Source organism: Halichoerus grypus, chromosome 3, assembly GCF_964656455.1.
Source record: "Halichoerus grypus chromosome 3, mHalGry1.hap1.1, whole genome shotgun sequence".
In the NCBI taxonomy this organism is placed as follows: domain Eukaryota; kingdom Metazoa; phylum Chordata; class Mammalia; order Carnivora; family Phocidae; genus Halichoerus; species Halichoerus grypus.
The window spans coordinates 51927842-52504557 of NC_135714.1; the positions used below are offsets into that span (position 1 = coordinate 51927842).

Sequence of the window (576716 nt, forward strand, 5' to 3'; positions counted from 1 at the left end):
CTTCTGTATATTAGACCACAAAAGAAACCTCAGTGAATTTCTCCCTCTCTGCCCAATTCCATGCACAAAATAGACAGCAGGGGAGGGCGCCTGGGTGGCTCAGTTGGTTAAGCGACTGCCTTCGGCTCAGGTCATGATCCTGGAGTCCCTGGATCGAGTCCCGCATCGGGCTCCCTGCTCAGCAAGGAGCCTGCTTCTCCCTTTGACCCTACCCCCTCTCATGTGCTCTCTCTCTCTCATTCTCTCTGTCTCAAATAAATAAATAAAATCTTAAAAAAAAAAAAAAAAATAGACAGCAGGGGAGTGGGTACTAGGTACAGAAAGGAGCCGGGCAGGCAGCACCTTGGGACCACAACCATAGCACCTCCCTTGTTACTGCAAATTGAGAAGCGCACAAGAGCTGAACAGGCTATGGTGTGTTCTTCCTGCAGCTCTAGCAGGGCAATGACCTCAACAGTGAAAAGCAAGCCTTCATTAAAGTGTTGGAAATTCCCTTAAAAAAAAAAAAAAAGGAAAAGAAGAAAAAGAAAAAGAAGACTATATTAATTAGTGCCGAATGCCAGAGAGTAATTGCTTTTCATCTTCTGTTTTTGCTGCTCTAGACTTGACATTCTGAATGAGAAATGCTAGCAAAACAGAAATTCTTAGAAATTTAGTTAAAAACCACTGCCTTGTCACTTTAAGTGATTTCTGTTTAGTCAACTTTGACTGAACGAGATTACTGACAGAGTTCTGACCTTCTCTTCCTGCTCCCATAGTATCCTTCAAAAGCCTGATCTATTGCCTCAATGACTTTCAAAAAGATCATGAGTAGATTGGTAAAAAACACTTTTGGTAAGCCTAGGCATTTACAAATTTGTACCCCATATACCACCAAAGGAAGAAATTTGTCATCGTTAACACCCCCACTCAGCAAACGTAGGGCAAGTTGTGGAAAAACTGATACCTAAAAGGAAAAAAATAAACCCAACTCCATTACTCAATTTCCACATGAAACTTTTGCTGGAAACACAAAGCTTCCCCGAAAGCTACTATTTATAGATATATTAGTGGCTCAGGAAATGGTCAAATTGCTTTATTAGTATATAATTTGTATATAAAGATAATAATGCTTTTTAATGCCCTTGTATTTTTTTTTTTGTACTGAAGATTTGATTCTTTCTATTACTAAAGACACCATCTGATAAGCAAACTGTACACATCTTAAGGCCACATTACTAGATCGGGGCCAGCTTGTTTTTTGTTCTCCCCCTTGAGGCTTTCTGTATTATCTTGGTTCTTTATCCCAATCATCAATTCTAGCCAGCAATTTTTTGTCCTTCTCACTAGGCATTAGGCTAACCACAGAATGAACGTTTTAACCAAGGATCAAATTTAAATGGAACTACAATCACATCTGCCACTATTACCTAATCCTTAGTGGCTTAGGTTAACCACAGAGAGGGTTGCAATTCAGCTTTTGGAACTTGTCAGTTTTATTTTGTTTTTTAAAATATTCTAGAAAATTAAATAGTGGTGTATTTGTGGGACAATAACCGATTTTTGCATGTCCCTTAATGATTTTAAGTGTATTTTTGCTAAGAACACTATTTTTTTTTCTTTCCTCACAAAATGTACTGCTCCTGCAATTTTGTCTGAAGAAATATGGGGAGGATAAAGGGCACTGGATAATAATCTCCCATTGAGTGACAATTCTCAGAAGGAATTGAGCTTATATCTGAGTTTTTAAATCAGGGAAACCAATGGGCTCTTCTCATTTAAGAAAACACAACTGTTGTACTCAGTTCATACTTTATAAAAAATTCAAATTCTCACAATATTAAAAATGAGGAAACTTAAACTCCAGTTATGTAAGTGCCAGGCACTATTCTAGGTGCTAAGGATTAGTGAACAATAGAATTCCTGACCTCATGGAGCTTATATTCAAGGGTCAGAAACAGAAAGTAAATAATTCAAATAACTAAATATGTAAGAAATGTATTAAAAATGACGATGAAGAAAATGAAATAGGAGACATAGTAGTTGTTTCTGGGAGCTGCTCATTCAGAGAACTCAACTGAGGGAGGAAGAGGGGAGAGGCTCAGTCAGAGGGAATTATATTTGAATCCATACCTCAATGATAGGAAGTAAGCAAGATGAAAAGAGCTGTGAGAAGTGTATTTCAAACACAGAGAAGACTAAAGGTAAAACTACTTAATTAGTGAAGATTTATAGAGACTCAAGTCAGGACTCTTAAGTACTGACTGTGAGTCTAACTGAAGTAAAACATGTGTTTACCTGTTTGACTCATAAAAAAAATATCACTCGATATCTAGAAAATATGTTTTTATTCCACAGGCTTCAGACCTATCAGAGTCTATGGTTTCTAAGGGGAAAAGATAAAGTATCCCCTCTGGAGCTATAGAAGGAAAGAAACCAAAAGGCCCCAAAGCAGTAAAATACAGGACTGGGTTTAACAAAATTTATAATACCTAGGAAAGTAAAAAAAAAAAAAAGAAAAGAAAATAGAAGCTGGGAATTAGAGCCAGGGGAAGGATAGACACGAAATATACCTTTTCAAGAGTCAAGCAATTATAACGAAATTTGAGAGATTCCTGGGAGATCAGAAAGCTAAATCTAAAGAGTAATAACCTTTATCTTTGCAGATCTGATTCAGGTTAGAGGTTATTTCTCATCAAACAGTAAATAAAATATACTCCTTTGGGATTTTTAAACTCTGTACTTTATGAGAAATCTGTAATGCAATTCTGGGTTTTGTTTTGTTTTTGTTTTGAAAGAGACCAGGATAATTGCTGCACAGAAAAGAAATAAAAAATAATCAGGATGGGACGCCTGGGTGGCTCAGTCGGTTAAGTGTCTGCCTTCAGCTCAGGTCATGATCCTAGGGTCCTGGGATGGAGCCCCGCATCAGGTTCCCTGCTGAGCAGGAAGCCTGCTTCTCCCTCTGCCTGCCACTCCCCCTGCTTGTGCACACACACACTCTCTCTGTCCAATTAAATAAATAAAATCTTTAAAAAAAATAATCAGGATGAAAGACTATATAAGTAGTAATGAAAACTCAACCAAGTTAGTCTGTCCTATACTAAAAATCTGAGTAGTTAAAATTCCTGCGTCCAATTCCGAAGCCAAAGAAGGGGGGGAAAAAGTCTAAAATAGAGTCAGTTCGATAGTGGCATTTTCGGAAAGAAGGAAGAACCACAGTTCTTTGAGAAAGGTAAAACTTCCAAGCACCAAAGTCTAAAATAAAACTTTTAATTCTTTAATTTCTTGAGTAATATTACTACAATGCAAAACATAATCAACAATGTTCCTCTAAGAAAAAATGTCAAGCACTTCATATGACTCCTCTTACAATATTCTGGTTTTTATGGTTCTTCTTATAGTACTCTTTAATAAAAGTCAAGGACATGATATAAACTTGCAATACACTGAAAGGATTTTTGTAAAGCTAAAATATTTACCTGAAAATATCTGGTTTTCTAATTATCAGGCTTTATTCAAGGATAGTGCAAAGAGTGTAAAGAGTACATATCTTTCAGAAATTTTCCCTAAATTCCCTTTTTAGCTGGGCTTTTGATAGGGACTTGAGAGAAAATACTTTATTCTCTTTAGAAGAACCTCAATTGCCAGCATTTCAAAGTACAGGTTGAAGTTGTAAACATATGCTATATAAATATTATATAAACCTAAATAAAATAGACATTCTTTTGTGAAAAGTTAGGAGCCTAAGCAAAATTTTCAATTACTGATTATTGGTTATTCAGATTTTTAAAGTATTTATTGTTAATGGCTTTCCTTTCTGTATTTAAATCAGTAAACCCCAGCAATTTATTTGGGTACATGATATAAAGTAGGTTTTGAATGTAAAGCATTCAAAAATTCCACTTACGACAAAATGGTAGTAAGCTTCATATATCTTTATGACTAAAATGCTGTAAAATCAGTTGCTTCTAATCCTCATTTACCTAACAGTCATCCATAGATTGTACCAATTTCTGAGGTATCTTTATTTTTCCTTTTTTTTGAACGTTTTCTTTCTTGTTGTTTTTCTGTTTTAATGGTATATCAGTATTAATTCAGTCACACTTTGTTGACATTATGACATCTTTCTGTCCCTACTCTCTGAATATTGGTAGCAAAAGCCCGTACAGGCCAGACTGAGAGGACGTTCCAAGGATGATACGAGATACTGGGGAGACCCATCTGGGCCCAGGAGAGGAAACAATGGGCAGATGTCAAATGTGACAACCTTAAAAGGGTTACAAAAATAATGGCAGCCAAAATATAATTAAAATGTGTCAAAAGCGAAGCCAGCTAAAATACTATGTAGACAAATGTAGGGGTGTCTTCTATGGATCCTTTTTGGAAGCCAGAAAATGGAACAGATTCTTCTCCAAGTCTTGGGCAGCATTTACAAAAGGATGTGTCATGGATATTTTACAAAAGGAATCGTGGAAAATAAGTTGGGGAAAAGCTAAATTAGATAAAGTTTAATAGATTCCTTTGTAGCAAGATACTCCAGTCTTTAAAATGCTAATATACTGTTGAAAACTCCAACAGGAAAAATATAAAACATGACTTTTCCCAAATGGAATACTTCTTTATCATGTGACATTTATTAATCTTACAGAACTTTATTGTTTCATGGAATACAGTTTGAAGAACTTTGCTTTAAAATATCAATTGTCTTTCTGCTGGCTTTCTCTCTTATGTCAACAAGTTGCTATTAGTAATTCCCAGGGTCCAGAGAGGTTTTCCATTTAGCTGTTTGTCATTCAGTTGACTGAATAAAGAAATTGAGTTCTTCTTTGTGTATACAAAGGCTTGCATGAATATCAGGGAGCAGTCTAAAATATATCAAGAGATGAAGTGAAAATGTTCTCTTTCTTGATTTTTGATTCAGCATCCACTATTCACAGAAGACTATGCTTTTCTTATCTTTGAAAGACAAAAGAGTGATCTATTTCTCCTGTGGGCTTTCCAGTTTGCTAGAGCTTATATCACATGATTCACTTGTTTCATGCATTAATAACAGATATCTAATTTTTGTCTTATTTTTAAACCATAATAAAAATCATTTTCGTGTAAGTTATTTTGATGATTTTTAAGAGCCGCAGTTTTATCATCTTATCCCAAAACTTTATTTTAATAGTACCTCCTTTTTTTCCTCTTTCCAATCCAAAAGCATGTTTGTTGCATAATAGGTGAGGCCCAAGACATAGCAATAACTGCACATCACTTTACATATTTGTATTCTTCTAGATTGCTGTATTTCCCTTCTTAATATGGTATGTAGAAATATGATTAATTTGTTTTACATTTATTGAGTTAGTAGGGCTGTTTAAAATCTATCATTTAATTTAACTTATTTAAGTCATCCTGTATCCCTAAGTAACTGCTTTCTCCCATAATATATGATATTTTATAAAATTTGTGAATATTTGTATCTTCTCTATTTTGTGTTATTTTAAACTAATATATTCTGATGAGCCAAACAATGATGAAAAATATCGATAAATAGATGTTCTTTGGATTTTCCTTTTAACTACTTAAAGATTTAGCTAAATTAGTATTTTCTCTAGAATTCTAAACTGCACTTTTTCTTTTTTTACTCAGAATAAAAGGTACATAGTCATTTCCCCCTTTAATTGACTCTTCTCCTTGAGAAATAGTTGATTCATTAATACATATGCTTTTCAGGAAGTATGATTTTATTTCAACCAAGTTCTTTTGAGTACACAAGTCTTTCTGAAGCAGAACACATGTCCCACTTTTTTAGGGATCGCATTGCTTTCTGTACATTTATTTCCTTCTAAGCTGGTTAACATGTTTTCCAAATAATTCCATAGGTATATGGAACGTTTAAATAGTTACACAATAAAAAGTATTACGGGGTGCCTGGGGTGGCTCAGTCAGTTAAACTTCGGACTCTTGACTTTGGCTCAAGTCATGATTTCATGGGTTGTGAGATGGAGCCACGTGAAATCCAGCCAGGTATTCGGCTCAGGGCTCAGTGGGAAGTCTGCTGCAAGATTCCCTCCCTCTGCTCTTCCCCTCACTCGCACTCACTCTCTCTATCTCAAATAAATAAATAAATCTTTTAAAAAAGGTATTACAAAATGTGTGTGTAGGAATGATGTTTAAAAATCTTTAAAAAGTATAGTGTTCTCTGGAAGTAGGGCAGAATCCCATTTTCAGAAATTAGTTGGTATCCAAACACATTTAAAACAAGTATTGTTCTCACTTGAAACCATAGCTTGAAAGAGTAAAATATTGAGAGTAAAAAGAACTGATTCTCAGGGGTAGTAGATGAGTATAAATACCCAATGAACAGGTCAAATGAATGAGCTTATGAATGATGAATATCTTAAGTCAGAGATCAAATGTATTGATTTTTTTTAAAGATTTTATTTATTTATTTGACAGAGAGAGACACAGCAAGAGGGGGAACACAAGCAGGGGGAGTGGGAGAGGGAGAAGCAGGCTTCCCCTTGAGCAGGGAGCCCGATGCGGGGTTTGATCCCAGGACACTGGGATCATGACCTGAGCCGAAGGCAAACGCTTAACGACTGAGCCACCCAGGCACCCCTAAATGTATTGATTTTTGTATTACTCTCATAACCTAGGTCAGTACTAAATGTTTATTGAGTAAATGACTAAATAAATAGACAAATACATTAAAATATGACTTCTCTCTCTGTCTTTCTCCCTTTCTCCCCCTCTCTATATATGGCTATTACTATTACTGTATGACATTACCATATGGTTATTACATTATATGTAGAGAGAGACATATACATATATTTATATTTATACACACATATGCACACATATATATGTACCTATGTATAAATATATGTATGTATAACACATGGGTGATAACATATTTACATGTGTATGCACACATAGTAAGAGAAAGAAAAGAATCTCATTCATGAAGATGAGATCAACATGAAAAATCAACATGGAAAACAATTCAGATTTCTCCATTCATTTATTCAAAAATATTAATTTGAAAAAACACTGAAAATATTGAAAAAACAGCACATGTATGGGATGTATATAGGCTTAGTGCATACCAAGTTCTATAAGGTTAATATCTTGCCGTTGCTGTATTCCCAATCACACACACACACACACACACACACTTCTACTTTCTTGTATGAAAATAGCTCTTCAAGAAAATATTGATAAGCTTAAGAATCCATTCCGCCCTTAGGCTAAATGACGATAAGCCAAAAATTTGACAATTTCAAAAAAAAAATGCAAAGTGGTTAAAAGATTTCCGTCTCAACCAGTGTTGAAATGAAAGTTAGCAGGGTCCTTGTGTTTAAGTGTATGTACAGTGAAGCACTATCCTGCCTTTCAGGATGTGAGCCAAATTTGTGACTCCTCACTCTGTGCAGAACATAAATCCAGGCCAGACTCCCATTGGCAGGTAGATCTAAAGCAATACAGGAGATTCATTAAATTCCCAAAGTCTGTCACCTCTCACTTCCAACATCCTCAAAAATCCTGTGGGGAACTTCTGAGGTTCGCTTCTATTCAAGTTCACCCTAGTGATTTTGTTACTTTTATCTGCATTACAGTTAGAGGTTGCATTGAAATTCCTTAAGATTGATTTTTTTACAGATAATAATGCTACTTTCATGAATTTACAGAATCTAAGTAATATTATTGCCTCTCAATAGTATTCGCAATGGAAGTGCTGCAGACACCATGACACCTTGATTAAAAGGATAATGGAATAAGGTCACACGATGACCAGTGTCTCTGACAGTTCTTGAAATTTTAACACAACTACCTGTCTGATAGCAAGGCTGATATCTGACAGCTGCTATGATGAGGAAGGCCAGACTCTTGAAAAGATGTATAATTTCTCTTCATTGGCCTTCAGGCATAATAGCTTTACAGAGTCTTATATGACAATTTCTAATGGACAGTGTATATGTAATTCATATGCTCAGGGTGTTGGATTTTAAATGCTGATAGTTTCTATTTTACTATTTCAATGCAGCTTCCAATATATGATTATTTCAACTTTTAATAACAAAAGACATTATCTAAATATCATGTGCATGTGTGTTTGTACCCTTGGGTTAGTATCTCTTAAGTATAAATAATAGAAGTGAAATGTCTGGGTTAAAGTAAAAGTACATTTAACATTTTGATAAATAGTAACATATTTCCCTCTTAGCTGACAAGAATTTACAAGTTCACGAGAGTGACCACAAAAAAAGTATTTTTCATATATCTTTGCCAAAAGAGCATTAGATTAAACTTTTGAAATATTTTCCAAACTACTGGTGAAAAACTGCTAAATATTTTAAATGTTTATCCAAAGATGGAGTTTGATAATATTTTTTCATATTTTATTGGATATTTATAATTATTTTTCTGTTAACCTTTTGATGCCATTGAGATTTTTTTTCTTTTGGGTCACTGATTTGTGTGTGTGTGTGTGTGTGTGTGACCACCAGAACTCTAGAAACTGCTCAGCCTACCTTTTCTATATGAATGCCACCTGCTGACGAGACAAAAAATATGATCACCATCAATAACACACACATACAGACACACACACATAGACAACTATACAAACTTTTCTTGAGGATTAAACTAAGGAGGATAATGATTTGAGATTCAAACCTCAGAAGTAAAGTACTTTAGAGGAAATTAATAAGCAGAACGCTTGTAGAAGTTTTATGATATGCTGTAGTTTTATTTATTTTTTTTGTTCATGAACTCTTATCATAAAGAATTTCAGAGGATTAGGCAGGAAAAGGTGTAGATAATTCTTTTACTTCAGCAGAACTGCACAGAATATATGATTGCTAGATTTGAGGGATCTGAGTGGATACTGTATCCTATTCTCCATCTAGTAAGTCTAAAAAATTAGAATATTTGACAAATATTATGTAAAAAACAAGGGAAATTAATATAACATCTTTGTTGGCAAATAATAAGTCATGATAAACATCTTCAAATGGACATGTAATAAAACACTCATTTGCATGCACACAAAAACTATAGAACAGAATTTCAAGCATTGGAGTAAAACAATAGTATTTATGTTCTCAATATATTTTCTTAGTGGTGTGAAGAATAGTGAAACCAGCATATATATGGGAAAAACTCTTCGAAGAGATATTACAGTAGTCCAGGCATAAAGGATGGTAAAGATTCTGAGGTATTAGAGTAGACATGGAAAAATAAGATCATATTAAATGTGTTTCAAGATAGGGTTAACAATATTTGGAATGCAAAGGATATTGAGTGGTGGTACTTAAGGCAAAGGGAAGCATCATTGAAGACATTGATGACATTCTGGCATGAATTAGTAGATGGTTTTGATACTGGACTGAAATAGGGATCCCTCTTCCCTCCTTACTGGAAAAGGAGGAGGATGTTTGTATTGATGTTGTTCTGAAGTTGGCGGGAGATTATGGTATTTGTTTTGGACAAGACTTTGAATTTCCTGTGAGACAGGAATTCTCACAGGGTGGGTATGTCAAGTCAGAGACTTGGAAGTTAGAAGAGTGTTCTGAACTGGTGATATACATTGCAATATAATAGTCATATTTTGTTGATGGTATATGATTAGATATGATCACTGAAGGAGACAGTGTAGTGTGAGAAGAAGGGCCAAGGATTGAGCTCTTTAGAGGAACAATAGAATTTTAGATGTAGACAAGAAAGGAGGAGCCAAGAAAGAGACCTAGAAGAGGTTGGGAAGTTATCTGTGAAACAAGAGAAAAATCAGGAGATTATGGTGTCACACAATCCAAGAAAATCAAATTTTCTAAGAAGGACGATATTGTCAACTTAAAAAACTAAAATGCTTCTGGAAGTTTAATTAGGATAGCTGAAAGGATTCTTTTTAAAAGAGCATTATTTAATCTCTGTTAAGTGTAGTAATAACAGGTCTCAAAATTTGCGTTACTATGCCTCAAGCTAGTGGAAGAATTTTTAAATAATTTTGACAATAACAGTTGAGTGGAAAACATGTTTATCACAGCTAACTTTTGTTTTATAATTTGAAAACAATTGAAAATATTTTAGATATGCAAGAAAACAAAGTATATATACAATATATATTTTTGAAATAATTGCAACACCAGTGCAAGAATCAATGGAAAGTTTAATGGAACAATATAAACAGACCTGAATTAGTTTCTAGCATATTTAAGATCTCAATAAATGATTAAAGAGAAGTCACTAATGAATGGAAAGTCACACAGTCTCTCAAATGTATTGGTATAAAATTTGGCTATCTGAACAAAAGTTTATCTCAACATATTACAGAATAAATTCCAGGACAATTAAATATTTACATGCGAAATTACCATAATTAAATTCAATAAAGGTTTTGGGCGCCTGGGTGGCTCAGTTGGTTAAGTGACTGCCTTCGGCTCAGGTCATGATCCTGGAGTCCCTGGACCGAGTCCCGCATCGGGCTCCCTGCTCGGCAGGGAGCCTGCTTCTCCCTATGACCCTCACCCCTCTCATGTGCTCTCTCTCTCTCATTCTCTCTGTCTCAAATAAATAAATAAAATCTTTAAAAAAAAAAAAAAAAACCTTAAATTCAATAAAGGTTTTAAGAAATTTTTAACCAAAAAAAAAAAAAAAAAAAATCATTACTAGATTTAGAAAAAAAAAATTCCAGCTCATTTCATTAAGTTACTATTGTATTTGAAATCTGGATAAGGAAAATTCAAGAAAATTATAAATTTATATCACTTAGAGATAAATCAAATTAGCTTTAAAATCAAAACAGTGATATTTCATAATCAAATACCTTATCTCAGAATTACAAAGATCACTGAATATGTTGTACATGCATCAAAATAACTTACTAAATTTACTACTAAATCAACAGGCCAAAAAGAAAAAATCATATTATTACATCAATAAGTATAGAAAAAAAAAAACTGTTGTTAAAGTTCTTTATCTTTTTAAGAAATATTCTCTTAGTGCACTAGGTAATAAAAAGTTTGTACTAAACCCCAAATCAAAGTCAAAAGCAGAAAACTTGTGAATAGGACAATAGCAAAATTAAGAATCCTGATCTTTAGTAAATATTACAAAATACAAATAAAAAGAAGACAAATTAGAGAAGATGTTTGCAATATTTATAACTAACAAAGAAGTTAAAGGAACTCCTGAAAATTTACACAACAACAAAATGGATCTGGAGAACTGCCAGTGGACAAATTGGCAAAGGTATGAACAGAAATTCACAGGGTGACAACAAAAGGCAAATAACTGCAGAAAGAGGTGGTCAAACTCATTAAAATTACAGAAATGCAAATGTAAGCAACAATGGAACATAACTTTGGTCCCAGAAATTTGGCAAAAATAAGACACCTAATAATGCAAGTATAGGCAGGTAGGAATGCATTCAGGAATTTTATACACTAAAAGAAGTGCTGATTGGTATCTCCATTCTGAAGAGAAATCTAGTAATATTCAGTCAAATTGGATAAAAATGTACCTATTGTTTCTGATTTCCTGCTGCTGGTTATATATGCCAAGGAAATTCCCACACAAATTCATAGGGACATATATAATGATTGTTCACACACAGTGTTTGAGGTAATGGAGTTTGGGAGGTAATCCAGGCGACCTTCTCTGAGAAAACGGATGAATAAAAGATGTTACATGCATATTAAGTAACTGTCGAGAAGTCAGAATCAACCTAATCATGATACAAATAACATGTAGGGTGCAGTGTAACTAGAAATAAAAAATAAACTGAGGCTTACAGAATAATTCCATTTATGTAAAATAAAAATACATATAAACAAAACTATACCTATATACATATATATACCATAAGAACACACAGAAAAAAAAAAAAAGAATATATACCAAAAACATTAGAATGGTCTCCTTATTGAAACTGAAAAATGGAAGTGAAAGACTAGGAATATATTAGAGGAATAGATTAGACTAGGATATATTGCATGCTATCTTGTCCAGAACTCAGCAGTATTATGAACTCAATTCTCTCTATCTTAAATTTTCTCTTTTTATCTAGGTGATTTTAGTTTAGAGTATTTTCTAAGTATAAATTAGTGAGAGAAGTTTTAAAGAATATCACTGAAATATGTGCATAAAAATTTATAAACTGTCAAAAAAAAGACAAATGACAAACTGAAAACAATTTTTGCAATAAATATGACAGGCATAGATTTAGCTGCATTGCTATGTAAGTTCTTACATATCAACAAATGCAAATTTTCCTTAAAATGTGTATAAGACATTAATAGTCTATTCAAATACAATAACTATAAATGCCAATAAACAGATTAACAATATCCAATCTCATTCAAAATCAAGCAAATATTAAAAATGTGTTATTTTTTAACTCAGCAGTAAGAAAATACAAAATAGCTTTGTAATATTCAGTGCTTGCTGGAGGATGGTGAAACAAAAATTAACCAATAATTCTTTTTTTTTTTTTTTTTTTTTTTTTTAAAGATTTTATTTATTTATTTGACAGAGAGAGCGAGAGAGCACAAGCAGGGAGAACAGTAGAGGGAGAGGGAGAAGCAGGCTCCCCGCCAAGCAGGGAGCCCGATGTGAGGCTCGATCCCAGGATCCTGAGATCATGACCTGAGCCGAAGGCAGACGCTTAACCATCTGAGCCACCCAGGCGCCCCTAACCAATAATTCTATATGCAAGTTGTGGAATAGCTTCTATCCGTTAAATGTCTGCAAGATCCTATGATGGACAAAAATGAGGGAAATTAAGGGTTGTGACAGCTGAAATTTTATAAAATTTAACCAGAAAAAAAAGAAAGTAAAAAGTCATTTTCATTTCTCTGTAAGTAAACAAAGGGGTTTGTTGAATAAACATTTTATAAATAAAACATGAAGATATCTAAAATGACCAATCTCAGGTTACTCCGCATGTCTGTCCACATGTTAATTGAGGAAGTTTCCAGGAGCTAAGTCCTACAGAGAAATGCTGAGTATGGACAGCACAAAGTCTCTGCGAAAAGCTTACAGGTAAAGGAATGTCCAGCCCATAAAGGGCTTATATACAACAAATACTAAAATTTTGAAAAATGAATTGGAGAAATGCTGACTATCCATGGAGTTAAGATATCAACATTAAAACAAAACATTTTCATTATTTTCCCAGTTATTTGCTTATGTATTTATATTAAATATTAACAGTCACTATTTCTTTGTTAATTTCTTTCTTTATTTTTTAAAGATTTTATTTATTTATTTATTTATTTATTTATTTATTTATTTATTTGAGAGAGAGCTCGCACAAGCAGGAGGGAGGGGCAGAGAGAGAAGGAGAGGGAGAAGCAGGCTCCCTACTGAACCAGTAGCCTGAGGGACAAGGGCTGGATCTCAGGACCCTGAAATCATGACCTGTGTGCAGGCACACGCTTAATGGACTGCGCCTGAGCCACTCAGGCACCCCCTAATTTCTTTTTTCATGTGCATATATTATACTCATAATCACAAATATATTTAGGAAAATGTTTGAAGAAAAGTCCACTCACAAAAGCCCATTAAATGAAGAATGCAGTTAAAGTTGAACTCCGTTAGTTGACTCATCTTCCAAATTTGGAGCATTCAATTCCCAATGGGTGGTGGGAATTAGGTGGATTGGGGAGGGTCTCTGGAATCCAGAAACCTCTGAAATAAAGAGTGGGCTTGGGGAACAAAGACAGTGTTTACATTCATTGAGAACTAACACCATTTTAAAGGAAAAACTTTCTGGAAAAATGTTTTTTTTATAAAAATTGTCAGTGTATTTCCTTTTAATTTATGGTTTTAAAACGTTAGAAAAGAAGACTATAATATCTTAGGACATTGAAAGTAAGAGAAGAATCAAAGTTTTGTTAATAAGGCATTGGGGTAGTGAGTGACAGGCAATTTCAAACCCAAAATGATTACATCTTTTCACATCGTTGTCATAGCTTCAGCACCAGCAAAACTGTCACATTTTCAGAGAAGCCCCTAATTTAAAAAAAGTTTCTGCCAACTTCTTTCATTATTTTATTTCACCTGACAAAAGTATTTACCTCATGTGATACGAATAGTCTCATAGTAGTAATTAAGAAAATGTAATGAACAGAGGTTGGTGGCAAAACACTTTGTTATTGATTTTTGGTCATGTCTTTTCATTGTATATACAGCTTATAAACTCAGGATATATAAACTCAGGCATTTATAAATTGAATAGGATCTCTCATAAAAATCAGAATACTTAGTATATAGTATCTCATAAGCAAAAGTATTGTATTTTTCAGTGAAACACATTCCTTGTGCAAATCCCAAACCTGAGGGGTGCCTGGGTGGCTCAGTCGTTAAGCGTCTGCCTTCGGCTCAGGTCATGATCCCAGGGTCCTGGGATCGAGCCCCGCATCGGGCTCCCTGCTCTGCGGGAAGCCTTCTTCTCCCTCTCCCACTCCCCCTGCTTGTGTTCCCTCTCTCATTGTGTCTCTCTCTGTCAAATAAATAAATAAAATCTTAAAAAAGAAAAAAAAAAAGAAAATCCCAAACCTGAATTTAGTGCATGAAGTACCATCAAGTAGCACTTTCATTTGAGTCATTGCTCTGCTTCCTTCAAGGTAACTACATGTTTTTCTTACCTATTATTTCACCTTCTAAATATATATCGCAGCCTATATTTCCATGACAACACTGCCAGTAAGCAGAAATGGGGGAAATGGGAATATTTTTTTTTTTTTTTATGGTAAATAGTTAGCTAAGCTGAAACCATCACCATGGATGAGACGTATACTGGAAGATTCTTATACCATATAACAGAAAACCTGAATTTAGTGAAAACAACAGAAATCATAATACATTTAAATGAGAACTTCATCAAACCAATGGCAATTTGAAAGATCACTCAGTCAAGAAATATACAATTTAACTGTGTTAGATGGACAATCTCAATGTTCATTGTACCGTGAGTTTGTGGAATACTAATTAACATTACAGGTACAGGTTAAAAATATTTCATGGGTGGGGCACGCCTGGGCGGCTCAGTTGGTTAAGCGACCAACTCCTGGCTTTGGCTCAGGTCATGCTCTTGGGTCCTGGGATAGAGCCTTCTTGTTAAGCTCCCCCATTCAGCAGGGAGTCTGCTGGTCTCGCTCTCTCTCTGCCCCTCCCCCCGCTCGTGTGCTCTCTCTGTCTAAAATAAATAAATAAATCTTTTAAAAAGTACTTCATGGTTAAAGATATTTGGTTGTCAGAGCATTTTCAAGGTTGTAAAGGTCTGGGCTTTTATCTTACTTGTAAGGTTACAAGTTAGCCTGCTAGTTTCATAGACACTAGCTGAAGTCATCAGACTCCTGGGTCAGAGACAAATGACTCTGTTACTCATGGCTCAGCAGGCAGCATGAACATCAGCATATTTGCTTCAGTTCCCCTGGCGCTTGTGTCCCATGGAGGCAATGGGAACTGGCCCAGAGGAAGCCAGCACATGCAGTAGGTTGCATTACAACAAAGGAAGCCTAAATTTAGAAGACACGGATTTGTTATATTAGGCAGTAAGCATTCTTCTCCTCTGCACCTATCTTCCAAGGCTGCTCATTATACAAATATACTTGAAAAGATAGATTAAAAGAAATACTGTGCCTCCCTCCAGAAAACATTCAGAAATTCAATATCCCATGGAGAATCATCTCCTAAGAATCCTTTAAAATGCTTATTTGCATTGTGAATGTTAAAGATGTACTAGGATTTTCCAAATCTAATTTGAATATGAAAATTGTATATCTGTGTGTGTGTGTAAAACCTCTCTTAGAAGAGGTGGAAATCAAGAAAAAATTGAGATAAATTTTTTGTTTGTTTCATTTTGAAATAAATCTTTTTCCATCTCATATATTGGTTAAGATTCCCAGCCAACTTGATATTCACCTAGTATTTCATTCTTAAGTATTTTAAGGTATAATAGGAAATGGAATCTTTTCATGAAGTTTAAATAATCTACTTAGGTATAATGCCCTGTGCTTGAATTCCAGCTTCAACACTTACTGTTTAGATGTAGGGGAAAGAAAATGAAAAAAAACTCTCAGAACTTCCACTTTTGATTGCAAAATTTTACCTTGTGAATGAATTTCTTGGGTTAAATGAAATCATGCATGTAAATAACAATGTTTTGGGGGCACCTGGGTGGCTCAATTGGTTAAGCATCTGCCTTTGGCTCAGGTCATGATCTCTGGGTCCTGGGCTCAAGCGCTGTGTAGGACTCCACACTCAGAGGGGAGCCTGCTTCTCTCCCTCTCCCTCTGCCCCTCCCCAGCCCCTGGGTCTGCTCATGCTTGCTGTCTCTCTCTCAAATAAATAAAATCCTTAAAAAAAATAAATAACAATGTTTCGGCTAGTAAACAGCTTTCTTAAATAAAAATATATTGTACTATATAATGCTATATGTTGCATTATTTTATAAGATATTGAAATTGTGTAACTATAAAATAAATCTAAAATTATATTAATACAGAAGTACTGAAATAAGGGTCAACTGAAAACTAAATTAAACAGTGTATATACACAGAGGCAAATGCAAATATATACATAAAAAATTCATGAGCAAATTTCAATTCCAAACAAAGATCAAATACAAGATAGAAACATCAACAATACAAAAAATCATTTAATATTTAAAATCACACGTGTTTCCTTTGCCTCAGGAGACATATCTAGAAAGAAGTTGCTACAGCTGAGGTCAAATAAGTTACTGCTTGTGTTCTCCTCTAGGATTTTTATGGTTTCAGGTCTCACATTTAGGTCTTTCAATCCACTTTGAATTTATTTTTGTGTATGGTGTAAGAAAGAGGTCCAGTTTCATTCTTTTGTATGTTGCTGTCAAGTTCTCCCAAAGCCATTTGTTGAAGAGACTGTGTTTTTCCCATTGGATATTCTTTCCTGCTTTGTTAAAGATTAAATGACCATATAGTTATGGGTTCATGTATGGGTTTTCTATTCTGTTCTGTCTATTTTTGTACCAGTACCATACTGTTTGAAACACTACAGCTTGGTAATATAACTTGAAGTCCAGAACTGTTATTCCTCCAGCTTTGCTTTTCTGTTTCAAGGTTGCTTCAGCTATTCAGGATCTTTTGTTCTTCCATACAAATTTTAGGATTGTTTGTTCTAGTTCTGTGAAAAATGCTGTTGGTACTTTGATAGGGATTGCACTAAATCTGTACATTGATTTTGGTAATATAGACATTTTAACAGTATTTGTTCTTCTAATCCATGAGCATGGAATGTCTTTCCTTTTCTTTGTGTCCTCTGCAATTTCTTTCATCAGTGTTTTATAGTTTTCAGATTATAGATGTGATGTATCATGTTGGTTGATTTGGGAATATTGAACCACTCTTGCGACCCAGGAATAAATCCCACTTGATTCTAATGAATGGTTCTTTTAATGTATTGTTGGATTTGGTTTGCTGGTATTTTATTGAGAATTTTTGCATCCATGTTCACTGGGGATATTGGCCTATAGTTTTCTTTTCTAGTAGAGCCTGTATCTGGTTTTGGTATTAAGGTAATGCTGCTTCATAGAATGAATTTGGAAGTTTTCCTTCCTCTTCTATTTTTTGGGATAGTTTGAGCAAAAAGTAAAAATAAACTATTGGGATTTCATCAAAATAAAAAGCTTCTGCACAGCGAAGGAAGCAATCAACAAAACTAAAAGGCAACCTGCAGAATGAGAGAAGATATGCAAATGATATATCTGATAAAGGGTTATTATCCAAAATATATAAAGACCTTACACACTCAACACTCCAAAAACCAAATAATCCAATCAACAGTGGGCAGAAGACATGAAAAGACATCTTTCCAAAGAAGACATAGAGATGGCCAACAGACACATGAAAAGATGCTGAACATCACTCAGCATCAGGGAAATACAAATCAAAAGTACAATGAGATAGCACCTCACACCCATCAGAATCACTAAAATCAACAACACAGGAAACAACAAGTTTTGGCAAGGATGTGAAGAAAGGGGAATCCTCTTGCACTATTGGTAGGAATGCAAACTGGTGCAGCTACTCTGGAAAACAGTACGGAGGTTCTTCAAAAAGTTAAAAATAGAACTATTCTATAATCCAGCAATTGAGCTACTAGATATTTACACAAAGAATAAAAAAGTACTGGGCGCCTGGGTGGCTCAGTTGGTTAAGCGACTGCCTTCGGCTCAGGTCATGATCCTGGAGTCCCTGGATCGAGTCCCGCATCGGGCTCCCTGCTCGGCAGGGAGTCTGCTTCTCCCTCTGACCCTCCCCCCTCTCATGTGCTTGCTCTCTCTCATTCTGTCTCTCTCAAATAAATAAATAAAAAATCTTAAAAAAAAAAAAAAAGAATAAAAAAGTACTAATTCATAGGGATACATGCACCCCAATGTTTATAGCAGCATTATCTATAATAGCTAAGCTATGAAAATAGCCCAAGTGTCCATCAACTGATGAATGGATAAAGAAGGTGTGGGAGATATATATATATAGATATATATATATATATATTATATACATATATATAATATATATATACACACACATATGTATATATGTGTGTGTATATTTATATAATGGAATATTATTCAGCCATAAAAAATGATATCTTGCCATTTACAAAGACATAGATGGAGCTAGAGTATTACTCCAAGTGAAATAGTCAGTCAGAGAAAGAAAAATCCCATGTGATTTCACTCATATGTGGAATTTAAGAAACAAAACAAATGAGCAAATGGGAAAAAAGAGAGGCAAACCAAGAAACAGATTCTTAACTATGGATAACAAACTGATGGTTACTAGAGGGAACATTGGTGGGGGAAGGGTTAAACAGGTGATGGGGATTAAGGAGTGCATTTGTTGTGATGAGCACAGGGGGATATATGGAAATGTTAAATTATTATACTGTATACCTGATACTAATATAACACTGTATGTTAACTAACTGGAATTGAAATTAAAACCCTAAAAAAATTTTTTTTGACAATACAAAAAATAAATATTTCACATGTTTTTAAGTTTTCTGTATAAGTATGATTAGAAAGCAAGTTGTTAAATGGTCTATCATATTTATAGGCTGGAAGCAAAAATAGGGATATTACATTCCTTATAAAAGATGTATGGACAACCTCTAGGGAATAAGATTGATGAAATGTTTCCTTATTGGTTTAAATAGGTGCATCATTCACACATAGCATTGGTCCTTTTCTCTGTTAGCTCATATTCTCAAGAGTGCATGAAAATGATGTCAACCGTCAAGTTTATATTCTTTTTATTATGAATGAATATTGTAATTCATGGAAGCCACAATCATGTTAAACATTAATTGTTTAGAAATGTGCTGAAATAATTTATAATTAGAAAAAATATTTTCCTTTATTAAAATCTAAACAAACAGAACATAATGTCTCAACCAAATTCCTTTTAAGATGCATGGGGCTTAGATTAAAATTGACTTTAATGAAATTAGAATAACAGCATCCAAGACTAAAATTTAGACTTAATGTGCTCATTACTTGTGTTGTACTCAATCATTTTACTGCAAGTTTTTATTTGTGTATAGTAGTTAATTAATATAAAAAAGATAAGCTTTTTTTCAGCTTTTACTGTTGAATTGTTTCTTCTTAATTATCTTAAGAAATTAGAGAAAGTCAAATATATTTTTTTCAATGATACATTTTTTTTAATTTATATAAAGAAATTGGGGTGGAAATTGTAAATTGTTTAAACCACCAAAGTTCCAAAATACCTTGGCAGTGTTGCCTTTGTTAATGAGCTTGGCATAAGGATTCTCCAGAAAAGGTATTAAGCTAAGGTGTTTTCTGTAAAGTCAAATATTCTTACTTGTACTCTTTCCAGATGGTCTTATTCAGGCCATCATTTTTCAGCTGTTCATGAAACAAACGCAAGGCCATCCATTTGTTTGGGAATCACTTTGCCAGAATCACTAAATCCATTTTGAAGGTAGCATGTGGGAATTCCATAAAAAGTTTGAGCCATGTTTGGAGATTTAATGAAATATTTGAACAGGTAAAATGGCTTAAAATGGGGTGTATTTGTGAATTCAGGAAAAGCAGTTTCTCTAACAAAGCCTCTTTGCCTGGCTACAGGGCATTTGTTTAGTTACATCTATTATCTGAAATATTGAACTCTGGGCCAGCACGATTAGGAAGGAATGGGGGAAGTTGATGAATTTAATCTAGAAGTATTGAGTTGAAGCATCCTTCAAACATCCAAGAGGAACTATCAGAGAATTAAACAAATATATAGGTATGGTGTCCAGAGGTGAGCCTTGATGGAGATTTAAATTGGAAAGTTATCTGTATATAGATGACACTTAAAGCTGTGAGTAATGATGAGATGCCCTGAAGAGAAAGTATAGGGGAAAACTGTGTAGAACCCACTTGAGGAACTCTGGCATTTGAGAAGAAGAGATATACTGAGACCCATGTGATCTAAGAGGTAGGAAAAATCCAGGGAAAAGAGTATTGCAGAAAAGAAGGGAAATGGTGAATGTAGTCAGTGTTGTTTGAAGTAAGAATACAAGCCATGCAAAATATCTTTAGAATTTAATGATACAGAGATCACAGTTAGCTTAGTGATTCTAAAATCGTAGAGAAGTAGGGATGAATACTACATGTACAAAGTGTTAGTTTGGCTATTATTAATATAAACATTAGGCTCATAAAATTAATGCATTTATTCTATAATATGAAATGTAATGTAAAATGAGAAAATTTTTCATCTCATTGGCTAGCAAAGGGTTCTTTGAATACACTTACTATTTAAAATTGGTAATTCTCCAGTACTCCAGGCACATGATTTTACGTGGGCAACAACATAGGATGGTGATAAGAACTTTGGTCCTGAAGTTATAATGCATTGAGTCAAAGCTACATTTCACATGACTAGAGGTATGCATCTTTTGTGAACCTCAGTATCTTCCTGAAGACAGGTTTAACAATGGTAATTAACATATCTCAGAATTGTTTTAGAGATTCAGAAATTGAAAGAGATAGGAAATGCATAGGATAATGTCTTTAATCTATAAAGTTATAAGCAAATAAATTATATAAGACATAGATTGATCCGATTGTGTGTAATAATAATACCCTAAATAGTGTCTCTACCTCTGTTTTGCCACCCAGTATGCCATCCCATAAACTCTGCCTTTTACCCCCACTATTATCTTCTGTGAACTTTAAGTATTGAATGAATTGCCTATGTCTTATATATCTTTTTGTTTCACCACAGTGCCCAAGATAATACCTCTGACGTAGTACATCATCAAAAATGTGTTATTTAAATCTCAAAAAAAGGTGTTAGATAAATTTATTGTTTATTACATGTTCAGACATACCTAGAGAGCTTCTGCTTCACTACTGCCATGTCTTAACGGTGTTCACACAGTAATTATTTCTTCCACTGGCTTTTAGAAATTGTAATTAATTGAAGTAAGTAGTTACAAAGCAAATCAGTCAGTATTGACAGCTGAATCCTTTAAACCATGTTGACACATTTATCTGAAGTCAAAATGCTGGCAAACTATTATTAAATACACTTATTTGTTCTTTGAAACACAATTGTATTTTCTCTTCTTTCCCAGCTGCTCTGTTTTCTCCTACTGCTTCTATCTTGAGTCAGTTAAGGATGGCCACGTTTCGCTCCATGCTAAAGTATATACACAGACTTTGCTTAATAAATACCAAGTTGAAACCTGACAAGAATCAGCTGCGCCCCGCTCCAGATTGATGGGCCCTTTCCAGGAAGCTTTAATGTGCACATAAAATGTCAACTCTCTGAAATAATTTGCAGAAGATTAGTTCCATGGTGATTCAATTTGATAAGAATGGGTATTAAGAACTACCTCAGTGGACTTATTTGTACCAGGCTGGCTTATTGGTCATTTCCATAAAGATCACTGAAATGTAGATGATAAACTAGCAGGAGGAACAGCTCTCAAACCACCAGCCCCCAACCATCCTGACCTGGCAGCCCTCTGATTGCTCAATGTTTTCAGTTTGCTTAATGTATTCCCCTGTTACATTTATGACCCAGGATTCAGATTTGCAGCTCTCACTGCTAGCCTTTTGGCTTCGAATCCTGGTACCTGAATTCCAATTGTTGTCATCATATTTTATTTGTTTTTAAATGAGAGACCTGTACTATTATTTCTCATCCTAAAACTAATAAGAAGGAGGAAAATGTCAAAATAGAAAATATTTTTGCCAGGGTATGGTGGAATCATGGATGATGATTCTGTTTTGTTTCATTTTTTTCATCAAATGTTCTTTGCTTTTCAAATTCTTTGGTCATCAGGAAAAAATATCAGGTTAAATGTATTTTAAAATGATGAATGAATACTAATACATCAGCCACACAGTCCTTAAAATATCCAGAAATAGTAAAACAAGGAATTCTCTTAAACCTAGGAAAGATCCACTATCATTTTAGTTGAGACTATGAGTGTCATCAAACTATCAAACTTAATATATGAGAAAAAGTGTTAAGCGAGCACACACATAAAGAACACTTACCCATAAATAAGGACACATAAAGAATATTTATCACAGTGTAGTAGCTTTTACTCCAAAGATCCAGGGATCAAAGTATATACTTTTCAAATAACACTCAGTGATTATTTTCTGGAGCTGAGTTTTCATGAACCATTTGTTTTCACCTTCTAAAATCTTTGGAATAAGGCTCATAGTCATCCATTTTCATCCCTCTGAGCTTAAAATTCCCCTCCCCCCCAACTCTCTTCAAATGTTTTCCTGCTTAAAATTTAGGGACTACATTAAAATAGATTCTACAAAATCAGAAAAAATGACTATGAAAGTAGGCCTTTAATATATCAGCATCCACTACTTAGGTGACAACACTCAAATTAACTTCGAAATTAGTTTTTAATACTAAACTTAAAAAAGGATATGATTGCCATTTTCGCACACCTCACAGGAAGGAGTGTGGTGACGATGATCTTAGTTGAAAATACTACATAACCCGATAACCACATACCCATGCAGCTGAAAGCTACCTAAAGGAGGAACCCTGCTTTTAATCTTTATTTACTTACTATCTTCCTAAGTGTGTATAATAGAGTGGAGTTTCTCCACTAGATCTCTTACAAGAGGCATGAGGAGTGGAGTTTCTCCACTAGATCTCTTAAAAGAGACATGAGGATCTCAACCGCTTCCGAATGGTCCTTACACTACAGTCCTACTTCTTCGGGTCAGGGACCCAGGGTCAGGGAAGAGCCTTGTTTCACACATGCGCTGGTGCGGCTGCGCACTCCTGCCCAAGCAGCTCTGTTACTCACACAATCCTCGCTCTCGGGGCACCAACACTTCCCCCAGCTCCACCTATGCCCTTTCCCAGTGGTCTATGCCTCAGCATACAAGAGGCATACTTGGTATGTTGAGGCCAGAAGCCAAGGATTATTTATCTTTTCTTTTATACTTTTATAAAGCTACCTTTACTCCTCACCCCAATTCTATCAATGTTGGGTGAAACCACTGTGGCGGGTTTCAATGACACATTATGTTTTCTCCGGTAACTACATATGATTTCATGAAGTGGGGTGGTGAAGGATTTGAGTGTCAAACCACAGGGCACTACAATCATGTCTTCTTCCAAACCCAGCATGCCTGGGTTTGAAGGCATTATATAGATACATATAATGGAATATTATGCAGCCATCAAAAGGAATGAAATCTTACCATTTGCAACGACGTGGATGGAACTGAAGGGCGTTATGCTGAGCGAAATAAGTCAATCAGAGAAAGACATGTATTATATGATCTCACTGATATGAGGAATTCTTAATCTCAGGAAACAAACTGAGGGTTGCTGGAGTGGTGGGGGGTGGGAGGGATGGGGTGGCTGGGTGATAGACATTGGGGAGGGTATGTGCTATGGTGAGTGCTGTGAATTGTGTAAGACTGTTGAATCACAGACCTGTACCTCTGAAACAAATAATACATTATATGTTAAAAAAAAAAAAGAAGAAGAAAAAGATAGCAGGAAGGGAAAAATGAAGGGGGGGAAATCAGATGGGGAGACGATCCATGAGAGACTATGGACTCTGAGAAACAAACTGAGGGTTCTAGAGGGGAGGAGGGGGGGGATGGGTTAGCCTGGTGATGGGTATTAAAGAGGGCATGTACTGCATGGAGCACTGGGTGTTATACACGAACAATGAATCATGGAACACTACATCAAAAACTAATGGTGTAATGTATGGTGATTAACATAACATAATTAAAAAAAAAGGCAAGTGCTCTCTCTCCTCGTGACAACTCAGTATGTCAGTATGGCACATAACTAAAACACCTGGTAAACCTGGCCTAGCAGTTCACCATACATTCCGGGTTAGTCTGCAACTGCAGCCCATTACATAGGCATCACACCCTTGAAATGGCTTCAGGCGCAAGAAATTGACTACATATATGTTCAGGAGTCCTTATCATTTGGTTTCTAAGCTGATGCAGTTGCTCACATGTGTATGTGTCATCTTTCCTTGTACTTCTAAATATTCCTCTTCTAACTATATTATCATGTTTTTGTACAAAGTCAGGCAGGTAGAATAGAATTTAAGACCACAAATTTTGCAGCCAGACTGCCTGGGTGTGAATCCAGACTACTGCTTATTGTGTGACCTTAGGCAAGTTACTTGCTGCCTTTGTGGCTCAATCTTCTCATATGCAAAATAGGGATAATAATTGAGTTTACTTTATAGGGCTGATATGGGAATTAAATTAAAGTATAAAGCATCTAAATAGTGCCTAGCATGTAGTAAGCATAATGCCAGTGTAAAAGTATATAAAATTTGTGTACTATGCTATCAGTTTTTATGCTATTAGTTTAATCTTTGCTAATTATTGGACAATTGTTATTCATACTTTTTTGCAGCTGTAGAGTGGCACAAAGAGTTTTCTCCCTGGGTATCATAACTATTGTAAAAAAAAAAAAAAAATACCATTTACCCATGCAAGGCTGGAAAGAAGCCAGTTAAAAGGCAAAGACTTAAAAATTAGAATACAGCACACATTTCTCTGTGTTGGTTATGGCCCCTGCTCTGTGTAATTCCACCAAGACTTTAAATCCCTTTCTAGGGGCACCTGAGTGGCTCAGTTGGTTAAGTGTCTGCCTTTGGCTCGGGTCATGATCCCAGGGTCCTGGGATCGAGCCCCACATTGGGCTCCCTGCTCTGCAGGAAGCCTGCTTCTCCCTCTCCCACACCCCCTGCTTGTGTTCCCTCTCTCGCTGTGTCTCTCTGTCAAATAAATAAATAAAAATTTTTAAAAAAATCTTTAAATCCCTTTCTAATTATGTGGGAAACACACCCACTAAATATTTCCAAGGGTAGTACTGGAAATTTTGGTGGATTTTTTTTAACGTTTTGGTTAATACACATACAGAATGAGAATCAAACATATTTAAGTACTCCAAACAAAACACATCATAACCCACATTTCCATGCACGTTAGCCACTTAATGTATAATAGCTTGACTTTTGAAATAACAGACCCCCAAATTTATATATTTACATAGCATAAGTAAGCATGGGTATAGAACATTTAATTTCTCATGGAAATGTTATTATTGAGTGGTATTTTAAAACTCTGATAAAGTAATAGGATTTGATCATATGTGATTAGTAATATGCTCACAAACTGAGGTCAAATGTAAGATGATTAGTCAAGTTATATCTAATATTGTTATAATCCTGTGCTATTTAGAAATGTCAACTGAGCAGTAACTTAAAAAAAATGACACTCCATTTTCTTATCTTTCTTTTAAATGTCACACCAAAGAGCAAAATAGATGGAGGGTATTTTGAATTGTTTACAGACTAAAGTTTTTATATATTTAAGTCAATATGTACTTGAGCCTCATTTATATGATAACATATCACCTGGTTTCAGTGAAACATAAAATACAAACAAGTTGAAACAGCATAAGAGTGAAGGATTTAAAGAGGGGACAGTGAGAGGGAAGAGGGAACTTATCACCTCCAATTCTGCTTCATAGGCTAGTCAAGCTCCTGTCAATTCTCCAACGTATATTCAACTGGGATAGACTGGTAGAAGGAATTGTCCTTTTGTATGGCTCTATTTTTTAATGTTATTTGACACTTTCAGACTCAGATTCATATCCTGGCTCTGGAAGCTCTTGACGTACATTTACCAGATTTCCATGGGGCTGATGAAACACTATTCATGCAACATATATTTATCAAAAATTTAAAATGTGGCAGTCTCTGTGCTGGTTTTTAAGACAATAGAAATGTTCTCAGAAACTGAGGAGAATATACACGTTCATAGTCATAGTCACTATGATAACTTCATGTCAGAAATATCTATAAGAATGATGGAAGCTCATGGGAGAGATATGCAATTCAGAAGGGGTCACTTAGGGAATGAATCCGGAGGAAGCAAGACAACACATTTGAGGTTTAAAGTATTGGCAAGAGTTAGTTGAGAGTCTGAAGAATGGAGTAGTGACAAACACAAGCTTTGGAGTAATAGAATTTCAGTTCTCCCAGTGACGAGTTGTTCTTGGCTGGGATACCTACCATACAGAGCTGTTCAGGGTGTTCATTGTACCGATGTCTCCAGTCAAGGAATCAAGTCACATTAAGCCAAAGCTCTACTTACTAACCCACAGCCTATAGAAAGTGACTGCTCAGAGGGAACACATTTTTCTAACTCACGGGCGCGGTTGGGGCTAAAGACACATCTGATGTTGGATTAGTTAGTTAACATCATTAACCCTCAGATATCTAAAATGAAGTTTATGCAGCACCTGGGTGGTTCAGTTAGTTGAGCGGCCAACTCTTGGTATCGGCTCAGGTCATGGTCTCAAGGTACTGGGATGGAGCCCAGCATCAGACTACTCACTTAGTGGGGAGTCTGCTCGAGGATTCTCTCTCTCCCTCTGCCCCTCCCCCTGCTCTCTCTCTCTCTCAAATAAATAAATAAATTTTTTAAAAAATAAAATGAAGTTTATAATAGTAATTATCTCATAGCCTTGTGATGCTTATGTGAAGTAATTCCTATAATTTGCTTTGCATGCACTCAGTAACAACACAACCAATGTTACTGTCATCACAAGAAAAGATGAAAGGGGGAAGATAACATGAATAAGAGTGGTTATCAACACCAATATTCTTCCATGTTAAAGTCTCACAATATGAAAAAAAAAAAAGATAAAATATTCTGAGATGTGGAATTATTTCAAACATGAACTCTTTCTGACATCCTGAGTTTAGAATAAGTAACTTTTCACTAGATTGAAGTTTTTCTTTATTTCTTACATTTTTTTTTTCTTTTTACCTTCTATCCACTTTTTATTTCTACTTAGGCTTTTTATTTCTTCTCCTTTCCTTTCACGTTCAGTATATAACAGTAAACTGCCAGTCTTGCTCGTGAATATAGCTAGCGGCAACTAAAAAGCTTCAAAGCCCACAAACATCCATATAATAGCCTCTGAACTTTTATATGTATATATAGATGGCTTTGAATCTGCTAATGGATAAATAAATTAACTTTCATTTTAATTTTTCAACAAAATAAAGAATGAAATTCCAAATATCATACACTTTGCCCCTGCTGATTCTGTTTTTTCCTCCGGAACTACTCAGACCAGTACCAGTGCCAAGGAAATGACTCTTTCTGATTAGAAAATAAATGGAAATTGAAGATCTGTCACAATGTATCCAGTAGAATTGCACAAAGCAAAATAATTCTTCAACTCTGTGATGAAAGGATGAGCTCCCTCTGTGATCATCACTTCCTGGGATTGAAGAGTTCATGGTTGTGTGGTTTGAAATTAAACTGAGTTCAAAAGTGTGAATTTTTTTCTTTTTTCTATTTATTTGTTGAGGGAAGAAAACTGAAAGGACCATACCAGTAAGATAAATTTGTATTACTACGCAGCATAAGTCACTATTAGTAGCTTAAGTAAACAAATGACTCTGGTTTAGTAACTTCTCATATCATTATATTACTCAGAAGTCCATAAAATTAAAACAGGGAAATTATGATTTTAGTCTACATATTTTGATCTTTAGTATTCTATCATTATTATATTCATGTTGCTGAGTGCATATGAAAACTTCCTAAATGTATTATTGGAGACTATGACATACAGCAATTATCGCTAGTTTATATAGAATGTTAAATAAAAATAACAGGAACAGGGAAACATCTTTATAGTAAATTAAGTGGCAGGTGAAAAAAAGAACATCTTTGTGGATACTTCTATAAGAACATGGTGTTATTCATCAAAAACATAGCATGTTATGGGCGGGAGGGAGATTACATGTATCTCCCCCAGCTTTCTGCAATGGAAAATATAGTGAGAAATAATAGAATAATAACAGCAAGGAATTCAAATAGTAAATTATGTTTTTATTTTACAACAGTGAACATTTTTCATCAAATTAAAAACTACATTAGAAACTATTCTCAAAAATAAGACACAAGTTCTTAATTTGGGACTACAACTTTCTTACCTTCAATCATTCATTCAATGTTTCAGTCACGGTCTTTTATGGCTATATTTCAAATCAGCATTTATCTAAAAATAATGTGCCAAATATTTATCTTTTGTTTCTCAATGCTAATACTTTTTGTCTCCTCCACCATTTCCCTTACTAGTTTGTGAAAAGATTGTTGGTTAATTTTACAAGGCGGCCTTTAAGGTTGCACAATATTTAGGTGTGATTGTAACTAAATAAGAAGAGGGAGAACATGCATACTGTGACAGAGGCGAAGATAAGGATACCATGACTACCGGGAATTTGCACCTACCTTCTTGTAGAGAGGGTGAGAGAGACTTAATTTATATGAAGGAGAATTGTTATTTTGTTAGGCAGGAGCATATTGTTTATATTTGTCATGTCAATTCAACATAGTTGTAGAATGATGTATTCCAATGTTGAGTTGCCAAAATAGTGTATTGATTATTTATTTATGTTATCTGAGGTCCAAATAGAAGGCCATAGAAGGAGATTGGAATGCAGGAGGAGAGAAAGATGTCCTTCTAACTGTGTTTGATGTCCCAGATATTATTGCTTGGCAGTAACTGTTTCCTCCAACCCCTGTAGGCGGTTCTCCTCAAGCTTCTTTTGACACTTAGAATGAGTCTCATCATTCTTCCTTAGTGGGACCAGCCACAGACAAATTACATTTCCTTCTCCAGGATCTAAGTTCCAGGTGAGTGGTTCCTTTTCTCAGGGATTCTAAGATTTGACAGTGTAAACTCTTTTTGTTGTTGTTGTTGTTGTTGTTGTTGTTCTCCCAGACCTGTTTTTCAGTAGTTATTATCTCTGGGTTATTTCTGTGGTCTCTTTTTGCTCATACAGACTTCCAACAGATTTATAACAAATTCTCTATATTAAATATCTTCTGTTGAAATACCTGTGTGGTTTTCATTGTCCTCATGGATGTGAATCAATAGAAATATTTAAACCAAAGTATCTTATTGTTTGTCAAAAATAGTTGAATTTTTATTATAAACTTTTACTATACTATAAATCTGCATATACTTTAAAAATCACATACAGAAAATGCCACATCACACCAACCTTAAGTTCACCTTAAAATATTAAAGTTCAATTTACTTCATAATTTTTGTATTTGGATATGTGATGGATTTAACTTTTTGTGACTCATGAAGAACTGCATACTTCCCAAAGAGATATTTTTGATAAAGCGGAATTAGCTGAAATACAAGGTTTCTATTTTAAAATCAATCAAAAATAAACAGAAAATGTTGAATCAGTGACATTATTTTGAAAACATTGTGATTTGGAAGTAAATATTAATTTATTGTGAAATTCTCTGAAAATCATCTTTTGTTCACTTGAAATATTTTGAAGAAAATAAAATGATGGGGGAGTCACTTGAGATATTTCACTTCTTGAAAATGTCCTTTGAAACAAAAATGCAACTTAACTCTATGAATAAGTAATTTGGAAAGATATTAGACAACAGAGCAAAAGTAAAAGAGGAAAATATTCCAAGTTATACGTTCATTAAGTGATTCTTTAAAAAGCGGACAAATCAGGGCACGTGGGTGACTCAGTCAGTTAAGCGTCTGCCTTCGGCTCAGGTCATGATCTCAGGGTCCTGGGATCGAGTCCCGCATCGGGCTCTCTGCTCTGTGGAGATCCTGTTTCTCCCTCTCCCCCTGCTCTTTTCTCTCTCTCTCTCTCTGTCAAATAAATAAATAAAATCTTAAAAAAGAAAATAATAAATAAATAAATAAAAAGCGGACAAATCCAAATAGAAATAGTGGAATAATAAAAACTGAAAAGTTGTCAATTTTCATGAAACGATTTCCTGAAATATTTCACTAATATATCATGAGAAAACTAACAGACAGTAAGATGACACTATATGTCATAAATAACAAAAATGCATGAAATGCTGTCATAATTAAAGAGAGGTTCTTGGATAACATTAACATCAAAGCGACAGTTGGTACAAACTTATGCATGGTTGCAAAAATATATTTTCAAAAAACAAAAGCAACAACAAACAAAAACTGTCATTGATTTAATAGAAAGCACAGCTCTGCTTGTGATAGTGACAATGGGAAAGATAACACTGAAGGACTTCTATGGCAGAGGAGTGACATGGTCACATTAAACTGCTTTTAGATATTAATTATACACATTGGAGGGGTGCCTGGGTGACTCGGTTGATTAAGTGTCTGCCTTTGGCTAAGGTCATGATCTCAGGGTCCTGGGATTGAGCCCTTCATCAGGCTCTCTGCTCCACAGGGAGCCTGCTTCTCCCTCTCCCTCTGCCTGCAGTTCCCCCTGCTTGTGCTCACTCTCTCTCTCTCTCTCTGTGTCAAATAAATAAATAAAATATTTTTAAAAAGATATTAATGGTACACATTGGATAAAAATTGTCAAAGTACTATTTAATGTGTACAAAAGCAGACCAAAGCTTTAGAAGGAGTTAATCTCAAAAACTCTAACTGAAAGAATTTGTAAAAGAATTATAAGATTATTTCTTCCTTTTGGGAATGTGCTAGAAAGTATAATCACATTGGCTAACCAGCAGCATGTAATTAGGAGACAAGGATGTACAAATTTACAAATTAGCCCCATTCCTGATATTATTTGATTTGCTAACATTTTTTTTTATTTGTATCTATTTTGTTTTATACATTTGCACATTTGATGATGTAATCCATATTAAATCTTTTGGGGGGAATAATTTAGTAAGTAAACAAATATATAAAAATTATCTTGAGTATCTCAAAAGAGTTAATGAAATGAGTCCAGTCAAGTCAAAAGGAAGTAGAGGTCATGCACAGGGTTGTTTATTTTTGTCACTAGTGAATACTCACACCTTTTCTTGCCGTTCAGTAATCAGGTAAATAATCCCTCATCATCACCTCAAACTGAAGTAGCTTTCTAACTGCATTCATCACCTTCTTCTTCCCGGAGTCACCCCATCTTACTCCATCTATAATGGGTTTTGTCTACTAAATAATTTAACTCCACTATTTTCAAGCCATTCTGCTAATCAGCTCGATAATATGTATAATAATATCCACACTTTCTTTCAAATACTATATCTAGTACATCACCCTTGGGTATTTTTATTTTTATGTCTATTTGTTCTTATTTATTTTAACAAATAACTTCATATACTTAGCACCTTATGCCTCAAATATTTCTTTCTAAAATACCAGTTTTCTTGTTTTTAGACTTTTAATGTCTTAACCATGTCGTAACCATGTCCCATTATTGCCCAGTGCATATATACACCACTACAAGATGAATTCTTAAAGCAAACAAACAAAAAGGTTTCCTCTCTATTTTTAAACTTTTGATGTTTCAATTTTATCTATTTTATAATGCCTGACACTCTATCCCTTTATAAAGTTTTTCAAAATCTCCCCTGACTCTAAGTAGACAAAGCATAACTCCTGTTTTTCTCAAGCCAAACCTGTTTCTCCATCTCATCCTCTCTTACTCCTCACCACTCCTAACAAAAAAGAATATGTTCTCCAGGTTTCGGATACATTGAATTTGCTAACATTTCTTCCTATATCTATATCAAAACAATATATTTTCTCAAAGACAAACTCAATCCCCACCTTGTTGGGCATTCTTTATCAAAATTTATTGGCATGATAATGATACTATTGAATTTATTTTCTTTATTATAAATTTGATTGCTTAATTACATGTGGATTTATAGTCTCTCCACTTAACTTAATAATCAGCGTCTCATCTCTCTACCTTGGTGGAAGCTCCTAAGCAAAATTATTGGAGGTAACCATTTCTTAAATTTACATATGATTAGTAAAATGCCCTACATATAGATGGTACCTAACAAATATTATTTGCATAAACACAGTTATTACGCATGTTAACTAACAACATCTGACAACAACTTAATTCATTTCGATCAAGCACTCTTTGATATACTGATTTGGAATGGACAATCAAATGAATATTTGGAAAGAAAAAAAAAATTTAAATCAAAATTATCAAAAGAAAAGCCACAGCAAGAGGTCTTCCAAATGTGCTTTTGGAAAAAAAAATACCATATGGTTTTAACAACAACAAAATCCAATTCCAGACAATTTTGTGTGCCTAACAGATTGGAGTTTTATCACAAATATGTTGGTTAGCTAATGCATTCGTTTGAGTGTGATTAACTTCTGGATTGTGGCAAACCTGTTTATGTATGAAACTATGGTTTGGAATGATCACACATTGGCTTATGATTCAAATAATTTGGTTTGTATATAGAAAATCCAATGTGCATATGGTATGAATACTACTTGTAAAAATATAATTCATAGGAAATGGATAGTGTGAGTTTGTGGTGACTTGGTAAATTCGCTAACAACTTATTTTGTGACACATTCCCCCAAAAGAGAGTTTTAAATCCTAAATTTTATTTTCTTCATAGATTATAATCAAAAGAATATGAAATTCTCTCTTTTGAATTCTTCTTTTCTCAATCCTTTACTTTAAGAATTTCAAAAAATTGTTTAAAAGACTTTTGAAATATTTTTGACTAGTTTATATTCTTATATGTAGAATATTTGTAACATCTGCATTACATGACTTTTAGGAAGTCATAGTAAAATTAAGACAAATCTTCAATGCATTGAAGTCTATGCAACACTGGGTAAGCCAAGGAAGGCTTTGAAGAATGTTTACAAAGCATTTTTTTAGCAACCAGTTTCTTTAGTTTCTTAGATAAAGTGCCATTTTAGCTGGTTAATTGGAATATTTGTAAAGACTTCAATTTCTGGTAATTTGGAGGAAAGCAATCCTAAAAAATCCTTCTGACAGAAAACACCTAGAAATGTTTGATTTGATGTTTAACTTTTAAGCTAACTATAAAATCAATAATAAATATAGCAAATGAATTATTGAATTGTTTAACACAGAACTATATTTCACTATAAAGATACATGTATTGCCCACCAACCACTGTATACCTTGAACATAATCTTTTTCCACCCACACTCTTATTTCCATGCTGTGAAGTTTTTCTCTCACAGTATCCAGGCTGTAATACATTGTTACAAGAGAGGTATAACTAAGACAAAGTACTTCAACCTATTTTTTTTTTACCTTTTTTTATTATGTTATGTTAATCACCATACATTACATCATTAGTTTTTGATGTAGTGTTCCATGATTCACTGTTTGCGTATAACACCCAGTGCTCCATTCAGTACGTGCCCTCTTTAATACCCATCACCAGGCTAACCCATCCCCCCACCCCCTCCCCTCTAGAACCCTCAGTTTGTTTCTCAGAGTCCATAGGCTCTCATGGTTCGTCTCCCCCTATTTTAATATAACAGGGTGAAAAAATTTCAAAGCTGTGTTTTTATCCTCCTCACTATAAACCCTGCCAACCAGAAAAGACTCAGAAGTGCTGCAGGAAATTAATTCTACAGTTATTGAGTACTTATCATGTGCCAAATAAGTTCCTAAATTTTATAATGGAAAAGTACAGTGATGGTTTATTTGCATAGTTTTCAAAGGTAATAAATAATGTTGCCCCTTCTGATTTGACCTCTTTCCTGTTATGTTCCCAATAGTGGCAACGATTAAAAAGAGCTCTACTCTATAACTATTGTAAAGTCAGAGAACTACACACTGACTTTGGAAAATATACAATGCTTATTATCATGGAGTGACCTATAGTACTTTTTAAATAATCTGATTTTAAATATTAAATCTCATCAGTACATAACTGCCATTTTTTTTTATTCCATTTACTGAATGTCATTTGAACTGGTGGGTTCAGAATTTTCTTCTGACTTGAAATATTTGGATAAAGGATATTTGAGTGTGCTCAGAAATAATACCAGATATATGGCATGAAAAACAGAAAGTTACTTAGGAATCTGAAAGATTTTGAGAATGATTGTGGCCTTAAAAGAAGTACAGTATTTCTTTTAAGACTTTAATATTTTAGAAAAATTTTAGATTCATAGCAAAACTAAGAGGAAGGTACAGAGATTTCCCATATATTTAGTGCCCCACTCCCATGCATATCCTCCATTATCAATTATCTTCCAATGTCATGCTACATTTGCTACAATTCATGAACCTATATTGATACATCATAACCACCCAAAGTGCATAGTTTATACTAGGGTTCACTCTTGGTGTTGTACATTCTATGGGTCTGGATAAATGTGTAATGATCCATATGCATCATTTTAGTATCATACAGAATATTGTCATGGCCCTAAAAGCCCTCCGTTTTGCCTATTCATCCATCTCAGCCCCCTGCCCCAATCCAGGCCACCACTGATCTTTTAACTATCTCCACAGTTTTACCTTTTTCAGCCAGCCATATAGTTGGAATCATACAGCATGTAGCCTTTTGGATTGGCTTCTTTCACTTGGTAATATGCATTTAAGCTTCCTTCATCTTTTATATTGTTAAATGTTTTTATTTGCAATATTCAAGAAAGGGCAACTTTTTCATTGAAAATTTTAAAAGAATAAAATAGAATAATCTACATATGTATTCATAAATCCTGATGATAGAGACAAAGGTGATAAAGGTGATGGGAAATTTATGCTAAACTCAACATTGTACTTTGAGTCCTAGGCTTTCTTTTGTTCTGGGTATCTAAAAGGCACATTCCCTGAGCAAAAGAGAATTCTCCAGCAGTCTGCTTTTGGACTTGATCTACATGATCAGCTGTGCTGGGTCTCCAGCCTACCAATCCAGTGTCCCATAGTCACATGAGTGCCTCCTTTATAATAAATATCTTTTGCTATACACACAGTTCTTATTAGTTCTATTTTTCTGGAGAACACTAATACACCTACTCTCTCATTAATTTACATTCCAAACCTGGAATCTCAATCTATCTATCTATCTATCATCAATCATCTATCTATCTATCTATCATCTATATATCTGTGTGTGTGTATGTGTGTGCATATATGAATTTCTATATATATATGTGTTTATGTAGATGTGCATATGATAGAGATAGTGATAGATAAATATAAATATAGATAGATATAGATGATATAGGTAGATATAGATACAGATATAGACATAGCCAGGGATCTTTGAACAAACCTGCCTCTAGTGGTCTGGGGGATTTCAGGTTGTTTTCCATGTGACAACACTTTGTCATCTATGAATACTTGGAATTGGTAAATTGTCACAAAGAAAGTCTGATAGAGCCAGGCTTAAGCCATTCCATTCCCATGAGGCAATTTTAGTCAGTTATAACAGGGAAATGGAATGAAAGCACACAATGTTCCTTTGTCTTTGTTTCCCACATTATGTCATGAGAAATTCTTTCATGCTTGCCACGTTGTGATATCTCTGATGGTGAATAGAGAAGCCAGCCCCTTAGTGATGCAAATGAGAACGAAAAAGTTGTAATTAGATGTCATCACAGTCAATCATCTAGGCATAAAGGAGAGAGGGAGGTTATCTCAAAGGAGAGAAGTAGTGTGTCCAGATTGTGTCCATAGAAACACAATCTCTTTGTCTACCCTCCTCAAACACAGGGTCTGGAATCGAGGATCAGTAACCAAAACTGTTAAGGGAACAGACTTCATCATCAGAAGAAAAGGAAACAAGTCTCCATGGTTGTATTTATCATCCCATGTTAGCTTTGGTTGGGGGGAAAAAAGCTACCTTGGTTTAAAAAAAATTATTTCTGATCTGCCTCTTAGCTTTCTGGTGTCTCAGAGTCCCAGTTGGTAAAAGAAACTGATTTATTAACAGAAAACTTGGCAAATTAAAAGGTATCTTTCCTAGTACCCTTCCACAATTCCCTTAAAACAGCACACTTATCCTAACTCTAAAGATAAACCTTGTGATCTTAAGGGATTAAATAAGATCACCTAGCTTCTCAGTGGCCATGCATTGATTTCTAAAGAAGTCTGATTTTATATCCCAGGCATTTTGGCTACATACAGTACACTCATCACTAAGCCCCCGTCTTTCTGTTTTTCCCTGCTGGAGTATAAATGCCACAAGGCACAGTGTTATGTGTGTGTATATGTATGTGTTACATATACATGCACCTATAAGGGAAACACTATTCAAGTTAATAAATAAAACATTATCTGTGTCTTTTTGTTTTTTAATCTGTCTCATTTTTGTTTTCTATTGGTAAATCAACTAAGCAAGGAAGCAAAAGCAATTGTTATTTTGAGTAAAATAATGTACTTTTGTAAAAGTTCATGGTTGATTCAGGACTTGAATCTTTCCTCTGCTATGAGTCTTGGCCACAGGCCACTGAGCAGACCAAACCTGAAAAGAACATCATTTATTTTTGTCAACATTTAGTTCTTAAGTATTTAAATATTTCATATGAGATTTTACTGGTATTAGAATATTTGAGATGACTTCTTAGTGTTCTTAGTGTTCTGAATGAAGTCAATGACCTGTGACATTTACTGCTAGAAAGATAAAAATAATATAAATTAATCAAAATAATGATAACATGAATCTCTACAGTACCTTTCCTTCTAATCCTCTATTAGAAACTTTTTTACAATAAGTTCATCAACTCATTGAAAGCTTCTTTATCCCAGGACTAGAGCATTTGTCTCTGTGAAAAAAAACTACATTTTGGTTTAAGAACATTATTAAACCTTGGGTCTATATTTAAATGTCAACCTTGAAATGTATTGCATTTCAAAAAGTCAATAGGGTTTCAATTTACTTTTGGTAAATATATCTTTTATTGGAAGAAAAATAAGAAACTGTCAGAGGATCGATTCTCATGTGGTCACTAATATACTATTTCTTCTAATTTATGTAGAGCCTCATAAAAAGAACACTTTTTGTTTGTCAGTGTCATTGTCTTAGATTTGTGTATGTGTGTTTCCAAATTCTTGAAAACCAAGCAATTCCAATCTGTTCTTTCTTAATGGTTAGATTTTTAGCCCATTGTCTGTCTCTTTGTTTATTTTACCCATTTAGGCCATACAAAATCTTATATTCTGAACCAAAATGATGTATCCCATATATTTATAAAAGGTTTCTTTTTTTTTTTCTGATTCTTTTATCATTTGGAAACATATGACTTAAAATTTTCCTTTGTGTGTATACTTTGGGTGTGTGATTGTGTGGGGGAGAGTTTAGGAGTAACCTCTTATGCACCTAGAAAGATGTTTTTCTTGTCAGTTAAAGAAAACGTTGTCTGACTCCAATCTTTTCCAACAGCAAAGAAATGCTAGTCCATGGCTCAAGAGGGATAGAGTTCGGGGAATTGTTTCTTCTGATACACCTGCAGTTGACTCTCTTGGTCTATTTTGAAGAAACGGATCAGATTGGTGAAATGTCATTTTTGTTGTTTGTCTCTTGCAGTTTGTAAACTTGGAATGCTGCAGAAGTTTAAGAGCCAAGAGCAATGCTGGCATGGCTATAAGGTCACCAGTACCTTAACACATGCCAAAAGTGGGGTGGCGGGTCTCAAAACACTGTAAGTTCAGAGGAAAAGATATCACAAAGTTTGCGTGCTGAGTCTTTAACTGCAATAATTATGGGAAATTATTCTACTAACCTGAACCGTGCTCATTTGATGCTGTAGCTGCTCATATCCTCTCAAAATATGGAGCACCTGTTTCAATAGCAGATGTGTGCTAGGCGTGAACTATATTTTAAGGATATCAGCACTTGGTTTTCACTGGAAAGACTTAGACGCTACTGAGGATTTGGAGATAAAGCAGACTCTGCCAGCAACCCTGCCACAAGCACAAATATGCACCAGCTTAACAATTTTATATTCTGAAATTTGGCCTTCACCTTATGTTAGGAACGCTATTCAACTGCCTAAAATTACTTTTTAGAGCTTGTGATTCTCCAGTCAGTCTGTACAACCACCACGACCACCACCTTCATCATGACTCATGATTTTACTCCCAGGACTGCTCCAAGGTCTTTAGCTACAACATGTCATTTAATCTTCACCACAACTTTAAAGGGTAGGAACTATAATTATGCCCATTTCACAGATGAGAAAATGGAGACACAGAAATGCTAAGTCACTTGTTCAAGATCAAACAGCTAATAAAGATAAAAGCAAGACTTGAACTCAGGAATTCTGGCTCCAGTGAAAAGTCTGCTTCTAAATACCAACATAATTACACATTAATTGAAAAAAGTATTCGTTTTCTTGGGCTGCCATTACAAAATACCACAAACTGGGTGGTTTAAACCACAGAAATTTATTTTCTCACAGTCCTAGATGCTGGGAGTCTGAGAATGGGGTGCCAGCATAGTTGGTTTCTGGTGATATCTCTCTCCTCAGTTTGTAGACAGCAACTTCTCTTTGGGTTCTCATGTGGCCTTTCTTTTGTGTGCACAGAAAGACAGAGAGAGGTTTCCTGTACACATCTTCCTCTTCTTATAAGGACATCAGTCCCATCGGATTAAGGTCCCACCCTTATAACTTTTTTAACCTTAATTACCTTCTTCAAGGCCCTATCTCTGAATACAGTAACATTTGGGGTTAGTGATTCAACACATGAATTTGGAGGGGGACACAATTTAGTCCATGACAAAAGGCATACAAACTTAATATTCAATAGTATCAAAAAATAATTTTCCTAGAAATCTAAACATTAATTTACATTTGTTCAACTTATTTTATTTCTAACCAGATTAAAAAGATCTTATGGCTCCATTAATACAGAATCTAAAAAAAAAGAACCTACTGTGGTGACCTCTCTAAGCTGAAAAGAGGTCTATAGCCTCATGGACAGTCAATGCCTAGAGTGTATTTTAAAGTATAAATAATACATAATCAAGATTTTAAAGTATAAACATGATATTGGTATGCAAGAAGGCAGAGTAAGTATTGAGAAGATAAAACATTTTATAGTTTCATCCTTTTCAATATATGTCATATTATCAGTAATCATACCTGATTATAAAAATTTTGGAGGTAAGATTCACTGTCAACTGAAAATATGGTTCTGATTACAGAAGATCTGTATTAGGAACTGTTGCCCCATTTCTGACCTTGTAAGATGTGGAAAATGTACATCATTGAGGAAAAGGTAAAACAAACTGAGATACCTGGTTTCCCTAGATGATTCCATAAAGGTGATTAATATGAACAAAGTGTGACTTCAGCTGAAAACCACGTATAGGAAATAGATTTTGATATGGAAACTCATCCCTCAAAGTTTGGTCCAGGGATGAGCAGCATCAGTATCACCAAGGAGCTAGGGAGATCACATTAGAACTGTATAATGCCTTTTCTATTTATTTTTGTTAGGATGATCAAAAGGGATCATAAAATGGCTTTGAAAAGTTGGAGCAATCTATTCATATAAAAGATAAATTATTATCTTAAGGTAAAATCTATTGCTTTAATTTAAACTTAGAGTTCTTGGGGGCGCCTGGGTGGCTCAGTTGGTTAAGCATCTGCCTTCCGCTCAGGTCACGATCCCAGGGTCCTGGGATCGAGCCCCACATCAGGCTCTCTGCTCAGCAGGAAGTCCGCTTCTCCCTCTCCCTCTCCCTCTGTGCTCTCCCTCTCTCTGTCAAATAAACAAAGTCATTAAAAAAATTAAAAAATAAGCTTAGAATTCTTCTATAACTAATACATAATAACATTTTGATTCAGAGACAAGTTAATCTGCAATAGGAAGTAAACATAATTCTAAAACTGCTATATAGATAAAAGTGGACTAGTATAGAAGTCTGAAAGACCAGATTGATATAAAAATAGGATATGTTACCAAAATTGATATAAAAGTATATTTTGGCAAACTCTAACTTACTTGAGGGCAGAATTTTTTTTTTTAATATTCCCATTTCTCACCACAGTTCCTGACTCATAGATGTTGAAAAATAATATTTGACAGAAGAATTAATGGGTTATTGAGAGAACATTTCCTAAAATGAAGACGGGGCTCAAATTTTTATGCGTTTTTGGAGAGAGAACTTCAAGTCAACACACTTTCCGGTCCCATGTGGGAGAGAGGCTTCTTGACTTAAACTGCTAGGATTTAGGCAGTAGATTAGTTTTCTATTGCTGTTATAACAAATTACCACAAATCCAGTGCCTTAAGAACACAAAGTTATCCTATAGTATTGGAAGTCAGAACTCTGATATGCTCTGACTGAAAATCAAGGTGTTGGCAAAGCAAGGCAAAATCCCTTTCCAGAGGCTCTATGCAAGAATTCACTTTCTTGCCTTTCTCAGATTTTAGATGCTGCCTGCATTCCTTAGCTTTTAGTCCTCTTCAATTTTCAAAGCCAACAGCAGCTAGTTGAGTCTCATACCACATCACTCCAACACTAATTCTTCTCCTCCTTCTTCCCCATTTAGTAATGGGGATTACATTGGGCCCAGCCAGATAATTCATGATATGCTCCCTATTTTAAGGTCTGCTGATTTATTAGCAACCCTAATTCCATCTGCTACCTTAATTTCCCTCTGCTATGTAACGTAACATATTCACAGATTTCAGGGTTTAGGACACAGGCCTCTTTGGGAAGCCATCATTCCGCCTACCAGGAAGAGAAGTCACAATGCGGAAAGGAAAGCTAATTCACCTTGTGGATGCAGCTGTTAGGCCAATTTAATGTACTATTATTGCTACCTTTATCCATGAATGTATAGTAGGAATTGCTGAGTTATATGTGTGGATTTCCCTATCTGGTACATTCCAGAGCGTGTGCTCCCAATTGGGAAGAACTACAATGTAAGACAGGCTGATCCCTTTGGTGGCTCCACAACCCAAAAGGATACCTTGAACTGGAAAGCTTGTGACTAACGATGGCATGATACGAAATCTGTATTTTTTTCTTTGCTCCTGGGTCCTGACCCAGGACCTAAAGCTCCTAAAGCCCTTGTAATTTCCTGAGTGGGGGGGATGTTAGGAGTGCCTTTTATTTCTGAAACAGAGCTCCTGAATCCCTTGGAGTGTCCTGCATAGTACGAGGATATCTTATTGTAATGAGGTGACTCCTGATAGGACCCTAGAGAGCTTCAGGATGAGGGCTAGCTGCCAAAAAGATTATTGATTAGAACTTTTAGCCTTACTATCCCCAACCTCTGAGGAGGAGAGAGGGGCTAGAGATTAAGTTAATAATCAATCACGCCTATGTAATAGAACATCCATAATATTGCCTAAATGATGAGGTTGGGAGAACTTCTGTGTTGGCAAATGCATCCACAAGCCAGGAGAACGGCACACCCTAACTCCATGGACACAGCTCCTGTACTCAGGACACTTCCAGACTTCACCCTATATACCTCTTCATCTGACTGTTCATCTGTGTCCTTTATAATAAGCCAGTAAATGTAAAGAAAGTGCTTTCCTAAGTTCTATGAGCCATTTTAACCAAGTATTAAACCTGAGGAGGGGCCTATGTGAACTCCCTGTAGTTAGCTGGTTGGTCAGCAGTCCTGGTAGTCTGGGAACTGCATCTGGCATATGAAGTGGGGGTAGTCTTATGGGACTAAACCCTTAACTTGTGGAATCTGATGCTAAACCCAGGTAGTTAGCATCAAAAATGCCTAACTGTAGGATATCCAGCTGATGTTCAGAAACTAGGATAATGGATTGTTGGTATAAGGAAAAAAACCCATGAATTTGGGAACATAAGTATTTGTGAGTAAAAATAGTTAGCATTGGTTTTTACCAAATGGAATCTCAGGAAATGGAGACATCCTCTACCTGCAAATACTTCTTTGGGTTTTGGACTAGTTGCTTCCTTGACACAGCCACCAGGAATATCTATTTTAAAAAGCAGCTATTATTTTCCTACTGGATCCTGATAGAAACTGAACAATTGATCCATGTAAGTCTTGTGACATTGTAATCTAATGGAGCCCATTGGAGGTGGGTCAATTTGGACTCAGTTACTAACAAGGGAGGAAAAGGCTCATTTGTCAAATGAAAACCACATAATCAATAATGGAAGAACTTAGACAGAGTTTTATCTTAGCCTTACATGAAACAGTTAATCCTCGGCTGCCTGGGTGAATCTACTTCTTAATAGGGTCTTGATTCACAGAGGTTCCCCTAAATGCCTGGGCCTTTTTCACTGACTATTTACCTAAATGAAACCCAATGATATCCTCTGGGCTGCTGTAGAAATTCAGCTTCACTGATAGCTACGGATCATCAGAATAAACATGATCACTCTGTTTCATGGATGGAACTCAAGGATGTTCTCACAGCTTTGGTCAATACACTAAATGATTAACTTTGTTATATTTTTTACTGACACTTAGGCTGTTCCTAATGATGTAGCTGTTTTGTCTGCCACTTGATGTCACTTGATGACTATAGATTGACAGATTGAAAACATTCTCCTCAAAACCGTAAATTGGGGAAACCAATCATAGCTGCCAGTTGAACCGCCTGGGTGACTCATGTAGATGCCATGGAAGGGCCTATTCTTTGACCAGCCTGACTGAAATCAAGCCACAGATTAAGTCTCCACTACCCAGATTGCCGTCCTTGCTTCCTGAATCCATCATTGGACCAGACATTGCAACACATCCACCAACACAAACTGGGCAGAAAGAATTTTTTTTTTTTTTTTTGATGCTACTGCATGCCAGACATGTGACTCCTGTCCAAAATGGACTCGTTGTTTCATTGTAAAAGAGAATGCATTTCATGGGGTATGGCCTCTAAACTTCTCCTGTGAAATTGATTATATTGATTCATCGATCACTACCATCACCTTTCGTAGCTATTAATTGTATTTCTCTGCTGCTGGCATATTTTCAGGTTAAGGTGTTAATCCCAGGCTGATCAGCTCACTCAAGCCCCACTGCTTTAGTTTTCTATTGCTGCTATAACAAATTACCACAAACTTAGTGGCTTGAAATCACACAAGTTTATTCTCTTTGAGTTCTGGAGGAAAAAAACAAAGTCTGACAAAAAGTCTTAAAAGGTGTCAGTATAGTTGGTTACTTGTGCAAGCATCAAGAAAGAATCTGTCCTTGTGTCTTACAACTTCTAGAAACGGTTAGCAATCTTTGACTGGCTCCTGGCTGCATCACTACAGTCTCTGCTTCCATTGTCACATTGTCTTTTCCTCATCTGCTATCGGATCTCCCTCTGCCTCACCCTTATATGAATACTCATGATATTAGGCCTGCTCAGATAATCCAAGTAATGGCCCATCTCAAGAGATTCAACTTAATATTATCTGCAGAGTCCCTTTTGCCATATAAGGTAACATACTCATAGGTTATTGGGATTAGGGCTTGGGCATTGGGGGTCAGGTGTGTGGGCACTATTCTGAACCTTAAAAGTAACCTTTGTTATGTTTTTGACCTTCAGGATCTTTTGCAGTATGACAATAGCATGCCTATTATCACAAAAGACACTCACCAATGGGCTTAAAATTGAGAATTTAATGAAACCAAAGCTTCCTACTAAGCACAGTGATCTGGTATTGATGATTATTAGAAGAAACTCTTCAAACATCAACTCCTGGGTGGCTCAGTTGGTTAAGTGTCTGCCTTCAGCTCAGGTCATGATCCTGGGCTCCTGGGATTCCGCCCTGCATCGGGCTCCCTGCTCAGCAGGGAGTCTGCTTTTCCCTCTCCCTCTGCGCTCCCTTCCACTCATGCTCTCTCTCGCTCTCCCTCTCTCAAATAAATAAATATATAAAGTATTTAAAAATACATTTTTGACCTTACTTCCCTCACCTCTTCCTGGACCACACACCTTAGTAAAGCAGTTTGGTCATTGACTATGTGTATGCCAAGAAAAGGATCTTCTCTTCTGTCTTGTATTCTGAGTGATAATCCATATGAAAGGTGTAGGAGTTATATTGACTTATTTGAAAATTCAGGACTCTTTTTTTTTTTTTTTTAATTTCTTTCCCCTAATGGCAAAAAAAAAAAAAAAAGGCTGGCCTGGTTCGTATGCCATGCAGTTTAAGGGGCTTAAGTTAATTTTCATTCAGCTATTTGTACTTTTGTTGGACTAATGTAGTTCTAGATCATAAAGATAATGAATATTTGGCTAAGTACACTGTTCACTGAATTTCTTTAGAGTGATCCACATGGGCCAAAGTGGGGAATATAAGTAATTAATTCCTATAAGTTTTATAAAAATGTCCTTATACCCTCTTGCCCAGATCCTTCTGGACAAAAGATGTGGGTGTAAGTAGGAGATGGTTAGAAGTTATAGCTACTGGAATAGCACATATCAATTTTGTGGAGAGCAAAATATCATGGCACCTGGAGAAAAAAGTACGTTAGACTCAGAGAGATATAGGGGAAGGAGAAACATTAATAATCATTTTCTCTCAGGAACATCCCTGGAGGCTTTCTCAGCAATGAAGACACCCTGGTTTGGCTCTCCCAAACTGTTGCAGATGCTTGGAATTTGACTGCAGATTTTGCCATTGCCTACCAGATGCTTCTGACCATGATTTGATAGATAGTCCACCTAATTTTGCTTAAAAAGCTATTGGAAACAGCAAGAGATAGTCCAATTTCCTTCAACTCTCAGGCAAAATATCTGCCAGAACCTCTGGATATCAGCTTCACCCTGCTCCTCTAGCTGTTCTCATCTGTCATTCCATAGATGGACAAATGTCATCCAGTCAGTGAACAGACAAAGAAGACAGGTTGTATTGGCTGCCTGTAGGCAGTTTTTCTAAAAGCATGCACTAAACGTAATTTTTCTAACCGACTTGGGAACTCTAAGGCTTCCCATTATGGAAGTGCCATCAACTTGCACTTCCAGAGTGATGTAGGTCTGATCTGCAGATTGCTGAAAACTATCAACACTTTCCCACCAAGGGCATCACATATATCCCCAGAACTGGACTTTTTTTAGGAAACCAGGAATTAACTTGCCTTCATCCCAGAAAGATAGTGATTGCCCCTTGGTGGTGGTTAGAAGAGACCTTCAATTGTTTAAGGAAACACCACAGTAGATCACATAGTGCTCAAATGATTGTAGAAATAGCTCAAACATGAAGCTACACTTAGTTACTTGTTGTACTTAGCTGAATGGTGGCCTCTGAAATACATATTCACATCCTAATCCTCAGAATCTACGAATATTATCTTATTTGGACAGAGGATCTTTGCAGATGCAATTTAGTTCAGAATCTTGAGATGAGGAGATTATCTTGGATTATCGAGGTAGGCCCTAAATTCAATGACAAATGTTTGCATAAGAGAAAAGCAGAAGGAGATTTGACAGAGGAGGATAAGGCAGTATGATAACAGATGCAGAGATAGGAGTGATTCAGCACAAGAGAAGGAAAGCCTGGAGCCATCAAAGGTGGAAGAGGCAAGAACAGATCCTTCCCTAGAGGCTGCAGAGGGAGTGCCACCCTGCTAACATACTGATTTTGGACCCCAGAATGGTAAAATAATAAATTTCTGTTGTTTTAAGTGACCACATTTGCGGTAATTTGTTCCAAGAGCCAGAGGAAACAAGTATGTTCGAGAAAACTTCCCAGAGGGCTAAATGGCTCATTAATTTTGTGTTTTTTACACACAGTTATCTCAAAGAAGGGAGTTGTTTAATTAGAAAAGATCATATGAAATTTGTACTTTACTTTAGTCATAGTGATCAGTGACATGACCTTGCCCTTGGAGGTATTAAGGTCATCCTCAGCTCACTGGTCAGGGTTGTTATGAATGATAGATTTGCTCTAACTTCCTCCCTATGAATGAAGAAGGTGGCTGTGCAATTACTAATACATTCTGCTGCACTTAGAGCAATACCTTCTGCCAAGAGTAAAGTTCAGTTCATAAACCTAAGGAAAAAGCCACTTGGTTTTCTAAGGTAGACACGGATAATTTGGTTTATGGGTTTGTTTACCACATTGGATTCAGGACTCTACAGTACATATTTAAGGTCAATATGGCAAGCTAGCCTCATCCCACTGCTTAGAATCTTGTTGATTATAGTCTTAATTAAATACTGACTGGATAAATTGAACAGATTTGGTCCCAGTCTCTGTTGTTCAGATTCATCAGAGTAGCCAACAAAATGGTAATACCCACGGGAAAATTCACTGGAAGCCAAGACAATGTAGTGACAAGGAGTAGATAGTGTTGAGAGACAATTCTGTTGGGTCTCTCATGTCTCTGAACATCTTTTCAAACAGAAATATTTTCTGTCTATTTCTGACAATTTTTCAAGAATATTTATAGAACAAATTGTCTTAGAAGATAGAGATAGTATCTTCCTCCAGAATAGAGGGCAGGTTTATTTATAGTTCAGTATAATAAAAAGAAAGTTGCTCTCTGGGAAAAGGCTTACTGACATTATATAATATGCAGGTTCCCTAAGCTGATTTCTTCCCTGTAATGCACCTCCTTACATGTGCATGTCATCTGACCCTCTTTCCATTGGCTGTGGGGATTGTGGCTCAAACAAAATTTGTGGAGCAAATATTACTGTTGTAAGTAATGGTTCTTTGTTTCTGATCCAAGGTCTCTTAGGCCAGCACCCATGAAATTGTGGCTGGTTAACCTGTCAGCTTGTAGGTAGGATAAAATTTCAGACCTCAAATCCTTCACTGTTCTTGCTACTATACAACAAAAAAGGATGAATTTCATTTTATACCTATTATACCTCATTTTAAAATAATTAATAGGACAGAGTGATTGAAAAGCAAGTGAATAGTCATTTTGTTTTTTTAAACAAACATCTTTTTTAAAATACAAATCATTTATTTTAGTTCATATTAATCTTACTAAGTTTAGTCCTAAATTAAATATGTATATCATCCTATCTTCATTAAGTTCACTGTATTGCATAGGGTACAGCACATGTTGTTAAGTTCCATATAGGATGATAAATGTCATGGCAGAAGTAGAGAATGGGGTGCTTGCTCTAGAATTACATATAAGGGACACTAGCACTAAGCAGTGCTAATCTGTGTATATTAGGGAAGGCTTCTTGACTGTCATTACGATGATGGTTGAAACTGACACCAGAACTTCTGGAGATGTGTAGAATCAAATCAGCTGTCATTTAGAAGTATATAAAAAACTGGAGGGTGTTATACTGAGAAAAATAAGTCAATCAGAGAAAGGCATGTATCATAAGACCTCACTGATATGAGGAATTCTTAATCTCAGGAAACAAACTTAGGGTTGCTGGAGTGGTGGGGGTGGGAGAGATGGGGTGGCTGGGTGATAGACATTGGGGAGGGTATGTGCTATGGTGAGTGCTGTGAATTGTGTAAGACTGTTGAATCACAGACCTGTACCTCTGAAACAAATAGTACATTATATGTTAAAAAAAAAAAAAAGATAGCAGGAAGGGAAAAATGAAGGGGGGGAAAGCAGAGGGGGAGACCAACCATGAGAGACTATGGACTTTGAGACACAAACTGAAGGTTCTAAAGGGGAGGGGGGTGGGGGGATGGGTTAGCCTGGAGATGGGTATTAAAGAGGGCACATACTAAATGGAGTACTGGGTGTTATACACAAACAATGAATCATGGAACACTACATCAAAAACTAATGATGTAATGTATGGTGATTAACATAACATAATAAAAAAAGAAAAAAAGAATAATTTTCAAGTACAAATACCAAAAAAAATAAAGTATGTAAAAAACTGTGAGACAAATATTTAAATAAATCACCATAAATAGAATAATAAATACATTAGTTGAATCCAATCAAGAAGTATAGCTACAGGAGGTTTGATTATTAGGTAGACTGCAACTTGAACTATGGGAGTATTTACTACAAAACTACTTTTTTTTTAGTCAAAATCTTCTATTTCGTTTTCATGGTAGATGAGGGCTCCGTATAGCAGTCTGGGTGTAGGAAAACTGCATCAGGTAACTGTTGCTTCAGTTTTCATAACCTGGCTTAAATTTCTGGAAAATATGCAAATATCCTGAGATGCCGTGTTCAGAATTTGCTTGGGATTTGCATTAGTTTTATATTGCTTTTGTAACATATTATCACAAACTTAACAGCTTAAACAGTACAAATTTATCTTATAATTCTGTAGGTTAGAACTCAGGTCAGAACAGGTCTTGCCAGAGTCAATCAGAGTATTAACAGGGCTGTATTTCTTTCTGGAGACTTTCAAAAATGATCAGTTTCCTTCTCATTTGGGTTGTTGACAGAATTCTGTTTTTTGTGATTTTCAGACCAGTTGTCAGCCGAGATACATTCCCAACTTCTAAAGCCACCCATAGTCTTGGGTTCATGTCTTCCTTCTTCTAAATTAGCAAGAGTGGATTAAGTCTTCTTATGTCACATCTCTCTATTCTTCTTCCATTGTCATCTCTCCCTGAGCAGGCTAGGAGAAATTTCTCCTTTTAAAGATTTAGGTGATGGGAGTGGGCTACAGTGGGAAATCCAGGAAGATCTCTCCATCTAGGTCCATACCTTTAATCAATTTGCAAAATCACTTTTGCACATAAGATAAATATTCATAGTTTCCAGAGATTAGGGTATGGACATCTGCAGAAAGGGGGTGTTATTCTGCCTACCACAGGACCATGTAATTGTTCCTTGGTGGGTTAGTGTATTTTACCCATACGAAGATTTAAAGTTTTGATGTAGAAATAATGAAATAAATTAAACACATAAAAACTGTTTTTATGTTAAGGAATATTCTGTGTAATATCTCCTGGTATTATTATATATAATGCTTGAGAGAATTTGGCGTAATTGAGTAATTTCTCTTCCCAAAATATTTTATGATGATATAATATGTATAGTTATTATTTTAAGTTGAAAACTTACTTGGGTTATAAACTTAATTGGAATACTTAAATAAACTTAATAGTAAAGGTGTTTAAAAGTTTAATTTATCAAATTCACAAGTATTATTTAAGTACTTGAGAATATTTATTGGAGTACTTAATAAGAAAACCAAATGTATTAAATATGTAAATGTAGTTTAAAATTTTAGCAAATTTATCTGTTTATATATTAGAATAGATATTAATCAAAAGAACACTTAAAGTAATTGTTAAAATTTACTAGTTTTAGAAATAGAAAAGTAATATTTATAAGGTGTAAATAAACATTCAAGAAAAACATAGGGTTTTGAGTTTAATAATTTGAATTAATAAAATGAAATTTGATTTTAAATCAAAAGAAGTGCCTGAGTAGTATTTTCTGTGCATAGGATATACAAACTCATACACGCAGTATTAATAAGTTTACACATATATCATGTCTTAGATGGGTACTAAAAAACATGTATGAATTAGCCAAGTATAGTGTAAGAAAGGGGAAGAAGAAGAATAGGCAAGTAGTAAATTAAGTGACAGGGAAAGGGAAAGGTTGATTGATTGACTGATTGATTACAACAGTAGCCAACAAAACAGCTTGTGCAAAGACATCAAGATAGGAGAGCATGGAGCATTCTATACCTTAAGCTTTTGAGATTCCTTGTTGGTTAGTTAAATCAAACAATCCATTATAGTGAGAAATTATAAATGGACAGACATTAAATATTTCATTTTAACCTCAAACATATGCAAGCCTGTTTATTCTGAACTCTCTTACAGTATGGGGGCCACGAATAAGAATTCCATGCAATTTATTTATCCAAAATTCATGATCTATCCTCCCCAATTTTGTTTTACTTTGGAATGGAACTAGAAAGTAAAGACATTTGTATAGCAATGTAAGTTCAGCAATATAATTTCCCCCTGTATTTTATAGTTATCCATTTCACTTAATTTATTAACCCAGCTTCATTACATCTTTCTAAAATATTTAATTTAGTTTTCATGGAAATAATGGTCTTTTCCCACTGATGTTTCATTGGTTCACTCAATAGTTAATCAAATTATAATAACAATAACATGCATAACTACATAAAAAGATTTGGAAATAAATATAATTCTGACAAGGATGAAACTCACTAGATAGGGGCAGAAATGCTGGTTTGTATGAGAAATAGTTCAGAAAATCGTGGAGATCTAGCAGTATGATTAACAGAGGGAATGATGAACCTTAGTTAATCTGGCAAAGAGGTAAAGTGGAGGTTGGTTATTTAAAATAATTTACCTCTACTTTGTTACAAATGCAGCATAGCGTGTGGTAGAGAAAAAGGAGGTCTAAGAATCAGATAATTAAAGACCCTATTTGCCATAGTATGTAGCTTAGCTTGGAAGAAAACTTCGCAACAAGATATCTTGTCTTATCTTTTATCATCTCTAGCTTCGTGCTTTAGACATGTACTTAATAAACTGCTGCTGTATGATCAATTGAGGGATGATCATGAAAAGAGAACTTGAACAGAGGACCCATGCCTCTAAGAGATTCAAATTCTACTAAGGAAATTGAAGGTCTAGTCAAGTTAAAAACAGCATGTGTTATTTGTTACAACTCACTAATTTGTGAACTATTTTTATTTTCTCAGACTCGCAAAGGTATTAATGTAATCTCTCCTCGAGTGAAGGAAGAAATGGTGTGAAATCCACAAATTCTACAATTAATAATGCAGTTGAAAGAACTGATCTTCTTTTAGAAGGGAATTCTAAAACCATCAGAATTATCTTCTCTCCTGTGGTCTAACTGGATTACATTCACTGCCCGAACGCTGCACTGTGTTTGGCTCACACTGGAAGACTCAGATCCAGTTTTCATGAACTAAAATGAGGAGTAAGAAACCACACATTGTGACTTTTGGAGTCAGTGAGGCTACACGTATATAATGAAAGATGTTCCCTAAAAGAATTGGCCCCTGGAGAAATAGCTTTCTAAGCAGGTATCTGTTTTCAAAAGTTTTCTTTTATATTCAGGCACAACTTCAATCTTTGTAGCCTAATAACTTGCAGGGCTTTGCATCACATACATCTCACACAAAGTCTCACCATTATACTAAAGTAAAATAATCATCACAATGGAGTGTAAATAAGTGAAAAGTCAGCAAAGAATTGAAAAGTAGAGGGAGGAGGGAACAAAGAGAAATGAACAAAGAACAAACCCAAATGACTTCAGACTCGGTGAGGTTTTTAATTTAGCCAGGGTGTTATCTCATTAGCAAGGTGTCTTTGTGCCCTAAAGGTGTCTTCATTTTTTTTTTTCCTTAGAAACAAATTATTCAACTGGTCCTGTTATACAGCTCCATCACTGCAATAGTCAATTCATAGGTGTCTCATGGTTTATAACATGAGGACCAGAGGGCAGAAGGATTGCTCAAATTCACCATGGATGGTATTCCATACAGACTATGCGATTATATTTCTAGACATGTTGACCTCTCAGTGTATGGTAGATTTTCTCTTTTCAGCTGCATTTGTTCATCAAAATAGTTGAAAAATATCAGATGGATAGTTCATTTCAAATACAACCTTGGAAATAAGCTACTGCTGATTACTTAAAGCCAAATTTATAGTCAGAAATATTCTGTCCCCCATGTGTAGCACCATTTGGAGAGTCAGTATAGTAATGGATAGAGTATTTGTTTTAAGTGAATGAAATATTTGTTATGTTAGTGCTCTACTAAATAGTTGTGTTATTTTTTAAGTATATGTAAAACTCCAGGTACTTTACATAAATAGCATTATGTTTTAAATTTTTCTGTTACTCAAACTAGGCAAAGAACTTCACTTTCTGATAATCACACAGATCCCTTTGTATACACCCCGCAGAATGCTGATTTCTAATTAAATGTCATGCAAGCTCTGGGCTGGGAGTCCTGCAGATTGCCAGAATGTTCCCCCTGAACTTGCAGGTGTTTGTGCCACAGGAAATACACACCATCCGATTCCACAGAACTTTTAAAAACGGTTTTATATCAGAGATTGCCCTCCGTTTTCTTTCCAAATAATAGCATTTCTCAGACTTCACTCCTCCGTACACTCTAGGCATAATTTATATGCAAATAGCCTTCTTATTATAAACCTCGATCCTCCTCAGATGGAGCTTACAGAAGATTCTAAACGTACTTTTGGCTTGCAGACAACAAACATATTTAGGCAAGAAAGACTGCAACTTACAAAAGCTTCCTTTCAAAAACTAGGCTGATGTCCAGGCCTCCGAACTAATCAGAATTAGCAGGGAGGAATGGAAGGTGGTGAGTGAGGAATGTGTGAAGTGTTAAGAATGTCGTGGTGGTTTGCTTCCTCCTGTCCTGACAGCCTTGATCAGCTAATTAGGAAACCTTTACCCAAACTAGTGCTAATTTGTTATTTAGCCCCCCATGAGAAATTTTCACAGCAAGAAGTCACTGGTGTTAGAATATGTACAGATACTTAGTTTGAAAACAGGAGAACCTAGAAAGATAGGAGAAAATAAAGGGAGGGCCTTAGAAATAATCTTTTTGTTATTTTAGGCCATAGAAACAATGATCTTCAGAATGAGAATTAACGTTCATGTGCAGTGTGTCAACTTTTGATCATTTGACATATAATGTGAATCATATGGCTTATTAAATGCATCTCTTATGCTAAGCATGGAGCTTAATTATATCAGAAATAGCCAAAGCCGCAATGGCTGCTTCGGCCTGACTGACAGGAACAGTATTTACTGTCAAGTTCCATCAAAGCCTGGCCCCTTCATGTCTTAGAGCTTTCATTCATCAGACAGCATGAATGTTAGACCCTATCTCTTGGGATGGGAGTTCTCAAATAATAATAGTAAAGCACCCTGTCTAATGATTTACCTGTATATTTTAAAGCTAACTACAGTGGGCACCAGCACAAGAATAAAAGCAAGAGCCTGCTTAGAGGAGAGGCCTGATTTTGGATTATTTCACTGAGAACTACAATTTTTAAGGCAGTGTTACTTGTCTCTATTAAATACACACACACACACACATGTGAGTGTGTGTGTGTGTGTGTGTGTGTATTTAATTTCTGGGAAAAAATGGTCTTCCACAAAATCTAGATATTTAGAGAGCTCCAACGTATTAAACAGTTCCAGAAATAAAATACTAATTCAATATATTTAAACCTTGCGGATTTTATTTCCCTTAAATTTAAAAGGGAGGTCTTTAAACAAAACATCTAAAAATGCACTTTTAATCTTTCAAAGTATTAAAAATGAATTTAAGATGACTAAAAGATTTCCAGTTTAGGATAATGAAGAGAAATAATAATAATAATAAAGCTAATATATACTGCTCACTTATTATTTGCTAGATAAAAGAAATCAGACTATGTCACCCCAAAATAGGTCTCTTTGATAAAAAATTATTTTGAGCTGAAAGCAATTAAAAAGCAATAAATGAAGAAAAAGCTCCTCCTTTTCTGTCAACTAAATTTTCCTTTTACTGGAGACAGACTCTTATCAGCCCGGAGATATCTGCAAACAAACCTTGTTAAACTAACCGTTATCTTCCCAGCCCAATCTCTGTCTTGTCAATTCTTCACAAATGTGTTGTTTCTTTGTCTCAAAGGGATAAAAAAGTCTGCTCTGGTCAGTTCTTCAGGTCTTCATTCTCTTGTGAAGGCTCCCATGTACATGTAGAAATTCAATAATATTCGTGTGCTTTTCTCCTGTTAATCTGTCTTTGTCAGTTTAATTTTCAGACCTAGCCAGGGATCCTAAGAGAGTCAGAAAAAACTTTTTCCTCTTCTACATAGGCGTTGTTCTAAGCACTTTCTATGTATTAAATCACTTAATCCTCACAATAACCACCTGCCATAGGTTTGTTAAGTATCTCCATGATGCAAATTAGGAAATAAAGGCTCAGGAATTTTAAGTAACTTGCCCAAAGTCACCAATAAGTAGGTGTTCGAAATCCATTCTAAGTTTTCAGGCTTTAAAATGCCTTTAAAGTAGTGTAAGAGACATTGTATATGATTACCATGATCATTCTTCCATGTGTTCATTGTATTTCCAAAACTCCTTGAATCGTTTATTAGCAATTTATGTAGTTCTTTCGGTTACTGCTCTAAGCACGGAATGAACGTGCCAGAAAATAATCAGCTTTAGCCGACACTCCACTGCTGAACACCATACTCTTCCATTAACCTACAGCCTGAAGCCATCTGGGGCTAACTCTATAGTCCTTTTCTATTTTCGTTCTAGTAGTCCTTTCTATTTCCCTCATTCTCTGTTTGACATGAACTTCAGAATCTAGGTGAGTACTCATTTTCTGTGTAGGCAAGCCTGCTATTATGATATATCAAAAAAAAAAATCTTAAAAAAATTTTTGCTAAAATGATCTCACAGGTCTTTTTCAAATCCATTGGTTGTCTGTGTAAAAATTAGAAAGCAAAAGATGTGCTGGCTACTTAACAGGTTAAAATTAATAAAGTTAAAATTTGATACAGAAATTGTCAAATGATGACAATGACTGTGGGAAAAAGATAAAGCCAAAGTAGGGGACTAGAGAGGGTTGCTAGAAAAGGGAAGGTGGCTAGTTTTTCTAGGGTGTTTAGGGAGTAATTCACTGTAAAAGTGACATACCTGAACCACCGAGGACAGTCCCTGTGGATAGAAGGAAGGTGACCTACCCAGGAGAGAAAAGCAAGTGCAAATGCCGTGAAGCAAAATTATGCTTGAGGTGTTCCACGAGGGTCAAGGAGGTCAATGGAGTTGGAGTAGGATCAGTGAGAAGACAACAGACGCAGATGGGTTAAGGAAGTACACAGAGGGCCAGTTCATGAGGGCTCTTGTGACAACTTTTAAATTTACTCTTAATGAGATTGGAAGGATAGGGAGTGACATGATCTGAGCTACATTTCCAAAAGATCAGTCTGCATACTGGGTGAAAAATAGACAAAAGGGGAACAAGTCTGCAAAAAGAAGGATCACTCAGGAGTCTTTTAATTCAGTGAGGCCTACTCAAAGGAAGAATAGCATAGACAGTAAAAAGTGGTTGGATTCTGGGTACATTTTGAACATAGGTTTCAAAGATTTCTATTAATTTTACCAGTAGAAAATACCAATGGAGTGGATACGGGGAGAAAGAGAAAGAAAGGAGTCAAGGATGATCCCAGGTTCTTGGCCTGAACAATGGGAAGAGTGACTCACAATTAATTGAGCTGAGGAAGAGTGTATGAGGAATAGATCTGGGGGATGAACTTAAAAGTTCAGACTTGGACATAATCATATTTGAGGTACCTATTAGACTTCAAGTTTGGATGTCTAATAATAAGTTGGACAGTAGGTCTTCAGTTAAAGGCAAAAGTCCAGGCTGGAGGAATACGTTCAGAATCATCCGCACGTAGATGATAATTAAGATCAGGAGATTGGATGAAATTACTAGGGGAAGAAAAGAAGTCTAAGGAATGATCCCTAGAACACTGCAACATGTAGAGTTAAAAAAAAGAAAAGAAAAGAAAAGAAAAAGAAAAGGAAAAGGAAAAGAGGAAAGAAAAAGAAAAGAAAAGAAATAATTAAGTTAAATTCTGTGATGGGCCAGTAAAAAGAAAAGAAAAAAAAAAAAAAAAAACAGAACCCTGGGTTCAGCAATGAGGACGTGCTATTGTTCTTAACAAGAGATATTTTGACATAGTAGTGGAGGTAATGCCCAAATAAACTGGGTTCAATAGGTAAAAGGATTAGAGGATTAAGAGACAGTGAATAATACAAAACTATCCTGAAATTTTTCTGTAAAGTAAAATTAACAACCACACATGTTCAAGGAAAACTTCTTCTTTGTTTTTTTTTTTTTTTTTTTTTTGAGACATACTATATAGCATGTTTTAGCCTGCTTATACACTTTGGAGAATGATTTTGGGATAAATGAATGGTACAAGAGAGAACTGAGGCCAGTTGTTGAAGTACTGTCTTTGAGAAGAAAGGGAGGATGAAATTCAGTTTACAAGTTTTGGCTTTGAAAGGAACATGACCTATTCAACTATATGATGGTTCTCAATGCCATCAGGGCCATTACCTCTGTTTATAGCAAATATTTGGTAACTTGCCCTTTACTACACAAAAATTATGTTTCTATAAAATATAACATCTTCAGATTTAATTTCAAAAATATCAACATTATGTCATCACTACAGTCAAAATGAATAAAATTAATAACAAAACAATAATCATTTTGTTTAATTTCTAGAAAATCATTGCACTGGAGCACCTAATGAAGCAAATGACCACTTTGATAGGAGGATCTATGTTAATATAACAAACACAAGTACAGACTGACAGATGTGTATTATAGTTAGCCTCAGATACCTCAAACACAATGAGCTATGTTGTTGGGTATGACATTTTTCAAATTTTTTTTCCAAAAAGGTAAATTTTCCTTTATGTTTACTTTCTAGGTAGAATTATGTTCTAGATACAGATAATTATAAACATACATTTACATACATGAATTCATGGCAAGACATTCAATAGTTGTAAGGCATGTAGGAAAACACATTTTGAGGGCATTACTATCCCATTTTTGCAGTTTTTATATGAGTCCTGATCCCTGCCATCTAAAAACTAAATCACTGCCACCTTCCTCCGAATTATTTCATAAATGAAAATAAACCCAGGAATCTCTAGGAGTTACTATGACTGATGTTGAGAATCACTGTTCTATAGCAACAAGAATAAAGGCAGCAGAAATAATGAGTAAAGTGCAGGTTGGCTGGGTAAGGTGGAGGTAGGAGCAGAGTTAGTTCTATCTCCTACATGTGAGAATGGAGGATGGTGTTTTGGGGGTTAAAATGGAGAGAAAATCTATAAGTAAAAGAGATAATGAATTAAGGAAATATAGTTGACTGCTAGAAAGAGTTCTGGGCTCAGATAATGCTGGGTCCAAAAAAGGAAGTCAAGCATCATGGCTCTATAACATTTTCCTTGTCACACCAGCTGCACCAGTTGGATTTAACCAGGCTTGGGGCTATTTTTTCCTAGGTGACAGCAAATGAAGGGGGCATTATAGATAATACAGCAACATGATGAAGTATAAAGTGGTTTAGTTGTGTGGCGTAACTTTAAAGATGGAATTTTTGGGATGGAGAAAGGGACAATAACCCCGAAGTGTCAATAAATACCAAGCCCTATAGCATAAATGTCTGATAAGTTGCCACTACATATGAGAGGGCCACAGGGGTAGCAGTATCCTCAAAAGAGAACCTGCTTTTAGTTGACTCAAGAAGATTCAGAAGATAAGGACACAGGGATTTTTCTGTGATCAGACTGTAGGTTCTAGAGCAAACAATGGAAGAATTTGGAGATTTGGGGCATGTTCAGCCATGGCCTCAATGAGAAACAGATGGTATGCTTGGATGGGGCCACCTGAGTTTGAGAAGAGATGAGTTAAGCAAAGGAACTATTTGTAAAATTCTGGGGAAATGATAAGAGAGTGACAGCACCCTGAAAAGGCAAGAGGAGGGACCCAGAGAATAAGCAGAATTGCATGAAGAGGGGCGCCTGGGTGGCTCAGTCGGTTAAGCGTCTGCCTTCGGCTCAGGTCATGATCCCAGGGTCCTGGGATCGAGCCCCATGTCAGGCTCCCTGCTCGGTGGGGAGCCTGCTTCTTCCTCTCCCTCTCCCTGCTGTTCTGCCTACTTGTGCTCTCTCTCTCTCTGTCAAATAAATAAAATCTTAAAAAAAAAAAAAAAAAAAAAAAAAAAAGAATTGCATGAAGAGGCACCTGACAGAAGCTGAGACCTTTTTGGTCCGAAAAATGCTAACCCATAGGGACGCCACAGGGAGGGAGCCTGAGGGATAAATATACCAACCTCATTCTTCCCTCTGTCTCTCCTATCTTCTGCAGGTGATTCCCATTGGCTGAATCCAATCAGAAGCCAAAGTACAAGGAAAATGTTGATGCCCCATATGTTGGTCAGTATTCTGGGCATAGAACTGGGTGAAGAAGTCTCAAAAGTGAATCTGAAGAAGTGGGAGATGGAGTCAGATTATGGGATGCATAGACCTCTAAGGACTTGAAAGTCTTGATTATGAGGGATGACCCAGGAGTCCTGGGATTTCATGTGACTCTAGTGAACAGAAATAAAGAGTATGATGAAACAAATCCTAATGGTCTTCTTGGCAAGCTGTGATGGGTTAGCTGTGAATGTTTGAGTTGAGGGGAGAATAGAGAGATAAAATCATTAAGAGCATATGGAGTTCTCTGGCTCCGTCTTCAATTTGTTATGCTTTGCATAATATTTTACATATATTTAGTTCCATAAAAATTTTTGACAAATTTCAAAAGAAAAATTCCATTCAATACTTACCAAAGAACATCTTAATAATAAAAGATCTATATTTAGCATATTTATGATCTGGGCTATGTTTCATATATGAATATGATATGAATTAATTTTTTGATATTTCACACAAAATTCCATGACGTATGCAATGCTATCATTCCCATTTTCTAATTAAAGAAACTGATGTCAAAAGAAAGTAAGTAACTTGCCATATTTACACAGGCACTTAATGATAGAGCCAGAATGCAAACCTGCCTTGTACACACTATAACAAATCTAACAAACATGCAAGAAAAATAATACAACCATACTGACTCTCAAACATGAGAGGGAGTAGTAGAGAAAAAAAAAAAACTAAATTAAACATATTTTGAAAATGAATTTTCAAAAACTGCATTTTAAAATTAAAACACTAGTAATCTGAAACATTAACAGCTTTATTTAATTTGATGAGTAAATTCATTACAAATTTTAACTCTACATATAAAATTAATAGAGTAGAAGCTTCTGGGTGGCTCAATCAGTTGAGTTACGGCTAAGGTCATGATTTCTGGGTCTTGGGATCAAGCCCCATGTCATGCTCCACTCAGCAGGGAGTCTGCTTGAGATTCTCTCTCTCTCTCTCTCTCCCTCCGCCCCTCCCCCTCAAATGAATAAATAACTATTTCTTAAAAAGCAATAGAGTAAAGGTGATGTATGCAACATACAGAACTGGATTCTGCCACTCATAGTGCCAATCACATGGCATTGCTACAAGGCCTAAGTGAGAAATGCAGTCTCCTTTAGAGACCGTCTGGCCCATGGTCAATGCTCAATACATGCAGAGAAAATGACAATGAGTCAGCAGTTCATATCCTCAAGGACAAAGGGGAGAGTTTTATAATAATAATAATAATAATAATAATATCACAATTATATGCTCACCTTAATAATTATTTGCTAAACATGCCAGTTTGAACAGTTTGTTCAAGCAAAACAAAGTTTTAATGACTATCCAGCGTATCATTATCTGAATTAGTTCTATGTTAATGAAATTCTTCTGTTGTCAGTTTAAGTTATCAAATATAACTGATTCACATCATGATCTTTTCGGGTGGGGTTGGCGTTACAAAACAATTGTCAGAAAAGATCATCACAGTGACGTGTAGTAGAGAATTAAAAGATATAAAGAGTTCATCTGAAAAGTGGTTTGGAGTCACTTACTAAAATTAAGGTTCTAAAGACAGAGGCTTAGCCAGAAAAAAATAAAACAGTATCTATAACAGTAAAATTGCCAAGAAATTATTAAAACTGAAGTTCTAAAAAAAAACAAAACTGAAGTTATAAGAGAATGTTAATTATATTAAAATTACTACTTAATAAGAAATCATGCATGGAAATTTCAATTTATATATTTACTGAACCCTTTATTGTATGCTTCCAACTTATTCCTGATATCTGAAGACCCTTGAACTCAATAATGTTATTTGACATTACATATCCATGACCCGTCCATTCTCAGTGACTTCTGGATCCCCGGACTTCATGCTCCATAAGTAGTTGCTCTCTATCTTCATTTCTCTAGTGGTAGAGACTGTCAAGGCTTGAGCATTCTTGCTCCCTGATGTTTTAAAGCCCCTGATAGCTTTTAATTTTAATTGTGATTTGAATCTACTTACAAGCATACAGAATGAATAATCAAAAGAACTCAATGGACTAGGATCATGTCTTTTGTTCCAGGAGCCTCTCTTATTAACATTTTGCCTTTTGTATTAACATCTGATTTTTGCATTGCCATCTCAGTTCCCATTTTTATGTAAATAACGGCTGACCTCTGGCACTGGATGTGCTATTAAAAATGCACACTTGGAAGCACATGTATTTACTAATTAGAATGACTCAGAGGCTTTGTGGGAACAGTGAACAGCTTTCATGATGGTTAAGTTTTCCCACTTCTTGCTAGCACTTAAATTTTAAATATTCTTCTTTGTTCACCTGAACTTTATGCATTTAAAATATATATATATATATATATATTACTTTAAAAAAGGCACCAAAGATGGTTGGCAAATAATGTAATGAAATGTTTCAGTGGAGCTAAAAGATTCTGAGAGCTGGGTAAATCTGATGTAAATGTGAAATCTGACATTGTGCTACTAAGTTTATATGTAAGAGAACTTAGACATTTTTTGTTATTGTATGGAAGGCTTAAATTTCATATTTTTCAATTACATTAATAGAAATTAATTTATAAATAAATCTCATAAAGTAATTCTTTAGGACTTTCCAATTCCAATTGATTTTAAATTAATTTCTACTTGAAAAATATAGTTAAATTCTCATTTTTATTAATTTTGAGCCCGTCACACAAAAGATACATAGTTAGTCTACTTACTTTTGCATTTGAATAGATTAAATATTACCACATTGGAATTTCATTAGCATTTATAGTCCCTGCCTTGTGTTATTGGGAAACAAATGTCTTCAGACATCTGATTGATGATTTGGTAGAGTCAACTACCTTTAAAATTAGTAATGTAATATTAATAATCATCATATGAGTTTTTTAAATAAGATGCTTTGACATTCAGGTTTTTTTTTTTTTTTCTCTCATCTGATCTAATAAACAGGATATGAACAGATAATTCTGTTCATTATAATCACTCTTGACATTTGGACATTTTTGTGTGTGTGTGTGTGTGTGTGTGTGTCTGGTAGTTTTAAAAAATGAATCATTTTTTTCTGATACAAATGTAACATATTCTTGGGTTAAAAAACAGAAAACAAGGAAATATAAATTTTTAAGAAAAAGTTGCCCACAAACCACTCAAAAATACTTTTAATAATTTGCTACATAATCTCCCAGACTTGCTTCTGTATGTGGTTACGGGTGTGGGATACCCTCTCCCCCTACAAAAAAAATGTGGTCAAACTTCCATAATATTTTATAATAATTGGGCTGTTTTAACATTATATGGTAAATATTCCATAGGTTAATAAAGAATTGCTATTACCTTTATAACAGTTACATAGCTTTAAATTATGTTGAGATATCATAATTTTTATTTAATGAAATTCTTCCTAATTGACATTTTAGTCGTTGCTATTTTGATACCATAAATAATACTGTGAAAAATATTTTTTGTACATCTTTGCCCTTTTCCAATTATTTTTCTTTGCATAAATCACTAGAGGTGAAATTGCTAGGTCAAGCTGTATGCACATTTTTAATTTTTATGCATATTGCCTTCCAGAAAGGTCGAACAAATTTCCAGACTGGTCAGTAGGATATGATAGTGATTATTTCCACATAACCTCTCCAATTAAAGTGGGTTAAAGTGCCAAATAAATAAATATCTCTTTATTTAACTTACCTTTTTTTTTTACTCACTGATGATTGTGAGCATCTTTACATATGCCTAGTGTACTTTTATAAGACTTTAAAAAATATGTATCTGCCATATATGTGGCAGAGTTTTCCTAGTTATTTTCCTCAGTACTTTTATAGTGATGGCTATTATTACTGAGTAGAAGTTTTAAATTTTTATGAAAGAAATACTAATTAAATTGATTAAGCTAATCTTAAGTACAAATGAATGTGTTGACAATTACTTCCATGGAGTGAATATTTTTTCTTTTATTTATTACTTTAGCTCAGATTCAAAATTCAAGAGGTCCTTCTTCTGAAAATAATGTAGCTTTGTATTCTTAGACACTTGTCTAAAGCCAAGGAGAATATGCTCACCTGCCTGTAATACAATTGCAGTAAAAATTATATGCTTTAGGGGCGCCTGGGTGGCTCAGTCGTTAAGCGTCTGCCTTCGGCTCAGGTCATGGTCCCAGGGTCCTGGGATCAAGCCCCACATCGGGCTCCCTGCTCAGCGGGAAGCCTGCTTCTCTCTCTCCCACTCCCCCTGATTGTGTTCCCTCTCTCGCTATGTCTCTATCAAATAAATAAATAAAATCTTAAAAAAAAAAAAAATTATATACTTTAGCTTCTCCAGTATTTGCTCCCCAGGGCAGAAAACATCTTTTACCACTCCAATTGTGCTTTTTCTATTCTTCCCATTCCCAAAATTTCTATATCTGTACCAATTGAGCACAGGTAGCTCCAACCCATGTATTTTCATAGATATATTTTGTATTTGTTGTGACAGAACATTTTCTTGAGAAATTTTGTGCCAGTATCTACTGGGAAGTTATTGACCCTTTGTTTCTAAAAATATTTTATGATAGTCTGGTTGATGTTTCTTCCTTAAATAAAAAATAATTAAAGCAACCATAATATTATTGTATTTATACTCAAGATCTCAATGATTTAAACTGAAAAATGATTAAAGCATTTTTCTTATATAAGAGAAGTGAATGCTGTGGCCAAAAACAAGAGTTGTTTTTATAATAAACATTGTTTTAAATTTATTAGTAAAAATTTTTGAAAGAAGTAATTCTTAACTAAATGGAAATTTTAAAAAGGAACCGTGTCAAGAAACAGAGAAATTTTCCCAGAAAGAGAAATTATTGATTTTATATGTATAATGCTTAAGTAAACCTTGTCAAGGAAGAAAGTGTGAAATAAAACTATATAGCTCTGACCAATCAGTCATGTAATTTAATTGGGATCACATAATTCTTATATTTCTTATTTCTTCATTATACAAATGAGAAAACTCAGACTCTTTTGAATGAATCAGGCACAATAAGGTATATTCATACACACTGTCAATCAAGTCTGAGCATAGAATAAAAACTTTTTTAGATGTTTGAGGACTCAAGATAAATATTTCACATGTATCCTTTCTTAGAAAATGAGTGACAAATGCACTTCTGGAAATAAAGGAGTAAACCAATTAAAACAAAAATATGAAGAATCAAACAAAGGAAGACCCATCAGGGAAGTCCTAAGATGATGGAAGTACAGCAGGCCCAGAGAGAAACCAGATCAAAATGGAGCAGGAAGAAGAGGGATTGTAAGGGGAAAAAAAATGAAAGGGGCGCCTGGGTGGCTGAGTCAGTTAAGTGTCTGCCTTCAGCTCAGGTCATGATCTCAGGGTCACGGAATCGAGCCCCATGTCAGGATCCCTGCTCAGCGGGGAGTCTGCTTGTCCCTCTCCCTCTGCCCCTCCCCCTGCTTGTGCTCTCTCTCTCTCTCCCTCTCTCTCTTCCTCTCTTAAATGAATAAATGAAATCTTTAAAAAAAGAAAAAATGAAAATTGATATATTAGCTGATAGAGTTTACCATTTGAAAAACACTGCATATCTGAGGAGATATGTAGAAAAATATAATGGCAATATACAGACAACGGAATATCTGAAAAAAAAATAAAACCTATAACTTCTAGAAAAATATGGATATATAAGGGAGGAAGTATAATTACACATGGTGCACTGTGTGGTTCTTCAGTGAATATTTTTTACAGATAATAATAAGAAAAACCCTAATTGCCAGTTCAAATTAAATGGCAATATAATTAATTGGAAAGATGAGAAAAGAAGAAAGTCAGGATCTAAGAATTGGCTGTAAGAGGTATGTCTTAACACATCATAACTGTTAGATAGAAGAGTCTGCAATTGGTGGGACAAAAGTAGCAGTAGAGCATAATATTTAGGAACATAAGATAAATTACAAAACAAACATCTGGAAAGATTGAAAAGAGTTGCCCATGAGAAGCAGAAGGTACAAAGGAATGGGTCAGAGCATGACTCACTCTTAGGAAACTTTTTGTAATATCTGGTTTTCAAAAACTTTACACACATCCCTTACCTTGATACGACTAATTGATTCAAAATAATTTTTCAAAAGGAAAGAATTCAAACATTACCTTGATACAAAAAATATCACAAGTGTACTGCTGCTCAAAACTTGAAGACTATCCCTGTCATTAAGTGGAGGTGCATCTGCTCAGTAAAGGATTAGTCTAGAACTCTTTTGATGCCAAATGCACATACTTGTAAGACACTGTTCCACTGGAATGAAGAATTGGTTAGCACAAGTATTATTTTTATGTAGAAAATTAGTATTTTCTGACCCTTTATTTTTGCTGTAGGTCTTTAAACCCCAATTCCCATAACTGGCAGTTTATTAGTTCATTTTTCCCCCTTGATCTTAAGGCAGTTTTGAAGGTAATATGATTTTAAGCCTGTATAAAAACTAATGATAGCAAAGATGACATGGTGGGTCACCTGAATGGTGCAGTCAGTTGGGCGTTGGACTCTTGATTTCGGATCAGGTCGTGATCTTCCAGTTGTGAGATTGAGCCCCACGTTGGGCGCATCAAGTCAGCACGGAATCTGCTTAAGACTCTCTCTTCCTTTGTCCCTCCCCACCCCACCCCACCTGCGCATATTCCCTCTCCTTCTCTCTCAAGTAATTCTTTTTTTGTTTGTTTTTTAATATTTTATTTATTTATTCGAGACAGAGAAGGAGAGACAGAGATAGTGAGATTGAGATTGAGCATGGCGGAGAGGGAGAAGCAGGCTCCCCGCTGAGCAGGGGGCCCGATGTGGGACTCGATCCCAGGACCTGGGACCATGACCGAAGCGGACTGCAGATGCCTAACCGACTGAGCCACCCAGGTGCCCTCTCAAATAATTCTTTAAAAAAAAAGAGAAAGAGAGAAAAGAAAAGATGACATGGCTTCAAGAAGATGTTGCACAGCACCCGCATGACCAAACCAGCTTTGTTTTCTTTGGCACCAGTAGCTATTATTATAATCTTTTTTTCCTATTTTGACTGTCTTTTTTTCTTTCTTTTTAAACTGCATTAATCAAAGTCAAGGTACTCTCACTTGCTCTATTAAGTCCTCTGATAAGACATTTAAGAACAGCAATTCTTGACAATACTGAGAAGCACATCAATCAAGTTGTGTTCAGAAAGAGAAAACAATGTAATTGGATGTTAGGTCCATTACCTCTCTTGTTGAAAAATTAAAAGTAAGTCATCTTAATTTCTTTCTATTTGTAGTTTCGTTCAACATGTTAACATAAAAAGCAGCAGTACTTTCTTACAAGGTTACATTAAATTACATTTTGTGAAAATTGACAAAATAGAACAAATTGATGGCATTCTTTACAAAAAGAAACAGACTTCAGTGTTTTGGTGTGTGAAATATAATAAAGCTTTGATGATGGTGGTAGGAAATCAGGATATTAAAACTTAGATTAATAAAATAGCTGATTTTGTGAAGATTTTTAATTTTTTAAATCATTAAAGATAAAATTGAAAACAGTTAATATAACACAAATTAAAATTCAACTGTGAATAAAAGTACATTTAAAAAATTTAGGCTGTCAGACATGGACATCTTAGATTTCTAATACTGTTACAATATGTAGCACAGCTAAGGTAGGGTGATAGGCAATATATTTTCTGATTCTAAGGCAGTTGAGCACAGACAGTTAAGCTAATGCAACAGCTGCATAAAATGAGTCACTGGCTATTGTCATTATTGAACTTAATATTTTCCCCATATAAATAAGATTTATTGATGTATCAAAGCACTGCAGTACAACTTCTTTAGACAAAACTAAATTATACAATATTCGCTGTACAAAATGAAGTCCTCTAAATCTACTTATAAGTCAGCAATATTAAACTAAATCTCATCATTAATCACAATACCAACTTTCTGATTGTTTCTAGGAATATTTAGGGTTACATTTTTTACAGAAGCCAAAGTATAAAATTTTTCCCAATATGAGTCTTAATTTTAAGAATTTTTAAATAATTGTGACTTTAAGCATCACACTGTTATTTTAAGCCAATAAAAAATATTTCATTGAAACAATATGTGTGCAGGTCAAGGTTTTTAAAAAATAAGTATAGATTCAATTCTGACTTCTGTGTGAATGACCAATAAACTGGCATTTTCATTCTTAGTCCACGTCTGTTTGAGTCTCTTAATTCTAAATATTTATTGAATATTTTGATACATAATTATCTTACAGAATTTATTGTAATTATTTTTGGATGTAGTGTTTCTTTTGTTTTTTTAAGATTATTTATTTATTTAGAGAGAGAGTGCAAGCCTGGAGAGGGACAGAGGGAGACAGAATCCCAAGTAGGCTCCTCTCTGAGCATGGAGCCCAAAGCAGGGCTCAATCCCATGACCCAGAGATCATTACTGATGCAGAAATCAAGAGTCTGATGCTCAACAGACTGAACCACCCAGGTGCCCCTTGGATATAGACTTTCTATTTGATATCTTGATTTCTAACACTACCAAAGATTCTATTAACCTGTTCTTTAAGTATTTCAAGAATACTCTTTTCTTCAAAGTCTATACTCGTCACCACTATAATTATCTTATTAAAAACAGTTCTGATTATGTCACCTATGATAGTATATTTTATGTGTTAACATGCTGGGCCATGGTGCCCAGGTGTTTGGTCATACATTATTTTATGTGTTTCCATGAAGGTGTTCTTTTTGGATGATATTAACATTAAATCCCTGGGTTTTGAGTAAAGCAGATTACCCTTAGTAATTACATCTTCTGATTAGCTGAAGGTTTTAATAGAACAAGGACAGACCTGCCTGAGCTAGAAAGAATTCTTGCCAGTAGGTGGTCTTTGAACTTGAACTGCAGCTCTTTCCAGTCTGCTTAAAAGCTGTTCTGCCACTGGGCCATATGATGTACAGATCTAATGGTCCTTGAAATATCAGTGACAGTTACGGGTGCTATTCAGAGCTCCTATAGGTGAATCACAATGCAGGCCCTTAGGATTTTGGAGCAAAGTCCTGCCATTCTCCATGGATAATTACTGTCCTTTGGAGAAGTAGCTTTGGTTTTCTATTGCACCTTAGTAGAGACTAAATGCTTAACTATGGGCCACCAAGTTACCACGTGATCTGAGCTGCCCATCATGAACTAGGTGTGATCTAACCCACCAGACCCTAAGGTTGAGTCTGTACAGCAGTACTCTGTCATCAAATAGAAGTATTATATACAATATCCTCCTTGAGAAGGCTCTGGGGGTATAGGTAAGATACATGAAGAAGTAGTTCCAATGCCTATGGTTTCCACTCTTCTTCCACTGCCTTCTCCCTCCCAGCCCACACCTATAGCCTCCTGGGGAGTTCCCTATGATCAGTTGATAGAGCAGAAGAAGACTCAGAAGAGAAGAAGTCTTCTGAGAAGACTCAGAAGAAGATGGGATAATTGTGATGCAAAACATGACCCACAACTTGGAAAAGATGGATCCCAGGAAATAAACATAAAAATCAACAAAGAGGAAAATATAAGTAAAAGAAGTAATTAATGGAGGAATCAGATAATAGCTTCAGAATAAAAATGTGTGAAAGTCTGAGAGATAATGAAGGGAATTGAGTCTATAGGGGGGAAAAAAAGCAAATAGAGACTGCAAGAGACTTTTAATGATAGAGAACAAACTGAGGGTTGATGGAGGGAGGGGGTGGGGGAGGGGCTAATGGGTGATGGTTATGAAAGAGGGCACTTGTTGTAATGAGCACTACCTGTTGTATGTAAGTGATGAATCACTGAATTCTACTCCTGAAACCAATATTGCACTGTATGTTAATTAACTAAAATTTAAATAAAAATTATAGCACCTTGAAAAAGAAAGAGACTGCAAGAAAAAAGTTATTATATTTAGAGCTTGGAAAGGAAAAATACTTCTAATGGAGAATATGGAAGACATAAAACAAATGAGGAAGCTGGAAGATCAATCTGAAGAATTATTCTATTTAAGAAAAGAAATGTTAATACAATCAAATTATCCCACCTAAAAACATTAAGAAATATGGAAAACAAACAGAGAAGTCCTGGAATTCATTTAATATAAAATTTAGTAGAAAGAAATAGAGGTAATGGAAAAAAATGTTTGATAAAATAACAGCTGTTACTTTCTCAGAACTGTAGAAGGAATGAACTCCTCAGACTCACTACTTAAAACCATTCTTAATATGAGGTCTACAGAGATAGATAAGCCAGATCCCATTAAACATCATTCCTTTAGTTGAGGAAGGGTACATGTGAAAGGTAGACATGCATGAAATATGAATGCAAAAAATTGTCATCACTATCAACATCCTTTTCAGGGCTCAGCTCTCACTTTTCTTGTATGTAAAAATCTATATGCCAGATCCTTTGATCGTCCCATTTTTATCCTCATGCTAACAAATTTGGTTTTCATGGAGTTCCCAACAACTGCTTGTAAGTAATTAATAAATAATGAATGTGTGAATAAATATCAGACAAAGAGTAAATATAACACTTGGTGAGCTTAATAAAGGAAATAGAGATAAAATGAATATGTGGACTAAAGAGAAGACTTAAAATTTCATGAAATAGCAGAAACACCATTGGCTCATCTCACATTCTAAGTTATGCAAAAAGGTTTAGATTGAACTCATAATGATGTATATAAATATAGTCTAATTGTAATTATGTAATTTGTCATGAAATAGTTAAAACTATATGTATATATTCAGATATTCCAAAATATACAAGTGTTTTTGAGATATTATAGAAATAAATGGGTTCACTTTTTTGTGCCCTAAGCATTTCTCTTTTTTATTTATTCTCCTCTCTATTCTTATTTATGCAAAGCAAATAGCTTATCTAGATTTCACTGTAGAATGATATAATACCAAGGTTGAAAGAGTCTTCAAAAGGATTTTAAATACTCATTCTTCCACATTCATCAGGAAGTAGATTTAGGTTACTCTTTTAATAATTGCATATTGCTTATGAAGGTAATGCATACTTTGTGAATAACAGAGAGAGAAGCAATGGGCTAGGACTAGATATTCTGTCGTGATAGACCTCAAATTCTTGTACAGATAAGAGACAGATGACATAAACCAGATGCATCTTTTCTCTCTCTTTCTATTAATGCTTTTTAAGGCTCTAAGAATGGGAATGCAGAGATAGTCTACTCTTTCAAGGCAGTATTCAGATTCTCTTATCAAAGGGGTAGATATCATACATGACATTCTGATTGTCATGACATGTTGGCCTAAGACAAAACATGATTATAAAAACTGGGAGCCATTTTATTTTATTTTATTTATTTTTTTTTAAAGATTTTATTCATTTATTCATGAGAGACAGAGAGAGAGAGAGAGGCAGAGGGAGAAGCAGGCTCCCAAGGAGCAGGGAGCCCGATGCGGGACTCGATCCCAGGTCTCTGGGATCATGACCTGAGCCGAAGGCAGACGCCCAACCATCTGAGCCACGCAGGCGCCCAACTGGGAGCCATTTTAATACTCTTTTATTATTTCATCCTTTCACATATATTTAGAGGTTACTATATCTAGGGACACAAATATGAATGGAACAACTCCTATCTTTATTTTCTCTTGGTCTACTTGTGACTCAGACTTGAATATGTAGATGCATATGAATATGTGTATTGAAGTTTCAAAGGGGGGTCTCATAGACATATAAGTAAAATGCTAACATAAGGAGAGTTTGAAATTAGGCGGGACTTCACAGTGCATACACTTGATAGAAAATTCATCAGTTTGAAAAAGAGGTGCCCAGATGACTACTGCATTCCAGCCAGAAGAATGAGTACCTAAAGAGTGTAGAGGCAAGAGAGATAATAGGAATTCCAAGAATTTCAAGTTTTAATGTATTTAAAGAATCTACTTTGTGTGTGATTGTGACATGATTGGGCTATGCCCAGATCATCACAGTCCTCGCCTGCCAGGGGTTTGGATTTTATTTTAGAGACTATTACACATTATACTAATATATATATTTAAGCAGCAAGATAATCTAGTTTGTCTCTTAGTAATATCAAAATGGTTGTACTATTGAGTTATGGTTTTCAATTATTTTTTGGTATGAGAATCTTTCTCATATTAGAATACATTGTGATAATATTGCAGTGTCTCAGAGTTCAGAACTCATTTCATGAAGGATGAGTTGAAGAGATGCAAGGCAGAAGGCATGAAGCCATTTAAAGCAGTGATTCTCAAATTTTAATGTGCCTATGGATCACCTGCGCATCTTGTTAAATTCAAACCATGATTCTTTAGGTCTGGGGAAGAGCCAGAGATTCTGCATTTCTCAAAAGTTCCAGCTGAATGTCTTGAATAAGAGTATATTGTTCTTCATATATCCAAGTTACAAAGTCCAGTCACTGGTTATAATCACTGTTCTCCAATTCTGGTATTTCTCAGCCTGAGAACATAGTAGATATCCTGTACAATAAAAAGAAAAAAAGAGCCAAAGCCTGAATCCTATAGAATAGCATCTAACAGTGCTACCAATTTTATGTAAATCTCAGAATTTTTAAGTAATTTCTGCCTGAATTTATTTCAAAGTGATGACCTAGAATTCAGACACATTAAATGTACACTCCTGAGAGAAATTTTGAGTGGTTTTAGAGCTAAAAATGCTTAGAATATTTTTAAAATCTGTATGCATTTTACTTTCTCCCCTGTATTGTATAGTTTTAATGAGAATTTCAGGATAATCTTTCTAAATCCCTAGTATCTTTCTTACTTTTATCTCTCAAGATGAGTCAAAAGGAACATCTAACTATTGCCATTTACATTGATGTGTAAATTTGGTCATACATATTTTATAGAGACATGTAAATGACTCCGCTAAAGCCGAATCACCTGTTTATCCCTTGGATACATGTGTGTACCCTGCTTAACAGCACAACAATTGCAGACACCTACTTAGCATAAGCAGCTTATTAAAATGCAGTAAGGAGGAGAATATCTTTGTGAGCAATTTTCTTACAGTATTAATAACCCTGATAGAAAAACAATAGAACACAGATATGGACCTTTACACCAGTGAACAGTCTAGATTCTTTCAGTGTGAGTTGATACAAAGGATTTAATGGTTTCAAAGAGGTTAATGCCCAATGAAAGGGTTCACATTACTAGAAAAGGCAAAAAGGTAAGGAGAATGAAAGAGAAAATGCATGGAAAACAGTAGAGAATTTTCACTTGGGACCTACTTGAATGTTGGCAAATAGTAACAAAATTTAGAAAAACTTATCTAAGCTAAAATAAGTCTTTCTCTTTTTTTCATTATATGATATTTTCAGATTTATCTCACTGGATACTGATCAAAAAATTGGAGAAATTTAAAAAAACACTGATTTTTAAGTAAAGTCAGATCTCATTCTCTATACTGACAGTTTAATTATGACTTAAATTAGTGTTTTCAAATTTGGGGGATATCAAAATAAGTGTGCTGACAAGAGTGATCATAGGTTTTTCTCTATAACCTTAAATAGTATTAAAGAAAGGCAATATTGATGTTTATTTCACATTGGAAATTACTGCTAACCATTAAAATCAAGTTTTGTTCATTTATGTTTTAATTATGATAGCAATTAGCAGTATTTTTTTTCCTTTTAGCATGCATATAAACAGGTGGAAGGATAGATTTTCAAAGAAAGTTGCAGTCTAGAAATCTGCTTCTGTTTATAGCAAATTTAGAATAGGTTAGATGGAGATTTGCTTTGATAATTGCCTATCTGGACATTAAAAACCAGGGAACATCAGACTTTATATCCTTGTCATCTTCCATGAGTGAATCTGTGTAAGCTGCCCGCTCTACAGAACATGCTTTTATCAGAAACGAACAAACAAACAAACTGACAGCTTTTGAAATGAGTAAATGATTGCTGGGTATCTGTTGCATGGAATGCTAGGTATTGCTAGCAGACACCTGGGGGCAATCTGGTTCCATAGGGGTGTATGCCTTTCATTGCTCTTATTGGTCTGTTATGCAGCTCTGTACAGAGAAATTAACTGTGGAAAACTGATGTGATGTGAGTTATTCCTGTTTACAGAGTTGATAGTTAATTATGTCTGTTGGAGATGCAATTGATTTCCTTCATCCCAACCCACCAGGGTGGAAGAGATCATTCCAAACAATACATTTTATTTTCTTTTTGATATTGACCAATTTTGCATATATTAGCAAATTTATTTTAGTCTTCCTGATTGTCTATACACATGTCTATTCTTAGGAATATTGAACCAGTTTTGGCATCTTACTGGTTCGTTTATCAGTTACAGAGTAAAACAAGATGTTTCACACATAGTTATTTTAAATTTATATGTGCATCATAATTTTACCTTTAAAAATATATATAGCTTTTAGCACTTGTCGATATAGAGATAGAACCTCATATCTTTAGACATGGTTTATCATCCAGATGTTTAGAACATAGAGGTCTGGATGAGAATATACTACACATTATATCCTTGCGTATTTTCAAGTTCACATGAGAATTCCATGCAAGTTAAGACAATTCTTTTACATAAAAACTATTAAATTATTAAGTAAAATAGTTCTTAAACAAGGTATATGGGAAATTCAATTTGGTAAATTGCAATAATCTCACCTTTTTTATGCTACTCATCAAATGCTGCATCTATTCTTTTTTATGTTCAGGATATTCTATGTGAATATTTGCCCTTTAAATATATGCTGGCATTTTTGCTGTTGTTGTTTACCATGCAGTATATTTATTCACTATTCTGTGTGATGCCTAGCCCCCTGCAATTTTAAAATATGCTGTATGCCTTTTTAGATTTCTTTTCAATTAACAGGAATCCATAAATCATTTATATAAACTATTTAGAAAATTTAATCTGTGATTCAAGAAGCTTAGAATCATGAACCAGGCAAGATCCAGAGCTTTGCAACCTGTATGTCATAAATGGGTTGCATTTTTAATGCTGACATAATGATGCAGTGAAGAAGGAGAAATTTATGATTCAAACTAGGAAGAGGATAACTCTGTTGCAAAGACTTTGAGAAATTAAAAAAGAATGAGCTCTCGAGGACAAGGAGGGGTTGGATTTGGATAGAAGCCTGAATACAATATTTGATGATGCAAATGAGAAAAAAGAGAGAGAGATTGGTAACTATGGTTGTGGTTAGTCCTTAAACAATTACGTCTATTTTGTCTCTGCAACATGAGGTAAGGTCATCAGATGAGACTGAGGCACTATTATTCCAGTTTTAGAAATGACAAGATGATCCTCAGAAGCAAAGGTAACAATTTGGGCAGGTGGAAATGCATACAAAATTCTTCAGGAAACTGTGAGCTATCTAGTGTGTCTAAATAGCTATATATATATATATATGTGTTAGCAGGAGGGAATGGTGATAGCCTGAAGTCAAATGGCAAGAGTCTTAGATGTTATTTCTTGATTAGGGATTTATTTGCAGGTAATGAAGATTGTTAAACTTTTTGATCCACTGAGTAACATCATGAGAGCAATGTTAAAAGATTTATTCAGCGGATGAATAAAAGGCAATTGGAAATAGAAAAGATTAAGAGCAAATAAATTGGTTAAAAAGCTTTTATAACAGTACATGTTCCAGGCCATAAGGGCTGAATTTAAGTACTGTTGGTAGAAAAAGAAAGATGAACAAAATAGGGAAAAATTCACAGAAAATTGAAAGATCCTCCGAAGGATAAAATCTCTGGATAGTAGTTTATTCAAAGAAGTGTATACTATTGGTATGTTATAACCCACAATATAGTAAATGAAAGTAGTTTTTCCTCTTTTTTTCCTAGCCATCTATCTCTAGGATATAATTTCACTAATGCTACCTAATATCCATCATGTTATCATATTGTTCCCAATATGTTCCATAAGCATATGCTTAAATAATGAAGAGATTTCTAGAGAAAAACAAGATAATTGCACTTTGTGCAAGCATTGGTTTACTGTGAATATGTGATAAATTAAACAGAAGTAACACAAAGGTAAAATCTGCTGCTCTGTACTTGATATTCACAAATCACAGAATTCTGTATTTTCTAAGCTAGTAAGACTCTTGGCAATCTTTTTTTTTTTTTTTTTTTTTTTCCTTAAGTAGACTCCATGCCCGGTGTGGAGCCCAGTGCAGGGCTTGAACTCACAACCCTGAGATCAAGACCTGGGCTGAGATCAAGAGTCAGACACTTAACTGACTGAGCCCCCCAGGTGCCCTTACCTCTTCATTTTATATATAAGGAAAATGAAGCAAAAGATATTAAAACTAAACTAAACAAAAATAACTTGTGCAAGACTACTTGTAATTAGTAAGTGGTAAAGTTGTTTTTGTTTCTTACAAAGTCTTCTTTATTTTTCACTTGGAAGCTTCTGAGTTTCAGTTAAAAAAATAATCACCTGAGTCAGAATTCATGGTTTGCTCTCAAGGACTGATTTGCTGGTGGTGTACAACAACAATATTTCTCTGTGTATACGTATAGCCCCTTCACCAGAGTTATTTTTTCAGAGCACTTGTAGTATGCTTCCTTATATGTGCCCATTCAAGTGTTCTGAGACCAATTCTTTGGAGAGATTTTGAAGTATCCTCACTCTCAGATCCTTGGGGTCACACTTTACTGGGCTTGTGATAGCCTTGCAAAACTCCACAGTCGTTTGAGGGTGTGGGAGACATATATGCGACTGCCAACCTTACTCACCATACAGAAATTTGAAGACATTTCAGAATAGACTTTATAAGTGTATAATTAACTAATCAGGTTTATTTGAAAATCATGTTTACAGCTAGCTTAAGCATTTAGGATTTAGGACTCTATAAATTGTGTAATATTCATATTATTAGTTTCTTACAAAAATTATTTCCAGGACTTCTTTTGATCCTTCAGGATATGTCAAAAAAAAAAAAAAAAAAAGCCACGTTAAAGACAAATAAAAATAAGAATTGAGTTGTATATTTTTGTAAGGGTTTGAAATAAAAATATTGTAAAGAATATACATATTTAATCAGCAAAAACAAAAAGCCAGAATAGTTATTTTATCTATCAGCAAGAATAATACCAAGAGCAGTGTTTAAGAGATGGTTCTAGCAATTTCTTAGGTTATTGCTGGAAGTTACCAAAAGAATGCCAGGGTTGTGGCGGGTGGGTAGATGCTGCACGGGTGGCTGGACCACCTATTCACTAGCTCCCGTCTTCCATTCCTTGAGGAGTGTCTGTGGGGGTTCTAGGACTTCTTTTTATTATTACATGTTTTTCCCTGCTTTGTTAAATAAGAGCAAGGTCTTTGAACCATTTATTTTCTTCTCTTTTCATATAAACTTAAAGAATAGATTATTTAAAAGATTTTATTTATTTATTTGACAGAGAGAGAGCACAAACAGGGGGAGCTGTAGGCAGAGGGAGAGGGAGAAGCAGGCTTCCCGTGGAGCAAGGAGCCCCATGAGAGGCTCCATCCCAGGACCCTGGGATCATGACCTGAGCCAAAGGCAGATGCTTGACCAACTGAGCCACCCAGGCACCCCTTAAAGAATAATTTTAATGAAACATCTGGTTTCTTTTTCTTCAAGAATATGCATTGCTAGATGTCTACTTCCCTGATTACTTAATACTCTTAGTCCTTTATATCTTTTACATTTATTTGAAAACTCTTCACTTGCTTCAAAATCGGCATCACATTTTAGAGTAATTTTTGAAATTATTTTTTTTTTCATAGCTCAATTTTATAAAAATATTTGACTATGCGATAGGGACAAAAACAAACAAGAACAAAAAGAAAAAGAAAAGAGACACCTGTAAAGACAAAGGGAGTAGTGGAAATCATGAAGCCACCCACTTGTCCCATAGTTGATATGGTAGCTGGACAAATCGCAAAACAGGCTGACTCACTTTGCTGACAAGAGAATATATCTACCCCATTATCAAGGAGAGAACTTTAACTTCCTTAATTTCAATAATTCACCATGGTGAAAACTAAATATATTCTGTGGTATTACATTAAAAAATGATGAAGAAAAATGAGTAGAGTTTTAAAAGCTTTTTTAATCTGGTTTCCATGCTTATTCTATTATTGCGTTCCAGTAAGTAGGCTTGAATATCTCATCTTCTAGGACTATTTTTTTTTTAGAGACAGAAAAATAGATTTTATTATGGATCACTATCTACAGAATGTTCCTTTTGATTGTGTTTTCTCTTTTTAGTGTTTGTTAGAAAAAGGATGATAGCAATTAGAGGAATGTGGGCTAATCTAACAAAAAAAATTCTTTTAAATTACATCAGGTCTTTATGTTTTACTCTTGTCTATGATAGAATATCTTAACATAATAGCCTAAGTACCAAAGCAATTTGATTATATCATTCTTGAGTTGTAAGTATGTGTTTGATTGAAAAGTCCAGTTTTTAAAATATACTTGATGACATTAGGCCATATTATCCGGAAATTGCCCAGAAGTTTCTAGTTAACTTACTAAATTTTTGTGTGACATTGTATGATGTTAAGGAAGAAGAACATATTTTTGTCTTGCTATACCAATTCTGAAAATAAATTATGGGGTGCAGAGAAGACTATAGATAAAAGATGAGCCATTGGCCCAAATGCATGCTCTGTCCTCCTGGGCCCCTGAAAACCCAAAGTAACTACTCCATTAAATAAGAACAAATTATAAGATCATCATGGTTAATATATTTTTAAAAATCTAGTAAATATGTGCTCGCTTCAGCAGCACATATACTAAAAATCTAGTAAATGTGCTCTTCAATATTAAAACAAACAAACAAGGGGCGCCTGTGTGGCTCAGTCGTTAATCGTCTGCCTTCGGCTGAGGTCATGATCCTGGGGTCCTGGGATTGAGCCCCGCATCGGGCTCCCTGCTCCACGGGAAGCCTGCTTCTCCCTCTCCCTCTGCCCCTGCTTGTGTTCTCTCTCTCACTGTGTCTCTCTGTCAAATAAATAAATAAAATCTTTAAAAAAAATAAAACAAACAAACAAATAAAAACAAATCCCAAGAGTTACAGCAAGAAACTGAGGTGAAGCAAAACTTAGGACTGATATCTACTTCTATACAGTCTTTTGGGGGATGGAGAGACAAGTGAAAAAACTTTTCTGTAGATAATATCTTTGTACTTTAGAATTAATAATTAAACACAAATGGTTATTGTTACCTATGTATTATTTTTAAATAAGAATTTCAAAATATATATGTTTCCTCTTAATGGTGGTTTTGTTTACATCCTATTTTTGGTCATTTTAATAATCTGCTAGTTCTCAGGTAAGTAAAAAATTAGCTTCTTATAGAAAGTATAATTAAGGAATGGAAAATATTATAAAAGTAATAGGAATTTAAATTGTCCTACACCCTGTACTACCTAATATTAATTGTGATTATCTTCATGTTGGCATTTAGTTTTCAGGGCTAGAAAGCTCAATAAATTTGAGCCAGAAACTGGGGTAGTCATCTAAGGTACAATAGTGTGCAAGCCTAAGATATAATAGTATGCTATTACTAAAATACGGCTAGGATAGTCATTTAAGATATGATTCTATGCTCATGGATTTAGAACCTCGTTGGAGAGATAGCTATTAACCTAATGAAATCACACTGATAAATGTATACTTTTAAACTCAGGACAGTACTCTAATGCCGTCCTTATGAAATTGTAATATGCACACAAATCACTGTGAAACTTGTTAAAATGTAAATTCTAGGGCAGCAGGTCCAGAGTAGGGTTCAAGATTCTGTAGTTTTATCAAGCTCTTTGGGGACGTTGATGGTGCTAGTCCACAAACCACATTTGTTTGGGTTTGTTTGGGTAATGTTTTAGATTTGTCCAGAGAAACAGAACCAATAGGATAGAGATGATAGATACATGATAGATACATAGATAAAGATAGATATGGATAATATAAATCTATGTATAGTTATAGTTATGTATATCTATCTTTACGAATCTATGTATCTATGCATCATTATAAAATATGAAAGACATTACAGTTTTTATTGAAAAATAAAATTTAGTTATAGTTTTACTGGAATGTTTTACCAATTTTCCCCCTTTCAACATTATCTCAAAGCGACAAAATTCCCTAAATTACAATAAATTACAATAAAAATAAAATTACAATTCCCTAAATTACATCTAGTGTATTTGGGAGATAAATTACTTTATCTATTTATTTATTGTTCCTAGATGGAACACACTTTCACCTGGAAGATCATCTTTTAATGTGGTTTTATTTCTTCTCTGCTTGGGAGTTTCCTGTGAGCTTAGAGACTGATGGGGCAGGCAAATATACAAGTCCACTGGAAAGGCACACACTGATCAAAAAGACCAGCTCTCCCACAAAATATGCTTATTCTTAGTTTAGTTTAGTTTAGTTTTTTTCCTCTGTGTGGTTGCAAGGGCACATAGCTGTGTGTATTAAACTCTTACAGGATATGCCTAGAGTCTATTGGAATTATTTGCTATTTGTTCAACTTTTTAAAAATCTTGGGCTCTAAATCATTAACGAAAGCTAGAGGACCAGACTACATTTTACATTTTTAATGAGTTTTCCTTCTTCAAATTTATCAACCTTAAAGGTCTTAAAAATAAGAATAATATTAACTTCTTAGGTATTAATAAAATTATCCTCTGTGAGTAATAATCTAAACTTTGCTACTTGGGAAAGTGGCCTTTTTGTTTTTGTTTTTGTTTTGTTTTGTTTTACCATTAACACAATAGATTGTGTGATTATTTCATAACCACTTTATAATATCTGTGAAGTTTTGAATAAATATTTGATTCCATGTGATATAATTAAAAAGCCCAAAATGATTTAGAAAAAATAAATAAATGAAAGAAAAAAAAATCTCAAGAAACTCAAAAACCAAAAGGAAAATAAATGGTAAGACAAGAAACAACAGCTCTGAGTGTCACTTTCATTCCTGCTCCAGCTCATTTGTATAGTCATTGGGTCCTTTGTGGAAATTGGAGCAATTAGATGTGATGGGAAGGAATAAAAGAGTCTTCATTTGAGAAAATAGAATAAGTTGGGGGGAAAAATTATAATAGGGGCCAGCAGGATTGAACCTTACAAGAAGAGTGGGTTAAAGGATGGATTTGGAAACTGGACTGACTGAATTCAAACACTAACTCCACCACTATGGGATCTTGGGGCAAATTACTTCTATGTACTTTTCATGATACATACAAAAGTAACTGATTCAAACAGCTGTTATGAAATCTAATATAAGCACTTAAAAGAACGCCTTTCATCTGGTAATCACCCCAATATATTTTATTTTTATTTTTATTAGCCTCCAGTGCTTTAAAAAGCATCATTAATAATAAAAAATGACTGTCTCTCCTTTGTCTAGTTTAAATATCTTATAATTCATTTTTATCAATAACTCTAAGTATTACAATAATAATAGTATTTCCTTAGAAAGTGTTACATTTATAATTAGAATAATATCAATTTTTAAATCTGTCTTCCAAATAGTCCTACTTTAAACTAATTCCTGTTTCCGGTTGAAAAAAAATGTACAAATACATGTAATTACAAGTTATAGTAACCATATGAACTATATTACAGTTTAAATGTTCGAAGTACCACAAAATTTGTTCAATTTTATGCACAAAAGATGAGCTTTATATGCTACATGAAAGAGATATCTATATTTGTCACTGAGTTATGGAGACAGATTTCCAACCGCTATGCTCTTTGCCTTTTCTCTGCTCTTTAAATCTCATCAAGTTTAATTTCTCTGACTTACTGTTTATGTTATTTATCACACAGTTTCTTTCCTGTATTATAGGAAAAACTAGAACTGTCTCCATATTTTGAAAACATAATTATAAGGAAGCTTTTCATTATAGCAACATTTCCAATCCAGATTCATGTTAAAGCATTCATTTTATTATCATATATGTGTTTGGGGGGAGGTGGATGTAAGGAATTAACAAAAGCTTTCATTTTTCTTTTCAGTTCAGGTAGGTAGGCTATGGCAATATCAAACTGACTAGAAATATATATATGCTTGAGAGACAGCGAGAGAGTTGGGGGGGGCAGAGACAGAGGGAGAGAGAGAATCTTAAGCAGGCTCCACTCTCAGTGTGGAGCCCAATGTGGGGCTCGATCGCATGACCAAGATCATGACCTGAGCTGAAATCATGAGTAAGACGCTTAACCACCTGAGTCACCCAGGTACCCCATAGAATTATATATTTTTAAAAAATGTACAAATTAGACTATTTTTTTAATTTAAAAATATAAAGAAGTCATTGAAAAAGTTATTTACCATTTACTACAAACACCATTTATTTCCAAAAATCTCTCTTTCTTTATAAAACTACAGAATGATGAAAAACACTATGTACTTCGGTTTGTATTACTAAAGTCGAGTAGTCTATTGATAATGGAATAGCTCCAGTCAAACAAAATCAGGTTTAACAAACTTCATATAAGCAATTATTTTTCCACTGACTTTAAAAGCCAAAGAATATTTTGTTATTAAAAACCGGTTTCCTAGATGGAACACACTTACAGCATAGCAAATTTTCTAAAAGAATATAAAAAAGAATGAATTTCAAAGAATAAAACAATTTCAAGGCAAAGGCAATAACTTCCTGATAAAATATTAACCATGTTGTAATACACAACACATTTAAGCTCTTAACAGTTCTGAACTACTATATAAAGTGACCAAATAAAAATACAAGTAAAATATAGTATAGTACACAAATGTTATCTATTGCCTGTAACCTAAGTCTGCAAGTTTCAATATTTAAGCATTTACTATTTTAACAATGTTTTTATTTTTTCCCCAATTTCTAAAAATACTGTTCCTTAAGCCATTGTATTTTTAGGGCTATTCTACTCATTTTTAACAACATGAATAAAATAAAAGCAGACACCATTTAGTTACATAAATATTTTTCCAGTTAATATTACCTGTTAATAATTACATGGTATGAAATAGCATCTTGTACAAGAGAAAAGGAGAGGAGATGACAGAAGGAAAGAGTAAGAGTGAGACAGAGAATGCATAGAGCAGGCAGGGAAAGAAAAGCAGAAGAAGCTACAAACAGCTAATACTGGAGAGAGAAACAAATGAAGAAGTTCTATGAATATTGAACACCCTGTTGCAAGCCCAGGGATCTAAATAATAAATTCCTAAAAATGTGTTGCTTCATTTAACTATTTACTGCCTGCCAAGATGATAGATTTTGCTGGATTTTAGTCAGTACTGGAGGAGCGTTAGAGAGTTGGAGACAAGATCAGTCAGGCAGATGGAGGCCAAGAAAACCGATCTTTGATCTTTCAGATCTCTATATTCTGTAAATATCTTGTCTTTTCCTTTTTCCTTTTTCTTCTTGTCCTTTTTCTTTTTCCTTCCTATGGTGGAGTTGTAACTATATTCTTAATTTCAAACTTCTGACTGAATTTCTGGAAAATGTTGTTTCTAATAGAAAAGTTTGATTCATCTGCTCACAGATGTAAACACCCAAAACAACACAGATCAATTTTTACTGCCGTGCTAATCATGTACTTGAATTATTGAGTAATGTATGAAGCATTTATCTCACTAAGTCAGTGTCAGTGGATGTTTATGAAACGGAGCTTAGCCTTTTGTTCATTATCAATTCTGTTGCAATAAAAAGCATTTAAGAGTATATTGATGACATTTATCAGATTAATTCAACATTCTCTATGCCCACCATCTTGTTCAGTTTTTCTTTAGTTCTATAATGGACTTGCAAATAATTTCATCATCATTATAGCAATAGTTTATGGGAAATGATATAATTTTCCACAAACAAGTTTGTCTAATTTTCCAGAAGCATTTACTGTCCTTAGATAAAATAAATGATCTAAAGGAACTACCATATGGTTAAACTATACTAATTTCCCTGATATATCCTAATGACTGCACCGGCCTCCTAAATTGGTTAAGTCCCAGGGCTTTCTTAAAATCCATTCATTCAACATGTTTTTAGAGGGTAGCTGATTTTTCCTATAGGCACAGTGTTATGCAGTGGTAAGCACAAATATCATTTGCTGCTCTCTGGACATTACAATCCAGCAGGATAGATGAGATAATTAAGTATGTGATTACAGGAAAGTCTGGCAAACGTGTGTCATTTCTCTTACTGCATTGCTTTCTTGTTCTTTAATAAAGATTCAAACTGATTCATTTTTGTGTGTAATGCAACACCATCTAAATCATTCTTCTTCTTCCCAAATGATGACTTATTAATCAATTTGTTCTTTCATTGAATATTGTGTGTCAGTTATTTATCTAGACATTGAAATAATAGCAATAAGCAAAGCAGATATAATCTTTGTTCTTGGAGAGCTTACATTACGGTAGTTAAAACAGACAATAGGCACAAAAATAAATACATGCATGAATTCAAGTAGTAATTAATTCTGTAATGATAAATCAAGCAGGTTATAAGATAAAGAGTCATATGGAACAGGGAGAGAAGGTTTGAGCAGAAACCTGATGGAGAAAGAAGAACCCTGGAAATTTCTACCGGGAAGAGTATTCCAAGAAGACAGAACAGAACGTGGTGAGACAAACTTGGTATTTTCGAGGTACTGTGGGAAGACTAAGCCAATGTGACTAGAATTAAGAGAAGAAGAAGAAAAAAATGACAAAAACAGATTAGAAGATGAAGTCAAAGAATTACTGAGTATACACTCTAATTGAAGTTCTGTCAGACGTGTTTAAAAGTTAGATTTTGGAACAGGAAATTATTGTAGAATTTGAGCAGCAGGCTAACATAATAGGATTTATTTTTTAAAAATACAATGCTGGCTACTTCATGAAGAATTTGCTTAAGGAAATAAGAACAGAAGCAAGATCAGTTAGTTGGTATCATATGTAATAGAAATAGAGGTGATGAGCAATGGTCAAATTTGGAATATATTTTTACTGTAGGGCCCATAGAACTTGCTAAAACATTATATATAGGATTTAGGTACAGAGGACCGTAATGATTTCTAGAGTTTTGGCATGAGCAAATGAGTAAATTGTTGTTCCTTTACAGACATGGGGAAGAGTAAGAGAGAAGCAGACTTTGGAGCACAAGTAACAAGAGCTCTGTTTTGGATCTGTCAAATTCATGATACTTTTTAGATATCCAAATGGAGATAACAGAAAGACAGGTAAATGCATGTCTGTAACTGAAAGAGCGTCAATTCTGAAGGCAAATGTTTTGGAGATATTGGCATAGGTGATACAAAATTACTTACAGGTACAAACCTGGGTGTGAATGAGGGTAGATGGGGCATGAATAAAGAAGAATACAAATGAAACCAGTGATACTTCAAGAGTTGTGAGTCTGCTCTAGAGGCTAAGGGCATAAAGTGTTTCAGAAAGGAGAATTTGGTATCTCAGAGGTTAAGTAAGGGGAAGACTAAAATTGACTATTGCCTCTGTCAATACGGAGATCAATGCTATTTTTTTTTCCAGTTTGAGAAATAATTATCATCATTGTATAAGTTTAAGACATTCAGCATCATAGTTTGATTCACATATATTAAGAAATGATTATCACAATTCTTCGGATTTACTTTCTTAACTTTCCTGTGTATCACACAGCAGAGTTAACTATAGTCGTCATGTTATACATTACAACTCTAGTATTTATTTATCTTTGCCCCAACCCTCTACTTTGCTAATGACAGGTCTGATGTCTTTTTCTATGATTATTTATTTATTTATTTTTAGATTCTACATATAGATGAATTTGTCTTTCTCTGTCTGACATTTCTTTTTTTTTTTTTTAAAGATTTTATTTATTTATTTGAGAGAGAGAGCACATGAGATGGGGGAGGGTGAGAGGGAGAAGCAGACTCCCCGCTGAGCAGGGAGCCCGATGCGGGACTCGATCCAGGGACTCCGGGATCATGACCTGAGCCGAAGGCAGTCGCTTAACCAACTGAGCCACCCAGGCGCCCTGACATTTCTTTTAGCATAATGCCTTCAAGGTCCATCCATGTTATCACAAATGGTAGGATTTTTTCACCTTAATATTGTCTGTAAAAAATGTCTATTCGGGTCTTTTGCCCCCCCTCCCCTTTTTATTTATTTATTTATTTTAAGATTTTATTCATTTATTTGACAGAGAGAGAGACAGCGAGAGAGGGAACACAAGCAGGGGGAGTGGGAGAGGGAGAAGCATGCTTCCTGCCGAGCAGGGAGCCTGATGCGGGGCTCAATCCCAGGACCCTGAGATCATGACCTGAGCCGAAGACAGTCGCTCAACCAACTGAACCACCCAGGCGCCCCCCCCCCCCCGGCCTTTTTAAAGATTTATTTATTTAGTTTACAGAGAGAGAGCATGCACTTGAATGGGAGGAGACTCTCCAAGCAGACTTCTGAGCTGGGCGTGGAGCCCCACATGAGGTTTGATCCTGCAACCCATGAGATCACGACCCGAGCTGAAACCAAGAGTCAGAGGCTTAAACAACTGAGACACCCAAGCACCCCATTTTGCCCCTTCTTGAAATTGGGTTATTTGTTTTTTTGCTATTGAGTTGTAGGAATTCTTTATATTTAATATTAATTCCTTATCAGATATATGTTTAGCAAAATTTTGTCCCCATTTTGTAGTTTGTATTTTCACTTTGTCGATGGTTTCTCTTGCTGTAGAGAACTTTTTAGTTTAATATAGTCCCACTTGTGGGTTTTTTTTTGGGGGGGGGGGATGTTAGTTTTTTTCTTGTGCTTTAGGTGTCATATCTAAAAAATTTATTTCCAAAGCCTGTGTCAAAGCGCTTTATTTTTATGTTTGTTTGTTTGTTTTCCCTCCTTAGGAGTTTCATGGCTTCCAGTCTTACACTGCAGTCTTTAATCTATTTTGAATTAATGTTTATGAGCAGTGTATAATAGAGGTCATTCTCTTATTTGTGAGTAGCAAATTATCCTAACACATTTATTGAAGAGACTGTCTTTTCTCCACTGTGGTCAATTAATTGACCACATACGTTTGGGTTTATTTCTGAATTCTCCATTCTGTTTCATTGTTCTATTTGTCTGTTTTTATGACAGTACCATACTCTTTTGATGACTATATCTTTATTGTATAGCTTGAAATCAGGAAGGTTGATGACTACTGCTTTGTTCTTCTTTCTCAAGATTTCTTTGGCTATTCAGGTTCCACATAAATTTTGGGAATTTTTTTTCTACTTCTGTAAAAATATGCCATTGGTACGGATTGCATTGAAACTATAGACGCCTTTCAGTAGTACTGACATTTAACAATATTTATTTTTGCAGTACATGCACATGGAAAAACTTTGCATTTATTTGTGTCTTCTTCATTTTTGTTAATGTCTTGTAGCTTTCAGAGTAGAGAATTTTCACCTCCTTGGTTAAATTTATTCCTAAGTATTTTATGTTTTTGATGTTATTGCCAATGCGATTAATTTCTTTATTTTGTTTTCAGGAAATGTATTGTTAAGGTATAGAAACACTACTAATTTTTTTTGTTGTTGTTATATTTGTATCCTGCAGCCAATGAATTTCCATTGGTTTTCTCTACTCTTTTTCATTCTTTTTTTCTTTTCATTCCTCTGAGTAATTTCCAATGTCCTGTTTGCACTGATTCTTTTTTCTGCATGGTCAACTCTGCTTCCAAAGCTCTATTGAATTCTTCCGTTGTATTTTTCGCCTCTAGGATTTCGGTGTTTTGTTTTTAATGATCTCTACTGCTTTGTCAATCATCTTGTTTTTTGCCTAATTTCATTTAGTTGCCCGTTCTTTTTTTTTGTTTTTTGTAGTTCATTAAACTTCTTTAAGAGGATTATTCTGAATTCTTTGTCTGATAGTTCATAGATTTCTATTTCTTTAAGACTGTTGTTACAGCTTTATTAGTTTCCTTTGGTCATGTCATATTTACCTGTTTTTTCATGATCCTTGATTTCTTACATTGGTATCTGTGCATTTGAGTAATTAACTTCCTCTCCAGACTTTACAGGTTTACTTTAGCAGAGACAGACCTTCACCAGTCAACTCAGTTTGGATTTCTGGGTGGGTTTTCTGGTAATGTCTTTGGGAATGTGGGGTCTACAATTATGCTCTATTTTTGGGCAAGGTAACTGTTCAGGTTCTGAGGTTAGGGATCAGGAAGTGTGCCTCTGGTTGAGAATATTTGGATAAAGCTGCTGATTTTGTTCTCTACCCAAGTGAGGCTGTAGGATGGGCTCCATGTTTGCCTGGATTCTCTGGTCAGGTTTACTAGAGTGCTATAGGGTCAGGACTAGGTACTATATTCAGTTGTAGATGGGACAGTGATTTAGCTTTCCTGCCTTGGCAATGCAGCAAAATAGGACCTCAGCCTATATAGCTTATTACTTGGGGACCTGAATCAGGCAAGAGTGTGCCCTGCATTCCTTGATCATGTGAGGCCACCAGTTTTGCTCTGCAGAAGGGGAAAGCCATGGGCTGTGCTCTCTGTTTAAGTACCACGGTGAGTAGGGCTGTTGGATGACCCACACAGTTTCCCATGTGCTCTGGTTAGGTTCCCTAGTCAGACAGGCTAAAGGCTATATTCAGTAATGAGCAGCTATGAATTAGTTTTCTTGCTTGGGTGCAGTGGTAGAGCATCACTAAAGTCAGTAAACGTTTTGTGGTCTTAACTAATGCCAACCCATTCCCCAAATTCACTGGTCAAGCAAGTCCACTGGCTTTGTTCTGCAAATTAGTGGCTCTGTTTGTCCTTCTCTCAGTCCAAGCACCACTGGGGCACAGTTTTCAGATGTTCTCACCAGCTCTTCTGGTTAGATGCTGATGGGTGATGTTGTTGATGTGAAATGTTGGGGTCCAAGAGCAAATAATCAAGAAAGAATTCTTGAGATGTTTTTGATGCATGGTTTTATTAAAGTACGGGGACAGGACCTGTGGGCAGAAAGAGGTGCACTGGGGGTTGTAAGGAGTGGTTGATGATCTACTTTCAAGTTGGGAGGGTATTAGGGATTAGTGTAAGTCTCTAAGGAATTTTGGAAGCAAGGTTTCCAGGACCTTGAGGGGCCAGCTGTTGCTAGGATAAGGTCATTTATTACTGCCTAGTAAAACCTTAGTCATGAGACCCTTCAGATGTGTATCAGTGGGTCATATGTTTGGAGATATATCTTAGCGGGATAGAGATAAAGGAAGTTTCCAAAGGGATTTTTATGTGTTAAAGAGGACTTACAGGTTCCTGGAGGTCAGGTTAATGTCAAACTAAGGTTGTCTTTTGCCTCTAGCAAACTATTAACATTGAGGGAGTTGAGTTGCCGGAAGAAGGTCACTCTGCCTGTCTCAAGAACTTGACAATGGGCTGTAAGTTGTAAGGAAATTTAATTTTTTTCTGTATTTCTTTTGCCTTTGCTCTCCACATCACTATGTCTTAGTTTCTTCATCTGGGTGGGAAGGGCTGAGAGGTATGCTCAGCTTTGGCTATGAACTAGCCTCCGTACCTGTGCATAGCACAGGAAACCCTATGCCCAGAATTGACTTTGCTCTGGGATTGTCAGCTCTGCCTATTGCCTCTCAGCTGGGCTACACAGGTTCCAGGTGTTCCCTCCAGCCTGTCTGGTCAGATATAGCTGGGAGATACTCTCCAGATCAAGTAGGGCTATGACTCAGCTCCTTGCCTGGGTGTGGGCAAACCAAGCTCTCGGGCTGGCACAACTCCTTGTTTGAAGATCTGAATCAGGCAGACCTGCACTTTGACAAGTTCCTTGATCAGAGCACCCCAACTTGGTTTTGCAGATGAACAAAACCACTGGTTGGTATTACTACTTGGGCACTGCAGTTATGAACTCCTGCCAAGATCCAAGTGCTGATTATTGCAAACCCCTCTCCCTTTCTCCATCATGGTCAGATTCCCAGTGGTTGAGCCCTAGATGTTATCCTGTAATTCTGTTGTGTGAGATCAGAATAGGGGCTCCCACAAAGTGACTTCAATGCTGGAAAGTGCCAGTTGTCCCCCTTGCTTCTTTTTTTCCCACTGGAGGACCCAGAGGCTCAGGGTAGACCTCTTCCACATGATGCTATGCTAGCATGGGGAAGGGGCAATGTGGTCAACATGTAGCTGCTTTTCTTACTCTTCTAATTCAATCTATCTTGGTCTCTGAGGTATGGTGGGGAGGTGCTTCAGCCTGGATTCTCTCAGCAATGTCTTGTTCTTGAATGGTTGTTAGTTGTTAGTTGTCCATGTGAGGAGGGGAGCAAAGTCAGGAACAACATATGACACCATTTTGTGAACTCACTGCTTGTCAATACTATTAGTGAACTTGACAGAAAAATCATAATGGAAGGAGAGCATGTGAGTTGGAAGAAGTTATGGTAAAAAACCTGTTTTTGTTTTTGTTTTGTTTTGTTTTTAATTTTGCTACCTAATGATGTGGAGAAGTAGAACAGTAACTGAAGAGAGTTAAGGAATTAAGGGTTGGTTGGTTAGGATGGAGGATGTTACCATATGTTTACATCCTGATGAAAATGACATAATAGAGAAGACAGCATTGATGATGTAATGCAGGGACAAGAGCTTATTTCTGGGGAAAAAAAAAAAAGATCCTTAAATAGGTAAGTGAGATAAAGGTGAATCAACTAGACAAATGCAATAAAAATTGCTAGGCAATGCTACGAGCCCAGGTGAAATTTGTGACACCAAATACACAATGATCCCATTGACAGTGGCCTATTTTTTCCCTACTCAGGTTCTACAGGTAATAAGAAGACAATAAATTAAATGGAATTGCAGTTTTGCCAACTGAAGAAGATAGAGGAAGGCAGGGCAAATAATTTAAGGGTGACTGTAAATGTGATTTCTTGATTATAATGGAGAATCATGGCATCTAAGTTGGATAAGGAGATTTTGAGATAGGGGCGCCTGGGTGGCTCAGTTGGTTAAGCGACTGCCTTCGGCTCAGGTCATGATCCTGGAGTCCCTGGATCGAGTCCCGCATCGGGCTCCCTGCTCAGCGGGGAGTCTGCTTCTCCCTCTGACCCTCCCCCCTCGCATGTGCTCTCTCTCAAATAAATAAATAAAATCTTTAAAAAAAAAAAAAAGGAGATTTTTGAGATAGTGATTGGAAGTGAAATGGTACCATTAAAGAATTGGAAAGTGAAGAGTTATGACAATGGTTAGGGCGAGTGAGCTGGAAATATTAGAGACAGTGGTCAGAGAAGGGCTTACTTTAGTTAACATTTTGGAGTTATACTGTTATTCATCGTAGGAGTCCTGGTATGTGTCTGGGAGTTGGTGGTGGAGGTAGGGTGAAGGTAAAGTTATTGATAATGATTAAATTAAAAGAAATTAAAGAGGAATGAATTAGAAGAATCATTTCTTGGGACAATCTGGTACCCAAGAGGGCAGCAGGCTGAATTCCAGTCCAAGCTCTAGTTCCAACCCTGGGCTCTGGACAGAGACTAATCTCAGTTTGGAAGAAGGAACTCCTTTTTTAATTCATCTGCCCAAAGCAAGTGCCTCTTCGGAAATTCATACACACAGAGGAGGCCTTTTAAAATAATTTGAACAGGGGCGCCTGGGTGGCTCAGTCGTTAAGCGTCTGCCTTCAGCTCAGGTCATGATCCCAGGGTCCTGGGATCGAGCCCCGCATCGGGCTCCCTGCTCCGCGGGAAGCCTGCTTCTCCCTCTCCCACTCCCCCTGCTTGTGTTCCCTCTCTCTCTGTGTCTCTCTTTGTCAAATAAGTAAATAAAATCTTTAAAAAAAAATAATTTGAACAAATCTACTCTTTGTGCTAGTGGCCCCTGGTTTGAAATCACCAAACATGTAGTAAGAAGGGGGTGTTGAATTTGTCAATGAATGAGAATGTGTTAAGTTTGTTAATGGATGAGAAGGACTGACAGGAGGGTTTGCATATGACCACACCAAAAAGGGAGAAATAGTATGTTCTGCTGGTATATCCTTCAAGTGGATTGAGATTTTAACTTCAAGGGGAAGGACAAGCAATGGTTTGGAAGCAGCTATAAGAAGGAAAATACCACCCTGCTTATAGGCCTTGTGGGTGTAAAATCATCCATCACTTGACAGAACTGCAAGGTAAGCTATGCCTTGAGATAATAGCAGATTTCACTTAGATTAAGAAGATGAATGGGCGCCTGGGTGGCTCAGTCGTTAAGCGTCTGCCTTCGGCTCAGGTCATGATCCCAGGGTCCTGGGATCGAGTCCCCACATCGGGCTCCCTGCTCGGCGGGAAGCCTGCTTCTCCCTCTCCCACTCCCCCTGCTTGTGTTCCTGCTCTCGCTATCTCTCTCTCTGTCAAATAAATAAATAAAATCTTTAAAAAAAAAAAAAAAAAGATGAAGAAAGTTTTTTTTGTTTTTTTTTTTTTTTTTCAAAGCACAGTTTGTATCCTGGCTTTACCACTTACTGTTTGTTACTGAAATTCTTTGTGCCTCAGTTTCTTCATCTATAATGTGGGAATAATAATGTAATATGGGAATGGTATTAAATTGTCAAATTGCTGTGAGGTTTAAAAAGATACACAAAGATAGGGTGCCTGGGTGGCTCAGTCAGTTAAGCGTCTGACTCTTGATTTCAGCTCATGTCATGGTCTCAAGGTTGTGAGATTGAGCCCCACGTGGAGCCCACATAGGGCCCCATGCTCCGAGGGGAGTCTTCTTGAGATTCTCTCTCTCCCTCTGCCCCTCCGTCTGCTCCCTCTCTCTCTCAAATAAGTTAAAAATCTTTAAAAAAATAAAAATTAAAAAATTAAAAATTAAAATATACACAAAGAACATAAAACGTGTCTTAATACATAGAAAACCCTTAAATATGATTTTTTTATTCTTGATTAAATAATTCTGAGTGTGTCATTGTTGTTGATATGTGTACCTGCGAGATAGAAAATGAGGATGATTGTGATGTATGAGAAAGTGTGGTAGATGACAGTCTTACCATGAGAACTCTTACTGGGGATGTTCCTTCCTAGGTGCATTGCCAATCATTATTTCACCATTCTCATGTAAAATCCCTCCCATTTTATGAATACTTAAGTCAGATATACTATTCACTGCCCCACAAACTTTTCAGCCACTATTCCTTAACTTTTGAAGAAATTTTCAAGATTTTTACCCCATCTCTTTTTCTTCTTATTCATTTGTTTATCTTGACTAACTTTAATGGTGTGGGATGGTATCCCAGCTGACACCGAGCCTCTTAATTTCTTGGCCTTTCATCCCTGAAATTATCCACCTTAAAAGCATTAAGTCAATCATGTCCAATTAAACAATAATATCTATGGAGGGTGGTTGAAGTACAGATGGAGATTAGAGGGGAAGCAAAATACTCTACGTCACTACCACTTTGGAATAAAGTCTGGGAGGCTGGGAGTACAACAGATTATTTTAACTACCAATGTCACATATCCTTGGCTTTTCTGATTTCAACGAATTGCAATTTATACTGATAGTCTCCCATCTCAAGGACATGTTTCTCACTACTAGTCTGCAATGGGAGTCTAGTAACTATGTAACCAGCAGCTGGGGCTGGATGAGAGGGCAGGAATCAAGCCCTGATATAACATTTTTTTTTTAATTTCCACAGGGTAAATATTTTCACTATGGTGAATTTCAAGCTACTGCATGACATATTGAATGTGTTTCTGGGAAGAGATACAGTAGCACTCTATCATGTTAGCATTTCACCATACAGATAATAGAAAAATGATCACAAGGGGGTAGATAATAGAAAATAATTAGGACAGGATGGGTTTTGAGTGTTAATTATTTTTGTTCTTCATGTAATTTATTTAATTAGAAATTTATGGAATTTTAATTTTTAATGATAGCTGTGTTTTACAACAGGATCTCAAAGTTCCTGAAAGATTTCTGCCACGGGACCACATTTAAAGCTGTGGTCTTCTTCAGAGCCATAACAGACTGGTCCTTTGCACACTAGTGCAGCCTGAGAGAATGAAGGAGTTAACACCCCAAGGTACAACTCTCAACAAATATGAATGAGAGCTACCAAATAGGTGCCCCAGCATCCCATGCTTCAAACAGGCATTCATGGGAGGCAAAGTTTTACTCTTCTTGGTGATTCCAGCTGAAACTGATACAGGCTGGCTGGGTCCAAGGACCCAGAGAGGATCTGGCAGACACAGACAAGAGGGGTTTTGGCTTTGTGCAGTATAGAAACGAAACGCAAGCCAAGAGGAAGTAAGCAGCATTTCCTGGAGCCATAGAGTGCAGATACAGAGTATCTGGGAGACTCAGGGGAAAAAAAAAAAAAAGAGTGAGTCTCATTTTGCTTGGGGTCTGGAATTTTTATTGAATGAAGATTGAGGTCCAGTGCATATACCTTCTCCGGCATCCAGGAACAAAGATGAGTATTTAGGTGTCTTCCATAAGTCACTTATGCCCTGAGATAGGGATTTTGATGAGTCAGTGGTCTTAGAAAATGTTCATGATGGGGGGTGCCTAAGTGGATCAGTTGGTTAAGTGTGACTCTTGGTCTCTCGCTCCCCCTCTTCCCTACCCTGCACACGTGCTCACATTCTCTCTCTCTCTCTCTCTAATAAATATATAAATTAGATTAAAAAGAAAAGGAAAGAAAATGTTCATGATGACACTGCCTGGTTAGTCCTTAGACGTTATCTATTGAGCTGGAAGACTCCAAGGAAATCATTAACTCCTTGACCTTTACAAAGACACACATTATCTGTTCTATAAGGCCTCTGTAAGGCGGCAGTGTTTAGGTCCTACTAAGGATAGAAGCAGGAAAAAAAGTAAAAAGAGCAGTTTTTCTTGGGATCCCTTTAGTTTCCCTGTTTCAAAACCTCAATAAAGCAACCCCTCTGATGTTTTTTCCCCTTTCCCTTCTCACTTTCCCTGTTCACCAACTTCTGATTTCTAGGAATTTCATAAATAAATGACCTGCAGCCATGACTTTGACCCAGGTTATGCTTTGGAGAAAACACAAAAAAACTAAGAAGTTAAAACCAGAAGCATTCCTAGGAAGCAAGAATTCAGAATAAAATGGAACTAGGTCACTCTGTAAGATAAAGTTATCTCAAAGCAGAACTGTTTATCTGTCTTATCTGTGGGGCTGCCTGCACTCTGATCCTGACTCTAGACCAAGATAAGGAGGGGATAGGCTAGCTAGTAGTTTATAATGAGCTATTTAATGCTTGAAAGTCCTCAGCACCTAGAGCCACTTTGTTTTTGTTTAGGGATGTGTAGATTGATGGCTTACACCTGGTGAAATCAATTAGCAGCCGCTTAGGTGTGTGTCCACTGGGGCATAAAAGACCCTCCTGGAAACTTTTGCCCCAGCTCTCCTGAAACCAAGATTCCTCATCTACGTCTTAGTAGTTCACACTCTGGGGTTAAAGAGCAAGGACTCTAGACAGCTGTGCCTAAAAATATCTCAGCCTCCCATGCTTACCTGCATTTTATTTCTACTGCTCTGTACAAAATCATTTAGCTTCATTAAAGCCTTACATGAATATGTTCTGTGGGGTTTATGAGTCCTTTCAATTATCTGCCCTGTGTAACCATCAAAGTCTCTCATCATCAGAATGTACTGCGGATCCAACTGCTGGTGGTAAGCATCATGCGGAGATACCACAATAAGATTCTCAGCTAATTTGGGATAAGGTACAGGGAAAGTGAAATACTGGATTATGGAGTCGTTCTAGCATTCAACTGGTGTGATTAGAGGCAAGGACATCTGGAGAAGTGAATGCTGATCGGATCTGTGGGAATGAGCACACACAGTGAAAGAATTGTGTTCCACGCTGATGTCCACCACAGAGCATGCAGTGTAGAAGAGGCCCTCATAAATCAGGAACCTGGCAGATGTTGCCTAACCCTACCCGTGGCCTCTCCAGTGCTTGTACAGTGGGTTCATGTACAGTAGTCCTGGTGACAGGGATTTCGGTTATGCAGAGCCCAACAGCATTGTCCTCTTTACATTGTCTCCTTTAAAGTTGATTGCATTACTGCTTTCCTGGTAGTGAACACTCGATCTCCAAACAACCACTTGGTCCCAAATCAATCACATAGCATAGCTTCCACCCTTCCATGCCTATACCAGATGTAAGTGTACCTGATTACCCACCCTGATTACAGTGTCTCTGCCAGAACCATCAGGGGAGTGCTGATAGTATGCCTGACTTCCTGACATTGGACGCCGCATAACAGAACCTCAACCCAAGGATCCACTTTACAGTGGAGAATTTGTGACTATGAGTGCATGATCAAGAATTCACTAATTTTTACCATGGACACATCCCTCTGAAGTAGTCAGCCAGATAGAACCCTGGAATGCCCTCATCTAAGGCATGAGGGGGAAACGGAGCACCGGAAAGTATGGTGCCATCCTCTAGGGCGCAATATTTATGATAATTCAGGAACTATTCATGCTGCTTTATTACCAATAGCTAGAATAACTGGATTCAGAGACCAAAGGTTGAAAGTAAGATTTACCATCAGACTCAGTGACTGTTTGATACTGAAACATGTCTGCTCCTCCCCACCCCCATTCATATGTTAAAGTCGTAACCCACAATATCTCAGAGTGTGATTGTATTTAGAGATAGGGTCTTTAAAGAGGTAATTAGGTTAAAATGGGGTCATTTGTGTGCAGCCTAATCTAGTACTAATTGGTGTGTAAAAAGAGGCAATCAGGATACAGACACAGAAAAAAGACCATCTGAAGACATAGGGAAGAGAAGGCAGCCATCTACAAGCCAAGAACAGAGTCCTCAGAAGAAACCACCCCTGCAGACACCTTGATCTCAGACTTCTAGCTCCAAAATTATGAAAAAATAAATTTCTATTGTTTAAGTCATCCAATCTGTGATACTTCGTTATGGTAACCCTACCAAACTAATACAGTGACCAATTTACTGAATTTATATTATCTGTGTTGGTATTTGGGCTCTGCTATATTGAATGTGCTGGTTTGGGACTGAAAGGAAAGCATCCTTTTCTGAACCTGAGTTTTGATTACTGAACCAACAGGCAAATGGAGCATAACTGACCTTCATTATTATAAGGAGTTAAGATTATTCTTACATATTAAGGACAAAGAGAAAGATGTCAAACTTGAAGAAGTCATCGGGGAATGTCTCTGGGCTTCTATGCTTTTGAATAGGAAATTGCAGAAACCAGAAAAGACCAAGGCAATAAAGGGCTTAGACCACTCAGGGTTGACAGTAGGTCCCCTACTCAGGCAAGCAAACTATTGCCTGTAACACCTGCTGAGAGTGAGGGAAAACTAGAATGACTGGCAGGAGAAGGTAGAGATGACTATCATTTAGGGCTTTGGGTATAGTTTCAATAGCTTGTTTCTTCTGTACTGTTTCCTTTCTTAGACATATGGTTGGTTACTTCCTTGTAACAGGTCGAGCTATGTGATTTGTGGATCCCAATTCAAAATGAAAACCCAGATCCCCTAGTTCAAAAAGCAGAAAGAAACTGTTAAAGATACTAAAATACTGTTTAAAACTTTTTCCTTTCTTCCTTCTAATCTTTCTCTCTCTTGACCAGTGTTTTTAATTTGCTATTTAATGTTGTGTTCTCTCCAGTACGGGGTATCCCAGGGAAAGCGTAGAGCTTCACAGGTGCCAAGGATGCCCTCTCAACTGAGCATGTGCATGAATGACGTCTGGGAAGTCAGGCTGGCCCTCCTGCCAGCAACACCAACATACCATGCAGGGCAGCTAGAAGATGTGGGTGGGTATTTGATTTTCCTTTTCTAGCAGGTCACAGTCCCAACCCATGATGGGCAGATGACCCCCAAGGGATTGCAAATTCTATGTTGGGAAGCACTTGGTATCTGGGCTGTGGGTGGAATAGAGGCTGGCCCCTGCCTCATTGCCTGCAATGATGACACCAACCAGGACCAGGACTGCAACTGTTATGCACCAGGAAGACACTGTGGGGCATGGATCTCAACACCAACTCTCCCTGCACCTGCGCCCATGCTGCTACAGGGGTCAAATGGGAATGGTAGAACATAGGCCTACTTCCATTGATATAACCTGGTCGCTACGGGTGCAGGGAGGACTGGCAGCAGTGGGTTACGGGAGCCAGGTTCCTGCAGTGCTAGAGGGAGGGGAACATGTAGCCTAAAACCTGTCCCATGGGGGTGATAAGAGGTGGGATAGTTCAGAAGCCTAGTCTCCAAGTACTCTCTTCACTGTTTACTCTCTCTCTCTCTCTCTTTCTCTCTCTCTCTCTCTCTGTCACACACACACACACACACACACACACACACACACAGAGGCTTCATTGTTCCATCAGATTTTACTTACAAAATGCAAGTTCAAAGATGACAAAAATAAACTTTAAGCACCAAGCCTTACTGAACACAGAACTTGCAGGAGAGTCCTGGTCACAGGCCACTAAGTCCAGCCCTGTCTTAAAGAGTAGACAGGCCTGAATGGATCTGAGTAGTGCAAGGGTTGGACTACAGCCAACACTTGTGGTGTCCTGGGTCACATTCCTTCATCTAACTGATTCTATCCACAGCTATGGTGATTAGTTCTGTCTTGTGGTAAAACTACCCACTTTGTGCTGTACACAACTCTACTTCTCTGTTTCAGGGCCATCACTGAAGCCAAAGGAACTCACAAGCCTGTGTGCAAATGCAGCATGAAAGTTTGTGGATGAAAAAGCACCTAAGGGCAACTTTCAATTAATGTGGGATGGGAGCTGGTGGACAAAAGCATAGACCTTTCATTTTCTAGAGGCTTATTTCTGGGGCATTGTCAAAGCTTCCCAGAGATCCTGGTGGAAAGGGAGTTCTTGGTTTCTACAGCTTTATCGTTTGGCTTTTGCTCCTACCCCCTTCCTCACTCTTGATTTCTGGAATCATCTCCCAAATAAATCTCAGGCACCCAAGTCATTGCCTCAGGCATTCCTTTCTGGGAATGAAAATTAAGATGTGGGTGGGGAGAAGGAGCAGTTGGTACCACTACTTCCTTTCCCACTATACCCCTCAATCACTCTCCAGTGTTTTAGCAATAATTCCTAGTAATTTGAATACGTGAATTGTAGTATTGAATGAAATTCCCAAGACATTGATGGGACTTCTAGAACCAGGGGAAATAAAAGCTTCATTTCAAAGTTGCAGTTTCCTGTTTTCCAAAAAGTGGTGACCGTAACCCTTCCTTTCCCTCACCCTTTTTTAAACATTTTTCCTCCTTTATTCTGGGATTCTGGGGTAGTCTCAATAATTACTCCTTTAATTCCAAATGTACCCAACAACTTAGTAAACCACTGTTTGGGATGAAATCTTTGAGGTAATAATGGAGTTTTAAACTTCTAAGCCCAGTGTTCTCTTAGTAATATAGATCGATGTCTATGCCTTTTTGAGTCAGGGCTTTGTCAATAAAAATTGTGTTGCTCCTTTTGGGAGAAATGTTTCTTCTCTGGATATAGACTGTAACTGCACCGTGTGGCATGCCAATGTTTGTTTGTGTGGACATCAATGTTTTCATATTTGAACCATCACTGAGCTAAGATCCAGGGGCCTGTAGATGTGATGTGAAAGCTTGGTTTCCATCTTTGGTCAGAGTACTAACCCTGAAAAGAACTAGGCAAGATTTGTTGAAGCTCACGCTGACACATAGGATAAAGTGTTCTATATTCTGATCATGGTAAGCAGCCACTTAGCCTCTCAAGCCAGATATTTTGGACTCATGCTTCCCTTCCTAGCCAATGGCGTTAATCCATCCATGTGTCCTACTGATTCTACCTCTTTAATTTTTTTATTAGTTCCTTTCTATCTATCAGCACTCCCACCACTATATCCCTGGTTTAAGCTTTCCTCATCTATCTCACTATATCTCTATGCTAATTGGTTTTTGACTCTATTCTTGCCCTCTCTAAGATATCCCATACAAGAATAATGCAAGACTATGAGTTCTCTAGGTTAGTGCTGTCCAATACAACTTTCTACAATGGTGGCCATGTTTTATTTTATACTTACCTAATAGGTAAGTATAAATACTTGTCTAATAGGATAGCTACCAGTTACATGTGAGCACTTGAAATATAGCTGATGAGATTGAAGAGTTAAATTTTTAATTTTATTTAATTCAAATTTATAATGAAATAACCGCATTTGGCTAAGGGATACCATATTTAACAGTACACTTCTAGAATGTAAACTTCATGATGAGGCCTTTCATTAGCCATCAGAGATCAACTGTTCCTTCTTACTTATTCCTAACACCCTAACACCCCACAAGATAGCTTCCTTATTTATTTTTTACTAGTATGTCTCACACTGATAGATTATAGCTTCTTTTTCTTTTTTTTAAAGATTTTATTTATTTATTTGAGAGAGAGAGAATGAGAGAGAGCAAGCACATGAGAGGGGGGAGGGTCAGAGGGAGAAGCAGACTCCCTGCTGAGCAGGGAGCCCGATGCGGGACTCGATCCAGGGACTCCAGGATCATGACCTGAGCCGAAGGCAGTTGCTTAACCAACTGAGCCACCCAGGCGCCCTAGATTATAGCTTCTTAAGGACAGAGATATTATCCTGAAAATAACAATAAAAATAACAACAATCAAAGCAATAATTGGAGGTAGTTAACACTTACCTCCTCTCCCTATGTTCCTTCTTTAGTCTCAGAAAAGAGTCACCAAACGATTCTATTTTCTTGGAAAAGTCATTGGAAGAACACCCTTTTTTCTTACTCTACCTTTTACTTGCTGCCCTTTATTGGGGAGAGATTCACTTGGTAACATCAGGTGTGCTAGTAAACGCAGTAACTTTACCTCAGAAGTTAGTAGCAAAGAGACACATCTTGACCAGGCTGTGGGACAGCCTTCTAGGAGAAAACTTGGTTACTCAAAAACTGTCCATAATCTTTTCCCCTTCTTCTACTGCAGAAACGGAATTTGTGAAGTAGACCAAAATCTATATGAAGAGTGTGTAAATGTCTTTGAAGTCACCTCTGCAATTAATTTTACTAATAGGTGACTTCCAAAGTTTTGATTGGGAGGGGAAAAAATAAAGCTTCAATTTGCTCTCAAATTTAAGTCAGATTCTTCAATCCAGTTGTACCATGGAGCCCCATATATTAGGACTTATAAAGGCTTCATTTATTAAGGATTCCTCCGTTTGTTTTTTTTGTCTCAAGTGGGTACCTAGAAGGAAGAATTTATTAGTGCTTGATATTTCTAATTCTCCATGACTAATAATCACTAACAATCATTTAGGACTCACTCTGTACCACAATGTGATGACTACTTTATTCTGTCTTTCATTCAGACAGTATGTACTGAGTACCTATGCTGGTCCAAGAACTGTGCTGGGTGATAAGGATACAGCAGTCAGCAAAATAGACCCGGTTTTTGCTTTTATTGAGTTTATATTCTTTAAGGAAAGACAGATAATACACAAATAATAAGATATACAAACAAAATAAATACATATTTGTAAGGTGCTTTGGAGGAAATAAACAATGTGCCATAATGAAAAAAGATGGGGCATGGTGTGATACTTTCAGACAAGCTGAGTAACCCCCACAAACATTTAATCAGAGACCTTAAGAATGAGAATAACGAGCCATACAAAGTTCTGGGGGAAGAGTGTTCTTGGTATGGGAAACTGTACATACAAAGATTCTGAGGTAGATAGTAGCTTAAAAATCCACGTGACAGGAACATTAAGAATATGGGGTGAGCAAAATACTCACAGTAAATTTGTTATTGTCTGTATTGCAAATGAAGAGGCGGAAGCATAGAGATGTAAACTAACTTTCCCAGAGTCACACAGCTAGTGAGTGGAAGAGCAAGAATTTGAACCACATCTCCAGGACACCAGTGTTCATGGTCTGGATCTTGAGTATCTAACATAATAAGTATTTAAACAAATGAGAAGATAAATAAGTGTTGGAGAAGGGATCTATATAGACCATTAAAACTTGTCTGATCAGCCAAAATATCAACACTAGTCTAGGTTTAACACAATAAAACTTGTGCTAAAAATCCTGTTTTGGAAACAAACCTATTATATTCTACATCCATATTAATTTAGTAGTTAGGTGACTTCTTACTATTTTTTAAAATTGTTCTCTGTATGATAATATCATTGCTTTAGCTACACAGAATTTGTTTAGTGTTAGTATAGTTTTCTACTCAGTTCATTGAAGAATAGAAGTCACATTATGTTATCTTTAGGTCCCACTGCTTATGAAGCTATTACTATCAATATCTTCTATCTACTGGCTTTGAGATACAAATAAGTTAATCTCCTGGGAGTGTATCTCAGAATGACTCCCTAGGACTTAGATTAAACTTTGGAGAAATAAGTGGAAATAGTAGGAGAGACCTAATACAAATTGGTTACTTGGAGATATAAGAAATCACTGACTAGAGAATATTCCATTATTACTTTGTCAGGATTTTTAATATTTTGTGGTCTGGAATCCTTTGAGAATTCAAGAATGAGTATGAGAATTCAAGAACGAGTATGAGAATTCTCCTTCCAAAATATACATAGGCAAATTCTGAAGTTTTACAGAGTTCCCCAGTTCCCAAAGGCTATCATCTAAGGGTACTAAATAACACTTTAAAAGGTTAATAATGCTTGCTTTAACTTTTGGTTATGGATAATTTCTCCAGAAATATCTATGTAAAATTTCCATATGTATTTTCTTTGTTTTTTATATTTCCTGATTTTATGAGTCCTATCCATACAGATTTCCCCCACTATCCAGAAGTAGAGTATTCCTATGAAATTTTTTGTAAGCTGAAATGACCTAAAGCCACTGTACCCTGCTTTCCAAAATTTTGCAATATGCCACGTCACTTTTACCAAAGACCGACATTAGCACTACCTATTTTTGCGAACTGAGAGAAATCTGAAGAGGATTTTCGCTTTTATGAAGAAAAGCATCGCCTGTATTAATGTAGATCTTTCATAAATGGGAAATGGTGTAAGGTGGACTTTCAGAAAGCGGGGGATACCTGTTTGTACCTCTATTATTTTATACCTCTCTTTTTCCCACATAACATCCTTTTTAAAGTTTAACAAAATGTGTGTGTGTGTGTGTGTGTGTGTGTGTGTGTGTGAGATGCTTTCTCAATTTCAGTCTTGTTTCCAGCTCAGTCTTTTTCTTCAGTCCCTTAGGGTTGATGTGTAGTGGGATGCACTCATTTCTACTAAGACACTCATTCTATCAACAGTCTTTTGTTACCCATTTCTTTTTTCTCAAACTCTCTTCCCTAAGCCTATTGTCTTCCTTGGCATAGAATATTTGAAAATTTCTATAAATTTTAATATCAAATGACACTTTTGCCAGGGTAATAAGAGTAATAAGACCAAGGTCATGGTTCAATTTTTGTTTTAATATTTTATTCAGTAACCTCTTATTTCAAGACCACATCCTAAGTATCAGAAATTAATGAAATACAGTACATATTTTGAAGTAAGTAAAGTTGACTAATTAGTTTTATATGTTTTAGAGCCTATGCCACTCCCCAACTACATCATAATTTCACTATGGCATTGATCTCCAGGAAAAGCAGGCATAAGTTTGGATGAAACGTTATGCAGATACATTGCACTAATACATATACAACTCAGAATGGATACCTTCTCATTAATGCTTCCCCAGAGTAGCACTGGTTGAGGAAATATAACATTCTTGTGGTTAACTTGAGAAGTGTTCACCTGGATGACAATCTACTCTTAGAATTACCATGTGGTAGTAACAACTACTATAAGCCAAATACTCGGGGAATCATTAAATTAAACTTAGGTGAGTCTTTGTATTTCTAGGATGTTTTGTGAAGCTCCAATGGAGGATAATATAAGCAACGTTTTCAAAGCCTATATGAATGACTTTGACTTTTGAACCACTTTTTTATAAAGCACAAAGGAGCATTTATTTTTTGGAAGCTTTCTTCTGTATTATGACCATGTGCTTTGACAGGACATAAAGGAACAACCCATGATTAAACATGGGGAACTTTCAGAAAATCCTGAGAAAGACTTGGGCTTTACACAAAAATTAGATCATAACTTCTGGTGCCTTCTTCAGCATGAGCAAAGCAAAGAACTGAGAAGTCTACAATATACTTCACCTGAAAACACACTTAGATTGCACATTCCGAAATATTTTATTTGATATTAATATCCATTATAGTTGATTTCACATATTTGTAGAGGAAAAAAAGGAATGATTGAAAAACATTTGTTGTTTGGCCTGACTTCCATAACTCGTATGGTTAGGGCTGTTAACCACTCCAGGGAACATGCAGTAAATCATTTTACTTTATCCTTCTATCAGAGTGGAAACCCTTCAAGGATTATCCTTTCAAATGACTGTGACTAAATGTTTATTATCTTTAAAAAAATGTTTTCAGCGTAATCCAAGTCAATTTATTTGCTGACATGGTTCAGAGCACCTTCTCTATAGGGCATATCTATTTGGACAAAGGAAAAGTCAGTCTGATGCTTTCCAGATTTTTTTTTTTTTCTAATTTCATGATCCAAAATTATAATAGTGGAAAAGTTTTGGATAAAATTGCTGTTTACTGTCTATAATTGATTGCTCAAAGGTGTAACATTCCCACTTAATTCCCATCATAAAAGTGCATAAAATAAAATACCAAGTAAGAGTGTTCTTTTGATTTTGGGTGATATATTAAATTTTCTAAGCTATGTTTCCTACTTAGTGTTACCTTTGACTTTTGCTTATTTTTCTACATCTGCTAGTAATATGTATGAGAAACACATTTAACGTGAAACTAATAAAATCTTATGACAAGTTTCACATGATGCTGAGGGAAAAGGGAATTTAAAATATAAATTTTGGAAATCTATCTTTGTTAACTCTATATAAAGCAGTATCTTCTAGTGGGACTATGGAAGAAGGTATAAGTCGTGTTGAAGGTAAGGTCAACTGAGATATGCTCATTTTAAAAGTCAATTAGAGATGTTCAGTATAAATTTATATACATGGAGCTCTATCTTTGGAGAAATATCAGCACTGTAGATTCAGTATAAAAATCCATGCCCATATATGTTAAAATTGAAGACTTGTGGGTTGATGCAATTTTTAAGGGCAAGCATATAGTATGGAATGGGAAGAGTACTAAAAACACAATCCTGGAATTTCAGCATTTAAAAGAATGGCAGAATAATAAAAGTTAGTGGAATTAACTGAGAATAAATGGCCGGAAATGCAGGCAAAGCAGAAAAGATTGAGTTCTTGGATACCAAGAAAGGGGGAATATTTAAGGGTGACCTTCTTAATGCTGTTAGGACATTAGTAGTGATGACATTAGTTACAGAGGGGATATTTGAGCCTGGGACCACTTTTAAATAAAGACAGAAAAAAAATAACACCAATCAACTTCTCTGCTTTGCCTGTATAAACTCCATCTCCGAGTAACTAAGTAGTTGATAAATGGAAATTAGTCTTTATAAAAGTAGTGCGGCAATTAGATGAAAAAAGAATGATGAAAATCATTTCAAAATTATTAATGAATAATAATTTGGCAATGATCCCCAATTACCGTTGACATCATAGAAAGATAGCTTACTTTGAGTGTGCACTGATGTAAATACACAGTACTTGTGTCTTCTTAAAAAAAATGAAACCTGAATCTGATGCACCTGAATCTGTGAGTCTAATTGCCAATTTATAGGAAATAAAGGGAACATTTGGATATTGATTCAAGGGAACTATAAAAAAAATGTATGATAAAACAGGGGAATGCCAATTGGATATTTGAAAATATTTTGAAAGACTGTGAATTTTTAGATAGTTTAATAGTATTATGATTATATTAAAAATAATCTCTCTATTTTGAAAATATACACTGAAGTATTTATTTATGAAATGATAAAATGTCTGGGCTTTTTTTTTTTTTTTAATCTGGCAGAGGAGAGTCACTGAAGTTATGTACAAAACAAAATTGGCATTAAGTTGATAATTGTTGAAGCTGGCTTATATTTACAAGGGAATTTATTAAAATTTTATCAAATTTTATGTGTGTTTGGAAGTTTTGATGACATTTATAGAGTGAGAACAAAGATTTCAGTGAGGAAAAAGATTTCAGTGAAGAAGATATATGAAGATAAATAACATTTATTAAACAGTTATTATGTGGTCAGCACTATTTTTACTAGCTGTATATGTATTCTTAGGTTCTCAAAATAGTCAAAAGATTTCCTCATTTAATAAATGAGATACTTGAAAACAGGGAGGTTAAATGGCTAGCCTGAATTCAAACAGCTAGCGAGTGGCAGAGCAGGCTTTGACATGCCCCACACAAGCACGCTGCATAGACCCCTCACGTACACGTAGAGGCTGGTGAGGGGACCACGGAGACTGACAGGCGAAGACATTCAAGACCAGGTGCAATTGATGGAGCAGATTTCAAAGCAGGTAGGAGAGCATCATCTGGAACTCAGAGGCAGAGGATTAACTTTAAAAGAGATCTGAAGAAAGTCACTTAGTCACTTAGCCTTGCATAGCCTTCATTTCTACCTTTTTTCAAAAGAAAAACAGAATAAATATCTCACTTAAAGGACTGTTGTGAGGATTGGATACAAATTTTTAATTTCTGAAAACTTAGGATCACTAAGAAACTTTGAAATTAATAACCTCAACATATTAATATTTTTCATTATCAACTTTAAAAAATTAGGGGGACGATTTAAGAACTAATAGCTCTTGCTATGAAAAAGAATTATCTATAGTTCAATATTTCTGCCAGCTTTATTCCAATTTATTATTTTTTAGCCTACTAATTCAAGTAAAATGACATTTAATATTTTATATAAAACTCTACTTGATTTAAATGGCTACTATGAATTTTAATAAATATCAATATGTTTTACTTTTGATAACAATTTGGTCATGAATCACTTGTAGGCCTCAAAGTTCCACAAACAAATTTCAGATATTATAGCTGGAAATAAATAATAAATATGTATTGCCATTTTCTGTGCTTGTAGTTGAGAAAACTATGCCTGTACTAGAAAGATACCCTGAATTAAATTGTGCTCCTACTCAGTGGAAGAATGACAAATAAGAAAAACTATTTTTGACTTCCAAGGTTTGGCTTACTCTAAAAATCAAATATGTTAGAAATGTAATCACTCAGATCCTGGTTCCCAACCAAGGGTTACACTTCACTTTGTGGAAATGTTCAGATAATTTCTTTCTTGCTAAACATCAGTTCTTCCACCAATTAAATCAGGAGATTGGCCTAAATGATTCCATCATCTAGATAGCATGGCAACATTTTGGTTTGGTTTCAAATGAATGTGGTTTTCACCCTGCCTTTGAAGAGCAGTCAGGACTTGGGCAATTTCTAAACAGCTTTGGGTCATGGTTTCCTCATCATTAAAGTGGAGACAATAAAATTATCTTAAAGGTTGTGTGGAAAATTCTAGTACAGAATAGTGCCTTCTTATTAAACATTTACCTCCCACCACCTCTCCATCCCTCCTACCTGATCAAGAATGTCTTTAAGATTGGGAGAAAAAATCCCTTTTATCATTAGATCTTTACATTTGCAGCAAAGCAGAGGCAAGAATAGTCTATTTGGTAACAAAGCGCTCGGAGTCTTTACATGAGCTTATTTACTAAAATAGTAAATGTTATACCTTCTAACACTGATTCTATGTATAGACAAAGGAGTTAAAGATTATTTCCATAGGCATGGTGGTGTCACTTTTCACAAATGTAAATGCAAAAATTTACAAATATGATTAATTTCCTTGAATAAAGCAGATTGTTTGGTATGCTTTTTACAAAAGGAGACCAATATGATATAATATATACAGAAAAAGTGGGAGCATTTGTACTTACTGACACCTTTCTTTTAAGAATGTAACTCCTCCACCCTATGCCATAAGCAGATGCAGGGCAATGAGAAGATGATCAACTAATGCTAGACAGCAGAGTCTCTTTTTGCAGATGGTACACACAGTTTTGTGTTTTTTTTTTTTTTTTTAAGTAATGTTGTATTACACTGTCACAAATCAACTTCTAATTAGGTTTCACACAATTATGCTCATGTCCTACAGTCTTATGTCAAACTCTGGTTGCAAAAATACTTGAATAAAAAGATTCATGAATATGTCTTTGAAGAAAATGAATGCTGATTGCATTTTAAATATTTAGCATAGGAAATTCAAACATTTTTATTAAAACTAACTGAAATCATTATACAAAGGCTGTAAGTTTAGAATCTTTTGGGGGAGGGTCAAGCATGACAATTGGATTTAACTGTATTCAAAGGGTTTTTTATTTTCTGAAAAAATATAAAATTTCATATCTTACACTACAAAAACATATACACAAACCAAATGCACAGAGAGCTTCAAATGGGGGAAAAAATACAGAAACACTAATCCTTTCTTGAATTAATGCTTAGGCACAGATTTGAGATATCCTGATGCCTAGCCTAGAATAAGATACTCTATACAGCTGCTTCTAAGAGAATTTAATAAACATATTAACAAATGACTGAGTCTAAGTTTTATTCTCAGACTATTTTAAATGAAATTTACACACTGTAAAATTATTAAATGTAAAACTATAGCAATCTAAAGATTCACAAATATGTTGACCACTAAAATCTCTACTGTTAATATAGCCCAGACTGAATAAACATGATTTATTTTGCCACCTTCAATTTTTTTCATTTACATTGAGAAGAAACAAATGACATTTGATTCTGATTATAATAAATAGATTCTCTCTCTTTCTCTTTTTTTAAGAATTGTGTCTTCTCCTAAGCAATAATTTTGTGGTCATTCTGAATAAGAACATTCAATCATTTATGTATAAAAAGATGTTTTTATAAACCAACATGAAAAGAAAGTTCTTATCTATTTCTCCTTTGATACATTACTATATAATTAACAGCATAATAGAGAAAAATATTCAATGTAACCAGCTGTGCTACAGAGTTGAAAAAATGATGACTTATTCTAGTTATTAATTTCAAATAAAACTAGCATTCTGATTGTTTATTCATCATCATCATCATCATATTGTACCTACTTTTTATTTATTTTGAGTTTAAACATCTGGCAGGACATAAGCAAACACAATTTACTATCATATTTAGCTTTTTGTCTTCTTATTTTTAGAAAGAAAAAAAGTGGGAAAAAGACCTTATCCTACTATGCAACATCATACATCTAGTAAATTTCTAATATCTGACACAAATTTGCCATCCAATGCACCATTACAAACAAAAATGTCTTCCACAGGTGAATTTTTCTACTTGTGCTTCTGCAAGCCCACTTTAAATGGGAAAAATAATGGTGTTAAAAAAAATCTTTGACTTTCACATAGAGATTAAATAGCAGACATGCAAACACATAAGTGTTCAACAGATATTAATTTTTCATTTTAAACTTAAGATGTGAAACTATCTCTTCACCATTGCACACTGGTTAAAACTCTTTACAAACTCAGTGAAGGATGTTCTGTATTGTTTTCACAACTCTGAAACTAATAATGCTGGCCACATTTAAGTTTAGATAGAGTATTGGAATATAATTTTTACAGTAATCCTACAACTTTAGAACACTGATTTGGTGATTAAAAGAGAAGAAATAAAAAACCATGCACATTTTTTTTTTTTACATGGGAAAAACAAAATCTTTACATTTTTACATACAATTCAGATATTTCAATGGCCAAGAAGAACATGTGAGCAAATGGGAAGATTAGGAAACAAATTATGATTGATAAAAGTAGTAATTGAGTGACTTCCACAGGTATCAGTAAGTTGAAAAAAACTCCCTGCTTGTTCCTATTTTCCAAGTTCAACATTGAGAACAACTCATGCTTTAAAGGTATTGCTACTTGATAGTTACAATAACACTATGTATTATTTGACAAATCTATCTTATGTGCTAAAACTATTGAATCTATGTTTTATTTTTAGTTGTCTGGTGGGTGACAAAATGAACCAAAAGGATAAGAAATCACACAATCAAGATTTGTCAAACCTCGCCCTGGGTTACTGCCTCCCTCCATTTCACAAGAGCTGCCTCCTCTCCTGGTTCCACTTCTCACATTTATAGATGAGATTGGCACTTCCCAATTGGTGACATATCCAGTGGTGAATAAATATTTTAGAAAGGAATCCTTTCCCCCCCTTTTTTTTTATGTGGGGGGAGAGCAGATCTTATTTGAAAATCTCTTTATTTCTTTTAAAATCATATTGCCATGCCTTAGAAATTCTCAACCAAAGTGAGATGTAGATGAAATCAATGTGTCTAACTTTCAACTCAATTTACTTTCCCAAAGGAATACCAGAATTGCAAAGGAATCGATCCATATTAATTTATACTGTTCTTTTGTGAAAAGAGGAAATCTACATTGTAACTTTAAATTCTAATCACTTAGATGTACTCTGTGCTGACCTCTCAATCATTTTTGAACATATAACTTATAGAAGACATTCAGAAAATATCTTTGTTATGTATAAGTAATTGTGGCTAGTCCTAACATTTATGATAGTTTGTGTTTTAAATCAATATGTCTATTCCTGCTTTGAAGGTTCTCAATTGTTACTTTATGACTTAAATTCAGTTCTTTTTACGGAATTCAATAAAGTGCAACATGTCTCCGATTATTTTGTACAGAAAGAATTAGTTCAGTTCATTTTGTTTCTTGAAATGAACAAAGGGATCTTTCATAATGGTGATGCCCACTTGTGATTTTATCAAGACAATGCTAAATCCACCTTTTTCTACTTTCTCTGCAAATTTCATTTATCTATTAAAGTATACTTGAAGTGTGTTTTGTTAGGACCCATGGTATAGTATATATCTAATAAGTAATTATAGCCATAATTGGGCCGAACTAAATATACCATCTGAGAATTGTTTAGAACCTTTGCTTTTTCCTTTTTTTTTTTTTTTTGCCATGTTCTTTAACAAAGAGTTAACTTACTGCTTAAGTAAAAGGTGGGCAAGGTAGAAAGAAGTTATTCCTTAAAGGTTTATTCTTGTATGTGCTCATATTCAACTAAAACAAGTGCTTGGAAAAGACAGAATACCATTAATATCATGCAGGTATATTTTCTATGGATTTCATTAATCCAGACTACTCCAATATACTATTGCCCTTGATAACATAAATAGGCTATATTTTGTTCAAATGCAATACTCCTTGAATAATCACATGTCATCCCATGGTTTCTATAAGATGTAATACTATAAAAATTTTGTTATTTCACCAAGGAGCTCAGTTTTGTTCAAATTCTAATAAACCATATAATTTATAACACAAATGTCTGTCTTCACCAAGTGTGGTACATAGAATGTACATAGAACATATCTTATATTCCTTAATAAGGCCAACTAAATAATACTTTGGACTGGTTTATCAAAATAAGTTCAATTTGATGAAACTGAATACAAGAAGAAATTACCAAATGAATAAACAGCCATCAACAGGTAAAACTTGTTAAGTTTTGAAACAAAGACAATTCTGAGGGAAATATATATATAAATATACATATTATATTTATCATCATTCCATTGCTGCCTTAGTATCAAAATTTCTAGAGCTGAACCACAAGGGAAATTGTTACAAAGGATTAACACTTAGGGGTAATGCTTAGTGCTATGTGCCTGGATTTAACAACATTAACAGAAGCCTGCACAGTTAAATCCTTCTATATCCTGCTGAAAATGTGCCCTTCGGTGTCAACTTTGCTTGACAAGATATTTTCTGGGACTCAGAAAGGTGAAACTTCTTACAGGGGTGCAAGATTAATGGCTAGAAGAACTGCATTGTCACAGATATCACAAAGTGTTTTCAAAAAGCCAAAGGGGATTTAATCTTATAGACATTTCCTGTTAGTGAATAAAGAGATTTAGTAGCTTTTGGACACATGAGAGGAAGAAAGACACAAGCTTGTGTTAAATTTTCATTTTACTGCTTCCCTACTTCTCCTATTTATATTACACTGTGGAACACTTGTTCCTGTATGTTGCTAAAATTAAAACACTATTAAAAATGCAAGCAGAATGATAACGCACACATGTGCAAGCATCACACACAAAACTCCAACTTAAACTGATTCCTGGGTATATAGCAAATTATACAGTATATACACATTTATTATCTAATAGTTTCTAGAAGAGCAACTAAAAGTACATTTTATAACACAGAAAAATAAATATGCACCCTGTATTGTACTTGTCCTTGATCAAGCAACATATTTATACACTGGAGTCTATAACTTAGACTGTGTAACAGCATTTTAAATTACAAAAGAAGGTATCTGTTAAGAAATTACCTAATCATATTGCTCTTCAATACACTTATGTAGACAATTAAGACTTGAAGTAAACTTCAATAAATTGCAGCTTCTGTTAGCCCACAAATGGCTATAAACTTTTCCTTTCAAGTAGATTCTTGGAAGTTTTGAAAGGGGCTGCCTTAATTCAGTCTGTAAAGGTGCTATATATAGTTATAATTTTCATTTATAAAATTTTGTAGAAGTAGTGGAAAGGATTTTCTTGTTGCAACATAAGATAATGTTTAACCTCAGGCTTTTATTCCATGCAGGTTATATTTGCTTCATGAAAAATGAAGACACTGAGGAAGATAAGGAGATTTTAGCAAAACACTGATTACAAATTCTGTGGCTGAAACAAATGCTCTCCTAAGGTTTAGAAATCACTGAGTGTTCCCTTCCCCCCCCCACCTTATTTTTTTTTTGTTAAAATAAATCTCAGGGCTTGTTTACAAAGTGCAGAATCATTCACTTGATGAAGTGACATTGAAATGAAGTTACAATGGCACCATCCCATTTACCAGCTGCACCTTCATTTCTTGAAGGCTGTTCATGATCTTCTTCTGGTGACCGACAAGAGTCACTCCAAGCCGTCTCAAATCCCTGCATGAAGAAAGCACACATTGGATGTATGTATTGATTCAATTGGTAGCACACCTCAATATTTCACGCTGGCAAAGACACAAACATTTTGCAGAAACTAATTAGATTACAGTCCCAATTTAGATATATGCGGTCCAATTTTCAAAGGCAGGCTCCCAAATTGTACCTTGAAAATCTGTTTGCAGTCAAACATTTAACTTATAATAATAAGGGGTGCTATAATGTATATTTGCCCCCTTTTTTAGGCTTCATTATTTTGGTGGCACAGAGTGGTGGGAAAAAAAATTTGCACATGCTTACCAATAACATATTTAAATTAAAGGTACAATTTCATTGAACAATTTTGAAAATATGGACCTACAATAGGAACAACATTTTTTTTTCTTTTTTTGCAAAAAGAAGCATAAAATATACTTTAAAAATTTTACAGTTAAGCAGCTGAAGACCAAAAACTTCAAAGGACTCAGTCAGTACAATCATTTTATACAACAGATATCTTTATGGGACAATTTTCACTACATTGCTCTTACAACACTTTCAAATATTTTATTTTTTACTTGGAACCCAAAGTACCAGAGCTTTCTTCCTTTACCAAATAATATCTAGGCTCTTGAGGCATTTAGAGCATTCTGAAGATTACACACTCTCAGAAAGTCTTTTCAACCAAGATATATTTCTACTGTTTCTTTTTTTTTTTTTTTTTAAAGATTTATTTATTTATTTGAGAGAGCGAGAATGAGAGAGAGTACATGAGAGGGGGGCGGGTCAGAGGGAGAAGCAGGCTCCTCGCTGAGCAGGGAGCCCGATGCGGGACTCCATCCTGGGACTCCAGGATCATGACCTGAGCCGAAGGCAGTTGCTTAACCAACTGAGCCACCCAGGCGCCCTCTACTGTTTCTTTTAAACAAGCTTATTATTCAAAAGAAAATTATAAATGTTTAGATTTCTAAACTAACAGCATATTATGGAGCTCAAAGTCAAAATCCATTGTTCTCAATTGTTATTTCATAGGATATTCAGAAATTCTATACTCCTAGAGTATATATTTGGCAAATAAAATTATTCAGGTATGTTTGGCAAGTGATAACATTAATTATAGGAAAAAATAACAAATCAAGATTTTTAAGTGACAAAACTGTTTGCTGTGTTAGATTCTTTAGATAATTGCTTTATTGAATACATTATACTCAAAGGATACTTTTGCATTCAGAGTATCTTAGAATTCTTTAGAATTGGATACAATGACATTAGAATCATTATATGTCAAATTCGATAGCTTTGGAAACATGTAAATCTCAAGAGTATCAGAGAATAGAAATTTTAAAAATGTGTACTTAGGTTCTATATATATTAGCATTGGAAATAATTGCTTATTTAAATAATATCTTAGGTTTCTTTTTCCTTTTATGTTTTCTTGATTTTTTAGGGGAGTTTTAGCAAATGGCAAGTAGCTAAAAAAAGAAGCAATTTATACTTAGGGTGGAAACATAGCTCTTTCTTTCTTAGAATGTGAATATTAAACATTAGAGGATATTAAAACTACAAGACATCAGAGTACAAAATAATCTATATCTATATCTATCTATCTATCGATCTATAAGGTAGTCATGGAAGATAATCATCGGCAAAAATTAAAAGAAAACAGTAAAAATTCATTTTGAAACAAAATGACTACTGTTAGTTATGCAATAAACTATAAAATAGCTAGTTACTGACTAGCATCGGGATAAAAGAAGCCTGAGTTTAATTTTTTTTTCCCTTTTCTACTACATTACAGTTTCTTAGCTTTGCCCCTGTTAACGTTATGGGCTGGATAAATCTTTGTTGTAGGGGCTACTCTGTGCATTATAGAATATCTAACACCATCCCTGGCCTCTACCCACCAAATACCAGAAGCCTGGCACCACAGTTGACCCTTTGTTGTGACAAGACAAAATGTTTGCCATATGTCCCCTGAATAGCAAAATCTCCCTCAGTTGACAAACATCGCACTAATATAAAAATAATAGGTGAAAATTAAGATTTCCTCTTCCTATATGCTAGGAAAATACATAAGTCTATGACATAGATTTTTGTTAATCATTCATGGATGAGAAAATGAAGGCTTAGAGAATTTAAATCACTTGGCTAGATAACACAGCTAGTGGGTAGCAGGGTTAATACTAAACCAGGAACCTGACGTCAAAGTCCATACTCTTTTAATTTCTCATTACTCTGAGATATGATTTTGAGCAAAGTACTTCAAATTACATACAATTATTTATTCATCTGTAAAATGAGAATTCTGTAGTGATAACATCAAATATCAAAAATTCTAAAAGAAGGAAGATATTTAATGGTGGAAATGACACATACTTCTTTGAGGCTATGGTAACCCAATCTATACTTCATAGCAATTTCAGTTATGAGCTAATTAATATTCTCATGTTTCTACAATTTATGAATCATGAAGAACTGCGTAGATGTGGGTATTCATGTGTGCTCACTAGCATACTTTGGACCTAAGTCAGGTGATAGGGACTAAAATTTCTTAACCTGAAAATAATCATTCTCACCTAGAGAATTTAAATAATTAGTAATTGAAACGAAGTTTTAAAACAGATGTTTTATCATATGCTTTATAAACCCAGAATCCAGGTTCGAAAGTCCTAATGTTATATATAGGTACTTAAATCGTACAATCATATGACTAATCCAATTATTAGGAATGAGCTTTTGAAAATAATCATTACAACTTATTCTGAAAGACCTGGGAAAGAAATTACAGGTTTCTCACTGAAACAGCATGGATTTTGAATACACAATACCAAAACCTTAATTTGAAGTGTGTGCATGTGTGTGTGTGTGTTTGGTGGGGGGCGTGGGGTGTGTGTGCGCCTGCATGTGCTACACATTCGAACACTTGGTTGTCTCACTGATATTAAAGCACCGGTTATCTTATTTTTATTTCCACTGTTTTAACTTGTTATAGTATATGTAAATATGACTTCATTCCTTCAAAATATCTTGACCACAAGAAAGACTGGTTCAGTGCTTTGGAAATTTAAATTTTTTAATGACATCTATGTCATGTTAAAGAACAGATGTTTTGAGGAGTTGTATTTGATTAGTAAATGCAGTTATAGAGCTTGTGTTTACAGGCAAATAAAATCTTTCTTTCTTCCGAACATTCCATATATCTAGATTTTAAGTTAAATTTGTTGAAATTTTCCCAGTCAAATATAAGATTTTATTTCAAGGTCAACTTATGATCTGATTGTCCCCTAAGATGCACATGGAAGGTCAGACTATGGAAATTCTCTCTCCGTCCATCCCACCTCCTCCCCATCCCTCTTTCCATGGAAGAAATGGAGTTATAAAAACACAGCATCGCATTTTATATTTTGCCATAAATTATGTGTGTTTTTAATGGAATGCTGATGTTTTTAAAATCTGACTTGTCATTTCAAAAGCTGTCATATTAATGTGCAGAGACTTAGAAAATAGCATGATTATAATGCATGCAGTGTACATATACCTTTATGCAATGTGATTTTCAGTGAAAAGGTTGCGGAGAAATAAGATCATTTCTGCAAGTTAAAATTGTTCTCAGCAGCAAAGAAGTTTCCTAAAAAATCCTGTTTAATATTTTTCTAATTATATTACAAATGACAATTAAAATAGTATCAGAAAAACATTTCTAGAAAAGGTTAAATAATTTTATTCCAATATTGATAAATGCATTAAAGTATTTTAAGTAGTTTGTCTTCTACTTTCATGATTTCTAAGAATTGCCATTTTACTCTTTAAAGTGTATATTAAATTGTCAACTTAGCAGTAATAAAGTGCGAGAAATTTGATAAAAATTAAAGTATTTTATATTTAATGATGAAGTTACTGCTCTACTTACAAAAAATTTTTCAAAATGATGCAAGATATGCTGTTTACTCTTTTTATTTTTCTATAGAGGATATTTTATAGCTAGGTAAAATTTTAAATGTATCTCCTTTATAAATATTATACTTAATGTATCATGACCATGTGTAATCTTAAGTAATACCCAAAGCCAATTCTAATGATGATGAACTATATTTCAACAGAGGCTTATGAATTTAAACATGATAAGAAGAGTATTGTTACATAAAAATAACTTGGCTTTTGTCAACAAAGCACGATTAGTTTTAGAAAAGCTGTGAATATAATGAATTGCCATTGATGTAATTACATTTCAGCATATTTTCAAATGTTACTCCATAACATTAAACAATGGAAAACAGTGATATTATGATACTAAAATGGCAGAATGAAAAATAGGGAATAACAAGAGGTGTCTAGTTGATGTCGGAGCAATTCTTGATTATTCAGGATTTAGTTCATCCATTTGTGGATAAGTCATTCCCTCACTTCTTCTCCCTTCTGCTTTACACACTTTTTAGCCATATCACTGGTATTTACTCTACCAACACTGGCTGGATAGGAGAAGGGAGAAGAGAGATTAATAAATATTCATTAAGTTTCAGTGTATATATTTTTGTCATAATTTGATCATGCATTTGTAGGTTTGAAATTTTTTGGTTCCTTTAGAAGAATCCTGACAATCATTTATAGATCTACTGCACAAGATAAATATATCTACATTTGGCAAAGATTAACCATGATTGGTCATGGTTTTCAGTGAGTGAGACATAGTGAGACTATGAACTAGACTAGAAACGTTAGCTTAATTATGTAGAATGCAGACGAGAGTAAGTACTCCTGTGCGTATTTTAGGTATATAGTAAATTATGCATAATGTCTTTATTGATACATTAAGAAATCTACTTGAATTAGTGTGCATACATTTTAGCCCTAGATTTGTAAAACTTCCGTTTTAGTAGTTTAAGACCCCATTTTAAATAATCATACTAACATAAATCTCTTCAGCTTACACACAATTGGCAAAATATTTAAATTTATTGGATTTCACTCATCTTCTGAATAATCAAAAGTTGACAGTACTGGTCTAACAATAAGTTTAAAAAGCAGTTGTAATACTGTCCTTAATACAGATCTTTGGATTCAATTTGCAACTCACGGCAAGCTTACAATTTCCCGTCAACCACAACTCACTGCATTTACACACCATAGTACAGATTACTGCCACAACTGTTCTGTGTATTGTACACAGAATAGCAAGGTTTAGGTACAGAGAATGGCAGACAGAAACACTTAAGTTTGAAAATCATATTGCTGAACACATTTTAACTCTTAGATTAAGTTTTTCATTTCCTTTCCACATTAAGCCATATATACATGTGCTGGCAAAAAAAAAAAAAAAAAAAGAAAGAAAGAGGGAGAGAAAAAGAAAGAAAGAAGAAAGAAAGAAAGAAAAAAAGAAGGAAGGAAGGAAGGAAGGAAAGGAAGAAAGAAAAGAAGAAAGAGAGGAAATCACAAACAAAATTAAACCTATATGAAGGAAAATTTTTGTCAAAGTATGCGATTCTGAAAAATTGTAGTATTTTTTTATTCCTTTTTCTAAGCCCACTATAAGAACAAATTTGAAGGCATAAATTCTAACATAATATTCTAGTTTAAGTATATGGCAATTTGATCTCTTGCCTTTTAGCAATTGATCCTATCTTTTTCCCCCACCTAAGCATTTATCACAGGTATATTTCCAGTTCTCAGTTTCTATTATGCCTTGGCAATAACACTGATAATAATATTTTATTATTTTATTATAGCATTATGCAGGCTCCATAAAATTAGTATTTAGATATTGGGTAAAGACCATGTGTAAAAAATCATTATTTAAATGTTTAAGAGCTTGTCTTTGTCTTTGCTCATATCCCAGCTCCTTTGCCATGTGTCTTTAATAATTTTTTTGGTTAAGGGCAAGGCAAATGCACAGATAACCTTTTTCTTATATTCCTGACCAAACAAGTAACTGATTACTCACTGTTCTGTGAGTTATTTAAATGATATTTTGATAAATATATTCTTATAAAATCGGAAAAATGTGGTAAAAAGAACAATAAACAAGAGGACATGTATTTAAAGGTGCTGGAAATCAACTTCACTGGATTTGAGGTTTGCTGGCTCAGTTCCTAGTAAGGAATGGGTAATTATCTGCCCAGAAATCTGAAGCAACTGACGCATGGAGACCAACATCTCTGAACATGAAGATGTTAACGAGTCTCCTAATTTCACTTTACTCTTCTGGTTAAGGTAAATAAATCAAAAGACAAAGTATCTGAAAGGAGGCAATATGGCAAGAGGCAACAGGATACCAAAGTAATAGAGATAAAGAGAAAAAGCTGAACCAAGTAGAGAAAAACTGATCAGACAAAAACTACCAGAGAATAGAAATGGGGTGGAGAACCATAATTAGAAGATGGTAGAAGGCTATTAAGTCTTGAAAGAAAACATACAAAACGAAGAGTTTGGAAAGAGAGGAGTCGACAAGTAAGTCAAGAAAAAATAATTAAAAGCAATAAAAAATGAAACGCTAAAATATAACGTTAAAATATTCAACGTTTGGGGCCCCAAAGAGATAAAGTAAAAGAGAGGTAGTAATGCAAAAACCATTATTTGTGATTAAAATTATTCTGTGAAGGGAGAAGCAAAAAGATAGTGGATGTAAATATATATATATATACATATATATGTATATGTGCTATTTTAATAAAAAAAGAGACATCACTTAATGCAAATAATTTTATTATATATTTACAAGTAATCTGACATTGGGTAGAAGAAATACCTACAGTATCATTTTAATATAAAATGACAAATGACTTTAATAAATTAAAATGACCATTTTTACTGAAAAATTAAATAGCAATCATGTAAAAATAGTTTTAAATTATCAGCAAAATTTTCTGTTTACTATTTTAAATATAGCACAAATGAGTTCTTTGAGCATCCAAAGAAATAATGGGCAAAGCATATGTGTCATCAAATAGATATAATTTGGAGGTGATGGTAAGGATGAGATTCAGCAAATTGAGAGAGCATGCTGAGTAGTGAGTTTAGGTCCAATAGTCACAGATATGAGGAAGAGAAAGGCTGAGAATGTGACATTATCTGGTGACAAATGATGGTACCCTGTTACCATTTGTGTGGATGGGCAGTGAATTCAATGAAGCAAAGAATGTCAGACTAGAAATGGTGAGAGACAACTGCTCAATGTTCATATTATGAGAAGTAATGGAATAAGGATTGTGGTTTAGTGCTTTAGGATGTTCTACCATGTTCTAATCCTCACAACAATATTTTAACCTTTGAATTTATAGGTAATTTAAAGTAAGTTATTATTATATTCACAGGTTAAAACATTATTCATGTTCATGTAAGCTAGATGGAACCACCATAACAATAGTTAATTTTCACAAATAACAAATATTAGGCTAAAATAATTACACATACAGAGTATATAATAAAATACAAACAACTTACAACCTTAAAGAATTTAATATTTAACTCTAGTGGTTTTTATTTAATAAGATTTGATAAATGTTATCTTAAACGTGCAAACAGAAAAGGGCACAATTGGTTTCACTGAGATTGTACCAAATAACAAATCAGAGGCAGAATCTAATTTATCCTTGTATTGCAAGAATATAAGGTGCACCAGTTAGAGGTTAAATGAGATTCCTGCCTGGGAAGCTTTGTTTAAGCTGTTGCTGCCCGGGTATTCATTATAGCCAAAATTTAAGAATGTGTTTTGTCGTTATGTAGGACTAGCCACACCAATTGTGCTTACAGTTTGTTTTGTAATTACATTCATATAACATAGGTACCAGTATAAAAACTTTGTCAAGAAAACATCTTTTCCACAACACAAAATGCCAGTATTTTAGCAAGGAACTGTTACTCCAATTATTCCAATATTCAAATGCTATTTGTTTGAAGCAAAGAAGGAACGATACTGGCCACAAGTAGCATTAACCATGCAGTTGTTAACAGTACAGGCTAAAAAAGAAGAGGCTTCTTTGAAAGCTGTCACACATGGACAAAGGTTAACTGATTTCCCTTGACCTCATCCAGATTGGATTCCGAACAATTTTTCTCGCCCCAGCAATTATGTAAAAATTATCAGAAAAATTACTCACTCCAAGGTCACCTGAGCCACAGCGTCCATTGAACTGTATCCATTTTCCATGAAAATCTCTGTATACCGGCCCATTTTGATTGCTTCTAGCCATTCACCTACTGATCTGTAGGCCCCAGATCCCAGTGGGCCATGTTCTGCCAACAAATTAGATACCCTAAAACACAGAGAATAGCAATATTAAGAGTAACACTTTAACTCTTTTATAACAAATTGTAATGTTAGCACACAATCAATGGATTTTCTGGTTTATATTTATAGGGGAAATATATACTAATACTAACATGGAAGAAAGTTATTCAAAATATAGAACACAAAATTCAGATTTTTTTCTACACATAGTCAATGAAAACTTATAATGGCTTAATAAATAATCTTATTATTTAATAAGTAATAATCTGTGATATGAAACATTAGCTAAAAATTCCATGTGGTGATTTAGATGAATTTACTTCCTATTATTGTTTTTTGTTTGTAAAAATAATATAGGAAATGCTACCAAAATTAGATATGAAGACCAATTTGTGCAAAGCCAGTTGCTCCTAGACTTTGCTAGAGAAACTCAAGCACATTTAAGCTAATTTCCCAGGAAGTTAAGAAGTTATTTGTCCTTTATTTTATGCTCTTACATAAGCGTACTTGTTAATTTACCCCAGGAGTAATAGAACTTGGAAAACAAAATGTCACCCCAAATACATGAGAAAACAGAATAGGATCAATCAACCCATGAGATGCTCTTAACTGTACTAAACTCATAGTTTTGGCCAATAATAATAATGATATGATGATGAGAACTATTTCTGGAAATGTATCCTAAGGAAATAATGAGGAAAATGACAAAGAGTACTTGTACAATTTTTTGTAAGTGGGAATAAACATTAAATCAATTTAAATGTCCATCAGTGGGGGGTTTGCCTAAGTAAATTTCAACCATAAGATATAGGACAAATACCTTTCTACTCATGGTCTCTGCACTTTCTCACATTCCATTTACACTTCAACCTACTCCAGTGTATTTTCTTCCAAATCAATTGCATAAAAATTGCTCTCATTGAGTTGAGCAATGATTTCTATTTTGCCAAAATCGGTGAACATTTCCAATCTTTAAAATGATTGACTTCTCAGAAATTTTCAACATCCACCACTACCACCTCCCTTTTGGAATCCTACTTTGTCTCAACCTTTTTTGAATAATTCTCTCTCTTCCTTGGCTACTATGATATTGAATATTCCTTGACTTCTCTTCAATCTCCTTTTGCCTGCTACTCCTTCTCCTGACTTTAAAATTTGGAGGGACCTAGGACTTGGCCCTATATCTTCTCTGCTCAGGCCAGAATTCCATTAGAGGCAATTTTACCCACTTTTATGCTTCAAGTAGCATCTATTTTCCTCCAATTTTTACCTCCAGCCTAGGTTTCTCATATATTCATACAGCTACTTCACACCTCCGTATTTCTCATAGGAATATCACCTCAACATGTCTGAAACCACACTTCTCATCTTTTTCACATCCAATTCCTCCTGAAGTCCTCCCTACTCCAAGATATGATCCAACAGTTCACTCCTTCCTTGTCCTCAATCCCCTCACAATCTATCATTGTGTGTACTCTCCATTTTACCTCCAATATATTGCACATCTGACCACTCTTCTCTATCTCATTTGTTGCCACTTTAGTGCAAGACATCATCATGTCTTACCTGCACAACTAGTCTAGCCTCTGAGTTATCCTCCTAAGTTCTATTCTTACTCTCTACTGCAAAACCAAAGTTGTTTTTTAATGTTTTTATTTTGTTCAATATCTCTCTCCTCCAGTAGTGTGTTGCTCAAAGCTGTATAATTAGCACCTAGCCCATAGCATGACACAACGTGGACACATGACTATCTGGATGAATAAATGGATTTCTTGTAACTGGTAGCCTTTAAGCAGTGGGAGTCAAAGATTTGATGAAGATAGAAATATAGGAAGAAATATTTGGAGAATAGGATCTTGAAGTTGAAATTACGGAAGAGTTGCCAATTTTAGGTAATAACAAATTCTAGAACATGACTATGAGAAGGAGAGTTCAAGGTAGGACAGAGACCAAAATCATTGAAGAAGAATATTTCAATGTATTGAGAGATATTCAAACATCATCTACATGGTTTCTGAAATCACCAAGTTTTGTGACATGGGTGGGAATAAAGGAAAAGACAATGATCAGGGACTAACACCTTTTGGAACGAAGATTTGTAGATGCCTGAGAAAAGATGGCTAGTGAGTGGTACAGTCTTAAGCCAAATCTGTTTAAATGAAGGGGCGCCTGGGTGGCTCAGTCAGTTAAGCAGCTGCCTTCGGCTCAGGTCATTATCCTGGGGTCCTGGGATCGAGCCCCACATCCGGCTCCCTGCTCAGCGGAGAGCCTGCTTCTCCCTCTCCCTCTGCCTGCCACTCTGCGTACTTGTGCTCTCTCTCTATCTCTCTGTCAGATAAATAAATAAAATCTTAAATAAATAAATAAATAAATAAATAAATGAAACTTACCTAGCTCCTTCTATATATTGCACACAAAAAAATATGAAATTTTTTTGGAGATTCTTAAACTGCTCTGAATCTATAATGATAGCAATATAAACTAATGCAATTTAGAACATCAAATGTCTTTTTATGATTTCCTTTCTTTAGGTCCATTTGTGACAACTTAACATAATTCAAACAAGTAGATGAAAGAAATTCTTAATATTTTACATGACGATAAATAATTTAAAAGTAGATATTTCAGGAACAACATAAGGAATAATCGCTAAGAAGATAAATTCTCCAGTTGCTACTACAGAAATTTAATGATGCTTGAACAGAAGTCGAAGATTCATTCCTCATTTGTATTTAAAAATGACTTTTTGCCTAGTAAACAAATGTTATGTTGGAATCATAGGACTTACGTAACTTTATCAACAAATTATTTCTCATTTAGTTCATACTAATAGGCAGCCAATTTGGTTACACTTCTTGTAAAAATGAAAAATTTCCTCAAATATAGTGAAAATAACAATCTGGCAAATTTTTAAAGTACAGAATCAAACTGTTTTTTTTTTTTTTTTTTGAGAGGATAATTCTGTAATTAATCAGGTTAAAGAGAAAAGCATGTTTTACAAATATGCAGAATTATTTAAATGTATTCATGTACATTCAGAAAACTTTTTAAAATGCTCATTTGTTCATACCAATTTTTTCCACAAATTACTCATTTATCAGCTTTAAGTCTTGTTCCAACGTCACAGTAGGAGGATGATTAGCCAAATATCTGTGTACAACCAAATAAGAGCAAAGAATCTCTAAAGGAGCTGTCACTGTTCATAAAATATGACAGACACTAAAATCTGTTTTAAAGAAATCAAAGAGTCATTATTGTTAGATATATCTCGTTTACAATATAACAGCGCTTACTTGGCTTTTCCATATGATCTTACGATCTTATTTTGTCCCATACACACCTGTGTGAGATCCAAAACACATCAAAATACATACATTTGAGCTTTTTAAAAAATGTTTTTTTAAAGATTTATTTATTTATTTGAGAGAGAGGGAGAGCACAAGTGGGAGAGGTAGAAGGAGAGGGAGAGGGAGAGAAAATCCCAAGCAGACTCCCTGATCAACAGGGAGCCCGACATGGGACTTTATCTCACAACCCTGAGATCACTCACTACCTGAGCCCATAGGGAGTCTGATGCTTAACCAACTGTGCCACCCCAGCGCCCCTCATTTACTTTTTTTATGTTACCTAAACTTGGCTACAGTAAACATTTTATTGAAACTGGCATTTACAGTTAGATTAGGCATTGATGCTTTTAATTATTTAAATTATTTAATAATAATATTTTATTGTAAGAGAGTAACATTATACAAAAACTGTATTTAGATAAATTAGTGTCATATAGATCCATAGATTAGAGTGTATAAAAATGATTTTATTGGTTTAATGTTGATGGCATCAATGTGATTTAACTACATTAGGAAAATCTCTCAAGTCTGGCTTCATACCTGCTGGATGCATTAACCAGCGTCTTCAAGCTACTTGGGTTACGTATCAGCTTATCCAACATGTTGACGATCTCCTCAAACTTGGGCCTGCTATTTCGGTCCTTCTGCCAGCAATCCAGCATTAACTGATAGAGAGCAGCAGGACAGTCCATGGGGCTTGGCAGACGGTAGCCTTCCTCTACTGCTTTAATCACCTGTGGAAAGCAGAACAGAACCATACTCAACACCACATATTTAGTACGGAGTAGCCTGAGAAATTTCCTACTATCTAACGTTCATCCTTTCTTAGTCTTACTCTTGCTGTAATAACCAGCATCATTATCTTTAAAATCTCTGATTACTTCCATTTGCTGCAAAACAACATAAAAAAGTAAATACATTATCACAATGTAAAATGATAGGTTTTCTTCACATACCATGAAGAAAATAAATGGTAATCATTTTTACATAAAATCTTGATGAAGGGTGATTTGTAAAATTAATTGACATAAGAATAATGTTCATGTTTTTTGCATTCTGGAATCAAATAGGGATTACATTTTTTTAGTGATTTCTCTGAAAAGTTAATGTCTTTTTAATGAAAAATTATGGGCAGACACACATTTTTTAAAGTAATAGAACTGCAATTTTACTTCAAAAGAGACTTTTGGATGGTAAATGATGGATAAGTCAAAGGCTAAATTAGCATAACTGTCTCATGTATCATTTAATAATGTCAAAGTCTGGCTGTTTATTATCATCCACTGATTTCTGTCGGGAATTTGGAATGACTGCTTAAATAGCATTACAAACATCATTGATTTTAAATAAAACCACACATATGAGTATTGGTCTAATTGTGAAATTGTTTTATCAAAAACATTTATAATGTTGCTGCTGTCATCAAAATGTCTAACTACAGAAGAAATCCATTTATGCTTCTGAACATAATACAGGTTTCAATTCTAGAAAGTTTAAATATTTAAGTGATACTAAAGCCAATAATAATAAACATATTTCTCAAAATCCTATTGTGCATATTTCCTTAACTAGTAAAGCTAATTACATTTTTTGACAAAGACTTTAGATTTGATTTGACGAATGGAAAAATATAAATACAGTTATTAGAATAGGAAATTTACAAAAACAATTTTGAAAGATTGGAAAGAAACCAGTCTCTCAATGATAAAGGAAATGGCATCTGAAGAAAAGCAGTGGCACATGGAAAGAAGATGAAATGGCAGATTTAGGGGACATTTATGATATAGCGGTAGAGGGGAGAGGAGGGAACGTACCCGAAATAAAGCAAGTTCAGACTTCTCACACCAGATAGCTGTTGCTCTTTACTTTAGGCTAACACATTTATGGGGGTAAAAAATGTTGACAAGTATAATTTGGGGCTTGTTTTGTTTGGGGTGAGTGGGGAACACCCAGATGGCAATTTACAGGAATCTGGCTAGGGTGCTGGGGATATTTGAGATGATAATGTAAAGGTGAGAGTCATCAGCACTTGGTCACAATTTGAAGTCAGATGCGGTATATATCTCCCTGGGAAGGGCATAAAATAAAACTTCCTGAGAAGTACAAATAGTTAAGTTCAGGCAGAGAAATAAAAAGTACTCCAGGACTCCAAAAATAAATGGTCAGATAAATAACTGGATAACTATGAGCGAAATTCCTGAGAGTCACCTACCACCCTAGTTAACTCAAAAAATATAAAAGAAGTAAAAGGTAAACCATGGTAGAAACTATTATGAAAACTATAATATATGACTGGCCTACCTAATATGTTAAAAAGTTCATAAATACTGAAAAATACAATGATAAAACAACAGATTCATGAGAAATAGATACTAACCAAAACTTCCCAAAAGAAAAAAAAAAAAGGCTAAATAAATTTTGAGAAAACATTTATTCTCATTGGTAATCAAATAAAAGAACAAAAATAAAAAAATAAAAAGTATCATTTGAACTTACATATTGATGGACGTATTATAATGATTAAAATGATTTATAATAAATATTTATAATAAATCATTATAATCATTATAAGTGATATCTATTAATTTACTTATTATAAGACTTCTTATTGCTGATGTCAGTGGCTATTATCTTTAATAACATATATGTAGCAAAATAAAATGTCCTACTATAGTTTAAGTCATGAAATATTTCACTATGTGGTGAGAACAGAGATTTTTACTTACTTTAAACTTGATTTATTTCATAATGAATTTTTTCCCAAAGCTGCTACCAATAAGCTCTATTTTTTATTTAGCACCTATGTTTTTTTAAATATTGTCTTTGCTCCACTGAGCAGCTAGTCTTCATATGCGACTATGAAATGAATAAATTAAACCAAGTCATTAATTTTACAGGAATTTCATAAGTTATTTGATTTGAGACATTATTTCCAGAATATATTACTTAATCAGTTTTATTTTCAGGTAAATTTATATACAGAAATATAATACCATGTCTCTAAGTTAACTTAAGTACTTGGTCCAGGAAATTAGGTCATTGAATTTAATTCTAAATTCATCTTTAGAATTTATCTTCCAAGTATATTTAAACTATAACTTCAGATTTTATATTTAGACACATTGAATTTTTTTTTTTTTTCATTTTTAACTACTGTTTCCTTCATAGTTTGGGAGAGAAATGAATGGCATTCATACTCTGGTAGTTTGTGAAATGCTTGAAATCTATCAAAGTGCAATTTAGGCTATTCATTTTATCATACAGTTTATAATGTATAACCAAATGAATCATAATCTCAATTGACTTTCTTATTACTACTACATTTGTTAATGTGGATGGTTGAGATAGACAAAGGGAAGAAAGAGAAAAAAGAAAAAGACAACCAGAAGTCTTACAGACAATCTGGCACGAGTTCATATGTGCTACATCTGAAGTATTATTATTATTATTTTTTAAAGATTTTATTTATTTATTTGAGAGAGAGAGAATGAGAGACAGAGAGCATGAGAGGGAGGAGGGTCAGAGGGAGAAGCAGACTCCCTGCCGAGCAGGGAGCCCGATGTGGGACTCGATCCTGGGACTCCAGGATCATGACCTGAGCCGAAGGCAGTTGCTTAACCAACTGAGCCACCCAGGCGCCCTGAAGTATTATTTTTTTTAAAGATTTTATTTATTTGTCACACAGAGAGAGGGAGAGAGCACAAGCAGGGGGAGTGGCAGGCAGAGGGAGAAGCAGGCTCCCCACTGAGCAAGGAGCCCGATGTGGGGCTCGAGCCCGGGACCCTGGGATCATGACCTGAGCCAAGGGAGACACTTAACAGACTAAGCTACCCAGGCGTCCCTAGATCTGAATATTATTTTAAACTATGCATTTTCTTGGCACTGACATGTAAATTAGCAGTCTGAACACAATTTTAAGAATGCTGCTTCTCTTAATACATAAAACTTCAATACTGAGTACCCAATATGGCACTATTCTCTTGTGGCAAGTTGACTCTACTGGGCTGTTTTTTCATGTCAGGGCCAGTGGTTTCGTCCTTTCAGATATATATACTCATTCTGCGTACAGTTTGCTTTTGCTGCTCACAGAGCCTCAGCCAGCATTACAAGCTTTACAATGCTTGATCCACAAACACTGAATCCCACACAGCGTATCACTCAGTGAAGGCATGATCTTCCAAGTGAAGAATGTGTGGGAGCATCACATACTCAGTGATGTACTGGTAAATATTTAACAACTGGCTCTCCTTGGGGGGTGAGGGGGACAACATATTTGTATCATTTTCTTGTTTATGTGGTATAAACATCATACTTTAATTAATTATAACATGCCGTGTGCTATCATAAAATATTCTTTTACCATGAAATAGTCCAGCAATAAAAGATATATATAGATATCTTTTTTGTCCCATCGGAAATTACAACAAAGAATAGAAAGAGATGAGAAGCACACCCAGTACAAAGTAGGTTGACATCCTTTTGGGTCAAAAGTTCTTGCTGCCTTAGAGTAAGATCTAGGCCAACAGAAATAGTAATAGAAAACTGTCAAAAAATAAAAAAAAAAGAACAAAAATAATTCTAACATGAGAAGATTGAGAAAGATAAATGAGTTTTTAAAACATTTTGTAATCTACATGCTTAGTATATTCTACATATTCATACATTTCCCAATAAATACAAGAGAAAGACACTGTCACTAAATATAAAAATGCAATGCAATTAAATCTCTTCTTATTTTGGTTTTGATTTTAAGTTCAGAAAAATGTTGATGTTTAAAATATTTGCTATCAAATAAAGAAGCTTCTACTGACTTCAGGATATTATCTTAGCTTCCTAGGCTTGAATCGGAGTTTATGGTCTGGTATTAAAATTATCTTAGTCATTCTAGTTTATTTTTATTATGTGTTGTTATTTTTTTTCTCTGTGATGACAGAAGCAATCCTAAATCAAAAGAAACCTACTGCAGCATTCTGTCCCCTTGACATAGTGGAAGGTCTCCTCTGAGAGATTTAGAATATTCTGCATGTTTGGTAATGTCATATTTTCATGTTGCAAAGCCTTTTTAGAATTAGATAGTATCTGCAATGTAGAGATTATGGGATATATCATTCAAAACACCAAATCAGTACTTCTATTTTGCTCTCTGAGAATTTGTTTCCAAAGAAATATTCAGTGATCATGATTTTCAAATACAGTAGATCTGTCATGTTTCTTGAATACAAATTGGGATAGCAATTGAGGATATCAAACTTAGTGCTATATGTAGAAACTAAATCCCACTAAAGATTGTGAACTTGCTGAGAAAATATATAGCTTTTATTGTACATTTTATTAAAATCAGACATTTTAGGAAGATCTGCAATTGTATAATCATTTCCTGTAAACCTTATTTAGATTCTTGGAAAACCCAGCCAAAGCCAAAATACTAGGTTTTATTGTTACAATTTCCTGAGAATTTATATCAGCACTCCCTTTTATTTTTCTAAATAGTTTGAAATGAAGTTATCTGATGGAATATCAAGACTCTCAAATGGTTGAAATCAGAAAAATATATGTGTCCCAAATCCTTTGTACCTTCTTGTTTCTATGTCCTTCTTCATGTAACTTTATATTGCCCATTCACAATGGGCCATGTGATTGGATCAATCTCCTGATTATGGGATTGGCCAATGTGATTTTAGCAGATACGTTACCGAATGAGGTACAATTGGGATCATTCTGGCCCTTCAGTCACTTGACAGATGAGTTCACATCTAGGCTAGTCTGCAGGTCTCCAGAGGAACATGAAGGCCACGTGGATTAGTCAATGTGTGTCTGTAGAGACCAGCCACCCCCAGGAACACGAGCACGCCCAGTCAAGATCCACAGAAACACTCATAAGCATTCACCTAACATCATGTTCTGCTGTGGTCTATAATTTTATTTGTGACAGATGCAGCTACATCAGGTGCAATTGCCAATAATGTAGATGACAATGCTACACATATCAGACACGTAGTTGGGAAGGACTAATAATTCTGAGTGACAGAATGAGAAGTCAAAATATCATAAGTTTGAGAAGAAGTTAACTAGGCAAATAAGGGACAAAGATTTTCCTTGAGTGAAGAAACTAGCCTTGCTGGCGTGGCAGAATAAAATACTTCCACAAAAATTAAAGGACAGAATGGTATTAACATAAGCCTTGAGAAAAGTTAGAAGCCAAACTGTGAAGTACGCTGTAGTTCAAGGTAGTATTTGGCATCTATCTGGAGAATAGTAAGTAGCAAATAGGTGTGGTATTCCTTTAGACTATAAAAATCCAGAGTAATCATTATATATTGAGTTGGATATTTTCTATTCATTCAAAAGGCTGACCTAGGATCACTGGTTGAAAATGAGAGGGAAGAAGTAGACATCGATTCAATCGGAGACAGTGTGGTAGTTTGGTACACAAATTTTAGAGAATCATGTTGAAATTTCTGGTGTAACTTTTATTATTTTTTGTGACCTTAAGTCATTTAAATTCTCTAAGCTCCGTTTCTTAACTGCAAAACAGGAATAATAATAGCATCTTTCTGATGAGCTGTTAAATATATAACAAGAGTTCAGTGATACTTCTTTTTTTTTTTTTTACCATAGCCCTAGCCCTAAAATCATAAAGTTAAAGAGAATAGATACTATGTTCTCCCAAATTTAGAGAAATATAAGTCAGCAACCCCTCCCAAAGCCAAGTGAGTGGGACACAAAGAAAACCAATTGTAGCAATTTGAGGTAACTACAAAAAGGGGCGGTTGGCTGCCTTGCTGTAGGCTTGTTGAGAAGTGGGAATGCATTAAGCCAAATTTACTGTTGCTATCAGAGAAGAACACTGTGAAATAACTCTTGGAAAAGCTGAAGTGTGATCCTGGTTTCTCACCCAGAGAAATTTGACGAAGGCAGGCTGACTGGAGCAGTCTGCAATAATAGTCCAAAAGAAGGAACAACAGCAGAGCAACCCACCAGAAGGAGTTTCCCTCAGGTGAAATATACACGTGTACTATACAGCGAGAGACCGTGAGGTTGGGAGAAGGCGGCAAGTGAGAGGAACTCTGGGAGCTCTGAGTGCATCCTCATCCTCTAGTGACCGCAAAGCAAGGCCTTCCCCGGGGTCTGCGCAAGAGCTCCGACACATACCTCACTAGAGAACCAGTGTTCGGGTATCTAACACAGGAGACATCAGCAAACTCACATAAAAACAATCTTGCCCTTTCTTTTCTACATATCCATCAAGGACAACTCTGAAAAATCTAGATACAAACTTTGACAGAGGAGGAAGAGGAGCAAAAACGTGACCATTCTTCCTTCCCAGTCTAGGTAGTGAGGGTCAAGCTGGCTCTGTAGTTGTGGGAACCCCTTTGAAATGGATATGGCATTGACTTTGATTTAGACTGGACTTGAATCTTTATATCTGAAATTGAATCTTAATTACTGGCATGGGACTGTTGTTTCAACAAAATGCAGCTGAAGAGCTGTAGTATCTGTCTAATAACCCCTGAAGGCATAGGAGTGGGAGATTTTACAGAGCATGGATGAAAGAAATAATTGGAGGAAAAAAATAAATGTTTTAAATCAGTATGCTGTTAAGACTGCTCCATATACCGGTTTTAGAAAGAAGTGATGAGGTAATTGATAAAACACTTAAGACAGTATGTGGCACATAGTTAGGGTTCAAGAAATGTTAGCTGCTTTCATAGTTGTTGTTGTTACCTGAAGGGAAAATATCAAATTTCAATGTGATCCAAAATGGGAAGGACTGTATTGAATATTAACAATGGAAAATTACAAAAGCAAAGACCAAAGAGCCATGTGTCAGGCATCACATAATAAACATTCTGAACTTGAATAGAAGATTCTTTCACAGTTCCTTTAATTTTAGGATCCTATTATTCTAAGTGTGAATTATTTTTCTATATAAGAAAACAAATCTGTGTTTTTCCCTAAATTAAAGAGACAATCCAATTCTTCTTACATTTTTTTTTAATTTAAAGAAATGTAGATTATTATTTTTTATCCCCTAAGAGCATCCACTATTAAATCAATATCATTCATCCTTTCGGTTTAGAGTATTAGCTGCCTTTATCAAATGCAAATCATAAAAACTTGGCTGTCAGTATTCATTGTCTGGTGGCTCGTTCTTCATCTTTGAAAATGGTACTGACATAAAATGAGTGAACTGTCACTAGAGTACAGCTAACACCGTCTGGCAAGGGACTGAGATTTTACGTAATAGTAACTTCCTTTCCTTTGTACTAACTTATTTTGAATTTCTGCATAAAGGCTATTTCAACAACCAAACAGATCAGAGGGTAAGCAAAGTATTTCACTTTTTTAGGCAACTGTCATTGTGAGAAATGAAAAATTTTCTGTGTCCTGACTCAGAGAACAAAGCATTTCATTCCAAACTTGAGGGAGAGTAGTTCCATACTTACGTCTTGATTGGTCATCTCCCAGTAGGGTCTCTCCCCATAAGACACAACCTCCCACATCACGATTCCGTAGCTCCAGACATCACTGGCAGAGGTAAACTTTCGGAAAGCTATAGCTTCTGGGGCAGTCCATCTGATTGGAATTTTGCCTCCCTAAAATTGAAAAAGAATAAAAGAATTCCCACATACTTCACTCACTGGAAAGATATAGAAAGAGATGCAGCATTTTTAAGTGAATCTCTTTGACAGCATGCAGTCTCCTTTTCACATATCTCAGCCCGTAAGCACTTGTAGACTGACTACTAATTGCCTGTCCGGAAGAAAATCTGGTTTAAATTCTGTTTGACTACTGGGACACATACAGGACCCACATCTCAATTATAGTATCACGATGTCAGCTCGAAGAGGGGAAAGCAGGCAGTCCAGCAAATCAATAAGGTATACTCATGACTCTCTAACAGAGAGTAAAGGACTCAAATTCCCAGGGCGTTTTTTTTTTTTTTTCCTTCTTTAACATAGGAGTTCTAAATGGGAAGTCTTGATAGCTGAATGAAACCCTGGGAGGTTCAACAGTTAAGTGTGAAAATCAGATATAGTTATATTTTCCCCCGTCACTGTGCAATTTCTTTTAGACTTGACTTCTCTTATTTTCTGCCAACATATTTTTGTGTTTGTTCTGTTACAGACTGTTTTTGTTTTCACTTAAGAGATAGGTCTCTCATTTAATTTAACCATATTAAAAATTATGGCAATTAGATTGCAGGGGAAAACCTTACGATATTATCAAGTTTGGAGTTTTTTACGTGGTAAAAAAAAAAAATTGGTTTGGTAGGTTTCCTTTTAGTTCACAAAATAAACACTTTTATATCCTGCAGGCAACCCCAGGAAACCAAACATTTCATCCACAGGCAAAAATATATTTAAGGGGGAAAGGCAGAGGCTTTGAATATTTTCTTGTAAAAAAGATTAAGATTAGCCTATGCCTTCCCATTTTGCAGAGAGGGTATAATTTAATTCATACATTAGAAGAAGTGGAACTTCAGTTGCTCCTTATGAACCAAAGTTTCAAGACATGAGGAAATAAAAGTTTGATGTAATGCTTGAAGTTGCTCTGTGAGCTGGGGTTAATTTGAACTATTCAAACTATGTTTAAATTATTTGTCCCTTATACATATGGCAACACCACTTTAAGAAGACTTTCCTGATACATACTTTTGTTAATTAAATATTCATAGGTAAGTTCACATCATTAGGTATGGCTATGTGTCATTGTGATATCTATAACATATTATCACTATTTTTCTTAAAATTGTAGTTTGTTGATTACTTCAAACTTCAGCCTAGAATTTTTCTTCTGGTCCTCTGACCACCATATCTGACGTCACAATTATCTGAAGTTCCCTTATCTTCTCATCTCTCAGTATAAGGATTTCCCACAAACTGCTATCATGGCTCGTTTCAGAGGAGTAAGTCTTGAAGGTCTCAGGAACTCTGCCTCCCCTCTCCTTTCTTTCCCCCCTCCCCAGCATGATACATTGACACAGACCTTGACAAATCTATTTTATGCATTTAACTAAGACATCAACCAATCATACTGGGAATGGATTTTTCTATAACCTCCTTCTTGCTTAGGCTAAGTTTATTAAGTGTAACTCTAATCCCAAGAGAATTCTTAATTAAGGTTTCATTTAAGGCAAATAATGACAATGATAATTAGGTCTAGAAGAAGAGGGATATCCCATCAATTAATTTATTGATTTATTAAGCCAACCATTAGAAGGCTTTGTTTGCTTATATAAGTTACTCTTGATTTTTAGTATAGTACAGTCCCTAAACATCCATGAGTCACAAAGCAACACTGAAAAAAACAAAAACAAAAAAGCCTTACAATCTATGAAAAGTTTGTTAGACCATGAGTAGAAGTCATTTTTTTAAATTGAATTAAATAAGCAAATGTGAATATATCTATCGTAAGAATGTGAGATGCCAGAAGTGTTCTTCTGTATTGAAACAAAAGTAAACCAAATCTTATAGTGAAAAAGATATAGTGATAAATATTTCTAGCTTCACAAGGAGTTGGAACACTAAGGATATCTAACTTCATATTATCTTGACATTGAAAAGATTTAGAATTAAACAAATACAGTGTCTCATAAGGGATTCACACTCAAAATGTGCACTACATAGACTGCTCAGAAAATTCTGCTGTACCAATACCCACAGTTTTCCACAGAAAGAATTGTCGGATACATACCATATCGATTCAGGAAGCAATTATTTTGCTGGAAAAGGATGTTGATTTATGCTAATTATGATAACATGAGTTAGTGACCAATTTTCCATAGATGTGGGCTTAACAGTTAATATAGCATGTCAGGCAAGTAATTAGGCATTAAAATACCTCCAGTAAATCAAAACTTTTTGAAGGAATAGTTCTTTTATTTCCTATCATATGAGTTCTTAAAAGGTAGGTTTACATATTTCTGTATTTGTTTTACAAATGAAGACACTATAGTGCAGAGAGTTTAGTTACCCAATAATGTTATACATGTTTATATATTCATATATATATAATATTAATTGCTTTTAATATAGGAGAATCTTTAACTTTCTCTTTTACATTTAAAACTCTGAATAATTTTTATATTGTTGTATTCACTTTGAACTCAAAGTTTTTGTTTTCAGTATCTCTAGGAAAAAAAATGAATTATTGTGCCCCATATGGTGAATCTTTATTTGTTTAATATATAAATTTGCTGATATCCAACAAGTAGACTTATCTGGGTTTTTTATCTTCCCTTCCCATCATCCCTTTCTCTCTGTCTTCCTATGTAAGAGGAATGTCCTTTTAGCTATTTCCTTTAAAAATCTTTAAAAATTAAATGTCTCTCATCTAGTGTTTCAGAAATGCATTCTGTTAGATCTTACCCTTGTGGTGTAGGCTGCCTCAGGATCATCTTCCAGCACCCTGGAAAGTCCAAAGTCAGACACTTTGCACACAAGGTTACTGTTGATTAAGATGTTTCTGGCAGCAAGGTCTCTATGCACGTAACCCATGTCGGAAAGGTACTTCATTCCTGCAGCGATGCCTCTCAGCATGCCAACAAGCTGAATCACGGTGAATTGCCCGTCGTTTTTCTATTAAAATGATGCAGAAATATTAATCCAGCAACAACAATCACCGGGGGAAATTTGAAAGGATCTGTCGTCAAGCCCCAAATTAATACTCTCACCAACTTCATATGCAATTTGTATCTGAGGGAGAATGGAAAAAAGTTATGAAATATATCGTTAACTTTGTAATATGGATCAGTCCTCTGCTTGGTCAAAGCCGATCAAGGCTTTGAAAGCCCTTGTCAAAAATCTCAGTTAGTTGCCCTAACTAGCATTGTAACTCCTTTATTCTCACTCAACAGAGGAGTATGTTCATCACTCCAACCTAGTGCTTGCCTTAGATGAACACTGTACCTTTTTTGAAGAGCTCTGAGATAAGCTAGCTGGATGGGCATATTGGGGTAAAAAAGAAGTGACTGGAGGAGATAAAAGAGATTATTCAGGAGCACATGGGAGGAAGAGGACAGAGCAATGACCAGGACAACGTTAGTGTTTCTTGGCAGCTTGCTGTCTTTGTCAAGGGCACTGGACTTAGCACAGACGCACACAGCATAAGACCCAACTAATGATTATTTTGAAATATAGGAATGATATGGCCCTAGGAGACTAGAGAACTTGAAGATATGTATAAGAAATTTGGTAACAAAATCTGGTAGAGGTTGGAGATTAGAAGAAAACTTGGCCTTGTCAGTAGACTGCTGTCATCAATGCACAGGCCCCTGGAATAATCCTCAGAAAGGCCATTGTCTTATCACCTCGCCTAATCAATAGTAGCAGTTGCCACATGAAATGTGAAGAAGTAACAGGCTATGGGTTTAATCAGGCCTGCAAATATATTACATTGTCTGGCACAAGCTATTTAGTAATACAGGGAGTTACCAACAATTAAAATTTGGACACTTGCACATAAAAAGAATCTTTTCCTGCAACCCAGAAGATCTGACAGCATTAGTGATATTGTCTATTACTACATGACCATTTCTCTTGTACAAGAGTGGCTGACTCTCAGATGGGTTATGAGCCTATCTGACCCCTTCATCAACACAGATGATTTGCATGGACCTTTTAGACATTTTTTCCTTGCTCTGCCTGATATTATATACTCTGAGAAAGTTAGGTTCTTGTAAAAAAGCTTCTTTTTTTCCCCCCTTTCCTTTTCTTTCCTTCTGTCCTTCTTTTCTTTGTTTTTTTTTCCCCCTTCCTTTATCCCCTCTTTCTTTCATTTTTTTGGAGGCAAATTAACAAACACTTAAATAAAACTGTAGGGACATACGATTTAGATTTGTTTAAGTTTCAATTTATAAACCAAATTTTATTTTTTGAAGTATAACTATTCTGACTCCAGATATTTCTATCGATTTAAAAGTTCTGCTTTAAAGTGGCTCAATTTCAACTTCAACATCATAGTCAACATACAAACAACACTTTGAATAATTAAATGTATTTCAAACCTACCTTTAAAAATGTATCTAAAGATCCATTTTCCATGTACTCTGTCACTATCATCACTGGTTTGCCTGAAAAGAAACAGTGGTATGAACTGCAACTTTTTGATTTTCCATACTTATCTAGAAAAAGTTTACTAGAAGGTTTTATTTTTGTCCAAACTGCATATATTCTTTTAAAAAGTGTTCTTTTCTAGTAGCAAGTAAATTCACGACATGATGGTATCTTACTGTAATGGGTGGGGCCAGTGAGAAGAAAGTATCAGAAGAATAATAACATTGACATTTAAGATATAATAATACATAATTTTCAATATTAAAATTAATTTATGTCAAAATGAGTTTAAGGATGCATCTTATTTTAATAGCAGTAATGGTATAATGTACCAAATAATATCCAGCAAAGCACTGTGAACGTGTTATCTTTCCCACAATTCTGAACAAAAACTCCTATCTCACTGAACTGCACTACTTATGAATATATGTTGTATTTTCCTAACTTTCTTTCTATATTCCTGTAACTCCTTTCCTTATGATTACCTCCCTTTTCCTTCTCTGTCACACACACCCAAATTTTTTCATTGTTCAAAACTCTGTTCTAATTCCTCTTGCTCTCTGGAAACTTCTCTTGCAATCATTGTTTCCTCCCCCTTTCATGTCTGATGCAGAAATATAAGCTAGAGCTTAGCTGGACAGACTCCAGAGTCACACTGCCTGGCTTTGAATCCCATGTTACACAAAATTTGTATTAATTTAAAGTATTTTGAGGTAAGTAAAAAGAGACCTTATGTCAGAAAAATCTATCTCATAGGTTTGTTTATAAACTTTATGTATTAGGAGGGGAAACAATGTTCATGCAATCAGGAAATGCATTATAATTAATGTAATGGCATCCTCCAGAAGGACATCTGTATTTTTCTTAAGAAGTGATTAATTCAAGTCATAGAATTTGAACCTGCATATGTATTCATACAACACTATCTAGAAGTGCAAATAAAGCTATAAAAAGTTAGACAATTACATGCAAAAAAGTAATAACTGGGAAGAAAAAAAGATTTTTATCTCAAGATCAAGATCACTTGAAACTTACTATTTCAAATAAAAAGGTAGGACTATCTAATTTCTTACTCAGATAATTATCTTTTTAAAAAATACTTCAGAAGGAATATTCTTTTAATAGATGTGATGAGTGTATTACAAACCCAGACACATTTCTCTCCTCCTTTTTAATGTTTATAAAAGTAATTTTAAAAGTTTGTCTGATGAACCATGAGAGACGAAGGACTCTGAAAAACAAACTGAGGGTTCTACAGGGGAGGGGGGTGGGAGGATGGGTTAGCCTGGTGATGGGTATTAAAGAGGGCACGTTCTGCATGGAGCACTGGGTGTTATGCACAAACAATGAATCATGGAACACTACATCTAAAACTAATGATGTAGTGTATGGTGATTAACATAACAATAAAAAAGTAAGTTTGTCTGAAGTGTTTATAAAAGTAATTTTAGAAGTTTGTCTGAAATAATTCATTAGGCATATGTTTGTAGATGCCTACATTAGGTGAAACACCACAGGTGCAGAGAATGAGCACTGGAGGTAGGGATGTCATTTGATCTGAACCTTGAAGGTTGCAGGGGTATTACTCATGTAATAAAAGGTGACAGATATCCCAGGAAAAAGGGGCAGCATGTGCCAAGGCATCTGGTCATGAAAGAACCCGTCAAGTTCAACTATGGCTAGAGCCCTGGATTTTCACTTTGTCAATCCAGAAGTGATAGGAGATGAGTTGGGAAATACTTTGTTAAAAAACCGACTGGCCCACAATAGTAAAAAAAAAAAAAAAAGAAAATACAATTCATAATGTATTTGTAAATGCCAGTCACAGCACAACAGAAGAAAAGATCATAAATGTTTCTTTTTCTTTAGTATAATTGTAACCTAAGCTCATGAAAGGAGAAATGCTTGTAGTTTAACTTTATTTTAATTATATTGCCACACCCATTTTAATTCAGACAAATTTTAAAATAGACAAAATTCTGCTTTGGACCCTTTGGTCCCATTCTCACATCAAAGAGCCCATTTCAGACTTTCATTAACATTGAAGCCCCTTTTCTTTTCGAAGTCCACAGCTAATGTCCCACCCCAAGGATGAAAGCCCAAATATCTGACACCTGCTTTGGCACGGGTATCTGTGTATCGGAAGTTACACCACACATAATGCTGGAGTATCCTGGAGTGTCCTGTTGTACTAGATATCACCACTTCATTTGCCTGATTTCAGGAACTCAGAAGTAACCAGGGATGAAGCTGAGTAGGCTTATAAAGGGGACACATGGGTAATCCTGGCACCAGCCTTTTATCAAACACCAACGAAGTGTGAAAATAAATTTACAGCTAATAGAGCCAAAGGGTATCTACCTGCTAAACCTCAGCCCTGATCCAACTAAAAGAAGACCTACATTTTCTGGAATCAGCCTGGGTAGCTCTTTTATTCTGACTTTGAGTCCCACTTACAGAAATCCATTGGGAGAACTGTCATAGTATAACTGGAATTGGAAGAATTGATTTCCAGGAGATATCCAGAGAATATAGTCTTAGCTTTCCCTCATTGGCATCCCTCAGCTCATACTATACGGGTAGATGTCTTGTCCATCAAACTGAAACCTGATTCTTGTCCATCATTATCGACTATACCCCAAGTCCTTTATGATTGCAGCACCTTCCCTATAGCTCTACTTACAAAACTTTCAGTTTTCTCCTACTCTCTTTTTCTAGAATTTCTTCATTTTATCTACCCTTTAATTTGTTGGGCTCTCTCTCTTTTTTTTTTTTTTTTTTTTTACCATTATGGGTCCGGGGTAAATATTTAGTACTGCTCACCCAAGGTCTATTGACTGGAAACTGGATAGAAACCCCATGTAAAAGCATTTTTTTCTTTGGTGAGTTTGTTCCTTAAATTCAACCCAAAATTACTAAGCTTAGAAGAAAAAATTGATACTCTAAAGAGAATGAACTGATCAGAAGACTTATTGACATTGAATAATATACATTTGGATAGAAAAAATAAATGATTACTTTTTAGGGAAATGGGCACCTGGTATTTGTCCCATAAGATTTCTTAGATTTCATCACCTAGTTTTAAAAGTCAGATTAATTATTTATGACAGTGTAGGTTATAATGTCAATAACAAAAAATATTTGAGAAGTATGATAGGGGAACTAAAATACTTCTCACATTTTAGAAAATGGGAGAAAGGCAATTAAAATGAATGTTTGCAAACAAGCATGATTTTCTTTTGTTGACAAGAATAAGACATTTCAGGACCCATTCGATTATTTTTCATGCTTGAGTCATTTTAATGCTAATTATATTTAGTTTGGCTTATGTTTTGTCTCAGGTCCTGCTAGCCTGCAAGAATGACATAGCAATAATTAATGTGGCTTACTCTAACCCTTGTAAATTCAATAAACCTGTATAAATCATTTTCCATTATCCAGCTCGAAGTACAGACAAAGAATAGATTTGCCAATAATTTTGAAAGCATATTACCAAAAATCTATATAAAAAGAGCTCATAAAGCATGTCAAAACATGATTCTAATCACAGAGTAGAGTTTTTGTATTACTTTATATTATTTACCAAAGACCTAGCCCAGGCAGAGTCTAAGTAGTAATAGAAACACATTATTTGTGGAACTCACCAACCTTATATTTTAATCATTCAGTTTTGGTAATCATAAAAGAGCTACAATTTGTTGATTTATTGGATTTTCACTCTTTACAAGGCACAATGTTATTTTTAATTTTATTAAATTCCTTAATAGTGGAATTACAAAAGACATTTTTCAAAGAAAGAAAAATGAGGCTTAAAAAGATCCAATATATGACTTGGGTTGGTGAGTGCAAATATATAAGAACCAAAGTTGGGAATCAAATTTGTGTCTGTCTGACTATAAAGCTGTTTTCCTTTCCTCCACACTATGATACCTATAATTTCAAAATACTTATTTTAAAGTTTAAATTTTATATTAAAATCTCACAATTATTTACTCTTTTGTGTTAATACAAGCTTGGTATTCATGACTACGGCATGACAAACTATCCAACCATTAATGGCAGATCCGGTAGGAATTTAGCTTCTCTCAGTAAATAATATAACCTTACATATGACTATTACTTATATATGTTCTGAGTGTTCTGAAGTATTCTATAGTGAAATAGCCTTGGACTCTATTAATATGAGGTATATAAAGTAATAAAATCCATAAAAACAGAAAGTAGAAATGTAATTGTTAGCAGCTGGGGAAGGAAGAGAGGAAGAGTTGCTCTTCAGTGGGCATAAAGATTCAGTTATGCAAGACAAAAAAGTTGTGGAGATCAGTTCTACAACATTGTGGTTATAATTAATATTAGACTGCACTCTTGGAAATGTAAAAGGACAGATATATTACATGTGAGGTTATTTTACTACAATAAAAATACTGAGTTTGTTTCCTTACTCTGTGATTTTTTGGTGCTAATGTCCATCACAAATCCAAGAGAGAGAATATGCCACCCCTGGTAAAGCAATCTTTTTCCATAAGATATCTCAAAGTTAGGTGAAACTAACTTTGGGGAATGTTAATCCAACCCTTGCTTTTCAGAACATTGCCCCAACAGTTGGCAGAGCTATCATCTGCTGGGAGCATATTAGAAATGCATAATCTTTGTGCTCAATCTGATCTATTGAAACAAATTCTGCATTTTAGCAATATCCTCAGAGAAACAGTAAACTAGGCCACATCACAAAAGTTGCAGCTAAATCTGGGCCTCTTATTTTATTTGCATTGATACTACATGCTCTTCTGAAACCATTAGCTCATCAATAAACACTTGATACCACTTAAGGCTCCACTCAGGGAGCATTTGATTTAGAAGCATCATAATTCACTGGAGAATAATTGTCACTGGGTTTCTCTTAGAAATATTTTACAAGACTTGTAAATAATTAAAAGTAAGCCTGTACTTATACTTACATACCTACATTTTATTTCACGCTGTCATTCTATTTGGGTTATATTCCATTTAGCATACTAACACTTGCAGCTGTTTGAAATTACTTTTATTTTGACCCCAAGGGAAAGTTGAGATAACTCATATATCATGGTTCAATTATTAATGGTTAATGGTCAACCAGAAAATGGAATCTTGTGCTTAGAACAGGGATAGATAATGCTTATTAAGGGAATAAGGAGGGAAGGACAAAGTATGGGACAATTAGAAGGGAACTCATATTTTAATTCCATTATAGTCCTTAGTTGTCGGTTAACACTTTAGGGAAAAATCATTTATAACATTTTATAATTTTAATTTGGGGAAAGATGATAAAGTAAAAAGTCTATATACCTTACCTGAAACAGGAGCGTGAAAACACCAAATGTCTCTATACGTAGAAGCTCAAAACATTCTATAATATCTCCTTTTATTTCAGATTGTTTACACTGATAAACTTTTTCATCAGATGCTCATTTCTCAAATTAGAAATGAATTTGAATTGTTCTGACATTAGTGAAGGTAGATGATTACTTATGGAGTCAGAAATTATGGACTTTTCAGAGGAGGTGGGGAATCCAAGAATTAAGAAATCTGACAGCTTTCTTTTACTAATAATGAAATTAACCTAAAAAATACAACGTTTAATTTACTAATAATCAATCTATGAACCAGGAAATTTTGTTTTTATAGTTCTTTTTTTTTTTTTTTTGATGAGCAAGATTTAGCTTTTATCAGGAAGAACACTTGTAAATAGCTAATAATTATTTTATACATATTTCTTAAACCTCGTTCTATGCCCTAACAAAGAAAATCAGGTACTGAATTAATGAGCTGGCTTTTATTTCTACTTCAGCTTATATTTATTTCCATTGTGGTTTATCACTGGTTCATAGAGTTTGTTTCCTTATGTGAAATGCACAATGTAAAATTCAAGCATACTCATACTTCAAAACATTTTCGTTACGTCTCAGGACTAAAGGTAAATCAGTCACTACATACTTATAGGCCTCTCAAATGTAAGTTGTCCAAACTGAACTACTGATTACCAACCACAGTCCTGATCCTCCTAGACTTTTCCCCATAAATGGCATTCCTTTCTTTGAAGAATTGATGACAAATAATAATTACTGTTGACTCCTCTCTTTTTCTCACACTCCATATCTAAATCACAGGAAGCCTTTCTGTGATTGTCTTCAAAATATTTAAAGAATTCAACTACTACTCTCCATCTTGTTAGATCAGAACCCTGATCTAATCCATAATGAGGTATGAATAATGTCAGTAACCTCCCCAGGGTTTCCCTGCTTAAACATTGGCTCTTACTATCTATACTTAACAAGGCAGCCAGATTGATCTTGTTAACACAGATACCAGATTCCATCACATCTTGGTTCTAAAGGCTGCAAAGCTCAGATTAAGAGATGGTCTTTGCAGGGACCAAAGAATGCACACCCTCTATCCTCCTACTACATCTCCAAGCTAAGTTCTTTCCAGACTCCTCTCCATTTCACTGAAGCAACAATGGCCTTGATATTTCTTGAACATCACATGTAAGTTCCATTTGAGACTTGCTGGTCCTTATTCCTATAACATTCTGCCCCCAGATATCTGTAAGGCCCACACCTTCACTTTATTCAAGCCTTATTAGAGAGGTTTTTCACTAAATAAAATAGAAATCACCAACCCTCAACAAAAGTAATCCCTAATTTCCTCACTTAGCTTTATTTTCTCATTTAATATATTATAAATATATTTATTCACTTAGTTTCTGTCTCCCCACCCAAAGTAAACTTCATAAAGGCAGGAACTCAGTCTGTTGAATCTCTGCTGTATCCTGACTAGTAGTGACAGGCGTGTATCAGGTAACTCAGTCTGTTGAATCTCTGCTGTATCCTGACTAGTAGTGATAGGCGTGTATCAGGTAATCAGTTAATATCTTTGAATGAAGAAATGTTTGCCAAGTGTATACTGAATGATGAAATATGAGATTGGTAATGTACGCTCTTTAAGAGCTTGGGTTTGGAAGTTATGTAAAAGTTTTAAAATGTGGCATTATCCTATGCTAGTTTTATGATACTGGATAAGGTATTTAACCTCTTTAAAGTTAATTTTTCCCATCTGTAAAATAAGAACAAATACTAGCGTCTAAACAATAGCATTATTGTGCAGAATAAAGGAGATAATAAAGAGAATTAAGCTCAGTAAATTCTTAAAGTAATGTTAATGATTAGTAGCAGTAATAACTGTTACATGCAAGATCTTGTGAAAAGATTCTCAAGCAATTTCTTTCATATGAATTTTATTTTTTTTCTAAACACCCATGGTTTCATAGAATAAGGTTTTAAAAATAAAATATAAACTATATATCACTCTAACTAGTTTTAAATGTTTACATAAGTATATTTAGTCATTCACCCATTTAATATCTTTTATGTCTTTTTTTTAAATTACCTAATGTCTGGCCCTGTGATGGAGTCTATGGGGGGCTATAAACATATATCAGTTTCAAGAAGCTCATTTTGTAGTAAGGAAGATAAAATGTGTAGAAGGATAACTATGATATCATGCATAGCAAGACAAAGTGCAGAGAAATGCAACTAGAGTGTATAGGATTGTCTCTGGCTGAGAATTTACTCATTCAACAGACATATGAATTGCTACACATGCTGAGCCCTGATCTAGGAACACACAGGTGAGCAAGACAACAAAAACCTCTGCTCTTTGAGGCTTAAATTCAAATGTAGAATGAGGAAGCTTTCTTTTACTGAGCTATTCAACATTATTTAGTGGTTCCTGTATGCAAGGCGGGCACTGAGAATAGAAAGAAAAATGAAGATAAATGACACTGATCTCACAGAGAAAGCCACATCTGAATTAATCTTGAAGGTCTAGTAGAGCCGAGGAAAGTGGAGAGGACATTCTAGGGCTGAATGAAGTATTTCAAAGGGGTAGAACAAGAACTCGATAGAGTTTTTCTGGAAGGGAAATAGTGAAATATGAGGTTATAGCCAAAATTATATGGGGTTAAGCATCAAAGTACATATATTTTGCTTCATTTGTTTGCTTGTTTGGTGATAAAGCATCAGAGGAAAGCAGTGATTTAGTAAAATCTACCTTGGGACAATATGTATGGAATGGGCTAATGTGAGAAAAGAGAAAAGTGGGAAGGCAAGTTTGAAGATTGTCAAAAATATCCCTGGATAATATATAATAAGAGGCTGTAAAATGGAAGTGACTTTATAAGATAGAATGAAATACTCTATTTGAAAGGTAATTGCAAATTTATTTAATAAGTTAGAATTGTCTGACAATTTAAACAATCAGTTGTCATTGAATGTGCTATCTCCTCAGACATAGAAATAAAAAGAAATAGGGAGAGATTCCTCTAATGTTCTTCTAATATTTTGCTTAAATTTATTAATTTTACAAAAGAACTAAATTTATTTGTACATGATCCTAGATTAAGAAATATAACTATGAATCGTTTTAAGACTCAATAGAAGTATTCCTTTAGTCAGTTTTGATAATAATTTCCACAAGTGGGGAAAGATAAATCTTAAAGAACTGAAGATACTGCAATGGGAAAATTATTTTTCCTATTTTTACTTTAATTTTGAATCTCTTCAAATAGTAAAAGTTGGCACTGTATATATTACATTAAAGTATCTTGCATTGCGAATGAGTCAATTAAGCCAGGACCTGTGGGTTTTTTACATCATTTGCCATGAAGTCTCTCTAGAATATATAACTATTTCTGATATGCCCTGTTTAACAACACATCACAGAAGGAATTTGAATTCGGGCCCATGTTTCTGGCACATAGGGCAGTGATACAAGAAAGATGAAGGTTCACAATGGCACCACCCATAGGATTGCGACTTCAGACTCCCTACCTCAGCTTCAATCAGAAAAATCACGAGATTTAGTTGCACTTATGTCTCATTATCTGTGTGCTGCAGGTTGAGAATAATTGTTGAATAAATTAGCATCAGATCAGAGAGCATGAAATTAAGGACACAAATAAAGTGAGTTGCAACATGGTAAATTAAAAACAAGCTGAAGACTTCCTGGGCTGAACATCAAGAGGTACATTTATTAAGGGGAAATGCAGTTTGAGTTCACATAGAACAAAAATAGGACAGAAATATTTTAAATATTTTCATTTTGCTTTATGTATATGTGTAGTTTCATGGCAGCAACATCAAATAGAATATTTGATTAGGAGATTGGAAATTTCAAATCTGTATTCCCAACTGCAGTACTGTTTTTTTAGACTAAACTTTACAAAATTTAGATATGATCACTTGTTGATAAAGGTTTCAAGTGCATATAAAATATATGACAAATTTAGTTGACTTAATATGAGAAATTCAGTTGTCTTAGTTTGTCTCAGTCAGGACCCATTCACATTAAACAAGTTCTATAATAAATCAGGAGTTTATAAAAGTCAGTGAATATTCATTGTAATAATTCTGGGGTATTGTCCACTAGTATCTGATGCATACACTTAGATTAAAATAAATATTTATTCACTACTTTAATTACCTGCAGTTTTATTCACACATACACACATATACACAAATATATCTTAATTTAATCTGCACAACCATCTTACAAGTTAGGTATGATTTCCTCCTTTTTTGGTGATATTGAGGCTCAAAATGTTTAACTGACCATGGTTTGGTTTAACTTTAGGTATAATAGGCTTACATAAATATTTAGGACACTGCCTTTGTCTTCAAGGAGGAGACTTTTTTTTTTTAGCTAAGGAGTTAAAAATATATGCAAAAGGGACAAAATTAAATGAAAGATTTGAATAAGAGTTTTGGCCAAATGAAAGATCATTACAGACAACTGCAAAAATCTGTACTTTGACACAGGGTTCAAAAGAAGAAGGGATTATTTTAGGGTGAAGTGATGAGGGATTGTTTCATGAATGTGATGTGATTTGAACAGAGTTTTGAAGGAACTGAAAAGGTAGTGAATAGGAGGGTGTAAGTTTCAGAGGAAGAGGAAATGTAGGTAGGTCAAAATATCAAGCATGTTAAAATGGACTAAAAAACAATGCATGTGAAGGAGCTCAGAGCACAGGAAGAGATAAAACAGGAAAGTAATAACTATATATTGTTTTAGTACCTATTCTTCGCCATGTCCATTCTAAACTTTACCTGTATTAATTCATGTCCCCTTCCCAACATCACTATCTATTCTTAATCCATGTGACTGGCGAAGAAACTACATTTCTGAATGTTTAACTAACTTGTTCAAAGTCACATAGCTTATGGCAGAACCAAAATTACAATACTGTCTTCCATAATAATAATAGTGATCTGGCACTTTTCTAAACATTACATCTGAATTCATTACAGAAGGTAAACTGGCTGCCTACAGAGCTTCACATTTACCCTGGGTAATAAGAAGTATGGTCAGAGTTTATTTGTGGAAGTTAAATTTTTTTGGAGGACGCCATATTAAGGATGAGATGAAGAAATTAAATGTATCAAATGTTTGCCTACTATTATTACCATGACTATAATTAAGAACTATGTTTTATATTATATAGTATTCATTACTGCATAGGAAATAACAGTAATCAATTATTGTTATAATTCTTGTTCCTATAGTATCTAGCACCACAAGTTATCACTGATGTCCTTTTAAGACCTTCCTTTCAGACGAAATGTAGTCACGTTCAAATTCTGATTTCATTTTATTATACCAGTGACCATCTTTTTCACATCATATTCTTATCTCAAACATTCCTGCTCTTTCATTATTGGGTATAATTTTTGTAAAATATTTTAATTTCTTACATTACTAAAAAAACATATTTTTCCTTGTTCTCTACCTTTCTTTCTATTGTCCCTGCCTCTCACCTTTCTTTAGGAACTTATTTGTTCTGATAACACTTAAGGATGTCCTCCTTGCTCCAGCAATACCCTCTTTGGGTTACTGTCAAGGGGGTAATAAAGTATGCAACTGGAGGAATAAACACATCTAAGTTTTGAAAAAAAACCCATGTCTGCAGGTTATTTTATTCCTATGCTACATTCCTCTATGAGAATTCTTACTGGAAATGTGTATCTCTTTGGAAGGTGGGAAAAAACAATCTAGCAATATAAGCTGATTCAAAAGTTCAGCAAATCAACAACATGATACTTTTGCTGTGATCTGTTTTAGGGCTTTTAAGGGGCAGCTACCTTCTCATCTGTGACTTGTGAATAAATCATGATTTGGGAATTAACTTGTTATATACCAGGCAGATATTTTGACTTGCTTCTTTTGTCTATATTGTGAAAAAGTTGTGTTTTTATTGTTACTATTTTGTTTTCCATATTTAAAAGCTAAATAAGTGGGTATTCAATCTGCTTATGTCAATAAGTGGCATAAGTGGATATCTAATCATTTGAAATGACTTAGTAGATTGATGGCATTTATTGAATACATATTGCTGGTATGCATATTTGGCATATATAATTTAAAATTTGATTAATAGCAACTAGAAGGTGAACAGATGATTGAAAGCAAGTCTAAAGAATGTCCCTTGCTAAATTTTTAGATGATTTAGAAAATGGTGAGTAGATTATGAAGAAAAAGGAAGGAATGAGAATACATAGAAATGTCAAAGAAAAAATGAATTTAAATAAAGACCTCAGTCATGTGACCCAAACATACTTTATTGGATGACTGAAAAATTATGTGAACTCTTTATGTTGGGAAGCTCGTCACATAGTCGCATTTATAAGACATAAATACAAATTTAAAAAAGATGTGAAAATCCAGATATTTTTGAGTAAAAATTAAATTTTCTTTAAGAAAATAATTAATCTCAAAGAATTTTTCCAGTCTTCTGTGACTGCTTTCCCTAAAATTATTAAAATATCTCAACTAAAAAAATGATTAAAAGAAATACATCTGTCAATAAAGACCAGTTTAAAAGGTGGCAGGACACATATGATTATAGTGATCCTATTAAATGTTAAACTTCAATGCCTCAGTCAAAACGTTGAAGTTAATATTTTATTAGGATAAAAAGTGAAAGAGCCAGAAGAAAAAAAAAAAAATGTTGATACCTTTACTGCTTCTTTTATCTGGATACATTTTCTCTGGCAGTGAATTCATTGTAAATGAGTAAATACATATGTTTTGAAAAACTAAACAGAAATTCAGGTTCTATTAAAGATTAGCTTGGACAAGAATCTACTAAAATACAAGGCAATTATTATTAATATTAAAGAAAATTTTAATAACATTACTGTGGCTACTTTTCTTTTTATCCTGAAATTAATAATAACCTATTAGAAGACAGATTTTCATGATACACACACATATAATTTCTACTGTACTTACTTTTGGTCACAACACCTTCTAAGTGAATGATGTTAGGATGATCAAACTGCCCCATGATACTTGCTTCACCCAAGAAATCTCGGCGTTGCTTTTCTGTGTAGCCTACTTTCAGGGTTTTGATTGCCACAGGTAATTCTCTTTTTCCTGGAAGTTTCAAACGTCCACTACAAACTTCACCAAATTCACCTTGTCATAAAGATGGAAAAACACACAAACTCATTTCAATCCTTACTCTAATAATATGCTAAAGTCCTCCTATAATACTAAGGTTTAGACAAAACATTATTAAAAGGCGTGTCCAAACTTCATTATCAGTAGTAAGAGAATAAGTGGTGTTTGGGGGAAAAAGCGTCTATACGTGATCATAAAACACTCTGGGGGCTTTTAGCTTCATCCATCTCACCTACAAAAACCTTAATGAAAACATTAGAAAGAAATTAAATGCAACTGATTGAAACTCTACAGGGGTGGTTCAATATCCACAAATCAATCAACATGATACACCACATTAATAAAAGAAAGGATAAAAACTATATGATCCAGTCGATAGATGCAGAAAAAGCATTGGACAAAATATAGCATCCTTTCCTGATACAAACCCTCAACAAAATAGGGATAGATGGAACATACCTCAACATCATAAGGCCATATACGAAAGACCCACAGCTAATATATCCTCAATGGGGAAATGGATGTCCACTCTCACCATTACTATTTAACACTGTACTGGAAGTCTTAGCCTCCACAATCAGACAACAAAAAAGAAAGGCAAGGAAGATGTCAAACTTCCATTATTTGCAGATGACATGATAACTCTATAAACAACCCAAAAGACTCCACCAAAAAATTCCTAGAACTCATACATGAATTCAACAAAATTGCAGGATATAAAATCAATGTGCAGAAATCCATTGCATATCTATACACCAATAACAAAGCAGCAGAAAAAGAAATCAAAGAATCAATCCCATTTGCAATTGCATCAAAAACAATAAGATACCTAGGAATAAATCTAACTAAAGAAGTAAAAGATCTGTATTCTAATAACTACAGAACACTTATGAAAGAAATTTAAGAGGACACAAAGAAATCAAAAAGCTTTCCATGCTCATGGATTGGAAGAACAAATATTGTTAAAATGTCTACACTACCCAAAGCAATCTGCAGATTTATTGCAATCCTTATCACAATACCAAAAAAATTTTTCACAGAACTAGAGCAAATAATCCTAAAATTTGTATGGAGCCACAGAAGACCTAGAATAGCCAAAGCAATTCTGAAAAAGAAAAACAAAACTGGAGGCATCACATTTCCGGACTTCAAGCTATTTTACAAAGCTGTAGTGATCAAGATAGTATGGTACTGGCACAAAAACAGACACATAGATCAATGGAACAGAATAGAAAACCCAGAAATGGACTCACAACTCTATGGTCAACAATCTTTGACAAAGCAGGGAAGAATATCCAATGGAAAAAAAAAAAAATAGTCTCTTCAACAAATGGTGTTGGGAAAACTTCTCAGTCACATGAAGAAGAATGAAACTGGACCACTTTCTGATACTATACACAAAAATAAATTCAAAATGGATGAAAAATCTTCATATGAGACAGGAAACCATCAAAGCCTTAGAGGAAAACACAGGCAGAAACCTCTTTGACTTTGGCAGGAAGAAGTTCTTACTAGACACGTCACCACAGGCAAAGGAAACAAATGCAAAAATGAACTATTGGGACTTCATCAAGTTAAAAAGCTTCTGCACAGCAAAAGAAACAACAAAACTAAAAGGCAGCCTATGGAATGGGAGAAGATATTTTCAAATGACATATCTGATAAAGGGTTAGTACCCAAAATTTACAAAGAACTTGTCAAACTCAACACCCAACAAACAAATAACCCAGTTAAGAAATGGGCAGAAGACATGAATAGACACTTTTCCAAAAAAGACATCCAGAATGGCTAATAGACACGTGAAAAGATGCTCAACATTACTCATAATCAGGGAAATACAAATCAAAACCACAATGAGATACCACCTCACACCTCTCAGGATGGCTAAAATTAACAACAGAAGAAATAACAGGTGTTGATGAGGATGCAGAGAAAGGAGAACTGTATTGCACAGTTGGTGGGAATGCAAACTGGTGCAGCCATTCTGAAGAACAGTGGAGGTTCCTCAAAATGTTAAAAATAGAACTACCCTACAATCCAGCAATTGTACTACTAGGTATTTACCCAAAGGATAAAAAAAAATAATACAGATTCAAACAGATTCAAAAGGATACATGCACCTTGATGTTTATAGCGGCATTATCAACAGTAGCCAAACTGCGGAGAGAGCCCAAATGTCCACTGACTGATGAATGGATAAAGAAGATATAAAGGAGATATATATATATATATATATATATATATATATATATATACAAAAATATATAATGGAATATTACTCAACTATCAAAAAAATGGAATCTTGCCATTTGCAATGACATGGATGGAGCTAGAATGTATTACACTATGTGAAATAAGTCAGTCAGAGAAAGAGAAATACCATATGATCTCACTTATATGTGGAATTTAAGAAAGAAAACAGATGAACATATGGGAAAGGGGACAAGGGAAAAAAAAGGAGAGAGGGAAACAAGCCATAAGAGACTGTCTTTTTAAAAACATTTTATTTATTTGAGAGAGAGACAGAGAGAGTAAGAGAGAGAGAGAGAACATGAGCAGGGTGAGGGGCAGAGGGAGAAGCAGACTCCCTGCTAAGCAGGGAGTCTGAAGCAGAGCTCTGTCCTGGGACTCCAAGATCATGACCTGAGCCAAAGGCAGACGCTTAACTGACTGAGCCATCCATGTGTCCCGCCATAAGAGACTCTTAACGATAGAAAGCAAACTGAAGGTTGATGGAGGGAGGTGGGTGGGGGATGAGCTAGATGGGAGATGAGTACTAAGGAGGGCACTTGTTAGGATGAGCACTGGGCATTGTATGTAAGTGATGGATCACTGAATTCTAATCCAGAAACAAATATTGCACTGTATATTAACTACCTAAATTTTAAATAAAAAAATAAAAATAAATAAAAGTCTGAGTTAAACACACTGTTGTACCTGCTCCAATAACTCTTTCAATGGTGATGCATGAAGCTTCTATCTCCTTGGCAAATTCATGGACAGCTTGATTGGGATCCTCATAGGTGTGTGGATCAATATAAGTTCTTACTCCTGGCAGTTTAACTGGAAAAATAAATATTTGTTAAAATATAACTGCTTGTGATGGATGAATGAAATCATAAACATTATTAACATGCAGCTATGGCTTAAATCCCTAATTACTAGAAATGGCCAAGTTGCAAGGACAGCCCCTCTTCTGAGTTACAGGAGTCATTTATATAGCTATGTCATTTTTATAATTTTAGAAATCTGGATTGTTGTCATGTAAAAGAAATGCATATATGACAACATATTTGAATAGCTATATCTTTCAACAATAATGTTCACAGAGTCAGTCTCTGAGGCAAACTAAGATAAGCTTGTTTACTAAACTGGCCGATGAAATGCTAGTGAGTTATTTGTTGTTTTGTTATTCTGTTTCACTTAAAATGCCATCACAGATGAATTTCGGTTTTACAAAAAATAATTTAAAATAATTTTTCTGGTGCTTTGGTCCAGTATGACTGACACAGAAGTCAAAAGAAAAAGATAAGTTCTACCTCTCACTCTACTCCTGTTAACTACATGGCTTTATCCAAGACTCTAAGTTTCTATGAGCCTCAGTTTCATCACATTTAATGACTACCAATTTCACAAGATTTTTTTTTTTAAGGATAAATACCATTAAATAAGATAGGACCTATGAAAATAGATCCAATGCTTTGCAACATGAATTATGGCTTTAATTATTTGACTTTTATGGTAACAGCAGAGTGACAAAAAAGAAATTATTTTTATTTACTTAGCAAATCAACTAACACTATACTATTTATGAAAAAATGCACATATTAAAACACCATTAATTAGAACTCATTTAGGCTAATTTTTAAAGCATGTTATCAAAACTTGATTTTCTGTATTTTTAAAAAGGATAGTCTTTTTCAAATCATTGAACAAAGGTTGTTGCTACAGGATCTGCTCATGGAAATTCCTGCTATAATGCTAGAAAAAGGAGAAAAAATACTGAGAAATTTTATTTGTTTCATCTGATGTTGTTATTTAACAATAAATTTCTACTGACTGTGCTGGAAGAAATTAGAATTGGTCTGGAAATTTGGTTTGAAATGTAACAGCTTTTTATAATGATTGAAAAGGTTTTTTTTTTTTAATAACTATAATAAAGGTGTTCTTTAAAAAATTGAATAAACCATCTAGCTGTTGTCTAGAGTCAGGCAGCAATGCCCTTTAGCCCATATGCTTTACAGGAACGTAACAGAACACTTACATTCTTTTTAAACTTTTAAACACAATATTTTGGTCAGTTATTACAAATCTCCTTGTCTGAAAATAAACAAAAATAATAATAAAATCTCCTCTATTTTGTTTTCTCTTGATTTTTTACAATTTGCTTACTGTGCCCATTATGAAAATGCATCTTTTCCTCTTCTGGATCTTGTTTTGCTTTGCTGTAACCACACCTCCTGGAACAGAGTAAGCTACAATTAGCCACATCTCCAAGCGTTGAATCACATGAAGCCCAGAAGCATGAAATGCAACTGAAATGATTGCAGCCCTAACTGATTTTCACACTAGTAGCATGAGAAAACACCAATCCTTCTTTTGGATGAATCATATTTCCGCCACCAGTATCTCTCAGTCTTGCCCAGATTTCACTGAGAAGTCAGAAGCCATCCAAATCCATTTAAAAAAAAAAAAAAAACAAAACGTCTCTCCACCATACACCACACTCTAGAAATTTTGTTTCCTTTCTTTTTTTTTTTTTTTTTTGCCACCTCAGAAGCCCTTTTACAGAATGTATTGCCCAAAATATCTCTCTGATTCAATAGTGTCCTCCTTTCAGTATCTTACTCTTATCATCTCCCCCCCCCCGTCCCGCTCTGGTTTCAGGATCTTTCTCCACTCAATCCACTTAGATCACTACCAAATTTACCACAAACTGCAACCCTTCTCAGTTCAGCTCCACTCCTGAAAACTTATTCTCTCCTGTTTTACTTAAAAACTTACTAATTTCAAAGTCCTTGCAACCTGCTCCTGTTACTAAAAAAATCTGTCCTTGGAGGTTCACTAATGACATAGTCACCCCATGACTTTATCTTAGTTTTTAATTATTCATGATGGACTGAAATCCCTAACTACTCCTTTTGTGATGCTTCTTGCTCCTCTCTTCATTTATGTGAACTTCTCTGGTTCTCTACTGTCAATCCATTCATTTCCATCAATTTAATTAATACTTCTATTCTGGTTTAATTCTTTTGAGAGTTATACTCTTGTTCCTCAGAGATTTATTTTATAGGGATATTCCACTGGCATACAAACAAAATAGATGTGAAAAACCAATCAGTATATCTCTCTTTACTTTCAGTCTTGATCTGTTGACTTCTTTTCCTGTTAATAACCCTGGCAAGGCCTTGGCCCCTTTGCGTACAAAGCCTTTGTCTTGTGTACTTCACAACAAATTAGTTGCCAAATCCCAAGCATTGTATAACATAAAAGTCTTAAAATTCATCTCTACTTTTTCATTAGCTCTACCCCTTCTTCAATTAAGGCTTTGTTATTTTTCATTTGGATTGCTATAAGGTGCCTCTGAACTGATGTTCCTGCATTCTGTAACTATTTTCCTAAACTCTACTAGACATGGCTGTAGCCAAATTACTATAAATAAGGTACTTTTCTACTGTGTTGTCTCCTGCAAAGTCTTCAATAAAATAATAAGATAAAGATTTCTAAACATAGCCCTAATGCATATTTCCTACACTATCTCTGTTAATCTTCATGGATACTGGATGATCTTCAGGTCCTAAAGATATTTCTCCATGCTTCCACACATTTATACATACTGGTTCCCACACCTAGGATATTCTTCTTAACAATTTTCAATTATCAAAGTCTAGTTCAATTTTTGCCTTCTTCATGTTTTTTTTTCCTGATACCCCAACTTCATGCAATCTTTCCCCATCTGAACCTAGTAGTTTTCTTGTACTCCTCTCACGTTGTGATTCCCATTTTAATGCAACATAATCATTTTGTATGTCTTCTGGATCTCTTACTGTTTGTCAGTTTCATAAATAGCAGCAACTAGCATTTACCCCTAAATTTCTGCAGTGACCTAGTGCCTGTCTCAGAGTTGGCAACAAAAATATTTGTCACATTGATGAATGAATAAATGAACAAGTGAATGATATTTGATTGCATCTACACAATGACAAGTATTTGGAGAGTTGATGAATACTAAGTTGATGAGGTACATGATAAAACATTAAAACAACTGACTCAGATGAAAACATTTAAATTATTTTTAGTGAAATTCTAAGGAAGTGAATTTACTATTCATAAGGTCTCATAACAAAATTAAGTTTATTAAAAACAAAATTTCCATTGATTTCTGCATAAAGAAAATACAGCCAAAATGACAGATTGACAAAATATTTTCATTACAAAGTTGGTTTAAAACTACTATGTGATGTAAATAAAGTGTCCAATCAACACATACAAATGATGACTATTCCTTGTTTACATATTCTATGATCGTTCTTAAATATATGTATATTTTGATATATAAATGAAACCTATTTTATTCTATATCATTTCCTAGTGTATAATTACATATATGTTATACAAAGTAGATAACACAACCTATCTTTGTGTCATTTTTGAAAGAAAAATACAATTATCTTTGTTTTATCACGTTAACGAACTGGCAGTTTATTAATAAAAGACAGCTAAGTGAAATTTGAGTAAATTTGAAATAATATACTTAATAGGTATGTTATTCTTGGGTGAGGAAAAATACACAATGGGGATTTGGTGGCTTTTCAAATTTTATTCATAACACTTAGCGGCATTTGCCATCCAAGAGTCCTTAAGACATCTTGAATCAAATCACTGTGGTGAAATGGAGAGAAAAAAAACAAATACATAAAATCGTACTGAAATTATGTTTGGCCTGACATTTAAGTTATTTTAATGCACTGTTCATAATTTTTCTAGATATTACATTATCCTTTCAATCTTTAATGCATGTGTCTCTAGAGAGAAGCTATTGATACTTTTTAAAATCAATGTTCTAACTACAATTGTGTGAAATCATCCTGAGATTTATGTTATTTAAATAATACCAACAAAAAACCTTTGTTAGAAGAATTCTAAAGAGACCTGAAAAGTATACAAGTTTTTGCAGTTTACTTTAGAAAACAAACATCCATTCTACAGCTCTCCTACCTTCAAAAGAAAAAAAAAAAAAAAGCTTTCAAACTTGTATCTTCAAATAGTCTTTATTATTAAATAAGCCTCATGGATTTTTAAATTGCATGCAAATTCCTCATATGAAAATGGAAATAAAACTTTGGATCTCATCTAAAAAGTCATCTGGGAATACCTTGGTGAGGACTGGTTAACATTTTAATACCTAAGGTGAGAGTCAGGAGGGCAATAGAAAGGAGATATTTTTGACTATGGGCATCTCTGGAGCTCTATAACATATACGGCTGTATGTCACATTAACATATAAAATTAAGTTCTGGAAGCCCCCAAAGCATCATTAAAACAAGCCTCAACAAGATACAGCAAGTAAAAGTGCAGCTGACAGAGACTGGCCCTCGAGCAGTGGTTCAGCCTCGCTAACAAAGCATTGCAGGATGCCTGTTCATTCAGTATCATCTTCTGTACCTGCTCCAGAGGCATAATTTTAACCCATCAGACAAACAGTCAATAAATACGCCATTCTGTACGTAAATTATGCCTCCTACCTTCTGGAACCAATTTTTTTTTTTTTCTGAATGGAAAAGAAACAGTTTCTTCATTTGGCTCCATATCACAATTTTAATGAGCTTTGATATCATTGTACTAAAAATATCTGGAGTGCTTGTAATTAAGGGAATCATCTTCTTGTCATTTATACTTATGTTCTCCTAGAAAACAATGCTGTCTTACTGTTTAGTAGTAGAGGTGGGCATGAGAAATCATATTAAATGTAGGCGGAATTCATATTCATTAGTTAATATTTATTAAAAAGTCCTAGAGAGACACTTAATACATAAATATAATAATGACTTTAATAGGTTATTTAGAAACCAGTCTATTTTCTCCCATACTTGTCCTAAGAATTTGGGTAACACATCCTTGATGATACTAATTCTGATCTTAAAAACTTAGCTTCAATCATAACATCTAAATTTTTATATTTGAAATTTCCACAATACATGAAAGAGTAAACAATTATCTTTATGTATGGATGGATGTGCCAATGAGTAATTTAATTCTTGGATGTAAATTAAGAATTTGATAATAAATTAGAGTATGAATGTCAAGCCCTCCAGAGGACCAAGCAATGCATAAAATTAGTAATTTACTAAATGGCACCCTTATGGTCAATGAGGAAAGATGAGTGAAAGCAATAGCCAAAGGAGACTGTAAATCCTTATTCAATTACAGCTTCCAGAGAATCAGAGTTTTCCATTTCTTTAGCCTACAGAAAAACACTGGGAAAAAAAAAAAAATCTTTTTATTTCCCACTGAATTCTATATAAGGTGGGGAGGGGTGCAATGATGGGAGAAGAAATAGTTCTGCATTTCAATTTCTTTGAAAGAGTGAGCAGATGCAGTCCCTAGGTCAGAAATAGACACTTCTATGTTGCCTCTCTATTTTCCAGATTGATTAGGAAATGCCTTACCTATATTTTAAAGCAAAAAAAAAATATTCAAAAGGCAACAAATAGCAGCAGAGTCGATTACGTTTTACTTATGGGAAATAAAATCTTCTTGTAATTTAAACCTCTTTAAAAACCACACTTCTCCAAATGTGCACACTCCCATATTCTTACATAATAATGACCTCAACCACTGCATAATTTGTTTAAGAATTTTATTGCGGGCGCCTGGGTGGCTCAGTTGGTTAAGCGACCGCCTTCGGCTCAGGTCATGATCCTGGAGTCCTGGGATCGAGTCCCGCATCGGGCTCCCTGCTCAGCAGGGAGTCTGCTTCTCCTTCTGACCCTCCCCCCTCTCATGCTCTCTTTCTATCTCATTCTCTCTCTCAAATAAATAAATAAAATCTTTAAAAAAAAAAGAATTTTATTGCTAGCATCTTAAAAAGCATAAGTTACAGCTTCTGAGGAAATAGTTTGACTTTTTCACTTCAGGATTCTCTCCAATTAAACAAAAGTAGTTTTAATGAAAGCTCAGCTAATTCAGCCTCATAAAATAAAGAAGCATATGAACACAAGCTTATTAATATATCTAATGAATACTGGAAATAGATTAAGTTTTGTTTTATAGGATGATATTCTTCAATAAGAATGTGAGTGAAAAATATAGTGAAATGAGATTATGGATATTTAGGCTGTATTGTTTGCAGGACCTTGAATCTCATTCATATATTCCTCATTCATATTCTAGGGCACTATGATTTTTGAGTTCCTCATAGATAGGTTTAGGTTCTACAAAAAATGATCTATTATTGTTTACTGAAAATTCTCAAGCATACTTCTCAAGAGAAATGTATTCATGTTGAAAATCACACTTTGGGATATAGGAATGGAGTGATTATACCACACAAATGAAGGCATACCTTGCAAAGTTCCCATCTCACATTCTGTCAGGATACTAACCACTCTATGATTAAAGGGAATATGAGACACTAACTTATTTCTTATTTTATGTCTTACATACCATTTTTAATGTCCATATTCTAAAAGACAAAGAAAAAAAGAATACCTTTGAAATAACAGCTTCCAAAATAGTATAGTACATATGAATTGATAAGTTTTTCATTAATGAACTCTTCAGATCATTTTAGAATTAGCAATAGGAAGACTTAAACACTTCCAAATACTCAAAGATGAATTGTAGACTTTTCAACATTGAGTTAAATTTTAATTGACTTAGAATTTTGATATAAAAACACATTTCGTAAAGTATGACATATGAAGACCATCTCCCTGTTTTCAATAAATTTTGTTCTAATGCAAGAGTAGGTAATATCCTATTAATTTTTAAACTATTTCGTGAATATGACTATTGGATTTCTCCATTAGAGTAGGTCCACTTAATATCTTCTATAATATCTCCTACTTGAGGTTCCACAAGTATTATAAAAAGGGATTTGGGAGCAGTTCATTGTTGTATTTTACATAGCAAGCCTTCAATTGGAATTTAATATATTCTCTATATATTGTAGGCAAGCCTTACATCTGCCTACTATGAGCACTTTAAATAGGGGTCTAGAATTATAAGGGATAATTTTATATTCTATGTCTCTCTCTTAACTCTATAAAATGGAATAGTACTTCCACATACCTCCCTGGCAGAAATGTGAAGATGAATGAAATAATCTCTGCTGTATATATGTGGAAATAAAAATTTGCTCACTTCAAATTTTAAGAAATGTTCACTTAATATAGAAAAAGAAAAATAGTTCATTGAAACATTAAGATAATGTTTTTTTTTGTTTCTGTTTTTGATTTTTAAGTAGGCTCCACACCCAGAATGGAGCCCAATGTGGGGCTTGAACTCAGGACCCTGAAATCAAGACCTAAGATCAAGACCCAACCTGAAATCAAGAGTCAGATGCTTAACTGCCTGAGCCACCCAGGTGGCCCAAGATAATGTTTCAATATAATTTGTGATCTTTTTGGTCAGAGAAAGTTGTTTTGGTTTTGTTCTTAACCTCTGCATTATGACAGAAGCTAGAGTTTTTCCCTCATATCTCTGATTAATAATATTTTTAAAAATCTCTAAAATGTGAGGTAGATTTCCTAAAAGTCACAGGATAGGTAAATGAACCTTTAATACCTCTGTTTTCAGAATATAAAACTCTATTTCCTTTGCCACTTGAACACTTCAGAAAAAGTAGCAAGTGATAAGAAAACACTTGAAAAGCATGAAAATTAAGGAAAGAAGAAAATAGTCTGACATATGTTTGAATTTAAGAAATACAAGAAAAAGCTATTTGGGGACCATGGGATCTTTCAGATGGACTTATAATAAATATTATGTTATAAACATATTTTGGTTTTTGTAAACATAAGCACAAATGAATATTAAGAGATAAATGTTTTTAGAAATTACACACATTAATGTTTTATTTACATTAAAAAACAATCCATTCAACACTGGATATTTATAAAAATAGATTTCCTTTGAGAAGTGAAATAATAATTAGAATCTCAAGACAGTTATGATGGCATAAAGTCAAAGATCGCCAATAAAAAATACCTCTGCTAAAAATGTAGGCAAACTTGGCTACCTAAAATCTAGGCCTCTAGGTTTCATTCATAAATATTGTAGAAATATTTTCTATTATTGGATAGATTGAAGTCAAAGAAGAAAGAATATTTGAAACATTAACATTATATATAACTGTACAGATTCCACACAAAGTGGGCAACTAGAGTGATGAAAAATAATTTGAGATCAAAGGTGGCAACATCTAATTACCAATGTCATCTTATAAATAGTACACCATACACTTGAGAAAGAATGGAGCATGGTTTTCTGGTGAGAGACATAACAGCAAAACTCACAACTCTGGAGAATTGAAGAAGCTTTAATATAGTTGAACTGCAGGATCAAAGATCTCAATCAGTGGTTTCAAAATTATGCTTTTCAGACCCTGAGATTTCCACAAGGTATGTCAAGGTACTTTTAAAAGCCAGTATATTTACAGTGGGCAATTTTAATTACATTGTAATGTAATGCATTGCATTACATTAAGGTCAAAGCCAACCATACATGAATGGTCTTTCTAGAAATGAAAAATAATGAGATTTTAAAATCTCAAAATGTCTAACAACCTTTGCTTTATAATTGTAAATATGTCTGTTCACAAATGCTGATGATAGAATGTTCCATTGGAAAATATTTTTGTGGTAATTGACTCATACTGATATGAATATGCATGAAATTAGATGACAAGATTTCAGGTCAAGATTTTTCAGTATTTCAATATTTTCAGTATTTCAGTACTGACTGTACTAGGAAAATTATTCTTCTCAGCCCTTAATTTCCACTATAAAACGTTGTTTTCCATCAATGCTTTAATCTAAACAGATAGTATTTTTAACTGAAACCTCGTAGTGACTTGACATTCCATTACGAGACAGAATTTCAGAAAACATAACAATAAAAACATCTTAAGCTTCCATTCTTTCTCAGTAATAATTTTAGATAACTCTCTTACAGTTTATGTAAAATCAATTAAAATTTCTTTCTTCTGCTTTATTTTGTTTTGTTTTACTAAGAATGCATTAAAGAAATTCTGGATCTTCCATAAATTTTTCCACGAAAACTGTTAGCATTTTATTAGGCATCTAACCACATTTGTGGTTAAATCATTCATTCATTCATTCATTCATTCATTCAGTGTGTGTGTGTGTGCACATGTGCACACACACACACACAAATACACTCACTGCCTCCACAATTACTAATGTTATTTGAATAAAAATATTAGAAAAACATTTCTGTTATCAGGTTTTCTGATGTGTTCTTTGTGAAGGAAGAATTCTGCCTTTCCACTTTTCCTCTTTTATTTATTTCATAAACTCCCTGGAACCAACTGTATAGTGGAAAAAGATACTGTTTTTATTTTATTTTATTTATTTATTTTTTATTGTTACGTTAGTCACCATACAATACCTCATTAGTTTTTGACGTAGTGTTTCATGATGCATTATTTGCATATAAAAGATACTATTTTTAAAATCAAGCATTTAAAATCTAGCTAAAGATTGTTTTTGCCAATGCTTTCTAAGTCATGTCTTCATAAATTTTTATACTCTCGTTAAGGTTATATTTGAGATTTACTTCAAGGTAGGCCTGGATGTCGATCTTTTTTGCCAAGGTGTAAATTCTGCTTATTCTACATCAGCGATGATATATCTCTTATAACAACTATACTCAAGACTCAGTAGCGTGAACAGTTCAGCAACTATTTTTTTGTTTGTTTGGTTTTTAGCTTTTCGTAGAGTGGTTAAAAAAAATCACAATGTAAAGCTATTTATGTTATACTTTAGCCATTGCCAGATTTCAGGTTCTTTTGGTTTGTTACCAAAACCCCATGCTCATAAAAGAATTCTCAGAGTAAGTTAAATCATGTGAAACAGATCTGTGCTTCCATATTAACTTCAAACTTTTTTCAAGTACAAAAATTTCAAAAGACTGAAAAAAAAATCTCTGAGTTTTATCAATCTGCTTGTTACTTTCTCTCGTTCTCATAAGATCACTGGTATCCATTCCACCATTTCTCATATGCACACATGTGTGCGCACATATTCACAGCAGTTTTTTTAATCAACAAAAATTAATTTACACCTAGAGAATGCAAGTTACAATTTAAAGTACCCCAAGGAAACCCTATACTTCTCTAAAATGCATTTCAGAATCTCTCTTCCTGGCAAATTTTGACTACAGATCACAGCTCAATACAATTGTGCAGGGATTTAGACTCTTAAATCTGGGCAGAAATTATCTAGATTATTTCACTTTTTACAAGATAGCTCATTATTGTGTAGGAGTCCCTCTAAATCTGTAGATAGAGGTCTTTGGTCTTTCCTCCTAGCCTAGAGCTTTATAGCTATAACCCAGATATATATTTAGGATTTGCATTTCTAAGTAATTAAGACTATCGCATTTGGACACTGATCCCCAAAATGTGCATACTTTTTACTTCACTAGTATCAAGTTAGAAATATCACTTTTAATATCTAACATCTGGACTATAATTCAAACTTAAAATATTAAATAAACCATTTAAAATTACATATGGTTCTATTCTCCAATGCCACATGTATACACAATGATTACAAAAAAATAGAAGATCCCAGTTAAGTTATGGTCATTCCATGGTTCTGGGAGAGAGAAATGGTGATTTCACCTTGAAGCAGGATTTCACCAAGAATTAGCATTCCACTTCCATATATGATATGGTTTTAATCTTAATGGAACAACAAACACAGCAACATGTTAAATGTAAAACAGATGCTCCAATCTTACAACTTCTGGTTTAAATCAGGACCACAGTAAAAGCTCTGGAAGAGAAGTATGAATGCTTGACATAAGGATGATGTGCTATGTGTATATTTTATTTGAAATTATCTGTTATCCAATGACTTGTTCAGATTCCCCTTTGGAAATCAGTTTCAATCTACTCTTCTTTTAGGCACAACTGGTGCACTAACTGTTAAAATGTACACAAATGGAGAAAAATAAAAAAGGAATGCTGACAATAATACATATAGGTGGGACATTACATAGGAGTGAAAGCGGGAGGGGAACACTAACCATATTAGGCTTGGATGGGCAACAGCGCACAGGGAAGAAGCCCTTCCACAGCCACACTCGCAGCAACTGAAAAGCAAACAAGAGAGCCCAAGATAAGGAAGACATCCCACTCCCTCAATATAGCATAAAGACACTATGAATTTAGACAGGTGTCTGTTTTGCTTTTCAAAAGCAAAATCCCTAAATGCATTACAATTAAATTTCTTCCACAATGCCTTTCAAATTAAAAAGCATTTTATGGACTTAAGAAATACAGAGCTATATTAAATAGTTATCTTTATTTTACTTAAAATGCTTATTCAGTAGGAAATAGAATGAGCTAATGCATTTGATTATGCAATTAATATAGACATACAAATAAAGATGTAAGCCCATTTAAATATATCTTTCCTCCGAAATTCCTGCAAAATTTATATTCAGAAGACGTGCTAAATTGTTCTTTAAATACATGTTTGCATAGAGCCTACAAATTAGGAGGGAGAACAATGTCCTGCTGATTTGACCCACTGATTTCGTATGCCTGTGCCAGCGGCATTATTTATCACAACCTACTGAAAATGTTACACTTACATGACTTCTCCAATCACCAATGGAAAACTACCAATTTAAATTTACGTATTCAGACTTAAAAAATGCATCTCCAAATATATATTTGTATTGCTATTATATTTAAAAAGCAAGCTATATACAATACATGCACTTTTCTGGATATTACAACACTTAGGATTCTTTCAAATTTTCCACATATTCATAAAAAATCCAGAAAATACCAAGTAAATTGCTTACTAAAATGCACTTTATCATTAGAAACCACATAAACTGATGGCAGAATATAACATAGAAGTTATTTGGTGCTTCAATGCATTCACTTGCTAGTGTATTTTATGAATATTGTTTCTAGTGATTTCAAGAGAACTGCAAAATGAGCTCAGCAATGATACATAAACCAGCAGGCCTAGGGTTTTGTCTAAAATCTATTTTGAACTGTAATTATTTGAAATGTATCTACTCTATTTTATAACAAATAAGGAGAGGAAAGTGTAATATAAACATACCACAAATTTGGAAATGCTAACAAACGTAGACAAGTATTTCCAAATCGAATTCCAAAAATTCCAAAGGGTCTTTTTCAAAGGAAAAGTAGGGAATATTCAATATATATAGAGAGAGAATATATATATATATATATTTTTAACTGATGATGTTTTAATTTTTAGGACTACTTATCTGGGAATTTGGCTGTCACTAAAGTGGAATCCTAGTAAATATAAACGGCCACTGTGACATTTATTTCCTATTTGACTATTTATTATAATCTATTTTTAAGGAGCGCCTGGGTGGCTCAGTTGGTTGAGCGTCTGCCTTCGGCTCAGGTCATGATCCCAGGGTCCTGGGATCTAGCCCCACGTCCAGGGAGCCTGCTTCTCCCTCCGTCTGCCTGCTTCCCCCCCTGCTTGTGCTCCTCTCTCTCTCTCTCTCTCAAATAAATAAATAAAATCTTTTAAATATGCCTTAAAATTATTTCACTGTAGAGATAATGTAGGTATATCAAAATATTAAAATACTTAAAGAGTAGTTAAAACATCTGTGAAATACTTTGGCAGATCTTACTATATTTCTTTATAATTATATTTATTTCCTTAATGTCTTAAACACATACTGATCTCTTATATAAATACACTTTCCTGTTTCTGTTTGTATCAGCACTCAGATTAGGGGTTGCCCAACTACAGTCCTTGGACCAAATCTACCCTACCACTTATTTTTGTAAATAGGGTATTGTTGGAACACAGCCATACTCATTACTTGTGTGTGGCTTGTTTAGTGCTGTTATGACACAGTTGAGTAGTTATGACAGACAATGTAAGGCCCTAAAACATTTACTATCTGCCCTTAAAGAACGTTTGCCTTCCTCTTTTCTTAGACTATTAGTTCCCTAAGATGAGGATGTTCTTTGATCTTTTCTTTTTCTTCGCAGCTTAAACGAAATGAATGGCATCCATAAGTAGTCAGCGTTTTACTGTAATTGGTATTAACTATGGCACAATTATCTCATTTTACTGATAGTTATTAATGTGGAAAGTTTGCATATATGTGTTAATTTCAAACAGCACAGTTCCAACTCAGTAAATAATTAATAAATAATAATTGTTGACAAAAGTATCTGATTACTTTTCAATGATTAAAAAAACAAAGGGTGATGAGATCTCCTATTAAAGTACAAACTAGTTCTAGTTGTAAACTATACACAGTTTATAAACTCACGTAGAGTTGTGTTTAGGCAGGCTTGGCATTACCTAGCAGGATTTAATATTCAGCCAGTGTCCTGAGACAAAAGCCACACTAATGATCCTAAAAATAATGTTGTTTCAGTCATCCTAATTTGAAAATTTATAATAAGGTTTTTGTCCTACAACTTAACACACACACACACACACACATACACATGCTATTCACTGTAACACTCAATCCACAAATTTTAGTCTGGAAGAACTTAAATCACCTTACCTATCACTAGAATTTTAATTTAAAGTTTTAATAAACTTTAATCAAAAATATGAAATCATGTAAAATCAAGCCCTTGTACTTCTATATTCTTATGAGTCATTGCTTTAGATTTTGCACTGAGAGTGTCTGACTTGTTTTAAGATGGCACAAATAAATTAGCTTGGGTAAATTAGTTAATCTCTTCGTATTTCAGTTGACAGCTATAAAATAGGAATAATAACAGATCCTATCTCGACAGTTTTGTGAAAATGAAGTGAGAGAATATATATATTCACTTAGATCAGGATCTGGCATATCACACATTTTGGGAGAAAAGTGGTAGCTTAGTCTTAGTAATACCATAATCAAAGTGATGGACTAGATTCTTATTATCTCAGAGGAATTGTTTTTTTCATGATCCATATAATATTATCATACCACGTATTTGCATTTATAATATAACTAAATAGCTGATTATATTCAGACCGACGCATATAAATACAGAAGGGTCAATGTAATTTTTTGAAGAATCAATTCCATAAAATATTTTTTTCTGAGGATTTAGTAGTGATCCCAGCATTCTATGCATTATTAAGAAGATTAGAACTGAAGTTCCTTTACTAGGACTATCGAAAGTGTAAGAGCAACCCCCCAAATAAATCTTTTAAAATAAACTCTGAGGATGCTGTCCCAGGAACACCTCAGCACCAGATGGTATACATGCTCTTTCCTTAATCAATAAATACTTGAAGTACAGGTTGAAAATGCTTACAGGCCTCGGAGATAATTTAGAAACAGAAACCAAAATGTGCTAGAAATAGCGGCCCATCTAACTTGTGTGGGCGAAGGCTCCGCACAGGCCACAGCTGCACCCTCCCGTCTGCAGCACCTGGAAGGCTGCAGTAACTTCATGCAGCTACCGCAAGATCATCATTAGCCAAGTTTAAAATAGTTTAGCTCTTCCAGGCTTATAATAAAATAAAATAAAATAAAAAAAAAAACTGTGCATCTTTGTTTCAACAAGATATTTCGATTTGTCCTTCAGAAGATTAAAATATGATAACAGAAGCTTTCCAGACCAAAAAAGATTCAAATAAAATTACTTTAGCCAGGACTTAACACAGAGTTGATCAATATATGCATGAAGTGTGTCAATGTAAGTAAGATAACCTCCCTCCTACCAAAGTAAGGTGATTATAACTCTAGGGAAGAAATTCTCCCAGACACTAGATCAGAGAACCAAGACTACAGGCTATGGATAAATGATTTAAATTCTTAAACAAGAGATCATACAGCAGATAAGAAAAACACTAAGATCCTAATAGATAAATGAGAGAAACGCAGGAAGAGTAAGTTCACAAAACAAGTACTTCAATTAGGTAACAAATATTTTCAGTTTATTGGTAAAAAAAAATTAAAAAGGGGAAGAAAAAAAGGCTCTGTAGTTTACCCCTTTTAAATAAAACAACAATAACACCAACTGAGGGTACTCAGTACTAGAGAAAACACAGTGGCTCTTAGGCCACTGAAAAGTGGCACCAAGCCTTTAGAACACAATCCTATAAAACCTATTAAAGAGCAATAAAAAAGTCCTCACCTTTTGACACCATTGTGAAGCCAAAGAATTAAGATCATGGGGTTTATAGTCAAACTAGGAGCAGTCCTGGATGCATCCATTACTATATGGATCATTTGGGTAAACCAGTCATTGATGTGAATGAGATAATAATAGAAACTATTCCACATAATGCAGTTTGGAAGAATGAGTTTCATAATACACGTGAAGCTCTTTGCACTGTCCCAGGCTCACAGTGAGCACTTTAGAAGTTTTAAAACTAATATTATTATAATAATCTGGTCTTAGGGCAAAGAGGGAGGTGCAGAAAATATGCATGAAGTTGGCCATACTAAAAGAACTAAATAATGAATAAATATTTTGAAGTAAACAAAATACATTTGTGGAGTCTATGATGCAATGAAAATCAATGATATATATATATTAATCAGTGTGCAAAGAAGTAACATGATGACAAAAGTGTTTTTTTAAGAGCTATTGTTGGAGTGTTATATTAATTAGCATTATGGGGCAATTTTAATTTTCCCTGATTTCAATTTTTTGTGGTTATTTCTGCAGAAATCTTTTGCAAATACTGAGCAAGGGATAAAAAGCATAATTATAATGTACGTGGCTCCCAAACTCTACTCTTCAGTCCCCATGCTTCTGGCACAAAGGCATCAAATTATTCCACCCTAAAGAGAAGGTAATGCAAAATGGTTATAAAGAACTTTTTATTTTATTTTTTGATTGTGTCTTTGAGTAACTCTGAGGGAATACTACATCTACCATACATGTTGGGATTTATATGTGCAATTCAATCACTATTTCCAAGTCACAGTCTAGACAAATTAGAATAGGATATCATTATATGCAGTAATTTTTCAAGCTTCTTTTCTAGTTCTCTGTCCTCACTATAGGGCTTCTTATCCCTCACCAACAATTATAGGTGCCTCCCATAGGTGCCTCCTTATTACCCCCTAAGATGCTTTACCAACAATGGTCATACCTAAGCACAAGTCCCTGGTGGATGGGTTTTGAAACATCAGTGGATCTCAGTCTTACCTAATCAAATTCCAAGCTTGTCACTCTCATATCTTGCTGTGAAATAATGAGAAATATATATATATATATATATATATATAGAGAGAGAGAGAGAGAGAGAGTACCTACTTCCCAGTTCCTGACACAGAACTCCTAAAACGCTTGTATATATGGGTGCTAGGAGAATCTTTGCTCCAACACTTACTCTTTGACCCCAGTTCCTGGCACAAAGAGCTCCTAAAACTCTTGTAATTTCTTAAGTGATAACAGCACTAGGAGCATCTCTTGTTCTAATACTTGATCTTTCACCCTGGTTCTTGACCCAAAGCTTCTGGGATTTCCTGGGTGATAGGAATGTCTTTTGTACTAATGAGGTGATTCCTGGTGGTCTCCTGGAGGAGGCTGGTCACCAGAAACACATAGGTTATGAGTAGAAGTATGGAATTTTCAGTCATAGCCCTCATTTTCCCGAGAGAGGTGAAGGGCTAGAAGTAGTTAATGATCAATCACGCCTACATGATGAAGCCTCTATAAAAATCCCGAGTCCAGAGTCCAGAGAGCTTCCAGTTTGGTGAACACATCCATGGTTCAGGAGGGTGATGCAACTCAACTCCATGGGCTAGAAGCTCTTGCAATTGAGACCTTTTCAGACCTTGCCCTATGTATCTCTTCAACTGGCTATTCATCTGTACCCTTTATTATATCCTTTATTATATAATAAACTGGTAAATGTAAGTAAGTGTTTCCCAGAGTTTTGTGACCTGTTCTAGCAAATGATTGAACTCAAGGAGGCAGGTCACGAGAACCCCTGATTGCAGGACAGAAGTTGTGTGCAACCTGGGGACTGACTACTTGTGACTGCTGTCTGAAGTAGAGGGTAGTCCTGTGGGACTGAGTCCTTAACCTGTGGGGCCAACTCCAGTTACTGTCAGAATTGAATTGAATTGCAGGCCACCCAGCTGATGTCATAGAGAATTGCTTGGTGTAGAAAAACAAACAAAACAAAATAAAACCCAACTATCTGGTACCAGAAGCATTGTTAAATGTGGTAATAGTGTGAGAGTAAAGGAGAAACACAAGAAGAGTATGTCTTTCCAACACATTTTCTTTCTCCTTGTGTTTCCTGTTTCAAGCCTGAAATGTCCTATTAGTATATTCATCTTAGAGCTAAGAATTCTGGGACTCAGAGAAGAAGCAGCTTTCCCAAGATGGTGCTGAAAGCAAGCTGTGGGGGTAAGACGTGGGTACCAGTTATTGCCTTATACTGCATTGGAAGCACAATTCTTTCCACATCTTCCAGTTCCTTTCCCTCCCTCCCGCTCCCCAGCCACATCCCCCTCCCCTCTATTGAAAACTTAAGATGTTGTCATGGAGAACTCTGCAATAGACCTTTCTTTCTTCCTCCTCAATAGCTTGTTACCAGGTTAAAAAAAAAAAATCTGATAAATTAATTCACAATAAATTACAAACAACACTTAAAATGCTTATATATGGCTCTAGCCTTGACTATAGCAAAATATACAAATTTTGTTTGAAAGTATTAAAGGATAGATGCCATAAAATTACTTAATGGCCCCAACTCTATTATTGCATGTATATGCATGCTATGAATGTATATACCTACTAGTGCATGTATAAAATAGAGATCAAATCATATAAGTGACCAAGGTAAATAAATCATACACATTTCAAGGATTTCTAAAATAAAAACAAAACCCCAAACTCTACAAATCTAAGTGTGCCATGTGCAGTCATCCCTTTGCCTTAAGGATGAAGTTACAAAAGCAAACAAACCAAAAAACTGACTTTATCTTTAGAATCAGGAACTCTCCTTATTTCTTACTTTGGAAACAACCATTAGAACCTCGGATTATCACACACTACATGAAAGTAGAAAGAAAGGTTGAGATAAGTTATCTTTAGACAACATTTCAATTGATCTATTTCCCAAGCTATACTTTAATGAAGATTCACTGTATTTCTTTTAATCATTCTAATGGGCCAAAGATCATTATAAAACAGGTTCTTCTTCCATGAATGCCACAGTTAAAGGCTGATGCAGCTAGCAAATGTCATTGAACATGTTAGATTCAGTCTGCTTATTCCAGTATATATTTAGGCACTCAAAATGAATTTCCCCAAATATTAGTCAACTTTTGTAAACTTTTGGCTGCAGTAGTAGACACAAACATCCTCCTTACTAGCAAATATTTACTAAGAATCTATGTGCTGTGCTCTCAGAATAAGAAATTATATAAAAACAACTTTCTACTCACATCAGGCAATGATTCTAAAACTAGCTACAGATTAGAGCAACAGGTGATATTTAAGCAAACAAACAAAAACCAAAAGACAATTCCCAAGCCTCACCTTAGAACAATTAAATCAAAATAGCTTGGCTGTGGGATCCAGGTATCATTACTTCTGAATTTCCTCCAGACTGACAACCACGGATCCAATAGGTACTCAATAAATACTTGTTGGATTGAATGATGTGTTTTATAATAGTCTTAGGGGAATTTGCTTAATGAATACAAAGGGAAAGGTTTATAATTAGCATATTAATGGTCTGCATGTTAATAGAAACTTCTGAAGTGCCTAGAGGCGCTTAAAAACAATTTCTTCCCTGGTAAGTACTTTAAATAATTCTGCAATTTGTTTAAATGTTAATTTATATTATCTACAATTAAGACTGGTTTGTTAAGTAACTAAATTTCACCCTGTTCTCTATCTTTTTAAACCACAAGTTTTTTCGTTTTTTTGTTTTTCTTTCTTTCTAACGTTGATCTTTACAGGTTTCTTTTAACGGCAAGTTTAATGTTTAATAACAGACTCTTGAACTTCTGTATTTCAGTACTAGCTACTTAGATTAACCAGAAGTCATAATATCTCAACCAAAATAACAAAACTATAAAATTATCTGTATTCAGCATCTCTACTTTGCCCTGTAGTTACTGGACCACAGACTTACATAAAGTTAGATGAAAGCGAAGCTCGGTTTTGCCACAGATTTGTCAGAAGAGCTTTCAAGAAGTGGATATTTTGACATAAAAGATTTTCTTTCAACTGTTACTGAGCTGGAGCAAAGCAGAACCGCATATATATTTAGTTATATACTTTTATATATTATATATACTATTTTTATATATACATATATAATGTTTGTATATAAGAAAGCTCATGCCAAAAATAGCAGAAAGGACTGGAGGTGAGGCTGGGGAGGGTCCCAGGCAGAGGCTGTGGAAATCCTTGTAGACATCTAGAGAGTCACAGAACACCAGACATGCCGTGTGCATTCATCCTATATGCCTTCCTTATCACACACTATCAATGAACTGATAAAATGTCTCTTCATTCTCCCGGTCTGGCTTAAATTTACCATTTCTGAAAAATATTTCTGTACTCACTAAAGAAAAGATAATCATACCCTCTATTCTATTCTTGTACCAATTGTTAAAAACACAATACTAATTGTGTTACATTGAAATGACATCTCACTATTAGAATGTCCACGCTATGAAAGTAGGAAGCATGTCAAAGACTCAAATCCCATTAAAAAAGCAAACCCTAGGGACTCCTAGGTGGCTCAGTTGGTTAAGCATCTGCCTTCGGCTCAGATTATGATCCCAGGTTCTTGGATCAAGCCCAGCATCGGGCTCCCTGCTCAGCGGGGATCCTGCTTTTCCCTCTGCCTTTGACCCCCATTTGTGCTTGCGTTCTCTCTCTCTAATAAATAAATAAAAAATAAAATCTTAAAAAAAAAAAGCAAACCCTACAGGTCACAAAGATCAGAAAAATCTGCTTTAGTGAGCTATAGCCAAAAGAGGTTACATGATACATCAAGTATTTTTTCAAAAAGTGGCTCCGATGCGATATTTTGAACAAGAAAATCACATTGTTTCAGCTTTTAATACATTGTTTAAATGTTTTTATATTATTCAAATTTAAAAACCTAAATGTCACTACTATATTATTATACACTTATATGTCTACATTTATATGTCATATGTATTTACATATACATGAAAATATGTATAAACATAATATATACATAAATATATGTAAGCTATAATTTAGATATGGTCAATAGAACACTAATGCCTTTTTACTCTGTTTGGTCTACATACTCTTACCAAGTATTTATATTTTAAAGCCAATATCCATCTTGTCAGCTCAGATGGAAAAAATGTACATTAGAGGTCATATCACCCCCAGGCATGGCTCAACTGGCCAAAGAACATGTAGGCCGAGGCTCAAGGCATAGGAATCCTTGCTTATTATTCATAGGGAGCTGTAGGACAAGTAGTTAATCAGCACTACCTAAAGATATGAAATCTCTAATATAAGGAATAAATATATTTCTTTTAGATTTTAAGTCTTTTGAAATGGAAAAGACCCCCAGAGACCAGAGGAAGTAGCACCAGAACACGTGCTTGTGTGACGTCCTGGGCCTCCCGTCAATGACATCCACCTTTTCAGAAGACACCTGCCCCAAATTTTGCCCCTAAAATCCTCACTTGCAAGTCATCAGGGAGCTCCGGACTTTTGAGCGCTAGCTCCCTATTCTCCTGGGTGGTACCACACAAATAAGTCACCTATCTTTCTTCACTTCAAAGGCTTGGTGTCAGTTTTTATTGGCTTGCTGTGCATCTGGTGGATGAACTCTCCTTCAGTTCAGTTATAATCTTCTGAAAACTCAACTTTCTCCCCAAATAGCAGATAGGAAATAGAACATTGTAGGCATTATATAAGTAGGACAGACTACAAACTGGTATCTGACCTCAAAAACTGGCAAATAGGTAGGTAAAAGGAAAAGTTTGTTATTGAGAACAACTACAAATGTAATTTTTTTCACCTTTACTCAATCTCACTTCCCCCTCTTTTTTTTCTCCCACTTCTCTGACATTATAAAGACATATTGGTTCTTAAGTTATCTGATAAAATTCTTTTTAAACAATTTCTATCCTTTAACTCCCAAATCACATGGTTTCTTTCATAAACCAATAAAATTCAAAGTGATACTGATTTGAAATAGATTTATTATTTATTTATTTATTTATTTATTTATTTATTTATTTTGAGAGAGAGAGAAAGAGAGAGTAAGCAGAGGGGTGGACAGAGGGAGAGGATTAGAGAAACTCAAGTAGACTCTGCACTGAGTATAGGGCCCAATACCAGGCCTTGATCTCATGACTCATGAGATCATGACCTGAGCTAAAACCAAGACTTAACCAACTGAGCCACCCAGGTGCCCCTGAAATAGTTATTTATCTGATCACTTAATAAAACAAATTCCCAATATATTCATGGTTACACTCCTTAAAGTTTTTCCTCTTTTTATTTTTTTTTTTTTTTTTATGGTTGAACACTAAACTTATAAAAAGACCTGTACTAGTCTTCAGTGAATGTATAAATGAGAGACTGACTATACAAATGGACAATGGGTAGACTAAATAAAAAAAAAAAAAAAAAAAAAATAGAACTCTGACACCAAGCCTGCAGGCATCAGTCTAGACAGAAAGCCAAAGCATAAGCTCTGTAGCAATTGACCCAAGTGGTCAATTGGTCAGGACTTTATCAATAAATACCAGCTTCCCTAATTTTTGTCCAATCGTCCAACTCAGGACCAACTAGAAGAAATCAAACATGCTCCCCTAACCAATCCCACAGGATGCTGTACTTCCAGTTAGCCCACCTCCAGCTACCCCATGCCAATAACTTCCAATCAGGGCAAAACTAAAGCCTTCCCTTCTTTTCATTATAAAGGTTTTACACTCCACTGCCTGCCTTTGGGTTTCTGCCAGATGCCAAGTGATGGTGGCTGATTCTCTTGCTATAGCAATCTCTTAATAAATAGCCTTTGCTTGTTCTCATTTGGGTGTTTTTTGTTTATTTCCACAGAAGAGATAATCTTTACTAGTTCAATAAAGGAAAATTACATAGATTCATCTTTGCAATCAACTGGCATCTTAGTTCTGTTCTGGCACAATAATAGTGTTGACATACAAAATACTGAATCATGTGTTGCTTTCTTCTACAGGATGACTCTTTCACTGAGCAAACATCAATTACCTCCATTTGTAGATGCTTAAAGTTAATACTGAGCTTTTCCCTCCCAGTCATTTCACTGCTGAAACAGGTCTCTCTTTAAAGCTTCTTTGAGAGGAGTGTGTGACTCTCATGACTAACCTGTGCTATTTTAGGCTTCAATTTACTTTGAGAGAAGTAGAGAGGAAAAAGTAAGGACAGATAAAGTTGCGGAAAAGTGATGCTAATTTTTCCAGCTTAAAAAAATATTTTAAGCATAGCTCTGATAGTAACATTTGTTTTAAGCAGCCATTTGTCTTAATGAAAGAATAATATCAATTAATCAATTATTTCATACTTAAATAATTAAAGTAATTGTGGAAGTATACTGAAATTATCAAAACACAAGAAGTAAGTTCATTTTGTGATAAACATATGAGAATAGGATTAATTATGAGATTGATTTAAAAGGAAACTAAATGTTCATTTTCACATCAAACCATTCAAATTCCATTTAAATGTATTTTGTTTTCTATTAGTATTGGTCAGTAATATTAAGATCAAATGGGGGCGCCTGGGTGGTTCAGTCCTTGAGCGTCTGCCTTCGGCTCAGGTCATGGTCCCAGGGTCCTGGGATCGAGCCCCGCATCGGGCTCCCCGCTCAGCGGGAAGCCTGCTTCTCCCTCTCCCACTCCCCCTGCTTGTGTTCCCTCTCTGGCTGTCTTTCTCTCTGTCAAATAAATAAAATCTTTAAAAAAAAAAAAGATCATATGTTACAGTAATTGTCATAAGTTAAAAATTGGATATAATGGTGATAAATTTTAACTATTTTAATATGTTATATACATATATAACATAATAGTGGTTAATTATGGTTACAATTGTTTTTTATACATATAATTGTATATAGATGTGTGTACCCACAAGAGTACTTACATAAAATATTTCTAATTATGACCGTATGTGATTTTGTAGCAGAAATTAGCCTGACCAAGTATTGAAAAATATTTTAAAAGAATATTTAAACTAATATGATCCTGGTCCAAATTAGACAGATTAGAAGAATAGCTTTGATAGCCCAGAGCAGTGTAGGAAACAGAACATCTGTATACACACTTATTTAGTATATGCTGCAGGTGGAGACCTAAAACAGTTTTGGGAGAGGGTGACAAACAATGCTGGCACTTACATACATCTGTAGAAGATATCAATTTAGATTCCCCAAAAGATAAAATTAACAATTGTATCTAATGCAAAACAAACATTACTAAAAAGTAAACAAATCTTGACACTTATAATGATGTATCTTCACTATATGAAGAACTAAGATCCCACTAGTCTAAATAGGTAAAGAGCATTTATATGTACATTATGAAACAGGTAATAGAAAACTTAATGACTATAGTTATTGCATATATATCGATAAACATTTTAGATTTCAAAAATAAAAAAGAAATGCAATTAAAAATACAGAACTATTTTTTCCTATTAAATTAGCAGACTGACTAGTTTGTGTACCACCAGGAAATGCCACACACACTGTTGGAAGGAATGGTAATTGGTACAATGATTTAGGAGGGCCACTTGTCAATATGTATCAACAATCTTAAAAATATTCATATTCATTGATCCTTTGAATTATACAAATACATTCTAAGGACATTAAAGATAGAAATAGCAACTTCTCTCCCTCATAACAATAATAAAAAAGAAAAGAAACAAATAAAACCAAAGAGAAAGCATATGGGAAAGGTTAGGCATTAGAATATCAAAAAGCTACCAAATTTTACTTTTAAAATATTTTTAATTCACAAGGAAACTTTATATTATTATGTGAAGTCAAAGAAAAACAGCAAATAAAATTATAAATTATGAACTCAACCTTATATATAAAAAGATCTTAAAATGTATGGCAAAACATGAATATTGATTTTCTGGTGGATAAATATGATTAGTTTTCTTTCCGTATTTTGTCTTCCATATTCCATATAACTTTTAATCATAAAATTAACAAATGCAAACATAAATAAAATATCAGCTAGTAAGAAATTAGGACAATCATCTTAACCATGCCAACTATGTAACATGCAATGCAAAATAAAGACTGAAATGTATAGAAAAGGCTGATGGCAAGATATCTTGGTAATGTCAAAATAATGACATCTAAGGATGTTCATCTAAGGAAATGCACATTAATCTAAAGTTGAAGACATGTTGGAACATAGCTAAAGCAGTCCAGCAATTTGCATATTTGAGGTCTAAGGAATTATAATACAGTGGGTGGGGAGACGGAAGCAGAATTGATAGTGATTTTCACTTCAGGACATATGATGTACGGAAATGATCCCCTGACAGACTTCCAAACTGGGTTATTTAGGAGTCCTCTTAGAGTGGGGGTTTTCAAAGGGTTGGAGACATAGCAGCAGGATCCAGTCACCCTGGTTTTGAGAAAGGATGGAAACAAAGGGCCAACTACACAGGTTCCAACCAGAGAGATGAGATGTACAAAAGGACTTTCCATTTCAATTTCTGGGATGAATATTTAGAAGGCTCTTTCTTGGGCAGAAAAACACTGGATGTAAAATAGACATCTGTTTGAAACTCAAAATGCCAGAGGAGAAGACAGTTGGGGATGATGAAATAGATGAGGGAGATTAAGAGGTACAAACATCCGGTTATAAAATAAATGTCATGGGGATGAAAAACACAGCATAGGGACTGTAGTCAATAATATTGTAGTTACTTTGTATGGTGACAGATGGTAACTAGATTTACCGTGGTGAACATTTCGTGATGTATATAGTTGTTGAAACACTATATTGTTCACCTGAAACTAGTATAATATTGTATGTACATCAACTGTACTTCAACTAAAAAAATAAAAAAGTAAATAATAAATAAAAAGGTTGGTTAATATCCAGCAACCAAAAGGTTTAAATTAATTTTCAGAAGATGAAAAAATACAAGCATTTGGAATAAAAAAAGATTTATAATGACTGTATTATAAAACTACAAAAAAAGTAACTATTTTCCCACTGGAGCTAGAGAGTGATGGTATAAACTAGCACAGGTTTGAAATGATTAACTATAGTTTTTTAGGATTCCAGGAAAGGCTGGGTTTAGCCTGACCCATAACATTACAAATGACTAGAGACGAGGTAAATCTAGAAGACCACTGTATGTACATTTGAAATAGCTGGAATAGGACTACATCAGAAAGAGTCAGATACTGACCTCAAAATAAATCAAGACGTCCTTATACACTAGAAAACATGTAAGTCATACAAATGTAGAATTTTGATTTATATATTTGTCTCATCAAAATTTATATATAAACAATGTTCAACATTACTTATGTACATACTGAATTCATGCTGATTTGATAACTTTTTAGATTTTACATCATCTTTGGCATGATGAGATAGAAATTAGTCATTTGGGTAGCTAAATTTCATCTTAAAAAGTTTTCTGAGGAAGATTGGACCAATACATTGGCATTCTCCTGGTAATTATAATTTAAAAAAATTAAGAAAATCAGAATAATTTTTCAGATTTAATATCTACACTGCTTAAATATTATGTGAGCTTGGTATCCTTTAAAAAGTAGCATGTGTTACTGGCATATGAAGATCTCACAAATAACTTTAGCAGTAAAGATTTGTGGTAAGATTCTAGAATATCTAGGAAAAATAACATTAATGTAGAAAATTTTTCACTTAGGGGCACCTGGGTGGCTCAGTCGTTAAGCGTCTGCCTTCCACTCAGGTCATGATCCCAGGGTCCTGGGATCGAGCCCCACATCGGGCTCCCTGCTCCGCGGGAAGCCTGCTTCTCCCTCTCCCACTCCCCCTGCTTGTGTTCCCTCTCTCGCTGCCTCTCTCTCTGTCAAATAAATAAATAAAATCTTTAAAAAAAAAAAAAAAGAAAATTTTTCACTTAATTTTATATTCGTATATATTTTTAAAGACGTTTGTTCAAATATTTGCTCTGTGATTGGCTATTATGATTACCTTTACATTCTTACGTGTATTATTTCTCCATATTTTATACCAGGTATCTCTTTGTATTAAACAGTGAAAGTATCAAACAAAGTATTAAACAATTAAATTAAAGTACTAAACAAAGTTACATGACTTCAAATGAAGTCATGTACAGATTTTTTTTTTAATGTTGGCACAATGTATATATCATCTATGGATAGAATCAGTTTAAACCAATGCCTATTAAATTTTCTTCAAGAAAAACAGTGAACTAGGCACTGAAATGTCAAAGCAGTGCTAGGAATTCCCAATGTCAGGGACATGAAGAACCCTTGGAGGTGGAGAAGAGGTGTTTGTGAGATACATGAGAATATTTGAATCCTATGGCATGTTCAGTCTGGAGAGACACTGGAGAGGAATCATAATGTTGGTCTAAAAACAACCTAAGAAAATCTAAAAAGCAGCGAGTGTTTCCTTCACTAATCACCACAAAGAGGTCCCACTTTGCCACCTTGATATCTTGTCTTTCAGGATGGAAGTGGTGGTGTGAAGAGGAGGCAAAAACAAACAACCTACAATAAATTTTAACCACCTATCTTGCCTTTCAATCTACCTTGACTCCAGAGAACTCAACAAACAATGACCATGATGGAGATGTGGAACCCAAGGTCAGCCCATAAAAATGGGAAGAAAAGCAAACAGGCCATTTAAAAAAAAATAAACAAATGAAACTGTGATTTAAAGAACAGAACCCCAAAATAATCATTAAAATTCACTGACATTGTTATGCAGTCTTGATGGCTACAAGAGAGTTAAGCAATGCCTGTAGATCTAACACAGAAAAGTGCTATTTTTCTGAGATTAAAAAGTCAGGGGAGTAAGAAATAATGAGAAGCAAGGAGTGAGCTATAGTCCAAAGATTTTTGGTAAGCAAGATAATTAGGATATAATATGTTTTGTAGCACTAAAACTATCACAGACATCGAATATATCTTATGTCAATTCCTCCACATGGTGCAATAAAGAATTCAGCTTTTGAAACTGAGTTGCTAATCCATTAGAAACATTTCTATCTTTCCAAGCTTAGGCAAGTTCTAAAAAAGAGCACAGATCTTAAACAAACGTGGCTTTTAGCGGGTGCTTAAAATCATTTGGAACATTTTATTGTCATTTGCTTCATTTCTCAGCAATAGATATACTCCCAGACATGGCTCAGGAAATTAACTGAGTTTTTGTTAAATAGATGGTCTACCTTTTGGCACAGGGTAGTGCTATTGATTTTTTTCTGTAAAGCTGGGTATCAGGTTTCTGTGAGAGCCTGTGTGGGCTGAGAGAGATGTGGTAAGATTCCCAGAAACTTGGTAGAGTCTTCTTTCAGAGCCCTGGCATGCCAGCATGTTCTATTGCATATCTTATAGAAATGGAGCTTCAGGCAAATGGAACTTCAGACAAAGAGCATATTTTGCTCTTGTAGTCAGGCTTTTTGACCTGCCCTATGCTTCATACTTGATGAAATCTGAGAGTCTTTAGATTCTTTGCTATAATATATATATATATATATTTTATTTTTGCAAATCAATGATATTAACTTGTCTCAGTACCATAGCGTTTTCCTTCAAAATGTTTGCCTCAGTAGAACTTCCTGAGAGTTGCAGTGATGTTTCCGTGTTTGATCTGTGAGAAGTTGCGGGTAGGATATTCAATAACGTTGAGCAATTGAACCAGTAACCCTCTTGGGTTCAGTTTCCTAGGACGATTTACTTCCCACAGTGGGCAATTAGTTGTTGCTATGCTCCTACTCTTTCTGGCACTACTCTGCCCTGATCCCCATTTGTCAGTTATTAATAAATTATGATCTTCTCTCTAATTATCCTTGATTCAGAGCCTTTGAAGAAAAAAGCATGTAATCATGAGAAAATAGTAGGAATAACAACTCTCAGATATTAAATCAATACACATGCCTGGATTTATTACAATTTCATAAAGTCACATCTACTGCTAATTCATAAACCACTGAGATTTGCTTTTAATGAGAGCTTTTCTAAAATCAGTGACTGTACATGTGATTATAAATATTTGGCTATTTATTAGTATTTTAAAACAAAATAATATTAGGCAAAATATTTTCATATAATACTTTTTCTTATCAAAACTTACCGAGTTTTGAAACTATATGATCCTAGTTATGTTAGAAATGTTAAATATACCAACATATTCATGCTACCCCTAATCTGAAGAGAATCAGGAGAGAAATACAAACCTGTTGACCTACATTATTATTAATAAAAACTATTGCTGTTCGATGATACCAGGTGCATCATCATACTGGCATCAGCATATCCAGATGTCAAATAAATAATATAAGCTGGTGAAGATTTCTTTTTTTAAGATTTATTTATTTACTTGAGAGACAGACAGAGAGAGAGCACGCGCGAGCCGGGGTGGGGGAGGGGCAGACAGAGAGGGAGAGAATCTTAAGCAAACTCCTGAAAGCACAGAACCTGACGAAGGGCTTGATCTCATGACCCTAAGGATAATGACCTGAGATCATGACCTGAGCTGAAATCAAGAGTTGGATGCTTACCCAGCTGAGCCACCCAGACACCCTGTCTGGTGCAGATTTCTTAACTCCTATGTAATACTTCTTTGAAATTACTGCATTTACTTGTGATGGCACAAAATATTTCAGCAATCAGGAAGAAAGCACATTATGGTTAAGCATTCTATTAGACTTATGTCAGTGTTGCTAACAGTTTTCATTTTCCAAACTATCAACATTAATAGAAACAAAGCACTTCAAATGGAGATTGATGCACCATTTAGCTTTAATTCAATAATTTATGTGGTATTCATTCAATTAGGTTATGTGGGAGAGCCACAGAAGTCTTTATCTTCTAAATACTGAAGAAGAGAAGATATTTACTCAATATACAATAATTTGCGGTTGCAAGTGTTAAATTTCATGAGAAATATTGATATATTGCTCCGAGACTTCAGCAGAAGGAAAAAAGGCTTTGGCTAATGGAATTAAGGAAGATTTTGTGATAGAAAATAATGGTTAATGTGGGTCTTGACACATGGGTAAGGTTTAAATAGTAAGACATGAAGCATAAGAAAAAAGGCACAGATAGAGATCCTCTTTCCACATTCTTAGTTCATGTGCTTTGTATGAGACTGACCCTGTCTTCAGAGTCAGGTGTGAGGTCCTACTGTGCTGGGCCATGCAGTGTAACTTCTTCATCCTCTTCTTATGTAAGGTCCCAGTGTTATTGATTGACTTAGTCTGTAGAGCTGGAATTTAGGTTCCTATCAGAGCCTGTACCATATGAGCTCTGAGAGTGAAAGGCAAGAGCTCTAAGGTCAGAGCTGGGCTCAACAGAGTGACCATTCCTGCTTCGGTGATCCAATAATTGTCTGGTCTCTTGCTACCTCATGGGCCACTCCTCAATCTCCTTTGACTGGATCTTTCTCCTCCACTCTATCTCTCAATGTCATTGTTGCTGGGCTCCACCCAAATTACCGAATTTTGATGAGTGGCTTTAAATACCATATTTGTGCCACAGTACACTTTAATCATGTGCCTCCAATTGCGCAGACACTGTTTTAGCACCTAGATCAGTAAGTGTCTGTACTTTGGATTTTTTTTTAATCTCTGGAACTTTTCATCTATATGATCTATAATTCTCTTTAAGAATAAGCCACTTTGAATTTGGCCTCATACACAACCAAAGGGTCAAAAACACATAGAGGTAATGTTGGAAGGGTAGTTTGCAGCATATTTTCAAGAGTCCCAAACTCCAGCTTAATTCTTCCAGTGATAAGATCACTGGACATGTACTGAGAATCTACACTATAATCTGTATGCTCAAGATGAACACATATCTATCAGAAGAGACATATATAAAATGATGAACTAAAACTACTTCAATTGGAAAAAAATGTGTTGAGGAAACACAGAGGTGAAATTAATCAGCTATTACAAAATCAGGAATGGTCATAAAGTTGGTGACATTTAATGTGCATGGTTCTAGAACAAATAATTTATCCAGTACAATTTTCCCGTGAAGGACTGAGGGACAATTCACTAAAATCCAATGTATTTTTTATTTACTTTAGTGTCAAGATATCACTGACATTAATTTCTAGGAGGTATTTTAATTATATCACTGACCAGTTTGGAAAGTTTGAAATAATGTTAATTAATACCATTATTTTGGGCAGTAGAGAATCAGTGACTTTGTATACTAGAGTTCAGAGTTTCACCAAAATCATACAATTTAATGCTTACATGTCATGGGTAAGTTATATAGTGAAGAACAAGGACCCTAAAGTCAGAGCCGGATTCAAGCCCCAGACCCTCACTAACTGACTGTATACAGTAATTTGTGTTCTAGACATTTTCTCACAGGGTAAGAAATAATGCACAGAGAAGAATCTTTGCCATCTTGGATCTACAGACAAAAAACTAACAAGAGAAATATATATTTAGTATATAACAGCAATTATGTGTTATGAAGAGGCAAATCAAAGTAAGAGAGATCTGATATGCAGCAGAAGGAATCACGGGCCATCATTTTAGTAAGCCCAAAGGAGAGGATGGGATTTTGCGAGGACTTGAAAGCAGGAGGAAGCTATGTGCTTCTCTGGGGCAAGGGGCTAGAGCATATTGTACTTATTATGAACATTATGATGATGATGATGATGTTACTCCCATTAGACAAAGAGGCTTCTCTGTTTTAGAGAAAACAGGCTTCTCTGTTTTAGAGAAAACAGAAAACCCTTTAAAAACCATTCACTTAGAAAGCTATTATGCTTTGATATCAAAAGTAGGCAGAGCTCTGGCACTTGTCTGAATTTTAAATAATTACATTCAAAACGCCTGCATAATTATTTTATGTGGCTCCAAATAAGCATGAAGGAAAGTTTCTAAGTCCGGTGGGTTTTACCATCAAACTATCATTTTTCCTAACATAAGAACTGTGGCAGGAAATCAATTAATGTCTCAGACTGTCATTGTGGTCCAAAAGAAAAAAGTTACCATGAAGGAGGGATTCCATTTTAAACATTTGTCTTTATCCATAGTTGGTGCTATTCAGTTTATGAAATTCTGTCCATTGATCTGACTACTAAATTAAAGTGGAAACACGTTGAGAAAAGAGCATTACCTTCTTATTTCATATGCCTGGGACTTATCTTGGTGTTTTATGTGCAATAGATGTTCAATAAATATTTGGATATTTAAAGAATATGTCAGTTATAACTTGTTATCATTAAGACATTTGAAAAAAAATTTACAAAAGGCTAAATTTTAATATTATTTTTAAGTAATAAAAAACCTAAAGCAGCATTTTACATAAATCTACTTTTTTTCCTTAAATTTCTAACATGGTCTCAGTATCTAACTTTTTTTTTTTTTTTTTTTTTTTTTTTTAAGATTTTTTATTTATTTATTTGAGAGAGAGAGAATGAGAGAGAGCAAGCACATGAGAGGGGGAGGGTCAGAGGGAGAAGCAGACTCCCTGCCGAGCAGGGAGCCCGATGCGGGACTCGATCCAGGGACTCCAGGATCATGACCTGAGCCGAAGGCAGTCGCTTAACCAACTGAGCCACCCAGGCGCCCTCAGTATCTAACTTTTGATAGGTTAGCCTTCAAGTACACTATCCATTGAAGAATTTTCGGCTCAGAAACTGTGAGATATTTCAAGTGAATTGAGTTTCGATTATTTCATTAACAAAGAGGGAAATAGGATTTAGCAGTTATATGTCCAGCCAGAGGATTTGAACATGGACAGGACAAACAAGGGAAGATCTTTTGCCCAGAAAAAAATCTTTTTTTGGGGCGCCTGGGTGGCTCAGTTGGTTAAGCAACTGCCTTCGGCTCAGGTCATGATCCTGGAGTCCCTGGATCGAGTCCCGCATCGGGCTCCCTGTTCGGCAGGGAGTCTGCTTCTCCCTCTGACCATAACCCCTCTCACGTGCTCTCTCTCATTCTCTCTCTCTCTCTCAAATAAATAAATAAAATCTTTAAAAAAAAAAAAAAATCTTTTTTTATGGGCATTAAGCCACCCCTGAAACTAAATTTATCATTTCAGGAGCGTCATAATATTCAAGTCATATATGAGTAGCCTTAAAATCACATCAAAGGCTATGCAGCTTGAGGAAATTCTTCCACCTCTTCTTCCACCTCATAGTTTTGTTTTTTGTTTTTTTTTTCCATTTTTAAAACTGGTGAACACCTTCAACTTCTTTGTACTTATTTGCAAGAACCTGTGCAAACGTGTGGGAGTGTATGTGTATAACGTGTGTGTGTTTTTAACCTCTGAGCATACCTGTGGAATTGATTGAAATAAAAAAGCAAAGCAATTTTCTTAAAAAATAAATTCATGAGGTGTGCCTGAGTAACACAGTTGGTTAAGTGTCCAACTCAGTTTCGGCTCACGTCATGGGATCAAGCCCCAAGTGGACTCCATGCTCAGTGTGGAGTCTGCATGAGATTCTCCCTCCCTCTGCCCCTCCCCTTGTGTGTGCACTCTCTGTCTCAAATAAATAAATAATTCTCTTTAAAAAATGATAAGAAAATAAATTCATGAGCATGTAATAAGTGAGGGATCAGAAACAAAGTATTAAAAAATATTGTTTAATACCAGGATGACTATATTGACCAAGGTTCAAAGAAGAAAGTTTCTCTACACTGAAAGATGTTTTCCTTTATACTTTCTGTACCACTAAATCCTGTTAACTTAAGCTTTATATCAGGTTAAGAAGTATCCAGTAATCAAGAATTAGGCACCAAGTTTGAAGTGGAGACAGAAAAAAAGTAACTTAATGTAATCAATGATCATCTTCAAAAGAAAGGAAAAGAGGGGAAGGACATTATAAAAGACTTGCTCAAGCATGTGGAGATGTGGCAGCGTGGAGATGACAATCATTAATGAAATGTTAGTTCATTAAACAATTTATACTATAAAGTAGTAACTATAAGGAGAAAAAACAATAAAATTAGTACATAATAAAGTTATCAATGTGCATTGTCATTACTGATAAAAGGGAAAAATTAAACAACAATTTCAACATGCTGTGCATATCAGGAGTAACTAGCTCATAGTTTGCTGAGGACATGTCAGTTGTTTTGTAGTCCAATAAAAGAAAAAATTAAAATTAATGGTAAAGAAAGTAAAAAGGAGAATCTAACCCCTGCAGAAAAATGCTCTATGGAATATTTAGCACCTCTAAACACGAAAATCACACAAATTCTAAGACTGACAGAATCCTAAGATGTTATAATTCTTTTGTATTTTTTTAAATGGAACTTTTTCCTTTAAGATGGATATCTGCTTACATTATTTTTAACTGTATCTCGATAGGAAGACTCCAAGAAGTTCTGTGTAATCAATTTTAGCCTAAAATGATTAGAAAGTCTCTATATTTGATTTATTTATCTTTCATTTATTTTAGAACAAAAATGTTTATTTTTTCTTTGAAATAAATTAGTCCCATAGTATTCAAAATGTTATAATCCTGTTTTTTTGACTTGGTGTGAACAAAACTACCAATTATCAGTGAATATGTGTCTTCAAGACATATTTCCTCTGGGTCCAAATGATACAAATTGTCAGTAAATATTACATTTAAGTAATATTAATATTTTGCAACATATAAAAATTAATTTATCTGTATCACCACTGAGGAGTCAAATTATTTATAATTAAAATACATTTCACCTAGGAGCAAATACCTGGTTTTTAATAAACTCAAGAGATTAAAAAGTAACAAAATAGATTAGAGTGAGAGGATAGTCTAAAGTTCATTGTATTTTTGTGTGTGTTTATTAGTCATATTATGGCAAAGAAAGGAGGGAGAAACAAATATAATTCACTGTCTTCAGACCAATCCTAGAGCAGACTTTTTTTCAATAATTTGTCACTCATAATAATTTCCCAAATACTGTTAGGTTTTGGCTACATTTCTTCATTTAATTTTTCTCTTATTTGATAAATCTTAACTGAGTTAATTCAGGAACTGTAGGTACTATGAGATAGGCACACTTTCCTTAGTCCAAACAAAAACTTCAAAGCTCATTGCCTTGAACGAGATAGAAAAAGACCTTCAAGAATCATTTCATTTAGGTTTTGAGTAAATATATTTATTTAAAGCAACATAAAATAACTTATCCATGAAAAATAAAATAAGATGGCCAGAGATGTTTTTACAAGAACAAGATGTTCTTGTTTTACAAGACAAATACCCCCTGAAATTCAAGAATGTGCATTCAACAAAATGAAGTAATGAAAATTTCTCATGCAAAATATATGCTGGTAAAAAAATATAAATCTCAGATTTTGAGGGGTAAGATTTGTTTTCCTTTAAATTGAAGATTCCTAGTATTTGCATAGTAAGCTGTGTGCTATAAAATTAAATTCAGAAAAAAATTTAATATGAATAAACAATGTACAAATTAATAAGGTATTGCTATTTTTTAAAAGTAATATACTTCTACAAGACAATACATTCAAAATTTTATCTTACCAAGTCTCAGATTTAGTTATGCTGAAAATTAAGCTTTGGTTGTACCTTTGAATGTAGATGTAATTCTAGTATAACTGAGAAATTATACTAAAATTTAATTATTCTTACACAGCAAATCCAGGTACTTATAGAATTCATGTGGTACATGTGTGCACACACACACACTAACACATTACTACCCTTCAGTTACCAAGTAATAGGTTAATTGAACCTTCTCTCAAACACTTTGTCTAATGCTACAGATGCAACAAAGTAAATTGTTTTTAAGTCAATTTTGTGTATATATTGGGGAAGAAAAATTTTTGAGAACAAGGGCTGATTCACATACAAGTAAGCAAGAATCCATAGCTGAATGTCATCAGTAAATTCACATTAACAATATGTAGGTTAAATAAATACAGTGTGGCTAAGTATATAACATGATACATTCTATATTTGATTTTTCCTTTAATAAACCCTTAAACACACAAATTTATTGGATTCTAGATCTCAGATCTTTCCTCCCATTTTATTCACTTCCTCTAAGTGTGGACCTAAGAAATACAGTATCTTCTTATGATCCCCATGTACCTAACTATAACTAATACTCCTGGATTTGGAAAGGAAGAAACCAACTAATATCTCAGTCAGAAGTAAAGAAATGATATTACAAACCAACTCTGAAACTGTATCATAGTTATCTATGCTTTTGAGGGAGAAAAGACTCATATCATGTGGTAGTTTTCTTAATAGTTACCATACACTCAACTTAATTATCCTATTTAAATATGAGCAAAGTTTTGGGGTACCTGGGTGGCTCAGTCGTTAAGCATCTGCCTTTGGCTCAGGTCATGATCCCAGGGTCCTGGGATTGAGCCCCACATCAGGCTCCTTGCTCGTTGGGAAGCCTGCTTCTCCCTCTCCCACTCCCCCTGCTTGTGTTCCCTCTCTCACTGTCTCTCTCTCTGTCAAATAAATAAATAAAATCTTTAAAAAATATATTAAAAAATAAATAAATATGAGCAAAGTTTTTATGACAAAATTTTTATCTTCTAGGAAACAGGGACATAATCAGAGGAGTCTTCCCAGGTGACTTCAGAGAGACAAGAACTGTAGGTCACCAGGTAGCCAGGTTTTTGGTCAAATAGGGCCAGTTGTCCTCACAAAATCACAAACTGCTTCCCACCTAGAAATTCTAAAAATGCATCACTGCTAGTCTAACATTAAAAGTAAGCGATGGATTTCTGTATACACACTTAAGAAAATTTTGAACATTCTTAAATAAACAGGAACTAGAAGAAAAGGAATTTTCAGATACAAAAAGAAAGGATGTTCAAAGGAATATTTTCAACAAGGTTTTATGAAAATAAATTACTGTAATTTAAGGATATAGTCATAAATCTTTTCAGAATACAATATGCAGTATATTGAAAAGTGTCCAATTCTGTATATTTATGAGTTGAATATGTGCTGAAGAGTCAAAAGTAAATAAGTAGAACAGGAACAAAATCAATATGAATATTGATTTTCTGACTTTTTTTGGACCCTACATTACAATTTCACATATTTATGCAAGTCTAAATATTTCCATGAAGACTTTCGTCAAGTTTTCTGTAATAGTCTAACACCAAAACATTTTCAAATGGACACCTCTAATTACTAAGTAGCGCTTCTAACAATAGCCTGGATAAAGAATGGAGATATGTTTGTTGTAGGAACAGAGCATTCTTATGATTTGATTTATTTACTTATTGTTATTCTAAATTTTTTTTTTCTGAAGATTGATTATGCTCAACTCAGTATCAGGAAATAGTTTCTACATAAGTTGTTGTTGGGTCTCTCTACCTCTTTTATTTTTGTTCAAAATGAAAAATGTAGATGTGCAACACACATGTTAATGTATCTATTGATACAATATTGAGTACAATTCACTTTAAATCAGTACACGCTGTGATTGATGTATTCAGATTGAAATCATTCAGAAGCTGAAAATAAAAGCAGTCATGAAAAAGGGTTGGTTATTTCTCAGAATGTTGGTTTGCCAGAGCATCTGTTTGGTATCCATCACCCTGTTAGGATAGAATGCTGGCTAAGTAGAATTATTAGTCCTCTTCCTCTGATCTACCAGGCACAGGCCTTCCCAAACACTAAAATTGAAGCAGAAAACCATAAATAATTTTGAGGGAAAGAAATTCACATTTGAAAACTATATCATAAAAAATACGATTAAAGGCAGAATAAATAATAACAAGTTAATAATTAACTCTTGCGAAGAGAGCGTACCTGAAAAAGAGAAATTCTGTGCTTAAAAGTTAGCACTTAACATGGACAAGGTAAAGCTTAAAAATACATCAGACATTGAAGTTATCTACTGATACATTGCTTGCCTGATTTGTTTTGGGATGTGCTTAACAGCCAAATGGTCAGATCAAGGTAAAGAAGAGATCAGCTGCAAAAGTTCAAAATCACAGCTTCCTTTCTTACCTTCCACTGAGGAGGAAGCCGATAACCACTGCCAACAAAATGACTCCCACTGCCACAGACACAGCAATTATAGGGATCTGGCTTTGATCGCTGGATGCTGCAACTGCTGGTAGGAGACACAGGAAATGGAGCCCGTGGTTAAAGAGATCATATGCATTCAAATAAGAGCTGCTTAATAGTCAGTAATCGATGCGTGGTTTAAGCAATTCCCCCACACTTGGCTGAGATTTCCCCTTCATATCTCTGCTCAGTGGTGTGTAATTGAAAAGACATCTTTAGGAGACAATATTTACTCTCCAAATGGAAATTTGAAAGAATCACTAGGTCACAGATTATTTCTTTGTCATCATAAAAAATGAATGTAATCGTTTGCATAGTATTTATCTAGGCATCTTGGGTTTGCAAGATAAAATGCAACTTAGTCCTTGAGATCAAACACCTTCATCTGAATAAGAGGTGCTAAGTATGTAAGATTTGACATTTTAGAGTTCACACGTGGCTGTTCGCTAGAAAAAAAAAAAAAATCTTGGTACCTCAGACAGGTTTTTTTTTTTTTTTTTTTTTTTTCCCTCATAGACATAGCTTGAATGCCAAAATGTTCTGGCTATGATTTCAGTGAAGTTAATATAATATCACTTTTCCTAATATAAGTTTAAAAACTGTGATTTCAAGCAGAATATAATCAGTGAGTATACTTTATGTGTAGGACTACTTTTTGAAAGATATCAAGGCACACATTTAGAACTTTGAGAAGTCTGCTAAGAGTAGGTTTATTTACATCATTTTTTTTAAATACCTGGATTTAGTTGAAATATCCTACATTTTAACAGTACAATTACCATAATAAGAGGAATATGGACATGAGTAGATAGTTGTACCTCAATAAGCACGGGGATATTAATTTTGTGCCAACAACTATGCATTATTAAAATAAGAAACTTATAGAGCAAAATAAATTTTACTAATGTTCTCAAAAACCACTCAATAAGATATATACCATGCTATTGTTTAACAATATAATCATTTTTGATAAATTCAGAGTGGTGTTAGCTCGCCTTCATAACAAATTTTAAGTTCTCAAAAGTAATAACAACTATACTTTCCATGTTTTGTTTCTCATAACCCCTTACCAGATCTTGGCCCCATCAATAGTTTTGGACATACATACACTTCCCTTTCTATTACTGTCACCTCTCTTTTGATTCTTTCAAAACAAAATTGACTGACTCTGACACTTCTTGCACTTGAGCTACACTTTTAACCCTTTCAGATCAGTCTTCAAACCCAATATCAACAATAGCTTGTTCATGTATGAGAAAGACTTATTGATAATCTAAATCTATGTTCTTACCCCCTCCCTTTTCTTGGATAATAACAGTTGTGGTTCAGTGGTTCTTTATCTTGATTTTTCTCTCCTATTATCTGATGCTGAAGTCTGTGATAGGGAGTTCAAAGCTGGTGAGCAGTATAAATGGGTAGGGCAAAGCTACTCCATTATCGCAAAGAGCCTAGACCCAAGATTTGCTTTTATAATCTCTAAACTCAGATTATTTATACCATTGCTTTTTCTTAATTCTTTAATTTTCTTTTTGGTAAGGGGCATGTTCCTAGAGAAAATCATGCAGACTTGGTTCGTATACATAATGTTATTTTTATTGGGCTCTAACTGCTGTTCCAATTATTTTGATTCTCTCTTATTAATTTCCTGACAAAATCATCCCCATAATGAGTCCTTCTCATTTTCTCAAAACACTAATTCATTACCACTTCTCATGTTTCAGAAATGTTAAACTTTATAGATAAAAAAGAGTGATCAAGTCTGAACTCCATGGTTAAATCAAACTGTATGGGTTATACAGTTTTCCTTTGCTTTACCTAACTCCAAGGTTAGAATCCTTCCTGGCTCTTCTAAGACCTGGATCCTTCAACAATCTCCTCCAGGAGAGATTTTCATTCCCTTACAGGCTATTTCTCTGCTATCTACAAGCCTGAACACATAATTCTCCTTAGGGGACACACATCCTTATACCTAATCTTACTGATGTTGGTTCAACTTAAATTTGAAAACAGGTCCAACATTTACTAGGTATATGGGCCAAAGCAAAGTACTTAACCTTATCAAGTCTCATTTCACTAATCTCCAAATAAGGATAATTTCCCTGGATCATTACAATTCTGTCTAGAGATAATATTTAGCACAGTGCTTCAATTATTGCCAGCCTTAAATAAATAGTAGATAATATTTCTACATGTTGTTATCTGATCCTGCTTTGTTTATCACTCTTATTCTTTCTTATTTTTCAGCATCTTGACTAAGTTATCTAGAACCAGCCTCATTTTCTGATAACCAATGTAAATTCTCTCTGAAACTTCTCCTGTCTTTGAGTTCTATGTGTGATATTCTGGCTACATGCAATAGGTATTTCTCCATTTACCTTACCATGCACTATAAGGCATTTGACCTTGTTGAACATAAACTTCAACCTTGAGATTCTGCTCCTCTTGGTTTCTATGACATCAGATGATCTGTTTTCTCTCTTTCCCCCACTCTGAAGTACCACTTTGTCAGTTCTGTTGGCTTCACATTCTCTCCCCACATCTTATGCATGAACAATTTCTGATGAATGCTGGCTCTTAATCCTGCACACTTCCTTAGCTCTTCACTCTGTCTTTCTCCCTTCCTTCTTTCTTTTCTCCCTACCTCTCATGGATACTTCTTTGCATATGGCATCAGTTAACTATAAGCTGATGAGTCCCAAATTTATATTTCCAAGTCTTATTTCTCTTCAAAGCTTCACTCTATTAAAAAAAAAAAAAAAAAAAAAAAAAAAAAAAGACTGCTTTCTTTTTATTTGGATTGTGTTTTCATATAAAAACAACATGTTTAAAATCGGCCCTTATACCACATCCAGCCCCAAGGGTATTAACAAAAACACATCAATAAATAAACATAACCATAAATCAAACCACGAACCAGACTAATTTGATCTCTTTTCTCCTGGTTTCTTTTAACTATCACTGAATTTTTCTTAATTCCCACTTGCTTATTAATTAATAAACATGTTCTCTGTTTCTTTTGTTTTTCCCCATGAATTATATTTTTTCATCTAACTGTCACCTATTTGATTCAAATCTGCTGGCATATGGTTCGTCGGCATTTTAAGTGTCCCCTTTGCCTTCTGTGTACTCACATAAATACCAAAAATATCACTTTGATCATGTTTCTCTGACCAAAAAGTTAACAAGTACTCACTACCTATGAAAAAAAAAAATTCCCAAATTCTCCATCTAGCATTCAAAAGCCCTTGTAACAAAATTCTAACAAATCTTTCTGGTCTCAATGCACCATTTTGGCACTCTGAGATTTAGTTTTGGAGGAAGCAGGCATGATTAATCAGAAGTAGGGATAAAAATAGGACAATTTCAGACTAACCAAATATTAATTTTGAGAAAAAATATGGATGCCCCATATTCTCAAATGCTTCATTTTTAATAATTGACAAGATCTAATATAATTTAACAATATGTTAAAATATACATGGTATGGGTTAACATCTTGCAATAAAGTAACTTTTAATAGCATACCAAAAATTTTCAAATGCTTAAATTAAAACATTTTATGAAAATATTTTAGTAGTGCCAAGTTACATAGGTTCATATTTACATGTTTTTATCTACTGTTCACTTAAATCAGATCTTTTGTATAATAGACAATTAAATCAAGGGCCTATGAGGAAGAATTTAAATAATACATTTTCATTTTTTAGAAAAATTTCAGCATTTTCTAATTTCCTTGATGGGCTTTGATTATTTTACTATTTCAAATGTACTAATTATTTTGTGAGCTATTTCTAATAAAAATAATTCATCAAGATTTTGTACTATTTATTCCTTTGTTTGTCCTGACAGCATCAGTAATATCCCCAATATATCAACTAACTTGAAAGTATATAGAATTGATAAGGTACTGTCAATGCCCTCATACTTCTTCAAGGAAAAAAATATTATAAGCCCAGTATGATCCATGATTATTGTTTTAATATATCATTAAGTTTTTTAATCTTTAAAGATATAAACCTCTAGTCACTCACATTTCCTTTTTTTTTTATATGTCATGTAGTTTTGGAAGAATTGCTGAGGAATATTTAGGGAATGCTTAAAAGCAAATTTGGGGCAACATAACACACTACTATTAAAAGGATATTCGTTATAAACATCAATTGTCTTTAGTAAACAATATTCCTTTTTCTTCAATTATTATATACTTAAATTATCCCTGGAAACTTTAAGGTAGCATACACCGAGAAATCACGTTGATTACCTTATTTTGCTTCTCATACTCCTGATTGCAAACCCATATTACATAGATAGTTTCTACATTTTAGCTCTATATTTGAATAGTTAATGATGAAGCTGAAAAGATTTGTTAAAGCCAGATTATAAGGGTTTTTGAAGACCAGGCTAAGAATTTGGGATCTTTCTACCACAGCTGTAACTATCTGTTAATTTTCTTGATTAAGATAATTTGATCAAAGCTATAATTTTTGATATGTAATATGAGTACATAGGAGTTAGTGGGGATATTTAAAACAGCATGGCAGGCAAATATGCACATGAAAAGAGGTTGAACATCATTAACCATCAGGGATTTCAAATTAAAACCATAATGAGATATCACTACCCACCTGTCCAAAATGACTAAAAGAAAAATATAGTGAGAACAGCAAATGCTGATGAAAATATGGATAAACTGATCACTCATACATTGCTGGTGGGACTGTAAAATGGTATAGTCACTCTGGAAATCCGTTTGTCAATTTCTTACAAGATTAAAAATAAAATTGCTGTATGATGTAGCAATTGTACTCTTGGGTATTTATTCCAGGGAAATGAAAACTTAGATCGATGAAAAAACATGTACATGAATATTCATAGCATGTTTTTTGGTAATAGCAAAAACTGGTATTAACCCAGATGTCCTTCAACAGGTGAATTTTTAAATAAACTGTGGTCCACACATAACATACTCAACAAAAAAAACTTGATATACATAACAATTTAGATGAATCTCCAGAGAATTAAGTCAATTCTAAACTGTCACATACTGTATGATTCCATGTATGGAACATTTCTGAAATATCATATTTTTTGAAATGGATGTTTAGAAATTAGTGGTTATCAGTGATTAGTTATGGCACAGGAACTTCCAAAAGGCAGTTGGTATAGTTATAAAAGGGCAACCCGAGGGATCTTTGTGATGTTGGGACTATTCAGCATCTTGACTTTTGTGGTAGATATACAAATCTATACAACTGACTAAATTGTATCCAACTTAATACACTCACCTGTTTCTATACACACACACAAAAAGGAGTAGAAAGAAATGTGAGTAAGATTGGTGGATTGCATCAATGTCAGTATTCTGAATGTGATATTATGCTATAGTTTTGCAAAATGTTACCATTGGGGGAAACTGAGCAAATTGTACAAGAGTCCATTCTGCACTGTTACTTACAATTGCATGTAAAACTCAACTTATCTAAATAAAAATTTCATTAAAAAAACAGAATAGCATTATTCCAGCCATTGGGTTATACAGATTTGAATCAAGTAGGTAAGAATTGCATGAAAGGAAGTGATGCATTGGAGAAAAAAAATCATAAAAGAAACACAAAGGTGTTTGGTAAATCTTAGCAAGTGGGAGTTAAGAAAAATTCAGTGATAGTCTCAAAGTTACAGGACAATTTATGTTAAAAGAAACCAGAAAAAAAAAGAATTAACTAGATTGGCTAGATGGTTTCATTCATGCTAAGTTTATTTGTTGGTGCATTTTTATCATTGCTGTTGGGAAAAAGGATGACATATGGGGCCAATTTTAAACATGTTATTTATATGCATAACAAAGTGGATAATAGGCAGTTATAAAATATAAACCAAAGCTAGAGAGAGAAAGACCACTCTGAGATTTTTCCATCCAAATCCTCGTGTTAAATAGCCTTTCTAAAATAAAGATTTTATATTCCTGTGCTTACTGTTTGCATTCGGTTTTAGGACTATATGAATGACATACAAGATAATAGAGATGAAAAAGAAAAGCCCTTCATAACAATTTTATGACCTACTTATAACATAAATTAAAATTTATAAATTTTAAAAATGAAACAAATCAATAACATCATGCATCATCATTATGAATTGAGTAACCAATTAGAAAACTCTTTTTAAAGTGTATATTCAAGGTAATGATCTTCAGATAATTTTCTGTCCTAACATACCTGAATGATAAGATAGAATTTTCTTAGTATTGGTAACTCATTAAAGCCAGTATTCTTTTTTTTTTAATTTTATTATGTTATGTTAATCATCATACATTACATCATTAGTTTCTGATGTAGTGTTCCATGATTCATTGTTTGTGCATAACACCCAGTGCTCCATGCAGTACATGCCCTCCTTAATACCCATCACCAGGCTAACCCATCCCCCCACCCCCTCCCCTCTAGAACCCTCAGTTTGTTTCTCAGAGTCCACAGTCTCTATTCCTAACTGTCATGCACCAAATGAAAATACATACACATACACATTTGACATTTCACACTACTCCTGTATGTTATTTTCTTCATAAACAAATATTAATAGTGTCAGTTTTTCATCTATAAATAAAAGCAAGCTATTGTTTTCTTCTAATCTTGCTTTTAATGTGTGCTTTAGGACAAGTAATCTAAATATTTTGTTTGATGCTAAAGAGAAAAATGTTTTATGCTACTTTATTTAAAAAATGGTACAAGAAATGTTTTCCAGAATATTTCTAGACCCTTCACTCAGAGATACGGCCAGAGATTTTGATTTTTCAAAATGATCAGATTGGTTGCTAAGAGCACCATTTTCTTGCCAAACTTAATACTTAACGCATGCTCCCTGTAGAATTTTCATAGAAAGACTAAGCCTGATAACATTGTTCAATAAAACAAGTAAAAGTAAATGGCAATAATTCAATAAAGTATGGCAGCTGTGGAAAGAAAGTCTTTAAAAACAGGTTTAAACATTTCTTAAGAATCTCTTGATGTTTCATCTCCCAGTAGACTAAATGTGATGAGGAGCAGGGACCGATGTGTTAACCCACTAACCTACCATAATAGCATGACAGATGCTTCCTACCCGAAGGGGTCATGCCTGGGAGACAGAGAGGAGCAGGAGACTGACAGAATGCCCAGGGAGAGTATTGATCCACTTTTCTGGTAACCATTACAGAGACACGCGTTGACAGTAATTAAAATGACTTACACACTGGGATGGTTTCAAACTCAAATCTTCGACTGAAAACACCATAGCCTGCTGCTGTGCGTGCCCGAATTTGGAAGACATACACTGAAGCTGGTTTCAAGCCCTCTGCAGTTACAGTTGTCTCTTTAGACTTGATAATTGTATAGCTGGTTTCTTGGTCCTTGGATTACACACGTACATACAATAAAAAAGTCAACATATGAATTACTAATGACAACAAAACTTAGAAGCATAAATCAGAAAATCAGAAACTAATAAACTTGCTATTAGTACAAATATAATCTTTTAGAAGAAAAAACCCTATACATCCTAGGTGTGCTATCTATATAAAACCTAAAAGTGTAGGGCGCCTGGGTGGCTCAGTTGGTTAAGCGACTGCCTTCAGCTCAGGTCATGATCCTGGAGTCCCGGGATCGAGTCCCGCATCGGGCTCTCTGCTCGGCAGGGAGTCTGCTTCTCCCTCTGACCCTCCCCCCTCTCATGCTTTCTCTCTCTCAAATAAATAAATAAAATCTTTAAAAAAAAAAAAAAAAAAAAAAAAAAAAAAACCTAAAAGTGTTTCCTAGAACTCAAAGATGGTGGATAACATGTTCTCCAGTCACCCACCACACTTGTCTTTGGCACAAATAAATTTGTAAACTTTTAAAATATGATTTGCAGGAGATGGATTATTTTACAGACTCTATTTTAGTATTGGTATTTGTGAGTTTATTTTTCTCATAAACGTTTTATTGGAGCACATCTAACATGCTGCCTATTCACAGAGAATGATGGCAAGGTCTCATATATTGCCAGGTAAGACTTACGCTTTATATCTCAGGTGAGTTTGATTTCTAATTATATTTATGGCTTGGGAGAAGAATGAGGACTTTGCTGGAGAACTTTAATTTCAATTCATTAATTCTAAACAGAGATTACTAAAGAAAAACTAAAGAAATTTTTTTTTCTTTTTAAAAAGCTTTCTATTTTTTCACGTTTTTGTGTTTGAGCTGGGTGAGTAGTGAATGGAGATGGAGTGAAAAAAAATATCACTGTAAAGATAGTTTTGGAAACTGTTCCTATTTTGACTGCTACCAAAGTCTAGACTAACCACACATAACTTCTCCTTACCTCTGAGGTTACCACACTGAATCTTAGACCTACACGCTGAATCTGAAACCTACAAAGATCTAAACACACAAAGTCCCTGTTCTGAACTTTCTCCTCCCTTGCATTTTTCTGTGTGAATTCTTGACTACACTTGCATTTCCTTAATGTGTTCCCACAATTATTACATTTCTGATAGATATTACAGGATGAATTGATAGGTAATGGTTAGAGATTTTTTCCCCCATTTTTAAGCATTGGTCTTTACTTACAGTATCTTGATTGATGACTGTAAACCATCATTTGCCAAACCATTTCATAAAATTTTATTTTACTAATAGAAACATGTATTGAGGTTTTTTTTTAAAGATCTAATGGAATAACATGTAAAGGATTTTTTTTTTTCTGAAATGAGAAAAAAATTGAAAACAAAAATATAACAATTACTTCTCAAACATCCCAATAGGGAACATGGTTATTATTTAATCTTCATAACACTATTAAAATGCAAAATAAATGCAAACCATGCTCCTTCTCCCTTGAAGTTTACAATCAATAGTAGCATACCATGCTGTGACTTTAGTGTGGACACAGAAAGCATGTGCTAAAATACAGCAAGTTCATTTTTACTTTTATCCTCAGTTTTCTTATCTGTAAAGTTGGGATATTGGTGCCTGGATATCTTCACAGAGTTGTTGTAAGAATGAAAAAAGTAATGCATGTGAAAACACTTAATAAACTAGAGAATACATGTTTTAATTGTCATAATTTTTATTTAAATTTTTTCTACTTTGACACATCAAAGTGAATTGCTAATCACGTTCTATTCTACCACCAATACAATCTAAAGTATACAACCTACCAAAAAAAATTTTAAAGCAGTTTTACTATTCTTCATTTAATACAGTCAAACATAGAGAATTGTCTTAGGGTTAAGTTCATCCAAATTTCTATCTAAATAAGTATGTTCTAATTTCTAATGCAAATAGGTTTTCTGATTCACTCTACGCAAACAACTATTTTCTTAAAATTTTTTAATGCACAGATTAATTTAAGTGCCAGGTCTTTAAGGTGTTTAGGAAATATTACTAGATTTTTGCAAAGGATTTAAAGTAGGTCATTAAATCCTATAAAATTTTACCTAGTAATGTACTGATGTTCTGTGGCTGCTCAAGCTTAAGACTGAATATGCAAGACTTTCTCAATAAGATTATACTTTTCACTTTGGCTATGACTGAAGCAGTAATTTCAGCAAGAAATGATAAAATATTTGTTTGTTATTATTTTCTCTTTGTTTAAAGAGAAGTTGGTTTAAAAATCTAGACAAAACTAAAGATTCTGGTATATTTGATATAATTATGATTTTTACATAAAATATTAACATAATGTAAAGTAAGAGATTTTTTGTTTGTTTTATAAAAGAGCACAGGAATATCAGGGTTAGAATTCAAGCCATCCTATTGTCTAAGAAGTGTGCAAGTGTGGATACACAACTCAACCTCAGTTTTTTCTTCTTTAAAATGGGACAAAATTATTTATTAAGAGCATGGTGAGCAATAGAGATGGAGAGAGAGATGATATACATAGCACCCAGCACCATCCCCACAACATAACCAGTTCTAGGTAAATTTGACTTGAGTCTGTATCATGATGGCAAATTTAATAAAGTTTGTTGTAAACTCCTAACTATTGAAGTCACAATTAATATGTCTTGTAAAATTATTAGAAGTTAACATTTTTGCCAAATCGGGGGGGTGGGAAACATCATAAGGAAACTGGCATGCTGCTCCTTGAAATAATGCATGACCTAATATCAATTGCACAAAATTATGCAACATTCTGATTTATATATTAACATGTATATCTAAGTGGTTCTTTATCGGAGTTCTAATTGCACGTTGTCTCTCTGGGTCAGTTGAAATCTCTAGTGTCAGAGGGACTCACCAAAGCATATATCTAAGGGATCGAAAACCATTAATACCGATTTTGAATTACCTAAGTATCTTCCAAAATTTGCTTCTGTTCCACTCTTTTCAGTCACGGTCATATTATAATTTCCTTTTTATCACAAACCCTATATATACATCTTCAACACCCACGACCACCAGGCTGCCAGATCCCGGTCAGGGCAATGGGTTTTGCTGCCTTCGTGCTCCAGCTGAGCAAATGAGCTACATTCCCCAGCTGCTTAACAAACACTGTTCACATGCAGCGAGGGGAGGGCCTCAGCAGAAGGAGCCAGCTGGCAAACACCCTGCCAAGGGGCAGGTCCCTTTGCCTCTGCCTTTAATTAAGAGATGGCAATGGGCCCATCACCATGCAGGAGCAGAGAGGCCCAATGACCTCTATTAGAGCAGGGCAATGGCAGGTAGTAATACCAGTTGGCAAATGCAGGAGCCCTGGAAAGCTCTGCCACTTGTGTCTGGCCAAGAGCCATCCAATAAAATGGTGGTGTCATTCTGAGGGTTCAAAATGAGCTCGGGAAACCTATCAGGACCCCCACCTCAATACATGCTATAAAAGCTCATTATCCTTTTCTTCTTTTTCCTTTGTTTTTTTTTTTTTTTTCTGAAAGTGTTAAAAAAAACTTTCATGTATTTTGTTGGTATGCTCAATAACCTTGTTTGGCAAAAAGTTCTGGGAGTTAATATTTTCACCATAAAAAGGAAAACACTGACCAAGAGAAGTTAATAACTTCCCCCAAATAATATATAAAGGTTTTGCTGCTTTTAATAAATGTAAATGGACAACTTGCTCTTCATTTACTGAAACTATATATAGAAATATTTTCCTAAGTTACTTTTTCTTATGTTGAGTGATACAGATAATAGAATGCATTAACATGGCATTAAATATAAGATATTAAATGTAAAACTAAATTTCATGAACTAAATATAGGACTATGAAGAAAATAATTCCACAACATGGATAAAATTCATTAGAAGGAATATTAAGAGAAAAGGACTTTGCCTACCACTTGTTGAAAAACTCTTTGTTTAACAGAAGCAGCAACTTAAAGAAAAAAAGAAAAAATAATTATAAATCCTTGCTTTTATTGAGTATTACTCAAGCACATGCTGGTAATAGTAAAAACAATGAAAGATTACTCATAAGGGGGAAAAATAGGATAATTTCATTGGAAACAAAAAAGAAAACCAGACATTGGTCCAGCTAGTTGCTTCAGGGGAAGAAAAACCATACAAAAAAATAATGACTTGTCAAATTTTAGTCTTCTTGCTGTTGCACTTCATCTACAATGTATATTCAAAAATAGAGTTTTGGTGAATAGTTTTAAAAAAATTTTTTTAAACACTCCCTTCTTTTAATTAATTAATTAGTTAATTAATTAATTTTTAAAGATTTTATTTATTTATTTGACAGCGAGAAACACAGCAGGAGAGGGAACACAAGCAGGGGGGGTGGGAGAGGGAGAAGCAGTCTTCCCGCTGAGCAGGGAGCCTGATGTGGGACTCGATCCCAAGACCTGGGATCATGACCTAGGCCGAAGGCAGACGCTTAACAACTGAGCCACCCAGGTGCCCCTAATTTATTTTTTTAAGGTAGGCTCAATACCCAATTTGGGGCTCAAACTCACAACCTCAAGATCAAGAGTTGTGTGCTTCACTGACTAAGCCAGCCAGCGCCCCTGGTGCATCATTATTTTTAAATGTCATTATGCATTTCAACTTCTTTTGAAATAAACTTCAATTACAGTAAAAACTTGAAACTCAGAATATTTATAAAAATCAGTCTGTTATATCTATCTATCTATCTATCATCTATCTATCATCTATCTATCTTTATCTCCTGCTTTTCATTAGTATACAGTAATAAAATTTGCAAAAAAAAATAAATAAGGATGTAAACCTTAATTTAACAAATTATTTTTGGATAGAGCATATGTTTAGATTGTAGATCTCTAGAATTTAAAATACAATTTGGACTACTACTCCCAGAGAAACAAGAATCAGTGAGGAATATTAATGACACAACATTTTACTTGATTTGTCTTATTTTTTATAATAAATACTGTAAACCATATCCCAATATAGTTTTTTTTTTTAAAGATTTTATTTTTAAGTAATCTCTACACCCAGTGTGGGTCTCAAACTCATAATCCCAAGATCGAGAGTTGCATGCTCCACTGACTGAGTCAGCCAGGTGCCCCATACCAACAAAGTTTTGTCTCATAGATATTCTCTTAGGACATTCTTGGTGAATAACATATTTGATAATATATTTTTTTATGAAATAGAAGTATCTTCATTTATGTTCCCTAATGATCCAATAGTTATTTGTGATGCTACCAGCAAGTCATTCCTAGGAGGATTACTAAGTAATCCTTCAAAAGTAATAATTTGCTATTTATTCATCTATTTATAAAATCAATATAAGAACATTGTACAGGCATTCAAAACCTAGGAAGGATATGTAAACATCCCCACTGTCCCCCTTCCCCCACCCACTACTGTTTTACTCTCTATCATTATCTTTACACAAGTAATTGTTAAATCAATGAATAAAACAAACAAAAAATCTCTATAATGCTACGCATTAATTTAATGTGTTTCAATGTATTTACCTATACTCTTTCATCTATGCATATACACAAAATGTTGAATTTTTAAATAACTTTCATTAATAGAATATAAGTATTTTTCCAGATATTTTTGCATTAGTACAAGGAGAACCACTTATTCCCTCTCCTCTCTTTTCCAATGTCCTAACGTGGACAGTTTCTCTGGGATTGCAAAGTAAGTTTTTAACTTCTTCCTACCCTCTTCACTGTTCCCTCTAAGAGAAGGAGTGATGCCTCCATGAGTTTAGGGAAAGCAATTTAGTACATGTGGCTGAGTCCTTTCCTTTTTTGGGGGGATCTGCTTCTCTGCATATGTTTGTGATCTTTTCTGCTCCTACTTTCAGAGGATACATACTCTTGAGTCAGAGCTTCTTACCCACCAGTGAGAGTCTGGTTTGAGCACACTTCTATCTTTTTCTCCTCTACTAGAAGTCAGGTTGTTCTAAGTAGTGTAAGTCATTCAGATCCAGACTGTATAAAAATCAAAGTAAAATGGGGGTGGGAGGTATAGGAAGACCCATGGTAACTGCATATCTAAGCTGTATACTATAGTTCCACTTTAGAGATTTAAGTTCACCTTTATTTTCCATCTGTATTATTTCTTTATCAATAGCTCACTTGGTTGTGGATTCAGAAAAAAGGAAAAGGAATAATTGTTGCCTTTAGACCTCAACAACTATTATGGCAAAACATGCAAGAGTGGGCCTAAGAGACAATTCAGGAAAGAAGAAATTGAGAAAATGTAGGAAATGTGAGGTCTACTTTTCTGATTTTATGCCTTCTAATTTTAAAATACAATTTATAATACAGTATTAGTTTTTTGATATGGATTTTAAAAATTATGCTTTATATTCACATCTTATCTACCCATACCTCCTTAAGAGCATAGGTATTATGCAGGGTTAATGGCTATAACCATATGTGTTTTTCCTTGTAGTACATGCAGTCAGTACTGAAGGTCAAGAACTTAAGTGTTTACACTTTCAAAATGTCCTATGACTTCATCTTTTAATGCTGTGAAACCTAGTTAAGCTTATGTTAGACTATATGGCACTAGTCCGACAGCATAAACCATTTGGCAGCAGAAGAACACGGATAGAGTGCTCCCTATACATTTCTAGCCTCCATAATCATGACTGCAGAATCAATTGTCATTGATTTACACATAAAATTGCAACATGCTTTTCTAAAAATTGGGTAATTGCAGTTGCTAAAATGAAAAAAAGAAGAAGCAGAAGAAGAAAGGACATTCTTTATTCTATTACTCTCACCTTTTCAAAATATTTGATTTCATACTCCAAGATGATTCCATTTGGACGATCTGGCTCTTGCCAAGACAAAGAGATGCTGTTTTTTGCAATCTTCCCCTTTTTCACATTGGTGACTGGAGAGGGAGCTGCAAAATAGTGTAAATAAAGGGTAGCATGATTAACAGAGCCCTGAAATACAATGAGATATAATGTAGTGTAATTATTACATTAACAATTTAACAAGAACTACATTAACAATTAAATTTTCCTTTACCCTGAAAATTTTACTTTCCTTTATGTAATAAAAAAGTTCTACAGATTGTAAAGTGTTTTACAAATATAAATCAAGTATCCTGAGAATTTTCTTAAAACTAGAGTCACATAAAATCTTAAGTATATATTTTCTCTATAAAGTTTAGAAACATAAATGAACTACCTTATATATCTTCCATGTTTCTAAAGTTATTGACACTGCATAACATATATCCCATTATGCTAGTACACATGATTATCTATATTACCATATTTTCACAACATTTTGGCTCTTTTAATTTTTTTAATCATGTGGGTCCTATAATCATTCATAAAATCATCAGTTAAAGATAGTGAGGATTGCCTTCAAAATTATATCATTAAACTTGTGGTATTTCTTGAAAACAATAGCAGATAAAATAAACATTTTCCTAATCTGAAACTTTTTCCTCTAAGATAAGGAACAAGAAAAGGATGTCCACTCCCACGACTTTTATTAAATATAGTATTAGAAGTCCTAGCCACAACAATTAGGCAAGAAAAAGAAATAAAAGACATCCAAATTGGAAAAAAGTAAAAGTGTCATTATTTGCAGATAACATGATACTATATATATAAAAAGCTAAAGACTCTACCAAAAAAGCTACCAAAATTAATAAATTATTTTAATCAAGTTGCAGGATACAAAATTAATATACAGAAATCTGTTGTGTTTCTATACACTAATAATGAACTAACAGAAATAGAAATTAAGAGAACGATCACATTTACAAATACATTAAAAAGGATAAATACCTAGGAATAAATCTAACCAAAGAGGTGAAAGACCTGTATTCTGAAAACTATAAGACACTGAAGAAAGAAATTGAATACAACACAAATAAATGGAAAGATATGCTATGCTAATGGATTGGAGGAATTAATATTTTTAAAATGTCCATACCACCCAAAGCAATCTATAGATTCAATGTAATCCCTACCAAATTACCAATGGCATTTTTTGTAGAACTTTAACAAATAATCCTAAAGTGTATACAGAATCACAAAAGTGCCCAAGTAGCCAAAGCAGTCTTGAAAAAGAATAACAGAGCTGGGAGTATCACACTACTTGATTTCAAACTACACTTCTAGGCTATAGTGATCAAAACAGTATGATATTGGAAGAAAAACAGACACATAGATCTATGGAATGGGCTAGAATAGAAAGTCCAGATATAAACCCACACATATATGGCCAATTAATTTATGACAAATGAAGGAAGAACATACAGTGGGGAAAGAACAGTCTTTTCAATAAATAATGCTCAGAAAATTGGACAGTCACGTGTGAAAGGATGAAGCTGAACTATTATCTTATGCTATACACCAAAATTAATTTAAAATGAATCAAAGACTTGAACATAAGATTGGAAACATAAAACTCCTATGAGAAAAAAATAGGCAGTAATCTCTTTGACACTGTTCTTAGTGATATTTTTTTTTTTAGATATGTCTCTTCTGGCAAAAGCAACAAAAGTAAAAATGTAAAAAAATGGGACTGCATCAAACTAAACTTTGCACAGTAAAGGAAATCATTGACAAAATGAAAAGGCAACCTATTGAATACGAGAAGATACTTGCAAACCATATTATCTATAAGAGGTTGATATCCACAATATATAAAGAATTCATACAACTCAATAAGAAAAAAAAAAACAATTTAAAAAATGGGCAAAGGATCTGAATAAACATTTTTCCAGAGAGGGCACATAGATAGTCAACAAGCATATGAAAAGATGCTCAACGTCACTAATCATCAGAAAAATGCAAATCAAAACCACAATGAGACACCACCTCATACCTGTCAGAATGACTATTATCAAAAAGACAAGAAATAAGTATTGGCAAGGATGTGAAAAAAAGGGAACCCTTGTGCACTGTTGGTGGAAAAATTGGTCCAGCTGCTGTGAAAGCAAAATGGATTCCTCAAAAAATTAAAAATAGAACTACTATAAGATCTAGCAATTCCTCTTCTGGGTATCTCTCCAAAAAAGAATGAAAACACTAATTTGAAAAGATACATGTACCCCTATGTTCATTGCAGCATTATTTATAATAGCCAAGACATGGAAGCAACCGAAGTGTCCATCAATAGATGAATAGATATAAAAGATGTTGTGTATACTTATGCGATATATATGGTATGTACCCGTATACATACACACACACACACACATACACATACACACAATGGGATATTACTCAGCCACAAAAAAATGAAATCTTTTGACAACGTGGATGGATCTAATAGGTAGTATACAAAGTGAAATAAGTCTGACAGAGAAAGACATATGATTTCACTTATATGTGGAGCTAAAAAAACCAAAACAAACAAACAAAACAGAAACAGACTCACAGATACTGAAAATAAACTAGTTGTTGCCAGAGAGCTGGAGGGGGAGACAGGTGAAACAGGAGAAGGGGATTAAGAGGTATCAACTTACAGTTATAAAATAAATAAGTTACAGGGATGTAATGTACAGCATAAGGAATAGAATCAATAATATTGCAACAATTTTGTATGGTGACAGATGATAACGACCTATCGTGGTGATCATTTTGTAACGTATAAAAAATATTTACTCATTATCTTGTGCACCTGAAACTAAAATAATATTGCATGTCAGTTATTGTTTAATAAAAAAAGAAACATTTTCCTTCAGTTCCATCTCCCCCAAATATTTTTTAGAAGTCACAAATACTTATGATGTTCATTGCTATCTGTCAGTGCCTATTGAATGACTTTTCTGATGAAAATAGAAAAAAAATCTATGCTATTTTAATGTGTCTGGATTCCAAACATATGTATATTTGATTCAACATCCATTTTGTCAATCTGTAGAGATATGTATAGATTCTGGGTTTGACAATACAAATATGTGTTGATTAATATTTTTCTTGATGTAGATGATCTTTATTTTTGCAATTTTTAGCTTTGATTAGGAGAGATCATCGTGGACTAATGGAAGGAGTGTCTGTGTGTGTGTGTGTGTGTGTGTGTGTGTGTGTAGAGAGAGAAATCATGTATATTATATGATATGTATATGATATGTATATAATATGTATATTATAATGCACATATAAGAAGGTAGAAAAGATGCCAGTGATAGTGAATAGTGTATAACCAGTGAAAAGTGTATAGCCCTATCTGAACAGTATTAAACATGTGGTGAGATTAAATTTTATATATATATATAATATACGGTAATTTATAAATTATATGTAGAATGTATATATATTACATAACATTATATATATATATATATATATATGTATGTATATAATTTATTCACTCAAGAGTAGAAGACAAATCCAGAATTACATACAAAGATCAACATCGTCTGGCACCCTGCATCTTTTCTTACTTTACCTCCTGCTAACTGTGCCCTCGCTTTCTGCTCTTAGGGCACTTCAGACACACTTCTGCTGAAGACCTTTGTACAAGCATTCTAACATTCAGAGGTGCTTCTCACCCTGACTTCTCCACGACTCTCTCCCTCTCCTGTGGTTTTCTCACTGAGACCTTTCCTGTCCACTCTATGACTGAAGTAACCAATTCCCACCCTTCCCCTCTCTCCTCACCATACCCTCTGCTCCTCTGGGGTTTTATTTTTCTCCTTAGCTCTTGCCCTTGCACTACCTGATACACATCTCTGAATGTAGATTTGCTTTTTTCAATCCTCTCAAGTAGAATGTAATTTTTATGAGGACAGGGATATTGTTTATTCTAGCCACTGCTGAATTTCTAGATCTAAAACAATGCCTGGGACAGGGACAGAGGAGGGTCCAATAAATATGTATGGAATGAATGGCTGGTAAAAATCAAAGTAATGCATACAAAAACTTAAACCTTTTAAAATAAAAATTATTTTGTCAACAAAATTAACTATGAAACTCAAGGTTTAAGTATGTCTTTCAATAAAATTAAATAGAAACAGATATGATCTGTAGGAGAGAAAAATTAGCTGTCTAGTGTTTTATATACCCATAATAGGGTGATAATGACTTTGGTACTTCAATGTGTACTCTTATTGTTTCAATCACAGAGCTTTGTGATACTCAGGCTCAGAGGGCTCATATTTTCAGCTTTATCTTGTTTTCTTAAACATGTCCAGTTCCTCAGAATTTTCTGCAGTACTACAGAACACACAGTGTGCATATAAAACCAAATTGTCTAAAAGTATCTGAAATTGCATTTTGTTTACCTCCATGAAATTGTAATTGACTGGTAGTTCTCACAGTCATATTTTGATATAGGTTCAAAGTCCCTATTGATTTCCTAGTGAGGGAAAAGTCATGCCATATTTGCCACTATGGACAAAGCATCGAGAAGACATGGAAACAAGAAAGAACAAGCTATGGGCCCCATAGTTCATACAGTATTTATAGCAAAGTAGCAAATACACTCAAGTAGAAACAGTAACAAGTTGATGGTAGTGCCACTTTTCTATTCATAAATTGAATTTAACATGTATGCTCCATGAAGGTAGGGATTAATTTGATTTAGTTCACTACTGTAAAAGAATTACCAGAAAATTACTTGGTATCTAGAAATTTAAGAAATATTTGCTGAATGGATGCATGAATGAATGAATGGGAAATATATACATCATGTATCACTCAAAACTGAGTTTGTCTCGTAAGTGCATAGAGTAGGATCTTATTATTTAGAGATTTGTGTTTTATTTTAAAACTTAATTCTTTGGGGCACCTGGGTGGCTCAGTCAGTTAAGCATCTGCCTTTGTCTCAGGTCATGATATGGATCCTGGGGTCCTGGGATTGAGTCCTGCATTGGGCTTCCTGCTCAGTGGGGAGTCTCCTTCTCCCTCTGCCCCTACCCCACACTGATGCACTGGCACTCTCTCTCTCAGCCTCTCTCTCAATAAATAAATAAAATCTTAAAAAAAAAAAACTTAATTCTTTAATAAAATAATTAACCATTTCAAAGTGAAGCTATCAAATAAATATTAACATAGATATAACCAGCTTGAAGTGGAATACTTTCGTTTTACATCCATCAAAGTTAAACAGAAATTGTGTGGCTTTCAAAGACTGCTTGATTTTAAAAAACACCATTGTTTTCCAAACTCGGTTTTCTCAGAGGCTAAACAGTATTCTTTAAAGCTTGGTCAGAATGGGGAGAGAAGACCATACTCAGGTTAGAATAGTTCAGGAATGAAGTTCAGTAAAAAAATTCCTCTGTAACAAGACCATCTCTGCCGCATTTGGGTAAAGCTGATGAAAGTGAGGACAACTGACAGCTCCTGGGGACATAATGATGATGCACAAATTGTGAATGGCAGTGCTTTACTTTTGTAAAGTATTTTATGGATATTATGCACATTAAAACCACCGTAACCAGATTTGTCAGCATCAAGGGCATGTTTAATTTATCTTAGTCATCTTGCCCACTGATACCTTTCGCTCTACCCACTGAACCTTTTATTAAGTGACCCAGGAACAAAATGAGAATGATGACTTCGAGAATTTCTGCTTGTGAAATTTTGTTGGATGATGTGAAATCATAAAACTATTACTGGGTTAGGGTAGGAAGCACAAAAATACTAAAAAAATCAAGTTGTGATTAGAACAAAGTAATTTACATAAATTCTAAATTTCACATTTTGGATCTGTGGAAACATTCCAAATTGTTTCTACATTACAGCTTCTATAGTGGAGCTGACTTTAAGTACCAGTATAATAAGCAAGATACTGATCCTTCAGGCTAGTAATTGTTCCCATTATGGGCTAATTTTTTTTTGTCTGTTTGCTTAAATTTTTTAGTTTAAAATAGTTTTACATTTATAGAAAGATTATGAAGAGAGTATAGGAAGTTCCCATATATCCCACACCTAGTGTCTCCTATTAGGAATATCTTAAAGTAGCATATATAGTACATCTGTCACAATTAATGAACATATTGACACATTATTATTAACTAAAGTCCATACTTTATTGAGATTTCCTTAGTTTTTACCTATTACCCTTTTTCTGCCCCAAGATTCCATCCAGTATACCACAGTACATGGTATAGTCATCAAGTCTCCTTAGGATCCTCTTGACTGTAAAACTTTCTCAGACTTTGTCTGATTTTGTGATTTTCACATTTTTGACTGGTCAAGTATTAGACTATCTCTCAATTGTTTTTGATTTGATATTTTTTAATGATTAGACTGGGGTTATGAGCTTTTGGGGGAAAGATTATATAAGGGTAAAGCTCCATTTCATTACATCATATTAAGGATACACACTATCAGCATAACATCACTATTAGGTTAACCTTGATCGCCTGACTGTAGTAGTGTTAATCAGGTTTCTCCACTGTAAAATCATTCTTTTTTTTTTTTCAGTTTTCTGTACTGTAATCTAAGGGATGACGTCACTATGTGCAGTCTGCACTTAAGGAGTGAGGAGTTATACTCTACTTCCTTGAGGCTGGAGTATTTGCATAAATTATTTATTCTGCACAGGAGATCTGCCCAGTCTTCCTTATTTGTTTTTTGTTTGTTTGTTTGTTTAATCATGTATTTATATCAGTATAGACACATAGATGTTTTTTACACTTTGGTATAAAATCTAATGCTTTATTTTGTAACTCAGATTGTTAAAGCTTTGACCATAGATTACTCTTTCAGTTAGCTCCTATGTCTCTTTGACATACCCCCAGCATTGTGGATTTGTTAGCTTGCTTTTTTTTTTTTTCTATAGTTTTGTTTTTGTTTTTGTTTTTGTTTTTTTTTTTTTACTCTCTGGCACTACTAGATCAGATGCTCCAGGCTCATCTTGCTTATTTACAATCTCAATTCTAGAATCAGTACTTTCTCCTAGGAGCTCTGGCTTCATTTATTGGAGAATGTTTTCAGAAACCAAGATCTGGATGCGCTCCTTCTTACTGGAGTGTCATTGTTTCTCCTTCAGGTTAACAAGCTAGGAAATAAATGTGTTTATATCAACCTGTGTATAACTATAAATATACACATATATATATACATATATATGTATATTAAGGTAAACATGAGTATATACTGATGCTGCCAACTCTAATCAGTTGCTACACAGATCATTCTTGTTTCCACACTACTTATCTGCAAACTTGCACTCCAACAGTTGTTCCCACTATCTGCCATTCATTTACCTAATTGTTCAATTCTAGTATATATGTCTAGTGGTTAAAGAATTGCTAATCCATATCTGTTTGACTTACTGATAATGATACAATGTAGAAATCTCTAACATCTCAGCAGCTCAAGCAATGATATACAAAACCCTGACATCATTGTAAAGCATGCCATCCTAACTCTTCAAATATGGAAACCTAGTTTAAGGCACACTGTCTCCACATGGGAAAGAGTGACATGACACACATAGCTTTGAAGTCAAACAAAATTCACTTCTAATCCTTTAGCAGCCAACCATTTTCTAGCTGCGTGGCCCTGTTTAGGTTACTTAACCTCTATGAATGCCCTTTTTATATTTAAATAGTAATAGTGATAAAATTCATCTTTGTAAGGTTGAAATATGATTCCATATGTATAATATCAGGTATAGGGTGGGTGCCAAATAAATACTCTTTATAATAATATCAGTTGTAAAATAGCAGACAATTGTCTAAGAAGACTTCAATAACGGATTCTCCATAACTCCTTAAGCCTTCCAACATGCATCAATCAAAATTATTTGTAGCCTCTTTTCTGAACTTGTCACTTCTCTAAATGTTGGGTGAGATCAAAAGGCAAAGTACCTATAGAGATAAGATGTTTTTATATTCTATGGTGAATTTCATGAATCTACAGTATTAATGGTTATAGGTAAACCTCCCTGATAATCATAGATTTTTTATTGCACTAAAATGTGTTGAATTTTTAAGTGTTAAAATGACTAATAGTTCACTTAGTATAGAATGTCTATAAAAATGTCTTTAAAAGAGAATGATGAAAACATAAAACTTAATTGTGTTAAATAGAATAAGAAAATACCATTCATCCGTCATTGGAACAAATCCTTTTTGTGTAGACAAAAATAAATTATAGATAGAATCACGTGTTGGTTACTTGCATTTAAAAAAAAAACTACAAAAAAATTTAAAAATAACATATCTTCATGCATTTGACTTATTTACCTGTATTTGGGGTCTTAAAGCTTTGAGAAAAACAGACAAGACAACTTTGAAATCCTGTCTGTGACAGTCCATGAATGTGTTAAAACTTCTTCAGATGGCACTACTTTTACTTTCCTACAAAAGTCCCTCCACTTGAATAATGTATTAGTTTATTTGCACACAACTTTTTTTTAAAAAAAGTATCTAATATTTGATTTCAAGTTTAAAATTTGGATTGTCGCTGCCAGCTGGAAACCACTACTTATCTCTGCCGTGCACAATTCATCATATTTAGGAGCTTCTTGTTATCCAGGCAGGTCTGGGCCAGTTTTTCCTAAAAGTACAGATTATCAGGTTTCCTTCCAGGAAATTCTGACTCACATAGCCAGACCTGGGCCAAGGATTCCCTGTTTTTAATAAAGACTCTCTAACTGAATCATTTTACCAGTGAAATTTGGGAATTACTAAAGGTAAACCATGCTAAGATTCATTATTCATTTAATAAAATTATATAAACGTAGAAAACCGAAGTTAGAAGCTGAATCAGTGTTGATGTTTTGTGAACTGCTGTTGTCTTGAAACTTCAGCTCACTGTTACTGACTGTTATATGCTGATCTCTGTTACCATATTTCCCTTTCTTCATTTGGGTATTATTTCTTCTTATATTTGGTATTTTCTGATCCATTAGTATTTTATGTAAGCTGATTTGTTTGTTCATTTTATACATAATCTAGTTTAGTCCAACGAGAGTATAATCTCCATAAAATCCGAAAACTCTTGTGTCTTTTTCTTTATAACCTGGTTAGTCATTAGAACAGTCTCTGGATGATACTAGATCCTTAAAGTCCTTGGTAAGTAGGAATGCAAATGGACAATGATCTTCTTTCTGTTACAGTAGATCTGTTTGCATTTTTTAGAGTGTTAAATAAATGAAGTCATATTGTATGCATTCTGTTTTGACTGGCTTACCAAAGAACATGAGGAAACTGTTGGGAGAAGTGGATATGCTCACTATCTTGTTGTGGTGATGTTTTGTAGGTTATACATACATTAAAACTTATCAAATTGTGCACTCTCTGTGCAGTCTATTATACATCAATTTTATAGCAATAAAGCTGCTAAAGTGTACATGTTTGTGTCTGTGTATGTTGAAATGACAACTTCTTATAACTTATAACTGCTTCCATCCTTGTTGACTACACCATGATTTTTCTCCTAATTAGACTCTTTTTTAAATCTTCCATGCTTCCAGTAATTTCTTCTAAGAACAGGTAATTATGTCTTCGTCCCTTATATAGACTGGAATAAATATTATGAAAATTAATGACTACGATCTCTCTCTATGGACTTGACTTTTTTCCCTTGTATTGCACCACAATTTGATGGTACAATATAAAGGAAAGTTGTAAATGTACAATAAGTTATAATAGATTCATAACTTAAAATTAATTTTAATAAAACTGGTAAATTTTTCAATAAATTCATGCAAAATAGAATGAAGGTAAAATAAAATAGGAAGAACACCAGATGTCTAAGCTAATTACTGACAAACTGACACTGTATCATTTTCTATCCTCTTATCATGAGCAAGTATAACCGTTACCTGTTGAACTTGATTCATCCTGAAGTTAAATAAACTGAGGCTATTTAATAATTCCTGTTTGATACCAATCTTGCACTGCTGCCATCTGTTGGACAGTAATGTCCCCACAGTAGGTCACTTTGTGCCATTTCTACTTTCATAATTAGGCGGGCACGCTGCAAACATACTTAGAGCTCTCCCCAAAATGCCAAAATGCATCAACCTGAGACTTTAGAGCATTTGAGTTAATATTTGGATAGTGCTGAGAACAATGCCTGCATACAGCAGAAACTACATCAGTTTTAGAGCTTTAGAGTATACATCAATAATTCGAAAGTAAGAAAATAAGTCAAGTAACTACACATTTTAAATAAGTGAGAAATGCAGTTGAATTAAATTATAAACATATCTGAAGTTGTTAAAATGGAAAAGGTAGAAACTTTGAAATACATCCACTAAATGTTATATCATATATCTTGTATTTTGTATCATATAGAGGATATAAATTATACATATGTATATATATGCACACTTATTCTATACTTAATATATACATATCACTACATTGTCATTTGATACCACTGGGCAAGGAAAATCAGTGCAGTGCCTTCTCAACACACCTGGTATCCATGCTCTCTTCTAAAGAAAGAGGGCATGTTAGCGGTTTCTTTCTCAAATAAAAATTCAATCTGCTCATTCAGACAAAACCCACAATTACTCCATTTTAAGAGCCTGCAACTGGATCTTTTGATATATGATCTTAGTGAAGATTTGAAAGACCATTCCACAAAAACCTGGCCTTAAATGTCAGTAGTTCTAGAAAGATGATATCCTTTTTTAAAAAAAGAACCTATGAACTAAAATGTCCCATTAGGTAGAGCGTGTTTTTTTTCAGACTTGAAAATTGTAAGATATTGAAAATTGTTTTCAGTGGGAAAGAAAAGCAACTTAATTGCAAAGAAGTAATTTTTGGCATGATCAGACTTAATAGTATTAAACCATATGCTTCAAATATCATTTTGAAGTCATATTCACAATGATGTTAATTAGAAAGGAAAATGGGAATAATAAAAATAGAGAACTATGCACTGGCATTTATTGTCACCATTTTCCAAAACAATCATGCAAATTACAAAAACGAATATTAAATATAACAATGTATAAAATGACAACGTGCCTCTGTCTGGATAACAAAATTAATCCCACATCAAATAAATTAACATAGAATGTGTTTTCCATTTATTGCTTACTGCCCTCTAATAGAATTTTTAGTATACAAAGTGGACTTCGTGTCAATGATTATTTAATCTCAATAACAACAGTACCCATTTTATGAGAAACAGAGTTTAAACAATTTTTACAGTACCCTTTTAAGATAAAATGAAGTTATAGCTAGTAAATAATGCGGCAGAGTTGGAAAACTTTAATCAACACAGTATTATTCAGTTACATTATATTCAAGGAAATACAGTCCGATATATAATTTTCAATATTGTTTATCCATATTAAACCTCAATTAAAGATATGACATTAAGTTTTATAGGTGGATAAATAGTAATTATGTCAATATGCTCATAACTCATGTTCTTTTTTCATAAAAAATAATCTCTTATTATAAATACACATTCTAAAAGGTCTTAGCCACAGAATAATCCACCAACAGTAACAAAGACATACAGTGGAAACTTTAATTCATTTCTTAATTACTTCAAGATTTCCACAATCTAAACTAGTCTGATCTAGCATTTTGAAGAGCAAAATAAACACATTATAAATATAAATAACTGATGTTTTTTCCTTTATCACTTTCCATCGGTCTTAATTTTATATACCTATGCAAGCAATAGGAATTATTTAATTCAACAGGAATCATGATAATAAGTTATCGTTTATTATTGACTGTTTAAAAAAACAGATTAGATTCCTAGTGTGCCATTAAAGTTCGAGGCCATCACATCTACTTTCCCTAAATATCTCCACTCTGAGGCCATCTGCCAAGACTCCTTTAAAATCTGAAATTGTGCCAGTAGAAACAAACAAACAAACAAATTAAACTTTATGACTACAAAATAACTAGAGAGAACTGAGTGGTACTTATCAGCTGATTTCATAAACATCCCAATCACAATATCTTTAAATAGTATAATTTCTAGCAGTACATGACAGCCTATAACTAGAAAAAATACAAGATTAATGATTACAGCAAGTCAAAATTTTAAGGTCCAGAGGAAAGCCAAATCAAGATATTCTGTTCCAAATTAGCAAAATTATCAGATATTTAATTCCTTGGCCCTTACCATGGGACTAATTTTAGGGAGTCAAACCCACATATTCTCCAAGTTGTGGAAAATCTCAGCCAATACTCAAATTGCATGTAAGCCCATTTTCTACTTACAGTGATCACACAGAAATTTTGAAAGCCAACAAAATATAACACTATACATTTGTCATCAGAAGTTCAAATGGCATAAAGTTCATATTTTTTTTTTGTTCCACTGAACAGTAGTTTGGGTTCATATTTACCAAAACCAATTATATATATATATATATATATATATATATATATATATATATATATATATATATATATATAATAGAGTACAAAATTCTGGCTGTAAAATGTCCAAGAAGATACATTTTTATAACAGTTGCACTTGGTCACATAGAATTGTGTCTACTCTGAGTTGTATAACCTAAAGCAATGATTCAAAGCAATTTTATCTACCATAACACTTCTAAAAGAGAGCGTTCAAATGTGTGAGAACTCCCTATATATACTACCATTCTGATGAAACTCGAAAATTTTCTTCTGGGAAAAAGCCCCACGATAAATCACAGTCCCCACAAGCACTAGTGGTCCCTAGTGCTGCATGTGCTGCAGCTCTCCATGTGCTGCACCACAGATAAGATGGACGATGCATTTTGAGCAATTTTGTGCGTGCCACGTGCAACTCAGTCTTCACCGCTCAGAACTGCTCAGTTAAACTCTTCAAGGCAAATATTATCCTACAGATAGACATGAATATCCTCTAACCTTTATATATTTAAAAATACATATTTCACAAACGTTGATACTTGATGGTAAATAAATGATAACTTGCAAGGAGTTACAATAGAACAAGAAGTGTCTGCACTGTGGAGTAACACAATAGGGATGTGGGGGTTTCATGTAAATCTCTCCTTTATTTGTCCCAGCACATGCCTTTCCTGAAAACTCAAGCCACCTACCTCTTTCTCTGCCACAGGGTCTTTTAAGGGACCTCCAAAGGGAAAAAGATTAGTATCAGAAATCCTCCACTCATCCTCCCTCCTTCTTTCAAATTATTACTGAAAAACTAATATGTGTCAGGGACTAGTCACTTGGGCATCTGCAATCAACGACTCCGCATGTCCTGGTGAGTGATCATAAAATTGGGATATTAAAAATAAATTGTTTGGGAAAATATTATATACCACAGATACAGAAAGTGAAGCCATTCCTCTGAGCATCTATTTACCTGCTTCCCAGACTATGTAATTCTTGAGTACAGTGAGTGACCTCATTTGTCTTTGTAGCCTCTGTAACTAGAAAGAGAACAAGCACATGGTAGGTGCTCAAGGATTAAAAAAAAAAAAAAGATCCAATCAATCAAGAAGCCAATGAAATAAGAAACTGCTACAAGATATTTTTGACAAGGGGTAAAGATGTAATATCATCATTAAAAACACAATGGAATCTTTGTTTTCAAAATCTATATGTAAGACTGACAAATGCCATTTTTACTTTTATGTTAGCTTTTATTTAAAAGCCAAAAGGGAGTAAACTTGAAAAAGGCCTTCATGACATTATATTACAAGTTCAAGTCTATCTTATGAACAAAAATGACACAAGAATAACCAATTCTTGTGAATAGAGGGAAGAATTGGGGCAGGTGAAAATTATCAAGAATTGCAATAAATATATTTCTAATGTGCTCTTCAAAGACATGGTTATACATAATTGACTGTTATAACATCATGTTTGTAAATGCAGAAAATCACTAGAGATATAGAAGTGAAACAAGGCAGAGAAATTTGTGATCCAACAAAATCATTCAAAAATTCTGGAAACAAGGTTTATTTGCACCTGTTTATAGTGAGTGTCCATAGTTAATTAATGGAAGCAACAGTCAGAAGATTTAATACACTTTGGTTGAGAATTATCTTCAGTAGCCCTAGACTGCTGTGTTGAGTTCTTCTTTCAATTAAACTCTTCATCATTTTTCTTCATTCACTGCCATTAGTCCATTAATTTTCATTTCCTACTATTGCTGTTATATCTGCCTAAAGCCGACCGTATATTATTTTTTGAGAAAGTAGGTAAAAATAGTATATAAATTCATAAATTTATATATAATAATATACAATACACAAATACATATGTAAATGTATATGTGCACATAAAAATGTATTCATAAGTAAATATATAATGCATAAATATATATGTAAATAAATTTAGTGCATCTATGTTTTCAGTACGAACAGCTCATAAGCAGTGGAGTTAGGATTTAAACCCAGATATGTCTGATTCTAAAGATAATTTGCCTGCTGCTTCTATATATAATGAAACATCCTTCTTCGATTAATTTTACTAAGCATCTTATTATATAGATATACTTATGCATATATATTATATAAACATAGATTATATGTATTGATATCCCATACGTATATAGATCTGTATATATGTGTATTTCATACAGGCACACACACACACATGCATCTAAAACAATTTCACCCACTTATTTCAAAGCATCATATGTAATTAAGTACCTAACCTAAAGCAAAATAAAGAAATATTAGGTACAATTTAGGACTAAAATAGATTCTTTTCAGTTCACAAAAATACTACGTGATACTTATTTTTAGTGTAGTTTTCTGTATTTCTGTGACCTTAAAAATGACATCAATAATACAAACACATTACTTGTTCTGTAACAATAGAATCCAGATATAACACACAATGAAATATTCGAAAGCCCTGTATAATAATTAGAACTTTATTTGGTGAAACCAAGTCCTGAGACCATACCAATATCTTTGATATATCCTTAGAATGTATTATGTATTATGATAAACATAGTTTGGCCCAAATACAGGCATATAATTCTGGATTTCATTTATCCGGTGAGCTAGACACACAGACACATTTTAACACAGCCCTGCCACAATATCCTTTTGTATTACTTTCCTATTACTGCTACAACTACCACATACTTTGTGGCTAAAAATACCTACAAATGTCTACCTCGTGGCTAAAAATACCTACAAATGTCTTCTCTCAAAGAGGTTAAAAGTCTAAAATAAAGGTATATCAATAAGGCTGCATTCCTTCTGAAGGTTTCAGAAGGACATCATTCCCTGCCTTCTCCAGTTTCTTGAAGCTATTGGCATTCTATAGCTCTACCCCCTTTTCTCTACCTTCCAAGCACACCACTCCAGTCTCTGGGTCCATAGACATATCTTTCTCCAGCTCTAACTCTATTGTTTCCTTTTTACAAGGCCCCTTATAATTATATTGGGCCCACACTAATCATATAGGATAATCTTTCAATCTTAAAATCCTTAACTTAATCACATCCACAAAGCCCCCTTTGCCATGCAAAGTAGCGTATTCAGAGATTTCAGGGACTAGGATATAAACATTTCTGTGGAGCCATTACTCAACCTACCACATTAATACATATCCTGAGTTTCACCATATTTTTGGGTTTAACCTGTATCACTTTATAGGCTTTGTTTTTCCACAGAATAGTATGTTTTAAGGCCATATATTTATGAGCACATCTCTATTATGGAACTGTTAAATGCACCTATCAAATTGTATTTTATGTACACATTTCCAAACACTTTCCATAAGGTTACTTAAACAGAGCACTTTAATATCTCATTTGAATTCATTTATGCAGGGCTTTTTTTTTTCTTGAAAATTCATCTAATTCTCTTTGAAACTTTACCAAATATTTTAAAAATATATTCTTTTGCTTCACCTCCAAATCACTTTTCCATTCATCACATGTCTTCTACAGAAATTACTGCAATCTCTCATCAACTGTTTAAAAATTCTAATGGAATAAGGAGAAAATTCCCACTTGAATTAAATTGTAATGTTGAAACCAAATGATTACTAATTTTTGTAAGACCCTGAAGTACCCAACCCAGGGTATGCTCTGTTCAGAAATAATTTTTGTGACTTTTCCTATTTCTTCTAGTAAATGCTCCAACCAGACACAATGCTTTATTAAGATATAGTAATTAAAATGAAATATATAAATGGCACAACACAAAAAATATGGGTCTGTATAACTTCCCCATTACCTTCCTTGTATGCAAATTGTGGTATATATAGGTAAGGGAATTTACCATTAACAGACAATATTACCTTACAAGGACCACATAAAAGAAAAGGAAATTCACCTATAATTTCCAAATCCTGACTAACACTTGGTCATAAACTAAATATACACCCTGGGCAAGTTCATGAACATTCATGACGCTTTATTACCACATATTAAATCCCAACTTACTGCCATTGAGAATTTAAAATTTGTGTCATAGGTGTTTGGGATCAGTACTCAATTTTTATCCACTGTTATAGGTCTCCCAGCACAGAGAGGAAGCAGTTGCATTGATTGGACCACACATATGGGCCAAGAATAATATTTGCAGTGTGTAGATGAAGAAGTATGCTTGAAGGCATAATAGTCCTAATAGAATTGATATGGTCTTTTTCATCTTCAAAGGGTTTTTAGCGTGTAGAAGAAACTAAGAAATCAAAATAATACATACCTTGGTACTGATTCACATGACCATAAGGAAAGAGCTGGGATATTTAAGTAGATTGACAATTATAGAAATATTCATAAGCATTTTTCTAGATGTAGGCTGTTTGACTCTACTCTTTGTTCTCTGAAAAGTTCTTATGTTTGCTAAAATCCTCAGATCAGGGAATAAGGAGAACTTCCGTTCTAGTTCTTCCACTATCTTGGCATTAGGAGCAAATCACAGAGCCTTTTTCTGTGTAAAATTAATGTGCTAGAGCATAATATGTCTGCTATTTTCTCTGACACTTAAAAAAATTCTACAAGCAAAGAAATGAAGCACTGGAAGGAAAAAGAAAAGTTCACCTCGAATTGATCAGAGAAGCCCTGAAACATTGACCATTGGTCTAATTAAATATCTGCATTAGTGAAAATTACCTAATCTAAAAAAAAATTTAAATCTGATTTTTTTCAACTCTTGTATCCTAACCATTTATTATGCTGTTAGAATTGAATTAAAACATTTCCTCACCTGATGATAGACACTATAATATTCTCAACGAAGAAAGATTACAACAGTTAATTATGTAATAACTGTATACAAGAACAGGTTCTATTTGGTGAGACACACTTAGCTGTTTCAGATGAGAGTTGCTTAATTCGACCAGTAGTTATAGGAGGTAGGTCATTTTGAGGCAGAGTTGTTCTGATGAAATAGAAGGGGGAAATTTGGTGGCTCTATACAAATAATTTTAGCAAAATGATTTGTATTCTTCAGATATAGTATTTAATACTTAGGAGAAATGTTTCTGTTTTCTGATCAACTTTATCAAAGTCTACTAATGCAGTGCAACAAACAAGTACCAAAAAGTGTAACTAATCAAAAGTGATATACAGCTTCTTGGAAGCACTTTCATGTTAAATCTAAATCCTTTCTCTTCTACTGTAAAACTCTTCTGCACTTAGACAATCCAATGTCCTATTGCCTTATTATTAAATCATTCCCACATAAAATGATGGAGGTATTGATAGGGCAATCCAAAGATGAATTGGCACTGCATGTGTATAAGAAGTTCACTAATTTGAAACAAAATTAAGTATTTTTCATTTCAGAATATGGACAAAAATCGGTAAAATATTCTTGGATTCAGCTGCACTGTAGCTATTTTTAAATGTACATATTTTAAACAGCCAAATCAGCATTAAATCATTTGAATACAGGAATTACTACAACCATAACTAACTTTGGCTATTTAGACAATGAGATTATCTATCCATAACTAACTTGCACCTACTGGGACTTGGAAAGCTTAATGACTTTTTGATCAATTACATAATGCCTAAGGTTGTTTTTTTCCCCATAATTTAGTACTCATCTCTTTTCTTTTTATCCTCTCATGAGTAAATGGTACCAGGTTTTTGATCTGTATTTCCATCACAATAACATGGTAGGGGAGGAAAGAAATCTCTTTTTACAGTGTTCATTGCCAAGAATCTATGAATGATGCGCTAATTTTTGTAAGTGTGCCTAAATACAGTAAAAGTGTCATTTCATGAATATTTGCACAAGATAAAAATATGAAAAAAAGAAACCCACAATATTTTCACTTTCCCTCTTTATCCACGCATTACAAAGACATTTTTTTCTCAAACTTATTCTGGAAACTTAGCTCACAATATACTTGTAAAGAAGGCAAACAGAGCTGTCATACTGCGTTTATAAGTTCTCACAAAGAACCTCTGGCTTCCTGCCAATCAGAAACTATTTCTTATTGTATTTGGTGGCCATCCATCTTAACAAGTTCTGGGAAACCTTTCCAAGAGGGCCTTAAGGGTGTGTATCACCAAACATTAAGATTAGATATTTGTTTCTTCATTAAGAAAAATACATCCAAAAAATACATCAAATTATGGATAATCCATAAAGAGTAATAAAAGGCTTTTCATTTTTATGAAATACTAAAATACTATTGATTATATTTTGCCAGAAGTACCAACTAAGAATACTTTAAAAAAAAATCTATAATTAAGGAATGACCTAAATTTCTGATGTAGAAGCAAAATTACCAAACCTGCTAACCATAAATTCATTCATAGGATTTCAACTCTGTTATTTCTCTTTATGAAATTGGATTCCATATTGAATTCTAGAGTGAATTTGGAATCCAGCTTAAGTTCTGCCAAAAAGTAATGAAATCAGAAATTGGGATTATATTTGTCTCACCCAACTCACAAAGTCAAGGGATTCAAAGCCGTATTAAATGTAATATTAAAATAATAAAATCTCTATATTAAAAAAACACACACACATCATGATTTACAGAGTTAAAATTTAAGCATCCATTTCCTTTTTCTTTTTTTGTGGTGTCTTATCAAATCTCAAAAGCTTCATACCGGGTCCTTTTAAAAATGTGTCAGAAATGAAATCCTCTGGTTTCAGAATTGAAAACAGTATTTATCTGTTCACATTAAACACCATAGTAGAATCTTTCTTCGTTTAAGTAAATATTTGCAGAGAGGCTACCATGTGCCAGGCATTATTTTAATTGCTGGAAAAACAGCATTGAACAACATAAGCAAGTCTCGTTCTTTCATGAAGCTTACATTCAAAATGCTATCAATTTATCTATAAACTGTTAATTTAGTGATCAAGAGGCCACAAAGAATAATCATACCATTAGCTCAAAATATTCCATTGAAATCACATTATTGTATCACATTTGTCTTCTTAACCTATGCTAAGGTGAATTCCCCACATCAGTTAAATTAATTAATCAATTAATCAAGCCCATTTACTTCTTGGAATTGTATATATGAATATAAATATTAATGTAAATTTGAATGTATATACATGTTTATATATACATATATATATATATATATATATATATATATATATATTTATATTTATATTTTCAATCTCATTTGAATGCCTTCCCATATCTGTCTTCTAAAATATAAGCTGAAGGCTGTGGAAACAAAAAGAAGGCAGTGAATAACCACATGGAGTTGAAGAGCCTTATGAAAGAATTTAAATGAAGCTTAAAATGGGAATTTTCCCATCAGACAAAAAGGGCAGGGACCATTTGGACTAATGGGAATGTAAGTATAATGACAAAGTGCAAAGAAAATGTTATATCACACTTAGTGATGTTTGCATAAAGGATATGTGTTCGTGAAAGCAGAAAAGAAAGCTGGAGTAAGAGTTAAAAACCAGATTAATGCTGTATCACTGATTTTATAACTAGGATAGTTTGTATTATTGTTGTTATTATTATTAATATTTTACTTTGGTGTAAATCCAGTGTCTCCAAATAGAGACTTAGCTTTTGAAGACAGTGACCAGTCTTCTACAATTCTATGCCCTAACTCTCAATACAAGCAATTGTATACAGCAATCACTCGATAAATGTTTGTGATTTTTATTGCTAACACGACTACTGTTGGTGTCGATGGTGTATGGCAAATGCAATATTGTTTAATAACGATGAAAAAATCTATAGAAATCAGAAAAAGTGATATCACAATGGCCTGGGGGAAACTGCTGTCAACCGGGACTTGAATGATAGGATATGAATAGGTAGAAAATAAGAGAGAAAAGGAATTTTAACAAAAAAATGTCCAAAGGCTCAGATATGGAAAATATCAAAAGGGAGTAAATTATATTGACATTAAAGATACTGTCTTCTGGATTGAAGTACTTGCAGTAACAAATGTTTGGGTAATAAATTTAAATAGTTATGCTGGGTCCAAAGTACTAAGGATATTTTAAATTAGACTGAGATTAAAATGTATTCCAGGCAAGAAAATACACAAGCATGTGTACATGAGAGCACACACACACACACACACAGAGTATACTTATATCTCTATAAAATATAGATATATAGTCTATTTACACATTTATAAAGAAACTACCATCATGAAAGCGGCATAGTAAGAGGATACCTCTGCCAAACTGTGTAGGATATCTGGGATGGGAAGAAGATTGGTGGATCATATGACATGGTAAGAAACTATGAAGTCATTGCTTTTCATAGGAATAAAGGGAAAGAAAATTAGGTACTGATAAATTGTTTTGTCTTTTCTTACATAAGCTGTGTTCTTTCTCCAAGGGAATTATAATGCTATAACTGCTCAAACTCAAAGCCTACAATGACTAGCCCCAATATCCCTTATTTATGTTATGAAAAATAAACACCTACCCAGTTGAAAACTTCAAGGATATCCCTGTATCCAAATATTAAATTGATCACAAATTAATTAGTCACAAATTAAATTATCACAAATATCCACTGAGTCATTTCTACTAAGTTTGTTTTTTTTTTAATCTTCCCTCATCTTTATTAAAATGCCACCAAAGATCAAGGCCTTGCAATCTTGCTGGCCAATTTAAACTGCCACTAAATGCTGCAATGTTGCCATCACCTGTAAATTCAAGTCCCCTAGCCTGGCATACAAAGACCTTGACCCTGCTCTTCTGGTATCACACTTTCTTTCACTACCCCATCAGATGCATTTCATGCCAGCCATCTAAATTTCTCTGTCAACAACTGAGTACAACATTTCAAAAGTCTGGAGGCCAATGGTAGAGACAAATTCTGCAGAGATATCAAACAGGTTGGGGACTGAAATCAATTTTTAGAATTAGTTACAAGATGGCTAGTGGTTTTAGATGAAAAAAAGAAAAAAAAAGCAAGAATATTAGCTTCAAATGAGTAAAGAATAAAAAGAAACTTAAAAGTAAGTTATATTCACAAGATGGGGAGGGTATGCACTATAGTGAGCGCTGTGAATTGTGTAAGACTGATGAATCACAGACCTGTACCTCTGAAACAAATAATACATTATATGTTAAAAAAAAAAAGAAGAAGAAGAAGAAGATAGTAGGAAGGGAAAAATGAAGGGGGGGGTGGAAATCGGAGGGGGAGATGAACCTTGAGAGACTATGGACTCTGAGAAACAAACTGAGGGTTCTAGAAGGGAGGGGGGTGGGGGGTGGGTTAGCCTGGTGACGGGTATTAAAGAGGGTACGTACTGCATGGAGCACTGGGTGTTATACGCAAACAGTGAATCATGGAACACTACATCATGGAACACTACTAATGATATAATGTATGGTGATTAACAGCATAATTTAAAAAAGTAAGTTATATCCACAAGAGATTATAATATTGTATAATTATTCAAGAGAAGACTCAGAACTCTGAGTAGGAGGAGGCAGATAAAAGAGATGGGTTTAGATGATTTACATTATAAAGAGCTAAAATAGCCAACATTCATACACAGCTTGTATAACTCTACTCTGAATTCACTAAAATATACTCAGCCCTCACATATACTGACTATTGTAAATCTAAAAACAACCCTATGAAATAGGTACCAGTATTATGCCCATTTTACACATGGGGATACAGAGGCAGGCAGAGGTTACAAATGGTATTGGAGTTGACCAAATCTGGAGATAAAGAGTCCATATACTTAACCATTGACACCACCATACTATACTACACAAGTTGTGTCTAGAGGAGGCAGGAAAACTTGGAATACTTAGGTACATTCAGATATGTAGAAGTTGCTTTACATTTCTTAAAGAAATCCAATATTTACCATTGTAGCATTGCTTAGGTTTATCATACAAGTTAGGTTAGTCGATGTATATTTTATTTGTTTCTAAATCCTAAGATAAATGTTACACACACAATCTTTGTTCAACATAGAAAAGTTTTTCTTTCTCCCCCCCCTCCCATTTTGGGACACCAAGTATCAGGATCAACCACTCTTTAAAATTCGAGATAGTCTAGCAGTTCTTATTTACAAGGGCTGGTTGAAGATTCCTTCCTAAATCTGAGCAGAATTATAAGATGCTGACATTAAGTGAAATAAAAACATTTGAGTTAGGAAGAAAATGTATATGAATCAATTTTTAGGTAACCATAAGGCACATAACAGGGTATTTTTGTTTGTCTTCTTAGCAATGTGACCTGATTATTCATGATCTTTTTTAAAACTATCCTGATTTATTTTAGTAATTCCAGTAGCAGAGTTCAATCTGTATGTAATATGCCTTTATTAGCCTATTTTCTCTTATGTTTGCATTTACCAAAAGGAAAGCAAAATGATTGGGATGAACTATATTTAATTGATCTAGGTAAAATAAATACCCTTGATGTTTTTAAAAAAACAGAAAATATGATTACATTATGAGAATTTCTGTCATGTGTGTAACTATGGTATTATATGTACTTTACTTCATTTATCTTTTTACAATGCTGATAGGTTGCAATAGCTGCTTATTTCTTAGTTACCAAAAAATAATCTTTCTCTTCAGAAAAACTTGCCAGTAATATCACAAGATGTTCTGACATTGAGGCTTTGTGAATGTTACTGTAATATTTACTTATATAAAATAGAGTTTAAAAGAAAAATAGGGGTGCCTGGGTGGCTCAGTTGGTTCAGCGTCTGCCTTCAGCTCAGGTCATGATCCCAGGGGCCTGGGATTGAGCCCAACATCGGGCTCCCTGCTCAGCAGAGAGTCTGCTTGTCCCTCAACATCCCCCCCTGCCAACTCATGCTCTCTCTCTCATTCTCTCTCTCAAATAAATAAATAAAATCTTTTAAAATAAGAAAAAGTAAAATAGGTAAAAACAGTCTTTTTGTCTCTCATAATTCTTTAAAGAATTATTTGAAAATAACTATTTTCAACTTCAGAAATGTTACCATTAATATCATAAAGTATTTATACACAGTCAACACGAATATTACTAAAAAAGTTTCACATAGATGTTATCAAATAAACTGAATACAGGTATTCTTTGGCTTATTAATTCAATAAAAATCTTTATAATATATGAATAATACACTAAGAAGGGAACATTGTGAAAAAAGAGTAGATTCTAGAGAGGAGTCTGAGACTATTGAACTTTAATACTATGTCTACAAAATTTTAGTAATAATGTTGCAGAAAGAATAAGATTATGGAAAATATATGAATCTATTGTTTTTATAAGATTTACTAATATTTTTCTTAAATCTTTGCAAAGAAAAACAAACACAGAATGGAATTCTCTATTTCTGTCAGAAGAGACATAAATTTATTTTCTATTAGTTTACAAATATAAAAACATACTTCAATTAAATGAGCTCTTTCTTTTGTTACTCAATACATGTTTGTATTGAATACAAATACAACACATCTTTTTTTGAGATACATTAATGTTAAGGTCAGACCTTCCCCACTGCCATGTTTGTAGATCCCCACCCCCCTTTTAAAGCTATGGAATGTCAAAACACATCACAGCAAATCTGGAAATCACAATTCAAAGGCTTATTACTCACCCAGGCATATGTAAATCAAGAGGTGTCTTTAGGGGAGGGAGGAGTACCACCATGAGGAGGGTTCTCAATTCTGGGAGGAGAGAGAGGAAAGATAAAAGAGGGAAAGCCTGGTCTCAAAAGCCATTTCTGGTGGCCCATCTCACTGTGCTGTGTGTGCGGGTGGTTGTTTGGAGAGAATGATGAAAGGCATCTGATGGTTGCCTTGTGTGCAACTTATCAAGTGCAGTAGAAGCAAGTAGGGCTGGAGCTGCTGTCTATCATCTGCCCAGACCTTTATTAACTATTCATCCAAATGTTATTTTACTGTGAGTGACTTATTGCTTCCAAACTTATTTCTCCACAATTAAAGTTTCAAAAATATATTCCCTGTATTGTACAAAAAAAGTTAACAATTTTGAAGTTGATAATGCTTGTCAATGTACTTGCTTATTGATTTTCTAATAATTTCAAGTTACCACATTATTTATACCATCAGTACATTCTAATACTCTACTATAAAAATGAATAATATAGAGTAATTAATTGAAAAAATGCAAATGACCAATAAACATGAAAAAAGTATTTTGCTTCACTTAGATTAAAGCATCACTCATCCAGTTGGCAAAATTAAAAATAATCTAAAACCATCTTAATTATTAAGGGTGTGAGAAAGCCAATACCTCCATAGTTCATTTGTAAAATCATAAGCTTTTTTGTTTTGTTTGTAAAGATTGTATTTATTTATTTGTCAGAGAGAGAGAGATAGAGAACAAGCAGGGGGAGCAGGAGAGGTAGAAGCAGGCTCCCCCCTGAGCAGGGAGCCAGATGCCTGGCTGGGGTTGGATCCCAGGACCCTGGGATCATGAGCTGAGCCAAAGGTAGACACTTAACCAACTGAGCCACCCAGGCATCCCTACAAACTTTTTTGAAAAGTAAGCTTATAGTATTTACTTAAATTTAAAATGTGCATACCTAGAGAAATTTATCTTTACCACTAGGTAAACATATATAAATTAATGCTTACTCTAGTATTATTTATAAGAGGGAAAAATAAAGAGATAAGTGGGAAGCAATAAAGAAAAGGAGAGAGAGAGAGAGAGAGGAAAGAAGGAAGAAATGGAGGCTGGAGGAGGAAAAGAGCAATCTGAATGACATAGAATAGTCAATATATCCATCCTATGGAAAACACTAACACTGATGAACAGAACAAAGTAAGCTACTTGTAAATACTGACTTAGAAGGGTCCGCAAAAAATGTTGAGAAAAAAAAAAGTAGTTTGGAACATTTGGAAACATCAAGCTGCCAGAGTGAAAATCTGTCTCAATTCAAAAACATGATCCAGGCTAAGTAGAGTAATTATCAAGAAAAACTACTAGTTAGCCAACTCGATTGAACTTGATTATATCTTTGTTGTAATGTAATCTTTGTTGTAATGTGTATCTTTTTATTCGAACAGATATAGAGCTTTCACTGTGTGTCAGGACTACTAAGCATTTTACATGGATTACTTCATTTAGTGTTTCATATAACCGCCTGATTTAGATACTATTATCCCATAGATGAAGTAAAAATTCCTAAGTAAATTGTCCACTGTCATCCCACTTGTAAGCATGGAGTCTGATTGCAGAGATTTACTCTTAACCTCTATGCTATCTCGATTCCACAAATCTTTAAATGAGCACTGACTTGTGTACACACAGTGTGTGTGAGTGTGTGTGTGTGTGTGTGTGTGTGTGTAGGAACTGGGCCTATGAATATGTAGATATTCATACATAGTCAATATCATATCATTCAAATGATGTTATTATGCACTCCATATAAATACATTACATTTTTAAAAACCTGAGTTCTAAAAACAATAGAACAAAATAAAATTAAATATGCCGACCACAACCATATTTTTTCTTAGAGATAGCAGCAAGAAATTTTGTAGCCACATTGTGTCATCTGGATGATCATCGTTATTTGGCAATTCTCTGTAAGGTGAGGAGAGCAGCGAGGCAGTGGAGGTAAGTGACTTGTCTGCAGTTACACGGTCACTGCCTAACACTCGGGATGACAACTCACAAGTCTCGGATCTCTACTGAGTTCACCAGATCACGGACATTCATACAGTGAACTTCAGAAGTTAGAAACCCTTTCAAGTTCCTATTTGAACAAACTGTATTTTCCAACAGTTCTTTTCAAAGAACAATGCTAGAAACCTCAAATACCTCAGCAACTTGCTTTTTAGAAGAGCAAATCAGAAATGTCAGGTGTAGTGGTTGAGAAGGTCCCGCTGCAGTATCCTGGGGTTTGCCCTAGTTATTTCCAACTCGTCTAGACTGAGACGCTCTGCTTCACAGTGGTGTCTGCTTTTTATTAGCTTTTTTTTTTTAATGGTATCCATATATAAATCTTTCGTATCTGAATTACATAAAGCTGACCAAGTTTTTCTAAACTATAAATGAATTTTCTCTGCACGAAATTACTATAATTGAATTCATTGGGGTTCAATTAGAAAAATAGAAAAAAAACATACTAGATATTTCAACAGAGGGAATTTAATCTAGGAAGTTGTTTACACTGGGGTAGAAATGTTAAATTAGATTTTTTTTTAAAAAAAGGAAATATTGAGGTAACCCAGGGACAAGAACTGCATAAGGAGCTATCATCCCTACATCAAAGAAAGGGAAAATTTGGGGATTTGAGAACCAAGACCCTGGCTACTGCCAGTACCTCAGGGCTTGGAGAAGTGGCTCTGAAGGGTGTGAAGGGGGTGGTTTGGGGATGCCTACAGTTGTTGGAGGCTGGCAATAACTGCTGCTGTGGAGACAAAGAATAATTACTAGGGAAGTGATGCTTGGAGCAGCAAGCAAATGGGAAGGACAATTCTTCCCTCCAAATGCCTCCCAATCTCACTTTATTGCCTCCAGTTGATGGAATCCGATGGGAAGCCATGGAGCAAGAAAGAAGCATTTTGCTGGGTCTCAGTCCTAGCTTGGCAAAACAGACGAGAGGAGGGTGGAATTCCAGTAGAGATGAACATTTAATAGCTAATTTCCCCTTAAAACACTTTATGTTTCTAGGCTGTTGGGGTGCGTGTCTGTGTGTGTGTGTATGTAGGGAAGGAGATGAGGAGTACACACTTATGTGTGCAGGTTTTCTATGGGTTTGGTTTGTATAAGAACAATAAACAGCTCTTAGTAACTGGTTATTGACTTTTAGTTGAAAGCCTTTCCGTGGTTGACTTGCATATTAAATAATAATTTACTAATGTTGCCACCAAGTAATGAGGCTGTATATGTAATGGAAACAGTTTCAGCTTTAGAATAGCACAAAACAAACTTAAATTCCAGTTCTGCCACTTTCTAGCTGAGTAATTTAGGAAAAGCTATTTACCTATTCTTAACCTCTTTTCATCTCTATAAAATCAAGATAATATCTATTTTCAACTTGTTACAAAGATTAAAGATACCATATTTATGTAATCTAGCCAGCACCTCATAGATAGCAATGCCCAGTGTGATGGTATTACTGCAGATACTAAGCACTTCTATTTGAATAATCTTATTTAGTCTTCATAAAATTTCAGTAGAAAAGAAGAAATCAAATTCTATTGAATACTTACTATGCACACAATACAGACTGAAGATTTATAGAGATGATCTTTTTTATAGCTATGAGATAGATATATTGTCTTGTTTTTCCAAATAAGAAGAATTAGGTATAGACAGTTGAAGTGATACGCAGTTCTGCGCAGTTATCATCCGAAGCCGTTGTGGTTTTGTTGTGGTGATGGTCACTGTGTTTTGGTTGTTTTCTGGTTGTTTTTATTACAGGTCTAGAAATAATACATACACCAGTTTAATTCTCATGAATTTAGATAAAATGGATAGTGCACAACCAGTAGATTTACTTTTTCATTCTGGATCAAACATACGTTTTATTTGCTTTGTTTTTCTTGCCACCGTTGCCAGTATTTATCTTCTTTCTTGGTAGCTCTACTATAAAACCTCCTTGGCCACCTCATCACTATTTATTTAAAAAGAAAACAACTCTAATTACTGATACATTTGGCTTGACTGCTTTTAGGAGTATTTGTATTTTTTTCTCGAAAGCTTAAAATTCTTCTGTCCTTAGAAATTTATTTGGCCCACTGGAAAGTATAAAAAAATAGGCCTTTATGCTCAATTTTTGTATGGAATAGGCATTGAACACATTTTATTTTGTGAACCAATTCAGAAAAGCAGGTAAGGAAATAGTGACAAGTTTTAGAAAAGTTTCATACAGCTCTCAATTTTGTTGTTTTATCATTAATCTGTACTTCTAATAAATAAAAAAAAATTTTGGACTCTCTTTCTACTTTGCAAATGTTTCTTATTTTCCTTGCCCAGGTCTGGGGTACATATTTTTATACAGTATCAATAAACCAAGACTGAGGCAACTTTAAATCAATCTTTTATTTCGAGTTTAGTGTTTTAAATTGTGGTATATGTACACTTTAATCTTCATACAAATTATTCAGAATAACTGAGAGTTTCTTCTTTTAAGGCAATATGTGACTATATTATAATTGAATGGACAAATACATTAATGTTTTAAGACACCAAGTGATATTTAATCTATTTAATTTTCATTGTGGAGGAGTGTTGATAATCATGGATAGAAGAAGTCAGTTTAAAACAAATAATAAGGGGCACCTGGATGGCTAAGTTGGTTGAGCATCTGACTCTTGATTTCAGCTCAGGTCATGATCTCAGGGTTCTGGGATCCAGCCCTGTATTGGGCTTTGTGCTCAGCAGGGAATCTGCTTGTACCTCTCTCTCCCCCTGTTGACGTTCTCTCTCTCTCTCAAATGAATGAATAAATAAATAATCTTAAAAAATCCCAAATAATGAACATCAAGAGAACTTCAAATATTGCTGCTTTATGAGCATATTTAATTGATCACACACTTTCCTGGGTAGTGAAGATGCCAACAAGATTGTGAACATTCTCAAGGAAATTTATCATCAAGAAAGCTAACTACATCTGAAACTGCTGCTTTGCAGACCAAAATTTCAGCTATTCCATAAAGAATTAGCCATAAAAACCAAACATTAATATATGAGTAGAGGTTCATCATTTTTTATTACAAGCAGTTTTCACTTCACCACACTAAATAGAACATGTGTACTCCCGCCTTAACTTGAAAGCATGAAAGAAGTGAGTTGTGCCATCTAAAATTTTAGCATTTTTTTTCCTATAGATCAGTGGGCCATTCATATACTCAGTGACCTCCTCCTTGCTAGAGAACACTCACTACATTCATCTTTCAAACTAACAAAAGGATTAATGTTCTTGTACAAAAATATTAATCTTAGTTCAAATAGCTGTGCTTCAAATTCACTACTTCAAATTCATATAGAAGTACAGCTGCAAATAGCAAGACTAGCAATTTCTTTCGTTAACTCTTCTAGCAGTTCAAGTAATATAAATGTTTGAAATGCCTATTAAATACTTGAGTCCATTCTGAAATTTAACATTCAAAACGTCCTACCATCTTCGCTACCATTTTTATGCAGACCAACACCATCTCTCCTGGATCCTGCAATAGTACCTTAACTGGTGTCCCTTTTTCCACACTAGCCACATAGCCATTAGCTATAAAGCTATCAAACTGATTTTTGTAGGACAAAATTCAGATCCTGTCAACCCTCTGTCTAACATACTCATGATATTTTTAATAAAATAACAAATTTCCACCATGACTTACAAGGCTTTGATGAATAAAGATGTTTGCTTATTTAAATTGTATCAGTTGTTTGTTAATTACTTCCTAAATATATTCACTATTGTCAGCTTTATTGTAGTAGTATGAATTACATTATATAGTATCTACTAGTGTAAGGCCCAAAAAGGTCTATTTGCAATACAATGTTACAATAATCTTTCAGAGAAGTTACTTATTTATTCAGTTATTCATTCATTTGCTTATTTAATAAATACATATTTTTTACCTATATTTTGCTAGGAAATTTGATGAGTACTAGGACACCACAGCAATAAACAGGAAGACTCAATAACTGACCTCACAGAACTTAGATATTAGGGAGGAATACAGACAAGTAAAAAAGGTTATTATAATGAGCACTGTGGGAAGTAACCACAGTGGTATTATAGTGTACCATAGAAACACATGCATAGAACAACTCTTCCAGACTTGGAGAATCAGACAAGTTTTCCAAAGAGAATGATTTCTAAATCAAGATGTGAATAATGTCCAGACATTAGCTATTTAAAGGAGTATAGGGAATATGTTATGGCCAAAAGAACATTATGCATATGTGTGTGTGTGAGAGAGAGAGAGAGATAGAGAGAGAGAAAGAGGGGAAGAGAGAGCGAGAAAGAGAGAGCATATGATGCTTCAATATGGCTGCAACACTAATTATGAAATGAGAACGAGACCTGAGGCCAGTGAGGTAACAGGGACAAAAGACATAGAGCCAATAAACTATACTAAGGAGTTTGAATATATCCAAGACCAACTGGGGATATTTTATTTACTTATTTAAGACCAACTGGGGATATTTAATAGTTACAATAAAGAGTAATATCACCAAGCCTACATTTTAAAAAGCTTACTTTATTTCCATTGGAAACAATGCATTCAAAGTGTGTGTCAGGAGGTAATAAATCCATTAAGAGATAACAGTAGTCTCCACTCAGATATTTGTTGTTGGGCAGAGACCATGATCCTTAGATATTCCAAATACTTCTGCAAATAAATAAACACTATGACATTCAATGTACTTCAGCCACCATTATGGTTGATGTCAAACAAATTTATGGGTCCTTTCATCTCAGTTGTTATTTTGAAAAAGGGGGTTTTGGAGGAAGTACCTATGATAGATAGATAGATAGATAGATAGATAGATAGATAGATGATAGATGATAGATAAACTATATAGATATGTATTCTAATTCTGAAGGATGGACTTGAGAGTGACACAATTTAATTGGTTTCCCTTCAAGCAGAAATTGATATAATCTAGAAGACTGCTAAATCTTGCTAAATGTTATTTTTCCTTAGACAACCTTAAATCAAAAATGTACATTCTTAAGGGCACCTGCGTGGCTCAGTCGGTTAAGTGTCTGCCTTCGGCTCAGGTCATGATTCCAGGGTCCTGGGATTGAGTCCACATTGGGCTCCCTGCTCGGTGGGAAGCCTGATTCTCCCTCTGCCCCTCCCCTTGCTCATGCTCTCTCTCTTTCTCAAATAAACAAAATCTTTTAAAGAATGTACATTCATAACTCATTCTTTGCCAACACAGTTGAAAATGTTGAATTCTTTGCTACAGATGATCCCATTGACGTGTGAAAAGCTGAAGATTGGGCAGGAAGTGAACTAAAAAGTTATTGGGAATTTCTGGTATTCCTTGAATAAATTTATCCTATATCGCAAAGAAAAGACAGACAAAGGAAGAAGACTGATCCAAAGAAATTACGACAAAATGACAAGTGTTTAAAAATGACCTCTTAAGAAGGAACAGACAAGGGAGATGTTATGATAAAAATCAAAATTTATCTAACATGAGTTTCAAAAGAAGAGAGCAGGAAGAGCCAGGAGAAGACAAGATTTGAAGAAACAATGAAGACCAATTTAGAAAACAGGCAAATATCATATATCCTCATCTCACCAATTATAATGTTTTAAGAACTATAAATTAAAATAATCTCAATATCAATTTTATCATATGGAAACTTTAAAAACCACAAATACAAAAAAACTATAAGTGATCCAGAGAAGAAAAGAAGATAATCTATGAATAAACTACAATTTACACTGAAAACAGGCTATTCCACAGAACCAGAAGTAAATCCACAGGAATGAAAATATATATATATATATAGTCAAGTTATGGCAAAAGCAGAGAAGAGTCACAAACCCCACAACCACCAACTCTTGATTTTGGCTCAGGTCATAACTCAGGCTTGTGAAATTGAGCCCTACATCTGGGTCCTCACTCAACGGGGAGTCTGTTTGAGATTCTCTCTCTCCTTCTCCCTTTGCCCCACCCCAAATAAATAAATAAATCTGAAAAAAAAGAAAAAAAAGCAAGATGTTAGAATGTACAACATCAAGCATGAACCCTAACATAAGCTATGGGTTTTGGATGATTATGATGTGTCACTGTAGGTTTGTCAGTTGCAACAAAAGTACCACACTGGTGGGTGATGTTGATAATAGGGGAGGCTGTGCATGTGTGGGGGCAGGAGGTATATGGGAATCTTCATACTTTCCTCTCAATTTTGCTGTCAACCTGAAATTGCTTTAAAAAATTAAGTCTGTTAAAAAAAAAGATGAAAAAAGTCATGTATTTAAATTTTAAAGTATGTATTTTTTTATTGATGATCATATTTGCAGTAAAACTACAAAAACACACATGTAAACAGTACCCATGCACTTGAGTATCATCGTTTCTTCTAGGAAAAAGTTGAAGGAGAAAGAATGGGAGTTGATTTACCTACAGAATTTTTAGTCCTTTTCTAGAAAGTGAAAGAGAATTTAAGATAATGAGAGGAAATGTTTCTATGTATTTCAGTTTATTTTTAAGTACACTAATTCATTTATGTACTTTTGTTTCTTTGAATTGTTTCACCATTACAAATTACTACAATTGAAAGTGAAACACAGAGCACTATTTTAATGTCCAGTGGACCTTGATCCGTAAGCCCGTATTCCATAAGCAAAGCCATTGGGACCATTACATGGAAGGACAGATATTTAGAACAACGTAAAAAAATCTAGTTGTCATTTGTGTTACTTGCACATGAAAAGTAGAATGGAACATGTGTGATCATGTGAAATATTAGAAATAACAACTTTTCTCCTAATTATGAATCATATGAAATTATTAAATTTGGAGATAGTGATTAAAATACGGGTCCAGTGTTTGAATTAAAAAATGATAGTGATATACTAACAAGTCAATATAATTTTCTCAACAGAAAACAGAATGAAGTCACCTATGTATTGATTTCTCCATTTAATTTCCCAATTAATTTTTCACTTTCTAATCTCAGAAAACAATATAATACCCCTTAAGAAATTCAAAATAATTGTGACAAAGAATTCCTCAGTACAAATTCTTAAGTTACTCTTTCCTTGTCTGTTCTCTGACCTAAAATTGAAACACAAGTAGTGCTTTGCCTCCTTAAGTATAACTTTATACAATCGTAAAAGTGTATTCATGCATGAGAGAAAAATATCTCTCTCGTTTGTGACTAATGCCTGAAGCATGAACAGTGAAACCTTAATCCTAACTGCAGACCCTCTAATGATACTTCAAAGACTTACAAAACACCCCAGAGGCTGTTCAGAAGTGCCCATCCTCCCATGATAAGGCCGGGCTAACAGAACAGGTGGCTTCAGTCATTTGTATAAGTAGCTTCTTTCTGTGAGATATTTTGCATCATATGCATTGACTATTCAATAGTAGCTTTAAAAAATTTTTTTACGAATAATTGAAGAACAAAAAGGAAAGCCATATTTGTTCTTACAACATTTCCCTAAGTATCTTCAAATCATCAACATTTTTTTTAAAGATTTTATTTATTTATTTGAGAGAGAGAGAGCAAGAGAGAGAGCACGAGCAGGGTGAAGGGCAGAGAAAGAAGCAGACTCCCTGCTAAGCAGGAAACCCAATGTGGGTCTAGATTTGGGAACTCTGATGTGGGGCTCCATCCCCAAACTCCGGGATCATGACCTGAGCTGAAAGCACACGCTTAACCGACTGAGCCACCCAGGAACCTGGCATGTATTTTTTTTTTTAATAAAATAATTTGGACAAAATTCTGACAGTACCATTTTACTACATTTTAATCACAATTTACAATCCCAAATATCTATCAAAATAAACACTTTCATTTTTGCTAGCTATTAATTATAGCAGATTCAAGGTGTATTAATTCAAAGTTACATAAAAATATATTTAAGAAACAATTCTGGCACCAAATATGACATTCAAAGGATAGAATGGCATTTTTATAATAACTGGATTTATAGCTAAGAGACAACTAAACAACAATATAAAACAAGAATCAAATCAAATACATTTCTGAGCATGGTAAAACTATTTTATCAAAAGCACTTTTGGCAACTTTTCATAACTATAGTCAAGAGCTCTTAACATTGGATTTTTCTCCCCACTGAATAATAGCATTAACACAGCAAGACTTCTAGTACAATCAGAGGAGGCCTGATATTGTGGTCAGGTACATATAAATAAGCTATTTCAGATGTTTATGACTGATGGTGCTGTGTTGCCAATTAAGAGAAAAGATGAATGTGACCAAGAATGGGAGGAGTCTGAAAACCTGCAGGAGGAAGTAGGTATTCAAAGATACTCAAAAAACTGCTGCTGGGAAGACCTTTTTTTTCCCCTTCTGTTTAATTATTATCATTTTCTCCTGTAAATTTCCAACAAAGTCATTATTTTTTTAATTTAATAAAATTTTCCAACTTGATTCAAGTACGATTGACAGATAAAAATTGTACATATTAAAAGTGTGCAACAATGATGTTTTAATATATGTAGACATGTTCACCATAATCAAGCTAATTAACCTATCTATCACAAAGTCATATTAGTTTGATAGCTAAAACTCATATTGATTTCTTTAAAATAGTTTTACAGGTGAAGATGATATTGGAGTAAGTGAGTAGGGGAAATCTATCCAGTGAATTTTTTAGAATCATTAGGAAAATGGACTAGAGAGATTAAAAACAATTCCATTGAAATTCTCATGTACTTCCAACATTTATTCAAAATGGTGTTGAAAATATCTATATATTTTACTGGTGAGCTTTTTTAAATCAGTTCAGTGATTGCTACTTAGTGTAGCAGGAGTTAAAATGTATTATCTATTTCTGTACAATTCTTTAATCCAAGACAGATTAATACATATTTCTTTCTACATGAGATATTTAACTTTTATAATAAATATCAAATAGATTAATATGCTTATTCCTAAAGTAAATAAAAAGTAATTCATACAAAAAATTAATGCCAAGTTAAGAAAACTTATTATGTAGTACTCTTCATCAATTTACACACGCACACACACACTGAAACACAGTGGGAAAGAGAATAGCTATTTTAAGCAAGCTTGTGACAGAGACAGATCATTGTTTAAAGCAAAGTATATTAGCTAGCTCAGCTAAAACACAAAATAAATAATAAATATTCCATGGCTGTGGGAATTCATAAATTGAAAATTAGACAGTAAAGTTTTAATGTCTACACACTCACTTAAACCAATAGTGTCACTTTCCTTGAATGCAAGCAATAAAACTAAAATGAGTGAGTAATGTTTGTTTAAATTGAAAGTAGAGCAGAAATGATGAAGAAATTAGAATGATCAAAAAAGTCACAACCAAAAACAGCTTTTGCACTCTATTATTCTGTATTCTATTTAGCATCTATATATTTTGGGTAAAATAACAAATATTTTTTTTCAAAAAGCAGAAGAAAAAAAATCACCTTCAGAAAGAAGAAAGTTGTGCTGAGCTGGTCAACATTATTTTTCTTTCTTAGGTTTTCCATTCTCACTGAGTAATAGTTTCTAAGAACTTCTTTCTCCAGTCTTTGTCCATAGAAACAATGGTTCTACTAACTTAGAAAAAAATTTTAAAAAGAAGCTTGTGGTAATAAATGAGCATAATTTTTTGAACTGTAATGAAAAAAAGAAATGTTTTCTTTTCAAATGCCTTTGCTTTCCAAGTAACTATTATATGTTAAATTCACACAGGTTTGCAATATTGTGTTCCATGGTTAACCTTTTCTGATATTCATAATGTAAACTATTTTTCTCTCTAATTTTTCTGTCAGCACACATGAAAAATTATATGTACTTTAAAATCCTAATTAAAATAGTAGAGAAAGACAATTTGTCCTTAAATTGTTTACATGTGGAAATTACAATACAAAATTAGCAGAGTAAAAATCTACACAAATACTAAATATTCCACTGAGTAATGAGATTTTTGAATATGTTTGATTCACCTATTTATCATCTACCTTTCCCTCCAAAATAAATCAATGTTAAGATTTTTAATTTTCTGCTCTTCGGATCAATGAAATTTCCCTGGAAAAGCACAGAATTTTCAAAAAAAAAACCAAGAACTGGAAGAAAAATATTTATTAAATTTATTTAATTAATAGTATCTAAATTCAGATTACCGTGAGCAGTATTCTTACCTCTCAAAAACAGCATGGTTTTTCCAAATACCATCAAAATCATAAAACATTCTAGATTCTGTAAACAGACAAGTACTTAAGATGTGGCATTTTCAAAGCAAAGTTTGGCCAAAGTGACTTAAAATTTTTTGAGACTTGAAAAAATTTTGAACTGAAATTTATATGTAGAGAAAGAAAGAAAGAATGAGAGAGGGGTGGGACATAATGATTTGATTAGCTGTTGGGCCATCAAATCATTGCTTTCTCTATCAAGCTAATTTTGGTCATAGATTTGTGACTTAAGAACTTAATGTGAACAAAGCTAAGTTCTAGTGGTGATAACAGCTGTGGGCAATCATTTAAGAAAAAGTTACCAGGTTGCTAATTATTGCTCATGTTTCCTGGGCATTTGCTTAGTAATGAAAAATTACAAGAACATTTTTAATCTCATGTAAAAAAAATGGGAGCAATGGAAGCGCTGAGGAGAAAAGATACACAGTTGTTACGGGAAAAACAGACAAAAAGTTAATGATGACCAAAAAGGAAAATATTATATATTCATACATATTGAAATAACTAGATACAGAACAGTAAGAAAAATTCTGAAGGACAAAGAGCTGCAGCATGGAAAAAGTATTGGTCCTATGCAATGTTCAATGGACCCTCAGCAAATATGGAAGAAAAGTAAATCCTCAAATGGAAAATCTTTCCATATGTGTTTGGAAGCTCAGGTCAATGTCAGATGCCCACTAGACAAATGATAATGCAAGAGAAGGCTAAGACTTGTTCTCTAGGATTTGTTCTATTTAAAAAACAAGGATGATAAAAATCTACACATCTTTATGTTTATGAACTGAATTTGGAAAGATTTTTTTTTCTCTTCAAGGAAAGATCAGATTTTAGAGCCATTCATAAGTGCATTCTTTTCCTACTTAACTGGGTAGTAAGGGCTGCCAAAAGGAAAACTGGGAGGAGAGAGAGACTTGTTTAAAGGAAACCATGAATCAGTATGAATAACTAAGATGTAAATTTGCTTGAAAATAGGGGCAATCAGAGTGAATGCCTGAACAGCGCTCTGCCAGTCTGAAAGAAAGCCCTCTCAGAAAACAGCAAAGAGAATTTCTATACCAAAGACAGATCTTTACTGCTTTGCCTAATGTTGGCAGATTCCACAGCATTAATTTCTGTGGTTCTATTTCTGAACCTTTCTTTACCCGGTTCTTCAATTTTCTTTTCCTTAGGAATGGAAGAAAAGGAAAGAGTAGTATGAAATGCCCTATGGGTCTAAACATTCTGTGGTAGCTGTTCTGTTTTCTCCAGTTTGTGAAAGATTAATAAAAAGGAAAAACATGCACTTCGTTTTAGAATCATTGATGAAATGTTAATGCTGATTAGTGTGTCACAAGAAGATTGTATTTTTAACTAATCACGTATGCTGCTTAATTTATGATGGGAAAGCTTGAAGGGAGCCAAGTAATTAATGGGTCTTGGAAATGTTTAATTAAAACTTTAATCAACATAAAAGGTGCATAAAACACAATTATTTTAGTCAAATATGATTCTATCAAAGTATATCAGCTATGAACGGAAAAAGCATGCTAAATAAATACACACACACACACACACACCACTATTAGTTGATTTATAATATGTCACCTATCCACTTTATCAAACTTGATTAGTAATAAATGAAAATTTTCTTTCCATTTTAAGCCATGGAGGCATGTTGATATACATGAAATCATTATTGTCTTCCTTTCAATCTGATTAAACTGCTCAGTACATGAAAATGCATAACCCCAAGAATTTATTTGCTATCTCACTGAAGCAATAAATATCATACACATTATAAGTATCATTGTTTTATTATGGTATGATGTAAATCAGTGTAACCAACAAAGGACAGATAGAAAGAAATGATAACCTTAAAACTGACCTTCAGAATACACTAATATTATTATTCTTAGAGGTAGGAAAACAGACATTTTGATAAAGTGCAGGTACTTTAGTTTGTGAACTCATTTCTTCAGTAAGAATGGAAGCGGGAGGAGTACATTGGGCGTTACATGAAGAAATTACACTGTTTGGTTAATGGAGTGGAGTCTGATATCAGCTTGCCTGGCTTGTGTACTGGATCATCTGCTTACAAGCTCTGTGACATAGGCAAGTTACCCAAACTCAGTGTCCTCAACTGTTAAATGGGGAAAACACTATGCCTATAGTATAGGGTCATTATGAGAATTGGAAGGTTTATTTTATGAAAGCAGTATAGTAAACATTCTATAAGTTATATATAAATAATGATTTATTTCCCCCTATTTCTTGCACTGATGAAATAAATTTCTCTTTGATTTAAGAATATATTCTATTTCTGTGAACTAAAATTTGCTTAAGAATCATTTTTTTAAAGACTTATTTATTTATTTGGGGGGAGGGCAGTGGCAAAGAGAAAGAGAGAATCTTAATTAGACTCTGTGCTGGGGGTGGAGAGCCACTGGGGGCTGGATTCCATGACCCTGACCCTGAGATCACGACCCAAGTCGCAAATCAAAAGTCGGATGCTTAACCGACTGTGCCACCCAAGCATTTTTAATCATTTTTAAAAACTTATCCCAGAAGAAGATTCAAGAACCCATATTTTCAAATCATTGTATTTTTTCTATGTGTATTATTGCTTTTCTGTTCAATGAGGAGCCTCATAACCTAAAGTAGTGCTTTTCTAAGCATAGCTCAGCATATACTACATCGGAATTAGTATATATAATTATTAAAAATATAGATACTTTAGCCTACACTACATCTACATCTACTCCATCAGAGGGCTTAGATTTTTTTGAAATGCCAGTGTAACATACAAGCATATGAAATTTAGGTTTATTTGTAAGGAGAGTTGCTTAAGAGTAACCTTCTTAAATTATTTCCTTATAATATGATAAATGACAATATAAACTTTCATTGTAAGGAATTTTTTCGCATTTAAATTTTTTCTTTTCAATTATTTTATCTTAAAAACATTTGAAGCAATAAAGTTGGTTTCATACTAAGAAACTTTAATGCCCCTTCAACACATAGATAATTAAAATACGTTTATTCTGGTATTAAAGCATCCCAAATCTTGCACCAACACACATTTCCAAACATAAGAGTCCCATGGTCTTACATAGAGTACCATCAAACTAGACCATTTTAAGTTCCTTACGTGTTCCTTGTACACACTACTTCTCTGCTTTTACTGAGTGCATTTCCACAGCCCAGCATGCTCTTTCCAATCTCAAGGTGTCGAGATTCTACCTTTATTTCATATCCTCTTTCAAATGCCATAGCCTTCATAAAACCTTTTCATTCTCTCATCTGGAAATAATTGCTATTGCTTCTGAATGTCCACATTAATTTATTAATCTCCTTAATAGAACTACTTACAACTTAATCTTCTAGTTACTTGTGTACACATGTAATTTCTCCTATTAAACTTTATACTCACTGAAGGCAGGAATTATGATTTATTTCTGTATTTCAAATATTGCCTAGGATAGCATCTTTCTAATAGTAAGTATTCACAATTATCACAGAGTAAATGTATGAACAGAAACAAAGCTAATGTAAAGATCATCTGCACATGACTTTTTCATTTATTCAATCAGCCATTTACTGATTAGATTTTTGTCCATTTTATTCTATCTAAAATATGAGATTAATATTAATATTACTATCAAGTGAGTTAACATCTGCATTAATATGAATTTAAATATAAATTTATTCTTCCAAATATTAAAACACTTTTCTTTTTCATTAATTTTAAATGCCTATGCCATACAATGAAAATGTTATGAATTATCACACCTGGTTTTTCATGAGACTAAGAATCAATCACATTCCACATTCTAAAATCTGCAAACAAGGTAAACAAGGAAAGCATAATCAAAAATCTGATTTATGATAGTTCTTGCCTGTGGAGATTATATAGGGGCCAATTATGTACTATACATATCCAAGGAATATTAATAATCATGTTCTATACTTAGTTCCTAATTCAAATTGGATCTAGGAACTAAGTAAGAGAAATAATACATCTCACTAATGGGCTTCAATTCAAATTTTCTGATCTAACATTCACAAATTATCATATCCAACCACTACAAGGAAAACTAAAGAAAAAGCAAAACAGCAATTTAAAAAATTAAGCCAGATTTATGGGAAACTACCTTATCCAGTTTTCCTCAGTTGTCATATATTATGCACAATCACTGCTCTCTGGAGGATTTTCATATGTCTTACAATATTTATAAATATTTCCATTTTACCAGTTGCACAATGGAAGTATGAAAGATTAGCTGGAGATAAGGCCAACCCTTCTAATGAGCGTGTCAAGTCAGTGGTCTTAATTTTAACTAGTCATATATAGGAGATTTACTTCTAAGGCATGGTTATTTTCAAATCTTCTTGTTACTTCTCTCATGCAGGAGGATATTATAAGAGAGAAAAAATTTTGTTTAACTTATTACCATGACAAAATTTTCCAAATATAGGAAAAATAAAATAAAAAAAACAAATTTATCTGTGTATGCATTTACAATCTTTCTTTTGTTAGAGTGGGAATCAAAGAAATACTAAACCACTAGAGTCAATATTGGGGACTTAGAAATTATGGAAATCTAAGGAAGAAGCAATTTAAAATCATCAAAATCAAAAGAAGAATCAATCAAGGTAAAATATATTTGTCCAATCCAACATGGGTAGTACACACACACCAAAAAAATAAAGGTGGTTTGGGGCGCCTGGGTGGCTCAGTTGGTTAAGCGTCTGCCTTCAGCTCAGGTCATAATCTCGGGGTCCTGGGATCAAGCGTCCTGTCTGGCTCCATGCTCAGTGGGGAGTCTGCTTCTCCCTCTCCCTCTGTACTCTCTCTCTCAAATAAATAAATAAATTTTTTTAAAATAATAAAAAATTAAGGTGGGAGTGGGCTTTGTATCTGGAGCTAAAGTTATGAATAGAAAACCCTACCAAAGTCATATTTTGAAATAATCCACCCTCCATATGCAATTCTTTTTGAACTTCAGCCTGAGAAATTTGAAAAGAATATATTCTTGAACTTTATTTCAAGTTTTATTGTTTGTTGCAATATAATGTCTTGAAAATAAGCATGATTTGATTTTTTTTTAAATATACACACATACATGTATGTAGATCCTGGTAATGGGAATATATTTAGCAAGATTAAATATGTATGTGGTACAGAATTTAATACTATATAATCTATTCTCAAATACATAATATTTTTTATTACATTCACATTACCAAATATGAGTTTAACTACCTGACTGGAGATAACCAGACATAGTTTGAATCTCAGTTCCATCATTAACTGTACTACTAAAAAATTACTTAGTTTCCTTATGCCGCAGTTTTGTTATCTTCAAATGAAAACGCCACTTGGGATGCTGGAGAATTAAATAAGTACTGAATGTAAATTACTTAGCCTTGTGTCTGGAACATACTAAATACTAAATAACTTTTAGTTATAAATAATGACTTTTCAGGGTCAACAGCTATATCGAGTGTATACGTAACAAAATGCATTTAAATATTTTTTATAATATGCAGGTACTTAAAATATAATATAGTATTACTCATTATCTTTACAGCTAGGTTAAAAAGAAAAAAATAAACTTCTTCTAGGTGTTTACACTAACTTTTTCAAATAACTTGCATTTATTTGACACCTGGAATTAGTTACTTAAACTAAATATATGTTTCTCTCATTGTCTGTAATAGTAATGGTGGAAGAGGTTATGTGTGAGCGTGGATGCTGTGTTTGTATATGTATGCATACTTGAGTATATGCATGCTTGAGATGAAAGAAGGGAGATGAAGAATTAGGTTATACCACAGTGATGTTTTATTATAGATAATATTTTTCTTGATTTTGTTATTTTGTTCTCAGATTTCATATGTAATCATTTCACAATAATTATGGCATGAAAAATCATCGATCTGCTATCAATGTCATGAATATTCTATGTGTGATAAAATATCCACAAACATGGGGAAAAAACCATTAACATTTACTATAAATTTTCACATGATTGCTACACTTTCATTTACTTATTATAAACATCTCTGCAATGCTATATGATATTGCTAAATTTTAACATTTTGAGATTTGCATTCATTTATTAACAAATCAACAATTAGCAATAAAAGATGTACTGCAAATTTACATCTAGCCATTAAGACTATAAAGTTAAGGCTAAAAACTAGGATAGTTTGTGGTGAAGATTTTACGTGAGGAACAGATCTAGTCACAATGAGTGATAGTATACCCATATATCACTATTTTCGTACTTGGCTATACAATTTTGTTGTTTTTGTTTTTGTGTTTGTTTTATGTTTGTATGTTTGTTTTTCTGTAATTTATTCATAAATATTAAAACTGTATCACTGTAACTGATAGGTATTTGCACAGAAAAGTTATATTATTATAAATCTAAATATATAATATTACCACTCTTTCAAAGGACTTCCAATTTGCTATTACTAACATATTTTTTGATATACAGGTTTACTGAACATAAAGCAGATAAATTAATAATGATTCCTCGACATTGTTTTGTGCTATTTTTTTTTTTTAAAGATTTTATTTATTTATTTGAGAGAGAGAGAACGAGAGACAGAGAGCATGAGAAGGAGGAGGGTCAGAGGGAGAAGCAGACTCCCCGCCGAGCAGGGAGCCCGATGCGGGACTCGATCCCGGGACTCCAGGATCATGACCTGAGCCGAAGGCAGTCGCTTAACCAACTGAGCCACCCAGGCGCCCCTGTGCTATTTTTAAAAGTATTTGTTTTACTATATTCTTCATACAAAAATTTCATTAAAATATATCCGATAAGAGCAGATTAGTGGAAGAGATGGAAAATAAAGGCCAGTAGTAAAACTATCTAGCTCTAAGTCAGACCTTCATAAAAGACATATAAACTTTACAGCCTCAGACACAAATGACACACGTAATGGGTAGGACAAAATTTCACTGACAGCTTCAAAAATGAGGTACATTTTATAAAGAGATAAGAATCTTGGCTCCATAGCTCAGTGGTTAGAGCACTGGTCTTGTATAAAGAGATAATCTTAAGTTTTAGAATGTGAACATGAAAATATTATGAAATATAAGAAGGAACAAAATAAGAACAAAATCTAATGACATATTATCATAAACGAAACTCAGGTCAGGTCCGTAGAGATACGGTGACAGAATATAATTGATCCTGCCTCGTTATGCAGTTAGCCACGTAGAACATAACTAGCTGTACTGAAGGAATGAAGCATATGCACACCAAAGATGATGAAGAGATAGTCTGACAGACTGATAGACAGGTAGATAAATAGTACAATTTATGCATATTCATCCATATAACAAGGCAATTGGAGAAGTTCTGGTCTTTTAAGACTAAATCATCTGTGTTGATTTCTGAATCATTTTTGATAACTGATATAGCATAGTGGTTAATGGAATGCTTCTGAAGCAAAATTGCAGGGGTTTAAATTCTGATGTCTCTATTTACTACTTGTATGTAAGTAACTTCAATCCTTAGTATGTCACTTTCCCCCTCAGTAAAAGAGGAGTGATCTGGATAATGATGACGTAATGTTCATGAAGTGCTTAGAGCAGTTGGAGTATTTTGTAAGCATACCATAGATGTTGGCTATTTTGTTGATTATCAATTACTGCAAAGAAATTTGGTGACTTGGAACAACAGTGATTTACTATTTCTCACAATTCTAGGCATTGGCTGGGTGATTCTTCTGTTGTTCTTTACTGGATTTACTGTTGTGGCTGCATTTATCTTGCAGAACTGCTGGGCACTAAGCTTCTCCCAGATTCCCTCATTCCCCAGTTAGGGCTTCATATGGGAAGGCTGGAGCCCTCCTTCTTCAGGTGCTCTCACATCTTCAAGAAAGCTAGAGCAGACTTCCTCAGAACATGATAGTCTCAGGGTTCCAAGAGGGTGGGAGAGAAAGCTGTAGGTCTTTAGAGGCCTTGACTACAGAAATTACACATCATTTCCAACTATATTCTTCAGTCAACAAAAATCCCAAACCGACCCAGATATAAGGGTTGGAGAAATAGACTCTATCTCTGATGGAAGGAGTTTTAATAATTTGTGGCCATGTTTTTATATCCTACCATAGCTATTATTTTTATTCTGGAAATTAGCAGCTTAAACAGAAATCTCTATGCCTACATATAGAAAGAGTGAAAAAACTCTTTATTCAGATTTCAAAAAACTTATGATAAATGCAATCTTGAGAATATAAAATTATAGTTAATAGCCATGAACCATAAGAAAATAATATTTAATATTTTCCCAAAAGGCCAGTGTGTAGTACACAAAGGTAAGTATCATTTTATATTTTTATTGTTGAGGTTGTAACTAATGTCTACTATTTGACACAAAGAACTCATATTGTGGATGCAAACATGCATATATAATTTATATTTGCAAATAAGCTGAACAATATTGGTAACACTTCTTTAAATGAAGATAAGATCTCTGTCACTTACAATATATGTGTTCTTGTGTTGCAGTTTACTCATTCCATATTCCAGGCAAAGTCACTCAATACAGATGATTCTTTACTTGGGCATGTAATGGTGACATTAACAAGCATGGAATTCATGGTTTCAGTGATATCTGTAAATCTTTTTATCTAAACTGGATTTTATTTATTTAATATGTCACAGTCATGAGTTTGAAACAATTCTATGAAAGTTATAAGAAATATCACTGCTATTCATAAAGAACCTTCAAAGTAATAGGAAGCTCTTTAAATCAGTATTTGCGCTACTAGAAAGGAAGAACATCAAAGAAATCAGCAAGGTGAAATGTGAAGAGCACTGGATAGGGATTCCAGACACCTGTGCTGCAGCATTGGACCTTCCAAAGACTGAGTAGCCTTTGACAATTACTTCATTTTCTATAGTCCTCATTTAAATATAAATCATTCAGATGTTGTCAAAAGTCATTGTCTACAATTAAATCATTCAAAAGTATGGGATTTTTCTCTTGTCATTTAGTTATTTATATTATGCGAACATTTTTCTCCTAGAACAGGTAGAAATATGTTTAAGATGTAGTATTTTGCCAGATAATAGATGCTTATGTGTGCAGAGATTTTTTTTAAGATTTATTTATTTATTTGAGAAAGAGAACAAGCACGTGTGCACACATGAGCGGGGGAAGGGGCAGAGGGACAGAAGCAGACTCCCAGCTGAGCATGGAGCCCGACCTGAGGCTTGATCCCACAACCCTGAGATCATGACCTGAGCTGAAATCAAGAGTTGGACACTTAACAGACTGAACCATCCACGAGCCCCTGCATAGAGATTTTGAGAAAGAATAAAAAAGCTATGACTACAACTCTTAAATGTAGACACCAAAGATGACTTAGCAAATTATTAGTGCAAAATCTTTCCTGACTCTTGTATTTAAAATCTACCTATAAAATTCTACTTCCCTAATTAAGGTTAAACAAATGATCTGTTATTTTGTTTTTGTAAACACACAGAAAAAATCTCACACCCATTAAGGACTATAACAATATGAAATGTAATTTTATTCATAGACCTCATAAAGTTTTGCCTTTCACCTATTTGAAGAAGAACAAAACTGTAGTTTCAGAGTATCATGAAAAGTATGAGAGAAACTCCAGGCATATACTAAATAAAGTAATAAGTACTTAAAAATGCACAGCATAGGATTTCTGCAAATGTGCATTGATTGGCCTCAATTTTATTCATTATAAATAATTAAGTTTCAAAACTCATCAGTTTTCCTATATGTAGATTATTTTCTATTTTTTTTTTTTCTATTCAGAACCAAATTTAAATGACTGGCAGGCCTACAAATTGAAAAGAGAGAGAGAGAAAAAAAAGAAGATATGTGAAGTCTGTCTCAAGGAACTGATAACACAACACAAAGGACAAGCAGGCACTTTTATTTTAAGGCACTCAATTAACCTAACTTAAATAGATAATAATTTACACAATCTTACAAAGAATTTAAAAATCCAAAAGCTGTCATAGTTTTACCTAACAATGATTTTGATGTAGTATCTTATGAAATAATTTAAGTGTACAGTTGAATAACGCATACACAATGAACTACAACAGTATTTTTGTATTTTAAGAGGAAATCAGGTGAGATTATTTAAAATGAAGAAATTATTACCTATCTTGGCAAAATTAAGATAATTCCATCTGAAAATCAAAATTGCTTTTGGGTACGTGAAGACTCAGGAAGAATTGGTACCTGAAGAGTCAGGAAGAATTTAGAGATCGGTTTTCTATTAATAAAATGACATTTAAAAAATAATTGCTGATTTTGAAAATTAATGACATTTCAATGAATTACATTCATTTATTTAATCATTTAAACTATTATGAACACCTATTATATATTAGAACCATGCTAGACAGTGAGGAATCAGTTATGAATAAAGCATGCATGATCTCTGCCCTCAAGGAGTTTAGAGCATAGTGGGAGAGAGAGATGAGAAAGCAAACTACAACACACTTGGTGCAGGTGAAGAAAGTGCCCAAACACTGAAGTAAGGCCTCATCTCAGATTTGATGATTCAAATACAGCTTCCTGAATAAAGTCATCTTCAATGGGAAAAAAGATGGAGTAGGAGCTAATCGATTAAAAAGTGGAGGTGATAGGAGGCTAGAGGATGTCTCTCATGTGGAGTCTCATGCTGTCCAATTATCTAATGACATTTTTTAAAGCAAGATAAGCAAATAATTAGAGCTTAGTTGAGAAGAGGTAATGATTTTGCTTGATAAAACAATATATCTTCGAATTTTCTAAGACAAATATCTTTTTGTAAAAAAGATATCTTTCAAGAGTTTTAGTCATTCATTCACTCATTCTTCCAACATATAATTATCGAGTTCTTTCTATGTGCATGTACCTTTCTTGGCAAGAAATTATAGTAAACTTCCTGCACTAAGGAAACTTACACTCGCAAGGTAAGACAAAAAAAGACATACAAATTAAATAAATAATATAGTGTTAGAAGGTGATATGTGCTATGGAAAAAAACAACCAGATATGTGGAATAATAAAAAAAAAAAGGCCAGGGTGAGGGAGGTTGTGTGTGTGTCTCTGTGTGCACATGTGTGCTTACAAGCATATGTATACATTTTTAAATAGGATAGTCACAAAACAATTCTGAAAAGGTATTTGAGAAAAAAATGTGTTCATGATGCCAAAGTAAGGAGAAGCATGGCTATTTGGGGGAGGATGGTTTTAGGCAGAAGTAACAGCAACTGTAAAAGTCCTGAGGCTGGTATATGCCTGGAAAGCTCAGTGATTAACAATGAGACAAGTGTAGCGGCAAAGTGAGTGAGTAGGAAAGTATTGGGAGATGAGGTCATCCAAAGAAGCAATAAAAGTTCATATACTATAGATCTATGTCTTTTACTCTGAATGACATAGGGAGTCCTCAGAGGGTTTTGAGCAAGGAAGTAATATCATTTGACACGTTTTAGAGATTCCTGTGGCTGCTATGTGGAAAATAAACCATAGAGGTCTAAAAGGGAAAAGAAATGGATTGATTAGGAGACCATTGCTGTAATTTAGTTACAAAACAACGGTGGTTTGGATCACAGTGTTAGCAATGGAATGGGTGGGAAAAAAAACTGAATTATACATTCATTTAAGTATAGAATGGGTAGGATTTAGTGATGGTTGGATGTGGATGTGAGGGAGAAAAAAAAAAAAAAAAAAAAAACCAACAAAAACAAAGACAAAACTCCAAGATTACGCAACTCCCAAACATTTCCTGATAATAAATTATAGTAAACAGAGACTTTTTGCACAGGTTGCTTCTCTCCCTTAAGTTTTTATGGGCAACAGTCCTGTTATTAAAGTCAGATACTTAGTCAGGATGGAGACATCATTTCTGTAGCATTTCCTTTTCCTTTAGGCAAGCCATCCCAGTGATTTGACCTTATAGTTGTCTGCATGAATTTCCCACATCTTTCTTACATCTGGGAAAGCATAAATGAGACATGCAAAGCATAAATGAGACATGCAAAAGTGACAGCCCCATAACCACCAAGGGGAAAAACAAAGTGGTTTATTTAAAAATATAAAAAAGGGTGGGCACTAAAGCAGAGTGAAACTTGACCCTCACATCTGTTTCCCAGGGGACCACACCTATAACAAACCTAAGCATAAAGAGATGAATTTGTCTTCCACTCATGGGATAAACAAGAGAAAAATAGTTTAATGCCAGCAGTCAGAACAACAGATAAGAATGTCAGAAAGCACTAGAGATGTTGCGTGCGTAGAAAATAAGTCAGGAAGATAGTAGGAAGGGAAAAATGAAGAGGGGGGAAATCGGAGGGGGGAGACAAACCATGAGAGACTATGGACTCTGAGAAACAAACTGAGGGTTCTAGAGGGGAGGGGGCTGGGGGGATGGGTTAGTCTGGTGATGGGTATTAAAGAGGGCACGTACTGAATGGAGCACTGGGTGTTATACGCAAACAATGAATCATGGAACACTACATCAAAAACTAATGATGTAATGTATGGTGATTAACATAACATAATAAAATTAAATTAAAAAAGGAAAAGAAAAGAAGCCAGGGTCATTAATGTGATTGCAGAATCTTTTTGACTAGACTAGCCTTTTGACTTGCTCTATTTGGCCTTTGACTTGTCTTCATGTCCTATTTTTCTTGGAAACCTGATTTCAATAAAGAGACAAGCTACAGGTTGAAAGACCACATGGAGAAAAAGCCAGTTATCCCAGCCAAGGCCTTCCTAAATAAGCCAGTCTCCTTATCTTCAGATGTATAGGAGAGCTTAGCCTAAATCAACAAGAGTCACTGTAGTAGGCAGAATGATGGTCCTCAAAAGATGTCCATGTCCAAATCCCCAGAACCTCTGAATATGTCACATTATATAGCAAAGAGAAATTAAAATTGCAGATGGAATTTATAATGCTAATCAGCAGATAAGGATATTATCCTGCGTTATCCGGGTGCGTTCAATGTAATCACTAGGGTGATAAGAGTGAAAAAGGAGGCAGAGGGGAAGTCAGGGGAAGGGAATGAAAAAAAGGGATTGAGCCATCATTGCTGGATTTGAGGTTGGGGAGTGGCCCACAAGCTGAAAAATGCAGGCATCCTCTAAAAGCTGGAAAGACAAGGGAATCAATTCCTTCCTAGGGCCTCCAAAAGAGAACATGGCTCTGTAGACCTTTTGATTTTAGCGCAATGAGACCCTGTTGGACTCTGACTTACAGAACTTTATGCTAATACATTTGTGTTGCTTAAGCCACTAATTTTGTGTTAATCTGCTACAACAGCCATAAGAAGCTAATAGAGTCACCTATCCAACCTGCAGCTATGTAGGGATGAGTGAGCACTCTGAGGAAAGATGAAACACCTAGCAGATATGTAGAATGATGAGCAAAAATAGTTATTTATTATGGGTGAAACAGATAACGAAGATTAAGAATACACTTGTAATGAGCACTGAGTAATATACAGAACTGCCAAATCATCATGTTATAAATAATAAAATAAAACGTAGTGATTATTATAAGTCACTGAGATTGGAGGTGTTTGCTACACACACACTGCCAAGCATGTTTGTGGAGTGAAATATACTAACTTTTTTTTTTTAAAGTTAGAAAAGAAAAGGCTCCAGGGCTTAACTTTGAGGACTAAAAATATACAAATTGATGGGTATAATAAAATAAATTATAAAATGAACTGCAAAAAAAAAAAAAAAAAAAGCCAAAAAATAAATTTAGTTTTCAAAAATGAAAGATTGGGTGTTCCAGGAGCTGGGTGTTTCCTGAAGACACTTTAAATATTAATAGACAACCTTTCATAAGACATGTATGGATTAGAATAAAGAACAGTGCATATGGGCAAGAAAACAAACTGAGTTCTAATCCTCAAATGCATTCCATCTACCCTCTACTGTGCCACAGTTTCAGAGTTTTGATGTGATTGACTTTACATCTGGGTTGTCCTTGGGAGGACCATGGGGAGGTCCATGGGGAATGAGCCAGGTGGTTTATTCCCAACCGCTCATCACAGTGATGGGTTCAGTTCACTCTTTCAAACTGGAATGAAGTCTCAGACTTTCAGCTGATAAATGGAAGAAGAAAAATTTTCTATCCTTCTGGTATGAAGAAAGTTAAGCAGTACAAATCTCAGAGAAATAGAGCTAGATCCATGAAACTAGTCCCTTTCAATGCTAAAATACATCTCCTGTATTGTTTAAATACATTCTAGCTGAATTTATATTACTTGCAGCTTCTTGGCTCCTCTAGAGTCAGACAACTGTGAATTTAAATTTCTAGTCTATTAATTGCATGTAAAATAGAAATACAATTTAAATACTTCAATGAATTGGTGTGAGTGATAAATAAGATAATGGGTGATCCTTTTGGTTATTTTATTTTAGGAAATATTATGTAAGAAAAAATGGCTCTTATATAGGAGAATGAAAAAAAACCAAAGCCATGCTTGTATTAGATGAAATGTGAGATCCCTTTAGTTTCTCAGAACAAAAGGTGAGTGCTGAATGCAGGTGAGGGAGGTAAGGGCTATTTCGTATCTATTTGGGAAAGAGGACCAGTTTCAGGAATAAAAGATAAATTATGTTGCTATTTCCAATTTCACCAAAGATATTTGAGATATTTTGTTAGGAAATTTCATTAACAGTAGTCTCTATAAATTTGGAACAACTCAGCATATAGAGATAAGTGTTTTTACTGTCATTATCATTATTATTGTCTTTAAAATAAGTGTAAAGAGTATTTAATCAAGAATTTTATGATGAATTCTGATTCAATATGAAAAAAGCTATTCACGTTACTAAGACAAAAAAAAATAAGAAAATCCAGGGAAGGTAAATTGTTGTTAAACTAGACTCTAGTTGTACCATTGAGTCATTTTCTAACAAAATAAACAATGGTTGTTTTACGAAACAGTCATGGTTAGTCCTTATAAAAGTTCATGCAGTTTTGACCCAAGAACCTCATCTCATGTGGAATTAACTGGAAAAGACTGTGAGAAATTTTCTAAACACATTTATTTTCTTTTCCGCCTTAAAATAACCAAGTTTGTGAATTCTATCTCTCTTGATTAAAGGTGTACAACAACATACAGTGCTGGATTTTTTTTCTTTAAAAGAGATATATGGTAGGGCTAGAAATAATAACAGCACTTTATTTTTTTATGAGGTTTTTTTTTTTCTTAAAGATTTCATTCATTTGACAGAGAAAGACACAGTGAGAGAGGGAACACAAGCAGGGGGAGTGGGAGAGGGAGAAGTAGGCTTCCCGCGGAGCAGGGAGCCCGATGGAGGGCTCGATCCCAGGACCCTGGGACCACGACCTGAGCCGAAGGCAGATGCTTAACAACTGAGCCACCCAGGTGCCCCAATAATAGCACTTTAAAAAGTAAAAGTCAGACTACATGACATTAAGGTCCCCTACCAAGTACATAAGGCGTGATTCATAGTTTTAAGGGGCAAGCCACTAATGTTTCTAGTCCTAGTCCCTAGAAAAATAGACATAAATCCCATGAACAACTGAGTGACTAGCTTCTTTTTGAAAGTATCAATATGAGCATCACCTTGGGAAATTAAAATTATTCATTCAATCTTTGAAACCCTTTATTCTCACACATAATTTTTAATTGTTTAAAGTGGACCAAAACAAAAATAAATAAATCACTAAGCTACCACCACAATTCCCATTACTACCAATAATAACATTGAAACACTACCAATTTACTCTTTAGAGAGTTTTTTTTCCCCTCCTAAAATAGAAGTATTTCCTTTTATATCTATAGCATATAGGGTTAGTTAAGTATAACTAATAACAAGGGAAGCCTTGTTAATATGAGTAGACTGTTGATGACAGAAATTATAACCTGAAAGATCAATAATTTATAAGACAATGAGAGTTTTTACCTTCAAATATCATTTATTATTTTATTAGGGAAAAATAAAAACTAATTAAAAAATAGAGACCCTCTAAAGTCGTGTACTTTATTATTTTTTCAAACTTTTGAGTATAGTTGGCACACCATGTTGTATTAGTTTCAGGTGTATAACATTGTGATTCAACATCTCTGTATGTTATGCTCACCACAGTATAGCTGCCATCTGTCACCGGACCATGTTATTATAATATTATTAACTCTATTCCCTATACCATACCTTTTAATTCATTCCATTACTGGAAGCCTGTACCTCTCACTCTTCTTCACCCATCTTGTTCTTTTTTCAACCCCCCTTCCCTCTTTCAACGATCAGTTTGTTCTGTGTATTTATAGACTTGATTCTGCTTTTTGTTTGTGTATTCATTTGTTTTGTTTTTAGATTTCACATATGACTGAAACATATGGTATTTGCCTTTTCACTTAGCATAATACCCTCTAGGTCTATCTATGCTCTTTCAAATGTCAAAATTTCATTTTTTATGGCTGTGTAATATTATACACACACACACACATGCACACACACACATACACACACCTTCTTTATCTATTCATCTTTTTTTTTTTTTTTTTTTTTAGAGGGAGAGAGCAAGTGCAAGTAGGGTGGGAGGGGCAGAAGGAGAGGGAGAGAGAATCTTAAGCAGGCTCCATGACACAGGGCTCAATCTTATGACCCTGAGATCATGACCTGAGCCAAAGTCAAGGGTCCAACACTTAACTGACTGAGCCACCCAGGCCCCCCTATCCATCATCTATGGATGGACTCTTAGGTTGCTTCCATAGCTTGGCTATATACCGAAAGATACATATATCTTTTTGATTTAGTGTTTTCATTTTCTTTGGGTAAATACCCAGTGGTGGAATTATTGGGTCATATAGTATTTCTATGTTTAATTTTTTGAGAACCCTCCATACTGTTCCACAGTGACTCTACCAATTTACATTCCTATGAAGAGTGTATGAAAGTTCCTTTTTCTACACATCCCCACCAACACTTGTTATTTTTTGTCCTTTTTTTTAGTCATTCTGACATGTACTTTAAATAGGCAGATATAACTAAAGCATAGACACTGCACAGTTGCAATAATATTTATTTATATTTGGTCCGAACCACAAGTCTAAAGGAAATCATTGCTTTATTCATAATTTAAGCATCGGTTTGCAATGCAGGTCATATCCTTAAGCCTTTTAGGTTTAAAAATTAAATAAACTTGCCTCTCTTCTCTTACTAATGCAGGAAAATTTGTAAAAAGGTAAGATCAAAAAGCAGGCACTCAAATTATATTTTGTTTAATGAAAAACATTCACATTCTCAAAAAAATTCATCAAGCTAGACGCTTATTTTGATAAAGAAGATATTGGTATCATTGTGTCAAGCTACAAAATAGATAATTTGCTCTGACTGTAATCCAATAATGTATCAAATATACTGTCAATTATTAGTAAAACTAGATATAACAAAGTAAATGAAATTGCTCCCCACAGTCAAATAATCGTAAGGTGTTTCTTTTCTCTTCATTTTGTGTTAGTGTATCATTCAACAATAGGCCATTATCAGTAAAGATTGATTATGCTATATTGATGTTTACCAAACAAGGCATGACCATTTAAATAGACATAAGGAAGTTACAAAATGATTTATCCTCTATTTTTAGTAAATGCACCTGTATATCATGACTAAGTGGATTTGAATGAATGCCTTTACAGATGTACATGTGATAAAGAAGGCGTGGTAGAAAAATAAAAAAAAAGATAATGTGAAGTCAACAAGTCAATCTGTATTGTCATTCAAAGATGAATCTGATGCTCTGGCTGTTGACCTTAATAACCAAATTGTCATTAATTCCTTTCTAATTGTTTTACTTTATTAGATGTAATTCTTATTCTTTAATTCTTCAGTGGGCAAATAAAATCCTCTATGGATGAAGCATGTCTTCAACTACTTTTGTATCCCTCAGAATTCTCAGTAGAGAATAATGAATGCAGGAGGTACTAAATACATACTTGGTGTTTGAATGCATGGCAGTCAATTTCGGGAAAATAACATGAACAAGTCATTCCAATAAGTTGTGCAAAAAATGTTTCAGTATTCTAAGCAAACTTTGTTCAGAATTTAAGAGAGGACTCCTGCATATTCTTAATTTAAACATTATTTTGCATCTGTGGTTTCCCTATTATACTACATCTAAAGTGGATTCTAAGAAGATTTACATGATACCAGGCAATTGGGAAGGCTCTTTGCCCTCAAGGACTAGTAATAAAGGGCAACGGCACTTCAGAGTAAGGTTTTAAAGGAATTGATACTCTATGCATATCAATTTACAATATGTATCTTTACGCAAATAAGTTCATAGCATACATGCCAATGAGACAAATGATTGACTAGCTCAAATGCTGAGCTGCTCTGATTCTAAGCTGAGCCACAAGAATGTTTGATGGTTTACAGAGGAAATGGATCATTGATCATGTTTCGGTTGAATAGGGAATCAGTTTGCAACCAGAATTAACACAAAAGAGCAGAGTTTAAAACCAGTTTGCAGGTAAGCAATGGGCAGAATATAGTTTCCAGATTAGAGAAGAAGAATGGTATTAACAAAATCATTGCTGGTATAAAAACAAACTGTCAGCAGCTATTTTGTAGAAAGCTTTAGGGAAAAGCAACATCAAATAAACCTGATTAAGGGGTTGTCACTACTTGCCTAAAGAGGAAGGATAGGAAACAAATATCAGAACGTCTTGCAAGTATAATTTTTCTTAAAATGGGGGCCAAACACACCTTGCAGCAGATTCATTGGCTGTGTGTGTATGTATGTGTGTGTGTGAGAGAGAGAGAGAGGGAGAGGGAGAGAAAGAGAGAATATATAGACTGTCGGGCCCTCCCGTGGATATACTGAGTTACAAATTTAGGGTGTGGAGTCTAAGAGTAAGTAATCCTTAAACACACTAAGAGTGAAAATACCATACATTACCCTTAAATAGCACAGCCATCATTATACAAAATTCTCTAGTGGGTTCACTAGAGAAGTTGGGTTCAGTCCTATTCAATGAATCCTTTTGTCAAGATTAGAGTGTTTAAAGAAGAGAGTTTAAGAAAGCAGACAGGACAGCTAAGTGGTGGACCTTAAATAATATCTTATTTCAGAGTCCTGGAGAACCAAAACCTATGAATTACAATTAGGGCTCTGCATCTGGATCCTTAAAAATAAATAAATAAGAGACACTCAACACAAACAAAAATTTGTCATAAAATTATTTGAAGAATTCCAAAAATCTTTAAAACACATTATACATCAACATCACTACCAGTAACTGGAATTACAACACTAATTTGAATAATACAGAAACCATCAGACTCTTTCATTTATAAATTATTACAACAAACACAGTGTTAGGCACTGTTGTGACCCCTTAAGTTTCCAGAAAAACGGACAAGAGAGGAACTAGTTACAGTGCATTGTGCCCTGGGTTATGTAAGAGAGGCATGTCTAAACTGAAGAGCAGAGAAAGTTTTTCTCAAGGAAGCAGCAATTTAAGCCGATCTGAAGCCTGAGCTATCTCAGTTAAGGATATAAGCAATAGGGCTTCAGGTGGAGGAATAGCATGTGCAATATTTCCTAGGGAGTAAGAGTATCATGGCTCTAGGGTGAGAATTCCGTGATTTAGGTTCCTATTCCCTCACTTACTAGATTTGTGACCTTGGGCAAATCACATCACATCTTTAAACGTCAGTTTCTTCATCCTAAAAATGGGAACAATAATAATGTTATGTCATGAAGATATTGTTAGGATCAAAGAAGAAAATGCAAATAAAGTTCTTCACCTGGCAATGTGCACACAGTAAGTGCTGAACATGTTAGTCATCAGTGTCTCTCACTGTCACTGCGGTTGGTAGAAGGGAGAAAGAAGCAACAGAAGACTCTGGAGTGCCTTGTAAAAACCAGGTGAATCTTTAGCAAATGTCTAAAGCCACTGAACCAAACAGGAACTTCGATGGCTTCTGAAAATACTGCAGCCCATCCACTTAATCTTTACTAAATAAACCACAGATGAATTATGGACAAACTAATCATAGTCTCATCTTTGAGCTATGTTTTCAAAACAGCAAATAGGCATAGGAACAAGCGCAGAATTTACACCTCACTTAAGCCAAGTTTTCAACGTAAATGGGAAGCTTCAGTTGGCAAAATTAGAAGCTTTTCGTTGGTAGCCGTAATACCAGTAATTGGTTACAGAAGCATCGGCGTGAGGCCAATGTAATTAAACAAAACATTTGTCTCTTAGGTACCTTTCCTTTGAAACTTAAATAATTGACCAAAATTAATGTCAATCCACACACAAAAATTACGTAGTTAACAAAATTATTATTTCTTCCAAATATATTTTGATTCAAATAAAAAGTATTACCTATTTTCTTTTTTGTTTGGGGTTTTTTGTCGTTCTAGTTTTGTTTTTTTTTTAATGAGCTTTCATTCTGATTTATTTTTATTTATTTATTTATTTATTTACAAGGTATTTTCCCCATTTTTGCTCTTGCTTTGATGTTTTTATTATCTTGTTTCTTTATGTTATTGCTCTGGATATTTTTATCAAAATTAGAAAAACTTCAATGCTAATATAAAACTCAATGTTTTAAGAAATCATTGAAGATAGAGTCACCATTGGAAAATAGTATTTTTGCTTTACTCCTCCAAGCTTGAAGCAGTTATGTTTGTTACCTGTATAATTAGTGGTTGTATATATTTGCTTTTTCTTTTGAATTTTTTTTCCTTGTATCTTACCTCACCATTGAGTTTGTCTATATAATACTCATAAAGTCTAAGACCTATTTATCCCATAATTTCTTCCACGGACTGACACTATTTAGAATATTAGCAAAAAGTTTCTTAAATGCTATTATATAACATTTATTAATGCCTTATTACATGCTAGGATTTGCACTAATTGTTTTACAGATATTAACTCATTTAATTCTCACAACCATCTTATGTCATAGATGCTATTATTTAGTATCTGGGAAGTCTAATTAACTTACCCATGTCACACAGCTAGTAAGTGGCAAAGACATTATGGAAACCAGAAACTTTGGTTCCGCAATCTAGAAGCTTAACCAAAATATTTATTTACTACTCTGTGCAATAGATTCACACACACACACACACACACACACACACTTTCCACTCTGTGTGTTTCATTTTGAAGACAATAAACCTATATTGGGTGTATTATGTAGGGAAATGGGAAAAGAAGTGAAAATGTGGTCTACTAGTTTTGTTGTTTTCCTGTTTTTTGTTTGTTTGTTTGTTATTTCCCTTTGTTATTTTCTTTTTTCTAAAAGAGAACTTGTGTATACTGAATGCAATTCACTCTATTAGGACTTTAAAATGAAAAAAGAATGCTCACAAACTGTGCAGACAGAGAATCTGGATCTCTGTTATTGGGTGAGCTGATATGGAAAGTATAGTGAATGTATGGCAGTTACAAGCAGCACATCTGATGGCCAAAAGCAACATGAGTAGATCTACAAAATATTTAGATTATGGTGAAAAATTAGTAGACAGAATGAGATATTTAATACAACCATTAAATTACATTAAAAACATGCATATGCAATATGAAATAAACATTTGATAGGAATACTTATGAACAACAACAAAAAAAAAACCCCACTGTGTATAAAAAATCTCTCTTTTGTGTAGGAAATGACAATGGATTTGAGACAAAAGTGGTGCATAAGAAAGTATAAAAAACAGGTAAAAGCTTTGCATAGTTCAAAGATGGTGATGTGCCAAGAGGTGAGACATCTTATTAACTCACCCTCAACACCTGAAATACAAATATATATAATGAAGGAAAGATAGAACGAAACAAGGGAGGAAAGAAAGAATGAAGGAAGAAAGAAAGGAAAGAAGGACACAGAAATCAGAACTCAAAAAAATCCAGGCTCATTTTCTGCTAGGATGCAGGAATATAGCTTGAGATCCATCAGACTTGCCCAGGCAAGGTATTGATTCAAATAGGCAACTTAAGATACTCGGTTCTTCATGAAGTTCTCATTTTTTTTGCTTTCTTCCAGTGATGATGGTAGTAAAATATGAATATTTTCTGGTGACAATACTAAAGATTTTTCAGTACAGGTCTGAGACTCTGCAAGAGCAATGCTGCTAGTGGTGCTATCAATTGCAGTAAAGTCAAGTATCTGCCATTCACTGCCTCATGGCTACAGTGGTAATGTTTCCCTTCATCAGGCCAATTCAGGTGTAGAGTATCGAGCATTTCTTCTAGAAACATAGCCTCCAGTCTCTGAATCTATTCTTCTCCATGACTGTATGAGCCACTTAATATCCTGTATTAAAGACCTTTTCTGTTTAAACCAACCAGAGTAGATTTTGTTTGCAACTAAGAAAACAGACATTAAAAACAAAAATTGTTCCCCAAAGAGAAATGTTTCAGGCAACAGTCTTTAAGGGAATGGGAATATAGACCCTGTGCCTTGCCTTAGTTGTATTTCAATGTAGCAAGGACCTATTTAGTATTCAGGGGTGGTAATCTAACAATGCCTGGTATGTAACGGCATGTTTCATCACCTGAGGTCCCCTCAAAAAAAAAGGGCTTCTGGAAGGTAATATTTTGGGTGACCAAATTCCACCTGTTTTAGTATTATAAAAGTATGAGAAATAGATGAAATATGGAAAGAATTGGCTGTATCCAAGTGCACTGCAGAATTTAAAGAAATAAGAAGCTTAAAATTTAAATTTTCAGCTCAAGTCATATTGAGATCATCAGAGAGTCTCCCTGCCAAAAGTCCTCTAACTCAAGTGAGAAGGATAACAGAGCTGCACATCAAAATCCAAATCTTATTTCATAGAATTCCAGAATTGTAAAAATGATTGAACTTATTGCATTGCCTTATGAGAAAATGAGGCCACTTATTGGAAGAAAAAGTGAAATCCTGAACATTGGAATACAGATATGTGGAAGAATTCAGATAAGTCCGAATATTCGCAACTTCTAAAATTTACTGAGTCTCTCTTGCTACTGGATTCAGTTGTTCCACACTTGACTGAGGAAGTGGTTTATTCACGTCTTCATTACCAAGCCCACACCTTATCTAAGATTGTTAACTGATAGATGGAAGCAATTCTCTTCCTGCCCAAACCTATTACTCCATCTGAACTCAGAATACCAACATTTTCTTGAAAGCCAGTTATCTAGTCAATATTGGGGGCAAGAAGCTTCTTGGATATAAGACTCCCAAGATTCTATAACTTAAATTTGCCAAAGCATAAGAAATGTGTGGAAAAATGGATTTTATGAGTTTCTCACATGTGTAAGAGTTGGAAACAATTTAATTCAAGCTAGTATAAATGCATGATTAGAGATTCTGGATTCAATGTGCTTCTCCAGGTCACTGGCACAAGTACTAAATGTTTCTTCAATTTGTTGACCAAAATCTGGACTGAAAGGTGGCCAAAGTTAAAATAAAGTTCTAAAACTAGGAATTCCTTGTTTTTTGGTTTTTGGTTTTTTTTAAGATTTTATTTATTTATTTGAGAGAGAGAATGAGATAGAGAGAGCATGAGACGGGGGAGGGTCAAAGGGAGAAGTAGACTCCCTGCCAAGCAGGGAGCCCAATGCAGGACTCGATCCGGGGACTCCAGGATCACGACCTGAGCTGAAGGCAGTCGCTTAACCAACTGAGCCACCCAGGCACCCCAGGAATTCCTTGTTTTAATGTAGAAGAAGGAATTAAATGACCTGCTGAAATATAAGTGCTAAAATGGATTTATATTTTAAGACCTATGAAACTACCCACATCTTCAGGAGACATTTTCTTTTCATGATGATAAGAAATAAATTCATGGCAGTGCCACAATCATAAACAAAATCTCTATATTTTCTGTTCTCTATACTTGAGAACACAGAAGTTGAAGCTGCAGCGAAATAATTTTTGGTTTCTTTAGGGTTCAGTTGTGGAAAAGGCTAAATAGTAGCACTTTCTATTAGAAGGGGTAGGCATAAATTTCATAATATGCAGCAGGATTTGGATGGCAAAAAGTCTAGTACTCTGGCTTCAAAGACCAAAATTATGGGCCATTTGATTTGTGCCACTAAAGACATGAAGGTCAGGGGTGCCTGGGTGGCTCAGTCGTTAAGCATCTGCCTTCGGCTCAGGTCATGATCTCAGGGTCCTGGGATCGAGCCCCACATCGGGCTCCCTGCACGGCGGGAAGCCTGCTTCTCCCTCTCCCACTCCCCCTGCTTGTGTTCCCTTTCTCGCTGTGCCTCTCTCTGTCAAATAAATAAATAAATCTTTATAAATAAATAAATAAATAAATAAATAAATAAATAAATAAATAAAGACATGAAGGTCTGAGAATTACAAATCAAAATTTAGTCATGGGATCTTACCAGTTCCCAAACCTGAGTTAGTTTACACATGGTCCCTGACTTAAGATGGTCCAACTTACATTGTTTTTGACTTTATAATGTTGCAAATGTGATACACATTCAATAGAAACCTTACTTAGAATTGTAATCTTTACCTGGGCTAGTGATTTGTAGTATGATACTCTTTCATGAAGCTGGGCAGCAAGCCGCAGCTCCGTCAGCCACGAAGTCACGAGGGTAAACAACAAACAACACTTAAAACCATTCTGTGCCTGGGCAACCTCCTGATTGTCACTATTAGTACAGTAGTCGATAAATCACATGAGTTATTTAACACTTTATTATAAAATAGGTTTTGTGTTAGATGATTTTGCCCAACTGTAGGCTAATGTTGATTTCTGAGCACACTTAAGGTAGGCTAAGCTAAACTCTGATGTTTGGCAGGTTGGGTGTATTAAATGCATCTTTGACTTAGATTGATCATAAATCCAGGAAGATCTGTATTTACCCCATAGTCCCTTAAATGAAGAGAAAGGTGATTGCCTTTAAAGAAGGATTGTGCAATAGCAACATCTATTAACACTGTACATCTGCCTTTTAGCTTCTCTATACTCTATATTTCTGACCATTTCTAAATAAAAGGGCAGGGGGGAGGGGTAAATGCCCAGATCTTTCACTCGTTATTGAATACTGTGTCTGGGCTAGTATTAATCCCCGTGGATTCCAAATACCACTAAGAAACACTGATCTGAGTGAACATTATGGGGGTAAGGTGATGAATGAGATGTTGTTCTGAGCCCATATTACAATTGGCACAGTAATGCCTTCTTCATCCTAGCTTTTGATTCTTTCACCAGGTCATTGGTATATAGTTGGAAGATTTACCTTGCACCTGGAAGAAACCTCTGTCTCTGAGGCCCATGAGGTAAATTTTGTAAAACTATAGTAATGGCCAAATTAAAGTATCTCCATCCTACCAAAAGAGTAAGCACAAATCTTTATGGTATCTGTGGGGGAATGAAGAAATTAGTGCCACCATAAAAAATATGGAGGAATAAAGAGTGGAGGTTATGACCTTTAAATGACTTGTTTAGTCTGAGTAGAAGACAAACTAATTTTGCCAAACCATGCATTTAATCAGGTGGTGATTACAAACACAGCCAATATGGTCTCTCCACTGATGAAAATCAAAAAATATCTTCACCATTGTTTAGTAATGGTCTAATCGTGACAATCAACTTGTTTAACATCTCAATACACAGAAACCACAGAAAACATTTGTTGCCACCTTGGCAAGAGCGACAATGTACTTTCACCATCTTGTTTCAGCATTCTCTTAAATTTCCTGCTCTACAGCATAATTCAGTCCTCAGGGAACCCTGATCATCTCAATATCCTAAGATGTATCATGCTCGTCGACTACATGAATGGCATCAAACTGAAAGTATTTGATGGAATGGGATTATCATGTACCCCAGACACCTTTGCATGAACCAAGAAATAAAAACCATCAAAATATAGGGGCATCTTTCTTAATGATATTTCTACACTTGATCTTAGCCAAAAGGCCGAGAAGCAATCTTAGTGATATTTCTGATACTCTGGGACAGGTTGGGACATCCCCTCCAAAATGTTTGCTGCATTTTGCAACTCATATCATGTCAACCAAACCCTCTGAAGATAGAATCCAAGAGCCTAAGATTAATTCAAAATGAAGTTTGGTCTATTTTACCTCAGAATTGGAATTCTGTACCTTTGCATATTAAAATATTAGTAATTTAGGGTTTTGTTTGTTTGTTTGTTTTTGGTTAGAATGAGCTTATTCTTTCTTGGGATAAAATATACATTTGTATATATTTAAAAACCTTTAAATTTCAGCATTTGATAGAGTATGCCTAGGGCAGAATTATTTTAGAATAAAAACTTTAAGAATATGTTTATAGAAAAATATGGTAATGCACACTGTTTTGTGAGTGGATAACAAAACTTAAAAAATATTCGCTTTTAATAGAATTTTAATTTTCATACTATGTGTTGATCTCTATCTATCCATTCATCCATCTATCCACCTAACTATCCAATAGATATTTTAGATAAATAAAACAGAAGAACAACAGAAACGTTGTTACGTAAATAATCTAAATACTTTTTTTAAAAGGAAAGATTATCATGTGTAATTCAACTTTTTGAAAGAATGTATTGCATAAAGCACACAAACTCACTAGGAAGCTGGAGGGACTCACTCAGTATCCCTTTTCTAAGTTTAATAATTTAAAAAATTCATGGTTTGCATTTTCATCATTTTATCCACTTTGCAACCTATTTGTTAAGAGTTTTCTACATAATTAACATATTTCCATTGTATTTTCCTATCATTTTCCCCTCCTCCACAGACAGCATTTATCTTCCTGTAAATTACTTTTTTTCCCTCATTTTTTCCCCTTTCAGATGTTTTTATTTTTCTTGACCATGAAAATCCTCACAATTTTACAATGCTTTCCTGTCAACCTCAGTACTATTTGCTGCATTTTACAAGGACCCTAAAGTCCAACTAATTCTAGTATTCTTAAAACTTTTCTTAAAACTTTATATTTGGGGTTTTGTTTTGTTTTGTTTTGTTTTTTAAGTAATCTCTACACCCAACATGGGGCTCAAACTCACAACCCTGAGATCAAGAATCACATACTCCATCAACTGAACCAGCCAGGTGCCCCAAAACTTTATATTTTGACTTTACTATTAAATTACATGTAAAAAAGTACCATTTGAATTTAGACAACTTCTCGCAAGAACAAGGTGCTAGACTTCATAATAATATAATGACTGAGAAAGTGTTTTAAATACTGTATAAACATCCATAAATTTATCATTTAATCACTATCTTCAGCACAAAATCATTATTTACTTTTATAGACCAATCAGCTAGGGTTACCTAATCAATTTCAGTTCCTAGCTTAATGAAAGATTCTCATCTTGAAAAAAATTGCTAGTTTTTCTTCTTGTACTTTAAAATATTTTGAATCTGGACAGTTCAGACTGTGCACTAAAACTGCAATAGATGACTGATGTCAACTTTCTGTGACCATCTCAAGTGACCTCAATGAGAAACCAAAAACAAGAAGAACCGGAAAACCAGTTAAGCAGATGCAGGCCAGTAATATTTTTGAATAATACGATATGATAGAAACAGAATGTATTAAGATGACATAAGGCTCTTTCACATGCCTACGTGGAAATCAGTAAACCTTAACTTCTGCAACCAAACGAATTGTACCTTGGGACGCACGCTATACAATGGAGAACTGCTTGCAAGGATGGATACCCTTTTCCCTTTTTGCATATAATCCTCTTTAAACTGACATGCTTTGGAGGAGTTCTTCAGAGCAATTTAAAGTACTGTCTCCTGGGCTATAGTCCTCATTAAGACACTGAATAAAACATGTATTAATCTATTTTAGGTTGGCTTTTTTTTTAGTCAACAACACACTGTGTTGATGTCACAGAAAATAAATCGGAAAATGCCAAAATAAATTACAAATCTGAAATGAATCTATTACGAAAGAAATGCATTTCTCAAAAAACCCTCCTTAAAAAAGATTGATACCAAAGTTAAAATCTGCTGAAATTTTATATAAAAAACAATACAGCACAAATAATTTGCTTCAATTTACTGCTTAAAAATATTCAAATATTAAAAAGTAACTACTACAGCCCATTTTCCATAATGTTGGTACTTGATAAATATGCAGCAATTGTGACATTAAATATAAGACATCTTAAGAGCTACTTGAAGTTAAAAATTTTTGTGAAAATTGAGACTTAGTTTGTCTGGAATGGTCAGATACTAAGAAAAATCTCTTCTTATTTTGATTTTCTTTTTTTTATGTTTGCAAAGCTTTTACAGTATGTGTATCCTGAGAACTTGGAAAAAGTAGCAACCAAAATGTCTGCTCCAAATACAAATGTTTATTTTATATGATAGCTGTGCCTTGAACAGCTGGATGAAAATTATCCTTTCATGGTATTTAAGGTATTTATACATCAAAAAGCACACTTTGCAGTCTGAACAGACTAGCAAGTCAAAGACAACTAGAGCAAATATTTTTTAAGTATATCATTTTAAAAGTGTACAGTCATTTCCTATACCTAGCTCATCAGAGAAATATCATTCAAGTAAGTTGAGGTTATGCAAGCTAGAAATTGTTCTCCCTGAGGAATACAACTCAGTGATTGTTCAATATGTTTTCAATATATTAATGGAAGACTCATACACGGAACCAAGTAAAGTTGAAAGATGTTGCATGAGAAGCTTGAAATCACATGTTATAAAACCAGTATTTTTCTGATCTGGGAAGGCAGTTCACATTTACTGAACACTTGTGACTAGGTACTATGATAGAATATAAACATATACCAGTATCAACAGCAGCTGAGTCTAGAGTGAAGGAAAACTTAATTTTCACTATTCCCATCCAGCTCTTTAACACTTTTATTAGTTCTACCTTAGGTTAGGGAGCAAATGGAGAAAAATATAAAGGATTCACTTAGGGAAATGGCATATATGTGTGCAATGTTTTCTCTCATGGAATAAAAAAAGTGGACATCTATTCAACATGGATAAGAATCTCTAGAGTATTTAGAATGATTCTTAGTGAATTACTCAATTACTTTCATATCATCCAGGCTGCTCTTGAATATTTCCCTTGGTTTAATCAATCAGAAGAAACTATGAACTCAACTGTATGCATTTTCTTATTCTCAAGAGGTAATGATTTGATTTACCTGACACATTCAATATAATTCAAATTATTTTGGCCGAGATGTGGTTACCAATAGCATTCTCTTGTCAACCCAGTCATTCTACAATCTACAAACTTATACTAATGTATGTCCAATTCGATTCAGTCAAACATATCCTATTTCATTGTGAATACGCTGGCAAGAATGTCCTCACTGAAAAAAATTCCAGCTGAGGTACTAAAAAGTGTGACAAGTTTATGCCCATGGACTGAGAGCTGTGGCCAGGGAATAGAAGGAAGTTACATTTAATGTCTCATCCTACCCACACACCTGTTGTCGACAAAAACAAGTCATAAATTGCCCATGGGCTTTGAATGATTTTTGTCACATAATAAGTTGAATTATTAATTTAATCATAGCCTATCTTTGGTTTTCATTTTACCAGAAAAGAAGTCCTCTATATTGATGTACTTGAAATTGCATATCTGAGTGGAAACTAGGGGGGGAATCAGTGCTCAAGCAGAACTGTATTCCCTGCTCCTTAATAATTACTCCCTAGTAATTCCAAGATCTTCATATGGAACATAAATGTGTTTTCATGTATAGTTCAGCTATTCTAACTTTGATAAATGGATTATCAAAGAAAAATTCATTTTGTACATTTTTATAATAATAATAGAAATAATAAGAAAAGCCTATTTCAATGTGCAAAGAAAATTCAGCTGTGATGCCAAACAAACAAATAAACAAGCAAATAGAACCTGCCTGATTATCTGCTAAATTAATGAAATAAACAAAAAAAGATGTAAACAAAACAACAAAATATGTAGATTTGAGCTATCATAATTGCATGTGTGAAATTTGAGGTAAAAATTTTTGCTACAAATGAATTTGAGCCAGAAACGTCTTTTTAATAAAAAAATTCAATTGAAACATATTTTTCTTTCCCTGTCCATGTATGAGTCTGCTAAGAAGGCCTTAGCTTTTATTTGTTTAAAACTAAATAAAGCATTTTGAGATATAGTCTACTTTAAGTCCTAACCTTGTGATTTATGGGAAGATCTCATGCAGTTCAGCCCTCACTTAGCTATGGAGATAATTGACAGAGCTCGGCCTAAGGTACATGATTTGGCTGGACATCACACTTACCTGCTTGATTTGTGGTTACATTTACAGACACATACTGCCGGGCTCCTGGGCTCAAGTCGGACACTCCATTCACTGCCTCAATCTCAAAGGTATAGTTTGTGTGAGCGAGCAGATCCACCATCATGACAGAGGTGTTTTTCAGGCCGATTTGCCGGGGGAGGTACCTGACATGACCGCCACACTCCTCACACACACCTGCATGGGAGTTGCACTTCTTGCATGCAATATAATATGATACATCTTTCCTTCCACCAGTGTCAGCAGGAGGAATCCATTCCAGAAAGACACTAGTTTCATTAACATTTGAGATGGCATTCCGAGGAGCTGAGGGGGGTCCTGGTTTGCAAAGTAAAGTGAGAAAAACATATTTTAAGATGATAAAATTAGGCATTGTTTACTATACAAATCCCTGGTCTGAAGAAAAAAAAATAGATTTGTAATCAATCTTTTAAATAGGGCGAATGCAAGAATTTGTAATAATCTTTGGAAAATCTTGTTATAGTTTTGTTGGGACAATAGCGGGATTTATACCCTATAGAAATAACTTATCTTGGCATTGTTATAACCACTTGTTTAGTTAAAACATATGTTTTGCTTAGTGTACATGTAAAGAATTATGGAGTAAAACTATGTATGTAAAAATGTTAGATAAAAAAATTATATATTCAAAAAGTGGTAAGTCCTTTGACAAGTCCAAGGAAAAATTCTCCTTGGGGATTGAACTGATTACTTCCTTATTGAGATCTGTCCCAGAAACCTAGGAAGTACACATGAAGGATTTACTAAGCAATGAGCACAAGTGAAAATAGGATTTGTCAGTGTGGCTCTTGACTACAAATTCTGCAGCAAGTAAAATAGCCTGAGCTTACCTCAAAATGAATTGCATATCCACAGATAAATCACCAACAGCATTTGAAATCTTCCTCATATGTCAAGAAGAAACTAGAATTTAAGTAGGTGGACATTGCAATGTGTAATGAAACTCACTTACTTTGATACTGTTTTAATACTGTGGCTCTGCAAATTGTGAATTTTACTTAATTGGAAATCAGAAATTTATTTTAAAAATAACTCTCAAAAACACTATAAGAGTAAGAATTAAGGTGTTCAGATCTTGAAGGATCAGCAGAACAAATTTATATATAAATAATAAACAATATCCATTTGTATATTACTTTATTTCTGAAATGAATAATTAGCTTACTAAAGAGAACTAAAATTAATTCCATATCAGTTGTGACAATTGTATACCACTCTGGCGGGGATTGATAAAGGGGGAGGCTTTATGTATGTAGGCATGGGGTATATGGGAAGTCTCTGTGTCTTTCTCTAAATTTTGCTGTGAACCTAAAACTGCTCTAAAAAAAATAAAGTCTTTTAAAAAAGGAATCGCATAATGTCTGTCTCTATAGTTGATTTTCAGGTATTTAGAGTTATAACTTCAATCAGTTGTTAATGTTATATGGTCACATGTTCCTCCCCAAAAAATACATTTATATTTGTTTCAGACTTAATACGTAAAACTTCCTGACAGGGAATAGAATGGACTATGGTGGTCGTTGAATGGTTCATAAGCATAAATTAAGCTAGTTGGAAGGACATATCTTAGTTCTCTTAATATCTGTTGTTTTAAATATAGAGATTAATATTAATTTCTACCTAACATTTATTAAGCCATGGCTGTTGAAATTTAAAAGTGATAAAAAATCCACCTGGTATTTACAAATTGCCATTTAAATTAAAGGACCCCATAACCTAAGAGTTGCCATTTTTGGCAAAATAATCCCCAGTTCAACTATATTTCTGATTGAACCCTGTGAATCTTCCATACATACAACCTCACACACTTCAATATAAAGCAGTTACTTAAGATGGAAATACACAAGTATTATTTTTTTACTGTAAACTTTAGCTTATTTAATAGTGGAAAGTTATGGAGAAAATGTCATTTGAGATCAAAATATTACAGGTTTACTTCTGAGAAAAAGGTAAAATATACTTGAAATATGTCTAGTTCAGGAAGACATCAAACTTTTTTCTTCCTGACATCTGAAATATAACCAAATTAACATCTTTTCTCTAAATTTGTAAAAATGAAAAAAAAAATCAGAGTCTGACTCTTCCTTTTCTTCTGACTCTCTACTAACAGCCCCTCAAACATTTGAGGGGGAAGTATATGTCTTTAAATGTCAAAATAAAACTCAAATTCAAGTGAAGTCCTAAAGTAGAAGTAAAAAGTAGAGGCTCAGATTGACATGCACTTAAAAAATAACCTAATGAAATTCCACTGCCTTGCTGAGATGTGATATATGAACCAAAACAGAGCTAGGAGAAGCACCCCTCATTGAGGCAGATTCACCAGAATCTTTTTTTCTTTTCCTGTAAGTTTATAACATTCTATTTTCCAGATTTATATATTTATAATATATACATTATATATTATATAAACATATGTTATATATTTATATATTTATACATATATACATCAAAATTATTAAAAGCAGTTGGAACCATAAATTTAATTCCAAAGAGCCAACGGAAAGCAAAATTCCAGACTTTCATGTGAACATGTGAACATCAATCAAGCCATCCATGCAAGGGGATCATATGCAGTATTTGTGGTGCTACGAATGCAACTAAAAACGGAACACACACACCCGCAGATTATATATTAGAAAGATCTTCTACACAAGTCCCAGTAGTGTTTTCGACAAATGCATACAAATTCTTTTGAAACACAGTATTAGAAATTCACACACCTGGAAACAGAAAATTTGAAACCGCAAGTCCTGTAAGAGGACTAAGCAGTCCCTGCCACCAGAGCACAGTCTTTCCCTCACCCCAAACCTAATGAACTTACAGAAAGGGAGACTCACTTTTACGCTGAAAAAGAGAAAGATCATGGCTGGACCACTTAAAGAAAATAACTATTAGAAAATAAATGAAATTTAAAAGATAATTCAAGATATGGTTTTCTCTCCCTAATTTACCACTTTATTGTCTGGCCACATTTCCTTTTTACTCTCTGGGCATTCTTTTGCTCTGATAATTAAAATAATCTCAACTGTAACCAAAACGTATCACATGCAATCATAGTTTATGTCTCCTCTACTCAAATGCATCCTCCCAAAAGTGTATATAATAATGTCATTTTACTTATTTGAAAAAGAAGTGTTTATAATTAGTAATCATCTAACCCATAAAATGATCAGTCTTGTGATAAAAGAATGATCTTTAGCAATGTACAGCTAATTAATATCAATGATTTGAGAAATTATGAAAATATGTCTCACTGACACTATGAAATTCAGATGCTGAAATTCAGATAAAACTTAAGTTTGTTGTTATTTGATTAAAGGAATTGTATGTCTGTTTATATTTCATACTAGAATGAATACTAGATTTCAAAAATTTTGGTCATCATCTTTTAGAGCAACTGCAGCTGCTAGGATCAAAAATAATAAAACAAAGCAAGGTCATGGATACTGAATCTTATAGGGAGAGGAGATACACTTTCTTCCCTTCCATTTTGAGTTTTTGTTTGATTTGCCATAGAGACTGTGAATGTGGACAACTTATGAAAGTATTTTTATCAAGCAAACAAATACATAAATGCATTTCCTTCTCAGAAATATGTGGAACACTAGAAAAACAAAAACACCCAAAAACATTGATGGATGCGGATGCTTCCACTGCAAATGTTGGAATTAAATGTTTACTCTTCATCATTCTAATTATATGATTATGGGATCATATAATTAATAATAGTTAAGGACACTCCCTTATAAGAAATATGACAACTGCTTAGAAGTCCTAGCTAAAGGTTTAGTTTTCTATTTGACTCCTAAATCTGATTTGCCAACCCCCAGTACTCCATGCTCTTGAAGTGTTTCCTGTCTTCTTTCATAAATGACCTTCTAACTGGCCTTTGTCATTTTGTGGGGCAAATTAGGTAAAAAAAAAAAAAAAAAAAAAAAGGCAAAAGTACTGTTTATTACATGTTTATGTGATCAAAAGCCTGGCTCGGGAGAAGACGAAGAATGAAAAAAAAGTTTACAGTGAAAAGGAAAATGGGTTTATCAGAGTCATGTTTAGCTGTCATGAACATTAAAAGAAATTACAAAATAAAAGAAAAAATTCTTTATCTGTCTCCGATGTTGAATTTGAAATTAGGGAAAATGAAAGCTTCTAACAATGAGTAATAAAAGAGACTCCAACTTTTCAATGCTTACTTAAGAAAATCAAAATCTGGTTTAAAAAACTATTTTGGAAGATTAAACATTATGCCTGTTTTAGGGGAAATGGTAATAGGATGTAACAGGCTCTCCATCAGGTTCTTTCTTCAAAGTGGTGAAAGTTAGCATCACCAAATATTGGTTGGGTTCCTTACTTGTGCATGCCATTGTGGGTGGATCAGACTCCCTCCTGAAATAATCCTTTTCACAGACACAAGAGGTTGAAGCTTCCTCATGGGTATAACTGTGAGGTGGACATTTGCTGCAGCTCTGGTTGTGAGGTGAGGCTTTGAAGAACCCAGGTCTGCACACTGTCAAAAGAAATAAGAGACTAAGCTTTTCCCTGGAACAGATGCATTGTTTGCTTTGTGAATAATGTCATTATTTTGACTACTATACACAGATTACATATAACACAATATTGCCATTAATTTCAAAAATGTTTCATAAGCTTCTGAATCATAAATGCCAGGCTATCATTCAGATAATCAAATATTTAAGTATTTAAATTAAACATGTCTGGACTGTGTGTATTTTAGTGATTTTTATGTTGTGGGAGCTTATAAGAAATTATATTATAAAAGGTAAATACTTATATGTATTTAAAACTGAAGTAGTGCTTTGAGTGTAATTTTCATTTATGGTGTTATTAACACAACTTTTGTTGAAGAAATAATAATTTTTCCCTATGCTCATAGAATGGTAGGGTACATAGTAGGTGCTCAAAATTTTGTTATTGAATTAATTAATTAATTGGTAGGTGTTAAAAGCTTCACAAATTTTGTTGGATTTGGAAGAATGCATGGAGGAGCTGGTGTATCATTCACATTATATTGATTTCAGGGGGAGTCAGATGTTAGGCATTTATTTTACATTTTATTCCATTTTAGAACTTTTATTTGACTCAACAAGCATCTATTCTAATATCATTCATACTTATACTGTACATATTGTAATGATCCATAAACGGTAGAAACTGTGTCTTGTTCAATTTTGCATTCATAATATTTATCACAGTGTTTGACCACAGTAGGTGATCATAAATTATCATGTAATGCATAAATGAATGAATGACATGGCATGAAGATTGTAACTGAACTATTCAGAATCACATACAGAATATGTTCTCTGGATATTTTTGTTAACATTTCTGTTAGTGGTCAAGTAAGTGCTAACAAAATAAATCTTTTTATGATGCTCATTCCCTAATCTTTTGTATCTTTCTTTCTTCTCAATGGCTAGTAAAGCCAAACTTTCATTCCAGTTTCTCTCTATGGGCCAATCAAAGACACCAAACCATTGGTTTGATTACTTTTTAGGGTTTAGATTACATAAAACTAATCAGCCATATATATTTTTTTCTATTTTCAAAACTCAGTACATACACTTAAGAACATTTATTCAAGGGCGCCTGGGTGGCTCAGTTGGTTAAGCAACTGCCTTCGGCTCAGGTCATGATCCTGGAGTCCTGGGATCGAGTCCCGCATCGGGCTCCCTGCTCGGCAGGGAGTCTGCTTCTCCCTCTGACCCTCCTCCCTCCCATGCTCTCTGTCTCTCATTCTCTCTCTCTCAAATAAATAAATAAATCTTTTTTTTAAAAAAAAAAAGAACATTTATTCAAGCATCAGTGGAAATTTGCTAAAGTTCAAAGGTGAACTTGTATTTCAACAGAAATTTTTGATAGACATAATGAATTTGGGCTAATTTTCATGTGCTATAAATGATTTGGGGTTTTAGTAATCCATGCAAAGGCTTTCTGCCGTCACCATGAATAATCAGGAATTGACAAAAATGAGAAGGTACTTTTTCAGTAGATCTAATTATAGTGATAGCAAAGCCTTAATGTTCTTATAAATTCAGAGAGAATGTGAAGGTATTTGAAAGATAAGAAGAGCTTTTTGATAGTATTAGGGACATTCTTGTAGCTAAATGATTAGGAAAAGATTTAAAATATTATTTTTCTTATAATAGGATTGCTGTAGCACCCAATACCATTCTTAGCTAAGTTATACATTTTTTCTTCTTTTATCCTCTTCAGTAAAACCATTCTCACTTTAAACACTATTTACTTTCAAAGACATGAAGTGTCAATCCACAATTCTGCATATTTGGAATTCAATGATCATTTATGAAACAAAAGTCAGCTCTTTTCTTTTATTTAATGCCTTTTAACCTAAAAACTTATTTTGATATCATATGTAACACTTATTAACCCTCCATGGAAACTTTGGAAGCAGAAAGTAATATAAATGTAAGTAAAAGTAGATAAATGTATCTTTCTGGTCAGGAGTTCAACAAAACGCTTTCAGCAGGTGTAGTGGGCCAGAAATTTTGCTCAGTACTAGATTACAGAGGTAAACAAGATAGACATGGCTCTGCTTTTATGAATCTTAAAAGTACTGCATGAATAATTATAAATATTTCTACGCTAGAAAAAAGAAAGAGCATGGAAGTGAACACTGACACCTAATTTAGACTGGGATGTCAAAAAAAGACTTCCTTAGGAAGCTGAGTCTCTGCTGATATGTTAAAAAAAATTAAAAAGGAAAGTTATCCAATTTACATTAGGGGGGCATTAGAGTGCATTAAACTGCATTAGAGGGGCAAAATCCTTGCAAAGGACCAAAATATGTGAACAAATAAGGAGATAGAGGAAACTAAAGAATTGATAAGGGTGATCGTAAAATTTTAAAGTGGCAGAGATAAAGTTAGACAGGGAAAAGGACACCGGGACACACTTCATAGTTTTTATTATTTGAGGTCATTACAAAATTTTAAGCAGGGAAATACTGAGATGACAATGATGTTTGAGAGATCATTGTGTAGCAGTGTGGGTAATGGGCTGGAGAGGAGCAGGGATGGAGGCAATTGTTCCTTTTGCTTCTGTTGCACTGGTGCAGGAAAAGACTCTTGTTCCAATGGTGATAGATGAGAGTAGGTGAATTCAGGAGATCCGCCTGAGTTAAAATCAACGAGGTTTCATGATATATTTAATGGGTTAGATGTGAGAGTGAGAAATCCTAAGACTGACTCTAAGGTGTTTGGCTTTCACTGCCCAGGAGCTACGGGAGCCATTTTCCTCAGAGAATGCTTGATATGAAATGTGTTTGGGGGAAGATAATGATTAGTTTAAAGTGTTATTTAATTTGAGGTGGCAAAAGAAATCCAAATAGAGATATAGAGGAAAGCAGTAGACTCAATGTTATCTAAGAAAAAATATATATATGTATATATACATGTAAAAGTAATTATTCATTGCCTTCAAATCATGGCCCCAAATCCAAATGGGACATACAATGCTGCTAGACAATCTTAGTATTATTCCTTAGTTAACTTTAGTTTTCAGCATCAACATGATTATTTTGTAGCTTCTCCTCTCTCTTCTTACTCCTTAGAAGCTCTGCTCTTTTGTGATTCCTAGCTGGTTACATTTGTCTCTGTGCTGAGAAAATAGAAGTCATTAGAGGAACTTGCTTATTTTCCTACCACCAAATCTCCAAACCTATAGCACTTGTAGCCACCCTCTCTACCTTTCTTCCCATTAAAATGCACAGATGTTTTTGATTCTATCAAAGGAAGATATCTTTACTTTAATTAGGAACCTCATCTCTATTCTCTGAGGGTAATATTTCAAATATCCTTTCTACATGCTCAGACTCTCTCAATCTCTTTCTTCAATCTCTGCTCTGTCTGTCTGTCTGTCTCTCTTTCTCGCCTAGTCATTCACATGAGCCCAATACAATTTTTCAGAACTTTTCAATGTAAACAAAGTGAAACAAAACAAAACAAATAATAACAACAATAAAATATCAATCTCACTTGATCTCAATTTTCCCTGTAGCTACCCCACAGTTTTGTTCCCCTCCAAAACACAATTTCTAAAATTACTTTTCCATACATTCATCCCTAGTTCCTATTTTAAATTATACATTGGCACAGTCCACTCCCCTGAAACTTTTCCTGTTAAGATTGCAGTCATTTTGTTTCCATACTTCTTAACAGCATTTGATCATGTCCATTTTGGGAAGCCCTAATTAATTTTACTACAAAATGCTAGCATAGCCTGCAAGTTTCCACACAATATCTAACAAATCCTTCAAATGTGGTCCCCTCCTACACTCACTATCTCCATCTGTACTAAACTACTTATAATTTCCAGCATTTGAGAAACTCCTTTATCTGCTTCTGAATATTGCAGGAAAAGCATTCCAGCCAAAATACAAGAAGTGTAAGTTAAGGGGAAAAAAATTGTAGTCCCTGATAAGGAATTTGGATTTAATCTGAATGCATTTGGAAAACACTGAGTATTTATTTTTTGAGGGCACTCCTTTTGTCAAGCACTGTGGCTAGGAATATTTATATTGTGGCCAGAAAATAAAAATTGTACTTGACACCCTAAAGCTACAACATATTTGGGGAGATAGAAAATAAAGAGTAATAATCAAAAGAAGCAAAATTGACCTTTTTGCATTTTAATCATGGCAACGTTTAACAAATAATTATCTAGATGAGTAGTAAGATTTCTTTAAACTCAAACTTGATATGTTTCATTTAAACATAAAGGAAGCTTTTGGAGTAAAGTTGTTTCAAAATGACAATTGTACATTACCTAAAAATTATTTAGAAAATATTATGCAAGTCCATTTAAGTTGAACAAGGAGTTGGAGACAAAAACTGCATCCTATGTTGACATGTTTCATTAGTCTGATTTGGAGGGAAGGAAACTATTTTTTTTTTGAAGGAAAATGTTTTTAATAATTCCTATTCTGTCCACGCTTCAAAGATTCTTTTTAAGAGCCTTTTTATGATGTTTATGATGATCTCCATTGCTACATATTCTTTCCTTACACACCTTTAAGACTAGAAACTATTTATTAAACATCTGTCTTGTGACATATAGTATAAATTTTGTCATAATTTTATGTGTATGAATTTTCACCTGCTTTATATAGAGTTGGGAAACTATATAAACATTCTAGAGAATGGAAGCGGTTCATTTGATTTTCATCATACATTACATAGCATAATTTGTTGTACTGAGTACATATTCATCAGTATTTATTGTGTAAATAGTATAATGTGTCCTTCTCAGAGTGTAAATGATATAGCAGAACTTAATAAAAGCTGATGAAGCTAAATTATTTAAATATTGAGTCTTGGAAAGTAAATAATAATATGTCCTACATCTACGCTGGCTACCTTAGAGGTTTTGCAAAAACTACCAACATTGCAGCTCTCATATTTATCACTTAGAAAACAAGGATGTTAATTAAATCTATTAAAATAGTTGTAAAAATCTAAACAGAAAAAGCATATCATCAGTATATGAATTTCAATTGTCAAATTTGTGAAAAGGTATTGCCTAATCTAATTAGAAAATCTTAAAAAGTTCTCAAAATTACCAAAATTGGTTAACCTCATAATTTAGGGTTTTTCCTATAAATTTTTATAATCAATTAAATTACTTTTAATCTGTCCAAAATATTTTAGCCTTAAAGATCCATCACCCTTGGGATACCTAAGTGAATTCATTTTACAGTTCAAAATCCAGAAGCATAGTCACCAAGAAAAAAAAAATGTAGAAAATACTGTTTTAGTAATTTAGAATACTATCATTGTCCCCACTACAATTAAAATATACAGATCATTTTAAAACATATATATATATATATATACATATATATACATTTCTATATATATACATTTCTATATATGTACAGACTGTTTTTGTCTATTTTGTTTAAGATATAATTAATCTTCAAAAATGTTATTGGATTTATCCAGTTATGCTTTATTAGGAATGACAATCACTATGACAAGATTTTTACCATAGTTCTATTATATGTGAATTATCAAAGGATATAAAAAAAGTCAAATTTACTTTTTAAACAGATCTTTCAAAATGAAGTGGCCACAGGATAGTTTAGCCCAAATTTAAAAAAAGATGTGTTTATTAAGAAAAATAACATATCACAACATGCTTCAAGGAAATTACAAAATAATTTAATACTTACACCAAAACTTAAAAATGAAAGCAGATCTTTATACTTAAAATGTATGCTCAGTATAAAAAAATAGGTAATGAGTTTAAACAATGATACATTAAAATAGATCTTAAAGTAGGAACTCTAAAATTTAGCAACATCTCTTGAATGCTTACACATAGAAATAGGACAAAAAGCCTACTCAAGAATCTAAAATTCCTGGCTAGTTTTAATATAACTTTAAATGGTAGAAAGTAATAAGGCTGATTTTAATATTAGAAAATAATATCAGAGAAGAAAATAATACTATTTTTTTAATTATTTGTATTTTAATCTCACTATAGTTAACATACAGTGTTATATTAGTCTCAGGTGTACAATATAATGATTCAACACATCTATACATTACTCAGTGCTCATCATGATAAGCTTACTCTTAATCCCCATCACCTATTTCACCCATCCCCCACCACCTCCCCTCTGATAGCTTTATTTTAAATGATCACCCTCAGTTAAAGTTTTTTTTTTTACTTGAAGCATACTTCAGAATACATGGTTCTAAAAGATATTCAAGAAAAATAGAATACACATTTTCTTTGAGTATACACTGAAAAATTCCCTGGTTAAATCACATAAAAACAGACATAACAAATACCACAAGTTTAAGAAAACTGAAATCATACCAAGTATATTTTCTAACCACAATGATACAAAACTAAAGATCAACAATAAAACAAAGCTGGAAATCTACAATGTAAATATTAAATATTTAATATGCAAATATTAAACAATGCACTACTGCACAACCAATAGGCCAAATAAGAAATCAAATGGCAAATCAAAATATGTCTCAAAACAAAAGAAAAAAATGTAATATTCCAAAACCTATGGGATGCGGCAAAAACAAATTTTAGAGTGAAATTTATGCTATAATGCTCATATTAAGAGAAAAAAGTTTCAAATAAACAACTTCACATTACACTACAAGGAACTAGAAAAAGAAGAGACTTACCTGAAATTTAGTAGATGAAGGAAATAACAAAGAAAAATCAGAAATAAATAGAGACAAGAATAAACAATAACAGAATATTAAAAATAATAATTAGTTTTTAAAAAATAAATTTGGCAATGCTTTAACTACATTAACTAAGAAAAAAAAGAGAGAAGACTAAAAAACAAAACGAGAAATGGAAGAGAAAACAATACAACAGATAACCACAAAAGTACATAGTATGATAACAGGTTCCTATAAACAATGATATACTAACAAATCAGGTAACTTAGGGGAAAAAAAGCAGATAATTCATAAAAAAGCACAAGATACCACAATTGAATCATGAATCTTGAATCCAAGAAATACGAAATCTTCTTAGACCAAAACAAGCATGAAAGCTGAATTAGGAATCAAAAATCTCTCAGCACAGAAAAGCCCAAGACCACATGGTTTCATTGGTGGATTCTACCAAACATTTAAAAAAAAATGGTTAATGACATTCTTTATCAAAATCTTATAAATAATGGAATACAGGGAACCTATTCAAAATCGTTCCATGAAGTCAGTACTATGATGATATCAAAGCAGGATAAAAATAGTACAAGAACAAAAAATGTCTAGTTTGTCTGATGTAAGTATTGCTACTCTGACTTTTCTTTTGACATCCATTTGCATAATAAATGTTTCTCCACCCCCTCACTTTCAATCCACAGGCGTCTTTAGGTCTAAAATGAGTCTCACAGTGCCTGGGTGGCTCAGTTGGTTAAGCATCCACCTCTTGATTTCAGCTCAGTTCATGATCTTAAGGTCATGAGATCGAGCCCCAAGTCAGGCTCTAAACTGAGTGTGGAGCCTGCCTAAGATTCTCTTTCTCCCTCACCCTCAGCCCTTCCCCTGCTCATGAGTTCACATGCAGGCGCTCCCTCTCTCTCAAAAATAAATAAATAAATAAAATGAGTGTTTCATAGGCAGCATATAGATGGGTCTTGGTTTTATTTTTTTTATTTTATTTTTTTTATCAATTATAATACCCTATGTCTTTTGTTTGGAGCGTTTAGTCCATTTACATTCAAAGTAATTATTGATATATATTTATTGCCATTTTATGACTTGTTTTGTCATTGTTTCTGGAGATTTTCTCAGATCCTTTCTTGTCTTTGTCACTTTTGGTCTCTCCTTTGCATCTCTTCTTCTATTGTGAATGATAGCCTTGCTGGATAGAGTATTCTTGGCTGCAGATTTTTCCCATTCAGCCATATCATGGCACTCCGTTTTGGCTTACCAAGTTTCTGTTGAGAAATCTCCAGCTAGCCTTATGTGTTTTCTCTTATAAATTAAGGACTTCTTTTGTCCTGCTCCTTTTAAGATTTTTTTCTTTATCACTATATTTTGCAAATTTAATTATAATATGTCTTGGTGTTGGCCTGCTTTTTTGATTTTGAGGGCAGTTCTCTGTGCCTCCTGGATCTGGATGTTATTTCTTTCCCCAGATTAGGGAAGTTTTCTGCTATTATTTCTTGAAATAAAATTTCTGCTCCCTTTTCTCTCTCCTCTTTAGGGACTCCTATAATACAAATGTTATTACATTTGATGGAGTCACTGAGTTTCCTAAGTCTATTCTTGTGTTGCATAATTCTTCATTTTCTCTTCTGTTCAGCTTTATTATTTTCCATTATTTTGTCTTTTAGGTAACTAATTCATTCCTCTGCTTCTCACAGTTTGCTGTTCATTGCATCATGCCTGTTTCTAATCTCATTTATTGAATTCTTCATCTCTAACTGAGTCTTTTTTAACTCTTTTATCTCTGTGGTAAGGGTCGCACTGAAGTCTTCTATTTTTTCCTCAAGCCAAGTGAGTATCCTTATGAACGCTGGTTTAAATTCTCCACCAGACACGTTACTTATATCTATTTCACTTAGATCTCTGGCTGTGGCATTATCTTGTTCTTTCATTTGGGATAAATTCCTCTGCCTTGGCATTTTGTTTAAGTCTCTGTCTTCTTCTTTGTGTTAGAAAAACTAGTTATGTCTCCTGCTCTTGAAAGGCTTTATGAGGAGCTCATGTAGTGCCCAGGGCTTGGCACTTCAGGGAGCATCTCTGGTGTGTGCTATGTGCACTCTGCTGTTGTGTTTTGGCTGCTCTATTCTTCAGACCAGTCATCTGCAGAGACTCTCCTTACCCACTGTGGTCAGTCTTTGGTCCCTGACCCAAATGTGACAAGTTTTAACTAGATGTGCTCTGGTCTACTTGTGGAATGAGATCTGACACCCACTCCACCAGAATGGAGGTCTGGCCAAACTCTCTGGTTGGGAGACATGGAGTGGGCAGGGTTTGTGCTGGCCTTCCAGGGGAGGAGCCTGCTGCACTGGGACTGAGGCAAGCTTAACTGAGAAGGGCAGTCTCACCAGAGCACAGGGGGATGGGACTTGGTAGAAGCAAGTTAGCAACCAACCTCAGCACTGTGCTGTCCCCCCTCCACCCAGTCGTGGTGGCTCTGTGTTTATGCTGAAGGGCAGGACAGTGAAATGGTGCTGGCCAGCTTCCTTGTTCTTGGAGAAGTATCTCTGTGAACGTTGCCTCTCAGGGATGCTCTCCTCTCCAAGAAGAGTGAATAATCTCCCCTCTGGGTGCCCCAGGCGTTCTTCAGATGGCTGCTTCCATACTGTCTGCTGGGTTGTTTGCCTGTCTTCTCTCCAGGGCCATCTTGCTCTATCCCAGCCAAGTCCACTGACCTTTAAAATTCTAGGTTTTAAGTCCCACTGTTTGTGAAAACTCATGAAATTCAGCCACTTTTGTTTTCCAAGCCAATGATTGTGGGAAAGCATTCTCTTTGCTCATTCTTCTTGTGTGCTCCTCTCTGCCTGCCCTTCTCCATGACCACAGCTCTCTCCTCTCTGCAGAAGCTGTGATCTATTTCTCCTGTAACCCATGTCTCCACACTTCCTACCTTCTTCAATGACACATGACCCCTTCTCTCCCTTTAGTTATGGAATTTGTTCTGTCAGTCTTCTGGCAGATTTCTGGAGTATTTAGGATGATTTGATAGCTATCTAGTTGTGTTTGTGGGCTGAGAGGAGCTTAGGGTCCTCCTACTCTGCTGCCATCTTAAGGACTTTGTCCAGACCAAAACTACTATTGATAAATACATTAAACCTCTATCTCTATTTATATTTACATTTATAATTTAGGCTTGCCAAATATTGATAGAAGCCCCAATAAGTCATACAATATTTATAAATGAAGAGTAAAATTAATTGCTACTTATCCTTTATATATTCATTTGTTCAATATATGTAATTAGCCAGGCTTATGTGTCATGAACTGTACTGGACACTGGACATGCATATATAATTAAAACTTATTCATTGCTATTACCCCATTAAATAACTCAGTCATGTGTAGCAATTGCTTATACGTTGTCTGGCACATATTTAGATTTCATTAATTGTTTAATGTTGTTTAATATTAATACACACATTCAAAAAAAACATTCAAAATGACAATTTAAAAATAGCATCGTGTGTGTGCATGTGTGTGTCTTATGTGTGTACAGAGACCAAAAATCAAGGTCCCTCAGTAAAAGACTAAACATATATAATACAATTCCATCCAATTAAAAATAAAATACAGATATGTAATTTTAGAAACTGTTGAGGATTATATTACTTTAACATTTTAATGTTTCTACATCTGTATCTTTTATACAAAATACATTCTATATTTTATAAAAATGCTGTATCATGTAGTGTCAATGATCAGTTGTAATACTAACCTCCCTCCCATAGTTCAGATAAGAAATTATCACCTTCCCTAAAGTTCAGAACAGAGCAGAATATCCTTAAATTCAGTAAAAATGTATTATGTACCAATATCTCCTCCTGCTTTACTTCTAAGATTAGAACTTAAATATTTCATAACTAATAGCTAGCAAATTTAGAAAATACTCAAATTTTAAAACATACTGAAGAAAATATGTATCAATATAACCAATTTATGATATAAGCTGGGATGGAATCTTTGTCTTGCTCAAGTAAGGCATATTAATTCAATTATATTTAATTCACAATTATTAATTGACGAGTGATATGTCTCATAAGATAAGATAGTTAAACTAAACTAATTTTAGTTTCACAAGTTTAAATACCAAGAGTCTTGCAGAGTATTCTTAGAAAACATTCTACAATGATACGATGATATATTTCTCCACCTCGGCAACATGGACATGCTTAAGATATAGTAACTAAAACATGAGGCTCCTTGTGGTTTGGAATGGACTGACACTTGACCCCTGAACTGTGGACAGTTGTAAATCCTAATATTTCCTCTTTATTTATCTACTTGAATATCCATTAAAAGGAAGATACATAATTTCAGCAATTCTTGAAAGACTTCTACCACCTATCTATATAAGGATGAATATTTAATGGAGATAATAGAATTCATGATATTTCAAAAAGCAGAGATTATTTTTCCCCTTAGTTATTGATGGATTGAACTCCTCTACACTAATAAATGTAATAGATAATTTTAAAATTTTATTTTAATTATTAAATTTTATTGGATATTTTTCATAGCTCTATAATTTCAATAGATACTTAAAGTGTTGGGCAATTTTGCTCTCCCAAACAAATAAATATGAATCAATTCAGATCAGCACATTTCAATAATACTGTGTGTAGGATATGTATGGCAGCATATGTGTATGTGCAAACACTTTTGATATTTGGTTACATATTTTCCATTTGATTAACTTCTTAATTAGATAAAGATTTGAGAGTTAGCAAGAAGTATTTCTGTTGTTAAAAGAAACAGACTTGTTGGAGGGGAAGGGGGATGGAGGAATGAGGTAACTGGGTGATGGACATTAAGGAGGGCACAGGATATAATGAGCACTAGGTGTTATATAAGACTGATGAATCACTGAATTCTACCTCGAAATGAATAATACACTATATGTTAATTAATTGAATTTAAATAAAAAAATTAAAAAGACACTTGAAAAGGATACATTGAAACATTAAGGAAAAGTTAGTATAATATTTATATATTTTTTAAAGATTTTATTTATTTCAGAGAGAGAGAGCACAAGCAGGGTGGGGGGGATGCGGGCTGAGGGAGAGGGAGAAGTAGGCTCTTGCCGAGCAGGGAGCTGGACCCAGGGTTTGATCCCAGGACCTGGGGATGGCAGATGTTTAACCAACTGAGCCACCGAGGCACCAAGTATAAAATGCTTTTGTATTAAGCATTATACCTTCTCTACTCTTAAACATTATCCTTACTTTTTCATGGATACAAACAAAAGTTATCTATCTAAGCAAGAGTTAATCTTGACATCAACAAATACTAGGTGTAGTTGCTTTTTATGTCATTTCCGTCCTATGAACAACTGTTGCTTTTGAACAGTTTTTCACAATTTAAATTATTTGTAAATTAAGAAGCATGAACTATCAGATATATCTGATGAATCCAGAACTCAGTGAATTTGTAATTTAGAAAAGCAGAAAAATAGAAATTAAGTTAAATCAAATTAAATGACTTTAATTTTTTTTAAAAAAGATTTTATTTGTCAGAGAGAGAGAGCTCGCGTGCACAAGCATGGGGAGTGGCAGGCAGAGAGAGAAACACGCTCCCCGCTGAGCAGGAAACCCGATGCAGGACTCGATGCCAGGACCCTGGGATCATGACCTGAGCCGAAGGCAGATGCTTAACCGACTAAGCCACCCAGGCATTCCGAATTAAATGACTTTTAAATTTTAAATGGTAAATCTTCTGGTACTTTCCTATATTATGCCTTCAATTGGTGAAAGAATTAAAACTAAAAAAAAAAGGGGGGGCGCCTGAGTGGCTCAGTCGTTAAGCGTCTGCCTTCAGCTCAGGTCATGATCCCAGGGTCCTGGGATCAAGCCCCACATTGGGCTCCCTGCTCAGCAGGGAGCCTGCTTCTCCCTCTCCCTCTGTCTACCACTCTGTCTACTTGTGCTCTCTCTCTGTCAAATAAATAAATAAAATCTTAAAAAAAATAATCCAGGAAACGACTAGATTATGAAACATTAAGAAAATTAAGTTTACATAATTCTTTTAAAAGCACCTAGAAGTTAGCACTATGCCTTGCAAATATTTTCAACATATGTCTATGGGTCATTGGTTATCCAAAACGTATAATTATTTTATATCTTCCCAAGCAAAATTAATGTTTGTAATTATTTTATAAGTTTAGAGAAAAGCTAGATATCTATGTTTCTGAGAATAAATTTACTATGGAAAACTGTATGAAAGGGGAAATCTGTAGATAAATGCTATCTTACTAAAAACATGGCACAAAGTTTAGCACTTGTTTATTAATAAAAAGATGTATATTATCTTCTCTAAATTAAAAGGCATCCAAGTGCCCCACTTATATTTTCTCTCATTGTAGGCACAGATATTTTTTTTCTGTACAAATTGTTGGAATCTGATGACATCTAGGCCTTTTCACCTTATTTCATGTTGAATATGATAAATTAAACATTGATGAAATATCACGAAATAATCTTGTATCAGCCCTTGGTGTTTTTTCTTCATTATTGAATGGTTCAATGCATGTACTTTTCTGAACATTATTTGTGATAATATGTTTATTGCCTTGATAGAAGGGATGTAGTGTTTAAATATTAAGCTAGATGATTTATCCTGTAATTGAAAGAAAACCTTATGGCCTGTGTATTTGACTTGAAGTATCCATTATTTCTAGAATCAGGTACTGAAAGCCAGTTTTTTTACCTCGTGTCTGTATGGTCATAAAATAAGTCCAGTTATGAATCATGAAGGGAATATGTTCCTGTTAATGCAATAAAACTTCCATGAAGGGATAAAAACATCCAACACAACATTTGTTATGAAAGTATATGCAACGTCTGGCTCAGGGTCTTGGCCTGCACAACTAAGGTAAAAATAGTGTTTTCTGTTATGAGCATTTCTCCTTGTACCATTGGGCATTACATCTTAGTTCAATAACTCAGAAAACAATACTGGCTGTGTAACAAAATTACATCTCCTTTGATATGATGAAAAAGTACACATTATATATGTACTATTTTAGAATGAAGAATAAACCATTATATGTAGTATAAACACATTAGTGATTACATTTTTTCTTTAAAAATCAAAAAACTACAATAAAAAGAAAATGTATTCCTCAGTATAGTTGCAGAATTACTGCCCAGACTGATCATAATTTGAATTTAAGTAAAAATTAACAATTTTTAGTAGTTCTTTAAATTTTTATTTTTAGTAGTTAATTAAATTTTAATTTTAAGTAGTTCTTTTAAAAGCATAGATAGATATGGGGATGTTAACTGTAAAAGTGTTTGAAAACTATAATTTGCCTTAAAACAGAAGAAATTTTTAAAAATTGCCCTGATAATTTATGAGAAAGTATACTTGGAGTATAGGATCTAGCTAATTTTTAGCTATGAATATAAATACAATGAAGTATAAAGAACACATAGATCATGCAGTTGCTTTAAACCAATTTTCTGGGGCACCTGGGTGGCTCAGTTGGTTAAGCGGCTGCCTTCGGCTCAGGTCATGATCCTGGAGTCCCAGGATCGAGTCCCGAATCGGGCTCCCTGCTCGGCAGGGAGTCTGCTTCTCCCTCTGACCTCCTCCCTCTAGTGCTCTCTGTCTCTCATTCTCTCTCTCTCTCAAATAAATAAATAAAATCTTTAAAAAAAATAAAAAATAAAAAAAAATAAACCAATTTTCTGCAAATTGTACACTGAGAATTAAAATGAATCAAACCATTTTGTAAGTGTTCAATTTGTATCTACGAAATACTGTTCTTTTAAATTGAAGTTCTATGAATTAGCAAAAGCAACTGGTTAGTGCAGTTCATTTGGCAAAAGCAGTCATCTAGTTGCCCCTAATTTTCAGTGTGCAAATGTCCTACTGTGTCTCAAATTAAACAATTTCAGATGTCATCATTAGGGGCAAAATTCTTTATTCACAGAATGGGAAATTTATGCCCAAAATACCTTGGTAAAGACTGGCCTTTAAAAATATACCTTATTTCTAAAACTTTCACCCAGGCAAACTCTCAAATATATTTCATACCATCATATATTACATTATTGTTATTTGTCTATGTGTAGCTCACATATTTTCTTCTTAGTTTATTATGATCAGTGCTATAGAATTACTCAATCATCCCTAGCTTTTATTTTTATGTCTTAGCTATCTGGCAATCTCAATTTCAAAACCAGAATGGGGCTTGTTTTTTTTTTCAGAAGCCAGAGCAGGAAGAAAAAGGAAGCCAGAAAAATAATAACTCTAAATGGTTGATTTTAGGGATGATTAGAAAGCAGTTTTTTTTTAATTTTATAATATGAAAACTTAGATTTTCAGGTTATAATCATAACCCATATTAGATTATATTTTAAAGCATGTTCCTTTCCCATTGTCATTTTATGATTATCACTATCCTGCCACCACATCACCAAATGTGCTCTCTTATAACCACATCACACAGAGATAATAACAGTAGCCATGCTAATAAAACAAATGGACATATATTCATCATGTCCACTAGTGCCAGTTAGGGAGTGGAACTCTCCACAGATCCATATCATTTAATTAGCACAATCATGATATGAAGTCAGTGCATTAACATTTCCATTTTATAAATGCAAGGCAAAGCAATGTGCCTAAAAAGCTTACAACCAGCCAGTACTAAGTAGAGAATCTGGGAGTTGAGCAAGGATGTGTGAGGTAACACAGCTAAGCTTTCTCACTGTTGCTCTGGTGAGAGCAGACCTTGAGGCACCATCCTTCTTGTTCCTGGGTAATACTCACTCTCTACCTAACTGACCCTTCTCAAGGACTGAGGACACCTTAAGTGTATTGTATGCAATCTCAGGTAACCCAGACTGATATTAGCCAGATCTTAATTCACTACCTTTTTTATCTCTCATTACTGTGTTCTCCACAGTGCTGGTTCTTAACTCTTTCAGTCCATGTGGCCACACTTTCTCTTCTCTTTGGGTAGAAGAGCATAGACTTCAAGGTCACACAGACTTGAGTTTAAATCTTAGCAATTTTACATTGTATGTAAATTTTTAAAAATTGACCCTTGATAAGATACTTTATAACCTTGAGTCTAAATGTAATTATCTGTAAAATATGGATATTTGTAAGGATTTAATTGTAATATATATTATACATATATATATATATGATATGTAATACACATGCATCCATATATGTGTAGCACAGAGCTTGACAGAATAAACACTCAATAAATGATACTCTTTAAAAAACCATTATGATAAATAATATGATTAATATGTCAATGGTCATCGAATTTTAGTTGCCTCTGTATTTGTATCTATCTGCTTCAATTCAAAACAATTTACATCTCACAATGCCAGGGCTGTAGAACTGACCAAGACTTTGGAAGTGACTGCCACATGCCAGACATAACCCATGAACATTCTAGGCTGGTACGTAATGTTCAGCAGTAATTCCTTTCGCCTCCTTTTCTTTTTCCACTGAAGAAACCACCCTAAAACTTGAGTAACAGTGAAAGACAAGCCTTCATAAAGATAACCTAAAATATAAAGGAAGAAAAGCATTTCAAGACTTTAAACCATTTAACCAAGACACAAAAAGACTGAATAGCCTGTCTAAAATAATAGGGAAACTGAGGGCTAAAATTTTCGTCCCTGGTTCCAGTGTTATACTTTTTCAAGCGTATTATTAATCTATTCTCAGAAGAATCATAAAGAACATTTAAGACAAAAAATAAATCTCACAGAGCTACCTACTATGGAAATTGTTGTTGTTGTCTTTGTGGGCCTTTACCCCATCACTGTTTCTCTTATCTCAAACATTTCACAATTGTCTTTACTAATGTCATCCCCTCCAGATTTAGGTGGACATAACAATATCAGCAATATCAACAATATTCAAAATGTTCACTTCGTTTGAATTTAAATCTTTAAGAGACTGCCAGCATTTTATTATAAGGTTTATCTTTTTAGTACAATCAGGCATAAACTTCTATAAGGCTAAAATTTGACCCATTTTTCCTTCCTCAAACATAAAAAAATCTCAAAGTTTGATAATCTGTCTTTGTGGGCTTCTAGAAATGTAGGATATATTAATTTTCTTATAATTTTTAGCATAATATCATAATTTTAGGGAAACACTTTTTCTAAGAAGCTACAATTTTAATAAAATGAGTAACTAATCTAAAAATTACAGGTGACAGAGGCTGATGAAAACATATGTGAGTATGTTATAAAGCCTCAAGTTCTATGTTTCTTCTTCTTCTTTGTCTTCTTCTTTTTCTACTTTTTTTTTTTTTACATTTTTACATCATGAACCTACCACATTGATTTATACTTTCACAGCATGAAACCTACATTGATATTGAAAGGAGAGCATTTTTATGGACTAAATGTTTATGTCCCCTCAAAATTCTTATGTTGAAGCTTTAATTTCTAATTGGATGCTATTGGGAAGTATCGCCCTTGGGAGGTAATTCAGGACAGATGAGGCCATGAGGATGGAGCCCTCAGGATGGGATTAATGACCTTGCCAGAAGAAGAAGAGAGATACATCTCCCTGTTTCTCCCTGTGTACATGCACTGAGGAAAAAACAAAAGCCATTAAGATATAGTGAGAAAATGGCCATTTGCAAGCCAGGAAGAGAGCCCTCGTGAGGAAATGAGGCAACCAGCACCTTGATTTTGCACTTCTCAGCCTCCAGAACTATTAGAAATAAATTTCCACTGTCTAAATTACCCATCTAGGATATTTGGTTATGGCAACCTGAGCTAACATACTATTACTCAAAGAAATGTGTGTGGGGGGTGATGGCGGGTGGTTGTCTGTTTGTTTGGAATAATATTTGTTAAAGTACATGTTTTAAAAATTATGTTTATATGAGATCTTTGAAATCTCAATACAGTACCTCAAGAATATCCCTCAAGCATATATGGGTTAACACACTATCTGTGTTTTTTTTTTTTTTAAAGTGCCTTATGTGATTACCATTTGTAATGATCAGTTTTTATATCTTAAAAATATCTGTATGGTAATGGTAAGATTTTATGCTAACTTCTGAAAATTTCAATTTATCATGCTGTAAAACACTGTGTGTATATGTGTGCATGTGTGTGTTTCTTGATAAGACACTCAGAATCATTTAATATCTTTCTATTTTATATCTCCAAGTTTATAGAAACCTACAGTCTTAAAAGGCAATCGATGAGGTAACTTAATTTCAAATGCCATAGGAAAGGTTTTATAAATCTTAGCTGACACTATGTTTACACAAAAAATTTTAGACAATCAGTTATTCTATTCGTATAGAACATCACTCCTTAGTATCTCAGACTAATACATTGGTTTATAAATAGTTTATGTTACATAAAAATTACTTTATATATGGTTATTTATTTCCAAAGCTCTAGACAAAAATAATCAAATTTTTCTAATTGTTACCCATTCTTTTTTCTCTGCTCCTTCATTTCTAGTACATCTATTCAGAGTTATATATGTGTGAAAAAGACAGAAGTTTGACAGGTGTTACAAAAGTGTTTTATGGGAACAAAAAAATAGGAAAAACACGCAGTGGTGGGGAGTATAAAGGGGTCATGGAAGGCTGCATAAATGAAGTGATGCCTATGTTTAAATATGAATTAAAAGGTCACTTAATGGATGAAGTATGGATTGGGTTGGGTATCATTGAGGAGGTGAATGAGCAAAGATTGAGCAAAAGAGGCAAACAAATTATCCAAGTATGAGCTTAGGGAGAGCATGACTCTAATGAGGCAACATGCCTGGTATTTCATGGAACAGAAGGAAAGCCAGAGTGGCTGGATTAGAGTTGGTGAACGAAAGTATATTAAGGGATGTGGTCAAATGGGTAACAGGCAACAGATCATAAAAGGCTTTGAAGGCTATTGTAAAAACTCTTACTTTTACTCAGGAATGTGACATAATATGATTTAAAGGATCATTGTGGTCTCTGCCTTGAGAACTGACTTTAATGAATAAGGGGGGAAATCAAGGAAAAAAGCTGAGGCAACTACAATAATCCACAGAAAGATGATGCTGGTTTGGTTCAGGGTGGTAGCAGTGGAAGTGGTTTGAAACCACTGGATGCTGCATATAATTGAAAATAGAGACAACAGCATTTGCTCACTGATTGGATGTGGGGTCTAGGGTAAAAAGAGGAGTAAAGCATGATTTAAGAAACTAAAAGGGTGAAATTGTCCTTGGGTGATATGGAGAAGTTTGCAGATGGACCAGGTTTTCAGGGGAAGATAGGCAATTCAGTTTTAGACATATTACATGTAAGAAGTATGAGGCATTCAGGTGGAGATGTCAACTACGCAGTTGGATAAATAAGTCTGGAATTTAGGAAAGAAGTCTGGGCAGGAGTGAGCCCAGAGTGAATGAGGACTTAAGGCCATGGGATTGAATAAAACCTCCACGGGGAAGACTGTGAATGAAGAGCATATGGCCCTTCACATTCAACATCCACCACACAAAATTCCAGACACTGTTGGTTGTCTTTGGCTGGGTGCTTAGGATACAAAGATACTACAAAGAGACTCAAAGCATAGTTTTTAGCTTTTTACTTACTAATTACTGTGTCTTCAATTTTCTGAGGGATTTACTAAGACACACTTTAACTTCATCTCCTCAGTTAAAACTCTCAAGAAACCCATGAAGTAAATAATACCGTGTTTATTTTACACTTAAATCAACTATACTCCTGAAACATACCCAAGAGCAGAGCTGAGATTCAGACTCAGCTCTGTCAAATGAGAAGTCTGCCCTCCCCGCCCAACCTGCTATTATCCTTTATATTCTCTTTTTCCTAGAAAGGATTCTGACTCCATCTGCCTTCTTTCTCAGGAAGAAACTTAACCCCATTTTCTCTCTCCAACTTTTCTTTTGTTTTCCAAAGGAAAATCCATACTCAGTTGGACTAAGTGTCGGCTGGCTTTGTATTTTCACAATTTTTATTCAGAGATGGTCAAAACTAAATAATATCTTAAATTGTCTGGAGGAGCATTTTTATTTTTTTCTCTTTACAATTCTCTTCAGCTCGTCATGGCATTGTAATCAAAAGTGATGGTGAAAATTGACAGGGACAAAATTAAAAATCATCCTTTGGAATGTAGTCATTATATCACAGTACTTAAAGCTTCTTATTAAAATGCACTAAATCTATCACTAACATAGGTTACTATTAAGAATATTTAAGATATCAGTAAGCATAGTATTGCCAGTGATAGATGAACATACAGAGAAAATAAGTCTAAGAAATAAATATGTCATTATCTATATTAATTTTAATAAACATGTTAATAGACATTTTAAATATAAAGGCTATAGTGTTATATATAGAATTTACAATGAATCATTTAAACATTATCCAATATATCATAAACATGAAGCATAAATCAATACACCTGATGTTTCAAAATCTATCCTCTATGCAAACATTAAAAATCTAATGGCAAAATTTGGAGGTGGGGGGGGAGTTCTCTGAGTTTTCAAAAGCCAAATGTGTGATGGTTTACTAGAATTGAGAGTCTTTAGTCCTATGATCAAGCATGTCATACAGATTTGTCTCTGAGCCTGCAGAGAAAGAGGGATTCTCAAATTATGATGCGGTTTGGACAACTGGAGTAATTTGTGGTTAGGAAATATGACATTTGGGAGAATTTATTTTGATGATTTTTTTTTTTAAAGATTTTATTTATTTATTTGAGAGAGAGAGAATGAGAGACAGAGAGCACGAGAGGGAAGAGGGTCAGAGGGAGAAGCAGACCCCCTGCTGAGCAGGGAGCCCGATGCGGGACAAGATCCTGGAACTCCAGGATCATGACCTGAGCCGAAGGCAGTCGCTTAACCAACTGAGCCACCCAGGCGCCCCTATTTTGATGATTATGTCATAGTTTGCTCTACCCACATTTTAGGGCTGTAGCCTAAAGTAATAAAAAATTACAAATGATCTCAAGAAACAACTAAATATTTTTGGTAGATGTTCATTTATGTAAGCACACAAATAGTAGGAAGTTTTTATTTTTTATAAAATATTTTCAGACATATTTGGTACTTAAAGTTGAAATGAAATCATTCCTAATTCTGATAAATCATTTTTATAGTGGAGTATTTCATATGAAGATTTCTAAGGACTTCCAAATCTTTTACATTTTTTTTTGTATGTGTTTGTTTTCTTTAAGGTCATTAAAAGGATGCCTAAACTAAATTAACTGTCCACTCCTTAAAATTTTTGGAAAGGTATCTTAATAATTAATCTGTCTAGTTTTTAAAATCATTTTAACATGCATTGTGATTTTGTCATAAGAATCAAAAGAATTCAGTGGGAAACCACTTTTCATATTTATTCATATAGTAAAAATCAACATTCAACATTTATTGAGTGCCAAAATGCCAGGTCCATCATAAGTGCTTTACACATATCATCACACATGACGCTCCATTTCATCTCTCACCATATGAATCATCTTCTCAGTATAACTTTGTATGTTCCCCTTTTACTGATCCCATATCCTTTACTTCCATAACTTCCGAAAATCTAACATTGTGATTCCTGGTCTACTTCAAATTAAAAGCAAACTCCCCCATATCCTCAATCTCTTTCTATATTCCTTTTACCTTTTAGCTCTAAAAGACACGATTCTTTCCTGATGACACTAATTGTTCAGTGGTAACGGTGAACTCTTTCACATGCCCTCCTACCAATGGGCCTTTATTGGTAAGTGTCCTCCTTGTTCTTCACTGCACTTTCTAGACCATTTTTCTGCGACAGATTTCATTTTTCACAGTGACTACTCCAAGATCTCCCATGGAGATCTATCTGTCTATCTATTTATTTATTTATCCACACATCCATTCATTTTTTGAGACCTTTTAAGTTCTACTCTCTCAGCAAATCTCAATTCTACAGTATAGTGTTATCTATTTAACACACCCTGTTATCTTGGAAAAAAAGCAAATGATGAGACCTGCAATGTACAAGTCTTTTTTTCATAACCTAGAACCGACTATATTTTTTTAACTTTCATTATATTTTTTTAATCTAAGTTTCTACCCAAATTAAGGAAAGCTAAGCTTGTGAAATAAGCTTTATATAGAAATGCTAAACCTAAACTTTTCTGGTCCTAATCATTTGAGAGGCACTGTGGCTTATGTTTGCCCACCAGAGAAGCAAAAGTAAACGTTTTCCTTCCTCTTCTTCTTTATGTAATACAGCCACCATGCCCACCCCGACGAATCCATTTCCCAGTGCCTGCAATGAGCAGGTTGTAAAGTACTGCCCCGTGGCAAGTTCAGAAGCACCTGGTCAGCCCACGTGCATCTCAGATTTAGGGCTGCTACAGCTTGATTTGTAAAGCTCTGATTCTGAAAAGCATAATGTAACTTAACTTTCTCCTCCATTTTAAATTTTATAGTCCATCTAAAAATTATTTTTAGTTAACAAATAGCTCTAACACTCACAACACACGTCTCTGGAAGTTAAATCAACAGAGAAAGGTCTAAGATCAGACTAACTGATTTAAATTTGCTAGAGGTGCTTCGGTGTGTCCTGACACTGCCTCTAACATGTTCTGTGTCTTCCAAGGAAGCTCTGGGTCTTTTGTCCCAATTCTTCAAGAATATTACAGGATGGAGATTTTCTGCATCCTCTCGTCTGCTGGGTTCTTCTAAGTAATTAATAACTGTAAATGAACTATACAAATACACATATCATCAAGAATTACACGTGATTTACTCAAAGTTAACACTCTCTCATACTTTCCTTATCATTTTCATCTAGCTTTCATACTGGTAAGCAGAAGACTTCTCTGTATTTAAATATAATTAAAAGAGTAAATCTGACCCTTCTCCAAATCTTCTCTGTCATTAAAATTAACTATCCAGAGTACTCAGACTTGCAAGTAGATTTTTAAATAACATGCAAGACCCGTGATTAATAGAGAACAGGTTTTTAAAGTGTCATCCAGTACATCCAGTATTAACATTACAGAAGCCTCTGTGCTTCCTTAACACAGATATGTGAATGACATAAGATTTTAAATCAGTATAACAGACCCAGCATGGGCACTGGTTTAGTTCATGATTGACTTAAGGCTGTTCATGTCACACATCATCATCTGCCTGTGAGGCTTTCTTCACACAGACTGTATGATCTGCTCTTCAGTAACTCTTCACTTCTATTTCCTTTCCATCCAATTCACTGCAGTTGAAATGATCCAATGTAACTTATACAACAGTCTGAATAAGGTGGTCTCACATTACACATTTTATTTTAAAGCACTCACTCAGTATAAGTAATATTCTGGGGCTTGAAAGTATATCAAGGGAGTCTAAAAAGCATGATCAACAAAAAGAGGCAAAGGGTGTAAGGGAAAAGCATCAGGTGGCTACTAATTTAGGACCAGTCAGTAGATTTCATTTTTTTTTTAAACACTCTATCTTTCCAATCTTAATATTTAATCACAGAGTAGCAGTAGTTAGGCTAATAGTATATACATATTATTATTAATAATAATATAGTAATATAGTATTACTAATACTATATATAGTTGAAATGTAGATTTAATATGACATATTATACAGTATATAATATGTTATAGTATGGTATTGAATAACATATTATATTATTCTCAGGAGTCCATAAATACTGCATTAAAAAACTTTAACTATTTTTCCTTTGTCCCATAGTTCTTCATGTAAAATAATTCCTAATTATACACCGTTGCACTGACATGGTGCTTGAGCTTTGAACCAGCAAAGCAAGAAATCAAAGACTGGTGGTCCTCTTTCACTTGGCCTGATATTTCATCTGTTTTTGCTATTGTAATGGAGGGAATCTGGTTAATTTTCCCATAGTTCTTTGGCTGCCAACCTTTGTAAACAATAAGTGACAAAATGTCCAGCTAACTGGGGTAAAAGTCACATAGGAGAGAGACAAAGTTGTTTTGCCATGTGATGAAAAAGAAATTCATAAACAAATGTGCAAATAGGAAAGCAGTTTTAAATTGCGTTTACAAATCTGATGCTGTACAGTATTTTCCTTATGAAATTATTCAGATATCAGAACCCAGGACTAACAATTTGGAACTGAGGCTTTACAAGATAATAAAAAGTACATTCCAAATAACTTTGGCGAATTTTCAGATTCTTCTTGATTTTTTTTAGTTGCTCCTAGCTCCTCCTAAGAAAAAGAAAACTACTGACTAAGAGATTTATATACATAGGATGCCTACAGGCAAGGTTTCAGGTTCAAAGGAATGTTTTTCTTAACCTAGAACAAAGAAGGGGAGAAAGGGTGGGTGCACCACTTTCATATCACAAGAGTGAAGACTAGTAAGCCAGTACCACAAACTCTTTTGAAAGCTCAGATGTAGATGTCAGACTACAAAACGCCTAGAAATAATTTTAAAAATTGACTAGAGAAATAACTTAGTCTCCCCTCCCAAGCAAATTTGTCAACATATGTAAAAATCTTATTGTCCACATTTTGCTTTCCCTATATATTTTTCTTTCATTATATTTTTGACTGGCCACAGTGAGATTGAAATACATATGGATGAAATTTTAAAGATAAAATATTTTGAAGTAGCTGAGTCAAAGGAGAAAGGAGTCTACAGACAAAGTCTAGAGAACAAAATAGATACTGTGCTTTGTTTACTTAGCCAGAGATGTCTAGGTAGACAAAGATGTGATTCTTTTAAATTGTTGACACATGGTATCTTTGATGATTGCCTTACACTTTTAGATCCTAACAAACATATATTCCTCTGCTATTTGTAGTCTGTACATTTATATACCACTTATCACTTTGCTCAATTTTATAATTAATTCTCTGTGTCTATATTTTCTCTGCAAATAAGTTCCTATGATCAAAGCTGTGTTACATATATTTCAGCATTCCTATTTGGAGCCAGTCAGATTTTGCTTGAATTAGCCAAATGGAATATTATAAAAAAACCTCTAGATAAAAGAAATTAAGTATTTGCAGGTGTATATATCGCACACTTTATGATTTTTCTAAGCTGTGCAATTTCAATGTGCTTAACTTTGAGTAAAATTCTGGTAATTTTCCATATCAATGAATACGGTTTTTTTGAGTCCTCACACTAATATTTTCCCAGGGTGGGGTGGGAGGATTGTATAGTAGCTGAAACTGAGTATTTAAGGAAATATGACAGATCTACTAGTTGCTCCTACAAACCAAAGGAGAGACTCTTGGACATACATCTTTTTGTAAGGCAGTGTCTTATTTTTTCCTTTCTTGAAAATATCCCCCAAACCATGCCATCTCCTATGTTTCATGGAGAGTCCTACAGTATGTACCCTGTGCTTTAAGGAGAACCTATATTTGAAGGTAGTAGACAATTTTTTAAAGCTTATAATTATATAATTTTCCATGTACTAAAGGACTTATTAACTAGATAGCTCTTGGAACTACTATATTAATGGAGGGGCATTTGGCATGTAGTGCTATGAAATATTTTAAAAGTCATCTTTATGACTGTGGCTTAAAATATAAACAATTTATTATGTTTTTATTCATTCATTCATTCGTTCTCAAGTCTTTGATTATTTTGTCCCAGGGTTATGAAATGATAAGAATACAATTTAAAATGACAGATTTAAATCTTATCATGAATCCAATATATAGCTTTTCATATTTAGGCTGGAACATTTTCATATAATATATTTTTTCTTCTGTCTACAGCAGTTATCAATCTTTCTGCTACAAGTCTTCTTCTGCTCTTAAACTACAGAGATCCACATCTGCGGCCCATTTCAGTAACCTACTACACCCTTTGGAACCATTGAGAAGCTATTTACTATACTCTAAAGAGCAGTGATTTCTGCCTTAAAGTGTTCACATTTAAAAGTACAGACTTCCTCAAATGAAAAACATAAAGAAGTAAAAACACAATGACCTTACTAAAACACACAGAATCATCATTTTTTCAAAGAGAAGCCCCCTGGCATGAATAAACCATAAATATACCAATATAGGAATAGTATAAGAATAATCAAAGCTATAGCATATCAAATTTCTTCATTTCCTTGCTTCAAACAAGTACTGTGAGATTTTTCAGAATCTGTTCTTCTACCTCTTTCTTTCAGGCACCAAACAAAGATGTTTTGGAAATCTCTTTCTTGGTAGCTGGCTATATCATCTTAGGCATTGAGGTTACAGAGATGACTAAGACTTTGTTTAACTCGATTCTGCTAGATGTTGGGCAAATACCCTCTCTGGATTCCAACTGCCTTATAAAATATAGCATAATATTGCCATCTGCCTCAATGCCTTGTTGTAATGAATCACATCAGTATTTAACCTAATACTTGGCACATAGTAAGTATTCAATTGATGATAGGTATTATTATTTTTCATTTATCAAAAGTTATTGGTATCTGATAAAATTTCAGAGTTGAAATAATTTTGAGAGTGAAAAGTATTACACAGAAAAGGGGAGAAATGTAGCCATCTCAGACATACCAGGACACAAGCTCACACTGTAGGACTGTTCTAAGAGCCAGGAACATGAAGACAGAATATCTACTCCAAGTATTTAGTGTTTAACAAAAAAAAAAAAAACAGGTTCGTAAATACAGAAACAGGCTCATAAATACAGAGAACAAACTGGTGGTTGCTAAAGGGAACGAGGGTGGGGGGGGAATAGATGAATGGGATTAAGAGGTACAAACTTCCAGTTATAAAATAAATAAGCCACAGGGATGTAAAACACAGCATAAAGGAATATAGTCAAAGATGTTGTATTTTTTTTTTTTAAAGATTTTATTCATTTATTCGACAGAGAGAGACACAGCGAGAGAGGGGACACAAGCAGGGGGAGTGGGAGAGGGAGAAGCAGGCTTCCCGCTGAGCAAGGAGCCCGATGTGGGGCTCGATCCCAGGGCCTTGGGATCATGACCTGAGCTGAAGGCAGACGCTTAACGACTGAGCCACCCAGGCGCCCCAAAGATGTTGTATTAACATTTGTATGGTGACAGATGGTAAGTACATTTATCATGGTGAGCATTTTGTAATGTATATATATATATATTGAGTCGCTATGTCCTACACACAAAACTAATATAATATTGTATGTCAACTATACTACCATTAAAAAAGAAGTAGTTTACTAATGATGCAATGTATGGTGATTAACATAACATAATAAAAAAAAAAAAGAAACACCTAAAAAAAAAAAGAAAGTAGTTTAGGGTTTAGTTTCCCTTGAAACTGGTTGTAATTAAATGGCAATGGGGGCAAAACATTAAGGCAACCTGTCTATTGTAATTCTAATTTGATTTCAAGGAATTATAATGCTCTCAAAATAATTTTATTTCTTGTATTTTATTAGAAATTTATACCTTATAAAAACATATCTTATAAAGTTTAAAAGAAGACAAGTTAGCTGCAATTGTTTATCAGAATAAATATCTACAATAGCTCAGTATCAGTCCAGAAAATAAAATTCCCGTGAATTTTGATATTAATTTAAGGTCATCAAAATGTCAGGAAAGCTACACTGATTATTTGTAGGCCAATTACCCACATACCAACTGTATCAAATGACTGAACATTCTGCAGTCTCACTTCCACTTTCTTAGAAAAACGTAGTATCTCCCTCATTTACTTTTTTTTTATCTTATTCTTTACCTTCAATAGGAAAAAGACAATTGATTCAGTTGATAAATTTCTAAAATATATTAATAGGAATTTCAGAAAGGAAAAAAGAAAAAAGAACTCTACTGTGATTAAACATGAAAAAGAGGTACATCATCACCTGTCGTTGGGACAGTGTGAATTTCAGCTCCCAATTTACAAACATCAGGCTGCAAACCATTCAAAATATTGATACTACCCAACAGTTGGTGACTAAGTATTAAAAATAGAATTTGTGTACAGTGCTAAGAACAAGCACACGTCGGAAAGAAATTTGGCAAATCTGCTTAAATTCCCCCCCCATGTATATCTAGTAGAGAAATATTTATATACGTGCCACAGCCATGCATTAAGTTGTTTATTGTGCTATTGCTTGCAATAGTGACAAAATGAGAAATGATTTGTAGTGGAATATTACACTACAATGAAATTAAATAAATTGGATCTTTATTCAGCAAAGGGATAGATTATGAAAAATTTTGTTGATAGGAAAAAAGAGTTGTAAAAATTGTACATAAAATATTTTCTAATTACCTAAATATTGTGACGATAACAAAACATTTTTATATACTGAATTGGAGTTATGACCTCCCCAACACACATACACACACAGACACACATTGTACACAGGAAGTACAAAAAGGATAGTGTTACCTTTGGAGTTAGTAAGGACTCAGGATAAAAAGTGTAGTCTCAACTAGTTTTTTTTAAGGAAAACATAACGAAATCAAACCAAACTAACAAAACCTGAACCATTTCTTTTTAAAATCAGACTTCTATTTTTAACCAATAACTTCACATGGTTTAGTATAAAAATCTGAGAGTGCTAACTCTGCTTGGACTAGGATTGCTGGGGAGTGATGTTCTGGGCATCCTTATTTTTTAACATTTTAGTTAATTAAATAAATGTTCAAAGGTTTAGTATTATTTGCTCATTTATTTTATTATGTTGATGGAAGTTTAAGCTGTGGTCAGCTTGAAAGGAAATCATTTGACCAGTAAGTGGAGAACACAAAATGTTTTCTTACGCCGTTTCTTACATAATGAAATAATCTTGCTGTGGATGTTTGCAAATATAATTATAAAAGGGAAAAAAAAATAAAAAAAATAATTATAAAAGGGGGACACAGCTAAGCATTGCACATTGATAACATATTAGGTGCTGTGAGCCAAACACCCCAGAAGGAATGGGCAGCTTCCAAATTTAGCCTAATTAACAAAAAATTGGATAAAAATATAATGTGCTTTAATTTTTGCAAAATTTTTAAAAATCATTATTTTAGTTTAAAAAGTCTATTTAGTTTACTCAAGCACATTTTATGCACAAGAAGCGTGCATAAAAGTCACTTCTTCCTTTGTCTTCCTTTTATCTTTAAGACTAAAAAAAATTGTTGGTTTCCCCCGTTGCTTAAATGAAACAACAATAAACTGTAGAAATTCAATCCGTACACCCATTCATTCATTAAAATCCATATTTTAATGTTTAATTTAAGAATTTTCAAGACAGGGGCGCCTGGGTGACTCAGATTGTTAAGTGTCTGCCTTCGGCTCAGGTCACGATCCCAGAGTCCTGGGATCGAGTCCCGCATCGGGCCCCCTGCTAGACGGAGAGCCTGCTTCTCCCTCTGCCACTGCCTCTCTCTATCTCTGTCTCTGACTCTCATGAATAAATAAATAAAACATTAAAAAAAAAAAGAATTTCCAAGACAGAAATAAGTAGTTTAGGAAACCCAGTGATACACATACTACATACTTGTCAACAAATATACAGAGCAGGGAGTACTTTCATTTCCTTTTGTTTCATGTTATTTTTCCCATCTTTGGTTGCATTTGAATTTTAATTCTGTTCACATTCTGCTATTCGTAGGAAAGTGGCCTGAAGCGGACAGCAAGAAGAGAGCAGTAAATGGAGCACGTAAATCACTCCTTCCCCAGTTCCACAGCCGATTTAAAGAGCATCCTGGCACTAATGCTTGAAAATAATATACTGTCGAGCCCGACACAGCAGAGGGACTCTACTTCAAATTACAGGATAGTCCAGGTGACCATGCAATTACAATTAACCTCCTGCCCACAATGTCAATGATAAACAGTCATGCGAGAGATGGGTCTAGGAAAGTACTCAGGTAACGTAAAAGCAATTCCTTAGGCTTTAGTGTTTAAAAAACTATTTTCAATTAAAACATCTCACATCTTCAAAAACTGGTTACCTGGTGGATGTAATAGTTTTTTTTTCTATTAAAACAGCTATATCATATGACATAATAAAAGCAATAGAAGAATGTCTAACATATAATGTGCACAAGAAATATTTATGAAAAAACTATAAGCACATTTGCAGAAATCCACAATCTTTCTAATCCCCAAGCACGTGTTCAATATTTGAAATAGATTTGCTAATTATAATTTTTGCCCAATCAGGTTTATATGAAATAATAACTTTACTGATATACTAACACCAATGTCAATAAACTTATGGTTTCCTTTGATTTATAAACATACATATGTGTGTATGTATGTGTGTGTGCATGTATATGCATATAGTGCATGCACACACAGATATAGTGTATCAGGTTATGTATAACCTTCAAATAAAGAGAGAATAAGTGAGAGAAAGAAAAATTGTGTATGTATACTTGGTATTTCCACAATAGATATTCATAATTTTCATTGTACCTGTGGCAGATACACACCTAATGAATATGCATAACTGATTATTAATAAATGTCATGTTTTAACAAATCTCTGTTGAGACAAGAATCTTCCAATCTTGATTCACAAAAGTATGCTTGCATACGTAAAACTGGAACTATGATGTGGACATACATAATCCTTATCTACTAATACATACCTAGTTGGAACTCAATAAGTTAAATTGTTATACTGTTGGTAATTATGATAAGAATTTTCCAGGGAACTCAACGATCCATTCTTACAAAGCTCTGGTATGTGTTATTAATGAACTAAAATCTACCATTAGAAAGCAATATTTTCTAATTCAGAATGACATTATAATTATATAAGCTTAGAAACCTTGATATTCAAGGTTTACACTAATGTGGGTAAATATGATAATTAAGAAAGCAACAATTTAAAAAATAATACTATGTATTCTTTATTGTGACAGGTGCCAGGTGAATACAAAGTGGTATAATAAAACAACTCTGATTTCAGATTTTTTACATTCTAGCTGAAGAAATGAATTTATCATAGAGATTTTAAAAAGGAAATTAATACAATTAGTACAAACTGTTGCAAAAATGGAATTCAAGAATAGCTTACACAGAGAAAATTTATGGAGCTGTTTTAGAGCTATGTCAAGTAATAAAAAAAAGCATAATCTTAAAGCAGGTAAAAGAAACAGAATAACAGATCATAGAGTTAAGGATTGTTACCGTAAGGAGTTGATTCCAAATATGATGATGAAAGGCTTTGAAAATAAGACAAAAATTTAAAATTCAATTGGTGGAAAATACAGAACCATTGTCCATGTATGTGTAAACGTGTATTTTTATGTCTGTGTATGTGTGTGTGTGTGTTTGCATAGGACAGTAAAGGAATAATGTGACTGACGCAGAACTAAGGATTTCTTTAATGGATGACCAGTTAGAAATCCAGGATAAACTGTAGAAATTGCTGAATATATTGTAGAAATCCAGCATTAATTGAGAGTCTGTATTAGGATAATAGCTTTTCACGATGAAGAGATAAAATGGGTGTAAGGCAATTTCTAAATGACAGATATCCAATAATTTTCTTAAGTACTTGGCTTTATACGAATAACTTAACCTCTCTAAGCCTCAGCCTCCAAATGTGTATTATTAACTTCGATGTATAATAATACCATGGTGAAGGCAGCCAGCTCTCTATTCACTAAATATTCTCTCCTTTTGTCCGAGGAACAGGATCTATACTGGGTGCACCAGTATGCCTAGCTAGAAAGCCACATTTATCAGTTCTCCTCATAGAATCGAGCTGGGGAGGATGCAATGAGACAAAGGTGGATTTTGTGTGTTTCTTACAGAAAAGCGCTTTAAATAGTGCTGACTTAACTGGAAGGCATGTCTTCTTCTCTTTTTGCCCCTTCCTCCTTCTTCCTGCCTCGAATATGGATTTGGTGGCTGGTAATCCAGAGGTCATCTAAGGCTAAGCCAGGAAGTTCTTTAAGAATGAAAGCTTCAAATAAAAGCAGGATGGCTTTGCAAAATGACAAGGGTCTGGGTACCTGATAATAAAGAGGTACCACATCAGTCCTGGACTGAGTATCCTCAGGCTTCTTGTATAGGAGAGAAAAATATTTTCACTTATTTTAGGTAATGAAACTTATTTTAGGCCATCAGACTTTCACTTAAGCCTGTCCCATAGGATTATTGTCTTAAAGGAGGCCAAGTCTATATAGGGCAAATAAATCTCTCCGTTTCATATTTGAAGTCTGACCTTAAATATTTCTTCAGAGACCTTCCTAGGTGGTGCAATGTGAAATAATTCCTCCTATGTTTCTTTTTCTTTATAGCACTTATCACAATTGACAAATATCTATGTATTGGTTTACTTTTCTAGTCTTTCTCTTTATTGTACTCTATGAAACAAGAGGAAAGTAAATAAACTCAAGATATGGACACAGAGTGGTGATTAATAAACATATATTGGTTAAACAAATGAAGAGCGCATTAAAATGAAGCTATTGATTTTCTCTTAAAAATCCTGCATAAACTAAATAATATTTTCCACAATGACTACATTTTAAAAAGTAGAAAATATTTTACTTATTTCCAATTGATTATCAACTAGCAATGAAATTTAATGTGATTTTTTTATCTCCCAAGAAGTGATGAGAACTCCTCAGACACTTCAACTATCATCATTCTCTATTTGAAAGAACTTCATTTAAATATTTTCTTAAATTATGAAATTTTAGTGATATTATCATCTCCAATTCAGTTAGATAAAATTCAGTTACCAGGTTTCCTTAGATATTCAATATAATAGAGTGCTAAGTAACTTTATACTATTTTGAAGTTTTATACTTTCCACTAACTCCATTATTTTGAAATTCCTTTATGTTTCCTGTCTCCTGGATTTTGTCTTACCCTTTCAAGATCATCAGTGAATTTTTCTACTATCTCTTTTTCTTTTATACCTCCTAATTTTCTTTGAATCTGTCATTGACCTTATTCCCTTCTCTCTCTTATACTCCCTACCTAATAATTTCACATAGTTCATAAAACAAACTCAGGGGCGCCTGAGTGGCTCAGTTGGTTAAGCGACTGCCTTCGGCTCAGGTCATGATCCTGGAGTCCCGGGATCGAGTCCCGCATCGGGCTCCCTGCTCAGTAGGGAGTCTGCTTCTCCCTCTGACCCTCCTCCCTCTCATGCTCTCTCTCTCAAATAAATAAAACAAACTCAGTTCATAAAAGAAGTGTAACCTCTACATACATGATTTCCAAAATCGTACTTTTCAGTTCTAAGCACTTTCCAGCTATAGGCATGCTTTTGTAATGGGACCTTTAAGAGTCCCATTTTATTGCCTTCATTACCATTATGTAAGTAACCGTTTGTGAGACACAGTTCATTTTTATAATTCTTAATCATCTTTTTCCTCTGTCTGCCTCATTGTGGTCAAAAGCACAACTATGCTAAAAACATAAACGGATGAATGAATGTTCACGTTGACTCTTCTTTACCTTGCTGTATGCACTCAGTCAAGTTTCCCATTAATATTTCTTGTCTGAGTAACATCAGACCCTTCCCACTTCAATTATTCTAATTCAGGCCCTCATTCAAAATACCAAATCATATTGAGACAAACGATTCTGTAAAAGTAACTAAAATCAGACAGTCTCTAAGCATTTTATCCTTGGTAAATTTGCTGCTTGAAGTTTTAACAAATGTTAAAAGTCAATTTATGTATGATATTGTTTTTTCACTTGGAAGATCCTCTGCATTAGTTTTACATGCACATAGAATTTTAGAATTTATAAAACTGTTTCATTATGTCATGACTAAATAAGCTAGGCAGGCTAAATAATATTATTTTTATTTTAATAGTTAGAAGCTCGGGTGTGCCGTGATTAAATCATTGCTCAAAGTGACACACATGTAAAAGTGTTTGAGTCAGAACTTAAGTTCGTGTCATTTCTATACTGTTGTCTGATAAGATAGCAGTGTATTATCTAGTATTTTCTTTTATTATTTGACGAGGGGCAGTGTATTATACCTCAAACTATGAATATCAACTTTGAAATTAAACTATCAAGAGAGTTTTTCACTGAGCAACAGAGAAGGGTTTAGCTAAGATGAGCGCTTCTCATTCTGCACTCTGCATTACTATGCTGTAAAGGTGTCTCCGGAAAGATCAGTAACGAAATTAAGATAACTAACACAAAATGTCTGTGCCCAAATGTATTTAATTTACTCAATAATTTATAAATGGCTCAAGTTCCCAAATAGGTACCATACTTCCTATTAAATTATTCTGTGAAAGAAAGTTTAGGAAATTAATACACACTTTTACGATCTTCTGTGAAAGTAGCTGCATATTTTCAGTGAAATTGAAAGTTGTATTATATTTGGATTCATGAAATTTTAAGTATATATTTAGATTTTTAAAAATCAAAATAAGGGCTTCATATTATCTCTGACAATGTCCACATATCTGAGACTTGTAAAATAATTTGTTTACCCTAATTAAGAACATTTGGGAAAACTTGTTTACATAAATTAATTTACAGAATTTCCTGTTTTCATTCAGCCTGCAATAATACACTGCTAAAACAAAATAAAGGGGCATTTTTTCCAGCTCCATTACGGTATAATTGACAAAATTGTAATATATTTAAAGTGTACAACTTTATTATTTGATATATGTATACATTGTAAAAAGTCTCTCTCTTTTTTTTTTTTTTAAAGTTTCTAACAATCAAGTTAATAAATCCACCCATCACTTCATATAGTTATACTAGTTACCTTCTGGGGGGGAGGTGAGAACATTTAAGATCTACTCTTTTAGCACATTTTGATTGTATGATACAGTATTATCAACTAGTTACCATGTTACATATTAGATCCTCAGATCTTATTCATCTTATAAATGAAAGTTTATGCCCTTTTACCAACCTCTCCCTGACTCCATCCCCTGGCAACCACCATTTTACTCCGTTTCTGAGTTCAACTCTATTTATTTTTTTAAATTTTTTTAAAGATGTCATATATAAGTGACACATTGAAATATTTGTCTTTTCCTGTCTTGCTTATTTCACTTCACCTAATGCCCTTCTGGCTCATCAATGTTGTTGCAAATAGCTGGATTTCATTCACTTTCTTTATTCATTTGTCAATGGACACAGGTTGTTTCCATACCATGGTTATCATGAAAAATGTTTCAATAAACACGGAAATAAGATATATTTTTGAGATAGTGATTTAATTTTCTTTAGATATGTACCCAGATGTATGATTGCTAGATCACATAGTAATTCTATATTTAATTTCTTGAGGAAGCTCCATACTATTATCCATATGACTGTACCAGTTTACATTCCCAACAACATAAGGGTTCTAAAGGGGCATTATTTTAACTTTGCGAAATACATTTCAACTTAAAAAGAAAACAAAATGAAAACTCACATCAAAAATCTCTTCACTTTTGATACTTTCAGAGTGTTCACATTTCCTGTAGTAACTAAGCAGATGAAGATATCATTTAAAGTAGATTTATCAATGTTATTCCATGTGCACACATATTATTTACTTTTTTTTATTATGTTATGTTAATCACCATACATTACATCATCAGTTTTTGATGTAGTGTTCCATGATTCGTTGTTTGCGTATAACACCCAGTGCTCCATGCAGTACGTGCCCTCTTTAATACCCATCACCAGGCTAACCCATCCCCCCCCTCCCCTCTAGAACCCTTAGTTTGTTTCTCAGAGTCCAGAGTCTCTCATGGTTCGTCTTCCCCTCCGATTCCCCCCTTCATTTTCCCCTTCCTGCTATCTTTTTTTTTTTTTAAACATATAATGTATTATTTGTTTCAGAGGTACACACATATTATTTACTTTATGGGCAATTTTTGCCAAGGATCTGGAGCATGATCTCAAATAAATCACACAGGTTGACTGAGACTTTGAGAGATATGTTTCTACTATAGATGAAATATTCATATCTTTGAATCAAGATTATTTTAGATGAGAGATATACCACATCAATTACAATAAAACATGCTGAGGTAGATATATTATGCTCCTTGGAAAAGTGACCATTATGGATGGCAACCAACTAATGTGGATTCTAATGTTTGTAATGCGAAGTTTTTCTTTAATTCTAGTTTTTCTTTCAATGGAAATGGCCACTCAAGCAAAATCTGTGATCATATCTTTTTGTGATGTATTTGAAAATTTTCAAAAATTTTCAAAAATTTGAAAATGAACGTACTCATGAATAAATTCCTTTGTTCAGTGCCAGGAAATAGCTTGCCCTTGCTGATGGACAGAGGTTGCATGCCACAGATAATTTTGTGGAAAATCACACTATTATACATGAAATTCTATGTGGAAGCTAAAATCAAATAATGGATTTATTTTATCTTTTTTTCCTTATTATTTGCCATGGGTTTTCCCCCTAATCTACTAATAGTATTTAATTGCTAATGAGACCATTGTAATATTAGATAACTTGCTCTGCTCCCCTTGACATGATTAAAGATCTTCAATGTCTGTCTGTGAGAGATAGTGTCTGAAAAAATACAGAATCACGGGGTATAGATGGATGCTGTAGTGAGGTAAAAGCCATGTATAGAAGAGAAGGGTGGCTGCTTTTCCACAACTGGACAATTTTGAAGACATGTACGCCCTAGAATAAAGATTTCCAAGTAAATTCAATTTCTAAATCCTGAGAAACAGATAAATTCATTTATTGACCTTATCTGTTTAGAATAGATCTATTCATCCAACTTCTCAGCCCATCAAAGCTGGTTTTATAAATTTCTCAGACCTGACAATTCATTAATTACTCTTAATTATTGTGCCCAAACTATTGCAATTCTCTCTTTCAAAGTTGTAGAAAAATTCAATACATGTAAAATGTCAAGAGAGTATTTGGAGGATTCCATTCTTTAATATTGAGTTGAAGGTATTAAAAAATACTAATAAGACCATAGTTTTAAAATGTATGTTGTATACTAGAATGCAGAAATTATAGGTCTAGTGAAAGGGAAAAGGTTATGATTGATTAATGAAAAATGTCAATAACACCCAGTATATAGATAGCTAAAGAGTCGGATGATAGCAGATAATATTTTGATTAGAAAAATCAATCTAACTGAATTGGTGAGTTTTGCCTTTAAGTAAATACGTAATACTACAGAAAATTATTAAAAATATGAAAATACCCACAAAAGGAGTAGTATAAACCAAATATAACAAAGATTGTGCTGGCCACAAAGCAAATTATCAGTGTTTTTAGTAATTTATCAAAAAAAAATTAAAATGTTGAACATAACTTTAAAATCTGTAATATACAGCAAACTCTTCTAATATTATACATATAGTTTTAAATAGATAAATGTGCAATCTCATTCTTGTGCTCATTTACCTTTTAGATATATGTTTATGTATCATGGTAATTGGCTTTCTTCCATACACCCTAGAGAAGGAAAATATTCAAAATTTCTAATTTTCAATATCTCTATAAGACAAAACTAAGAATTCTAAATATACTGCCTCCATTATCAATTAGCTACAAAAAAAGTTTTTTAAAAAAATGAAAAGGGCAATTTTGGAATTACAGTTTTTGAAATGTGTTTAATCAACCAACTGATCTCATGAAATGTAAATGGAGATCTAACTTTTGCAGGTACTCTCACATGGTCACAGTTTAATTAAATAATAATTTTAATTAATATTATTATTTTTCTGGTGGTTAAAGTTACCCAATTAGGTATTACAGTTTTACAATAAAATATTTTTAAAGGAAAATTTCTATTGTCTTTGTAAATTAAAAAAAAAGTACACTGAAGTTTCATGGAGAAACATGCTTTATAAGAATTTTTAAAAATACTAATAAGTAGTATTATTTGTAATAGCAATAAAGTATCAAACCATTTCATGCTTTTAACACACTATCAATACATTAGCATATGAATTATTATTTGCATTTTGAGCCTCTTCTGAGTATCATAGTATATATGTATATACTTCCTATTCCTATAGTATATATTTCCTATTACTTAAAAAGGGTGGATCTATATCTGTCCCACAGTGCTTTGGGACAGTGCTTTCCTAATCTCTTTTGAAGCAAACAGATTAACAGTTTATCACTGTTATCTGACTTCTTTCAGTTCGTTTAACTTCCTTGAAGTATGACAGGTATCAAAATCTTTTGTAATTGACTCCTTACTGATTAGTAAGTAAATCACTGCATCTGACAAGATCTTATAGAAAAACAAATTCCCAATTCCATAATATAGAGTTTCCATTCCTGTTGAGCTACTATATTAGTAAAACCTTATACATTTTCTTAATTGTCTGAGATAAAACACGATTTTCTTATACCTACTAGAAAGATTAATCCATTAACTTTTGAGCAATAAATTTTACTGTACTCTTTGAGATAGAAATTTTTCTTAAAACTTTGCAAGGTCACTGAATTCTAGATATATATTTTAAAGATATTGTTGAAATAAAGTTAGTTTTGAATCAAATTATAAAGAACAATCCCCAAATGTATGCATTTATAATTTAACAACTTCCTCCACATACAATTAAACATTTGTACTCTTTCAATTTGAGAGAAAGAAAATCTAATATACAGAGGATTTAAATTCTTTGTTCACATAGGAGAAGTTTTGGAAGGAAAAATTTATGAAAATCTTTACATTTAGATCTCAGATTAATAGCTATGCATGACACCCAAAGGAAAATGAAAACTGAAATTAATGAAGTTTGATTTATACTTGATTTATCATGATACATAAAATTGGTGCATATCTCAGAATGGTGTTACTGTGATAACAACCCAGTTTTACATCTTTTAAATTGTAAGTGAATTAATCATTTTCATATTCTAATTGGGTCAGACTATGACTTCAAGGGACAAAATTTCCATAATACCCTTGGGATTCAAAAATTAGAACATATTTCTCACATGAGAGAGATGGTGAATATCTGTATTTTCCCTATGGTAGAAATAAAGGAAGGTACTGAACAAAATTCATTTCCAGTTATAAGAAATTAGGATATGGACCACTTATTTCCAATTGATTTTTCATAATTCAATTGAGCATGGTCTTATATCTAAACTGGGCCATTATCATCTTAAAGTCATGGAATAAAACTAATGTGCATCATTAAGTCTTGTAGTTACTATATAACTATGTGATAAGTAGGAGATATTCTGTGAAAATATAACAGAAAAATCTTAGTTTTCCAGATAGTAAAATTAAGTTGCAGCTTGCCATTGCGGCACTAACCCCCTGCAACTGTAGCAAAGCCTGCAAAAGAATGTTTATCTATTCAATAACATATATTCCCAAATGAAATGCCCAGAAATAAATGTCTAGTAATAAGGTTCAGTTTCACAGTCTTCATGGGGGGGGGTGATTCTTTCAATTTAGAACCACTTCTCACTTGTATCCTACTAAACATGGACTTTTATACATACTTGGTATACTTAAAAACCCAAAAATGATTTCAGGCTCAATCAACAAGAGACGATTCTGATTCTTACATAAAAGTGATGGAAAGGTCTATATTAGGAGTTCTGAGTCTAGTCAATTGATTTCTTCCTTAATAGTTTATTTTTTTTAATTTTTTAAATAAACAGTTACATATTTGAGCTCTTACCTAGTTCAGGTCTTAAGGAACAGAGAGATAAAACAAAATATCTAGGAAAAACTGAAAACAAGTATTCTAGCACAATTGCTACTTCAAAATATGTATACTGGAAATGGAAGAGTCAGAGATTTCCATGTATCCTTCTGTCACCCTTTTATACCCATAATACTACACATTTGGAGACTGAAAATAATGATCATAAAAGAACCTTATAAACAAGAGAATCACACAAAAAAAGTCATATCCACAAACATACATTCACCCACATAAGAATGTCTTATTAAAAAAAAAAAAATGCTCTCATCTTGGGATATCTGGGTGGCTCAGTCAGATAAGCATCGGACTCTTGATTTCAGCTCAGGTCATGATCTCCGGGTCATGATCTCAGGGTTATGAGATTTAGCCCCACACTGGACTCCACGCTTAGCGGGGGTATGCTTGTGATTGTCTCTCTCCCCCTCTCTGCCCCCACCATGCTCTCTCTTTCTAAAATAAATAAATAAATCTTTTTAAAAAATTGTTCTCATACTTTTTTTTTATTATTTTAACAAAATAAAATAACATCCCCAAAGAAGAAAAGTTCTGTCAGGACAAGCTGACTTGAATTACTGTTGCTCAACTTGCCGTTTAGTTTCCTCGTTTCTGAACAAACAAAAATCTGCAAGGCAACAACTGGAACAAAGAAGTAAATCACAGGGGAGGTCTAGGATATATATATCCTAGTTGCCAGGTAACTTAATTTTATATTTCAAAAGTTTAAAAACCTCAGTCGGACCTTCTAATGTTGAAAAAAAAATTGGAAAACTTAAATATAAACCAACAAAAGTAGCTCTGGTAGCAGCAACTTCACTGAACAAGTTCAGGGTTCTAATTGAAAATATCATCGTGGTCTGAGTCACTTCTACTTCCCCTAGAAGAAAGTTTCTCATTAACAAAAGATTGATTATGTTAACAGTCAAATTTGACCACAGATCCATATTTAATAAGCAATCTCCTCACCTTCTATACTCCCTTCTTAATCTAATCCATATTCCTGGATATGAAAATATTACTTAGAACTGATTCCAACAGACTTCTGCCTTGTCCCTTAGCCTACTACCATAGCACCTAGGAGAAGTTACTTGATATGAGAAAGCTAATCCAATGGTTAATCTGTTGATACACTATCTAGAATTTGTAAGGGAATAAGAAAAGGCAAACAAAACAAAACAAAACAGATTGACAGTTGGAGTCAAAAGCAGAGACAGACACCTGACCCATGAATCTTTACTATTCTCTATTCTTGATTATAAGACTTCCTGGGTGTATAGCTAGCCTGCTAGTCACAACATTTCTCACCATGACTTTCAGATAGATGTGATCATATGCCCATGTTCAGGCAGATTGGATATGAGAGAAATGACTTATAACTTCCTAGGTATCTCCATAAAGCTGAAGGCACTGCTCTGGGCTTCTCTTGTTTCCTTGCCTCTGACTGAAAAAAATGGTGAGGAATGTAGTAACTATTGTAGATCCAGTGATTAGCATCCCATGTTGAGGACTGTAGAGACATTCTGCCAACCAGCAGAAGTAATTCAACAGTAATTCAAGTCAGATCTCATAAAGTGTGGTCTGCCTACCCACATGTCAATGCTAACTAAGAGAAAAGAAAGTTTCTCTCTTGTTTGAGGTGGTTGATGTGTTTTATGTTTGTTTTGAGGGGAGCCTGCACCCTATCTAATACAGAGGCTAAATGGCAGTAACTTAATATTAGTATTAAAAAGTAAACCAACTGGAGGTAGAGGGGCATTATAATGTAGTGGGGGAGAGAGGTTATGAGTCTAACCAAACTGACTGGATTAGAGCCCAGTTGTCCCAGTTACCAGCTTTGGAAACTTGGAAAAATTAATCTCTGTTTCAAATTCTGTAGTTCTAAATGAGGACAAGATTATCTTTCTCCCAGAATTTGGTAAGATTTACAAATTAATGCAAAGTGGAATAGAGTATAACCTGCCAAGTAGTCGGTGCTCAAAACATGTGAGCAATGGCTGACTGGCAGAGAGAAAAGTAAAGTTTCCTAAACACCTGTGGCTGAGGCTCTCTGTCTCCCACTCTCCCTAAGACTAGGTTCCTCCATTTTTGCTTGAATTCTAGTGATTCAAATCCACATCCTAAATCACCTTTCACCCCTACAAGCAAAAGGTATTCTGTTCCTTTCGACCACAAGACAGAAAAACTGAGAGGCGAATCCTGCTTCTGGATAACTTACTTTTAAACAAATTTAGACTTCGTAGAGATATTAATCCCAAAAGATGATATAGGCTAAATAGAGAGCAATTTCAAAAAAGTTTAATTATGTGTATTAATGACAAACAGTTCTATTAAGGGCAACCATAAGGTTGTAGAAACATGTAGCAAGAATAATCTAGCTTTTACTATTGAACAAATGGCATAAAGTGTACAAATGGCTTCACCATAGAGTATTTCTTGTCACTCCTACTAGATGCTCAGAGCTTAGCTAAAATGTCCATGGATATAAAGATGAAAAACGTATTCTCCTTTCTTATAGCTGCAATAGGTATTAATTATATACGATATTAAATAATTCCTTCTATTTCATCATTATTCTATCCAAAAACAAGTCAAAGATGTCATGCTAGAAGTTTCTTAAAAATATAATTAAAATTCTTAAAATATGAACAGAAAAAAAGAAAAAGAAAAAGAAGGAGGAGAGGATGAGGATGGGGAAGAGGAAGAGAAAAGAAGACAAAAAATCAAGAAAAACACTTGTTCAAATATGATTTATTAAGGGGGTGAAGATAGGCCTTTTATGTGTCAGTCAGCATAAGGAAGATACAAATGAGGTCTGAATATGACAGAAATGATTCTTCTTTAATTATTTTTAAGCAGATGTGAAATAGAAATACAGTCATAATTCCATTTGCTTCCATAATCGTGTTCAATAGTTTGTTAACATTATACTGCAAAAAAGATGAAGGGAAAGGGATGTTCTGACAGCTGTTCCAAGGTTAAAAACAGTTGTGATTTGATCAGTAGAGAAGTTACAATCTCACTAAAAAACACCTCCCAATTAAATGATATCAGAAAAAAAGAGTTTTTGAGGAAATAAGGAGGTTTTAAATTAGACTTTTCAACTCTTTAAAGGAAGTTTCTTAAAAGCATGATATCTTCAAAACCTGAATAATTCTGCTAAAGCTTCACTCTTTGTCATTTTTATTGTTGTTATTGTGAATCATATTAGTGATGATATCACTTTTTTCTTTTATAATCATACAATAAGCTAAATAATAAGCTAAATATCATTGAACCTTATTTTATAATAAAATTTGTATGCACCTACTATTTAGTTTCCCAACAAATGCTTTTGAAAGGCTATGCTGTTCTGAGATCATTCTTCCAATTTAAAATGTACAAAAATGGGCTTATGTAATGTGATATTTCTACAAGGATATTCCACTGATAGGAAGAAGATACTGATGAAGACAGCACCATGTAAGAAATTAATCACACTGAAACAAATGTTAGGAATTCAAGGATACTTATCATGACTGTCATAAACAGATGAGTAGCAATGAGAAATGTGTCCATACTGTATTTCATTGTCCTCCCTCATGCATGGTTTCACTTTCCAGGCTTTCAGTTACTGTGGTCAGTCACGGTCTGGAAGCAGAAATCTTTCTTCTGATAAATGCTCAAAAGGTCAATAGCAGTCTAATGCTATGTCACAGTGCTACGTCATTCACCTCATTTCATCTCATCATGAGGCATTTTGTCATATCATCACAAAGTAGTGTGAGTACAATACAATAAGATATTTTGAAAGAAAAAGAGAAACTATATCCACACAACTTTTCTTACAGCATATTGTTATAATTGTTCTATTTTATTATTTGTTATTGCTGTTATTCTCTTACTGTGCTTTATGTGTAAATTAAACTTTATCATAAATATGTATGTATAGGAAAAACATAATATATATAGGGCTCAGTACTATCCGTGGTTTCAGGCATCTACTGGGGGTCTTAAAATGTATCTCCTGTGGATAAGGGGGACACCTATATAAAACAAAGAATATATTCTTAAAGCCAAAAGAGTATTCTGAAAGCATATTTTCCAAATGGAAGAAATACGAGCATGAAACTTTATTTTTTTTTTCAAAAGAATCAAGTTGTCTCTTGTATTGCACACTTTATGTGAACAATGGGATTGATCTGACACCAATCTACCTTTGTCACTGGCAATTCTATTCTTCAATAAGCAATCATTTTTGCCCTCTCTGAACTGTTTATTTTCCCCTGAATTTGGTGCCCAGAGGATGTCTTTCCAGTGAGTGTTTAAAAAATAATTTATATGTTGACAATCTGAAAAACTATAGTAAAACTAAAAAGCAGAGAAGCAGGTTCATTTTTTTTTTAACGTAGTACAAAGAGAAACATTTCAAAAGATTCCTGCAAACATGAATTTAAGATAGCAGGTTCCTCTTACACCACTAATCATACAATAATTCAAATACTGCAGAGATTTATTTAACATCTAGGCGGTTTCACCTAAGCTCTTAGGTTGCCACATTGCAAGATAGAAAGCCAAGTGTACTTAACATAGTTTTCCTTCTTGGAAGACTTTTTTCTCCTTTTCCTTTCTGTAATAGTATATAATTTGCAATTCCCCCACCCTCACCCCCATGCTAGAATCACATAGCAGTCACTTTTTTATGAAAAATCCTTTTCAAGTGTTACTCACTGAACACATTGAAGTGTAGTCAGATCTGACTGCTGACTTCTGTTTAATGGGAAGAAAGGAACACTTTTTCACAAAGGAAAGGCCTTCAAGGTGACTTGAGCGGGAGACATGAAAGTACCACTGTGGGCGCCTGGGTGGCTCAGTTGGTTAAGCGACTGCCTTCGGCTCAGGTCATGATCCTGGAGTCCCGGGATCGGGTCCCACATCGGGCTCCCTGCTCAGCAGGGAGTCTGCTTCTCCCTCTGACCCTCCTCTCTTTCATGCTCTCTGTCTCTCATTCTCTCTCTTGCAAATAAATAAAATCTTAAAAAAAAAAAAAAAAAAAAAAGAAAGTACCACTGTAAGCCTCTGTCTCTCTTGCTCTCTCTCTCTGACCCCATCCATCCCCTCCCACACTGTCTCCCCCCTCCCTCTATCTCCTCTCTCCCTCCTTCCCTCTGTCTCCTCCCTCCTCCCTTGTCCTCTCCCTTCTCTCCTTCTGTTTGTCCTCCCCTCCTTCTCTCACTCCTTCCCTCCTCTCTTCTTCTCTTTATTATTTTCTACTCTTAAGAAAAAAAATGCTGTTTAGGATTTTGTTTTTCCTAAGCTTCCAATCTGTGTTCTTTCTCTAAACTGTGTTTAAACAGACAGGATAGAAAATTCAATCATGATCGAAAAACTATTTTGTGGTCATAAAAGTATGCAGATGCTATTGTTATTAATACATTTGTCATCAAAGCAGCAAAATTTTACTCAAGCTTATTTTTTTCTACCTTAGTAATGTCAGTATTGACAATTGAAAGTAATAGGATGTCAAAGAATCGGGCATCTGTGATCCTCTTGTTGTGCCCTTGCTAACTTCTTTCGGTTTCTTGGTCACATTTTTCTTCTCCCTGCTTATATCATCTGATGGGATTTCAAATGGGATCACTTACTAAAGGCAGTCCCCATGGATCTGGTAACCCCACAAAGAATGGGATCTCCATTTTCCAAAGTAACTCATCATTCCCCATCAGATAACTACAAAGATCCTTGTCTTGACCGACACATCTCAAACAGGAAGATGAAATCATAATGTGATCCTGTCTTGAGCAGGGTTTATCAAAAATAGAGCAAATTTGTATCAGTCATTTCTTAGACCTAGAAGTCCAGAAGAGAGAAAAAGTTTATAGAATTTAACTACTAGCACAAAAATCTTACATAATAGGATATGAATAACATAGAAACCACAAAACAAGGAATATTAGAGCTCAGACTAAATGAATATCAAAAGAGAGCAAAGTGAAAATGGAAAGATAAAAATATTTTTGAACAATGGATGATTTTTCTATGTGATAAAAGATAAGTGCAACACATATAAGCTACCATCCTTTTTAGATTCAACAGAAGCTTTCATATTGGGGCCAATGATTTTGTCTACTAGGATCAATGCACATGATCTGAAATAAAAACTGTTGGCAATAATGGATCAGTGATCCAATGACAGTAGACCATTAGTGACAATTTGACACATCTCCTGAAGGAGTCAACTGCAGAGCAAGACTAAAATGGTCAAATGCCAACATTCTCAGTGAGACCCTAAAGCAGGAGTCTGTAAGGATCAGAGAGTAAATATTTATAGCTTCATGAGCTAGAAGTTTTCTATCACAAATACTCAACTCTGAGTTGTAACTTGGAAATAGGAATAGAAAATGTATAAATAAATGAGCTCTAAGTGGGATTTGACTCTGCATTTAATGACCCCTGTTCCAAAGAAGCACAATTTAGTAAACATTTTAAATTATTTTATTATTTTTAATTTTTATTTTATGAGTACATGGAAAAGCAGTCAGGGCGTGGGAGGGCTGGGATGCTTGCTTCTGGTTGTCATGTATCGTAATGGTAGAGGCACTTAAAAATTTAATAAATTGATCAAGTTGCAGCTACTGAACACTTATTTAAACTAATACTTAGGTATCTTGTCATTAATACTTCTTTATATTCTTGACATAATCAAAGGTATGAAGAAAAGCTATATTGAGAAGTTGAAAGTTACAGTTAAATGGGGTATGTGCTTGGTGATACAGTTCACTGCACATTTGCATATATGTCTACTTTTTCTAGATTTAACTAAGCAATCTATTTTTCAAATGGTTCTTGTTTGTTTTTGAACACTTAGTTTTCCCTCTAGTTCAGTATCTCCTGAGTGGGACACACTTGCAGATATCTTAGCTACTGTCCACTGATCCTGAAAAGGGATTTATAATGCCAGGTTTGTAATTTTGTTCACTTAGCAACTGAAATCCTAACTGAATGACATTAAAGGCACCTGAAAGTCATCGACTTTCTTAGTCTATCAGTATATTAAGCACAAATTACAACATGCCTGAACTTCAAGATCCCTAAAGTCTAACTCGACCAAAAAAAAAAAAAAAAAGTTAGCATGATTATTGTAAATAACCACGGAGTTTCTATCAATCACTAATGGGAATATTATTTTTAAGAGGTAACACTTTCTACAATATTTTACTAATTTAAAATAACTTTGCCCAACTTGCAAAATAACCTGTATTCATAATACATTTATTGAAAATTTCAACCTCTTCCCCAACAGAATAATCATTCGTAAGTTCCCATGTGACTGGGAGCAACAGGTCTGTAATGGAAATGTCGCTGCAACCTTAAATATAGCATTCACCACTGTGAAACTGTAATAACAGATGCTCACAAATGCCTGGTGTGATGAATCAATGCAGAGAAAGAGGTCTGTGTAGTTGTCTGTGTGGAATGGGGGAGAAGAGTGCCTTACAAACACAGGAGTAAGCAGATGGCAATGACGGAGGCATGCTGGCGTAAATTTGACTTTTGCCACCCTGGGACTTCTCTGCTACCTGCAGTTACCTATACATCAATTCGACAAAATAATGAAGATTCAAAGGCAAGCGGGGAAAAAAAAAAAGAAAGAACAAAAGTGACTTTATTGCTATTACTTCGGTGATGAGAACAAAAGAAAGTAGGTAATAAAAAAGAGCAAATGAGACAGGGAAGTTGTTTTTAAAAAGGTCAGTCAATATACATTGACTAGGCTCTTTGACATATTCCGTGGTCTAAAGTAGTTCATAATCCATTAATTTTTATTTTTTCTTACTGTTATATTAAACAATGTTCTGGGTAGGAGAAAAACATTTAGAAAATACTCATGGGATTCCTTTTTTTACTATGATAAAATAGGTAATTCAAGCTAATTTTTCCCTTAAGAAAAAAAAAAATAGAAAAGCAGGACAAAAACACTCTTTGCTGTTTGGGGACACTTTTGCTAACATTATTTTTGACTTCCAAACTGAGGTTAAGTGGCTCTTTTGACAGCCACATAGATTAGGGAAAGAGATTTGAATTTAGGGCCACCCAAAGGCAGGGGCTGAGAGATCAAAAGGAAATATTCTTACATTGGAAAGTGATCCTGAAAAGCTGCACACCAGGTAAACCACAGGCAATTTCATATAGAATTCTGCTCAGCTTCAAAATAAAATAAGATGAAATCAGAGAGGAAGACAAACCATAAGACTCTTAACTCTAGGAAACAAACTGAGGGTTGCTGGAGGAGAGAGGAGTGGGGGATGGGATAACTGGGTGATGGGCATTAAGGAGAGCATGCAATATGATAAGCACTGGGTGATATATGCAACGTGATGAATTACCAAACTCTATATCTGAAACTAATGATATAATATATGTTAACTAATTGAATTTAAATAAAATAAGTTAAAAAAAATAATTCTCCTCAGCTTCAGATTATCTGAATTCCTAAAAATGGATTGAGATAATCTCAGATTACCACAAATCCTGGGTCAAAAGAGAACATTTTCTATAGAGGAAAATAATATCACCTTTCAAGTTAAATAATCACACAGTTTTGCCAATAAAACATACAATACATAATCAACAATAACCAGGACTGAATAAAAGCTAGCTAGTCCAAAGCAACAAGCAATACCAACTGATCCTTGGGGACTACAGTAATGATATTAGCAGGCATGGATACTAAATAACTATAAATACAACTATTTTTAAATAGCTGTATAAAACAATACATGTCCAATGAGAAAAATATAATAACATTTTTTGAAATTAAGAAAATTTACTGGTAAATGGGAATGTATAACAAAATTAGGAATTCAATGAATGGGACAACAGCAAATTAGACAAAGTAGAAGAAGAGTCAGTGGACTGAAACATAAGAGGAAAAAAATTCCAGATTGAAATACAGAAACAGAGAAGAATGAAAAATATAGAAGATAAAGTATGAAACAAAGATAATACACTAAGAAATACTAATATATCTCTAACTGGAGTCAGAGAAAAGGATGAGAGATAAAATGAATCAGAAGTAATGTTTAACGAAGTAATAGCTAAGAAATTTTCAAACATAATAAAAGATGTGAAACCACAAATTCAAGAAACTCTATTAATTCCAAGCAAGAAAATATAAAGTAATACATTAGAGGAAATTGTCTATGGTTCATGTTTCTGCATGTTTTACAAGCAGAAGCACTAACTGGCTTTGGTCTAGACTTTAACATAGATGCTTATATAACAAACAGCCTTGGATAATAAAGTCAATGCCTCACTCTGGAGCAAAGAGAGGTTTCTGCATGCTCCAGTATAACAAAGGTAAAGCTATAAATTCTCATGTTCCCTCAACTTGAGGTCTTTCGCTTGAAATTCAACCCACTGAGTGCAGGTGTCACGTGGCCCTTGGCATCTCTATCTGGGATTTGAGGCTCAGGAAAATGGCACAATAGTCTCACTAGTGGTAATGTTGTGAATAACAAAGTCCTTTGTCTCTATCCTAGAAGCATCCTATTTTCTGCCAAAGTGCATGAAGCTGTGGCAAGATAACTGTTTCAGCTTCAAAGTCGAGTAAAAAATAGCAGATTTTCAAAGTTTTATATATATATATATATATATATATATATATATATATATATATATATTTCCAGTAAAAGTGCAAAAAGTCAAGACAAAAATAAATCTGAATATCAGACAGAAAAAATGTCAGATTACATTCAAATGAGAAAAAGTACACTAGCAGTTGTCTTTTCAATAGAAATCATGGAAATGAGAAGATAATGGAATGATATCATCAAGTCTTGGAAGATCATTCCAGCATCTAGAATTCTATAATCAGCAAAAACATCCTTAATATTCAAGGTGGTTTTCAGATAAGCTAATTGAGAATATATATTACCAGTAGACCCACACTTAAGGAATTCTGAATGGTACTCTTGTGGCAGCAATAATATGATTCTAGATGGAAGGCCTCATACGGGGAATGATGATAAATACAAAAATGTAAATGTATGACAAAATTTAAGTTAATATTTATACAACAATGTTGTGCTGTTAGTAAAAATAAATAAATAAATAAAATAAAATAAAACTAACTTCCAATGGGGAAAAAAAAAGAAATATAAAACCAATTGAAATAAAAGACAGCAATGGCATTCAGTTTGGAAAAGAGTTGGTGGTATTAAATGTTCTAAGGTGATTTATTTTTTGAAAGAAAGTTCCTCATTTTTACTCATACTGGTTATATTAGTTAGTAATGTTTATATACTTATAACAAGTAATGTTGATTTATCTTGGTTTTAATTCCAGAGTCCTAAAAACTTAGCTATTCCCATGCACATAGTACAATTATTCTGACCATCAGAAGCTAGTGGTTAATTAATTATATGTTAAAATTTTTAGTAAACTATTTATCAAGTCTGTACTTGGCACATGTATTTTGGCAATTTTCTTCTCCTCCTACACACTGGTGGAATGAAAACACACGACACTGTGAATGATATTCACCTTAAACAAGCTGAGCCATGATTCAGGATTCTCTACCTGTCTCTTCAGTGAGACTGTTTTCACAGAGCAGGGGGAGAAAAAGACACCAACGTCACTAATGAAGCTGTTGGGCCCTGTGGCCTGATGTCAGAACAGCAGACGCTCACTTCATCAGTATTTAACTTACAGGAGCAGAGAATGTTTTCTAGTGCAGCATTGTTCCAGTTCTTTGAACCGACTGCCATGGATTCCTGGAGCTTGACCACATTACAATTTTCACACTTAGCAACTGTAAAATTGTTAAAGTGATATCTTTCCACATGGTTTATCCTTTATTACTGCGAAGTTTGGCATACCACCTTAGTTACGGGCTTTAAATGCCACTTTCATCACTTCCCAGGGTAACCTTGGCCATGAAATCGGAAAATCAGATCATTTTCTGGTCTGTTTTCTTCTTTTTCTTTGGATGAGATTAGATTTTGCTACGCTTGACTGACAAATCTCATTTAGGATTCAAGGAGAGGCCCAGGCCCCGACCTCTTTAAGAAGTGGGAGGTGAGATGTCTTAGGCAGTGATGAGGAAGAAAGGACCAATTTCAACTCATCACACAAAGGCAATTAGTGATTAATTCACACTGTGAGACAAAAATACTTGTAAAAGTATCTCTTAGTGTCAGGTCACAACATTATTTAAGATTCTTTAAAAATACCAATCATGTTCAAGGGTTTTCCTCTGCATGTTTTGTTTTCCTTTCAAATTATATTTCCAGGTCTGTTAAAAGGTGAAGCACGAACCAAAATTATTTTTACCTGATTAAATATCCTCCACAATTAATAGGAAAGAATCATATTTTATTTTAAGAAAGAACCAATATGAATCCAAAATAGATACATTTTCTATGAAATGTTAACTTAAAGTCAATTGCTTTATTATTCAAGAATATAATGATTAGTTGCTGGGTTGTACATAGTCCAGATATTACCTGCTTTGGGGACATTTATCCATTGTAGATGGGTGAAAAATTGTGGTTGGAGAAAGGGTGAAAATAATAATTGATAAATACCTTAGAATTAATATCATGTATTCTAGACTTTGTTCTATGAGTAGAGTAGGTTTAAAATCTCAAAGATGAGTTTAGCGATGAGTTGGCATTTTGAAATCTATGTCCTACACAAATTTACATTAAGCTGATCGAAAGAAGAAAGTCAACTAGGTATATTATCATGAGAATTTGAGTAAGTAAATGGATCAATGGGACATCCAAGCCATCTTCTTTCCTTTAGAGAATTGTTGAACATTGGAAGACCATTTGATTCAAATATGCAAACTTGGAAGAAGAATGGTATCTTTCAAGAGCAACTAGCTTAAAATGATTGTTACTTTATGTTTATTTCCATACTACTGCCTTGTTTCTTTTTTTTTTTTTTTTAAGATTTTATTTATTTGACAGAGAGAGAGACAGGAAGAGCAGGAACACAAGCAGGGGGAGTGGGAGAGGGAGAAGCAGGCTTCCCGCTGAGCAGGGAGCCCGATGCGGGGCTCGATCCCAGGACACTGGGACCATGACCTGAGCTGAAGGCAGACGCTTAACGTCTGAGCCACCCAGGCGCCCCGCCTTGTTTCTTTATAAACTTCTTTTTCTCAATAGTTGCATTTCCAGGAATTGTGATTTCATCATATTTTATATCATTGAGGTTCTAGTTACTTCAAAAGAACTTTTAGTTGTCCCCAATTTCTCTTTAGATACATTTAGTTTCTGATGCATTTCCAGTCAGTTTGGGGTTCTAGCCAAATACCTAGTAAAATAATAAGCTGAAATCCATTTCTAAAATGTTATGTGAGGAAGAAATGAGGATCATAGCTTGCATGAAGTTCTAAATAAATATTTGTGAAATTGGGCCATCTCCCTTAATCTCTCTAGCTGTATAAATACTGCAGTGCCCACATCAAGTATTCAAATGCAGGACTCAACTGTTTTGAAATCAATTATATATGAAGAGATTCTCAGCTGCCTAAAAATTTAAATAACTTATTTTTCTCCAAAATGGAAAATCTTTTAGTAATATGGCAATGTGCACCATCCTAATGGAAAACTCTAGTGAAGTTTGGTTTTATTTTATATTATTAGGTATATTTCTGAGAAGCTATGCAAAGCAAGCAAAAAAAAAAGAAAAAAAGAAAAATATTCTCAGTGAATTTCATTATACTTTCAGTAAGATATCTCTTAGCAAAAGATATTGTCTTTGGTACATGAGAAAAATTATTATGTACGTAGGAATTTTAATGTTCATTTCAAAAAGTACTCCTCTTTTATTCTTATACTTCTAGTATCATATACCCTTTGAAGATGCCAGGCAAGTAAGGAAAGAAAAATCTCTGAAATTTACATTTCTGCAAACTTCAAAGATACACAACCTCACTTAAAATCTCATATATGTATTAATATTAAAATATAACATCTATATGATTTCTGTTTTGTTTATTATTTTCATCAATTTCATGAGATTTTATTATTTAGTTGGCTGTAATTTTTATTATACTATTCATGGTATCAGTAACATTCAGCTCTATTTTATTTATCAAATAATTATTATTTTCAAGTATGTGCACATTAATTTGTCTTAAAAGTTAACATGCTATAGGATATAAAAATGAGAGAGAAGATAGTTTTTGACCAAAATCTGATAGTTGGGCAAGAAAAAAAGTGGTAAAATAAAAATAAATATGTAGGTAATTATAATAAAAGTATACTATAGGTGTCGTTTCTCCTAAAACTCCACTCTAGTTTTTTCAGGTACTTCATCTATATTTTATTAATAAACTATTCCTTTATGTGTGGTCAATGGGTTTATTAGTCATTAAATATATTTCCATGTTGAATTTTCTTTTACTGTATGTAAGAGTTCTCTCATTCTAAAGATAGATATATAAATTATCTGATTATATTTCATATAGCCAATATTTAGTGGGAGTGCACCCTATGTCAGCAATTGTTTTAATGTTTGGTTATGTAATTGAAAGGTGAGCATCTGGGTCCCTGTTCTCCCAGCACAAATTTCTCTGTGCTTCCACACAATTGATAGTGTTTCAGAGATGAAGAGAGTTTACTTGTAGGTATAAAATGTCAGCACTTTCCCCCTATACAACAAAGAGTAGATTTTCTATGCTGTGTCCATTTCAGGGAACTTATATATTCTATACCGGTTGTTTTTATGCTTTGCCCAGTTATATTTCAATGTGAATTTACTTCCATTAACCCAAAGGAGTCTATTTTTCTCAGTGTCCTTCTAAAATGTTGATCATACTCTGTGACCCAACATTTTTACTTCTAGGTGCATCTTCAATAGCAATGGATTCATATGTTCAGTTTATGCAGACTTGGAATATTACGGAAAGGGTATGGCAGCTTGGAATCACTGGAAAGAAATGTCCAAAGGCTGTATTTATACATATCACCATGATTCAAAGCATTGATTAGAAAATAATGCTTGAGGGGTGCCTGGGTGGCTCAGTCGTTAAGCGCCTGCCTCCGGCTCAGGTCATGATCCCTGGGTCCTGGGATCAAGCCCCGTATCAGGCTCCCTGCTCGGCGGGAAACCTACTTCTCCCTCTCCCACTCCCTCTGCTTGTGTTCTTGCTTTCACTATCTCTCTCTCTGTCAAATAAATAAATAAAATCTTTAAAAAAAAAAAAAAGAAAATAATGCTTTAAACATAAACCTTTGATCCCAGATCCTAATATCACCTTGGGAAAAAAAAAAAAAAAAAACGAAACAAAAACATGCTCCCCTCTCCCATCTGTGGCTATCAGTTCAAAACAAACGATGAAGTAAAACTGTATCACCTATTTTTTTTCAAAGCAAATTAGATGGCTTTATTTTTAATTTCATGTATTTCACTACTCTGACATACTCTTCAAAGCTAGGCTACTTCATCAAACTCTTAGGAGATCATTCAAATATTCTGACAACTGACAGTAATTGATTATTTAGTGTGGATTTTTAAACTCCAAACCATGTAGCCTACTAATGCTACAAAAAGATATATGCTGTATTCAGACTGTCAAATAGAAACTAGGATAACATTCAGGAGACAGTATTTTTGATTTGGCATTTTTCAATCTGTATTTGTTTAGAAACTTTTTTTATTTTGTATAAGTTGTTATCAATTATAAGACAAAAAAGCTATGGAAAATATCTAAAGCTTTCCAAATTTTCAGGATTTTATTTTTCAAACCCAACACTTTTTAACTCAATTCCAACTAATTTTTTTTTAAATAATGCAGTTCAATAAAATGCTCTGATGCTGATGAACATATGCAGACTTCACCAAATTCTATTGGTATTTTATAATGTCAATAAGACCTGTACCCTCAGCAGCCATTCCTCACACGGAAAACACATCTTTCTACTGACATATCAGTTTTGAAAAAGCATAAAGCCAATTTGATGGCAAGGGTGGATATGTGTTATTTCATGACCAGTCAGATTAAATGAAACAGCCTCAAGAGATCCTGCAAGAACTATTATGATGCCAATAAAATGTTCCATGAGTGGCAGGGCTAAGCCAGGCACAATTCACCCTCTCACTAGCAGGAGTCCAGTCACATGCTGAGAACACTCTGAGGAGTCCTCAGCAGGATTACAAATAGCCTCAGCATGACGAATATAATTTCTCCTCTCCACAAAAATAAGCATTTAACAAGTGTGGGCCAAAGAGAAATATTGAATTAGGAGGATTAAGCTATGTTTCTACCACTAACAATATATTTGTGTTTGGTAAAAACACTTTATCCAACAGTATTATGTACATGGTGATCCAAGTCCCATCGGGAAAAATTTCATAGAATTTAGAGGATTCTAAGGAATTTAAGGATTAATATAATAACGTTAATTGATACTAGTTTTATCTCTAATGTTATTTTCAGGTTATAGGTAAAATTTAGTAAACAGACTGTTAGCTTCAGGACTTAGCTTGATTTTATTTTAGCTATGGACAAGTGGCCTATAATATGTTATAGCCCAGGAAAAGACCAGGATCCATTTTTGCTTTCTTGCATTGGCTATGACCTGAGTAAGTATTTATTAAAAGCCATCACATCTACTAAGATTAGTACTAGAGCATTTTGTAGTCTGGAAATCACTCAGTGCTCTCTTCCAATTCCATATGAAGTTGAGTTTTCCCTCACTTTCTCTATCAAAAAATCATTATTTGTTTTAATTGTTTTCTTTATTTGGGCAACTGTAGGTCTCATTTTCTCTAGTTTCTTGTTTGATGAAGTGTGTGATAAAACTTAGAAATAGACAGAAAAATAAGGCTCATATATAAATTCACTAAATTTACATGGAATATTCTAGGCTTCACTGTTGGAGGTAAAAATGAAAACAGACTTGGGGAAGGACATGTTAATAGAGGTTGTGGCAGAACATTTCTCATGCATCACGGGGTATCTATGTTTTTTCTCACTTTGTTACCACGCACCTTAACCTCATAAATTTACTTATGACTGTTTGGGGGCAGATATGTTGGGACTCATTATGACACACAAATGATTTATAACTATTATCATTAAAAAATTAAAGTTAGCTAAATACTTTTATCAACTCTGACCCGTAAGTATTTCATAAGTATTAAATTTATAATTATTATCATCACCATTCATTCATCAAATACTTTTAGACTATTTATGTTGTGCCAGCCTTTGATCTAGGCACTAAGGTCACAACAGTGGAGAAGAGAAAAATAATAAAATCACGAAATCAAATTCATGGAGATTACCTCACTAAGTCATTAATCCAGGAGACCAGACAGATACCTGTATGAAACAAGAAGTTTTGATAAGGAGGTAGAAGGCAGAGCCAGAAAACCTAGATGCAACAACATTCTAGCGACCACGTCGGGCTTCAGAGCTGGATAAATAGGGAAGGAGCTGAAAACTTTGGGGTAATGTGAGGAAAAAAAAATGTAGCAATGTTCCCACATCATTGGTTGATTATTGAAATGATTCTATAATTTCCAAGCCAACATTCTTCTTAAGCTGTACCCCTCAGAAAATTTATTTTCCATCTTTCTCTATTAGGTGTGTATAAGTGTAGTTATATGTGCATTAACTGATATAACAAATCACACCTACATCAAGTTATATTTGATGTGTATTTAAATTTCCCACAATTCATTGATAAAAATGAAACCTAAAATGCACATTTGTATTGCTTAGGAAAAATTAAATATAGCGTCAGTAGAATATTTCATTTATATCATGTTGCCCAGTTGACCATTTTATTTCTCTTCATTTTTGATATGTGTGTGTGCACGTGTAGATGTTTATAGTATTTACTGAATATCTTTTTTTTTTTTTTTTTTTTTAAAGATTTTATTTATTTATTTGAGAGAGAGAGAATGAGAGAGAGCAAGCACATGAGAGGGGGGAGGGTCAGAGGGAGAAGCAGACTCCCTGCTGAGCAGGGAGCCCGATGCGGGACTCGATCCCGGGACTCCAGGATCATGACCTGAGCCGAAGGCAGTCGCTTAACCAACTGAGCCACCCAGGCGCCCAGTATTTACTGAATATCTTATATACTAATCACAGTAAGACAAATTTATTACAAATGCATTCAGTCTTTTTGGGAATCTATTCTTATGTCCTTTTTGCAAGAAAGGAAAATAATTATAGAATATCTATTACAGGTTTTCTGCCTGGAGACCTAACATTTTATTCAAGATGTCAAAGTTTGCCCAAAGCAAATTTCATTAGAGAATTCTTAAAAATAAAAGATAAGGATTGTTTCTAAAACAGGTAACAATCACCTGACACATTTTTTTTTCTCTTTTATTAAAAGAAAGGTTCTTTAAGTTAAAGCTTTTCATTGTAAATTTCACCCATTTCTCATTTACCTTTCTTCAGTCACCTTTGATTCATTTGTTTATTTATTTATGAACAACTGTTTTTAACTTAGAATCTGGTGCATTATTATAGATACTCATAAAGATATCTAAAGCACACAGAAACACAGAAACCTTTTTCATAATTTTAAAAATCACTTCAAAGTAAATCTGTAAGGCTTTGAATGAAAGCACTTAAATTGTCAATTCCCACAGCCATCACACCAGCAGTGAGCAGTGAAGTTCCCCATGCATAGTACATTTTGTAAATCAGCCAGCTCCTCTTGCGCAGGAAATCATCGGTTCCTGGAAGAGTTCGCACAATCCCTTCTCCCAACAGAAACCTTGGGGTTTTTCTGTGGTCTCTCCGCAAAACAGTGTTTCCACAGTGATTTCACAGACTCTTCATTTTTAATAAATATTAGCCAGGAGAGCTCCCTGGGTGGGTTTCCTCAGTGTCATGAGCCTGTGCAAGGGCATGTGGGCTTCTGTGAAAACCTCTATGGGTATGTGGATGTGCTGAGGGTCTTAGAATGCCTTACAGAAAAAAAAAATGCTGCCAGCAATTTCAGTGACTTCTAGACCAAATTTATTCATACCATATAGCTGCAAAACAAATTTTGAACTGACTTTGCAGGTGCTGGTAGTTTTCCTTTACATGGTTGATTTCCGACAGGATGAAATGTCTTGATGACTGAAAAAGCCTATATTTTACATGAGTATATTAGTTTTAAAATTTTGCATGTATATTCACAAAAGTAAAAATCTCGACAGTTTTAGGGGCGCCCGGGTGGCTCAGTCGTTAAGCGTCTGCCTTCGGCTCGGGTCATGATCCCAGGGTCCTGGGATTGAGCCCCGCATCGGGCTCCCTGCTCGGCGGGAAGCCTGCTTCTCCCTCTCCCACTCCCCCTGCTTGTGTTCCCTCTCTCACTGTGTCTCTCTCTGTCATATAAATAAATAAAATCTTAAAAAAAAAAAAAAATCTCGACAGTTTTAGTGCTGGTGCATAAGCATATTATTTAATTCCATAAACATCTGACGGGATAATGTTCAAATACAACCTCTTATTCACAAAAAAACATTGGCAGTTCAGTAAGAAAGGTCAATTTCTATGGCTGTGACATGCTAGGGAAGTGTGAAGTATTATAATTTATTGAACCCTGGAACTTACAGCCCACTCCTTTTGAATCAAATTGATTGTTTCTATCAGGTACCCCAAAAGCCCTCAGAGAATGTAGACTGATCATTTGGCTATTGCCGTCGTCACATAAATCTTTTCAAATAAGGAATCTCTGAAGGAAAATTGGCACATTTAATCCAGATACCTGTTTTGCATTTCTATAGGCTGTTTTCTGCCTGTGGTTTAACAATGTAATTTTCTGAAAGCTAGGTTTCCTATACAAAAGCATACTTACCCATTGTTCTGTATCACAACTTAATTTTCACCCCATAGGAATAAAGATTTTTTCCCTGCCCTGTGTTATTCTGAAGATCTTTTCAAAAATTTTATTTTCAAAATCATAACATCTTCACACTATTACATGAATAGTGAAATATTATGTGCAAGTATTTATCACTCTTATGATTAACATCCTTATCTTTATATTCCATTTGTCCAGTTCATTTTGGGAAAGATATGGGGAGGTGATTGTATTTCTTTCTGTCTCTCTCTCTCTCTCTCTTTTTTTTTTTTTTTTTTTGGTATTTCGTCTTACTTCAATTCACTGTCAGTTTTCTGTGACCTCCTCCAAATGCAAAGCTGTGTTTTAACTGTGTTTAGCTGGAGTCACTAGAAAACTATTCTGTGAAAAGGAGTAATGATAAAGGTAATATAATCCCTAGCTTAACCCTAAATTTTTGTGTTCGTATAAGTATCCTAGACTAATACTCCCTGACTGTTAAGTGACTCACAAGCATTCTGAGGATAAATGAACTAATACAGAATATAGATGATGTGCCTTCATTGTTTTGAATTAAAAAAAAATGTTTCTAAGTGAAATGCTGTGCTTTGATTACAGTTAAAAGGCTCCATGTTCATTGTTCTAATAATCTCTTGGGGACATTTTGCCCATCCACGTATAGTCCTTCAAATCATTAATTCATAAGTTCTTGATTAGAATAAAACTCTCATATTGAAAACAATGTAACTTCAAATCAACTTCATTAGTAGGTACAGGCATTTATTGTTATCAGTTAAGAATAGGAATTCAAACTAAAATTTCAACACAGGGTGACTTTTAGGGCTTGGAATTACGGACAAAGAATTTTCTCAGTACCTATAGTGACACTGTTAAGAGACAAAAGTACACGTATCTTAAAAGATAGCAACTCAATTTCCCTGTTCCTCAAAACAAATGAGTTTTTAAATATATTCCTGACCGAAAAAGGGGAAGAGCTCTCAGATGCCTATACCCATGACAGCAGCATTATTGGAATGCCAAACACTTTGTAGGCAATCTGCCAGCAGCAAGAGCAAGTACTGATGCTCTCCACGGTCATCGGCATACGGGGTATCCACGGTAGTGTCCGTTATCCCTCTGTTCAGATGCATCATTCATAAGCAAGGGGAGGCAGGAGTTAGACTGAGTACAATGTACTGAGCCATGGTATCACTTAGCTGGCAGGTATGTTTCTGAATTTAGGCTGTTCATAGTGGTTCAATGATCTCATGGTCAATTCCTAATTTCTCACAAGTATATAAATACATGGAGAATAAAAAGAGAAAGTGAGAGCAACAGGAACATTAGGCCGTTGAAATTAAGACATACAGTATTTTTTTTAAGATTTTATTTATTTATTTGACAGAGAGAGAGAGACAGCAAGAGAGGGAACACAAGCAGGTGGAGTGGGAGAGGGAGAAGCAGGCTTCCCACTGAGCAGGGAGCCTGATGTGGGGCTCGATCCCAGGACCTGGGATCATGACCTGAGCCGAAGGCAGACGCTTAATGACTGAGCCACCCAGTCACCCCAAGACATATAGTATTGATTTAAACTTTTTCAATGCCTCAACTCATCACCAAGTCCATGCACCTCCATTATGTTAAAAGCCAAATACATGTATTGATCTGTGGTATATTTCTTGGAAACCATAAGGTAGAATGAACCACAAAAGGTTGGGGGGGGGGGAAACCATTCTAGGAAATAATTTTTAAGCAAGATTGATATACCAGCAAATTGAAGATACACATAAGTGCTTAAAAATAATTGCTTTGCTGCTCTCAAAACAATAGTATTCCTATGGACTCCCACTGGAGTGTAATATTGTAAGACATTTAAGGTGACCATTCAGTTTGACAATGTTCAGAGTTAACCTAATCAATACCTGTAATCTAGTTAGCTGTGGTTATCAGAAAGTTTGCACCTTCAATTGAATACAACAGAGCTCCTGATTCTTCTGATTATTCGAAATTTTGAGTGAAATTTAAAGGTCATTGGCCATCATTCCCTGAAAGAACTAGACTTGCTAGGCATTGAAATTATGTAGAAACAACTGGATGGCATTCCTCAACTGTGATCCAAGTAAACATGGAGGTCCGTAATTTTAATTGGATTTTTTTATGGTTTTATTTCACTGATAATTTTGGGCAATTAATATAAGCCAGTTATAGATTTCCTACAACTACTGAACAGTGCCACTTTTGCATTTGTGTTTAGAATGTCATTGGCACTAAGTGACCAGAGTTTATATTTTACCTTGTAAAGCCATGCTTCTCAATTGTTTTTCTTGCATAATTTGAAGACCTTTAAGGTTCTCCAACATAACCTTGAATGTTTATGAATGTTTGTAGATCTATAGGGACTATTTGAATTGCCTCAAGTTTAAGGGAAAATGCAATTAGCTTTACTTGAAACTAGATTTCATATTAACATAAGAAAAAAAAAACTTTAGGGGTTATTTTTAACTTGGGGTTATTTTTAAAGGCAATTCATATAAAAAATTTCATAAGGGAATTTTGCAGCTGCATGTACATGCATGGGTAAAACATATGGTTCATTATGCAAGGGGGTCACAGAGACTATGCATACCAAAACATTCTTGACCTACTGAAGGTAGTAATTTTTCCCCCACTCTATTACAATTGTCAAAGGCAAGCTTATCATACTGAGTTATTTCAGACTTTTAAGAAATTATTTTTTAGAGAAATCTCACAAGTCTTCAAGACATTAAAAACACTGATTAATTAAAAATCCTGCACATACAACTGTTGTTTTAATTAAAATATTATGATCATAGTAAAATATACTTTCAAGAAGATATGATATAAATTCATTTCCTTTACTCTTTTCTTCCTCTTCTTATCCCCATTTTTTAAAAATTATACATGGTTCGTATGGAACACTTGGCTGATCCTTACTTTAGGGCTCCATCTGGCAGGACTGTCCCTTGTCCAAAACTTGTTGAGTTTTATTTCTTGGGTGTTGCTAATGTGTTGATGGCTGATGGAAGCTTAACTGATTACTCTTAACTGAAAATATTTACAAGAATGAATGAGAGTGGTCTTGAATTCCTCCATCAAAGAAGTACAAAACAGAGCATTCAGAATTATTTAGAAGCATAAAGTATTTCAGCATTCTTCAATCACAGTACACAAGTAGCTTCTTATTCTGACAGGGAGGAATATAGTTATTTTTCTAGAAAAGCAGTTAACAAGAAATTACATTATGGTTAGGTTTTAGGAACCAGGACTACAATAAAAAGTTACTAAATTTGCAGATTTATCAGCAAATTTCTCAAGATATCTTTCTTATGGGAAGATAAGGAATAACCAGCATAAAGCCTCCAATATGTGTAGCAGAAAATACCAAAACCACATGCCCAGTTCTTAATCAGTGTGAAAACTAATGACTTGAGGTGAGCACCGTTTTGATGAGAGTATTTTAAAATTAGCACATGAAAACATGCTTAGTTTTTCATTGGAAGGAAATAAAGCTATTTCCCCCATTTCTGTCCTATTGAAAAATCTTACATGGGTAATGAGAAAGTTTAAGTACAAAGTTGTAGGAACTAAATGATTTCAAAAGCATGTTTTCAGAATTTACCCATCTGTTTAGAAAAATCCAATGCTAAAAACTCAAAACGAGTACTATAACATATTCCACAATTACTAGAAATTTTCCTCTCAAGCTATGTTTTGTCCCAGATCCCTTATAAACTACCAGGTACTAAGTGTTAAACTAATTTATCATCTGTTATTCTCCATTTACTCTCTGCTATGCTTAATAAACCTTTAAACAAAAAAAAAAAAAGGAAGACATCTTTCAGTCCAGATTTTACCTCTGCATATATATTTTAACTTGGGATTTCACCACCCCAAATAACTCAAGAGAAATGTGTTTCTTACATATTAATTGGTGGTGCTCTTAGAAATACAGATACCAAACAGCCACAAAAGCAAACTATCCAAAGAAGTACTTCAAGCTAACAGAGAGGCTTTGTCTAAAATGTTAGAACCACTTCAATTAACCTTTCTAAATTATAATTCCTGTTCAGTTGTAGATAATTTTGGTATTTCTAATAAACAGTGTTTTCTATTTTGAAATTTATTCACTGTTAATTTATGACATTATTTCACACAATTGCATCCTGAAACAAATCTTGTGGTTTTCTATACTTTTTCCTTATTAATTACACAGAATCCATCATCAAATATTATGTAGCTAATTAAAATATTAGATAGGGGTTTGGCAAAGTATATAAGGTATTTTATAGAAAGCCACTTAACATTCTTCATATCCAATTGCAATATACAAAGTGACACCTTACAGGGTTCCCTAAAAATTCACTCCAAGGAACTAAGACTTTTCTAAAACACCCTTACATAACAAACTTTTTCAGGAAATAAGTTCCAATGTCAGTGGTGACCCATTTGCTAAATGGATCAGAGTTAATAGAACTTTAGCCAGTTAAATCTTTTATCATTAAGCAATCTTGGGAAAAGAGCACTTTAAATTTGGTGCCTAGTATATTCAACCTAATTTTACATTTAAAACTCTCTTTTTAAGCCTTCACAAACTATTTAATTCCTAAACTTGTACTCTTACATAACAAAGAGACTCAGAACTTACAATTATGTGTTCCAGAAAAATTTAGTAAGAGACTTCTAATATGGCCTTAATAATTTTCACTTTGCTCAGTCTCCAATTTAACTTATTCTACCCCAAAGGCTTTTGGTCAATCTCTGTTTCAGAAAATGTAGGAATCTATTACGTTATTTTCACAACTAATACTTCAAATAATATTTTGCTTTCATCAAATTTAGAAAAGTTGAACATGTTTAAGGCAAAAGAAACAATAGCAGAAAGCAATAACTTATTTTTTTTAATTTTTAGTTCTTTAAAAAAATTTTATTAAGTTTTCTATTTTAATTCTAGTAGAGTTAACATACAGTGTTATATTAGTTTCAGATGTACAATAGAGTGATTCAACAATTCTATGCATTACTTAGTGCTCATCATGATAAGTGCACTCTTTAATCTCTTACTACACCTATCTCCCCTACACCTCTCCCCTCTGGTCATCATCAGTTTGTTCTCTATAGTTAAGAGTCTGTTTCTTGATTTGTCTACCTCTCTTTTTTTTTCCTTTGTTCATTTGTTTTGTTTCTTTTAAATATTTTTTTATCTGAAGCAATTATAATTCTATTATTTTATTTTAATTCCATTATGGTTAACATATAGTTCTAAATTAGGTTCAAGTGTACAATATAGTGATTCAACAATTCCATACAACACCTGGTGCTCATCATGACAAGTGCACTCCTTAATCCCTATCACCTAGTTCACCCATGCCCCCACCCACCTCCATCCTGGTAACCATTAGTTTATTCTCTATGGATAAGAATCTGTTTCCTAGGGCACCGGGGTGGCTCAGTCGTTTGGGCTCAGACCCTTGATGTCGGCTGAGGTCATTATCTCAGGGTCCTGGCATAGAGCCCCGAGCCTGGCTCTGCACTGAGGGTGGAGTCTGCTTGTCCCTCTCCCTCTGTTCCTCCTACCGCTAGCTCGCTCTCTCTTTAAAATCTTTTAAAAAAACCTACTTCTTGGTTTGTCTCTCTCTCTCTTTTTTCCCCTTTGCTCACTTGTTTTGTTTCTTAAATATGACATATGAGTGAAATCATATGTATTTGTCTTTCTCTGATTGACTAATTTCACTTAGCATTATATTCTAGCTCTATCCCTGTTAAAGAACAAGATAATCTTTAAAGTTAAGAGAATTCTAAACTCTAGCTAGTATACATATACAGTAAATATATCTTTGACAGTGAAAATATAACCAAAAATATTCTAAAAAGACTGATTTATGTTAGAAAAAAAATTGAACAAATATAAGTAAAATATTAATTCAAATTAAAAATAGTCTGTGAGTTTATGATTTTAAATAAATTATAACTTTTTTTTATTTCCCATCGTACCTTAGAAGTATAACAAGAAGATTATTTCTATCTCATTTTTTCACCCCGATGATCTTTTTTTCAAATTCGCTATGTCAGAAATGCTGTGATGTTTAATTTAGCCATTTCTTGGGTTTTAATCTTGAATTCTCCACATCCCTCAAAATATCCTTTCAAACTTGTCTTTTATAATTTCACTATCCTTTGGATTACTAAGAGACCTCTGTGGGGGCCTTACTTTTACAACATAGAAATATGGTAATTAAGAGCTTTCTGCCCCTATTTTCTCATGACTGTGTAACTGGAAGACAATGGGGTGTCCTCTTTATGTTTAGCAATTCCACTCATGCAACAAAGATGTTCAATGTACATGTCACAATATAATAACAGTCTAAATGGATTAAATTGCAGTGTGTATTAAACACACAATTCCCTCTAGCAGATGTATATAGATATTATGCAGGAAGTCACTTATCACTTCATATTCAGTTGCAATGCACAAAGTAACACCTCACAGGGTTCCCTAAAAATCCACCCCAAGAAAGTAAGACTCTTCTGAAACACCTTTTCATAACAAACTTTTTCAGGAATTAAGGCTGCAGTGTCAATATTGAACCATTTGCTAAATCAATTTTATGCCCTTTCTTCAACTCCACCCATCACCTACTTTTTTCTTTTTTCCTGTCATTCTGTATTTTTTTTTTTTTTTGATGGAAATCCAGAGAGGCAACATCGTGCTACTCCAATTTAATTCACAGTGGTGGTGCTGAGTGTATGGGCCCTAAAGCTCTGAGGTGGCTAGAAACATCTGCCGGTTAGCAATGCCTAGTCCTGTTGGTGGTAGGGCTTGTCTGTATTGCACCACTCATATCTTTAACAGGAGTAAAATGCAACTGACAGCACATTAATTCTTATAAATTGGTTTTCCTGCCAAAACAGTAACATACTAGAGATCACTTAAAATATAGAGTGTTTGTTGGGGCGCCTGGGTGGCTCAGTTGGTTAAGCGACTGCCTTCGGTTCAGGTCATGATCCTGGAGTCCCGGGATCGAGTCCCACATCGGGCTCCCTGCTCGGCAGGGAGTCTGCTTCTCCGTCTGACCCTCCCCCTTCTCATGTGCTCTCTCTCATTCTCTCTCTCTCAAATAAATAAATAAAATCTTTAAAAAAAAAAATAGAGAGTGTTTGTTCTGGGAAACAGACTTTTAAACATTTATTTTTCGGCAATTCCTTTATCTTTTTATAATGTAGGTTTATGTTTTTAAATGGGAATTTCAGGAATGTATATTTATGCATTGTCATGCTCTTCTAGGTCTCACATACTTAGTATGAAAGAATCTCGCTGACTACACACACTCCACATTTCTATTTGTGCATTCATCAAACTGGCAATTATCAGACACCTGAAAAATATTTATTTCTAATAGGCTATGGAAGCAAAAGGAATAAAACAATAATTTTGCTTTTAATAGGTCATTATAATAGAAAATGTTGTTGTTTCTTGAAAAGTTTTGGTTCTTAAGTATTTCATTATATGAGGCATAAATGGATCAACTTGGTGGAGTATTTACCAGCAGAAATGAATTTCTTAGTAACCCTACTTCAATCAATCAACAGAGTTGTAAGAGAACACTGAAGCTCTTTTCTAATTTTTAATACTTGGTCTTGAAATGGTCATAATATGTCAAACCCACACTCCCTGTCTTAACAAAAACATATTTTCTTATTGAAGTATAGTTGACATACAATATCATATTAGTTCCAGGTGTACAACATAGTGACTCAACATTTATATACATTAGAAAGTGATCACCATGATAAATCTTGCCACCATCTGTCACCATACAAAATTATTACAATATTATTAATTATATTCCACCCCCCCAAAAAACTATATTCCCTATGCTGTATATTTAATCCCCCTGTTTATTTATTTTATAACTGGAAGAAAAACATATTTTAAGCAGCTGATATATTGCCACATGTAAGCTAATATCAGTAACACCAGAATTTAGGCTCTCAGTATATATTAAGGAAAAGAGATAGCCTAAGAGAAGGTCTCTGACAAAAAGTAAATGCTCAAGTTCAAATTGGTTAACAGCCAACCTCTGTCACTGTATGACATTCTGGGATTAAACAGACTGAATGAAATAAAAACACGTTCTTTAAAATGATTCACACAGAAATGCAGTAGGTAACATCTGCCTGCATGTATCTAAAAGTGTATTTCACAAGGAACATTAAATACAGACTATGACTGTGCCTGTTAACCAAAGAGTTTGAGGAGGATGCTCTACTCACCAACAGTGTTACTCAAAATACGGATCAGTGGAAGTTTCTATGTTGGGGTGGTCGGGAAACTTTTTCATAATTTATGTTACTTTCATTGACATTGTCCTATACTTTCAGATTCACATCCATCCTTTGTTCCAACCTTCCTGTTTTACATTCAGCCAACTGATAAACTAATCCTCCCTTTCCAGTGTTTTTTGTAGGTGTAATGAATTATGGGCCAGTTTTCATTCTCAAAGTCTTGGTGTAGGAACAATGGAAATCTACTTACTTTCATGAATAATCAACATGGAAATGATGCTACTATTTTTTGTCAAAAACAAACATTTCATGTATTCTCTTTTGTCATGGGACAAATTTCCATATCATTTTATCTGCTCTAGAGAAAATGTTATCTGTTCGTTTCAAGTAGCAAGGGTCCTTTTCAAATAACTTTCAAATTTTGCTAGAGGTAGATATCTTTTGGGGGAAAATAAAGCATTCCAATAGCAGTTGTTGAGGGAGAAGCATGGAAATAGACTTATTTCACTTGAATAATAAGCATAATAATTAGATATATAGCACTTTTGGACACTTAACACAATTATATCTACCAAAATATTGTTGCATTTTATTTAATAATCTTCAATCATGGAAAATGTTGTCTTAATGCTGGCAAAGATTACATTTACTCAGGATGTATCATAAAATATTGAATAGTCATTTATTATATTTGTACCACAATTCTAATTTAAATACCAACTATAACAAATGTACAACAGGAAATTAGATATTTTTATTAATGATTAATTTTTACTTAATATCCAATCTTCATTCTTCAATATTGTACCCCTTCAGTGTAATCTATTTTAATCATTAAAAATCAGCATATATTCTTACACTAAATGACTATTTTCCTTTATCATGATGTACATTTATAAAAGTAGTTCGCTTAATTTTTCTTTTTTTTTAAAGATTTTATTTAATTACTTGACTGAGAGAGAGAGAGCACATGGGGGAGTGGCAGAGGGAGAAGGAGAAGCACGCTGAGCAGGGAGGCTGACGTGGGGCTCAATCCCAGGACCCTGGGATCATGACCTGAGCCGAAGGCAGATGCTTAACTGACTGAGCTACCCAGGTGCCCCTTGCTTAATTTTTCTAAGCATAATAAAAGAGATAAAATGTTTGAGAAGCAATATCCAACTCACCAATTCTATTTCAGAGAATAATTTGCTTATTTATGCCCATATGTAATGGTTCTAAATGTATATCACAAACTTACAGATGTTCCTCCCCACTCCCAAGTTATTTTTTTTTAAAGATTTTATTTATTTATTTGAGAGAGAGAATAAGATAGAGAAAGCATGAGAGGGGGGAGGGTCAGAGGGAGAAGCAGACTCCCTGCTGAGCAGGGAGCCTGATGCAGGACTCAATCCCGTGGCTCCAGGATCATGACCTGAGCCAAAGGCAGTCGCTTAACCAACTGAGCCACCCAGCAGCCCCCCCACTCCCACGTTATTAAAGCAATGCTCTGTTTGGGGTGTCTGGGTGGCTCAGTCGCTAAGCGTCTGCCTTCGGCTCAGGTCATGATCCCAGAGTCCTGGGATCGAGCCCCGCATCGGCCTCCCTGCTCGGCGGGAAGCCTGCTTCTCCCTCTCCCACTCCCCCTGCTTGTGTTCCCTCTCTCTCTCTGTGTCAAATAAATAAATAAAATCTTAAAAAAAAAAAAAGCAATGTTGTGTTTGAGGTGTCAAATTCAATTTTTTAGAGGATATGAATATTTCTTGAACAACTTTAATTGGGATCAGATAAATTAAAAGGTAAATCAATGCAGAATGGTTTTTGTATTTAATATGGATAAAGGTTTTGCCATTTCACCTCAAAATTAAATATCTAGAAGTTAATTAAGTATATGCCTAATATAATTGATTCCTAACCCTTGTTTGGCACACCCTCATCTTCTAGTCCTGGAGAAAAAACACCCCAAAAAACCTTAGAGTTTAATCAGACATTTGGCAAAATTTGAAAATTTTCTTGCTATAGAAGTTGTCCCCTCTAAGAAAAATATATACAGCCCCAAATTTCTAAGTAAGCAACACAGTATTTGCTAAATGGATCTGTGTGAGTAGGGGGGAGTCAGTCTCGGGGAAGGTCTATACATACATATCACAGATCAGAAAGGAAGCTAGAACACTGGACAACTGGGTGGTTTAAATGCTTCAAGAGTTCAGAGTTCCTCCCCACTCCAAGATATGCTCCATTCTCTAATAGAAGATGATGACTAAACCTCTATACATATCCTTAATTTCAGATTACATCAGGGTGAGAGCCTTATGCAAATTCATATAGTATTAAGACCCAAAAGCTTTAAAATCACAAATATCAGACTATTTTATTCAACTTCTATGTAGCACTAATGAAGTCAAGCACTAATGAAGTCAAGTCAAAAAACAGTATCCAGCTTTCTTAATCTAGTCATATAGTCTTAATTTTTGCTGTGTTTGGTTGGAAGTCCCCAGGATGATGGCCTTGAGCTATTTAGACCAACCCTTTCCACTTCCCCCTCATACACATATCCCTATGAATGTTCTTCTGATCTGCTGTTCCTGAGACTTGAAATAGACTAATACTTTAGTCATCTTTCTTTTCCAGAATAGTCTTTATCACCCATCTAAGTTTCATCACTCTAGGATAAAAAACAGTCATTGCTTAAGGATCAAGATCAGCTAAAGAATAGACATCCTACCACGTTTTTAGGTGAAAGACATAACTAATTATGAGTATTCTGTAATATTCCATATCTAAAAAAATATCATGGTATTCCGAGGCAGCATTTCATTGTCTATGTATATTTTAAACCATTAGCATGACTGTAACTATACCATAACTTCTTTAGTTAAAGCTAATATAAAGAAAATTCTCAATATTCAGTTAATTTATCATATTTAATAATAAATTTACATTATGATAAACATTTAGAAGACAGTGGAGATGAAAGAAGCAAGCAGTGATAGAATGTCATTGTTTCTGGAAAGACTGGGCACGATATAACGAAGAGAAACGAGACCCTAATATTCACTGGTTTTATTTCCTCCTCCTCCTCTTCCCTTTCAAAATCCACCCTCTTCCTTTCTTCCCTCCCTCACTCCTCCTCTAAACTTAGTTAATAAAAACAGTCTTTTCTAGAAAGAAAGTGACAAGGAAGGGACAGAGAAATATAGAAAGACTTACTGGAGTAGTGGAAAGGGGGAAATAGGAGTAAGGAGGCTTTATCTTATCTTAAAGTACCTTAAAAATTAATCCTTAATGATTAAAATGGACAGTGTGGGGCACCTGGGTGGCTCAGTTGGTTAAGCAACTGCCTTCGGCTCAGGTCATGATTCTGGAGTCCCGGGATCGAGTCCCACATCGGGCTCCCTGCTCAGCGGGGGGTCTGCTTCTCCCTCTGACCCTTCCCCTCTCATGCTCTCTGTCTCCCATTCTCTCTCTCAGATAAATAAATAAAATCTTTAAAAATAAAATAAAATAAAATAAAATAAAATGGACAGTGTGGCCCACTTGCAAGTAATATGGCCCACTTAACAGGTAAAATGCAAAATATGGCTCACTTACAAGTAAAAAACAAATTTAAAAAAATTATTATTCCCTAAATGCTCTAAATCAATAGTGTTTAAAGTAGATTTAATGGAGTATCATAAAATTTATAAGAAGACTACTATATCATTGTGTTGGAGATTACTCATGAAACTGTCTGCTTGAGAAGGTAAATGAAACAGTCAATACATCAATTCTTTAACATTTTCTTGGTAAGCACACAGGCTTAAAGAGGGCTAAAAAAATAATTTCAAAGAATTTAAGGAAGAGAGGTTTGCTTCTCAAATATTGTTTACCATTTGTATTCATGTTTCATAATATTTATTTCCTTGTTTTTAACTCCAGCACTCACAAGAATCTACTTTTTAACTTAAGTTGATTTTTGAGGTCTTATGTGAATTTTATTTTTCAGTAGAAATATATATTTTGTTCACAGGGTTAGTCTTTATATGTGGGTTTTTTTTTTATTTTTGTTTTGTTTTGTTTTTCTTTCTTTTTTTTTAAAGATTTTATTTATTTATTTGACAGAGAGAGACACAGTGAGAGAGGGAACACAAGCAGGGGGAGTGGGAGAGGGAGAAGCAGGCTCCTCGCTGAGCAGGGAGCCTGATGTGGGGCTTGATCCCAGGACCCTAGTATCATGACCTGAGCCAAACGCAGATACTTAACAACTGAGCCACAAAGGCACCCCCTTGTTTTGTTTTTCAATGTAGTCAGAATTCTTACAGTTGCATAATACTATGTCAATATTTGTGTCCAAAGTTAAATTACACTCCCAAATATTATTTCTGTATTGTAAAATCAAACAAATTAGAATAAGCCTTCCAAAATCATGTTATATAGACCATGTCAGAAATATAACTCCCCAAAATAATTTATATAAATTCTACTTTTTATATCAACTTCCTCCCTCTATTAAACTATTTTTTAATTAATAAAAACATTGCAATTATAGCACATATTGATATGAAAGGGTTAGGATATTCTTATTTCTCTGTTCCTGTTCTGGTCCTATATCTGAACATAAGTTTAGAAATAACTTGTTATCCTAATGAAGATTTTAGTGAATTCCATATCATAATATAGCTATAAAATATGAATCATTTTCTCATGTATCAAATATGATCTTTTTATACAACTGTGATGAAAATGCATAAGTTTTTAAGAAGAGGATAATAAATAATTTAATTATGCAATGAGGGTAATTTTTAACTTTAGTTCTATATCTTGAATAATATTTTGTTTTTTTTATTGACTGGTGATGAATTTCTCATGTTCCTTTTTAAATCTCATCCCTAAATAATGATGTTGCTTCTAGGCTCAAAACAGAAGTACAAAGGATTTCTTTTAATCTTTTTTCCAAATGAATATATTTATTGAGTGCTTATTTTTTTAATTTAAATTTTAGTCAACATACAGTGCAATATTGGTTTCTAGAGTAGAATTCAGCGATTCATCACTTACATACAACACCAAGTGCTCATCACAGCAAGTGCTCTCTTTAATCCCCATCTAGCCCATCCCCCACCCACCTCTCTCCATCAATCCTCAGTTTGTTGTCTCTTATGGTTTGTTTCCCTCTCTCTTTTTTCCCCACCCCCATCTGTTTTCTTTCTAAATTCCACATATGAGTGAGATGATATGGTATTTGTCTTTCTCTGACTTGTTTCATTTAGCAAAGTACAGTCTAGCTCCATCCACATTGATGCAAATGGCAAGATATCATTTTTATGATGGCTGAGTAATATTCCATTGTGTATATATATATATATATATATATATATATATATATATATATACCACACTTTCCTTATCCATTCATCTGTTGATGGACATTTGGGTTCTCTCCACAGTTTAGCAATTGTTGATAATGTTCCTATAAACATCAGGGTGCATGTACCCCTTTGAATCTGCATTTTGTATCCTTTGGGTAAACATCTAGTAGTTCAATTGCCAGGTCATAGGGTAGTTCTATATTTAACTTTTTTTTTTGGCATTTTATTTTTATTTTACTATGTTATGTTAATCACCATACATTACATCATTAGTTTTTGATGCAGTGTTCCATGATTCATTTTTTGTGTATAACACCCAGTGCTCCATTCAATACGTGCCCTCTAATACCCATCACCAGTCTAACCCATCCCCCACCCCCCGCCCCTCTAGAACCCTCAGTTAGTTTCTCAGAGTCCATAGTCTCTCATGGTTCGTCTCCCCCTCCAATTTCCCCCCCTTCATATTTCCCTTCCTACTATCTTCTTCTTCTTCTTTTTTTTTCTTTTAACATATAATGTATTATTTGTTTCAGAGGTACAGGTCTGTGATTCATCAGTCTTACACAATTCACAGCAATCACCATAGCACACACCCTCCCCAATGTCTATCACCCAGCCACCCCATCCCTCCCACCCCCCACCACTCCAGCAACCTTCAGTTTGTTTCCTGAGATTAAGAATTCCTCATATCATTGAGATCATATGATACATGTCTTTCTCTGATTGACTTATTTCGCTCAGCGTAATACCCTCCAGTTCCAACCATGTTGTTGCAAATGGCAAGATTTCATTCCTTTTGATGGTTGCATAATATTCCATTGTGTGTGTATATATATATATACCACAGCTTCTTTATCCATTCATCTGTTGATCGACATCTTGGCTCTTTCCATAGTTTGGCTATGTGGACATTGCTGCTATAAACATTGGGGTGCACGTACCCCTTCAGATCACTACCTTTGTATCTTTGGGGTAAATACCCAGTAGTGCAATTGCTGGATCATAGGGTAGCTCTATTTTCAACTTTTTGAGGAACCTCCATACTGTTTTCCAGAGTGGCTGCACCAGCTTGCATTCCCACCAACAGTGTAGGAGGGTTCCCCTTTCTTCGCATCCCTGCCAACATCTGTCATTTCCTGACTTGTTAATTTTAGCCATTCTGACTGGTGTGAGGTGGTATCTCATTGAGGTTTTGATTTGGATTTCTCTGATGCCGAGCGATGTTGAGCACTTTTTCATGTGTCTGTTGGCCATTTGGATGTCATATTTAACTTTTTGAGGAACCTCCATACTGTTTTCCAGAGTGGCTGCAACAGTTTACATTTCCACTAACAGTGTAGGAGGGTTCCCCTTTCTCCACATCCTCACCAACACCTGTTGTTTCTTGTGTTGTTAATTTTAGCCATTTTGACAGGTGTGAGGTGGTATCTCATTGTGGTTTTGAGCAAAGGACTGCTTTTACTCTTCAGAAAATTTTCTCCCAAAATCATTCTGCAATAAGTTTTTAAGTATATATTTATTGTTAGAAGAATTTTATTACTTATGATCATGTCATCATACTTATTATTATTTTATCACTTTAATATATGATTTAACCTCCAATGCAGCCATTCTAGAGATGAATATATGCTCTAGAAACAGAATCAAGTCTCTGCATTTAAACTTAAGCCCTTACCACATCTAATAGCTTTGAAGAATGAATCATCCCAGTAACATATGAAATAAAGGAAAAGAATTTAGACATTTAGTGCACAAGACATGCTTACCAATTTCTGTCCCCCTTAATAACATAATGAGCCATATGCTAACTGAAAAGTTTGCATAGCAATTGTAGCTATAAATCTAGTTCTCTGACAAAGAGTTTCTCTCAGTTTATGTATATGGAATATGACAAGCACGTGTGTGTAGGGAAGTAGAAACAGAAAAAAAGTAAAGTGGAGTATGTCCTTCACTCTCATTTATTATTTGTGAAATAGCAATTATCATAGCAGTTCTGTAAGGTAGATTTGAATATATTTCAAAAGCTTTTAAAATACCTAGACACATTCATACTCTTAGGGCTGCACATTTAAAAAATAATTAAACCTTGTTTGAGGAAAGCATCAGCATCCTAAAAACTTGACTGGAAAGCAAGGGCTTTTGGTAAATGCACTAACCTCTGCCTCTAGACTTCCCAACCAGCTCTTACCTACAGGTCCTGGACCTGAGCTGCAGCCTCCAGCTGGACAGCCAATCTCCAGCCAAGCCATCCCTGCTTCAGACTGGCTGCCCCCACAACCCACATCCTTCTATCCTGGACATTTCTCCTGCTTAACATGTTTTTGTGCAATTTGGTGTTATTTATTTATTTATTTATTTAGTAAACCAACTTTCTTATCTGTATAATCTTTAGTCAATGCGAGGTTTTCGTAAAAAACACAGAACCTCCCTTCAGTCCTGACCAGGTTTTTCCTCCAATTCCAAACTAAAATTTTACATATTTTCTTCTCCCTATTTTACTACTCACTAAATGTATGACTATAACAATTCACCCTCTTTACTATTCCATACTCTTTAAAGTATTATTTTAGCTTTCCATCTTAGAAATAGTGAACCAAAGATCTGTTCAATAAAACATGCAATTATATAAAAGAAGAAAATAATTAGAAATATAGTTAAATATTTAAATGGAAACTTACTGAAATGTTATTCACAAGGAAGAGAAAGTAGTCTAAGTGTTTAATAGGCATAAATTGCTAATATATACAATTGCAGATTATTATGTAGCCATTACAGATCATTTTCTCAGAGAGTACTGAATATCACCGCAGAATGCACCAGTAATACTACAGAGATAATGAGTAATTCTGTGAAAGTCCATCATCAATTGACTTTTCCTATAAATGTCCTGAAACTTCTGACAGGTTCTCTGGCATCTCACCTTCAGTTCAAGATCAGAGTTAGAGATATGGTAACTTGAAATCTCTGGTCTTACTGGACAGTGTTTCCTTTCTAGAGATAAGGTAAAGAGCCTGGTATAGGGGTATAATTTGGATAAACACTATCCCATGAAGAAGTAAGCTCTAATTGGAAAAAGACTGTTGCAAGCCCTCAAAAAGGATAAATCTAGGAAAACTGTATAAAGAGTTGAGCAATTTTAGGAAGGGATAATCAACATAAAGCACATACAAACTGGAACAATTGAGTAGATCAGAAAGAAGCTCAAAATAAATCACCACAAAATTAATCTTTCCCAGTGAAATTCAGCAGGTCATATTTTACAGCATCCCTACTGCCCAACGCCTTTGGATGGTCGGACTTCTACCAGGTTGATTAGAAAATCAGGTACCTCCTCTTCTTGCTGCCCAAACCCCACACCACAGCAATTTCATGACATAGAAATCATCTAGTCTCTTCATCTACTACTTCCATAACTCAACATGGAGATCTTAGCTTATCTGAAAACTCTATTGCTTAATGAAACTATCTATATGAAAATATCTATTCAGCTCTCTGTTTTCTCCCTAACACTCTGCAAAAGGATGGAAGTGTTATATTTAGCATTGGAGTGGTTTATTTCCTGTCATAAATGATGCTACTTCTTCCCTTCACCCTATGAAGAGAAAAGAGCAAGTCTATAATCAGATTTAGTTCTCAATATTTTTTAACACCCCTATTAATAAATCCAATAGAAACTTCACCATCACTGTCCAAAGGTGATGATAATTCTATTAGGGATAATTATATAAAATTAATCAAGAACATGACATTTTACAGTTTTGGTGTTAGCTTTTGTTTACCAAAAACATCTCCAGGGCAGAACTCTCCACCCATGTGGAGAAAATGGCAAAGTATAATAAATAAAAAGGCAAGCACAGGTATATAGTATGTGAATGTACAATTACCATTAACCCAAAAAAGCCTCACCTTTATAGTCATCTGTCTCAACTTTGATTCATCCAATAGGTTAAGTGCCACCCTTAAATTATACACAAATTTGAGTGTAAAACAAACAAAAAAAAAATGAGAGACTAAAACTTTCTGTCACCAGAGATTTTGGCATATTTTCCTGATTTCCTACTATGGATTGTCATTTATTTGATAACTCTATTCACCTGGGAGATCCTTCACCCTAGACACATATGAAAAGTTCGTGAAGTTAGGACAGGCAAGCATTTGGAGTAGCACCACTGGGAGTTCAGGACTTGACTTCATACTCAATGCAAATGCTCAGTCCCTTGCTACCTCACTCCACGTCCATCAGTTTGAATGACATTCTTTCTCCACACAGAGAGATGAATTTTATACACCACAGAAATAAGAAAAGAAAGTCTATTTTTCTTGAACACGTATAAATCGTTCTAACACTGTTGCTAATAGAATGTTTGCGTGTGCATTTTACTTCCAACCAAAGAAAGAAGCATTTGCTAAAAATCGTATCTGAAGGTAAGGTTTATTTTTATAATTATTATTACTTTATTCTCCAAACACAGATTTAGGTTTAATTTGCTACCGCTATAATTTTAATTTATTTACTTAAGAGCAAGTTTTATATTAACTGCATATATATTGTTTTTCAAAACTGGTTTGAGAATCCCTGTTTTTAAAAGACCATATCTATTAGACTTCAGTACTTGCGAGGCATCTTCTTTGATTAATACTTTTAGCTATGTTCATTCATGTGATAATTAAGCATTTCCTTTCCAAGGCTTTTATGAACCTGTGACAATTACATCATTTTTATGAGATATAAAAACATTTGCCATATCATGTGTGCTTGACAATAGCATATGAAGTAAGTTACTATGCATCTGTTGAGGGTCATAAGCAACTGATGTGGTGTTTAGAGACCAATGCAGGAAAAGCCCTTCCATGCTCAGTTAACTTACATAATTATAATTTGAGCACAATTTATTTATAATTCCTCTGCCTAAAAGCTCAAGCAAACTTTGTACATACACTACTATTCATATTTGAATCTAAACTAGACTAGATTATTTACAACTGAGGCTTCATTTTAATCAAAAACATTACATTATATATGAAGAAATGCAACTAACTACCTAGAGTCTAAAATATCAGTAGAAATCCAGCCACAATTTCTGAAAATTAGTTTAAAGAAAAAAGGTCAAATGGGAAGTATGTACTGAGCATGAAAACTGAAATGCCTTTACAAAATCCAGTCACATTTCTCTCAGACCAGGATAGATGTCACCAGTCAGGTTAGAAATAGTCTCTATGAACTCAGAAACCTTTTGTTCTTCTTTCAGTTTGTGTCCCTAGTAGTAGAATATCTAGCACATAATTGCCCTCAATTATTATTTATGGAATAATTAAATATAAGGTATTTATAAATGACTTTAATGCATGGAATGGGTTTTTTTCTTGGAATATCTCTATCAATATATCTATATCTAATTTTTATCTCTAAATCTTATCTCTATCGAATCTGTACACCCTCCCGAAATGTGTAATTGAAGTCTTGTAGGATAACCTACTAGTCTCTCATATAATACTCTCCCTAATATAACTCCATCCCCATCCCCAGCTGTTTATTGTAATATGCACATCCTGCACATAACATGCAGTCTTTTACTTCCAAACTTTTCCATTCAGAAAAATGACGGCTGTAGTTTTACCTCCTAAATTTTTCTCCTCCCTCTCTTCCATAGAAAGGTCAGTAACAGATACTGTGGGTGGAGTAAGAGCAGGCTGGAAAGGCACAGGTAAGCCATGGACTCAGAGCTCAGCCTCTCTACTGCCATCATCAGAGGCAGAAGCTGGGGCAACTGCAATTCATCCTCAAGGAACGAGGGTATGGTGGTCCTGGACAGTCCCAGTAAGCAGAGGGAGACAGACATACAGGTCAGATCACTGTCCCACCTGCACATGCTCTGCATGATCTGAGCCATCAATATGTCTTCCGTGCAGAATGCTGACAGTAATTAATGCCGTGCAAACTTGTAAGACTTCCTCCATGTAAGAAATGCATTTACAGTTTTATATGGGTAAAGATTTTACTGTTTGTAATTAAAAGCATGTATGCTATTTGATTTTTAAAAAGGGGGGGACAGAAAAGACACATTAGAAAACAGGTCTTTGAGGTTTACCAACAAATACATGGATGATATTTAGTATCAAGACTTGGTGGGGGTGGGGGCGTGCCTGGGTAGCTCAGTGGTTAAGCCTTCGGCTCAGGTCACGATCCCAGGGTCCTGGGATTAAGCCCCACATCGGACTCCTTACTTAGTGGGGAGCCTGCTTCTTCCTCTCCCTCTGCCTGCTGCTCCCCCAGCTTGTGTTCTCTCTCTTTCTCTCTGTCAAATAAATAAAATCTTAAAAAAAAAAAAAAAAGACTTAGGCAATAATTTGGCAACAAACTAAAAAAAGATGTGAGAGAAGAACTACACAAAGTTACCCTTAATGTTGCTTTTACTTATTCTAGCATATTTCCAGAGCCTACAATTACAGCTTTCTTGCGTAGAGAATTCCATATTGGTATAAAATGCTAAAGTTTACAATTAAAAATGGTAAGAGTATATTTTTAGAAATAATCAAATATTATACTAACTGTATCTTCAATTAAAGATTTTATTTATTTGCTTGACACAGAGAGAGAGAGACAGCACAAGCAGGGGGAGCAGCAGAGGGAGAGGGAGAAGCAGGCTTCCCGCTGAGCAGGCGGCCAGATGCAGGGCTCAATCCCAGGACCCCAGGATCATGACCTGAGCTAAAGGCAGACGCTTAACTGACTGAGCCACCCAGGCACCCCTGGATCTTCAATTAGATCTTAAACTAGACAATGTACTTTAATTTGAAAAACAATGATTTCACTTGGTGTTTTGAAATGTCAATCTAAGATAGAAATTACCATATGAAGCATACTTTTATAGCCAACAGATACAGCACCTTTTTTTTAAGATTTTTTTTTTTTTTTTTTTTACTTATTTGAAAGAGAGAGAGCAAGCACGAGAGGTGGGGAGGAGCAGAGGGAGAGGGAGAAACAGACTCTCCCCACCCAGCAGGGAGTCCAAAATGGGGCTTGATCCCAGGATCCCAAGATCATGACCTGAGCTGAAGACAGATGCTTAACTGACTGAGCCACCCAGGTGCCCTGTGTACTTCCTTTAGACTTTAAAAAAAATTTTCAAGATTATTCAAAAATTCTTATGGGAAAACCTTTTCCTATTTCTGCCAGTACTACAAAATAATTAAATAAGCAGTCTGTCATGAAAATGTGGAATTTCTACTGCTTCATCCAGGTCTGCTGTCAGTGTTACCTGTATATGTACCTGCCATTTCAGGATGGGGGCAGTGCAGCTTAAGTTTCAAAGTAAGATACATGAATATTGAAACAAATGAGTCCATTACATTTATAATGTTTTGCTATATATAATTGATGCTTTCAAAATATCTCCTAATTATAAAATTAGAAATAGAATTCCTCTTATTGCTCATTGTATTTATTTTTCTAATATTTCATAAAGATTTTTTAGCTCTATTGGATCAAATATACCTATACTTAAAAGTTCCATTTCATGTGATTCAAGCCTGATCATTTCCATTTTTTCAAGAGTTGATTTCTAGCCAACTATGTATCAATTAAGAAAACTGAAATGATAAATTTTGTTTTTTCTGAGCAGAGTAATTTCAAGCCAACAATAATAGGACTTTTTGAGTTAGCCTACCAATGCAAACACAAACACACTGAAGTGTTAAAAATAATTCTTTAGTAATTCTTATTTAAAGAACAAGTAACTTTGGGGCGCCTGGGTGGCTCAGTCGTTGGGCGTCTGCCTTCAGCTCAGGTCATGGTCCCAAGGTCCTGGGATCGAGCCCCGCATGGGGCTCCCTGCTCAGCGGGAAGCCTGCTTCTCCCTCTCCCACTCCCCCTGTTTGTGTTCCATCTCTCGCTCTTGCTGTCTCTTTCAAATAAATAAATAAAATATTATTTAAAAATAAATAAAAACAGGTAACTTAGATAAATGCAATACTGATAGTGCAACAAGATTATAAGATTGTTTCTATAATTTTAAATTTTAATTCCCACTATTAATCTTTGAGAAAACATCCTAAAGAGTATATAGTTGATGGTAAATGTGCATAAAGTACTAAGCCTGATAATAATCCAATGATTTCATTTTCAAAAAGAGAGAATTCTAAAACTTGAATAATGTTCATTTTAAAATAAAAAAATTCTCTCAGTACTTAGTTTTTGAAAAAAAAATATATTACCTTACTTAATATATACAAATCTTCCTCAACTTACAATGGGGTTGCATCCCAATGAACCTAAGTAAGTTGAAAATATTGTAAGTTTAAAATGCATTTAACACACTTAACCTACTGAACATCATAGCTTAACCTAGCCTACCTTATAAGTGCTCAGAACACTTACATTTGCCTACAGTTGGGAGAAAACATCTAATATAAAGCCTATTTTATAATAAAGTATTGAATATCTCATGTAATTTATTGCATATTGTACTGAAGGTGAAAAACAGATTGGTTGCATGAGTACAGAATGGTTATAAATGTATTGGTTCTTCTCCGTCATGATGGTGTGGCTGAGTGGGAGCTATGGTGCATTGTCCCTGCCCAGTATCATGAGAGAGTATCATATCATATATCACTGCCTCGGGAAAAGATCAACATTCAAAATTGGAAGTATGATTTCTACTAAATGTGAATTGCTTCTGCACCACTGTAAAGTCAAAAACATCGTAGCTGGTTGAACCACTGTTAAGTCAGAGATTGTCTATACAAATAATAAAGCTAAAAACAAACTTATTAGTTTACAGTTGCTATAAACTATAAAGCCAAGTAATTTTATGAAGTTAATACAAACAGAACTACAGAACCAGTAAAATTCAAATTAACAATACTAATTAATGTAAAACGTCATGCTATTTAGCTGAAACTAAAATGCTGTGTTCAAATATGTTGTCTGTCATTACATGGGGAACTTTTAAGTTTAACACAAAGTGATGATTCAATTATTTTGAATTTTTAAAGGCTGTAAAACATTTATTCATACAATGAACACTATTTTTATTTGAATTTCACTTGGTCATGCGTCATTCTGGTTCCAATGTTTTACCTTTACTCTAAATAATTAATATTTAAGTAAATTGAATCTGAATAAGGGGTTACTTTGAAACAGTGCAAGAGTAGACCTAAAGAAAATGCATATTCTGCCAGTACTCAGATTTAGAAAATACTTATATTACTTTTTGCTGTGTTATGAATGTTTGTACCCCTGTCCCCCAATTTGTATGTTGAAATCTTTACTTCCCAAGATGATGGTATTAGTAGGTAAGGCCTTTGAAAGGTCTTAAAATCATGAGGGTTGAGTCATGAGTAAGATTGATGCCTTATAAAAGAGACTCCAGAGGGAGTCTTTTCCACCACGTGAGGACACAGCGAGAAATCTGCAGTCTGTACCCAGAAAAGGCCTTTCATCGGACATAAGATCTGTCAGTGTGGTCATCCCGGAATCCCCAGCCTCCAGAACTATGAGAAATAAATGTTTTTTATTTATAAACCACCCAGTCTCTGGTATTTTCTTATTGCAGACCGAAAGCACTAAGGCACATTTTTAAGATATCTATGGAAAATAAAATAAATGATCTTTAAGGACCAGAGGACCAGAGGACTCTAGGAATCCCATTCTGAAAAGCACTCTACTAAGTCAATCTGTCTTCCAAAACTGCATGGAGGCATTAGCAAGGAAAGTGACTTAACTACAGTCATGTTTCCAGCAAGATGGTTTTTGAAACATCATTAACTATCTCTTCATTCATCAAACTGGGTTCTTTGAAACTTAAACTGGTATCTTTCATTCATGGATTTGTATAGATTATATCGACTAGAGGAATGAGTTTTAAAATATGTCATCCCTAGGGATATTTTTAATTCCTATTTGTCTTAACTGCAGTATGCTAAAATTCAATATCAGATTTGGAGTTAAAAATGGCTTCAATGCATTTTCCTTCCTTTAGTAAAAAATAGACTAGGACTAATTCATTGACATATGACTATTTTATACCAGTTTAATGGATGGTTTCTATATGGGCTTTATATTATATGCTGAAGTCGTAAGATAAATATTCAACAGTTTTAACAATGTTTTATTTGTAATTCTTTTCACTTAGACATTTAAAATTCTAACAAAATCATCTAAGTAATAAATTTAAACTGGAAAGGTGGAAAATACCCATGTTTGAGTATATCGAAATGTGTACAGGTGTGAGTGTAAACATTTTTTTTTCTTTCCTACAAATAAACGCCTTCCTCAACTACATAGAACCTGGATTCCCCTAAACATTTTCCAATTAATTTTGGAAATAAAATCAATAAATAAAAATTCTCAATGTGTTCCGAAGGAAAGAATAATTTAGTAGATTTAAACCAACACTGTTAACATGGTAACTTAGTGTAGAAGTTTCCATGAAGCAAACAATTTATGGCTAATTTTCCAGATTACAGTTCTATTCTTAGGCTAAGACAGGGTAGTAGGTGTTTTTAACTACACCTCATACAACTTTCCATTTTAAATTTTAAACTTGAACCAAATTAGATGGAAAGCTATGCATTACATAAAGAATAGTCTCTTCCTCTGGAAGTCAAAGACTAAATCACTATTGTTTGAATATCCGAAAACAAAAGAGAAGAAAAGAATCTCAAAACTTTCCCTAACCATACCCGTGGGGGAAAAAAGAACTTGGTTATGGACAAATTATCAAAAAAGCAATAAACTAAAGTGTCGTGCCGCAGTCAAAAGTTTTTTGATAACTGATCTCTAGATAAGTGAAGGTTACAAAGCCATCTATGAAAGTAACTTGTATAGTCCCTGGTGAAAGAGAAAAAGTTAAAATTGCATTTCAACATCTCTTGGAACTGGCTTGTATCTGTGCTGTTTGTGGTTAATCTTAATGATGGGACTTCTGAAAAATAGAAGAAAAGGAGAGATTTATTAATTTACCTATATTTACTGAAAATTCAGTCTGCAGTGGTGTAGAATGAAGGAAAATGAGAATTGGAATTCATGCTATATGACCATGTTTTGATTCTACAACTTTGGATTACATAATAGATAATCATTTCTGTGTTCCCCTCTGCTGTTACTTCTTCTCTTCCTTTCTTCTATCTTTGTCTCCTTTATGTAAGAGAAGGGGACATACAGGAACAAGAATTGAAACAAGGATGTTCGTTCCTTGCTCTTAATTTTGCAATAGAAGTCATATTACACTGTTGGTCAACAGACATATATTCTTATTTGCAAATGTACACACATGGTTATTAAATTCATTTAAAAATATGTTTAAGGTATAGGTCAGTCATTGTTCCATGTGCTACTGATTTACAAAGTCCCTGGTATCAGATAGTTTATGTTCAACTGAGAGAGAGAAAATTAATTAATAATTTTATAAATATATGAGGAAAATGTTAAATTAAATATTTAATGAGAAACTAATGCCTCTAAATATGATATTATTAAAGCTTTCTCTGTAGAATACAGAGAAAATGAACTAAAAGTTAAAAAAAAACCTACAATAAGGAACAACAATTTACATTCATTGTCTTGAAAGTTTATGTCCTCTTACAGAAGAGGACATTAGTTTTTAATCTTACTGTCTATTTTTCTAGATGGGATGGCATGGCATCTTCAGAATATTTATAGTACAAGAACCAATGTATGTATCACCAATATATTTCAGTAAAATTAAATATGACAATAGTTTATCAAGGTTTTGTTATGAGAAGAACAACAATTTGCAGTCGATAAAAACCCAGCAGAATAAAAGCCTGATTGCAGTGATGAATAATGCATATTGCCTATGGTACTAATTAACCTTGTACTCCAGTAAGATATTATAGAACAATAAGGGTAATTTGAATGTGGTTCAGCACTTTTCCCTATGGCTTGTGGTTATCACCCTTCAGACTGTAAAATTTTATTTGTTAAATGAGAAATATATATTTCTTGTTTTTCAGATAAAATGAAAATATGAAAATAATGAAAAAATGAAATATAGAAATATGTTTTTCCAACGTACAAAACATATAATATGCCAAGTATAAATAAAATATGCTCGCTATAAATAAATATATAGTGTTTATAAGTAAATTATATAACATATTAACTATACATACTAATTTGGGAAAAAATCAGCTAAAATATCTATATATGATCACTCCAACTGGACACAGTAAATCCCTATAGTTTATATCCAATCCTTCTATTCATGTAACTAAGAATTTTCCTCTTTCTCTTAAAATAATAAAATGAATTAAATGGACAAGGTCTATCTAAAAGCTGTAATGGGAATATTTTCTTCCAACATAAACTCCTATCAGTTTATTCAAAGTATAATGTTTTTCTCTTTTGTGACTAAATCACTATTGGAGAGACAGTCATAATGATGCAAAGAAGAGGTAAATTATCTTCAACTGAAAATGCCAATCTTTAATGTTTTAATTATACTATTTAAGCTATTATTTATGTATTTTTAAGTTTAAAAATAATATTTCAAATCCTTATTTCAAAAAAAATATCTTGCAAAAGCTTGATGATAAAGATCTTTTTAGATTTTTGGATGGTATGACAGAACTCCAAAGCCCTCTCCAAAAGATGTTCCAAATGTGACAAAGTACACCTATACACATGAGCCTTTTCTCTGTTGCATGTTTGAAAGTAGCAGAGGAAACAAGAGGAGCTGAATGTGAGTAAAAAATGAGCATCTAGTTGGAAAGGGTTTCTATCTACTACTTTTAATAATATACTTTTGGGGCGCCTGGGTGGCTCAGTTGTTAAGCGTCTGCCTTCGGCTTTGGTCATGATCCCAGGGTCCTGGGATCGAGCTCCACATCGGGCTCCCTGCTCCATGGGAAGCCTGCTTCTCCCTCTCCCACTCCCCCTGCTTGTGTTCCCTCTCTCGCTGTGTCTCTCTGTCAAATAAATAATAAAATCTTAAAAAAAAAAAATATATATATATATATATACATATACTTTTGAATGAAAATACTGCTATCTTAGTTTGTAACAATTTGTGTTTATTTTTAGACAGAGTTTGCATATATGTAAATGTCATTCTTAATGGAAATTTTTTGAATTTGGATTATTCTCTTTATAAGAAAAACGTATCAAGTGCCTAAGCATTCTAGAGATTTTTAATCAAAAGGACATCCTATAAGAATATAGTTATGAAGTCTACTTAAATATTTATTTATCACTCATATAATGATTACACATATGGTCTCTTTTTTTTTTTTTTAAACTGGTTATCTCTTGATGGGAAAATCAAGGAAAAGCTTGGAGAGGGGATAAAAGGAATGCTTATAAAACAGTGTGCTGGTTTCTCCTTTGCCTGTGTGATATAGTAGGTAAGAATAGACATTCTCAAACAAATGGCCTAGGCTCTTACCAGACTTCACTACTACTGACTGTGACCCTTTTTACATAAACTCTCTGTAAAACTTAATAATTATATCTGATTAATAGGGTTTGTGTGTGTTTCTGTGAAGGTCAAATTATATAAAAAACATGCAGTACTTAGAAGAGTGTGGCACAGAGAACTTGCTATAGAAGTATTAGGCATGTTGTCATTATAATAATAATTATTATTATTAATATCATCATCAATACCCTTGAATCATCATCTCTAATGATAGAACAAAAAGAATGAATTTATTGTACAAATTCTTACACACATTTAACAAATATTTATGAATCAAGCTATGTCTTTATATATCATAATAGTATCCTTCTCTGTCTGTTGGTTCTAAGTAAACAGAATCAAGTGTCCTCTTCTGAAAGAAAGAGGCATAAGAAATAACAATAGCAAAAACAGCTTTCTCTTGAGGAATTACGGTTCTCTCAAAACGTAGACATTTAAATGAAGGGAATAATTTATAATAGAGAGATTAAGGGGAAGAAAGAAGGAAATTAAGAGAGGATATAAGTAGAAGTAATCAAAACAATGTAAGACCAAAGTGGCTTTAGAAAAGAATAATTAAGAACTGGAGAAAAGAAAAAAAAAAAACCCACAACCTGGTTTTAAATCTTGTCTGGGAGTTGGACCTCAGAGGTTTTCAAGGTCAAATACCACTTTCATGAGGAAAAATATGTGCCAAGTGTGTTTTAATTAACCATAAGACCTAAAGTAGTCAGTACTTTCCTGCGTTTAAATAGGATATATTCATTTTAGCAGTAGAGAAGCTAAAATGACAGAATATAAATAAAAAGACAAATCTTTTTGTCTCTGAGACCAAAGCAAGTGAGACTTTGGAAAAAACAGAGAAATGTGAGGTTTAGTGGAAGCCAGTTACATTTGGTTTGTGTATATCCTTTCCATTCTTAAAATACGGAACATTTTGTTGTAAGTAGCTGTTATAAATCTACAAGCTCTAAAAAGCACTTAAAAACTATATTGTGAATTAGAAGGTGATTGGACAAAATAGAGAAAAAAAAACACATATTTTTCTATAGCAGCCAGGGACACATTTCTCTTCCTTTTTAGACCTTATTATGTAAAATTAATATTTATAATTCTAAAACTGAAAAAAGGAAAGACCTCAAGCATTTTTTTAATGGAGATATACTGACAAATCTGAAAGTTATCATCTTTGGATGATGAAACTAGTGTTTCCCAAAAACAAAGACAGAAAATAGGAAAGAAGAGAAGGGAGAGAGAGAAGGAGTAAGAGAGAAAGATGGGGGGGTTATATTATAAAGAAATTTGTTTCCAGTCATATTTCTTCAACTCTTAGATTATTTTCATGATGTAAACAATGAGGTAGTATCATTAATATATTATTTTAGATCATATAAAACTACATCTTTGTACTTTCAAAGTGGTCACACATTAGCAGTTTTCTATAACCATACCTGATTTAATATAATCTTTTCCCACCAAAAGTAAATCACATATCCAAACTTTGTGATAATTATACAATCTTGATTCTGGTTATGATTCTTTTAGTATTGCTAAAAGCATATATCTAAGTAGAATTAGTTCTCTTTATACCTTTTCCTACAAATATTGCCAAATATTGATCTTTGAATGTGACCAATTTTAAATCAAATAGCAGTTATGATTAAAATAAGTCACAGTTATTTTTCTCCACATCTTCTCCACATTTGTCCTTTCTTCCCCACATAACTCTAACAATTAAGCTTCATCTCTGTTTTAATTAAAAAATAAAATGTGGCAACTTCTGGTGACTTAGGACAGACAGTATGCTTTTTTCTCAAAGTTAATATACATTGAAGCCAAACAAAACTGTATTTGAAGCTAACTACTAGCTCGGGATTCTTGGAAATCATATTTAATCTATATCAGCCTCAATTTCCTCAAATATAAAATAGAAACAGTATATATCTGGCAGGGTTATTGCGAGAATTTCCATATACTTAGCATGTAGCTGGGTCTAATAATACATGGATATGAACTTGTTTTTTTTTTTTTCCTGTAACAGTTCTGTTTTTTATCCATTAGAGCATGAGGATGTTTGCCCTTATAATCGGACTGATTAAACATTTAATTTAGATCAGTCAAAAGAGAAATGACAATGATTTTAATTGTACTATTTTGTTTATAGAGGTCTGTTTGTTCATTCTTTTTCTTTAAATTGCTTTTGTTTTGTTTTGTATCCTGTCCCTTTTCAACTTCTCACAATCAAGACTTGAGAACACTTCAAAATGGAAGTCTCCTCCAGTCAGAAACATCATACCTGTTAACTGTATGATATCAGGATTGGTAGGAGATGAAGAATCATTTAGTTTCTTTATTGTGGAGATGAAAATCTAAAGATCCAACCAGGTCCAGGAGGCACAGAGGGTATTCCCAAGCCTGAATCCTGAGAAGTCTCCACACTCACATTATACAGTCCAGTTTTTTTTTCTTCTGTACCACATACCCAAACAAAGTAAAACCAACAAAACCAACAAAACAAAACTTGAATAAAATGACACTTCAATACTCCAACACTAAAACATTTTTTTTAAAGCTTCCTATACAATTTATAGAAAAAGACCAGCAAGGCAAAGAAATTTATGTACACAAGAATGCACAAAGCAGAAAAGTCAGAAATGGATTGAGAGATCTTAACCCACTGATCCACACTCTCTCTCAAACACAACATGTATACGGTGTTAAGCTGGTGTTTCCCCTCCCATGTGAATGGCTGCTTAGAAAACATGGTATGACTTCTAGTTTGGTTCCTGATTATTCACTTGTGTAGCCTAAGTATAGGGCTTCTACTAAGACCCTCAGAATCCTAACATGTTCTTCTCACTCATACTTTGCTCACTCAGTCTTGCTTTGCTTTATGTCTTCCATTCTCCTGACCCTACATTATTCCTCCTTTCTAGCCACCTCGAATTGCCTTTCCACTTCCTCAGTTTGAGGTCTTGTCTTAGGGACCAGAATCTCTTCCAGATGACGATGGTGGCTCCTAGGTCTCTCTGGGGTGGCACTGATTCTATGTGCAGTATAGTGCAGCTGACACAGGCGACAGACAAAGTACACATGTGATTTGAACCAACGTGACAAAATTAAGTGGAGCTTAATTATTTGTAATGGATAACACATAATATAGTGGAAAGACACAGACTTTGGAACAAGCACACCTGGGTCGAAATGTCAGTTTGCCACTTTCTAGTTTTAGTTTGAGTGATCGTAAGAAAATTGGGGGGACTGGGTGGCTCAGTTCGTTAAGCATCTTTCCTTCGGCTCAGGTCATGATCCCAGAGTCCTGGGATCAAGCCCCGCATCTGGCTCCCTGCTCAGGAGGGATTCTGCTTCTCCCTTTCCCTCTGCTCCTCCCCCTGCTCATGCTCTCTCTCTCTCTCTATTTTACTCTCTCTCTTAAATAAATAAATAAAATCTTAAGAAAGAAAGAAAATTAACCTCTCTGAGTTTCAGTTGCTCTAGAAACTATAGCTCACAGGATGTTGCCAGCTTAAAAAAAAGTGAATAAGATATTTAACAGTATTGGCATATAGTAGGTCTTTGCAGTCATATCAACTCTTCTTCAGGCTTTACCATCTCATTTAAGATATCCTGACAATTCTGGTGTTCAGAATCTTAAGCCTTATTTCTTAGGATCCCTATTATTTCTAGTTCTAGCTTTGACACTCACTTCAAAGTCAAACTATTCCCTTTGGCCCACTTTTGTATTTTCTGGGACCAAGGTCCTTTTCTACTCAAGGTTAATTCCATTTTCTTCAAACTTCACAGAAAATAACAAGTTCTCCAGAGATCTGACCAGGGAAATGCTTGGAACAGTCTTTTCTTTTTTTTTTTTTTAATTTTTTATTGTTATGTTAATCCCCATACATTACTTCATTAGTTTTAGATGTAGTGTTCCATGATTCATTGTTTGTGCATAACACCCAGTGCTCCATGCAGAACGTGCCCTCCTCAATACCCATCACCCGGCTAACCCATCCTCCCACCCCCCTCCCCTCTAGAACCCTCAGTTTGTTTTTCAGAGTCCATCGTCTCTCATGGTTCGTTTACCCCTCCAATTTCCCCTCCTTCATTCTTCTCCTCCTGCTACCTTCTTCTTTTTTTTTTTTTCCTTAACATATATTGCATTATTTGTTTCAGAGGTACAGATCTGAGATTCAACAGTCTTGCATGGACCAGTCTTTTCATTGAAGATGCAGAATGCCCTTGATTAAGACTTTCACCTTCATCAGATTTTTTCAAAACTCAGATATTTGTCCAACTCTGTGCTTCCTGAATGGCAACTTTCTTCCTTCTTCAGACGCTGAACAATGTTTGTTATTCATGGACTCCCCATCCCTGTAATATTTATTCAATTACTTGCAACATGCCCAGTTTGTCCAGTTTATTTCCCCCTTAAACTGGGATAAAAATTTTCACACTTACTCATACAAACACACTCAAAAACCTCCTCATTCTTTAAATAAGGCCCTGACCTGAGTTGCTGACCTGATGCAGACTGAACTGCACAGAGAGTATTCCCACTTCCCAATATTCCACGTGTCCTAGAAGGGTAGGTCACCATCCCCGGGTGGTGGTAGCAACACCAATACATGTTAGAACAAATGACAAAAACAAAAACAAACTCCAGAACTTTGTCTAGGGTTATCTCTCATTGAAATTGCTTTTAACTTTTAAAGCTAAATAGCATGTATTGAGGATTTTCTTTTTGCCAGATACTAAGCTACACGAGCCTCCAATCTTTAAAATCTAATCCAGGTTTTGAAATCATAAACAATACTTTTATTGTGGGAGATGGTGAAGAAAAAAAAAAATTTTCCTATGGGTTAGTTTCTAGTGTTATGTACTGAGAACAGTAACATCTCTGGCCTGACAACAAAGCATGGAAGAAATCAACCTATAAAAACAAAGTGCTATCCCTGAGTATTGCTTTGAAAAAACTGCTAATAGATGTTTTCCTCTTATCTGTGGTGGGAAAAATTTCCTATTTTGAATTTAACTCCATTTTCACCTGAACAGTGAAGTTCCCCCAAGTTTAAGTGCATTACCTATTGCTCCGGTCTGTGTGGGTCTGAACAGGAACCGACTTAAGTTGGCTCTATCATTACTTTTTAAATTCCCTCACCACCCCTCTCTGCTGACTGTGTCAAAGAAAGCTACTGCTGCCACAAAGCAAGGAGTACTCACTGTTGTGACATTTCATTTCTCTGGGCAGCGACATGCTTGAAAGGAGACTGCCTAGTTCTATGTAAAGTATGGAAGACAATCAAGCCCAGTTAAGCAAACCAGGGTTGACAAATTAAATCATGCTTGAACCAAGACAGCAACAACAGATGACACACAAAACCTTCTAAAGAGAATTTTAAATAAATAAATAATATAGGTCAGTGTGGTTCTAAAAAAAGAAGCTTTTAAAATTGGAAGGTACTGGGAGTCAGTGAATATCAGAAAACCTTCACCAGAGCAAGAAATTATGTTGCCTTTTGATGGTAAGGTGCAAAACTAGAGCTATAGTGTTGGAAAGGGAAGCATGAGGAGAACACTGGAAAACCTTGGTGAGATCACATCACATCACCTTCCAATCCATAAAATGGAAAACACAATTTTGATAGCCCCACCCATTATTTAGGAAATGTCCTAATGGAACCCTTTCAAAGTGCTTTGAATTCACGGAGGCAAAGCCCTTATGTATATGGAGTAGTGTGTTATTATTCTCCTTCACAATCACACAGCAGGAACTTTGGAAGCATTCATTCTCCAAGTCTGATTCCTGCTAACAATTCCATCAAGGAGATGGAGTTATCCATCAGTCAAATCATCATTTGCTCTAATTGTTACTTCCCCCAAACTGTGGCTCTTCGCTCTTTCTTTTCCTTTTCTTCTTTTAACTATACCTTAACAGCACTCAAATGAGCAGGATATCATCAAGCTTAGAATAGATCAAAGCATATCAAAAATTACTTCAGTTCTTATACACAAATTCCTACCGGCCAGGCTTAAAGGCAGACAAAACATTTAAACACCGAAGAGAATAAAATACTAGAAGGCAAGATGTGACCCACATCCATAACCAGAAATAATAAAGGATACAAAAGCATTTTTTCATGTAATAAAAACCAGTTATGAGATCATGGATGCCTTAGAATTCATATTTTTATTGTTACAGTTAGTGGATGATACCCTTTGTAGAAAGAACTATGCCAGGGCTAGCCGCTCCATGCCTTCTTGCTTTATAATAATTGGCATGTCCTTCTAGATTAATGTTAAGTGAAATTGAAAGGCAATACATTATACAGTTTAAGTAAACAGCCTCCTTGCCTCTTCTCCTGTAAGGAGCAGAAACTGGATATATTAATAAATCAATTAGATAGATTGATAGCTACAGGTTAAGTTTCTTCTTAGTTGCTTAGAAAGTTGGTGTTCTATGCAACCCTTAAAAGTGGTTGAGTAGATTTTTCAAGGCTAAATAAATTTATACAGCTAGAACACAAAACATTTAACATATTAATTGTAACAGAAATATGGCCCTAAAAAGAATTTGTGCTTTTAATTCGGGATCATCACTGATGCTATATGTGATTACAAAGTACAAATCAATCATTCTACTTAACTGTGTTTATATACTGTACAAAGTACAGTAGTAGAATGAAGAATCTAAAGTTAAATATACAATTCTAATCCCAAGTCTAAATATCTAAAAGGTAAAAGAAAACCTGAAAAAGATCCAGCTACAAACACCTAGCAATGCTAAATTAAACAGAACAAAGATTGGGGTTAGTTTGTTATGTTTTGTTTTAATGTAGGGAAGTTGTAAGAAAAGTATTGTATGTTTTTTAAAGTCCAGGACAGGCAGTCCACAGGGGACAGAAACAAAAGGGAGCTAAAGCATGGTTTGCTGTGGAGTCTGCTAGAGCTAATCCTGCTTCTCTGCAGGCCAGGTGGTGTGAGGTGGGCTGTGGGAAACCCTGAGACTTGGATTTTAATGCTCCAGGGTCCAAAAAGAGACATAACCTCTTGTTAAGTGGGGAACCCTTCAGAAAGCTTGAAACCTTGAAGAGCTAGCTGGATACCCTCAAAAGAGCATGGGGTAAAACCCTGCCCATGTGCACAAGGACAGCCGAAGAGGCTTCTATGTGCATGATCTCTTGATGGGGAGAAGAAATCAATCTTCAAGAATCAAAATCTGTACCTTCCCTGGGTGAAGTTTAGGTGTGTAAATTTACACTAGCCACAAAAGCCACCTTAATGCTAAATTACAATATTTCTAAATCCTGGCTGCACATTACCATCACCTAGGGAGCTTTAAAAAAAATAGTGACAGCCTGGCCAGTACTACACAATAGAATCAGAATCTACTGTAGCGGCATCCAGCAATTATATGGTTTAAATTATTGCATTGCACTATAATTGTTGAGAATTGCAGAATTAGGTAAAACTTGGTCCCAATAAAACTTCATCAGTAGGGGGAAATGCTAAGTCATGTGAGGAACTCCTACAAGTCAATGAAAAAAGAGAAGCAACCCCTAAATGAATAGGTAATTCATAAACCGGAGTGATAGGACATGGGTGTCATTTGCATTTTTTTCTCTACTTTGCTGTGGTTTGATTTTTTCTGCTAATTTTCCAATATTGCCTATTTATTATAATAGTAGAAAGAATAGACAGTAAGTATGGGATTCCTAAGTCAAGATGTAATTAGCAGAAGTTAAAAAAAAAGAAAATAATATCATTATATCTAATACTGTCAAAAGTTATATAACTACAATCTATATCAAAAACCATATTAAGGAACATCTGGAGGAGGAGATAAAGATATAATTAATGCATAATAGTTCTAAAACAACATGAATAGTGAAATATCTTGACAAATATCCAAAGTGATTAGGGTAAATATTTTGCTTTTGTTTCCCTTGCTGGACAAAGTTTTAATCTTGATTTGCACTCCTATTTTCTCACTCATAAAAGAAAGTATACTAGTGAAATTCTTGAGTCTCTCTGTCCCTCCCTACCCCCATCTCTCTATGCTATACTTCATATTTACAGTAATACTAATAACTGCTTTGTAAATTATACTTTGGGTAGGTCTGTAGGATGCTTTATTATGATGATGACACATTCTGTATTGTTACTGTGCAAATGGATTGTAACATTAATGAACTGGAGTTCTATCATGATCATATGGATAGAGAATTAATGATTATATTTATGCTCAAGTGGTTCATACTATACAACTCACCTCTTGACAATAAACATTTATTAAAATGAGGTACACTGGATAGGGTCCTTTTATTGTAATAAATTAATATAGAATGATAATTATTAGAAAAATTAATGGTACAGATCTTACAAAGGCCATATCTTAATTGCTATATTCTGAATTGATTTAAAATCCATAACATTTAAATGTGGTAGGAAACAAAACATAGTCCCTTTTGTTTTATTGTTTGCTTCTTTTCTTATTATTTGGGTAGCAGAAAAAGTACTTTCATGAAGCCTGATAACACAAATCAATATAGCTATCATAGGAAAAGCTGTGTGCATAGAGAAATTTAATGTTTAAAACTCACAGAATGTAATTCAGCAAACATCTCAGTGTCTGCTCTCAGATTTTCAAGAGCAAAAAGTTAAGAAAAAAATGAATGCAAATGGTAAGAAACGAAGTAGCCAACCCTTTCATAAAATCATTGAGTAAACTAAAACCTTAAAAGTGAACTGTAAAATCACCAGGAGTTTCTGTGTGTAGTAAATTAAGGACATTGGGCTTTAAGATGACGCAGGCCTCAGTTCGAATCTCACTCTTTCAATTCATAAATGTGTGACTGTGGACACCTATGTGAAGATTCACAAATTACTAGCCATTGTTGGATCAAAGAAACATTAAATTCTTAAAAAAAAAAAAAAAAACCCTTTCATTCTTTCAATGAGTGTAATAACTTACAAGGAGCCACCCACAATACTACTCAAAAATACTGAATTGTTTCATGTTTGATATGCCTGTGTTTGACCATATATTTTATTAAGAATTCTCTATCCTGAAGATAGCATAATGTATATAAACAGACTCTTTCAGCAGGTAATTTCAGGAATTTGCAGCTCTTTTATTACCCTAATTTTAATATGCAAATACATCTTAAAATATAATTTTAGAAAGTGAAGAGATATACACAAAATTGATTAATATAATATAAAGGATCTCTGCACTGAAAGCCCCCTCTGCTTGTTAAAACTGCTCCCTAATCTCTTTACATGGCTTTTTTTCCCCTCCATATCTATGTTAAATATCACCTTTCCAGAGAAATATTTTCTTCTTGCCCTATCTAAACTTGCACACTCACACTGCCATTAGCAACTCTCATAATTTGTTAGTGTAGATGTGAGTCTATATGTATGTTTGTACACCTATGTGTCTGCATTCCTAGGATGAAGAATTGCATATATGGAATACAGTACCCAGTATAATCATAACTTTAAAAATGAGTGATAATAGCTAATCAGAGAGCAAATCTTCTTTATAAAGGCAGTTCTAATATATTTGCATAGTTTTGATCACCCAATAAATACAAATGTGGGATTATCCTTTGATAAATGATACTGCTCAAGAATATATCTATTTTGAGAAAAAGAGAGCATTTTCTAACCCGAAACTACCCTATATTTTACAATAGACAGACACATACTCCTGTAAATACATTTTATTTTTAATGAGAGATATAAGGAGTAGCCAATGTTCATTGAATAAATACAGTGTGTTAGGCAGTAAGTAATTTCCATATAACGTCTCACAGCATTGCTTGACTTAGAGATGGAGAAAGAAAGGAATTGGGAGATTCAATAACTTACACAGGGACATAGAGCTGATAAATGGCAGAGGCAGGATTGGAATCCAGGCATTCTGGACAGAATATATATATATTTGTGCTCAAACCACTAGAGTATGCTACCTCTCAAAAGCAGCATATTCCCCACGATATCCAAGATAAATCAATCATGTTTCAAAATGTACACATCCTTCATTCTGCAGAATTTTAAGAAAAATATTCGCTTTTGCAAAGGTAATCAGTCTATAAACATACTTAGTTTTAGCAGCACATCTCACCTACTTATATTGACAGAAGGAGTATATTTTAATTACTGGGTTTCAACTGGTCATGATTTTGCCCGCAGGGGACATTTAGCAATCCATGGAGGCATTTTTGACTATCAAAATGGGGAGTGGAATATCCTACTGCATCTAGTAAATTAAAGGCCAGGGATTCTGTTAAATATCCTACAATGAATAGGACCACCCTATCGCCTAACAAAAAATATCAATAGTACCAGTGTTGAGAAACCTTGATTTAGAAAAGAAAAAAAAAAAAAAGTGAAAGCAAAAATAAATGCAAAGGTATGCTCTAAAACTGTAACAGAACTAATCCAAAACTATTAAGGAGTTAAAAGAAAAAAATCTATTTTATTATTTTCATGTATAATATCTGCAAATGGATGAAATGATTTAACCACTTAATTGTCTTGGTGATGGTTCTCAGAAGCAAGACACACACACACATACACACACACACACACACACACACTTGCATCACTGACACCCTGTACTTCCATAATTACCATTTTTTGTTAAAATGTTGAAATTAAAATTAGTTTCCTTTTGTTGCATAAAAAAGCATACCAAATAGAACCAAAAGTTCAACCCCTTTGATGTTCTTTGGTAATATGCCTAATTAAAAATAACTAGGCTCTCCAATGCATAATTACACAAGCACCTAATACACTATATTTCCAGTCAATTTTGTTTCAAATATAAATATGCACCAGAAGTATGAATGATCGACATACTACTCCCTGCAGTATCTGTACTGTTTCTGAATCAAGGCTTTTTCTTGAGCTCAGTATTTTCGCTACATTTTCCTTGCTATGCAATCATCTCCCAGTTGGACAATTAATAAGTGCTTTTTCTCCACAGCCCTTGGCATGTAACCTCGCTTACCCTGTATTTTAGCATGCACTATATACCTTCTTCACTCTGACTGGTTTTGGCAGTGACCCACAATCTAAATCTCTTTCCTCCATTTGATATAAGTGAAACTATAATTATCTAGGGGTAATTTCAAATTACTACTTCATTCCACTAGCAACTGATGAAGATTAGTGGTCTTGCCTTGCATCTGAGTAAGTCAGCAACATAATCACAAGAGAACTCAGCAGGCAACATTTGATTCATGTGAACTCAATTACTTCTGTCAAACACATTCACTTCAATAAAAAGCAAAAACTTCCAAAATGGGTTTTTGCTAATAATTTTGTACTCAAAAAAAAAAAAAAATTCATATGTCTCTTAAGGGAAAAAAATACCATGGATTTCATAAGAAATAATAATAAATAACAAGTAGGAAAACATACTTTTATAAATGGATTTAATACATTATTAGTTTCTGAAAATAAAAATATTTCAAAGAAATAAATTTGTATACTTAAAACAGTTTATTATTGAAAATTTGGGCATATAAGTAAGCCATGGAAAAATAAACGCATTCTATAATTTAAGTTAATACAATAGAAACCAGAGTATTCTGTTACCTCATTAAAACCAGGTTATTATGGGGAAGGTAGTCAATTTCTCTTAAAGGAAGTAAAATAAGGGGACATGTAGATGATAGATCATGAACTGCTAAATGGACAAGAATTCCTGAATCACTTCTTGATTGTCTTCTGGGTTGAAGCCGTATGTTAATGAGCTGCCTAGCATTCTGAATCCTGAATGTTTAGTCTCTAAAAGGCCTTGGGTCAACTCTATGATGCATGTATATCAGGTCACATGAGCATGATCTGACAGCAACTACCTGGTGAAATCCTGGTAGAGACTTAGTAAATATTAACATATGATAATCATTACAACAGATTTACTCAAACTTCAGCTTCTTTATATAGTCATAACCTTAATTAAATCCCAACATATTTTGATTATCAAAGAAACAGTAATTAAATGTAAATGTATAATAAGTGTATATTATAAATACATTTCAGGATGTGATGTTCTGAGGTCTAAATCACTAAGACGGTCTCCATTAACAGTTAATACATTATACGCCAACCATATATGGTTTAACACAAAGAACTTGAAAATTCTGCCTGAGAATCGTAGGACTAAGAAATGACTGGTTTAAGAGACACATTTGTCAATTTTGTGACCAAAGAGACTTTCTACAGATGATTTTAAAGGTAGAAAAGACATCAATACGGTAGCTTTCCTTTATCCACGCTTTTGTTTTCAGCGGTTTCAGGTACCTGCAGTCAGCTGCAGAACAGAGACAGATGATCCTCCTGCCATATTGTCAGAAGGTCAATAGTAGCCAAATGATAGGTCGCAGTGCCTATGTCATTCCCCTCACCTCATCTCATCATGTAGACATGCTATCATCTCATATCATTACAAGAAGGGTGAGCACAATACAAGATATTTTGAGGGAGAGTGAGGACCTCATTCACATAATTTCTATTACAGTCTAGAATGGTTACATTTTATTATTTGTTGTTGTTAATTTCTTGCTGTGCCTCATTTATACATTAGACTGTCTCACAGGAAAAAGTACAGTATATACACTATGGGCAATTTCAGGCATCCCTGGGGGTCTTGTAATGCAACCCTCTCAGATAAGGAAGGACTACTGCAATTTTAAACCACAATATTATACTTTTGCCCATTCTACTCTCTCTTTTGATTCATTTCCCTATTTCTTGCCTTTTCATTTCTTGCTCATTCCTTAAGATAACATTCACCACCCCTGCCATCAAGGAGCGTGTGAGCCAGTGGGCGTGAAAAGAGTCATTAATTAAATAATAAATCAATAAAAAGATGCAAAATCTTAACTCTAAATGGCTCTACGAAGGGAAGATATATAGGTAAAGAATAGAGAGGCCTGATCTTGAAGACTCAGGGATAGCTTCGCTGAGGAAGGGGTGCTGGATGATAGATCTGAAGGATCAGTGTGAGTTAATCAGGCATGAAGTAGGTAGAAGAATGTTTCAGGGCAAGGGAACAGAATCACAGGACAAGTAGTAAAAGTGAGCTTTTGAGAAAGTGAAAGAAAGCCAGTGTGACTAGTGCACAGAGAAGAAGAGGAAGCATAGTTTAAGATGTGTCTGGAGCAAAATCATGCAGAATCTTAAGCTACTGTAAAAACTTTATCTTAAAGGAAATGATTTAAGTATTTAAAGTTTGTGGTGGGGGTGAGTGGGGACAGAGAAGGATAGGTGTGTGAAACAACAAGATTTGCATTTTTGTAAAGGCGATACATTCACATGACTCAAAAATCAAAATATTATTATATAAAGTCATTCATTATATTGGAAAGTAAAGTTCCAACAAGACATGCCTATAGATTGGAGGAAAAGAAATAGAGAAAAGTGGATGAGTTTAAGAGACAGCCTGGTTGTAATTTCCACAAATATTTTGTGATGGGTAGGAACCAGAAAGTGAGTAGGAAGGAGATGTTAAGAATGATTCCTAGATTTCTGGCCTACCAAGAATAGTTCGAAAACATCAAGATCCACACTTAATGGTTTGGGGATAGCATGTTAAGACCATAGAATGATTTATAGTTATGGTGGAATTTTATATGACACGCACAGACACATCTATATTTGCATATTCATATTATGTGTAGATATAAATGCCTCGGGAATATCTGTGATACCTTAATTGTCCAAAATAAACCTTCAACATTTATTTATTCATTCAATGACATAAGTTATTTATAGAATAAATATTTGAAATTCCTCATAGAGTGGCCACATACCATCTGTATTTTGGGGGGAAAAAAGGCACCATTCATATGGTCTACATTGTGTAGAACACCCTCTGAGGCTGTGTAGTTCACAGCCTTCATGACCCCACCACTTTTATTCCTACTACCAGGATTGGGTAATAAATGAATTTAGACAGTCCAGCTTAGTAAAGTTTTCTACAATTCAGGCTCTCTAGTTCACCCCACTGTCTCTCAATTAGGTTTCTACTCCTCAATTATTAAAAGTATGAGAAGAGAAAGATATGCACTGAGTGCCTGGACTAAGAAACATTCTGTCAGAACACTACTTCCCCAAGATACTTTCATGATAAGCATGCACAGAACCTTTTAATCCCCGCAACAAACAAAAATTATCCTCTAAATGCAGAGGTCTTTTATACCCTCTGTCCATTTGGATGAAGACAAAGGTCATTGTGTTCTGACCTAAAGTGACCGCATACCGTTCTCTTAAGCGACATAAATAATCAAGTAGAGCATTTGATTTATAATTCTAGTAAACAAAATTTTAGAAATAGTAAGATTTATACTGTAAATATTTTAGACAAAATAATGAAATGTATTCAACAGATTATATTTAATCTCCTGCTTCTGATTCTACAATTATACATATCTTCACCTTACACTAAAAGGACTATTCAAGAAGAAAAGTTAAAATAATGTTAGTTAGAATTTTCCTTTAAATCCAATCCCAAATAAAAAATAATTCATTTCCCTGAAAAGTTTAAAATTATTTGCAAAACATAATTTTGATTTAATAGAACTGTATATAATGTATATACATATACAAAGGTATAGAGAGTTGTAGACTACATAAAAAAAAAAAACATAAACTTAATTGTAGATGATATTGTAGGAATACAAAATAAGAGCTGACGCTAAAAAAGAATTTTAAAGATGGTGCAATGTGTTTCTAGAGAGAAATAATTAAACAAAGTTACCATTATTTACCTATCATTTCCCTACTTTTGATTCCCTGGATCTATAATCAATTTACAGTCAGGCCTGAACAAACTTGAGCAAGTTTAATTAACATAATATAATGGATTTAGAAAAAAAAAATGCACCTGAAGCTACCAGGTGGTATTAGGGGACTTTTCACTACTTAGTTTTCTCTTCAGTTAACAGTAACTCTCATTACCTATTTCGCATGTGCACAGCATGATGAAAACAAGTTCAGGTTCATAAGGATGAATGATTTTTTTTTTTAAGTAAAGATGCTTTCTTCCTCATAAGCTGTTCTTCACTCTGACATAAAGTATCAACCTATTCCAAAAAGCCATGGTTAAATATCTAAGTTTAACTCACCATACTGTGGGCAAAATGAGGGTATTTTCAAATGAAGAGGGAAATACACATGATCAAGTTTCATCTTAAAAGAAAAATTAAAACAGAAAAAAATCCCCAAGTGTAAATTGCTTTGAAATAACTTTTTTTGTATTGGCTCTATCTCCAAAGTTATTTTCTTGGGTACTACTTAAGATGCATTCAATATTGACTGGTAAATTTTTAAAAGCAAACATGTAACAGCAATTATATGTAAACAACACAGTGAACTAAGTACTGTCAGCTGACAAGTATTTTCATACAGAGTTCATATGGTTGAACTTATTTTAAAGGCAGTTAAAAGCATGCCAAACAAGTCTCATCTAATATTTGCATTTGAATTTTATATAGCAAGGTAAGGGTACTATTTTCTCTTCATGGAGAGAAAATAGCAGTAGAGTAGCAGAAAATAGAAAAAAAATCCTTTGGTTTGAGTTGCTCAAAAATAAAATTTCTGAAAGCAAAATGAATATGAAATACTACACTGCAAGTAAGACACTCTGAGTATTTTATGTATATCCAGTAAAATATTACATTAAATCTTCGATTGTTGCCAGAAATTTTAAAATTCTGAGAGAAATCAAACTTGAAGAGAAATAATCTCCATAAATTAGCAAAGTAAAAGGTCATCTGCTCATAATCATTGGAGGAAATACGTATACATGATCCAACCGAAGTGGACAGCTCCTGCAGGTCTGCAGGCAAATTCTTACCTTGACAGGTGCCATTTTTCTCTTCATATCCTGCCTTGCACATGCATTTCCCGATGGGCACCAGCCACTCCCCTTCAGCACTGCAGTGCATTTTGGGTGGTTCATCTGTCACAGAATGGTTGACACAGGAGCCCGACACTTCAAGCAATTGCGAAGAATCAGCTCCAGTGATTGTGTCGGGGAACACAGCCAAGTGTCTTACCACAGAAGGGCATTTTTTATAGTACACACGCACAGAAACCAAAGCAATGCAAGCACCCACATCTTGAAAAGCAAGATAAAATCCCTTTTTGCTTAGAGGTCCTACATCTCTGACCTCTGTATTCAGTTTCATAACCCGGTCACCAAGATCAAGCTCTGTAAAGCTTTCATCGGCAGCAATGGTATCAATTTTGATGTATTGGTTTTCCTTGATGTTTCTCCCATTCTCATCATCTGATTCAAAGTAATACATGTTAAAGGTTTCCTTACAGGTTCCCAGTCCTCCAGGAAGACTGTTGCAGTCCCGCAGAGTAAACTTGAGTTCTATAAAGATTCTGGAAGCACCTTCGTTGGAAATCCAACTGGTCAAAAGCCAGTTATTCTGATTCTGTTCCATAACTTTGCATACTTGGTATGTGTGGATAGGGGCATAATTTTCATCAACTTCACCAATCTCTTCCCACTGTATAAATAGAAAGATTTTTTTTTAATATTTAGAAAATAACTAGCAAAAATTATCAAAGAAAACTATTTCAGACATAGAAATTTCTGCAGCCTTAATCTATGTTATTGGGAGAAGGAGCAGTACAATGAGAACTAAAAAAAAAAAAAAAAAAAAACCTTTTTAAATTAAGTAAAGTAATAGAACATCATTCATTGTCTCCACTAATACAAAAGTTAACACAAATGAATTTGATGGGGGAAAAAAGCATGTATTTAAGAGATAAGGTAGAAGTAAATTGAATATGGGTGCATTTAACAAGAAGGAACAGTGAAAGGAAATTATGTATATTTGGAAAAAAGTTAAGTATATAAACTAACAGAGTAGATAAAGTGTGACAGAAAAAAGCAAGTACATTTTTTTTTAAAAGACAACAGTGGAAAAAAAGCAGTAAATGTGAAAAAGAAGGGAGAAAAATGTAACACGTGAATCCACACTTATTTAATTCTGGCATGTTATAAATAACACATCAATGTAATAATACTTGCAAGAAAATTCATTAGTTTAAAATTAATAGTAGGTGCTTATTTCATTGACTCAATCTGCTTGAGATTCTTCTGCAAATTTGATACCTAAATGTTTATTCATAGGTTTATCTATGAAACATACACCTAGAGACAGATATAAAATAGAGATAAAAATTATATATGAATAGCTTTGCCAATTTGAATCCTGAGCTTTTGGTATATCCTGGGAATGCATTAATTATTTTTTACCAACCCATTATTTCATGCATAATGACCTTAAGAGTTCTGAATATATATATACATATATATATATATATATATGTGTATATATATATATATATATATATATATATATACATATATATATAGGATACAGAAAGAAATTAAGTATGATTTATATAGCTTCCAAAATATTAGGTCAAAGAGATCTAAACTTATCTCTTTCCCAATAAAATATTCCAGTTTTAAGACTTTTGATGTACCATAATCACTTTCTTAACAGTATAGAACCAAATTTTTATTCTCCATAAAGACATTATTATTATAATTTAAGAAGTTTTTTAAAGAATCTGTGTGTACAAAGCTATATATATTTTTTGTTTTAAATCTTTAAAAATGACCCTGAAACACAAAGAGCAATGAAATCATACTGACTTCCAATAAATCCAGAATGTGATTTCAGACATTAAATATTATAGATAATAAACTTCATAGAACTTCATCTCTTTAGACATGAAATTAAATAGAGCATTATTTCTTGATTCTGTTCAACTGACAAAGATGTGAAAAATGTGGAGTCACAAGGGATGCACATAAATCGTGTACCTCAGATGGTCCCTCTCAAAATTCTAGCTGCCATCAGACAGACATAAGTAAAAGGTGCTAATGAAGGAAAACTGCTGAGCTCCTTAAATTCACAAGAGAGAGACATCAAGATTTTATCTTAACCATTTTCACATCATGGTGTTATGTGAAGCCTTAGTTCTTTCATTTAATCTCACTTTTGTCTTCTCTCAAAAATGTACACAAACTCTACTTAGCCTCAGATTTCCAAAACAGCTTTCCATCTCAGCAGTCTGTCACTAAACTATTTACACTGTCTTGCTGGAGTGATCCAGCTATCAATCTCTTTATTATAAATGGTTACTGAATGCCATTATTAACATTTCATGCAAAAGAATACTTCGACTACCCAAATGAAAATCATACAAATGATCAGATACTTGTTAAATTAAATATATATTTTTTGAATTAGTAAAATGGAAATAGCATCAAAAAAATTCTTCTCTAAAAAAAGAAAATCAAGATGCTACATTATCTCTGTTTTAGACTTATTTTATAAGTCTTCCAATACAAAACACAAACAGATTTCAAATCCTTGACCTTAAATCATTTATAAAAAAAAAACTATCTCTGCATTATAATTCCAATAGGACACTGCTAGCAAGTAAGAGGAGCTGGACAAGTAAAAGGAATCAGAGCAACAACATCTTCCAAGAAGATTATAAGGCAAGCAATTCACAGTCTTTGTCTGTACAAAATCCAAGGTACCACAAATATTATTAAAAATGCAAGCCAAGCAGCACTTGACAAGACAGCTTAATAGTTACTGCTTCAGGTGATAATTTCAAAGTATGGTCATAAGCAACTTACTTCTCTGAATATTCTCAATTAAGATGAGGAAAACTGTAATTTTCTTTGATGTTAGAATCTATCATGGTGGAATTTATTTATTTTTCTTTTCAAGTGTCCAAAATATAAATGAAGGCTCACATTTTCTATTTTTAATGCGTGAACAGAAATACTTTAATTTAAATAATTATAGCCATAAGCCATTCAGAGAATCAACTAGGTAATACATACACGTGAATATCTGCTACTATGTGGACGAATAGGCTAAGAAATAGACAAAAAAAATTCATTTATTTTGGATTGACTAGTTGAACTAAAACTTCAAATTCTTCCAAGTTTTCTTCCTTTTTAATACAGAGTGGGCATCTTGCCTTCTTCAGCAAAGATTACACTGATGAAGAAGAAACAAAGGGGATGAAAAGAAAGTAACACTCACCAAGAACTTAAGAATGTGGCAGGTATATTCCTAGACATTTTTGCAAATATCACGTTAAGGAAATTATACCAGTTTAATGAAGGCACAGATACAAAACACAATACTTTTGGTTCAGTTTTGTTCGATTTCCTATGACCCCGTGGTTTAATAAACGTATTTGCTGTTCCTTGATTACTACAAGCAGTGTGCCTGGGCATTTGGAAATGTGGTCACTGAATGCAATATGGTGCTGTGCTCTTTTCTTCAAGTCTAGCAACTCCTCAAGGCCCACCCTCTGAGCCCATGCTTTTCTCTATGTTTGTTTCCTCCTTACTCCTATTTCTTTAAGATTAAATAACTGGTTTTACACAGTCAGCTTGGACTGGCTTGATTTGTTTCCCAGATGCTTGAGGTTGCTCCTTTTCCTGCTGGGCCCTGAAAACTCCAAGTTGTATTGGAATCCTAAGCCAGCCACAGTCATCAGAACAGCGGCAAACAAAAAGGACTTATTTTCATAAACATCCAAAAGTTAGGGTTACCAACTTCTCCTACCCAAACCAGAACTACCCATAACTCAAACACTCTATTCTAGTCATTTAATGTCCCATATAAATATTAGAAAGGGTCTTAAAAGATCTGGCCCTACTGTTCATATTAGAAATGAGGAAATTGAAGACCGAACAAAAGGAAAGATTTTCCCAAGCTCACAGAGGACAACCCTTTCCATCTGAGCATTCCATCTGCCTGTGTCTACCTCTGTCTTCTTGTTGGCACATCTCTGTCCTTGATGTGTGTATTTGTGTGCAGGATTCCTTGATTCACTGCCATCAATTGCTAGCCAACTCTGTCAAAACAAATTCACATTTTTTTTTCGGTATCATCTAGCTGTAAACCTTTCTTCTTTATCTCTTTTCCTTTCTTCTTTCCTTCATTCCTAACATCCTTCCTTGCTTCCTTCCTTCTTTCCTTCCTTTCTCCTTCCCGCCCGTCTCTTTCTCTCTCTCTATATATATACATACATACACACAGACACACACATATATATATAACATATATATATTAATACTCGGAAATACAGATATGAGAATAGAGACATGGTTGCCTTATTCTCTACTGTATCTCAGAGTCTGACACCACAGGGCACAGATTAAAGTACTTGATAATTTTTTTTTTTAAAGATTTTATCTATTTGACAAAGAGAGCACAAGCGGAGGGAGAGAGAGGGAGAAGCAGGCTCCCTGCTGAGCAAGGAGCCCGATGTGGGACTCGATCCCAGGACCCCAGGATCATGACCCGGGCCGAAGGCAGCCGCTTAACCGACTGAGCCACCCAGGTGTCCCAGTACTTGATAAATATTTTATATGAATGAATATCAAATGTATACACATTCCTCCTTAGTCCAGAGATCTGCTAATTCAAAATATACAATAATTCAAACATGGTAAATAAAGATTGTATGATTTGTCTTTTGTGTTTGCTCACACAAAGACAAATTTTGTTCTGTGTAAATTGTCTGAATTTTATAAATTTTAAAAGGAGAGTTTATAAATTCATGGTTTTTTTTTTTGAAAATTATTCTTCAATAAAAGGCTGTAAGCGTTTAAGATATTTTCTTTTTATTTTATTTTTTATTATTATGTTAATCAGCATACATTACATCATTAGTTTTTGATGTAGTGTTCCATGATTCATTGTGCGTAACACCCAGTGCTCCATTCAGTACGTGCCTGGTGATGGGTATTAAGACATTTTCTTTAGTTCACTAATCCATACAATTATCTGGAGTTCAGTTTTGTGTATTAACCTAAAGAACTAATTTTCGTTAACATTACATTTGAACAATTTTAACTTATAGCTTAGTTTAAGTGTTATTTTTGACCATATGTTTAAAAATATTGTTTTCACTTTTTACTCACTAGTCTTCTTCACTATTCGTACAGATTAAAAACTCAGAATATAGCATATGAGCTGGCAGCACTATACTTTATTTCATATTTCAGTCAAACAATATTTTCTTAGCGATTTTCTTTGGCAGAGTGATATAAAAATATAGCTAAGGATCAATTGCTTTTAGTCTGACATGCCCAAAGCATAGTTTTGTAGCAAGACCTTGTTTACCACATAAATGCTTCTTTGAACATAGTGGATAACTGCCCATTATCCTTTAATATCACAATATTTTGCATAATGCCTTTTGAAATGCTCCAGAAAGAAATTAATTCCAGGCTTCCCATTATATTTAAAATACTTTAGATGTCATTTACTATGATCTGCAGTGTGTGTGTATGTGTGTGCGTATATCTGTATGTTGTATGTTTGCTAACTTCACTGAAGGTATCCTGATTTCAAATTACTAATTAACTGCGGTTTTTAAAAGAGCAGTACCTCTGCATGACTTTAGAAAGTAACTAGAAAATAGTTTGACAATGTGCTCAAACTTGGAAGTAAGTCACTTTACCCATCTTAACCAGTGAGCAACACATTCCAATTGTTACCTCATAATATGTTTACCTAAAGTCTAGAATTCTGGAAGCTTCTTGCTATGCAAAAATAAGATGAAATATAATATAGGGGCACCTGGGTGGTTCAGTTGGTTAAGCATCTGCCTTCGGCTCAGATCATGATCTCAGGGTCCTGCATTGGGCTCCCTGCTCAGCGGGGAGCAAGCACGAGCTATCTACTTCAGAAATTCAATCTTTCTAATAGCTATGGTTCTTTAGTAAAGTAAATATGACAAAATATATCAACTTCCAACAAAAATAATTTGAACCAACAATCTTGTTCCATTTCCTCAATAATATGTTACATTACATCAAAAAGGCATTTGAATTGCTTAAAACATCTTTAAAATTCACGAGTATGATGTAGAAATATTACTAGAGATAACTCAATTTTCTGTGTATGAATAAAGGTGAAGTCAATTACATGGACTCAAATTCAATTCATGAAACAAATAAAAACACTCGAGAAAGACATAAATTAAACTTTCAAGTTTATACGAATATTTTCACAGGAAACCATAGACAATTGAACATCTATATACAAAACTAAATATGAATGGCAATGAGATTTTTTCCCCTAGAAAAACAATTCATAGTTTGTTTCTTTAATGTTGAAGTTAGTAAATTTTTTTTGAAAAAGGAAAGAATAAATGAAAAGAAATAAAACAATGAATTCTTTGTTAAAAAATTATCCAAATGCAGATGAAATGAATTTGACATGGGGAAAATCAAAAAGACCATATCAGCTGAAATATGCACAGAGAAGTTCATGACTTTAGCAAAGCCAGAATTTCCTAGTAGATACTGTGATGAACATAATTTAAAAACAAAAAAATGTATATATCACAACTGCTTACACATTTATTGTTATTCCACATTTAAGAAGGCATAAAATAAAGTTTCACATAAAATTATAAAATATGTCATAAATACTTCAAGTTTTAAAATCTGGCTTTCTCCCTTGAAAAATTCACTCAGGAAAACAACTTCAAATTTATCAAATGGTCAATAATTTAAAAGGTGGCATGAGCTAAGTGGATAAGTATGCCTGGAATTAACAAATGAATAAACTGATTTAAGATCTTAAATGATCTCATTAGTGTTCTATCAAAAAGCAGTCCCATTAAATATGATACGGCATCTAGTTTGTCAGTGATTTTGTGGTATGAGTTATAATTTTAAAAGAAGCAGCTAAAACCAAACAGATTTATAAATCACTGATCGAGTTTAGTTCCATATCAGTTATACTGTGTATTAGGCACCATTCTTAAGTTATAGTAGCTTACCACTGTATATTTTCTATCATGTCATACCAAGAGATGGTCAATCCAACATTTGATAACATGCAAAACTGTAGGAATATTAATGACCTTTCATGTACTATGAAAAAAGTTTATATAACAATAAAAGTTTACATAGACTGTGAGTTTCTATCTTTGTAAAGAAATGCTTGTGATCTCAATTCCATACTTACTTAAGCAAGAGTACATATTTACCAGGAATATTTTAAGGTCTAAGAAGTCATATGTCTCTCCTATATTTTAGGATTTCACAGTGGACACACATGTGTGAGGGTGCACACACACACACACACACACACACACACACACACACACCGTAAAGAATTCCTTCCTGACGGTCATCGTGAGATGTTAGAAATGGTCCTCCCAGTGTTATTTAAATGCATATCATCTCAATAACACTTAAAATTTCAGAGTGACATTATTACTCTCTTTAATATAAATACTGTTCTCTTACAGATAGCTACAAATTCTGTGGGGAAGCTTTCTTTTCAAAGCAATATGCAAGTTTCAGTAAATGAGGAAAAAAAAACTATTTTACTTGGGATTCAATTTAATGAAAATGAAGTATATTAACCTCTGGTGAACTTAATGTTTCAGGCCAAACAGATACAATTATACCCTTTCTAGTCTGGCAAGAAAAAAAATTTCAGTAAACCATTTACAACTCTGGATTATTTATCCAGCCTATAAAATATACCAGAAAATATAATGTTGTCTGTGCTTTCTAGTCTTTACTCTGGCCTCATTTTTCAATAGATAATATTGCACTTGTGGTGTAGGCCTTGACAACAGTGCCCATAAATCAATTCTGTATTTCACATTAATCATGTTCTTGTAATCAGTGGCTATTCAACACAAATTTCCATCTCATTTTTTTTGTTGGGAAACAGCCACATTGGAGCTTTGAGCTTATTCAAGCTTAAGTGATTGTATTGCCATAATATGGACTAAAGTCCACTGAACCCACTTGCCACAGCTGTATTAATGAAATTCTGTACAAATGGAGGCCATCTCCATTTAGCATGTTGTCCAGTCAGGAGCTGGAACTTCCATAGGGAACGATTTTATTCTTCAGAATCCCAGTGCTGCTCTCTTTGATATGGAACTAAAAGAACAAATAGCCAGAGGTCCATTGCAAATCCCTCATCCGCACTTGTTGAGCCTTGTCTGGCCAAGACATAGATCTCGACAAAAAACAGCTCTTCGAGTAAAAGCACACATTTCTTACCAAAAACTTAACATAGACATTCAAAATGTTTAGCGATAGTTCTAAAATGACAATTTCAAAATTTCAGTGTTTATTTTTGCATGTTTTTGATCATTAGCTTAATGCAAATTTAATTTTCACCTACATTAGGTTGTGGAATTTTATTACAGGGAATGCTATCTAAAGACAGTGATGACTAACATTTATAGAAATTATTTTTACCTATCAATTCAATCTAAATATTTTTATTGAATTTTATTAACTTTGTAATTTGGAAATAACCGTGAAAACAGATTTTTCTAAGAATTCTAGGCAAATAGGAAATCTTTACAGCATTAGTGGAATTGCAATAGTAAGGAAAATAAATCTTACATTTGTTCTTCCTACTTGGATCTTCTGCCAATATTTTTTTCTTATCTTCATATATTGTTTCTTCTCTCTCAAGAAATTGTCTCTTTCTTTGGTTAGTAACCATAAATGGGAATAGTGAAATTAATTTTGTAGTGTGATTTTAATCTTAAAATTAAAACAAGTTATTAACTGCCTTTTTCTCTGCTTATCAATACAATCCCCTTCACCGATATATTCTGGTAATTGGAAACATAAACAGAGTAAATACAGATAACAGATAAGTCTAGTTATGATATAGAAATATATAATTTTTAGCTTAATAATCTTAGATGTTATTTGATACTTTCATATCTATTTATAGATGAGCAAACAGGACTCTTGATATGATAAAAAATATATTCATAATTACATGAGGTAATTGTCTCTGACATCCATTTATTCTTTTGTGTGTTATACAGCTAATAGGTTATCTAATATATACCTAACGGTTCCCAGTAAAGATGGCTCAGTGGGCTCCTGGGCATCTCTAGCTCTTTGATGATACTTCTCCATTCCAATTTTAGTTAGTTATACTTAGTATAGAATAAATACATACATTTAAATGTGTGTTTATTAGGAAAAAAGTAGGCAGATATGTAATCAAGTTTTAGGCTATAGGGAACAGGACTCTTCTATGCTGCTGGTGGGAGTATATATTAGTAGCCAAATTTGGGGAGCTATCTAACAATACATGCCAAATTATTATTTTTTTAACTAGGATTTTCATATGTGACTAGAAATACATATGTCAAGATGTTACTTCCAACATTGTTGGCCAAATATTAGAAACAACATACATGCCATCAATAAGAATTAATAAAAAGTGTTATATTCAAACTATACATCATTGAACAAGAGTTAACATTAATTATTTTATGTTAAGATTGCAAATACATGATATAGGGGAAATGAAGATTTTTTTTAAACAGTAAAGCTATACTTTAAACATGAATATTAAATAATCTTTAAAAAATAAAAATAAAACAATATTATAAATTATGTTTATTACATCATATGGTGATAAAAGTATAAATGAACAGAGAAAAATTCACCAAATTTATGAGAATAGATCAATAAAAAGAATCCAGTCTGAAACATAAAGATTGAATTAAAAAAATGACAGAGCTGCAGAGACCTCTAGAACAAAATAAAGCATATTGGCATATGTGTAATGAAAGTCCCAAAAGAGAAGAAGAGAGAATAGAATGAGAAGCATGGTATTTGAATAAGTTATCAAGATTTTGCTAAATTTGATGAAAAATGATGAGCAAATCCAAAATGCCCACTGAACCTAATTAGTGTATGCACAAAGATCCATGCCTAGACACATTATAATAACACTGCTGAGAGCCAAAACATTAAAAAAAAAAAAAAAATGAGGGGCTCCAGGGTAGCTAAACTAAGTAGGTTAGCTTCCGATTCTTGATTTCAGCTCAGGTCATGATCTCAGAAGAGTGAGATAGAGACCTATGTCAGGTTCCATGCTCAGTGCGGAGTCCACTTGAGATTCTCTCCCTCTCCCTCTGCCCTTCCCCCCTCCCCCGCTCACACACACACTCTCTTTCTCTCAAATAAATAATAAATCTTTAAAAAAATTGAAAGCAGCAAGGGGAAAACCACTCATCAAGTAAAGGACAATAATATAATAATTAACTCACGTCTCACCAAAAACATTGCAGGCCAGAAGAGCGTGGAATGACGTATACAAAATGCTGAATGAAAAAAAAATCTGTCAACCAAGAATTCTATATCTAGCAAATGACTCAAAAGTTACCAATAAAAAAACAAATGATCCAACTAGAAAATGGGCAAGACATGAACAGACATGTTACAGCAGAGGATGTACAGATGGCAAATGAACACACGAAAAGATGTTGAATGTCATTATCAGGGAAATTCAAATTAAAACCATAATGAGATATCACTATACACCTATCTGAAATGCATTAATTTGTGTGTGTGTGTGTGTGTGTGTGTGAGTGACAACATCAAATGTTGGTGAAGGTGTGGAGAAACTGGATTGCTCATACATCATTCGTGGGAATGTAAAATAGTACAGCACTCTGTAAAACAAGCAGTTTCTTATAAAGCTAAACATGCAGTCATACAATGTAACAAGCTCATTCTTCAACACTGGTCCCAGGTAAATGAAAACATGTTCACAAAAATAACTGCATGTGCACGTTCATAGCAGATTTTTTTAATGGCCCTGAAATTAGAATCAGACTAGATGACTTTCAGTGGGTGAATGGTTAAACAAATGGTGGTACAAATGTACTATGGAACACTACTCAGCAGTATAAAGAAACAAACTATTTTTTTTTAGATTTTATTTATTTATTTGACAGAGAGAGACACAGCGAGAGAGGGAAAACAAGCAGGGGGAGTGGGAGAGGGAGAAGCAGGCCTCCGCCAAGCAGGTTGCCTGATGCGGGGGCTCGATCCCAGGACCCTGGGATCATGACCTGAGCCGAAGGCAGACGCCTAATGACTGAGCCATGCAGGTGCCCCAAGAAACAAACTATTGATGAAAACAACAACTTGAAAGAATCTCCAAGGAACTATACTGAGAAAAATCAATCTCAAAATGTTAAATGCTTTATGAGTCCATTTATATCATATTTTTTAAATAATATTTTAGAAGTGGAGAAGAGCTGAGTGGTGGTTGCCACAGGTTAGGGACAGGAACATGAGGGAGCAGGAGAGATATGAATGTGATCACAAGGGCAATATGAGAGATCTTGGTGGTATTGTCTCTGTTAGTATTGTAAAGAATTGTAAACCTACACAGGTTATGAATCTGTATAGAACTTAATACACACACACACACACACACACGCGAGAGAGAGAGAGAGAGAGGAGAGGAGAGAATTGAGAGAAATAGGGATGAAAGACCAGGAGAAAATGTACACAATTAATGAAAAATATCAATAACAATAATAAAAATATCAATATCAATTTAGATGTATCTGACTTCAAAGCTCATGTTGTAAGTTACTATGCATGACGTCTCCCAAAGGAAAACAAAGAGTTTATGTGAAAATAGTCATTTCTAGGCAAACTAATAAATGAACTAAAGCAAGTCACCCTCTGGCATTCTTTTCTAGGCACAGCCATATTTTTTTACTCCCAAAATTCTATTCTTTATTTTTGTTTCTCTTTAACTTTGAATTAAAGCTAAAGTAGTTATTAAAGTACCATCACTCAAAGTACTTTCTATGCAACTAGAATCCCCCTAAATATTTCATGGAAAACAATGTTCTTTATTTTTATTTATTTATATTTTAATTCTAGTATAATTAATATACACTGTTATATTAGTTTCAAGTGCACAAAATAGTGATTCAACAATTCCATACATTACTCAATGCACATCACTATAAGTGTACTCTTAAGCCCCATCATCTATTTCACCCATCCCCCCACCCACCTCCCCTCTGGTAACCACCAACTTGTTCTGTATAGCTAAGTCTATTTTTTGTTTGTATTTTTTTCCTTTGTTCACTCATTTCGTTTCTTAAATTCCACATATGAGTGAAATCATATGGTATCTGTCTTTCTCAGACTGACTTACTTCACTTAGTATTATACCCTCTGAATCCATCCATGTTGCTACAAATGGTAAGATTTCATTCTTTTCTATGGCTGATTAATATTCCATTGTATATATGTAAACCACCTCTTCTTTATCCATTCATCTGTCGATGGACACTTGGGCAGCTTCCATATCTTGGATATTATAAATAATGCTGCTGTAAACACAGGGGTGCATACATCTTTTCGAATAAGTGAAAACAAAATATTTTTTAACAAGACAGCTACGGAGCTCTTCCTAGTGTATTCCTTTTTAAGGTATTAAAATCAAAAGCTTTGAGAACTCTATGCACATGTATAAAGTAATCTCATAGTATACACATCTATATAGTAAAGCTATGCAGTAAGGTATCCCACTAAATTTTATATATTTACTATCTTCCACACTTGTATTTCCAGAGAACTCATTTATTCATAACACATATGAGCATCTTGCTGAATACTCCACAGCACATATTTTGGGAAATTCTAGTTATGGTGTTGACTGATAATTGCTCTGTTGTAGCTACTTACTAGAGTGCCATATAATAATGTCTTAAATTCTGGCTACTCCCCTGTGATACATTTTCATAGTATCTAATTTATATTCCATTTTCAGTTTATATGTCTGTATCCTCCACCAGATTCACTCAATGACAAAGAAACCTGTTGTCAATTGTTTGTGTATTCCCAATGTTTAGAATTATGCCAGGAGAGTTGTACAAACTCAATACATATTTATTGAGTGCATATACATAAGAATGAAAGAATGAATAAGTGAATAAAAGAATAAATGAATGAAAATAAAAACAACCATTTGATTTACTTTTACTGCTTTACTCAGTGATGTGCTGGGATCTGCAGCAAGGGAACAGAAAGAACTTTCAAGTGAGTTATTTCTCTCTCCTTTTTCCAGAAGCAATTTAGTCAGAGAACACTTGGCATGTCAACCCTGAAATGTTGCCAGCCTTTTGCTCTGGCCACTATTTTATTCCTCTCAATAATAACTCCCACCAGAAGAATGGCAAGGAAAAGAAAGAGAAGGTTAAACTGAATTCTGTCAAATGTTGTTAAGAGTTGGCAGCTCTAGGAAAGGTTTTATGCCAAAGAGAATTGAATCTTGTGGAAAAAGAGGCTACCTGAATCACTGTGAATTTCATTTATCTGTGTATCTCTGTTCCTAATTATCACTGGTAAGTGACAGTTGGCAACTCCATGGAGGTCTCAGAAGATTATAAATTTTATTAAATGGTCAAAACATAACATTTAAAAACTTCAGTGATTCATGCAAAGAAAAGCACGCTGTATTTCATGTGATGTTGAGGCTTGCTCTAACCAGCTTCCTTTCACATAAAATAAAATGTTAAAGTTATATGATGGTATCTGAAATTTCTATTGTGACAAGATCTAATTAGTTGGGCTAAATGAAATGTAAAGTTTGAATGCTGGAACATAGATTCTCTTTCACTTTCACCAATCCTCATATATATATATATATATATATATATATATATATATATATATATATATGGAAATAATATATATATATTCACTTATCATATAAATTTATTTATATATATTTATATTCACTTATTATACATGTGTATATATATCATTAGGGCTCACACATGTATATATATAATCATTAGGCTCATATATATGAACCAATTCATACACTCCAGTTCACTTGACCCAAATGAAGGTAAGTTATAAGACTAAAAAGAGAAGTTTTTTTGATATATATCTGATAAGCAAGATACAGAGTCTCAATAATTCTCCAATCATATTTAATTACCCTTTTAGAAAGTACATCATATCAAAAGAAAATGCTAAAAGTTTAATTATTCCAAAATATAACAAAGTAAATACTTATTAGAAATTTTTAAAAAGCAGAAAAAAGCTTTATAGATCTCAATATGTGTTAACTAATTTTTTTTTTGCTTTAATAGAAGGTCTCAGTGTTTCTCACAAGAATTTAGAGCCATATTTTAGAGCTAACCACCATATAGCATCAAAGCAGAAATACTTTCTTAATGATCTTTCTCTAAGTAGTTGTTTTATAGATTCATACAACTTTACTACTGACACTGTTAATTTCTGCAATGATTTTTACAGAATAACTAATATGCCCCAAATGGCTAGCTTAATGTTTTTCTCACATTCAATGACAAAGTATATACATATATCTATGAGATGATTGCTTTTATAATTCTGATAAGTTGCCATATTTAAACATTCCATTCATAACTAAGTAGAGCTAATAAATGAGTAAAATACATACTTGTTCTAGTCAAGAAGGTTGCCACAAAGAGGCCCAGGAAAGAATAAAACTGATCTCGTTGACAACCTGCCAACTGTTTGCATACGTATATTCACTGATAACACTTTACTTCAGAAGCATTTATACTAATCTATTATAGACACTTTAATGCTTTCTACATAACTGAAAAATGATGTCTTTAACAAATTATTTGAGAAGATAATATTCTTCAGAGTTTCATAAACCAGTATTAGATAAGCATACAAATATACATAATTTTAAGCATTTAAAAAAAATCTGAACTATCTTCGTTAGAAGAAAGCTATTAAAAGAGGAGCTTTGGTATTTAATAATAGAATATAAAATGTTATCCAAGTTAGAATCACCAGCCATAAAGAATATATAACTACAAGAACTATATATTGATATTAAATAATTGAATTTGATTTATGCAGCCTGGTTTTGAAAATGTACTTCTAAATGGAAGATGAATAATGACTGAGGTAATTTTTTTTCTATTTAAACCACCTTAACTCATTTTTTTCCTCAACTAAAATACCCTAAAGGTCACAATATTAAACATTCAGCAAGAGATGTACCAAGTGAGCCTCATATGCCAGGTTTTCCTAGGTAATACCTATGTGCACAGAATTCCCATTCAATTTAAAGGGGTCATGATTACATAAATATATATATGAAAACCTTAGTTTATTATTTATATATGTAAATCTTAATCTTTTTTTATTTCCTTCTAAAATATTTATTCATACCAGCATCTCTTCTCTCTCTCTTTTTTTAATTAATAATACTACTGTAGAGTATCTACTTTTTTTTATTCCTTGGCTCAATTTAGATGACCTACAACAGAGGTTTCTAAACACTGGTTTAGGGGCACTTGGGTGGCTCAGTTGGTTAAGTGTCTGATTCTTGATTTTGGTTCAGGTCATGATCTCAGGGTCATGAAAACGAGCCCCTTGTGGGGCTCTGTACTGGGCATGGAACTTGCTTAGGATTCTCGTTCTTCTTCTCCCTCTGCTCTCCCCCCTCCCACTCATGTATGCACTCTCTCTCTCTCAAAAGAAAAATAAAAACAAAAACCACTGGTTTAACTGTCAATCATAACTACCTCTAGTGATTATTAAAAATGCAGATTTTAGGGTAGGCATATGACCTACAGAATCCTGGGACCCAGGAATATGTATTTTATTTTATTTATTTATTTTTTTAAAGGTTTTATTTATTTGACAGAGAGAGACACAGTGGGAGAGGGAACACAAGCAGGGGGAGTGGGAGAGGGAAAAGCAGGCTTCCCGTGGAGCAGGGAGCCCGATGCGGGGCTCGATCCCAGGGCCCTGGAATCATGACCTGAGCTGAAGGCAGACACTTAACGACTAAGCCACCCAGGCACCCCAGGAATATGTATTTTAATAATACATGATAATTAATAATTGTTTAAAATGTATTGACAACTTAAAATGTGCCTGGACTTTCTTAAATATTCTACATATTTTAACACAGGTCATCTTCACCATGATCCATTGAGGAAGCTATTATTACTTAGATGGGGAAACAAGGAAAGTTAATGAATTGTAGGGCTATAGTTCTGGTAGTATCACTTCAGAGTCCTAGGTCTTGTTCTTTTGTCACTTACACAGCCTCTTTTGGGTGAGTCTAACATCTAACTAGATTTCTATAAAATGTCCAATAAATGTGGATAACCTATACTATACTGAATCACAGATAGCTACACTGTGCCTATCTCTCAAACTAAACAAAAAGTCCCATAAGAAGGAACACTATATATTCATATTTTGGATCCTTCACAAAATACTTGAGTTCTTGGGTACATATTTGTTGAACTTACTCTTTTCAAATCCTCCAAGTAGAAATGACCAAAATCATATGCACTGAGGAAACATTATATAGCAAAGCTTCCTTTCATGATACAACCTATTCTATCATCTAACCTAAACACTTTCTCCTACATCCCAAGCCCATTTCTTAACTCATTTTTAAAACTCATTTTTATGAGGAACAATTCTTGTCACCATTAGCTATGATTTTTTTTTTTTATTTTAGGATTTTGAACATATTTATGTTCCTTAATTTACTATTTGAGATTGTCTGTGGCTGACATTCTAGAAAGCTAAATGAAATGGCCCAAACTATACCTTGTCTTAATATGTGGCCTGGATAAGGCCCAGGTTTCAGGTCTGGAAACACAGAGAAATAAACTGAGTTGGAGTAAAAAGAATTTATGCCCTTTCCCTCAAGTTATAATCTCTATGCATGCTGTTCTTTTATTTTTATTTATTTATTTTTTTTAAGATTTTATTTATTTATTTGACACAGAGAGAGAGAGACAGCGAGAGAGGGAACACAAGCAGGGGGAGTGGGAGAGGGAGAAACAGACTTCCCGCCGAGCAGGGAGCCTGATGCGGGGCTCGATCCCAGGACCCCGGGATCATGACCTGAGCCAAAGGCAGACGCTTAACTGAGCCACCCAGTCGCCCCCATGCTGTTCTTTTAGATATACTAAAAATTAACACGATGTTCCTTCATTATACTGGAATCCCAGTCAGTGTTTTGTTGTTTTGTTTTTCTGTGAATAAGTGACTGCCATTTGTTAGCTTGCTTACAGAGATATGTTATATATATTTTTTTTAGTTTCTTTTTTTTTATTAAAGATTTTATTTATTTATTTGACAGAGAGATAGAGAGAGAGAACAAGTAGGCAGAGGGAGAGGGAGAAGCAGGCTCCCCGCTGAGCAGGGAGTCCGATGCGGGGCTCGATCCCAGAACCCTGGGATCATGACCTGAGCCGAAGGCAGCCGCTTAACCGACTGAGCCACCCAGGCGCCCTTTTTTTTAGTTTCTTAATCTACCTTCTTTATATTGTGGTTATGATAGTATACAGAATCGGCAATCATTCAAAATCTCCTTTCTGTAGGTCAATATATACCTTTCTATAAGAATTAAAGTCAAAAATATATTTCAGTTCTTGAATGGGGTTACATATATTGCTGTGAAATGAAGGCAACCCATTAAATTTTGTTTGGCTAAAAGTTTGCTAAAACAGAATAGAAATTCAGATTTTCTGAGAGAAAAAGGGAAATTCAGATTTTCTGAGAGAAATGTACTTGGAAAATAATCCAGGTAACTTGAAGAATCAGATAGTGAATTTTCATAAATACAAAGGCCTCAATGCCTTCCCCATGCATGGGAATGAAGTGGAAAAACACAAGGTGACATGTTTCTTTCTTACAAATAGGCAGGAGGAAGAGCAGAAAGTGAGGAATGAAATTCAGGGAGTAGCATGCTCAATACTTACATGTGTATCAGACATTCATATGTATCTTTATGAATGAAGTCACCATTTTTTGCATGATATATTGAAACTCATTAGGAAAAGCAATGGAGTAATTGCTAACCTCAGACACTGGTCTTGGAAAAATGATTCTCACCGTAATCAGCATAGAGCCTACTTGAAATATCAAGTCATGTTTAATGAGGTTAAAGAACAAAAAATGAAATAAAAACATTGGAGAATATCACTTGTTTTCACAAATTGCTTCCTTCTTTACATATGCTAGTTCTGACAACATGCACCAACTTGGAAGACACCTACACCCAGAAGTGGTAAATACTAGTGTGGCCAGAAGTTGGGGGGAGCTAACAAATGTATTGGTATAATGAATCTAGGTTTTAAACTTTATGAAAGTGGAGATAAGACATCTATATTTGGTTTCCAATGCCAAATACAGTCACTGGAACATAGTAAGTGGGTGATTATGTTTATGAATTAATATATACAACTTAATTTTCTCCATTAGACTATGAGCAAAGATTATGAGTCTTTCATTTCTCCATTTACAATGTACACAGTACTGGTACAAAAAAGATTTATAATAAATGTTATTTCATTGAAAAAATGACTGGAAGCACCAAAAACAAAGTGAAAAGTGTACAGAAATCAAAATCCATGAAAAAATTAAGACCCAGAACTAGAAGTAAAATCACATGTCCAGGGACAAGAATATGAGTTCAAATATTAAGGTATTCCCAGAAAACTCTTCCACAGGATTCGAGCATGTAATGTTTTTATTAGGATTTCTACTGTGTTGGCATATTTAATCCTGATATAATCTCCTGAGTGTTTTTTCTATATCCAATACTAGTTTGCGTGTGTCTGTATGTGGATGTGTTTCTGAGCCTGTTAGAAATTTGGGAAAACATAGGGTAGGTGCACTGGGCAACGGACATTACCATCAGTACTCTGGCTTCAAAGGAGAGGCTGCAGTCCATTAAGTCCTCAGATTAAAGTTTCACTTAGCTTCCATTTTGCTGCAGCCTACAGTATGATTAAACCTTAGATAAGAGTCTTAAGGTTAAATTTATTCAGTCAGGCCTAACGTGTAATTGTATTCTATTCAGATTGCTTTATTCTACAAAATAGTAACGCTTTTGTTTAGAATCACCTCTAAATAGTATTTCATTTGGTATATTCCTCAAAGATAAACTGAAAACTTATTACAGTTTTGATTAAATCTACCAAGTAGATTCTTAGTGAGTTAGAAATAACAGTAAATATCATAACAGTGTAAAGGCTTTCTAGAAAAACACTTATGCTTTAATTTAGTTTATTTGTTCACATATGAACCTGAATCACACATATCCTGAATTTACCAAAGTGTGTTCAAGGCAGAGGGAACATGGCCAATTTGGAAAAACTCTAGACAGAAGTCAAATGTTCCAGTCTGTAAATGAAGACACAAATTTCACCTCACTCCCAAATGTTAGCCAATGGAACATGACAAAGTCTTTACTAATTCTTAAGGAAATGAGAAAAATGTACTAAGTATTTCTATAAAACCAAATTTCTTCAAGTTAATGAAATATTCTTTCTTTGGGGATTATATGCTTCTCATTATTTTTGGAATCTTTATTTTTAATTTTTTTAAAGATTTACTTATTTATTTTAGAGAGAGAGAGAGAGAGAGTGAGTGGGGGGAGGAGCAGAAGGAGAGGGAGAATCTCAAGCAGACTCCTCACTGACTAGGGCTCAATCTCACCACCCTAAGATCATTACCTGAATTAAAACCAAGAGTGGGACCCTTAACTGATTAGGTCACCCGAGGTCCCCAAGAATTCTCTTTTTTAATGAAACAATAGTGATAATAGAAGGTGGTCATAATAGTGATAATAAGTTTTTATTTAGGGAGTGCTTTGAGGTTAATTTTTAAATCACTGGTTGGTGAACAGCATAATTACAGTTCTTGGAGATGCTTGTTGGGTTTTGTCTGTGAAAAAGAAGAAATGAATGATGCCTCCCAGAATGAACTTGGTCTGCTTTTGAAGAAAACTGTTCGTAGTATTTGAACTTTGAGTTTATATAGCTTCAATTATCAATAAGAACAGAGCAGTTGCTGTGTCATGTTAGAGATTCAGCAAGACTAGGTACTGTCAAATATTGTATTAACACTTAATTTTAAGGGTACATATTCTTTATATAATAATTTATTATCAACTGATTTGGACAACATGACTTCAGGTAGTTTAACTTATGAATAGGTAGCACTCCCAAATTACTTGTAACTAATCTATCTGAATCTTAGAAGTCATATCCCTATAATAAAACACTTTTATTAAAGGAAGTTGTGTCCCTAGGCCATAAGTCTCACATAAGGCCATTAACCTATGCAATATATAATTAATATATATGATATCATTTCTATGAGAAGCATATTTAAATTTATAATTAAGTATGCCTAGTACTCGTAGCTTTTTTACAATAATCTCAGGGATCTGAATCCATACTTCCTGAAAATGAGGAAAAATTCCCCTTCCAACCACACATTCATTTAGTTGTTCATTCAGGCAACAATTATACTGATCATGTACTATGCTCTGGAGACACAACAGTGAACAAGAAAGACAACTGCATGTTTTTTACATTATATTTATACTTAAGACACTCTCATAGGAGGTATATAATAGTAAGATACCATATCATATAATGTTGGATTTCTGATAAGTGTTAGAAAGGAAATATTAAGTCTCTATTATAGCTTTCCAAGATGGCTATATGAAGCAGGAGGCTCCAGGATTTTGGAATTCTAGGTGTATTCAAAATAGCCACACCATGGAGACTGAGGCATAAAAACTTTGGAGTAAGTGGCTCCATAATGACTATCTGAATAGCACTATTTCTCCCTTATCATATAATGGTAATAGATCCTACCTATTATTGAGTGTCATAGAACAATATAACAAAAATTCCTAATGAAATTACATTAAAGATTGTGATAAGAGTATTTTATTCTTAGAAATAAATGAACTATGTGTTTTAATAACCATGTGCCTTGATAGCAGTATGGCAACTATTATAATTAACAATGAAAACTTAAGGTTTTATTTGACAAAAATACTAAATTCTATGTAAAACTTCAGAAAATGCTAATCCATCAGTAATTAATGAATAATGGACAAAAAATTAAGGTAAAATCCTTGATCTAACAGCTAACCTCACATTTCACTATTACAAATTATAATACCAATCAGAAACTAGGAAAACAGAATTCAGCTGAAAAACCTGGAGAAATTTATGGTAATAGAGGTAAAAGTAAAGTGGAAAGAATGATTACACTTCTGGAAAAGTTAAATAGGAGATAAAATAATTAATAATAAAAATTTTATTGAATTAGTTTAAATACAAAGACAATCCTGGTGACATTTCAAAACCAAAAATTGAATGCTTTTAAGTTTACTTATCATTATTCAGTGCTTTTCATATTAGTGATTTACAAATTTACTGTGGAGTGTGGCTGTCACACATCAATGGATGTGCAGCTTGCTGACTATAGATGGGACAAGAATGTTCATTTTACTGCTATTAAGAACAGCACTTCTTTTTAAAATCGTAACAGAATAAACTCCCATTGTTATCTTTCTCTTTATATTTTTTAAAATATTTTATTTATTTATTTGACAGAGAGAGAGACAACTAGAGCAGAAACACAAACAGGGGGAGTGGGAGAGGGAGAAGCTGAGCAGGGAGCCCGACGCAGGGCTCCATCCCAGGACATGACCTGAGCCGGAGGCAGACGCTTAACCAACTGAGCCACCCAGGCGCCCCATCTCTTCATATTTTAATAAATTCAAAGGTAGATGTCTTTAAGGGAGCAAATTATTGAAAATAATTTCATCCTTAAAGGAACTTAACAAATTCAATAGACAAAATGGTCATTTAAAAACAACTGTTATTGGGGTGCCTGGGTGGCTCAGTCAGTTAAGTGTCTGCCTTCGGCTCAAGTCAGGATCTCAGTGTCCTGGGATCGAACCCCACGTGGGGCTCCCTGCTCAGCGGGGAGTCTGCTTCTCCCTCTCCGTCTGCCCCTTGCCCCAGCTCATGCGCACGCTCTCTCTCTCAAATAAATAAATAAAACATTTTTAAAAAACTTTTTAAAAAATAAAAACAACTATTATTTAAAAATAGTAATTGGCATAGGTGAAATGACCACCTCAGATTTCAATGTTTAATATACATTATTGTTCTGATTACTACAGCACTAATGGTATTTAAGATTAGATAACTAAAGAAGCAAGGTTTTCCCTTATGATGGAACTAAGTAAGCTTGATCATAAGTGCTTTCCTACATAAATTATAGAATGTAAAAGAAGTACATAGAGATATGTTGTAGGGGAAAATCCACTAAATGTAACAATAGACTGAGATAGTAGAAGAGAAAGCCATGCATGTAAAGAGTATTGTGCCTCATGAATCTATTTTTTTTCTGAAATTGCCAATTTATTATGTAAAATATATAAAATGATTACTTGTCTTTTTACATGACTATATAGATAACACACATCTATGAATGATTTTCATGTTACATATGCACCTTATTTCATGCACAGATGCAATCAAACAGTATACAATAAAGAAAGCAAGCTGTTATGTTCTCTAATCATCAAATGATGCCAGCTATGACATTCAGAAATATTAAGATATCAAGCACTTAAAGTGCTTAATATTTCTCTCCCAGTTCTCCTATGAGGTAAGTCAATATTCTCATCTCTAGAAAGATTTAGTAATTGACCTACTTGACCTAATTCACAAAAGGAGGCCACTGCAAAAAAAAAAAAAAAAAAAAAATGAGCTAAATTTAAAAATCTCCTTGTCACTGTGGTTGTAGCTACATGATAAAAAATTGTCCACAATATAATAAATGATTCAATTTACAGTTAAAAATAAGTAAAACTGATTTTGGAATAACCAACTGACACAGCCAGCATCTGGATCCCAGTATGTGGGTCTGTCAGCCATTATTTTAATCTTTATTTAAAGAATGTGCTTCAATAAATGTTAACTGAATATCACATATAGCTAAGTTATACTTTGAGTAACAATTTTACATTTTGAAAAGAGGCATTTTGTAAAATATGGCTTGATATTTAAATTTGTCTGTGGCAGTGGAGAAATAAAACATCAACTTACCGCAATAACAAAAGACATTTTGAACTTCTGAGGTTTGATAAATACTGTAGTAGACGTCTAACATATCATTAAATATTAGACTTACTCCCTATGTTCCCCAAAGTCCATAAAAATATCACTATTATCTACTTCACTATTTTGATAGAATATTTAAATATTATTTATCTGATTAGAGTTTCAAATTTCATTGCCAAAATCCTTTACAGGATTTGAATTGTTTTATGTATTCAATTGTATAATGATGTAATCTCCACTTCTAAAACTTATTTTTTTAAAAAGTCAATGTCTGTTGCATCTCTGTATCTTGAATGCCTAGTATAATTCTACAACACCAAAAGATTCGTTGGATAAATATTTTTTGGGCAAATTGATGAATATATAAACCCACAACTACATCAAGAAATTAAGTCCAAGGGCATAATTTCAAGGTTATATGTAAGATCACATAATTTCAAATCAAAGTTTTATTTAGAAAATCCCTTGTGTGTGTGTGATGCAGTAGATTTAGATAAGATACACTATTTTCACAAAACATGAGTCAATAGAACCTTCTGTGTGATTTTGCAGTTTCTTTCTCTGTCCTATCAAGAAGCAATAGACGAGAGTATATAGATGTTTAAGTAAAGCAGGAGCTAAATAAATTATTCAGTTTCTCATTTATGTAAATGAGAAGGGAATTTCTTTCATTGACCCTTGGAAAAAGTAGATCTGAAATCTCCAACAGTAGCTTGCATGTCGAGCTCACTATGTTTCTTTAATATGAATGTAGAATAAGCCGAATGTGGCCCATCCAACTGTGTGTAGGCTGTAATTTTCAGTGGCAGACTAGTTAGTTGTTATTATGGTGCCTTAGACAAAATTTCCAGGCATGTGTAGGAAAGTGGTTCGTAGGCACTGTTCCATGTGCCATTATGATAAAGGAGAAAAACATATTCCTTTACTCCTATTTCTCTGTATCATTGCATTCAGATAGGTTTTAAAAGCAAAAGTTCTTTATTTGAATAAAATGTTTCCTAAACTGTGTTCCACTGAAAATTCTTCATGAAGATGTTCCTGAATATAGTGGGTAAAATGTTTCCTGATCAAATGTGATATAACCTGCATGGCCATTAATACGTTAAAGGTTTAGTATAATGCAGCAGGTAGAGAAAACTGTTTAATTCCATTTAATTTAAATTTCCCAAACTTACTTGAGTATAGAATTCCTTTAGCTTAACACATTTATTTCCTGTTTCAATCTTTAGCAAAACATCCCTTTGAGAAATATTGGGCATCAATTCAGGAGTTCTAGCCATCCTTAATTTATATGCCTAAAAGTCTATCTTGTTTAGTAAACACATATTCAATTTATGGAATGTATAGTTTGACCAAAAGAGAGCAAGAGAAACAGAGAGAGAGAAAGATTCTCATTGCCTTTTCTGGGTCTGACCACTTTATAACTTATTACTCCTTTAGAAAAATAGAAATTGGCACCTGTCTTAGTTCAGGTTCTATAAAAAATACTATAGGTGGCTTCAACAACACATATTTATTTCTCATGGTTCTAGAGGCTGGGTAGTCCAAGATCAAGGGCCCAGCAGATCTAGTGCCTGGGGAGAGCCTGCTTCTGGCTTACTATATTCTCATATGGCAGAGAGACACAAGAGGATAGAAAGACAGAGAGACATACTTCTCTCCCCTGCCTCATCTCATAAGGGCACTATTTCTATCCTGATGGCTCCTAATTACCTTCTGAATGCATCACCTCCTAATATCATCACATTAGGATTTTAACAGATGAATGGGAGGGATATGGCCCAAACATTCAGTACAGAACAATACCTAAATAATCAAACTTCAACAAATTCACACCTCAGTTCTCAAACTTGACTACCCCACCTAGAACCATAGAATTGATTTCTTCATTAGATTTACATAAATTCCAATTTTGAACTAATTCTTAGTGCTAATATCTTTGTACATATCATTATCACTTATTCTGTCAGATTTCAAATCAAAGTCAGAACCATAAAAGCATAAAATGTGGGCATGAAAAGAATCTTAAAAATTACCAACAATCATTTTTAATACATGAGTAAACAGACAATTAAAGTTTAGAACAACTCACAAATTGTTATCATTATTGTTTGTTGTATTGTTCTTGCCACTGTTTTTGTGGTTGTGATTTTCACAGTTTCAGGCAATATGAATTCATTTTTAAAGAACACTCTTTAAAGTGTATTGGAAATTTGACCATACTGTGTAATACTACGAAGAACCCCAACCATAAAATCCAATGAAAATACATTCATTATTTTTCACAATTTGTCCTAAAATTTCCATTTGAGGATGTGGAGTGCATAAAAGAATATTCAACTCAGTATTTTACTGATTGAGTATATGATATTGTATCTTCATACTCATTTCTACTTTCAAAGAACAACACAATTGGTATGTAGATGTCAGCAATGAACTTCAGTGCACTAATGAATAATGTTACCATGAAAACCACTGATGACTGGCTAGCTAGAGAGCACTATCGATATCTGATGACATGATAGCTGTCTTTCACCTTCTAGATTAATGACATACTAATAGCACTTTTTGGAACCACATTAATTTTCCTGATATTAGCGCTGAAATTATATATGCTATTTTTTATCATAACAACCTCAGTCTGTATATTTTAAGAATGTAAAAGAATTCCAAAATTATAAGATGATATAAATACCAAATACTATCATTACTTAGTTACCTTCAAAAATCTCATTATTCAATCTGGCATCAAAATAAAGCAAACAGTAAACCAGCAAATCTTGCTTAATGGAATGACTTCATCTCTCAGGATTATACTTATTGTTATGCCTTTAATTGTGCAGACTGGAAGGATTTGTGATACAAACTGAGTAATCTTGCATTATTTGAAAAATTTATAATCTCAGCAGAGCTTGTGATTCATTGGATTATAACACATTTGCATGTTATAATCTACTAAAAGTCCAGGCATGCCCAAATATACAAACCTCTGTTTAAAATGAAACTTCTCCGGGCGCCTGGGTGGCTCAGTTGGTTAAGCGACTGCCTTCGGCTCAGGTCATGATCCTGTAGTCCCAGGATCGAGTCCCGCATCGGGCTCCCTGCTCGGCGGGGAGTCTGCTTCTCCCTCTGCCCCTCCCCCCTCTCATGTGGTCTCTCTCATTCTCTCTCTCTCAAATAAATAAATAAAATCTTTAAAAATAAAAATAAAAATAAAATAAAATGAAACTTCTCCAACAGCCTTGGCATCTATCCTGCCCTGATGTATATAATGTAGAGTGGAATAAATGAAGGATTAAGTTAGACATTCATGAAGCAGAGGAACACTATTTCCATTATCTGTGTTCCAGATCAAATATTAAGAAATAAAGCTGAATTGGAATGTATCTTCTGAATAAGTTCAGATCCATAACCTATGGCACTATATAGTCATAACAACATTTTGGAAGTGTTAAAATCATGTAAGGAAATCCCACATAAAGAAATAATATTAATTGATAGTAAATATTGGCTTTCTCTTTTGTTTTTATATTTTTGTATCTGCAACTTGCTCATAAGCAAGAAACTTGGCTTCAGATGCAGCACAGGGCTAGCCCCCTTCTGTTATGTGAGGACACAGTGAGAAGTCTGAGACCTGCAAGAGGTTCCTCACCTGATCATTCTGCCAACCTGATCCCAGACTTCCAGCCCCCAGAACCGTAAGAAATGAATTTCTACTCTTTATAACCTACCCACTCTGTGGCTATTTTGTAATAGCAGTTTGAACAGATTAAGACAGTGGTCTTAAACAAATCTATGAAAATTTAACACTCTGAAAATTTAATACTCTGAAAAAAGATCTATGTATTTTTACTCTAGAGAAGGAGTACAATTTCTACAATACATATGAATTTTTACTCAGCATTCAATAATTTTATTGGAGTGGTCTATTTGAGTTATTTAAATTATATTTGATATTTAATCGGTCTATTTGATTTATTTAAAATTTTAGTGTTATTTGTACCACTATTCTTATACTTTGGGCTTCATTGTAGTTACTGATTCCATATCTTTTGTCATTCTTTATATTTTAATTTTTAATTGAAGTATAGTTGACACATAGTATTAGATTAGTTTCATCTGTACAACATAGTGATTTAACAATTACATACTTTTCGAAACGCTCACCACAATAAGCGTATTACAGTATTATTGACTGTATTCTCTATGTTGTATGCATCATTCTTTTCTGTAACACAAATATCTCTGTAGCTTCCAGGTTACTTTGGCTGCATATTTCTGCCTACATCTAGTTATTACGAGTAGGCATAAAACTAATAGCATCCCATTAGCTCATTGTTTCCTTAGAGCCCAAGAAAATCACCCTTGTGACTGCTGACCTGGTTCTGAAAGTCCCTGTGCTGCATCTAAAGCCAAGTTTCTTGCTTATGAGCAAGTTGCAGATACAAAAATATAAAAACAAAAGAGAAAGCCAATATTTACTATCAATTAATATTGTTTCTTTATGTGGGATTTCCTTACATGATTTTAACACTTCCAAAATGTTATTATGACTATATAGTGCCATAGGTTATGGATCTGAACTTATTCAGAAAATACATTCCAATTCAGCTTTATTTCTTAATATTTGATCTGGAACACAGATAATGGAAATAGTGTTCCTCTGCTTCATGAATGTCTAACTTAATCCTTCATTAGGGCACGAATGTCATTCATGGGGGCCCCACTCTTATGACCTAAGCACAACCTAAAGGCCCTACCTCCTCAAACGATCACATGGGGCCCTGTGATGTCAACATATGAATTTTGATGAGGACACAAACATTCAGACCGTAGCACCCACCAGTCTACAAAATGATTGTTCTGCTTTTGATAAATAGTTTTCTCCTTTCACTGCAAATTTTCACTTCTTGCTACAATTAGTGCACATTCCTGTTTTGTTTTTATGAAAGTGAATTGTTCATCAGGGGAAAAAAATGTTTTAGAAATCTTTATATGTGTACTACCATTAAATGGCCAGGTGACTTCTGATAAAACCTCTTAAGTCTTCATTTAATAAAGAATCTTGATGCTTTATTTAACAAGCAAATATATTTTGCCATCTTTACATTTTAAGTAAATATACTTAGTAAGATAATGATCAAGATATAATGATATTATAAGTGCATCTGTTACTAAGTACCTCCTGGAGAAAATAAAAATAAGAACAAAAACCAAGAATATCTTGGAAACCAAGATAAAGAATAATAGCAACCCCACACACTGTTTAATAAGGCCAGGCAGTGTGCTAAACATTACAGTGTTACCTCATCCTAATCCTTATAAGAACATTGTTCAGTAGTAGTCTTATACACAAACTTATAGATGAGGAAATAGAGATGTAGAGATTAAACAACTTGCTACACATTTGTAATAAAAGGTAGAGCCAGATTTGTAATCTAGATTAACTGTTTTCAAAGTCTCCATGTCAAACACACTGCTTCTAAGGAGGTCAGTATTTAAATAAATTAGTAATCTGGATTGAGCCCAATAGAGAGTGGACCCCAGATTTGTGTGTATGTTTGTACGGGTTGTATTTTTCACAATTCTAGGTGATGTCATTCAAACGTGTCTGTTTGCATAGGAGAGGAATGATTTATCAATGTAATCTCAGTGCTTGGCATATATTAGTCTTTTGGTAAAATAAGTTGTATAATTAAATAATCCTGGCTCAGGATTGCATGACACAAAATGAATTAGAACACTTTGATGTCGCTTTCCATTATTCTATTTTTAGCCAAAAATGTGAAGTCTTTTCATTCCAAACAACCACCACTTCCTAGAGATTCAGATGCCTAGTTATTTATCAATCAGTAACAGACATAGTTAGTGTAAATTTACATCAAAGGCATCGAGTGACATGCTAGAGGTAAAGACAAAAAGGTCTTTACACTGGAGAAACTTACAGTAGTCACACAAAGAAATAGGTAAATCTAAAATATCTAAATTTTAGTGTGTTCAATACACAATGAGTGCCATATTGATTCAGCCTGGGAAGTGGTCACCCTGTTGAGGGGTAATGAAAGGTCTCATGTTTTATAACTTCAGCTGGGCCTTAAAGAATATAATTAGCAGTAAGATGGGTTATATGGAGGGTGGGAGGTGAAGCAGTTCAAGCAATTTGTGCAAAACGCTAGAGGTAGAAATTTATATGAATCCTTTGAGGAGTTAAGAAGAGAGAAATTAGTTCATTTGGAGGAAAGTGTGGTGGGGTGTAAGATCACAAAGATCGCAGCGGCTAGGCTCCAGAGGACAGAGATTGCAAGCTGAGTGGTCTGGACCATCACTTTCTGCATTAGTGTAAGCAATGAATAGCATAAAAGAAAAAAGAGAGAGAGAGAGAGAAACAGAGGGGAGGAAAGAATAAGGCAATGAATAGCAAAAACGCCTCAAAAACTTCAAACACGAGAGGAGTCTTGAGCATTCTCTCTCCCCCTGCTGCCTTTAATGGAAATAATCAACAGGAATGCTGGATGATTACAGTATATTTTTTCTCTGTGGGAGAGGGAGATTATGTACTCAGAACCATAAAGCATTTTGCTTGCAAAATTAATTCAAATTGACTTGCATGGGAGCACTGTCACATGAATTGAAAACAGCTGAAGAATGGTGAGAGGAGAAAAAAAAGATTATGATAAACAGCAATCAAACTACTCAGAAAAATACCTAGTGTTTGGACCCTGGGGACCTCTGCAAGCCCCAGTTTTATTTAACATCTTCATTAATGAGTGGGAAGATGGCAGCAAAAAAAAAAAAAAAATCATCATATTCACATATGGAAACTGGTACAAACAGCAATGAGAGCAGAACATTTTTTTTCAGAAGGAAAAGGATTGTAGACCTAGATTTTACATGGACCACACCATTTGGCAAAGAAAATCTAGACAGAAACCTAGAAATCCTCATAGACATAATGAGGAAAAGGGAACTATGAGGACCCAACATGAAACAGGTGAAAACGATATTGGGAAATGACTGTTGGATGCAAGTGTGTACACAGGCGTCTCACATCACAGGCGAGGTGACAGGAACTTGTATATGACTCTTTAGAAATGATCTGCCAAACTGTTCACATTTATGCTCCCTGCTTGTTATACAGACCAATGGAAAAATCCATCAAAAAAGGAATGAATGGGAAGAATTAAGTGTTTCAGTAGAAAACTAGACAAGGTGTTGAGTATGGATAACATAGCTGTACACACTGCAATCTGGAGGGAAAAAGAGATAGGGGTTGAGATGGAGGGAAGAAGAAGAATTTCACAGCACGATTTGAAAACGGGGAGGAGAATAATTAGTCTTGGAGCCATACCTTCCTGAGGAAATAGGACTTAAACCATGGTCTGAAGGATGAAGCCTTTAGCTAGGTGATTACAGGTAGGTTAAGGAAGGATTAACAAAAGGATTTCATGGATAAGGTCATTCTCCAGTTTACATTTGAGAGTATCCCTTATAATGTGGGAAAGTGTTTTGAGAGCCTCTAAAGAAAAAAATATTTGCAATATTTTATAGTGACTTTGAACAAATAAACAAAGTGATACCTAATAAATAAATAATACAAGCATGTCTCAATCCCATTTTGCAGGAATATACTGTGACTATTACTAATTCATTCAATATAATTGCATATATCAAAAACTAAATACAACATTTGTCTTGAATGCCAAGGCAGAGCTGGACATTTTAAAGAACTTTCTTCATAATTGCTAAGTTTCCATGTGGGAAATCTAAATGCAAAATTGAACTTCTTCTAAACTTCAGTGTATGCTTAATGACTATCTTGAATTCCTTAAATTATTTATCTTAATTACCTTATGGGTTGGGTGTTCTTTTTGTTTTTCTAAAAAATAATGAATACAAAGCTACTTTGGAACAGGATTGTTCTTCATTATACTGGCATTTGCATTATATAGTATAATATCCATTCCCTTTAGAATTATTTTCTATCACTGTCCAAATAAAGTGCTTTTCTATATCCACTAATGTGTTCTTTTTTACCCACTTCAGCATTACGTTAATCTTTATTAGCCTCTCCATGCTCAGTGTGGGCCTCAATACTTGTCATTATCCTTCCTCTCCTTCAGTGGAAAGCAAAGCCAAAATAAGATTCTGGCAAAACTTACCCTGATCATAATCAAGATGTAAGCGATTACCAGTGTTCAAATATTTCTCCTCATCCTTTTTGCCTTTAATTTTGGGGAAAGTGAATCACACACAAACTACCCCCCACACACACACTTTTGGTAAATCTGTGTATCAGAATAGAAAATCCAGTTTAAGTTCTTCCTGATTCAAGTGAATCCACGTAACACACTAACAATATATTCACAGTCCATTTTGAATAATCTAAACCTGAGTTATTTTCAACTTTAAAAGTAAGTACACAGGTTCTCTAGCTCAAAGAAATCAGAACATAGAAAAAAGTGACACTAAAACAAGAAAAGCCATAAACTCCTGTTTTGAAGTATCTTGAATGGAAGACTATTGCTTGTTCTTTCTCCCCCAGGCAGAGACCCAGTTACTCTGTCTCTATTTTATTACAAATATGATTTAAGTCAATATTCTGAAATCTTTCTCGAATAAATTATTGCAAATGATCCTAATAGCCCCTGCAATCAGCATAAGAAAAGATTTCACAATAAAGCTTATTTTATTTGACTGAAAGAAGAGACAGCAAAAATAAGAGCTTGCAGGACAATTCAGAGGTGATGCCCTGGGGAATGTGGTGGCTTGCCCATTGCGAGCTCCAGGAAGTACAGAGAACTCAGTGGGGAAATGGCAGTCTCCACTAAAGCAAAGGAGGCAGGTGTATCTTGTGATCTTTTGTAAGACCAACACATGGGGAAAAAAAAAAGAGCAATAGTGGAATTTCTGAGACATAAGAGTATAATCTACTCTAAACAAACATCGTGACCATTAATTATATTCTCCTGAGGATAAGCCTTGAAAACACTTGCTAAAATTTCTCAGAAAACAATGTTATTTACATCTATGCTTAGAGTATGAAGATTAATCAATATTAAATGCTTCAGAAGATGACTAAAATAAATTTAATGTAATTAAAAGGAAAGAAAACACATCTTCAGGTTGTGTACAGATAGGCTGATAAAGCTATGGATACAAGATTGAGTGTTTAAGGGAAGAAAATAAAAGGGAGAGAGAGGAAAGCCTTAAGTGAGGAAATAGTTATTTTATTTTTTATTTTATTTTTAGATTTGTTTATTTACATCAGAGAGAGAAGGAGGTGCAGAGGGAGAAGGAGAAAGAGAATCTCAAGCAGACTCCCTGCCAAGCCCAGAGCCTGACACATGACTCGATCCCAGGACCCTGAGATCATGCGATCATGAGATCATGAGATCATGATCTGAGCTGAAATCAAGAGTCCCTAGAAAATAGTTATTTTCTAGTCCCCTAGAAAATAGTTATTTGAGGAGAGTCTATTGATTCTACTGTTATTCAGCCAAATGATTCAATCAGAAAATTGGGATAAATGTATTGCTATGAAGTTTGTTCATCTATTCTAAATACTTGCATAATCTTAATTGAAATGGGATTTATACAACATGACATTTACCTTTAAAGAAAAATACATTCTTGAAGGTTTTGCTTACCTTTTTCTGAAATCTAGATATGGAATTTGCTACTATACATGCCATTTAATGGGAAAGTGAAGATAATAAAGTCTATTCACTTGAAAAATTAAAATAGTTGTAAAACTTACAAGTATTTTATTTTATTTTATTTTTAAGATTTAATCTACTTATTTGCCAGAGAGAGAGAGAGCACAAGTCGGGAGGGAGTGGCAGGCAGAGGGAGAAGGAGAAGCAGGCTCCCTAACTGTATTCAGTGTGAAATTAGAGTATTGAGTCTCATGTTTGGGTGTCGAAATACGAAAATTCTTGAACTCTACTGACTTCTTTCAATGGTCAAATGCCAAAGAGATAGGAGAGCGGTTATTGCTTTTAACTACCAAAATGCTGCTTTCTGGATATATCTGGAAACAGCAATAGAGAAGCAGCCTTTAAATCAACCAACATCTTCTCTATTTCTTTGATAGTTTAGGGATCAAGTGGTGCATTGAAATACATTATCTTATTTTATCCTAAAAACAACACTGCGAGACAAATGACATAATAGTCACACAACCCCACCTAGCACTTAGGAAAGCCAAGATTCACAGAGGTCCCCAAAACAATAGTGAATTATAGATTTAGCTGGGAGTCAAGTTAATTCATCCCTTTAATGATCTATCTATTATGTAATTACATGTGTGTGTGTGTGTATTAAATACACACAATATAACAAATGCAACATACTTCTGAGCACCTATGTGCTATATATACATTTTTTTCAAATACTTATGATCTGGCAATGGATAGAATGCAACCCACTCTGGCTCATTTAAAATTTTTTTAAGATGAATTTCCTTTTCAGCATCAATTACTCTTCTATATAAACTAGAAATCTGGGCAACATCCAGAATCTAGTCATGTCTCTGGAGACCTAACTGTTTGGAGGACTTCCTCTGGTTTAAAATAATCAGTCTCCTGGAAGACCTGGGCTTGAAATAGAATCAGTCTCTTACCAGCTGCCTAACCTTGGGCAATTCACTTATCCTTACTGAGCCTCCTTTTCCTCATCTACAAGAAGAATACTAAGTATCTTTTTTGCATTGCCATTGTCAGTATTAAATGAATTTATGTACTTGCAAAAGTATTTTTTCATGGGAAGACAATTAGAAACAATGATATGATACCACATATGCCAAATATATTACATGTGCTCTTCCCAGTGTAGCACAAACTACCAGAGTGACCTTGAGCAAATACTGTCACCTCTTTGCCACTTTTGTACATCTATAGAAAGAAAAGACAGAACTAGAAGGCATTTCATTGGCCACATTGTTCTAACACACTTTGATTGCTCATTCTAAAAATAATAATGCTGCCTCGAGTTCCAGCAGGTCAGGGACTTCTGTTTTCTTCAGTGCTATACTCACTGTGCCTAGAAAACTCACTGACATATACTAAGTGCCCAATCTTTTTGAATGAATGAATGCAGAAAATATGCATAAAAAGCAAACCTTGCTGTAATATAGCACTTCTAGATATGTCCAGATTAAAAAAGGGAAGGAGAGTTTAAGTTATTACCATGAAGTATGTGTGCGTGATGTGCATGCGCATACACGTATGGTCTCTCTCATATACTGTGGCTAAAGAGCACATGCTGAAGCCCAAATTCAAATGATGTTTCCTGATTAAGGTGAAGTACTCAAACAAAATCTAGGAAGAAACTATCTCAGCATGTAATAATCAGAGATTTTTTTTTAAGACCCTCCTGAAACAAAAGAAAATCCTGATGATTGTATTTTTTAAAGATGTTGTTTATTTATTTGAGAGAGAGAGAGAGAGAGTACACACATGCTTGCGGGCACACAAGCAAGGAGAGGGGTGGAGGGACAGACAGACTCTGCTCTGTGAGTGCTGATCCCCATTCGGCTAGATCTCTGGACCCACTCTAAAATACTGCTAACATTACAGACTGGCAACTTAAATAAGTAGAGTATTAGATGGAAATGGAGTCAAAGAGGATAATTTGCTGACTCTCACAAAACAGCAATCTTTACTCAGCTTTGGGCTGTTGAGGTCATAGAAGGCTGCTAGGTCCAGTATTCTGAAACTTCCAACTAAACAGAGAAGCCAGAAATTCAGATTTCATATGAAATCTCTCAATCTTTAAGTGCTGACAAGGAATTCAAAGGATATACTTACATGGAAAAATAAACAAAAAACCTGTTGGATCTCTTGGTTTAAGGAGAATAGAAATGCAGTAGAAGGTCAAAGAAAGAATATTTGCTGGGTGCCGACACTGTGCCAACTTCTACTCTCAGTCCCACTTTTTAAATCCTTATGTAAAACTATACCTCAGTAATTTGTGCTCCATTTTATAAATTTAAACACAATAAAGTAAGTTATCCTTCTAATACATGTTTATGGAAGTTCTCTTGTATGCCGGGACCTGAGCCAACTTGTAGAAACACTGCAGAATGGTACATATGAGATAGCCATAAGAAGCCCAGGAGCTGACAAGCATAGAAAATGTATCACAGGTGCAATGATTGTTTCTAAGAAGTGTGTGGAATATGTGCATGACTTTAAGGGATGGATAACAGTGTTTCTCTTAAATACTTGCCTAATTTTTAAGTGCAGATTTGGGGTAACTAAATAAAATATTCATTCCTAAAGCCTGAAGTTCGGAAAATATTCTGAAAAGGAGATTATTCTTATTCACTTAGTTTAATAAAGGCTTTCAGACTGGGGGAGCTCTGAGTCACATCAAATCAAGACAGCCTTACAAGAACAGTCTTCCAGGAACCTATCAGATCAAATAAGGACAATTCCCTGGGATCAAGCCTTTGAAGAATCTCCTGTCCCACTCTGCTGATCCAGTGCATGCTAGCCTGCTGCTTTTTTACCTTGCCAGCAGGTTTTTGGTTTTTGAAGGCTACCTCACAGCTGGAGAGGCAGGAAAGAACATAAGGCACCTTAAAATGATAACGCTATTAAAATAAAGTAAAAGAAAGAAAGAAAAAAAATATCCAGTTCCAATAAATAATAAAATTTTTAACCTAATTTAATCTTTACATTTTTTTTAAATGCTAAAGTTAGTGCTGCTGTTCTAACAATAGTCCATCATTTTTCTTGCATAAATGATCCCTGTATTGCTCCAAGACTGGCTAATTTCCGGAGTCCCAGAAAATTGATTCTGACAATGTTTGCCAGTTTTCTCATGGCTTTTATGGAGAAGAATATTTGTAGAGGCCTTTACTCCACAATTTTTGATGGCATCACTTTTGATCTATATTTCACCTAGAATAAGATTGCTTATCTAATTACAAATGGCACAGCCTACTAACAATAGAGTAAGATATTAATTAATTCTTATTAGAATTAATTACACCTTGAACACTCATTTCTTTAAACTATAATTTTAAAATTTCCCTTATTTTGTATTTGAATGACATAACACAAAATGAAACATCTATGTTCTGTACACATTGGACAAGTGTGGACAAGTACATACTTGGGCAAATAAATGCACATTCACTAAGTTTCTCTACCTTAACTTTTTTTCTTTAAAATTAACATCAGGCATAGTTATGTCAAAAGAAACATAATTCAAAACATTGTAAGAATGTTGGAAAGGAAACTCATTGATTAAAAAACTGAACGAGGGGCACCTGGGTGGCTCAGTCGGTTCACAATCCGACTCTTGATTTCGAATCAGGTCATGGTCTCAGGGTCATGGGATCGAGCCCTGTGTTGGGCTCTGCACTGAGTGTGGAGCCTGCTTAAGATTCTCTCTCTCTCCCTCTGCCTACCCCCGCCCCCACTGACACTCTCTCTCTCTAAAAAAAAAAAATATATATATATATATATTAATTAACTGAAATTTAAAAATTTGAAAAAATTAAAAACCGAACAAAATCTACAGTATACTAACAATTATAATGGAAAGAAAAAGAAAGCATAAAGTTGTTAGAATGAATAGAGCTCATTCTGGATATGAAGGGACTACGCTGTTATAAAGGAAACGATTGTGTTTTATACAAAATTCATGTACAAAATTGGGTAATCTCCCCCCAAATTTTAGCTGCAAAAGCAACTACGCATCAGATTTACCCTCAAAGATGCACTCTGCCAAATCTTTTTCTGAATAACCTCTGGATAGAAAGAGGAGACACACAAAACTAAATTCAAAGGAAATATGACATATTTTCTCAGGCTTTTAAAAAATTAACTTCAACCCCACCTGTCAGCCATCTTCCCAGAAAGGGCAATTTAAAATATTGACATAACAGATCATTTTTGGTATGTGAAAAAATTCAGGGTACAAAATATAGCTATAGGTTCTCATAGATGGATATTAGCCAGCCATCTACTTGTACAGGGGTAATGATAGATGAAAGAAAGACAATGATTTGAGATGAAGGGTAGGAGGAGGAAAACAGAAAGGAAGAAGGAAGAACATAAGAAAGATAAAAGAGGGACTAAGAGAATATACAGCATTATGTCGGCACTAGCCATACCTGGTCGGTACTATACTTTTTCCCTTTGGCTTATATTTATGTCCTAATATCTTAACAATCTGTTAATATACTTTATTTATAGTATATCTCTAAATGTAACCATAATTTTTAACAACCAAAAAGAAATACCATGTTAATGAAAGAAATCACATTGAGATTAGGATGTTAGCATATAAACTATGAATTAGAACAATTAATACCACTTGTTTTACCTCCATAATAACTCTGTTTGTAAAGGACTGAATAATATACCTGATTTTTTCATCAAATGCAAAAAATAATAATAATAATAATAAGTTTTAACTATTTGGATTATGACAATATTAGATTACTTAATTACACCAAAATTAACTTTGGAAGTCAAATGAACTATTATCAGTGTGAATAATTTTCTAAATGAATTACATATACACACTATACTATAAAGTTTTAAATGTTCAAATTGTTTAAATTAAATTCTCAAAATAGAGTATTGAAAAGTACTATTTGTGCTTGCCACAAAATGGTTCTATAATGAATTTGGGTAGTTTGAGTCTGAAAATTATAAAATAGTTAATTTTTTAAAAATTTTTTAAACTTTATTATGTTATGTTAGTCACCATAAATATTAAAGTTATATGTAAATAAAAATCTCTCAAAATCTGAATTGTTTTGAATATAATAGTCATGCAATACAGTTATATTTTCTGTGTAATATAATGATTTTATGCCACAATATTTTACTTACATTAATTTTCCATCTGATAATATAGATATATTTTTAATTGAGCAGAAGATAATAGAATACTTTTTAATATAATCCATGTATTAAGATTGTTAGTATTATACATTAATATGCATATTGCTTTAAAAATGGCTTACCTAATCTTTACCCAAAATACTTTATTTCTAATGTACACCAGTAAAATAAATTACTAGCAAAAACAATTACTGATTATAAAAATCTTCCAATGAAACACTTTTCTGAAAGTTTTCACTGAAGAAAAATTTAAGAATTGGAAGAAAACCTTTGATTACTGACTTGATAGTCTGAGAAACTTTTAATCTCAGTAAAATTTAAAGGAATTTCTTATACTATTTTCATTCCCTAATGTAGTGAATAAAATACAAAATAAACTGTGTTTGAATCAACACTGGTTATTGACATGTTAACTTTTATTTCCTATTCAATATAACCAGGATAATAGCAAATCAAAATATATTCAGTTAATTTTCATGTGTGACATTTAACATGCTGTCAACTCAGATAGCTTAAGTTGTAGGGAAAATATCATAAAGGCTTACCCCATTTTTTGGAAAAGCAATCCATCCCAAGTCCCCCATGACAGTACGTGAATCCAATAAATTCACTGAAAGAAAAAGAACACAAAACTGAGTCAAATGTATAAAAAAGTATCACCATTTTCATAGTGTTATTAAAGTGCATATTTCTTACATAACTGAAGTTAAATTAAGTATTCATCATGAATATGAGAGTTGTAATTTAATGAAAACATTATTTGGATGCACAAGAACAAGTGATTTTGAATAAACATTTGGAGAACAATTACAGCAAAAATACATAAACAAGTCATTACTCTAAGTGCTCTTTCTTGTCAAATAAGAATAAAGGAAAAGTATTAGTAAAAAGAAAAAAAAATGAAAGTCCACAGAAAACCGTAAGGACTATGCCACTCCTTTAAAGGCTCTCAATTTGGGGATTAAGCTGCCATAAATTTGTGACTACACATACTGTATTTTCTTCTGAAAAGCTATCATGAAGCAATTAGCAAATAACTTACATTAAACAGAAATAAGCTATCCCCAAGTTTGTAAGATTTTTTTTTTGTGATATTAACTGAAATCTGTAATCCAAATTGCAAGTTAAATTAAGAAATAAATCTACACACCCATAACTAAGCCAAGAAAATTATAGCAGCTCTCAGGGTTGTTGCTAGAGTTAAGTGTCCACTGCATTCCCAAAAATATCTTCTACTTACAAATAACCACAGTCTACAATGTGCTTCTTATAGAACTATCAGCTACATTTTTGAAATGCAGACCTCAATTATGGCTGGATATACATAAATATTTGGAACTCTCAGAATGGAAGTCTGAATATCATTATTACAAAAGGAAGCCATGAAAGAGTGTGTACACACTCATGCACCCACAGTCATACACACACACAGTGTTTATGCAACAAGTTTATCTACTGTTCTCCTCCCCCCACCCCAAATTAAACTAGCTTACAGGATGCTGAGTAGTCAAACTGCTTCAGACCTGGGTCACAGATGATCATCTTTCCAGCCTATTATGCCTATCCCAAGTGATCTACCTGGCCCACCAGGCAGCTGAAACAGTCTGAAAGGGAAACAACTGGGTTATCCCTAGTCAGAGGTACTGAAGCTTCCTTATACTACATTCAAGAAACACTACCTTGAAATGCTACCAGTTCTAAAAAAGAAAAAAAAAAAGATTCTATCTGTAAATGTGAAGCTAGAGTACTAAAGTAGTAACAGCTGATAGACAGAGAATGTGCTACAATACTACTATAAGAAAATATAAGATGAAATTATTACAACCAAGGACATTAGGATCACAACTGAAATAAAAATTTTCTACACACTATAGAAATTATGTGCATTTAAGCCTTATTATCCATTTTTTATTTCCTATAACATATGCAAACTTACAGATCTTATACACTAAGTTAACAGTCTATAATAATACTAGTTATATAAAGATAAATCAAAGTTTTAAAGTTTTAGAAAACACAGAAATATCCTCAATACCACATATATATGGCAGTCTTCTATGATGTGTGTATTCAATATACTTGTCTACTTCTCTCATTAGGTTCTGAGCTCTTTAACTCTAAAATTCTATGCCCATAGAATGTTTGCATCATCTTTAGCCTACACATATCAGAGTGGCTTTATAGAGTAATAAAATAAATAATTTGTTGGATTATTCTTTTTTAGAAGAAATTGGCCTAGCTGAAAAACTATTGTTGAAAACAGCAAAAACAAACGAAAACTGTTCCACTACCGGCTGACCTTGCAAATCCACCAGTCATCCCACTAAATCTAATTTTTTAGTTAGATCCATACTCTTTTTACTCTCTTGTTGGCTTTTCTAGTTTCCATGGGAATAAAGTTACATTAAACTTAAATGCCCTTGTCCTCATTTTAGTTTTTCTGGGACACTAGGGCTATGTCTAGACATGACTAAATACCATGGGAGTGCAGAACTTAAATTGTTATGTTTATTCATCCTTTTGATTCATTCGATTCACCTTTGATATTGAGTAGCAGCATATCTGTGTAGACCTGATAAAGTAGAGCAAATCAGCAAGCTAAAGGCCTTCTACTATGATGGCAGTCAAATTGAACTTAATCCTATATTGGCAAACTGATGTGAATAGGAATTCTAGGAATTCATAACTAGCCTGCCATGAGAAACACAACATTCCTTGTAGACCTCTTAGTAACATGTGGATCTTCAAATATTTATTATTACCAACAGAATTCCAGATGTCTTTCTAAAATTTAGTTACCCCACTTGAATTAACTTTAATCGAAATTACTATTCTTAACTCTTTTTTGGCTTAAAATATATATGTGTATGTGAAATTAAATGAATGAATTCAAAATACTAGCTTGGCTGTTAATACATTTTTGGGAATTTTCAACATTGGCATACATTTCTAAAGACTGTATTTATTTATTTGACAGAGAGAGACACAGCGAGAGAGGGAACACAAGCAGGGGGAGTGGGAGAGGGAGAAGCAGGCCTCCTGTGGAGCAGGGAGCCCGATGCAGTGCTAGATCCCAGGACCCTGGGATCATGACCTGAGCCAAAGGTAGATGCTTAATGACTGAGCCACCCAGGCGCCCCGGCATACATTTCTAAACACATGAAAATACCCACAACAAAATGTACATTATCTTTCTTATGATGATCTTGTCAAAAGTTTTTCTTCAAAGAAATAGATTAGGAGGTTTATAAGATACACATGTATGTCACTTCCCACTGCTGTCTAAAATTGGTTTTGTTTTGGAAACAGATGTTTTCATAAAATCCACAATGCAAAGAAGATACTTATACATATGATTACTAAATTAGAAATTGAAAAAAAGAATAAAATTAGATGTTTCAGGCAATTACTTGCAGATTACTATATTATAATTTTTTCATATAATTCAGAGGAAATTGGAATTTGATGCCTCAGGAAAAATAATTAAAATTATAGTTAGATAGGTAGATAGAGATATTTACATAGAGACAGAAATAGATATATATAGAGAGAGATAAATGTATAGATACAGAGATATAGAGTGTTAGCTTTCTTAAATCTCCAAGTTTTGCACATGCTGCTTTAGCTGTCTCAAATGTCCTTCCACCCCCTTTTGAATGCTAACTTCATTTGTCCAACAAAACTTCATTTGTCCACATTTCGGGAACTGTTACCTCTAGGAAGCCATCTCTATTCTTCTTTATTACTGAATATTATATTAGCACCCAATTATTATTTCCAAAACACTGAATACACAGAATTGTATTGTCCCCTTAAAAGAATACCATGTTTGACTCATGCCTATGAACCTAGCCTGCACTCAGAAGAGCTGAATAGCTGTTTGTCTTATTAATGAATCATTTGGTCAGTGGGCAGATCAAGAGGGTGTGTCTGAATCAACATACACCAGTGGTTCTCAACATGGGCATCTGATAACGTCTGGAGACATTTCTGATTGTAAAAAATGGAGGGTGGGAGGAGTATTTGTTACTGGCTTCTCACGGGAAGAAACCAGGTATTCAGCTAAGCATTTCTCAATGCACAGCAAATCTTTCCCCACCCCCAGTAAAGAATTATCTGGCTTAAATTTCACTAATGCCAAACTTAAGAAACCCTGGTATACACCTATGATGCTACCAGAAAATCTTTATTTTCACGTTCTTTGTGCAGCACAGCAGTAGCATGATTTTCATTAATAGAAGTTAGCATATTTGAAGGCAATCCTTATAAATTAAAATACTACTATTTAAGGAAATAAGAGTAATAAAAATTGAAATTGTATTTAGGGGGAAATAGATTATTCTTATTACCCAACACCCTTAAATTATTTTCATATAACTAATATAACTTATTATACACTTATAATAACATTTATGCTTATTTATGCTCTAATAATTTCTCAACATTCATGATGGCACGCATGAAAAAACACTACAACACTGATACTATTAATGCCTCCATTTCCTCCACTACTTAAGCTAGTAACATAAAAACCAGAAGTTTAGACATAGGGTATATATAAATGGGAATTTTCAGAAGTTCATTACCCAATTTCATTACCGAATTTATTAAAAGGGGAGATTGGCAGTAATGGAGCACAGTCACTAAGGATCTTCTATGCAACAATTACAGTAATTAAATTGTTCTGAACAGTATATATGCTTGTTGTAAACTGCAATGAATACACAATGAGTATTGATCTTCATTGTACAACTTAATTAAAACTTGTCTGGGAGAAGCCACTAATGAATATAATTAGAGGGAATGTTTGATATCACAGTTACTCTGGAAGACATTAATTAGATATCAGAAATTTTATGGAAAATGTTTTTATTCTATTATTTATATTTTAAAATAAAGTCACACTATTAAACTGAAAGACCATCTTCAAGGTCATTTCCCTCAACCATTTTATAATTACAGTGAAGATGGGCATATTGGTTGGTACTCTCATCAGTAATTATGAAGACTGATTCTCCAGGAGAAATAACTCTTCAGGGGTCAATGAGTATATAGTCTATTACAAATTCCTAAAGTTAATATAGGAAAAAAAAGATTTACTAATACAGGAACTTTTTAATAAGTAAAAATAAGTTAACCATCTATCCAACCAAGTAACAGATTATAATTGAAACTAATTCCAACTAATCTGAAGTATACTTTAATTTTATTACTACACACTAATAATTTGTTTTCTTGAACAAAAAGAGAAAGGCTTTTAAAGAATTTACTTTCAGAAAAGTCAGACAGTTGCTAACTCATTCTTTTGGTTGGGATTCAAGGGCGGGGAAAGGAAAGGATAGAATGAGTAAAATGTAATATGCATAAGAAGATTGCTAAATTCTCAACTTCACACATTCTAACAATTAAAGATTAATTTGAGTTAATAATTCAAATATGCTCTTCAATGATTATAACTTTCAAATATTCATAATTTTCCATGTATCATTTTGACTCCATATCTTCCTCCTTAACATCTTGCTGATATTAGTCATAAAAAGCAGAAACAAATTTATTAGATTCTCCAGGAAAATGATACACTGGGATGAAGGTGTTTTGAAACTTTAAAGAGTTAAATGACAGCTCAAGGACACTCAGTCCCACCACCATTAGTTGGACAAGGCTGTGAAAGAATGTGTGATCCTTGATAATATGAAGGTAAAACAGAGTGACAGTGGCATATTCGTACTTTTACTTCATTTCTGTTTTTCCCATGATCTTTACATAAAAAAACAAACACAATTGTAATGGTAGTTGGACCTTCATCACAGTATGAAGAGAGAATACTTTGGATTAGTAGCAGGTAAGATGGCATTGTTTTTCTTTAAAGGCAGTGAATCAAAGTCCCATTGCATACAGTAGGGTTTTGATAGATGCTTGCTTATTGATTTCCACTTAACAGTATCAGAAAAGCTACTGGATTCAATTATAGCACATATTTTACTGATCTGTGGGAACAAACCCCAGATGTACAGCTGTCCAGCCTCTCTCCATGGTCCCAACCAGCACAGATGTGATTTCTTGCTTCCAGGCTAAATTTTATAATTTGACAACTGCTGCAGGGAACAAAGAACAGTTGACAATATGAGTGCAGGGAAAGAGTACATGTGTTTCCCATTGGAAAACTAAATTTGTAAATTTGGTAAAAATCATGTTAAAAGTTTAGGAGTGTTATGTAGATTTCTGGCACCCCTCTACTTGAAGGCAAAAATACATAACCAACAGTATTTCTGTAGACAATGAATATGAGCATTTTTTTTCCAATTCTGAGCAACCCATGTGCATAATTTCAGGAAAAAAAAGAAAGAATGTGGAAAAAGGAATTTATTCAGTGTGTACTATGTGTCAGATGTTCTATCAGGTAGCTTATACATATATTCTTTCATTTAATCTTCCTAACAGACTTATAGGCACAATAAGAGCACTGATGGGGTGCCTGGGTGGCTCAGTCGATTAAGCGTCTGCCTTCTACTCTGATCATGATCTCAGGGTCCTGGGATCAAGCCCCGCATTGGGGGGTCTCTGCTCAGTGGGGAGCCTGCTTCTCCCTCTGGCCCTCCACCACCGCCCGCCTGTTCATGCTTGCTTTCTCTCTCTCTCAAATAAATAAATAAATAAAATCTTAAAAAAAAAAAAAAGAACACTGATAATTTCCAGTCTCATTCAGAGCCCAGCAGGGAAATCAAGGAAAGAAGAAAACATGAAACAATACTTGAAGTCTTCATGACAAACCACAAGCCCTTCCTTTGGCTTTGCACAACCAAGTCCCTTATTTAGAGCCTGGATATAAGATACTTTGATTACAGCCATCTATCTCTCTGGACATCCAAAGGCCATTATCTAAACCCTGATTATGAATGAATTTACTTTGTACATGAACTATGGCTACTGAACCCTGCTTGAGAAAAAAAAAATCATAATCAATTATATAAATATATAATATATTATAAATTAACAGTGGCCTCAAATGGGCCATCACTATTACCTAATAAATCTACTCTTTGGGAAATCAGTTCTCTCATAAATTAACCACAAAATATTTTGTAAAATCTTAGTTAAAATATTAAAAATAAACCTCATATTCTCTTCCAGCTAATGTCCTCTTCTAAATTCAAAATATTAAATGAACATTCCTATCTATTTCTGTATATCCTCTTCATTCTTTACCTAACCCACTGCAATTTGGATTCAAACCCACTATTTTACCAAAACTTCTGTTACCAAGTCGATTTGTGATAATCACGTGGCTCTGAGTTCCTAATTTGGCAGTATTTGGCCATGCCCTCCATGAACAAACTCTCTCACCTTTTATCTTCAATGACAACATATTTCTGTGATTTTCTTCTACTTCTCTGGCTATTATTTCCATTATAAGCCACTCTTCCTATACCAACCTTCAAACCTTGGCTTTGATTAATATTCTATTTTTGTAGACCGGTTTCACTTCTCACTCTATACCAATGATTCTTGACTAGGACTATTAAGGAATATGAATAAAAATAAAAGAAGAAGAAGCTTTTTGAAAGAACAAATGTCTTGGCACCAGTCCATAGATACTGAATTAGACTATTTAGGATGGAAAATGGTTAGTAAGTTTTTTGTTTGTTGCTTTCTTGTTTTAAAATATCAGCATATATTCTTACATAAGAACCCCTGTAGAGGGGCTGATGAATTTCTGTCTTCAGTTATAATGTAGATGTTAATGATCCCTACAAATCCATATATTTTATATATTTCTCTCTCCTGAAATTCCAATCAATTTATAAAACTGCTACTGGTTTTTAACACATTCATGATATGCAGTCATCCCCCGAATGAACACAGTATCTTCCTTGCACAAGAAAAAACAAACAAACATCTCCTCCTACGTTCCTTATCTCAGTGAATGCAACGCCACTGAACTACTTGTTCTATCCAGAAATCAGTGAGTCATCTTTGTCTTCCTTCCCCTTTACTTGCACACTGAATCAGTGACCAAATCCTACCCATTCTAACTATATCCTATATCTAACTCTCTGAACTGGTTGTTGTATTTCATTCTACAGCATAGCCAATCCAGCCAAATTCTCACCATAATTTTTCACTTGAAAAATGTCTTAACTGGTTTCTCAGTAGAAAGGCATGATCCCTGACAATTTCTTCAAAAAATTGCATTCAGAAAGATCTTTCTAAGCAACCAATATGATCATGTCACTCCCCTACTTCAAACCTTATAGCTATGTTTCATTTTTTAATGTAAGTCTTTCCAGGATTGGTCTCCATTTTCCTCTCCAGTTTCATTCAGGCTTTTCCCTCCTTCCTTGTCCACAATTTGGCAATACTGAACTTATTTTCAGTTCCATTATGTGGTCTCACTATTGATTCAGTTCTGCCCAATGAGCTGTGAAGGTGATCTGAAGGGAAGGGAGTTTTTGAGAAGAAAATATGAGAAAGGGAATCTCCTAGCTGCTTTAAAAGTTGCTGGGTATGTTTGTATTTCCTGGAACTGATGCAACCATCTAGAGAAAGTAAGGAGAATCAGCAGAGAGCAAAACTTACAGATTAAGGTTGGCAGAGTGAAGGGATGGGAAGTATCTGGTTCCAAATTATATCATAGAGTAGCTAATCCATCTAAATTTGAAACTTGCTTCTCTTAGGACTTTCTGTTATGTCAGAAACAAAAAATCAATTTTATTGCTTGATCCACTGAGGAAGTGATTTGCTGTTATTTGCAGAGGAAGACATCCTTACTGATACAACTGCTAAGTGGCAGAATTTGAAGGCAAACTCCAGTCTCTTTTATTCCAGAGTCTGCTCTCCTACCATCATGCCTTGAGACTTCTAATATTCTATTATTAACAGAATTCCAATAACATTCCCAAATGAGTTACTTAAACGCAGATTGTTTATCTTGGAAATGATATCTAAAATGACCTTTGCTGGGGTGCCTGGGTGGCTCAGTTAGTTAAGAGTCCGAATTTTGATTTCAGCTCAGGTCATGATCTCAGGGTCGAGGTATGGAGCCCCATGCTGGGCTCCCCACTATGGGTGGAGCTTGCTTGGGATTCTCTCTGCCCCTGCCTCCCCATCTCTAAAAAAAAAATGGCTTTTGTGGTCCCTCTCAATCTTAATATATTATGCTTCGTTGTTGACTATATAGAACAACTGTTGCCTTTGTTTCAAAATACTTTCATCTCTGTTCATTTTGTTATTTTTATTTCTTTTTGTTCATTTTGTGTCAAAATATTATTCATCATCATAAAGAGTTTTAGCAGCTGCTCTTTGAAAATTAAGCAGTAGAATTTCATACTATGAAGCATAAAACTCTGAAAGAAGCAAAACTTAATCAGAAACATATACTAAAGATTTTTGAATTGTTAATATACTGTAAAATTGTAAACTTGGGAAGATGGCAAGGAGGATTTCAGAATTAGTATCCACTGGTTATTCCATACAAAGTTTTTAGGCAGAGGTAACACTGAAATCCACTGACAGCTAAATTATGACTAATGAGCAGTCTGCTACATTCATAGGACACATGGCATGAAAAGACCAAAACCATATGGTTTTCAGCAGCTACCTTGTCAAGAGCGGTAACCAAACTTGTCAAATTTTGCATATCGTTTTTTATTCTAAAGAGAAAAGTCAACATTAGATGACATAACAGTCTTGAAAATCATCACATCACAGAATATACTCATTTAATAGCTGCTCAGTTCCACACCACACTGTATATATAAGAAGCTATTCCTTACAAAATAGTGTAAATATTCAACACTTGAAATAAATGTTCTTATTCACAATTCACTTTTTGAATGGTTCACTGGACAGAATATTCATTAATTCTATGGTTCTGGTTTGCTACTATGTAAGCTTATAGAAAGGATTTTACTTTGAGGGACTCAATTTTTATATCTGTAATATCAGTGATTGAAACTAATAAACTTATATGTGTCTGTGCTTAATATATGTTATATCACTTAGTCTTAACAATGATCCTTTGGTATGTTTTTCCCCCATTTTTCAAATAAGGAAATTGAAGTTGAGAAAAGTTAAATAGGGCAGTGGTCCAAGGTCCCAGAGCTAATAAGCACATAGGTGGAATATAAATCCAAGTCTTATCTAACTCCAAAGCTCTTTCTTTTGCTTCTATATCACACTTGCCCAATGTTGGATTTGCTGAATCCAAAGGTTTACTCCTTTGAAACTCTTAACTCCTATATCTCAATGAATTTTATTAAATCAATGAATTGTGAATAGTATGTTACAGAAGCCAGCATCTACCATAAAATTCTAATAGTACTGTATATAAGATGGAAATCTTCAGATATATTAACCTAAACAGAAAAAAACATTAGTTTTTCCTGGGCAAATCAGAGTTTAGTATCAAATTTCCAACAAGTTTCAAGTAAGTTACAAGTTTAGTATCAAATTTCCAAAGATTGAACTAAGTTAGAAGATCCCTGAAAGTGAAAGGGTAAGCAACAAAATAAGTATGAAACCTCTTCTCTTAATTTTTAATTTTATTATTCATTATGCTTTACACATGTTAATTGGGGGGAAAACAGGGCATGTGTTTGTTCAAATATACTTTGTCCTTAGATGTTAAAAAGCACATAAAAATAGAATGGAAAATATATGCAAAGCTGATTCTTTGTTTTGAATGCATACTTACCCCAGTCCCTAATTATCCCTAATGCTTGACTGAAATACCACAAACTGCAAAAACAATCTATATAATCATTAGCTTTCAAGCCTTCAGGGTAGGATAAATGATGATTGTATCTGAACATGAACTAAAACAGAAACTTGCACAAATTCACAGTATGCATTTTAAGGTGATGGCATTTCCAAAAAAATGAGTAAAAAAACTGAGTAGCCTTTTCATTTTACTTTACATTTACTTTTACATTTTACTTTTTGTAAAATGAAAAGTGACCCAAATTTTTGCTGTCAACTTCAGTCATTATGCTTATGTCATCTTACAGCTTAATTAAAATTTAATGCTGATGTAAACTCTACATAATTATCCTTTATTATCTAAAATAGAAAAAATATATATTACAAAAAAAAACTTTGGGTAATGATTTATCATGAAAATCTAGTCAAAATGTACAGCAATAAAGACAGAAGTATGAACAAATACTGTGGCCAATAATTTTAGGTGGCTGAATATAAACATTTTAGTACTCAGCCATAGCCACCCATCTCAAAATAGCTAGAAGCATTCATGACTGCAGGAAAGTAATTTTTAAGTCAGTTTATTAAATACAATTAATTATGTATCTTAGCAGGGTATAAGATTGATGATCTAGTAGCAGTCATTTTTGCCTAGTTAACCTGGTGCCTAAAGTCTATTTTTGGTCAAAATATAACCTCAGTACTTAGCTATTTCTCCTTTTACGAAGTGTAGAAAGGAAAAGTGAAAAAAAAAGAAATAAAGTAAAAGTATTATAAATTTTCTGTGGTATTGTCAAAGATGCTTTTTATGCCTATTAAATATTTACATTCTTTCCCCTTCCTTCATATCAGATTCTTACTGTGTTTCGAGTAGTAATGTGTCTAGAACCATACGTAGGTCATGACTGTCCTTAACCAATAATTATAATCATGTTTCTATGATCTTAGCCTTCATTGGATCTGGCAGCCTTGTTACATAGGTCTGGCTAATAAGATATAAATAGAAATCCACCTTCCGGTTTCTGGGAAAGTTTTGTTGTCCTAGCTGAAGCAAGAGTGCTGCTGGAATGATTCTTGGCTCTTCTCTTTCTCTTCTTATTCTGAACTGGATGTGATGCTTGGAGATGCATCAGCCTTCTTGCAATCATGAGACAATAAGCTAGAGTGTAAGGCCAAAAAAACCCACAATGATTGCAATCTTGACATCATGAAGTCACTGAACCCAAATCACCAAACTTCTACCCTGAAACTTCTTTCCCAAACATTTAAAAGACAATCCCTCTACATCTTAAGTCCCTGGTGAACAGTTTTTGTATTCTCTGCAACCTAATCCAATCCTGTATGATACAGATAATGCATAAACAACTGAGGAAAAAGTCTAGCTCACTGCTTCAACTTCCATTCCAGTTCTATGGAATATGGCACCATCAATGAATGAGGGTTCACTCATTCAACAAATATTTATTTAACATCTATTTAAGTATCAAGAACTGTTCTAGGCCCTGGGGTTATATTAGTAAAGAAAACAGGTAGTATCTTGCTGATTGTTCAACTTTCCCACTGCTTAGTCCTGAGAGTACACACTTACTTAAATACATTTTACCTGTGAAATAATCCTTCTATGTCCCCTGAATCAGACCCTTTTAGGGTATAATTATCTGAATTTGGTATTTATGAATATATATAAACACATTCAAAATGAATGTAATATTTTTAAAAAATGCAGAGTGGTTTTTTTTATAAGATTTTATTTATTTATTTGACAGAGAGAGCAAGAGAATACAAGCAGGGGGAGCAGTAGAGGGAGAGGAAGAAACAGGCTTCCCGCCAAGCAGGGAGCCCAACATGGGGCTCAATCCCAGGACCCCGAGATCATGACCTGAGCCGAAGGCAGATGCTTAACCGTCTGAGCCACCAAGGCGCCCGAACAAAGAGGTTTTTTTAAGCCATATACCTTGAGGATCAGTCCTGATATCAATGGCTCTATCACTGACTATATAGCAAACCATACTTAGAATTTTTTTTCTTTTGCATTTTGGTATTTGCTTTTACAACTTTCTAACTTATATCTCTATCTTACATTTCCTTATTGTGTATAGTGTTATCTGATTTATAGTTTATATCACCTTTACTCTTAACACATTTTTATACTCTCCTTTTTGAGATTAATAATAAAAATACATTTATATAGCATTTTCTGAGTATTAGTCATTTATATGTGCCATCTTTATCTATAGATATACTCATTGTTTTTGAAAAGTGTGATGTGTCTATCATCAGCATTAGGATCACCTACAGTGCTCTTTAGAAAGTAAATCCATTGGCTCCTTCAAAAACCTACAAAATTAGGATATTAGGTGGAGACTGCATCTTAGAAAATCCCCACTACTCAAGTGATTCTTATACTCAATTCAAGTCAGACAACATTAGAACTGGGCTATACTCTTTTCAATGTGGCAAATCCACTTATAGCACAGTTGGATTGTTGTGGTAATATCAAATCGCCATAAGAGTCTGGAAAAGCTAACTCTTAATCTTTGTATTGAAACCACTGCAGGCTCCCACCAGTCCTAGGCCACAGATCTCACTTGTATAGCTCTGTTCTAAGGGTTCCTTAACAGGGACAAAAGTCAAAATTATCTATGGATGTTCTACAGCTTCCTAGGTTCTAAACTTAAAGATTTCCAAAGAACTTACCTTAATGAATTTTCATTTAGTGGGTCTAGGAGGGTCCAGACATGGTATATTTAATTGTGTTTTGCGGTTGGTTGCAATGAGCACTTTTAGGTTAGGACACTAGATTTGAACTCTTTGTTCAAAGTAAACTTCACCACATGGGGTGCCTGTTTCACTTAGCTGGTTAGACAACAGACTCTCGATTTCAGCTCAGGTTATGATCTCAGGGTCCTGGGATTGAGCTCTGTAGCCAGCTCCACACTCAGCGGGAAGTCTGCTTGAGGATTCTCTCCCTCTCCCTGTGTCCCTCCCCCTGATTGCGCTCTCTCTCTTTCTCTCTCTCTCTCTAAAATATAAATAAATCTTCAAAGTAAACATTACCACATATTATAATTTGTTTTTTACCTAGATTGTCAGAAAGCTACAAGTCAGGATCATAGTATACTGATCTTCTATGCAACATTCCTTTTATATTTTAACATAGCGGTTTTCACACTCAATTCATGATGCCTCTGTGGTTCTAAAGAGATATCTCAGAGGCACAAACAGATGAAGGGAGGGAGAAGTAAAAACACAGCCAGGAAACCCAACAACTCTGTTATCTGTTTCATATACTGAGCTTCCACAGTGATTTCTTTTGAATGACTTTCTGCTTCTTTAAAAAAAGAGAGAGAGAGAGTTTGAAACCACTACTAATATTATGACCTTGGCTTTCAACAATGATTTATATTAAAAATCTATTAAATGGAAATCAGTTCTGTGTATTTTCAAAAATTGTTAAGACTATTATTCATGCCATTGCTCAATACCCCAAACACAAATACCACTGTGACCAGCTTCTCTGAAATCCCAGTCAGGAAAAAAAAAAAAAAAAAGTTTGTTCGTGATATAAACTGAGAGGTTTTCCACGAAGAAATGATAACTATATAACAGAAAGCTTGTACGTAAATATTTCTATCCAATTGCTTTAACGTTGATGGTAGTGAGATTTTCTTGATAGAAGTTTTCAATGTTTCCATATGCATTGCCTATATTTGTATTATTCTTATTTTAATTGATTTTCTTATAAACACCTGATTTTTGAAATAAAACATGATTCCTTCCTTGAAAAGTTATTTGCATAAATAAAGAGTAAATCATAATACTAAGTACATTCACATGAATGTAATCTCTAGCATAGTGGGTATAACCAAGAGCTTCAGCATCAAACGCACCTGGTTCCTATCTTGTCAGTTTTTGTGTGTGACCGAATGCATGTTACTTAATTTCCCCCAAACCCAGTCTCCCACTAATAAACGGGAATAATAATATCCATTTCACAGGGTTGTTATAAGAATTAGAGATTATGTGGTAATAGTCTTCACAGCAATCATCATTATTATCCCTCCCATCTAGAGAAAGATTCACTTCAAAGGATTCTTGGCTCAGAAGAATACAATATTAACCTACTGATATTTCTGATATATTTGCTAGAATTTTTAGAATAAATAAAAATACGTTCAAAAGGGATAGTTCATTAAATATACTAACTAGTTACTGGTTAGAATTAAATACACTAACCAAACACTAACCGAACTATACTTAAAAAGCCATTCATCATTACATTCTAAACTTTCTCCTTTCACAAGTTTATTTTTAAATACCATTCTATTCACATGGTAGATGTTACCCATTTTCCTTGCAATATTAAGAATTCCTACCAAGTTATAAATCTAAAGTGCTTCATAAAGTAAGTGCTGGTCTAAATAATCCAGGAAATCTAGAACAGGTAAAAGAGTAAATCCATCCCCTCCCAAGAAATTTAAATCATTATGAAACAGGTGTTTTATAGTAATTGCTTTTCTAGAGGTAAAATTAAATCACACTTAAAGCAGAAAAAAAAAATATTTTATGTTGGCTGATAGTGGCTCAGTTCATATGAATTCTGAGAATTTCTCATAAGAAAGAAGGGGGGGTGGGGAAGCGATAGCTGATTAAAGCACAAAGGGATAGTGACCACAGGATATCTACTAATTATTTTCTAGTCATGTTCTGATCAGTAGAACTTCCTTTTCATTGATGTTTTTGGTAAATGTAAAATAAAATATTCTACTGCCAAATTTCTTGGTATTAAGTTCTTTGGGCTGGCAAAATCATACAATCTTTTAGTTGGCAATTTCACAGTTCAGAAAAAGACTCTATAATACCAGAGATTCTAAACTCTATTAGTTATGAATTTAAGAAAAGAGTTACATTGACTCTACTAATAAAACAGTAATGAGATGAGATTTGTTGTGGTTAAAAGTAGTGTCTTTAAAGAAACAAAGACATTACATAATAAAATTCATTCACTAAAAATGAATTCATAGAATATAACACACTTTGCTGATACTCCATAGGGAATGTCAGACATTGGGGTTTGCTCTCACTAAGTTTACAGACAGGCAACTCTTTCTTCATATCGATGTGTGTAGTAAAGGATAAAAAAAGCTCGACTGCCAGTTATCTGGGAATTAACTTGCTTTCGTTGGCAAATCATACTATCTCTGTTAGTAGGAAATTCTCAGTTCAGAAAAGAATTTTTCTCTGATTAACCTTTACTTCTTACAGTGATTTCTATTCTGATCAAATATCAGAACTGTACAAACAAGGAAAAACTCAATTCCAGTTCAGTGTGATAAGCTACATATGGAAAACGAATTAGCACACAATCTTGGATAAACTGGGGAAGGGGCCTGCCATTTACACCTAGGCATAATGATCAAATTACTTAGGTGAAGGAAGGAGCTGAGTGTTTCCTAACAAGCACCCAAAATCCAACTACACTGACAGCAAGTCTCCCACTCAGGAGCCTGGGAATGCAGAGACAGGGGGAAGTAGCCGGAAAGGTGGGCCAGAAGCAAACCACTGAGAGCTTTGTACTTAGGCTCAGGGAGTTTAGATTTTAGCATGAGGTCAATGGAGAGCTGCTAAAGGATTTACCCAGGGAGTAAACAGGGGCTGCTTCAGCAACTGAACTAAAGTCAAGTATTTTTCTTCTGGTATTTCCATTTACAATAAATACTAGACAGTACTCACTAATGTAGAAAATTAGCCCTTGTTAAAGAAGAGTGCCAACCCAGACTATTTTTTTAACACATGTAATATATAACTCATATAATGTTTATTATGTACCAGAACTTTAAACACTTTATTGATGTGTTTTTACAATATTAATTTTTGCAATATTTGTATTAATATTTCCATTTTACAAACAAGAAAGCATAGGGCCAGGGAGGTTTTCTAGTTTTGCCTAAGTCACCCAGCTCTAAGCGGTTCAGCCAGGCCCCAGAGCCTGCACTCTTCCACTTCTGTTACACCGCGTTCTGAAGTGGAGCCCTGGTTCTGCAGTTATAAGACTTTTGCTTTACAACTAGTTCTGATATTTTAATAAATCAAACTTTCTTGTCTTGATTCCTTTGTATATGACAGTGATTTCTCTAATCTATCCTACAGGCTTTTTTATGAGATTCTCATGAAATAATATAGGTTAGAACATTTAGTAAACTATAGAGTAATAATATAAACTACATAAAAGTGATTATAAAATATTTAATACAACTCTGTATATAAAAAGGAAGAAAACAGCACCCAAGAGGTTGGCTTGGATAAAAGACAAAGGTAAATATATTTTTCACTGAAGCTTTCAGTCCCCTCACCTGTTACAAGTAGTAGTACTGCCTAAAAATATATAATACCATGACTTAAGGCAAAACTGTATTTTTTTTTTTTAAAGATTTTATTTATTTATTTGAGACAGAGAGAATGAGAGAGAGCGAGTACATGAGAGGGAGGAGGGTCATAGGGAGAAGCAGGCTCCCTGCCGAGCAGGGAGCCCGATGCGGGACTCGATCCAGGGACTCCAGGATCATGACCTGAGCCGAAGGCAGTCGCTTAACCAACTGAGCCACCCAGGCGCCCCGCAAAACTATTTTTAAAACTGCCCTCTATTACCAAAAGAGCAGGGGGTAATGATCAGTAATAGATAACACTTTGTGAGGGAAGGTTTTTTTTATTTCTTTCTTTTTTAGTATACCTTTTTTCCAGTTTTATTGAGACATAATTGACATACGTCACTATACAGACACACCTCATTTTATTGTGCTTCACTGTATTGTGCATTGCAGATATTACATACTTCATAGATCGAAGGTTTGTGGCAACCCTGCCTCAAGCAAGTCTATCGGCAACATTTTGTCAACAGCATTTGCTCACTTTCTGTCTTTGTGTCACATTTTGGTAATTCTTGCAATATCTCAAACTTTTTCATTATTATATTTGATCTGTGAGCAGTGATCTTTGATGTTACTATTGTAATTATTTTGCAATGCCACAAACCACACCCACGTAAGATGGCAAACTTAATTGATAAATATTGTGTGTGTTCTGACTGCTCCACCGATTAACAACACACCCCCTCTGTCCCTCTCTTCTGGCCTCCCTATTCCTTGAGACGTAACAATACTGAAATTAGGCAAATTAATAACCCTACAGAGGTCTCTAAGTGTTCAAGTGAAAGGAAGAGTTGTACATCTCTCTTTATTTTTCTTTAAATATTTTATTTATTTATTTTACAGAGAGATTGAGAGACAGAGACAGAACATATGAGCAGGGGGAGGAGGCAGAGGGAGAGGGAGAAGCAGAGTCCCCGCGGAGCAAGGAGCCCGATGCGGGACTCGATCCCAGGACCCTGGGATCATGACCTGAGCCAAAGGCTGACGATTAACCAACTGAGCCACCCAGGCACCCCTATATCTCTCACTTTAAATCAAAAGCTAAAAATTATTAAGCTCAATGATAAAGGCATGTCAAAAGTGGAGATAGGCCAAAATCTAGGCCTCTCATACAAAAGTGCTAGCTAAGTTGTGACTACAAAGGAAATGTCCTTGAAGGAAATAAAAAGTGCTATCCAGTGAAGACATGAATGATAAGAAAGCAAAACAGCCTTTTTACTGATATGAAGAAAAATTTTAGATAGAAGGGTAGAAGATTAAACCAGCCATAACAGTTCTTTAAATCAAAGTCTAATCCAGAGCAAGGTCATAACTCTCTTGTATTCTCTGAAGGCTGAGAGAGGTGAGGAAGCTGTAGAAGAAAAGCTGGAAGCTGGCAGAGATTGTTTCATGAGGTTTAAGCAAAGAAGCCATCTCCATAACATAAAGGTGCAAGGTAAAGCAGCGAGTGCTGATGCAGAAGCTGCAGCAAGTTATCCAGAAGATCTAGCTAAGTTAATTGGTAGAAGTGGCTATATTAAACAACAAATTTTCAGTGTAGACAAAACAGCCTTATATTGAAGAAGATGTCATCTAGGACTTTCATAGCTAGAGAGGACAAATCAACGCCTGGCTTGAAAGCTTCAAAGGCCAGGCTGACTTCCTTGTTATAGACTAAAGCAGCTGGTGACTATATGTTGGAGCCAATGCTCATTGGCCATTCCGTAAAATCCTAGGGCCCTTAAGAATTATGCTAAATCTACTCTGCTTGTGCCCTAGAAATTGGACAACAAAGCGTGAATGACAAATGCACATCTGTTTATAACATGGCTTACTGAATATTTTAAGTTCACTCTTGAGAAGAAAAAAAAATTCTTTCAAAATATTATTGCTCGTTGACAATTCATGATATCACCCAAGAGCCCTGATGGAAATGTCCAATGAAATTAATCTCATTTTCATGCCTAATAATAACACAACACCCATTCTGCAGCCCATGGATCAAGGAATAATTTCAACTTTCAAGTCTTATTATTTAGGAAATACATTTCATAAGGCTGTAGAGACCATAGACAGTGATTCCTCTGATGGATTTGGGCAAAGTAAATTGAAAGCTTTCTGGAAAGGATTCACCATTCTAGATGTCATTAAGAACATTCATGATTCATTGGAAGAAGTCAAAATATCAACATTCACAGGAGTTTGGAGGAAGTTGATTGCAAACCTTCATGCACAACTTTGAGGAGTTAAAACTTCAGTGGGAAGTCACGGCAGATGTGGAAATAGCAAGAGAACTAGAATTAGAAGTAAAGCCTGAAGGTGTGACTGAATTGCTGCAATCTCATGATAAAACTTGAAGGAAGGAGGAGCTGCTTCTTATGGTTGAGCAAAGAAAGAGGTTTCTTGGGATGGAATCTACTCCTGGTGAAGATGTTGTGTAGACTGTTGAAATGACAATAGAGGGTTTGGAATATTAAATAAACTTAGTTGATAAAGCAGCAGGGCTTGAGAGGATTGGCTCTGATTTTGAAAGAAGTTCGACTGTGGATAAAATGCTATCAAACAGTATTGGGGCACCTGGGTGGCTCAGTCGTTGTCTGCCTTTGGCTCAGGTCATGATCCCAGGATCCTGGGATCGAGCCCTGCATTGGGCTCCCTGCTCCGCAGGAGGCCTGCTTCTCCCTCTCCCACTCCCCCTGCTTATGTTCCCTCTCTTGCTGTGTCTCTCTCTGTCAAATAAATAAATAAAATCTTTAAAAAATGCTATCAAACAGTATCACATGCAACAGAGAAATAATTTGTGAAAAGAAGAGTTCATTGATGTGGTAAACCTCACTGTTTGCTTTATTTTAAGAAATTACCACAGTCATCCTGACCTTCATCAACCACCGCCCTGATCAGTCAGCAGCTATCAATATTAGGCAAGACCCTTCACCTGAAAAAAGATTATAACTTGCTGAAAGCTCTGATGATAGTTAGCAATAAAGTATTTTCAATTAAGGTATGTACATTGTTTTTTATACATAATGCTATTGCACACTTAATGAACTACAGGATAGTATAAGTGTAACTTTTGTATACACTGGGAAATTCCCAAAAATCATTTGACTTGCTTTATTGTGATATTTGCTTTATTGTGGTGGCCTGGAACCAAACCTGCAAGATCTCTGAGGTATGCCTATCCTGATTGGTGAGCACTTACCACTGCCATTTTGTTAATTTCTGAGTGTTTTATAGATCCATTGTTCCTTGTTTCTCAACCATTTGTGTGTGTGTTTTGATGTCTTTTGGTATCAGCATGCTTTGACTTCATCATCATGTTCTTTTGGGTAATTACCACAGGATATTCCCTTGAGGTTACCATGAGGTTTATATAAACTATTTCAAGGTTATAACAACATATTTTAAACTGATAACAACTTCAATATAATTCCTAAACTTTATACTTTTACTTCTCCTCCCCTCACATTTCAGATTATTGCTGCTATAATTTACATGTTTTTTTTTTAATTGTGTAACTAATAACAGATTACTGTAGTTATGGTTATTTACATATCTTAAAAAAACTTTTAAAGTTGTAGGTGAATTATGCACCATTATTAGCATATTGCAGAATCTAACTATGACTATATATTTACCATTACCAGTGAAATTTACACAACTTATTTGTGTTTTTACATTGTTAATTAGCATTATTTTACTTCCACTCACATAATTCCCTTTAGCATTTCTCGTAAGGCAAGTCTGGCGGTAATAAACTCCCTCAGCTTTTGTTTGTTTGAGAAAGTCTTTATCCCTCCTTTGTTTCTGAAGGACAGGTTCCTCAGGTATATAATTCTTGATTGACAGTTATTTTCTTTCAAATTTTGAATCTGTTATCTCTCCTGACCTGAAAAGTTTCTGTTGAGAAGTCTGGTGAAGGTCTTATGGAGGTTTTCTTGTATGAAACTTCTCTCTTTTCTCCTGCTACTCTTAAAATTATTTCCTAGTCTTTGAAAATTTAATTATAATGTGTTTCAGTGTAACCTTATTTGGGTTCAACCTATTTGGAGTCTTTTGGGACTCATGAACCTGGGTATCTATTTCTCTCTAAAACTTCAGAAAGTTTTCCTCCATTATCACTTAAATATATATTCTGTCCCTTTTTGTCTTCTCCTTCTGGAATTCCCATAATGTGAATATTGTTTCTTTTCATTGTATCCCATAATTCTTGTAGAATTTCATCTTTCTTTCTCTCTTTCTCTCTTTTCTTTTTTTCTTTCTCTTTCTTTCTCTCTTTCTCTTTCTCTCTCTCTCTTTTCTTTCTTTCTTTCTTTCATTCTATCTTCTTTCTTTCTTTCTTTCTTCCTTTTTTCTCCTCTGACTGAGTGATTTCCAATGTCCTATCCTCCAGGTTGCTGATTCCTTCTTCTGCATGGTTGAGTCAGCTTTTGAGAATTTCTACTGAATTCTGCAGTAGTTTTTGTATTTTTCAATTCTAAAAATTCTGTGTGTTTTTTATTTCTATTTCCTTGTCAAACTTCTTGTTTTGTTCATGCATTGTTTTCCTAATTTCATTTAATTGTGTTTCCTTATAGTTCACTAAACCTCCTTAAAAGGATTACTCTGATTTATTTGTCTGACAGTTTATAGATCTCCATTTCTTCAGGGGCAGTTATTAAAGCTTTATTAGATGTCTTTGGTGGTGTCATATTTATCTGATTTTTTTTTTTTTTTTTTTTAATGATCCTGGACTCCTTACATTGGTATCTGCACATTTGAGTAACGGGGCTCCTCTTCCAGACTTTAGAGGTTTGCTCTGACAGATGGAGTTCTTCACCAGTCAGCTCAGTTGGAATTTTTGGGTGTGTCTGCTGGTAATGTTCTTGGACAGGTAAAGCCTCCTATCATGGTCTATTTTGGGAGAGGCAACTGTTTGAACTGTGAGGATAAGGATGAGGGTTGTACTGTTGGCTGATAACAGTTGGATAGGATTGCTGGCTTTGTTTTCCACATAAGTGAGGCTGTTGGATGGGCTCCACAGTTGCCTGGATCTCTGGTCAGGCTTACTAGATGGTCGGGACTGGGTACAATATTTAGTAGTAGATGGGACTATGAATTTGCTTCCTTAACCTGGCAGGACAGGACCTAGGGATGTACAGCTTGTTGTTTTCATACTTGAATCAGGTATGACTGTGTACTGAATTCCTTGGTCAAATAAGGCCACTGGTTTTGCTTCATAGATGGGAAAAGATGCAGGCTGTATTCCTTGTTCAAGTGCCACTGTATGTAGGGCTATTGGATGGACTATACAGTTTCCTGTGTGTTTCAGTTCGGTTCCCTTGGACAGGTTGAAGGCTGTATTCAGCACTGAACAGAAACACAAATTAGAGTCCCTGTTGGGGTGCAGTGGAAGAAACATCTCTAAAGTCAGTAAAGCTCTTTGTTTGTCATTTTAACTCAAGCTGACCCACATCCAAAGTATCTAAACTGAACAGAGCCACTGGCTTTGCTCTGCAAACTACTGGGTTTGCCTGCCAGCCTCTCAGTGTGAGCTCTGCTGGGCCACACAGCTTCCCAGGAGTTGTTGCTAGCCCTTTTGACCAGATGGGACTGTAAGACACTCTCCACAGAAGGTGGGGCTGTGATTCAGCTCCCCGAATGGGTATGGGCAAACTGAGCTCCAGAACTGACAAAACTCCTCCTTTGAGGATCCATCGGGAAGATCAGCACCCTACCCTGTTTCCTAGTCAAAGTAAGCCTCTGACTTGGTTCTGCAGATGAGCAAAACCACTGATTAGGATTACTACTTGGGCACTACAGATATGAACTTCATCTGTCATGATCCATGGGCTGGTTGTTGCAATCCCCTCTCCCTTTCTCCATGGCAGTAAGATTCCCCGTGGCTGAACCCCACAGATTCTCCTGCAATTTCCATGGTGTGAGATCAGAGCAGGAGTTCTTACAAAGTGACTCACAATTCTGGGGGAGTCTTGTCCCCTCTGGGTTGTCTTTTCCCATTGGAAGAACCAGAGTTCAGGAGAGACCTCTCTGCATTGTGCTGCACTGGCCTGGAGACAGGCAATGTGGTCAAGGTGTAGCTTCTTCTTTAACCCTTCTAGTGCAGTCTGTCTTGGTCTCTGTGGTGTGTAGAGGTGCTTCAACTTCAAGCAATGTTCTGGGATTCTCTTAGTGGTGTCTTGTTTTTGAATAGTTGTTCTTCTTGTGAGCGAGGCAGAAGTCAGGAACAATATATGTCACCATCTTAGAGCCATCACTCCTCCAAGAGAATTAAAATTAAATGGATTTCAGGTATAAAACCTGAGTCTAGAGTTTAGCCTGGACTAGGGATTGAGAACTGGGTTGCTTATATACTAAAATAACAGAAAACAATTTAAAAAGTAAAGACTACCTGCCCTGAAATGGAGGCAATGTGTGGGAAGAGATCTTGCCTTGTGCTAGCGGGGTTCTGGACAATGGAAAGGGGAGACGTCAACATGGGGTATATCAGAGCATAAGAGCCTTATGAAGAGCAGCTGATCAAGTATTTATTGAGAGGGGGAAAAAAAAGGAAGGAGCTGCAAGTAAACTGCACAGAAAATATCCCCTGGACTGTACATGTAGTTTTGTATGCACTTTTATTATACTTCCCACTGTCAGTGGAATGAGCCATTACTTAGATGATGAGGGCCAGAGTCACTGTGGATGACTGGAGGACTTTAGTCAGCAGTGTCTCCTGGTCTAGAAGAGTTGTTAAGAGCAGTGCTGGAGTTAGACTACCTGTGTTTGAATGCAGATTTCTATCACTTTCAGATTTGCAACTGTGGGTAAGTTACTTAACCATTCCCTGCTCACTTTCCTCATGTGTAAAATGAAAATATAATTATTATTATTATTTATTACTATTATTACTATTATTATTATATAATTTCCTAAGCTTGTTTTGAGGAAAAGAAATCAATATATATGTAAACTACTTAGTACAAATGTCTGGCACACTGTAGGCCAATAATCAATGTTAGCTATAATTATGGTATACAGGTATGTGTACTCATTAGTATGCAAATAGAGTCAAACATTTCATAAGCAGTTCTAAATACAGTACATTCTAAACTTCCTTACATCTGGTTATGTTCACTTATATAAAAAGGATAAGCCTTCACAGAATTATATTAAAACCTTTCTGAAAATATAAAAAAAAGTTATGCTTCCTAGTACTATTTCAAATTCTGAATATAGCTGAACAGACCAGAAAATTGTATATTTCAGACTAAAAGAGTGATGTCAAATTATGATGTCAGACATCTTTTTTAGGAAACTTCTAAGAATTTAATTCTTCCAACTATCCACTGGGTAATTTCAATGACTATCTAGCTATCTATCCACCTATCTATCTGTCAATCAGGTAAAACTGACAACATAATGTGCGAGGACTAAATATCTAAAATATTTGAAGATATCTCTTGATATGTTTTGTGGCTAATAAGAAACATGTGACCTCTAATTGGGGAATAATGAGGTAAAATGCAACATTTTCAACCCATGATCCTTATACTGATGGTCTTCTATTTCCTAATCAAATCCCAGTATTCAATAGCAAATAATGAGGAAGCCAGCAGAAAATTCAGACCTCATGTCATTGATTTTTATCTTGGATAGCTCTATGGAAAATTTGCACATGCAATTCTTTTTTTTTAGATTGTTCTCCTGACCCAGTTTCCCTTTAATCATCCAGTGTAAGGGAGATGACGACCTGTGATTGTGAAATCTTCTCTCAAATAGCCTGTATTTAGTAGTGGGGAAAATACGGGGACTTACATCTCTTGTATACCTGTTTTGCTCTACGAATTTCATTAGGCAACATATATACATTCTTATTTTATTTTCACAACAACCCTATGAGTGTATGTTAACACTTCATTTTAACTATGTGGAATCTGAGGTAGATGGTTCAAGACCATACCACTAATATATGATAGAGCTCATTTCATGGTCTTTACATCTCCCCATTCTGCACTACCCAGTACGAAGCACAATTATTGTGAAGCTAATTAAAATTAAGCTACAGGGCATTCAAGGAGGGAGTCTTGTCAAGGACATGGGCCACTTCCATGCTATTAAGGCATTAGGGAAATATTCACTAAAGCCATATTCAGTTAGATTTGCAAAGGTAATATATTTTTATATTCCTTTTCTTAAGGAGGTTTCCTCTCATAATATAAGTTTAAAAACAAAACTGCTGCACACAGTGCTTTCCTGTTTCCTGATCCTTACCCAGCAAGTCAGGTGTGCACATGCATGCACTCTGCAGAGTGTTAATCAGGCACACTCCCAGAACTTTCATTTATGAAGTGTTCTACCAATTAGAAAGTTGTTTCATTTTGTTTGTTCTCCACAACAATTATGTAAAGTAGGCAGTACCAAATTACAAATAAATGAACTGAGGTCAAAAAAAAAACCAACAACAACAACTAAATGAGTGTCCACAGAACTTAGGGTTGGTAAGCAATGGAGATGAGCCAAAAACAAAACAAAAACAAAAACAAACAAACAACAACAAAAAGAGACAAGCCTAGTTTGTTTTTGAATTTCAAAGTTAGAGTTTCTGTTTTTGCTTATTTTTCCATAATTCTATAACATTTAATCACTTTTCGACTTTTGTTTCATAAGCTTGAATCAAAAACCAGTGACTCCAATTCTGTAAGATTAAGAGGTTCTATTGTTAATGTTTCTCCCTACCCCTTCCAGAGAAATCAAATATGATGGTCTGAAACTGGACATGGTTCAAATCCTTCAGACATAGCAGTTTCCAAGTATTTTCTGCTTTTCTGAGAAGGCTAGTTGCACCCCCTTGTAAAAGACTCATTACACTGCCCAGGGTAAAACTCTTGACGGAGAAGACATTCCACTGCTATCTGCCACAAGACCAGGTGTCCAGCCTCACCTGTTCAGCTAGCACATAAGGCAAGAGAGGACTCTGGGTGAAAGCCGAAATTTGGCTCACAGAGCAAGTTCCTGCTGAGGACTGCTGGGCTGAACCAGGGCCAGCCGGATCGACCTGCTGAGTTTGTCTTTCCACAGAAAAGACATTAACAAGCATCCTGGAACAGGAAGATACAGCCAGTGTAAAGAAAGTGAGCTATCTCATAAGAAACATAAAACTTACATAAAAAACTTAAATCCTTGTGTTTCTGATTTATGAATTAAGTAAACAATGTATGACTTAGTGTGACACAATATGCTCTTTACTTTTAGAGACTGGGTCCCATGATTTATTTAACAGAAGACTATTACTTCTCACCCAGTTTGACATCATGACTTCCTTGGGGGTGTTGGAACATAGCAGGCATGGGCTCTTATCCTCTTATCTTGCTTTGACTTTGTACGAATGGAGTGTCTTATAGGAAAGGTGGGAGGAAGGAGAGTTGGAAAGAGAGAGAAAGGAAGGAAGTGAAGGAGGAAAGGAGGGATTGAAGGAAGGAGGGGGACAGGGGAAGGGAGACGTGGCAGATAAAAATAAGAGTGTGACATTATTACAAGAGACAAAAAAGACACTACCCATTTCTGAGTAAAAGAACAGACTGTATTTTCTCTAAATCTTCCAATACTTAGCCCGAAACATGTTTCCAAGTAGGAACATTTTCTCACAAAGCATATGCAAAATATTTCAACCCTCAGGTTTTGGCTCTTTGATTTTTTTTTTTTTTTTACCAGAATCATTTACTTTAACAGAGCTATGGGCCCAGTTTAGTTAGAACTGAAGACATGTGTAATGGATGCAGAGATGGCCTGGGCAATAGTCCAGCGACTAAAACAGACTTAGAATCATCACAGACACTTTAATCCCAATTATTTAATCTGCGGGGTGTCTAACACCACAAGTATTTGGCATGACTCAACAAAACAGTAGAAGAAGTAGAAACAGAAGAAGAAAAAAACCTAAATTGATGAAATAAAATGAACTAAAGAGGTTTTTTTTTTCATTAGACTATGATTTTTATCCTCAGAGCAAAAGTGAGACAAAGATAAAATTAGAATATGTGTGTGGGGGGAGGGGGTAATGGTATTTTAAAAAATAATATAAAAAATAAAATGCAAGTACTTTTATTAATATCAAATCATATCAAAATCATAGTGATACCACCTTGACACCTCTCCCCACTCTTTGTTTCAGCCTCACCGTGATCTTTCTACACACATTTAGGGGTGTGCATGTCCATGTACACCTGGACCATCATCTGGCCAAATTACTGCACTCTGCTTAATAAATGTACCATGATTAAAGCCATGAACACATGAGAAAAGAATGCATGACCTAGGGTTGATTTTTGACCACAAGATTTTGTATGCTCTTCAGTAGTATATGAAACAATTTAAATATTAATAAAGTAACACATAAACTGATCAGAGACGAAAGGCTGTGGTTCCTATAGGAAAAGAAGAACTAGAATAAACCCTAATTACAAACAGAAACTACCAGGTTTTCCTTAACTGAAATACATTGTAAATGGTATTCTAAAGACAAAGCTCACACACATTTTTAAAAAGGATCTTCCAGCAATTTCTAAATAGTAGAAATGATTCCTTAGGGTTTCTTTAAATCACTAAAGATTAAAAAAAAAGCATTTAAAAATTTTACTAACACTAAATGACAATTAATAAATGTCATCATGCTAAACCACAGAGTTTTCAAAAACTCCAAGTGGTACACCTACTACATTAGTTCTATTTAACACCTGAGATTCTCATTAGAGATAGTTGAAAGATTTAAGCTTTTACAAAACAAAACAAAAAAATAACAAGACCATAAATTACTACACATTTCACTAGACACAATTCAAATTCTTATGTACCTTACAGTGCTTTTCCCTTTTATATATTTATTTACTTTTCGCTTTTACTAACAGATTATATTAAGTAAGAATTTTTTAAGATGGGAATGAAAGAAGCTAAAAGGGAATTTAAAAGTCTTTATTTCTCATGAAATTCACTGATTAGAATTACATTTTAAATCATTTCATTGTTTTCTATTGTTATTGTAATATAAATCTTAAATTAGAGCTACCTCTTGATTTTATGTGATCAGAATAAATGAAATGAATAAATCCTATATCTGTGAAATTTATAGTGTCAGAAAGTGAAAATTCCAATCACCTTTCAATACTCAAGAATACTTGTGGCACTATTTATGTGTACCTTGATTTATAAACAACTATTTCATAGCACAATTTGTGGCATTACTGATCCTACTATTTTTGTGGAAAGTTCTTCATTATGACACCTTGTATATGTTAATAATGTATTATTAAAAATAAACTGTTCTCTAAAATTTGAATTTAAAATTTTAAACATTTTTTTCTTCAGTAAAATAAATTTTTTGTCTTCTTCAAATACTTTAAAATCTATTTCATTAACTCTGAATAAAGAAATGTCTGGACAGTCAGAAACTAAAAAGAGAAAAGTAAATATATGATAAAGGGAGACTTTTCTAAATACTCATGCTAATTGTTTTGGAAGTTCAAACCAAATACTTAAGGGTGAATCATTTAGTTTTTAATTTAGACATTTTTAATGGAACCAATAAAAGATTTTCACAGTGAATAACTTTCAAATCTTCCAGTTTTCTAATCACTATATAATGCTTTAAAAATTATGAGTAGATCAGAGATTCTGTCATCTTTCTTATATCATATACCTCTTACTGAATAAAACTATTGTTTTGTTACTTTAAAGATATATATTATTAAGCTTCTTAAAAAATAAGGAACATTTTAATCTGTATTTACGAAGCCTTTAGAGCTCATTTTATATTTTATATTTTACCACCTCGTCTGGGATAAAACATAGGATAAAATTTTTAATGTGAATTAAAAATACCAGTAAATGTGCTTATGTATACAGTAGACTAGGATAACTCCTTTGAACTACCTAACGAACTGAGTATATAAATTTTGATAAAATAACAAAATATGTATTTACCCAGTAGAGCTACCAGTAGGAGCTATTCTGCTCTACAGATAAATACATACTCACCAGAGATATTAGAACTGCAAGAATCATTCTGAGTCTCTAAGGCGATAATTTATATTTTTTGCTTGCATATTGCTTTTATAGTAAAAATTTACTATTTCTGAAAGGGAAAAATGGACCAATACTGCAATCAATTTTTAATGGCTTATAATAAGCAAGGCTGCATATTCAAACTTCAGTTAATATTGATGCTTTATGAAAACAATTGTAAAACTATTTTAAAATGGTCAAGAATGCATAAATCGTGTTTGGATAATTAGGTACCTCTGCTAATTTAAATTCAAACTACTCATTAGTAAAATGAAATATATCTGGTAATTTAAATGTAAAAAATGAAGTATAAAGAGTTATCAATACTTTCTATAGTAGTTACGTCTTTAAGATATTAGCAGCACATTTTTTTTAAAAAAGAACATTGACTCATATAAGTAAAAATAGCTATAGTTAGTTACTATAATAATGTACATCATAGTCTATTTTTATAGTCAAACATAGAAAGGTTTCTTCCAAATAAAAGAGAAATTAATTAGTCATTCAAGCAAATACATAAGAAAGCACTCCAAACAAAGGAGATTCAAGTGGTCAAGTCAGTCAATCAGCAAAAATGTAGTGAAAATAAGAAAAGCACAGTCATTTTCTCAACAGTAGCAATACTGAATAAAGTAATATTTAATTAAATAGTTTGGGGATGTTTGTCTACAAATAGCTGTATCATCTAATATTGACATTTTATGTAGAAATATTCTAAATGGTTACAATTCGTAGAGTATTAATTATATAAATAATGGTAAGTACAGTAATGCATTTCTAAGTATAAAAAATAAACCCTTTTAATCCTATGTGGATTGAAATAAAGAGTTAATAGTATTTACAACTGGTGATATTACAAAAAGAATATTTTCAATAAAAGGAGAAATGTTCACTGTAAATGCAGGAATTGTCCACCCTCTTCTCTGTCTTCTATGAGGAAATAAAATCTTCTTACCTGTCACCCTACACCCAAGATTTTTGTCTATCTCAAAAAAAAAAAAAAAAAAAAGCTTAAAATTAAAGAGTCAACCCTTTACCCCCTTTCATGGTTTATAAATCAAAAAGCCAAAACTCGTCATGGCCTCTTCTCCTTCCAACCACCTAAGATTCAAATAAGGGTGATTGCTCTCTTTTTTTGTTCAGTAGTGTCCTGGTGAGGGAATGATTTTACTGTCCTTTTTCTGTGGGGTCCTGCCGGTTTATCTAAAAGGAAATGAATTATAACAGGATGACAAGGCCACAAAACAAAGCCATTTAGTTTTACAAATCTATTATGTCCTCCAATCTGTTTTATGGGCCTGGTCCTATTATAAACTAAGAAAAACCCTAAAACAAACTCTTTTTTCCTTTCTTTCCATTGAAAACATCTACAATTTTATGACTGTTTAACACTTTAGCCTAAAATTTTTTCCGCTCTGTGTGTGTGTGTGTATGTGTGTGTTTTTCCCCCAAGAGTCCTTCCACCCCACCTTCTCAAACATACAAAACATTCAGAGACAAGAAACTGGACTTTTCAAATACAAACTGCTGACAACTGTCAGAAGCACTTTACTGGGACATTACTGACTGTAGCTTCAATGAATTAAGCTTGATTCACTGCGGGTGAATCATTTTCAATGCAGAGCTGTTCAGCAGTAATTGGCCAAGAATCCCTGCTGCGAAAAGCACTTGTCAAATAATGCTTGTTTACAAATATATCTCCAGACAGCAAAAAGTGGCAGTTACTGAATAAGTTCAGGGCCACCTCCAATATTCATAACAGTGGACATGCTCTCTTTACTTATTAAATCTATTAACATTTTCACTTGTTGATATACTTGCTAATGTTTGTCCTGCTTGATCAATCTCAGAGATAAGTTGCTAAATATGCCTCTGAATTATTTTATAATAGAAGTGTTTTGTATTAGACTGTAGTTAAAAGGTTTCTTCCACATGTAATTTATGCCTAATGTATGTAAAAAGACAACTAAAGATATATTTATCTTATCTTAGAATTGAATCTAAAGAGTACATTTTCCTCTTATTGTCTTTTATCCAACATATCCTAACATTCATTCCATCTCAATTTAAGATTCTAGATATATATTTGGCTTTTCCTGTTCAGTTCTGCTTATTTATGTCTACAAAAGTTAAATTTTAAAAATGACTAGAATACAAATTATGAATGTAAAGTCACATTTATGTCTATCTGCCTTGAATTTTTTCCTCACATAATGGGAGCATTCATATTATATATATATATATATTTATATATATATATATATATTTATATATATATATATATGCACACACATACACTATAGTCTGTGAAATCACTAAGTATCTATAGGTTGCAGAAGGCAAAATATATGAGAGCAAGTTATTAATGGATGCAGTGCATACATCGAATCTTTCTGCCCCTGATCTTCCAAAGAACTTCCAGAAATAAACAATCAAAAACAAACTTAAAAACTCCAATTGGAATCTTTAAATAAACTCCTGTTATTAGTATCTTAATATATTATTGCTTGATTTATAATAACACACGGAGAAACAAAAAGAAGAGGAGAGCAATGGTCTGAGATGATACTTATGGAAAGATGGAAAACTGTTGGGTAGAGATGGAATGAATGAGGTGAAGTCATACATATTAAGACGATTTTATTTCCTACTGTGTTTATAGTGATAGATCCCTGCAATCCTCACCTCCCTACAACCCAAGTTTTGATGTGTGTTCAAATAGCTGGCGTAAGGACAATACAACCTGTGGTTGTTAGGTCTGTGATATCAACCAGTCTACCTTCCAGAAGATTTGAGCTCTGCTTACATCACCTTAAGAGACCGGTGCTATTTCCTAGCTTCCCTCCAATTCCCTCCCCTCTTCCTCCTTGGTGCAGTCTTGGCCCTTGTGCCCATTCAGCATCACCCTCCCTGAGATTTCATTTTTTCCCCTTCTCTAACCAAGAGCCTCTACTCCCTTTCATCTCTACATAAACCACTTCCCTCATCACACCTGGGGGAAAAAAAAAATTGAAATATAATGGGAACAGGAAAGGATGAATGACACTACTATTACTGTTACTCTTTAAATCCAAACCAGGATGCCCCTTCCGGTGGAATAAGACAGTTAATAAAAGGATTCCAAACCCTGTTACAATCCTCCGGACTTCTAACATAATAAATCTAACATGAGAGATTAATAAAAGGACTACCACTTAAAACACTTTTTCAACTTTATCAGGAAGGGGAAAAGATGCAGATTGTTTGGGTTAAGCATGGGAGACTGCCATAGCTAGATAACTAGATACAGTGAGCTACACAGAATCCTTAAATCAGATTTAAAACAATAAATGTAAGGATTAAAGAGAGAAGTTCATGGGGTGGGGCAGGGAGTTTCGATCTGCCCTGCTTTCACACGGTTCCTAGGGAGCTGGCAGTGCTCCTAAACCAGCTCAGCGCCTTCTCCTACAGCCACACAACCCGCGCAAGTCACGAGGACACACACGACCCCAAGGCTGCTGCTTCATCTTTCCGGTCCAGCGTCCCCTGCCCTAGGTGTGGAAGGGATTTTTTTAAGGTTCCGTGCCTCACCCGTGGTTTGAGGAGCCTCAAATCGAAACCCCAGTATTCCAGCCAGGGGGCAGGGTCTTTGATGTTTGCGTGGTGGAGCTGACCGCTTCTCGCAGCCCAGATCTGGATCTGAGATGCTACACCTCCCACCCCCATTCTAAAGGAATGAGCTTTTGAGCTGTGACCCAGCGCGGTCGGGGTGTGAGAGGAGCAAGCGCGGCCGAAGCAGATCGAGGGCCGAGGGCGCCCAGGCGAACCGTGGCGGGCCCGGGGGGCTGAGCACAGCTCCGGGAGCAGAGAGCGCCGCACAGGTGCTGTTCCCGCGGGGCCGACTCTACTCGCCCAGCGGCAGGCGGAGACAGCCTTCAGGGTCCGGAGCGCAGGATTGGGGGTGGGGAGGAGGGTTGGGAACTCCAGGATCCGGTGGCGACGAGAGCGGGGCTCTTCCCTCACGCAAACACCGAGACACAAGCCCTGGTGGGTTTGAGCAGCAACTTCCTGGCAGCGAAACTCCACCCCCCTTCCGCCTCATCCCACCTTCCCGCCTTCTTCCACTTTCACCTCAGTGTGATTATGAGCCCCCAAAGTGAAGGGCACCCCACAGTGTGGAGCGCCTTCTGTCCTTCGCCATTCCCCTCCCTCGAGAAATAACAGCTCTTGCCACCCACCCCAGAATAGCAGCTGGCGATGCCCTAAATAACAGCTTCCAGAAGGCACTCCCCCCCCCCAAATAAAAGCAGCCAGCCACCCTCACAATATTTCCCATCACCGGCCTCAAATAACGGTTTCTAAAAGCCCACCGCTCCCGAGATCGTTGTCGCTGAGCTTCAGACAGTTCCCACTCCTTCAAGCCCCAAATGTCACTTCCCCGCGCGCTTCAAGTGAGAACCAGCCGCACCCAACCTTCTGGCGCGGGTCTCAGACCTCTCTTTCCCCCCCGCTTGCAACTTCCCAGCCCCCCAACCAGCCTCGGTCCACACGCAGGTTCCTCGCCCCGCGCTCCGCACCTAATGTAAAACAATGCAACCAGACACAGCAGAGGGGAGCGAAAAGGCTGGCGAAAGCGGACAAATGTTAATTCGTGATGCGGGGTGAGATTTCGTCCGCGGCAGCAGCGTCCAGAGCGCCCGCACCCGCACTTCCAGGCCCCGCCTCGCCCCTCCGCCCCAGGTCGCTGCGGTCCCCACCCCCAACACTACCTTCGTTGCTGGGGCTGGCCAGGAGGGTCCGAAGCGCGGCGCACAGAAGAAGGCACGTCCAGAGGGGGGCCCTGCGAGGTGCAGAATAGCAGCCGGCCAGAGATGCAGGGGTGCTGGGGGTGTCGCCGTAGCCGTCGCCCGGGGGCCTCCGGCGTCCCGCACCCGGGGGCCCCGAGCCCCGCATCTTCTCCTAGCTGCCTCCGCCGCTGCTGTCCCGCGCGGCTCAGTCCACCGCCCCGGCCTCGGGGAGGGGGCGAGGGAGGCTCGCGGTTCCTCCGCGTTCCCCGTGGAGTCCCTTGGCTTCTGGCACGCGGCTCTTCCAAATGCGGGAACCGCGGATCCTCTGAGACGGCCGAAGTTTGCTTCCGGCTCCTGTCTCCCTTCTCTTCAGTGGGCTTAATTTAAATACTAGTTATGGCTGATAGTGCAGTTCTGGACTGGACTCAAGGGTGTCGAGAAGGTCCCGCGTCCTGTTTCTCTGTCTCTTAAGACTTTTAAGGATTGAGGTCTTTAAAATGCCCCTGAGGGGAAAATAAAGGTTCCTTTTCAGTCTTCAGGGCTGAAATGATGAAGGTAAGGGAGACAAGTCATCTTAAGTCAAGAAAAATCCTCAATAAAAAGAGGAGAAAAAGACAGGGTGGCTAAGGATAAAGGAAAGGAGTTGAGAAAATACAGGGTGGAGAAAACACGAGAGAGGCGAGCAAAGGAAAAGATCCAGAGAGTTCAGAGGCTGGCAGAAGGAAATAGCTGCGGGCTGAGCGCTGACGAGGGGAGGTACTGGCGGCTGCGAGCGGGCAGGAGCGCGGAGCCCAGCGGCGGTAGCCCGGAGCTGCTGCGGTTCCCGCTGCTCCGGGAGGAGGTGGTGTGCGCGCGGCTGGGAGGACGAGGTTGAAACTGCACAGCCACGGCGCCCTCCTGCTGTGTCTGGAGCTCCGTCGTCTCCTCTGCCTCCCGGCTCTGCGCCTCCCACCCTCCTCCCTCCTCCTCTTCCCAGCTCCCCCGCCCTCTGCTGCTCGCAGCTTCGCCAGTGAGAATCTACAGATAAGTGTGAGTTGCTTAGACGAAGTCACACACTCGCGGAGGGAAGTAATCTGAAGGCTGCCGTGGTGAGTGTTGCCTAGCGGTCTCTGGGAAAGGCGCGTCTTCCTCCCCGGATAATTAGGGCGAAGAATTCTCTTGACTGTGCCTGCGAACACCGGGGCTCCCGGGAGGCGGAAGGGAAATCAGCCTTAGGCTCAGCCGGCAGCCCTTGGAGAAGCGGGTCCTTTGGTTTGGCATGTTGCCTGCTGCCCATCACAGGCTTGTGGCATCAACAACTTTGTCGTCACATAGCCACGCATTCGCAGGCTGTGCTGGTCCGTGGCTAGTTTCTTAAACACCCATATCGCTCATTGCTGCTCACCCTTTCTATTCTTCCAATACTTTGGCAGCTGGGATGGGATAATTAGGCAACATTTCCTTCAGAAGTAAATTGTAGAATTTCTGAATATAGACACCGTGACTATAATTGAAATTTCAGAGAGTCAAAAAATTTGACTTACTGAGGTTTGTAGTGTGCCAGATACTTTACGATGTGATAATTTAATTCATTAATTTCATTGATAGAATGTGTTAGAACTTTAGAAATTATAAGATAAGTAGCTATATGCAATTAATTCCAGTGAAATTAGCATGAGTCAAATAATTTCAGGGTTTAAAAAATATTTTAATTTCGTGTTTTCTACTGCATTGACTTACAAATTAATTACAAAAAAACTGTTTAAAACAATTGACTTTCTGTGCTCCACCTCTATTATGTATTCTCTTGCTTTATTATTTTTTCTTTAATTTTCTCATTCATTCTTTCAAAGAGATGCTTCTGAAGGGTAATTGTAGTAAATACTACAAATAAAGCATGTACGAAAAGTGTGAGTTTAGAAGAAAGGTATCTTGTTTAATTTGTTGTATAGTAACTACTGGGAAGATTGGGTTTGCATTCACACCTAATGAAGGGGAGTCTGCTCACTAGCTTTGACATCTAGAGCCCTGTTTGTCTTCACAATAAAATTCTCATCACCTTTAGCTGATGACATTTGTTTTCTGTTTAAATATTTGCAATAAAGATGAAAGAATAAAGAAGCGGTGATGCGATTTTATAAAGAGGTGGAAGCAAATCTTTGATTTTTTTTTTCCCCAAAATGTTTTGGCACCAGAAATCTAAAAGCAGCTTCTTCCTATTATAATGTGCTCCAAACGCATGAAGCAAATTTAAAGAAATGGCAGTGAATCAGCCTTTCAGTTTGGCAAAAATCCTGATGCAAAGTTGAATTTTATATTTCTATTTGAAGACCATTCAAAATGTAAACTCCTCCCTCCAAATTATAGTTGAATTACTTAAAAATATTTGAACAGAATATCAACTAAGTTATCTTAAGCCTAGGGATACGTAATAATGCTGCTATGGAACATAGGCAGTTTAATGGGACTTAGAGCTTGTTATATTACTTCTATAGGTCTCAGTATCCTCATCAATAAAATGATTTGGAGAAAATGATCTTCAAGTTCCCTTTCCTTCCATACCCTTTGCATTTCTATGTTACTACCCTGTTCACCTATCTCCAATTATTTACTATTGACTACAAAATTATTCAATTTCTTCAGCCTAACATTGAAAGTATTCTACTACAAAGATCTTAAATAAATTTTCTATTTTACTTTACCTTAAAATTTGAAATTCAGTGTTCCCTAAATTGCCTCATACCTCTTTGTTTTTATGACTGTCACTCTATCCCACAGAAGATTCACCCCCTAAAAATATTTAACACTTTCCCTCCCACACACACTCACACATACACATCTCTCACCTAAAATCCTACCCAGTGTCCAAAGAGTATAAGCATTCAAGACTGATCTTTTCACAAAAAGAAGTGATTTGATTCTCCTTCTCCAAGTATCCATAGCTTATGATTTATGTCAGTCAACACAATGGCAATATTTTCTGAATGAAAAACTGGAACAAATTATCTAACAACTATAAGTGTATATACTGGGATGAAAGAAATTTAAACTGGGCATGTCAAAGAAAACTTGGGACACTATTCACTATGGTGGGTAATTATCTCCTACCCAAGATAGTTAACTCCTCCTTAAGTGATTAGGACTACAGAAAGCCAACTCCTTAATTTTCTTCACCTTAAATAGCAGCCATTTTTCTCATGGTTATTTAATAACATTTGTCATATGTCCTTGAAAGAAAGAACAGCTGTAAAATGGAGCCCCAGATACAGCAATGAAAGAGTTAATCAAGTCAATGATGATGGTTTGATTTCCCCCTCAATCTCACAAGAGATCTTATATCTGGTCTTGTGTTGTTTTCTTGGAATGTCAATACTCTCTTAGCATACTGACATTGGACCACAGTATTGCATGGAAACTAGATTTGTCTTTTTCCTTCATACTTACTGCCTTACACTGGAAAAGACTAAAACATCAGTAAGGGCTTGGAAGTCCTATTGTTTGCATTTCTCTTGCTTGGGATAACTGCTATGGCCTCAAAAGGTGAAAGTGGCTGATGTCTCCCTAGATTTCACCTTGGATTTGGCTTTTTACTAAGCTTTCATAGAGAAAAGAAATTCAGAATCACCTTGATAAGACACCTTGAAAGGTTAATACCCTATAAAAGTTATTATAGTTAAGTTCAATGTATTAATAATCCTGAATATCTTCACTGAATTCAAAGTAGAACAACAAAAGCAATTATACTAAGCAGAATTGCTAGTAATTACTGAAAATTTGCTATGTGTGAAGCATTATATGATGTTTTACATTAATTATTTTGCTTAATGCTGACATTTCAACCACATTGTTGGTATAATTATTAGCCCCATGTTAGTGATGAGAAGACTGAGGAAATGAGGTTAGGCAACCTGAGTAGACCCACAGTCTCACAGCTAGTAAGACATGGCAATTTTAACCCATGGCTGTCACTCTGGGTAAGAAAATTGTAATGTAACAGAAGTAAAGAAAAAATTTGATAACCAGTCATTCAAAAAAAAAAAAAAAGAGAGAGAGAGAGAGAGAGGACTGCCCCCAAATTCTGCATTAATGGGAACAATAAATAAAAATATTCTGATCTTTAGGTTTATTTAAATCCAAAAGCAGCTAAGCAAATAATATAGTACAGGTCAGATAAATGACTAGGAGAAAATAAGAAACAAGGGAGCCTATATAAGCATTATTTGGAGAAAAAGATTGTCTCATATAAACAAAAACATGCATACAATTTGTGTACAATGGAGAGACAATGGGCCAAATCAAGAAAATAGTGAGGTGTGTAGATAGATAATATTAGCACAAACAGATTGCTCAAAACCCATTAAACATAGAAATGGGTAGAAAATGGTAGAAAACATAAGCAACAGTCTTTACAAAAATAATCCAAATAGGGGCACCTGGGTGGCTCAGTTGGCAAAGTGTCTGCCTTCAGGTCAGGTCATAATCTCTGAGTCCTGGGATTGAACCCTGAGTTGGGCTTTCTGCTCAGCTCCCTGTTTCACCCTCTGCCTCTGCTCCTCCCCCCACTTGTGCGTGCTCTCTCTCTCAAATAAATAAAATCTTTAAAAAAAAATCTAAATAAAACTTCAGAAACCAAAGAGCATTTTTTCCTAAAATATTATGTAGATTGGCGATTTTTTACATAATTGTTTTAAATGTTTTTGTCACTTAGCTGTATGCTCTCTTTGGGAGAATTTTGGGGGAAAAGCAAAAGCAAAGCAAAATTTTAACCCATGGTAGATTTTACATATGAAATTACAGGATAGCTAATGAAACTATAAGATACACTAATGAAGTTAATTTTTCAAGTCCATGATTTCCTGAAGAGGATACATATAGGGTGATGTTAATTATTTTGACCCCAAAGGAAAAGGCTGACTAAAATATATTTAAGCAATCAATAGCTCTTAAAGTTCACAACCAAGAAAATGCTAATGTATTCATTATTTTATGTTGCATTTTAATGTAATTAACATAAAACAGATAATATTTTAATTTTTGTTCATAGTTATCTTAAGAAGTTTTCTGAAATTCTCGAGTCACTTCTCCCTACTAATGACCCACATTTTTACTATTGATGTTCAATTTAATTATATTTCAATTTAATTGATTATTGAGTGATTTAAAAAATAAGGAATAAATAGTTTTTAATAAGTTAATAAGGGTTTAATTATATAAATTATTTTATTGCTTAGCAATACATTAAAATATTCTAATGAAAACAAAAGTTTAAGAAAAAAACAGCTTGTTAAGGCAGTGAAACCATCATGTATGATGCTGTCATGGTGGAATATGATATTATATATTTGTCAAAATGCATAACATGTACAACACCAAGAGTGAAACCTAATGTAAACTATGGACTTTAGTTAATAACAATGTGTCAATACTGGCTCATCAGTTGTAATAAATGTCACCTTTACACCTTAAAAAAAATAAATATGTTTCTATTATAATCAGCCTGCATTTTTTGTCTTTTTTATGAATATCGAGAACATAATAAAATCCTCCACTGTCAATGAGTATTAAAACAGAATTTTGTAGCAAAGAATAAGGAGCAAGATATTTAAATAAATTACCGTGAACCCAAGAGCCACAGATTTTTATTGGTGGTGGTGGTGGTTGATTTATTCTCTAGTCATTCCTAGATCACTGTGTGAGGATTGCTGACACTTCAGTGTAACAGGAAGCCAATGCTGCTGTAGTTGATGAGGAACCAAACTGAATTGCCAGGAAATTCTTTGGTTGTTGTTTGCCTTCAGCATCTTGGGCAATTGGCATCAAATGAAGATGTGGACAGTGAAATAATAAGGAATCTTGGGGCTGAAAAAGTAGGAAAAGTGTGCTGAGAAGAGTCACAAAATTGAAGTGATACACTGTGAGAGTGACTCACTTCACTTAAACTCACCTATTCCAACCATCTTCTGGATTCTGGAAGTGTTTACAGTTATGCAAAAAATAAGTTGTAACATGTTTCATATTCAGAGGGAAGTTTTTAATAAATTCAGTGCATACACTCACTTGAAATTCATATATAATCCACTCATACAAGAACATATTTTATAATAAACTAGCTATAGTTTCCTAGGGGAAAACTGATAAATTTGCTCAATGGCATGAGTAAATAAGGGGTGCAAGGAAGCTTTTTTTTTTTTTTTTAATTTTTTTTATTGTTATGTTAATCCCCATACATTACATCATTAGTTTTAGATATAGTGTTCCATGATTCATTGTTTGTGCATAACACCCAGTGCTCCATGCAGAACGTGCCCTCCTCAATACCCATCACCAAGCTAACCCATCCTCCCAACCCCCTCCCCTCTAGGACCCTCAGTTTGTTTTTCAGAGTCCATCGTCTCTCATGGTTCTTCTCCCCCTCCGATTTCCCCCCCTTAATTCTTCCCCTCCTGCTACATTCTTCTTCTTCTTTTTTTTCTTTCTTAACATATATTGCATTATTTGTTTCAGAGGTACAGATCTGAGATTCAACAGTCTTGCACAGTTCACAGCGCTTACCAGAACACATACCCTCCCCAGTGTCCATCACCCAGTCACCCCATCCCTCCCACCCCACCCCCCACTCCAGCAACCCTCAGTTTGTTTCCTGAGATTAAGAATTCCTCATATCAGTGAGGTCATATGATACATGTCTTTCTCTGTTTGACTTATTTCGCTCAGCATAATACCCTCCAGTTCCATCCACGTCGTTGCAAATGGCAAGATCTTATTCCTTTTGATGGCTGCATAATATTCCATTGTATATATATACCACATCTTCTTTATCCATTCATCTGTTGATGGACATCTTGGCTCTTTCCACAGTTTGGCTATTGTGGACATTGCTGCTATAAACATAAGGAAGCTTTTGATATAGCTGTTGGTTGTCCATGGAACAGGCTTCTAGATAAAAGCTAGCAGTATTAATCTCATGTACTCTCATACTCTGTCGGTGGGAAGTAAATCTAGAACATCTTTTGTAGGGTGGCTTCACAATACCATCAAGTGCCTTTAAAATGTGATAGTTTTGCATTTAGCAATTACAGATTTTAAAATTTAAGCAAATAAATTAATTAAAATGGGTTAAAAGATGAAACACAATGGTATTTTTAAGTTTTTATTTAAATTCCTGTTAGTTAACATACAGTGTAATATTATTTTCAAGTGTACAATATAGTGATTCAACACTTCCATACAATACCTGGTGCTCATCGCAAGTGCCCTCCTTAATCCCTATCATCTATTTCACCCATCCCCCCACCTCTATTCTCGTAACCATCAGTTTGCTCTCTATAGTTAAGAGTCTGATTCTTTGTCTCTTTCTCTCATTTTTTCACTTTGTTTTGTTTCTTAATTTCCACATATGAATGAAATACCATGGTGTTTGTCTTTTTCTGACTGATTTTACTTAGCATAATACTCTCTAACTCCATCCACGTCATTGCAAATGGCAAGATTTTATTCTTTTTGATGGTTGAGTAATATTCCATTATATATTATATTTATTATTTATTATATATAATTTTATATATAATAAACTACATATTATATATAATTGAATTATATACTTGAATTGAATATATAATATGTTAAGTTATATTATATTATATTATATTATATTATATACCACTTCTTTATCCATTCATCAGTGGATGGACACTTAGGCTGTTTCCATAATTTGGCTATTGCAGATAATGCTGCAATAAACATCAGGGTGCATGTAACCCTTCAAATGAATATTTTTGTATTCTTTGGATAAATACCTAGTAGTGCCAATTGCTGGATCATAGGGGGATTCTATTTTTAACTTTTTGAGGAACCTCCATACTGTTTTCCAGAGTGGCTGCACCAGTTTGCATTCCCACCAACAGTGCAAGAGGATTTCTCCACATCCTTGTCAACACTTGTTGTTTCTGGTGGTTTTGATTTTAGCCATTCTGACATGTATGACATGATATCTCATTGTAGTTTTGATTTGCATTACCCTGATGATCAGTGATGTTGAGCATCTTTTCATGTGTCTCTAGCCATCTGTATGTCTTTTTTGGAAAACAGTCTATTCATGTCTTCTGGCCATTTTTTAACTGGACTATTCATTTTTGGATGTTGAGTTTTATTATAAGTTCTTTATACATTTTGGATACTAAACCTTTATCAGATATGTCATTTGCAAATATCTTCTCCTGGTCCATAAGTTGCCTTTTAGTTTTGTTGATGGTTTCCTTTGCTGTGCAGAAGTTTTTGTTTGTTTTTATTTTAATGTAGTCTCAATAGTTTATTTTTGCTTTTGTTTCCCTTGATTCAGGAGACATATCTAAAAAAACGTTGCTATAGCCAATGTCAGAGAAATTACTGCCTGTGCTGTCTTCTAGGATTTTTATGGTTTCAAGTCTCACATTTAGGTCTTTAATCCATTTTGAGTTTATTTTTGTGTATGGTTTGAGAGAGTGGTCCAGTTTCATTGTTTCACATGTTGCTGCTCAGTTTTCCCAACACCATTTGTTGAAGAGACTTATTTTTTCCCATTGGATGTTCTTGCCTCCTTTGTTGAAGACCAATTGACCATATAGTTGTGGGTTCATTTCTGGGTTTTCTACTCTGTTTTATTGATCTATGTGTCTATTTTTGTGCCAGTACCATTCTGATTACCAGAACTCTGTAAGATAACTTGAAGTCCAGAATTGTGATGCCTCCAGCTTTGCTTTTTTTTTTTTTTTTTTTCCCCAAGGAGGCTTTGGCTAATTGGGATCTTTTTTTGCTTCCATACAAATTATAGGATTGTTTGTTCTAGCTCTGTGAAAAGTACTGGTGGTATTTTGATAGGGATTTCATTAAATGTGTAGATTGCTTTGGGTAGTATAGACATTTTAACAATATTTTTTTGTCTAGTCCATGAGCATAGGATATCTTTCCATTTCTTTGGCCATCATCAATTTCTTTCATCAGTGTTTCATAGTTTTCAGAATACAGGTCTTTCACCTCTTTGGTTAGGTTTATTCCTAGGTATCTTATTGTTTTTGGTGCAGTTGTAAACGGGATTGATTCCTTAATTTCTCTTTCTGCTGCTTCATTATTGGTGTATAGAAATGCAACAGATTTGTGTACGTTGTTTTTTATCCTGAGAATTTGCTAAATTTGTTTATCAGTTCTAGCAGGTTTTGGTGGAATCTCCCTGGTTTTCTATCTGGGTATTGTCACCTGCAAATAGTGAAATTTTACTTCTTCCTTGCTGATTTGGATGGCTTTTATTTATTTTTGTTGTCTGACTGCTGTGGTTAGGACTTCTAGTACTATGTTAAATAACAGTGGTAAGAGTGGACATCCCTGTTGTGTTCCTGACCATAAAAGAAAAGCTCTCAGTTTTTCCCCATTGAGGATGATATTAGCTGTGGGTTTTTCCTATATGCCCTTATTATGTTGAGGTATGTTTCCCCTAAACCTACTTTTTTGAAGGTTTTTGTCATGAATGAATGTTGTACTTAGTGAAATGCTTTTTCTGCGTCTATTGGACTGATCATATGGTTTTTATCTTTTCTTTTATTAATGTGGTGTGTCACATTGATTGATTTGCAAATATTGAATCACACTTGCAACCCAGGAATAAATTCTACTTGACTGTGGCTAATGATTTTTTTAATGTATTGTTAGATTCAGTTTGCTAGTATGTTGTTGAGAATTTTTGCATACATGTTCATCAGAGATACTGGCCTGTAGTACTCTTTTTTAGTGGAGTCGTTGTCTGGTTTTGGTATCAGGGTAATCCTGGTCTCATACAATGAATTTGGAAGTTTTCCTCAATTTTCTATTTTTTGGAAAAGTTTGAGAAGAATAGGTATTAACTCTTCTTTAAAAGTTTGGTAGAATTCCCCTGTGAAACCATCTGGTCCTGGACTTTTGTTGTTGTTGTTGTTGCAAGTTTTTTTGATCACTGATTCAATTTCTTTGCTGGTTATCAGTCTGGTCAAGTTTTCTATTTCTTCCCATTTCAGTTTTGGTAGGTTATGTGTTTCTAGGAATTTATCCATTTCTTCTTGGTTGTCCAGTTTGTCAGCATATAGTTTTTTATAATATTCTCTTACAGTTGTTTGTATTTCTGTGGTGTTGGTCGTCATTTCTCCTCTGTCATTTGTGATTTTATTTATTTGGGTCTTTTTTTTTTATAAGTCTGGCTAGAAGTTTATCAGTTTTATTAATTTCTTAAAGAATCGGCTGGTTTCATTGATATGTTCCATGGCATTTTTAGTTTCTATATCATTTATTTCTGCTCTAATCTTTATTATTTCCTTCCTTCTGCTAGCGTTAAACTCATTTGTTTTTGTTTTTCTGGCTCCTTTGGGTGTTTATTTGAGATTTTTCTTGCTTCTCAAAGTAGGCCCACATTGCTATATGCTTCCCTCTTAGGACCGATTTTGCTACATCCCAAAAATTTTGGACAGTTGTGTTTTCATTTTCAATTGTTTCCATGCATTTTTCTATTTCTTTTATTTCCTGGTTGACCCATTCACTGTTTAGTAGCATGTATTGGTGGTCTTTCCAGATTTTTTCTTGTGGTTGATTTCTAATTTCATTGCATTGTGGTCAGAAGAGGTGCATGGATGATTTCAATCTTTTTGTATTTCTTGAGGCCTGTTTTGTGACCTAATATGTGATCTATCCTGAAGAATGTTCCACATGCACTCAAAAAGAATGTGTATTCTGCTGCTTTAGGGTGGAATGTTTTGAATATATCTGTTAAGTCCATCTGGTCCAGTGTGTCATTCAAAGCTATTGTTTCCTTGTTTATTTTTTGTTTTGATGATCTGTCCATTAGTTCCATGTTTGTTATTAATTGTTTTATTTATTTGGGTGCTCCTATGTTGGTGCATAAATATTTATAATTGTTATATCTTTTTCTTGGACTGTCCCCTTTATGATTATATAGTGCCCTTCTTTGTCTCTTGTTACAGTCTTTGGTTTAAAGTCTAGTTTTCCTAATATTTAGTATTGCTACTCTGGCTTTCTTTTGACATCCATTTGCATGATAAATGTTTCTCCATTCCTTCACTTCAATCTGCATGTATGTTTAGGTCTGAGTCTCTTGTAGTCCTTATATAGGTGGGTCTTGTTTTTTATCCATTCTGATACTCTACGTTTTTTAATCAGAACGTTTAGTCCATTGACATTCAAAGTACTTACTGATAGATAAATTTATTATAATTATAATTTACTGAATTGTCTATTTATTATGCATTTATTTCCATTCTATTACTTGTTTTATTATTGTTTCTGGAGATCTTCTCTGATCCTTTCTTGTCTTTATCACTTTTGGTCTCTCAAGGAGTCCCCTTTAATATTTCTTGTAGGCCTGGTTTAGTGATCATGAACTCATTTAGTTTTTGTTTGTTTGGGAAACTCTTTATCTCTTCTTCTATTCTCAGTGATAGCCTTGCTTGATAGAGTATTCTTGGCTGCAGATTTTTCCCATTTAGCACATGGATTATATCATGCCACTCTCTTCTGGCTGCCAAGTTTCTGTTGAGAAATCTCCAGCTAGACTTATGGGTTTTTCCTTCTAAGTTAAGGACTTCTGTTGTCTTGCTGCTTTTAAGACTTTTTTTCTTTATCACTATATTTTGTAAATTTAATTACAATATGTCTTGGTGTTGGCCTGCTTTTGTTGATTTTGATGGCAGTTCTCTGTGCCTCCTGGATCTGGATGTCTGTTTCCTTTCCTAGATTAAGGAAGTTTTCTGCTATTATCTCTTGAAATAAATTTTCTACCCCTTTTCTCTTCTCCTTCTGGGACTCCTAAAACACAGATGTTATTACATATGATGGAGTGACTGAGTTCCCTAAGCCTATCCTCATTTTGTGTAATTCTTTTATCTCTCTTTTGTTCATCTTGATTACTTTCCATTACTTTGTGTTCTAGGTTACTAATTCATTCCTCTGCTTCTTCCAGCTTGCTGTTCATTGCATCAAGCCTGTTTCCAATCTTGTTTATTGCACTCTTCATTTTTAATTCTCTTTTAACTCTTTTATCTCTATGGTAAGGGTCTCACTCATGTCTTCCATTCTTTTCTCAAGCCCAGTGAGTATCCTTATGATTGTTGCTTTAAATTCCCCATCAGGCATGTTACTTATATCTGTTTCACTTAGATCTCTTCCTGTGGCCTTATCTGTTCTTTCATTTGAGATAAATTCTTCCATCTTGGCATTTTGTCTAAACCTCTGCCTTCTTCTGTGTATTAGAAAAGCCAGTTATGTCTCCTGCTCTTGAAAGTAATGGCCTTATGAAGAAGAGGTCATATAGTGCCCAGGGCTGGTGCTTCAGGGAGTGTCTCTGGTGTGTACTATGTGCACCCTGCTGTTGTGTTTGGCTGCTGTATCCTTCAGGCCAGTCATCTGCAGAGGCTCTCTTTGCCTGCTGCAGACAATGTTTGGTCTCTGGCCTGAATGTGATGAGCTTGAACTAGGTGTGCCCTGGTATGCTTGTGAAATGAGATCTGACATCAACTCCACCAAAATTGAGACCCTGCAAAACTCTCTGGATGGGAAATGTGGTGTGGGCAGGGGTTTGTGTTGGTCTATTGTGGGAAGGGCCCACTGCACTGGGATTGAGGCAAGTGTGACTGAGAAGGGTAGTCCCCTCAGAGTTCAGAGGTGTGGGACTTGATGTAAGCAAGTTAAGAAACCAGCATGAGTGTTGTGCTGTTTCCCCGCAGGTTGTTCTGTGTTTATGCTGAGGGGTTGGGGAGGAAAATGTCCCCAGCCAACTCCTTTGTTCCTGAATGCTGCCTGTCAGGGAAGCCCTCCTGGAATAGCAAATAATCTCCCCTCTTTGGCCCCAGGCATTTTTCAGATCACTGTTACCATGCTATCTGCCCCCAGGTTGTTTGCCTGCCTTATCTCAAGGAGCAGGTAGTACCCTCCTGGCTCTATCCCAGCCAAGCCTGTTGACCTTTAAAATGCCATTGGTTGCAAGAACTCACAAAATCTAATCCCTCTTATTTTCCAAGCCAATGGTTTTGGGGAAACATTCTCCTTGTGCATTCTCCTGTGTGCTCCTCTTTGTTGCCCGTTTCTGAGACCACATCTCCCTTGCCTCCACAGCATCCGTGATCCATTTCTCCCCTAAACCACACTTCTGCACTTCCTACCTTCTTCCATGTGGCCTCGTCTCTCCCTTTAGTCATAGAGTTTGTTCTGTCAGTCTTCAGGTCCATTTCTGGGTTATTTAGGATGGTTTGATAGTTATCAAATTGTGATCATGGGTAGAGGAGAGTCCAGGGTCCTTCTACTCCACTGCCATCTTCCTTTTTTTTCCCATAATTAATGGGTAAAAATCAGAAATTAATGTTCAATAAGAAGTGTTAAATACATCTGTATAATAATGAGACACCATGGAACCATTTAAATATTTGGAAGAATATATGCATACTTAAAAAGAGAGCTCTAAAATATCAGATTATAAAGGCACAATATAAAGCATTTTTTAATTTGGAAAGTTATGTGTCAGTGACATCTGTATATGACTGGTATGATAATTTGGGTTCATTTTTCTACTTTTTATTTTCTAAAATTAGCATTTATTACTTGTAGAACAATGGAAACATAGAAATAAAAAATATCCCAGAAGAAAATGTGTATGCACTCATACACATACACATAACACACAGATGCACAATAGGGAAAGAAAAAATAAGAGAAAGAGAAAAGGACAGAGGAGAGTTGAGATACAGTGATAATGAAGAACCTTTTATTACCACAAATTAGTAAATAAAGTTCTTTCAGTTAGCTCCTGCCCCTATTCTGAAAACAGCTGGGAGGATGTAATCATTTCTGTGGTATGTCCATGACATTTCCAAGTATTCTGACAATGTTGAGAGGCATAATTTCTGTTGTGTACCTCATGTTCCAATGCATTTCCTGCTGGAATCTCCAACACCCCTACTTGGTTGATGGCAGTTCTACTCCTGTTTTCTTTCCAGACTGGTTTACCTCATCAATGCCCCTCTTCCTTTGCTATAATAAGTTTAGGCTTTGAATAGCTAATTTTCTTAATCTTTATGAAAGGAGAGGAAGATTGTAACACAGAATCACTAAATATTAATATTTGACTTCAGTGTTCTAAAATTTGATAGCCTGAAGTATCACTGAAAATTTCTCTGAAGCAAAACTTTTCATCAAATTCTTTCCTGGTATCCATTTTCCCGGCTTTCTCCTTTACACTCTTCATCTTTCCCTTCTTCAAGTACCTAAATTCCCATTTTTCAATTAAACAGAAGATTTGCAAGTTCATTTTCTGCAGTAATCTTATGCCCACAGATTCTCAACAAATAAAACTGAAAAAAAAAAAAAAATAGAGAAGTTTCCCTAGTCTTACTAGCTCAAAATAGAGCCAGCTTCTGAAATAACACTTTTTCCTTCATGTTTCCTCCTTGCTTTTATAAACTTTATAAAAACATGAAAGCTATGTAGAAACAACAAATACATATCATTAACTACTTTTAAGTGATTAAAAGACAAGATTAAAAGGTAAATATGAAAATGTTAGTAAAGATTTGTAGTAAAACTAATTGATTTCATTAACGATATTACGAGCATTTTTTGTCTTGTAAATGAAAATGGATTTACCTGTCAGTACTGATGGCCTCTGAGGAAGAACATGACACAAAAAAGGGCCTAAGCATGAGCATAAATCACCAATTGAAATAATTTTTAGAACCTACCAATAATTTTTACTGTTAAACCTGAAATTTTTAGTAAATAGAAGTTAATAAAATATGAAAATGGGTGTATTATTTTATAAATATCTATTTAAAATATTAATTAAACAAATGATTTTAATTTTTTTTCCAGAGAACAAAAAGTCTACATAAATATATGTAAATTTTCCTTTTCTTTACTTATACAAAATATATTATTCCCAGTATTATTGTATCCTAGAATCAGATTCTATTCCATGCTTACAAACAATAATAAAAAGGAACCCAAAGGCAAAATGAAAATGCACATTCAATACTTAAAAAACACCTCCAAGCTCTTGTTCATGGGCATGTGTATGAAGCCTTCCTGCAGACTTATACAGTGGACTAGTCTGAGCATAACAGCTTTTGAAGGCCTCCCATTGGGAGGTAAATAGAAGTGAATATTAGTACCCTCAGAAGGTGACAGCATGCCAAAATGCAAACTTTTAAGCAATGCATTGTCTCTTAAGATTCTGCCTATCAAAATTATTTTACTATAAGTGAATTTTTGTAGAAAGTTCATTTTGAAATAATTATAGATTCATAAGACATTGCAAAGAAATGTACAAAGAAGTTCCATGGATCCTTCCCTATATTCCTTAATCTCCCTGATATTAACATAATAACACATTTGTAAGATTAAAATGAAGAAATTGACATTGGTACAATTTATAGAACTTCTTCACATTTCAACAGGTATAGATGCACTCGTGTGTGTGTGTGTGTGTGTGTGTGTGCAGTTTACACTTGTACCAGCACCAAAATATCCTCTCATGTTACCTCTTTATAGCTGCATACATCCCTCCACTTCTAGCCCTTGGAAACCACTAATAAATTATTTTTCATTTATATTTTTATACTATTTCACAATGTTACAGAAGAGGAATGATGCAGTATGTACCCTTTTGGGATTGTTTTTTTTTATTCAGCATAATTTCCTTGAGGTTCATCCAAATTATATATATATATATATATATATATATATATATATATACACATATATGATTCCTTTTTATTGCTGAGTAGTATTCTATAGCATGGATGTACCACAATCTGTTTAACCATTCACTCACTGATGGACATTTGGGTAGTTTCCCAGCTTTGGGCTATTACAAATAAAGCTGCTAGGAACATTTGTGTATACAAATTCCTGTGTGAAAATAAGTGCCATATCTTTGGAGTAAATGCCCAAGAGTGCAGTTTTTGGGCCATATGGTAAGTGAATTTTCACCATTAATTTTTAAATATATGTGATTTATTACCACTCCAATTACACCTTCAAGTTATCAACAGCAACAACAACAAAAAAAAAACAGGATGAATCAGATCTAATTGTACAATCTCTTTAAAAAGAAAATATTAGGACATACAAGAATGTTCCACATAAATACAAAACAGCAAGTAAAATAGCCAGTGGAATGTTGAATAAATAAAAAAGAATACCTGAAGGAGAAAATTTTTAAAATCAAATTAATATCTTGATATATAAAACTATATTTCTGTATTTAAACTTAAAGTATCTTAATAGTAGGTAGCTAATTTTCTTAATGAAATAATAGCCACAAACTTCTACTTCCTTGATTTACTGAAAAATATATTCTTCAACATCATTCTCTCTTCTTAGAAAAATTGTTTCAGACTCTTAACGCTTATACCTGAATGAGTAACTCATATCACTTCGTCCCAAACTGACATTTCAAAAGATGAGTTCAAATACATTTGCAGAGATATTTTTGAGTTCATTCAAGCTGAGCAGTGCTTCTTATCTTTTGAAATGTCAGGCTGCTGGTCTGAAGAAAATGGAAACAGATCTCTTTTTTAACATCATCACACTTGTGGGCATAGGATTATGACTTGGTTTCTCCAACCACACCTTGGAAAAATATCATATTTGTTTGTATACAAAGGTTTTTCTTTTCCAGAAGAAAGAAAGAAAAAAGAAAGACAGAAAGAAACAAAGAGAAGAAGAAAGAAAAGGAAAAGAAAGCATGTGAAAAGCAAAAATCAGTCATCTTAATTAATTTGCATTGGGAGTTTTACCTCAAGTCCCTTTTTTTATATCTTTCCATTTTGGATTTTCTAATCACTTTAAGTGGGTTAAAACTTTTATTATCATGCAGTAATACATAAATAAATAAAATTTAAAAAAATTAAAAAAAAAATCCAAGAACTGTATAATGTAGACCAAATATAGGATTTTGAAACTTAAATTTGACATTAAAAATATTTTTAAATTGCAAAAAAAATATATATATATTTTTAAATTGCAAAAAGCCACATATAATATTCATGTACCCTTAACCCCACCTGAATATTTACAGTATTCTTATTTTCTTAAAAATCATTAAAAATACTGATGAACTTGTGCATTGTTTAAACATAGTAGATTGAGGGGTGCCTGAGTGGCTCAGTTGGTTAAGCTTGATCTTGGCTCAGGTCTTGATCTCAGGGCCATGAGTTCAAGCCCCGCATTGGGCTCCACACTGGGTGTGGAACCTACTTAAAAAAAAAGATCATAGATTGAACACATGCATCCACTGTAGATTGCCTCTGAAACTCTACTAAAATTATTAATAAAGGGATTTTTAAAATTATAATAAAGAGACTTAAAAACACAACACAAAGTCATAAGGAGCAAGCGAACAGAAAAGGAGACAACAGAAAAATATTTTGGAAGATGGACTATAATTGGATGAGTGATAAATAATCTAAAAGTCCCAAGAAAACTGAAGCCTAATCAACAGTGGGGAAAACTAATAAGCATCCTGATTTTTCCTTTCAATATTTTATTTTATTTTAGTTAACATACAATGTTATATTAGTTTCAGGTGTATAATATTATGATTCAACAATTCCATTCATCACCTAGTGCTTATCACGACAAGTGCGCTCTTTAATCCCCATTACCTGTTTAACCCATCCTTCCACCCACCTCTCCTCTGGTAATCATCAGTGTGTTCTCAGCAGTTAAGAGTCTGTTTCTTGGCTTCTAATTCTCTCTTTTTTATTCCCTTGATCATTTGTTTTGTTCTTAAATTCCACATACGAGTGAGATCATATGGTATCTGTCTTATTTCTTTTAGCGTTATACGTTCTAGTTCCATCCATGTCATTGCAAATGGCAAGATTTCATTCTTTTTATTTAAGCAGACTGATTTTTGCTATGAGTCTCAAGAAGGCTCTGAAATTTATGGCATTAGGTAATTCAGATAGTGGAACAATGGAATAAAAACATAAGTTTTAGTTGAAAGTGTGTTTTAAAAAGAATCAGATTCCCAGATCCTGTTCCCCAATCTGTGCAGTTAGGTTAATTGCTCTCTTCCTTACCCCATTCAAACCTTTAGTTTAATTCTCTGAAAAAAGTTAAACAGAAACTCCTATCCTAGTTTATATTAGGCTGAATGAAGATAAGAATACTATCCTGCATATTATGTGTTTTATTATTTGTTTAATATGAGGCAACAAATTTCCTCAATGCTCAGTTGCTTGAAACCACACGGATCACTTCAAAGTTTCTGTAGATCTGGAAACTGAGCACAGCTTAGCTGTAATGTGTGGGTAATGTCCCTCAGAGGCTGAAATCAAGGTATCAGATGGAGCCGTAGTTACTTCAATGCTCAACTGGTGAAGGACCTACTTCTGAGCTCACTTACTTTGTTGTTGCCAGGATTTGCTTCCTTGTAGGCCCTTTGTCAGAGGCTATCTTTAGTTCCTTATCATGTGAGTCTCTTCAAAATTACATCTTGCCTCATCAATGAGTAAGTTGAGCAGGTGAAATAGTAAGACAAGAGTTGTAATTTTTTACAACCTAATCTCTGGAATTATATTCTATCACTTTTGCCTATTCAATACAGTAGAAGCAAGTCACTAGGTCAGCCCACACTCAAAGGGGGGGCTTACACAAGAATGTGAATATCAAGTGAGATAAGGGGGACATCTTGGGAAGTATGGCCACCACACATGACTTTGTCCAGAACTGCCAGCCTTCCTTGCCCACTCCTCATTGAACCCATGAAACAGGAATAAGACAAAAAAATGGAACAATACAAAAAAAGAGCTTTTAAAACTAAGTAGATGTGATTGAAATGAAAAATTTAACAAAAGGGTTGATTATACAGTGAAGAAAATGAAGCAAGGAAAAACGTGAGGTAGCAAAGTGAATATAAGAAATCCAGAGGACTTGCTGGAAAGTCAAACATTCCAAAATAATAATTCTAGAAGGAGAGAAAAGAGAACGAAAGGAAATCATCCAAGAAATAATTAAAGTAAAACATATAAAAATGAAGGACACAAGTCTGGATACTGAAAGCCCATAACCCATACCAAGTGATCAGTAAAATGGATAAAAATAGATTTAGTAAAGACACAATGTTATGACATTTCAGGACAATGATGAAAAAGAGAGGGGTCGGGCGCCTGGGTGGCTCAGATGGTTAAGCATCTGCCTTCAGCTCAGGTCATGATCCCAGGGTCCTGGGATCTAGCCCCACATCGGGCTCCCTGCTCAGTGGGGAGCCTGCTTCTCCCCCTGCTTCTGTCTCTCTCCGTCTCTTATGAATAAATAGATAAAATCTTTAAAAAAAAAAAGAAAAGAAAAAGAGAGGGGTCTATTAGCTTCTAGAAGAAGAGAAAAAACCTTTACAAAAGATACACATAAAATATCAGGAATCAGAATTACTTTAGTTATTTATTATTTATTATTTATTTTTATTGAAGTATAATTAACATACAATGTTATATTAGTTTCAGGTGTACAACATAGTGATTCGACAATTCTATACATTACTCACTGCTCACCACAACAAGTATAGTCACCATCTTTCACTGTATGATGTTGTTACAATATTAATGACTATATTCCCTATACTGTGGTTTCATCCCCATGACTTATTTTATAACTGGAAGTTTGTACCTCTTAATCCCCTTTAACTATTTCACCCATATCCCCACCTATCTCCCCTCTGACAACCACCAGTTTGTTCTCTGTATTTAAGAGTCTGTTTGTTTTGTTTTTTAGATTCCACATAAGCTGAAATCATATGGTATTTTTCTCTGACTGACTTGTCTCACTTAGCTTAATATCCTTAAATATGTGGATAGCAACACTGGTAAATAGAACACAATGGAGCAATGTCTTCAAAACTCCTAAGAAAAAGATAGTTCCAACCTTAAATTTTACATCCAGCTGAATTATCAGTGTGTGAGGACCAAATAAATTTATGCTATTTAGTACTTCCCATTCAATTTTTCTTAGGAAGGTACTGGATGATGTGTTCAACTGAAATAAGAGTGGAAACCAAGAAATAATTACATGTGTATTCAGAAAATATGTCTCCCGGCACAGAATAAAGGAGAATAGAATTCTCAGAACATGGTCAAGGATGATCCCACGATGAGATCTGTATTCCAGGTATGGAGGCCAAACAGTCCTGATTAGAGAGATCAAAAGGTTGTTGGGAAGATTTCTTTCAGAAGATAAAACTGATAAAATACCTGATGCATACTAATTCAAGGAAAAGAGTGACATAATTAACAACTTAGGGTTATTTTAGTGATAGGTAGAAAGAATAAGACAGTTATTCAGGGAAAACAAAATTTTAAGGAAAAGACAACTAATAATGTGATACCTTTTGAATGACCTGCTAATAGCATTCACATAGTAATAACAATACAAATGTTGAATGTAGATCTAACAAAAATTTTGATAGATAGGCGTGACTGAAGGATGTGATGAAATGCGATAGAGGGGAATGGTGAAAGAAACCAAATCCTTACCTTTGTTATTGCAAAATCAATAGAGAATGTATAACCTTAAAAATTGATATGCTGAAGCATGTATATATTATTTAGAGATACAGAGATATATACAAAAAAATCAGCTAAAAGTGTCAAAATGGTTGATTTTGGAAAGAGAGAATTCCAGGGCAGACACTGAACCACTCTTTTATTAATAAACTCTATAGAACTTGGTGAGTCTTTAAATTATATGCATTTATAACTGATAAAAGTAAAACTAAAATAAAGGTAATATAGCTTGTGTGGTTTTAAATATTTCACAAACATTTACCATGTTATATATATAATTCTTTAATTTGTGTTTTTACTGTTAGCTTTATATTTTCAACTTCTATACATGTAAATAAATATGTATCTCTTTCAGTTAGTTACGTAGTTTTACAGAATTCTGATACATGGGTTAATGCACATTTTAATTATCCATTTTTTCCACTGTTGGCAATGTAATGAAGACTCTTGCACATGTTTTGTTAAAATTCATCTAAACTTATATATTTATAAATGGAATCAAAGGGCCGTAAGTTAAGATTAAGATTTTAATCTTAATCTTAACTAGATATTGTCAACATGTTCTCCATAATGTATGTAAAGTTTTCCAATTGCGACATACTTCAAATTTGGCAAGGGATAAAATATGGTTGTGTCTCCCATCTCCAAAGTGAAGTCGTTCTCCTTTGACAACTGATTTTTCAGTAAACTGTTCATTTATTTCATTGTTAAATTCTGTAGTGACTTTTCTCTAAAGACTTCATGGAGTTCCTTTCTTTTTTTTTTTTTTTTCTATGCAACAATAAATGCAGGAGGACAGTGCAGCAAAGTCAAGAGAGGTTTAACAGGAAAATTATTATGATTGAAAACTGTGAATCCCGGGCAAAGATACTGTTCGCGTGTGAAGGAAACATTGAGTCCTACATTGCTTCAAAACAGTAACGCTCAAATATATTTTCATCAAAAACTTTTGGAAGAATTTTTCCATATCATCAAGAGCTAAGAAATGACCACGAATATCCAACAGCTAAAAATCAAGATAAATGTATAAAAATCCTAAAGTCTATGGTAAAGAATAGGTTTTTAATGGATGTAAATAAATATTATAACTCCAAAATAAAATGTTTAAGTCCAAAAAGCAATTTATCTTGAAAGATAAACTTTGTCTTTTTCTTGAAATGTAAATTTATTGTTTTAAATATGGAGCTTGTGACCTCAAGATAAATTAAATGTGAACTGGGAAAAATGTTAGGGAAATAATGTAAGGAAAATGAGTAAAGGAGTCTAAAAATAAACTTTTATTTAATATAAATAGAACTCATTTTTTAAAAATAAATGTCAAAATCTTTAAGTAGGTGAATTGAAATTAACACCTTAATTTTTAAACCTGCAGAAAGAAGTCAGTAAAACAAAAAATGGAACAAAAAGTAACCCCCAAAGAGCATAAAATAAAAAGCATAAAATAAAACTATGTAATGGACCAAATATAATGTTATGAAAGTAACTATGAGCAGTTTAAATTTCTTGATTAAAAGTTAAGATACTCAAAATGAGTAACAGGGAAAACTATTTAGTATTGTTGATTCATGGATGATTTCTCATAGAAAATGTCCTTTCAAACAAAACCTGAGGGATAAGAAAGTTTTAAAATGATTTAGATAATTTTGAAATGTGGAAATACAAGAGGAAATGAGAAAATATGAGATGTTTGCGATGGGATGGAATCCAATATCTTTTTGACTTCTCTGCCTGTGGAATTCCTTCTCATTCTATAATGATCTTCTCAAATACCACTTCTTTTTCAAGTATTTGCCAGTAGGCCAAAATCTTAAAGAATAAATGACTCTCTCCCCTTGCATGTTGGTATTATTAGAGCTGGTGAATACTAATGACTCTTTTCTGTATTACTTAAGGTCTTTAGTAGCAGAAAACATGTACTAATAATTTTTGCTGCCAATGTCTAGAATAATATGAGATATAATAATGTGTGTATAATCAAGCCATGTTTATGAGATGAGTTAAATTGATTTTTTTAAATGTTCCAAGCCTCCTTTTTCAGATAAGAACTTTACACAAATTATCATACTTTGAGATTTTGTGAAAACTATATTAAAATTATGTCTAATTCATACATCCTTAAATGTGTTTAAGAATCTTTTCAAATTCCAGATCATGCTATATTTACTTGCAAAATGTTCAAATAAAATGCTGATTTTTTTAAAGATTTATCTATTTATTTGAGAGAGAGAGAAAAAAAAGAGAGAACGCGTGAGTGGGGGAAGGGATGGGGGAGAGAATCTTCAAGCAGACTGCCCGCTGAGTGTGGAGCCTGCCCCAGAACTCGATTTCATGACCCATGATATGATCGTGACCTGAGCCAAAACCAACATCAGACGCTTAATCAACTGAGCCATCCAGACACCCCTAAAATGCTGATTTTTAAGCATCTTTGCATTTAGAAGACATACAGATTTTCAGTTTGGTGACACAAAATATATTTAAATAATACAGATTTTATAAATAAATGCACAATGCATTTTTTCCTATTCTTTAATTTTTCCTGTCTTCTTACTTAACAGTCTTTAATGGGTTATGTTTTGGATGAGTAACAAACCCAGGAAAGACACAATTTGAGGCAAACTGCTTTAAAGCTCTTTAGCATTACCCTAAGGAAATCACAAAAGTCACTATGATATCAACTATTAAATCTAGATTAGTACTTGGCTGTGGGTTTATGCTGGGCTATTTTTTTTAAGTGGAATATGTTTTTCCTCCTTGCTTAATGAAAATTTTTGATGGTATTCTGAGAATCAATTTTAAATAGAAGCTTAAATTGAAAAGAAAAAAAAACTTGTTTTAGTTATGAGTAACTGATATCAGTATCATTATTTTGTTTTATTTAAGTAAAAACAGTTAAATTTTAGTTAATAATGTATTTTGGAAAGATAAGCATTAAATTCTAATGAAACCATGTACATGTGTATAATTACTATTCGAATTTGCACACAGCTACTGGTAAAATTTCTGTAATTGTGTTTGTACATGTGGCTGAAAAAGCTCAATGTCTAGTAAAGAGCCATTTTCACAATTTTAAACATTTTTTCCTATAGTCATTTCTAGAACTTATTTTTCATTGTTTTCAAGTCAGTTTCAGCCTCAACCATATAGTCCAGTCTGTTCACATGTCCTAGCTTGAGAATTGCTAATTTATATAGACAAATTCATTTATTCATTCTGGTTCTTTTCCAGGTGGTTTTGTGTTCTAAGTTGTGTGAATTTTGCTTTGAGTTGTTTAGCACATTCTTTGTATTCTTTCTGTCTGGATTGCAATTCTTACATCTGAAATAAGGAACTAGATGTTACCCATTGATTATATTAAAGCACAGGGTATTTCATGTCATGCATCTTCTAGAAATTAAGTACTATAATTTGGTCAGCTGTGAAATAAAAATATTATTTGTTCCATGTTTGTTAACCTGAAGCATTGCATTAATGGTAATATCACCACTAAATTGAACAACTGCCCAGAGCTATAGGACACAGACACACAAAAAAATCTTATATGCAAACTCTGTATCTGTGAAGGAATTGATGATTATAGCTACGGCCAACTTGTAAAATTGGCAAAGAGACCGATTTTTTTTCTTCAGAGACCTCTGCTTCTCTGTGGTAGGAATGCCAGCTTCCAACAAAGCAGTGTTCAGGTCATGACTCAAATATTCTGGAAGTTCCACTGGAATTTTTATTGAGTAAGAATGTTGCTGGGAAATGACTCACCTTACAAGGAAATTGTGTCTAATTACATATCTCTTTCCAATCTTTATATGCTATTATTCCAAAAAAAATCATTGTAAAAAATTATTTACATATAAATTATGTGAAAACCATAATATCATTGACACTATTTACACAGGTAGAATAGCATAATTATGTTGTGATAAGCATCATTGGAAATAGACTATCCCCAAACTTCACTGCTTCTTCTATATTTGCCATTTAGTGCAAAATATCGAGAAGAAATAAAGCTGACGAAATTTCTAGACAGGTAGCTACTAAGCTATTGTTCTTTTTATCATATAAGAAAGTTAAGCTTAGTGCTTTCTCTAGACCAGTGGTCCCTCCAATTTTTTTTATTTTTTAATATGAAATGCTTCATAAATTTGTGTGTCATCCTTGTGCAGGGGCCACGCTAATCTCTGTATTGTTCCAATTTTAGTATATGTGGTGTGAAGGTGAGCACGGTCCCCCCCAATTTTTTGATACCACATCCCATCATTAAAACATTTTTGGACAATTATTCCAAAATACATTTATTTATTTGTAAATTATGTACACATACTTCTTACCTAATGCAAGTATGTACATTACAAGCCACAACAAAATACAGAGGTGTGAAAAATGATAAAATGTTTTTTAATGAGTTCATTAAGTACATGTATATTCACATTGTTTTTTCATGATTTAGAAATTTTTTGGTATCCTCTTGTCATGTCCGTTTAAACCATCACAGTTTTTTGTCTTGCCGTGTGGTCTACCAGAAGATTGAACTTGATTTCTGCCATTTTCTGATGTTTGCTCATGTTTGGATTATTAATCATATACTATCGTCAATACAGGTTTATTTGGCAGCAACTTTTTGTAGTCCACTTGTCCATTTTGTGAGTATTTTACTAATTAAAACTACAAAACTTATAGTGTGTAAGTCCATTCAACTGTGCACATGCAAACTTCATTAAATCGGAAAATGCTGGGGCAAATATAAGATTAAATGTGACACTCAATTATTCTAGGATGGGGAACTTCTACTCTGTACACAGGACATATCGCATGCCATCTGTGACATGTGACCCTCCCCCAAAAGGGACTAAGGAAGGAAACAGTGTCAGTCTGCAGATTCAAATTCTCCAAGGGATTGTCTCCAGTCTGCACACCACCTCCTTAGACCAGTGGTCTTCCAACTGGGGTATACATAGCCTGGGGTTCTAAGATACAAGCACAGATGGCTTTAAGAAAATGAATTTCCTGATCATCACTTCCGTATGGATTCTCTCCTAAGACTGATAAGGTTCCTGAGTGAAGCAGTTCCTTTCCTACATCTCCTTTTTCTAATACATTTATCAACCCTTTATACTAAAAAGGGACACTTCTCACCCATCCTAAGGCTAAGTATGGTATGTTGTTCCAGGATGTAAAATTCTCCAGAGTTTCCCTCATTCTCTCTTATTCTCTCTCTTTCTCCCTCTTTCTCTCTTCCTTTTACCTCCTTTTCTCTCTCTCTCTCTGGTATATATATACAGAAGATAAACTAGATTTTGGTGTTAAAGTTGAGAAAATGAATGACTCTAATGACTAGAAGACAAATGGATTTTCAGGTGGTTTCCAATTCATACTTTTTAACAGAGGTGAAGGATAACCGAACTTAGTTATCAAATGACAGATGACGAAATTTTTTAATGGGAAATCAGCATGAGATTTTTGCACAAAACTCAGAAGAGGTTCAAAGAATTTAGTTATGGGCTTATAACAAGTCTGCTCAAATCTATTTACTTATATGAACATAGTTTCTTCATGCTCAGACCTATTTTTTTAATAAAAGAATGGAATGAATGTTCAACTCCACATTACTCACACAATAAATAATATTCATCCATGAATACATGACAGAATATCTTTGATCAATTGTTCATTACATTTACATATAACAGTAAAGGTATGTCAATGTAAAATAATTTTTAATATTTACTGTCTTATGTTTATAGGAAATTTTAAAAATAATTTTAAATTTAAATATATATATTTTATTGTAGAGAAACAATAAAAGGCTTTCAACAAAGACTTAAATGTATTGTATATATTTGAATAAAATTCGATGAAGGAATTGGGATTGAATATGATCTAAAGAAGTAAAAACCATGCAATATTACACTTATTTTTGTATTTCTTTTAAATTAGCAATGTTTTGTATCCAATCATTATGATATTTAGATCTCACTGGATAGAATTTAAAAAATTGACATAACCTGTCTACTTTTAAATTCCAATATTTAATGACACAAAATTTCAAAATGCTTAGCTATTTTAAACTGTTACTGTTAACTCGTCAACCTAGAAACTTTCTTAAAAACACTTGTTTTATTCTAAATTCTTATGGGGGATATATGAGGGAAAACACTTTTAAAAAAACACTGCTTCCCACAAGCACTATCATTATAGCATCTGCTTATATCCGAAGTTAATATTTTTGAACGATAAGATATAGTCAGATTTTAGCCACCAGATAATAGCAGGAGAGAGAAGGAGAGACAATAAATATGAGAGAACGATAGGATTTTAGATCTGATGTAAAGCCAATAGTTATTTCACACATATAGGTTAAATTAATGCTACACGTGAATTCAATCAGCAATAATTCTGTGTCGTGTCTCCTTGATCAAGAGAATTGCTACCTAGTGAACTTTTAAAAATGTAATTGTTTTATTATAATTACTACTATCACTACCACCACCACTACTACTACATAGATGTTTAAAGCATAGGGATATTGATCAACTTTTCATGGGTCATTATAAGCCACAGCCCATAGGTCAGATTTGTAAGGCCATATGTGATTTTAACAACCATTCTGGATAAGTTGACAACTATTACATCATCTTTAGAGAATATTATTTTATATTTTAAAATTTTTCTTTCATTGATGCTTCCAAATAGTTCCAGATACCGAGATGCTGTTTTTATATCTCTGCCTTAAATTAAGAGGAAAACCTCATTGTAAGCTCTCCTTGTTTCCAATTGGTAAGAAAAAATAGCTTTTCAATAAATAAAAATCACACAGATGCATACACATATTGCATTTTAGAACGAGGACATAATGAACCAGCATTATTCACTTAGGGAACATGGGAAAAAAATAAATGATTAAAAATAATACCATTATTGAAATGCCACAGTCCACACTGATGTACTCTAAGAGTGGGTAGAAAACCAGAAAATATGAAATTCAACTCTAAAGGTAATATTTTAATAAAAGATAGAACATTTTGTTATGAAGAGTTGGTCCTAATGATTTTTTTTAAAAGATTTTATTTATTTATTTGACAGAGAGACACAGCGAGAGAAGGAACACAAGCAGAGGGAGAGGTAGAAGCAGAGGGAGAGGGAGAAGGCTCCCCACTGAGCAGGGAGCCCGACGTGGGGCTTGATCCCAGGACCCTGGGATCATGACCTGAGCAGAAGGCAGACGCTTAACGACTGAGTCACCCAGGCACCCTTGGCCATAATGATATTTATAGAAAATCTTTTTGATGATAATTTTTCATATTTATTTTAATAGGAATATTAAAATAAGAAAAATAGCATCTATGATATTGGATGGTTTTTTTGTGCTATTTATTTTACATATGCTATTATTCTTTCTAATATGTATATTCTTTTTGACTACATTTCTTTTGTGCTATTTACTTATATCTAATGTCTGTGAAAATCTGACTTATTTTCTCCATTTTATTTTTCTTCCTGATTATACAACTGGACTGTATTTTCCAGGCTCCTTTTCAGTGACGTGTGGCCACTTGACTTAGGTTCAGCTTACTGAATATGAAACAATCTGTTCGCCTTCCCAGAATAGAGAAGAAACGCCCTTGAACCCCAGGCTACGTTCTTTCCATCAGTTGGCTGAAAGGAGAGGAATTCAAGGACTTAAGAGGCTAGTGAAGCCACCATGTGGCAGGACTGTGGGGGTCTGGATGGCCGTGTAGAGTGGCACCCCCATGAGGGTCTGTCCTCTCTGTGATTTAAACAAGAAATAAAGTATTTGTGCAAACCCAGTGAGATTTAGTGGTTCGTTTCTTAAATCAGTTAGCCTACTTGGGCTAATATATCATCTGTGGGTCTCTTTGACCTCAGAGGCTCATCCTTTCAAACCATCTTTTTTATTATTGCCAAATAATTTTTATATCAAAGAGCTGTTTTATGGCTGCTTGTTTCTAAACTGTCACTTGGGCTCACTATCCCATTGCAGTTCCCATTATGACCCTAATTCCCTCAATATTTTAATGTTTATTTTACTCAATTCCTTTTCCATGTTTCCCTCATCATGGAGGCCCTGCCTTCTCCTTTTTCTCTACACAAATCTCAACTTTCCTTCCAGATCCTGGTAAAGTTCTTCATTCTGTCTTTTCTGATTATCGTCATCTCCCTTCCCATTTTAGGTCCTCCTCCACAACCCTCTGGTCCTTCCTTCTATAATACTGCTCCTCACTTACTTTGTCCTCCTTGCTCTTTTCCCAATATACAGAGTTTATTTCTTATACTGCGCCTGCATTTATTTGTCCATTTTCCTGAAACTCTCTTACCCTAAAAACTTTCACAGTTGTCATCCTTCTCTCATGCATATCTTTTATTATGTGACCTCTCTCAGAAAGGATTTGCCTGATTGGCATGTTTAAAATAGTTCTTCCAGGGGCGCCTGGGTGGCTCAGTTGATTGTGTGACCAACTCTTGGTTTTGGCCCTAGTCATGATCTCATGGGTGGTGGGATTGAGCCCCACATCAACTCCACACTCAGCAGGGAGTCTGCTTGAGATTCTCTCCCTCTGCCCCTCCCACCACTCGCTCCCAAGCTCTTTCTGTCTTTCTAAAATAAATAAAGAAATCTTTAAAACAGAATAAAATAGAATAGTTCTCCCCAAAGGCTGTCACTCTGCATCCCCTTATTTTGCTTTATTTTTTCCAGTGTTCATAATCTTATCTGATATTTGGTATACCTGTTTATTTGTTCATTTTCTATACCCTCCTCTAGAATATAAGCTTGCCCAGAGCAGAGGACTGGTCTATTCTGTGCCATATATCCAGCACCCAGAACAGTGCCTACCATATAATCGGGGCTCAGTAAACATCTGTTCAATAAAGAGTTGAATAAATCAATAAAACTATCCTTCTGAAATACTGTGTTAATGGTGATTAAAACCAAAACCACTTTTGGTACCTTTCACATGCATTGCTTCATTTGAGCCTCTTTCCCTTTCTCTCTCTGCCTCCCTTCAGAAAGTTTTGTATAGTTGATTATTTTTTTAAAGATTTATTCATTTATTTGTCAGAGAGGGGGAGAGAGAGAGAGAGTGCACAAGCGGCGGAGCGGGGGGGTTGGCAGGCAGAGGGAGAAGCAGGCTCCCTGCTGAGCAAGGAGCCCAATGTGGGACTAGATCCCAGGACCCTGGGATCATTACCTGAGTTGAAGGCAGATGCTTACCAACTGAGGCGCCCAGATATAGTTGATTACTTAGAGATGAACACACTGAACCTCAAAATTATCCTGTGAGGAAATTGCAGTGATAGAGTAGGAATCCATGTCTTTTGACCCTGGACCCTGTATGATTTTCACAATATGCACATACCACCAGATAATATGCAGATTCAGTCTTATAATTATAATACTGACCATTACCTGTTTGGTACTTCCCCATTATTTTAATAGGTACTATTGCTATAACTAAATTCTAAGCTTGATGAAAGAAAAGATCCTATCTTAACATCATAGCAAAAGGCTGTATTTGCTCAAATATTTCCATTGATTTACTCACTTATTGATTTATTTGTTCAGAAGCTTACATCCAGTATTATTGAAAATCTAGTTTAAATATAATATGGTTCTCTGATAATTTATGTTCTACACATTCAAAACTATTTTTAGTCTTTTTAAAATTAAAATATACACATAATGAAATAATAGCAGTGCTTTATGTTCTGTGAACAGCAATAAAAACTTGAAGCTTTCAGTCCTGTGGCATATCTACTCAGTTTGAAGTGAATACTGTTTAAATAAATTAATTGAATAAATACATGATTAAATGAAATTTTGTCATGTCTTTTCTTTCTTTGAGCGACACCCCATGTGCCACAAAATGCTGCTACCTTTCACACATTGGGTGGCCTTCATTTGTATTTGGACATATTTTTTCTCATATAAAGTGTTCTCAAATAGTTGTAAAGCAGTAAGAAGAATAATTTAACATCATGGTAATAATTTATGCTGCACCTTTTAAACAAAGAAAAAGCAGTCTCCCCTCCATTAAGTTGTGTAAGCTATGTATAGGGTTTGCATCAAAATACATGCTTGCACCGAAGCACAACAGAAATAGGGATTGGCCTGTGGAAGATACTTTTATACTCTGCTTTGGGATTGCAAAATCTTGGTCTTGTTGATTCTTACAGTTTCTCTAACTAGCTTTTGCCACGACTGTATTACTTTCTTTTAACAATTCAAGATGTTTTATAACCAGCTTTTCTACAAGGGAAAAATAACTACGCATTTCCTTAATCTTTGATTTCAATTACTAACTTCACTTGAGATATTTTCCACTGAATCAGAAACCTTTTCCCAAATCAATTTTCTCAAGTAACACTGTTTTGCAACCTTTACCCCATATCCTCTTTTATTTCCCTTCACAGCACTTATGTCACCTGATTATATTAAATGCTTTATTTTCTTATTCTCCACCTTCCTCTATTAGAATGATAAGTTTCCTGAAAGCAGGCACATTTCTGCCACTGGTTTTTAAAGATTTATTTTATCCCTATGTCCCTGCACATAGCATGATCAATTAATACTCATTGAATGAATGGATGAATAGATAGATGAATTCATGTTTCAATTTTAATTCACTGTGTCCCAGGAGAAGTATTTGGCATAGAAAATTAACTATGTTGAATCTACCAAGTTTCAAAAAGATTTGTCACACTTTTGTGCTATTTATTAATAGATTTACAATCCAAAACAAAAACTGAGTTACACATACTAGGAAAAAAAGGTGACAAGTGGAGCATAAACCTGTGCTCCAATTATTTAATTGTATAATCATAATATTTAAATATAAATGAAACAATTAACCCATTTTTTTATATTCTTTAAAGTCACAAGTCATAGTTTATTCCTGTTCTGTCACGTACATTTCTGGCAAGATGATTTGAGTTCTCATTTAGAAACACTGGCAACTTATTTTAAAATAGTATATTTGTTCCTCTCTAGTGAGATGTGCGAGACACAGAAATAGAACATTGTGTGATGGAACAGATGCTGTAGCAATGGTGAGTTTATATGAGGATGCTGATGACAGATGCCACCTTATAGCATTAGCCAATAAAAAAGTATGGGTATTACTGTTTACACTTACTCAAAATGAGCTGGGCTATGGGCAACCCTGAATGTACAATCCCATTCTCATGTGTTGTAAGTGATCTTGTATTATGGATATAGTAAATATCCAAATTTAATTTAAAAGGAAATAAAGATAAATTTATTTTAAGGCAGGTAGTGTGAATCATCTCAGTTTTTTCCCCCTTAGGGAAGTGCTTTATTCTTTATGGCAAGAAGAGAGGAACTAAAATAAAATTTACTTGGAACAGAATTCATTTGAAGATAGTTAAGTAATTTTGAAGATTAAACCATAGATTTTCAATAGGGAAGATATTAGTTATAATAGTGATAAATATATTGGTTAGAATTATTTCCTTTTTTTGGACAACTAACAAATATGAACAGTTGAAATCTTATTAAAATTAATTAGAGGGAACTTCCAATTATTTTGTAATTGCAGAAATAGGTCTTATTCCACATCAGTAAAAATAAATGTATAATTCACTTAAAATATTTTTATTTAGATAGCTTTAATATAGTTGCATTTATCATAGGAGTCTTTTGATCTGCAAATGTAAAATAATTAAATTGAAAATCGGTATATTTTGGTCATTTTACTATCCTGTCAGAATTCAATTTCTCCAGGTTTTCTATTTTATCACTGACTTTTTCAACAACACAAGTAACTTAAATGGATAACTTGTATTTGTTTTGTTCCACTGTCAGTTTCAAGTTGCCCTAAACACAGACTTAGAGATAAAAACTTGGGTACAGGTAATGTATTATAAGAGGTGATCTCAGGAAGTGCAAGTCCAAGATTGTGAGGCAGGGAAGATAAACTTGGGCTAATATAATTGCTGTTTTAAGGTTCTGGATCAGTCCTCTAAGGACCCTCTGCGAAACTGTGGAACAAGATTCAGAATCATCCCTCCAGAAGAGGGGAGATCTTGCATTGATTCATTGATGACCCCAGACCCCACCGTTTGAGGGTTAATTGAGGAACACCAGCTCCCTAAAACTTAGAAGTTGTCCCTAATTGTATCCAAGCAAGTTCTCAGTTACCAACAAAGTCCTCAACAATACTGTATTATATCCTCAAAGTTCACTAAGAGGGTAGCTCTTACATTTTGTTTTCTTACCACCTCTGCACACAAAAATAATAATCATCATAATAATAATGAAGGGGATGGGAGGAAACTTTGGGAGGTAATGGATATGTCTATGGACTTGATAGTGGTGATGGTTTCATGGGGGTATATTTATCTCCAAACTCAAGAGATTGTATACATTAAATTTGTACGACCTTTTACATGTCAATCATAGCTTAGTTGAGTGGTTAAAAAAAATCCTCAGAAGACAAGATGAAAGAAGGGTTTAAGTGAAAAGCTGAGAGTGGCCTGGAAACTATCAACTTAAACTGCCGGTGATGTCAATTGGGTGAGAATATTTGAGATGGGGCAGCAATAGCATCTGCTATAGAGTCTTTTGTCTTTTGGTGCATCAAGGTCAATGGCTGTGTGTGTGTGTGTGTGTGTGTGTGTGTGTGTGTGTGTATTATAATCTGTGTGTTTATGTATACTTCAATTTTGCTTTAATAGAAAAAATTGTAAAAACTTTAAAAATAAATGCTAAGAAAGTTTCCAGGAGTTAATAAGTTCAACACAAATGTTAGCATATGAGAATAACTCTTCATAGGTTAATTTTGCTACTATTAACATTTTCTTCTTACTGTACAAGTATAATACCTATACAGGAAATACCTGTAAAAATGGGGTTATTGGAAATGTCATTACTGAATACAGAGGTGGTTTTCATTTTAATTATTTTTGTCCTAGTTCTCCCTAAATTTTTCTCTCTACAAATTGGCATGAAGGATTTCCTCTTCATAAAATGAACAGAATTAAATTCACATTTACTTAATTGCCTTGTAGCTTAGTATTAAAAACTAGATTTTCATCTACCAGTGTAGAATTTAGAATATATTGTTTGTTTTCTATATTTACCTTGAGATAGTTAATTTCTTTTTTCTTTCTTCCCTTTCTTTCTTTCTTTCTTCTTTCTCCTTTTCTTTTTTTTTAGTCATGTCAGGGGTCAAGGGAAAAAAAAAGAGAAAAAAATAACTTGCTACATTTCTTTGGAGCAAAAAAGAATCCATATAGCTTGAACTGTGTCCAGATCTGCTTTCTGCCATCTCGAAAATACTTGCAGTCTAAGCTCATATAAATGCCACTGAGTGAAGGGAAAAGGTCAGGGGAAAGCTTGCGGCTGGCCCTTTGTTCACCTTCCAATCATGCTAATCTGTGTACAGGCCTATCCCTTGAGGCTCAAGTTCTTCCTTGAAATTCCCTGCTTTGGTTTCATTCATTTTTAGTGAAAGAATATTTTCTGAAACTCTAGGATATATTGAAGGTCAGAGGCAAAGCTAAACAGGTAATGCCACTGGGTCCTTATCAATAATAGATGCAAATTTACTATAAGCCATAGGACTTTTCTTACATCATTTTTTAATATCAATAATATAAAGAACAAAGTTGCTATGCTCTTTCTATGCTCCTCACAATCAGTAGGATAATCACTATTTCTAAATAATACTAAAACTTCCAATCAAATAATTAAAGCTTGTAGAATTTTGAAAAATTATCAGTGGTTTCTAAAAACCACATAGAGGTATGAGTTTCTGGTATAGATGTTATGTGTATGTCCAAATGATCCCTTTCCTATTGTTGCCAACCGATGTGGGGTGTTACATTATTTTTAGAACAAGTCTTGTTCCAAAGCATATAAGCAAGGGATTGGAAAAGATCCAATATAACACCAGCCAATTAATCTGCAACTTGAAATTAAATCTTGAAGAGCTAGGCTTCTACCTAAAACAAGTAGCAGCTGAAGGGCTGAGTCTCACCCACAATTCTGAGCATCAAAGTTATAGAATTAAAGAATAAATACAAAATTATCCAGAATGTAGAAGGTGTAAAAAGAATAAAATGAGGGAATAATTGGAATAGGTCAGGATGAATGAAGTGGTACCTGGACTATAGGTATAATTTTGTTAAAATTATTGATTTTTAGCAAAGAAAGCTTACCACTTGCTTTGCTCTGTTATTCGACATGCTGATACATCACCTTAGTTTAAAGCAGCAGAAGAATCGAGATGGAAACTTGGTGATTCCAAATAACTCATGAAAGAATGTGGGGATTTTAGGTATTTAATATCATTTTGAAACCCAATGAACGAATTGAAACAAAGATTTCACTTATAGTCAGGGAATCTTTCAGGGATACTACACTTTTTCTACTTTTTTGAAAGCCTATATTGACCTTCCTAGAAGCACATCTCTTAAAAGTATTGACTGAAGATGAAGACTGAATGGGATATTGCGCCTCCTTGGAGAATAGGGCTCAGTCAAGTATTTTTCTGCGGCACAATATTTTCACTCTCATGGAAGAACACTGTCTCTGTCCATAGGTTTTAGTATGAAATTATTTTTAAGATTTAACAAAGTGTGCATAAAACTAGCAAAAAGGACCATCAATAAAGACCATCTCTGGATTAAAGTTTGAAGCCATTAACCTATGGCCATTATAGATCCTAGAGAGCCTAGTTTAAATATATCATACTTCTTAATAAATATTAAACACATTATTGATGGATGGGCAAACAGAAAGTTTAATGAATCCATAAACACAACCAATAAAAATCAAAAAATATTAATGAATTTAAATGTGGCTATTTATTTCAATGAGAAAAAAACAGACTCAGTGGGGAAGTCAAATGTGTGAAGCATGGCACTTTAAACATATACAGATAAAGTGGAAATTTAGCACATCACCATAATGATCAATTTCATGTGTCAATTTGGCTAGGCTGTGGTGCACAGACATTGGGTCAAACACCATTCTAGAGATTTCTGTGAAGGTATTTTTTAAAAAAATGTGATTAACATTTAAATCAGTAGGTTCTGAGTGAATCAGATTACACTCCACAGTGTGGATGGGTCTGATCCAATCAATCGAAGGTCTTCAGAGAAAAAGATGAGGTCCCCTGGGGAAGAAGGAATTCTGTCTCTCGATTCCCTTTGGACTTGAGACTACAACATCAGCTCTTCCCTGGGTCTCTAGCCTGCTGGCCTGCCCTGCAGATTTCAGACTTGCCAGTCACCACAATTGGCCTGAGACAATTGCTTAAAATCCCCCCCCACACACACACACTCTCTCTCTCTCTCTCTCTCTCTCTCTATTGGTTCTGTTTCTCTGGAGAATCCTGACTAATATGGTCACGATTTTGAATCATAACAGTGAGATAAAGGTAACTAGAACTTCAGAGAGGCACTGTGGTGGGTAGGAATTAAAATTCCTGAGTTTAAATTTTGCTCATCTTTTACTAATTCTGTACTCTTGGGAAGCTTCGTTAGCCTTTCAGAGTATGAATTTTCTGATCTGTAAAATGAGATGGTAGGTAAGGGGCGGTGAATAACTGCTGCAAGAAACACAGTATATTTTGAGGATTGACTGGAAAAAGAATACATGAGAAATCCTTAGAACAGTGATTTCATACAGTGTGAGTGCTTAGACAGTACCCTTTTTCTCTATGATATAGAACAATCATAAATACTCTCTTTTGTTAAAATTATTGATTTTAGCATATCTCATGAAATAAAAACATCCTAGAATTGTAAAGATGCTCTTAAATTATCAACAACAGTCAATTATTTTAGGGGTAAGTAGTAGATTTTGATGTAAGCAGTAAAGGAATATGTTATTTTGATGGTAACAGATTGAATAAAAAAATCCATGAATTGACTGTGTATATATATTATATATAAAGTGTGTATATATTATAGCTATTTACAGAAGAATGGGAACTAATAAATGATAGAATTTAAAAACCACCATGTTTATAACACTCCGGGTTATAATCCATTTGATCATATATAATCAGTAGATGCTAAAATCATTACATGAAACTGTTTTAGAAAATAAGATATACACAAGAGGCCCATTATCTCTCCACGTATTGATTGTACATTGCAAATTTAAAAATTACACCTTCTAAAGTAATCAAACTCAGGATCATTCTTAGAATTGCATCCTCACACCATGATATTCCTGGTGTAGTACAATATTAAGTAGCCAAAATCACCTAGGAAATATGAATCCCTAAAATGTGTAATCTGAATCTATTCCAGCCCCAATGCCTAACATTCACTTACAGGAGACAGAGGAGATGAAAGAACAAGGCTCCATGAGGAAACAATCACACATATCCAGAATGAAGGATAGTCTACAAAATAACTGGCCTGAAACAATCAATGTCATTTAAAAACATCTATGTGGGATTGTTCCATATTAAGATAAGACGATAAAGGAATAAAGGAATATATGTATCTTACCAAATAGATAAGAGTTATATTATTCATAATAGAATCTCTTAAAAATTAGGAACAGAAAAAAATTAGAAGCAGAGAATTGACATAATTAAATGTGTTCCAAAAATGTCACTCTTACAACAATATGGAAACATGATAGATTTTATCACCATGGTGCTGTGAGAGAAGAGGAAGGCTTAAAATAAGTAAATTAGGAACAATTAAGATATGGGATCTTAGATTTGGTGTTTGGTTAAATGTAATTTGTGAAGAAATGGTCAGTCAAACATCCTAGAATCTGCCTTGAATGAGGGCTTTTGTATTAAAATTGCATGTGTAAGATCTAGATAGAGATGTTTCATCAGAGAAAGAATTTGGGCATCAACCGCTTATAGATAGTGACTACAATTTCAGGTGGAGATGAAACCTCCTAGGGGAGTATAGTTAGAAGAGAGCTAAAAACTGAACTGGGTAGCACATTGTATTAGCTTATTGCTTCTGTAGCAAATTATCACAAATTTAGTGGCTTAAAACAGCACAAGTTTATTCTCTTACAGTTCTGGAGGTCAGAAGTCTGAAGCAAGGCAAGAGTTAAAATCAAATTATCTGCAGGGCTGCTTCCTTCTGGAGGTTTCAAAGAAAAATTTGTTCCGTGCTTCTTCCAGTTTCTAGAGGTTGCCTACATCCTTGACTTGTGGCTGGACCCTCCAATCTCTGCTTCCCTCATTTTCTGTATAATTACTATTAAAATACTGCCTTTCTCTCTATGACTCTCGTCTGTAGTCAAATCTGCCTTCACTTCTTATATGAACACTTGTGATTACATTCGGTGCACCCAGATAATCTCAAATAATATCTGCATCTCCAGGTCCTGAACCTTAATCATATCCGCAAAGTTCTTTTTACCATGTAAGGAAATATATTCTTAGGTTCTGGAGATCCAGATGTTGACATCTCGGGGGACCATTATTCAGCCTACAACTCACATCAATACACAAGCTCATGGACTAAGAGGTCTTTATGAAAACTCATAAAGAGATATAAGTAGAGAAAAGGAAAAGGAAAAAAAAATAAAGAAATGGAAACATTACTGCTATGCTAACCAAAGATGGTAACTTCACAATAGAGCACTTTCTACACTACTACAAATAGACCATGTACTTATACTTCCTGGTAATACTCATAATGGTTTTTTTTGCAAAATTCTTGGCATACATGGATTTAGATTAACTGGAGTTTTCTCTCATTCTCACTAGCATCCCTAATCAGAATTTTTAGGCTGGGCTTATCTTCCCCTGCTTATACTCAGCTTTGGAGATGTGCATATACTCCTGAGATGCAGATCTTGGAACACGTTCCAGGTTTTACTAGACTATTCAAGTATAGGCACTTGGCATTCCAATAAGACCACAGGCATCCACATATGTTTCTGTAGATAGCATTTTATTTAATAATTTTACTAATGGTTATTAGATGGCTAGTAAGTGCCAAGTATACCAGAGACACGGTGTTCACTCTCATTAAGAAGTTTACATTCTATAAGACTTGACCAAAACACACACACTCTCTCACACACAAAAATAATCAATTCTAAGATGCTACTGATTGTAAGATATAGCATTGTTTTACATAACACTACAAAATTAAAAAAATTACCATCAAACTATACCATAACACTAAAACACCATACCATTCATATTAAGATACATCTCTGATTCCAGAAATATTTTATTTTATGAATTTAACGTGTCCTGATTGATAAAATGTAATGGTTCAATATACTGCATATTGCTGTTTAAACACAGAGGGGTGCTCAAATTAACTGAACTATGGAGATTAGTAAGGATGGACAGGATAGGAGATTGTCTACTCAAAGGGAAAAAGTTATTAGCACATGACCAAAATAGGTTGCTTTTGTGTCTGTTTTGTCCTCTTGGCTATCACTTCACAGGGATACCAGACAAAAGAGAAGAAAGAGTAAAAAAAAAAAAAAATTGTTCTGATCTTGAATTAGATCTAATCTCCAGAATTTAGGCTTGAAGAATAAGAGAGATACAGCGATATGTAAGTGAAGAAATGGGGACATTGAAGAGTCAATATTACTTTTTATATTTGCCCTGGTTATGTTTTCTGGGCTCTGGATTGGCTCTCACTTGGTTTGAGTTGGCTAGACAATATTGCTTGAGCACTTGCTTGATGGATAAAATAAATGGAGGATACAACTTAAGGAAAACAATCAACAAACTCATGGAAGCATGAAAGAAATGGCCTTTGGAGATTTTTAAATATTTTGGTATTGTTGACACATATGTTATATTTAAGTGGAGGAGTCAAAGAATGAGATTAAACAAAGTGAGTGAGATCATGAAGGGAATTATATGCACACTAAGGAATTGAACTTTATACTCTTAAGCAATGTGTGGTAATTGACAAGGCAAGATCAATTTTTGGAAAGAATAGCTTTTTGTGCTTATAAAAATAATATATTCTCAAAAAATAATACATTTTCAATAGAATATTTAACAATATAGGAAAGTATAAAGAAAAAATTAAAATTTTTCACATATATAACTAAGGTTAAACCACTTGTTAATAATTTGAGAACTACCCTTCCCATTATCTCTCTGAGTAAACATATCATACACTTATACACACTTGATACTCTTTTTCCTATTTAATCTCAAAGTTTACTTCTCAGTGCAATAAGGTAAATAATTTCATTAGTATGTTATGTAACATATATTAAGATAAATATCATATATGTAAGATATAATATATTTATTTCTAATATAAATATTACATTTACCATGTATAGTTTACATTCAGTCTGGACAGTTATGGGGTCTGGAAGATATACATGCTATCCTGTTTTATTTATTATTACCAAACAGCATTACAAATGTTTGCAATTTTACTTGAGCATTTTTCTTTGTATTCCTTTGCTTGTTTTTTTCCTTTCTTTTAAAAATAATTTTGATTTTTTAATTTTCTTTTGAATATTTGCATGTTACCTTTTAAAACTTTTACATTCCACTAAAACATCTAATTGCAGGGTCAGTACTATTTGGAAATGAAATTGTTTTTCTGTATAATTATTATTAAAATACATTTTTTTACAAAGGTTTTATAAGGTGTGTGTCTTCAGAGATACTTACTGAGCTATACTTGATCACTCTGGGGGTAATTCATGAAAATAGAGCACACTAAAGCTAGTTTTTCTAGCAAAGATCAAGATAAAATGTGATCAACATTTCAAAGGAACTCTTACATGCTCTATCCAAGCACTGCTGACAGTTAAGATGGTCTGGTTTCAAGCATGGAGAGGGAACACTCCTATTACCTGTTTCATCCATATAGCACTTTATTATGTGTCAGGCCCTGTGAGGATGCTCAATATTACGGATGATACTGGTTGTGGCAAGAGCATACTGATGACTTACAGCCTGCGAAATTCATATATACTTATACCTACACAATATCTATATGTTTGTATATTCAAAATACAAAATCACATTTTTCAAATAAATTTTAAGTAAAATAAAAGCTAAGCAGTCTCATTGCAGTCAATGTTGTTGATCATATAGAAAACACCATATTGATTTATTTTGAACTTACTTTAATAATTAACAATTTCAGAACACAATGTAATTTTTTTACAGAGTGTAGAGGTGGAGCTGGGAAATAAACTCAGTCTCATTCATTTCCAAAACACTTGAGATCTTACACTAAGATCTCTCAGGTGCAAATTCTGCAATCCTCAGTTTCAAATCCGTGCAGGAAAAAGAGCAAAAAAGAAACCCAGCTACAGAGGGTAATAAAACAAATGAGGTTATTTCTTTTAAAGGATTTACAAATCTAACATGGGTGATTAATTAGTCCTGATAGTCTCTGTTTCAAAGAGAAGTGAAAGAGATAGAAGTGGTGTCTGTGAAAAAAAGGTATTTTCTCTTGTTAGTCTCACTATAATTATCATCATTGTGCCTATGAGTAGCTATCAGGAAACATTACACAGTGAACACTAAGGAAATAATTTAATGTTATACGTCAGGTAAGCTTCTTGGGGAGATATGCTGGAACTACAGAAAGACATTGGGCAGAAAAAAAACAAAATGGTTCGATTAGTAGTAAAAAATGCAAATCCACTTGTCAGAAAGATAATGTCTATGGTTAACAACTGTTCAAATAGAAGCCTTACAGCAAGGCTCAGCAAACTTTCCTGTAAAAAGATAGGCAATAAATATTTCCAGCTTTGTGGTCCATATGGTCTGCATTGCAACTATTCAAGTCCACCATCCTAGCATGAAAACAACCACAGACCATATGTGAATGAATGGGCGTGGCTGTGTTCCAAAAACTTTATTTACAAAAACAAGGGAAGGTCAGATTTGGATCTCACACCTTAGTTTGCCAATTTTTGTTTTAAATGATTGGGTTGAAGGTGAGCTATATCCAAAATAGAGGTGAGAGCCAGGAAGGTGAGCAAACCATTGTATTAAGTTGGTCAAACTGCCTAGGTAGTAGTGATGTTCAGAATCTGATAGAATGATACATCTTAATTCTCAGCAAGCTATCTGCTTTGTCCAGGCGGGTTTTCTGAATCCTGGATGAAAAGGACAGGCTGAAACTGAGGGCCTGACTCTAATATCACTGGGGATAAAATCATCCAAACAAAAAGTCCATGTCAAGGATAGATAATGAAGACAGTGAGCTTACTTGAATACATTCAACACAGAGGCTCATAGCAACAAGGGAGGTTCACTATGCTAATTACAACTAAATTTATTTCAGATCCCATCTCCTGCTACCACCATATACTAATCAAACATATTTGCTCAGGGATGGGTTCAAGAACTAGGTAGAACTGAGCCTTTGTAATTTCTTTAAAGACAGCACATCATTGTTTGCTGCTGTATCCTGAGAATACATATAACAATGCTTGGCACATGATAGGCATTTGACAACTATTTGTTGAATGCCTAGCCCCTGACAGCTATTAAAGATTGCTCCAGTCAAAGTTAGTAGATTAATACTACAACTTTCTTAGTATTTACTTTACTCTCTTTATAATATCATATGTAAAATTCTGCTGATGGACAATATCTGGTAGTCACTGTTGCACCCTTTGTCACTTCAAAGCATGTCACATTTCATATATTTATATTTCAACATTTAATTCTGAGTTATGACTATAGTAGTAAAAAAAATCCTAGATGATGAAGGATATGGAGCAGTTGGTCTACTGATTAACATTACAGGTAGTGGTGAGCACTGAAATTTAATTTGTCATCTCCTCTGGTCACTCCCTCTTTAGATATTTTGGGGTCACCCTCCATGAAGCAGGAGATTGATTAAGTTCTACTTTAAATAAACCTTGGCTTGGAGTGGAAATCAGTCAGCCTTGTTGAAGGAACTCCTGAGCAGGGAAAAAAAAAAAATCCCAGGACATAAGGAGCAACTGAGTATTTAAAGACTCATTCAGAGGAGAATCCTCAATAAGCATTATACTAAGCAATTTTATCTATATTAAAAAAAATGAAGAGCTGAGTCAGCTCAGGCAGGAATTGAATGTATCATTTTATAGAGTCTCAATATAACAAAAATGAAACGTGTCACTAATCCACCTTGCCAGCTTATACAGCTTTTGAGAGTGAAAGGTTTTTGGTAATAACATTAATTATTATTAAATATTACTAGCTCAGTGTTGTAGAGAATATAAACACCAATATTTACAGTCTTTTGATAAAATGTACTTTAATTTTTTAGGACATTGTAGAGTTGGCTATCAATTTCTAACACAACATATTGCAGAATTGCCATTTAATAATTTTTAGAACTAGATAGAGCAAGCCCTTCTTTCTCAAATGGCATGTGTTCCATTTTCTGTCTTATCCTCATCTTTACCACCTGCTAGCAGTGTTTCAGGCAACAAAACAACAGTGTTCTCAGCAGACAGTACAACCTCCTCCAACATGGTGGAAATTCAGATGGTTGACGTTAAGACAAAACCCTTATTCTGTGATAAATGCTTTTTATTTCTTTTTTTTTAATTCTTTCTTTCTTCTTTTAATGTTTAAATACTGGCTTGTAAAGGGTGACTAAAAATTCTATTGGGGTACGCATGTGTACGTATGGATGTGTAGATTAAAAAAACAGAGTTGAATTAAATATATCTCAGTCGATCTTTAATGATACATAGGTGTTGAATCAGTTCTCTGCCATCCAGAAATTAGCTATTTTGTTTGTTCTTATTTTATGGTGCCTGGCTTTCTAATTATTTTATTTATTTTTTCTGTAAACAAATTGTTCTTTTTCTCTGGGTAGAAAATGTCTTAGTCCTCTGAGGCTACTCTAATAAGATACCATAGACTGGGTGACTTAAAAACAGCAGATCTTTCTCACAGTTCTGGAGGCTGAGAAGTCCAACATCAAGCTGTCAGCAGATTGTGTGTCTGGCTGGAGCCTCCCATCCTGGTTCATAGACATCCATCTTGTCACTGTGTCTTCATGTGGCATAAAGGGAAAAAGACCCCTCTAGGCTCTCTTTAATTTAGGTACTAGTACCATTCATAAGGGCTCAGCACACATGACCTAATCACTCCAAAAACTGTACCTCCTGATACCACCACCTTGGGGTTAGGGTTTCAACATTTGGAGTTTTGTCCAGGGAATGGGGGTTGCACAAACATTCAGTTTATAGCAGAAAGTGATCCTCAACATTAATTATGTTCTTTTTCTTTAAATGAAAACCTTTTATCAATAATGAGAAAGTTTGATAATATGTAAAAATTTTGGAAGTAGTAAAAGCAACAAATACTGAATAATGCACCTAACAATATATTTTGAATACTGAATGACTTTGTTTAAACAGTATAATTAGAATGTATTGTTGGTAGAAAAATGTATTCAGGACTTTCTCAAATATTGATGTCTTATATGTGTTGTATATTTTGTATTCCAAAAGAAGGAAAAACTTACTAATTTTAGAAAGAGCAAAAGCCAACATTTTAAACAAAATATAAAATAAAATATTTTAATCGATCCCTATACTAGAAAAGGAATAAATAAAATTAATCACACACAATTTTTAAGAACTAAACAATTACGAATACCCATTTATCTTCAAGGAAATAAACATGACTGCAGATTGGGCTAAGTGGGATTTTATTCACTTACAACTTTAAAAAAAGTAAAACTATGTGGGTAGGTTTCATAATTTTATACCAATTTCACTAGAATGAAGTAAAGATTTGAATAAGTTAAGAACATAAAAAAATTATAGTGCTTTTGTATTTTGAGATGAATAGTCAAAGGAAAGATATTTACAAGTCCAACCCTGAAATTACTCAAATATTCATTTTTTCCACTGACCTACAAAATACAAGGAGAAATTACAAACTAGATATGATGTTACACACTAAAAATTCAATTTAATTAAATAAATTTATTTAGGCACCAACTCTTAAAAGATAATATGCTAAGTGATTGGCACATAGAAATAAATGTTTCAATGCCTGACTTCAAGAATTCAGTCTATTAGGATGACAAATTATACCAACTATTACATTGTGATAATGAAATACCACTACCCAACTACTAGAATGTCTACAATTGAAAAGAGAGAGAGAGAGAGAGAGACTGAAGGAAACATCAGTGAAGATGTAGAGCCCCTGGATCTCTCATACAGTGTTAAAAGGAACATGAAATGGTACAACCCCTTAAGAAAACAGCTTGGTATTTTCTTAACATGTTGTATATACAGCTACAATATGATCCAGACATTCCACTCCCATGTATCCAAGAGAAAATATATGTCCATACAAAGAATTCTACAAAAACGTTCACGGCATAATTATTTTGTTTCAAGGTTTTATTTAAATCTAGTTAGTTAACATATAGTGTATTCTTGGTCTTAGGAGTAGAATTTAGTGATTCATCACTTACATATAACACCCAGTCCCAGGGCTCATCACAAGTTTCCTCCTTAACACCTATCACCCTTTTAGCCCATCTCCCACCCACCTCCCCTCCAGCAACTCTCAGTGTGTTCTTTATAGTTAAGAGTCTCTTATGGTTTGTCTCCCTTTCTTTTTTCCCCCTTCCTCTATATTCATCTGTTTTTGTTTTTTAAATTCCACATATGAGTGTAATCATATGGTATTTGTCTTTCTCTGAGTGACTTGTTTCATTTAGCAAAGTGCACTCTAGCTCCATCCACATCCTTGCAAATGGCAAGAATTCATTCTTTTTGATGGCTGAGTAATATTCCATTGAATATATATACCACTTCTTTATCCATTCATAAGTTGATGGACATATGGACTCATTCCATAATTTGGCTATTGTTGATAATGCTGCGATAAACATTGGGGTACACGTGTTCCTTTGAATCAGTATTTTTGTATCCTTAGGGTAAATACCTAGTAGTGCAACTGATGGATCCTAGGGTAGTTCTACTTTTAACTTTTTGAGGAACCTCCATATTGTTTTGCAGAGTGGCTGCACCAGTGTGCATTTCCACCAACACTGTAAAAGTGTTTCCCTTTCTCCACATTCTCACCAACACCTGTTTTTTCCTGGTGTGTTAATTTTAGCCATTCTGATGGGTGTGAGGTGATATCTCCTTGCAGTTTTGATTTGTATTTCTCTGATGATGAGTGAGGTTGAGCATCTTTTCATGTGTCTGTTAGCCATCTTGAAGTCTTTGGAAAAATGTCTGTTCATGCCTTCCACCCATTTCTTAACCAGATTATTTGTTTTTTGGGTGTTGATAAGTTCTTTATGTATTTTGGATACTAACCCTTTATCAGATATGTCATTGCAAATATTTTCCCCCATTCCATAGGCTACCTTTTAGTTTCGTTGATTGTTTCCTTTGCTGTGCAGAAGGTTTTTAAGTTTTTCTTTTTTTTTTTTTTTAAAGATTTATTTATTTATTTGAGAGAGACAGTGTGGGGCAAGGGACAGAGGGAGAGGGAGAGAAAGTCTTAAGCAGACTCCGAGCTAAGCATGGAGCCTCACATAGGACTCGATCTCATGACCCTGAGATCATGACCTGAGCTGAAACCAAGAATCAGATGCTTAATGGACTGCACCTCCAGAAGGTTTTTTATCTTGATGAAGTACCAATAGTTCATTTTTGCTTTTGTTTCCCTTGCCTCCAGAGACGTGTCTAGTAAGAAGTTTCTACAACCGATGTCAAAGACGTTGCTGTGTTCTCCTGTATGATTTTGATGGTTTCTTGTCTCACATTTGGGTCTTTCATCCATTTTGAATTTTTTTGTGTGTATGGTGTAAGAAAGTGATCTAGTTTCATTCTTCTGCATGTTGTTGTCCAGTTTTCCAAACACCACTTGTTGAAGAGAGTTTTTTCCATTGTATATTCTTTCTTGCTTTGTCAAAGATTAGTTGACCATATAGTTGTGGGTCCATTTCGGGGTTTTCTCTTCTGCTCCATTGATCTATGTGTCTGTTTTTGTGTTAGTTACACAGGAGCACTGCACTGCTGTTTGGGCAGATGGCTTGGACATGGATAGAGTAAAGGCAGGGATCCCAGGGAAGCCTGGGACAAAGGAGGGAAGATTGTTTGCTCTTTTGTGAGGGCTTCCTGAACAGCAGTGGGTAGGAACTCTCCTCTCTGGGTATGAGAGAGCAGACTAATGCCAATTTTACCCCTGCTCATCAGCAGAGACAGACTTCAGTGAACAGCACAGTCCTCACAGTGGAGGCTTGAGCCACTTACACCAAGCTCCGCCCCCCTGTGCTCTGTAAGTGCTTTTTCGTTAGGGCAAGTGTGCCTGAGAGTCAGAGCAGCAGCAGGCCCCTCCCACAGAAGACCAGTACAAACCCCCTTCACCCACAAAGTCTACTGACCACAGAGTGCTGCAAAGCCTCAGTTCTAGGAGAAATAGGAACTAACCTCTTTTAACAAGCAGACCAGAACACACCTAAGTAAAACTTGCCACACAGTGGACAAGGTCCAAACACTTCCCACTGCAGGCAAGGAGAAACTCTGCAGGGGACTGACCTGTGGGGAAGAGTGACCAAAACACAGCATACACCAGAAACACTTCCTGAAGTGTCAGGCCCTGGACAGTATAGAACCTCTTCTTAATATAACCATTACTTTCAGGAGCAGGAAACATAACAGGCAGAAGACAGAGACCTAGACAAAATGCCAAGACAGAGGAATTCATCCCAAAAGAAAGAACAAGAAGAGGTCATGGCCAGGGATCTAATCAAAGCACATATAAGTAATATGCCTGAACTAGAATTGAAAACACCAATCATAAGGATACTAGCTGAGCTTGAAAAAAGCATAGAAGACACTAGGGAGTCCCTTACCACAGAGATAAAGGACCCCAAAACTAGTCAGGCCAAAATAAAAAATACTATAACCAAGATGCAAAACCCACTGGATGTAATGACTACAAGGATGAAAGAAGTGGAGGACCGATTAAGTGATATAGAAGATAAGATTATGGAAAATATTGAAGCTGAAAAGAGGGAAAGAAAAATACTGGATCATGAATGTAGACTTAGGGAATTCAGTGATTCCATGAAGCTTAATAACATTCCTATCATCGGAGTCCCAGAAGAAGAGAGGGAAAAAGGGGCAGAAGGTTTATTTGATTAAATGATAGGTGAGGGGCGCCTGGGTGGCTCAGTTGGTTAAGCTACTGCCTTCGGCTCAGGTCATGATCCTGGAGTCCCAGGATCAAGTCCTGCATCGGGCTCCCTGCTCGGCAGGGAGTCTGCTTCTCCCTCTGACCCTCCCCCCTCTCATGTACTCACTCTCTCTCATTCTCTCTCTCTCAAATAAAAATAAATAAAATCTTAAAAAAAAAAAAAATGATAGCTGAAAACTTCCCTAATCTAGGGGGAGAGGGGAAAGAGACATTCTAATCTAGGAGGCATAATAATTTGTAATAGCCGAAAATTGAAACAACTCAAGTGCCCACCAAATATTGAATGGTTAAACAATTTTTAGGTATTTATACAACAGAATACTACTCAGTAGTGAGTTACTGATATATAGAACAACATGCATGAATATTAAAATAATTGTATTCAGTGAGAAGGCAGACAAAACAATAAATTCTGTATGAATACATTTATACAAAATTGTTTAAATGCACACTGTAGTGTCAACAAGCAGCTCAATGATTGCCTGTGTGGGGATGGCAACAAATGTGAGGACAGAAATACTAAGAGGCAAAAGAAAGTCTATGGAAGTGTTGGATGTGTTTATTATCTTATTGCTTTAATGGTTTAATGAGCATATACATATGTCAAAACTTACTAAGTTGTAGATTTTTTTCTCATTTTTTAATTGAAGATAAGTTGACAATGTTCTATTAGTTTCAAGTGTACAACATACTGATTTGACAATTCTATACATTACCCAATGCTCACTGGTTTAAGTGTAGTTACAAAACTATTACAATATTATTGACTGTATTCCCTGTGCCACCTTTCATCCCCATTAATTATTCATTTTATAATGGGAATTTTGTACCTCTTAATTCCCTTCACCTATTTTGCCCATTCTGCCACCTATATCCACTCTGTCAATCACCAGTTTTTTCTCTGTACTTATGAGTCTGTTTCTGTTTCGTTTGTTTGTTCATTTGTTTTGTTGTTTAGATTAGACATATAAGTGAAATCATATGGCATTTGTCTTTCTATCTGACTTATTTCACTTGGCATAATACCCTCTAGATCCACCCATGTTACTGCAAATGGCAAGATTTCATTCTTTTCTATGGCTAAGTAATATTGCATGGTGTGTGTGGGGCACCTGGGTGGCTCAGTCGTTAAGCGTCTGCCTTCGGCTCAGGTCATGATCTCAGGGTCCTGGGATTGAGCCCCGCATCGGGCTCCCTGCTCGGGGGGAAGCCTGCTTCTCCCTCTCCCACTCCCCCTGCTTGTGTTCCCTCTCTCGCTGTGTCTCTCTCTGTCAAATAAATAAATAAAATCTTTAAAAAAAAATATTGCATTGTGTGTGTGTACGTGTGTATATGTGCGTGTGTGTGTAGGCATATATACACATACATCTTATGTGCATGTATTTAGAGATACATACACAGTCTCTAAATACACACACATACAATGTATGTGTATATATGTCTACACACACACGCCTGCACACACACTCTATATATCATATCTTCTTTCTTCATTCATCTATCAATGAACTCTTAGGTTGCTTCCATATCTTGGCTATTGTAAATAATGCTAATGCTGCAATAAACAGTGATATATATATCTTTTCAAATTAGTGTTTTCATTTTCTTAGGGTAAATACCCAGTAGTAAAAGTACCAGATCATTTGGTATTTATATTTTTAATTTTTTGAGGAAGCTGTCATACTGTTTTCCATAGTGGCTACACCATATACTTTCCCACCAACCATGCACAAGGGCTCCCTTTTCTTCACATCCTCACCAACACTTGTTATTTCTTGTCTTTTTATAATAGCCATTCTGACTGGTGTGAAGTGATATCTCATTGTGGTTTTGATATGCATTTCCCTGATGATGAGTGATGTCGAGCATCTTTTCATGTGTCTGTTGGCCATCTGTATGTCTTCTTTGGTAAAATGTTTATTCAGGTCCCCTGCCCAATTTTTATTTTTTTATTTTTTATTTTTTTATTTTTATTTTTTTTAAGATTTTATTTTATTTATTTGACAGAGAGAGAGAGAGAGACAGCTAGAGAGGGAACACAAGCAGGCAGAGTGGGAGAGGGAGAAGCAGGCTCCTGGCCGAGCAGGGAGCCCGATGCGGGGCTCGATCCCAGGACCCTGGGATCATGGCCTGAGCCGAAGGCAGACGCTTAACGACTGAGCCACCCAGGCGCCCTTTCCCCTGCCCAATTTTTAATCAGGATATTTGTTTTGGGGTTGTTGAGTTAATCCCGTATCAGGTGTATTATTTGCAAATAACTTCTCCCATTCCGTAGATTGCATTTTCTTTCCATTGATGGTTTCCTTTGCTGCGCAAACCCTTTTTATTTTGGTGTAGCCCAAATACGTTATTTTGGCTTTTGTTTCCCTTGCCTGAGGAAATACATCTGGAAAAATGTTGCTAAGGCTAATGTCCAAGAGATTACTGCCTATATATTCTTTTAGGAGTTTTATGGTTCCAGGTCTTACATTCACATCTTTAATATATTTTGAGCTTATTTTTGTGTATAATGTAAGAAAGTGATCCAGTTTCATTCTTTTGCATGTAGCTGTCCAGTTTTCCCCACACTATTTATGGAAGAGACTGTCTTTTTGCCATGGCATATTCTTGCCTTCTTTGTAGGTTAATTGACCATATAAATCTGGGTTTATTTCTGGGCTGTCTATCCTGTTCCTTTTATCTATGTGTATACTTTTGTGCCAGTACCATATGGTTTCGATTACCATAGTTTGTAGTGTAACTTAAAATCTGGGATTGTGCAGTTGATCATATATTAATTATTCTTCAATAAAGGTAATAAAACAAAAGATCAAGAATATACATTTTAATTACTTGAAAGGCATATGACTGTTAAAAGCAAAAATAATTAACTATTAAACAAATAACACTATCTTGGGGTTTGCAACATAAGTAGACATAAAATATATGATATAAATTGCACAATAGAAGGTGTAGGAAAACTATACTATTGCAACTTTCCTATATTTTATACAGAGTACTATAACTTTAACTTTGTAAATAGTGTATATTATAATCCTCAGAATACTAAGATTAGATAAATAAAATGGTACAATGAAAAGCCAAAAAGAAGTAAGTGTGGTATTGGCTTAAAAATAGAGAGAGTGAGGACAATAATGGTGATTGGAGAAACCAGAAATATACCCACACTTATATGGATCTTTTATTCAAATGGTACTGGTTCCACTATATATACCCACATGAAGAGAAAATCAACTATAAACTTTACACAATACACAGAAGTTAGTTCAAGATGGACAATAGCCCTAACTGTAAAAACTAAAACAATAAAGCATTTAGAATAAAAACCACGAGAATATCTTCATGACTTATACCATTAGTCATTAGAGAAATATAAATTGAAACCACAATAAAATACCACTAGACATCTACTAGGGAGGCTAAATGTATAAAGGCTGACAACACTCAGATGTCAATGATGATATGGAGCCACCAGAACTCTCGTATCTATTGCTGGTGGGAATGTAAACGTTATAATTTGGAAATAATGGTTTGGAAGTTCTTACAAAGTCAAAATTTGATCCAGCAATCCCATTTCCAGGTAATAAAAAATATATTATTTGTCCACAGAAAGATTCTGTACCCAAATATTCACAGCAGTTTTATAACAGCCCAAAACTGTAAGTAATTCAAATGCCAATCATCAGGAAAATGGATAAATGATGTGTGGTATATTCATATCATGGGTCAATATTATGCCAAAAAAAAAACCCACAACAAATTATTGATAGACACAACAACATGGATGAAATGCGTAGACATTATGATGAACCAAAGAATCTGCACACGTAATAGTGCATACATATGATTCAATATATATGAAGTTCTAGAACAGGCAAAACTAACTTAGTGGAAAAAATCATGGTTGTCTCTGGGTTCAATAATGATTGACCAGCAAGGAACATGAGAAAATATCTGGACTGATGAAAATATCTTATATCTTTTTTTTATTATTAAAGATTTTATTTATTTATTTATTTGAGAAAGAGAGACAGAGATAACAACAGAGAGCATTAGCAGGGAGGAGAGGGAGAAGCAGGCTCTCCACTGAGCAAGGCCCCTGGGATCATGACCTGAGCTGATGGCAGAGGCTTAACTGACTGAGCCACCCAGGTGCCCCGAATATATCCTATATCTTTATTGGAAATGTGGATCATATATACCCATTTATCAAAATTATATATTTCATACTGTGCATTTCAATTTATGCAAATGATATCTGAAAAATTGAATGAGAGTGTAAAGAGTAGTTGGAGACAGATTAAACAAGGATATTTGATCACAAATACTGATGTTTTTGGAGCCTGGTAATGGATATATGAGGATTCATTATACTATATTTGAAACTGTTCATGTTAAAATGTTTAAAAAGATTAAAGTATATGGGTTCCATAATGGAGAGCACATGTATTTGTGTGGGGACGTGGGAGGCAGTAATAATTATTGCAGAAAATCAAGGCTAAGAAAAGGAACTTTATGGAGAATAAAACTGGAAAACCTTAAGAAAAAAGACCATACGAGATTATTAGCTTTTTTTTTAATATAAAATGTTAATAAGCAGGAGCATCGATGTGTAAGAAAGCAGAGAGATTTATGTATTACAGAGACTCAGGTTTGTATTTTTGTTTTCTTTATTAGCTTTGTTACTTTGTGCAAAGCAATTAACCTTTCTGAGCTTCAGTTTATTCAACTCTAAAATGAGATTAATTATCTGTAACTCAAAAGGTGGCAATGAGAATATGGCAACCTTAACATATTGTAAGCATTTAGTACATTGCATGAAGTTTAGTACATATTAAAGGAAATTTGTTTTCCTCAGTTTGCAGCCCACCCTTTATTATCATCCTAGCTTCCTTAAAGAAGCTGTAAGAAATTAGGATTTACATTATATTATTTGAATTAATCCATATATGCTTCTAGTCTTGGGAAAAAAGTGTCAAGGATAGAAAAGAATAAATATGGTGGAAAGAAAATCAGATTTACAGTCAGACCGGGACCGTCTTAGTTACTACTGCCTGTGCAGCTTTAGATAACACTTCTACTATGAAATGAATATAATAACTAAGTTGCAGGATTAAATGAAATATTTTAATAAAATTCCTTGAACAGTGTTGTTTTGTATATATTTGTCACTAAACAAATTGAAGCTACTTTTGTTATTAGCATCAAACAAGGGCTACAGAAAGGCTTATTTAGTTGTTCAATTACTTGTGATCTGTCCAAAGTCTAGATTGGAAGTGAAGTTTTATAGACTAACTGGTCTGTGTGAAGAATTTTCAATTGAGAGATTGAGTCCTAAAGTTTTGTGAGAACTAAGGATACATATTTGTAATTTTGAATAGAGGAGCTTTCCCTCACTAATATGTAGGACAAAATATCCATTATGTCAGTTCTTGAGACACTGAGGATTTAGAATAGATCATTTTGCAAGCATAGTGGGTCACATAGTTTAACTAGAGCAGAAGCAGCAAAGTTACCTGTAATTTGAGATTTATATGATCAAGCATATTTAGCAAAACTGAAGACTGAGAGTGAAGAAATTTGTCCTGATGCTGAAGGCTGTAATTCTCAAGACTTGAGTAATGTTATCAAAGTGGTATGTAAAGAAGATGGCTTTTGAACTATCATTTAGGATTAAGTTGGGAAGAGATCTTAAATTTGTGAGAAAAATATTATTGTAGCACATGTGTCATTCGTTGATACACCTTCAACATCTTAAAAAATAAAGTTCATTTTTTACCTTTTGTAATAAATATACAGCAGTACTGGATTTCTGATTCAGCTATAACTTTTTAGGACTGAACAAATACTCTAATGTCTGAGTTATTTTTGGCTTATCTATTCTTTTTTTTAAAGATTTTATTTATTTATTTGAAAGAGAGGGAGAGAGAGAACATGGAGAGAGCACAGAGGGAGAAGGAGAAGCAGACTCCCCGCTGAGCAAGGAGCCTGACTTGGGGCTCCATCCCAGGACCCTGATATCATGACCTGAACCAAATGCAGACACTTAACCGACTGAGTTACCCAGGCGCCCCATTGACTTATCTATTCTTAAAAATATAATACATACTTTTCAAAACATGAAAAACAGTACCATAACATAAATTACAAAGATTCAAGTGACCTATATTAAATTTCTTTGAGAATGTCTGTCAGCTATCTAGTGAGATGGGACTCCACAAAAAATGAATAAGAATTTAAAGAATTAGCAAACATAACAACACCACAGTTAGGAAACAGAAGACTCATCTGAAGTATCTTGCAAAGTGAAAGAGAATAGGTAGGTTTTATACCTCTTTGTGGTCATAACAAAAAGAGGCAATATAACTCATCTTTAAAGTTTCCATAAAGACACATAAACATGTACCACACACAACACAGTATAAGCAAAATACTATTAATATTAAAAAATGCAATTTGATTTATATGTTGTACATTGTCAGAACTAGAAGTGGAATGGGGGTGATGTAATAGTTATTTTCTGTAAATTTTAATTTAGTTAAAACGAGCTCCTTAATAATTGTCTTTAATGTAATTTCAGAAACTCATTACTTACTCTTAGCTCCAATCGAACTGGTTTATTCACCCTCCTAAAAATACTGTAAACTTTTTCAAGTCCTTGACCTTTTTGCTAACATTTCAGTTAATAAAGACATGATATTAGGTGATTTGGAGGATCTAAATATGAAAAGATATCATCTGTAAGCTCATATTGCTTACATTTTAAGATAATTAACTAAAAATATCCACACAAAGAATTTTTTCAAACATTTATGGAAGAAATAAAACTAACCCTTCATAAACTATTGAGGAAGAGGAAATACATTCTAACTCATTCTATGAGGCCAGTTTTATCCTGACATAAAGGACAAAGATATAACAGGAAGGAAGGAAGGAAGGAAGGAAGGAAGGAAGGAAGGAAGGAAGGAAGGAAGGAAGGAAGGAAAGAAAAAAAGAAAGAAAGAAAAAGAAAGAAAGAAAGAAAGAGAAAAGAAAAGGGAACCAGACCGATGTTTTTCCTGACTATAGACATGGAAGCCCTTGATACAATAACAGCATATCAAATCTCATGATATGTTAAAAAAAAAAAAAAAATTCTCAACCACTACCAAGTGGGCTTTGTTCTAGGAATGAAAGGTTGTTTTAATTTTTGAATATTACTTAATGTACTACACCATGTGATTTCCTCAAAAGGCTCAGGAAACACATTGACAAAATTCAAAAAAATAGGAATAGAAAGTAATTTCATCAACATCATAAGGACTATGTAAAACCTACAGCTAATATCATACTCAATGGTGAAAGACTACTTTCCTTATAAGACTGGGAAAAAGAGTAAGATGTCTGCTCTTAATACTTCTTTTCAACATTGTACAAGAAGTTCTTATAATCATTAAATTGTATGCTTACATCTGGTCAAATTTATGGCATATGAATTTTGCCTCAAAAAACCCTCAAATGTTTAAGACAAGGAAGGAAATTAATTAACCCCTTTATTTCACTTTATTTATAATCCCCTGTAGAGTTAAAGAGATGTAGAACATAATTTTTTTTCAATATTTGCTATGTTGGATCATAAGATGATTAAAAATGCAGGAATTGAGACTTCTCATAAAACTGAGAAAATAGAAGTTCAAATTACCTTACTCAGATGTTGAAGATTTAAGCATGTTAATTGCTCATTATTGTAAATATTCATTAAAATTCACTCTATTTTTTGATCAAAATTATCTGGCATTCCCACTGGCAATAAGCTTATACCAATAAGTCAATATATTCAAACCACAAACTAAATTAATTTCATATATATATATATATGAAAGAAATTTCATTTAAAATACTGTCTTATTTATCTAGATAGGTAAAAATTAATGTATATTCTGATAAAATTGATTTTAAAATATAGCTATATTTTTCAGCATCTTCTATTATAATCGTTTATACATAGCTAATGATATATTTACCACATTTTATTAGAATAATATCTGTAAGCTATTGTTCAAAAAGGAGGGCATAAAAACAATATTTAACAATCAAGAAATGCAAAATAACACATATGGATAGTTCACTGTCCAAAATCCTTTCTAATATAACTATAATTTAAATATATTAGTATTATTCATTTGCAATATCCAGGCTTTGAGTGGGGAAAGATAATAGGAATGCATTTTGTTGGTGGTAGGGTTTTCTTTTTTCAACTGATAATCTTTCCTTCTTGTTTTGGGGCACCACTCCCGTCTATTTAATAGGGAAAGACTTTGCAAATGGAATTATAATATTAAATGAACACCAGAGGAGCTGTTTTTGAGCTTCCAGAGGATTCCTCTAGTATTATTTAATTACTCTAACCACTTTGAGTTATATTTTGTATATGATTTGAGGAAGAGGTCCAATTTCATTAATATTACCTGTGGCTATACACTGTCAAGTCCATTTCATTGATCTACATGAATCTATTCATAAGCCATTTCTCTTGATTACTGAACTTTGGAGTAAGATAGCACATCAGCATGCGTTATCTCTGCAGCATTTTATTTTTCACCATTGGTTTGAATATTTAGTTTTCTTTGTATTTCCATATGAACTTTGGCAACAGCTTGTCAATTTCTGGAAAATGGTTGGAATTTTTAGAAGATTTCATTGAAATGGTAGAATTAATTTTAATCCTACATTCACTAGAGTCAGTATAACTTGTAGAAAAACACTTCCACTTCAGTAAAGAATGGGTTCAAACTTAACTGTTAATATAGACTGCTATATGAAGAAGATACATATATACATATATATAACCAAATGGTAACCACAAATAAAAAGTGAGTAATAGATATGCAAAAAATAAAGAGAAGGGAATCCAAGTATATATATATATAAAAAAAAAAGCCAACTAACTGTGAGAGAAGAGATCCAGAGAAGAAAGGAACACAGAAAAACTACAAAAACAACCATAAAACAAGTAACAAAATGGCAAAAACTACATACTTGTCAATAATTACTTTGAATGTAAATGGACTAAACATTCTAATCAAAAGACAGAGTGAAAGAATGTATAAAAAAGCAAGACCCACCTATATGCTGCCTACAAGAGATTCATTTCAAACCTGAAGACATGAGCAGATTGAGTATAATGGGTGGAAAAGCATTTACCAGGCAAAGAGATGTGAAAAGAAAGCTGAGGTAGCAATTTTTATACTGGACAAAATAGACTTTAAAACAAAGACCGTAGGGGCGGCTGGGTGGCTCAGTCGGTTAAATGTCTGCCTTTGGCTCAGGTCATGATCCCAGAGACCTTGGATCCAGCCCCACACTGGCTTGGCAGGGCTTCTCCCTCTCTCCTGCTTGTGCTCTCTCTCTGGCTCTCTCAAATAAATAAATAAAATCTTAAGAAAAATCAAAGACTGTAACAAGAGATGAAGAAGGATATTATAAAATCATAAAGCGAATAATCTAACAAGGAGCTATAACAATTGTAAATATTTATGCATCCAGCATGGGAATACCCAAATACATAAAGCAGTTAGTAACAAATATAAAGGAAATAATTGATAGTAATACAATAATAGTAAGGGATATTAACACCCCACTTACATCAATGGACAGATCATCCAAACAGAAAATCAACAAGGAAACAGTGGTTTTGAATGACACATTGAACCAGATGGATCTAACAGATATATTCAGAACATTCCATCCTAAAACAGCAGAATACATATTCTTTTTTTTATTTTTTTTATTTTATTTTTTTATTTTTTTTTATTTTTTTTTTTTTTTAAGATTTTATTTATTTATTTGAGAGAGAATGAGAGAGAGCACATGAGAGAGGGGAGGGTCAGAGGGAGAAGCAGGCTCCCTGCCGAGCAGGGAGCCCGATGCGGGACTCGATCCAGGGACTCCAGGATCATGACCTGAGCCGAAGGCAGTCGCTTAACCAACTGAGCCACCCAGGCACCCCATATTCTTTTTTTTTAATTTCATTATGTTAGTCACCATACAATACATCATTAGTTTTTGATGTAGTGATCCACGATCCATTGTTTTCGTATAACACCCAGTGCTCCATGCAGTACGTGCCCTCCTTAATACCCATCACCGGGCTAACCAATCCCCCCTCCTCCCTCCCCTCTAAAACCCTGTTTGTTTCTCAGGTCCATAGTCTCTCATGGTTCATCTCTCCCTCCAATTCCCCCCGCCCATTTTTCCCTTCCTTCTCCTAATGTCCTCCATGTTATTCCTTATGTTCCACAAATAAGTGAAACCATATGATAACTGACTTTCTCTGCTTGACTTATTTCACTTAGCTTAATCTCCTCCAGTCCCATCCATGTTGATGCAAAAGTTGGGTATTCATCTTTTCTGATGGCTGAGTAATATTCCATTGTATATATGGACCACATCTTCTTTATCCATTCATCTGTTGAAGGGCATCTCGGCTCTTTCCACAGTTTGGCTATTGCAGACATTGCTGCTATGAACATTGGGGTGCATATGGCCCTTCTTTTCACTACATCTGTGTCTTTGGGGTAAATACCCAGTAGTGCAATTGCTGGGTCATAGGGTAGCTCTATTTTTAAATTTTTGAGGAACCTCCACACTGTTTTCCAAAGTGGCTGTACCAACTTGCATTCCCACCTACAATGTAAGAGGGTTCCCCTTTCTCCACAACCTCTCCAACATTTGTTGTTTCTTTCCTTGTCCATTTTTGCCATTCTAACTGGTGTAAGGTGGTCTCCCAGTGTGGTTTTGATTTGGATTTCCCTGATGGCTAATGATGATGAACATTTTTTCATGTGTCTGTTAGCCATTTGTATGTCTTCTTCAGAGAAGTGTCTGTTCATCTCTTCTGCCCACTTTTTGACTTGATTATGTGTTTTCTGGGTGTTGAGTTTGAGAAGTTCTTTATAGATTTTGGATACCAGCCCTTTATCTGTAGTGTCATTTGCAAATATCTTCTCCCATTCTGTGGGTTGCCTCTTTGTTTTGTTGACTGTTTCCTTTGCTGTGCAGAGGCTTTTTATCTTGATGAAGTCCCAAAAGTTCATTTTTGCTTTTGTTTCACTAGCTTTTGGAGATGTATCTTGAAAGAAGTTGCTGTGGGTGATGTCAAAGAGGTTACTGCCTATGTTCTCCTCTAGGATTTTGATGGATTCCTGTCTCACATTGAGGTCTTTCATCCACTTTGAGTTTATCTTTGTGAATGGTGTTAGAGAATGGTCGAGTTTTATTCTTCTGCATGTGGCTGTCCAATTTTCCCAGCACCATTTATTGAAGAGACTGTCTTTTTTCCATTGCATGTTTTTTCCTGCTTTGTCAAAGATTATTTGACCATAGAGTTGAGGGTCCATATCTGGGCTCTCTATTCTGTTTCTTTGGTCTGTATGTCTGTTTTTGTGACAGTACCATGCTGTCTTCGTGATCACAGCTTTGTAATATAGCTTGAAATCGGGCAACGTGATGCCCCCAGCTTTGTTTTTCTTTTTCAACATCTCCTTGGTGATTCGGGGTCTTTTCTGATTCCATACAAATTTTAGGATTGTTTGTTCCAGCACTTTGAAAAATGTCATTGGAATTTTTTTGGGATGGCATTGAAGGTATAGATTGCTCTGGGTAGCACAGACATTTTAACAATGTTTATTCTTCCGATCCATGAGCATGGAATATTTTTCCATCTTTTTGTGTCTTCTTCAATTTCTTTCATGAGTGTTTTGTAGTTCCTAGAGTATAGATCCTTTACCTCTTTGGTTAGGTTAATTCCGAGGTATCTTATGGTTTTTGGTGCTATTGTAAATGGAATTGTTTCTTTAATTTCTCTTTCTACAGTTGCGTTGTTAGTGTATAAGAAAGCAACTGATTTCTGTGCATTGATTTTGTATCCTGCCACATTACTGAATTGTTGGATGAGTTCTAGTAATTTGGGGGTGGAGTCTTTTGGGTTTTCCACATAAAGTATCATGTCATCTGTGAAAAGAGAGAGTTTGACTTCTTCTTTGCCAATTTGAATACCTTTTATTTCTTTTTGTTGTCTGATTGCTGTTGCTAGGACTTCTAGTACTATGTTGAACAATAGTGGTGAGAGTGGGCACCCTTGATGTGTTCCTGATCTTAAGAGAAAGGCTCTCAGCTTTTCCCTATTGAGGATGATATTCGCTGTGGGTTTTTCATAGATGGATTTTATTAGCTTGAGGAATGTTCCCTCTATCCCTATACTCTGGAGAGTTTTAATCAGGAAAGGATGCTGTATTTTGTCAAATGCTTTTTCTGCATCAATTGAGAGGACCATATGGTTCTTCTCCCTCCTCTTATTAATGTGTTCTATCACATTGATTGATTTGCGAATGTTGAACCCCCCTTGCATCCCAGGGATAAATCCCACTTGGTCGTGGTGGATGATCCTTTTAATGTATTGTTGGATCCTATTAGCTAAGATTTTGTTGAGGATTTTGGAATCCATATTCATCAGGGATATCGGTCTGAAATTCTCCTTTTTGATGGGGTCTTTGCCTGCTTTGGGGATTAAGGTGATGCTGGTCTCATAGAATGAGTTTAGAAGTTTTCCTTCTGTTTCTATTTTTTGAAACAGCTTCAGGAGAATAGGTATTATTTCTTCTTTGAGTGTTTGGTAGAATTCCCCAGGGAATCCATCAGGCCCCGGACTCTTGTTTTTTGGGAGGTTTTTGATCACTGCTTCAATCTCGTTACTGGTTATTGGCCTATTCAGGTTGTCAATTTCTTCCTGTTTCAGTCTTGGCAGCTTATACATTTCCAGGAAGGCCTCCATTTCATCCAGATTGCTCAGTTTATTGGCATATAGTTGTTGATAATAATTTCTAATAATTGTTTCTATTTCCTTGGTGTTAGTTGTGATCTCTCCCCTTTCATTCATAATTTTATTAATTTGGGTCCTTTCTCTCTTCTTTTGGATAAGTCTGGCCAGTGGTTTATCGATCTTATTAATTCTTTCAAAGAACCGACTTCTAGTTTCATTGATCTGATCTACTGTGATTCTGGTTTCTAATTCATTGATTTCTGCTCTAATTTTAATTATTTCTCTTCTAATGCGTGGCTTAGGCGTCATTTGTTGCTTTTTCTCTAGTTCTTTAAGGTGTAGAGTTAGTTGGTGAATTCGGGATTTTTCTATTTTTTTGAGTGAGGCTTGGATGGCTGTGTATTTCCCCCTTAGGACCGCCTTTGCAGTATCCCATAGGTTTTGGACCGATGTGTTTTCATTCTCATTGATTTCCATGAATTGTTTAAGTTCTTCTTTGATTTCTTGGTTGACCCAAACATTCTTGAGCAGAGTGGTCTTTAGCTTCCAAGTGTTTGAATTTCTGCCAATTTTTTTCTTGTGATTGAGTTCCAGTTTTAGAGCATTGTGGTCTGAGAATATGCAGGGAATAATCTCAATCTTTTGGTATCGGTTGAGACCTGATTTGTGACCCAGTATATGGTCTATTCTGGAGAAAGTTCCATGTGCGCTCGAGAAGAATGAGTATTCTGTTGTTTTAGGGTGGAATGTTCTGTAAATATCTATGAGGTCCATCTGGTCCAATGTATCATTCAAAGCTCTTGTTTCCTTGTTGATTTTCTGCTTAGATGATTTGTCCATTGCTGAGAGTGGAGTATTGAGGTCTCCTACAATTAACGTATTGTTATCAATATGACTCTTCATTTTGGTTAACAGTTGGCTTATGCAGATGGCTGCTCCCATGTTGGGGGCATAGATATTTACAATTGTTAGATCTTCTTGTTGGATAGACCCTTAAGAATGATATAGTGTCCTTCTGTGTCTCCTATTACAGACTTTAGTTTAAAATCTAATTTGTCTGATATAAGAATTGCTACCCCAGCTTTCTTTTGAGGTCCGCTGGCATGGAAGATACATCTTCATCCCTTCACTTTCAGTCTGGATGTATCTTTAGGTTCAAAATGAGTCTCTTGTAGACAGCATATAGATGGGTCCTGTCTTTTTATCCAATCTGCAACCCTGTGCCGTTTTATGGGAGCGTTTAGGCCATTCACGTTGAGAGTGATTATTGAAAGATATGAATTAATTGTCATCATGTTGCCTGTGAAGACATTGTTTTTATAGATTGTCCCTGTAAATTTCTGTTGTTGATCACTCTTGGGGTCTTTCTCCTTTTATAGAACCCCCTTAATATTTCTTGCAGGGCAGCTTAGTGGTCACATATTCTTTCAACTTCTGCCAGTCGTGGAAGCTCTGCATCTCTCCATCCATTCTAAATGAAAGCCTTGCCGGATAAAGTATTCTTGGCTGCATGTTATTCTCATTTAGTACCCTGAATATGTCTTGCCAGGCCTTTCTGGCTTGCCAGGTCTCTGTGGATAGGTCTGACATTATTCTGATGTTCCTCCCTCTGTACGTAAGGAATCTCTTCCCCCTAACTGCCCTTAAGATGGTTTCCTTGGTTCTAAGATTTGCAAGTTTTACTATTATATGCCGGGGTGTTGGCCTGTTTTCCTTGATCTTAGGAGGGGTCCTCTCTGCCTCTAGGACTCGAATGTTTGTTTCATTCCCCAGATTAGGGAAGTTCTCAGCTACGATTTGCTCAAATACATCTTCTAGTCCTCTCTCTCTCTCCACTCCCTCCGGGATTCCAATTATTCTAACATTGGAACGCCTCATGGTGTCACTTATTTCTCTGATTCTATTTTCATGGATTCTGAGTTATTTTTCCCTGGCCTCCTCTTTTCCCTTTTTATCTATTATATCGTCTTCCAGGTCGCTTATTCTCTCTTCTGTCTCAGTTACCCTAGCTGTTAGATTATCTAGATTGGATTGGATCTCATTGATAGCATTTTTAAGTTCTGCCAATTCCTCTCATTTCTGCCCTTAGAGACTCTATGTTGCCATTAATTGATTTCTCCATTCTAGCCATTGTCTTCACAATTGCTAGCCTGAATTCCATCTCCGACATCTTGGTTATATCTGCATCCATTTGTAAATCTGCAGCATAAGTCATAATCTCTGAGTCTTTTCTGTTTTGGGGGCTCCTCCTCCTAGTCTTTCTGTTGATGGGTGTTTGAGGGAATGTATAGAGTCCAAATTATTGACCAGAACCCAAGCAAGATGCACCTGTTTTCTTGGGACCTTAGGGTTGCTGGCCTCTTGTTTCCCCAGCCTGTCTTCTGCGGGAGGGGCCTGCCGCGCTGTTACTCAGGCAACCCTGCTTGGGTGGAGTTGCCCTGCGCCCCTGTGGCGGGGGATGGGCTCAGTGAGAATCAGTCTTTGGGCCTTTTGTTCTCTGGCACCTTTCCCTGGCGGCTTTCTGCGTCTCTTCCGCGAGTCAGAGCAGAAGAGACCGTTTCCAACCCTCTGCCTCAGAGCAGAGAGACCGCAGTCTGTTCTTCAGTGAGCTCTCCAGGCCACACCATCTCCATTTCTGTCCATGCTGCTATAAACTGCAGCGTCCTGGGTTGTGCGCCCCTCTGCAGCGCTCCCAGTCCTGCCTCCAGGTCGGGGCAGGTCTCTGCCCTTTGTGCTTCTAAAACCGCCAGCCGCTCCCAGTTCGCACGTGTGCGACTCCGCTGCTCGGGGTTTCCACCCCGGGGGTTGCAGTTCACCAGCGCGACCCCGGCGCACCGGGTTTCCGACTCGGAGGCTGCAGTTCGCGTGCGCGCGACTGTCGCTCCGGGTTTCTGTCCTGGGGGCTGCGGTCCACATGCGCGGGACCCCGCCGGTCTGGTTTTCCACCCCGGGGGCTGCCCTAAAGTCCTTTCCTGACGCTACCGGTCTGCGAGTCTGTTCCCCGTCCGCAGCATGCGAGGCTGTCACTCACCGGCGGTGTAGGATCCCCACATCCAGGCACCCTCCCGCCTCCGTTCATCCTCCTATATCTGCCCGCAGAATCACAGCTCTCTGCTTCGTACCTCAAAACCAACTGCCTGCGATATTCTGTTTGTAGAGATCCAGATCTTCTTACATCTCAGGCTGGTTTCGTGGGTGCTCATAGTGGTCTGGTAGATATCCAGCTCAATTCCGGGACCAGTTGAAATAGGGTCCCCTACTCCTCCGCCATCTTTCCCCCCTGCCCAGAATACACATTCTTTTCAAGTATATATGAAACATTCTCCAGAACAGATCATATAGTAGGCCACAAAACAAGTCTCAACAGATTAAAAAAGATAGAAGTCATACCTTGCATCTTTTCTGACCATGATATGAAACTAGAAATCAATCACAATAAAAAAATCTAGAAAGAGTACAAATACATGGAGGTCAGATAAAATGCTACTAAATAATGAATGGGTCAACCAAGAAATCAAAGAGGAAATAAAAAAAATACATGGACATAAATGAAAATGAAAACACAATAGTCCAAAATCTTTGGGATGCAGCAAAAGCAGTTCTAAGAGGAAAGTTTATAGCAATACAAGCCTATCTCAAGAAGAAACAAACCACACGCAAAACAAAACAAAACACTCAAACAACCTAACCCTACAGCTAAAGGAGCTAGAAAAAGAACATGCAAACTCAAAAGGAAGGAAATAATAAAGATTAAAGCAGAAATAAATAAAATAGAAACTCATACATACACAATAGAACAGATCAATGAAACCAAAAAGATCAACAAAACTGATAAACCTTTACCCAGACTCATAAGAAACAGAACTAAAAAACAAACAAACAAAACAAAACAAACAAAAAAGGAAGTGAGAGGAGAAATATCAACCAACACCATAGAAGTGCAAAGGATTATAAGAAAATATTATGAAAAATTATATGCCAACAAATTATACAACCTGGAAGAAATGGATAAATTCCTAGAAACATATAACCTGACAAAACTGAATCAAGAAGAAATAGAAAATTTGAACAGACCGATTACCAGCAATGAAATTGAATGAATTGATTACTGAATCATAAAATGCCCAACAAGCAAAATTCTAGGATCAGACAGTGTCCAGCTGAATTCTACCAAACATTGAAAGAAGAGTTAATACCTATTCTTAAACTTTTCCAAAAAATAGAAGAGGAGGGAAAGCTTCCAAATCCATTCTATGAGGCCACCATTATCCTGATACCAAAACCAGATAAAAGTACTACAGTATCTCTGATGAACATAGGTACAAAAATCTTCAACAAAATATTAGCAACACTAATCCAACAGTACATTAAAAAATCATTCACCATGATCAAGTGGGATTTATTCCTACGATTCTAAGGGTGGTTCAATATTTGCAAAGCAATCAATGTGATATATCACATCAATAAGAGAAAGGATAAAACCGATATGATCCATGGGTGCCTGGGTGGCTCAGTCATCAAGCGTCTGCCTTTGGCTCAGGTCATGATCCCAGGGTACTGGGATTGAGTCCCGCATCGGGCTCCCTGCTCAGCAGGGAGTCTGCTTCTCCCTCTCCCTCTGCCTGCTGTTCCGCCTGCTTGTGCTTGCTCTCTCTGTGTCAAATAAATAAAATCTTAAAAAAAAAAAACCAAAACCGATACGATCTTTTCAATAGATACAAAACAAACATTTGACAAAGTACAGCATCCATTCATGATAAAAACCCTCAATAAAGTAGGTTTAGAGGGAACATACTTCACAATAAAGGCCATATATGAAAAACCCACAGCTATCATACTCCATGATAAAAAACAGAATTTTTCCCCTGAGGTCAAGATCAAGACAAGTATGTCCATTCTCACAACTTTTATCCAACATGGTACTGGAAGTCCTAGCCACAACAATCAGACAAGAAGAAGGAATAAGAGGCATCCAAATTGATAAAGAATAACATTCAATATTTGCAGATGCCATGTTACTATGTAAGAAAGCCTGAAAGACTCCACCCAAAAACTACTAGAACTGATAAATGAATTCAGTAAGGTCGCAGGCTACAAAATCAATGTATAGACCTGTATCTCTGAAACAAATAATACATTATATGTTAAAAAAAAGAAAAAGATAGTAGGAAGGGAAAAATGAAGGGGGGAATCGGAGGGGGAGACGAACCCTGAGAGTCTATGGACTCTGAGAAACAAACTGAGGGTTCTAGAGGGGAGGGGGTGGGGGGATGGGTTAGCCTGGTGATGGGTATTAAAGAGGGCACGTATTGAATGGAGCACTGGGTGTTATATGCAAACAATGAATCACAGAACACTATATCAAAAACTAATGATGTAATGTATGGTGATTAACATAACATAATAAAATAAAATTTAAAAAAATAAAAAAACTTATAAATTAAAAGAGACCTCAATGATATATCAACCAGGCACAATGTACACTGCTGAACTAGCTAAATGTACTATAAAGGACATTTTGGAGATAACTAGAAAAATGAACTAACTTCTAGATGATACTAAGGAATTATTGTTAATTAGGTGTGACTATATCATTTTGTCTGAGAAGGATACAGTTCTATGTTTCAGAAAATAAATGCTAAAATATCTAAGGAAAAAAAAAGAAATTCATTGCATTTCTTTACACTAATAATGAAGCATTGGAAAGAGAAATTAAGAAAACAATCCTATTTATACTACAAAAGAGTATGGTACTGGCACAAAAATGGGCACATAGATCAATAGAACCGAATAGAGAGCCAAGAGAAAAAGAACCCACAATTATATGGTCAATTAGTCCTCAACAAAGGAGGCAAGAATATCTAATGGGAAAAAGACAATCTCTTCAACAAATGGTGTTGAGAAAACTGAGCAGCAACATGCAGAAGAATGAAACTGGCCCACTCTCTTAAACCAACCACATAAACTCAAAATGGATTAAGGACCTAAATGTGAGACCTGAAACTATAAAAATCCTACAAGACAGTACAGGCAGTAATTTCTCTGACGTTGGTCATAGCAACTTTTTTCTAGATATGTTTCCTGAGGCAAGGTATGCAAAAGCAAAAATAAACTATTGGGACTACATCAAAATAAAAAGCTTCTGCACAGCAAAGGAAACAATTAACAAGACTAAATGGCAACCTACTGAATAGGAGAAGATATCTGCAAATGATATATACAACAAAGGGTTAGTATCCAAAATATATAATGAACTTACACAACTTGACACCAAAAAAACCCCCAAAAAGTCAATTAAAAAATGGGCCTAAGATATGAACAGAAATTTCTCTAAAGAAGACATACAGATGGCCAGCAGACACATGAAAAGATACTCAACATCACTCATCATCCAGGAGATGAAAACCACAATGAGATATCACATTACACTTGTCAGAATAGCAAAAATCAAAACCATAAGAAACAAGTGTTGGCGAGGATGTGGAGAAAAAGGAACTCTCTTGCACTGTTGGTGGGAATGCAAACTGGGTACAGCCACTGTGGAAAACAGTTTGGAGGTTCCTCAAAAAATTTAAAAATAGAACTACCCTACAGTCCAGTAATTCCACTATAGGTATTTCCCCAAAGAATACAAAAACATTAATTCAAAGGGATACATGCACCTCTATGTTTATTGCAGCATTATCTACAATAGCCAAATTATGGAAGTAGCCCATGTGTCCATTGGTAGATGAATGGATAAAGAAGAAGTGGCATATATCTACAATGGAATATTAAACAACCTTAAAAAAGAATGAAATCCTGCCATTTGCAACAATATGGATGGACCTAGAGTATAATGCTAAGCAAAGTAAGTCAGTCAGAGAAAGACAAATACCATATGATGTCACTCATATGTGGAATTTAAGAATCAAGACAAATGAACAAAGGAAAAAAAAAAAAAAAGACAAACCAAAACATAGACTCTTAACTATAGAGAACAAACGGATGGTCACTAGAGGAACGGTGGTGGGTGGAATGGGTGAAACAGGTGATGGGGATTAAAGAGTCCACTTATCTTGATGAGCACTGAGTAAGGTACAGAATTGTTGAATCACTATATTGTACACCTGAAACTAATATAACACTGTATGTTAACTATATCGAATTCAAAAACATTTACTCATTAAAAAACAACACATTTCCATTTCTTTGGATCTCCGTTTCTTCAACAGTGACTTCTATAGCCCTACAATTTATGACTTAAAAATGTGTAGTACTAAAGGAATTAAAAGGGATTCCTGGTTTTTAAGCCATTAAAAAATCATGCTAGAAAATTGGGTTTCCGCCAGAATGTGAAGTTTTGGGATATAGATACCATTCTGTGATAAGACATTCTTGGGTTGTTTGTGCCATTCATAATAAAGCTGCCCTCTCAGGAAACTCATCCCCTTCCTGTGGCATTACATATATAAGGCCCTAGCAACTGCATTGGTAAATGATCCAAAAGATTGTACTGCTTGACCAAGAATAACTGGATCCAGTGTATGCACCTGGACCAAATCAGAACAATCAGATTTTCTTCTTGTGTACTTATGGTATCTGATAAACCTCCTCTGTGCAAATGGACCTATAACATGTGAATCTGGAATCCGGGGTCAACATTTTTTACTATGTAGGCTGGAAAGCAAAGAAGAGGGGAAGGGAAAGAGGAGGAGGTGGAGGAAAGGAGGGAGAGAAATTCATCTTATAAACCACAAAGAATATGTAACATTTTAGAAACCTACATTTCCTAGAAGGTGAGGTCAAAAGTTGAGGGTTGGAGTTGCCAGTCTACTTATTAAATTCCTTCTCTCTCTTTTTTTGCTTGTTTTTTTATTTTTATTTTTATCTGTAATGTTTTTATGAGGGTGCAGAAAGGCATAATTTGGTTGAAAATACCAGTAGCACAGATGCCACAAATTTCAGGAAATCACCGACATGTTGAATTTTAGCCAATGATCTATAAATAGTAATCATTAACTTGAAGTAGCCAATTCTCTCAATACAAGTAATTCAAATGTGTTTAATAAAATGACTAAAACAAAAACTTATAAATCCTTAATATGTGTTATGTTCTATTATAAGGACACTACAAATAATGTAATTATTCCAGGGACATTTCAAATTTGTGTAATCCTTGTAATAATCCTGTGAGATAGGTACCATCATCTATCCCCATTTTTCAGATGAAAAACCTGAGCCACAGTGATTAACTAACTTGCTCAAGGCCAACCAGAACTAAGCAGTGTTATTTTCACAAAGGCTACCTGAGTCCATGATTGTAACCATTATTCCACACCTAATATCCAATGAAAGGATAGATATCTCAATGACTTCTCAACCCAATCCCATTGTTTGTAGTTTTCTCAGGCACTATACAGTATTGATCATCCCTTTTGCTTTCTTTCTCTGCCACTTTCCCAAATTTACTAGCTCATTCTTAATGCCAGTTAAATGTGTTAAAGCTTCCCAAATCTTAAAACAAAATATATAATTGCCTCTATTTCACTTACTCTTATAACTAAGCAACTTCCACACTCTCTTCATTCTCTTTAAAGCTAAACTTAAGAGAACTGACTGCACTTATTAACCCTATTCCTTTAGAGTTATTTATTCCCCAAACACATTCCAAACTGCAAATGTAGTTGCAACTCCTCCAAAAGATTTACTTCTAAGTTCGTTATTGCCCTTTTGTCACTGAATATGATAAGAGTCTAAAAAAATCTTTTTTATCTTGACATTTCAGTAGTTTTTAACACAGTAAAGGCTTTTGTTCTCTTGGCTAAACTGGTTTCCTTGTCTACTTCTTAACAACTACTTTTCCGCCACATTTGCTGGCTTATCACTCTAAAATGAGCTTGTAAATTGTAGAGTTATGTGCATTTTTGGCATTACATTTGTTGAACTTAATTGCCATTTTAAAATATTTTTAAAATGACACTGGTTTGGCAGTAAAACAAAATGAATATTGTGAAAGCAGAAATGCATGTGGATAGCAATGTGGCATGAATTTGATAGTACAGCAAGTATAAATCAGTGGAGGACTCACTGCATCTCCACATTTACTTGCAAAGTAACAATGAATTTCTTTATGATGTCTGAAAAAGAAAGATACTAACAATAGATGAAGATGAGTTATATTTTGTTACTGAATTCTGTGCATAGAAATTGCCTTTCACATGCTAAGCTGGAAATTACTGGCACCAAAATTGTAGAATGGAGTTCAGTGACTTGGAAGAAAATTTTGGAAGCAAAAATAGAGTGCATTGTAAGAAATCTTAGAGCATTTACATTCCTGATAACACAGAGTGTGTGTGTGTGTGTGTGTGTGTGTGTGTGTGTGTGATGACATCAATACCCCCAAGGGGAGGCTGATTGTGAATAGAAAACATTTTTAGGAAAACATCCAGTTGATTTCACTTGTATTTACTTTTCTATGTATAACCAAGAGTGGTTATATGTTGAAATCTAAGGAAATCTTTAAAAATATAAAAAATCTAAATAAAAAAATTGCATTGTAGTTTATCAGTTTTTCTCCTAGTAATACAAAATAGCACATTTTACAATTGATAGTATTTCAGATTTGATGAAATACAATACCATACTATATATAATGTGTGTGATTATTTGATTTACTCTCCACCTTCTCTAGAATGTAGACTCCATGAGAATATGGACTCTGTTGTTTTCCATTCAATCCCAGAGTCTGTAACAATGCTTGACACATAAAATGGGTGAACTTCCTGTCATTCAAAAATATAAATGAAGATGGGTTTTTACTTGTTGGTGTCCTGAGGTTCCTGTTGACCAGAGGCCTCTGACTTTAGCACAGTATGTGGCTTTTGCTATTGTTATCTGTGAACATTTCAAGTCCTATGTGCAGTGACATAAAAAGGGACTTCCTAAAGTGGGAGTTCTTAAAGCCCACCTTCCTGAGTTTAAATTACATCTTCAGCCAATTCTTCTGACATTATTTACTCTCACAATCCCTCAAGCACTTTTAAATTTGCATATAACTCTCTTCATTGTTCAGTTTGGTTTTGCAATTTTTTTTGGCTTTCTTGAGATATTTAAAATGTTTTCTCACCTGCCTCTAGAGAACAATTAATGCCATCTCATTGGAGTATTTATATCCCTATTAATTCTGTTCTACCTACTTAATCTTTTTGGAAGTATTCTGTCCTCTATTCATATATATGCCTTTTCCTTCCAGTATGTCAGCACCACAAATATTAAAGACATTAAAATTATATCTGACTGGATTCTGGATTGCTACTATAAGAGAGTTTGGTCTGGCTCTATAATTATAACCTTGAAATCATGCTAATGATATATTACATAGCACAAACTTGTTAAGGTTAAAATCAGAAGTTGTGACCATCACATGCATAAAAAGCAGTTAACTTCCAAATATTACAGAATAGTCATATAGAAACCGGCAATGTTACACTAACCCCACCTTTACCTTGTCTCCCTAAGTTTTACCAGCCTGTGAAGAGATAAGAAATTACACTGGCAGCCTATCCCTAGAGCAGATGGAAGAATGTTAGTGCTCAACAAAGGCCCCTGCCTGGTATTTTAGAGAGTGTTTCACATTTTCTTGCAAACAGTCTACTCCCACCAACTGCCACCACCCCTGCTGCTGGCTCCCTCTGGGCATTGGCACTAATCTACTCATCTTTACACTCTCCATTTGGGCCTCTATGAAATGTATTGCTGCTTTACTGGGTACAAAAATCTCTTGCCATGAGCTATGGTCACTCTGCCAAATGCCTCTGCCTATGTACAAAAGTCTGAGTGCCAAATGAACTAGGTGGTTTGGAGGAAACTGGGAGAGAACACTGTGCAATCCTCTGAGTTACACTGTGTCAGGTTGGGGACAAAGCCCTGCTATAAATATTTTAGTCAAATAGCTTTTAACCTTTTAACTTGTCATCTGTGTCTTCATAGAACTCTATGGCACTGGGATGGAGGACACACTGGAAGGATTAATATTTCAGAATCACTAGCTCCTTAATGACAAAGCTGGCTGTATGTAAGTAGGTCTAACTCCCTGTGGCTGGCTACTTTTTTTTTGCTAAGGATGGAGTGTCCTAGAAGGCTCCTCAGCCACTTGTCCTAAGTCTGCCCAACTGTTCCTAGAATATCTTTACTGCTTAGACTCAAGCTTGACCCTTGCTTAGAACTTAAAATTACAACATGGAAAATGCACAATGCTAGCTGACTGGGTGATACAAAAAATATGTTTATCTCTCTCTCGCTCTCTTTTTTTGGCTTATATTTTAATTGGACAAAATTATCTTAAAACCAATTTTGAAGGAATTTTAAAATGTCAACTTTGTACATCATTTATGCTTTCCTTTTTATCAGGAAACGTGGTTTTCCTTTGGCCTTATGCTGGTTTTAGCCTTGAAATTCCTTTAGTTAAAAGTGCTTGCTGTAGCTAATAGTGTCATTCCACAGTGATTAAGACTGACACAGGCTCCTGTTTGGGGCCCAGGCTTATTTGCAGATGCTCCCAAGTTCTAATGACAGTTCTCACATAGATCCTTTTTTTTTATTATTATGTTATGTTAATCACCATATATTACATCATTAGTTTTTGATGTAGTGTTCCATGATTCATTGTTTGTGTATAACACCCAGTGTTCCATTCAATACGTGCCCTCTTTAATACCCATCACCAGGCTAACCCATCCCCCACCCCCCTCCCCCCCAGAACCTTCAGTTTGTTTCTCAGAGTCCATAGTCTCTCATGGTTTGTCTCCCCCTCTGATTCCCCCCCTTCATTTTTCCCTTCCTACTATCTTCTTCTTCTTCTTTTTTTTTTTTTTAAACATATAATGCATTATTTGTTCCAGAGGTACAGGTCTGTGATTCAACAGTCTTACACAATTCACAGCACTCACCATAGCACATACCATCCCCAATGTCTATCACCCAGCCACCCATCCCTCTCATCCCCCACCACTCCAGCAACCCTCAGTTTGTTTCCTGAAATCTTGCCATTTGCAACAACGTGGATGGAACTGGAGGGTATTATGCTGAGCGAAATAAGTCAAGCAGAGAAAGACATGTATCATATGATCTCACTGATATGAGGAATTCTTAATCTCACATAGATTCTTTTTTTTTTCTTTTTTAAAGATTTTTTATTTATTTATTTGAGAGAGAGAATGAGACAGAGAGAGCATGAGAGGGTCAGAGGGAGAAGCAGACTCCCTGCCGAGCAGGGAGCCCGATGTGGGACTCGATCCCGGGACTCCAGGATCATGACCTGAGCCGAAGGCAGTTGCTTAACCAACTGAGCCACCCAGGTGCCCCCAATCTCACATAGATTCTTAATGTGGCTTTAGACCAGTCTCCCTCCCTGTACTGAGCTCTACCTATAAAACTGGGCTAAGGGGCTTCTGAGAGTTTTTTACATTTCATTCAAGGATTAGAAGCAGTATAGCAGAATGAACATGTTCAACAACACCATCTCTTTGTTCTGTGAAATGGTAGTTTTTTTTTGGAGCTAAAACAAACATAGCTAAGCTTAACCAGGAGAAACATCCCTTACCTATTTTACCTATAATGCTTTTGGTACTCTGTACTAAGCAAAGTCATATAGCTAGGCATAGTCAGACAGCTAGCAGCCAGAAGGGAAATAATCCCTGCCTTTTATATGGAAGAGACTCTTTATCATCCTTTGCAGATAAACCATCCCTATTAAGTGGACAATTTGTCTCTTTAGAACAATGTATAATTTTTTCTACTATTATTTGACATGAAAGAATGTTAAGGGCGATATTTGCTCTGTGAGAAATAGTACCAGAATGAAATTATACAGTGCTGGCAATTAACTCTATGTGCCTATATATATAATGCTTAGAGAGCCTTTGATACATTAAAGATATTTAATTCATTTTTTCCCAAGGGTGATCCAGAATAAACAATATTGAAGGAGAAGAACAAAGTTGGAGGACAGATAATACCTGACTTCAAAACTTACTATAAAGCTGCAGTAATCAAGACAGTGTGGTATTGGTGAAAGAATAGAAAAATAAATCAATGAAACAGAACAGAGAGCTCAGAAATAGATCCACATAAATATAGTCAACCGGTCTTTGATGAATAAGCAAAAACAATACAGTGGAACAAAGATTTTACAACAAATGGTGCTAGAACAACTGGACATCCACACACAAACAAATGAATCTAGACACACACTTCCACCCATCACCAAAATTACTTAAAATAAATCACAGACCTATGGGGCGCCTGGGTGGCTCAGTTGGTTAAGCGACTGCCTTCGGCTCAGGTCATGATCCTGGAGTCCCTGGATCGAGTCCCGCATCAGGCTCCCTGCTTGGCAGGGAGTCTGCTTCTCCCTCTGACCCTCCCCACTCTCATGTGCTCTCTCTCATTCTCTCTCTCTCAAATAAATAAATAAAATCTTTAAAAAAAAAAATAAATAAAAAAATAAAATAAATCACAGACCTAAATGTAAAATTCAACACTATGAAACTCCTAGAAGATAACATAGGAGAAAACCTCATGAAATTGGGTATGGCAGTGACTTTTTAGATACAACACCAAAGGCACGATTCATTAAAATTTTTTTTGATAAGCTAAAAGTCATTAAAATTAAAAAATTCTGCTTTGTGAAAGACAATGTCAAAAGAATGAGAAGAAAAGCCACAGACTGAGAACAAATATTTTCAAAAGACAAATCTGATAAAGAATTATCATCCAAAATATAAAAAAAAAACTCTTAAAACCCAACGATAATAAACAACCTGACTAAAAAAAAAAATGGGCCAAAGATCTTAACAGACACCTCACAAGATATACAGAAATCAAATAAGAATATGAAAAGCTGTATCATATATCACCAGGGAAATGAAAATTAAAACAATGTCATACCACTAGACACCTATTAGAATAGACAAACTTCAAAATACTGACAACACCAAATACTGGTGAGGATGTGGGACAACAGGAACTCCCATTCATCACCGGTGAGAATGGAAAATGGTATAGCTACCTTGTAAGACACTTTGGTGGTTTCTTACAAAATTAAATACACCCTTACCATACAATCCAGAATTCACATTCTTTGGTATTTACTTAAAGGAGTTGAAAACTTATGTCCACACAAAAGTCTGGACATGAATATTTATGCCAGCTTTATTCATAACTGCCATAACTTGGAAGCAACCGAGGTGCTTTTCAGTAGGTATATGGATAAATAAACTGGTACATCCAGATAGTGGAATATTTTTCAGTGCTACAAAGAAATGAGCTATCAAGCCCTGAAAAGACATGAAGGAAACTTAACTCCATATTCCTAAGTGAAATAAGCCAATCTCAAAAGGCTACCTATTATATGATCCCAACTCTATGATATTCTGGAAAAAGCAAAACTACAGAGATAGTAAAAAGATCGGTGGGTGCCAGGGGGTTGGGGGCAGGGGTTGGAAGGGATGTATAGGTGGAACACAGAAAATTACTAGGGCCATAGAAAATTACTTTTCTATGATACTATAAAGATGGATAATTATCATTATACATTTATCCCAAACCATAGAATATATAACACCAGCAGGGAACCCTAATGTAAACTGTGGACTTTGGGTGATTACAATATGTCAGTGTAGGATCCTCAACTATAACAAATGTACCACTCTGGTGGGGGATGTTGATAAGGGGAAAGGCTGTGCATTGTTGGGGGAAGAGGCTATATGGGGTAGCTCTGTACCTTCCTCTCAATTTTACTGTGAAGCTAAAACTATTCTAAAAATAAAGTCTTTCAAAGAGTGAAAAAACATCCAGATTTAAATAATAACATCTCACCATTTTCTTTCACTAGCTAGCAATCACTTACGAAGCAGAAATAATATACAAGTCGAAAATGAGATAAAACATAGTTTTACACACACACGCCCACAGATACAAAGTGTTATGAGAGCTAAACACACCAAAATATTACTTCAGCCAGTGGTTTCAGGGAAGAGGGTAGTTTTGAAATGATATTAAAGGCCTAGAGTGATGAGATTTTAACAGGTGGGAGAAGCAACTTCTAAACATAAAAAAAGGATTTTTGGCCAAGACAGGTAAAAGGAGAAAATGTATTTGGAGAAGAGTTGAAATAAAGTATGCAAATGAAATGGAGGATCTCCTGGAAAGGCTCCCTGACTGTCTCAAAGTCTGTAAAAGGCTGTGTCCTTGGGGAATCGATAGGTTCCTGACAGGGAACTCAATATTGCAGATCCCATATCCTGATGCATGTGAGAATCAAAATGTCCTTCAGGATAGAGTCATGCTATCCACTCTCAGGGACTGATAAACAGAATGATGACTTATTAGTGAAAAATAGAAAAGTCACATACATGATAAAGTCACATTCAGATGACCAGGATATTTTCTACTTATAAGGAAACTTTTATCATAATTCAAATAGCGGTCTGAAAATGGCTTCATTAACATGGGCTCATAGGAGTTAGAAGTGCTTGCCTAATTAAGTGCTCTTAGTGGCAACCCAAGGGAGTGATGGTCTTACCACTGGGCTATCAAACCGAAGTCGCTGGCCAACAATTTCAGTCCCTTGGACAGTGGTTGACAGAGATTGTCAGTTTATGGCATTTGCCCCTTTGGGTTTTTTTTTTTCCTTTTCTTCCCCCATCTTTTCTCTGAAAGATGTGTTCTTTGTTTAGTTATGTTAATAAATTCTGTCAAAATGAATGTAGCCCTTGGATCCCTCTGCTCCTTTCTGTTGATGCTGCTACCATCCATTTTATGTTACTTTTATAGTTTGTCATTTGGGACTAAATTATTTACTTTTCATCCTCTTCCTCTTCCCAGGTGTCATTTTTTTTTTTTTAACACGTGTCTTTTAAATGCAGATGAACTTATTAATGGCCTATTTTGAAGGTACTGGAGATCTTCAATCAATTCAATTTCATATTTTCTGATTTTTTTTTACTGTTACTTTCTAACAAATAGCTGCTGAGATTCTGTCCTCTAAAATAATGTCTAAATGCTTTAACATGACAAAAGAGAATGACAAATGTATAGGTAAAATGTTTGTCCATTTAAGCCCAGGCATTAATTCTATTTGTGTTTTTAACATGTTGCACATTCTAATAGAGTGCTGGATACTGATTTAGGGAAGATATGATGGACTTAATTGTAAAGACCTCTAGGAAGTAAAGCATTTCTATGCCTTACATTTGGCCAGGTAGTAGAATGATTTATTTTTATATTTGCGTTTCCCTCGTCTGTTTTTTAATAGCCTATTCTTTCTTCTTGGCATTTTCTTCCATTTCAAGGGCCCTCAACCTCTTCTTTACCAGAGAATTTCTCTCTCTAGGTATTTCTAGCCCCCCCCAAATCCATATACAGCCATGTAGCCCATATTTTCCTTTCCTAATAGGAACTATCACATGCTGAGTGCCTACTATGCACCCGATGTTGCGTAACAGGTTTATGAAACTACATTTGTTTCAGCCAAGTTGCTAAGTTGGTATTATGAAGAAACACATCAAACACAATCTGTGCTCAAGAACTTTACCTCAGTTGTGCTGCCCATTCTCTCTCATTATATTCTCATGGCTTGCTCTCTCACTTCATTTGGGTCAGAATCCTTCTGATCACATTATTTAAATTAATTCCTCTCCTCACTTACCCAATAATCTCTATATCCTTGCCCAGTTATATTTTCTACACTCTAACACATCACTATCTGACATTATATATATGTATATAATATATAATAAACATTGTATATGAATTTATGTATGTATACATATACCCATATATGCCTATCCACTCTCCTGCTCCAATAATATAAGCTCTATGATGGCAGGTGTTTAAACCGTTTTGGTCCTCACTGTTTTTACAGCATCAGACTAGGACCTGGCACAGTAAACTTCAATATGTGTTCTGTTGAGTGATCAAAGGAATGACTAATCCCCTAAATATAGATCAAAGAAATTAGCCCAGGTTACAGAAAAATTACTGTTGTTTATTAATGTGTTTTCTCCATAAAAATAAAATTGATTTAAATTGGGACTTCTGTATATAAAAATCTGTTACTTCACATTGTTGGATCTGAAAGTCCATTCATTAATTTTCATCACAAAATAATAGTATGAACAACGACAATAATGATCATTGGAAGAAAAATAGCAAAGATATTTGAGCAACTTGTTCAGACCAGGCATTAGATGAAATGATCTCTCTCTCTCTCGTCTCTTTATCTATCTCTCTGTTTCTGTTTCTTTCTTTTTCTCTGTGTCTTTCTTCCTCTCTTAATATTTCTTCCAGTTGAATGTACTCAGTATTCCTATGGGTGTCATTATAGAGATGAGAAAACTAAGGTCAAAAGTGAAGTTTCTCAAAGTTTATAGCTACTGAGTGGTAGCAGTGATTGAAAGGTAACAACCTGACCCAAGAGTCTGAGCTATGACACTAAGCCAAAGCAATTATTTATTTTGTCTAGATTTGAAATGGTACCCCTTTTTATGCAAATCTATCCTGTTTACATCTTATAAGAGGACCTCTTTAATTTCCTAGTTACAAGATGCAATGAGAGAGGGAGAAAGAAAATTTGATAATTTTTCTAAGTTAAAAAGTACTCTACTCATCATAGTCAAAATTATTTCTTTAAAGAATTATTTAATTATTTTCTTTAAAGGAGATTATTGGTGTTTTAGATTAAATGACCCACAAAACCCAAATAATAACTGTTCTATATTAAAATCAAAACTAGCAATTTTGTAATTAAACTTCCTTGGATTGAGGCTAAAATTAATTCTGCTTATTTCAAAATTTCAAAATTTCTTGGAAATTTTTCAATTTCTCTGAAATTATTTTGATGAAAATAAGTCTTATTTTATTTTATTTTATTTATTTTATTTTATTCTTTTTCCCCTCATAGGAAGCAGGCAACTTGCTAGCAGTTCAGCTAGGGGTTGGGGAGTCCTCCTTTGGTATCCAGAATGTTCCCACTTTATTTTTTTTTTTTAAATAGAATGTTCCCACTTTTAAGAAACAAAGGGATTAGGGGCTTGGGATTCTGAGAGGAGGAGTTCTTCCACAGACTCCAAATTTGTTTTAGGTTCATCACTGTAGTTTTGTTCTTTCCAGCATCAATCTTACATTCTAGTGAGTTCTTAGGGAAGGACAATTTTAATCTAGGCTATTCATGTTGCAATGGACCTTAGTGATATCTAAGTCTCTCCCATTCTATAGATAAAGGAACTAAATGACAAAGGGGGTGAGTGATTTGTCCATGATCAAACATCCAGCTAATGCTAATTAATGCCTTTGATTTTAATTTCCATCTTTATGGCAAAGAAACCAGATATATTTCCCATAAAGAATTTCAGCAAAGATCTCATTGTCCCATTGCAAACCTGCCTATATATTGATGCATTTTCTATAGGCAAGCATAAAATATCTTAATGATGTATCTGGTTCCTTTACTTTATGAAGATGTTCTATGATGATCCAAACTATAGAAGTGTCATTCTTGGGGGGGGGGGGCTTGATTACCGACAGTGTGATTTCCTCCTAACATCTCCTATATATTATTCTATTACAGGGTGAATGTGAGGAAAGGTTCATTTTTGGATATTGTTTTGCAAATAGATTAACATTTAAAACTGTTTTTATAATTAATGTACTTAGAATGAACCTTCTCTCCTTTAGGAATTTTAGTTTTCCCTCAATATAAGCTTATCATGTTATTGGAGAGAAGTAGGTAAAAGCTTTCTTAGAAAATAAATATTTGCAGGAGGGATTAGGAGAACAAAACCATTATACTTGAAGAATAACTTAGAGGCTTTTATGCAAGTATATTTGTACTATTTTATCTACTTGCATAATAGAAAAACACATTTAAAATACTGGAGAAATTGGAGTCCTATTTTAATATTATTTGTTTAAATACTATTTCATTGATAAACTTTACAATATAAGCCATGGGTTCTTATGGCTTCTTTAGTTTCATGGTATTAATTTCTTTTGTATTCAGGTTGAATGACGCTTACTTGCTAAACAACCAATTTACTTAAGAAAATATACACTTTTAGAATAGACAATGTGTAAGACACAGACAGACAAAGTTAGAAAAGATGAATCTGTAACAGAGGTTTATGTTATAATGAAGAAAATAAAAACATACAAAATAGATGGCCTCAGTCAATATGGTCAACTGAAATGAGATAGGTTCATCTCTACAAAATCAATACCTTAAGCCTCAGTTGGATATAGGTGCTATTTCTAAATTAACCCTACTCTCATGGGCTTGACACCCTGTCTGAAAGAAAGAGAGAGAGAGAGAAAGAAAGAGAGAAAGAAAGAAAGAAAGAAAGAAAGAAAGAAAGAAAGAAGAAAGAAAGAAAGAAGAAAGAAAGAAAGAAAGAAGAAAGAAAGAAAGAAAAGAAGAGAAAAGAAAAGAAAAGAAAAGAAAAGAAAAGAAAAGAAAAGGAAAGGAAAGAAAAGGAAAGGAAAGGAAAGAAAAGTCTTGCCTTAGTCCGACTCCAGCGAATCAAATAAAACCTGCCCCTACAAAGGCCCTCTACAGTCCAAGATCCATTGTACTCCCATGAAATCAAGAACTGCTGAGGATGAGTTCAGAAGAAAAAACCATCATGACAGAAAAAGTTCATAGATACAACAAAACAGAAACTAGACTTTAAAAATGGTCCATTAAAATACAAAAGAATCAATTAAACAAAAATAAGATGGTGTGGGGAAAAAACCAAGCAGATCTGAAAGAAAAAAAAATTGAAACTCTAGAAATGAAAAACATGGTCATAAAAAAATGGACAGGTAAAATAATGAACTACTTTACAGAAGACTTAGTACTCATAAAGATTTCCTCAGGGAAATTACCAGAATATAACATACAAAGATAAGGGATCTATTAAGACAAGCTTCAACTTGCATTTTATAGGAGTTCCAGAAAGAGAGAATGAATGGAGAAGAGGCACAATTGAAAAAATGTAATGGCTTAAATCATTTTATGATAGAGGGGCACCTGGGTGGCTCAGTCAGTTAAGCAGCTGCCTTCAGCTCAGGTCATGGTCCCAGGGTCCTGGGATCGAGCCCCGCATCAGGCTCCCTGCTCGGCAGGAACCCTGCTTCTCCCTCTCCCACTCCCCCTGCTTGTGTTCCCTCTCTTGCTGTGTCTCTCTCTGTCAGATAAATAAATAAAATATTTAAAAAAAAAAATCATTTTATGATAGAGAAAATACATGAACTCTCAGATTGAAAAATTACCTCTAATCCTAATCAGGGGAAATAAACCCAAACACATGGCCAAATACATAGTAGTAAATCTTCAGAATATCAAAGCTAAATATATATATATTTTTATATATATATATATATATATTTAAATATATATAAATTTATATATATATTTATATATATAAATATATATATATTTATATATATTATAATATATATATTTAATAATATGGAGGAAACACAGAATCCAAAAAATGGAAAGTCTCTAACTGGCTGTAGGCTTATCATGAGCAACAGAGGCCAGAAGATATAGTGAGTCAACCCAGAATTCTGTAATAAACTAAGATTTTATTGAAAGAAAGAGTGAATTTTCACGTTTACAAAAACTAATAGAATTTATTACTCTCAGATCTTCTCTAAATAAACCACTGAAGGGGTCTGCCAGCAAGAAGCAAATCAAAGACAAAAAGAAAGATTGGTACACAAAAGCAAGGGTAAACAAGTCAAATATTTAACAAATCTAATTTTAACTAGGATTTTTAGTAATAGTATTATAATTACAAGTATTACAGAAAAAAATAAGTAGCTCTAAATTAATAATCAACAATGCCCTGGAGAATACAGTAATATCTGCAATATTGTTTTTGTTCGGAAGACGAAATATGTATGTAGCATGTAACTTTGAAACCAATTAAGTGCACACACACATGCACAGAAAAGAGAAAATAGATTTAATCAAACAAAAAGGTAAGAATTCTGAAAATTAAAGCAAAAGAAAATTTTGGTAAGTAGAGGCTCAAAGTAAAATTAAATAAAAGTGTATCCTTAGGGCTCCTGGGTAGCTCAGTCGGTTAAGCGTCTCCTTCAGCTCAGGTCATGATCCCAGGGTCCTGGGATTGAGTCCTGCATTGGGCTCCCTGTTCAGCAGCGAGTCTGCTTCTCCCTCTCCCTCTCTCCTTCCCCCTGCTTGTGCTCACTCTCATGCTCTCTCTCTCTTTCTCAAATAAATAAATAAATAATAAATGTGTATCCTTAACAGCAATTGATATAAATGGATTAATATACTTCCTTTCATTAGAAGCAACATTGATAAAAGATTGTGATATATATTACATCTGATTTACATGCAATGTGCTAAAGAGAGGAGGTCAATGTGGAATACTTCTTCTAGGAAGTAGGATTTTATCTTAACTTCAAAAGAAAGGACAGAATTTGCCTGGGCCATATTTGAAATGTGTATGTGATATGGATACTCTAGCCAATGTAAAATAATCTAGGAATAACCTAGGGTCAAAGTGCAAAACATATTTGTTGTATTGTGGGAGAGGTAATAAGTACATCAGTGTATTTGAAGCAAAACTGTATGTGATGGAGAGATAAACAGGATTCCTTTTCTGTAAGAATTTACATTAGAAGGCTAGAATCAGTGGTGGCAATAAGCTGGAACCTATAACAAATGTGGAGTTTGTTACCGAATAAATGTGGAACCTTGTATAAGTTTCTATACTGAATAAATGTGGAACGCTGTATAAGTTTCTAAAATGATCTGATCTACAGTCCATTCACTTGGAAAATGAAGAAATAATACACGTTTCATAGATGTATTTTGAGTATTAAGTTAAATAATTTTTTATAAGAGCTGAGTTTATTATCTGGCAAATGTTAGGATCATAGAAAATGTTAACACTCATTATTTTTATAATGTACTTTCTTCTGTAATGTAGTAGTTGAAACTCTCCATGCTTTTTCCTTTGGAGGGGAGGGGAATGGTGTTTTCTGATGGTAGATAGAAAGGCTGGCTGAGAATGAGATCAATAGATTTGCGTGTTAGGAATTAATTTTAAGACACGTTGTCTGCAGTAGATTGAACCACTAGACTGAGTGCTCTGCTCTGCAAGGGAACCTAGTTCACTCACGTGTCCTTAATTCACTATAATGCCATCACATAGTAAGTGATTAATATTTTTTATTAAAAAGAAGTATATAAAAGAAGTCAAAAGAAAGGATACCCTCTAAGATGCAATAGTTGCCCTCAAAATATGCTTAGTATTAAAGTGCAGCATTATGATACTTAATAAATCACCCTAAATGAACGTTACTTCAAAGCATTCACCTGTGGTAAGCACTAAGCACATTCATTCAAGTATTGAAAAACCACAAATTCTTTCTAAGATTGTTATATAAAATGGAAAATCCTATCTAATGTTAATATATAACTATTCAGTCTCCCAGAGCCTCTTATTTTGGAGGCAGAGGAAATAAAGATGCGCTGTTAAAGCAGAGGTCTTTAACACAAACCTCTGGTTTTCTAGGAAGTGCATGGACATGAATAATTTAAAGGAAACAATTGTCCAGATCTTCAACTTTTATCTGTGCTGTTTCCTAAAATTAGTCTACTTCTGATCCTCGGTTTCTTTTCCAAACTCTCCTTTCATAAGAACTCATTTCCCATTTTATTATAAAAAAGGAATATCTTTCATCTATCAACGAGACATTGCCACAGGGGAGGAAAAAAAAAAAACAAAAAATCTCTAAAGAAGCAAACATAGAGACAATTGAAAAAGTCTAAGCCATTGAGGCAAGCCCTGTGATTATAATCTGTAATCTGTAAGTATATTAAAGTGAGTATATCATGATGATCTATGGCCAAAATTTGGCATAGTTATGTACTTGCTCAGTATGTATGTATGTATGCATGCATGCATCTATCTTTATCATTTATCATCTATTACCTATCTTGATATTCAGAAATGAGAGTGTAATAAATAAGTATATTAATATATTTATTTGAACTGATTAGGGAAGAGTGACTTTTCTGATGGAAATTAGGTCTGACTTGGCTGATTATTTTAATGACGGGGCTTACCTTATCATTAAGTCAAATTGTGCATGTTTTCAGATATGGATGACCTAGACCTGTAGCTCAAAATACTTTCATGAAAATATGCGTAAATTATATTTGCAGTAACAATATACAAAAAGTCAGAAATACATACTTTGCATGCATTACATTTTAAATGTAGCATTCAGAGTTTGGTAAGGGAAACAGAAACCACTCCATACATTTTAAGCAGGACTGAAATTAAAGAGCAAAGCAGGTGTTTACAAAACCATTAAAAGAGATAAATGATGTAAAGGTCAGGAAAACCTACACCAGGTTTCAGATTCACTCAGCTTTCAAAGAATTAAGAAATTGCAAGAATCATAGGAAATTACATTAGTGATTATAGTTTTCTACAGTATTAAGGATGTTGGTTTGCTGGGAAATGTCTTGAGCTTACCGACAAACCTGTGGCTTCTGCAGCCTAAATCTCTGCTACAGAAACAGTAATATGGCCTCTGCTTTCTTATGTTTTCTCAGTCTTGTGCAAATGGATCTCACTGGCAGAATGTTCCTCAGGACTGTGATGCCAAATGCTTTAAAAAAAAATTAGTTCCAAAGCTTCCAGCCTCTGTGATGAAGCAAAGAGAATAAGAGGGGGCAGGGGCAGTAATGGTGCTCATTTGCTAACAGGCAATTTGGCCCAATTGTTAATTTTTTTTTTTTTTTTTTGAAAGTGTGAGTCATGTACTTCTTTTCCAAAAACACTTTAAGGATTAAACAAACAAGAACTTTGAAGGCTAGTGTTCTAGAGAGTCCTAATCAGCCGGGGCTGTGATAACAAAATACCATAGATAGACTGGGTGGCTTAAACAGACATTTATTTCTCTCCAGTTCTGGACGCTGGGAAGTCCAAGGTCAAGGTACAGGCCGATTCGGTTCCCAGTGAGAACCCTCTTCCTGGCTGGTAGATGGCCACCTCCTCACTCTGTGCTCACATAAGGAGCAGCAGAGTGCTCTGGTCTTCCTCCTTCTTCTAAGGGCACTAATCCCATCATGAGGGTCCTACTCACATGGCCTCATCTAAACCTAATCACCTCCCATAGGCCCCACCTTCGAATACTATCACGTTGGGAGTTGGGACTTCAACATGTGAATTTCGGAGGGACACAAATGTTCAGTCCATAACATAAGAGTATTCTCTATTACCATTCTCTACCACATTTCTGGTTTCTGCCATGTCTCTCAAACACTATTTCAAGTTGGCCATTTTCCTTATATTTTAACTTCTGGCTCCCGGACATGACCTCCTGCTAAATCCTTTAACATCTAGAAAGTTGTCTCAAATTCACACCTATCAAAATTATGTGCTTGACCTTGAGCTTATTGAGTTGCTACTGCTTGTCAAGGCACAGTTTCTTGCTGTTTATATCCAGTGATTTCTGCATAGAGTTACCAATGCATGATATCATACTTTCTGATGCATATACTTTTTTAATTTGAATGTTATTTTTTAAGTAACAAGTAAAATGGACTTTTGTGGTGTACAGTCTAAGATTTTCCATTGAGGTGAAATAGATATAACATAAAATTAACCATTTTAACTGTGTAATTCAGTGCCAGTTAGCACATTCAGATTGTTGTGCAACCATTCCTTCTACTTTCAGATCATTTCATCATACCAAAAGGAAACCCTATACCCATTAAGCAGTCACTCCCCATTCTTCTCTTTCCCAGCCCATGGGAGCTGCTGACCTGCTTTCTGTTGGTTTGGATTTACCTATTCTAGATATTTCATTATATGGAATTATACAACATGTAGCATTTTATGTCTTCCTTCTTTCGCTTAGCATAATGTTTTCAAGTTTCGTCCACAGTAGAGTTATGTATCAATACTTCATTCCTTTTTATGGCTGAATATTCCATTGTATGGTTGTATGGCTATACCACATTTTGTTAATTCATTCTGTTGATGGACATTTGGGTTGTTTCAACCTTTGGCAACGGGAATAGTGTGCTGCTATGAACGTTCATGTATCTGATATGTGTTCATACTGAGAAAACTGTCTACTATTTCTGAACTCCTTACAATTCTACACTGGATGCAGAAGCTGCTGAGAGGGCCCTGTTTTATAGATTTTAAAAATAAAATTTTTATAGATGCGAGTAAAGCTACAAACCAGAATCACACGTGATAGATAACATTAGCTATAGCATTAGCTTTATATCTGGTCACCTTGAAATTATGAATAAGTTGTCTTTTAATAGCATTTTGTACAAAAACTCTTGGTAATTTAATAAATAAGTAATAATGACAGTGAAAAAATAACACTAATTGAATGCTTAATACATATTCAGTACAACACTAGATCCTTTAAGTTACTTATTCTTCACAATAAACTATTATTATCTGAGGTCACTGAGGTAAAGAAAATTTAAACAAAATTTAAATAACCTACCCAAATGTCACAGCTAGTGAATGATGAATTCTGAATACGAATCCAGGGAAGATGGTCCCAGAGACCAATTTCTTAAACATTGCACTTTTTTTTTTTCTTTTTCTCCCACTAAAAGTCTCAATCTCTCTCCTTTCATTTAATCATATATAATAAAGCAGGGCTGATTTGACCTCATTTGGTTATTAGTTCTTGACTTCTTCCACAGATCTCAGTCTCCTTATCTCACATCATCAAACCCCAAATTCTCTGCAGTGGTGTAAGACCTCCTTTATGATCTGGTCCCTGGTTGCATCATTCGCTTTTCCCTTCACCTATTCTGCTCCTTAGGCCTTTGCATTATTTGTTTTCTCTGCCTAGAGGAAATTTACTTAATTTAAACCCTGTTCAACTGTCACTTCCTCACAATGGCATTCCTGGTGAACCTCACCCGAATCACCAATCACTAATCTATCCTCTCACCGTGTAAGTCCCTCAAGGGAGGGACTACTGTTTTGTTTCGTTTTGCTGATGCATTTCTAATGTCTACAGTCATGCCTGATACAGGTAAGATATGCATTAAAGATCTGATGAATAAAGAGCTTCACTGAATGAATTCCGTGGGAGCTCTTCTGGATATTATCTGACTCCCCAATATACTTAAGGTATTCCAGGTATTCAGTGTATCTAGTCCAGCATTAAACTACTGTCTTGGTTCAACTTTCAAAGACGTGACTACCTCTTCTCTTTGGATGAGTTTTTTTCCATGGAAGACATCATATAATGCAGTTGGGGACCTGACGCACAGACCCTTGACTACATCTTTAGACATTTATGATCACAGGACCAGCAGAGCTTAGGTTCAAGTTTCTACTATATTCTACTGTAGAATTCTACTGTAAAGCTAAGGTAGACACAGAAATGTTGATTCTTACAATTTTGAAACCTTTTCTTTGAAATTGCGTCAGAGTTGTAACTTGCTAGTCTGGTTCACTGAGAATTGGCTTCAAGAGTAGTACATTATCTGCTTCAGGAAGCCAGGGCTTTGGGCTTTGAAATTGGGAGAGGTACAATGGTCAGGTACATAGAATTGTTCTCCTTGCCGTCGGCTGGCTACTCGTTTTAATTATATGAATCTTTCTTTTGTTTGCTTTTTTGTTTTGTTTTGTTTTTCTCCTCTCTATTTATATATATTCTAATTTGTTTCTTTGTGGGAAACAGAATAGATGACTGTTTGCCTCTGTGTTACTTTTCTGTGTAACTTTTCTCCTTATCCTTTTAAAGTGACCATAGCAACTTGGTCCTTAAAGTATGATGAAGATCCTACTAAGTTTAACCTGTCTTGCTTGAAGAAACCCAACAAAGATTCTATTCCCATCTCTCAAATAATGGAAGGAAAATCCAAGTTGAACATTAATATCTAATTTTATTTTTACTTACTCAAATAAATATTGTCCATGAAGATATATTATCAATGATAGTATTTTCTGTTTGTTTTTCCCCAAAGTTTGATCTGTGGTTTCATTGCACCAGAATTACTACAGGTTCTTGTTGCTGAGCTTCATCACAGACTTAGTGAATCACTAACTCTGAATAATAGACCCAGAAATCTAACAAACTTCCTTGTGTATCTCTATCACACTAAACTTGGGAATTATTGATCTGTGGACATATTACTATGATAAGATTTTAAACATATTTGTTTTTTGGAATCTTACAAATTTGCAACATGGGTTGCCAATATTCCATACTTCCAATTGGAATTATTTTAAAAATACATTTAGTTGGTATTTGAAATCTACATACAAAAATACAAGTTTTATTTCTTTTGTATTTGTACTTTTTTTAGTTTTGAACTCAAAATGCTCTATTTTTTCATTGGTATATTGGATTGAACCTTCATAGATTTCATAATATTTAACATTTCTTATCAAACAGTGGCAATTTTCATCATCACTATATGGGGATATAGAATATATTTATGGCAGTATATTGTATTGTTTTAGGCTACTAAACATATTTCCTGTGGAACAATAAATTGGTAGGCATCAATCATTCATTGTAGAAAATTCAATATATCAATCAAGAAGATGATGTTCTTGTTTGGAACGTATAGACAAATTCCAAGAATAATCTTCTCTCATTTATCATCATCTTGAGAAAAATATTACAAACTCATATCTCTTATCCAATCTATAATATGTAGCCGCATGTAAAATATATCTTCAATTTATTTGGATGCCTATATATGCCACATGTTTTGATATATTGAACTAATATCCTCTTTTTTATTCATAAACCTATGGCTTGGGGAATTTTTGTATATATTTGATTGTTCTATTGAATGAATTTCACTCAGTCTCTTTTAATATGAGGTTAGCATTGCTGGAACAGTCCCTCTTTTTAACTTTCAGTGATATTAGTATTAAAATTAGCAAATGATGGACATAAAATTATAATAACAAAAGCCACTTTCTGAGATTATATTGCTGATATCAAACATATCTAGCATTTTTAATAATATTAGTGATCATTGGGTTATGCTTTACTAGATATATGAGGAATATGCCTGTTGATACAGCCTCAGACAGCTTATGGATTGCCAATCCAATTTAGTTAGAACTAATATAATATTTTTCAGGCTCAGTTACTTGTAAGAGTATTGGCTATGTTATCATGGCCTGGAAACGTCAGATAGATAAAAACTATAGAAATATTTTTTAACTACCTGTGAGCATAGAAACTAGTTTTTCTACCTAAAAAAGCAAGCAATTATTTTTCTCTCTTAGTAGTTATAAAAATTATGCACAAACTGCCCCCAATTATCCAGCTATTATTATTCTCCCTTCCTTTCATAGAGACAAAGATGTTCCTCAACTCTCCAGACTCCCAGGGAGAGGTATAAGAGTTTCATGATGTTGTCTGTTACATCCCTGGCTTTCCTACTTTCTGAGTGGTGGAAAGCTTTTCTGTTCCAGCTGAAGAAATATTATTCAAATAGTTTGAGACATTACATACTATAATTAAATTGCATTATATTGCATTATAATATGTTATATGATATGATGTTATTTATAAATTACCATTGTGTCATATCATATTTTGATATCTGAAAAAAAAAGCCCTATGTTAATAGTCATCAGGCTCTAATGCTAATTCCATTTCTTTGGGAAAATGTTTTAATTTCTCTGAGTACTTGTTCTATCTTTCAAGATTTGTGTTTCAAAATAGAGTATGTATTTTATAGAACTATAAAAAATAATTAGATAACATAATATTATGTTATATTTTATTAATTAAACATTTATTTTAAGTTACTTCTATAGTATTGAAACACTTTGAATTATCTCTAATGCGAGCTAGAATTGCATTTTGTTATCATGAACAGATCTAGTTAGCACAGATATGGTTAGGATTTGAATCCTTATAGATTTAACTTAACAGTCCAGTGATATTTTATGAACTGAATTTCCTTGTATATTTATGATTCAATCAATCTCAAGGATCCTAAAAGAGCTTTTGTAATTTTACATGAAGTCTTTCATACTGACCCTTGAGTAAGACACACAATTTAAGAGCCTTAGTTCACATGAATAAAATATAGTCCATAAAGAACCATCTCTAAGATAAATCTCCTGTCTCCTTTATGCTAATCAGCCCACAAAGAAAAAAAAATAGATGCTCACACATCATAGTAAAATAAACCATATTAAAGTGGCATTATGATAACTATTTAAAAATGAGTCTGTAGGCTATAACAATATAAGCAACATTTACTATGTTAATCATAATCATGTTTGAAATTTTATGAAAAAAGGGATATTGCAAAGGCTTGGTACCTATTGTGGTACATAAAATAAAATGGTTATTTCATAACTTGATTTTGAAATTCAAAGAGAAGAAAGAAGGAAGTTTTAATACGTAGGGCATTAAAGTCAGTTTGGTGACAACACAAGCAGAAGCAGATATAGAGACTGCCTGGGGGAATGCAAAACAAATAAGCTAATTAGAGAGGAATTTGTATTTTTGTCATTAGGGTAGGGAGGGAGAGATGGACAAAGCCTCATCAGGTGAGACAGCTCCAGATAAAAGCACAAGCTCAGCTGCTTGCATGTACTTTGTCTTGGACACTTTTCTCTCTTGTCTTTCACAGGAAAGCTATTGCAGGTGACTCAGCATAGCCAGGCCACTCTAGAGGAAAAGCAAAAAGGTCCAAAATATGTACCATCACCTTGTTGAAAATGGTGAATTTAGACAATTAGTAATTACTTCCTGTTTTATTTGCTCCCAATTGTTCTATTTAACTGTAAGATATAAAGAGAGTCTTTGTAGAAATACAATGAAATTACAAATAAAGTTGTTATAAATTGTTACCTAGGGGCGCCTGGGTGGCTCAGTCGTTAAGCATCTGCCTTCGGCTCAGGTCATGATCCCAGGGTCCTGGGATCCAGCCCCACATCGGGCTCCCTGCTCGGCTGGAAGCCTGCTTCTCCCTCTCCCACTCCCACTCCCCCTGCTTGTGTTCTTGTTCTCGCTATCTCTCTCTCTGTCAAATAAATAAATAAAATCTTAAAAAAAAAAAAAATTTGTTACCTAAAAATAACTACTTTTAATAGAGGAACAATATATGGAACTAATCTTTTTTTTTTTTTTCATTCTACTTGTAGAAAACTAAGTTTTCTGTATTATATTACAAATAACTTATATGTTAAAAACTAACTTACGTGTGTTTATGTAGATTTAAAAATCAAAACTAAATATAATCACCCTGATCTCTTGTAAAATTCCCTAAGACCAATTTGCCTGTTTCCCACAGGTAATGAAGGTCTTTCTTGAAAAATAGTGAGGAGTGTTAAATATTCATGTTTTACATTTTAATTTAATGTGTAGTTTTAATCTACAGTATGGGTTGGCAAACTTTTTCTATTAAGGGCAAAATAGTAAATATTTTAGGCTTTTCAGGCCATTTGGTCTCTGTTACAACTACTATACTTTGTCATCGAAGAGTAAGAACAGTCATAGAATGTAAATGATTGAGCATGACTGTGTTTTGATAAAACTTTATTTACAAAAACAGATGGAGGGCTGGGTTTATTTTGTGAGCTGTCATTTATTAATCCTAGATATATAGAGTATTTAAATTAATGATATGAAACACAGCTGCATTTCTATCTGTAAATTTTAAATTCATAAAAGAATTCTCTGAGCCTTATAATTATTCTCTATTAGACTGTTGTCTCCACTGGACTATGAATGCCTTGATGGTAAGGATCCTGCCATAGTCAACTGTGTATATATAAAATGACTTGGATGAGAGTCTCTATTTCATTGAAAAATATTTTCCATTTTAGAAGTTTTGGGTCTACTTTCTCTTTTCAGACAGCATCTCAAGGATCAAAGATTTTTAGGGGCGCCTGGGTGGCTTAGTCATTAAGCGTCTGCCTTCGGCCCAGGTTATGATCCCAGGGTCCTGGGATCGAGCCCTGCATTGGGCTCCATTGGCCTCCCTGCTCCATGGGAAGCCTGCTTCTCCCTCTCCCACTGCCCCTGCTTGTGTTCCCTCCCTCACTGTATCTCTTTCTGTCAAATAAATAAAATCTTAAAAAAAAAAAAAAAAGAACCAAAAGGATCAAAGATTTTTAACAATTTGAATAATGAAGCATGAGACATATAAGTGAAGAAATTATAGTCTTTTTTCATCACTTTAAATAAATACTTTTATCACTTTCTGTACAAGATGTATTAGATTAAGCTTTACCTAGACCCAACTTTCAATTTATAACTCTCAACATAGCTGGGGCCATTTCATCTCCTGTAGACTCAAGACATCTAGCTCCAGCCACACAACACACAAACTTTAGGCTCCATAAATTGTTTTGTTGTTGGTCCAGTCCTCTGTATCATTCTGATATTATGACTTAGGGGGTGAAGTATCTCTACGGGCTTTAATTCTTATTAATTTTTCTATTTAATTTTTTTTTCTGGTGAACTACTGTCTTCAACCTGAACCACTATACCTTCTTTTTATGAGTTATTCTCCACAGTATTGAAGTCTTCACTTGTACCTTACTTTCCCTTTCAAGATGTCTTAATTCTGCGTTGTATGCATCTGTTGGGATTGCTGCTATTTTATCTAAAATTCCTTATTACTAATTTATTTGTTCCTATATCATCTGAGGATTCTTTTCTTACTGGTCATATCTTCTCCCAAGGCAAACACCAGGAGCTGGTTCAGCTGTAGTGTATTTATTTGATTCCATTGGATCACTCCAGTGTGGTAAGTTCTGACCTCTTCTTAAAATCTGTATTCAGTTATAATTAAGTAGTGCTTCTCTGCATGTCTCAAGGTATAACGATTTTCATATTATAGGAAATAGAATTTTATATTTTCTTAATTTCCTACAACTTTATGGTACATTTTTTTTCCTAGCCATGGAAAATTTGAATCACTTGACATATTTGAAATTAATGAACAAATTTGAAGTTATTATTTGACATATTTGAAATTAATCAGCTTTTTCATAAAATATGTTTTTTCCCCAGCTCTGATTATATTTTCTGCCACTTAATATCAATGAGCAATATTTCACCACTTACATATGGCTTTAATATACATTAAAACTAAAAATGAAAGGACAAATGCACTATTTATGATATGGAAACTAACAGAAACAATATTCATCCTTACCTCCTATTTTTTTGTTCAAAAGAAAGTTTTTGTTGTTGTTGCTATAAATCTAAAACAGCTCACATTTTCTATGCTATTTCAAATAAAATGAATTTTATATGCACACTTATTTAATGGGGACAATTTAGGCTTAATTGAGATCGAGTAAAACAAACTCAGTATGCTGAAACAGACTGAATTAAAGTATAAGAAGTATAGCTCAAATGGAATCCACAATACACAAGTTCAGTTACTAGGACTAGGTTACTGGATGAATTAGCAGCAAAGTCATCTTGGTATTGGAACTAAGATTTGTGGAAAAGAGCCAATTAAATATATCTTGTCTTGAATTGGAATTAGTTCTGGGTAATGTAGAAGTTTTGAGTCTGATGTTCTGGCGTTTGATAGATTTAGAATATAGTCTAATTTGTACATATTCTAAATATAGCAAACTTCTAGTAGTTTTGTTTTTTTTTTGTTTTTTTTTTAAACCTTATCTATACCTCAGTGTCTACCTACACAAAAGGGAAAAATAATAGAACATACATTTCAGTCTCTGAAACTTTAGTGGACTCAGTATTGCCCTATTAAAATTTCTGTTGGTAGGCTACTTACAGGTGTTGGAATTTTTGCTAATATATCTGAAATCACTTATTGATAACATGAGATATTAAGATTCTAGGAGATGATGAATATATAGCCCTTAGCAAAGTACCTGGATTATTGCAAATGTTAAAGAGTTTTAATTATTAAATATTATTCTTACCAATCATTGTTTCTGTAGGAAGGTCTGGTTGAGTAAGTAGAAAGACCTATTTTGTAATGGATACTTGAATGCTTCTTGCAAAAATACTTTTTTTTAAGTTTTTTTTTTTTTTAAGATTTTATTTATTTATTTGACAGAGACAGAGAGAGTACAAGCAGGGGGAGCAGCAGGGAGAGGGAGAAGCAGGCTCCTGCTGAGCAGAGAGCCGGATGTGGGGCTCAATGCCAGGACCCTGGGATCATGACTGAGCTGCAGGCAGACCCTTAACCAACTGAGTCACCCAGGCGCCCCTCTTGCAAAAATACTCTTAAAGATAGTTTTTCAGTTTGTAAAAGTATCTTGGATGAAAATTTACTAAGGTAATTATTTACTTAATAAAATACTTATATATTCAGGATATTTCTTCAAGATATGAATGTATGCCCAGACACTGGGAAAAAAAGATGGATTGGTTTAGCCATCTGCAGAAGAATCCACTCTAATAAATAGGTTAGTAATTGAATTAGGGCATTTCCAAGTGCTCACTAAGAATCCCAAGGTATGACTCAAGTCATCACCAAAGAAGTACACTTTGTAAGATACTATTTTAAGCATTTATTTTCTAATTTATTTTAATAGGTATAAAAAACATATCAGAGCAGAGAGTTTGTGCTTTCCTCATTAAATTTAAAAAAAAAAGGAGGAGGAAAAAAATGAGAGAGGGAAATAAGTCATAAGAGATTCTTAATGATAGAGAATGAACTCAGGGTTGAGGGAGGAAGGTGGGTGGGGGATGGGCTAGATGGGTGTTGGGTATTAAGGAGGGAGCTTGTTGTGATGAGCACTGGCTGTTGTATGTAAAGTGATGAATCATTGAATTCTACTCCAGAAACCAATATTGCACTGTATTTTAACTAACTAAAATTTAAATTTAAAAAAGGGTAGTATTAGGTAAAAAATATACCAATGAAAAACAGCAGCAGTTCTCAGGTAGAAACAAACTTGCAGTGTTTCAGAAACTAAAGCAGGTAGGAAATAGTATTCAATGGGAAGAGTGTTATAAAATGAAACCAATAATGCAGGGTTTATAGCTCATTTTTAAAGCACTGAAATTTATCCAAAGAGCAATGAGAAACCATTGAAGAATTTTTAAGCTGGGGATTAAGAAATAAAACTTTGTTTTTAGAGTATCATTCTAGTTCCTGTGAAGAGAATAGATTGTAGGTGGGGGAAGGGAGTCTAAAGGGGGACCAGGAAGAATGTGCTGCAGTTTTCCAGATGTGTAGCATCATTTTTTTCCACCAATATCTGTTTTCCCTCTCCTGTGCCCATACATGAAAGACTAATTCTTGGATTCTTGCAGTTGCCTATTTCTGGACAATGCGGAGGCGCATATGTCCCTTCCAGGACAGATACATTTAATTTTTGGTTTGAAATCCTGTAGTGAGTTGTTTTTGTTTTTGTTTTTTTTAATTATAGGGGATTGAGGAAGTTTACTATATTAATCAGAGTTATCCAAAAGGATAGAGGATATATGGAAAGATATTCATTATGAGGAATTCGCTCACATAATTGTGGAGGCTGAAAAATCCTAGCATCTATCATCTGCAAGCTGGAGAACCAGGAAAGCTGGGGTTGTAGTTCTAGTCCAAACCTGAAGATGTGAAACCAGGGAAGCCAATGAGGTAAGTTCCTGCCTGAGTCTAGAAGGCCTGAAAACCAGGAACTCTGATGGTAAGGGCAGGAAAAGATGGGTGTACTAACTTAAGTAGAGAGCAAACTTGTACTTTTTCTGCCTTTTTGTTCTATTCAGGCCCTTCCTCAAAGGATTGGATAATTCCCACCCACATTGGTAAAGGAGATCCTCTTTACCCAGTCTACCAATTCAAATGCTACCGTCTTTTAGTAGCATCCTCACAGACACACTCAGAATGTTTTACCAGCTATCTGGGCATCCCTTAACCTAGCCAAGTCAATACATAAAAATCCACTGCCCCAAAAGATAAGATGGAGCCACAAGACAGAAGCATACGGAATCAGTAATTTGCGGCATGCATCAGTTGTCTGGCAGAGTTATCTGTATCCAGAGCCTATTTTGCATTAGCAAGAAATAAATCTTTGCTGTGTCAGGCTACTGAGCTTTGGGTGTTGCTTGATAAATTAGCCTATCTTAACTAACACATCAAGTGGGTGAAGATGGTTGTTTTAATTTGGATAGAAATGAAAAATCATGGGAATAGATGGAACAATCTAGGCGGAAACTTAGAGAGAGGAGACGAGAGAGCGTGGAACCCACCCTAAGGAATTCCTGTGAGGCACTGCAGACTCAAATGCCACAGGTGACAGGTAAATAATGTGAATAAATGAAGCAGACACTGTGATAAGAACTAAATATAATGACCCTCATCTAAATGTGATACTTGATATGCTCACATTTTTGCTTAATAGAATAATGGGCACAAATTGCCAGTTTTCAAGAATTCCAATTTTTCAAGGGATACAGATTTTTAAATTTTAATTCTCTCAGTTTTTAAAATTGCCAATTTATCTTATTAAAAATTAAAGAAAAATTAAAGAAATAATGTGAATCCATTGTATAAGGAAGGCGTAATCAAGTAAAATCTGTGGACCTCTGGTTCACCCACACCATCAGCTGACTATATTCAAATTTTATTTTCCCTAAATACATACATACATACACAGGCAGACACACACACATTCTATTTTTTCTGCTTATATAAATTCTGTTTTTTCCTTTATTTTGCACAAGATGGCACAAAAAAGGAAAGTAGGGAGAATGAAATGAGAGAGAGAAGAAAATCAAAGCATGCATTGTTTATGGACAAGTGGTCAAGAAGAATTAATTTCCTTAAGAATCTGCTGCTCTTGGGACACCTGGGTGGCTCATTCAGCTAAGCATTTGACTCTTGATTTTGCCTCAGGTCATGATCTAGGGTCATGAAATTGAGTTCCATATCTGGTTCTGCACTGAGTGTGGAGCCTGCTTGAGAGTCTCTTTCTCTTTCTCTCTCCCTCCCTCTGCCCCTCCCCCACTTTCTCTCTCTCTCAAAGAAAAAAAGAAAAGAATCTGCTGCTCTTTTACACAGCCTAACCAGCAGGACAGAGAAGAGGGTGACCCGATGCCTGTAATGATAATTTCTCAACTTTAAAGATACCATGACCTAAAATCTGGAACTGTTACGTAAATATAATTTATCTACTAAGTGTATGCGTGTGTGCATGTAACTGCTCCATCATGAGCATGTAGTTATTTCAGTATATTATATATATGGGAATTGGAGGAGAATTAAGGGGCGGAACCTTATTCTCGAGGACAATGTATACATTTTTAACAATATCTTTGTTAAAAGTGGTTGAAATAGAAACAATTTGCTATTGAAATAAACATTTTCAGCAGTTCTTTTAGAACCTTCTAAGTTCATGTGGAGTAGAAAATGGCAGCAGTGGAAGATGGAGCAGAAGGAAACTGGCAGTCCAGCACACACAGACAAAAAGGAATGTGAACCGGCAGTTAAGCAGCATGAAGGATAGAATGGGAAGCTCAGAAAAATGGAACAAGGTTTCCAGAAAAAAAGAAAAAAAAAAAAAAGACTAGGGGAATGGAGAAGAAGTAAGATTCAGAGAGACGATGGACTCTGAGAAACAAACTGAGGGTTCTAGAGGGAAGGGGGGTGGGAGGATGGGTTAGCCTGGTGATAGGTATTAAAGAGGGCACGTTCTGCATGGAACACTGGGTGTTATGCACAAACAATGACTCATGGAACACTACATCAAAAACTAATGATGTAATGTATGGTGACTAACATAACATAATAAATAAATAAATAAATAAATAAATAAATAAATAAATAAAAATTGCTGGCAGTTTTTCCAAAATAGAAGATCTAAATTCTCAAATGGCACTCCCTCCTGAGTGCCAAGTAAAATAAATATTAGTTAAGAAATCCACAGCTCAATACAAGCTAATGGACATAAGAAATCATTACACAGAAGGAAAAAATTCTAAAAGGTTCTGAAAGGAAAAACAAAGGACCCTACAAAGTATGGCAATGACGTAAAGATGAAAAGAAAAAAGAAAAAAGAAAAAGAAAAGGAATTGAAATAATCAGTTTGGAAATGAACTAATTTATGTCAAAGTTATAAAATACATGAATCACTTGATGTCTTTTCCCACCATTGTTCCTATGGCAAACTTTGCCAGTCAGTCATAGCACATTTCCCTTGAGCTAAAATGTGTCCTCAGCACTTATCCCAACACGGTGCTTGGCATCTGAGATGAGCCGTAGTTTCCATTCCCAGGTGGCTAAAACAGAGTATGGAGGATGGCAGATTTCAGGTAGTCACAAGAAAGTTTCACCTTTTTGCAAAAAGAGTATCTTTTCTCTGTCTGTCATGGCCATTCACACAGGTTTCATAGCCCAGTGACATCTGTGCCTCTTCCTGGCAGGATTTTCTAGCCACGTGGCATCCTCATTCAACTGTGACTGGATATTCACTCAGCCTCCTTTCCTTGTCTCCGTTATTGGGTATCACTGCTTTTCATACTTTCCTTTTATTTATGTTCTAGTGCATGAGAAGTAAAATACCTCACTTTTATATTTTTTCCATACTGTTATTAGTATGGAATGTCTGACAGGTTTTCCTAGTTTACATCATAGATGCAGTTTTATCCTAATTTTATACCATGTCCGTTTTCACAAGTATGTACCAATTAACAGAAATGTTGCCATTTTCCTTGAAAGCTCTTCAGATGTCTCCTTCTGATATTCCTAAACTATGAAAGGTTTTCCTGATGTTCAATAGTGGAAAAAAATTTACTATAAATCCTAAAACTACTGGGACTATGGTATTATTATATTATAGTGCTTCTCAAATATTTCCATCAGAGGAATTCTTATGACAGGGGAGAAGGAATGCTTACCTCCAGTTATTTGGAGTCATAACCTAAACAGCCTTGACGAGCGAATCACTTTTTTTTTTATTAAAAGTTATATCAAATAGAGCATGAAAATATTTTCAAACAGTTGCCATATCAATGTAGTTTTAACTTAAAAATGATTCAGAATCACCACTGACTAAACAGACAAAAAAGGAACATGGTATTTATTCTGAAACTAGATGCATTACTCCCTTTATACATTACCCATTAATTCCTTTTTTTTTTTTTAAGATTTTATTTATTTAACAGAGAGAGACACAGCGAGAGCAGGAACACAAGCAGGGGGAGTGGGAGAGGGAGAAGCAGGCTTCCCGCGGAGCTGGGAGCCTGATGCAGGGCTCCATCCCAGGACCCCGGGATCATGACCTGAGCCGAAGGCAGACGCTTAACGACTGAGCCACCCAGGCGCCCTACCCATTAACTCTTTTCTGGAAGGTGCTATACATTAGTTTGAAAAGCCCAGTTCTGTGACAATCATCAAATATGAAATATATTTTAAGGTAATGTAAACAAAGAAGTATTTCTTATTAAATGATAATAATAAAATAATCTCAATTTTATGGGAAGACATGAAAATTCTTTCAGAAAATCCCTGTAGTTACTTGCTATCAAGTCCATATCATTTTAAGATACATTTTGTTTTGCATCACTACCTACAACGTAGGTTAAAAAGTAATGGTAAAGTATATCAAAGCACGTGGGCTTCACTAACAGCAAAACAAAATCAACTAATTCCATGAGGTGTACAGCAGTTACTGTTTTCAGAATAGGTTTCTTAATTTATGAAGAATGCATAATACAACTATATATTAACTATCTACAAACATAATGCAAAATAATTAATACTCTACAGATCCCCTCACAGTTGTGTGAACAGTGGAATACTAACACAAAATAGTTGGCAAGGAATGCAAAATGAGATTGTCTAATGCCATTTTCCAAGGTGAATAAGGAATCTTTTTCCTAATAAAACAACTTTTATGTGCCTTCTATTCTTTTTTTTTCCAAATCTAGAACATTTATTTCCAATATTAAACCTAATGTCTGTATATGCCCTCTATTCTTAATTTTTATTTAGTAGCAGTATTTGGAAGTATACCATCAACATATATGATGCATTCACATGGGTTGTAAAAACAAATCTTAAATGATGTACTTTTTATATTTGTAAGCAATTTATTGTACATTTTATAAGGTCTGTTTATTTTACTTTTCAGTCTGACCTTTGGTGTGAAACCAGAATTATTTCTTAAAAACAAAATAATGCAATTAGCTTAAAGTTCTAAGTTTTGTTCTGCCATTTGTGTGTGTGTGTGCATGCACACACATGTGTGTACGTCCTTGATCCATATGTAGTTTGAAGCTTTGAAAGAAAGTGGAGGTCTAGAAGTTTAATTTATGTTATTGTTAGAAATTCAGTATTTGAAAAATATTAAATTTGAGAAGCAGTGTAAAAAATGTGATAAACCTAGAGCTCTTCTAAGTTCTATCACTAACTGTATAATTTTACAAAAATCATTTGACCTAAATTCACACCTATAAGGTGATTGAAGATGAGCTTTGTTTTCCTTCTAGAACTAAAGTTCTACTTGTTGATATAATTACATTCTGTGGCACTGACAATATTTCAGCAGCCTAGTGACTTATAGTACATTGTTTCAGGGAATGTAAATCATCAAAAGAATTTTACAAAACCATTTCTGGCAATTTTTACTGCTTATTGAAAATTTCTTGATGGCTGAGTTCTTCAAAAGTGACAACTAACAATTAATTGTATTTTTTCTCACTACAGATTTCAAGAAAAATACTGACTACAACCAGCATTTAAGACCCCAGGAAATGTCACTGCTTTTTCTTCAGAAGGCATAGAATTTGGATTTACCAAAGCAGTGTGGATTAATATCTTGATATGCACACTTAATGGAATATACGAAGGTATAAAGTCAGCCCACACAATAATAAACAGTTAAATAAATGTTGCACAGTTGAGGCCTTCAACAATACTTTGGATCACTCTTTTTTTTTTTTTTAGAATTTAAAAGCACACAAAAAAACACTTAAGCCTATTCAGTGTTATTTCAACTTTATTTCATTTACTAATGTCCTTTGATGGACAATTTGGAAATTTTAAGAAAACGGTTTTACAAATGTTAAAATATAAATAGTGATTTCTCCCAGTACATGATGATAATACATTATTAGAATTTACACTTTGGTATAGAATTTAATGATTTAACTTTGATGATATGGGCTGATATAGAACACTGAAGTCAGTGTCCTCTATTTAAAGGTCATTACAGAAAGAACTAAAGATTGTGGATATTTGTTTTCTGGATGGGCTGCAGGCATTTCGCAGAGCCATATGCATTGAAATGGAAATACTGGCTGATATGGAATTTTAGTAAAATCCAACTCTACTTTGATTTAGAGCCGAGTTTCAAAGACAAAAGGAAATTTGGAAATGAAGCTGCAAATAAATTTCTACACAATTTGTCATAGCAAAAAGATAGGAATAACAAGATCTTATAAAATCGAGTAACATTAGCATTATTGTCAGCTGTTAAGTCTATGGATGAAAGTGCAAAATGACAGATAAAAATAATAAAAAACAAAACCTAAGTAAATCAAGCATTAATTCATGAGTCATGGGTAGTTTCCTTCTTGTGATCTGTAATTGTATTGAAAGATAGTGATTTATAAATGTAAATCTCCGTTGTTTTCAAAACCCCTTGAGACAATGTTTTTGTTTTGTCTTCTCTGCCCCTTCCCTCTCTTCACACAACATGCACACATGCTCACACACTCACTCAGTCACAGAATCTTACAAACCAGGAGGGGTGCAACCAACATATTCATCTCAACACAAATCCTTCATTTCTGCATTGCTATCAGAAATGAAGTTCGACTAAGAACAGAGGAGGAAAATCAAATTAAAAAAAGAGAGAGAGACAAACAACAAATAACAAATGCAAAGATTACAGATATTAAAAGTAGTTTAGGGGGCGCCTGGGTGGCTCAGTCGTTAAGCATCTGCCTTCGGCTCAGGTCATGATCCCAGGGTCCTGGGATCGAGTTCCACATCGGGCTCCCTGCTCGGCGGGAAGCCTGCTTCTCCCTCTGCCTCTCCCCCTGCCGTGTTCCCTCTCTCGCTGTGTCTCTCTCCGTCAAATAAATAAAATCTTAAAAAAAAAAAAGTAGTTTAGCAAAGTCTATTTCTCTATCCCCTCTTTTAAGCTCTTATAATTTTTTGTTGCTACTATGTTTACTGCTAGAAATAAATATTCTATTATATCTCAATAAAGCTGGGATAGAAAGAAATAAAGATTCTAGTTTCCCTTGCTCTCTTTTAAAAAATTTGGAAATTTTAAAAATTATTTTTAAGAACTCAATAGTGCTTAGAGAGGAGATGCAGCTCTCTATTTTTTGTTGTTCTTTTTTTTTTTTAAAGATTTTATTTATTTATTTGATGGAGAGACAGTGTGCAAGGAGGGGGAGCGACAGGCAGAGGGAGAGGGAGAATCAGGCTCCCCGCCGAGCAGGGAGCCCGATGCAGGGCTGGATCCCAGAACCCTGAGATCATGACCTGAGTGGAAGGCAGACGCTTAACTGACTGAGCCACCCAGGTGCCCCTGTTCTATTTCTTATAGTAATGATTAAATTCTATAATTGCAAAAGAGCCACAGAAAAAAGCAATAGAGAACTCAAATATATCTCTGGGGTAAATCTATTGTCACTATTTGGTGAACATCATTATAGATATTTCTTTATGCATCTGTACATAGAGAAGGATGGCTATATATACATACATGCATGGATAGATGAATGGATGGAAAATAAATAGACTGATAGATACATGTTAAGATCATACTTTTAAAAGGTATTTATGAATCATTAAATGAAAGCAATTGATCTTTCTTAGCATGACAGTATTAGGGCTGAGTGTTGTTTTCTAGTCAATTTTCTTTAATCTGAACCATATGTCCTGAAAATACATGGGTTGCAGAAACTTGGTTTGGGTTGAGGTAGCTTTCGAAAATTCTAGGGGTGGGGGGGCATACAAATTATATTCCAGAGAACTGCCTAATTCCTGAGGTTAGGCGATGCTATAGCCCTGCCAGTCTTTTGTGCTATTTTTTTCTAGAGGCTATCAAATACATATATTAAGGCTTATTCCATTCCATCAGGGTGTGTTTTCAGTCTCATGAGATTCTGCCCACTTTCCCTGTTCTTTTACCTGGCTGAAAAGTGACATGCTCAGTAGCCATTCATTCTGGTACCTTAGTATGGTACTATTAGTATGCAGCACTGTCTAGGCTCAATGTTTTTGCCCCACATTTTCCACAGCATCTATTCATGACTCACCCATCTCCATCCCAATCAACTCTGAGATGGGAAGGCATTGGTAAGAATTCTTAAGATTGATTCCATTCACCTGCTTATCTCAATGCTGTTTGGCTGGAGGAGGTCCTGACCAAGAGTCTTTTGTTTCTTTCCTTAATAGCTGCATTTTTTCCCCTTGACAGTTCATTTATTTTCCTCTTATTTATTTGATGTTGGTACATACACATATAAGAAAATTTTAATATATTTTTGTTTATTTCATTGGGTACAGGGAAAGGCAACATCTACAATTCTGTTCTATTCTGTCTCACTCACCCTAGGTCTAGCTTTTAATATATTATGTTTGCAGGCATGCAGACACACACCCTAATAGAAGATGTATATAGGTTAGAGGTATGAAGTACACTACTTTCTAAATCCTATTTCAGGCATTTATTAGATTAAAATTTCATTTTGTTCAAAAGGAAAAATGCCCAACAAATTATAATTTATGCTTCCTCACCCTTTTATGAACTTGCGTTGTACATCATTTCATCCAGATGTTGGCAAGTTAATCATAATCTGAGCATGCTTCACAAACTTGAACATTATTTCTGAAGTATTGTGAATTCTTCCCTAATCCAGATCCTCTATCCCAGCTCCAAGAAAAACACATAGCAAACCTTGGAGCATTCATTAACTAAATGTTATTCAACGAGTTATTTTTTTAAACCTAGTTTTCTTATTATAAATAATTGCTGGATTCACTAAGTAAGCAGAGAACAATGAAAGTCTATACAACATAATATTAAAATTAAATTAAAATCCCATAATGAGTGACAGCTGAAGGATAATAGTGGATTATATTACACTAAGGCTGGCAGCAGTCTAGAAATCATTTTTCAATTTTAATATTTAAATGAATAGCAAGAGCTACATGTGCCTTATACCTATAACTATCTTATATTGACATCATTAATCCACATCAAACATTTTGGCATTATAGATCCAAGGCTGGCATGCCACTGACATTCAGTCTGGGGAACTTTGGAATGGCGCGGGGAGTCCTGAAGGGCAAAGGAGTGTTTGGGTGTCCTGAGCCCTATTTCTAGAGGGATGATGGAAGGGCTGAGGCACCCGGGAGGGGGACAGCGGAGCAGCCTGCGTGTAGTATGAGACCGCTGCTGCAAGTGTGTCTGTGCGTCTGAGCAGGTGAATGTCAGTGTGGTTTGTGTGGCATGTCACGTGTTCCCGAACGTGCACTTGCGGGGCTGGGGCTGTGCGTGGGAGCGAGCTTGCGCGGATCTCACTTTGTCCCCTCTGCCCACGCTGGGTTCATTTTCCCTGCTGCGGGTGGGAGTGTGGCGTCTCCTTGTGCACGTGATGGGCCCGTGTTGTGGGAGTGTGCACCCAAACTTTAACTCACGTTTTGGCGTCTTGGGTGGTGGGGAGAATCTCGCAGGGTGCGCCAGGATCCCCGCGCGCTCAGTGGTCGGCCTCTGTGCGCAGCCAGGCCGCAGCGCACCCACAGGCGCGCACTCGTGGCCCCTGGCAGGCTCCGCGGCTGCTTCTGAGCCTGGCCCTGGGAGTCCTAACCACCGCCTGCTCCCTGCCTCACTGGGTGAGGCCACAGGCGCGCCCCCTCTCCAGGCCTCAGTTTCCCAACTCCCCCAAAGAGAACGGCTCTGGGCGGAGAAGGATTTGAGCCGGAGGGCTCAGAGACTTGGCGGAAAGCTCTGTGGCGGTTGGGGGCGGGGGTAGCAAGCCCAATCAGCCTGGGAAGGAAGTGCGGCCTACTGCTCTTGCACTGAGAATGGGGTTTTTATGCAGGGTCAGATGGGTGTGTCAGGTCAGGGTAAGCATGCTGGAACCAATTTTAGAGAGGAGAACAAACCTAGGGGCAGTAATATGCCAGTACTTCTGCCCAGGACGATGGGGGTGCCACTCCCCTCATTCTAAGCTGCCTTTGCTCTCTCCCATCCCAGGAGCCCCCCTGGCACGCACTGCAAGATGGCCCAGATGCTTTCAGCCAAGAAGACTAACGAGGCCCCAGTGCTCTTCCCCTCTGTTGCCTTGCTGGCCTGCACAGGCACGTGGATTTCAGGGCTATCTTGAGCAGCAGGGGCTGTGGGGTTGGGGGCCACTTGGTCTGCTGCACGCTCCACCGCCTCCTGTCAACAACTTCTTCAAGTCCGGGAGCCCATAAGACTACTGGCCGTCCAAGGCCCCCACCACGTCCAGGAAGGGTAAGTCTGGCTCAGCCGATGTGGCTGCTGGTGGGTGTGCAGAGATTCAGGCTGCCTGGCATCACCACCACACACTTCTGTAGGAATACTCCGAAGAACTTGGGGGAACTTACTTCAGAGTTCAGTTTCTCTCTAGTTGTTTGGGACTGGCTTGTCATTCTGAAGTGATGCCTATGTAGGAAGCGTCTAATTTAAATTCAGTAGGCCTATTTTTGAGAAATGTGTATATAGACAGTTCAGATTACATAATTTTTGCTTCTTTATGTTTCTGAAAAAAAACTTGTCAAAAAACACATTTTGGCTTAAAACCTCTGTATTATATTGTTACTGTTGCTTGATTGAATTGATTTTTATTTTTTCCTTCTTCTCCTTCATCTTTTCTTTTTCCCCCTAAAATATAATGGTCAAATACTTGTCTCTCTGGAGACTGTGATGTATCTGACGCTGTGTACCCTATGCTTTTTACATCAAAATACTAGTGCCCTTCTAATGTTAAGCACGTAGAACATTAATACGTCCACCACTAGTTAAATAGGCTGCAGAAACACTGCCTGCTGAAATCCGTACTTGAATATTCACAACCTAATTAGCATATTAAAAAGTTAGAGTAGGACTGCATTTAACACAAAAAGAAAAAGTTTAACTTTGTTAAACCTTATAGTTACTAATTTTTTTTAGACTAGTTGATTTTGCACATTGTGGAGCTTATCATCAGGAATGTTTACTTTGTTGTTTTAGAGAAGTAATCATGGAGGGATTCTGTGAGGACAGGTAAGGTCCTGGTGAAGAGTAAAGAAGTGTTAGCTAAGCAAATGCAGGCTGAGATAAGAATTGTATTGGCAGTCAAAATATTTAACCAGCTGTCTACCCAACCACACTGGCACTGACCAGTCAGAGGATATCCATGCTGTGAATCTAGGTTTGTACCCTAAAGATGGATCTAAGAAGTCCTTCTGGCCTGGCATTAACCCCTTTCTTCCTTGATCATGGGGCATTTTGGAGTCCCAGGGGAGGTATCAAGGTAGCCCAGGCAGTGGGGAGTGAGAAGCTCAGGAGCTCAGGAGATGGATGTTTGGCAATCAGCATAGAAGTATTTAAATATTTTAACAAATGTGCCAGTGTGTATCTGAATGTCAACTCTGCGTAAGAATGACCTGGCCTAAAGGACAAAGCAGAGAAAAGGAACAGAAAACAGAGAAGATATGTTGTCTTTTTTATTAAATTAAACAGCTGAGCTTTTTTTGTCTTGTGAAAGTTTACTAAGACATTCCGCTGTTGAGGCAGATGCAGAGGACCTGGGCAATCATTACATTTGGGTGATGGTGTAACAAAATCTTTTCTGATTCTGTCAAGGTGTCACTCCCTGAGAGGCTTTCTTCTCAAAATTAATAACTGAAGACTAAGCAGATTACATTTATCTGGAATACAAAGTTAGAATTCTTAATTTGTGTTCCTCCAGAAGCTAATGCTCAGACAGATTTCAGCCCTAGTAATTTTGGGGGGAGGTACAGGTAATCCTGCAGGAGGAGTGACGAAGTGAAACAGGAAGAGAAGATAGTTAATGTGTGTGTTATGAAGTCAGTTACCACAGTAAGAAACTTCATTTTAATTCGGTTTAACTCCTGACTCAGAATTCTCTCTCTCAAGGGGTGAGGGCTCTGTGCTGTTTATTTATAGACTAGTTTCTGGGGGGTTATCGATTGAGGGCTGTCTCAGGGAGAAAGAAATGGTGTTGATTCACTGGCACTTACCTGTCTCCTGTGAGTAGAGGCAAATCCTCCTTCCAGGGGTCTGGGCGGTAAAAAACATGCTCGGATCCAGAAATACAGAAACTAGCACCTGGAAAGGTCAGAGGCATATGGGTGGCTGCTGCCGGTTTCTGTTTCTTTTGAGTTACCACTTAGGCTGACCTAGGATGTCCTCAGCTCTGTCTCAGTGGAAAAAATAGACAATACAGCTTCTTTAATCAGATTACCTATACAAAATGTGCTTTGTCTTACCATAGTGTAGTGACCCAGGTTCAAACAAGAAACTCAAGATCATGGGAAAATGTTTAGTGTAGCTTATAATTAATTTGGAAAGTTCTTCCAAACCTATTCTCCTACCCCAAGCTTTGTGCTCTGGTCAACATGCCTGAGAATGTGAATAGAAAGGGAAATCGTTGGTGGTCTATGCATGGAGTTGGAATGGTGAGGAATCACTGCAGGGTGGACATGATATTTGTGTGAATGAAGAATACTAGCTTGCAATAGTAACATAATGTATCAGTAGTAGATTGGTGAGCTATGACATATGTTTTCTCCACTGGACTACGATGTTTGAATGATTATCTGGCACAGTGGTGTTGGAATGTATAATAATTCTGGATGAGACACCCAAACGGGTTAATGGAGTTTCCACTTATCCGGAGTGTGTTTGCTTGAACTAAATTTTATTTTGAATGGAAGAATAAAGGTGAAAGACTCATAATCCAGACACTGGAAATAATACTTAAAAACCAAAGATAAAAAGACAGCCCACTATAAAAGTAGATAAGACTTGTATATGTTCTCTTCAAAAATAGCTCAATGATCAAAAAATATTAATATGTGGAATTAGCATGCAGGGCATTGCAAACTAAAATCACAATAAGGTATTACTATTGTACCAAAATAAAGGGTTGGCATTAAAATTAATCACAATATTAAGTATGGCTGAAGATGTACAGAGAGAGAAATTTTCATGCACTGGGTGACAAAAATATCTTGGTTTGCCTAATGAAATCCTGGCTAAAGTTAATTGTCCCAGCATACTTGTTTTAAAGGACCTTTTTTTCATTTTCAGAAGTATATTAGTTTGAAAATAAATTTTATGGACAAATTACCTGAACTGTAGATTAGAGTGGAAATTGGTACAACCACTTTTTTTTTTAATTTTTGATTTTTTTTATTATTGTTATGTTAATCACCATACATTACATCATTAGTTTTTGATGTAGTGTTCCATGATTCATTGTTTGCATATAACACCCAGTGCTCCATGCAGAACGTGCCCTCTTTAATACCCATCACCAGGCTAACCCATCCCCCCACACTCCTCCCCTCTAGAACCCTCAGTTTGTTTCTCAGAGTCCATAGTCTCTCATGGTTCGTCTCCCCGTCGAGTTGCCCCCCTTCATTCTTCCTCTCCTGCTATCTTTTTCTTCTTTTTTTTTTAACATATAATGTATTATTTGTTTCAGAGGTACAGATCTGTGATTCATCAGTCTTACACAATTCACAGCGTTCACCATAGCACATACCCTCTCCAATATCTATCACCCAGCCACCCCATCCCTCCCACCCCCCACCACTTCAGCAACCTTCAGTTTGTTTCCTGAGATTAAGAATTCCTCATATCAGTGAGATCATATGATGCATGTCTTTCTCTGATTGACTTATTTTGCTCAGCATAACACCCTCCAGTTCCATCCACGTCATTGCAAATGGCAAGATTTCATTCCTTTTGATGGCTACATAATAGTACAACCACTTTTGAAAAGCTTTTCATTTGCTGTTATATTGCAGACTATGCATAGCTCACCTTTCTCTTCATTTCCTTTCCCTTTCTTTTCCTTCCCTTCCTTTCTCTTCTTGAAATTTCTTTTTGAAAGCCATTAAGTGAGTCCATGGACGGTAGCTTGCTGCAAATGAGAGGGGTCTGTGTCCTAAAGTGGGGTTTAAGAGCCCATGTGGGATGGGCGAGCATCTGGGAGTGTCTGCCATGGGATGTTAAAGCCTGAAGAATGTAAGAAACCATTTGTGGGTTGTGCTAGTATAGGGTATTGGAACCTGAGTGGAGGTCATTTAGATAGGGAGGAGAGTGTCACTGATGGTAGTAGACTGGTTACATTAAAGAGGTTTAATTATTAAAAAACCATTGGATATTATTATTCCTGTAGTACAGATGGAAGAAGGAACTCTCAGAAAGATGAAGTTATTTGTATATGATTTTTCAGCTAAGAGGTAGCAGAACTGGGTATAAAATTTAGTTGTAAGATCCAAGTTCAATAATCTTCTTAACTGTAACATGGTTTCTAGTGCAGTGCTTGACATATAGTGAGCGTTCAATAAGAGTTATTAAGTTAAATCATAATATATGGGTGGAGTTTCTTCTGTGCTCCAGCAATGCTCTGTTTATTAATTCATTTCTGTAACTGTGGCATTCTGTTGTAAATGAGTATGTATGTTTGCCTTTCCTACTGCACTGAGTTCTTTAGGGACAAGGACAACATCTTATTCATCTTTGTATTACTATTGCCTAGCATGATGTCATAAAATGAGTGTGCAATAATAGTAGCTGAATTAATAAATAATCTACTTGGAAAACCAGTGCTGATGTGCCTGGAGATAAATCAAGAGGAAATAATTGCTTTAGCTTCATGGTGCTTACCATAAGTGTATAAGTATATGGCTACTCTAAAAAGTCTTTTATTCTCTGTAGAAGCACTCTCAATTAATTCCCCTCTCAAGGCTTGTTATAGAGATTTGAGATTTAAACTTTATAAAGAAGGTGATGCTGTCCTACCAATATGGCGATAAATCCTCTTCTAGCAATTAAAATCCTATAATTGCTTTGTTTCCTAAATTCTGTAATTAAAAATTCAACTTATTATCATTTGGAAAAAGGAGCAAAAGTGAATGTGGAGTTATATTTTAAAATAGATATTTTTTCTTGTTGCAAATGGGCTCAGATTGCTAGTTCAGCTTTAAGATCAAATAATGGTATACGAATGCTTAATGGTATTAGAATAAATCTTACAACTTCTCTTTGGTATCATGTTTATCATATGACTGTTTTAATTTCCCTAGATTAATTTCCTTTTCCTTTGTTCTTCATATTTATATAGAATCTACCTGAAATGAATATTGAGGTGGGGGGTGCAGAAATCAAAGCAAAGAGATATGCTCTATGAAATTTAGATCAATATAATTTAATAGCAAAAAACTTTGATTGTACCCAAATAGTAAGAGACATTATAATTGATTTAAATTTTCCCTCAGGCCCTCAAAGAATCAATAAAAATATGTAAAAACATAATTATAAGTGTATGGAGACTAGTGACAGTGTTGATCAATACGACATTTATATTGTATTACCTATTAACACAAAATTACTACAAGTTAAAATAAAAAAGATATCACTAAATAGTAACAAAATGCTTTTAAATTAGAGATAAAGCTTGAAAGTTTCTTAAAATTGTTCATATCCCACCAAATTAACAATTTAAAGGCTTTAATTTATACAAAAAGAGACAAAATTTTTAATGCAAAAATGCTCATTTCAATGAACACAATCTTCTCAAGTTCAAAATTTTGTCTCTTTTTATATATAAATGAAGACTTCTAAATTTATTCCAGATGTTTCCAAACCATTCACTTGAAGTTTCCATCAGACTCTTGGTTTGGGCTCAGGTCATGATCTCATGGTTATGGGATCAAGCCCCGCGTGGGCCCGTGCTCAGTGTGGAGGCTGCTTCAGATTCTTTCTCCTACTCTCTGCCCTTCCCCACTAGCACGCGCTCTCTCTCTCTCTCTCTCTAAAATAAATACATAAAATCTTTAAAAATAAATAAACATAACATGCTGCTATAAACAACTATAAAACTGGACAAAATATACTTTTTTTGCATTGGACAACATTAGACAGCATAGGACTTTGGTCCTTGAGAAAAGGGAAACATATGAGGTGAGCTCTACATTTATCCAGGCTCTTTGAATAGGGGCATATTTGAAACCATAGAACAAGAAGTGAAGCTTGAAAGTAGTGGTCTTGCTCGGTGGGGGAAGCAAGGATTGGAGTTCATACTGCTAAAGCTTTGGAATTTTAAAATGAATATGAAATAAAGTATTTTCAGATTAAAACAAGCTTTGGGATATATCTCTAATAGAACTGCCTTGGGCACCTGAGTGGCTCAGTTGGTTAAGCAACTGCCTTTGGCTCAGGTCATGATCCTGGAGTCCCAGGACTGAGTCCCAGGATCGAGTCCCACATTGAACCTGAATCTGTTTCTCCCCCTGACCCTCCCCCCTCTCATGTGCTCTCTCTCTCTCTCATTCTCTATCAAATAAATAAATAAAATCTTTAAAAAAAAAAAAAAGAACTGCCTTATAAGACGTGTTCATGTAAGTTAATCATGCTCATGGGAAATGTTATCATAAGAAAACTTGGATCTATTTGAATGGTGAATACTGAATGAGTAAATATATGGGGAAATGTAACAGGTTCCCCCCTCATTTCTTAATTTATTCAAAATAAAATTGATTCCTTAGAGTAAAAATAATATCATTGCATTGTGGGGTGTATAGGACACGTAAAATTAGATGTACACTAGTACCAAGGACTGAGAGAGCTAAATGGGGACATACTGTTGCAGGGTTCTTACACTATATGTAATGATATAATAGCAAGTCAAGGTACACAATGATAAATAAGGTACACACACTGTAATCACTGGGGAACCACTAAAACACAAAATAACAAAGTATAGCTGACCAGTCAATAAAGGAAATAAAATTCAATATTAACAATATTTAATGAATCCAAAGGAAGGTAAGATGAGAAGAAGAAAGCATGAAAAAGAACAAAGTGACAAATAGAAAACAATTGTAGCAAGATTATAGAATTAAATCCTACCATATTGGTAATCTTATTACATTTAAATGACTAATCACTTCAACTGAAAAGCAGAGAATTTCAGAATGCATACAAAAGCAAGACCCAGGGGCGCCTGTGTGGCTCAGTTGGTTAAGCAGCTGCCTTCAGCTCAGGTCATGATCCTAGGGTCCTGGGATTGAGCCCCGCGTCGGGCTCCTGGCTCAGCAGAGAGCCTGTTTCTCCCTCTCCCTCTGCCTGCCGCTCTGCCTACTTGTGCTCTCTCTCTCTCTGTCAAATAAATAAAATCTTAAAAAAAAACAAAAACAAAAGCAAGACCCAGCTGTATGCTGTTATAAGGTATTCATTTTAATCATAAAAGCACAGACATGTTGTGATAGAAATGATAAAAAAAAAAAGATATATCAAGAAAATAATAGTCATCAGGAAGCTGGGGTGGCTATATTAATATCTGATAAAGTAGACTTTAATCTGATAAAGTAGTTCCCAGAAGTAAACATGAATATTTTATAAAGATTAAAGTTAAATTCAACAAAAAGGTGTAAATGAGTCTGCCTCTACTCCTGAGCCTCAAAATAAATAAAAGAAAGAACAACAAGGGACAAAAAAGAAGAGTATGAAATTGAACTATGAAAATTTATCAAAAAAGAAAAGAAAGAGAAGATTGAAGATCACACATATGCCTAGGAATGTTTAGAATTCAAGAAAAAAAAATGTCTGTTGATGTGAGCTTTTAAAGAAGGCTTTGCCATCACAGTGGAAACAAGGGAATACATAGCCACTTAGTGGCTCTCATGTCTTCATATTCTGAGATGGAAAGTAGTGAAAAGGAAGCTGGTTGGACAAGGAGAAGTTGAGTTAGACAATACTGAATCTAAAATAGAATATATCAGTGCACACAGAAATATCGGTATTTAGAATTTTTCCTTTATATTAGAGATTGATATTTGACCTCACACGTAGGAACTGGGAAATCATTTAGATATGTCAGAAGATTATTTATTCTTTACCGAGTGCATTTAGTAGATCTGTGGCAGTCAGAATTAAGAGTATTTATTGATATTTAAAATACAATAAATGTTCATCAAGTAGATATAACACAGATATACATTACATTTGCCAGAATTAGAAATCAACAATATAAACCACTTTAAATTTTCTTTAGAGCTAGGCATTGTGAAAATATGCACAACTAATATAATAGCTGTAAACAAAAATTTTTCACCACCATCCTTAAGTATTAAGTAATTGCTATAGACTGAATGAGGGGTGTAGGCTTTTGGGCCTACAAACAAATTCATGTTGGAACTTAATCCCTAATATGATGGTATTTGAAGATGGGGCCTTTGGGAGGTGATTAGGTCATGAGGGAGCAGTTCTTGTGAATACGATTTGATTTGTGCCTTTATAAAAGAGGTTCCCAAGAGCTCCCTAACCCCTTCCACTTAGCCAGGATACAATGAAGAGACAGCTTATGTGAACCAGGAAGAGGACCTTCACTGGACAATGAATCTGGTAGCGCCTTGATCTTGGACTTCTAGCCTCCAGAACTATGAAAAATGAATTTCTATTGTTTACAAGCTATCCAGTCTATGGTATCTTGTGATAGCAGCCCAAATAGACTAAGACAGAAATATTCCCTGATGGTTTTAAAACATCAGAAAGCACTCAATTTCCAATAACTAAGTACCTAAAATAAATAAGGCAAAACAACAAAACAAAATAAAAAATAGTAGCAATTTACAGCCATGCCACACAATAAGGAGTTGTCTATTGTCATTTAGATTAATCAGAGAAGAATATACATAGTGAAGCACTTCTGGAAAACTAAAAGGAAAGTGAAATATCTGTAACAAAAGAATGCCATTAGAAAACATGGTTACATGGAGTTGCTATTATACTGTTTGGACTGATTTTATCCTCTCACCATTTATATGTTGAAGCCCCACTCCCAATGTGACAGTGTTTGGAGGTGGGGCTTTTGGATATATTAGGTTTTGATGAGTTCATGAGGTGGGTTCCCCATTCCTTTAAGTAGAGGAAGAGACACCACCGGAGCTGCTCCCTCCTCCTCTTTATCTCCCTCTCTCCCTCCAGGGAGAAGGTAGCTGGCAAGCCAGAAGAGAACTCTCATCAGGAACCAAATCAGCCAACACCTTGCCCTTGAACTTCCTACCCTCAAGGAATGTGTGAAAATAAATTTCTTTTTTTAAGCTACCCAGCCTATCAAATTTGTTCTATCAGTCTGCGCTAAGATATATAGGTACTTATTTTTTCTTTTATTGTTTTTATCAGTCAATAGAAATAAAAATAGAAAAAAGTAAAACATAAAAATATAAATTTTAAGAACCCACAAGTTAAAGAAAAACTTACGATCCCATTACCTTGAAATATTCTTCATTAGAATGTTGATTTATGTGCTCTCTTTATGTGTTTTAAATATACATGTGTATATATCCATGTATATACACTTATATATGGATATTTGTAAAATATTAAATTATTTTGAATTTCAAACTTAAATAACTGGCATCTTTTGAGAAAGCTGAAGTTCTGAATTATATCCCTCCATATAAACCACTTCTTAAAATGTTTCTTATCAGTGTTTACAAGCCACTGAATCACATATTACATTAAAAATTTTGTGATAGCTATTTACCACCTATACCTGTATTTAATTAATAATCACCTTTGATTTTATTTGCATTTAAAGAATACAACTAAATATGTTTTAAAGAATATTTCCTATTATTAGAATAAAGTCAACATTCTCATAACTAAAAAAAATAACCATAAAACACAACTATTAATTTTTTTTAAAAAATTAAATAAAATGAATAAAAGCTTAGAAAATAATATTCAGTCATTTAGAACTCCCTGGAATTACCTAGAGATAGATCCATCATTTAATATGTAACATGTTTGGATTAATGTAGCCTCCCTAGTTAATCATTCTGTAACTCTCAAAGATTACTTTCTCCAGAATAAATTAATTGTGCATCTTATGTGTTTCAGTATTATTCCACCACTTTATCACCAGGAACCTTTGTAATAACTTGTTCGTGTTCTGTCTTCTGTGACAGCCTGCAAGTACCAGGACAGTATCATGAGTCTCTGGGCCGCTGTTCTAGTCTCAGTATGAGGCATAAGGGCTGCTCTATAGTAAGCACTTGAAAAACATTTGTTAGAATAAATGACCAAAGAATGAATATGTGTATAAAATGTTTCCTAAATTAACTTATTTTGCTTCTGTTGTTGGTTTATATACATTATTTATAGGGTGTTTTATTATAGGTGAGTTACCAGTCCACAGGACCATATTTTTGGAACACCTGAACTTTAGTAATTAAAAAAAAAAAAAAAAAAAGGTTAAACTTGAAACCCAAATAGCCACTTGTGGCTTCTGAAATGTGCATGGATGCAAGTGTTCATGTGTTTAAGAGAGAATGAGAGTGTGTGTACATGTTAGCATATATATATTTTTTTACATAAATTATACTAGGGAAAAAATAAACCTCTTTGTTCTTGCCTTCCATGTAGAAATTGGTAAAAGAAAAAGAAAGTCTGAAGATCGAAAACTGCTGGTTTCTCTGTCAGCAAAAGGTGCAGATGTTGCCTAATCAGAGACATTAACTATGAGTGAGGTTTGGGGCTGAGCTGGGGATGGAGAACATAATAAAGGAGGGAATCTGAATTTTGTTTGCTTTGGGTGGAGAATGGAGGAAGCAAGAAACTCAGGGATGGAAGGTGTAGGCTTCTGGGCAAAGGGGTGCTGGGAGGTGGGAGCAGGGAAGAAGTTGGGAGCTGGATAAAGGCTTTAGACACATATATTTGGCCATTTTTAGTGTTTTGTTCTTGTGTTTGTTGCCATGCTTAGTTTTCATCATGGAAATCAAATCAAGTTACATGTTTTAACTTGTGAAACAGAAGAAGAAAGACAGCTGTAGAAAGACTGAGGAGCTCTTTCTCCTTGGCAGGAGCACAAACTCCGAATCAAAAATATCTGTATTAACTAGAGGCCTTTACAAATTCATGAAAATGTTGAGAATGTTATTGTACTTCCCATTTGAAGTAGATCGATAGACATAACCAATTTTGTTTAAATTCCGAACAGAGTAACATTGGCTAACATCTGAGTCACATTTCATTGACTCATTCAATGTATCTCATGAATCAATTTGAACCATCACTGTTAATTTCCTTCAATTTAACAGACATTTAGATTTATTAAACATCTTCTAATCTTTTGTTCATCTAGTCATTTAACATTTTTTGAGAGACTAATATGGGTAAATGCTATGGGGTATGAACAATTTAATCAGATTTTTTCTGATAATGAACATATATTATAAAAGACAATATTCCATAGTCATATCAAGTGATAATATAAGGCAGCAAGAGTTAAGGGGTATGAAAAGGGACAAATAAAGTATAATGGATTTTCAGGGGAGAGGGAAATTTTTTTTTTTCGTTTGTGAAAAAAAAAGGAGACTTTTATAGAAAAAACAGAAATTTCATTGGACCCTAGGTAATAAGTATTTGATCACATGATGATGGGGAATACATTCTATTCAGAGTAAAAAGGTACAAAAGAATAGATGTAGGAAAATGCTAGGGACTACGGAGAACATTGAGTTCTTATGTGTTATAGTTTATGAAGAAGAGAAATAGGTGAATAAATTATAAGGCTAGAAGAGAGGTTTCAGAAACCATGATTGTGAGTCCTAAGAGTCCTGTCCTTGTCTAAGAGGGATTTTTTACAGGTTTTTTTTTTTTTGGGGGGGGGGGGAGTTTCTGAAATCCTATTTCAGCAGTATAAATCTTTTAACTGTGTGCTGAATATTTTGTAGAAGACTGGGAAACCATTGCTTAACTCACTTGAATGAAGGGGATTGTTGAGAAATGGCTTTGGTGTGGGCGTATGTCAGAAAGATTTCAGAAATAGCATGTACAGAACAAGGCAACGCTCAGTCTTCCCCATCTGTTAATGCCACCAACACACTCATGATTGTGGAAGGTGAATTATAGGAGTCATTCCAGAGATCATCCTTTCCTTTATTCTGCATAATTAATCCCATAATAGATCCTTAATCTCTCTACTGCTTTCCATCTCTGACGATACCACCTGGCCTCCTTGCTGTTTTTCCTGATTCCTCTCTTGCTCCCTCACAGCTCATCTCCACGAAACAGCCAGAGAGAACTTTTAAAAAACTTAATTTAAATCATATAATTCTCCAGAGTAAATATATCAGTGACTTGCTATTATTCTAACAATAAAATTCTATTTCCTTACTGTGGAGTGCAAAGTTCAGCATGATCTGGTCCATGTAGTTCTACAACTCTTTATACTCTACCCATACTGGCTTTTTTTAATGTTCTGGAACATTCCAAGCTTTTTCCTATTTCTAGGACTTTGCATTTGTCTTTCTGGCTGACATGCAACTTTTTTTTTTTTTTTTTAATCTTTGTTGCACGGCAGTCTTGGGATCATTCTTTCATTGCCAGTTCACAGTAGCCTCACCACCTCTAACATTTTATTCTCTATTATATCTACTTAAAAGAAATCTTTATGGCAATGGTCACAACTCTCTCTTCTGCATCATGATTTTTTCCTTCTTAGTAATATAGCAATCGACATTTATCTTGTTCATGTGTTTGTTTACTTGTTTATTCTTCTTCCCAGGTGTAGCTCCCCTATTTTGTCCTTATCTATATCCAAGGACCTAGAAAATTGCCTGGCACGGAGGAATTGTTCACTAAGTATTTTAAAAATTAGTGGATAAATGATTGCAATAAAACAGAAAGTGATTAAAAACTACTATAATATATACTGTTTGAGTGACTAGGAGAATAGTGATATCTTTGATAGAACTGCAGAAATGGTGAAGGAAAGGTTATGAAGAAGGGAGAATAGTATACTAACTGTGAAATGAACAGGCTCACACAACTGATTTTAGCATGTAAGTTTTAGAAGTACACAGTACTGTACAATAGCGTGTATTTCCCATTTGGGAGTTTATAGCTCTGTGTATGTAGGTAACTGTGGAGAGGCAATTAAGTAGGTGTCCCCAGTTACAGTTTTGGTTCCTTTGGCCCACTAGGTCCTAGGCTCCCAGAGTGCCCTGATCAAGAGTGGTCTCATGGCCTGTAAGAGAATTTACCTTCTAGATTTGAAGTGTATATACCAGGGGCTAAGCAGAAAACAGATGACACACTCAAAGAGGTTATGTAAGGGACCACAGGAAAGTGTAGGCATGGTTAATAAAAATCAATATGCAGTGGTAAAACACAGTGGGGACTTGTTATGATGCATAAGCCTAGAGGGATAACAGGGGACAGATTTGCCTGAATGCAGCTAACATGTTGTTCAGTAGGGAGGATGCTAACAGAATAAAAACTTGCACTTCATTCCTCTACTGTCCATGATAAACTGTTCATACTGTTCGTTGGCCAACCCAACTAGAAACCAGAGGACAAGAGAACCTGTTGCTTTATTATATGAAATTCTACCTCCTAAAGGAAGGGAAGCATTAATTGACATGAAGTTCCAGCATTTTGTCCTTATCTATATCCACAGAATTTAGAAGAATGCCTGGGACATAGTTATTCCTCATTAAGTGTTTTAGAATTGAGATGAATGGTTGCAAATAGGATGTAATCAAACAAAGGAAACATTTAAACCTACTACAACATATTCTGTCATAATAACCAGAAGAATGGTGATATCTGAGATAATGTAAGAGACAGATGGAAATTATCTAGCATAATTTCTCTTCCATTGGCTGTAACTAATTCAATAATGTATTCCTGTAGCTACCAGTTGCAGAGTACCTGCTATGTGCAAAGCATTTTTCTTAACCCTTTACAACCCAGCAAGCCAGGAAACTGAGGCACATACACACAAAAGTGGTTATCTGTTTAGGGTTTCACGAATGCCAACTGTTGGACCTACAACTTGAACTCACATTTTTCCAATTTCAAAGTCAGTCACATTAGCAAAGAAATATTGCCTCCTTGTATTGCATTTTCTCTCTAATGTCATGAATTTCCCAAATTATCTTATCATTCTCATTCTCCCTTTCTTCTACAAAAATGAAAGATTTAGATGAGGTGATTTCTAAGATTCATGCCAATTCTGGGATTCTTTTGTCTATATCAGTTGTTATTATTTGTGTAATGTTATAAGAAAATGAATCAAGTTTTGGAGGCAAAGCATGCAAAATGCTAAGGGAATGGAAAAGCAGTAATTACTCCATGGTAAAACATGGATTCTTAAAGAAATATTCAGGAAGGAGACACCAAAAGATAAGTCAATAATACCTTTACTTCAGTGAAAATGATTACATTACAGTGTGGATAACATGTTCATTCTGAGTTGAAACTGCTTTTTCACTAGGTGATTTAGCGCATATGTAATGAAGCTACCTAATTAATAATGAAATAGATATTACCAACCTTGAATCTCTTGAAGTCTGCCCTTTAATTATATTGGTTTTCTGAGGTTGGTGTCATGTGATACCAGAAAGTCTATCAAAGAGACTGAAAAGCCAATGAGTATTTGAGAGATCCTAAAAAATAAGATTATTTCCATATTTTTACATGCACATTAATGTGAGTCATGAAAAGATTTCAGAATTGAACTAGAATTAAGAGAGGCCTGTGTTTGGAGGTGAGGTCTGCTGTGTCTAGCCCAGTATTGCAGGACACTTTATTTAACCCTCTGAGCAAACTTCATTAAGTTTTTGTGAGGATAAGCTTATATAGATTATGTGAAGTGCTTACTATCATGCTTGGCTTATAGAAAACCTTAATAAGCATTGCCTACTATTGTTATTATTAATACAGGACAGAAAATATCACAGTCATTGTAATGTATAAATCCTTATCATTTAGTGGGAATTCTTACCAATTAAGTCAATTTGCAATGAATCTGAACTCAGTTAAGCAACTGAGTAACATCATATATTTAAGGGCTTTAATTTGCTTGAATACAATTAAATGATCCCTCTAGTGCATTTTTTTATCTTTATACTACCTCCGCTTTCATAGTATTAAAACAAACAAATAACAAAACCTTACTTTTTTAGAGTTCTTAAAATTAAGTAACTCTCTCCTAGTTCATTTTCCAAGAAATGTGGGATGAGAGGCTAAAATGAGATACTAACAGCTCTGGATAGTATTGAAAGTTTGAGATATATCTCAGAAGAGAGTGGGGTAAAAATAGGAGCAGCAAGTTAAATATACTCATAGGGAGAAAGCATTAGCTACAGAAGAGTAAGGAACTTCCTAAAGACTATAAGAGATGATTTAGCAAATATCAATATGTGCTATGAAATGTGATCATTTTTATTACAAAATAACATATGCTCACTACAAATACTAAGTAATACTTAAATATATAAAGCAAAGAGTGAAAGTGAGCGCCCATTCCCCCCAAATCTTATTTTTTTTCTGTATTTTACATATATAATAAGTCTAGTCTTGCTTTGGATTTTGCCTCCCAAACCTTTCCAGGAATCCCAGGATTATTTTTATGTGTCATCTTAATATAACCTCTCCAGATTGTAGCAGGGAAGGTAATTTTCTTATGAGTCCTAGTGGTAATTGTATAGTTATGTTTGTGTGGGGTTAGGGATGCCATCTCCCACATATAATTAAAACACCTGCTTGTATACCCTATCCTCTTTATGCTGTTTTGAATATTGTTGGTTTCATTCCTTGTGGTAGACACACTGTAGGGTGAACTCCAGTGAGTTATGTCATAGAATCTTCATTCCTTCAGTGCTGCAGAACGTGGTACTTGCAACTGAGAGAAAGTTCACATTGCCTACGTATTAAACATGGAGCCAATTCAACAACCAAGCTCTGCAGTTCAATTCCACTGAATTCCTCTGTGGAGGTTGGTTTTCTCTCAAAGTCCCAAATGAATGCATTTCCTGGGTTCATTTGAGACAATCCAGTGAATCACATGGTACATTGGTATAAATTTGATCTAACTGGAAAACACAGATCATGTTCTTTCTCAAAGAACACTTAGGCTTTTTAAAAATCAGGACATTGGATTGTTCATTTTATTTTTAATTTATAATTAGATATTATTCTTGGTAATTATGTTTGTATTATGAAGTATATAAATTACAGAGTGAAATTTATCAATTGTTCTCAGTCTGCTTCAAGTTAGTTTCATCAGTTATTCTTGCTAATATTTCCAATACTTCTGCTAAAATTTTATTATATATATACATACAATCAAATATATATTTTTATATAAAAATGGGAATGCTACACACTTTTGCAAGCTACAAGTACATTATAGCACTTTTCCAGATTAGTAGTAAATATATTTTTATTGACTGCATTGTAACTCACTGCAAGTACTTACACACATATACATGTACACATACACCTACACATTGTGTGTGTATATTTATATCTGTGTATATTTATAAAACTTAGTTTTATTTATTTTTATTGCTTTTCTTTCTCTGAACTATATATTTCTTAAAAATGGGATTTTTTTTAAATGTAAAAATAATGTATGTTTCCAAAGTTCAGATAATACATGAGAATATGGAGTATAGAGGCACTTCTCTAAAGAGAAGTAACATGAGTGAGATATTTTATACACTCTTAGTTAAATATTGTTTGGTCCAGAAGTTGTTAACTCTTCATTTAAAAAATACTGCTTTGGGATAATTATTATTTCTTTGAACAGACCAACTTGGAAAAATCTGATTTATCCCCTTTCTTTCATTATGTATTATTTTTCTTAGCTCATTTTGAAAATATCATATAAGAGACTTTTGATGAAAAACTTCATGCTAATTGCTAGCAATATTTGAATGGCAATTTCAGCCTAAACTTGTCTATATATTGACTTTATGGGAGATATATACCTATGGCTTCAATCACAGCTCACTGTCAATTAGGGGCAGCTCTCAGGATTGTCCAATATTTGAATTCCATCAGGGGAGTATAAGATATTAATTGTATTACATTTCTACAATATGCTTATGCATCATTCTGGTGTATTTCTGGGAAGGTAATAAAAGGCCCACGTTGCTTCTCGATTTCTCTTGGATGAGAAACATAACCTCTATCACCACTGGCTGAAAATTTCTCTCAGGCAGTCATTTCTCTTTACATGCATGGAAATAGTTTACTAGGATCAGAAAGAAATCTAATCTCCAGACCCTCTCCAAAATTTCAATTCTAATCAATTATTTAAATCAACAACCATACAAAAAGCTGCTGAGAGGACTTAAAAAATCAGAGCAGAAATCAATCTCAGAGTAGTGCTAGTAGGGAAAACTAATTGATGAAGTCTAGTTGAGTATAGAATGTGGATTGGGAATTGGAATAGCTTTGTAATATGTCAGCCTAGCCAAGCTGAACTACGTTTTCCAGAATTTTCTTTATTGTATGTTTCCATTAGAGTGAACAACAGGAGAGATTTTTGGAAGGTTTGAGAGGCAGAAGCGAAGCAGAAACCATTTTGTAGCTCACACACTTACTATGGATCTGCTGACCCACTCCACTGCTGTGAAGAAGCAACTGGGCCTACGGTTGTTCCCCTTTCCTCCAGTTACTGACCAGTGGTGTATATTTAGCTTTGTGACAAAAGGGTCCCGTTTCTTCACATTTTCTTGTCACCAAGAACAGAAGCAACAAGAAACCTCATGGTTTCCTTATAGATTTCAGTATGATTTTGTGAGGTTCTAGCTTATGTATGTATGTTCCAGCCTGCTTGTGACCTTTACTTCCTGACTGCCTGCCCATGGATTTCAAGTTCCAATACAGACAAGGAGGCAGCAGCCGTACAGAGACAGCTTAATCAGTTTATTTAATTGAGTAAGCAAGTTCTCTGTCACATGCACGTGCGGGCACACGCGCACACACACACAACTGATTCTGCTTCCTGGGTTGAACCCTGACTGATGCATGAGTAAAAACAATAGCAATAGACAACTCTTCCATTAACTTTTTTTATGAAGGGGAGAGCAGATAATATCTGGAGATCAGATGAGGTCAAAGGATTATTATAACAGATAGAGAATGCTTGATTTTTCTGTGTTTCTGCTTCCAGAAGAGAAGGAAGATCGGTGATGCATAAAAGAAAGAATGTAATCAATACTAAAATATCCATGGGAAAAGAGAAAAGGCAGAGAGTTATAGTCACAAATTTAGATGGGTTAGTAGTTTTGTTTTTTCTCCAGCTTTATTGAGATATAATTGATATAATTGTATATATATGTGTGTATGTGTGTGTATGCACAATTTCATTTACATAGAGTATATACATTCTTTATGCTATATCTACATTCTTTATATTATATATAAAAATATAAAATATGTGCATATATGTACAATTATGCAGATAATATACAAAATATACAAATAACATATGCAAAATATATATAAAATATACAAAGAGTACATGATGATTTGATTACATATACATATATACATTTGTTTTAAAATACCTTTGATTTCCCTTTTGATTTCTTCCTTGACTCCCTGGTTGCTCAAAAGTATGTTGTTTAATTTCTGTGTATTTGTGAATTTTCCAGTTTTTCTCTGTTATTGAGTTCAAGTTTTTTGAGTTAGTTTTATACCACTGTGGCTGGAAAAGATGATAGGATTTCAATTTTCTTTACTTTGTTAAGACTTATTTAGTGCACAGCATATGATCTATCCTGAAGTATGTTTCATGTACACTTGAGAGAAATGTGTCTTCTGTTGATGTTAGATGGAATGTTCTGCATATATTTGTTAAGTCCATTTAGTCTAGAGTGTAGTTCAAGTCCAGTGGGTCTATTTAAGATACATGACCAACAATTCTGTGAATTAGAATTGAGAATTGGTAACATAACTGCACTTTTCACCAAAAATATTCAGCTACAAAAGACAAGCATAGGGTAAAGTAAGTAAAGAGTTGGGCCTGACCAGAATGTATGGTTCCCAGGGGTGAACAGAGAGAAACAATGTTTCTACAGTCAGATCTGTGAATCCAAACTAGTCAAATAGAGATGCAAAGACTTGAATAGAGTGATCGATGTGACAAAATAGTAGAGTTAATGAATTGGGAGTGAACTGGTGACTTGGAAGGTAGTTGAATAATTGAGTGGTGTGTTCAAGAATAGGTGAGTTGGTCTAGGTGAATATTATACTAACTGTTAGATTTTACAATAGACTCCCAGAAACTTGATTGCTTAAGTATCATAGTTCTCAGACCAGCTTGTTGTTTAAATCTCTTTTTTTAACCCAAGTAAAATTGTCCTTCATTAGCATACAGCTTTCTATTTTACACTTCCAAGTCTTTATGTATCATTTTCTGGAAAAGAGCGGTTAGAAATATTGTTGCCCTTGTTTGACTTGGTGTTGATTTTGGAAGATTTTTTGTTTTTCTTTGTTATTACTTCATTTAATCCTTCCTTTCTTTTTCCTTCCTTCCTTTTATTTCTTTTATTCATTCTCCAAATATTTAATGAGTATCTATTATGTATGTAACAGAGTGGTAGCTGGGTAGTGCAACAGTAAATAAATAGATCCAGTGGGAGAGGCAGATAATAAAAAAGTTAACAAAGAGATACGAATTATGATTAGTGCTATAAGGGAAAAAACAGTAGTATTATGGATGGGAAAAGCATAGGGTGGTAGGAGACATTATTTAGATAAAACTGTCAATGAAACCTTTTCCAATGAGATGCTTTAAGCTAGAACCTAAGGAATGACAATGTGTTCATACAGAAAGCATGTTAGTGTCTTGAGATCAAATGAGCTCTGTAGAATGATGACCTGATTGTATCCTACATGGTATAAATGAGGCTGGATAGATAGGAAGCCCAGACTACACAGGGCTTTATTAAAAAGTTGGGATCTTTTCATGCCATATTTCTTTAAGGAATTCCTTAAGCACAGTATTGCATCTAGTCAACAGCCAATTCTGACATGAAGGCTTCCAGACCACACAAAAGTAGCTATTTTCTCAATGGCCTATAGTATTACCAAAGTAAATACTATATATGTGTATACTACATATATATACACATAAATATACTATTCACTTCAGTATATGTATATAAATAGTATATATGTGTGTGTGTATATATACACTTTGGTATATACATATATATTATTTTCTTTGGCAATACATACATATTTTGGTAATATTATATATATTTATAATATGTTTAATGTATTATATATTTATAATAATATGTGATTATTTTATTTTATAGATTTTTACTTTGCTAATTGATAATTACTATATTTATTAGAGATAGGAATTATTTTTTATCTTATAGAAAAAAATTACTTATCATATTTAAATAAGCACAGTAAATGTCAAAGCTAGAGCACAAATCCAGGCATTTTAACTCTCTTTACGCTATATCATACTTGTTATTGGTTAGGAAATAGTAGAGCGTTCAGCTTTTAAAAAGCAATGCCTGAAATAAAACAAAACAGTAGTGACTTTGACACTGTTATGTGACTGACCAATTGGCCTTCTTTTTTTTTTTAATTCTAACAACTGGTTATTTTTTTCTTGCATAGGGCAACAGGAATGTCTCACTTGCTAGAATTATCAATTATGTTAAGTAGCCTATTAAAAGAGTATGATTGTGTTAATCACTATTTGTGGTAATGATTAATCACTATTATCATAAAAAAGATACCAAAAATATGTTAAAATACTAGACTCTATTAAATGTAAAGGAATTGAGACTAAATGGAATCTTTATGTTAAAAAAATTTGGTTTTGTCTCTTTCTTGGTTCCTGAGGTTTACATAAACATGCCTATGTTAAGAAATCAGTTGTATTGTGAGGTTGATTGGGTTAGGTAGAATGCAAAAGGTTTGAAGAAGGACTCTAGCAAAGAATCCCTACCATTCCATTTCAATGAATAAACTTCTATTTTTATGATAGAAATAACTCCTTGAAATGTTAATTAATACTTTACTTATGTGCCTGAATGAAAGCCTACTGGCTAATTTAATTGTAGATAGTCAAAATCATTAAGGTAGAAGAATTAACTAGAATGTTTTATAACTTTAGTTTTTGTAAGAAGATTCATAAATGAACAGGTCATTTAATTACCCCCCCAATTCCATTGAAATTGACAAGACAATTAAAATTCTTCTTCTTCTAATTGAATTTTGTAAGAAAAAGGTAAAGCAATTAAAGGCATAACCAAGAGATATTTACCATATAAATATAAAAGGATGATAGACACTTAAGCTTTGATTGATTTTTCTTTAATGATTCATATTGAATTATGAAATAGGGTCCTTGAAACTAACTTACTAATTTTCTTTGGAGCTATGACTCTTTTCAACATTCTGTCATATTTTACCCAATCTAGAATAAACAAATCTGATATTTTAATTAAAAAGGAAACTAGAATAATATAATGTTTTATACTTAATAATTGAGTTAATTAAATATCTAGAAGTGTAAAGTCTAATTGTCTCAGAAAATTTAAGGATATCTAATGTAAAATGTAAAGTGGTGACCTGAGAATTAATTGACTGAACATACTATTTCCTTATCAAGCCAAAATGTAGGACTCTTGAGAAATACATTTTTGGTTTCTTACCTGTATGCTATTCTTTACATTTAACTGCCTCTGAATTGCATTCTATTGGAATTATATCAAGAAAGAAATATAGAGCAGGTGTGATGTTGCAGTGCAGACTTCCTGGTTGAACAATTATAATACTTTCTGTCCCTATCTACCATTTTCAAATATCCATAGATCTATTGTTGAGTTATAATACTTCTTAAGGAGACTCCCTCTGAAATGTGTACATGCTATTGAACTTATCCCATACAGCAATCCTAATATCAAGATGAATTATGAAATATAAATTTTATTATCATCATATGATAATAAACAATAATAATAAATATAATATTTAATAAATATGTCAGTTATTTAATGCAATGATAATGCTGAATAGTAAACAACCAGAGAGTCTCCATGGCACACATTAAACATTGATTTAGTTCACACATCCACATAATGCATCTGATTGGGATGACTCACTCATGAATTGGTGGCCATCTGCTCTGGGTCTTCTAGGTGGCTCTGTGGATCTTGGCTCAAACACAAGCCTGGGTGGTCAGCTGGTTGACTGTTGTTATAGGATGGTCTCAGCTAAGATGGCTTGTGGCCCTTGAATTATCCATGCCTTTATCTCTAGCTTCAGCATGCAAGCCCAATCATATTCTCATATTAATTACAGAGCAGGTGGAAAAAAAAAGGACAAGCTCAATCATTCCAGTACTTTTAAACCTTTGCTTTTGTCAGATTTACTAACATCCATTGTCCAAATTATATCACATGGGTGAACCAAATCATATCATATCGCCATCCATCTGAGTGGGAAGGCACTGTGTGATGAAAGCTATTACATGCTCTTCAGATTCCCCTTCAGGAATGAAGGACCAGCTATCTCAGTTGATGTGAGTGCTACTGGAAGGCTTCCTCAAGTGTCAGCTCAGTTTAGGAAATGCCATAGCTAAAGAGAGCTACCTTACCAAAGATCATGCCTACTTCCTTGTAGTCAGTGATTGGTTGACACAGGAGGGTTAAAACCTTTTACCCCAGCTGTAAACAGTTTTGAGTAGTAATTTCATTTTCAGATCTTCCTATAGCATCAGCTGAGGCTTCCGTGGAAACTACATTGCAGTTCAACTTCTTCTTCTTCATTTCATTCAGGTAGTATTGAGCCCAAGATTTTTCCCTAATTCACTTCCTGCCACTAATCTGCACCTCAGAATCTATATCACAAGGAGCCAACCTGCAGCACACCACAAAATTACATGGGAAAGGACATGGCTCCAGGGAAAGTTGAATTGAAGTCATGAATGCCATCAACCTAGTACAACTTTCTGGTATAACAATCTAGCAATGTAAGATTTGATCATCCTTAAAATAGTAATCACAAAAAAAGATATTCTTTTCCTAATTATCTTTCTTTTTTCCAATTCTCTTTTAGTACTGACTAATGTTTTGGTCACCCGGTGTCATAACTAAACCGTGTTCATATTTTCTTGCTTTTTCTTCTTGGTCATGTTACTGCTTGTGTTAGAATTTTTTTTTTTTTAAGTAGGCTCCACACCCAACATGGGGTTTGAACTTATGACCCCAAGATCAAGAATTGCATGCTGTTCCTACTGAGCCAGCCAGGTGCCCCTAGAATGTCTTGTTTATGTTGATTTGCCTGTCAAAATTTAACTCTTAATTCAAATTTGAGTTCGAATCTTATTTCTACTTGATACCTCTCCTGTTCCTCTTAGTTAGAAATTATCTGATTCTTTCCAACATATTGTATCTCACTCTTTTGAACTTACCATGTTATACTTGATAATTTATAATTTTGCCTCACCTACTGAAGAGATCCTCAAGGATTAGCATTCTGCTGTAATCACTTTTTTTATTTCTTAGATCATCTAGTAAAGTGACTTAGCATACCATCTTTTTAATATAAAAACCTGAATGATTCAAGAAAAACCATGTGTTACCCATTGTCTTCCATGAAGCTTTCTCGTGAAATATATATCATCAAACATAAAATTTAACAACTCTTTCCTACAAAGAATATGTATGATTTTTCACAGGAGAAACATACAGCAAATATGAACAATGAAGAAATCTTCAGCAACACTCAAGATATGCAAACAGTTGATGTATTCCAAGCTAAGGGTCTCAATTTTGATCTCTTATTTATTGGTCTGTAGAGTTATATACAAACAACTCACAGAATATATATAAACAGAAATGACTGTCATGAAATAAGGAATTTTTACTCACATTTTCCTAGAAATAGGCACTGCATGCCACTCAAGGCCACAGAGAAGGAGCAGGGTACATCAGGAGTCAAAAGGAGTGAGGGGAAAATGTGAGGAAGAAGCTTCATAATGGTTTATGTAGGAAAGAATGGGTGGGTCAGGGAAAGCAGACTAAAAGATTGGCTATTTTGAATAATTTTAGGGGTTCTTGGGTATAGGATCTGTCCCAAATTGACCCTGTGTGATTAGGGCAGGGGAATAGTGATCTGGAGTGTGGGAACCCATTAAAGGAGGTGAATTGGGGCATAAACTCTGGATTAGGTTGTTTGCATATAGGCACCTTCCCAGGTGAGTTGTTAACTGATCTAGAAATTGGCTAACCTAGGAGAGGCAGTCCTGAAGGGTCAGCAAAACCCCAAGATGTTAAAGCTGAAAGAAGCAAGAAAGCAACAAAGAGGGGGGGAGGGAGAGTGAGAGGAAGGAAGGAAGGAAGGAAGGATGGAAGGAAGGAAGGAAGGAAATTGTAACCACATAGAAACACCCACTGGTAGATAATTTTTTTTGGGGGGGTGGTTCTTTTCTGGACTGCATAGGCCATATTTTTACAACCCCACTGTTTTGTTAATGCATAGTCTGTTCTCAAGAAATACTTTATGTATTATTTATTCAAACTGATGCCAAAAAAATTTATACAAGCTATTAGTATTATCTATCTTCCCCCTAGAAATTATTCTAATCTAATCAAGAAACTATTCTCCTCATTAATAGCTGATATACATAAACTTGTTGACCTTTGGCTTATCTTGTTGATTTATTTTAAAATCAATGCAGCCCACAAAATACTTACTTGTCAAGTCAGTAGTTATATAACAGTTCTTTCCTTTACTACCCACATCTTACAAACTCTCCACATTCTTAACACAAAAGCAAACAGACTAATTTTGCTCCTTTGAAACTCCAAAATATATTTCATTTACTTATTTGTTTTCAATTCTTCAAGAGTTTCACTGTATAAACAAGTTAATATTTCCTGATTCTTTTTATTAAAAAACAGTGTTATCATTAGGATCTAGCAACAATAAATCCTAACTCTTGTTGCTCTTACATGGACTGTTTTAAATTGGTGAACATATGGTTTCTAGGTTGAGATGGTAGAATATATATCAATCCCATCTTGTTGCATTTGATATCATAGACACCTTAAAATCATTAACATTAAAAGTAGAAATATAAATTTCTATATAGAGGATATCAGTGAAGATGGTATAATAAAAGTCTCCAGAAATTCTCTCCTCCCTAATAACAATGATAACACTTCCAAAATCATTAGAATCAACATTTTCAGAACTCTGAAAATTATTCTTGGTTTTACAACAATCTGGAGAGGATTATTGCAACAATGACAACCAAATCTCAGCAAGAAAAGTGAATTTTAAGAAACTGTAACTTGTTCTATTCCCATTCCCTAATCAGCTCCTCAGTAGCCTTGAAAACCAACCTCTCACAGTCAAGGTAAAATTCAGTAGTCTGGCAGTCACTGGAGGGGGCAAACTGAAGTAAGAGCTCCTTATCAACCCCATTCCTAGAAAGTTGTCATTATTTGATTGGTCTGGTGTTTCCTTGTGAGATCCTCTTTTGAAGTGTCTTTATTTGACCTGACTTAGAGCTCATCCAACATGAATAGTCTTTGACCTCATGTTGTTTGTCAAAATCAAATAGAAGC

The 576716-nt window shown here is 34.6% G+C and overlaps 1 protein-coding gene, 1 long non-coding RNA gene, 1 other non-coding gene and 1 pseudogene across 17 annotated transcripts; 1 reads left to right on the top strand and 3 right to left on the bottom strand.

Annotated features, from left to right (window-relative positions):
* Positions 1-104055: 104055 nt before the first annotated feature.
* Positions 104056-447511, bottom strand: EPHA5 (EPH receptor A5). 15 transcript variants are annotated; one of them, XM_078068722.1, is made up of 18 exons: positions 446583-447504; positions 413236-413300; positions 374863-375526; positions 273746-273901; positions 269356-269691; positions 202798-202922; positions 195862-196021; positions 188578-188680; positions 162496-162561; positions 152611-152678; positions 151156-151281; positions 148048-148233; positions 135676-135737; positions 134035-134244; positions 131110-131259; positions 123203-123396; positions 119185-119340; positions 104056-111112 (listed from the first exon to the last, which is right to left on the bottom strand). In XM_078068722.1, exons 1-18 carry the CDS (start codon positions 446764-446766, stop codon positions 111007-111009), a joined length of 3117 nt encoding a protein of 1038 aa, XP_077924848.1. In that variant the 5' UTR covers positions 446767-447504; the 3' UTR covers positions 104056-111006. The 15 variants fall into 15 exon arrangements, with proteins under 15 accessions (XP_077924848.1, XP_077924847.1, XP_077924850.1 ...); XM_078068721.1 differs by having other exon boundaries at positions 188578-188683; positions 446583-447503; XM_078068724.1 differs by lacking the exon at positions 162496-162561.
* LOC118542883 (U2 spliceosomal RNA) lies at positions 264909-265046 on the bottom strand (annotated as a pseudogene).
* A 46-nt stretch (positions 447512-447557) lies between the features above and the next one.
* On the top strand, positions 447558-474948 carry LOC118539914 (uncharacterized). Its single transcript, XR_013446362.1, has 2 exons — positions 447558-447688; positions 474668-474948. It is a non-coding gene; the product is annotated as an uncharacterized LOC118539914 (long non-coding RNA).
* On the bottom strand, positions 471262-471365 carry LOC118539916 (U6 spliceosomal RNA). Its single transcript, XR_004919402.1, has one exon. It is a non-coding gene; the product is annotated as a U6 spliceosomal RNA (small nuclear RNA).
* Positions 474949-576716: the final 101768 nt, after the last annotated feature.

Excerpts from the sequence above, each read along its gene's own strand:
- EPHA5 (XM_078068721.1), bottom strand. The coding sequence starts at position 446,766 with ATGCGGGGCTCGGGGCCCCCGGGTGCGGGACGCCGGAGGCCCCCGGGC. Across the intron at positions 413,301-446,582 it reads GGCCAGCCCCAGCAACGAAG|TGAATTTATTGGATTCACGT; the intron begins GTAGTGTTGGGG and ends TTTTTCTTTCAG. Across the intron at positions 162,562-188,577 it reads GGCTTCCTCCTCAGTGGAAG|TTGCTGCGAGTGTGGCTGTG; the intron begins GTAAGAAAGGAA and ends TTTGCTTTTCAG.